This window comes from Anas platyrhynchos, chromosome 3 (genome assembly GCF_047663525.1).
Source record: "Anas platyrhynchos isolate ZD024472 breed Pekin duck chromosome 3, IASCAAS_PekinDuck_T2T, whole genome shotgun sequence".
Taxonomy (NCBI): Eukaryota; Metazoa; Chordata; class Aves; order Anseriformes; family Anatidae; genus Anas; species Anas platyrhynchos.
Genome location: NC_092589.1, coordinates 56,479,332 through 57,048,917, shown reverse-complemented (window position 1 = coordinate 57,048,917; position 569,586 = coordinate 56,479,332). Strand labels below are relative to the sequence as shown.

The 569,586-nt window shown below is 40.5% G+C and overlaps 3 protein-coding genes and 4 long non-coding RNA genes across 21 annotated transcripts; 3 read left to right on the top strand and 4 right to left on the bottom strand.

The window, feature by feature from the left end:
- Nucleotides 1-40,109: 40,109 nt before the first annotated feature.
- Nucleotides 40,110-147,269, bottom strand: ZDHHC14 (zDHHC palmitoyltransferase 14). 5 transcript variants are annotated; one of them, XR_011808336.1, is made up of 10 exons: nt 146,131-147,269; nt 90,164-90,336; nt 76,283-76,441; nt 63,897-64,034; nt 60,280-60,328; nt 55,715-55,817; nt 53,952-54,061; nt 50,414-50,516; nt 44,486-44,582; nt 41,183-41,321 (listed from the first exon to the last, which is right to left on the bottom strand). XR_011808336.1 is itself a non-coding variant. In XM_027454401.3 (9 exons), the coding sequence occupies exons 1-9, from the start codon at nt 146,379-146,381 to the stop codon at nt 40,965-40,967; spliced, it is 1,488 nt and encodes a 495-aa protein (XP_027310202.1). In that variant the 5' UTR covers nt 146,382-147,266; the 3' UTR covers nt 40,110-40,964. The 5 variants fall into 5 exon arrangements, 4 of the variants coding, with proteins under 4 accessions (XP_027310202.1, XP_027310204.1, XP_027310203.1 ...); XM_027454401.3 differs by lacking the exon at nt 44,486-44,582 and having other exon boundaries at nt 40,110-41,366; nt 146,131-147,266; XM_027454403.3 differs by lacking the exon at nt 44,486-44,582 and having other exon boundaries at nt 40,110-41,321; nt 146,131-147,264.
- A 1,325-nt stretch (nt 147,270-148,594) lies between these two features.
- On the bottom strand, nt 148,595-154,544 carry LOC110354729 (uncharacterized). Its single transcript, XR_002406957.4, has 3 exons — nt 154,120-154,544; nt 152,359-152,488; nt 148,595-151,197 (listed from the first exon to the last, which is right to left on the bottom strand). It is a non-coding gene; the product is annotated as an uncharacterized lncRNA (long non-coding RNA).
- Nucleotides 154,545-158,905: 4,361 nt separating this feature from the next.
- Nucleotides 158,906-174,253, bottom strand: LOC110354728 (uncharacterized). 4 transcript variants are annotated; one of them, XR_003496410.3, is made up of 5 exons: nt 174,116-174,253; nt 171,889-171,958; nt 167,364-167,441; nt 166,486-166,602; nt 158,906-161,159 (listed from the first exon to the last, which is right to left on the bottom strand). It is a non-coding gene; the product is annotated as an uncharacterized lncRNA (long non-coding RNA). The 4 variants fall into 4 exon arrangements; XR_011808334.1 differs by lacking the exon at nt 158,906-161,159 and having other exon boundaries at nt 165,684-166,602; XR_011808335.1 differs by lacking the exons at nt 158,906-161,159; nt 166,486-166,602; nt 167,364-167,441 and adding an exon at nt 168,781-169,762.
- Nucleotides 165,470-186,729, top strand: TMEM242 (transmembrane protein 242). 2 transcript variants are annotated; one of them, XM_027454399.3, is made up of 4 exons: nt 165,470-165,669; nt 166,918-167,018; nt 171,629-171,766; nt 174,023-174,160. In XM_027454399.3, the coding sequence occupies exons 1-4, from the start codon at nt 165,552-165,554 to the stop codon at nt 174,158-174,160; spliced, it is 495 nt and encodes a 164-aa protein (XP_027310200.1). In that variant the 5' UTR covers nt 165,470-165,551. The 2 variants fall into 2 exon arrangements, with proteins under 2 accessions (XP_027310200.1, XP_027310201.1); XM_027454400.3 differs by lacking the exon at nt 174,023-174,160 and adding an exon at nt 185,597-186,729 and having other exon boundaries at nt 165,498-165,669.
- Nucleotides 186,730-237,258: 50,529 nt separating this feature from the next.
- Nucleotides 237,259-239,526, top strand: LOC140002008 (uncharacterized). Its single transcript, XR_011807854.1, has 3 exons — nt 237,259-237,564; nt 238,048-238,192; nt 238,816-239,526. It is a non-coding gene; the product is annotated as an uncharacterized lncRNA (long non-coding RNA).
- Nucleotides 239,527-243,327: 3,801 nt separating this feature from the next.
- ARID1B (AT-rich interaction domain 1B) lies at nt 243,328-564,612 on the bottom strand. 7 transcript variants are annotated; one of them, XM_072035940.1, is made up of 22 exons: nt 562,531-564,611; nt 532,109-532,303; nt 483,756-483,896; nt 464,391-464,501; nt 389,371-389,412; nt 342,786-343,029; nt 326,566-326,655; nt 310,445-310,624; nt 303,661-303,988; nt 285,481-285,626; nt 277,814-277,923; nt 276,907-277,065; nt 271,235-271,444; nt 267,494-267,698; nt 259,430-259,568; nt 258,010-258,182; nt 256,294-256,444; nt 255,176-255,292; nt 253,495-253,591; nt 249,485-250,274; nt 248,442-248,572; nt 243,328-246,426 (listed from the first exon to the last, which is right to left on the bottom strand). In XM_072035940.1, exons 1-22 carry the CDS (start codon nt 564,361-564,363, stop codon nt 244,717-244,719), a joined length of 7,302 nt encoding a protein of 2,433 aa, XP_071892041.1. In that variant the 5' UTR covers nt 564,364-564,611; the 3' UTR covers nt 243,328-244,716. The 7 variants fall into 7 exon arrangements, with proteins under 7 accessions (XP_071892041.1, XP_027310199.3, XP_071892045.1 ...); XM_027454398.3 differs by lacking the exon at nt 255,176-255,292 and having other exon boundaries at nt 562,531-564,612; XM_072035944.1 differs by lacking the exon at nt 276,907-277,065 and having other exon boundaries at nt 562,531-564,612.
- Nucleotides 402,825-409,082, top strand: LOC140002180 (uncharacterized). Its single transcript, XR_011808333.1, has 2 exons — nt 402,825-404,820; nt 404,936-409,082. It is a non-coding gene; the product is annotated as an uncharacterized lncRNA (long non-coding RNA).
- Nucleotides 564,613-569,586: the final 4,974 nt, after the last annotated feature.

Here is a 569,586-nt window from a genome sequence, read left to right as displayed (position 1 = left end):
TATCTGCACCTCAGAAAAAAAATACATCAACAACACAAGAAGATTCTTTACCAAGAGCCTAATTTACTTATTTATTTGTTATTATTCCCTCTATAATTTTCTACTAAGTCTGTATTTTTGTGGTTAACTTGTCTGCAGCAATTTCCAGGAACAACTGCTGCTGCAGAGTTCAGTGGAAGTGATCTGCTGCAGACCCTAATGAAGTAAAAAGCTCCTACCAACAGTGCTATGCAAATTTCTTTAATTAAAGATGGACTCTGGGAAAGGATATGGAGAACATTTGCCAAACACTGTTCTCTGCTGAACAAGGCCTGCCCGTAGCCTCAAGAACACTGCAAGTCAGTGTCCTCATAGCTGCTGACTTATGCAAGCTTGGTAGGGAATGATAAAGAGAAAAAATAGTGTTATTCTGATAAACTTCAAGCTGAAACCATCCAGAGAAAGAACTATGGTCTGTGTGTCTCTGATGTACTGGCCTCAGGAGTGCCATGGGGTGGTGCACCTTAGATTTCTCCCTGCTACAGGCTGTGCCCTTACAATCACCCGGACAACGCAATGAGGATGACCCCCAGGAGGACAGGTGACACTGACAAATTCACACTCTTCAGCATTCATTTTATGGAACAATTTAATTATCTTTGGATGAATAAGTGGCATCAACTTTGCAAATGAAGCAGGGTGTCAAACACACATACTGTCAAAGTCTTTGCAAGAAACATACTGAGACTATATTGTTCCAGCCCTTCATTTTCAAAGGTGCTTCATGAAGTGAGAAGTGATTTTTCTTCTTTTCTGGTTGAGAGGCTATCAATGGGATGTGGACAATAAAATCAGTTCCACACTATGTGCTGTTCACTCAAGAATGAAAACCAGTTCTAACTATGTTGATTGGGAAAACCTAACAGTGACTAGGGATTAATTAAAAAAGACTTCAAACTTTTTGCACTCCTTCTTAATTGTGATGTTTACCTTAATCACCTGATACACCTCTTGTTTTTGTTTTAAAAAGGGGTACAGATTTCAAATCCCCAAAGCCTTGAAATGAACTCTTTAGACAATGACTTAATTTATAAATCAGAAATAACAGTGGGATATTTTCATCTCTAGAAGCCACGCACATGTTTTCACCTACCTGACCCAGGAGGTTCTTCAAGCACCCTTGTGTTTCCTCTCAGTTGACCAGAGTTTCTGTTTTGGAGTTGGGTTAACACTATTTCCTTGGTGTTTCTGAGAAGTTTGTCAGAGAGCAATATGGATCAAATACTGCTTCCTCCTAGCTTCCCTCTCCTCCCCTCCCCGAAACTCTACAGAAATATACATGAAACGTAATCATAGCTGGTGAACCCTGTGTGCATTGCTCTGTACAATGTGGCATCCTCTGCACATTTTATATGAAAAAATATATCTAATGAAACAATTGAAGGAAAGATATGATAATTTTCCTTTGTTTTATGTGGTGAATCTTTGGCCAGAAAGGCTCCAAACTCTCAAATAATTTAGTATATCTGCACCAAAGCACTACTGCCTCTCAGCCAGAATTCTGTGCCCATTTGAAACAACGCTCCAGAAATTGCAGACACGCTTTTAAATCATACCCTGCAGCTGATGCTGAAAAATCACTATCAAACCAGCAAGCCAGCCAATCTTGAAATACCATAGGATGTTAGGTTAAGACTTCCCCAGCTCATAAATGCTGCTTTAGATGAATTCACCCAGAATCGTATCCAAATTCCTCTGAGTTTTTCAGTCTCAAAATTTTCTCTGAATAAGCAGTTCTGAAAAAAAAAATAAATGTGTTTTGTGCATTTGCTTTGGACTTCAGGGTTTTGTATCCTTAGAGCTGGCAATTGAGCACCATTATTATTTGAACTCTGGCATGCTATGTGGTCATTTTTGTATTATGTTTAGATTTGACATAGTTATATTTTTAATAAATTCACAGCCAGGACTGGTTTTGTATTGTGTATGAATATACTCTTTTCTTTATGCTGGAGGGAAAACACTAAGCTATGCTAGGCTAAAATCCTGTGCTCTGAGGGTGTGTGTGTGTTTTTTTTTTTTTTTTTTTTAAACACATTTTTGTGAAAACCAACAGTTTTAAATCATGCTGGACTTCCTGGACTCAATTTTCCCTTTCAAAAACCCATTGTAAAAACTGCTGACTATTGAAGATGTGAAAAAGTTACACTGAAAATGCTGAAAAATAAAAAAAGGGGGGGTGTTCCAGATATAAAATGCTGTTGCAATATGCTTTTGGACACTGTCAATTGCTTGATTTTTTTTTGTTCTTGGAGGGTGGAGAAGCTGATCACAAAGGTCATGGTCTTTATGGGTGACAATGACTGCAACGGTTTTGCATTTGCTTGGTCATGATAATCTACTCCTTTATATAACAGTGTGCAAAACATTTTTGCTCTCTCTTTTTTTTTTTTTTTTTTTGTAAACTTAGTAAATATTTTTACCAGCTCTATTACTCTTTTTCTGCCCTTATAGCAGAATAATCAGTTATATATATATATATATATATATATATATATATATATATTTAGCAGTATAAGCTTTGAAAAAAAAATATTAAAAAGTCATGGTTTCTTCTGCAAGCAAGAAAATAGGTAACCTGAAACATCTAACACTAATATCAATCTTACTTTCTGCACTCCTTTATGGCCTGCACACTGATTGTTAGTATATTACGTATATATACATGTGCACATATCACACACTTCATTTGGTCTGCATTTGGATTTTTTGTTAATATTTTGTATTCATTTGGGTCTCAGCGCAATGACTGGTGAGTTCAATAGGTTTTGGACTCAGCTTTTCAAAAACCTTGAATACAGGTTGGTAAAGAGAATATTGAAAATGTACAAATGCCTTGTTTCCAATTTGCTGTTTGCTAGCTTTACGAAAAGTGAGGAACCAGCAGGGCTATTGCTCCTTACCACTACAGACTCCCTCTATCAGAAATGCTGACTGCCTGCAGCCTATTTCCGTATTTTTCCTGTCATGTTGGAAAGTCTGTGGAACATCAGAGACCTGCAGCTCAACTAGCAAAGTGATAGGAGAGGAGCATGTTCTGCTCCGTGCTCCTACTGACTGCGAGGACGTCTAAAGGTCCCGTTAACTTTAAAAAGCCAAGGATGGCACCCAAATTGTCTTCCAACACACACACAGGCTGCCAATTGTACTACAGATATAGAGGAGAAAGCTGCAGAAGGTCACAGGACTAATGTTAGAGATCCGAGCCCTCTTGCTCTGGTTTCTGAGCTCTCACAGCGGGGAGCAGTGGCACACTGTGAGCCTGCCAGTGTAGCACCAGGCTGCAGGTTGCAAGAAAGCATAAAAGTAGGAAGCTCACCAAACACAGGCCTAGGGGACCTCAACATGTATTTCATTTATGCCCTATTTAACTAGACAGTACTTATCAAACCAAAGTAAGGATCACTTTGCTCTGCAGTGTGATAGTAATCAACAAAGCACACACAAAGCTGGAAAAGTGTCATTAGTGTGTTTTTTTTTTACTATAAATAAACTAATTTAGGTATTCTCCTTTATAAAAATAAGAATTAGCATTTTGCCTACATGACAAACATGGGTCTTGAATGTACTTTTTCCTTGGTTTAATACTTGTTCTCCAGTCTTCCAGCATGCAGCCTTCACGCTTCTTTTCCTGTGACACAGACAGACATTTTGTGGTAATGTGATTCTGAGTTTTCAGACTGCCTGTGTCTTTCCAATCCTAAGAGACTTATTACTTCATTACAATATTTTTTTGTGCTTTCATCATGGAAATTCGGGAGATTTCAGGGTCTCTAGATGATTGTGTTTCCATACACAGGAAATTCAGTGCTGTGGCATTTTTATGGTGAGATCACTAAAAGACTGGACCAGGCCTTAGTGTCCATTGCCCCTTAAATCTTGCTGTAACCTGTTGTTTCCTTGAGAAATAATTGACAATGAAATTCTTGATCAGTACACCCCCAGGATTCATGCCCATGTTTAATGAACACAAGTCAAGAAGAAAAGAAAGCAAATGCAAATTAATGTTAATTTTCAGGAGCGATCTGTGCTTTCTATAGTAAGGTTAAAATGTCCTGCAGCTAGAGGAAGAGTTATGAAGCCTCTTTCTAATGCCCATATATTTCTCTCTTACATCAGCCCATGTTAGATCTCTAGTGCATAAACTGTCTTCTCAGACAACCCCAAAAAGGAATAAAGAAAAGGGATAAACTAAGGGCTTCATGAATTTCATTATTGTATAACTAGATGTTTTTCCTGTCTTAAGGAATGAGCTTGGAATCCTGAAGTCCCTTTTTACCCTACTTTTTGTGAATTGGTCTTGCAAGTTATAGCCAATAAAACCACATTACCCTAGTAAAGATATTGTACAACAGAGGAAAAAGCAAAGCCTGTGGATGATCGTCCACAAAACAGGCTTTGTAGGCTGCATACCTTACATTTTTACTGAGGAATTATGCGACTGTGGGCAGATCAGAAAATTTAAAATATCTAAGTAATCGTTTATAATCATTGCCTCAGATTTGGGTTTGCAAAAAAAGAATTAAGAATTTCTTTGGTTGCAGGGCACATGACAGTTCATTAGAAGGAGAATCTAACTTGCAGTTGGCACTTCCAAGACACGTTTTAGAAACAGGTTTTCAAATCCTTTTGAAAATCCACTATTAGTAGCAAGTCTAGTCAAGCAGTTCATTTATTACCAGTGCTAAAATAAAAATGATACCCTAGGGATTTAAGTGCTTCATATCTTTCTGTATGTGAATATCAAGATGTTCACACTAGCTGATAGTTCTTTTCTTCAAATTAATAAAACCAGCCCTAGAAGTATTTTTTCCTACCCTCTAAAGGCAGGTGTCCAAAAATCTACAAAAATTTCCTGGAAATCTGACTCTTATAATGAGGCTAAAGAAAGGAGACAGAGAAATTCTGCAGCTTTCTTTTGCAGAGTTTCTAATTTTTGGGGTGTAGGTAGTAAAAATCTGACATCTACTTCAATGAGGAGCAAGAAATGCATTCTGTAAAACAAGACTTCCTCTTTAAGTTTACAGAATATTCTTGTCCAAGGTTTTTGAACTTGAGGGGGACATACCAGATGTAGCACTCAGTCATGTGCCTTGCTTGTGGTTAGCCACACAAAGCCAATTTTTTCAGAGCTAAGCTCTACTCTTTTTTTTTTTTTTTTTTTTTGGGGGTGTTGTTTAAAAGAAGAAAGACTGAACACAGCTGGTCTCAACATAAAAAATAGATATAAAAATATCTATATAAATATTATCTATTATATAAATTTATCTATTAAATATAAATATACAAATAGATATTAAAAATAGATATATAAAATCTGTATGCTATCCAGCTAACAGAGGAAATTTTGAGCCCACTGCTATGAGTTTATCTAAGAAATGTTGGTGATGAAAAGGACCCGCTGTACCACAAAACACCCTTTCTAATTTGCTTGAGCCCACCTGTACATTTTTCACCAAAACACGTCATTGTTTGTCTACCATAATGTGCTTACCCAAAAGAGGTTCTTTATCACAAGTTTTCTGTCTTTTGCGTGTCATTGCCATGTCACTCCAAGATTTTGCAACATTAAGATCATGTTGCTACAGACCAAGCTGTCATAGAAGGGTTAAGTGGAAAGGATACTCCTTTAAAGTTATTATAACAAATGAAAGAGGAAATGGGCCTGGAATCTGACATTTAAAAAAAGAAAAAAAAACCACACACACACACACAAAACAAACAAACCTTTGAGCACTGCAGTGAGGCATGGAACCTACTGTTATTTGGAATTTTGCTTGTGAATCTTCTATTTCCAGGCTTTGATTTCCAGCATGAACTTGTAGCATTCACTTTATTTTTTCCCCCATGATCCAGACAGATGCTTTGGAGCAGTGTGACCACAAGCTCTCTACCTGGCTGCGCCCCGTCCACTAAATGAATCACATCGCTACACTTCTTTGTCTGCATTTTTATCTAGGCATTTTGGGTACTTCAGGCTGAAGGAATGTATTTGGTTATTTCATTCCCAGATAGCAAGAGAAGTTTTCCTCGTTATATTACTTCAGCAGCTGGGTTGGTTGCAACTGAGATCATTACTGTGCATGCAAGTCAAGGCCTTGGCATGGTACTGCAGGACAAAAATCAGGGCCTTCCCTCGCTGGTCTCCACAGGGTTTCTAACCTGCTGAGCTGTTTTGTCCCCCACATTGAATCCCACCTGTGGCCACATCCTCCAGGCCACTTCTCCCACTGCGTCTCCTGGGCTGGTCCCAGCCAGGCCCTGCTGAGCTGCGGCTCTGACCCAGCTGGCAGCAACCATTTGTTGTTTTTCCCTCAGGCTACAGCTGCTCAGAAGCCTCCTTGTACAAAAGCAGCTATAACTGCAGGCTTCTCCTCCAGGCCAGATGATTTGTATGCTTGAACTCTCCAGGCTCTCAGTCGTGTGATCTGGAAGAGGATGAAGAACAGGCAGAGAGGAACTTGGGCTGAAAAGTTGTTCCTCTGGGCTCCAGAGCTGTTCCCTGACACAGACAGATCAGTCCCTGTGTATGTGACAGGCAGACATGTTTCCTTCACACGGAGAGGCCTGCTTCTTTAATTTAGCCGCAGGAAGGTGCTGGTCTGAACCAGCAGCAGTGCCTCCAGCCCACGTAGATGCTGTTGTTCCCCTTGCTTCAGCTGACTGCTGGGATGGCTGCAGCTGGGGCTGCAGCGGCCTGCCCTGCAGCAGTCACTGCTGGCTCCCGTGCTTGGTCAGAAGCCTCTGGCTGTGCTACAGCCTTGGCTGTGGTATGTTGGGATAGTTTTCTCATTTCTTTTCCTGTAAGTCCTTTCTATGGGTGTTTTGTCTGAAAAGAAGTCTTGACTTTTGTTACCTTTAACTGAAGGATGCGAGAAGGGACACTTCAGGCTGTGTCCAACTACACTCATCTGACAGCATGCCTCCTTCAGGTACCCCCATGAACCAATGTATTTTGTTTCCAAAATAACCAGCCCTGTATATTTGTTGTCCTTACTCATTGGCTTCTGTGACATGAATGCCAACAGATGGCTCAGAGTAACCTAACGGGCATTTCTTTTTCCTACCCGCTTAGCAGAGTCCAGGTTTCACAGCATCAAAGTAATGTGAATGGTCCTGTCCTGTGGGAAAGCTAAACCAGCAGATTCTGCTGCTGGCTTTCAGTAAGCCGCTCAAGTGAGGAGGGAAGATGCCGTTGTGTTTGGAAGCATCAGTAGATTAATGGCTATGTGATGAAAATTCCTGCTGGCACAGTGACAACCTGAATCAGCACAGGGCTGGGCCCTGGCAGGGATGCTGCTGCTGCAATTTGCTCTCTAAGGCTTATTATCAGCTGTCTGTGGCAGAAGTACACGGGGAAGTGCCCTGGCTGCACTAAGGGCTGAAGGTCATTTAAAAATAAAAGTTGAAAGTGCATTGCCTTTTCTGCTTGTTGATGTCAGCTTTGTGTTCCTGTACCACAATTCGGCTGCTCTTGATCTACCTCTTGCACAGAAAGTTTTCTTCACTAAAAATGATGTCATGTGTATTCCTGTGTAAATCAAATAGGTGTCTCATCAGACAAGCAAGAAGAAAAACATTTTACTCTGCAGTTCTTATGGCAGAACAGCTCATGGTTCCCCATAACTTCATCATAAGTGCTCCCTATGACGCTTACTCACTACGACACTAACTACAGTCACAAAATCTGTGGATCTGGACCCATGTTCTCTCTCCGAGCATCACTCACTGCAGGATATGGCTGTTCCAATACTAATTAAACAGAACCAAACCTCTGCAGTGCTCCTTTTATCATCACAGGTCAGAGAGGTTCTCTGGTCTTCTGTGACTGTCCATACTAGCAGGTTAAATGCAGACATTTACACTGGTAAACAAGTAGCTTGTTCCCTGGCTCAATTTTGGCCTTAGCTAATAAATACTCTCCTAACCTACTTGTGGATAGAGTTTGAAAATTATAATATTACAGAGACCATTCATAACAGGCATTTTGCAGGCTGCCATGTTCCTGTGAAGGCTAAGAGTACGTATGAGCACGGATGAGAGCTATGCCATGCCAATTGGCCCCAGTGGCTGGGGACATTCCCAGCAGCACTTAATTTCCTAGGGTATACAGAGAATACACATAGCTTACTAGTATAGATAGGGTACAATACCAGAGAGCCTGACCGTCAAAACTCAGGAATAAGCTTGGGTTTAGATAACGAGTAAAAAAAAGACCTGTATAGTCCATGAGTTTGGCAAAAGACTCTATGAAAATGCTCACATCCTAGATGATCTCCCGTTAAAGAGTTATTCCTTAAATGCAACCATTAATTAATTAAATTCCTCCATTAATTTTATTTGGGAAGCCACATTGTTTATTTTGCAACACTTCCTTTCTTTCACCAAGAAGGTGACCGTTCTTTGCCACCTTATCACCTTTGTTCTTTGATATCTGAATCTCACCAGCTATCCACTTTATTTTTGGGATTATGATATAGGGAGCTTCTCTTTTTCCATATGCATTCCCCGATGGACATCTTTCCATCAGCATATGGAAATGCTTATCCACCATCTCATTTGCTGAGGAAAACATTCCTCACCTTTTCGCTGTCTTCATATGACAGTGTTTTCTCCAAGTCCTTGATTGATTGCTCAATTGCCCTTCTCCACCTCTCCCACCTTTTTAGCCTGCTGCCTGGAACATTGTGATTGTAGCCAGTAGGCAAACAAAGCCTTCCCAGAGTTATCTAAGGTTAAAACAGTCATTGTTTATTCACCATGATGTTCCTCAGGCATCTCATTGTCTTGTAAGTGGCTTAAATTCAGCTTCTGTATCTCTGTGTATTTGGGCCAGTTCATGTTTGACTGAAGACTCTGTCAGGGCAAAAGTCTCAGCAGAAAAGATGGAACCAGATTTCCTGCGGCACAGTAGATAGGATACAAGTAAGATTTGTTTGGCATGTGATCTTCTGTATAGTTTGAAAGAGAAAACTTTAAATGGGTGTTTATTCTATGGTTCTGATAGGGAAATTAACTTGGAAATCAGCGTATATAAATATTCAGAATCCTTTTTGGACTAGGTGGAAAGGTATTCAGCGAATGGAAGACTTCGGATTTGCTGACCAAAAAGTATAACCAACAGGAAGGAAGTGTGGAAATGAACAGTAATATTTAGGGGTTCTCAAGACTAAGACTGACATAGGACTGTCGTTGTGTAGGCCCTAAGTTCAGAAGGGATTCACATACTTCAGGTGCCTGCACTGGAGTAGTGACCTGGAGTCACTTCTGGACATAGGACATGAGGCCCAAATCACTCAGATGTGACTGCAATTATATAGTTTCTGGTTTTAGGATTATGATAATGGAAACCTGTTGTTTTTAAATGAAAACATTGGATTTTTTGAACAATTGACAGTTTTATTTATTTTAAATCTACTTTCTATGAAATGAACTCAGCCCAGATTCTCTCATGAAAAATTTCAGCATCTTATAATTTATTAAAGAGGAAACATTTTCTTCTGAAGAAAATTCCCATCCTCTAGTCTTCAATTATTCAAAGATGCTTTTGCAAGTATCTAGATCATAGACGTTTTGGAAAATGTTCTCTCTGGTCTATTCCGAGGTCTGGAATTTCACTGATTTTTTCCTATTTCACCCCCTTCCTGTTTTGAAATCTCAAACTGCAGTATTCTGCTTGGGCTTTTGCTTTCATTAGCAGAGTGAACACATGTCCTACAAAATATCCCAAGCTAGACAGATAAAGAACAAAAACAAAAACAAAAATCACCAAAAAGCCCCACATAGTAACAGCTATGTTTTCATGGTAATTCAGAATTGCTATTTGAACTGCTGCACATTTATTTTCAAACGCAGTGTACTTGCCAAAGCCTATACAAAAAGCTAGAAAATTATTTTGTAAAGATTTCCTCCTTTGTAGTAATTACAAAGGAATAAATTTATAATAAATCACAAAGGAATACATTTGTACTGAATCACAAAAGAATGCTGATAATTGTCACATTTTGATTACAAAGCTTGACTTGGATAAACTGACAAGTGAAATAATTTAAAATAGCTTTTCAGTCATTTTTTGGTGAGTTGAACACTATAAGACTTGCATATTTGAGCAGGGAAAATCTAAAAAGCTGCTGCATAATTTGTTTTAACTAAGATGAGTTTCATAAATTTGTAGCATGTTTTTAGCAAATGTATTTTCTATTTGTGGAAGCTTAAAACTAAATACCGACATTATTTCCACTAAACAAACATTGATATCTCTGACATTGACATGGACTCTTGTAAGAGAGTTTCTTTGCTTATAAGAGTTTGGAGACTTCTCAGCTTCAAATCCATTATAAGACCCCAGAATTGCCCACAGAGCTCTTTTAAAACAGTCTTAGCTGAAATCTTTGAATGTGGGAGTATTGCTTCTGGATCTACATTTTCAAAAGACACTCCACTGACAGGAACAGAGAGGAAAACTTGATACGTGAGTACTTAGCTATAGGAGAGAGCAAGATACTACAGCAATAAAGGAGAGCTTACATTCAACTTACAAAAGCAAACAAGGAATTAATATCTAGAAAAATGTGGAGAAAGTAATATTTCAGAAACAAGAGGGTAATATGCATTTTGGGTAATAGAAGGGTAAGTTACAGCCTAATGGAAAAGGAAGAAAATATTGATTCTTTACTATAAAATTTGCTATTTTTGTCTTCATTAAACAATGCACTTTTACTCCCACAGCATAATGTTTCCTTTCACATATATTCCTAAGCAGGACAGGATGGGAGAGGAGATTGCTGTAGATAGGAAGAATGTATAATGCCAGTTTTAAACAGAGGAAAAAGGGGGAAGCAGCTAATTATAGTCTTTTCAGTCCGAGGAAACCAGTTGGAAGAATCTTGGTCCTCTGGGAGAGACTGGGAAGCAAGGTAGCTGTCAGGATGGGTTTACAGCAGAGTGGTCCCAGCAGACAAAGAGCATGTGTGTCTAGGTGAGAAAAGGAGGTCACATTTAAAAGCAAGCTAGCTAGGGTAGAGACAAAGACTGATCCTGATCTCCGAGATAGGTTAAACCCGTTTCAAATAGCATTGAAAATTAGGTTGTTTGGGGATGTTAAGGATATGTTAACCCACGTCTGACCTGTTTTCCCAAGCTGGACAGAGAATTTTTGTTGTGGTGGTGGTTTTTTGGTTAGTAAGGGTTTTGTTTGTTTGTTTGTTTTGATTTCCAAAGGGAAACTGACAAAAAAAAAAAAAAAAAAAAAACAAAAACACAAAACAAAACAAAACAAAACAAAAAGACACGCGAAAACATATCAAGCAAATGGTTATTTTTTGTGGGAAATGTATTGTGAATGGTTTCCAGGCAAGCTTTTTCATAATATATTCCAAAGAAAAATAATTAATGAGCTTTAAGAATGCTTGATCTGAGGGAAAAGCTCCACAGGAAGCTAGGTAAGAAAGAAAGAAGTAATTAGACCTTGACTCAGAATTTCTCACATCTGAGAGGAAGCTTCCTGTTCTGGGGTTAGAGAGAGCCTTCCTGGGGCTGCAGAACACTACAGCACAAGATGAGGAACCTAATAACTTTATCCTGGCAGTCCTCTGCCCCTCTACAGTACCTTTCCTCTCAAGCTGCTAAGATGTTTTAACTTGCTCTGCTCAGCAGGGCAGTTAAATTATAGTTTCCTGCTAGTTAATCCAGGTGCAGAGAAGAGATTTCACAACCTTTCCTAAGGTCAGTGATCACGTGCTCATGTCTCAGGCATCCCAGTCAGTGTTTTAATTGCTCATTAATATGAGTAAGGGTGATACTGCCCAGCCCAAATGCCCAGTACATACTGTTACAGGGAACCCACATGGGATGGCCATCAGTAGCCTCCTGGTTTCAGTATTTCTGCTGATCAAACAGGCAAAAGTAGAACAATATTAAAATATCAGATTAATTCCTGGGGTATAATCTAGTTGCAAGAAGTAGAGAATGAATGAAAGAGCTAAAAAATAAAAAAAAAAAAAAAAAAAATAGGGACCTGTGGATAAGCATCACCCAAAATTGCAGACCCCATGTAGGAAATCACAACTCAGTCTGTGAAGTCTTCTCTGTGACATTAAGGGTTTTATTGGGTGGAGGAGCTGATCCCACAAACCACTTTTTGCTATCCAACAGCCAGAGTAAGACCTTTCACAACAGATGTCAGTGGACCAGAGTGAAGCCCGATATCTACCTGGATTTGATGAGTGTCAACGTAGGTGGATGGAGTCTACCTCTAAATCAAGGTCCTTGGTTCTGACCTAGGAAAATCACGAACCAGCTCTGTGAAGGAAACATATTCTAATGCACATGTAATATTTTATGATACTGTTGGATTGGTATACTTCCCAAATAAAAAGCTTCTGTGGGGCTTCATGTACTCAGGGATGGCAAAATTTGTAAGTGGAAGAAAAAAATTGTGAAGGTGATGGTGGTATTTAAATTCAAAGTGCTAAAAGACTGAGTGGCTCAGCCATGGCATTGCGGCAACTTTGCAAAGTGCCCTGTATCAGCTCCGCTCTTCCAGTCACCTCTTTTTGGCTTTTGGCAGATAACTTGTCCTCACAAGAGATTAGGGACCCAGACTGGATCTGCTCCTCTCTTGCCACTGAAAAATGCTAGGGCAGGTGCTGGGGTAGGAGGCAGCATCATTTTGTCTAGGGTCATCTGAGAGAGGGAGAATTAAAGGGGGGCACAGCCAGCACACCCCACACTATTTTCCCTGTTCTCAAGTGCAAAGGATGTTTTCAAGTTTACAGTAATGATTTTTTGAGGAGGCTTTCAAAACTCAGACTTGTTTTTGCCCTGTGTAAGACTGAAACAAAGCAATATTATTTGTGAGATAAATGCTAATTGTTCATTAGGAAAACCTTCTGCCAAGTTTCAAACACTTTTGGCTTTCCCTGAGCTGCTGGAATGTGTATATTGGGATTTACTAAAGCAGAGAGAATTTCTGACTACAAAAAATTACTTTTTTTTGCACTTAAACAGCAGTTGAAGACAAAATAAAGCTTCTTACATTTTCTCAAATTTCAGGAAATTGTAAAATGCTTCTTTGTGCTTTTTTTTCCCCCCTATGTTTAATTTTCCAGCTTTTCATAACAGCATAAATAGAGCTGAAACATTAAGTGTTTGTTTATAGAGGCTATGTTTGTTAGGGCCTGGTGAGGAAAGGAATCCTTGAATTAACTCCATTCACTGGTGTACTGGCACTGACGCTGCTCAGACACTTTTAAACCACACTCTGCTCAAGTCTGCACTCTTCATGTCGATTTCTAAAGCTTAAACATTATGTGGGCCTTTCTGCAGCCAAAAAGACCTTGCACAGATTTTCTCTGACACTGGGAAATCTCATATAGATTTCCTCTCAGTAAAGCTTGATTCGCGTATAGAGGTTACACTGTGCTAATTTTACAAACAGGAAAAAGTTAATGCCTGTAAATGATATATTTTCTTGGGTACAAGAAGAAAATACCCTCCCCCTTGTGAACGTCTTTTAATAAAGTATTAGTTAATTCAAATATTTCATCAGTAAAAATAAAGTATTAGTTAATTCAAATATTTCATCAGTAAAAATAATTGTCATGTTCCTGACACATGCGACCTTACTGACCGTAGACAAGCTTTGGATCAAGCCTGATGCGAACCACAAGTCAGAGCTGCTGGATGGATGGATGGATCCGCCTCTCTTAGTTTCAGGGAGCACGTTTTGGTACAGCAAGCAGGCAGTCATTGCCTGTCAGCAGGCAGAGACGTCCTTTTATAAAACTTAAATCGATTGCCCTTCAGAACAACCAGTTTTGCAGAAGGCTGCAGAGCTAGGCTTTAGCTGTCTGTGGACCCTCCTCTCCTACATGGCTCTGTAGGAGATATATAGGAATAAATCCCATGTTTTCCGACTTCTTACAGTTCCTGTAAGAGTGAGAGAGAGCAGTGATTTGTCATGTATTACCATAGTTTCTCCTCATTGTTCTTCTCACTTAGACCTCTTTGTCAAGAGAGCTGGCGTGCCACATGAGCAGCAGCTCTGCCCAGACACCAGGAACTTCTCTCTGCAACAAGGTCTTGAAGGGCTCAAGAATCCATTAAGGAGCAAGTCCTCTCCCTGCTTGCCATAGGGATGCCTGTTCTCCTGGAGCTCAGAATATTCTTGTGAGCTTCATGTAGTTCATGTAGATTATACACTGATCAGCTGCTAGCTGTTTAATTGCTTTTTCAACAACTTATTTTTGCAGGTATTTAAATAAATGTATATATATTCATTTTAAAGACTCTGGAGCATGTCAAACTTTCTCAACCTTTTGTTCAAATGTTACAGTTTTAAGAAGGATACAGCATTCTGTCATCAGAGGCAACTGAATCTATCCTTAATGCAACTCTATTGATTTTGAGATGGTACTAAATTTGATCATAAGCTAAAAAAAAAAAAAAAAAAAAGAAAAAAAAGAAAGAAAGAAAAAAAAAGTATGTCTCACCATTAGTACTTTAGAATGGCAAAGAAGTGAAAATCCCCTCATGGTTCATACCCAGTCACTGCTGCAGGTAAAACTTTGTTTCATCCCAGTTTAAATTACTTTGCTATTGCAGGCAGCATATATAATTATCATTTGCTGAAGTGGATGCTAACAGCACCTGTCTAGTCTCAGACGTGTAATAGAGCTGCGTTCCTAAGGCTTGACAAACGTTTCCTTAGTTCTAACCTTGCAGCCGCAATTAAGGCCTAGCTGTGTGCAGGGTGTTGCCCTGTCCATACTCCTTTGACCTGGTTAGCTGGTTTAGGAACACCCCTGCTCTGTGCCAGCTAGCTCTTTGTTGAGGTCACTTCTACTCCAGCCAACATCCTCCAGTCACCTGAAGGCTCCCGCCCAGACAAACATTCGGTGATTCACCCCTGCAGCCTGGAAAGGCTGAAATTACCCGCTCAGGGATTCCTAAGTCATGAGCCTGCTGCTATTTCATCACATGCTTTGCTCTGAGTTGTAGGCAACTTCCTTTTCTTGGCTGTTTACCTCTGATGGGCCAGCAGTCATTTAATTGATTCTCCACTGCTTGTTATTTACATATCCTCCCTAGATATTTGGCTCTGGGGGCATCACATGTTTTCTTCTAGGGGTGTGTGTGAGAGTGATTTAATGACTTTGCTGGACAAATTTCTTCATGGAGTGAATCACACTGCTCTGCCAAATCTTTCCTCCACCACTATCAGACAAAACAGTCTATTAACTCTAGCCACAAATGAGGACAATGTGATAAGAAAGCCAGAAGGAGCCTGAAAAACATAGTGAAAGATCCTATCTCTGAGAGGCAGAGCATACTGGAGTAATGCAAACGTGCAGGTCTGGTGTCCCTTGGGTTTCCAGTGCTGATCTTCATCTACAGAACAATGTCAGATGTCCCCTATTCTTTCAGTAAGTCCTCGTAAACTCGTGCTGAAGATGATCCGATAAACATGAGTAAAGCCGAGTTGACTCCATGCAGATTATCTACGTGAAGTATTTGATCATTTTTTTCTAGCGTAGCATAAACTATTCAAATATACCCAAACTTAGATTTTCAAAAGGGTTCAACTTTTATGTAAGCAGTAACCAAAACAAACAAACAAGCAAACAAAAGGTTTCAAAAGCATTTTGCACTCTGTGCATAGAAATCTTAAAAAAGCCATCCTTTGATATCTGATATGATGCTGGCCAAATACTTTGCAGGGAGCAGAAATTATTATACACAACAAGAATTTATATAATTTAGATTATAATTAGATTTTCATCAGAAGGAATATATTTAACACAGATACTTGGGCTTTTTTTTTTTTTTTTCTGCAACTAGCAAGGTTGCATCCAGTAGAGGCAGTGAGAATATGAACCAACACAACTCAATCTCTAACAAATCTTGAATCTCACCATAATGATTTACATACCTTTAATCAACCTTCCGTGCTGTATCTGTATGCATCTGTTTCAAACTCTTTTTATGTATAATTACAAACTAATTTTGTAAAAGATCTTCAAGGGGTTTCACAACCTTTGCATATTTAATTATCTATCACAGAATCACCCTTGCTAGCAAATTACATAATTAGACCAAGCAGGAGCAAACTTCAGGATGTTTGATAAGGTATTTCTTTTCACAAGTCAGTAAAGGAAATTCAGTGTCAGACACATCCTGAGAAGATGGATGGCATCCTGCGATTAACAGACCTCTATTTTTTATAAAAAGAATTTCCTTTTCCTACCTTCTCCACTCATCAGAACTGTATTTCTTACTTGTGGAAATAAATATATAAATAAAGGAGAGATATAGTTATTTTTTTAATCATATTATGCTAGATTTAGGTTAATCTCCTTGTCTGCCTTAGGGTAAATATGCCAGAGGGATTAGGACTGAACTGTTATCTCTACATTGTTACAGAGATTGTAAAACTTACTATGGAGACAGTAAGTACAGATGAATTTAGATAGATTTGGTCAGAGGCAACTTTCCCCCCTCCCCCCATCCTCTGAAACAGCTGAGGACATTCCCTTGCCCTGTGCATGATGGACCACCTCACCATTGCCCCCAGAAAAGTATTGGACAGAAGTCAGGGCTGAAGTAGCTCTTATTCTTTCTTCAGGAGAGTTGTGAAACCACTTCATGATGGATCCAGGAGCAAACCCTCTCTGCTCTCTCACTAATGCTTTTAACATAAATTATTAAAACCCACACATAGGTATTAGCATGTAACATTTCATACTGCTTTGATTTGCTGTACTCTTCTGCTCTGTATCCCAAGCTGCTCACCAGAGACTGAATTTCCTGAAAACTGGTTCCTAAATCAAAATTTTTATCTTTCTTGTCAGAATGCATCATGACTAGAAAGAACATTGGCCTCTTGCATGCTTCACAGAATCCCCTGTCAGGCCACCTGCCCAAATTTTAGCAGAGCGGAGTAGTTTATGCAGCTCTGCTTCCTGAAAATGTGCTATCTATATTGCACTTTGTGTTATTTGTGAAAGAACTGTCAATCTTTTCTGAAATAATTTGTGCTGCAGCTGGTGTCACTCCCCATATCTAATAGTTTGGCTGTAAATACTACATACATTTTCAGAAGCAGATGATTACAATTATTGATATGTTAAATAAGTGGAGAATACACCTTAAGGATTAGCATTTGTTTTCAGCGGAAGAACTAAGTATGTTTTTTTGTTTAACAGTGTAACACTGAGAAGCAGGTACAGACTGACAGAGGGCACACAAATACTGAAGATACTGGAGTAAGGGTACCCTAAATCCGAAGAAGAACGGTACCCTATATACCAGAAGCATTTTCAGCTCTTTCCAAAATTGTATATCCACAATGACATGAATTGAATTAAGATATACTGGTGATCATATTTTGTGTTTGAAATTACTTGTTTTCCTTCTTTTGCCTTTTTCTCCTCTAGCTGTGTCCTCAGATATCCTCAGACTTTATACTTTACTATGAACATAAAAAGATTTGGAGAGCCACTCTCCTGTGATTATGTAGAGTGCAATGTATAGTCACAACCCTACAGATGGACCTATACAAGATCAGAAAAAAAAAGCAGTACAGAAAGCCAGCTGGACAGGAGAAATAGAGTTGCAGGAAAAACAGCTGTATTTGATCTTGAGATGGACAGTCAAGAGGGATAGGAATTTCCAGCTTGGATTCAAGCAAAAGTAATTTTGGATAGAAGTTCTAGAACATATTTTCTGAATACTGCAGTCCATTTAATTAGATACTGAAAACATCAGATAATTGATACCAATGCATTTAAAAACATAATGAAGGCAGTAACAGTTTCCTCTGATCTTTGCTTAATCAAAATGTTTCATATTCTATTTAGTTTATATGTCCAGAAATTGATGTTTTTAATCAGATTCACTCAGCTGGATTTGAGTTGTTTAAGACCAGTATTTTCCATTTGCATGATATTACTCACTTTTGGGAAAGATCAGCTTTCTGGGACTTCTCCATTTATTTCAGGGTCATCTTCTCCTGACATTGGGTCTGCTCAGATTGAGACTTTTTGACACGAATATTGCGTAAAGCATAAATATAGCATGACACCGTCCGTGACTGCTAGCTCAGTGACAGGACTGGATGCTTCTACTAAACAAAACCAGGAAACAGTCAAAAGTATCTTGGAAGAAAAAGGCAGGAGGATAAACAAATAACCTTTTAGTCATCTCGTATGGCCAGAACCAAGAATACAAACAACCCAGCTTTATTTAAATCAAGAATCTGACAGATTATTCTGATTTAAATTAGTCATATGTTAAATATGTAAAGCAATCATGTTTTTGCATTTTATCTGCACATAAAGTAACACTGCAAAAAAGTGATTTCCAACATTGCCATTCACCACATTTTGAGGTCTATTGCTCTTTCCATGAGCAACTCCCTCATTGAGAGGATTGATCTTAGCTGTAAATGCTCCAATCTGGACTGAAATCTGGCATCAGACCTTCTGGATTCATAATATTAATAATACGAACCAAAAGCATGCAGCACTTTTAGAGGAGCTATTTTCATATTGCAGTATTAATTCGATAGATATTTTCTTCTCCTTGTCTTCTAACTTCGTGCTCGTGAGTTGCTCAGTCCTCACACCACTTACAAGGCTCGGAGGAGCATCACAGCTTGCTCCCCTACTGCCTTCTTTGGTGCCAAAATGTCCTCTGTCTTTTTTCCTTTTTTTCCCAGGTACAAGCCCTCCAGTGGTGCCTAGTGAAGCTGTCAGAGCAGCACAAGCCCCTTTGCCCAGCAGTGCCAGCTTTGGGACCACACTCCCCCACGCAGTATAAAGCAGCTGCAGAGCAGGAGAGGATCTGGCTCTGTAGTTAGTCACAGGAATGTACATGAAACTGGTTCTCCGAGCACCAGCCACGGACAGATGAGTTGTGTTCACTCGCACACAAGCACATATTTATTCAGCACACTGTACCTCTGAGAGGTGCTTGTCTCACAACTTCCCATCTCTTCAAGCAGGAGAAAAAACAGCAACAGAAGCCAAGAGCTCCTGGTTTCAGCTTGACTTCTGGTATTGACTCGTGATTTGGCATTACTTAGTCATTTAACCTCTCTGCCTTTAGTTCCCTCACTGAAAAAAAAGGACCAAAAAAAGCTGGATTTGACTCGGCAAGACAGCTCTCCTCAGGAAACCAGTCTGGGGAGTGTTGTGGAGTACAGGAGCAGCTCTCCCCACAGGGCAGCCTGCCACAGCAGGAACGGAGCAAAGTGCAAGGGGCAGACTCAGACTGTGACCAGTGATACACCACTACTAATCTTTAACCTCTGGAAGTGATTTTCCTGGGCTCCAACCACACAGCTCCCTGTAGCTGGCATAAAACAGACATGAAGCTTCAGCATGACATTGAAAATTGGAGGGGGCAGCTGTTTGTCCTTCCCCCTGGGAAGGACAGGGTCACAGAAAGGGCTGCAGGTAGGACCAACTAGACAACCTTTGCCATGGACATAAGAGACCACCCGGAGCAAGGGAAGTTCTCTGTCTCAGAAAATACCCAAAGCAGCCTTGATAAAAATTAGGGACCTTGTACGTACCCATGAGCACACTGACAAACCTACACCATGAGAGACAAGAAGTTCTGCCTGAATGGCCAAAACAAAATAAAATGATGATTTGGGTCACTGTGTTGTGAAGATTTCCTTCTAGCAACATGCCATGATAAAATGTATATTCTGTGACCATTGGCAAGAAGTCTTCCAAGCGAACTAAGCCAGTTTAGCAGGTAGATTTGTGAAGGCTGTGGCTCACACATAATATGTCTGGCAGTATAACAACATGGCTTTTAATCACAATTAACAACAACGAACAACAGTTCTTTTCCTTTCTAGTTTCTAGATTTTTAAATTCTGATACGGCGACATTTCCTCCTTAGCTGTAAAAAAACGAGGCTAGAGGTTGTAATTTATCCTTTGGCTTCAGGAGCTGAAGCTTAGCAGAGCAACTCAATAGCTGTTTGATAAAAGCACGAAAGCTGGCAACACAAGAACCTGCCAACATAGGCACTTGCCAATATTAACAGATAGAAGAGATGGGAAAATATTTCAAAGCGACAGTGAAGGAACCAAAATGTTCTGAAACTGAGGGGTGTCTTTCTGCGTCTATTCAGCCTGGATGAAGGCGGAACAGGGAACTAAGCAGTTCTGGCCAAGACAGCCACACTAAGCACTGCTTGAACACTTGCCAGGGTGCTGGCTGGCTGACTGCTTCATCATTCTTATCGCTCCCACAGCAATGAAGCACCCAGCAAGGGTGGGAATCAGGAAGAAGTCTGGCACATGCGCACCCCACACATCCTATCTGTGCAGGGCACCATCCATGGGCAGGTTCAATTGACTGTTTCTGCCCACAAGGCAAGGGGCTTGCTCTGAGGAGGAGCAAGTGCAGCTGAAATGGGTCAGGAAGAGAAGACTTAACTTCCTTCATCTCCAGAAGAGATCAGGCAGAGGTCAGAAAAGGAAAGTCAGTCCAATAAGTAGCACATTGGCCTTGGAAGGCCTACCTCAATTCCCTGCGCTAACACTGCCTCAAAGTCACAGGCTTCACAGGAACTCTGCAAAGGAGTTTGAGCAGCTGCCACCCATAAAGTAATAACCCCACCACAACAACCAAAAGTCCTAAGGCAAGCATAGACCTGGGAATTGAAATGGGGAAAGCTCCTGTAGAGAAACAGAGTCCTCTATGAGGTCTCAGAAAATCCCAGGGCTACGTCTCTGTCAGGGAGGTGACTGCACTTCAGCTCCTGTCCCAGCCAGAAAACATGCTGAAGTCTTGACAGAGACTGTTGTCCCCTCAGTTTACCTCATTATTATTTATTTATTTATTTATTTTTCCTGTAGAAAGGATAATTTGGTCTTAGGTAACATTTCAGATGGCACATTTTGGTGAAGAAAAGCCAAAGCATGCTGATTAAAAGCCTGATTAAAAGATTTTACAATGACTAATATGTCACATGGAGAGATAACTCACTGTCTGTTTCAGACGTAGGGTTTGGGGCAAGCTGTTTCTCACAGAGCCTATACTGCAGTGAAAGGATTTAATTAATAGTGTGTCCATAGTAATTGGCTCTATGCATTAAATCCCATGAATTTCACTTGACAAATCCTGCTATACACTGCCCCATAAATTCATATGCTCATATCAAATACAGGAATCATTATGTGAAAAAATCTGCAATCTGGAATATGAAAGCCCCATGCAGAAAGACATTCTGCTTCACAGTGGGTTTGCAATCTGTTAGGGCTCAGGTTGGCACTGAAGCAGTAGTTACTCAACTGAGTTTAACATTTGGGAAGGCAGAAACTGCACATGGTCAGGCTGAAACAGGAGAGGACAGCAAAAAGTTTGGCAGAAGGAAACAAATTCTAGGTTCAAAGGTAAAACAAAAGGAAGAGGGATATAATACTGATCCTGCCTTGTAAGTCTAATGGTCTTTCTTGCAAATACACCCCAAAGAAAAGAGACACAACGTATACAAACTGCACCTTAAGAGCGCAGAATATATAGCATGATCAAAACCTTTTTAGGATTTTTAGTGTTCTGTCTAGTGTCTACAATTTATCACCTAGATAAAATGAAACCCAGAAGATTTTTTCCTTTAAGATGAGCAAATGTGGCTTTCCTTACAGTCTTTTATAAGAACCTAAAGGAGGTTTGGAACAATTGCCAAGAAATAATGAACCCACAAGCACGCCTTACTGAGCATGGCAAAGTGATAAGGAAAAGGTCACAATTCAGTCTTGGTAAAAGTAAAGTCATTTCAGAGCACAGTTATTTTGGGGGTGATTTGCTTAGGGAATACTTTCTGCAGAGAGGCTTGATCAAGCCTCGAATTACCTCAAAAAGTTGGGCAGTCAGGGTACAGTACAGTGCCATTAGTGTGGGATGTGACCTAAAACAACTTCTGCTGAGAGTGAGACTCTTCTGCTTTTATTCACTAAGAAAGTTACTTGTTCTGACAAAACTACTTTGTTCGCTAGACTTGGCAGAGTTACTCCAGCTGAATATCTATGCAGCAGACAGCAGAATACACTTGCTTCTATTAAAAATGCTAGGTAATAGCCAGCTTTGTGCATAAATGGTAGGAAAATCTGGACATTCAGGTAATCTATTTTTGCCTTCTCAGAACTGCTCTGAGCAGTTTATGATACAAGTGACCATTTGCAGCTAAACCTTTCTTGCTGGCCTTGGAGGAAAGCAGGAGCAGGTCTCCCAGAGCCTGCTGTGACCAGTCTTGGCTGTCAACCTGTCCTGCCCTTCTGACCAGAATGCCTCATTGCAGTAAAAGCATGTACATGGGGAGAGAAAAGGAAAAGCACTGGCATAATTAATGCTCTCTCGATTACAGCAGCCCGAGCTGAAACCCCTGTGGGTTTACAGAAGCGTATCCTAAGAGCAAATAACACATCAGAAGCTGAAGCACAGGGCTTGGGTGACAGATATTGGTTTGTGCCACAGCTGCACAAATACCACGGGGCCAGAAGTCACATGGTGAACCAGTGTTACCCACAAATTGTGTGAATGACGGTACCCCATCACTTTCTGGTGTCAGTAAGCAAGCGTGTTTAGTGGCTTTGTCAGCAGTTTGAAGTAGGGATGAGAGGACCTCAGCAAGCACAAAAACTAATTGATTCTGGGATCTAACAGGTGCATAGACCCAAAGAGGCTTACCATCAGCAGGCAAAGACACGGCTGATTTTACAGAAGTGCAGAATAACAAGAAACTGAAGATACAGCATGGTAAAGCATTCAGGTTGAAACAGTCACCACTCTCCCCTACGAATGTCCTGCCATACTTATTGGAAGGTAATACAGACACATGAGCTTCTTCAGGTGGGGTCTGGAAAAGATGCTTTAATTCTAAGATATAACCATTTCTGGTATCTCTTACCCAGTAACCCTTACTTTCACCCAACACAGATCCCAACAGCACAGAAACAGCCAAACCAGATGTTTAACACACAGTGACTGCTCAGCAACTCTATTGCTGACTCCATGTAGCATTCACCAACACAATAAGAAAATGTGGGACAAGGCAAAAGTTGTATCTATTGCCTGATAGTCTATTGCCTGATAGCATCAGAGATTGCAAAGACCAGTTGTGTAAATGTAAAATTATTGACCCTTATGTATTCTTTTCAAAATTTATTTATTTATTTATTTATTTATTTTCAAAAAACCTAAGCATTTGTTCATTACATAGTAGCTGTATGTAGCTGACCTGCATGCAGCAAAAGTTCTGGACCATGGATGTGATGATAGTGCAGGAGCTGAGTCCAGCTGGAACGGGGATGAGGACAACTGCTGCGCAAGAAACCAGTCCCAACAACAGCACTGGCAAACTCTGCCTCCAGGTGGAGAACATGAAATAGTCCCAAACTCCTAAAGAGTAAAAAAAACCAAAACCAAACCAAAACAAAACAACAACAACAACAAAAAAAACCACCTGCTTTTAAACAAATATCCATATTGATAACAAGAAAAATAGGTGAAATAAATCTAAAATACAGTTTCTTAATGGGAAGCTTTCCACATTTCCTAGAAATTATGAAAGTGCTTTTTAACTTCACAGGCGGTAAGTTGATCATTTACTAATGGTTGACCTACCTCTATGAAATGGATGTCAGCTTCAGTACAGAACAGGTAAGGCACAGGAGGTGATGGTGCAAACAGCCTCCCCATGGCCAGGCCTTGCTGGGGAGGTTTACCTGGTCTCCCTGCTCGTTCTTTTCTGTTGCTTTTGCCAGGACTGTGAAAATGCCATGTAAGAAACCACTTGTCCATGTTATGGTGAAAGATCCTCTATGGAGAGCAGAATTTATCTTTTCTCAGCCTCTGCTGAAGGAGCATACAGTTAAAAGCACCCTTTGAAGGTTAAAGCTCCACAGTTACTTGTACTGCTGGGCAGCTGCACAACGGTTTTCATACCACAGGCCCACCTCTGAAGCCTAGGAAGCTGGGGGGAGTTTTCCTGGAAATCTCAGTGAAGGAAATCGACAGCTGAACACTTGTTTTTCAAAGTGACTTATCTTAATGCCAGTCCTAAAGAGAGCTGTTTCTGGAGACAGCACAGTGGGTCCTGTACTTGAGAGGGGTAGGAGCTGAGGAATGTGTGTGTGCTCTGCAAGCACTGCTCTTCTCAAGCACTGCCTCCACATCCAGCTCTACAGGTAAGCAAATCGCACTGGAGCCTGAATCCAGTGGGAAGCTAGTACCACAAACAAACCTTGGGCAGGCAAGGCACCGATTTACTTTTCCTCAGAAAACAAGGGGGTGGGGGGCACAAAGGACACAAAAATCAGGTTTAATATGGACTTTAAAAGTGAGGAAAAAAATATTTGGGGAAATGACATGTATTCAGTAATTAGGGAAATTCCCTACCACATGTATCACAGATGCCGTGATCTTCTTAGGAATCAAAAGCACCAGACATTTCTAGGAAACAACATAAATACTTGCAGGTTTTTTGTTTGTTACAAACGTCATCATCCTGGATGTTATGGAATGGCTGAAAAGGATCAGGTTTCTCATCTCAGGCCTACACTTCCTAGGAGAGATTATTTCCTGGCTGCTCATGGCAGGATATCTTGCATTTTCCCTCGGGTTATTGCAAACAAACGTCACTGGTCTAAACAGATCAATGACCTGATAATTGCTGTTGCTCTGTTCCACATTTGTAATTCAGCCTACTTTGGAAACATGTTCTGATTTCCTATTTTATTAATTGTGCAGAGACATCTCAACTGATTAAAAATATCCTGATTACTTTAATAAGCAAATAAATTAACCAGTTCCGGGAACATTTTCACGCAAAACCTGATTGAGTTAGACTAAACAATTTATTAGGACACTGCAGATGCCACACAACCTGCTGACAGGGAATTAATTCAGAAGAAATATATATTTAAATTCAGTTTATTTTGAGCAGATTTGATCTACTAGCTGATGACTAGGGGAAGGAAATTGCCCTCTCCATCAAAACTTTTCTACCTAACAACTATTACTTTTACACTAGTACTCGGGAAAAAAATAAATAAAATTATTTTTTCCCCATAGTTTGCTGAATTGAGCTTAACTTAGAAAAGTTGTTTGCTGTTTCCTAGCCTTTGCGTTAGATGAGAAAAAAAAATTAGTAAGCTAATTTGTGTAGAGCCAATGCTTCAGAATGAAATAAAATTTACTGAGCTGCCAACATCCTTTCTTGTTCATTTGGGCATTTGGAGCATTGCTATAAGCCAAGTAGCTACAGCTGGTCCTCATTCCCCAATGTCTGTCATAGGCATGTAGCACTGCCACTGGCTGACTGAAGGCACGGCCCATCCTCTCTTTGCAATTCCCTGTCTTTTCACAACAGATTCACTTAAAGAAAGCAAAACAATCTAACAAACAAAGCAAACTAACAAAAATCCACTCCTCTCCACTAGAGACCAATGCTACAACTGAAAGTTACAACCTGGAAAACCAGCATTTGGGTTTCAATACGTTTAAGGATGGATGGGAAATAGACATATAGATTGATGGCCTTCCCTGAAAGGTGTAGTTTAGCAAACATTAAGATATCTGAATAATCTTGAAACATGGCTTGAAAGGACAGAAGGTGATGTGCAGAAATAAGACTATTTTGAGGATATAGATCTGTGTACCATGCAGAAACATGGATCACAAAACCTACTGGTCTGCATCCTCCTAGGAGGTAATAGAAAGGGTCCAGAAGGCTAGTAACAAGCATAGCTACAGCACAGGTACACATTCAACTCTGGCTAACCATGAAATTGTGGAAGGAGCCACAGTTACTGGTACCTGAAAACTTACTCTCTGCATTGGAGATAGTTAGATCTAGACTGCCTAGAAAACAATTGTAAGTAGGTTTGCCTTTCTTCCTTTTCCTATTCCACATCTGTTAAGGACAGTCCTAGCATTAGGACAATACCATTTCATCACTGCTTCTCAGCTCCCTCAACAGCCAAGTTTGCCAGACCTTAGTGAATACTGTTGATCTATGCCAGCAAAGAGATGTATTCCGACCACGGCCCAAGTAAGAAAAGCCAGAATATTCCCCCTTCTTTTCTAACCCCATGTATTATTTAATAAAGGACTGGCCTGGATTCTGGCTTGCACAGTGAGTGCTTTGAACTACCCTGGTAATGCTAAAAGGCTAAAAGGTTCCAAGGCTAGTGTCATTGCAAGGTCTCCATGCTGGAGATTAGACCTTCAGTGGCACCACGTAGCATCTGCACTGCATTCCTCTTGGATGAGGAAGCCTGGATCCCTGCATGCTGCCACCTCTTTTCTACTGCACTAAATTTCTGAAGACATTATCAGCTAAGCCTGGGCGGCAGCAGTTTAAAGGACACCAGCATTCATCTCACAAAGTGGCAGAGCGTGCAGCTATCACTCCTTGGGGCACTGGAGTCTGAAGTCACTTTTGTATAATTTCCCCCCCAAGAGTACAACTACCATCTGCCCTATGATGAGAGCATAGGATCCACCTTTTTTCCTATGTGACATAAGCAACAAGGACCCTACAAGAACTGTTTCAAGATCTGGAGGGTGGTGGCAATATGCCTCAGAAAAGCACTCCTCCTATGCCTTGGAGAAGCAGCTAGGGGGGAAGAGACGTGATTTAGCATTTCAACATCTTGGCACGTTTGAACCCCTGTGCAACTCACAGTAATCTAGAAGATAAATCTATAATGAAGCCAACAGAGCTGCAGATTTGCACTGATATCTTCTGAACCTGAACTGCATCTGTCCCCACAGGTGCGGGAAGGGCAGGAATAGGTTTCAGCTGAGCGTAAAATCAGGTGACTTGGCAGATGGCAATGTCAAAAACACCAGAAAAGCACCACCTGGAAAAGTTCCTCAGAGCCAGAGGTTGCCAATTCTGTTCCTAGACTGTGAAGATGGCTGCTATCCCTTCTGCAAGTGACTGATACCCCCTTTACAGCAGTGACAGCCATATATTTCATATCAAGGCAGTAATAAAGGAAGCCCGCGATATGTGTGTGTGTGTCCATATATATAAGTCCAGTGCAGCAACAACAGCAAACAAGAACAGCTCATTTTTTATAGTCTACTGACGTGAAGTCCAAGAATTACAGATGGTCTGAGGACTAGAATTTGTAAACCATTAGACTGTTAAATTTATCTCCTGATGTTTTAGATACCATTAGATCTCTGTATAGCATCTAACACATCGTGACCCAGGTTACCACAGACTTGCTTTCAGCAGTGATCCATAGGGAATACTTGCCACTTTAGAAACATAATGCCACTTTACATTAACAAAATGAACATGTATTGAAGTGCACATTTTCACATGTTGTCTCCTGACGGGATGGCACCAGAATAAAACCTCCTGGAATGAAGGCAGTCTAATGCCTGACTGTAATTCAGGTAGGGCAACAATTTTCCTCACTTTCTTGCTGTGACCTGCTGTGACTACTAATGTCAAAACGCGTTTGTCTACACACACATAGAGTTATTGCAATGTCTGGAGGTAAAGGTGTACATGTACATATCCACATGCAAAACAAATATGGTAAATGCCTGAGTAAAAAATAGTTGATCTGCGATGACTCTATAATTCGGTGTATACTTAAACCACATCACAGTACAGCATGCACTACCCCTGGAGCACCTGGGGGAATGCAGAACATGATAAACCTGAACCCTAGAATTCCCAAATTGTAAGTTGCTGGTAGTGATTTTCACTGCACTAAGTGATTTTAACTAAAAACTCCTCGCTGAGGGGACAGGAGGAAAGTGAGAAGCCACATTTTGTGTATGAGGAAAGAGAGGATTAAGTTAAATGGCTTTTCTTCCTGGGAACTGCATCTTTGTTTTGTAACACAATGTTAGTTCCCAGAATGAACCCAACCAGTCTGCAGAGCATCTGGTACAGTAAACACAATGACAATAAACAACTTGCCTGAGATCACACACTCAGTGATCCAGCTTCCTGAGTCCCAGGGGTTAGTCACCAACCGTGGATCTGCACAGCACACTTCCCCCAGATGACTGGCTCTACTGACTGAGCACCAAGATTAGACTCACTGCAATTACTGTGCAAACATGCCTTGAAGTCTCTCATTTACAAAACGAAACCCAAAAACCTAAAAAAACCTTTAGTATTACTGTCCTGTATTCGCAAGAAGACTTTAATTTCTTTCCAGTTACAAGAAGCGGCACAATCTGAAAGATCATGAGGGGTAGGGTGTATATGAAGCATCACATTCCCACAGCAATGGCTGCTATATTTTTTTTCTTTCATGCTTCCTACTTCATATATTTTTTCCTGTGTAATCTATAGCTTCAGCCAAGTGGCTGGTTCAGAGATCTGGTCTTTCTGTGGCAATTTTTACAGGATTTCTGAGGACCTTCACTCCCATCTGTGCTCACTGAGATGCCACCTTTCTCAGCAGAAACACTTTTCTGCTGAGCGTCGAGCTGAACCAGAGCCTGACTTGCCCTCTCGGGGCACAAAAATCCTACCTCACAAAAGTATCCCTCTCTAAATTACAGGCACTGCAAGTGTCCAAACGGGTAAGGGAAGGATAGGTTTCTGCTATGTGGACAGATGCTCTGCTTCACTCAGCACTGGTGAGGGCTCAGCTGAGTCTGGCGCCCGGCTTTCCACGGGCCTTGCACCCTTCTGGCCGCAGAGCTGGAGCCCCACCAGAGCAGCCCAGCGGAGCACTTGCCTCAGGGCAAGGACACAGCTGCTGATGCAGAGATAAGAGCAGCCTGCCCAGTGCACCCCAAATGGCCACGACACGGGGTCATGGGAGTGGATTACCTCGAGGGACGTGCCATTTATACACTGACGAAGTTTATCTAATGGTGAGGCTACTGAAGCAGTGCAAGGGGTAAGCCTGGAGAGGCTGGGAAGGCATTGCACACTGTACAAACAAAATCCTTTCAGGCATTACAGAACAGGCATTTGCGTGTGTTGGGACATGAGGAGAGGGTAGATGCTCTCCAGGTCCCTTCCAGCAATGCTTCTTAATGACTTTTTCCTGAATTTAACTTGAGGTTTAACACTTTCAGTCAATCTTTTGATTTCTGTAAAATATAACGTACTGCAGTACTAATGGCAGTTTAACTTCTTTAATAGGCCACATATCTCTAATTTACTTTCCTCACAGGGAAAAAAGAGGGGGGGAACAACAAAAAACAATTAAAAATACATTTCACTTCCTAGTACAAATATATCTTTTCTTCTCAGAGCCCGAGACATGGATTAAATAAGAATAAATGGCCCCCATTTTGAGACTGGGAGGTTTGAGGCGGGAAACCAACCAGGTAACTTCCCCAAAGATACAAAAGCTTCTTGCTTTCTTGCAAATTATAAAAGATAAATCAGAACTCCAAATCTTAGTTTACCAAGGGCAACAATAGAACAACAAACTACAGAGGACTGCAAAATGTAATCTGCTCACTAGCTCATGCATGCATCCAGCTCTCACCACAGCAGAGTACTGATGGTAGATTTTAAGAATTTAACTTGGCATCAGTGTAAGCCTATTCATTTAATTGTTCTCGTAAAAAATTAACCCGAGGCAACTGTGATTCAAACTTTGGCATTTATAGCAATGGAGAGGTCATATGAAAAGCAATTTTTCTTTATTCTCCTAATCGTTAATCTTACCTAAATCTTGTCTCTTTAATTCACTGGTTGGCAAGATCTTGTCCAATACTGAGTGTGCTATTTTCTAATACCTGTTACATACAGTGGGCAAAACTAAAATTTCTTAATCAATTTTGCAGCACAAAAGAAAAAGACTTTCAGAAGAAAGGCTGCAGATAAAATCTAATCTCTTCGAAGTGGGTTCCTTAGTGGGTTCTGTATTTATTTGTTTATTTTGACATATGAATGATTACAAACTCTTTCCTACTCACTGGAGAACTACCATAAGCTAGCAACTCATGAATTCTTCTGTTATTGCAATTTAGTCAAGGCATGTTTTTGGGGTTGGAATGCTTGCTGATGCAGGACAAAACACATTACAAAACAAAAATACACTACTGTTGTAAAAATGGTTATGAATAGTAGAGGTGAGTTTTCTGTGGTCTCTTTTTTTCATTTGCCTGAAATGCCTTCTACATAACTGTCTAGATCAGATCCTGAAAATGTAATTATTTTTCTTTGAATGGCAAATATATTGAATTCCCATTGAAACTCTCATTTGGAGAATAAAGTCACAAAGAGATAGAGACTGCAGACACGGACAAGTGTTGTGTGGGCCCTCTTCACAGAGTGTTTTTTCACTGAACAATCTAGCAAAAAACTGCAGTACAAACTTCCCATATTGTTGCAAGTGGGCACAATTACTGCCTGGGAACATTACTTATCAAAGTTTACAGTGGTTGTTATTTATAACCCAGTAAACAAACATTTACTTAAACAAATGGAAATACCATGCATCTTAGGATGTTGTCATAAACATACACATGTTCATAGCACAGGTATGTTCAATATATTTTCATAGGAAAAGAACCACTATGTTTTCTGTACAACTGAACTAGCACATCACTGAACAGAACTGCACTCTAATAAGCAGTTATTCTGTAAGAAAAAAAATGGGGAACTCTCACAGTGTTTTTTTTTTCTTTTTTTTTTTTTTTTCCTATCCAGTAAGTTTTACATGCTCCAGCATAATCACACAATTAAACACAGCTCTGCTTTTGTTGTTCCCCTGCCTTCTAGTCCTAGGTCCATAACTCTATAGTCCTGATATCATTGAACATCCAGCAAATGATCAAAGAAAAAAATATCTACAAGCAACAGATTTGCTTTAACACTGAGTGAATCGTGTTTCTTTTTGTATATGCCTGTTCACTCAAGTGTTAAATATTCTCTGAATTATAGAACACAACCTAAATTTATCCCTTCTGGAAAGACAGGTACTAAATCATTTATAGGTTGGGTCGTCCACCAAACCACTTAGAGAAAGTAATCTACTGTCTTGCAGCTTTCAGCAGACTTTCAGAATCAGCTCAAGAAATAATTGGAGTTGAAACCTGGGCAGACTGGGGAGGCACAGAAGCACACCAAGATCAGCTCTGAGCCATATCATATTTTCTTAGAGTAGAAAAGAAAGCATTAGATGCATGTGGCTAAAATGTCATGCTTTTGTGAACTTGCATGGAAAGGAAACCAAAGCATGAAGCAGAATTATACAGATAGTTTAGACTTGTTTTCTACGGAAAAATCAAGTTATGCAGTCATGCTGAACTTGCATGTATGCATATGAGTGTGCATCCTCGTAATGACCTTGAAACCACAGGAGAATGACGACACCAAACTGTTGCATGGGGGTGCAGCCAACATGCTGAGCCCAGGGCAGCCTCTCAGAGAGCTGGGTTAGCTGGATCCCTGTGAAATCCAGCTAGGACACATGCAGACTCCAGCATCCAGAACAAAATAACCCCTGCAACACTATAGTAAGTGGTGTTGTAAGGCTGTGGGAGACTGTCAGGTTGCTGTTGCAAGAGGATAATAAAAAATACAAGCCTCACTTGAGAAACTGATTGCATGTGGCCTTGATGTGAAGAGAAGGAGACAATAGGTTCTTCTATCACTTAGCTCAGCCTTCAAATAGGTGCATTTCCAGTTTAGGAAGCAATTACAAACACTGACTGGAGTAGTGGTGCCAAGTGACATTTAAGTGCAAGTAACAAAGGTAACTATGGTCAGAAAAAAAAAAAAAAAAAAAAAGACTACTTACAAAGCCCAGAAATGTATAGCAGCTTTTTTCCTCCTTCCCTCAAAAACATAATTCATTGTCAGAGATAATACAATATTGCCTTTTCCCAGATCTTTGAAGCCTATACAACTGTAGAAATGTATACAAAATGGAAAGCTTTTTAAATTCATGCATTACAAAAAAAATAAAAATTTATCTGCTCACTTGGTCATAAGTAACTGCATTCCTGCTATACCTGTAAGTTCCTCTGTTCACTAAAAAGCTAATAAGGACCTACACAAGCTGAAGACAATAAAAAACAACCATATAAAGTCCTGTCTGAAATATAAAAGATGATGTTTGATGCCCCATTGAAGGCTACAGACGTACTCTTTGACTTAAGAACTGAACATCTGAAACCACATCTATGGCTGATTCCTCCTACAGAGAGATGTAATTAGAAATCAAAAGAGGAACACAGCTAAATGTTGCTTAGAAGAAATTTCCTAGTAGAGCATCCCCTTACAATAAAATCAGAAAAACAAAGCAGAACAGAGAAACACCAGGAATTGGTCACTGCCACCTAGACAAAAGCACGTGACAAATTGCAGACATAACTACGCAACTCAAGTGATGGAGAAGAAGACTGAAAACAATTTCCTGCTCCGTGTTTGGGACAGAACTATGACTGATCACATTGTCTATTAGAAAAAGATTTACCATTGAAACTCAAGAAGCAAAACACTGCCTAAAGCTGTGAGATCAGAAAAGCACCTCAAACCTACATCATGACAGTACCTTGGGACAGTGTCTGGCTCTGCAAGGTCAGCAGAGCACCAAAGGGTGTACCAGAGGGACCAAATTTATTGCTGATTTGTGTTATACTTCATTCAATACCTAAGACACAGAATGTTGAAATTCTTTGTTTTTCTAAAAAAAGCAAAGAGACTTTCTACTCTAGAGAAGAGTACTCTGCTTTTAGCCTTGTATCTTACTCAGAAAACAGTTCAGTCATTTAATTAGTATAGTCTACATATGATTAATAATATACCAGCACACTATTTGCCACTTACATACGCGAATACATTTACCACAGAAGGTAAAACCAAAATAAATAAGCATCCTGCAAGCATACATGTCCCAGTGCAAGCATACTGCCTGCACTGGGACAGAAATTTTGTCCACCAAAATATATTTTTCCATTGGAAATTCCACATCTTATCTAAACTTTAGAACTCTAAAGAGAAATATCCAAAATTCTGATTTCACACACAGACACATATATAATTATATTTCCAAATTACTTGCCAATTGTAAGATTCAACTTAATAACTAATAACTCATCATTTTACATACACTGAATGTTCTTTATTGCATGTTAGCCCTCAAATGTTTTAGTCATCTTAGTTATATAAAGCTGCTTAATTATAACCTTGATGAATGGTTTGTAAAGCTCTTCATTTCATTTATTTTTGAGTTACCCTCTAAACTATATGAATTCTGTAGAAGGAAACAACAGATCAGCAAGAAACAATTGGTATCTGACTCATACTTAAAAATAAGTCATTAGTCACAGGTATGCTTGAGTGTCACCCTTGTCTTCAACACAGTGTTCATCATTCATCATACACAATACATCTGTCCCTGTACAGGCGATACTAACCATCTGCAGTATCTCTAAACTTGACTTTCTTTACATTCTCACCAATACCAGTAACCACAGACAAGCATCAGTGTGTACAAATATGACAGCACTCATATAAAATTAGATAAAATCTAAAAAGCTACGGAATGTTTCTATTTTCTCTAATGCAGTCTGATGTTATTTCCTTACAGTCATTGAGAGAAATGCATATCTAAGACTTTATATATGTATTCTAATCAGCACTGTGCTCCTTACTTATATCGAAATGTATGTCAGAAAAAATGCAATCATCAATCTTGACAGCTGAATCCAAATAAAATATAAATCAAGTATTAAATCCTGGAATCTGGAGGAGGTGGTCTTATATCAATGACACTAGTTTTGTTGCTGTTGTGCAGTAAAGGTTTGTGACACAAGTACTTAAAAAATGAAAATGTTTTTATTTTTTCAATTTAGTTGTATAAACTGGTTTTAGGACTATTAAATAATGAAGATAGGTATGGTGTGTTACAGAATATTTCTGTAGGAATGGAGGAGGATTCTAATCTTTGATATGAGAAAATATATTCAAGAGTAAGACAAGAATATTAGAAAGAGCTGCTACTCATGTAGCTAGGGAATAAAAGCATTTTACCATGTTTCCTTCCATAAGGGTAGCTATAATAAAAGACTGACATTGTGAATATGACAATGACAGTAGGATTCTGAGATATTAGTATAGTATAGTATATAGTATATTTACTATATTATATTATATATAATATAATATACTATATATATACTATAATATACTATATAGTATATTATATATAATACACTATAGTAAAAGTATTATTTCAGTAGAGATGGGTAGTCACATGGTCATTAAATACAATACTAAATACCTAAACTCACTATTTATTTTAAGATTAAACACCATTTGTGTTCCAAACAAGGTTTTTTTTTTTTTTAGATGAAGTTTTCAGCAGCTGTGGAAACTTTTCAGAACGTTGTTTTTTCCTTTCCATCTAGAATGAAAACCAAGCACGCACAAACACTGGGTATTTTCTGCACCCTAGAAACTGAGGAGGTTAGTCAGCTCTGCTGAGCTTGTTTTTCATTTTCTGTGACCTACCTAGCGGGAAACTTAGCATTTTGGGGTGGGTGGGTGGGAGGGGGTGGAACAACCACCCAGCTCTTCTAGCTGTGGTTCCTGCCAGCAGCTCCTCCCTCCCATCGCCAGCAGCACCCACAGCCAGCTGCCGCACCGCGACAAGGCTCCGAGCAGGGGGGAACATGAGAAATCCTACAACCGCTTTTCTGCTTATTGCAACAAAATTGTCGCTCAGCGTGAGACCCATTCAGTAACTGCACATGGACATGGAATCAAATAAATATTCTCACCTCTAAGCAGCGTTATTTTTTAAGCAGAAGTGAAATTCCCTAGAGACAAGCCGTGTGCACCCACTGTGCACGCCTGCTCTCTCTGCTGACAGTGCAGAGTGCTCAGGAAATAGATCCCAGGACTGAATCTAACACCTTGGCCACCAAACCCCTTGTGCTTCACAAACACAAAACAGGAATTACTCCCTTATATCCGTCACACAAACACTCCTCTAACTACACCTCCACTGGGCTGGACACCATTCTTTGAAGCTCATTCCCTTGCCAGTATGAAACCTAAATATTTCACCTCATTTTCCGCCTCCCAACAGCAGTAAGATTCCTGTATGTTACTACGGACAGCCTATGGAGCATAATAGCAAAGTGAGATAGTTCTGAGCATGTTAAATTCACGTCCTTTTCTCAATTGTATCTGGTTTGATAAAGTATTTAGTGCTTTTGAGATGAGCCCAAGCAAGGCTCCAAGACTTCTCACATCACAGACCACTCAGCAAGTTGCTGCTGACTGGTTCCTTCATGCCCTTATGTATTTCTGACACCTAACTTCACAATTAACTCTCAGCAGCTGTTACCAGCTTCAGCTTTGGGGAGATTTAAACTAAAGTGAGGTTAAACTTAGTTCTATTTTAGGTTAAACTTAGTTCTATTTTCCCTAGTTTTCAGAAGAAGCAATGCTTCTCAGCTCGGGCAAGGCCTAAGATGCACTGAGACTGTACTGACATTTATATTTTTAGCTAGTGAAACTGACTTCAGTACGGACTGCAACACAAACATACCTGCGGGACAGAGCTATTTGGTTTGTAAACCATCAAGTTTATCTAGCAGTCTTAATTCATATTTTCACACTAGTCACAGAAATTCTGACTGAATTCCAGGTTTTAGGTCCAACTGATTATACTACTACAAAGGAAAGCACTTTCACTCAAAAGTGAGCAAATTTAACAAAGGGATCACCAAGAAACACAAAACCACACCACACTATTAATTTTGTGATAACACTTCTAGTATGGAAATACAGAATGCCAAAACAATTTCTAGTGAGGAAAACACTAATGAGATTCCCATTTTTAAGCACAATCAATGTTGTAAGCATCCCATCAAAGGAACCATGCTTCTTTATGTTTACAAATGTATTTTCAAAACAGAAGTAGGAAATTACAGTAGGGGAGAGGAGCTTGCGGGCAGATCACTCACTCAAATTTTTCTCACCATCTTCTTACAGTTCTCTCAGAAGTCTGACCTTATTTCTCTTATATTTTTCTTTCCAGAATGACTTTTAAATTTCTCAACAAGAAAACCAAAATAATAAATTGAATGCCAGTGAGCAATTCTCTTGATTTCTTTTTATAATTTTGTTCAGTTAACATTGATAGCTGTACTTATTTTTACCCGTGTGGCTGTTTTATTCCCTGTCCTTCTCCTACAGCTTACAGGTAATTCCCCTCTTACTCCATGTCACCGGCTAATCTTCTCTGGTCTGCTTTCACTCGGTTGTCTTCCTTTCATTTTCTTGTTCCTGTCCCCGCTGACCTACCTTAGAAACACACTTATTTTCTCTCTTTGTAGCACCCAAAAAGTTGTTCTGCTCTCCACCTTGCATTGCTGGTGGTGAGCACTCAAGTCACATAGCTGAATGTTTCCTGATAGCTGCCTGCTGGGGACAGAACTGAATTGCTGCATCATCTTGGAATTAAATGAGCTTTGCACAGGTTTAAACAGCTCACTTAATCCCATCAGTCTTTTGGAAGTCCAGGCAGTGTGCTCAGCCAGATGTCAAACTGCAAAGTCTTTGCGGACAAACAAGCAATCACAGCCAGGGAGCACTGACCCAGATGGATCCTGGAAAATAGGGCAGTTCCAGTATAAATCAACTAAATCTATATGCAACTAAATCACGGTCCATTCATATTTGGGGCTTCAAAATATTTGAAAGCATGTTGAAGTATACTACCTTATTTCAGTTTGTCCCTAAAAAGAAAAAAAAGAATAATTTGGGCAGCTATTGACATTTAAAACAGAGACAGAGTGGCCTGAGCCTGCACACACCACGCTTGTGTTCAGAGTACCACTGATAAAAACAGGAGGTGGGGAACAATAAAATCATGATGATGGTTCCCACCTATAATTTATATCAGAAGAGAACTAGAATAAGGATTAGATCCCTCCATTCTTTGCTGAGTTCTTCAAGCTGTATTGATTTGGGGAACTAAAAGACAAACAGAAGCTCAGATTTGTAAGTTCTGCAGAGATGCTCTTTCATCCATTATTTTGAATATTAGACAGTAATTTACTTACCAAGAACTAACATACCCACTCTGTAGATTTAAACAAGTAAGTCTCTGCAGTACCATGTTGGTCATCTTCCTTGTAACATATGCTGCACGTAGGTCTTTGGTTTATGAGATCCATTTGCTTCTTGTAGGCTCATTCGTTAAAACTGCAAAACAGCTAATCTTCCATTTAGAAAACTACTTTCAGTGAATCCAGTATCCACTTTAGAAACACATCCGCATCTATCATCATTTAACATGAGCAGATGAAAAACTGATAATGGATGCACTGATATACAAAAATACAATAATAGTTTGACATACATTACATTACTGGTGAACTGATATGAACATAAAATGCCCTCTTAAAATAGAAATGTCTTTGAGAAATCACACAACTAAAGAAACTTTAAAAACATTTCATGAAACACTGTTTCATTCTACATACATTATATAAACACCTAGAAGGAAAAACTTATTTAAAAAACAACAAATCAGAATAAACAATTTTTGCCAGATAAATTAACCGGTTCCTACACATTGAAAGATTTTAGATTTTTCAGAAAAATACATTTTTTTTGAAAATATCAACTTTAACTGTAAGTATACACTTCCAATTCAGTCTACTTTTGTAATTCAGATGAATATTACAACTATTTAATATTAGGGCACTAATCGACAAAGGAAAATAAAACAACAGAAAAACCCCTGTGCAATATTAACTAGGATTATCATTTTGAATCCATATTGTTTATGTTTTGTAATCATAGCTCAAAAAATAAAACATTTTAAAATAAAATCTGTCGAGTAGGTGATGAATGGTTACTCTGCTGACTCATTCCAGATGTATGCACAAGGTCCAAGCATGGGAGCTCCCACGACTGATGCCTGCTGAGCTGGAGGTGAGGGGAATGGCCCAAAGATCCTTTTGGAGGCAACTCTTCAGTTAACCTGCTGCTAAATCACTGCGTGCTGTCAGTCCAAGACTGCAAGTACCACACCATGTTGTTAATAGACTTAATTCCAAAATCTTCCAGCAGATGTCCTCACAAGGCAGTTGTGGCAGGGAGGTTAGAGACGTCACCATTTAAAAAACACTGAGATGAGAAGGTAAATAGACTTACAGTAAGGGCAATACACATATGTAGACAGACAAAAGTATTTAATTGATTCTGAAGTGCCAAACTTTAAAAAAAAAAAAAAAAAAAGCAGCATGTTAAAAAACATAAGGCTATCATCTTAAAAGCTAAAACGTCACGTGAACAAATACATAACTAGCACATCTGTTTTCAGTAGCACATCTGTTTCAGTTTTGTTAGGTAGTTCCTATATCTCAATTATAAACAAAACAGAAGACTGAAAAAATGATGGTAAAAAGCATGATCACAAGTTGCACATAAAAAGCAGTATAAGGACACTAATCCTGTCTTTCTCCCTCCTGTTTCATGTTAAAACAGACACTAATTTTATCATGTACTCAGAGCTGATGTGCAGCTTTCTGCACTACTCCCTGGTGGCAATGACACACAAGCGTTGTCACAAAGCTCGTATTCTTGGAAGCATAAAATCCCTCAGGTATTTTAAGGGAGACTTAAAAAAGGAACAATTCTGCTAGAAACAGTGATCCTTAGCATTACTATTATGAGTGGGAAGTTAGAATAGCACATTAAAAATATTTGACTTGTCCTTCTACATTGTGGGCAATGCATCCATAGGTAACCAGCCATAGGCACTGAGATGACTCAGTCAAGTACTGGTCAGCAAACTCAAAGCAGGTATTCTTTAGCCAGGCCTATCAGACCACTATCTCCAACACTCAATCCATTACCTGCTTCAATGCAGACGTTCATGGCATCATAAATGAAAAAAAATCAGGGAAAGATGAAATCAAGGTGATGAGCATCAATGATTCATCTACAATAGCATATACAGAAATAAAAAATTATACTTGAGGCTTATTGGGAGACCAGTCAGCAGGGACATGTCAGTTACTACAGGTAAGGGGCAGGTGGAAAGAACTTGAGACTGTCCCAGCTTCAGAAATGTGCACAGAGGGTGGCTAAAATAGCTGTGACTGATTTCTCTGCCATAGCTTCTTTGGCGGACCCATTACTGCAAATGCAATCAGAAAGCATTGCTACATTCCACACTGAATAAGGTGAAAGCTGGCATTATCAATTATAGAAACAGATTGCCTGTGAAATCTTAGAGGAATAGGGGTTTTCACAATATCTTGTCTGATACTTCAATAGCATGCATGGCTGACTCTGCAAGCTGATTGTCCTCATTGTCAATAATGGAAATAAAACCAGATATTTAGGTTGGTGTCAGTGAATGGCCACCACTGAACAACAAAGAACTGTCACATTTCTGAACTGGACAACACTTTTACACTACAGAAGCATCAGATAAAGTTCATTCTGCAATAGGCTTGTCCTGAGGAAAGAAGAATGCAGGTCCCACATCTTGAAAAGCATAGCAAATACAGTATTAAAGCTATTAAGCTCTCCCAGCTTAACTAAGCTTCTCTTTGTTTATCATCAAAACAAATAATCTCCTTAACCTTTTCATTGTGCATTACTTAAAACAAACAAAGAAACAAACAAACAACAACAACAAACTACAGGAGAATGATCTGAAATCAACATTTGCATTTGAAATACAAGAGGACAAATACAAGTGAAGCATGATGACCATAAGGCAGCTATGGCATATTGTTAACCATTTAAGTGTACTTCATGACACTGCCTCTGTCTTGAATCACAAGCTCCTCACCTTCAGCCACATAAGGAACATAGTGTCTGCTTGGACTTTAATTCTTACTCTACTGTTTCCCAATACAGACTTCTCATGGGTACACATCTCAAACATCTCAAACAAAGATATAAGAGATTGTGAAGCAAAACTCATCATAACCAGCTTTTCCTCTGAAGTTTGGTTTCATTAAGTAAACATATCCCAGTAAAACCCTTTACAAGCTATGTCAACAATAATCACGATCTCCCCGTCTTTCCCCAGAAAAACTGGAAGGATAACTGTACACATGTCCAAGAAATAGAGGATGTCATTTTATTGGAGGTCCACAGGTAATTGTATCACATTAGGGAGTGGAAGAATCTTATGGTATGGCACAACACAATACCTCACTCTAAACACTTAAACAGAAGGTTAAATGATATGCAACATGATCAAATCAGTAACTCTCCATCTTCTAGGCACCACTGATAAATTTAAAATAAACTTTAATAAATTGAAAAAATAATATAGTCCATTAATTTGTTTGTTGCACTGTCTTTAAATGAAACAGCACTTTGAAAGTCACAAATAAAAAAGCAGCACTTTCTCTTAATACCAACACCACCGTAACACATACTGTAGCGTGGCATGCAAATCCATATCTGCAGTCTTTTTTTTTTTTTTTAATTTTGTATTAACAAATGGAATGGTAATTTTCTACCTCAAATATTAGTAGCATAACATGTAAGTGCAGATCATTCTGGCCACAAGTGTGGTAAGCCTTAACAAGTGTGTATTACAAGAGCATAGAACACAGAGCATGACACTTACACCCAAGAATCTCTCTTTTGTACTGTACATGGTCTTTGCTACAGGCTGAATTCCAACTTGCTGTACCCAAATTGCAGGAAACAAGATAATTGACCATTTCTGGTTCTGCTTAAAAATAAGATACAGTCACCATCAAAGCATAGCTATTAACAACCAGGTCAAAAAAATGCCATAGCTCCAATGGAAAAAATAACTTGTCTTTTTAGTAGGCTCCATTATGTGATAAAGTTTCCACTATAGCCATGTTATGAAGTCTTACAGTGGTACTGCAGCGTCATTCCTGTTAAAGGTTTGTGTAGACACCAAGAAGTGGTGTGATGTTCATAAAAGCAGTTCAAACTGAGCTAAGCTTCACGAGACCACGTACTGAGTCTTCATGCAATGAATCCTGGCTGGCTAGACTCAGGACGTGCATTGTATGGCTGTGTGTAATAGGACTTCCACTTGGCAGCATCCCAGGGGGTGATGGAGCTTCTTCAGGAGTAAGAAACTGATGGCCTTCGTGTTCCTCTTTTAAAGGTATCATGTCTGTCAAACCTGTATCTGATGTGAGATTTGGCATGGAAGATGGTGGTGTTGGTTGCCCTAGAGTTAGAGTTGCACAAGGCCCACTGAGAGAAGTCTTTCCAGGTAAAGGTAGCTCTTCACTAGTTATGCTGGGCTCACTCTGTAGAAGAGGGGTGGCAGCAGCCTGCAAAACGAATTTAGTGCTCTGAATGCACTGGTCTTGGTCACACTGTAGAATGGAAGGGTGTCAAAATTATAAGGCAAAGAAAACAGGGTAAAAAAAAAAGGTAGGAAAATGGATAAAAGACATGGAAAAGAATGGGATGTGAAGAGAAAAAGAGAGAGCCATTAGTATCATTCCATGGTTAGCCACCCAAAAATCTCATTGCATGCTACCCAGGAAAAAAAACCATGCATAACTAAGCTGGTGCTTTGGATTGTTATCAAAAATAAATTATAATAAACATTTACAGTGTTCACATAAGAGATTTTGGTTACCTCCAAAATCCTTACTTTTATAAGTACTGTAATTCAAATATTTTGCTTAGTCTTGTTCAAAGCAATCTGGAAAGCCTAGCTGAACAGTCAGCGTGTAACTCACTGCGTGGGGCACCTCGAAACCTCCCCGGCTCTAGCTGAGGGAAGCAGGCAGGTGAATCACTTCTGCTCTACTCATTTTTATCCTTGAGTAGCTGGCAGTTCAGAGGCCCAACGGCAAAATTCAAGCATCACTCCAGGGTCAAAAATACGAGGCATGTGTCTTGTTTTACTGGTTTTCACATGCAGGAATTAAGGTGCTACAGATGTTCTCCAGAACAAGAATTCCTTTGATGCAGATGGTTTTATACAGATATAGGTGTCAACACAGCCTCTGTGATCACAATTTTTATTTTCCAATCTAATACATTATATTCTTATTCTGGAAGACGTGTAGAAATAAGACAGTACTGCATATTTATTAGTTTGATAGGAAAACAGCTTTCATAATTTTTAGGCTGTTTCTTTATTAATTTAATCTTGACAATATAAAGAGTCAAGCTACTAAACAAAAGTTTTCTGGCAAGCACTTTCACAGTAGCAAGCCAAATTCAGCATTATATAAATCCAATTAAGCTCAATGAGTACTACCAGGAATGCTTTTGGCTCTGCATCATTCCTAAGCACTAATACAAAGTTGTCATTCATTCCTTGAGATGACAAGACAGGTGGGTGTTTTAGCTGGCTAGGTGGCTATTAGGCTTTACTATTGCCTAATTCAGTTTAAGTTCTTCTTTCTAATTGGCATGGTTTTTGAGAGCTTCCAGACAATATATATTTAATATATTTAATATATATTTAATTCACAGCCTGATCAGTTGTAACATCTGCAGATTTTTAAAATGCTGTTTGATTCATTTGCCACACTACTGTTCTGCTGTGCAAGAGAAACACTACAGTGATTGAATACAACTATAAATCCAATGCAGCAAAGAAAATTTGGAAGCAAACAGTAAAAATAAGCATACCCTGAGGTAGGACATGCCTATTTACTATTATTTCAAAGATTCCATTAAAGATACTCTACTTTACAACTGATTTCTTCAATCTATATCGTATTCCTAAAAGACTTTACAAATCCAACATCTATTTGAGATTCTACCAATCATCAGTAACCACTGCTACTGACATTGCAGCAATTCCCTATAGTGCCCATTATTTAATAAGCCACTGTGATATACACTATGCAAACTCATAGAAGACTTCTGCTTCCTCTTGTATATGATGAAAACCATCACTATGAAAGGTTCCCCTGGTATTTTCAGGTCCTCTGATTCTACAAGTTAATTCCATAGGTTAATGGTGGATGCACACACAACATATTCAGACAGAGTGCAAGCTGACTGCTTGGTTACAGTAGACAGGTAGTATTTTAAACACATCTGGGTGGTTTAGGACCCTGAGACCAACTGTTTTCTGACAGGTAGAAATCTGATCCTTACTCAGTTATGTATTTTCCAACACTTATGCTTTCAGATAGACAAATGCACTCTGTTACATATATTAAGTTTATACAAGTTTCAGGGAATTTTTTGCCCCCACAAAATTATGAACAGCCTCAGCCAAACAATTTAAATAGTCCATATAACTTCATAGAACCACAGAATGGCTTGGGTTGGAAGGGACCTTAAAGACCATCTAGATCCAACCCCCCTGCCATGGGCAAAGATGCCACCCACTAGATCAGCTTGTGCAGAGCTCCATCCAACCTGGCCTTGAACACTTCCAGGGATGGGGTAAATTTCAGAAGGATTACTCAGAGGCTTAAAGCCAAAACCTTGCATAAGCACCTTTCTAAGGAAGAAAAATGTTCAGGAGTCTTTAAAGTCATGCTTTCAATTAGTAATTCACCGTGAATAACTCACTCTTGATTAATAATACTGTTATTCATCCCTGCTCATTTAAATTAAACCATACCCCTTGAACTAACCTTACTGTGCAGATTTAAAAATCTGTTAACTGACTTTTCAAACTTCAAAAAGACAAAATCCATCTGCTCTAAAAAGCAGTAGCTAAAGTGCATGTTAAATAACAAAGGACTGCCCACAAACACTGGGGTACATTGAAAAAAAACACACCAATTTTAGCAGCTGACACTTAGTGCTTTAGTGAAGCTTCGGCACTGATCTTCAAAAGCAAATCATTACTTAATGTGTTCAGGCATACAAATACATAACTTTAAAATAGCTGGAGGTAATTTACGTGAATTCTTTGTATAGTCTGAATTAATTTTATTATTACTGAACTCTACTGCACTTCAACTGAATCAACATCGAAAAGATAAAGCAGCCTTATAAAGCTCCACTAAACAGAATGTTACAAAACTTTTTCAGGTACTATCTCTCTTCATTTTGTGACTTCCCTAAAGCCTCTGCTCTTATTCAGATACACAATTCCAATTTTTCTTTTTTCTGCCTATTTTTTATCTAATGAACAGTGATCATCATGAAATATCTTATATAAACAGAAAAGGCTGTAATCAGCTTTCAAAGGTGATTAGAGATGGGGCTTATACTAGAAAAGGCAGACGTGTTAAATGAAGCTCTCAAAAACATACAATAAAAAGAGCACATACGCTACAAGCAGACTATTCTGCAGCCTAAACAGCTAACAGAAAACTAAAGAAAGAAACCAGATTTGTTTATAGGGCTGGCATGGTGGTTTTTCCTGGATTCCATATTTGGTTTTGAACTAAATGAAATCTACGAGCAGAAATTTGTCAACAAGATGATCTTGTTAACAAGAAAAAGGAAGCCAAGCTCTGAAAACTAAATAGTTAAAAATCTACTGTAAAAAATATTCCACCAGTACCTTCTTATTTCAGATCTACTGATTTTATTTTCCACTTGCAATTTTCACTGTTTCAGAGGAACAGCAGATTCCAAAGGTAAGACAAGTTTAATAAATTCTACAAGTACAGAAATTCAATTATATATATACGCATAGAAAATTTCAGCCATCTCTATTTTGCATTAAAAGGCACAAAGCAAATTAGACAGAGCCTAAAATTCTGAGTTTATTTCACAAATAAATACAAACGATTCTGCCTGAAACAATACTTTTAATTTTGTTTTTCTCAAGTCAGTTTTTTTCCTAAGCTACAAAAACCATACACATTAACAAAGCTCTTGAACATGGCAATATCTTTTTTCACATTTCTAATGCTAAACCAGAGATTGTTTACTTTGAATTTAAAATTAACTTTGTTAAAATTTTTCTAACACTGGTAACATTAAAGAATTTTCACAGTTCTCAAAGATGGAGAAAAAAAAAAAAAGGTTGAATTATCTCAGCATCTCTGAATAAAGTACAAACACCAAAAAGATCAGAGGAGATCTCACAGCACTGACTGACAGTGCTGAGCAGTAACAGAAAGGATGCTGAAATAACATACTAGTTGGATACTATAGATGGGTAAAGAGTGGAGGAATGGAGCTGCATAACTGTTCACAAGGGCTGTAGGATTCCACACCCAGAATCAGGTACTGTGCAAAAACCAAGCCACAAGCCCAGCAGGCCAGTGGCTTCACTAGCAAGAAGTACAGTGCAATAAGAGTGGAACTATGAAGAGAAACAGCTCTGATGCAAAGATGAAATCACTCCTCTTTCAGGGATTTTACTTCAGACTAGCTACAGGTTGCTTTTATGGACTGAGAGCCCATGCATGGTTAGAACACTCTGGGGGCATTCCAGGAGCACATCTTCTGCAAGCAGCCTAGTCCATGTGCTCTGACCTTGCTCTGTGTTGGGAACAAAAATGCAGCTAATATGCACGATCAAAAGAATTGCTTCTTCACAATTCAAAGGAAAATATTAAAGACAATTAACTGCCTGTACCCTTAACCAGTTTTAACTATGAAATAAAATGCTTTAATGAAAAACCTCTATCAACCTTGGCTATAGTGATGCTGACTAGGTGAAGTCCCTAAATTCTGTCTGGGGCAGTGAAAAAGCATATTTATCAAGTACAACAGTAAATATTGAAGGAAACACCTGTAAAACTCTCAGCAAAGTGGGGCTCCAATCCTTGCTGATCTCTGTATTATCATAGTAGCACACTGGGATTGTCAGCTAATGTTCCCTGCATCAGCTGGATTCTTTTTTCCAGATCACTTCTAGAAATACTGATATGAACATTTGGGAGAGGACTTGCTGCATGTCTTACTGGTAAGAAACAGCTGCACATGTACTATAATGGCTCCTATGATTCACAGTGGTATGCGTAAGAAAGAAAACAAACTCTCTAACTAAAGAACTTGCATACGGGAAAGGGAGAAGTGGATATAAGGGAATTTGGCACACAAGCAGCTACCTAAGCACTAAGAAGATAACTAGAACACAGGAGTACAAGTAAATTTATTTGAAACAAAGAAATGAACCTGTATTGATAAAAAGGCAGTTGGAAGTAAAATCTAGCACTTAAGGCGTTAGAGAACTTCTAGAGACATCATAGTAAAAATAAACCAAACCAATTCCTCTTTAAAACAAACAAACAAACAAACAACTACTCAGAATGAGTTGGATTCTGTGTTTCTTCATAGCATTACTAAAGACCCTGTGTATTAAAACGCAAGAGTCAACTCAAGCTTTTAAGATAAAGCTAAGTACTAGAGAAGTCAGATTCGGGTAACAGTAGCTGATGGGTTTATGCTGAAATAAAAACCTTTCCATAATACAAAGAAAATTAAACCTTAAAATGAAAAAGGAAAGAAAGAATTCAACATAATTAGAAAACTATGATAATGGTTGAGATACTGCCTGTCATGCAAAACCAAAACAAAACAAAACAGAAACCCAGCAAACAACTCTTCAGAACAAGAGGAGAGATGCTCAGGCAATTAATGTAATGAAGAGCTTGTAATAAAAATGCTACAGGGAAATACTTTGGAAACATCAGATCTACAGATTATTAGCTCTAAGTGACCACGCTTGTCACTTGGATAAGGATATTAAGAAGGTAGCTAATTAATTTACTGGATTAATTTAAAATTATGTTGGGAAAAAGATCAAAAACACTGGAAATATACCAAGAAAAAAAAATTATATGTGGTACCAGTCTTCAAAAAAGTAAATAGAGCTTCATCTCTTAGTAGAATAAGGTAGATACTAAGAAGATACCAGGAGTAAAAGCTCTTTTTTTTTTTTTTTAAATGAGATCTAAAAAAAATTACAAAATGGGTCTGTGAAGCCCTGATGATAAGAAAATCCCTGACTTTTGAGATTTTGGCAGAGTTAATAGCAAGAATAGAGTAGTGTCTATATGAAATATTTGAAGTTTTAAAGGCAAAATTATCATAAAAGCTTTTAAATATAATAATAATGCCTCACAGATGGTATGCTGAATAAGAGAATTTATTGCACTGAAAACAAGTGTCTGGCAACTTTAAACGTAGACTGATATTTATTTTGAAATGAAATGCAAAAATGATGATCTGCTAGGAGATATATTAAAATAAATGAGAACAGAATATAATACTAAGTAACCTCCAGAGACTTAAGAAATGACCAGAGGCTGGTTGGATGAGGCACAAGAATTCTGGTTAGAAAGATACCATTCAGTGGGTAAAAGACATGAGGGAAGCGATGGAAAGAGGGAAGGAAAGGAACAACAGAACATAAGTGAGAGAGCAAATGCTCATTAAAACCTTTAATATCAAAGAGCAAGAGACATTTTAGTGCACTATATGGATTTAGTATAACGGCTAGAAATTAAGAGTCAATATAGACATAAGATGTAATGCATTCTGGAATAAAATCCTAGGAGACGTGCCATAAAGGTGTATTGGAACACACTTCAGATTTCTGATAAATGACTTCCTGGACTCAGAAGTAAATTGCTAAAATAACGTTATCATCTCTGGTGATGTATAAATGGCTAAACCTTTCCCCTTTTAAACAGTATTTATGGACTAAGACTCTGACCTACATATGATCTTAATTTAAGGAATTTAACTTTCTTTGTCCTTTTCTGAACCCACACTAATACAAGCTGCAGTTTCAGACTCAGCTCCTTCAACCAGCCAGTTCTTTGGGGCCTACCTGTCTCAGCTCCAAGAACACATTTTTCAGTTTAGGCTTCTGTCTTTATTTCCAAGAGGTATGCAACCTTCCAGAAGGGAAGATGGAATCTTATTCCGTGTATTGCATAACCTTTGTCAGCGAGGACAGCTGGTAAAAAGGAAAACTCTTCTTCCACAAAGACTTTGCCTCTACCATTCTCCATCCGCTACAGTCTTGGGCTTGAGCCAGTCAATGCTTTAAACTTTCAATCACCAAAGGAAATTTTGATGTTCACTTCTGAACTCCCAGCAAAAAGAATTCTAGAGAAGCTTGCAAAGGTTCTTTCTCTAAAATAAATGGGATGTTGTGTGCCTTTTTTTTCCTGTGCCTTAAAGTGTACTCCACTGTCTTTCATTCAAGAAACTCCAGCAGTCTTTTTTTTTTTTTTTTTTAGAGGAGAGCAAGTGAATGGCTGGTGTTCCTAGTACTGCTGCTCCCAAACTCCTGAAGAAGAGTCTAAGATGTTGTACTGGGAAGAAAGATGAGAGAGACTGGTAACATAAAGCTTGGAAAAGCAATAGAGGTCACTTTGTAGGAAAAAGTTTTAAACAGAATGACGAAGTTTTACTTGATTAATTCTGTCTAAATTTAAATTGGAACAGGAAATCTGGTAACCAAGCAGAATGGATGAAAGCTAAGCTAGCAGTAAGGTGAATTAATTTTGTTTACACACACAAAAAAGTCCCATTATGTGGATGAGATCGAGATCTTAACTGCGGATTAGGGAAATCAGTTTTGTTGTTTGCTGCTTTATGAGACAGGAAAGAGAAGAACAAAGATAGGTACAAGGTCCACTGAGAAGAGCAAAAACATCCACCTTAGAAAAAAAGAAAAAGGGAAATGTGAAACAAGAACAAATAAAAGGCAAAGTTATGTTCCACTGCACTGCTGCCAGCAGGAAACACATTTATAATTTCTTATGCTTCAAACAATTCAGGAAAGAATGTAAGATTTTAAATAGGGAAGAGAAAACAGTGCTAGAGATATTAAGCAGGTCTTTAACAGTTTGCAACACAACAAAAGAGAAATTTTAACGCTAATATGCAGCTGCTACTAGAATCTGACTGGTCTTCCATAGAGACCAGGAATAACACCCTGGGGTGAAATGGTATCACTGTCTCAAAGAGTTCCTCCATACAAGACATGGCCTGTTACATTTCTAAAACTCCTTTTGTGAGATCATTTTCAGGAATGAAAGCTGCACATTTCAAAGCATCTCTAATATCTGTTAAAGAACCTAAACCTTTCTTGGCTTAAGTACCAATATAAGGATATAAGAAGTTCAAATCCCTGAAGAAATGCATTTGCGTATTTACAGGTACTACCCTCGAAAATCATAACAGCTGCCTGTTTGACAAAGTAATACCATAAAAGATTTCTCAGTTTCTAGAGACAAATTTAGACAATCTTCTATCTAACTGAAAAAAAGATTTGCTCATTAACATCTCATAATCATAGTATCTTCTTACAATGTGAGTTTAATTGCTATAATGTTAAGATAATTTAATGCTAAGAACTTACTGAGGGCTTATGATCATAAATAATTAGTCTTGACAAAGTCAGGAAGTTTGGGTAAACCCTGGAAGACCTCAGGCTATTTTTAAGTTTTGCTTTCTTTTCCTTCTTTTAACTTCCCCTTCTCTTTTCAGGGTTATTTTTTTGAGAAAAATTTGCACAAAGCATTACCTTGTTCTACACAAATGCATCTCACTGAAGATTCAGACTTAACGTGTCCCTAATACATTTTCTCATTAAGGAGACTAACTAATCTTCCATTTAATTCTCAAAATAATAAGCAGAAACAGGTTAGCAACTAGAGTAAAATTTTTATACCAGTTTATCAGCAACACTAAAACTATCTGTCTGGGAAGATGTTAGAAGGCTTTGTGGCCTCCTCCTTGTGGCAGAGGAAGGGGGTACATAACTCATAGCTTCTTGGACAAAATCTTAGAACCCATGATAACGTAAAGATATGTGGAAAACAATTCAGAAGTAGGCACATCCGTAAGATTCTGGCCTTTGGAAAAAGATCTCTTTCAGTTATTCTCCTTGGCACTGGAAATCCTAGCCTCCATTATAATAGCCATTGCTACCAGCAAAACAAATCCAAAAACCAGCAGTAAAAACTATTGGCACGGTTTCAAAAATGTTTAAAAGTTTTGTTGTTACAACACAGTTGCCATGTTTTGTTCATTGGAAGTTCAGTGTTCTCCTGCTCCTTATTCAATACACTTCTCTTCCTCTTTGTTCATCTTTGCTTTTTAGAGCACGTTAGTCTACACACACCTGCAGTGTACAAGTGAAGGAGGAAACACAGTACGAGGAAAGTGCTACATCAAATAACAATCAGTTGGAAAGTGATGAACCAGAGCAAGTCCATAATACTTGAATATTCCAGTTCAAAACATAGCACATGTCAACAGTACAAGTAAAAATGCCGGTATAGTCAATAAATCAGCAGTGTAGAAAAACTTTTTTTAAGAATCCATGAGCATTAACTATTACACTTTGTGAAACACATTTAAAAAAGCCTTGTTTTTCTTTCTTTACTGTTAATAAACAAGTCATTCTACCCAGTGTCAGCTGTATCCAGTTAGTTATTACTTGATTAGTTCACATGAAAGTGGAGAAGGAAAACATTCACAGGGATCTTGACGAACACTATGGGATGATTCCTACCATGTTGCTCTGAGATTGTGTAGCCCCATACATAGTGATGCCATTTGATGGTCCTGCTAATTGGGGTGTATCTGGTTGTATAAATCCTCTTCTGTCAATTAAACTATGGAATAAACAAAATAAAGAAAAGAAGAATTAGAAATATTTCAGATCAATAGCTCTGCAATTAAAGAAAAAAATAATAGCACACAACAAACCTTAACGCACTACCAATAACTTCCAATGTCCCTTTTAATCAACTGAAGAAGTGTAAGACTTCATTTCTACTCATCATCAAGGTAAGTACTTCCCTGCAATATTACTCTCCATATGTGGGGACTGTTGGCGTTAGGTCAGAGGTTGGACTCGATGATCTTGAGGTCTCTTCCAACCTAGAAATTCTGTGATTCTGTGATTCTGTGATATAGTTATAATGTGCTGCTACTCCTCTGGAGGTTTATCAGGGATAAAAAATTTAAAAGCTGACCAGCAGGTACTATGAAAACATGTATTTTAAACCACAGGTGTGTAAACAAATTACAAATTACAAATCTCATTACTGCATTTTGATTCAGAATCTATTTTAAAGTTTGTTTTTTTTTAAATTATTATTCTGTTCCTAAACCTCAAAATTAAAGCTCAAGTCCAAAAATACTGATTTCTTAACAGCTAATTAACCACAACATTTAGAAAGAAAGAAAGAGGAACTTTTGTTCAGACAACTTACTTGCCAGGTGCTTCATGACAGCTATCTAACACTGCTCAGAGTGCTCCACTATTCTTATCAAAGTGATGTACTCATAAGAAATTTGAAAAAAAAGAAGAGGGCTTGTGGAGAAATTAAAAGAAAGAAGTAAGAATCTACATAAGATTATTAAAAAAACAAACAAACAAACAAAAAACAATGAATGGAATCACCTGATGTAGCTAAAATTCCAAATACAATTTTTCCCTCAGTTTGAAAACTGTAAGAGTTACTATGGTTTTGACATTTAATAATCATATAAAAAGCTGAATGTACGGACACTAGTACTGTGTTCTACGTGTGGATTAGCTCATATGACTTCTACTCAAAACAAAAACTTTTCAAAACTTTTTTTTTTTGTTTATGCTTCAATTCAAAGATGTTTTAATTAAATATAATTTCAATTATAGCTCCATACATTTTTAACTCATAAATGACAATGTTATTTTCCTGTGTCATGAACAGTGTTGCTTTCCATCTGGAAAACTGCAAGCTTCCGAAATCAAGAATGCTGTAAAATTTTAACACACACACACACCAAGAAAAAGAAAAAAGGAATATCCCTTTTTAACCCAGGATAACAAATTTTAACTGGAGGTTTAATCCTTCCTGTTACTAAAACATAAGGTATTTTAAGACATTCCTGTTGTAAGAGCTAAAGTCAGCATAGAATTGGTTTTATTTGCTGATTTATGGAACCTCTAAATCCCCTCTAGGTCAAGATAGCCTCAATTTTAAAAGATAAGAACAGGATGTACAGAAAAATCTAAGGCGTTTCTCCTCTCCAAAGCCAATGATGTATCCACCACTCAAAAAACAATTTAAGCTCTTGTCATGAAGCTCTGCAGAACACGTTTTTAATGTACACTCAAAACACTTAGAAATCCATCTGAAATTAAAATCCGTCTTGTGGAAAGCACTCCTTCCAAAATCAGATGCTTGAAAAAAGTGTGTTATTATATTAGATCACTAGTTAGACCTATGTTGACAGCTATGAATCAAATTAAGATTTCAAAGTTACTGTTGAGAACTTGTAAAATGCACTCTGAATTTGCTAGCATGCGTTTCAAATGAGAAACATGATATTTAAAGGAAGTGAGGGAATTTTAAATCATTATCTCAATTTGCAATCCATTTTCAAAGGCACTTGAACCTTTTGCATTTTAAGCTGCAATCACTAATAAGCTATTTTACAGTTATTTAAGAAAAAAAAAAAACAACAACTTGAATATCTAGTGATTTGGCATGCACCTGAGATTAAATATTTCAGAGTGATCTTGTTCACAAGTGGAAGATTAGATTCTTTGCTAGATTTCAAATCAGGAAGGAGCAAGAACCAAGAAAAAAGTAAGGCTATAACTTTTGTTTTGAAGTAAAAAAAAATTTATAGTCACAAAATATCTCCCTGCAGAAACTCTATGTTTACTTTATCATCTAAAAGAAATTATATAGTATATGAAATTTAGGAAAAAAATGTGCAACCTCTGTAAAAACACAGGAGCCAGTGCCACTCTGGTTTATTGTGTGTGGTAATTGTATCAGTCAAAGCAGTTATTTCAAATAGTAAGAAACATTATATACTTTTAATAACTATCTCCATGTGAAGTTAAAAGGATTTGAAGCAAGGCCTTGAGTTTTTATGTCACATAATTCTATGAAAAGCAAAAGAGCAGGAATAAAGGGTTGGCTTCTGACACCATCCCCAGAGGCAGGAAGCAGAGGCAGGGTTACTCTTTACAGGGATTACTGCGTTAACACAGTACGAGGAAATCATATCTCAGGTATCTATCTCCTTAGGAAAAGACGCCAGCCTCTCCTGCTGACCTCCTGCTGCTCTGTGGAAGAATCTCTGGTATTCACAAGAGCAAAGACAGAAATCCCACTTCCAGTGAAGCACCTTTGCCTCTGCCATTTCCTCTTTCTTTCTCAATAGTACAGATTCATACCTACATTATTCCAGACAAAGCAAACCAGCTTCAACAGACGAGTACTATCACAAAAATAATCTATAAAATGAAAGCCATTTTCTGCAGAGGAACTAGGCCTCTGCTGTACACTTATTAGATGAGCTATCTAATCACTGGGCACTGAAGTAAGAAGAAAAAGTTGTGTCTTTCCTGATGCCAGTGTTTTTTTCCTCTAGTGTTAACTGTCTTATATTTAATTCAAGATGAAAAAAACATAAAAACATATGCAACCTTGACTGTACAAATGTTTTGGATCTGTAAAGTGAAAAATATATGCAGCAGAAATTAATCCGGTAAGCTTTCTGTGGAATTACTTTGGTTTAAGAGAACCAAAATCATCTTGGTGTATAAATGTTAAGAGTAGCACTAATAAAAAATATTGTACATTTAAATAAAGGAGTTCTGAGTGAAAAGGCAATAAGAACAATTATCAAACTAGTTGTAGAATCAAGGTTCCAATGTATCGCTCTGTTAGATCCATGTCACATTTGTTAGATATATACAAGTCTAATTAACTTTCAATAGCCCATCATGCAACATCTAATTATTACATTTTTTTTTATTGCCAGCAGTTATTAACTGCAGTGGCAAAGGTTCAAAGAAAAAGTTTATTTTAATTTCAGACATCAACCTTAAATCCACATATTTTACAGGATCTGACCACTAACTTAGTCTAACCACAGTTTACTGTCTCTTTTAATACTGAAGAACAGATTTACTTTACACTTCTAACAGACAGTAAAACAAAACATTATTTTAGTTGAGTAAAGTCAAGAAGTCTGAAAGAATATTTTTCTATCGATCATCATGTCTTCATTTACACTAACAATATTTTTGATACTCTTACCTTGGAGAGAGGGGCCCACAGAGTGCAGCACAGCAATTAGTAAAGATGTTGCCATAACTGTATGGATTATAGTTTTCTTTACCTCTTTTATTTGACCATGATCCTTTAATCTGAAGAGATATGAACAAGACGCATCACATGTAATACAATATGGAAAATGACAGAGGCAATTTAAGGGTTACCAAAGCAGCAGCATGCTGCTTACATCAGAGGCAGGCCAGAGAAAACCCATGATTACACTTTCCTAACAGCTTTGGACTGTTATGAAAGCTGGAACCTAAAATCTTACAAGCAAGCACAGGCTTTACCTCAATAGATTTAGACAGCCCAAAATCTCAAAGGACCAATATACTCACAGCAGGAATTTCAGCATCTGAACATGTTTTGCATAATGGTCTAAGCTTAATTTTACAAATATTACAGCCTGTTCCACAGAAGAGGTTTGACTGCAACATACCATTATAGCCAGCAATAGAGCACTTGTTTCCCATACCCTTGGGTAACTTCTCAAGCTGTCCAATACCACACAACATCATTTGCTCCTACAGCCCACAAATGGTTCTAAAATATTATGAAGTAATTGCAGTCATTACTGCCTTTTAGTCCATACTATGCCTTCTTTTAGACAATCTTACTTTTCTGTTTGTGAGGTGCTTGAGAGCCTGGGTAATATACCTTACTGTATTCAGCTGGAAATGTGTGCCTTAAATGAAGTTACAGAGGATTTACTTGAAACTCAGACATGTTACACTGCTACAATTCCCTGCTCTCTGACTTTCAACAGTCCATAAGAAATTTGAGAGCTCCTTGGTTGGATACCTGATACAGAGGTACAATTCATTCCTTGCCTGCTTGCTAAGTTTTTCCTGGTTGACTGGTATTTTTTTCAAGTTTATAATTGTAACTGTGAACTTAAAATAATAACCAAACACAGATTTGACAGTCCCAAAGATGCTACTTCTACATTCAAAAAATACCAATGAGAAAAGTACAACAAATTAGACTAATTTTAAATTTGCAGTAATTTGTTAGATTATTTGCTCAGTTCCAACATGCTTCCTAACATTAGCTAACTAGCTTTATTTCCTTCTTTCGTCCATTTCCTATCTCACCTGTTAGTAATGGAAAGACATATCAAGCCTCCACACATAATTAAATATAATTTCACACTAAAACAACAGAAACCTATGTGCAAAATAGGACAACTGTAGAAATGAGAAAGTTGACCTTTGAATTAATTACATACTCCTTACTAGAGGTTTTAGATCTTAGAGTGACAAAGAATTTCAAAGGAAAAATATGATAAAAGATGAAATTTTAGAAAATGTTGAATTCTCAAAATTAAAGTAAGTGACTTTTGAGTCAAATGGTATTTAGGACTCCAGGTAAAGAAAAATACTGAAAATTTAGTAGTTTTCTACTGAACTGAAGCATATGAAATATACTCATTTCTTTGTCTTCTCTCTTCTGTACTACATTTCCTATTTCAAGATACAGGTCCTGGGGGTGTACATCGTAATGGACACACTGTGTAACCACTACGTCTTCAAGCCACAACTACAGAACATAAGAGCTCTTCTCATATTTTGAATCAAGCATGACCGGGTTACTTCCTTCTTTACTAGTCAGGCATTCTCAAAACTATGCACCTATAAGTGGAGCGCTCTGAGAATTACGGAGAAAAACTGCATATGATTAAAATTAGAGATCTTCTCATCACTACAATATAGAAACATGTATGTAGAAATATACTATGAACTTACATCTTCATTTGTTGTTTGATTGGAGCTGATCAAATACGTGTGAAAACCTGAGAGGCCTACAATGGACCATACAGAGAAAAAACACACCACCGCTTCCAACACAGTAATTGAAAGTCAAGGAAAAATATGCAAATAAAAAAAAAAAAAAAGATATATCCAATAACAAGCAGTTACAATCACAAAGTTCAGGGTAGTCAACTTCTAGTCCCCAGCTGTTTCGAGATCTTTAGGGCACTTCAAAGGGGTCAGCAAAAGCCAGACTCAGAAAAGCAAACCTATTGTCAGTGCTTTGGTGCACAGACTGCTGTGCACCACTGACAGCAGCAAATGTTTAAGGATCTGCACACTGAAAAAGGACAAACTGCTGAGTGGCTCTGATCTCAACGGCTGAAATCCAAACTTACACGTTCATTCTGTAAATGTCATCACACTTCTTTTAAGGTAGGTACATACGGTTATGTATGTTCTCATAAAATAAGAAGTCAGAAAACTGCGTCCCAGTTATATTTATCTAACTGTATTGTCTTTCTTCTGTTACTGTGATGAAGATGCAAAACATGATGCTAACACTAGCATCAAAGTGCATTAGTCCAACTAAAATACAAAATTCACTTGCTCTCTCAACCTCCCCGAATGTATAACAACTGAATACAGTCTACTCTATAACTGTGGGGGTGTCCAAATGGCCCAGCCTTGGCAAATAGCCAGGACAACTGTTAAGCTTGTGAGCATAAACAAAATCACAGAATGGTTTGGGTTGGAAGGGACCTTAAAGACCATTTAATTATAACCCCCTGCCGTGGGCAGGGACACCTCCCACCAGCCCAGGTTGCCCAAAGCCCCATCCAGCCTGGCCTTGAGCACCTCCAGGGATGGGGCATCCACAGCTTCTCTGGGCAGCCTGTGCCAGGGCCTCACCACCCTCTGAGTGAAGAATTTCTTCCTTGTATCTACTCTCAACCTACCCTCCCCTTCAGTCTAAAATATCTACCCCCTGTCCTATTACTACAGGCCCTAGTAAAAAGTCTGTCGTTCTTGTAGGCCCCAATTTAACTTTTGAAAGGCTGGAATAAGGTCTCTCAGAGCCCTTCCTTCTTTAGGATGAACAACTCCAACTCTCTCAGCCTTATTTAGGTTAGGCTTAAATACTTGGGGTAGGCTTGAATACTCAGAACTGTATACAGTATTTGTCCAGAACTGATAGACTGGGAACCCGACTATTGATCACTGGCTAATTATATGGCATCAGTGAATCACTAAGCTGCTTCAACCCTGGTTTGGTTTAAACTCCATAAACTGAACGTTTTTTCAATGCAAGAGTAACCTTTACCTTTCCTAATTTCTCCCAATGGGAACAATGCAAATGAAAAGCACAGAATTACCTTCCTAAATTTAGCATAAAAGTTAAAAAGAAAAAACAAGCTATGCTATTAGATTGTCTGTTTTTCATCTTGCATCTGTTACTCCTTTTATTTGCTTTCAAACTGCTTCTGTTTTCACTCCTTATAAACTGCATAACCTGAATGCCACAAAGAAGTAACTACATTTTAATAGATTGTTATACTAAGAAAGTCAGTCAGCACCCAGTGTTGCATACTTACTACAGTTTATATAATTCCTTTAACTCTAAAGGAGTCATCATCTTAACAGTAAGATAACAAAGTAGCTTCTAAACTTCATATACTCAGGTAAAAAGAGCAAATTTCTATGGAAGGTTTTATAGACTGTTTCCTTCTTGCTTTTTTTTTTCTTTTTTTTTCATCATTATTATTTTTTATTTTTATTTAGTTTCATTTACCTACAACAGACATGAACACAGAATACATTTGCTTCTAGAATGCTATTTTCTGCAACCCTTAAATAGTGAATTTTTTTAGGGAGCATGAATCAAAAGCAGAAAAGGTTTTGGTTGCTAGAAAAATTGATAGAATAAATCAGTTAGAACAAGACAATTGGAAAAGAATAAGATAAAAATAATCTGTACACTAACTGTATGCTAACCTTTAAAGAAGCCAGTTTCCAAGACAACAGTAATTCAAAATATTCCAGAACAAGGACACAGCCTTAAAAGATACAAATAACATTCTTACCACTGAAGCTATCAACAGAAGAGAAATATGACAGATCCTCACCATTATACAGAGACACAGTCTGGAAAATACATGGATGGACATAATTGCAATAAAATATCCTAATACTAGTTAACAGTGAAGAGTCTTGTACTGAATGTCTGCTCTGACCTAATGAATTGGGAAATACATGAATTGCCTGTATAATTTTAAAGTGGTTTAAAAAACAGAAAAGAGCTGTTTGCTTTATGACCCAATCTGTTTCAACAGCAGCCAAATGACCAAAGTGCACTGCTGAGCAGCATGTTCTGACTACTCTGTCATCTCCTCCTCAAACCATGTGGAGAGTCAAACCAACACAAGCTAGCAAATTACTCTCAGTTGGCTGTGCAACTGCCATAGCTTAAAGCAAGAATAGCTGAGAAAGGCTAAGGAAGCAGATTGCTGTTAGCAGGCAGTTCAGAAAGTATAAAAAAGCCCCCCAAAATTGGACACAATACAAGTTCAACTAATTGGGCTTTGAGAGGGTAGAAATTGTAAGGACTGCTCAGTAGACTCTACATACCAAAACCAAGAGGATGAATCGTTTGGTCAGAAGAGGAACCTGAGAGGGAGAGATGCTCTCTGCAGCCTCATCAGAAGAATGAGCACACCAGTAACAAGATATTTCTTGCCGGGATTACACTCCAGAGGGTCAAAATACAAAAGTTAGTCTCCTACTGACAGAGAAGGGAATTACTCAGACTTCTTTTTGGATCTCAGTTTGAGGAACTGGAAGATGCACTTAGTCACATTGTCTAAACTTTTGGGCAGACCCATGCGGTGCCAGGAGTTGGACTTGGTGATCCTTATGGGTCCCTTCCAACTTGGGATATTTTATGATTCTATGATCTCTAGAGCAGGTGGTTTTATGTTAGCTTAGCATGACTAAGTCTGTTAAATAAAAATGCAATACAAAAAAAATAATATTCTCAATATAAAGAATAGCTTTTTAGCATAATATGGTATCTTGCACAGGCTTTTTAGCAATACAGACATGCAATGTTCTCCGTGTCTGAATGAATTGATGCAACATTCCCAATACCATTCAATTTAATTTTTTACTGCTCTGAATTGTAACCAAGCTATTAAATTGTCCAACGTGTCACTATCAAACCAGGCCATTTCAACAAGATTTACTACAGAGCCTGTCAAATTGGCACATCCCAATGCAAATTATGAACAAGCAGCCTATTGTTCCTGTACAAGGGTTCTCAAATGCGTAGTCAATTACCTTTTGATTTAAGGACAATTGAAAGCTATTCTTGTTTGAACAACATCTGAAAGAATAATCTTTTGTAAGAAGTAATTGTAATAGTTTTATTTGGAAGCTACTGTTGTGCTACTTAGAATGGTTTGTTTGTGGTTTGTAAAATTATTTGCACACTAAGAAAATTTAAACACTGGTTTAGCTTAAAAGGGAGTTCGCAGCTCATTGGCTCTACCTAACGAACACACATTAAAGAAAATCGTATCTATAGAATTTGTAGAATTTGGCACTTGGAAAATCTACCTGGAAAGAGTGGTTCACCTTTATATACAGCTACAAATGACTGAACAAACAGGAAGGGAGTTTCTTTCCATCTACTGTCAAAAAGAGAAAAGTTTATGATGCGCAGTGTCCAGAAGATGTTTTCTTGGCAGAAGTACAGAAAATAATTATTTTTATAATAGTTTTGTGAGAGGTGCAAACTGCTTATTCTGACATAAATCATTCAAAACATATCCGTAAGTGCGAAGGTTACAGTCCGTACAGAAATGTAAGGAAGAAATTGAGAATTTGTCAGCTTCCCATTTTTCTGTTATGTTAGCTGCTTTCAGGTAGGGTAGTCAGGAAGATCCTTTTCAATTCTCACTCAGTGGAAAATATACAAAAAGCTCCCGTGAAATGATAAATAGAACACTGGGCATTTAGAGAATAGTAGTGCCCCAGTATGCTTGTGCTTACTTCTATGTAACTTAACAGAAGTTAAGACTTGAAAGTGACTTCCCTAAAAACAGTAAATCAATGTAAAAATACTTCTAGTAACTGAACTCTTCAGACACAGTTATTTCACAATCTACATTTTCTATTCTGATAAGAATCAGTCATCTCAGATATTTTTTACTGTAAGAGCAGAAGAATCTTTTAATAATTCAAATGAAACCATAGAATGGACATGATGTGAAATATATTAATGAATTCCATCACAAATACTGGAACGTATTTCCCTCACACATGAAAACTACAGACCTTTGTTATGAGTACTGCTTACAAAAGACGATGAATAAGAAAAACCCAGACTAGTCGCTTTCCTACTTCTAACATGTGGTGAGAAGTCCTGTTGTGCAAGAAGTGATTAAATCATTAATTGATAAAATCCCAAATGTACATATCCAACAGCAACAACAGAACAAAAACACATCTCAGATATTACATTACAATAAGATCTAAAAGGTGTTTCAATGAAAGGATATCTTGCAGGACTGTCCTTGAGGGCATTGAGGAACCCTGTTTGTTGAGAACCTGTAGGAACAGAACCCAAATTACCAACTCAGTAAGAAATTGGACTACAGGCTGTTTTCACCATAGTGCATACACAGTATTTGAAAGGCAACTGAATAATTGTAGTATTGAGTTTACTAATGTGAATCTGAGATTATGTTATTCAGCAGCAACAAATCAGAAAAAAAAACCACAAAACTTGTGCATGTTATCAGGTCTAACACCTGCAGAATATTTTCTCAGTAGTACCAATTTGATGCATACATAGTTTCCTTTGAACAAGACTTCTGATTATCCTTGATCTTTTTAGACTTAATATGGAAACAAAAAAATGTAAGCTATTTCTTTTGTTTTGGAATACCAGTTTTCAAAAGCAGCCTCTTGACTTGGAAAATTTGCACCAAAAACCCAGACTCTCAGTTTTCGCTCCTTTATTCTGGGAACAGCACAAGTTCTCCAGACTATAATTCTGCTCCTACTGCACCTGTGTAGAAGTTTCTTTTATTCCTTCACCCCCTTTAGTAGGTGCTCATTGCCTCCAGAAAATAAAAGATATCTACCAGCTGAAAAGAGCTCCAGAACAGCATGCTCCAATGATCTGGAGATGTCGAGTTCAGTTTCACAACCACGAGATATTTATCAAAAAGGGCAATTTGACTGCTGGCTGATATATATATATGCAGCAAGTGAATTTATAGAAATTGACTCAGTGTCACATAAGACACATACTTGTTGCATTTTACTATGCAATTAAAATTATATAAATGCATCAAGTTGAAAGCATTTCCCCTTAGCTAAATCCATCTGAAGGTTTGTCTAGGGAGAGAAGAATCCTGATTAATCAAGATGTCTTTCAAACAAAAGAGAAAAGTGTGTATATCCTGATATCTGACCTGTGCAGTCAATTTTACTATTTATCATTAAAAAGGGAATGTTACTTACCTTGTATTTTGAGTCTTTTCAGACTCTCATAACTTGGTCTTAGCCTCATGGCACAAGATTAGGGGAACTTTCCTCTACCTTCTTACTATTTTTAGGATCCTTAATGGCAATGGCAGCAGGTAATTGTGATCTCTATTCCCTACTGCTGGTCACACTCTTACAAGCAGTTCCCAGTGTATCAGAAGGGGAAGTTTCCTCACTGCAACATACAGCTGAAGTACCGATACCTCAAACAAAGATGAAAAACTGGAGACATACTAGCATTGAAAATGTTTTAAGCTTGGGGTGATGGAAGAAAATCTCTTGCAAGAAAATATCTTTCAATTAGCTGACTTACAAAGTCTACTATCTCTAATAACACTATGTGCAAAGATTGTTAATCCTGGAAAGGGCAAATATCCAAGGGATGTCTTGAAAATAAGGCCACAGAAAACAATGAGTTTGCTGCATCTCATATCTCATTACCACATGGGTTTACCAAAAAAAATTATTAAAGTGGCAGCATGGAAGACTTATAAAAAAATTAAACAGATTTCAACAACTTGTCTATATCAAGTGATATTTAAAATAAAATAGGTTTCCTATGTAATCAACAAGGTCAGAGAAGGAACTTCTCTATTAGGATGAACTATGAAAGATTAAAAAAAAAAAACAAAACATACACGAATGCCTTCAAGTTGCTTGCAAACATCCTTCAGTCCCTTCTCAAAAGGATATTCTCCAAAGGCATTCTGCCCAATACGCGCTGAATACTTTTTTGACACAGTCAAGAATATATTAGATAAATTTGAATGCTGAACTTGAAGCTCAGCTGTAGTAAACATCAAGAAACTACTCACAGTTTATACCTGCTCCCATTGCCTTTGAGGACCATACAGTCTTTAGAATTAGGGACATTTTTGCTGTCTCATCCAAGGTAGATAAACCTCCATAGTACGAACGTTTTACAGCTGATAGACATGTTTGCATTTAACATTTACTGTATGTTACCTCTAACACCTATACAAAGCTAAAGTTCTTCTCAGCCACAGAGGCAAAATTAATCTCTCTGATTTTTGTCTAATTCACACTTAAAATTAGATATGGATGCTGTGAAGTAAAAATCCACTAGATAAATCAACATGACATACAAAATATGAGATATTGGCATAATATTGCTAATTCTTATGCTGAAAACTGCAAAAAAAATATTGTAGTTTTGTGAAATAAAGGTAGGTTAGCTTCAAAAGTAGCTTTATATCGTCAGACCAATTGTTTTCAACTGCCGAATTTTAGCAAAGTAAGGTGATAAAAAATATGCTGATGCCTCAACTGTAAAAGGTATGCAAACACATGTATGCCCAAATATATTTTGAGTATTAACGGAAAGTGTTCTCTTTCCAATAATTACTTTTCCCTTTTAAACAAGAGGGTAGTTTTTTGTCTTCTCTTTAAACTAACATTAGAAAGGCCTTATCTGGCAGCGAGAACAACTTGCTGATCCAGACTCCCCAAATCACTGCCCCTAGCTCTAGTGCTACATTTCTGAACTGTGTGACAGCCACTTTTTGTGTACTTTTGCCCTTCTTTTGTGAGGCACGAACAAGAGTAGTAGTTGTGTTTTTCAAATATAAACTTTCATCCCTTCACAGTATAAGTTATTTAGGACATTACACATAATCTGGCATATTTTTCAGTATTCTCTAAATATTCAGCATTCTCTAAGTATTGCCATTATCAAGTTAGCTCTATAAATGTGTTATAAACTAGAATTATTATATGTATCAGGTTTCCATTGTAACAAAGAATAGAAAGAAATGAAAAGATCACATTTCCAAAATGACTGAAGAAATACTGTTCAAGGCAGTATCCCATATAATTAGTGAAATATTTTGATGTGTTCTAATAAAAATGGATTAAAACCCCCTACTATATACAAAAGGACTTATTTTTATGACCATTCATAACCTATTACCACAAATCAGATCGTCATCATACAGGAGCTAACACAATTTGTTACGTGTTAAAACAACAACAAAAACCAAAATAACAAAATTTAACACCCAAAAGTCTGGGAAATATCTTCTTTAAACCAAATTCAGAATACAAATAAAAATCAATCTCAAACTCATGAATATTAATCTACCTATAGTTTATCTGATTCACTCCATTATAAATTGGTCATTCTCAGAATGTCGTGCAAATGAAAGTAACATGTTAAAAATAGGGTAGAGAAAGATGTAAAACTGAACAGTGAACAAAAAAGTATAAAATAGGTCAAAACTAGTTTCTAATAGTTTATCTTTTTGTTTGGATGACAACTGATCTATACTTAATCTTAAAAAAAAAGGTTCCTTGGGAAAATGATGCTAACTGTATACTTAGACATGCAGTATATGTGCTGCTTTTCCAATAAACTGTCTATAAAAGGACAAAAAAGATCAGAAAATTAACACTCTATTAAGGTAAAGTCAGTGCTAGATCAATGACTACCATGACCAGGGTCTGCTACAGACCAGAGTGAGAGTCACTGGGGGTTGTGAAGCTTCAGAGAAAAGGCAAATAAATAAATAAATAAACAAACCCTGAATGATCAAAAGATTAACTTAAAAGTAAAAAACTCAAGTAAATGGCTACATACGTAATCTGATTTCACCAGCATACTTACGAAGGATGACGTGGGTGATAACGAATGCAAATATAAAGACTGTCAGAAAGGACAGAGATAAAATAAACATATAAAAAAATCTGTAGTTTCTTTTCCCCACACAGTTGCCTACCCAGGGACAGTGGTGATCAAACCGTTCTGAAATGAGAGGCAGAAGAAAAAAATGGAAAACAATTAATAAAATGCTGTTTACTTGGAAAAAAGCTCTCTGAATACTTTATTAAAACTCACGATTTAATTGGCATTTGCAGCTAGCCCCAGAGAAATTCTTATTTAGAAGGGAAAAAGAAAAGAAAAAGGAATATTGTAATGAAACCTTAAAGCTCTTAAATAAATTAAAGTATGAGGTGAGCTCCCATTGAACTTGCAGCATTATTATGATAAATTGTGCAGTCAGACCAAAAAGCTTATATTTATCCACTGTTACACGGAACAGTACCAACTCAATTGCATTTTTTTCAAAGCAAGGATATTTTCTTCCAGTGACTCTCCTACTCAGAATTAGTTTTCGTATTTACATCTGTCACAATGACACCTGACTAGTGCCCACTACCATCCCCCATCCATTAATTATGGCGCATGAAATATTCACACCCTCCCACTTTTATTTTTACTGCTTTACTCCAAGTATTTTCCATTCCAGACCACTTATTTTTCAACTCAGAGTTGATGCTGCCTTATAGCAGTTCAGAACAGTAAAACCATTCACACAAACCATTTTTCAAGCATTAAGATTTAGGCAGCCTTCTAAAATTTGCTTATACTTTTCTTTACTAAGCCGAACCCTTTCCCTTTATTTCCCTGAGAGGTTAATGAGGACAGGAGTTCAGCATCGAGCGTCCCAAACACCAGTGCTGGAAAACAGCAGCGGGACCAGTGAGCCCTGCAGCTCTGGGCAGCCGGGAACCTCCTCATCCCAAAACTCTGGGTAATGAAAATGGAGCAATTGTCAGGAAACAAAAGGGCCTTTCGTAACTGGAGAGATTACACTGCCATAATGTCAGAATTTTAAATTTCTAATCAAATCCAAGATCATAACACATGACAGATGCTCTCATGCCGACTGACTCTCACCCTCTGATCCTCATCCAAGCCCTGTTTTGTTTTCTATGACTTTTATGCTTCCATTGACGTACAATATCAAACTATTTGTAATTGCACAGGAAAGGCAAGCTATAAATTTGAAGTCCTTAAGCTCTATGTTAAAAAGGCACATCTGTTCAAACACACCAGTTTATTTTAACTATGGCTTTATGTTAAAGACCTACATGGGAGGTTTTCCTTGAAGGATGTATTTAGGATTATCTCCATTTAGAAAAAAAAAAGAAATGAAAGCAACAGGCACAACAGTTTTCTGAGTTCACCAGACTTTCGGGTTTTTTAATGGTTTTGTGTAACAGATGTTTGGACCACATGTTTCTGCCATAAATCTGTTTCAAATTCCAGTGAGGCTATTCAAGGTGAAGTTGCTGAACTTACTTAGTATAAGGCTTCAGAAACACTTTGATTTAGAGAGATTGCTAAGAATACCAAGAACTAAATACCTCCAGTATCTAAATGAGTTGGCAATTTATTCAGTGGAATACACTGGTATTTCCAAAATAAGTAGCCACTATATTTCAATAGTGCTGATTTTTACATTTTGCTTCTGAATGAGTCCTTATTGTCTGATAAACACTTTACTTCATTTAATGGGTACCTACCATAAAACATGAGCAAATAATACCATAAAGAAAAATACAGTTACAGAGCCTTCTAAAAAATATAATCCCAGGGTACTTTTGCACCCTAATGCTTCAGGAAAAATAAAAAAAAAAAATAAATCATGACATATCTTTGGAAAATGAATTCCATACATACACATTAATTCTCTTCTATGCTCACACAGTAGGAATCAACAAATTCTACTGACAGAAAGCTCAGTTTCTAGCTGTGAAATAATATTTAAATATATGTATGTATTTGATAGATGCAGATAAATGCACACATACAAACACACACACACACATGCAAATACACACACTCATATGCAGGTGCATACACATAAACATATACTTCTTCATAGAGACTGTATTTTAACTTACTCGCCTCTCCTCTCTATTTCTGTCTTCAGACGTTTTTGGTAGGCTGTAAGCTCTGATTGCTCAGTAAATACCTTGTTCAAATTGTGGAGCCAAGTAACTACCTAGTATATTTATAAAGCAGAAGTGGACAGAAAAGGCTAGTTGAAAAAAAACATCACTACAGTGCTAAATGTGAAACAAGTCTAACAAAGCAAGAGAGATACTAGAGGATTTATGTGAGTTCTGAATAAACCAGGCCTCATTTTTCCCAGACAGTCATAAAACACAAAGGGATGTGACATTTATGGTATAATGCCACAAAATAGTATCTTAAATAGCAAGGGATTAGAAAACAGCCAATCCTGGCAAAACGAGCAGACACATACTAAGCAGAAACTCCTACCACTGTTGAGAAATATAAACTCTCTTAAGACTAGAGCTCTTTCTTCTTCCTTGCACAAAGAACTAACTTAATAAGTATCAATGAAGAAATAAAGTATCATCAAGTTCCCTTCCAGAAGCCTGCAAAATGAACAAACAACAATTTGGAAAAGTAAGCTTTTGCCTTTGGTCTGGACAATTCTGGTAACAAAAATTAAGATTCACCTTTACTGAGAAATGAGAAAAACAACAATGCTGAGAGAACCTGTGAATTCTGGCCCTTGTGAACCAAAAATGCAGGGCAAATAGAAATGCAACTGATTCATGTTATGAAGAATCATGGACTGTTTGGAGGTGATGGTTGTGGTTTTGGCTTGATTTTATTGGGTATCCTGGCATAGTTGCTGTATTTATACACTTATGCCAAACAATGTAAAAATGTTTGCAGCAAATGAAAAAAAATTTACAATTTTTTTCATTTACAAATGAAAAACACATCAAAATACTGCTCATACAAGCTCTTGTTAATAGAAAGTATATTAGAACTATTAATGACGAAAGAAGGAAGCTATAAGGTCTGGAGTCTATTTATCGAAGCATCTCAGGAACAAAGCAGCTTTGACAGACCATCGTCATGCACTCAATTTTAAGTGAATAAGCCAGGTATCTGCTTCAGGATGTGGTATGGTGTTACAGCCATAATAACCTAATAGAGAACTACTGAAAAAGACAGTCCTGCTTCTCCTCTTCTGGAAATCCTGTGAACTACCTCTTGTCTGTGTGTTCGTGGTTCTCCTTCCACAGACCAAGGCTGGTGTATATTTACCCTATTGGGGGCTGGTTCACAGCGTCAGACTATATTAAAACTAGTGTTAATTTTCTGTCGCTTTGCTCCCCAAACCAGCTCATCACACAGTATCAAACACCGAAGCTGACACAAGTGAAGAAGAACGAAGGCACTGCTAGGGAAGGGGTGACCCTTTCTGAAGCAGCTCAGTGTTAATTCAGCTCAGCTCTAACATCAACCTTTCCACCGGTTAACACTTGCCAGGATTGCAGGAGAAATTCAGTTTTAATGAATTTTTCAGCGTCTGAGAACAAAAGCAGATGTAAAGAAAAGAGACTGAAAAAATGTGTGAACAGTTTATAAGGTGAAAAAGGGAGACAGGTAAATGGAGACTAGACGTGCTGGTGTAAAGACCACAGAAAATGAAAGACGTAAGAAACCTCACGAGATGTCAGCAAACCTCCAACAGTGACTTTATTTTACCAGTTTGTCCCAAGTGATCTAACTCGGAATTTGGGTAACTACGTAGGCAAACCAGCACCTCCGTAACTAAAGCGCAAGTGTGAGGCCTCACAGGATCACCAAGTCAACCTAAAAGCTCAGCAGCAGTGAAAGAGGTGGTCCCGTGCTGCCCTTCCCGTCACCTCATCCCACTTCCTTCTTTCATTGTCTAAGCTGCTGCTGAGTCAGCTCAGTTCACCCAACTGGCAGGAAAGAAAAAAAGGAAATTATTTTGTTGGTTGCTCAGTGAGTAAAGCTGGCTTACCAGTGGCTGTGTTACTAAGGCCTGTATGAATGGGCACAAAGGCCAGAGTCACATGAGAAGGGGAAAAAAGGAGGAAGTTTGGATGATGTTGCCCTAGAAGTGGTGAGCTGCCGGCATGACCCAGTGGTCTCATTAAAACTCACCCAGTGCTATATGGGATTGGGACCACATAGAAGAACACACAAGTTACATCCTGCTTTAGACATTTCTCTCACTTTTTATCTTTCCTGAAACATTTAGATCTGATAACTTGCTTAAGAAACATTAACTGCTGAATATCACAGATAAAACCAAAAATGAAAACATCTCCCATTTTAATAAGCAGTGGAGCACTTGGGCCTTATTGACACAGTGCATTTCCTTTAGAAGCCACATGGAAGCTTGTTCATTGATGCTCAGAAGCAAAGAGCCAAGCCTCTGCTTTTCCAAAGCACAGCATGGAGACTCCTTAAGCCCTTAAATGCTCAGCTTCCACTTTTCAATCCCTGAGCTCCAGGAAACCATGTACAAAATGACTCTAAAGCTTTCTTCCTTCTTTCAAAGCACTCAATAAAAGCTTTCTAACTTACCAAGAACAAAAAAAGTGTTTTTACGCAGAAATTTTACAGGCCAGCCTAGTCCTTCAGCTTGCAGCTTTTGTTGTCTGGATGCATTGCGATTTCAGAAACATTTATTATTATTTATGAACTGCTTCCTTTTGCCTTTGCCCGACTGGATCCCTGCACACCAACATATGTTTTCTAAAGCTTAATGTGAAGGCAGGTCTAAGGAAGACAAAAGGTCTACAGGTACAAAACCACCCAGGTCACATTAAATTGCAGATTCCAGTGAGCACAGGTCAGAATTCACTTGGCAATTCCCCCATCTCATTAAATTAAAGCATTGCATAGCAAAGACACAAACCTTAGGCACTCACTGAATGTTTACTGTGCTTTGTTTAGCACATGAAAACATGCACACTAGGATGGGGAAGGGTCAACAGCCTGCTATTCAAATTTTGTGACAGTCAAACTCACATTCCAACTCAAGTAACCAAGAGAGCTCTAATTGAAATTACTTTTGATAGTAGCAGGACAAGATAGGACCACAAGATCCTTTGTTCTGGATGCACACTGAGCAATTATACAGAGCTACCAACACATCTGCACATATTTATTATAATGACAATTACAGCTCTTTGTAGAACTGTGATGTCATAATATGACCACATCTATTTATGCTTCTTGACTTTGTATTTTGTATGACAAAGGCTATTTTCAGAATTTGGTTGCTCTTGCAATGCTAAGGAACACAAATTAGTTTTGTTTTTTTGTTGTTGTTTTTTTTTTTTAATTACAAAAAGTGTTTTTCCTTCTAAGATACAGTAATCCAATCCCAGCAACCTGAGTCATGTACACATGCACAAAAACAAATACAACCATGGCATTAAAGCCTTTACAGTCAGTTTAACATAGCTAATAAAAAGTCTTGTATTCAATCTTTATAGAATGGATACAAGATACATATATTCATAAAAACTATCCTTAGATCAGCTGTTTCGTTCCATTGACTTAAAAGTCCTTACTCATAAGAAAATTATTTGTATTAAAAAGACTGATGGGACCTGCCATCAACTGGTAAAAGCATTTTGCATCACTTAATATGTACAACATTCACCTGTGAGACTGTCATTCTCCTAACAATGCCTTTGCTGTTACTTCAACATAAATTTCTAATCCAATTTCAACTGAAGTGAATAACAGAAGACTGATTGCAAGTTACATTCATATGCACGCTGATGTTATTTTAGAACATCTGTTAGGGACAATGCACAATAGGTCCCTTAAACCACAAAGCTTTAGTACTTTTGTATTCTGATCCCCAAGCAAAACACCCCAAGAAAGCAAAATGGAACAGAGGGAACCTCCAGGCCTCAAGTTTACACTAAGGAGATACACACCAAAGGTTTACTCCAGATTACCTTCTAGACACTAGACCAATCTCTACAAAGTGAAACAGCAATGTAACACTGTGGAAAATAGGCCTCCTTAATTAATTAATTAAATAAATATTGTGCATGGATATTTATACCAAAAAGTCATTCAGAAATGCAAATGCAAGGGATACTCAGCACATTTTACAACTGTGTAAGCACTACCCCAGAAATCTAAGCTATTTGGGTGGACATTTAAGAAAATCATTTGCAATGCCAAGTTTTTCCACTCTAATCAACTTCAATAGTGGCAGACTAATGTTACTCACAAAAAAGAAAATAAACATGCTTAATTTTGTTAATAAAAAATAATGATTTATTAGGAAAACATCCAAACATTGCCTTAGCATGCTCATAGTAATTAAACTATACTGTCACATAGCTCACTTCACTGTTACCTCCAATAATCAATGTTGACTAATTAACAATAAATCCTGTTGACTGCAAGCACACTAATGGTGACATTTCCAAAGTCAGCAGCAGCAGTTCAGAATAAGAGTGCACAGCAAAGGACCTCGCTGCTTAACCATCTTTTCCTTGTATACACGCTTTTGTAAATATGGTAAGTTACACATAAATATAACAAATTAGGAGCCATAAAATTGCCAGACACACACAAATCATGAAGGAGGAGAGCTCAAAAAAACCCCAACTCATTCCTAAGGTAAGTGTGGTATCCATGCATCAACCTCTACAAAGTTCATGGCTTTATTCCTCTTTTATTCTACTGTAAAACATTTTTTTTTAATTACACATTCCTACCATTTCCTTCTAATTTCTTAACCATCTTTTAAAATGTTATTGCACCATTGTAAATATTGGTTATTTATTTCAGTTTTAATAATATTCTTTTGTATTTTCTCCTAGATATCTCTTTCTCTCTTTTTTTTTTCCCCTCTCAGAAGTCTCTACTCTGACGTCTGAGATTTACAGCATCATTCACATACTCAGGGATTTTGATAATCTCTGCTCTTTTGTCCATATGCAGACTAACACCTTAGCTATAATATATTTCTCTAAAGTAACCTTAGACACCATTCCCTGTTTTAAAGAGACTTTCTGCCCAGTGCTTTGGCCTAAACTTAAAATAAATAAAACAATCTCTTTGACACACATACCATGCTCCCTGAACTTGAAATTACATCTGGTATATAGATGGCACACTCATAAACAAATAATATACAATGTCTGGAAATGCTGCTGTGTGCTCCATCTGGCAGCCTCTTCGGTGCCCCAAAACGGTAGCACACCTTCAACAAAAAGAGACAAAGTCAATTCTCACCTATGAAAACTGGAGAGAAAACTAAAGAGAGGGAGAAAAAGGAAAAAAGGACATAGAAGCTAACCTTGTAGTTTTAACAGTAGAGCTAAAGAGTCACTTTTCAAGACCTGTAGCTAAGGCTTAACGGGTTCAAAAAAATCAGGCCCCATAATGAAGTGAAAATTACACTCTTTTTCATAGAAGTACTTCATAGCTTTATCTAAACCCAGGAAATGTAAGAAAAGAAATAGGCAAAGGTCATGAAAAGGCTTTGACAGCAAAAGGAGAGATAATAAGGGAATGAAGGAAGAGTGCTACAGAATGGAATTAAACCCAAGCAAAATGAAGCCCTGACATCAAGTGAACGTACATTGGTTATAAAGGACCAGGAAAGCTTGGGCAAATTACTCACAGACACAGCGTCAGTGTTATAAAAAACCAAAACCTTACAATGCCACCCCTCAGCCTGCTTTTGAAGAAACTAGTGTTTTCCAGGCATGGTGGTGTCTGGAACGATGTTCAGCCAGGATCAGAAACAAGATTATGGCTACAACTGCCTAGTCAAAATGCTTTAGGGAAGTGATGATTTAACCAGAAAGGGGGTGTCTATCTGCTTCTAATATAGCGTGTTTTCTGGTTTTGTTTTTTACACAGAAACCATTTGCTCTTGCTTATGTAATCCACTGCTTTGTCTTCCTCAACAGCTCATTGATTCTGATCAACAAAACCACTAAAATATCCTCAATGTCCTAGACCAACCTGTACTACATTTTACTAGTTTTTAATCAAATACTCCTGTGTATGTTTAAGGACCTTAGTAATACGACTCACTTTTAGCTTTCCAAGATTGGGTTAAAAAGGATAATTTACCATTGACGTATATCCTCATATATTCAAATATGGTTTTGATTATCAAAGGACCAGCAGTTTTATTATATTTTGACCTCAAGTAAAAAAGTTTGACTTTGCTTCTCCCTTCTCCCAAGGATCTAGCTTCTTTTTTTCCCTGGCATGCTCCCCACTGTAATATCTAGCTTCTAAGAGAAACCCAAGCTAATAAAACAATATTTCCTTTTCATCAACACCCTCAGAAAGTAGCATACATAATTTTACAGTTGGATATAAAATAATTAATACTTTTTGCTAACTGTATAATATATGGTTAAAGGAATCAAAAGAGAAAAGAAACTAAGCTCAAAGACTTAGATTTTCTAGACTCACCTTTAAGTCTTTACATAACACCCAATTTCTTCAACTGTAGGAACATAAAAACTGGAAAAAAAAACCCATATCCCTGCCAGCCTCATAAAGTCTCGACACTTGTTTTCATGTTTAGGATCAAAAAAAGCAACCAAACTTACAAGTGAGAAGAATCCTATTTCCTACAGAAAACAGAACCATTGATAGGATTTTTGAAGAGGGCTACCTCAAATCCATCAAGAGCTACAGAAAACAAAGTGTTAACCCTCAAATGCTCAAGAAAGCCTATTTTGAAAATTTCTGAAAGCGTGAGAATATTCTGCAGGAAGTATCACTGCATGCTTGCCCTCTTCTCTTCTTCCCTGGGGATCCACTCTGGCCATGGCAGGAAACAGGCTGCTGCACCAACTGAAACCTTAGGTCTAGCTTAGCATGCCATTCTCATGCTCATAATGGATCTCTGAAAAATCAAACTGATTTCTTAGTTATCCTAAGGAAAACATTTAAAAGAGAAGCCATCTTCAAAAATTTGAGCTTTCAATCATTTCCGGAAAAAGTCACTTGCGCTGAAAGAAACACAGTGGAACCTGACAAGAGAAGCTATCTTTATCCATGAATCACACACAAATATATGACATTTATTTATTTATTTATTTATTTATTTTAAGGAATAAATAAATAAGGACAAATTCTCTTTTAGGAATATAAATGGTGGTTCTTGTCTTCTAACATACTGGATTTTTGCCTTGGTCTAAGCCAGTTACTTTGCTCGATAGGAAAAACTGTGGCACGTGAATACAAAGAAAGCTTTAGACATCTAGTTTTTGGACTAAGTTGATTTACTGCTTGGCTAATCATCAGTCACTGGTTTTGCTTCGTCATTCCATACTATACTTGGGGAAATAGTTTGGAAACAATCAACTGCCTCTTGTTCAGCTTTTATTATAAAAATAAAATCATAGAAATCTAAAATTATTTATCAAAAAAGAAAGTTGACGTTGAAATGACCATAAATATAAAGAAAAAGTAATTTCAGAAGCAAACCTAACAATTGGCTTTTTAATAGCATCAGATAAAGCATCAACATTCAGCTGTCAAAACTCAGCAATAACTAGCCCAAACTGAGAAGTTGAGATTATTCCTTTTTTTCTCCTTTAGCTCTTGTGCTTATATGTACATTAATTTAAATTTGTGTATAATTTTTAAGCAATGTATTGTACACAGAAAGCCCTTGAGGGGCTAACTACCAGCTGCCACTCATAAAGGAAGTTAAAAAAAAAAATTAGTCAGGAATACATCCATGATGTTTGTGTGAGGGAAACTGACCAAATTTTTGAAGGCATTACATACAAACGCAACAAACTGCATTTGTATGAAAATCCGTATTTTTCTGGATACTACTGTGAAAACATGGTAAAGCTAAAGGAGTTTGAAATTGCTACTGTAAGTACAATTCTAATTAGGTAGTTTTTTCAAATCCGTTATTTTTGTGTAAACAAACTACATGGTTACATATAAAAATGAGTGATAAAATGAAAATCAGAAACAGTGCCAAGAAGTAACGGATAGGCTTACTGGAAAGGTAGTACTGCTAATAATGGGGGGAAAACATGAATTAGTTTCTGCAGGTACTGACATGTTAAAAACACTTCTAAGGATTCCTTACAGGAAAAACCATCAACAGAAAACACCGAATGAAAGAACCTTTCTGTCACACTTCATTAAATTGTCCAGTATCATAAAACACCTTTAGGGAAAGGTAGTAAGTTGTTTTTTATAGTGTAATCAGTGCTGGTTTGAAGAAAGACTCCATTCCTTTATCACATACTCTCTGTAGTTAATTATTATGCAGCAAAAAGCGTCAGGAACTAACAAGAAGGTAAAAATGAATGCGTAAGCATATTGGTAGTGGGTTGCAAACATAAGTTACTCAAGTATCCGTAGATGTGTGAAGCAGGAGTATTTTTGCACTAGTTTAATTAAGGAATGAGCAAATTATAGTGACACAAGAACACTCAAACCTATTGGTTAAACTAAAATTAAATAAAAGCATTATCATATAGACAACGCTGACTCTTAAGAATGGAAGCAAACCTCATAACACATATTCTGAGTAACTGTACACTCTTGCATAGTTAAGTCTTTCAAAGTATGTGAGTAATCCAATTCTGTTGACATCCATTTTTCATAGAAAATTGGTTACAAATACTTATAGATTTCACTTATTGCATTAAATGCACATGAACACTTGTATGACAAATGCCTTCACCTAGACAGGAAATGAGTACTATGTAATATACCCTGAAAAGTCACAGTTTATCATAATTCCCATTATAAAAGCTGATGAGAAAAAACACAGGAAATTCATTCAAATAAATGAATTATTAAAAAAAAAAAGCTTTAAATCAAATGTTTTTTAAATCAAAAAAGCTTTAAATCTTGTGTAAGAACAAATTGCAATCATCTCACCTATTTTACAAGTAGAAAAATCTAATCCTGTTGGATACAGTTATCACTTATATGAGTCACTTGGCTCAGCCTCTTTTCTGATATATATATTCATACAAATTCACAGCTGTTGCTTCGATACAGATAAAATCAGAAGACAGAAACTGTTTTAAGTTGGTTTTCCCCTCCTCCATCACCAATTATTTCTTAGACTACAAAATTTAATATCAAAAGGACACAATCAGTTTGCACATAACCTGTAGAGAAAGTTGTTGTTTGTTTATTAAGATAGCCAAAACGTTATCTTAAAATAGATATGCATGGGAGGGTTGCTCTTATTTATGATGGATTCTCTTGATGAGGACAATAGTATTTATTTACTGCACTGGCCAACAGCTGCATTTTCATGTTGTCAGGTTTTTTTGAGCAATACCACCCCACTATAATATCCAGGTTACAAATCTGATACGATACTTTCCTGAAGAGTTGTCAACTGCAATTCATAAACATTCCTCCTTGCCACGTCCAACAGCTTTTACAACACTTAGAAAACTCTAACAGCAGCAACACTTATTTACCGAGGGAACCATCTACAGATACCAACTGATGGCACAAGGCCAAAAGGCTACACATCTCGCTCTCATGTAAGCGTACTCACTCCATGAATATCATCTACATACGAAACTGTGATTCTTCCAGTGACTGCTTTATATCTAAAAATATCACTGCTGAATGCTGCAATTACATCTCTCAGCTGGAGACATCTTGCTACATTATTTTCTTGAATGCATAAGATCCAGGCTCAACGGCGTGCTAATCAGCTGCACTAAACTCTAAATGGGATCTAATTAACTAGAAAACTACTCAGATTTGATTGGTGGTTCTTCTTTTTTTTTTTTTTTTTTAAGTTTGCTTTTAAATCCAAGCATATCTTAATCACCTTGCGTGCCCTCCAAAGCAACAGTCATGAAAAAGACGAGATGTTCAGAAGGAGAAAAAGCCCCTACCATTACAAAATATCCTTAGGTCCTGACATCATCTATTTAGCTTCTAAATAGCATGCTCATCCAGTAATTTCATACGGATTCTGACTTCAAAATTCCTAGTCTTAAAACTGTTCAAAGGTAGGAATTACCTATGGTGTGTGTTCTGGTCAGAGTGCAACCCTAGCCATGTGAACTATGCCTTGCAGAATTGGTCGTAAATTAAAGGGAGAAGCAGCTCCTTGTCTGCAATTTAGTTTAGGAAAGGAAACAATCCTGAGACTCATGCAAAACTCAAATCCCCCTGCACTGGAAAGTTCTCCTCCTCCTCTGCCTCCTCTCATGCTCTTAACGTTTAGCAGGGTTTGTACGAAAAAGGCTGAACACAGCAAGTGACCTCATGAGTAATTTTGTCACTAACTCAGATCGCTTCTTTTCTCTCTAATATCAAAAGTATTCAAAAAACATATAAGCAACTAAATCGAACATATGCCATAGCTTTTTTTTTTTTTTTTTTTTACTCACCTACGCAGTTATCACAAAGGCTGCAATGTGAGGCACGAGGTGGGCGGAAAATCTTGCAAGTAAAACAGTATTTTAGTTTCACTGTCTGTCCATTGATGATCACTTCTTTTGTTCTGGGAGGGGGGCGGTATCCTCCTGAACTGGAGCCATTTGCAATATCTAAACATGGAAATGCAACACATTAAGTTTTGCACACAAACTATGCTGTATACACATAATCAGCCTTGATGGCAATCTGTAGCAAGTCTCAAATTTATATGAACTCCATATTAATAGACTTAAACTACATTTTTTTTTTCCTTCTCATTCTCCTAAAATAAGCACTTGTGCAGATAGCAAAGAGATGATCACAAACAGCATCCAAACCAACTGATTTGAATTAAAGAGAAAAAAAGAAACACTCAAATCCAAGTCTCAAAAGCTGAAAGCTACCTAGATCACCACATTTCTATGCTGTCATATCCCCTAGTAGTTCATGAAGAATACATTACAGACAACTATGGCTATTGGTACAGGATGGTTGAAAACAGATGTTTTTCCAAAATACTTTATTTAGTTTGACCTTGAAAGATAAGTTTGCTCCAAGGAAGATACTCATCTCTGAAAATGAGAGTGGACTGACCAGCAAGAAAGGAAAACATTTCAGATGGCAATTTCAAGAACATCCTCTGGACAAGTTCTCTCATTAAATTCCTTAATTTTGGGGGAAACTTGGTAATTAGTCTTTTCTTGACAGGTGCTGTTCTTCAAAATGAGAAAAGCTACCTTTTAAACAGGAATTTACTTTAAATAATAATAAAAAAACCCTAACTTTTTAATCCTGAAAGGGAAAATAACAGAGGTTGTAGGCCCAATCTGGTACAGCATCTACGCATTTGCTTAAGCATCAGCAGCACTGTCACCAGACCTAGGCATATGGTATAAGTAAGACCAACCAATCATCATTTTAACATCTCAAACACTGATACAATGGAGCACATTTACAGATCTTGCTTTTCTGACATTTAAAATCTACCCCCCAATTTTACTTTTATAAAATTTGAAGGTTTTTTTTTTTTCCCTCCCCTCCTCCCCCAAAATAATTTCCAACCAACTCATGGGGTAAAAGTGGTGGGGTTTGGGCTTTCTTTTTGATTTTAGAGCTTCAGCATTCGTTTTTCCAGTAACTAAAGGACTGATTAGGCTACATCAAAGTTCAGTTCTGTCCTTTAAATGCTCCCAAGCTGAGCTATGTACTGTGACAGGTGAACATGTACAAACAGTACTTTTCTCTTCACACACCCGTTCTCGTACAATCACAATCAAATAAGACCACAGAAGCGACAAAACAATTTTTACTTTCCGACAGGAAGATCAGTAAAACCAATAGGAAAACAAAGATAATTATTTTCCAGTACGTGACTGAAACTGCATTGCAAAGTCAGGGTCACCTGCACAGTTGCTTTAACGTGTCCCAGCCTGCTCACCCACTCACTAAGCATGCATCAGTAGGAGCATCTGTGGGATGCCACTGTGAATTTGACCACTGAAACAACTGCACTTCAGAAAACTTTCTTGGAGAAGGAGGATGGAAGGAAGCAATAGCTGCATGTATGGGTACCAGGATATGAAGCATTCCTGAGGGGAAAGAAGTGGTGGGTACTGAAGAAACAGCTGCTGAGACCCTGCCAAGGTGCGCGGAGCCTGTTGGATCTGACCCAGTCCCTGCTCTGTTGCTGGGATGCTGAGCCAGGCCCTATGATCTGCACGTGGAAGCAGAGGTTGCTGTGTGGCTCCCCCAGCAATCGATAATACTGATTTTGACCTCGAGGCCAGTACTACTTGCCATAGTATTTATGATTTAATAAGTATTGTAGTGTAAGCTACTAGTGTGGCTGTATGTCAAAGCGTATTTCTACAATAAAAGCTGTTTGATGTGCAATATGGACATTATCTTAAGTTTCCTAGTTTTTTCATGCTTCTGCTGCTTAAAAGAAACGTAGTTAAACGACTGATTTTAAAGCACTCTAAGCAGATACGTGAATTTGATTAGGTCAGTAGGAGTAATTTAATTTCTTCAGGTTACACCGAGAACCATTTTTTGTGTGCATATTGTTGCCCTTATTACACATTGGTTTGAGTCAAGTAACTTTTTGTTTTTGTTTTATTATTCAAAACTAAGCTGAAAAGACATTCTTCTGAGGGTGTAGCATAAGTGCACTTATACTGTATAAAGCTTTGCAGAGACGCAGGGAAAACAGGGAAGAATTTCTTATAATTGTGGAGTTATGTTTAAAGAAAATCTTTCATATTTACAGAGAACATTTTTTCTCTGCAGAACAAGTTATATGCTTTGTGAAATGAGGAAATAACTTGTAGGAGGAGTAGTAGTCCACATGAGACAATATCATGCTTTTTAGGGGAGAAAACTGTCAAAAGTCATGGTTATGAAAATCCTCTATTGCTGATTTTAGTTGCTATCACTGTAAAAGATAAATATGCTTCCATGTGCCATACCTTTAGTGATATCATCATACGGAAGCTTGTAATACCCTTAGTCTTTATATAAATCCATGGACCTTATAAAACACAGGGTTATGTTCATTTCTGACAATAAGGGTCAAGACAGACTACTAAGACGTGAACACAAATGTAGGTCATTAGCCCTAGTTTAGTTTTCATCCAAACATGTTCATGACTACTAGTTCATCGATAAAGCAATGTTTTCCGTTTGATACTTAGAGTCAAACTGAGGTATACAATTGCAGCTTTCAATACTGTTTAGAAATCCTAATGCACTGAATTTTGTGAAATAACACTAACTTTTTTTTTTTCTCTCAGAGAATGTTACTCGGAAATGACTTTCATATCACAGTCTAGGTGAATTCGCTTTTTCCCCCTCTTGACTCATTTATTCATAAAAAATCCATAGCAACTGAAAAAACAAAACAAAACAAAACAAAAAAAACCTTTCAGAAGTTCAGAAAGTCCCCTGTATTTACTTTATTTTAAAATGTGCTCTGGCAGAATCTCAAAGGCAACTTTCCTTTCCTCTGGTGCAAAAAGGGAGACTACTGGCCAGCCTGTTACACTTACAATGCTGGTTTTCTAAGAGGATTTCCTTCCTAACCTGTGCCATGAAGTTCAAGTTCACAGAGACAGCCAATCCCAGCTCTCTAACTGAGGCAAATTAATCTGAAAATCCAAGTGCAAAAGCTGATGCAAATTAAATTAATGAAAACAGTCTTGCTGATTTTCCACGGAGTCAGAATTTTCCCCACGATCCTAAATTGCACAATCAAACCTGAAAGACTCAGTCATTCTGTTTACTAACTTTTTCTTTTTTTCTGGAAACAACAACCAGGCAAAGTCAAATGTGTTTGGATTTAATCAGATTTATCTACCCTGCGTGTGCAAAACATGCCCTGTCCTCGTCTCACAATGATTTTCAGACTGCAATTAATCTTCAGTTGGACTGCTCACACTTGTGTTCTAACACAGGCAAATCTTTTAATATATGTGGTCCCTTTAATGTATAATGAGATTAACCTTCACAGAATCACCTTCCCCAAATAAACCTCCGTTTGACCACTGCTTTTTACATTTTTCTCTTCCAATCCACTACTGATGCAGTTAGGCAAGCTATTTTACAAGAAGGGTAAAATTCTCCCACTAATAGAATTGCTTTCCATCCTCCATGGTACTTTGCTGTGAAAAATTTTATAAAACTTATCTAGCAGCATTAAAAGTTGATGCACTAGATGGGGCTCCATCATTTTTATTTTAGGGAAAAAAAAACACAACACACACACACAAAGGACACAATCCATATCCTTGTAGGACCAAGGTATCAGAACTGCTGCAAGAAACTTGCTTCATGTATTTAATGGAGACAGCAGTCCCAAAACCTTCTAATATATAACATACTCCACGTACTTCTCTCAAATTATACTAATTACTAATGTGAGGTGCTGTTTAGATGAGAGACAGAAGCTGGAATTTTGTATACATACAGGATCCTTCCACTCAAACATTTGCTATTTTGGTCAATTTTCCTAAGATCTTAGGAACATACACTCATGCTTTAAAAGGTCTCTCCACATTTTCTTGATACAAACGTACCAATGCAAGGTTTACTGTCAACTGTAAAGTGACAATTTCAATCTTTAATCATTAGAAGAATTAGTATCTATGAATATTTGTAATGTTTCCTACTGAGGAAAACAGAAGGCAATGAGAAAACTTTGTGTATGACCTACAACATCTGAAGAACAACAACAAATCAAAAATCTGCAAAAATATAAAATTCCTCTAAGAAATGTCTTCTCTGTGTTGAACCATGTTGAACATTCTCTGTTGAATTTAAGCTACGTACTCAACAATTGGAGGTTCAAGAGGAAGAGTCATTTTATAAAGTGAAAAGAACTGAAATAACGTTTGTCTGTTTCCAGACAGTAATCTCAGGGACAAACAATACTGTGAACCTGGCTTAGACAGCCACTAGCAGCTGCTAACTGCATTCTTCACATAATTCTTCATCTGATAGGCAACAAGAAATACTGACCAAGTACTGCTCCCGACTTTAGATAAAAGACTTACTGCCTTGACTTTGGAAAACGCTACACGTTATTTTCTGAAGAGCTGCACTGCATCATCTTCTTTAGGTCTAAAATTATGTGAAATGTATTCTCACTCCCAGAAGTAAACGTGATCTTCAGTGATTTGCTGAGGGAAAGAAGCATTGAGTCCAAGAGTGTTCTGAAAGCCTTGCTTAATGTACAGTGTAGTTTTATTAGATTTATTTTATGAATGTTGTTTAAAGCATGCAATATCAGGCATGACAGTTAAGCTGGTATCCCATCTTGGGAGAAAGGGGAAAACATAAGCAAGTTGCACTCATAAGCAGTATTTCTTTAGGCTATTGTGCAATTCTCTGAAATGCCTATGTTGTGGTGGCCACACAGATTTAATTTTACAAGGCTCTAAGGAAATCAGACTGTGCATTTCAAAACAAATGAAAGACAGGAGGGGGAACTGCGGAGAAGTCTCAAATGCAGTCTTAAGCATCAATGAAAATGAGAGAGACAAAACAAAAGGAACCCTCAGAGATGGCATGCTGATGTAGCTAACATACTGAGTTCAGGGCTTTTGGAAGGACAAGAAAGAAAGTGAGCAGAAACCAAACTGCTTCTACAGAATAAATTGTGAGGATACACATAAGTTAAAGACAGTTACTCTGAAGAAAATTCCCAAGTATTTCTTATTATATATGGGCTTTTTTAAGGAAAGAAAGGAAGGAAAAATCAAAGTGGCAATCTTTTTATTTATCTGCATCACTCATCTGATGCAAATAAATACAAATATAGTAGAAGAATTGTTAAATCTTACATGCATCAAGTGTACAAATGATTTCCCATCTGTAAAACCCATTCTGATGGGTTTGGTTATTCTTTCACACCTTCATATTTAGAAGTATATTATCTTAGAAACATTTTTTTTTCAATTTTTGAAGACCACTCCACACTAAATGAATCACAAATGACAAAAATTATGACTGCAAAGAGGTTATGAAATTCCAACTGATAAAGATTTGTGAAATTCAGTGTTGATAATGAAATGTAATGCACACAGGACTAAACAAAACTATTTATTATGCTATAAAAATGTATCTTGGAACTACTGCGGCCATTACAACAGAAAAGCTGCTCAATACTCAACTGTGGTTAAAAAGCAATGAAAGGTAGAAAATATGATGGGCTGGTGTTACACTAATGCACAATGCTTCTTTATACTGAAGACTTACAGAATCCTGCTTCCTGAATCTTAAGTGATATAGAAGCAATTGAACTAAAACAGAAAAATTGGAAAAGAAGATCAAATGTGTGGAACAGTTTTCGTACCAGAGAAGATTACACAAATAATGCACTCTCAGGCTTGAGAACAGATGACTGACTGAAGATGTAAAATAGAAAAAGAAAAAGCACAGGAGCAACTGTTCAACGTCAGGAAAAGAATTACTTGGTGTCAAATGAAATAATCAGGCAGCACTTAAAAAGAAGCAGCAGTACTTCTTGTCTAACTTGCAAACTCAAAATCTAAATAGCATTCCAAGTTTCATCAACTTCAGAAAAAAAAAAAAAAGACAGACAAATTAATAAAGAACAAAACCCTATTAAAAAAAAATAAATATATACAACCCTTAACTTTAGAAGTCCCTAACATGTAGGTTATGGGGAGCAAAGAGGGTACAGCAGGGCTCCTCAATTCATTCAGTTCATGTCACTTGTCACTATCACAGATCAGACATCAGGCTAGATGGACTACTGATCTGGTCATGTAGGGCTGCTCCTGGTTTCATGTGCCCATACATACAACAGCCCTTCTCAATACAGTATGTTATGGGATCACAGAACCCATGCTTATACACACCATGAAAAAAATACAATTGTTTTCTTTTCCAAGGCAACACCAAGAAAGTTTTTTTCATGAAAATTATAATTAAGTAAAAATACTACGTAAACAATTTTAGTTTCTCATTTGGAAAAAAAATAAAAATTAATAGGTCCTGCTGCATTTGACTAAGATTATGGCACTTTAATAGTAAATAACTACATTATCTCCACTGATTTTGCATTATACGAATCTCATGCACCTAGTTGCTTTTGTTCTATATTATAAGAAAAAAATACACTGTTTTAAGACCTATGCTTCTTTCCACTCCTAGACCAAACAAATACAAACATATTCTTAAATATTTCCTTATAGGTCATGTTTTCTTTGTTTCTCTTTCTTGCTGTCTTCCTCTTGAGCATCTACACATCGGGTAAAAAAAATGGACAGTGAACTGAGCCTTCATTATGACTAAGTAGTGCAGAATGGTACCTCTCCTGGTTTATATATGATTATTCTTCTCATGCATCACCAAACAATTTTCCTTTTTTATCATGGAATCACAATCTGTTTGTGGATAAAACTCAAGTCCCCTTTTACTCTACCATTCACTAGCTAGAATCCTTTTTGTATTTCATTTGCATTTCTAATCATACATTTTTTACTTGTTCGTTACATTTGCTAAGACTATTTAGAGTATAAAAAATAAATCAATCAATCACTTGCAAATCCCCCCAGCCCAGCATCATCTTCAGAGTCAAGCATATTCCCTTTTTCTTGAGCCCATAATCAGTCTCTGCAAGATCATACTTTATCACTTACTGTTTGCCACTGAGAGTATATTTTTGGAAAGGTGCTCACTGACTTTGTTGTAACTTCATCTAGACCTTATTTCCAAAATCTGCATGGAAAAAATCCTATGCAGGACCATATCAAGAGCTCTGTTACAGTCAAAATTTAGCTTATCTGCTTCTTGTTTTCCACTAAGACAGTTACTCCGTCAACGAAGGGCATTGTTTCAGTTACAATTGACTTTTCTTGAAATACTATGCTGCTCATTTCAAGCCTTAAATGGCCACAACCCCACTGCAGCCCCAATTCTTAGAGCTTTATCATTTCAGTTTACCCTGTCTTTCCAGAGATTAAATAGTTTCCAGAAATATAAGATACCCATATAGTAGAATATCTAATAGGCAGATATACATACAGCATAATAGATAGTTTGCTTTGCCTTTTTTTTTTTTTTTTTTTTTAAAAAACCTCTTAACTACTATTTTCCTCACTGACCTGCATTTCCTATCAGCAGGCTGTGCAGTTTCTCTCCTGAGATCAAAGCAGTGTTGAATACTTCAGATTCCCTTCTGGTAATCTCTCATTTCCAAATTACTTAGCATGCATTCAGCTTCTTTCTTCCTCTAATGGAGCCCATCCTGTCATCTTGTAATGTTCCTAGCTAGTTTTAACAAACATTTCTTTCTCTACTTTTGACTTTCTGACACTTTTACTACAGGCTTGTGCCACCTCTTTTGACTCATCTTTGAAATTGTCTCCATTTCTGATATAAGTACTTTTTGTACTATTTTGGCCATCTTTTTATTTATCTGCATCACCCATCCAAATCAAATAAATACAAATATTGTAGAAGATAACAGTAGTACAGCCAGAATGGCCTCTGGCTACTCTTCCCAACCCATCTCTCTATATGAGCATAGCTTGCTGGTTTGCATTTAAAATAATATATCAATATAATAGTTATGAAAATATTTTTCAATAACAGAGCTCTTTTTCACTGTGGGGATATTCTTAGTTTTATGCAATTCCTTTTGCAGAAGGATTCATTAAAATTATCAAACTTATTCTTCTCCATAAGATTTGCCATAAGCCCTCACATTTGGGAACTTGAGCCCCAGACTCCACACTTGTTGTCAGTATAGTTCCTCATTTCAAGACTCTGTTGGCCCTTTTTGGAAGACCACCAGTTTTGCTGCTAAAGAAAAGACCATGTTTTTGATCAGCTCAGTGGTCTGTGCCTGTGAAGCAAGTTTTGTGCTGCCATATTTTTTTAAAGCAAATTTAAAAGCAAGTTCTGAAACACCTCCACACGGAAACATCTTGAGTCCCCTAATCAACTTTTTAATATTATCCTGGATGCTAGAAAAAAAAAAATCACCAAATTTATACTTTTCATTTTTTTATCTAAATCTCTGTATCTGACAGTCACTTTCTGTGAGGCAGAAATTATTATTGTCAGCCGCTTATTTGAAATGATCTGTTTCCTGACATAGATGAATGTGTCTTTGAACACAGGGGAAATAAACAATTATCTGAACAGGAACTGCTGCCTGTATTTTGGATTAAAGCTGGGACCTTATTCTAGGAAAAAGATTCCATGAGACAGCTTAAATGAAACTAGACAGCAACACTGATTAGGAAAAGCTATCAAATGAATACTTCATTATATTTTTCTGTATTTTTAAACATTTAACATCAACAACAAAAGACTTGGTAAGTTTTTGTACTCTAAGGTATGTTTTTTATTGTGAAGTTTGCAGATGATTGAGTTAGATGATTCAACAACTTCAGAAACTCAGATGAACAGCAAGCACATTAATACCGCTGTCGTAGAGACTTTTAAGAAAGGAGCTGAAACATGGCACAGGCTGAAGCCTTTGAGCTTGGCACACAACTTTTTCTGTACAAATCTTGGCAGATGGGGCACAAGGAGGGTCATAATTCATATATCTGCAGCAGCAGCTTGTTACAAGCTACAGAGTTAACTTTCATATTTCTTTACTGTAGAGCACAGAAGTACTCCACCACTCCAGAGAAGCCAAGGATGCCACATTCGATGAGAAGTGGGTTCACTGGAGACTGCTGCCAGTGAGCACTTGGGGCAAGAAACCTGGCTCTGCTTCCCACTACCTCAACACGAAAGAGGAGGCGAGTCATGGAAGCAGGGCTGAGCAGAAATAGAAGAAAGAGAGCAGATCTCAGGGTGTATGTGCCTAACAGATGCAGCAGGAATAAGAGGCAGAAGAGAGCTATGAAAAGGGCTCATCACCAGAAAGCATGGGATGTTCCACAAACAGGAACCAAAACCCACTGGTAAAGCATGCCCTCAGCCTACCCTACTGTCAAGGCATAGATCGTGCCATGAAGGAATCGCTTATCAGTTATTTTAATAGCCCTGCAGACTGAAGGAAATTACAGAAAGAAATAAAAATTATTAATAAACATTGCTTATAAGTCAAGTACTCCCCAAATGATATTAAGGTAAGTGGGCTAGAGATCATCTGTCCAACCTGAATTTGAACCCATCAAGAATATCTTTTGTAAATATAATAATTAATTCCATGACATTGTTTTGGATCTCTATTTTTACTAAAGCCTGTTAGAACCAGCCACCGCTGCTCTCCAACATACATGTCCAATCCAGCCCGGAAAAATTCACTCTTCGCTTTTCATTTTGACAAGCACATACATAAAACCCACAAAAACACCGTGCTGAGACAGACGAGCAAGTTGCTGCAGGTCGCAAGCTTCCCCAGTTCAGCCCCATAGTCCCTACCAGTCTGTGCAGGTGTTCTCTGCCAACGCTGGGAATGAGCACAGCTCCCCCCACCCAGCAGCTGACACCTGATGGTGGATGCCAGGAGCAAAGGTCTGGAAGTAAAAGGCCCTCACAGACACACTACAGACCTTTTCCGAACAACCACAAAATACACATATGTGTATGATGTGATGGTTTTTTTTTTAGGTTCAAGTAAGTTAAAACAGTCTTTAAAAGTTTTAAACTTTTACTTGTTAAATGTACTGTTGTGACTGGAGGCAGCTACTGTGCCTTACTGTAGTGTTGCACCCATATTAAGTTCACACAGAAGCTTTTTCAATGAGTAACAGGAATCAACATTTTTATAGCGAATTTCTGAAACTGTTAAAGTTGTCAGCAGCACAGGAAACAATTTAGGATGGGAAGGTGCCAGCCCTCTAAACTAGAGGAATGCTAAAAAGCTCCTTCCCTCACTGCCCTCCAGAATAAAAGAAAGTCATAAATTAAACTTTTATAATTATCTGGGAAACAATCCCAGCCCTGTGTCTGGGGGAACTCCGTAAACACAGACCAGTGAAAGTATGTGAATAAAGCCCAAAGGAAACAAAAGCTATCAATAGCTAGGAACGCTGTTGTAAGGAACCAAATTTAAATCAAACCCTGAAGCAATGGAGATCTCCAGGAATCTTCCGAGTTTGAATAACGCCCGGAGCAGTAGCAACTAGCTGCTTTATTTGCCTGTGTGATAGAAAAGCTAGGGTTTTGTTTGCACAGTATCTGAATAAAAAATCCTGGGTGCGGTCACCGCTTTCCTTCATCTGGAGCACAGGGACACCAACCAACTCTCCCAGCCAGCCAAAGCACTTCTTGGAACAACCTGTGGTAACTTGTTTCTGTGTCAAGGCCCTCATAACAAGAAGCACATTGTTACAGTGCTGCCTTCTGCCTTATCTCTCCAGGGTTTTACTATTCAAAGAACACGTATCTCCTCCTTTTGGATTCTTTTTTGCATCTTTATAACCAGTGGATTAAGAAAACAATGCATCTAAGACACTTTCTGTGCCAACTAGCAAGCATTCAAAATACCTGATCCTTCAAACGGGGACAAGAACACACCCAGTTGGTATTCATAAGCCTGTTTATATTCCTGCTGCTCTACAAAAACAGAGAATTAAATTGCACATCATAAAAACCCTAAAGTGACTATTACACCACAGCCGTTTCAAAACCATAGATTCAATTAAGTATTACATATATGAATACTGGATATAAAACCTGAAGAATTCATTTGCTGTGCTTCAATTGGGGCAATCCCTTAATAAAAGCATATTTAAAACATGAGCTCCAGAATGCCCCTGCATTTCACCAAGTAGCTGGGTATAGTAGTGAAAAATACCTGTCACAGCAAGATAGCTAAATGCTAATAGCTACACTTCAACAGCTTGCTTGCAATCTCTTTTAACAGACCACTATCATTATTACCTTTATATGTAATTACAGAAAAGGTGCATTTCCATGAGAAAGCCTGGCTGCTTTACATAAAATGAACAGGCTATACAAGTTTTTGTTCAGAACAATTTTTTTTTCCTCATCTGCACCATCATTATTATTGCAGGTAGATAATCAGAGAGTAAATTTCAGTAGCACCTTCATTAATGGATTTTAATTTCATCTTCCTTAACCGTTTCAAGAAATTCAAAGAAAGACACAGAAAAGGAAAAGCACCTTAGGAAGTGACAGTGCCTAAATGGATACCACTGTTCTTTCCAGCTTTTCTTACTCTCCTCTCTATTCCTCTCAAATGAAGGTGTAAAAACCTGTTGACTGGGAGAATTTTATTTCATTAGTTTTGAAACAGTTTAAAGAATTACAGCTATGATTTTCTATAGCTGAACTCTCAGTCATCAGTGTAGGTGGCTCAATTCAAAGCACCAAACCTGCCTTTCTCTTCTAGACTCTGGACCATTTTATTTTACACAGCACACGCTTCTCAGAAGGGTAAGCAACAGAAGGGTTATTCTTACTTTAACCAGAGTTAAGATAACTTTCCTCACCAAATACCAAATTCTTCACACACAGCTACGCTCCGACTTTTCCTTACAATGACCTCACATTAGAGTAGGCACAAATTCTTCTTCATCTGGCTAGATGTCACCTTCTTCCTGTCATGGCAATGTCAGCTGGCTCTGGGTTCTGCACAATTACTCCAAGCAATGAATAAAAACAATACAGATTGTCTTACTGAAATATGAATGCCAACAGAACACTCTATAGTTTTTAAAAAGCTATATGGATCTAAAAAAATTGGTGAACTGCACATCAGACTTTGCAAACCCATAGGGGAAATATTTCTTCTCACGAAGTTCAACCCCCCAAAAGCCTCAAACCTACACATAGAATACAAGGAGCAAGTAAAAAATAGCTGCTGTACCTAGTATGTTGCAAAAGCATTGGCTTCACTTCATTGAATTACAGAAAATGCTGTTTGTTATAAAAACCCCTTTCTATCCTATGGCTTAGCAGACTGTAATAGCTGAGTTCAGGACCTTCCAAATCTGGTGAAAGAAAATGATCTCACTGTAGCGACCACCAATAAATTCATCACTTTATTTTGAAATTCTACTTTTTAAAATAATCCATAACAAAGGTAACATTCTTAAGTGGAATGCATAGCTTCAGGATGCCTGTATCATGCCCGCACTCTTTATCAGCTGAGTCTAAGGAAACTAATGCCATGCTGATGTGAACATTTGCTGTGTTGACATGAGTTCCCTTGTCACTCCTCACTTACCAGCATGGTTCAGTGTGATTTTGGTGTGTACAAACCATGTTCGATTTCTGAGAAAACAAAGCCAGAACTTCTGCTACACATATACACCAGATGAGCTCTATGCCAAATCATGGTACAAGTCCAAACCAATGACTTTGCCCCTCACACATTTTCACCAGTGTGTTGTGGAGGACAATTAGTCTAGAGAATGAGACAAAACCTTGTCTGAAAGCAAACCTCTCAAATTCATACACACTGTAGATGTAGGATTGTCTGCAACAGACTTAGTCCACTCTTTTGCTTTTACTGCCTTCAGTTATTTGCCATGGTATACGAAGTCTAAGATTGCACTAAATACTGTATCAGGGACCCCACAGGTGGTAGTCCTGTGCTTGCATACCCCGGTTACCTGTCATTTCAATTATGAGTAAGAGTTCCTCTGAAATGACTTCAGATTGTATGATTTCCAATGGCTACCATTTCAAAGGAGATATAGTAGCCATTAGTAACCTTCAGTAGTCTACTACAAAAATAAGCAAACTGTTCTGTGAAGCAGCTCTGCAAACTTAGCCTGTGTTTTCTTATCTAGGTAGCATATTCATGCTATTAAGTGTACCTGTAGGAATTCCACAACTAGAATTTAGTTGTCAATTCTCTTGATAAATGAGGCTGATCAAAATCTAGTTCACTGTCCTTTAATTGTGCGGGCTTTACACAGATACTGAAGTACAACCTTCCCAAGATTATATCAACTATAACACTGTATATTAATACAGAGACTTATCTGACCCTTTCACAATATAAATAACAACGTAATTAAATTCTGTTAAGCTCTGAGGGTACATTACTTTAAAAGATGCACAACTTCACAACCTTTGCAGTATCAGCTGGCTTGCCAAAAACACTTTAAAAAGTATTCACTTGTGCATTACAGGGAAACTTCCACCATACCTGCTGAAAAGTATTTACAGTAAGAACTATCACTCTCCAGCTTCAGTATTTTGTTTACTGCCTTTCTTAGTTAAGAGCTGATCAACCATCTTTCCACAGGAATCACTGCAGTGTCATCAGACATAGCAACTCCAGGATGATTACTGTGGCAAGATAGGAGTAACTCTTCCCAGGAGGAGAGCAGCACGCTACCTTCACACAGCACATACACCCTCGGGAGGAAAGCGAAGAGACAACAGACCTTCATTGTTACCTATTTGTCTCTCTAGATCTGCTGCTTCATCTGGTGTTGCGCGTGGGAGGACACCAGGATCACTGAAACTAGTACGCAGCAGGGTCCCCATCACGAAAAAGAAAAGAATCCCACCAATTGCAGGTATAGCAGGTGTAATCTTCTCTGATAAATACGGACAACTGGAAAAAGAAAAAAGATTAAACAATCAATAACAAATAATGCAACTTGTTCTCAACAACTGTTTACCATCATAAATGCATATCAAGAATTCACTTTCTCACACAGATACATTGCTTTCTTTGGAACATTTAAGAAAGCTGACATTTCTGTTTCTGTTCTTGACACTTCTGAAATTTCTCATAATCTGTTCAGTATAACACAGGTTGAAACAGCATAGCAATAATCTTCCTAATATGCAATACATGCATTTACATAAGAAAATGTTTTTATTACAGGATATTATGAGCTAATATATTTACTGCCAACTTTCATGAAGTCAATACGCAAAGAGAGGGAGGGGAAGAAGGGACAGGAAGTAGACTGAAAATATTCAGCCATGAAGAGTAAAGCAGATAACATGATGAAATAATACAAACTGAAAATGTAATTAAATCTAGTTCATCAAAAAGAAGGTGTTCAAGATCTTAACACCTGTGGCACATTCCTATAACAGTCTTGTTATATATCAATATTATAACACCAGGGTGGTGTCCCAAAGCCTGCTAATTCTCTTAATCCATTTCTTGCAGCTTAATAAGCTTGTTTACTCATTTGCAAAGTAAGGTAAATGCAATGAGAGTGCACTGCAACACACCTGGAAACAAATAATCCAGCTGGTCTAGGGCAGCATCCACAGCCTTTTACCAGCACAGGCTCTATAGTTACCAGATTTGCAATATAATTACAGGTTTTAGAATTATATAACAGTTTTATCAATTTTCCTCTATATTTCACATGTAGTAAAAACAGAGCAGACAGCAACATCAGAATCTATGCAATGTATAAACATCTCTTTATGGTTGTGCAAAAAGAATGTGGGCATATGAAAACTTAGATATTACACAGTACACCACCGGTTACACTGGGTCATACAATAAGCACTGTAGGATCATCTCAGAAAATGCAGAATGAACACTCTCTTCTTAGCGCCTCTATTAAGCAGAAGGGACACAACACACAGATTGCTTCATGTATTTCTGATGTCTGCATGAGGAGTCATAACATAAGCCTAAAAACGACACAAGCCTAACACCAACAAGCTCTGGGCCTGAGGGCTTTGTCTCCAGTTTCCAGGTATCAATCAAGTTTAATTATCATCGTCTTCCCTCTTTCTGTTTGCTGCCTTAAACGATGATTCAGACGTGCCAGCTTCTGCACTGCATGTTATCCTCAGTGGGATGTTAACTCTGAGCAAGTGATGACAATGTCAACTTCACTGCCCATCACTTCAGCTGATAGGAAAAGTGCTTCCTTTCCCTTCCCATCCCATCAGCTACCACGTACCAAGCATTTATCTTCCTGCACCATCCCATTAAATGCACTTGGATGCTTCATAGTACATTGGGTTTAATGGATACCAGCCCAAATACATTACACGGCACATCATGTGGTCCACCCTCTGGTGGGCCACCCTTTCACCCTGCATGAATGTAATATTACTGGCAACAAAATATTAAACAGACAACTGGGAATTAAAATTAAGAAGGGGGGCAGGGGGAATTCATAGACAGGATAGATTGCTTAGATACTTGGGAACACACTTGAAAATGCACACTTCTCAGAAATCTGTTTCCAAGAGCCAGATCCATGAAACCAGTGCTAAGGGAAGCAGCAGCAAGACAGCTGCTAGATGTAGGCCTTGTTCCCTTACCCTCAGAGAAGCCAGGCAGAATGAACAACCAAAGGAAGCTTTCACAGCACACAAACACCCTACTGCTCATTTCGTTTCTTGCCACAAAGGATCATTGGAATCAAAACTACTGTAATACGCTCAGACAAGAGTACAAATATGCTGCAAGAACGTATTTTTAAAAGGATTAGGGGGAGCATGTACATTAATGAATGCTAAATATAGCACAGTGCTCTTATTCTTCTACTGCATTATTCATTACACATACCAAAGAAACTGCAACTGTGCTGAAGTTTGTTGACCAAACAAGAGCTGTATGTGTGTGAAAGGCACCTGGGAGGTAATCTTAGGGTAGCATGGTAGGTGCAATACGGTTTAGACACCAGTGCAAAAATAGCAGCATTGTCAACCTACACAGCTTACATCTCAACTTCTCAGCGACACGCACAGAGCAGAAACTGAAGGGCCATCTGAATAGTAAGGTGTTTTATTTTAACAGTAACTTCATATGGAATTGGTAGAAAGAACCTATTCCTTTAATGAAATACTGTGAAAGCCTTGCATTGCTGGAAAATGATGCTTTCACTACAGGAAAAAATACATGAAAATGTCTGTGCCTTGCTGAATCACAGTCCATCTCCAAAGAGAAAACACACACAAAGCCCTGCACTCTTCACCATATGCAATTGTAAGGTAATCTGCTTCTCCTAAAGGTGTTTCCAGGGTATAAAACCTTGAAATTTATTAACTTCAGCTTGGAATTGCTTCTGTACTTTATGCCTGCTAAAAAGGATTGAAGATGTGATCTTTGGCAGTAATAACCAAACAATGCTCCATGAGTTCAGAAATTAATTCAAACTGAAAAAACATTCTGTACAGAGGTTCGGATAGGAAGCCCAGACAGGACCACTCAGTCTAGTCTGACCTAAATAGCAACAAGCCCTATAATATTACACGGGCCTGCAGACAATGACATCTACCTTTTAGAAAGGCCCAATTAATTTGCTCAATTCAGGTAAATTCAAAGAAACAGAAAGTGTATACATCATTCGCTTTCTGCATTTGACAGCACCCTGTGTAGCCCTTTTTTCTGTGAATGAATATGAAGACAGATAATAGGAGATCACAGACATCTCTGGAAAGAGAAGTTCATATGGACTTTCTGCCCCAGACTTTGGAGGGTGAGAAAAATACAGCTAAGTATGTTCCCTTTGATTAACCATTTTTTCCTTTTTTTTTTCTTTCTTTTTTTTTTTTCCCTGGGCTATTAAAAAATAAATCCATTAAAACAGCTTCAAATTAAAAATTTGGATTTTAGCTCAAAACTATCAATACATCTGTAGAAATGCACTTGCATTTATAGAACTTGTATTTGCATATTCATATAACAAATGCATTTGTACTGGTACATTAAGTTCAATGTTATTTTAAGCAATTTATTTAAGCTATTTAAATTATCTATCATTCTACTTTCAGAATGGCCAAACACTATACACAAAAATAAGCATCATTTTGAGTATTTGCTCAAATTCCTTAATTAATTTGCTTCAGTTGAGTTTGCATCCCATTAGGGATTAGAGCTTTCCTCATATATTATTGAAAATTTCTTTCTGGATGGTGTTTTCAGATATTTTTTTTCCAAGTAAATATTAGCAGATATTTCCTGACAGCAAATTTCAGAACTTCCAAACACCGTCGGTCCCCTGCTGGCAGCACCATCAGTGACAAAGCAGCATGAAAACAAATCCCTGTCCTCCACATCAGCACAGCAAGTACAGACAAATCTTTTAACCTCATCTCTTGGTAACCACTAGACATGAACTAACATCCTCACTTTATATCTTAGACTCAGGAAAACAATTAGCCTTAATCAGTATTTGTAGTGATAGCACAGAAGAAGTACAGATAGGGGCCATCCCAGAAAATACATTTTTAGGACGTATTTTGTGGCCAGAGATCCCAGTACAAATGCTATTGTAGAAATGACTTCCTCAGAGAACCATGCTTGGTTTGCACATAGCAACGAGTAATACATCCTAAAGTTTCAATTTATTTAATAAGGTTTTTAATTAATTAAGGCTTTGTACAGATCATCCCTGGGTTTTGCCTGGCTTCTCAGCTCCTTTTTTGAAGCATCATGTGAAAGTTTGCATGAGTGTAGGAGGGAAATAAAATCTGCTGGAAGACTAGTCTGTCACAGCTAGATAAAAATAAAAACACGCTGGCATTTAAGAGATAATTATCAAGTATCGTGCCCGCGAATGAAGGATGCAGAAGAACAACAAAAGTAATTCTTATCACCCAGCAACCCTCTTAACTGCATAAGCATGCTCCCTGTGGCTACCAAGATGAGCAGAAAAATACATGTAGTAACTGTATTGAAGTGTGCGCACACTGGGAATCCTACAATTTTTGAGCTCTTCCACTAGAAAATGGAAAAACAAAAGAAACCTGCTTCAGGCCTGTCCTGGAAAGATAAAGGCTTTTCTGAACAGTTCACTGACAGTCATTGTTATTCACTGATGGGGAGATATAATAAATGACAACTCTATCCAGTACAAATAATGGATATTTAGACTGTCTAACTTGGAGAGAAACTCCATAGTTACAAAAAATAAAAAATAAAAATAAAAATATAGCCACTACTACAGAATAGAAAGAGACAAGGCTCTATACCCCTGAGAAACTTGCTAACCTGAGATCTTATTTATTATTTGCCAAGTTGGCAGACAAAAACAATGAAAATATAGATTTTATGCAAAGATGTACCATCACAATTACACTAAAATAGAGAGAGATCTATGAGCTTGTTTGGTGAGACCAATAATAGGGTACTATATGTCAAGCTTTTCACAGACATAAAACTCTTTGCAGCAGACATTAAAAAATATGTGCTCCCCAGGAACAGCATAATATAGTAAGTATAGTAGGACCATGTACCATCAAGCAAAAAATTACCAACTGCTCATTTTCCTCCATCAGCAATTGATTTTCTGTTTTGACAGGTATTGCCTACTTACTGTACTAATAAATATTGATGTGTGGGTGCTGTCCAATGCCAAGAAAAAAAACTTGCACTAAGTTCAGTTCCACGTGTTAAAAGCTAACTTCTAAATGAGACCCTGTTGCTTTCCTTAAATTAACCCAAGGGGTTTGCTTGCCCTCCCACTCTTATTCATGGTTTCTCTCAACTTCCCTTCCTTTCACCTCCACTGCATCACTGCTCTAAGTCACTCAGTCCAGTGCTTCTGACCTGATGTCAACGTAAATCTTTGTCATGTTCTTTTGTGAGCCAAGTCAGTTTACTAAAATGTAAGAAAACTGTTCCATTTTGTTGATGTCTGTCTGACAAATCACATATGCTCTTGGAAAAGTCTCCAGAGCACCAATGTTAGCATAAGGCAGGAGAAACAGAAGTACATACTAAAACTAGGAGACAGAAGCTTGGATTGAGAAAGAAGACCTTAATTTCAGCAGCAGTCAGTAAGCTTTTAATTCTGACTGCTGCCTTTTTTGAAACATTCATCTCTTTCAATTTACAGATGGAAACAGAGTGCCTATATAGATAGATCAAAGACAAATCCAGACTCTGGACTAGAACAGCAGAAACGCCTTATAATCTAGTTTTCTAATGACAAGTTACCAGTTCAAAGACAGCAGCCAAAGACGTGCATGTAGACCACAGCACAGGGAGACAGGGGAAGATGTGAGGATGGGTGAAAGATGAGGGTACAGCAAGAACCTTGAAGGCTACCCCTGACAAAGGATGATAAATGGGACAGAGGGAATTATCAGAGTGAAATAATTTCACTGTTCTAGGGTTGTAGGCTTCTGTCTTTTTAATTGTTTTCCACCAGAGTTTGGATCAGGCCCAGTGGTTTTCAGGCAGGACCACAGTGATGAAGCTGGGCCGAAATGAAGCCAGCCAGCCAGTTTGTAGGCTGAGGTCTGGATCAGGCGGCTCCACGGCCAGGCAAAGCATGGCTGTGGTTGAGCCAGACTCTGCAACAGCTCAACAGGGACTTAAGGCACTAAGGCTGAACTTCAGTAGACTTCCTGACCCCATGGGGGTGGAGGAGAGACCCCAGGTGATGCTGGTCAGGACCATTAGGGCCTGTTGGTGCACTCAGGGCCCTGACAGAACCCATGAACCCAGCTGTAGAGAGACAGTCCCTGTGAGATGGCTGGATGATGTTACATACCTGTGCTATGAAGGCTGCATTTGTACTGACAAACTAGCTAATAGGTGTTGGGAAGCCCATCTTTCCTCTCAGTTTACTCTATGCAATGAGAACAGCACATTTCTATATGAAAAATCATGTTTGTATGGACAGTGTTGTTCGTGGTCAAGATGGTAAGAAGTAATATCAAACGCAGACATAAGAAGATTGCCAAATTAATTTACTACAGAAAATACCAAAACAATCTTAAAGACATAAAACTGCTGCATCTAAAGCAGAGTTAATTTTATTGTATCTCTGCACTGTAACTTCTAAAAGTGAGGAAAAACATGAACATTTTTGTAAATTTAAGATTCATCAAAACATTTCATGGTAGCAGCTCCTCAGTCAGTGTTTTTTGGGATGCTCATGTTTTCACCCCTAACCCAGAAATTCCAGCATCTTACAACTACCTCTTCGAAAGGACCTTATTTTAAAGTTAAGGTGAAGAAACTCTTCAGAAACATCTGACAAGAAAAAAAAATACAGTTAGAAACAACATGCTGTGCATTAACCAGCTTATGGTTGATTCCTCATAAGTATGCTCTTGGCACACAGAAAATGTGATGCAATTTGAGTACAGATTAGTCTAACTAATGTTACATGAAGTGCCTAACAAGATTAGCTAGAGAAGTTCTGCATTAGTTTCCTCCATCTGCCTGATACCTTTATACAGCCTTTAAAATTCCTATCTGAATTTTTGAAAGATTAAGGAAGACACAGACTATATTCAATGGGATTTGAAATGTGCTTAGAAATTTGATTTATTTCATTCTTCTTTGTGTTTTGAACTATTTAGAATATTACAGAATCACAGATTGGTTGAGGTTGGGAGGGACCTCTGTAGGCCATCTGGTCCAGCCCCCTGCTCAGGCAGGGCCACCTAGAGCAGGTTGCCCAGGATCACGTCCAAGCAGCTTTTGAAGATCTCCAAGGAAGGTGACTCTACAACTTCTCTGGGCAATCTATCATACCCTTCTTCATTTCAGAATGGTTAATAAAATTCAAAAACTTGTTTGATAAAATAACACAACAAATATCACTCCTCTAATACCTGTATCATTCCAAAGCCAGGAAATTTGGTATCAACATTCCAAACATGTAAGGACTGTGGAAGAAAACAATAGCTAACAAAAGACTGAATGACAGCAGGAAAGGAAGGAATAGAGAGAATTTTATCTCCCGTAAAATCCAAAAAATATTATACCGTAATCATAAAATTGTATGTTTTATTGAATAATTTCAGACAAAAGCATTTAGCATTGCTTGAATGCTTTACCACTTATTCTATACTTTAAGATAACGGACAGACCTTAGTTTTTCTGTATTTGTTATAATGCTTGGGGGCAACTCCACTTAATTTTAATTCTAATTAACAATCATTTTTTAAGTGGGCATACATACAGAGTATCCATAATTATATGGTGCATACAAGCATCCCAGACTTTACCAGCACTTAGAAGTTATTACTTTAAAAAAAGATCAATATGATGAAATTGTGCAGATTACAGAACAGCATGATCTTTAAGCCTAATAAATTAGATACTTTAGAAGTTCTCTCAAAACCAGTGAAAAATAAAGTTAGCTTAATGCTATCCTGAACTGCAAAAACTCAACAACCAGTCTTGAAAGTTCATGTGAAAACCTGACACAGTTTGGTCTTTAATACTGATGTCAAAACACCTGAGCAATTTCCTAAGGTAAAAGACCTACAGAAACCTCCCTCTCCCTTGCTCAAACCAGCAAGTGTTCAATGGAACTGTTAGCCCCACTCATTCCATTTAGTGCATTACCATTAGAAACAGATCTACACTGGCTGAATTTTGATGGAGAGGTTTAGATGAAGCTAAGCAAGCACTGTAGATTATGACATTGTGTAAGATAAACCACAAGCTCCCTCTACAAGTAAAGGTCTTAGCAATCTATTGTAGCAGATATGCAACAATCAAAGTAATACCCTTGTGTGATCTCCCAATTTTCATTGCTACATGAATCAACTCTAATGAACCACTGTCAAACTTCAAAGCTGGGACAGAAAATGCATAATGCAAAAAGAGGCTTCTACAAAACAGATGTGGTTATTGAAGCTCCTACAAGGGCAATTAAATTTTATTTTGTTATTTAGAGAAGGAGCTTTGTTTGTACTAAACAATTTTAAGATACTGATTGCATCAGCTGTTGGACAGAAATTTCAAAGCAAGGTAGTAAGAAAATGGTAAATATCTAACTAACTACATCAAGAGCCTGAGTCTTATCAGCTTCTTTATGGAAAGCCAATGCACATATGACATATCCTTGAAAGACAAACTTAGAAAAAGCAAGTCTTCCAACCACACAGCAAACAGAGGCTTTCTTTTTTTCAATTTCTGCTCACAGACTAATTACTTGAGAAGCTAGAAATGTATCTGTACTTTAATTCTGTTTTTGCATGCTGCTAAAGGTCTGGTTTCCATAGTAAAAAACTACCAATTAATAAATTCTATTAGGGGTACAAGATCTCAATTTGTTTTAAACAGCTCATGTAGAACACTTGTTTTTCCTGTTATGCTTCATATTACTTCCTTATTATTTCTTATTATTTCCTGTTATGTGATTTTCTAATTAAACCATCAGTTTAATCCTAAGTACTTATGAACACAAATGAAAACTGGGCCAAAACAAAGGGAAATGTCTTGTGTGATAACCATAAATTCCTGAAGAACAAACTTTCAGGTGATTTTCCACTGGATTCTCTGGATATCGAAACCTATGCAAGTAAACTGCTCCCAGACAGCAGGCACTGAGCTTCCAACAAGAAACATTTTGTGTTCGCCCTGCTAAATGACCAAATGTAAAGCCTAACTCTTGCTAAAATGCAAAAAAAAAAAAAGAAAAAGAAAAACACACACATTTGTTTCCTGCTATTTTTCAATGTCACAGCACAATGAAATGAGTGCCAGTCATCCAGTAAGGATGTATGAGATGAATTGCCATTTTCAGAGGCACTCAAGCACTATGCGAGTGAGCTTAGCTATAAAATGAAATCCTAGATGTAGTCATAAGGGCCTAAGGATACCATATGCAGTGTCCTAGAAGGATTTTATTTTCCTACTCTCGTTTTCCCCCCTGCGTTTCTGCATAATTGCCAGTCTTTTGCATAGAACACACAAAATAAAGTTTTAATACTTTTCCCCTGTATTTTAGATTAAAGATAACTACTCAATGGAATGCACTAAACCAGAAGCCTTTGCGTTTTGTTGAAAAACAGAGCTAAGCTTCACAGACACAGCACTTCCTGAGGCTCCTTTACTTATGAAAAAATAAAAGAAAGAAAGAGAGAGGACTGAAGATCCTGCCCACACTACATATCAGAAGTGTACAACACAGTGTTATAAATAAAGCAACTAGGAGCATAAGACAAGGAGAAGCACAACAACAACAAAAAGAGTTTAAACCTTATCTTTCCCAAAAGAAGCAAGGTTAAGTAGCAACAATTCAGTGAACTGGTCATCCTTCCAACAGTCTTAAGAGGCACGTTTACACTAACCTCACAGGCTTGGGTTTTGCTAAGTGCTGACAGAGTTGTACCTGAAATGGCATCCTTTTTTCCTGCACTGCCTCCTCACAGCATCACCAGAACTCTCTTCTCCCAGCCTAAGCACTCGCTGGACAAGCAGACTGGCATCCTATAGGCTACTTCAGATTTAAAAAAACAAAACCCAAAACCTAATTGGCACGCATCATGCCAAAGCAATGCCAGCTCTTTATATCTAAATCCATATCTAAAATGAGTCAGTTTAAATATAAATAAATTGCAAGACCGGTTTGAGGCAAATCTGTTCTTTCATGGAAAAAATAATGCACCCAAAGCTTCACCAACACATAAAGCTCTACCACTACAAATATTTTGGTTAGCAAGATGTAATTTAAACAACTAGTAATAGCCTTTTATTATTTTGCATTACAACTGAGGTTTGTATGCAAGTCACATGAGTCCAGGCATTAAAACTTTAAGAAATACTATACCCTGCAAGACTGCTTCTAAATCAGAGTTAGCAATGTCATAGCATTTCATTATCTCCGGGGATGTGAGGAGAAAAGGAATATTGCTCCGAGTGCAGAAATATTTGTATCTGATTTTTTTTCATTTTTTTTTAAAAGGATGAGATAAAATGCTCTGTAGAGACTTTTATGTTAAATATTCAGTTACCAAACCTAAATAAGCATGTTCACATTTAAAATCAGTAGCTTTAGCACATCATGGTTTTCTCTGAAGTTCCAAAAATACACTAAGAACAGGTCCTTTCTTCTTGACAAAGACCACTGACTGAAATTTTTCATTCCCTATAGTATAATTCACCAAACGTTACTTCTACCACAAACCAAATCTGATTTATATAATCCATTTAAATAAGGGAAATATTTTCCAGCATATTTTCTCTTAAGCCAACTAAATCAAGAAATAAATAAAATGGAAAAATAGACAAAGTTGTAACAGGTGTTATTTTTAAAGTTATAAATGGAATGAGAATCATTCATATTAATGGTTAAAATTTGAGAGTATCACAGAAGATTCTGTAACAAGCTCAACAGCAAAAAAAAATAAATCCACATTTAAGAGAATGACTTTCATAGAAATGTCAGTCACTGAGGAACCACAGGTACTTTACAGCTAGGTGCTGCACATTAACTAAATATTTTGACTGCTAATGCATATAAAAAGACCTGAATGGAAGATGGACAATAAAGAAATGCCCAGATTTTACACTGTTTCTCAAAAACATTACACTTAAAATTCCCCCTCGGATAAGTATTTAAATTATGTCCTATGGATTTTTTGCTTTCTAGTATTTCATTAAAACTTACCTAATTGAGTTGTTATTGCAATCTTGTTCAGTAATTACCACCAAACCCAAATTTTAATGTAAATTGAACCACAGCGTCACAGGTAGCAGAGAATAACAAACTGCCACCCTTCCTCAGAGGTGTAATTTACTTCTTCAATTTAATGTCTGCTTATTTTTGTCAGACTGCCAAAAAATGTGTCACAAGAAGGTGAAGCAAGCAATGAAGGTCTTTATTATACCCATTGTAACTGTAAATTTCTACCTTTTTCTTTCAGCACGTTAATTACATAACCTGTTACTGCCTATACAACACAATCCCGAGGCCTACAGAAAGACCGCTGCTTCTGCCACTATTTATACTGAAATTTTAGTAGATGATTTTGCAAGTGGAATAATGTGATCGCTACCCCTAAGGCTAGCCAGCCGCGAAAAAACAGAGCAAAGCTCAGTTACTTTATTTTTCCCAGAATAATCCCTAGGGAGTTGCAACACAAGACTTGCTCTCTGGCTCGCCACTGTCCAGTGTGCTCCATTGTCCGCCCAGCCTCAGATGATGCTGGCAAACCAGGCAAACACCTCTGCAGCTCTTGGGCTGCACTTCGGCATATCCATGAAGACAGGAAAGCAGTTTGATAGAAATGGAGATCTTTTGACTACATAAAACTGAGTCTTCCAAGTGCTGGCTTCACGAGCCCCATCTTCTGCCAGGGGTTTGTCTTCAGCCAGGTTTGCCTTCCTTTCTCCAGCCTCTCCCAAGCTCACAGCAACAGACCCTAAACAGGAGGAAGTTCCACAGTTTGGTAATTTTCTGCAGTTGTTTTCTTCTGGCCTGTCCTCTGATTAAGTCTATTCTCCACAGAAATGTTTGCCTTTGGGATCTGCAAAACAAAATGCTGCATTCAAAGAGACTACCTTCCTCCAAGAATAAGAAATGTGCTGGTTATTTCAATAAAAATTATCCATAATCATTAACAACTAATGATTAATAATGACTTAAACACACAATTGATACCAAATTTATTATTTTGTCAATTTGTTTACTGCAACTTGAGATAGTTGGCCTAAATGAAATGGTAACGCCCTGCACGTTCTTCCTCCTTCCTCCCTGTGACCATCCAAACGTGAGTCAAACTTCAGGTGAGGTCTGGAGCTGCCCTTCATTTTTCAGTAGCTTTCCTGGGTTAAGGTACAATGTAATGGGGATTTACAGCATATTCTGTCTGCGTGTTCAGAAAGGAGAGACCTTGGTGCATCATGCTCCTGGTTATAGGGAGTCTCAGCGTAAGAAGGAAAGCTTCACACAGACACAAGCTGACAGCATGTACACACTCTTCAAAGAAGAACAGATGAGATTTCACACCTGACAAGATACTTGGAGTCTATATGGCAAATACTATGAAAGGGTGGGGGTTTTTTGTTTGTTTTTAAGGAACATTTGGAACTCCAAAAAAATATTTAAATCCTAGGACAACTTCATACCTACTTCCAAATATTACTTACTACAACTTAGGAAACTTTTGTTTGGATTGTTTTCATTTATAGGAACCTGCAAAGTAGTCTTCAAGGTTATAACTTGAAAGAAAAACCCAGAGAAACATCTTAATTGATGTCACCAATGGAAAAATAAAAGTGTTGTAAAAACACGGCGTAGGTAAAGTACAAAAAATGATAGTATTTTAGTGTGTATAAGCATTATGCAAATGCTCACAATGAGCATGTGATAACGCAAATTGTATGAAAGATGTGTGAAAGACACATACAACAGGGCAGCAGCAGCAGAAGTAATTTCTGTTTACAAATGAAAAGACCAGGAGCACAACATTCTATTTCTTCTCAAGTATAGAAAAACCCTTTTCCACCCAAAGCACAGGTAAGTATTCTGCTTTGCAAATGAAGTAAAGCATTCTTTATTCCAAGACTTTGCTTTGTCTGCAGAAGAAAAAAAGAACAGAAATAGAAGAACAAGGACAAATGGACTGTCATGCAAGCAACCTTAAATCAAAACACAGCTGTAAATCTAATTTTAGGTCTATTGAACTTGACATTACAAGCTTAAATAATATTATGTGCACTTATTCCTCCAAGAGCAATTATTCTGCCCTCTTATACTTGAAAACAAAACTTCCCTTTTCACATCGATTAAACAATAATGTTACCTAGTGTCTCATTATCCTGAAAAGTATCAAACCCTCAAAGGATTCACAGGTATGAAGCACACATCAAATAATCCATCATATCACCGTGGACACATTCACAAATCAAAACCCAGAAGCCACACGAGGCAACTGTACTACTTATTTGATGAACTGAGTACTGAATTTGTGCTTGTTTATTTTTAAAGCTCTTCTTAAAGTAATAAACCAAATTATTCTCACTGCTGGACCACTTCCATGCTTTTCTCCTGCTTGACACTGTCAGATACCTTTCCTTTCTCTCTGTAGAAAGAAAGCTTCTTACTAGCAGACAAAAGCTTCTAACAAGATTTTGCTGAAAGGATGAAAAAAGGACTGAAGACTACACAGCTTACAGACAGCAGACATGATCCTAAACTACACACTATAATCTAGAGAGAAATTCACATTTCAAATGTATACTAATTAAAATTCTAAACATTGCATTTTGCCCTGGATTGCAAAACAACATCGCTATCATCTCTGTCCCAAATACATACTAACCATCTATTAACTTGTTTAAAACATGCAGAAAACAGGAGATGGAGGGGGGATTGAAGTAAATATGCAAGAGCAGAGTGCAGTTTTCTATTCAGAAAAGCTAGAAATCTCAAGAGTGCCAAAGGCCAAGCTGTTGGTATAACTGCATCCATGCCCAACAAAAAAATTAATGTAACCATCTCGGAACTGAAATTAAACAGAATCACAGAACGGTTTGGGGTCATAGCCATTAATTCATATGAGGCCCATTATTGGTGTCCAGGTCCAGACAAGCACCAAGATAAGACCTCTGTGCACTTTTATTCCATCTGTTAGAACAGTGAATAGCCATTAAAATGAAATAAATACTCTGTATCTGCTAAGCTTGAGTTCCAGGCTTGTGTTTCGGGCTCATGTACTGCACAGAAGGGTACAATGAGCTCCCTGTGAATGTCCCCAGGTCAGCACAAATCTCACCTTTTGCACTCAACGCACTATGTTGTTTCTCCACAGCAGTAATAATTATTCACGTCTTTATTTGGATCAGTAACCTAGAAAATGTAAACACTTATTCCGCAAGCCTGTTCTAAACCAGGATAAGGTCCCAGTTTCAAAAAGCAGCATCTAGGTACATGATTACTACCGACTGCAATTGGACCTAGATGCCAACATAAATCTAATCTGTGAATCTGATCTAATCCATCCTCTACGAACCCCTTCTCTTCCTTTTCTGGCAATATACATACACACATCATCATACTAATTAGAATAAAATTGTGTCCGCAACTTGATGTTCCCAAACTCAGCACCTAGCTAGATATTAAGACCAACAAAATGGAATGAAATGGAACGTCCTCTGAGACTGAGGTCCATAAACTGAACGACCTGCATTTCTGTTGCGCATAAAGAATAATCATCACAAAATTTTCACAGTAATTACAGCTACATTAAAAACTGCAATAAAACCATAAATGAAACAACCTTTAAAATAGAAGAGACAAAAATTACCCCAACAATTATTTATTTATTTTTTAAAAAAGATGAATAAAAGCAAATACTTTTATATAGATTCTTTTATTGGTTTAAATGCTACTTCTTCACCAAAACACACTCTCTAAAGCAAAGGACTTGTGCTCTTTCCTTCATTTTTCTGTACCGTTCTTGAAAAGCTGGGGACTTTGCTCTTGTTAAACTCTTCCCACCTATCGCTGAAGATAAAAGAAGTTAAACCTTAAAACTGTAATAAAATAAAATTCGTAATTCTGAAGGATTATTTCTATTTCACTTAAGACTAAAGTAAAAAATAAAAAAATCTCCATGCTAAGCAAATCCAACAAGCGTAAGTGAAGTGTAGACCAAGGCCCTGGAAACATGGCTGGCCAAAGGTGATGTGCTGCAGTCAAACTGGTATAAGAAAAAGCCTAGATTAGGGAAGCAAACTTTGAAAAGTATTGAAAATATATGGCTTAAACACCAGTTGTTAGTGCATTCCTGTGAATATCCTGCATTGCAATCAGCTCTATTTTGTATATGACATTATACTACTCATGCTAAAATTAGCTAAGACTATATATTCTTTCAAAAAACAAAGCAGCATTCCTTATTTTTTGATCTATTCTGTGCTCAGATGCTTGTAGCTTAGCCAACCCTCTACAGCTGCCTCGACACCATGCCAGTGAGTCCACTTCCTCAGCCGTTCTGTGCTTAGGAAAGAATCCCCGGAGACCCCAGGAGCATTGCGCAAACAATGCCGCGGCCTCTAACCGCTCCTAAATGCAATATCCATCTTTGCTTCTTTTGTCTCTCTTGAAGGGCGGAGAATGTAGTCTTTGGACTTTGTTTTTGGTTGATGAAATGATGTTTTGTTTTCTCACAAAAGGGTGATGGATTAACCTAAGAAAGGCCATTCAAGAAAGATCAGCAGCAGTTTGGTGGATAGGACAGGACCAGGAATCAAGTCCTCTTCCTGGATCAGCCAGGAATCTGTTGTGTGACCTTGAGCAAAGCCAACTCACCTAATATCCCTTCATTTTTTTGGAACATACACCTATCCAGGACACAAGCAAGACAGGATTAAGTATGTGCCAAATTCCGTATGACTATAAAAATACACACACACACCAGTTATTTATTTTCAGTGTTTCTGTTTCTTCTTTTTTTTTTTGTTTTGTTTTGTTTTGTTTTTGTATTTGCTGCCAATGAATCCTGATCATGGTCTTGGACTCTACTGTACAAAAACACTGTCCAAGCAACAAGCAGATCAGCTGGAATCTCTAGGCAATACTGAATTACAAATAATTGTTAACAGGATACACAGCTTGGCTTATACAATACAATAGGAACAAAAAGGGAGGAGGACTTAAAATAGAAACTCCATATGTTACTGTGCTGATTATTAGTTGTCTCAGGAAAAACCTACTGTGGTTACAAAAAATAAGAAAATACATGGAACCAGAAGCATTTCAGCCTCTCATAAAGAGACAGGGTGTAAACCTGTCTCTTGATAAGTTTAAACCATATTTTCTAAAAAGATACTGAATCAGACTCAGGCTTAGAACTTAACTGGTTTGCAAAAACATTCACTTAATAGGAACCTGATGTTGACAGATATGTTAGCAATAGTTTCTTTCCAAATATAGCCAGTGCATGTCCGTCAAATATTTTAGACAATAGTTCTGCAGAAATTACTTTAAAATTCTGGGGGGGGGAAAGTTTCTTGAGATACTTTAATTCTCTCTCTCTTTTTTTTTTTTTTTTTTAATGTGTAATGAGTGATCTTGAGAAACATACCTGTTCCAAGAAAGTATCTTCATAAAAAAGCCCTAAACTTTCTGGATTACAATACCTGGGCCATGAAATAATCAAATATTAAGTATTTACCACTGCGAAGAGTAGCAGTAGTCTCTACAGACCACAGTGATTTCCTCCCCCGGCATGCTGACAGAGACTAACTCTGCTGACAGTGCCAGCTTAAGCTCCTTTTCCTCTCGCCCAGCCCAGCCATTTCCACCCCTGCCTTGTGCTGACACAAATGTTTTTGCAGCTACATGGTGAATAGGAAACGGTCCCGACTGACACCCTCCCCAGGAAAAAAGGAAGAGCAGGAAGTGTGCTAGGGCAACAGGTTACATGGATGGTGAAAACTTTTTGGTTCTCATCGTTTTAGTTTTGTCTCTCAAATTTCAGATTGTTAATAAATAGTTCATCAACAGCCTTCAAAGATCTGAAATCACCTTCAGGCAAATTGTAAATATACCCATAGCAAAGAAAAACAGCAAAATGCTCATTGGCAAAATCAGATCTCTCCATTTGATTGAAACATGCCATAGGACTGAGTACAGCCTGACAGTGTACTAAGTACTGTGCAGTAACATTACAAGGTACAGCCGTAATCCCTGAAGTATTCTACATACACACTGCACCTGCAAGAATCGAATAATCTAACAAAAATCTTTAAAGGGAAGCGGCAGATATTAATAAAGCCTACTCAATTATTTACCAAGAAGTACTTGCTGCGTGCCATAATTTAGATGATTAAAGAAACAACTCACATCCTTACATCCCAGTCTTTTCCAAAAACTGGACTTCACTGTCTGTGGAGTGAAGAGACCAACCCCACTGCTAGGGTTCAACAGTCCCAAGCGTTGTCCTTCAACCCTCCCCTGTGCACATCAGCCTTTAGAAAGAGTGCCTTGTTCATGTTGAAATGGATCCTTCAGAAGGTAACAACAATACAGCTGCCTGGGGAAGCATCCTGATGATCAGTTCTCACAAATAAAAATGAAACTTCTTTTCATAGTTAGCCTGCAAGCCTACCTCGGCACCTGACAAATACTTCGGTGCTCCAGCTGTGCAGTCTCCAACCAGGGGACCATTCCCTCTGCTCAGCAGGGAAACAACTACAGAGCTGACTACACCTCAGAGGCTCTTTAGACGTGAGGATGTCATAACTCCACAATTTTAATGATCCCAATCTGGCAGGAAAGAACAATATCCAAGTGTTATAGACCTATAATGAAGAGAGAAAAATCTTTTTTTTTTTTTTTTTGAAGGCATTTTCAATGCAGCACTGAAAGCTTCATTTTTGTTCCTTTCAGCACTGTTTCTTTCTCCAACAAAAGCAAATTTTGAGCGACAGAAAAGTACATTTCCCTCTCTGCCCTGCAGCTCACTCCGTGACTGTGCAATCAATGACAAAGTCTTAAATGGGAAAGAGAAAGAGAAAAAACGACATTGCAGTGAATGATGAATGCCATACAAAAATATATGTCCTTGTATAGCCTCGAGCTTCAAAACAAGGCAAGTAAGATCCCTGAACAAATGCAAACATTCAAGAGACAGACAATCCTTTGTTACCAAAATTCGCTTTTCTTTGAGCATCTCTGGCAACTACATGCATACCACCACTGCTGTTTTATTAAGTGACATGATATTAAGTTAATTAGGTCAGCACAATTGAATATGACCGGCAAGCACTGTCCTGTTATAAAGTGTACAAAAATATGCTTCATAAAAAGACCAATTCAGATTATGAATTTTGTATGTTATGCAATTATATGCTTATATGTTATCAGGTGAGCTTTGTAAATTCTTTCAACTTCTATTACAATTTTTCTGGCACCTGTTTTTTGTTTGGTCTGACAATGGAGAATGGAAACTATCAATTGCACTTTGGGCTTTAACCAGGTCTCATCTGCACTCCTCAGTTGCATCATCTTAATTAAAGGCAGGATTTAAAGCAAGTTGAAGCAGCTTTATACCCTATAGGCAAATCACCAATCCACTTCAAGCTAATTTATGTGCAATTCAGTAGACCAAAGCAAAAATGTCTACAACAGCCATTATGTAGAAGGTATGGAAACTCCCCCCTGCATGTACAAGCTGAAACTTAAATGAACTTTTCGTGTAAAGTCAGCATCATGGCAAGTTTGGGGATTATATGAGCCCCAAAGGGTTTTTTTGTTTTCACACCTAAGGCAAGTCAGGAAGACAACTGAGGGCTGAGGAATTCTCCAGCTACAAGGAGAGCACAGGAAGAGGTCCTTGTATCAGTGGGAGCTGTAGTCATAGCTGCAGTTCGTGAAGAAACTGAACCTGAACCTGCTCTTTCAGGAGAGGTTAGAGAGCAATGATGGACATTTGCACTTGAATGTAAGAACCCAGGAAGACACAATGCAAAAATTAGAAGTACTGGTTCAGGATATCAAATTCACACCCTAAAGAAACTACAGAAAAAGATACTAGGATGTCAATGTGAAAGCTGAAGGGTGTATGGTATTCAGGAAAGTCAGACACTGAAGTGACAAGCAATGTGTTTCCAACTAGAAAAAAGGGTTCCTTGCATAAAGCACAATTAGCTTTGGTCAGAATCACTTAGGGAAATGATTGTTTAAAAAGGTTACTTTCAGTACTGCTAATGGGTCACAGCAATTGGGCTGGGAGATGAATAGAGGTTAAAAGAAAAAAATATCTCATTTTCACAAATAGACCAAAAACCAACCAGTATCAACAGTAGTGTTCCTGACAGACAAAGGCTTCTTCAATGAAAAAGCACTGCTCTAAGAAGCAATGTTAATTACAATATGGTTTTAGATTGCAGGAAGGACTTTACAGAGGAACAGGTCATAGAAAATAAATTGGTATTAAAGTGACTCATTTTTTTAACCACTGAAATTAAATGAACAGATAAAACCATCTGATTTGAGATTGTGCCGTGCTCTACTGTGGGGCTGATAATCCAGAAAACTGAAAAAGCAGTGTATTAAAGCAGAAACTGCATAGGAAGATTTCATAACAAAACGATGAAATTAGTTACGTTATCATATGACTAGCAAGTAGCAAAAAAATGGATTTATGAAAACAATTCAGGCAAACCTATAACTCTAAATTTACCCTAAATACCACTAAAAAGCTTTGGAACGTGTTTTGAAAGAAAGAACTGCAGAAAGTACACAGAGATATACTACAAGGTGGCTCAGTATCTGCCTTTGATGAGATTAAAAAAATACCTAGACGAAGCAGATGCAATCCCACCTACTCTATCTAAACTTAAGTAAAAAAGAGTATGATATAATCCCACCTGAAGAAGAATGATGACTGTACAACAGTGGTAAGCGGGTACGAGGCTTAGTAGAGAGAGAATGATGATGGTGATACCATAAGGTGAATTACCAGGATTGAATAAGGGTACTCACAGAGCTCTTCAAGTGTCAGCAGCAGTTTTACTGACACAATAAAATTGGAGCATGCGTGCAAAATGTTCTTAGTGCACAGAACACTCCAGAGGACTGGATATTAAACACAGGGAAATTAAAGCACAAAGACTGGGGCAATTCTCACAGAGAGCAACGGAAGACATTTCTGCCGTGCTGTGGTGACTCATGTCCTAGACATGACAGGAAGAGTGATAGAGGGAACAGGGAGCCTCTGGGCCACGGACGAGGATGTGGCCATTAAGGCACCAAACGTGATGACAGACAAGAGCAGGGAAACGACACAAAAAGTTATGCACAGCAGTGGTGACACTGGACTACTGTATTTCGGTGTGTCCTGTCTGTGTTTGTTTCCAGGTGTGTGTTTGCCTGTGTAACTGCTTACATTCCTGAGCACCCAGGCTGACATAACACCACGGTCATATGCTGCTCTGGAAAGAGTGCTGGTATTGTCATTCACTGCTTGAAAGAAAAGAGACTTGCTATTCGCATATTTTACATTGCTGAGAGTTCATCAAGTGCAACCACAGATACAGAGATATAAAAGTGCAGACGGTGTATTTGAGGACACAGGAAGGAGGAATACATCCCTTATTTCAAATAACTCGAACAGCAAACACAGGGCTTTCCTTCCTTCTTCGCTGAGACACAGGCAGGCCATTCAGCGGACTCCTAACAAAAGGAACTACTCATCTTTGAGAGAACCTCTCATTTAAGAGCTTTACAGCATTTAGGATAAACAGACACCAACCAAACCACTGAAGTAACTCAGTTTTAATACTCCTACACAGAACACAAAGACAGGCCTATAAACCCAAAACTCTAGAAATCGAAAATGCAAGGCTACAAACCAAGAGGCTCTTGTTTTATTTCAATCCACAAGACTTCAAATATTCAGATGCTTGCTGGTGGATACAGAACAAGGACTTAAACAGAGCTGAAATAAAGACTGCCAGATACTCAAAATGGCACTAACCACTGTGTAACACGCCCAAAATAGAAATGGGACGACCAAAGTCCCGTCTCACACCACTGTTCTTCCTGCATTTACTCCTCAGCTGAGGTGAACAAATAATAATTAAGTCAATGTGTAAAATCAGTTATACTCCAGTGACACACATCAACTTGGATTTCTTCACTATTAAAACTACCGAAGATACTCCTACTCCTTGTCCTATCCAGATCTACGTTCACACTGTCTAAATCCAAATCATACCCCATTTTGCAAGGACCTACACAGTACCCCAAAACTTCATGCTGCTCAGACTTGCCAAAAATCTCTATCTCACCTAAATCATAAGCAATGCTCACATCAGGAGAATGATTCATTAAAATTAAGACACTGTCAGGAGCTTACCTATTGGAGGAATCTAGGAGAGTGAGAAATTTCTGAAGAGCATCATCCATTATTTTTACTTACACAACCACATTTTAACTATAGTTGGTTTTGCAATTTCAATTTTCCATGCATAAGTCATCAAAACATCAGTGTGAAGTACTGAGTGTGTATCTGACAGCCTGCTTCAATGACTTTGTGTCAAATTAGTACAATTTTTAAAGCAGATTACTGATCCTAGATTACTGCTACACTAAAGAACCCTAATTTATTAAAAGGACTGTTATGAAGAAAAGTTGATTTAAATAGACACAGAAATCAGCATCACCAGAAACAGCTGTTTACATCCAATTTTATGCAGAAGAAAAAATACAGGAAGATAAAAATATTTTCTCAGATTACTAAGTGATTACATATACACAATAATATGCAAGTGATGCATATACATAATATAAAACAAGCCATTGCCTACAGAAAATTATGTATTCTGTAAAGTACCCCATAGACTGGCAATTAAAAAGTCAGTATTTCTGACTTATAGTAAATAAAGTGAGTTAGGGAAAGGTACGAGTTGATTACTATTATTTAGATTAGCATTTTGTGATAAGAGATAAAAGTATGTTATTGGCAACTGTTTGAAAACCTGCAAAAAACTACTATTAAATAGCAGTATTTTAAATAATGATTAAGTTGTATAAAAATAGTAAAACGTTGCCTCTAAGAAACATTCAGGGATAATGGTAAAGCTGCACGTGTACATACCTTTTGCATAACCGAAGGATCTGTTCTCAAAGGTGGCCCACAAAGATGACCAAAGGACTGCAGAACCTGCCCTGTGGGGAAAGGCTGAAGAAGTTTGGTCTTTTCACCCTGGAGAATAAAAGGCTCAGGAGGGACCTCAGCACAGTATTCCAGTACTTAAAGGATGGCTACAAAAAGGAGAGAGGCTCTCTCTTCACAAGGAGCAAGAGGTACAAGCTGCACTGGGAGAGGTTTTATTCTGATATAAGAATTTATATATCTCTTGCTGGGAAAGCAGCTCAGCAGGCTGCAAGCAATCCTGGACTGAGTGTGTTGAGGATAGCTTCCTGACAATTGACAAATTGACAAACCAACCAGAGGAGAAGTGTTACTGGATTCGGTGCTCATGAATACAGATGAACTCATGAAAGAGGCTGAGATTGGAGGCTGCCTGGGCTGCAGCAACCATGCCCTGGTTGAGTTCATGACCTCAAGGAACATGGGCCTGGCAAAGTCCAAAGACAGGGCCCTGAACTTCTGAAAAGTGAGCTTCCAGCTGCTTTAAGAATTAGTGATGAGATCCCTTGGGACAGTGTCCTTACAGACAGGGAACAGATCAGAGCTGGCAGCTCTTTAAGGACACTTTTCTTAGAGTGCAAGAGCTCTCCATCTCCAGGTGTAAGAAATCAAGCAGGGAAGGAGGAAGCCACATGGCTGAGCAAGGACCTGCTGGGCAAACTGAGGTGTGAGAAGGAAACACGTGGACAGTGGAAGCAGGGACACGTGGCCTGGAAAAGTACAGGGATACATACTGTCTGCATGTGTAGGGGTTCTCTGTCTTCACTGGCAGTGCAACTTCCCGTGTCTCTCAAGGCCCTGGAACTAGGCGATCTTTAAGGTCCCTCCCAGCCCAAACCTTTCTGTGATATTCTCTCACTGAGCATGAGATTCATCCCTAGCAGACAACCAACACACAACAAATAATGCATTTTAAATCTTTTTTCAAGTAGTGCATTTGCTTGATGCTGTCTCACTCCTAAATGAAGAAATCTAGCTGTAAGAGCAGCCACCATTTTAAAGCAATAAGCCATTAAGTAAGCATTTCTCCTCGCTATTTTATTTTGCTTCCTCAAAACCACTTCAAACTGTTATTTTTACTCCTGATATTGCTGGACACAGCTAAGAGCTTAGAAGAACACGTTACTTATAAATAACACTTTCACTCTCAACATGTTACATCACACTAAAACCAAAACAATCAGAAAAGCTGACAACCACACACCAGATACAATCAGTGTACACCAAATATGGCACAACATAATACGCCAAACTAAATATCCAATCTCGAGGAACTTCTCATCTACAGAAGACAGGTCTTTTACTAAAGCTTCCAGACGTGATGGCCAAGGTTACAGAAGTTTCAGCTCCTGCCAAGCATCTTCACTGATCTCCATAACAGGCTGGATGCCTTGGCAAAATGGGGAGTGAAAACACGCCTTTTGCACCAGGAACTATTCTGTTGTGCAAAGCACGAATTAAAATCACCTCTGAATTCTTCTGTAATAGTTGTATGTGTAGATCTCAACCCCAAGGAGTTCACTAAACTTCTTCATGCACTCATGAGTCTCATAGAAAACACGCTTTTCAGGATCAAATATACATACACAGATTTACATGAGTTGTACATTCTGTACAGAATTACTTATATGCATATATGCTTCTGTACATGCAAACGTACACACGTATGCACATATATTCTCACAGCCTCAGGAAAGTTAAAAACTATTTCCATGGCAACTACATCTAACTATGGAATAAACTGAAAGTTAATTCAAAGTTTTATGCCTGAAAACCAGTGAAGACAGATTACACCAGCATTTGCTACTCCAGAAGAACTAGAGAAACTGGAGGAAGACAAGGAATCAAAGTAGAGATTTGGCACCGGCAGTTCCATTGTCAAACATACTTTATTTTTTTATTTTTTATTTTTACCAACAATATAAAGCTGACCTAACCCTCTACAAGAGGTAAGTTGACAAAAATGTACTAAAAATAATATTTGAGAAGTGGTTATCAAAAAACTTGTAGCTTCTGACCTTTATTAAGCTGTGTGTCTGAGCATCAGAGGGAGTCCTTACTGATTGATTGAGGGCTACGCATTCCTAAATTCATACTATGGTGCTACTAATAATAATCAGAAAGGGCATTCTGAGTAAGAAAAATATATTTGTCCTGAGCATAGCAGAGCTGGAATTCTCATCTCTTCCAGGCCATCTGATTGAGAATAGTCACTAGAAACATTTCTGAAACTGTTGGTTCACCAGAACTAACTATTCCAAAGTGCAATCGGTTTAAAAACAGCAAGTTTGCTGCACAATGGCATTGATACAAGTTAAAGGAAGTAAAATTGATAGCATGACCCCACAAGTACATAAGTCATATTCTTCTTTGGCTATAGAAAGTCCATTAAAAAAGTTGTATCTTAAAGTCTATCTTCAAAATGAGAAAATATTATTGGATTAATAAAAAGGTCAAATGTAAAAAAAAAAAAAATCTGATTATTGAACGTAAATGCCTTTTTACTTTGGAATACGAGTGATATATTCCAGAACAAATATTTTCATTTCTTTCACTATCACAGCTTTCCAAAATACCACCAGGTTGTGATTTTTGTGTGTGTGTGTGTGTGTGGCTAAAAATAAATGTACTGTGAATCATCAAGCCATTACACAGCACTTCCTGGGCTCTACTAATTCAGCCAAAGAATTGCCATTTTCATCCTTTCTAGAGCCACTTTCTGTAAAGTGCAGGCATTTCAAAGCATCAATTAAAGCTGCAATCTCTGTGAACTTATCCAGCATTAACATATGGCTGTAAATTTACAACTCCTGTACAAAGCAATCCTCCAGATAAGGCTTTGCTAAATTTGTGCCTATGTTTTACTACAAAGTATCCAATATCAGAAATAATGCACTGTACAGGAAGAACAAAATTGCCAGGCTGCAGTCTGTATTATGAAAACAAGGGGAAAAATGGCACAGAGCACCACATAGATGACGAAATTGGATACAGAAAAGGTTGCCAAAGCAGGCATAATATAAAACACTAATGTAATACTGTGTGTTATTAGAAACAAACAAACTCTCCACATTTTAACCCGTACAGAAAGATGGAATTTTTCTTTACTGTTATCTTCATTTTCCACTTGCTTCACTGAAAGCCCTTGGGATATTTTGGTGGAATGTCCTCTTACAGGTTTTAAATTTTAAACTAAAATTTTAACTCTTAAAACCACTGCCTTTTCGTAAAGCTTCATGTTTTTTGCATACACTATATAACAGCTTCCAATTGTGGACAAGACAATATTTTTATACCCTTGTTATATGCTGGTCTTCCTCCAGTGAAAACTGTAAGGAAAGACCTTAAGATGTTCCTGAATTAACTCTGCTCTCTGCCCACCTTGTTACATCAGCCGTCAATGAGGTCTTACCCAAAAAAGCTAATTAAAAAACCTGGCAGGAGGAGACCTATACAATGCTGATCTGGAACTTGTTAAGAGGATTTATTTACAGCAGTGCTGCCTATTGGAGTTATATCCTTCCCCAAAAGACGTATATTGACCTACAAATTATGTAGCAAAGGTTCCTTTATCTTAACACTGCAGACACATTACCCTATGGACTTGTATAAAACAGCCATAAAAAAGGAAGCGGGGGAAAAATATAGGGAAATTGAAAGCAGCTTCTTTTCTGTACATTAAATCCTGTATGCAGACTTCAGCTTGAAATCAGTTTGCTCCAATTATGCTGTATCTTTTCCTATACTAGAAGGCCACATATTTTGTTTTTAAAGAAAAGAAACTAAATTATTTCTGTTACTATTATTTTAGAAATAATATTTTTATTTTTTGCTATCACCGGCATTAACACTGATCACAAAGATTAGTTCAGCTGTTGGGGGAGTGAAGAAAAGACTGAAAAAAAACAGAACTAATATTGATTCCTCGTGCTAATCTCTTTGAAAGTTGGATTTTTCAAGTGAAGTTTACAAATAAATTTATGTGTAGTTTGCATCTTGATATACTCAATCCAGGGAAAACTGTTTGCCCAGAGAGGCTGTGAAGTCTCCTTCTCTGAAGATATTCAAGACCCACCTGGAAGCCATCCTGTGCAATGTGCTCTAGGTGATCCTGCTCGGCAGTGGGGTTGGACCAGATGATCTCCAGAGGTCCCTTCCAACCTCAACCATTCTGTGATTCTGTGAAAAAATCTCCGGAATCTACTCAATTTTCCTATCTTTGATCATAGAATAGTAATAGTTTAAGAGAAGAAACATGATAAAAGATAGCAGGAAAACAACTTTGACACAGACCATGTGTTCAGAAGTGAGGACAATTAGGAGCCATGAGAAAACTGAACAGAGGAAGGAAATATTTGGAGCAACAAATGCGAATTCTTTTATAACGTGTCTGCCTATTGAAAGGGAAAAATATTAATAAAAAGGCTACTGAATATCTATATTTTCTGATGTTTTAGACATGGAGAGCCTCGACAGAGAGCACAGCAGGTTACAGTAGGATGCTCTACGCGAGAGCTCCATTTTCCATCTTCTCAACTAAAAATGCTCCTGCTGGGAAGAATTTCTCACAACTTAATTAACAGCAAGTTTAATATAGAGCCTCTGAAGTACACTGGCGGTTTGCATAGAGAGTAGAATCATCAAAACAAGGAGGATATAAGCAGCAGAGGGCACGAATGCTGCTCGGCACACACAAAATATGGGTGCACTGCTGGGTGGAAGGGAGGGAATGTGACCTCACGGCTCGGCTGGGTGCAACCTCCACCGCTCACAGCTGGCCCACCCGGCCGCAGGATGGTATCAGATGGACGACGGGTTCTTTCCTAAACATTCGAGCTACTTTCTGGATGCCGACGGAGTTATTTCTGGAATTATGAAAATTTTTACAAATCTCTTCCCATGACCTTCCTGACATTCAAACTCCGATGAATAGCTCCCACACTGGAGTGCTCATTCTGAGAAGGAAATTTCATGTTCCTTTTCCTTACTGGCAGATAAGTTATGGATTGTCCGCAGCAATGATTTACCACAATGTACAAACACAGTGGCATATCAGCCATTTGTTCTCAATTCAAAAATGCCTGGCCCTTTTTTTCTGGCATGACCCTTTTCTTTCCAACCCAACATTAGACCTTGTCAAAATAAACTCTGAAATCCTGCTCTGCACCATATCTCACTAATGTCATAGGTTCTGTAGGCTATTCCTGGAGTTATACAATTGCGAACGAAAAACATTAAGTTGCAAAACCAAGCTCTCCAAAGTCAACAAATAACAAAGGCATTGCCAGAAACAACACGCAAAATGCTTGGGATCCTTAACTTGCCCTGTGTGTATACATTACAATTTAAGTTTTTAATTATACGATCACGTCCTATCTCCCCTACAAGACTGCTCCCTGATTCAGTTGAAAAATAAATAAAAACATGAAGAAGAAACACCGAACAACAAAAATCCTCAATATATTTACCAAGCAACTACTCAATATTTTATTTTTTTCTGGCATTCAAAACGTAGCCCAAGACCTTACACACTGAGCGCTATTCAGGTATTTCTATGAAGGTGAAATCCTCAGCTTCCTGGTGTGATATTCCACAACACTCATTGTTATAGCAACTCAACATCTTGTAAAACACTGTCCTCGAAATACGTCTATGAAATCTACAGAGCATTACCCCATGATTTGAGATGGGACAATGCAAGCACAAAAAAAAAAAACAAGGCATATTTTCCAGACCAGGAAGCCTTGCATAGTATTTTCACTATAGAAGCATAGAAAGGTTTGGGTTGGAAGGAACCTTAAAGATAAGCTAGTCCAACCCCCTATAAAGGTTGTACTTTATGCTTAGTCAGCACAAAATCACCAATAATTCAATTGCAGCTGAGACCACACAGCATGCAAATTTATGTTCCAGGTTCTTCAGCTAAACCAAAAGAAAAATGTAAGTAGTGACCACCTACAGAAATTCTGATTTTAAGCGATTCCTCATCAGAACACTGGAGAAGGTAGGAATGAGTCCAGCTTTCAGCACTGCACTGAGCTGTATGCTGTAATTCAATTCTAAAGTCAAGTTGATGATATGGCTGGTAGTCCCAGGCTCCTCAAATACATACTTGGACAAAAAAAAAATGTAGGTCACCACACTAAAAATAAGAGGATCACATAAGAAAGGCTGAAATTTTGTAATGGGTGGGGCGGGAACCAACACACAGAAAACTAGAGTTAGTTTTGGTTTAGAGTACCAAAACCTACACCCTGAAAGCAACCTGCACCTCAGTGCAATCATATGCCAAACAGAAAAATCCTCCGTATTTGATACCATATTACTACCATGCAGGGCACATTTCAGCAACTCAAAAATGGCCTGACAGGAGCACTCTCATAACAAAGCAGCGAGGTATGCCAGCCAACGCAACGCTTTTTTGAGTACACGTCCAGTGTGGGAAATGCCAAGCACTACGGTCACACACAGCTGACATGCAACAACCTAATGCAGATTAAAAAAAAACAGCAAAGCAAAACAAAACTTTTGGAGAACATTGTGAAAAACTTAAGCTAGAGAGGTTCTAGATGCTCTTGGGACAGCACATGTTAAAATAACAATACCATTCGAAAACTATTAACACCTGATAGCTAAGGTTTGTGTTAAGCAGTAGCAGGACTGGGTAAAAGAGGCTCTGTGCTGGGACTAGTTTCAAAGAGAAGGGCATTCAAGAGGAAGCTCTGAACGAATCATGTTGTTATTATTTCATTAATCTCCATAATTTTATAAAAAGCTTGTACTAGATGGAACTACAACAAAACCTTTTAACTTCAGTCAGTTTGTGACTTTTGTACTATATCTACACATCCCATGTAAATGCCAAAGGGAATAACAGAACTCCCGAGAACCAAAACACATTACATGGAATTAAAACTAAGAACATGCAGCTGTTTTTAGTCATACACATTTTTATAATAAAGACAGAGCTGTAAAAACTGTTATTAGCCCAAGAAGATCAATTTTAAATCACTGTTATAATAAAGAAATACATTTAAATCTTTTGCTTGCTTGTTTTTAAAGGAGCTCAAGTAATTATCAGAATAAAACTAGCACAAAATTAGTGTCACCTTCATCCCTTGATGTCTTTAAATGGAGGATGAACATCTTTAGCTAAGGACAAACTGCATTTTGGTCAATTAAGTCAAAAGGCTCATTAGGACAACTGGATGAAAAAAAGACATGTAGTATGTAAAGATGGTCAGACCGGATGATTTAATATTCTCTTCTGCACATAAAACAGTATCAAGAACTGTCCCGAAGGAAACCATACAATAAACACATCATTACGATCAATTAAACCATGCTCACATTCATTAATCTAAGTGTTCCTCACTGTCCTCATTGCTCCTCTCTAGAGGTGTTATCACAAGGCAGAATAGCCAGATGAATGGCCTGTATCTTCCTCCTTTATTCCTCATCTTCAATGCAATCTGCTGCATACTTGAACTTACCCCTTCTCTGTATCTTGCTTACACACACTGCTCTTTAAAAAACAAAAGTGTTAATGATAAGTAAGCAGTGTTTGTTTTGTTCTTTTCATTACTTTCCCAATTAGACTGTTTTCTGTCAACAGGCAGCAGCAGCCTTACTTGTGGACATGGCACTTAGGAACGTGGTTTATTGGTAGACTTGGTAGTGTTTGGCTGATGGCTGTAATTGATGATTTTAGGGGTCTTTTCAAACCTAAATGATTCTGAATCTACTGCAATACGCAAACCATGTCTTCCCATCAAAACAGTATCTGTCTCTCTCAGCTCCTAACGCAAAGTCAGGTTACCCTCAAGAACAGAGCAGCACCTGTGCTGTTAGCAAGCAAAGAAACTGCATTCAAAGCTAGATAATCATTTTGAAATACATTTATTCTTTGTGGTATTCTCTGTGAAACATAATATTTTATCCATGTCTCTTGCTGAAGAATCTCAAGCGATCACACTTCTAATGCAAAGTGATCGTTAGGCCTAAAAAGTATTTAAAGTACTTGTGACCAGCATCAGAAGAGTGTTTAAGGCATCCCTGATTCCAGCAGAATGCCAGGTGCCTACATATCTCTATGGATCAGAGTCTACCTGTACTTTAATCCTATATAAATCAGCTTCATTATGACAAAGACATAAGTTTATTTTGTTGTTCTGTAGAAATAAACAACAGTAGCATGATATAAGAGATTCTTTACTTCAAATAGAAATCTCATTAATAAACAAACAGCAGCTTCGAAATCTGAAGTTACCAGGAGGACAGGGAATTATGCTAAAATAAAGGGTATAAGATTCCTGTTCAGGCCAAGTGGATGATACACACTTGCTGATAACAAACTTGCCAATTCCTCTGTCCTCTACAGAACTCAATACCATTAAATCCAAGTGCTGGAGAAAAAGTGATGAAAATTTGTATGTCACTACTCAGGTTCATGTTAAAATTTTATTTAACTGGTAAGTTCAGAGCACTCTTGAGGTGTTAAACCAAAAATGTGGCAGTTGGGAGATTAAATGCTTCAGTCAAACACACATCAAAGCATAAACTGCAAAGGGACGCCTGTCTCTGCACAACTCCTATAAAAAAAGAAAAGAAAAAAGCAGGTAACTAGATTAAAAAAACAAACAAACAAAAAAAAAAAAACACCCTGTGTCAGTCATCTACAGTAGTTTCTGTCTCAGGTCACCAATCCAGTCACAGAATTCCTTGGCTGGGCAGGATGTGCAATTACTGAGTTCTCATGCATACATTTTAGATTAATTTAGACGGTATACAAAGCAACATCCAAAAGCATACAAAAATTTTTCTGAGAAGGAGGCAGACTGACTATTACATGTGGCCTAAAGCTGAGATTTTAATCTGCCACCTCAAAGCATCTCAGTAATTATTTTGCTACTGAAACAAAATACATGATTTAGGGAACAAAGACACAAAAAAGAACCCCAAACCATTGTATTTAGTGTATCATTTTCACAAGGAAAAAAAAAACAACAACACTATTGAAACCAGTATCAATATTTCACATTATATTTCTTTGTTTATGGTGTGTGGATCTGCTACTTAGCACACATCCTCTTTCCACTCAGGCTGGCACAACAGTCATAAATGTAGGAGTATGATATTTGGGCTTTCTGTTTTTCAAAAATCCTTTTTAAAGCTTCCAGCTAATTATCTGCCTCCATTTAAAAGGAAAATATGCAACAGCACATTAGTTTTGCAGTAAATTTTACTTGTGTATTTTCACCTCACCTGGAAACATCTGGTACAATATGTGTATCTATACAAAATTAATTCAAAATCCTCTGGTGGCTGTTTCCACCACATAAGGAAGGCGAGGAAGAACTGAAACAAAATTAAACTATTTTCATCTCAGCTTTTCTAAGGATCATGGTGTCCATGGTCCTTTCTCTTCCAGCTTCTTTCTATAACTTCCAAAAGACCTGGACAAACCTGCCATCTGATTTTGACAATGTATAAAGGAGTGAAGGATATCTAAAAGCTTGTTTGCTATAATCAAAAATAAAAGGTAGAGAAGACAAACAAATTAGCAGTCCACCAAAACAACAGCTGCTGCCTGGTTATCTTTTGTACAGGAGATACTGTGGGAACAAGGATACAAGGCCACTTGTGGAAGGTATCATATCTGAGGGTTCTCTAGAGAAACAAGGGCATGGCATTTTCATGGAGAGACGGGTAAGCTGTTCTGAAAGGATTTGTAGATGATGAGGGGAAAAAAAAAAAAGAAAAAAAAAAAGCACCAACCCTTCACTATTTCCCCCACATGAAAATCCACTTGTCCTAGAAAAATGACTCAAAATGCTCCAAGAAATGTTTTCTCTTGCAGCCAGAAACCAACTCAGGAACTGTAGCAAAGTTAAGTCCAATTCGCTGCACTGTCTTGACAGAATAACTGTTTCCCATAAGCAAAATTGGTTTTCAAAAATTTCATTCCCCTACAACACAAGAGCACCTAAGGGTTAGAAATGTAACCTGTTCAAACAACACATTTAGGTCTTCAATAGTCAATCCGAATTTTTCAATGCTGTTTTCTATAAGCATTGAGGAAAACACAGCCAAAGTCACAACTGTACTGTAATTCTCAATAATAATCACATGTCTCCATCCATACACTTTAATACTAAAAAGCAGAAGATCTTATTAGAGGATTATTCATTTCTGGTTTCAGTTCTGGTATCTGTATCATTCCTTAGGAAATTTCCTTCGGGGAAACACATACCTGGTTATGGCACTGCCATCACACTGAAAATACTGCTTTCACACTTAAGCTAAAAGGCACAAATACTAATTACAAAAGCAAGTTAGGTTTGTTGGTGTAGGTCACAGTAAAGTATTATACAATCACAGACTGTATAAAGTATTATACAATCACAGACACGTCTATGTCACTAAATGTAGACATACCTATTAGACAAAGGGTACAGACTATGAAAAAATAAAAAACAGGTCCTGGTTTGTCTAGATGTTTTGTTTTAATCTCAAAAGGGAGAAAGCAGGAAATGCTGTCAATTGCTACAAAAAAAATCCTTCAATCTTTAAATCTCTAGCAATATCATCAAAATACATCTATAATTTTTCTCTGGCTACTGCAAGACTTTCAAGTACTGTTTGGTTTACCCTGCCATGCCCCTTTCTTGTTAACAAAACTGAAAGAAAAACGTAACTTAGAGAATAGCTTGCTATCTGAGCAATCAACACTGCTTTCACAGAAATGCTGTTAAATTGTATCTCCAGTCAGCTGTCAATAAAAACGACAAGACACAAAATCTTATCCCAAAGTGGTACGAATATTTAAGTCTGAGATTAAACTACATCTTACTTCCCATTTAAGTTGCACATTTACAAAAAATGAAAGGGCACCATTGCATTTCTTTTAGTATTACCACTCTAGACATGATATTTATGAAAAAGGAAACTCCCATGTAAGCAAACATCTGTTTGTATGGTAAAACGTTTCCAGTATTTGTATTAAATGAACTCTGGAAGCTATTATAATCCATGTAGACCATTCCCTAGTAAGACTTTATCTAATCTCTTCTACAAATAACTCCATTTATATTGCTGTTAATACTCCACTTAGTGTATATATGTTACATAATTAACATTATTCCTTCCAATAGGCCAAAGATAAAAGTTATCGCCTAAGAAACAAAGCTTACTAGAATAAGCATTTATTGGAGCATATGTTTTGAGAGTAATGAAAGTCCTATTAATAGGTAATAAAAAAGTTGATTAAACATATAAAAACCTAACGTGATTCTGATTATTGTGAAACTTTGGAAATAGGATTATATATTTGGCTGTCTTTCCATGAAGTTTAATTTAAGGTAACATCTTGCACTGCAAGAAGTGAGGAACCAATTTTGTTGACAAGGCTAGATTTCTGAAATAAAAGACTGTGCCAAAGCAGGCCACTTGTCTCTTACTCTCTAGAAATGACTGACACATCCCCCAAAATAAATTGGAGTAATTTCTCCTTTGGCAGGAGTTATTCACATCTCTGCTGAATATAACAAAGCAAAGTGTTTGCTTTTTCACATAAGCAACCATCCAAGAGCAGGTTTTGATAATTACAGTACTCAGAAGAACCCACGGGTCAGGACTCTTCACATTTAGGCTCTCTGAACAGCAGTGCTGAAAAGCACCGTTTATAAAAATAAATAAATAAATAAATACAACCGCTCCACAAGATTGCTTTATCCACTTCATGATATTTAATTAGTCTTGCTGTCATGTCCTTCAGTCCTGACCACACAGTACAGATTAACTACGGACGGGACTGCTCAAGAATCCGCAACCAGAGGTCAGGTTCTGCAGATGGCAGTCAAATAAAATAGCCAAAAAATGAGTTTTCTTTCACATCCAAATGTAGACTTTATATCCATACTGTCAAACTCAAAGAAGCACTATCACCTATAAACATTTCTACAAATGTATAGCACGTGTTCTGTGAAGATATGTCCTGTACACCTTCCCATGAGTTAGCAGCAGGCATTTTACACACCCTTCTTCATCTATAGATGACTAAGTCCCAGCAGGCTTCTGGCAGGCCACCAAAAGAGAACTGCTGTGCAAATAGCAGGGCAGCTAGGGGCTACGTGAACAAAGCGCTCAAGCAGTGTGCTCCTCTCTGCCTATACGCACGACCAAACCCTCCTGCTGTTACTGCCATCACACATGAGGAAATGCAAATTGGAGAGCTGCATTTGTGGCATCCGATTTACAGTGACCATCGTTCAATGCCAACAAACCAGAAATCCGTAGGAAGTAGGTTTACTGCTCCTAGTGATCAAAGGGGAAGTGGGGAAAGGAGATAAATGGTGCTTTCTCTGAGTCATGCAACGCCTGAGTTGACGGTTGGATATCCAGAAGAAAATCTCAGAGAACGAGGCTGAGACATCAGGTTAGGCGCCAGAAGTGTCTAACCAGCCATCTGCACAGGCAGATGTATCTGAATTATTGTCACCACAAGGACAGCAGTGGGCTTTGTTATTCTGCCTTCCATGACCACTTACATCTAGTTCTGACTGTAACATACCTTGGTTGTTCTGTCGAGGTTTTGAAGGGAATTGTTCGTGTACTGTTTTTTTTTTCCCCCCCTCTGTATTTTATCTTTGGGTTATCTCATCCACAAATAAAAATTGAAAACAGCATGGATTGTGACTTCAAAAGCTGCTGACAGGACAAGGCAAACAATGCAGCTGTGAAAACTGTTCTTTTGTTTCAGTGGCCTCTTCTTGGAAGTCTTGTACAAGAGACATGCTAGAAACAGAAGAATAATTCCATGCATGCTACTTATATCCCAAAGAGTTGTCATCCAAAAATAAATAAAATTAATCACGAGAAGCCAACCTACACCTCCACTGGTGAGGATGTAAGACACTAGGACATGCGCAAAAGAGATTTTGGAGCTTATTTGATATGCTCCTCATTATCCGCTATAAAGGAAGACCCAGATCTATATAAACAACTTCTTCGCTCAACCAGACAAGATGCAAAGTATGAGACCTCCTCAAAGACCAACCACAAAGTAATGATAGAATCATTTAGGTGGATCTAAGATCATCTGGTCCAACCTTTAACCTAGCACTGCCATGTCCACGATTACACCATGTCTCTAAGCACTACGAAGACCTCCAGGGATGGTGACCCAACCACTTCCCTGGGCAGCCTGCTCCATTGCTTCACAGTGAAGAAGTTTTTCCTAAAATCCATCCTAAATCTCCCCTGGTGCAACTTGAGGCCATTTCCTCTCGTCTTATCACTTAGTACTTGGGGGAAGAGCCCAGTCCCCACCTCGCTACAGCCTCCTTTAAGGTAATTGTAGAGCATAACATCTCCCCTGAGCCTCCTTTTCTCCAGGCTAAACAACCCCAGCTCCCTCAGATACAGATATTCAGAGAGGACTATATCACAAATGAATATCAGAAAGGTCTTTTACATCAAAAGAAAAATCCTTGGCAACATACAAAAAGCTGTATAATGCAAAGCCATTGAAGTTAGAAAGGATCCTTGCAGGATTTCAAAAGAAGGCAAGAACAGGCAGTGTGAACTTCCTCATCAAAAGGTCCATGCAACTGCCTTGAACATGACAGCAATTGTAAACCTAACCAACAACTTGAGATTTAAATATTAGTTTATAAAAAAAATAACCACCACATTGTTGGTTTCATAACATTCTGTCCTAGACCAAAGGAGTTAATCTCTCTCTTTTTTTGCAAAAACCTACAATATTTGAGCAAGTATTTTGCATCTGTCAATGAGAATGAAACTGGCAAATATTCAAGAGATGCTATACTTTCTCTTTTACAAGCATACAGCAATGACACAGACTTAGTTTTTATTATTATTTTTTACTGTTTTAGAAAACACTTAATGACAATCAAAGGAGATTTGGAAACTAACTGTGCTGGTTTCCAAAATACCCTAGAGCTACTCACCCTCCAGAATCAAACTACGCACGGTTGGTAAATCTCACACATAAAACCCAAGGGCTGTCAAACGAGGAAGATAAAATAACCACTCTGGTGACTACATTTCTGATCTAAAATAATGAAGACATAATTCTGTCACTATGAAATGACACAGACGATTTTCCAAAGAATTTTACTAAGCACATTATACATTCCTAGAACATGGACTAGAGTTAAAATAAGGCAGTGTGAAAACACAGCTAATAGAGCAGACTTGAAGTGTACCATAATAACTGCTCTAAATCACATGCCAGTCAGATTCATTATGGTTATTTAAATCTTGCATCAACAAAAAACAGAATATATAATGAAATAGGTTTTTATAAACTACTGCCTACTGGTTTAAAGGTGCTGAGAGATCAAGATATTTTTAATGTATACAGTTTTCATAGAATCATAAAGGTTGGAAAAGACACTAAGATCATCTAGCCAACCATCAGCTCATCTGAAGTTATATACTTCAAAATATTTGTTATATACTTCAAAATATTTCCATACAATAAAGATTACTACATAATTTTCTTTCAATGAAAATGAAATATTTATGATAATATATTTAAATCCACTTCAGAGGTCTTTTAAAGTACACTTAATATTCACAAACACTTAAATTTTTTGAAATCTAAATATCCTGATAGTGTTGTTTTTTTTAACTGTAAATTTGAAATACTGAATGCAAACACTTAACTACACAGGAAAAAAATGAGATCCCAAAGATGTACAAAACAAGAGATTCAGAGGTGTCTGCTTAAATGTCCAAATTAATTATTAGAATACAAAAATTATGTGTAAGAATTACAGCCATACCACTCAATCCAAAAGTGTCTTCTTGCTCCCAAATTGCCCCAACAGCAATTTAAGAGGTTATTTCCCGTAAAAACCCTGACAAGTTGTCCCCAAAATACTTCAAGAGTTTAAGAGAGAAGCAAGCTCCCTTATTCTTGCCGTTGTGGATCACTCTACTGTCCTCCCAGTCAATTTGGGACTGTTCTGGCTTTTGGTTGCCAGTGCTTTCATCGTTCATCTTCCTCTAACTCAAAGTTGCCTTATTCAATTGAGGTTTCCATTATTCATTCTCATTCCATTGTTAACATCAGATAGGTAAGCCTGCTTAGACATGTTAAAAAAACAAACAAACAAACAAAAAACTAAGTAATCATTCATTGCAAATCATATGCTCAGTACTGTGAACAGTAATCAGAATGGATTCCATGACTACTTTATGTAGGTCAAAACAAGAATTCATGGTTTCACACTCTTCATTTTTAAACTCCCTCTCACAAGTGCTACTGAAACTCACTGGATAATACATATTTTACTTTAAAAAATCACATATTTAAAGCTCAGTGTACCACATGAGCCACATAACTGCTTTGCAAGTTTTTCAGTTTTCATGTCCCATCTTTGATTTCAGTTCAATATATTTAAGATGCCAGATCACACCATTTCTAATAAGGCGACTGTGGCAGAAGAATCCCTTTTCAGGCCATTAGGACAAGATGGAGCGGCCTCATGTTGCAATAGAAGGGAAGAGGTTCAGGTTGGAAATGAGGAGTCATTTCTTCTCAGAAAGAGCAGTCAGGCACTGGAACTGGTTGCCCAGGGAGGTGGTGAAGTCACCATCCCTGGAGATGTTCAGGGAAAGGTTGGACCTGGTGCTTAAGGACATGGTTTAGTGGGTGACATTGGTGGTAGGGGATGGTTGGACCAGCTGATTTTGGAGGTGTTTTACAACCTTAATGATTCTATGATTTTAAAATGGCTGCAGGTAACAGCCTTTTCCCTGCTGTGTGTCAAGAAAGCTGGTAAGCAGACAGACAGCAACTCCAGGGTTTACTAGAAACTATGCCTGAGCTATCTGAGAAATCAGGTAGGCAGGAACTAAACACTACTCTGATTACTTGGTCCAATCTACCCCTAGTGGAGCATGATTTTTCCAACTAATAAAAAAATATTTAACTGGTTGATTAATATGAAAACAGAAGAGTACATGCTTTATAATAAAGTCAGATTTTTCTATTGTATGCAGCAGGACTGGAAAACACCATCTGGTCAGTTTGGTAACCTACTAAATTTTTCATGTCATTCTCCACTAATTACCTTTCCTAAGACACCAGTGAATATTTATAGATTGATTTATTCCCACACTAATTGTTGATGACAACTCCAAACTCTAGATTTTAGGTTCATTTTATAACTATTTTATGAATCACCAATAGTCCTCCCCCTTCCTGGAGAAGTTAACAAGTTCTTTTTAAGGTTGCCTGTACATGGTGACAGTTACAACATATGAAGCATGAACCTGTGAATTGACAAATTACATTCTACTCAATACACAGTACAGATGTTTTCCTCTCCCCACCCCTAAAACTGGTGCATTATTAATAAAGTCATGAAAAAGAACAGCTTCAGCTAATATCCTTCTGATGTTTTATGGATATATTCCTGAGTAATAGCAACGCAGTGACCTTTGGAAGCTACCCTTCTCCAAGGAAAGATCAGCTGTATGGGAACAACCTCAGATAAAACTTCACCTAGCCTGCTTTGTGAAAACTTCTAATGGTGACAACTCCACAATCTGCCTAGGAAATTTATTTCAGTCTTTATCCATCCTTATGCTTGGAAAGGGTTTTTTTCCCCTAACGCCTGCTAACCTCTAACCTGAATATTTCCTGCTCCAACTCCAAGTCAGAGCTCCCTGCCACATCCCAAGCAATGTGTTGAAGTTTTTATCATCATCCTTCTGCATATCCAAAGGCAATCCTCATAACTCTCTCAGCACAGTCCTGTCTAAAAGAAATCCTCAAAAGCCATGACTTTTTGAGGTACATGGGGTGTGGGAGGAGTGAAGGGGACGAGAAAGAAGAAATTCTCATGACAAAGAAGCTGCCAGTTTGTTTCTTTAGAGAACCTGGTAGGTTCTCTAATTCTAAGAAAAACAGAAGGGAAGAGGTTCAGAAAATTGCAATTAAAAAATTCAAGGCATTTCTCAGCTTAACAAACTGATTTATCATCTATTGAAGAGAAGCAGTACCCAAGGGAAGGCTTTATTACCTTCCCTTGGTTCCCTTCATTACCTTACCTTCATTACCTGGCGGCTGTACATCACCCCAAGCACAAGGACTACAAGGGATGAGACAATTCTCCTGTAAAAGCAACAGGAACAAGCACGTGTTCATGTAATTAAGTACATGCCAGTTCTAATCTACAGTAACAGTTTGCACTGACGCTAACAGCATTTAACTCTTTTTGTACACATTGTAAGCATTGCCTGTGAATTGTTTAAAATATGTTGAGATTTCAGTTCAGTAGTTTAAGAGAACTGCACTCCAGTCTGAAAAGGATAACTCGACACAAGCTGGTCTCTGCATGGGTTCCTATTGCCATATCAGTCATAGTTCAGCAACCCTGAAAGAGATGGCCACTTGTCTCCAGCAGATTTTTCTTTAGACCACTTCTTTTTTATTGTTTTGGACACAGCAGAGCACAGATAATTTGTTGAACTGCTATCCTGAATCTAACCAAGCAATGCTGCAAGGAGAAATTTACTATTTCGGGGAGTTTCATTTGACTAGGCTGGCCCAGCTAGCAGAGTACAAACTGAAAACAGAGTTTCTGAAGAACAATTTAAAGCTTGAGCATGTGAAAAGAGCCTGAAGAAACAAAAAATTGGGAAGATAACATCTTCAAACACAGTGCATTCCAAAAGATATTTTTGGCTGCAATAAACAAGACCTTGAAGCTGGCCTTCAATTTGTAGCATGAATTGTGCTACAAAACCACATTTCCAGAATGCTGCATTTCAGACACTTCTCAGGAAAGGATGCACTATGTTCTTCCCCAGCCAAAAGGAATATATATATATATATAGATATATAACTGGGGCTGCATTTCCAGCGGTCCTTTTCTTCTTTGGGAAGATTCAACCTTGTATCAAACTCCAGTCTACAGGTGCACCTTTATTAACGTGGTGACATAGTTCTAGTCACAAACATAACATGACATCTAAAGATATGCAGGTGATTGGATGCAAGCTTTCCCAGAAGCTAGCTTCCATTTCAAATTAAGTCACAAACGGTGCTTAGATCTCATTGATATTGCACCCTAAGAACAAGACAGTCCCTTTAAAATTCTGTTTTCAAATAGAGAAAAAAGTTTGCTTCTGGGTAATATTTTTGCTTAAAGAAAAATTCCAGTGGAACCTGCCAGCACAAGCGAAGGCTGCATTCAGCTTCCTTAGGGTATGCTCCTCTTTCATTTTTTACAGCTGCTGAAACCTCCTCAGTGTCCTGAGGGTCCTTGCTTTAAGTGAGGGCAGGCAGTGGCACAATATTGGACACGAAAGGTCGGTAGTTCTGAAACACATTCACTCCCCCTGGTCAGAAAGAAGCCTGGACATTGTGACCTTCAGAGCAAGGTTCATCGTTTTTCCCAGGCTTTGTGCAAGAAAAATAAACCCCAGATGGCAGGGGGCCTTGATAACTAGCTAAGGAAGCAGCCAGTGCCAATCCTATTGCAAAAACAAAACATAACACCAAACCATAGTGCAATAATGTAGTAATAACAACAAACAGCAAAGCAAAAGTCGCTTTGCTACTCACTCCTGCCAGCTGCTTAGTATAAACTAGTTGTTGTACCTTTTGGTTAACACAGCTGAGGAAAATCTCACACATGCTAGGCCAGTGCTGTCACTGGAGAACCAGGCTGACCTCCTCCGCTTCCTAGGCTGGCAAATGAACTTTGCTCCATTTCAGCCAACAGCGCTATCAGAAGGTGGAGTCGTCTTACAAACTGAAAACAAATTTAGGACCATTACGTATGGCAGCAGCAAGGTGCCTTCAGAAGTGTGCATCAGCATAAAACACAAGACAGACCCCTCTGTCGTCTGCCAATAAACGCACTAGAGTTCATTATTTCATTCATAAAAATGACAACCATTTAGGCTGATTTTTTCATCCTCCGTGTCATGGCTTTGCACCTCGGCTTCAGCCACACCTTTAATAACTTGACTAACCTAATAGTGGGTTTTCCAACAGAAAATGCCAGGTAGCTTGAAATCAAACTTGCCTATTGTTCCAAACAAATAACTATACCGTGTTTGCTGTGCACTGTGCAAACTGCGAGAAGTCAGCCGAATTACACAAAACACATTTATTTTGCATTTATGCTTTTATACTACCTCGAGAAGGAGCACAGTCGCATTCCAGCTGGCAAGGTGCGCAGAAGGCACACGCACTGCTCTGCCTTGGGGAGCACAAGGTCAGAAAAAGCATTCTGAATTAACAGCGAAAGACAAAGTTTTGCAGACTCCTGCCTACGTATAACAAAGATGCAGAATAATCCACTGTCTCATCTGTAATGCAACCTACAAGCCTGCCCTCTAGGTCTGTCCCTCGCGAGGACATCTTTGGCCAGAGCCACAGAGCTTCACTGTCAGAAGAGATTAGCACCAGAGAAATGAGGAGTGGTAAGAAAAGTATTTCAGGACTGAAAAACACCCACAAAAGATTTTGAAACTCTACAGCACCACTGGTATTACTGTCCTTAACAGCTGCCTTTTCTGACCTACTCTTGATATATATATATGTGTGTGTGTGTATATATATACAATATATATATATATATATATGCACACATATAAATAACCAAACTCCAAAACAGAAAAACATTGAAGATATACATATCATACTGTCACTCCCAGACTTTTCAATTCTGTGCTGATGAACCAGGACTGCCAGTGCATCTCCATTAGCCATTTCAGCACTCATATCTAATACACATAACCCACAGCAAACATGACTTAGAAGCACCTGTTTAACCTTTTCGTGGCAGGATCCCCATCAAACACGTTCATCTCACCATCCAGATGGTTGGCTGTACTGGAAAACAATCATACAAGTTCTCAATTTTTAGGCTGTGTCTATTTTAATCAACTCCTCATGTTTCAGCTTAGGAACAATGAAAACACTTCAGCCTCACTCTCAACTTCCATGTGCTAAAACAATCCTATAGGGCTTGGACTGCAAAGAAGCCTTACACACGTAAACTGCTTTCTGCACACAGAGCACACGTTTGGAGGCCAAGTACAATCTGGCATTTCTGCCTTGAAATAATTCTCTCTTTCCCTTTCCGTAACCTCATGCCTTGAGAATGTCCCCCTTTTCACAATTCAGGGATCTGATAACAGGAAAAGTTTATTATTCACATTTATTACATCCTTTTATTTGGCTGGGATTTTCCCTCAAATAGTTATTGCACCACTTACTTTAATATGTAATGTATCTTCTGTATACAGCATGTATTACATGGTTTACTTTAACGCAAGTTTTTACAACTGGGAAGTATTTGCATTTTGCTCATTAAGAAATATCTGTAAGAACGCTTTGGGACTGTACCTGGACTGCAAGGAAAAATCTTTCACTTAATCTGATGAACTGTCAGCCTGTACTCCTTTACGGCTGAATTTTAATACTGTCCTACACTGCAACAAGAATTTACTGGGGAAGTCATATTCAGGCTTTCTTTTAGAAGCATTTTGTTTTCCCATACAATATATTTCCCATTAATACACTAGATTTTGATTTATGCCTCAGTTATATCTCACGGTAACACCTTCCCTTCTATTCACAAGTCTATTATCGCCGTGTTTATTTTTCATTTTTAGCCTCTACCAAGAGATATGTTGGTAGGACAGAATACACATACATTAGCATTTCAGGTGCAACGTAGCTTAAGTATCTTGCTGTGTAGTTTAAAACACAACGTGCTGGACACATAACCAATAACTTAAAAATCCACTATGAGTATCAAAAGTTATGGCTAGCTTATTTATAGGTACTAACCAAATGTGGACATGCAACTGTCCCTGAAGTAAGTGAAATTATTTTTCAAAACCAAATACTAGAGCAGATGTGTCAGCTCCACCCCAGTACTTATTTTTTTCCTTCAAACCATTCTACAGGCATTGAAAAGTCTTCTGAAATTGTCAGCGTCACCCTTTTCATCTTTCGGAATATGAAGGCAAGAGGAGCTGGCTTAGAGACGCACTCATTCTGGAAGCACAGCACAGCTCTTATCTGGCAAGATCGACTTCAGTGGCAAGTTTCCATGCTCCTTAAGTCTTTGACCTTTATTTTGCAGTCAAAAATTACTTGCAATAAAGCTGAAATTAAAAGCTTATTTCAACTGTGAGTTACCTTTGCAACAGATGTTGCCTCAATCAATCTCTTTGTATAGAGCTGAGAAGTTACGAACCCCATGTTCTCCCTCCACAGACAACATTTCTTTGCTGTAACAACGTCTAGCACCAACAATTGCTTAAAAAATGTTTCAGAAGAGAAAATAAACATCCTTTTGCCAAGAACAATCCAGTATTAGGTAATACCGCACCTCCAGACTATCATTTAGCAACCTGAGCTGTTGGTTAAAGTTTTCTAGGCTGCAATAACAGAAAGGTATGCGCATGGGGAGGGGCATGTTTATCTTCCCATCAAGCTGGATGTTGGCGCACTACAGCCTCACTTACTGGGATCCAAGCATGTCAGCTGCCTTCCTCGTATCAGGCTGCTTTGGTTTTCCTCGTTCACAGCCAAATGCCTGTTTCCCAGACTCCTCAAGTGCGAGCTGAGAAAAAAACGCCAAATATTTTATCCCGCCCCATTTGTATACACTTTCCTCTGAAATGCCTTTCCACTCCCAGGACACACAGTCTGATGCACTCAAGTATTGGAAGAGAGCTTCCAGCAACTGGCATTAGAAACCAGCACACAGGGCAGCCTGTTCTTAAAAGGGTCCGGGGTTCCTTACATCAGAGCAAAAACATCTTTTACTTTAAAGGCAAACACTCACAGCAGTGGTTGAAACTCTTCTTAGCCTCCCCAGCCCAGGCTAAAGAAAAGAGCCTTCTAAGCCTCGTGCCTTGTAAAAGAAGAGTGATTATCCTCTCAAGGTCTTATATTGAATTAGATTCATCTCTGTCAGATTTCAGTCCACAGCTTTTTGCCCGTCTCCTGCTCTATAGACGATTCCTTCTGCTCTGATTAGTTTTAGGTGTCTTATTTAACAAAATCATTTTAAAGGCCAATTCTTTTATTGCACTGTGAATAGAGACATCCACTCCAACTGTCTCTCGCATGCAGACCGTTCAATTCTCCATTAACTGCTTTACGATTCTTCCTCCATCCTCCTAAGGTTAAACTTTCAATATTAACAATACCAATCAAACCAAGAAAACAAAAAACACCCAACCACACAGCTGAATGAAACGGGCAATTTCCCCAGGTCATTTGCTGTCTTATCTGAAGCGTGGCAAAAACGGCAAGGATTATGAGAATACTCCTTTCCTGATTCAGCTTAGCATACATTTTGAGCTAACTCAGCTGTTTTCACAAAAGCAGGTGAAGAAGTGCTCATGCAGCCTTTTCCATGGGCTTTTTTATTGAAGCCATGCAAAACCTTGGCTGCGGGGAACTGAGAGACTACATGGGCAGGGATGCTGGAAGAATTGCATCAGCTATTGCCTCTGTGTTGTGTTACAGAATTGGGTATAGTGTTTTTAACAAACAACAAAAAAAATAATAAAATGCAAAGAGCAAGACACAAACAACTAAAAAGCACTTAATGTGTTATTTAAAAGATGCTACAATTCATTTTCCTTCAGAAATGGACTACAGTAAAGTAGTCAAACTTCAGTCAAACAAAAACAAGCAAACAATTTTAATCTGTGTGGACAGAAGGGGTAGATTGGCTTTCTGCAGGAAGGGAGCTTCCTGAACTGGTTCACCCTTGGGTGGGGTAAGAGCAGAGCCAGGCAAGAGAAGTAACATTTAAGGCCTGGAAAAGTGGAAGAGGTGGCTCCATCCTTCTCAGCAGCCCACGGCCATTAGATTGGTCTTGCTGCAACTGAATCTGCCAAACAGAGAGGATGTTCCTATGAACTGCTCCAAAACTTTGCTTTAATTCATGAACAGTAAGAATGGGGTCCCTGTCCCCATTAGAAAATAGAAAAAAAAAAAAGGGGAGAGGGTCTACAGGTATGAAGATCACCCTGAAAAACAGTGCTTTAAGTATGTGGTACAGAGCGATGTGCCTTTGGCTTGCACCAGCCCCAGAAAAACTTAACAGTGCTGTCACAGCATGTAGAAGTTCAGTGTATTTCACACAAATAAAATACATTCTGCTTCCCTTATACTTTCTCTGCTTTTAATTTTATTTGTAATAGTTTTTAATACAGAACTGGACACCTGTCTTAGTAGAATTATTTACTTTTTTTAAGCAAATCAATGTTTTAAAGGAGTTTGGATTAATCTGACATCCCATGTGGTACCCTGCCCCAAAGATAACAAATTCAGCCCTAGCAGCTTTTCAGACAAACCATTTCATCATTTACGTCTGAGAGCCCAGAAGCTAAATGTGCGATCGATTAAGGTGCAGGACTCAGTCTGAAGCTGGAGGTGTCCAAGAGCAGGCTGGAGGAGGATGCTGAACCTGCAGAATGTGAACAACTGTTTGCACTGGCTCAAGCACTGGGAGAAAGACCCCATGATTTTACACAGCTGCACAATGATAGAGGCAAATGCAACATAAATCACAAATACTCATGGGAAAAAGTGTGTGTTCATCCCTTCCACATCACAAAAGAAAAAAAAAAAAGTCTTTTGCCTTCACCTTTACTCCGTCCCTCCCTCTTCCACAACAACAGCACTATTGGGCTATTAAAAGCAAACAAGTGGCTAGGGAAGTTAGATGGGAGGAAAGAAAAGTTCACAAAGTTTAAGTGAGATACAGACAAACTGATGAATACAACATGCCATTGCAACAATTGCATTCAGGGACGCTCTTCAAGAGTGAAATTGATTTTATTTAAAATTGCTGCTGCTGTTTACTTGGTAAAACACCAATACAACTCAGCATAAACCAGATGGATAGCAGAAGACAAAACTTGATGGGGAATGGTAGATAAGTCAAAGAAAGCAGGAAAAAACACACACCAGAATTCTTGGAAAATGTGCTTTGAACTGAGAAGCTTTATTTTTTTTTTTTTTTTAAGAGGGGGTAGAAAGAAGAACTATGACATTTCACTTCTAAAGTTTTAAGTTTTATTGGACTGAGGCTAAAATTCAAATCCTAAGACTAGATGATGCTGAACTAAGTTCTCATGAAATATGCATGTAGTAATCGGGTTCTTAGTTCTTAGGAACTAAAACAAGATTAAAATTATCTCCCTACATACACCTTTTTCTGTCTCACAGGGAGAAGTTCTCAGAATTACCAGGGATAATACAGAATGGCTGAGGCAGGAAGGGACCTCTGGCTATCATTTACTCCAACCCCTTCACTCAAAGCAGGAGCAGCTAGATGAGACTGCTCAGCTCTGTAGCTGGTCACATTTCAGCATCTCCACAGCCTCTCTAGGCAACCTGTGCTCTCTGGGCAAACAAAAACAAACAAACAACAAAACACCTGTTTCTCATGTTTAAATGTTACTTCATTTTGTGTTCATTGCCTCTTGTCATTGGTCACCGCTGAGTGGTGTTACATTTTGTTTTGGTTTTGTTATTTTAACTTCCCCTCCTGCAGTCAGGTACTTACACACACTTTAATAGTATCCCTCCAAGTCTTCTCTTCCCCAGGGTAATCCAGTGAGGCAAACCAGAAGCGAATATGCTTTTTACACAGCATACTCCAATCTTTATAGCATACCATACAACACGTTTTATGCACCAGTCTACTCAGAGCAATGATCCAAGTTTACTTTGTTTCCCCACCCAGTGCTTGCCCAGCCCTGGAGAGAGCTCAAATCTTGTCCAATGCTAAAAGTATCTTAAAAGTTGTATTTTGTCACCATATGGAAGCATTATGAGTGGCAGCCCTGAATAAACCATGTACACATGAAGAAAGTTTATTGCAGAATAGAAATACTGATGCAAGAGAAATCAATACCAGCTTTTACTCTTCTACTTGCTTTTAGCTGTTTTGCATAGCTCCACCTGAGGAAAAAAAAATATAATTCCTCCACATTCCATTACAACACTAGGAAGCCCTTTTTACCAAATAAGACAGTGGAACATCTGCATAGATAGCTATGCCATGAAAACACACACCATGAATGCAAACAAGCACACCAGTGAAATTTAAGTATGGGCTGCTCTTACACTTGTTTTTTCCCCTCAAACATAGCATTGATAACCAGTGGGGTATCTGACAAGTGTACTGGACATACACAAGCAGGACTGCTGTTCCCTGACATCCAGACATCTCAATGGGGAGGGTACACAAAATGTATTGCTATCAGGAACAAAAGTTTTGTATAGGGTCTCATTTCTATTCCTTTTTCGATGGGAAAACAAAAACAAAAACTTCAGCCCCTTGCCAATGACGTTTAACCTACATCCATAACTCCTAGTAATATACTGAGTGATTATACCACAATAATAAATTCTAGCATGTCTGTTCCATACTCTTAATTTCTTAGGAACGAAGATGTATTGATATGTATAACAAGCATATAATAAAAATACAATGATTTCATACATTCACTCAATACAAACAATGTAACAGCTATCTTGCATTTAAACTCTAACATGAAATTTCCAAACTGCAGATTTTGCATGTGTTAACTATGAATAAGTTCAGAGTCTCAGTTTTCAGTTTAATTCTCCACGTTATACTGAACCTCCTGCAAGTGTTTTCATTAAAAGAGCAGAGCTACCACACGTTCACCACAATAAATGCATTCTGCCAGTATTCACTGCAGTAACCACCTTCAGGGGAGGGCAGGAGTGGAAAAACAAAACAAAAACAGCTGTGATCTCATTAGCCAAGCTCATTAGGTAAGACCTCATTAGCCACCATCCCACAATAATGTGCATAAACCCTGCAGACACTAATGAAAAGGAAGCAATCACGGACCAAAAGCCAAATAATCATATAGCGCTGCAGCCCACTGTCAACCAAGCAGTTCAAGTGCTGGAATGAAATTGGGCACGATGCTCAGCGAGGCACAGCTGAAATCCCACGGTCAGGCTTCTCAGGCACAGAGCATCCCTCGCCTCATGCCAGCAGCACAAACAGGAGCTCTGGGTGCATCAAAGCCTCTTCCAGGACGAGGACGTACAACTGAGTAAGCAAGAGGGTGTCTAAAACAAAGCTGAAACTCCAAAATGCTTCAGCTTTCTTTTTGATAATTTGGCCTAAGAGGTCCTTAAGTAAGTTTTCAATATGAGTAGCATTTAGTATGTCCACAACATGAGAAAAACAAAGAAAAATTTATTTTTGGCTATTACACATTGACTTTATCTTGATTTTGGTCTGTTTCTTTGGTTTGTAAACAGTTTAACCGCTGTACATATTTTTGTATTAAGTTCTAAAAAAAACATACTATAATTATACAGAGTTTAATAAATTTTGCTATTCCCAGCTGACTTCAGCGAATTTTTCCCTGTTTTCACCAAAAGAAAGATGAGCAGTGGCGTCATCCACAAACCTTTGTCGGGAGCCTGGAACTTTAGTGATCATCAGCTTCACTTCACTATGAGAACCACCAGTCAGGCTAACAAAAATTTCCTAGATAGTGTTGATATAACAGTTTAAGCATTTTAAAATTATCATTATTACCATTAATGTCCCAGTATTTCAAGACAATTTTTCTTTTAAACCAGGCTATTTTGAAACAACCACGCAGCTTAGAAAGTTAAAAATATTCTCACAGCTTTCTCTTCTTCTGCAGTCATCTTCAATTTCTCATTACTTCGTTCACATTTTAATGTTCAGACTAGCAGTTTAAATCTGCACTAGCAAAGAGCCCCTTTCCAGGAGAAAGACAGTACAAAAGGCTTTGTTTTGATGTTGTTTTAAGTACCTAAGAGGTATAACTTATCTGTTAAAAAGGAATTTATGTTTTGAAATGTCCAGTTCAAATTTCAGCATATCAGTTCCTACTGAATCTATAAATGAGTCTAGACATTTTTAACAAAATATTTTTTCTGCCCAAAAAAGGAGCGAGAAGTCTACTTTTGTTCAAGTCCTACAAAGACTAATAATTTATCTTTTCACTCTAAAAGGACAACTTCTCAGCCATCCAAAGGCCAGCTCATCATCTGTATACTTTATATTTTGTATGAAATGCCATTTACAAAACAGCAATGCAACACAGCTATTACAAAAAATAAATCATGTAACAACACAGGTATTTTTTCCACTATGAACCTAAATTTTAAAATGAGTAAAAGGAACACTTTACAGGAAGCTAAAAATGTAATATGGTCCCTGAGAAACTGACTTAAAAAAAATGGAAAAAAAAAATAAACAACAAATTTCCTTCAAACAAAGTATGAAAATTACTGAGGGGTGGACTTTAGGAGTCCCAGATCATGTCACACGGGAATGCTAGCCTTCTAAGAAACTGTAATAGAACTTAGTTTTTCCAGTAATGTAAATCTAACGTGATTGTCCCCATACTAGTCTCTAGAAGACACACTCACTACCCACTTGTTAACATAAAGGAGCAGCAGTACCTACTCAGAGAAATCCAAACCAAAACAGACACACTATACAGATTACATGGATATAAACCTCCAACTTCTGAGTGATGAATTGAAATAGATTTTTAATCAAACTTCCATAAAATTACAAGTCTAATCTCACAGTTTGGAGGCTGAAGATGTACAGAAATATTATGCACGAGCAACAGATACTTGAAGATATAAGGGCAAGAAGAGCAACCAAACTTCCGAAATGACCTGTTTCTCACTCTGAAATGGTATCAGGAATCGAAGCTGAGAATTTACACCTACCTACAGCAACCACGCTGAGCGACAACAAAAGCAGCAAACTGTCCCCCGTCAGACTGCTGTGGCATTTTCACTCTTCCTTTAGGAGAAAGGGACATCAAGCAAAGAGGACCACAGACCTTCACATTTCGCTCCACAGATGCGCATGCATCAATGATCAAAAGCCATACAGTAAGTTCCTCGAGGTCCTGAGAGGACACGGTATCTGAGGAGCCAACATTACTTCCCACACACAGCTATATTCTCTATTTTCATGTCCCTCCACCCCCACAAAGACAAGGGGGAAAAAAAAAGTGGAGAAGCTGAAGCTGAAATGTAAGTAGAACACTAAGTGAGAAAGGAGTAAATTAAAAGATCAAAAATCATGTTTAAAAGATGATTTGTCTATGGAGTAATATAAGGCCATCAAAAAAAAACCCATAATAATAAAAAGCTGCTCAACATTTCACCGTCTTTTGAAAAAGGAGTTAAAATGTTACAAAACCATAAAATGCCTCTGCAGTTTCAGAGGAACTAGAGAATGCATGACTTCCAAAAATAGGAGAGGTTATCCTTCTGTTATCCTCACAGAATTTTACTCTGGGAAAAAATGAAGAATTTAATAATTATCCATTTCCAGATAAAAAGACCTAGCCTTGAAACACAGAAGTGCATGGCCTAGTATCACATGCTCCTGGTATATTTCCAGGTTAAAAGGATTTCATTTTGTATCTATAATTCATTCAAAGCAGGTTTAAAAGCTTAAACAAGCTTACCTGCTCAGTGAAGTGCTACATTGAAACAGGCTAAACCAAAACTGCTCTCTTTTGGCCAGAGAGAAACTATAGGTGAAATACTCTCACAGAACCCTGAAAAACTAAGAATATATAAAGCAAGCAAGCTTTTTGCGATTAAGGAAAGAAAAAATCACCTGTCAAGGAAAACAGCATTAAATAGACTTTGCCCCTGAAAGATATTTGATTCTGACAGTTAATATTTTCAGGGTAAATTAATTGCAAAGAATAAACAACACCTGGTCAGAATGCATTAGCAATTTGCCATATCATTTGGTAGATCTATATAAACTACGTACAAAAAGTAAACCCGAAGGATTAGGCTTATTGCATTCCATGTCTTTTTCACTAGCGTGGCAAAATGAGAAATGGAAATATTGCTCTGTTTTCATTTTAATTACATTTTTTTGAACAACAAACACTGGGGGGAAAAAATGCCTATTCATCATTGCTTTTGCCTACGCCATTAAGCACTACTGAGCAGCCTTCCACATAGGAAGGGATGCAGTTCTCTGTTGAGCAATCACTTTAGTTTCTAGGTCGTAATTTTCACTTTAAAGGCCATCTTGACATCTTCAGCAGGAAGTGCAAGCTTACAGTAGCCTCTAACAGCTGAAGTCAGAACTGGTAGCGCTTCCTTCTAAGCAACACGCCGTGTACTTACATCCTACAATGACCATGTCCTTCACCTACACATCATGAAAGCAGCCGAAGAAAGAAGAAGGAGGTTGATAGATGGAGCACGTGCCACCTACTTGGAATTCAGCCTCACACTGAGAATCCGCATCTCGTAAGAGCAGGAAGCACGAGCCAGGAGACGAAGACGCCTGTTGATGCCACGGAGAAAACACTCAGCTTGCTGACATGGGTGTTTACACACGGAGGCTCGTCACAGCGAGCAGCACCACTTCACCGCCGCGTGTGCTGGAGGAGCTCAATATTGAACCACCTACACCGCATCAGAAAGGGTGACTCACGAATGTCCTCCAGTCACACTGGTTTTCAAAGCAGGAGGGCTGGAAGAGGTTGCCAGCAGCCATAAGAGCAGATAGGAAGCAGTGATTTGTACACACACATGCGCATGCACAATCTCAGTTTAAACGATTTTCCAACATCCACCGTTGGGAAAAGGATGCAATTAGACAAATGCCCACCAAAATCACGTTTTAACTAGCTCAGAAAAAACTCTCTAGTTGGTTGAATCAGTGCAAGCGTCAAATTATATCAGGAGTGATAGTGCTGTGACTCACAGTTACAGAGAAAAGAGCTGCACTGCTTCAGCCCTGCCGGCACCCAGCCATCTGCTCCAACCTTCTCCGAGTTACTGACCCTGCAACAGAGCTGACAGAAGAAAACCTGACTGTGCCCGAGCCAGTTCTGTTCCATCGGCATCCCTGCTCACATCCACCTTTCATCGGAAGCCTGAACCAAAGCAGCTCCAGTGCAGACACGTTCCCTCTGTGCCTGCTCCAAGGAGGAGCTGTGCCGGCAGCCAGGGGCAGCTCACAGCAGAGCTCATAGCCCATCCATCACAGCTCCGAACTAGCGAGGCTTCTGCATCCATATGAGACTTGCCATTTAACAAGATGCCTGTTTTACACATCCTCCTGTGTTAAATATGCCATCCAGCCTCCTCATTGCTCTTCCGTAACCTACAGTAGCCCAAATGACCCTAAGCATGAAGGGTTCGCCTCTCTTTCGAGGATGCATACTTAGCTGAATAAAAGCAGTAAGTATGAAGTGCCTTAATTTTGCCTGTCTTTACTGCACCAATAAAGGGCTTTACATACATGCAAATACAGTGGTTGAATGGACTAGGCACAGCAGCAATACCTGCCCTTCAGCTACTGATGCCATCTTTGCTCTGGGGAAAGGAATTTGTTTTCCAAACTTGTCATGTAGATACTTAAACATGAGCACTGAATAATTTATTTATTTATTTTTTTAACTGTGTCTCTGTATAAGGGGGCAACACAGAGCAAAGTCCATCATTTGGCCAAATTTGCAAGGAAAAAAAAAAAAGCAAATCATCATAAGGTTAGTCAGGAACTGCATTTCCAAGACAAAGTAACATACCCAAATTTTAAAGACAGATTGAAGTAAATTGTGGTGCTTAATCCTGAGCATTTTCAAATATATGGAATTTTTAAGAGTACCTCAAGCACAACATCTCTGTTGGGTCCCCAAAGTACTTGCAATACATCACGTTATATTTAATAGACAGGTTACAGAAATAAAACTGCTTATTTGCATTTCCTTCCTTCAGAAGCAAGGGAAGATGCAGCAATTAGATTGCAACTGCTTGGAAGCTTAAGGAGTTGTTTTGTGTTTTTTTTTTTTTGTTGGTGGTGGCGGTGGTTGGTTTTTAAAGCAAAATTTCTTTTACCTCTTTGCAAATGAAAAATAATAGTGAAATGACAAAAGGAAGAAGTAGTGATGCACCTGGAATATTGGGGAGAAAAACACCAACAGAGAGAAAGGAATAAAAACAGCAGAAAGCAGGAAGTGGAAAAAAAAAAAGTAGGCAGGAAAAAGCACAGAAGCATAAATATGAAAAAACATGAAGATTACAAAGGCATGATTCAAAGTCAAAAGCTATGCAGGTCAAGATGTGTTTGCTTTTGGAGAGCTACAATTTGTTGATTCAGTAAAATGCATTTCTACCCTGGTGATGAGTCGAAAGCACATGAAATAGCTCTGGATGAATGGGTGTCAGAGCAAAGCATGAGGTACAGGAAGAGATGACGTTAGAGGAACAAAAGAAGCCAAAAGGATACAGAACAAGTGTTTGTTAGCACGACTCCCTCAGAGATCAGCTGCCAGGTTCATCTCTTTCCCAGTCCCCCTCTTCACTGCCTGCAACTGGGGAATGACTTGGGATGTCAGTACCCATTTTCCAGTTTCCAAAACCCAAATGCACAAAGTTCTTCCTTCCAACTGTAGCAAAGAACAATTTGAAGAACACACACGGTATCTTCCTCTTCACTGAGAGCTTCACCTTACAGTTCAGACACACAAGGCAAACACCCATTTAAAAATCACTTGGGCCCACGTGTACAGAAAGGACTGAAGCACTTTGCTCTCACATTCTGGAAGTGGCTGGTTGAGGAGCAGCTTCCTAACCAATCAGTTAAATAACAGAAGTGACATTCGAACAACTGGAGACCTTCTCAGCTGATCAGTAAGTAGCAACTTCAGACCACTAACAAGAGATACAATGAGATACTGCTTCGGAATAATACTTTTTAAGCAAGGAATGTCCCCTTTTTCCTTTATAACCTTACCAAGCTTTTGTAGTTCAAACACTGCAAACATGCTGAGCACCATTCCCAGTCTCAGAGTTTGAGGGATTTGGTGTTGTTTTTTTTTTTTTTTTGTTTTATTTTGCCTTCAGAGGATGCACAATAATTCCAGCATAAGTGCTTTTTAAACACCAAACCTACCTTATCATTGTTGTACAAATTAAATACCATTGCTGCCCTCTATTTTTAATTTCCTTGAAAGAAGAGTGCGAGTGATACAAGAATGACTCAAGAGCAGTACACATGCTTTTGCTCATAGTTACATAAACCCTGAGATTTCTCCTTGCTTCAGACTTCTGGTTAGAAAAAACACCAGTTTGGTATCAAAATGCTGTACCTTGACTCCAAACATGGTCCACCACATACAGTTACACTGCAGATAAGCTCAAAGCCACAACACCAGTTGGAGCATTTGAGTCTCACAGAGCACATAACTCACAGAGGTAATGAAATCAGGTGACAGAGAGCGAGCGGCTCACCCTGCCCTAGCAGTTCTGAATCATGCAACTGCAGAGAATATTTCTCTCTGAAGGATCGAATTGTTAAAACACATAAATAAGCCGTACATGGTGGTTTGGCAAATAGGTTTTACAACCATGACTATAAAACATTACACTTCCGATCCTACGTTTACATTCTGGTGCTTATGGGATGTCCAGCACTTGCCTTTGGAGGCTCTAGTGAAGGTGATGAGACCACACACAGATATGAGTGTCAGCCCACATGGAAAACCTTTCCAAAATTAGGCCTAATCACGCCAACCAGAACAGAGTAGCAGCCAGTCCTGATGCAATACTACCAGCAGACACCTTTGAAACCCGTTTAAAAACAGGAAAGTAAGCGCACGTGCAGTAAATGGATACCATCATCCGCTGTGCCATTGCAATTACTCAAAGGATGCTCAAGAAGTTTCATAATGCCTGCAGAAGATGTACAATGAATCACTCCTCTACCATCACCAGGAGCCCATTGAAGACAGTTCACCTGAGGAATTCACAGACATCTTTTCCGGTCACACAGCTTTAGACTCTGATCACCTACCGAGCATTTCTACCTCCTTAAATGCTACCAGTATGTAACAATTGTCTTCTACATCTAACTGGCACAAGTCAGAGTTTGCTAACGTTGCTATCTCTCTCTTTAAAGGCATCAAGCAGTAATCTATGTTCAACTGTATCTTTATTTTCCTGCCACAAATCACAAATCAAGCTAGGATAGTTTTAAAACAGGTGAAGCAGGATGATATCTTTAAAAAGAACTCAGTAGTTCTTATAATAGCAAGTAGTTTGCAGTCTGAGCACCGTTGTAACTCAGTGCTTTAAATAACTAAATAAAAGGTGAATTGCATTTTACATATCAAGTACCTAATTCTTTATTAGCATGCATACTTAATTTAGCTGCTCCAGTATAATTGCGAAAAATCAGTACTTTAGATTTGCTGGCACTGTGTCTTCACTTGATGGAGATGAAAAAGATTCCTGAAGACTCGCAGCAACAGAGAAAAAGGCCCTAGGAGGACGCCAGAAACCTCCTTAAAAAATGAATCCAAAACTGTAAGGCAAACATTGCTTACAATAAGACCAACCTGACATACAACAAGTTACCATCACAAACAAAGTAATGCTGTTACCTAGTGGCGAAAAGCTAGGTACATACAAAATTGTATAGCTCTGCCTTTTCTTTATTTAACTAACCTGGAAATCTTGTCCACAAGCTATTAAATGACTTCAAGAAGGAAAAGACAGAAAAAAAGCCTGATTTATGAACTAACAAAAGGCATTGCTTTCCTCGCACTCCGTGCGGTTCTGTGACAAAAGGTCAGTATTTTTGCACCTGCCAGTTTTGATTCTGATCAGTTACCGACGGACAAGCAGCTACCTCATTTCCTGACCGTCCCAAACCTGTTGTTTTACGCTCCTCTTGCAGCAAGAGCTGGAAACCTGCAATATAAAAGCCGTACCACCTCCATCCTCCGAGCTGAGTTTTCCGCGGAGCTGAGTGAGGAAAGCAGGACCGCGTGCCCCTCAGCACCTCACCAGAGCACGCTCTCAGTTACATAAACCGACGGCGGCCGATGTCAGCCAGCACCCCCTGTGACATCTGGATAAGTGTGTTTATGTTGCTTTCGGTCAGCAAGTAAATAGCTACAGGAAGAGAGCGGGGACACGACAGGCGCGAGCGTCACTTACTCAAACGCAAAGAAGAGTCCACTGGTGACCAGGATGAGCACAAGAGTCAGGTAGAAGACTCCGGTCTGCCGAGCCATCATGATCCTCCCATTGCAGAAGAACTTGTTCCTTCCAGGGAAAACCTCCCATTTCCTCCTGGGAGCTGTTTTCTTTTTCTTGTGGGGAGACTCCATGGGAGACGAGGAGCTGTGCGTGCTGATCTGGCTGTACTCGCAGTCTTTCATGGGCCCGCTGCCACCTCCAGGAGTCATCAAGAGAAAGTCAACCGTGGGGCGAGCCCCACCGGAGAGGAGCTGCGGTGTCTGCAGGGCGGGCAGAGCCGCTGCCGGCCGCGGCAGCCCCGCTAGCAGGCGGGCAGGGGCAGCGCCGGGCAGAGCCCGCCGGGCTCCTCGCAGCCCGCAGCCGGCATGCTGGCAGCGCCGGGCAGGAGGCAGCCGGCCCTCCCCCGCCCGCCGCCGGGCTCGGGAGGGCGAGAGGAAAAAAAAATAAAAATAATAATAATAACGAAATCAGGAGGCTTATGAAGCGGTGAGGGGCTGTCCGGGCTGATCGCGGAGCCGCAGGGCTGCTCCTTCCTGCCCGCACGCTGCCTGCGGGAGCGGCTCCGCCAGCACAGCCTCCGCGGGCACCGCTCCCCGGGGAGCCCCGCCGAGCCTCAGGGCCGGGGCCGGGGCTGGAGCTGGGGCTGGGGCCGGGCCGGGGCCCGGCAGGCGGCGGCTGCCCGCCGGCTCCTCATCCCCCCGCCCCGCCGCGTCCCCGCCTCACGCCCCGCGCCCCGGGCGGCGCCGGCTGCCCGAGCCCCCGCCTCCCCCCGCGGCGCGGCTCCTCGCAGCGAGGGCGGAGCGGGCAGAGGGGCGGAGGGCGCCGCCGCCGCCGCCGGGAGAGCTGCGCCGGGACCCCGCCGGCCCCTTACCATCCTCCCCGCCCTCTACCCGGGCTCATCCCCCGCCGCCAGCCGCCTCTTCATCCCGACCGCGGAGGGGAAGCGGAGCGGCGGGCGGAGCCCCCCCCGTCCTGCTGCCCGACCGCCCGCCCGACTGCGCCGCCCTGGCCGCCCCCCTCGCAACCGGCCGCCCCCACGCGCGCGCGCGCGCACGGGCACGCGGAGCCTCCCCTCGGCCCCGGCCGCGGCAGGGCGAGGTGTGCGAGGGTGGGGGGGGAGCGCTGGGCGCGGAGAGGCCCCGCCCGCGCGGCCCGGCCGAGGGGGACCACCCTCCCCCCGCCCGCTGGGAGTTGTAGTTCGGCTGCCCCCCTCCGCCCGGCGGCCCCCAAGGAGGGGAGGGCGGCGGCGGGGACTACAACTCCCGGCGTGCCCCGCGAGCCCTGCGGGGGGCGGGGCGGAGCGGTGGGGGCGCTGAGGCGGCTCCGCCCGTCCCCAAATCCCCCCGGGTCGGGTCGGGGCAGCCCTGCCCTGCCCTGCCCTGGGCACAGCCGCGGCAGCCCCAGCAGGCACAAGGTGTGCCCGTCACATTTCCAAATAAATTGGGCTCTGTTGCAGCCCCACGTGGCTGAGGGCTGGCCCTAAGGGAGACACCGAAAAGCCAGCGGTGTGTGGGGGCAACGGTTTCCTAATTCCACGTCTCATTTTGCAGATATTTATCCCTTTAATTCAATAAACTAATTCTTCATCCGTAAAGAATGACTGATGACATCCCCTTCTTTTTTATTTATTTGTTTCTAGTAGGTGCTGCTGCACTACTCCTTTCCATACCCTCCTCCTCCCCCCAGCGCTTATTGCCAGCAGTTTGCCTGCTACCTCCTAACTTACATATACAGACAATTTTCGTTCTTTGACACGTTCTTTATGAACAACTGGTGAGCTTTCTTCTTGTCTTCATGAATACAGCACCAATACACGCCAGCAGAAGGCTGCTGATAGAAACGTGATTCACTGAGAAGTGTTTCAGTCTTCATCAGGTTTTTATTAGCGCATCGCTGGAGATCTGTACTCTGACAATATTAATGATTGTATGATGTGAAACGGCTCTGTTCTCTCCTGAGGTTATGAAATATTTCAGGCATTCAGAAAACAGAGCAAACAGTTTATGTAAAAATGTCATTGTTGGCTTATCTTCATTGGTAGCACACGGCTAATTTCAGAAACACTCTTCAGAAACAAAACATTTGCAAACAATACCAGCACCTCATTCAAGCTGCTATCTACTCCATGGCATTTCACTTGGGTTTTGTTTAAGACACTGTGGTTGTGAAGTGAATTTCAGTCATGTTAATTGCGAGAAATATGTAAAAGAATCTGAGGAGTGCCCAAACAGATAATTTGAAAAGTAAAACTCAAGAGTGGAAGTCCAACTTCTACGACTTTCAATTGGCAATGTATTTTGACTGTATTAGTACTACCCGTGGTACTTTTCACACAGAAAGCCCGTACCAGTCCCTAATCAGTACCAGTCCTGCCTAGGAATTCAGAGTATGATCCTTTTGCAAATAACGTGAAGACAGTATCAACACCTTTTTAAAATTGCTTTTAATATCACTTGAAAACTCCTGTACAAAGGTCTTTTATACAACTAATAGTTACCATTTGATGGTATTTTTCAAAGCATTTCTTATAGTTCATTCACAATATTAATGAAACTTGTTTTGAGGCACCAAATAGATTAAATCATAAACACAGTAGGTAGAACGAATAGGTTCTCTATTTGTAAAACTTTGTAGGCTCACGTGTTCTGGTATGTACTTTTCTGATTTCTTATCTGTGACCAAGGTTGATCTCATGCAACGGAAGAATATGGAAGAATGGAATAATGGAAGAATATCACAGATACTTAGTGAAGAGAAAAAAAACTATCTTTTTGTTGAGAAAATGATAATGAAAGAGTTGTTACCACTGAAACTTCCTCTCTCTTACCCTGTCTTCTGTGTGGAGGTGTCACAAGCGCAAATCTTAAAACATCAGCTAATTTGCTGAGAAAAATCATCCTTATGTGTATAGTGTTGCCATGCTTCATGACAGAATTAGCTTGACAATGGTGTAAACATAATCAGAACAGGTATTTAAATGATTAAATAATCACAAAATTAAAAATTTTAGAATTTTGAACATAAGATGTCTGTACTCCATACATCCTACATTGCCAAACCAATACTTCTAATGAAAAAAGAGGAGGAAATAGCAGGTATTGAACTGAAAGATCCAATATTCTCACAGGTGGAAAGACATCAAGGCACTGCCACAGACATGGTTTCTAGGGACATTTTTCAAATCTTTCACAATTAGTTTTTGGAAATACTAAGAGTTTTCTTCTTTTTCCCCTCAACAAACATTTTTTCTCATTTTTCACTGATGTTTTTCAAAAGTAACTCTCTACCACTGCTTGGCCAACAAGCCATCATTTTAGCTTCTTACCAATACCAACCATTCCTTTTGTGAAAGTACTTCATTTCCTTAAAAATGTTTGGGGTAAGACTGGAAATATTACTAAATTTCATAAAAGTTGCCAAACAGCTTTGGAGGAAAAGTTATTTTGTTTTTGTTTTCCCATTACTCCTCTGAGAAGCTAAATAGATCAGTTTTCTACTTTTAATATTATCTATTTTTAAAAAAAATAAAATGCTTAATTTTGTTAAAATCATTATATTTCTCTAAAAAATGTAAGCTAAATATTTTGCAAAGTATAAAATAACTTTTTGTGTTTTTTGGTCAAGAAAACTGAAAATGAAATTACGTACACAACTTCAGTACCAACAGCACTAACTTTCTTTGAAATGACAGATTTGTTTTTCAGATAGGCCACATCCCCAGAGAAAACTGTCCAACTCATGACCATTGAATTTAAAATTGTCAGTGCATTAAGTCCTAAGAGACTAGATATTCGGCACGATGAACATTAAAAAAAAAAAAAAAAGTGAGAGTGAGACACTGAACATCAGAGTCACTATCTAAAGAATCAAAAAAGTAAACAGAGGTTCTTACTTCTATGACAAGATCAGCTTCAACAGGTTCAAAAAGCTTACAAGTGTCTCTTAAGTCCTGCTATTGAAAAAGCAATGTGTCAATTTCTCTTTTGAAGCACTGGAAAAATACTTATTTATAACTTGAATGTCTGAAATGGCTTAATCATAGATAATCTGGAATATTTCTACAGTTTTTCAACTTACAACTTTGGCTTCTTAGCATATGGCTTCACTGCTTTGGATAGAATTCAGAATCTATGGATATTTTCATTTATTCCAGCAGAAGAAGATCAAAATTCTCCTTTAAAATGCAATTAAAATCCAAAAGTTTCCAGAATTGGGCATGCTTCCACAATCAATAACTGCTTCCAAAGTTCAGGAGATACAGCCTCAAAATCTTACAATTCCAACTGAAAAAACAAACACAAGTGTTGTGTGAGGTCATCGCTGTGGTATTTTAACCCTATTTAAGAGTCCTTCTTGCACTAATTTGAGCAAAAGAAAGACAAAAAATTTGTTAGTTTTGGGAAGTTCACATAACATGCAAGTAAAGAAAAAGAAAGGAGCAAGAGAGTGAAGTTACATGAGGAAAATCTATTTCCACCGTTATCAGTGTTGGAGTACATAAAATGATGAGCCAGGAAAATAATTTTCCTACTTAAATCCTTAAATCTTAAATCCTGCATTAGTGTAGTGGAGTGAATTATATTTTGTTTGTAGTTTTGCTGCCATGTGAAGAGCCTCGCATTCCTCATTGCTTGAAGCAGAGCAGCTCCGTTTTATCAGTCGGTGCTATACAGAAATTTCTATACACTCCCCCAAAGGTCTGTAATAAGGATATTTTACTGATTCTTGATTAATGGGGTTTGTACAGCTCTATCCTAATCCCAGGTCACCAAACCGTTACCGTTTGTGCTGTAAACTTCCTCTTTAAAACCACACTTTTTTTCTTTCTTTTTCACAATACGTACAGGAAATGAGCTTAGTTTTCAGAGAAGTCAGCATTTGATCATGGGTCATGCCCATCTGTATACTCCTCACAGCACATATGCTTTCTGTTTTCTCGGTGACTCCTCCATGGACTGGAAATTCCTTGTCTTGGAGATAGGCCTCACTTCTCCTGTGCAGCACATTCAATATTGAAACAAGTGCCTGTGGGAGAAACGGATGCAAGGAACCTAGATTTCCCTTCCCATCACAATAACCTTGTGATGAGGAGAATAACACTCTCCGAAACTGACGGTGAAGGGTGGCAGTTGTCCTGTCCTCTCCTCTGACCCTTCCACCCACTCGTGTATTTCCACCCTCTCGCTTGCAGTCTCTCCACTGCTTATCAGGTTTTTTGCTGAACTGTCTTGGCACAGAGGTATCAGCAGAAAAAATACCCTTTTTTTTTTTTTTTTCTCTCTTTTTCAATTCCCCTTAATTTTCTGCCACCTTATCATGTTGGAACTACTCATCAGAGGACATGACAAAGCATCCAGGACTGTCACAAGGGAGGGGCAGGAGGAACACATTGCCCTGCAAAAGGGAAGTGAAAGAGGAAAGAGGAGAACAAAGGGGCAGGGAGCAGGACTGCAGCCAGCAGTTGGATCGGGCTAGGCTGCCCCTGGACTTCAGGCTTAGCCAGACCTGCTCATAGAGGCATCCCCTAGGTCCTGGCAAAAAGTGAGGAGACAACACACAGCTTAAAAGCAGAAAAGGAAGGGAGAGCACGACCTTCCCCTGCTGGGTGGTGGTGAACTGTTAGATAAGCTCAGGCTTATCATTAAGACTTGCTGCAATATATAGTGACCAAGTTCTCCCCACAGCATTGGCATTAATTTGTCTTTCTCTCTCTCTCATCGATTTTTAGGAAACTTTTAAAAATTTAATTATACCTGAAACTTCTACCCTTTTTCCTATTTACTTGAGCAAGTTACAGTGTCTTTAGAGAGAGCAAGGAAGTCTCACCAATGCTTTAAACCGTTGTGTGAGTCCATTGAGAAAGGAAACCAACAAAAGCCACCACCACCACCACCAGTACACACCTGCAAATGCTCCTGTAATTAATGTGGTGCTGTCCACTTCAAATGTTTTAAGTAACCAAAACAGTAAAAATAGTAAAAATGTTTTGGGTTGGAGTTCTTTAAATAATATCTCTTGCTTAAAATAATATCCCTTTTACAGGTGTTTTGTTTTGTTTTTTTTTTTTTTTTTTTTTTAAACTCCTGTTTCCTACCGTGGGTTATAGAAGGGACGAGACTCTTGGTAGATCAAAGCATAACCACAAAGATACTCAAGTTTATCTCATCTATGACCTTTTCTCCCCACCTCTGTGCATGCTTCCTGGCTGCTGCTTCCTTTCTCTTCTCTGCTGCCCCAGCGAAGAGCCTCTTGCAGTGCTGTGGAAAGGCAGCTCGTGTTCTGCAGTGGAGAGCAGGAAAGCGCTGTCACCCAGCTCCTGCAGGAGCATGACGCTCATTTAGAGAAAAGCCTCCGTTGTAATTACAGTCGTGGGCTGCTTCGCTGTTTTGAACTCCACGCTTCAAGCAGCCATGGCTGTCAGTGGAACACATCCGTAACACATTGATGCAGAGTAATACAGAGCGCATAACAGTTTTCCTTGGAGGAATTAGGCCATTAGAGACTTCTGAAAATCCCAGAGGGGGGCTATCTGCATCATTGAATGCTTAACTAGGCCATCTGAAAATGGAGCTAACTGCTTTTGAAAATCTCTTTAATGCCTCATTGTCACAATTCAACGTCATTAACTGGGAAGATTCAGCATTGTATCATTGCTTTTCTCTCACTCCCTTCTTTTCTTTCCCGTATTCCTTTCCCTGCCTTCAACTTGGCTTTATGTCTCTTCTACACCTGCCTTCCCCCACCACATATACTTTCCTCCAGCAAACAGCAAGGTCTTGGGTTTTGTACCCATCTCTCTTCCCCACCTTCTGCCATAAAACAATGAGCAAAAATAAAAAGGGAGAACAGGTCATTTTACACCTAGGAAAGCTATTGTTTTCAGGACAATAAGCCGTGACAGACACAGGGGTGCAGTGAGGACCAAATTAATGTTGAATTTGGAAGGCCTACCTCCTTTCCTCCCAAAGGAATAAGAAACTTATACTTTATACTCTCAAATATGAATATTCAATGAGCTCTGTCAACAAAGGGCTAGACATGACTCATGAATCATACGGCTGACAACACTGCAGTAGAGAAAGGAAGTCTGACAATTAACAGAAATGTGACACAGATGATATACAAGTGTGGTCAGAGACATAAAACAAACACATTTTCCCTGTGTCTTTGTTCATTTATTTACTACATTGTTCATTCACGTATTTCTGCGAACACATAAATGGATGGGCTTTGCTCTTCTCAGAAGCTTGTGACATCAGAAACTTAGCAATTACTTATACTAGTAGTGAATGCAACTTTTTCAGATGGAAATGTCCTTTTCAATTCATAGAAGTTTATTTCATACCACAATGAGTACAGTGGCTCACTTTTAAGTGTTCTCAGAAGCTTGCATTCTTCAGATATGCCCAAGTTGGCCTCATAAGACATATTTCTATTTTTTCCTGTAAGACTATTATCCATTAATTCTTTTTTCGAACTTAGTGGAACGGAAAAGGCATGGGATTACATATATGGTTAAGACAAAGTTTTGACCCAGATTTTGAGAATGACTTGTAAAGGCTTTAGAACATCTGCTTTTCACACCAAAATAGGAGAATGAGTTTATAATTATTTTTTTTTTTGTATAATTAGTTTATACTAATCTAGTAGCATTCATATAAATTAATTCTGATGAGCAAATGGCAGCCTGTAACATAATCACATCTTAAACCAATAAAACTGTAAGCATCAAATCCAAGAAATCCGTTCAGAATTCTAAAGAAAATTATTCATGCAATAAATAATATGCAAAGATTACACTTGAAAGCTTTATAATACTAACAGGAATAAAACAGAAACAAAACAAAACAAAACAAAATGAAAACAGAAACATTAGCTTCAGAAAAAAATAAAGTTGGGAGAACAATTTAAACTCAGATTTGATGTAAAGGCAATGAAATTGCTTACCAGTAACCAGAGTCCCTCCCTCTGTGAAATCCACATATTCATTTGTAGCACAAGTGTTTGTAAGCAGAAACTGGAGAAATCTTTATACTTTCTGTGAAGAACTTATAAAAGCCTTCTATTAATTAAAGGCAGCTAACAAGAAAGATGAGGGGGTACTCCATGATAAAGTGTAGTGATAGGCCAAGAGTAATGGTTTTAATCTAAAAGAAGGTAGATTTAGATTAGATATAGGGAACAAATTCTTCATGATGAGAGCATTAGCAGAGGCTGCTCAGAGAAGCTGTGGATGCCCCATCCCTGAAGGTGCTCAAGGCCAGTCTGGATAGGGGCTTTGGGCAACCTGGTCTGGTGGGAGGTGTCCCTGCCCATGGCAGGGGGGTGGAACTGGGTGGAACTGTGGCTGAGAGACAACTGACCCTACGTCAGTTGTCTCTCAGCCACAGAACCTCAAGTGACCATCAATATCGGGGGGGGGGGGGGGGGAACGGACGGATGACACTGCAGGAGGGGGTTGCTTGTGTGAATGTCTGAGTTTGGAGAGCTTCATTTACTAGTAAATAGGCTCCCCTTTTAACTTTGAGATAACTTCAATAGATATTTACATGTAGAAATTTATAAACTGTGTGCATGCATAGAAGAAGGAAGTTTCCAAACACACGTAATGAGAAGCCCGAGTCCTTCAGGCAAACGATGTCAGCCCTGTGTGCCTCTGAGACGGTAAAGCCAATGGCTGAAGCTTCAGGTGGCTGCTCAGAGCTGAGGAGTAGGGGCCGATGATATCAAGACAGGAAATATTAAGCACCTGGAGCCCGTGGGATAAGTTGCAGGTGGATTGTTAGGAATAAATTACATAGAAGAAAATCTTGGAGGTGTATCATCTGTAAAAAAACTGCATTTCTCCACTTTCAGAAGTAACTGCACCAGAAGGAGTTGTCCACATGAATGCTGTCAAGGAACAAATTACCAGTGGCATGAAGAGGTAGCTCATGGTGTTCATGAGAACCTGCTTTAGCCCCTGTTTTTTGTGATTCTCATCCAGGCCAACTGGTACAGACCAGCTTTTTCTCTACCTACCACAGCTTTATTATGCACCATGCAGAACACTCAGCAATTGTCTGCTCTAACCACAGTACCTAACCACAACATGTTGCTCAGAATAAGCCTAGCACACACCGGTAACCTTTGCATAGCACACACTGCGAGCACACCCCACCTGCTGTTGTTTTCCTTGCTGCAGGTGCCACTGTACCTTCTCCTTGTGCAACAGCTCAGGAAAACATGACAGCATTTCAGGCCTCTTCCAAGCCTGCCAGGTCCAGGTAAGTCATCCCCAGATGTCACCTCTCCACATGTTGCCAAAGCTTCTACGTTTACATGAAGTAGAGTTTCTTTATTTATTCATTTATTTACTGTTCTGAGGACAACAACCAATGCTTCATGACTTATGAGGTTTTGCATCTTGGAAACCAACAGTCTTCATGGCACCGTGCTATATAGCTGGGCTCTATATCTGGGCTCTGTATCTGAGCTGAGCAGCAGATAATCAAGAATTCTTGGCCAGAGGAAGCCACATGTAAGATGCCTGTCTGAGTTAGCACCTGCCATTCAGCGCTAGCAATCTGGGCGCCCATGCATATTCAGGAGGCAGCTGCTGCAGTTCAGCTTTCGCAGATCCAAGGTGGGTCTGTTTGCAGTCAAGATCTTCAAGGCCACTGTCCAATGCCTGTATTCCCATACAACCTTCTTCAGCAACACTGAAAATGTTGCCAGCTCTTTTCCCAGTGTGGATTCCCCTGTTACAGGGAACAAAAGATGAGATTCACACTCCCAGCAGCTGCCTCTCTATGGTGCTTATAATTGCAGTAAGAGAGAAGCTATCATTGTCATTTTCAGCTCTTCACTCTTCCAAAGTGGGTAGCTGGCACTCTCCCCCTTTGCAGAACCTGGGCTTCTGCAAAGCCAGGAAGCCTGTGTTTATTTCAGGCATTGCAGCATTTTTATCTTGGATGAAGTGCCCCTTCCCAGCCAAGCTGCACATGTGCAGTGTCGCAAGTGACCGTGACCTCAGCTCGCTGTCCACGTGGCCTGCTTTCTCTCATCAGATGCCAGTTCCTACACTTTGCAAGAACCCCTGTGACCTGATGTATCTCTGTATGAAAGAGGTGGTGAACTCTTAGATATGGATTATTCCCATGAGTGTATGTCTTTCAGTCCATATATATCCATCTCAGCACTGCTGCTGCCTCCAAGCAGTCCTGAGCACAAATTTCCTTCCTTCCTCTGCTCCTCCTTAGGAACACAAAAGCACCTCTTTGCACAAAAAGACCCCCACTTTCTTTTCCCACCCACTCTCAAAGTCATGAAAAGCACCAGATTCTCTCCTCCACACCAACCCACCCCAAGTATACAACTCTCCATCTCCTTAACCATCATAATCTTAACTCTCCTCCTATCTCTGAGCAGGTGGCAGGTTCAGGAATGCTCTTTGCACAGGCCAGCATCAAAGCTTGTGGTCAAGGCTCATATATGAACAAAGACCAAGTTCTCAGGCATGTGGACGGTATCCCATTGCTTTGCTGCCCACCCCGTACCCCTTCTGGACCAAAGCAGCCCATATTCCCTGCCATCCCACTCGAGGATGTCAGCCCTGGAGCTGAGATCAGGGAAAGCAATGCAAAGAGCCCCCCAAGTCCTCACCTAGTACCTGCCTAGAACATGCAATTTGCAGCCTGGGGAGATGCTGTGGAAGCAGAAGCGTCTATTCCAGGTGGGAAGAGGCAACATAGGTCCTGAAGTCCAGCCTGACCGATATCCCCAGGAGCTGTTAGTCTGAACATTTACCTGAAATGCACCAAAGATGCCTCTGTGTGCGTTTGGAGTACAGTTCACACAGCACAAGGATAAAATTAAATTTTGGGAGAGGGCATCAGCATTAGACAGCTGGAAACATAGGAATGCTGCAGCAGGAATCCCAGCTGGCCAAAAAACAAGTACACAAAGAGCAGTACTGTGTTGCTTCAATAAAATCTTTGATCATGAAATCCCTTCTCTCTGTTGAGTGGCTGAGGACTGAAATGGATGTGAACAAGCACCATCTCAGATGAATAGCAGCCAAACGTATGGGCAGGGCAGAAGCATGTCTCCTATAGACACTCAATTCCTCCCATCTGTAGTGAGAGGACATAAGTACTGCATAGCTTGAAGACAGAAATACAGCTGGCAAGGACATAACTCTCTTGTGCTAGGTCAGGATTTGAAATGAGTTTTTATTGCAATGGTATGGTTTGAAGGAAGTTTTTAGATTTCAAGAGTTTTCAAGAGGGAAAGGAATTCACTGGAGAGTGAAATTTTGCAAAATTCAGCTTAAAAGAAACCACAGATTTTGTAATTTCTAAAAATTATTAAAAACACTTGTTGCTTTTTTTTTTTTTTTAAATATATGCTTTATTCAATATTGAGTTAGAGAGGGAATACTGAAGTTTTTAATTGGTAAGGCTTTTAAATTTTGTATTTTAGCCCAATGGTTAACAATTTAAAAGTTACTAAAATGTATATTTTTGTAAGTATAAACCAAAGTTCCTCCCATCCCTAGCAACTCCATTTGACTGTACTGTAAGATTGTTTATATAATAAACTGATTGAAATTCATTTTTTTAGGGGAACATATGTTACACTGCTGCTTGAACATTTGAAAGCTTAGCTTGCTAGAGGAAGTCTGAGAAATTGTGGCTGTGGCTGTAGCTCTTTGCTGTCCTGGAGGGCCTGCTGCACCCAGGGATGGAGGTGGAGTACTATGTTGAGCAAAGGCAAGCTAGATTATAGTGTACATCACCAGTAGACATCATCTGCATGTCTAGGTGCTACTTTTGTACCCCCAAAGATATATGAGGCCAGATAAGGTTGTCATGTCCCTGTCCATCCAGAGCAGCAAATGCTACAACCCTGGAATTTATAAATTTCAGAATTAATGTTTAATTTTCTGTCAAAGATAAAACTAGGAAGATTCTCTTCAGTTATTCCTTCTTCCTTGCAACTCTCCTCTACTTCATATCAGGCAGCAGTACTCTTTCCTATCAGTTCAAGAGATCACCTGTCTTCATCTGAAGAGGTTTTGTTAGTTTTTTTTTTGTTTCCTCCCTCCCTCTTGCTGAGCAGAAAGCACTTGAAATGTCAGCAGTGAATCAGAAACCCTAGGCTGGTTGGAAGTTTCTGCACCTCTCTGTTTTGTCAAATAGGTCCAGCTGACTTAGACCTTCTGGGGATTCATATACCCTCTAACAGAGCAAAATCCCTGTGTTTGCCCGGCATGACACCAGATGTCATAAAATGTACCTGATACACATCCATCCAGCACGTGGGCAAGTGCATGCAGCCTGCACCCTCATGCTGGGAGCAATGCCCCCAGCTGACCTCCTGACTAATGAGGCTCCTGTGGGGCAGATAAAATGGCCTGGTCAGCCACATCCTGACCCAAGGGCTTGTTGTAACAGGGCCGTAGCTTAAAACAGATTTCAAAGAGCTGGAAATCCTGACGTTAAAAAAAATAATTAATTAATCATACTTTCAGTTCTGTGAATGCTGCAAAGCGCTTCTAAAATTAAGTATTCCTGTTTTTTTTTTTTTTTTTTCTCTAGTCACTTGTTTTATCTATTTTGTAGCTGTCTTTAAGTGTTAACTTTGTGAGCAAAGCAGAGATGCTTAGAAAAGAAGGTCTGCAGAGGGTCAAAAAATACACAGCATTTTTCTAGAGAACAAAAAGCCTTGTCCAACAAACGCAGAAGGAGATGAGATGCCAGTGGTTAGTTTTAAGCTTTATTTCTGGTCTAAAACCAAAGACCTCTTTATAGCCTAATAGAATTATAGACTCGAGTCTACCATTAATAGCATGCATGGCGCCAGAGTAATAAAAAATGGAAATTCATTGTCTAAGAATGATTTACAAAGTACAGTAATTCATGTCAGAGTTTCCACAACATTATGGTTCTCAAAAAAATCTCAGGTCCAACTAACTACCAGTGTTCAGTTAGACATTGATCCTTTAATGAATGCATGCACTTTACTGATTTTACTTTGGCAATGTTACAAGCATGGAATTGAGAGAGAGAGAGAGAGAGAGAGAATATGTGCCGTGAAATATTCAGCAACATTTCTGGTCTGCTTTGTACTTGGGATCTTTAAGTTATTCATTTCATCTTTCCACCCTCTGGGAGATATCTGTACCACAGAACATGTAAACTTCTGAAAAAATACACATTTTTTAATGTTGACTTCTTCAGAAATTGTAATAAGTAAATGTGAGCAAGCAAAGATCAGATTTAAGGACTGTTTTAGCAATAGGCTTTATTTAGGATGACCATGAATAAAAATAATGCATAGAGAGCATTAATTAGCCCATTTTCTACCATATGTCCACAGTGTCCCTGTAGCTCACACCAAGTGAGCTTCCTCACTTCTTTTTAACCATGCACATTTAGTTGTAATGGTTCAGCTCGTCTTCAGTCATCAATAGGGAGCCTTGTTACTATGGTGACAGACAGATGGATTAATGCAATGTTTAGAGAGATACAGCAGTGCCAAATTTTGATATATACAGTAAGCGCTAATGTACTGCATACACGAGAGGGCATGCATGCAGAAAATCCCAGGGACAGTCTTCCGTATGCACGGAGAGGGCTCTGACACAAAATTCCCATTATCTTGACAGAAAGTGGCCATCTATCTCCCACTTATAACCTTCAAAAACGGCCTGTTGCAGGCAGGGACAGTCACTTTCGAAACTTAAAATGAATGTCTACCGAGGCCTGCTGGAAAAGGCTGCTGTCAACACCTAACAAGTAAGCTGTATATATTAGGCCACGGAGCTACTGGTCATCTGAGAGTCATTATCTGTAATCCACTGCCTGAAGTGCAGGCTGACACTTTCAGCTGAGCCCGCTACATCGGCCTGTTTGCTTTACTCACTGTGGCTCTCACTGATGAGGAAGAAATGCTAGGTATACAAAAATGATGGGATTTTTCCCGAGCACAGGCAGAGTGCATGTAGAGTAATTCTTCCTAGCAACTTTCACACTTCCTTTTCTCTCAGACCTTAATGACCGGCACCTTCAGCACCCATCTCACCCCCTTCCCTAGAGCTGCTAATGAGCTTTCCTGTTTTTAGAGTATTAGCTTAATGGTTTGTGTCTTGCAAAAATCCTCAGACAGAGATGAAATTGCTATAGGAATAAGATGTGACAGTTATGCTATGAAACCCTGCCAATTATGCTATGAATTCCCCAGCTCACAGAACTATTAGTTGCATAGTTGATTTTATTCTCTGTGCAATGTTTGAACCATCCCATTATTGCAGAACATCACTGCAGAAAGCTGTGATAAGCAACTAAATTCACTGAGAAGTCAGGTATTTTTAAAAGGCAGGTTGACCTACAGACTGAAATTCTGGCACAAACGTGGCACTTTTAGAAATACTCTAAATGGGAAATCAAAAGCGCTTTATCCAGATCACACTATTAATTTATGCTACAAGAATAATTTAATTAGAAACGTTTTTCACCCATCTACACAAAGTGATAATTATCATTCATCATGAGCCTAATATTCAGCTCTCCTCCCAGGCCTTTTTTTTTAATTGTAATATTAACTATAGCAATTAAGCTCTGTGAATGACCGCAAAAAGGGCCTTTGGATATAATCTTCGCTGAAGCTGATTAGGAGAAGTATACATTTCATATTCATGCCAATTAATTTTGTGGCTGGGTTTCTCGGCGGGTGATGTACTATATGAGTCAATTTGATATTGGCCATCGCCCAACGACAAATAAAACACCAGCCCAATCCCTTTCCCGTGTGTTTTGCAACATGTGCCACCGCCGAAGGCCCCCAGACCAGTGTAGCTGGCCTCATGAGGACACCCAGTGGCATGGGCTGGGCACAGCAGCTCTCCTCCTGGCCCATCCAGACATCATCCACTTCTGAAAATGGCCCTGGAGATGCTCCTGCTGCTGAGCGTTGGCCCATGATGGTAGTGTGTTCCCCCGGCACTGGAAGGCATCATAATTTGGTGAGTTAGATCTGAATCAGATGAAAACGAGCCAAGTTTGCTGCCACTCTTACGCAGCCTCTCTGACTAACTCACGCTGGGTTTTCAGGGGAATGTGCCGGCTGTACCAAGCCGCCCAGGGTGACGGGGAACCCTGGAGGTCTCCAGCCCAGCCTCCTCTCCAAGCAGGGTCAGCTGAGAGCTCAGGCCAGGTTGCTCAGGGCTTTAACTTTAATCTGAGCCCGACTGCCCTCATGAGGGACGGTCGTGGGGACCTGTTTGAGTGGTGGACTCGGAGGTACCCAGTGAAGCCCACAGCTGGAAACACACACACAGGATACATAACCCTACATATTGCGCTGTCACCAAGAGGTCTCTTCTGTCCACAGACTTTTCTCCACAGAAAACCTTGATTCCAGGCTATTGCCAGGTGACAACAGCTCACCATCTAACCTTTGTTACCAGACCACCTTTGTTACCTCAGGTCAGACATATAGGCAGAGTGGCTGAGTCTGAAGTCCCAGACCATGCTTTATGGGCACCACAGCAATAATAAATTATTTTTTGCTTTTTCTTTTTTTTAAATTAATCAGACATACATTTTTCTCTGGGCCATGTTAAAGGCTTTTCTAGCACTGCAAAATAATTATAAAAGTTGATAGATAATATTTCATTCTGTAATGAAATACATACTGAAATCCTTAAAGACATGGTATCCCACAAAAAATAATAATAATTAAAAAAAAAAATAAGAGCTCATAAATATTTGTTAGGCCCCTAAAGCAATGGTAGCATCACAGGAATTGGGGAAGGATCTATGATTTGTTTCTGTAGTTAAGAAGGGAATGTGGGCACAGCCAAAGAGACGAGGGCATATTTCATTTTCAGAGAAAGAGCATTCTAAACATTGAGCAGGTAATAAAACATGTAGTTTAGTAAGGGATAAGAACAGAAAATAAGTAGAAACACTTATGTGCAAGAAGCCCCTGAGATGTCCTCAGAACCATCCCCCAGAAACCTGTATCTCCTGAAGCCCCAAATGCAAGTCATCACTCCCCAGGAGCTCCCCAAATGTCCCCATCTCTGCAGAGCCACACGAACACGGTCCAAGACATGTGACAGCCCCAACATGTGACATCAACATCTCTGAAATGTGCAGTGTGCCTCTGATCAGCCTTAATGTCATCACATGAGTGCTAATTTGGGATTTTTAACTGGAGCTCTGGCCACACTGCCAGTGGGACTTCTGCCATTTACTGAACTGTGGCCAGGCTCTGGCCTTACAAATACAGGACACTGTGGTGTCAATGCAACAGTCAGTCTTGTCCTAGGTTAAGCCTGAGCTACCGAATAACCAAAAAGTGAAATAAAAAAAGAATCATTTTATCTTCTGCAGAAGTAAACAGTAAGGTAGAAAAGCAGACTAGTGCTGAAGGGGATGACCAGATATCTAGGGATCCATCTTCCCAGCCTATTCTTTTGCCAAAGAACTACAGCAAAACTTTGTGCAAACCGATTGATTTCTTCACTTCCTCTTCTCTAAATGGAAAAATACCCCTCACATAAATCTGTGAAGCTAGCTCAATCAATATTTTTGAAGCGTCTTCTGTTTCTCAGATGCAAGGCTCTTACTATAATTGTTCTTCTATCTGACAAATGATCACTGACTTTGTCAGGATATCTGTGTCTAAATCCTATAAATCATTATTCAGTGGCCAGATCTTTCCTAAAAGAGATCTGAGGACTTACTCTCAGCACGTGAATTTCAGACACCAAAGTCTAAAGAAAGGCACAACAGTAACCAGCTTATTTCTTATTACCATAAAACCAGAAACTACGCTAGAAACAAAATCATAGTTGCAGAATGCTTCCCTTTCTTGTCCAATAGACCAGAAAATTGATCTGAAATGCTTAACCAGCTTCCTCATGCCTCCTTCTGTACACAAAGCTAAGGGTGCCCTGTATTTTCAGGAATATCAAAGCTTTCATAAATACAGGAAATGACCCAACTCAGTCAAAGAGCAAGACTCAACTCACCCAAGAGCTAACAAGCAGCTCAACTGCTGTATTTTCTCTCCTTCCAAAACCAGCATTTGGCTCCTTTTAAAATTCTTTTACATAATTAAATTCTGTTAGCGAACATGTCATTTTAACCAGTATTCAAATCAACCTCCTGTAAGCTTTGAATTGGATTTTCTATCTCCAAGCCTGATGCTGTGTTTCATCTGCCAACTTCCTCTGCAGTGGCACTGAAGGCTGCTCTGAATACATACTATCAGACAGTTGGGTAGTTCAGTAAATATATTTATTTTGTCCCAGTGAGCTTATAAACTAGCTCTTTCTCTTCTAAAGATCTGGATGTCAACCCTGGTCCTCAAGTGAAACCAGCCCTCAGCGTGAATTGCTGGTGTTCTCCTGTCACTGTGCACTCCTGCACAATTAGCCATCTGTCTGCTCATAAGAGGACATGGAGCAGGAGAAACACAGGCCAGGACTGAAATATTTTGCAGCATTATGTTAAGAAGTTTGCACACAGTGTTCTTATTTCTTGGGTTAGCTGCTTATAGGCAGGAACACCACATATTCACAAGGATTATTTTAAAACAACAACAAAACCCATAAAACTTAGGGGATGTCTTTATGCAAACCTGTTTCTTCTGTATATTTCTTAAATTTATTTTCTTCCTTGTGCTCTTGCTTTTTGTGTTTCCATACCTCACCCTCATAAATACTGTATGCTTTATGAAATTCCTTAAGAGAGGCACTGTGTTACAAATTTTTCATGAAAACCCAAGGGTTGATGTAAAAATCCTAAACACAACTTCAGAATCATGGATGCAGATTTACACATACTTTGAAGCTGAAAATTTTGCTTCATACCGTCTGCTTTTGCCTTACTATTTCTTTTTTATAATCAAAGAAGACCACAGAAGGAAGTCTACCATCCACAATTGCTTTGCTGTGAAACTTGGCATCCTGGCCATTGCAAACTTTAACAAATATTAAACATGCACACAGTGCCTGAACCTCGCAATTATCATTTACTGATGTTGTCTAAATTCAGGCTTGTAGTCAAATTAGATTAGTAAAAAGTAATGCATTTTTCAATCCTACCATCACCTATATAACCTTATTTGCATATACATTTTCATGCCCTCGTTTTGGGAAGATTCGAATATTTGATACTAGAATCATAAAAATCAGTCTTTCAGAAAAATGTCTGGTTTTAGAGAAAGATAACAACTTTAGAAAAGACAACAGGTTAATTCTGAGTAGCTACAGTCTGTTCACTTGTGTACTGTAACAGTGACTGAGAAGGAATAAGAAGAGAAAACGCAAGGCTTCTGTGTAAATTATATTTCAAAGGAGAACAAGAAAAGATTGATATTGCAAACCAGATGGACACAATTCTGCTGAACTTTTTTTTTTTTTTTTTTTTTTTTTTTTTTTTTTTTTAAGCAAGACCATTTATTTTACAACACTAGGAATTTTAAGTTACTCAGCAAGACAGAGTGGGATTCATGGGTTTTATGCCCTACTTTAAGTCTTTGTGAATGATTAATAGAGACAGATCTTATCTGACTCTCTTAAAGATAGATTCCTGGCATTGTTCAAACCAAGATTAAATAACACCATTATTCCTTTTCTCATCTTTCTCCCTTGTCCTGGAGATTTGAAAGAAAGTGATGTGTTGATTGATGTGAACTCAAAAAAACTATCTTGAAAAGAAAATCCAGGACTTTATCATCAAGGACAAAAAAAGAGGTTATTATCCCGACAGTTCAATGATTCTCCTTGCAGATATCTGGGTGATCTGGGCACAATTTACACTCAAAATCTATGTATGCTGTTGTTTTAGTGTTATGCATACTAATGACATCTAAATACTTTATATAACCGTATACACTTCTGCCTTAAGCTACGAAAATAATTATTATATATGTATGTGTATATATATATATATATATATACACACACACACACACACACACACACACTGAGCTCGTGTTTCTCTCCCAGCTGCTCCTTCATGCCCAAACGCCGTGCAGCCGGCGCAGCACACGCCCTGCCAGAAAAGGCTCCGGGTTGGCTTTCACAAGCCCTGCGACCAGGAAGTTTCCCAAAATACTCCATTTTTCGCCTAGCAACCCAATCCCCCGCAGTGAGCCGCTCGGGTACAAACTCCAGAGGCTCACGGGGAGGTGCACTGAGGGAAGCCGGGGAGGGAACACCCGGGGGGGGGGGGGAGGGCTGCGCTCGGCCGCCTCCTTGCCAGAAAAGGCTGGTGTTCAGCGGCTGGAGGAGGAAGAGGAGGAGGAGGAAGAGCGGCTGCCTGTCCCTGCCCTCCTCCTTCTCTTCCGGGTTAGCCATCGCCACCGCCTCCTGCCGGGCCATGGGGGACGCCCCGCAGGGCGCCGCGGCGGCTCCGCTGGACGCGGGGCTGGGGCCGGCCCTGCCCCGGGGCGCCGGGAGCTCCGCGGCCGCCCAGGACGAGGTCTTCCTCATCAAAGGTGCGGGGATCGGTGGCGAGGAGGAGCCGGCCCGGGATGGCCCCGGCCCGGGCTGGCCCTGGCCGAGGAGCGGAGCTCCCCGGGGCGCCCCCGCTGCCGCTCCGGCTCCGGCGGGGCTGGAGACCCGCACTCGCTGCCCCGGGGGGCGCTGAGGGGAGGCCCCGGCCCCAGGCACGCGTGGAGGTCCGCCTCTGCTGAGGGCAGGGGCTGATAAAAACCCGTGGTTGTTTCCGAAATCAGGGGAAAAAAAAATCACAACCAGGTTGCTGGTTAGTAGACCCTGAAGTGTAAAAGGCAGCGGGCGTCCCGCGTGCTGGCACTGCCTGAGGTACCTCATGTGCTTCAGTGACATGATCACAGCAAACTTCCCCATCAACAGTAACAGCCTAATTAATTTTTTAGGCTATTATACCTAACATAAGAATGTTTTGCATCTTGCTTTCTATTCAGGCCATTTTATTTTTAAACCTGACTGCAGTTTATCTTTTTGGTCACAAAATAAGAACGAGTAGCCCCCTAAAGAGGGGATTTCAGTATGAACCAGATGCTTTTGTGCAGTGCACCCAGCCTGTGGTGCATCTTTCTCTTAAAAGCAGTCTGGTTGTGGCTACACATGCCCTTCTGATGCAAGAAGCAGAGGGACCAATGGACCCCATGTAACTTTGGAAACACTGAAGAACTGAAAGTGAGGGGTGCTCTGTGTCTTGGGAAAGCTCATGCCTTTTTATTATTATTATTTTGAAATAGAGCATTAGAACAGAAAACAGACAAAACCAAGGAAGTGTTGCTTACAGAATGGTTTTCTGAGGTACTCACGGATTTCTCGGATGTCTCTTTAAAGTATCAAATGGTGCAGCAGAAGAATTGCACACATCTTCCTCTGGAGAAGGGCAAGGCACAGTGATAGACCAAGATGATTTTAGTAGCCTGGCTCTGGAGTGAGAGAGGTTGCTGAGGGAGCAGCGGACATTTGGAAGTACTGTGAAAAGGCATTCTGGGATGCAAAAAGACTTCTGCATTCCATGCTTCACAAATAAACACTTGCTATGCATTGTCAAAGTCCTCTATTTCAAAAATAATTGTCCTACTCGCTGTACTGGGTTAATGTAAATAATTTGGACAACATCCTTTCCCTTCAGCACATGCTGACAGATTCTCATTTTTCAGTTATTTTCAAAACAGGTTTTTACTATTTTTCACCCTAGAAAACAAAATCTTAATTTTTATTTCTTAAACTTTTCTCGGCAGGTGGAATTTTTCTGGGTACTGTTGCAACAGCAGGAATGATAGCAGGTTTTGGCACCACACTTGCCATGACAAAAAAGAAGAATCCAAACTGGTTCAGTAAGGTTTGTTCCTTTTAAACTGTTTTCCAGTTGTGATACACAGAAAAAAAATGCAAAAAATTGCTTATAAAAATGTCAGTACATGTAGAACTTGGCTGTCCAAAGTTGACGGTAAGAGCTCTAGACCTTCAATTAAGTCATTAGGAGTAGTAATAGTTTTAAAAAATCAATTCAGAGTTGGTGCTGCTAAATACTTTAGTGCTTGAGATTAGTTGAAATAAAACAACATTAAGCTTACACTGTTAGCTTTAATCATACTACTGCTATACAACGCAATGTAATCGATGATCTATTTTTATCCTGTGATGTGAACATCCTTCAGTCATGAGCTTCAGCGATCCAACTTACCATGCAGTCCTGTGGTGCTATCATGAACTGGGAAGAGAGGAAACCATGGAGTAACAGTGGGATGGAGAGGCAGAAAGCCTGTAAGATGTGGAATACATAATATGAAAAAAATAAAACACTGTTCCACTAGTTATAAGAATGTATTACAATAAAGAAGTTCTATTTTTTAACTTTTTTTTTTTAAAGTCCTTTATCTTGGACATGGCATTTTTCCAGATATTGTATATTCTTGGCTGTCAGACCTGTCTTGATTTAATCAAGAGTGACATTACATTGACATCCTAAAATACATTTGCTGGAAGTGGCTCCATACGATACATACCATTTAAACTTTTACTGAAAACCAGTATCTGTTACTATCTGCGCAAATGAATTTCAGCAGTTTGCTAGGAAAAAAATATGATTCCTGGGTCCCTTAACTTTAATACTGCAAAGTGTAGAAAGAAGGTATTTTGTCAGGGCACTTGTAGGTGAGCAATTTCAAAAGGGAAGACTAGACTTGGAGAACATCTGTAGAGGCTCTCTGAGGTTTTGTTACCAAAGAGGTAAAGTTTTGCGGTAGCATTCTTATTTAAATGTAGACTTACTGCAGGTCATTGCCTATTATATTTAATAACACATTATGTATAAGAATAGAAGTGTACCTATGAATACCTAAAGATGATCGCATCCTTATTAGATGCTTAATGTCTAAACAGTATTTTTTTCCATTTAAGATGAGGCCATAGCTTGGCAGGTATGTCAGGCAAACATAAGCTGGCAGTGCTGTTCAAAGAAGTAACCCAACCATCCCAGAATTAATGCTGGAAAGAAATAAAATACCCATTCTTTCAGCATCTTTGCTGGTTTGTGGTATCTTTTGTGCCAGTGAAACCACAGCATACAAGTCGGAGTAGAAACAAGCAAATGTGACATGGTCTGGGACCAATTTAAATAGTTTGATGGGAGCAAAAATAGCAATTTAATGGAGGAGTTGTAGCATCACAGCATCATGATTGTTTTCATATTTTGAGAAAGCAACAGTATGAGACCCTAGTCTAACAGAATGGCATCAATGTTACTGGCAAGAGATAAAGCTGAAATTGAACTTATTGTACCTCCTTCATGACAGTGGACTTAACTAAGTATCATAAGAATTTGTAGAACCAGAGCCCCATATTTACTTTGAAATGAGGCTACATAGTCCTGTTTTGTGAATGACTGCAGAGGCTTTCAATTAAGAAATTCTGTTTTGGGATGTGTGTGTTAAAATTAAATGGTCATATGCAGCAGCTTCCCTATGAGAAGCATCCAATTTTACCAGCATTTAGTCAGGTGTTTAATTTTACAGTGGGTTAGGTCATATAAAGCAGTGAACACCCTGAACAGTCAACCAAAGCAGTTGAACTTAACATTCATTTATTTTAAGCACTGCTTCCTTTCAGATACATTCATATACACAAGAGAACGTTTACAGGATTGAGGCCTGGGTCTGGAAAAAAAAAGTCATTTCTTTTTCTCCCAGTTCCTGCTTGTTTTTCCAGAAAAAAAAAAAATACAGTGTGGAGCATATATTTTGGCATTGGTTAATAGCTGATTTCTTAAATCAAAGAGTTATCCTTTTTTCTGGTATAGGAGCAGTAATGAAGAGAAAATAATCTGCACATAGAATAACAGGTTTATGAATAAAATGTTCTTTTTGTTAGTGATGCCTTTTTCTCCCATGATATCATACTAGTTTACTCTTGTCATCTTTTTTTTTTTTAAGCATTTCATTAATCAGGATTCTCGATGCTTTGAACACAGTATTTGATAATCATATGACAAATTGTGGTGTTTACAGAGATCTTTATATTTAATAACACCGAATAATCAAGCTTTTGACCAAACACGGTTTGACTGCTGTCAGTAAAACCAAGTCAACTGTTTCTACATAGCACTTATTTTTTCTGGGACAATCAAGCATTTAAATAGCATTCGAGTTTTTTTTGCCAGCAATTTTCACGGATAATGACTTCTATTTAAAGATTCTGTGTAGAGGTTATTTTTGTCCATTCTTTTTCCATCTTCCAAGTGGGAGAAGTTCTACATGTTGTGTATGTTTAGACTCTTGAGGCAGGAAAACATCAGAAATAATCATCAGCGTTTTTAGATCTACTCAACACAATCTCTACTGAAGGAGTTAAGAAAGTTCATTAGCTGTGGTAAGGAAATAATAGGACGTGGTTTAATGGTGTAACTAGAGATCTCCCAAGTTGGTGTCCATGCTCATATGTGTATGTATACACACATGCTTACAGAGCACTGTTTTGTTACCAGCTTCCACTTTGGGGATGTCCAAATCAGAATAAATAAGGATCAAGAGAGATTTTGCTCATGCCCTTTGCAAGGGTGTATTTGTCCTTGGTAACTGCCTAGAACTAAATCCAAAGGACAAGTGTTAATACTGAGCAGTATCTTAGGATCATTTCAACATTTTGATAAATACAAAGCCAAGAGGAAAAAAAAATATTGATGCTTCTTCACTGATCAAATACCACACTGATAAGCATTGTTCATGTGCTAAACTTTATCAAAGAAGAGCAATTAAAAAAAAAAAGTCCTAACAGAGAATGCAAAAGATTTTTTCTACCTTTTGTGATAAACAGAGAAATGCAGTTCTTTAAAATAATTTTCCTCTAGAACGTGTCAGATCTTTCATAGAACGGCTCAGGTCAGAACGGACCTTAAAGCCCACCCAGTTCCAGACACCTCCCACCAGCCCAGGTTGCCCAAAGCCCCATCCAGCCTGGCCTTGAGCACCTCCAGGGATGGGGCATCCACAGCTTCTCTGGGCAGCCTGTGCCAGGGCCTCACCACCCTCACAGTGAAGGATTTCCTCCTAACATATAGTGTAAGTTACCCCTCTTTTAGTTTAAAATCTTCCCACAAGTTAATTTTTAGTCACTTCCACATTTTAGACTACAAGTGAAAGAACTCTTTACTGATTATATTTGTATGCTTGTACTCTCATTACTTTACCTCTGAGCAATAATTATTTTGTTTTTATTATTTTTTTTATTTAATACCCAGTAAGTAAGTAGGACTATTCAGTTGTGTGAGGACCACAGATGCCAGTCTTTAGTTGTTATCTTCTTAAATCTATGTTTCTATGTGAAGAATTGAACAGTGATCCTTCTGAGGGGAAAAAAAAAAAAAAAACCCTTTTACTGACATTTACCACTAGGAGTGAGAGGATTACATCCTACTGCTGTTATAGGCTACACAGACTGCAGCTCTCCTGCAGCAGATAAGTAGAGAGAAGTGGGCAGTGTGATCCGAGAACGGCTCGCTAGCAGCAAACACATGGTGTGAATTGATTGATGTAAGCCAGCACGCGTTTGTGCACTTCATAGCTGCACTGTGCCCTGATGTGCTGCAACTGAAAAGGTTTCATCGTGGTTGGGACTCAGTTGTGGTTGAGGCTCCTTTCTTCTTGGCCTGAGATGACATCCCCAAGTGTTTTTGTTTTCAGGACACATCTCATGGAAGACTCTCAAGGAGCAGAATTGTAAAAACACCCACTCTTATTTCTGAGAAAAATGGAAGTATGAACACTGAACAGCATTATCTTTGTTACCACTTAGTGAACTCCGCAGGGGATGGGGTTTAACGTTGCTGCTTATTCTTTTCAAAAAATTCCTAAACAGTTTCTAGACCTCCTTCAGAATTCAGCCTCTCAAAAATCAGTCCTTCAGTCACAGTTACATTCTGCCTCAAACTGAAAGCTACATAGGTTCATCCAGTTTTCTCATTCGCTACTTTAGGAGTGCAGGTAAAAACATAATAGACTGAAGGCCTTGACCTACTCATACTCTTCCTCTCCTCCCCCAGTAAAAAGTACCAAAATCAGTTTTGTAAAATGATTATGTTCTGATGTTTGTAGCATGAGGGCTTTTGATCCACTTTGGGGTTCTGATCCTGAGCCAGTTTCGTATTTTGAGTGGTGGGATACCTGCCAGATTCTTGTGCTCATGAAACACTTCATTTCGATGTTTCTGGGTAATAAAAATCATCCCCAGGTGCTACTGGTAGCCATGAAAGCTGTTCCTTGTGAGAAAGCAGCTTATACACCTACTTTGTGTCTGTTTGGGCCTGCCACCATCCATAACAAGAGCTTCTGTGGCCACACTACTACAGCTGGCAGGACAGGAAAGAGCACTAAGTTAAACTTTTTTTTTTTTTGTTATTATTATTTAAATCAACTATCATTCAAGTTGCCTTGATCACTCTGTTTTTGCTCCTAGGGTATGACTGCCACAGCTGCATTACCAGAGAGTGGTTCATCACTGGCCTTACGAGCCCTAGGATGGGGCTCACTCTATGCCTGGTGCGGAGTTGGATTGCTGAGTTTTGCCATCTGGAAGGCGCTGGGTGTTCACAGTGTGAGTAGCAAGCATGATCCTCTCAAATACCATATTTTTCCTTGAATCAGTCATCTTGGAGTGTCATCTCTATACTACAGCCTGGCAGTACCCCTTCATTCCCCAGATGTAGAGTGACTAACCTGAGGGCTCTGCAGTCTGAAAAGTCATTCTTGCATCTTCCCTAAGTGGGATGTTGTGGGAAGAGACAACCTGGGGGGGAAGAACAGTTTTGTCCTGTTTATGTTTATTTACACAGATGTTTCAGATTCTTCAGAAAAGAGTCAGTGTTCTGCTGCAGAGACTAAAATAGTAGCAGCAAGCTTTCTGTATCCTTTGCTTATGGAATTGAAGGCTACCCCCAAATCCTATCTTTAGAGCTGCCTGTTTATTTGTTCAAGGTCCATTTTCTGCATCAGGACATGAGGGACATAAAAGCTGAGAGGAAGACAGCTTTCTTTCAAGTGTGTTTCTGTAAGGGGCAAAGGGGCAGAAGCGCTATTCCACCACATACCATGTCAAGGCAAAGAAACTCGGGAAGCATCTGTATGTCTCAAGGGGCCAAGGCTATCTTTAGCCAAGTGCTTATGTTCCAGTGTTTCACAGCGTTGAGTGTGAACACTAGAGTTCATGTAAGCATTTTGGTTTGCCCCTAGTAACGAGCCCATGACTGAAGAGTTCCCCTGCAGCTGTTTGGCAGAGCTGTCTACATCCTTTTAAGGGGTAGGAATGAATAGACTTCCTCTACTTTCTGTGACAAATTAATTCTATATTCAGCAAAGCATTTCATGCTCTCCAGACACTAAAAGAAGCAAGATATTACTTCATCCTGATGCTCATTAATAGCTTCATTCAAGTTCTCACTTCTTGTCCACTCTGCCAATGCATCCTGTGGGTTACCATTTGGGTCCCAGCATACAATCGCATCTTCCCTGGTCTCCAATGTTGAATCTCACTAAGAGCCATTAAATGCAGGCAAAACACAAAGCATAGCAGGACACAGGATGCAGCTACAGTGCATTTTGTTTATACTCAAGTCCTTGTAAGGCTATGGTGGAATAGCAGAAAAGGGGTAACAAGAGTGGGAATGCCAATTTATGCTCTCTGCATGCTGACCTACAACAGTCCACTCAATTTACTGTCAGTATATCATCGTCCAAGAGGATTCATTCTGCTAGAGTATTTCTGGCCCTGCCAAAGGATAGCAAAATATGACTAGTCAGCAGTTTCTGTTTACTGTTGGTCAGTAAGCTTAATTTTTATTTTCTTTGAGAAATGCTGACCTGGACCCACAGTTGCTTGCTTTTCTTGTGAGACCACTTTCCTTTAGACTGTATGACAGGGAACAATGGCATAAACTTGAGATGGCCAAGTCCCAGGACATGTCACAGTCTGACAGGGAGCTTCCTGACAGCAGTGGTTCTTGGGTCTTAAGCATGCAGCACAGGGCACGGCCTTTTAGCAACTAGTTGAACGTTCCCAGTCAAAAAGTCATTCCTTATTTTATTCTGCGTTATATTAGTGTTGAAAGGAAACAGGAGTAACTCTTAAAAAGCTGCTGAAAATGTCTGTTGGTAGTGGTTTCTGTTGTAGGCTGCTCACATTTTACAACATGGCTCAGTTAGAACTGCAGACACTGAAGGAAGCAGATTTCTGTCAAGACCCTGTGGCCACCCGTGATTTTGAATAGCTGTCTCCCTGCTTTCTACTGACATACCTATTGCTTTCATTATAGACTTTTAAATGCCAGCTGCAGGAAAGAAACTAGTTTGATAGTACTAAAAAACAAAAATCGGCATTTGTAAATTGACTGTCATGCGTTTCTTTATCCTGTTTTACCTTATGTCTGTTAAAATCAAACATACATGTTTAAAGTAGCTAAACGTACAAAATCAAAAGTGTTAAAAATGAAATACTCTGACCAAAGAGAAGAGATTCTAGAAATATTCTTAACTGTAAAGAACAAGTCATTTTTGATTGTCGTTGACACTTCTTGTGTACTACTTTAACATAACAATCAGAGCAAATATTGACTCATAAAAGATAATTCATAGGGTAACACAATACGTTTGAAAATTCTTCATTGCTGTCACATAAACAGAGATAACATATTAGTGACTGGTCAGTTAAAATACTAACTTTTAAGGACCTATATTAAATGCATTCATTGTATCTAATAGTTATTAGATAATCCCCAAAATAAATCAAGTTTAATTTGTATGAGCTATTTACTGGAGTTATCACTTAGTGAAATAAAGTTTCTTTATGTATTTTCAGACCTCAGAAGCCATTCCTGATTTTACACTAAGCTCCACATTTCAAATTTTAATTTCAGTTCAACACTTTGAAAAGAGGCTCTTACAGGCTTACCTGAATAAAAACATCTTATGTCTTCAGTGTAATAGAATGCTGTGAGTTCGATTGCACAGTAACAGTTGCAGGTTCCAAAGTATCATAGACCTGTAGAAATCGAAATTATAATTTCAATTGAAGGATGATGTACGTAGATTTTGAATCTGTGACTTCAAAGCAAACTTTAGCCTCTGAAAGCACTGTATTATACGTAACCTCAGGGAAAGCTTGATTCATTTTGTTGCCAGGAACGTGTGAGATCTTAATAACTAAACTTTTGGCAGCTGGACAAAGATAAGAAGAGCTTGCTGCCCTGCCCCTTCACCTTACTGCCTTTAACAGCAACCAGCTGCCTTTGGGACCTGCTAATTAGCGATCTGGCCCTGCTGCCATCCTTTCTCAGCTGGGCACAAACTTCATTTGTTTAAGAGCTCCTGATAATATTGGTAACAATATTATGACAGCTCATATGGTGTTTCAATATTAAGTTGTTAAGCATAATAAAGTTCTAATTGTAAACACCACAGATGTTTCATTTAGCAAAAAAGAAGCTGCGTCTGTCACACATAAAAATGCATTAGCTCCAGCGTGTTCTCAAATTCATTGTCAGCGCTGTCCTTGTGAGTGTCTGGGTGGGATCTGAGTGAAGAAAGGACTGACTTTCACGTACAGTTTGGAGGGGAGTTCGGAGTCAAGTAAAACTGAGCTGCTCTGCGGTTTGATGCCTAATACCATCTCAGGGAGTAAAGCACAAGAAGCCACAGTGGAAAATCAGGTGTGATGGGTTGGAGATCTCAAAGCAATAGCTCTCTGGCCATCGACACTATTGAGCAGTTTTCCCCCTGACCGATCATCCACATAAACTGCTGAAGTTCATGCACACCAGAGCTTGCTCAGACTTTCAAGGAGAAGCAGAGCTGGGCAGTGACGTTGGAGAAGTTCAGCAAATGATGTGCTGCGTGCTTTGAATCACTTTAGCCATGCACTGGTTTGTAGTGGTGGGCCACTTAACTGGTGTCCATCAATTGTTGTAATCAGTGTGCTTGCCATTCATCCATTTTCATCATATTTGTGTCCATAGGATAAGTGGTAAGCATCTTCCACTCACCTGGAAAGACAAAACTAAAACCAGCGATGAGGCTGGTACAATTTCTTTTTTTTGGGGGGGGTTGGTGGGCAGGGGGTTGGTGTGCAGGAGGGCAGTGGCTATGGGCTCCGCTGCATGCAGGGGCCAGGGGACTTGGGGATATATATATATGTGTGTGTATAGTTTGTCTCGCTTGCACTGCAGCTACATCTGCTGGCGGCAGGAGAGAACATCAGCACGTTCAATGTCTAGGAATAAGCCAGTTTTATTTTTCACGCCTATTGAATGAGTGTTTTTAATTGCCTTGTAATGGCCTGTTTTCTTAAGCAAGTATGACTGCAGTGGCAAATGCTGTTGCCCCTGGTTAGAGCCCAGAAGAGCGCTTTTCATTTGGTATCACTGCCAAAATACTGTGATTTTTAACGTTCAGGGACGTGGTCCCTGTGAGCATCAATTATCAACGGGACAGGGTGATTGATAAAGATACGTATGACTGTAAGCTTTGTGACTGTTTAAATTATGTTGTCATCACTTACGAAGTCAGAGATGGAACGACAAGAACAAACCGGCACGATATTTCCTTGATAAGTTATAATTGCTGTAATTAATCTGCGTCTGTGTTTCTGGAGCAGCGTTGCGAGTACTCAGCAGTTCGTATTGTGGAAGGAAACTGGAACTGCAGTGTCGTGAAAGTGCTTTGTCCTTACGCCTCCTGACGCAGCCTGCTTTTGCTGGAGAAGCCGGCACAGAGCAGTCACTGCTGAGGTCTGTTCTGGACACTAGGATGATGCTCCAGTGTTGGTGATACTAAGTTTTTATTTAATCTTTGTGGTTTATTGGTTCTTAAAACAGTGCTGTGACGATGCCTACTTCCAGCTCTTAAGTGGCTTTATTGTTAAGGGTGGTTCCCCGTAGCTGTACAGCCTACTGATTTTATGCTAGCATGAAAACCCAGGAGTGACAGCGAGCCACTGATCTTTATATCTCGGAAAGGGATATAAAAGATTTTATGCTGTCTCAGGATGGGCTGTTAATATCCCCTGACTGCAGTTATCACTGTTGAAATCTTAGAATATCCTGGTAAGTAATAAACCCTCGTAAATTCCTGGGAACTGTTATCCCTAAACTGAGAAGTGATGGGTCAGTGAGGACTTGGGCTGAAAATGGTTTAAATTCTGTTTTTCATTAACGTGAAAGAGAAATCTTCATTTTCAGGACGTAGGAGCTTATGGTTATCTATTTTTACATTGTACACCGTGCAGAAATTATCCAGCTGTCATTAACAGAATGACTTTTGTAACTCGCTTCCCACAATTTCTTAGGAAAATACTTTAAAGTAAGTCCACCTTCGACTACCTCAGGGCCTAGCAGCTCTGTATTAGCAAGTGTCATCGAACAAAATCAAACAGGTCGGTGAAGCAGTTTGGGTCTGGGGACACCTACAACCATATCTAGGGGATTTTTAAAATCTGGACTGACTCTAGCCTTGTCCCATGGCATGGGTATGTCCCATGTCCCTTGGGTAGCACCGTCTCTTTCAGGGATAGACTGGTCTTAGGTCTCAGGTCGTCATGTATTATACAGTAGGCTTGTGTAGTTACTTGTGCTGAAATAAAACCTTTCAGTATCTAAAACCATAGGGTTACCAGAGGTGAGAAGTAACTGATCAAAAAGGAAGTGGCACAGACTCTTTTATAAATCATTTTCTAATGATAAATTGTCTGAACATTGTGGTGTTTAAACAGTTCTGATCTTATCTCCATCCATGAAGGCACAGAGTGCAGCAATGCAAACCATGTCTGTGAGTATACTGTTAAAAAACTTGGTAAAATTGGTGGTCACAGAATAGTCCTGGAAACTTGGAGGAAAAAAAAACACGTCTCTGAATGAGGCCCAAAATCTATTGTTTTGTTTCTGTAATATTACTTCACATTAAACACTTTAATTAAGCTAAAGTTATAATAAAACTGTAAAATCTGAATTAAAAGTCTAACGCAGAGCAGACTTGCTGGAGCTAATACAGTTTGGTGATTTATCTGCTCTGTCCCCTGCCTTCCCTGCTGTCTTTTTAAAGGCAGAAACGTGGCATGTTAGAAGTCTGTACAAGCAGGATGCACACCATGGTGTTCCCTTGCTTTATCTGGTGAGTGAAACGGGCAGGGCCTACTTTTGTGAAATAAATGATTCCTCATTTTTTGAAAAAGACCTTTTTGACTCATCCCTCTGTCCCCAAGTGCTTTTTTCTTACTCCTCAACCTCTGACTTTAGAGGGTTTACATAGTCTGATTCCCCTGTAGCTGACTGTCATCAATACATTGTTTACATTTATCCATATATTGCATTCGGTGTGCTTATTTTAGAGGGATAACTGATGGTGCTAATCACATTAAGCTGAATTCCACTTTCCTTACAATATGGCTGCTGTTTATCAGCAGTACCAAATAACTTGGAAAAACGTTTCACGGTTTTCTAGAAGTTACAGTTAACTTCTAAACCTTTATTTTAAATAAGCAGGGTTTTCTTTTTAATTAAATACTTACAGCTACAGAATACTTGACAACTACTAAAACATACCTTTGAATGCCTGTTGGTATTATTATTTTTTTTACATACCAGCAATTACAAGCCTTTTTTTTTTCTTTGAAGCAGAACAATGCTTCAGCACTTGCACACTGAGGCATTCAGCAATTAACAAATGAGACAGAATGTGCTTTAAGAGCCCTTTTGCTCTCTATGCCCTCAGTAAATTAGGTTTTATTTCCTCAGAAATAAAAGCATTTGTTCTCCCATAGGAAAAAGGGTTGGGATGATTCATCTGTAGGTTTGAGAGATCGTGTCTTGTTGCTTATATATCTGTTCTATGGAAAGCTGGGAAAATACTGAGAAGAATTGCCTAGTAATTTGTGACTAATATAGTTACAAAATATTAGTTTATCATTTTTATGGTGACTCCTAATGAAATATCCTCTTTTTCATTGATCTTAACTTTTAAAATATTAACAGCCTAACACAATCGCACAGCTGTGTAGAGACATCTAAAACAATTAGAAATGATACGGAGAATATATGCCTGCCATGGTTTTCTGGTAGGGACAATTCCTAGGCGGGCTGCTTTTCTCTAGAGGAAACCTAGCCTCTAAATCACCGTTTTAAGTATAACAATATTAGCATCCCCTCGGCTATTTTGGGAGATATTTGATATAATTTTGTGGGACTGTATTCATAGGTACAATATAAATACAAAAGAATATTGGGTTTAAGGGTAGATGATTTTCAGAAATGAAATGAGAACATGGAGAAATTGTCTTCACGAATTACTGGGTTTAGCATCCATAAACAGTACTACTACCTACAGATCTCAACCAACTATAGACATATTGCAGAGGCTTACGTTTTTATGCTATTTCATAAATAGCATATGCAGCTATATAATATAAAATATATCTATATAAAAATAAAGTATAAAATATATAAAAGAAATGTTGCCATAAAAGCATTACATCTCCTAGAATCATCATAGAGTCATTCATTCTAGATGTTTTTTTACTATTAGTTTTTACTTTTCCTTGTATTTAATCCCCGCCTATTCATGACTTTTCTAGTCCTTATCGTGCTTATGTTTGATTGCACAATAAAATCTTTTCTTTCCTATTTCATGATCACGGAACTCAAAATAATTCAAATTTGCCCTTTTTTTTTTGACATTGTTTTACTTCCTCAATACTTGAATTCCAGATTTTAGAAAGAAGATGGAGTACTAGTACAAGTTAGCACTTCCTCCTCCTGTTTATACACAGTTTTTCTGTACTGCTTGTATTGCCTAATTAGTTTGGGGAGGAGAAGACTTGCCTCCACACATATGTACTGCTAGCTTTTTGCAGAAGAAGTAAAAAGAAAAAAACAAGGAACCTGTGAACCTCACTGTGTACTTGGTAGAGCAGAATGCTTATTCAAGGAATAAGACCATCATTTTCTTCCTGGAAAGCCGCTACATCTGCATTATCAGTAGGGACAGCTGTAAGGAAGTATTTCAAGAACACAGGAAGGCTGTAGCAGTAGCTCTCTCGAGGAATTATTTTACTGTGTCTTGGAAGAGACTCGTGGCTGTCAGCTGCCAACAACCTGTTAGGAAGGCAGACAGAATGGATACAGAATATAGCAGCGTTCAGCCTTTGGTCTGAAATTGCCTCCGTGGAGCAGCTCCAGGTCTCTGGAAGTGTGCAGGTGGATCAGCGCGCTTCTTGGCTGCATGTAATGCAAACTACACGCATATAACTATAGTCTGAATAAAAGCTTATCTGACTGGTGTGAATTCCTCATGCTGCATCTCAGTACCATGGGGTCTTCTTGTGCTTCATGAAGCGTGGCAGGATGGCAGTGCCTGCTCACCATATGCTTCTGTGGTCTAGGAGCCAAGCTGCTGTGCTGGACTGAAAGTACCCTGTCGTCCCCATCTTTGTGCAACATGATGGGTCGCTTGTGTGCAATTCAGCACTGTTCCAGGCATCATTGCTTAAGAACAGGGCTTTAGTTTTGTGCTGGCTCTTTTCTCAGCCATGAATCTCACTTGTGGCTGATGCGTGCTGTGAATTCCTGGACATACAGAGAAAAAAAATTACTCAGGTTACTTTTTTCAGGAACTACCTACTTGCATGCAATTCATGTTTTTCATTTATTTCAGAAATCCAGATTACAGCACACAAGAGCGTGTACAGTGGGGACGCTCATCCTGATGCTTCGGGTCCATTAACCAACATGCTTTATACATTTAGATATTTAACTATCTTAAATTTTAGATTACATTAATTTTTCAAATTGCCCCGGGTGACTAAGGAGCAATGAGTAATACACAATAATAGACTAATCATGTGGATGTTCTTTTCAGGCACCCAGATTAGAAAGTACGATTTTACAGAAATAAATGGCAAGTTCCTCAGTGATTCCAAAATTTTTTCACTCCATTTTTCTGCATGGCGTGAAAGCCTTTTGCAGTATAGCCCAAACTTTGTACCATTATTTTTATTTTGAAGCCTCGCACAGCATCACTGGAATCAATGGGAATGGGCTTGAGAATGAAACACGAACATCATCTGGTTTGAGATATCATATACTACAAAAACCCAAGCTCTTGTCCTTCCACTTCAGAAAAATCAACTGGGAAATGCACAGAAATTTAAAGTAGGCATATATCTCTGAAGCTAAGGAGAGCTTCTCCAGAAAATGATTTTTTTTTTATTTTTTTGTTCTGAATAGTCAGAACACTGGGATTGCCTTTGCCAGTGAAGTGTAAGACCTAAGAATATGGACCAGAAAAGTGTTTCCCATGCTTGCCCTGCACCGAGTGCTCCGTTTTGCCTTGGCAGTCGGGGAATCGCCTGCAGCTGGCAGGCTGTCGGCCCTGCACTTGGAGTACTGTAAGGGCTCGGTGCTCACTGTTTTCTGCAAATAACTTGCTATTTCTGCATGCAGGCTTTGGTAAGTGTTTGATAACAAGGGTGACAACAATCATTTTTAAGATTTGGAAAATGGTGGCCAGAACAATCCTCGCTGATGCTCTTAAACCCAGGGCAGCCTGTCTCAGCTTCATGCCTTGCGAGGTGGAAGGTGGCTGATGAGGACATGTGGCACAGACACACCGTATCCAGCCGATACTCCAGTTCAGGGCATCTAACCCCATTTTGCTTAGAAGCTAATGTAAGCAGTTCCTACTGGTGCAAGTACTAAAATAGGAAGCTAATAATTCCTAGAATCTGGGTTGGCCTATTACGAATGTCAGACATTAAAGAGAACATTTCTTCATAAAACTTTCATTCTAGGATTCAAATAGACTCTTTTAGCCCCTCTTCCATTCATTTTAATATGAACGGCCACGTAAGTGCTCTCAGTAATAGTGCTCTCCCAATTTTTGTGTGACATTCTGTCAACGATGTACATTAAAAAGACATTATTAAATGGAAGATGCTTTTAGGTCCCCATATTTTTGCCACCTGAGGCAGGATCATTAGGTTAAGATAAGAAAATAACAGTGATCTGTAGCTATTACAGATTATTTAATGCAGTAAGGTAGATGATACCCTTTTAGAAAGAAGCCTGACAGTCAGAGGTGGAACGGTTACTGTAATTTATTTGGCAGGAAAAAACAGCGTCAAGCTTTGCAATATCTATGATAAAAAAAAAATAAAAATCACTGGAATGAAATTGACTTCAGAGAGTTGCCTCCAGGAAGAGCGAATGCTGAAATGTTAAATCAAGAGATGTGCTACAAATCGTTCGTGTACCACTAGGTGCAGGAGCAGGATTTGAGAGAGCGGCCTGTGATCCTGAAGGCAGCAGAAGGAGGTGGAATATGTTCAGCTTTTAGTGCTCGGTTTACTCTGCTATTAATCAGAGACATTATTACAGTTGAACTGAGAACCCCAGGGTCCGTGTGGCTGGCAATAATAAAGAGGCAGCCATTTCAGTGAATTACTTCAAAACATTCCAGTGGTTAGTGGATAGCGTATTAGCTTTGCTAATTAAATTAACGCTTTTTGTATTGAGACCGGTGGCGTGTGTATTTGGGAATCTGGAGAAAATACAGAAGATTTCTGGGTCGGAGAGGGGAGAGCAGACCTTCCAAATGGGATGTCTACTGAAAAAAAAAGGCAAGGCAAGACATGGATTTGCAACTGCTGTGTTTCCTTGTCAAGAAAGTGCAGTATTCATAGGATATAAAGCTAAATTTATCATTTTCACGAGAATCTGACCACAACGTAGGAGGCTGAATGGATACCAGGAAATCCATTTCATGGCAGGATAGCTAACTCGTATCACTAGTGAAAAATGTTTGCCTTCACTACAAGGATCCTCTGAAGCTGTGAGTTATTTTGAAGGCCAAATGAGGTCCTATACTAAATACAGGTTGGCCAGGCAAGGCCCAACATACTCAGCTCATGGTCTCTGACTGACAGAAGTCACAGCCTAAAATTTGGTAAGACAAGGGTTCATAAGCAGACAGACGTTGTCACTGGGAGAGAAGAGGGAGGAACTCTGGGTTGCTGTTTCCCTGGTTGTTTATGTGTGCATACACCGGTGCCACCCATCAGAGAAAAGCTGGGTTTTGGTTGTCCCCATACATTTAGGTAGTGTGGGAAGTGAGCTGTAGGGGAGCTCTGAGTGCAGGGAGGACAGCGACCAGGATTTAGAAGTACATTGAGTTTGTGCAACAAGCACAAGCATGGAAGCGGAGGAAGAAACTGAAAAGCTGGTGATATAAGTGGAACAGAAGAGAAACCTTAGTCCAAATCAAAGCCCTAATGAAGTCCTGTAGTGCAGTTTCATACTGGAGGAAGAGAGAGAAAATAAAAGTCCATGAGTAGTATTACTTACATCGCTTAATCTATTACTCAGAAACTGTTGTGGAGAGAAATATTAGGGTGCAGGATCATTTAACTTGCATAGAAATTTAAGTAAGAGTTGTAGCTGTGACATTTGTCTTGTGAACAATCTGTCTGTGGTTAAACAGTCTGTGAGGACATCATGTATAGCTTAGGCCCACGCCAGTCTCCGTGGATAATGCCTTTCTTAAACAGCTGACACCCTAAACCATAATGCTGAAAGGACAGTGCGCGGTGATGATCAGCTTGGCTTTCATCAACATGACTCACTGTCCAGAATGGGAATCACAAAAGAAGAAAGTTTGTGGAATAATGTAAAACACTGTCAAACCTGTGAACTGCAATGCAAAACTACTTTGTGCCAAGGAGGGTCATGGAAAAGGACACAGACGCTTGCAAGAGAGGAAGTGATCAAGGAGACAGTGCCATCACCTGCAAACTGGTTTTACAAATAAGCATTAGAATCTACGGAGATAAGGCTGAGGAAATTTTTCAAGGGGTCTTAAAACCAAAAAAAAAAAAAAAAAAAAAAAGACATTGAACAGATTTTGTCCATGTGTTAAAGGAAAATTGCTTTTCTAGAAAATGAGTTGCTTTTACCTGCAGAACATAAATTAGCATTCTGAAGGGAGAGAAAAAATCTGCATGTTTTTAAATCTGCAGTAGCTAGCAGTGAGTGTTTTAGTGCTTTCTAAATAAATACTTTTTTTTTTTTTCTTCCTTCAGAATAAACCTGTAGTGTTTTATTTCCCAGACAAGATTGCTTTGTGCATTTAAGGACTAGGCTTTGACATATTTGTAATTATGAGTTAGCTGTTAGAGTGAGGCAGTGCTGTAGTTCACTGAACGGCTTCCCTACCCATCATCCTTTTTTGGAGACCTTATGTAACTGCTTTTAGTTTTCCTTTGGTATCTTGTGTTGTCAGTGGAGAAATAGAGGTGTCCTGCAGGGCTAAAAATAAATTGAAAATCGGAGTTTAGGAGCAGCCAAAACCAAAAAGCAACAACAAAAAAAAGGTGAGAAACAGATTACACCAGATCATATAAAATGATCATAAAAATGGTATAAAATGTTTATTTCCAGTTTTACCAACTGAGCTATGGCAGATCAGGTTAGGATCCGACTATTCCTATGTTATCAAACACCCAGAGAATACTTAGAGTGAGATGAGAGAGCTTGGTTCACTCTCTAGGAAGTAAAAAATATTAAGTATGTTAAATACTTGCCACATGTCAGAGAACTCAGGTAACTTACTTACAGAAGACTAGAAAAAAAGCTTGGGGCAAAACAAAGTTCCTAAAGCATTTCATACTGTAAATACTTGTATTCAATTGTCAGCAATTGTGTAATGTAATTTTGGCTGTTCTCCTACATTGTCTGTGATGCTGTGTTTAGGGTCTTTGTAAATACTACCTGTCTACAAAAGCTTTTCAGGTTTAACTAAGTTGCAAAGATATTAAGTTAGTAACTATTGTGTTGAGTGCCAAGATTAAAAAAAAAAAAAAAAGAAAAAAGAAAAAGAAAAATCAACAACAAACAGCGACAAACCAAGAAATCAATCAAAACAGCTATCTGATCAAAATAAAATGTAAAGCAGAGAGCGGATTACTTTTTGCATAAGAACAAAGACAGGATAAAACTAAAAGGATAATTTGGCTCTGAATTTTCCTCCTACTTTATATAACATGTATTTTTATTTAATTAGCAGTCCCTAGGCATTTTTACTCAAAAATGTGGAATCTAAAATGTTTTCCTCCATCATAATTAATTATTTTCTTAGCAAAGATTTTTAAAATTTCTTTGTAAACAGTTTCTTTCCTTGTATCAGCTGTAATTTGAATAATTGCATTTCAGCAAGTACCAGTTGTCTGCTAGAATTGTTCATACACAGAAGGGCCTGGATAGAAAACACCCATAGCTATTTGTTAAAAAAACTGGTGACCCATAACACACAAAAGTTTGGTGTATAAGAGAAGATGTCTGTTTGGCTGCTTAGAATATACAGATCTCTTGGAACCCCTCCATGGGATATAGTGCTTGAGACAGCATTTTGTCTTGAAGATGTCATTGCACCTGTATGTTAATACCACACATCCTGTCTCCTGTGCGTGAATGTCATAGATTCTGTAGTTTCCTAAAAATAGAAGTTCAGATCTTCCCCTCTACATCCTGCTCTTCATGCAACAGGATTTGCACTGATTTGATTCTTCTATGTCTATCCTTAAAAATATACTACATGTAAAAATACTGGAAGAGAGGTACCTGCTAAATCTAAATAATACCTTCAAATAAAAGTGATTTTTAAAGAACTTAAACCTCAGTTTTGGCTTGCCAGGAAAATCGAATCAAACATTGGTGATAAAATGGTTGCCATAAATATAGATTTGGTGATTGGTTTTAATGTCAACACTGAATATAAAACCAGCAATCTTTCTCTTCTATAGCAGACAATTTACCAACAAAGAAAGAAAAGCATGGTCCTACGTGTAGTTGTGAATCTTATTTTCCTTCCTACTAATATACAAATTTTGTTTTGTCACCATATTGCTGGATAAACCTCAGGTGAACTTTTCTTTAAACTTCCTTAAAAATTCTTGAACAGACGTGGTGACCCTTTTATCCATAGCAAGTGTAGAATAAGGCACTGAAGTCAAAATATGGGCATGTTCTATTGAAGTAATTTTCCTATAAACAAACAAACAAACAAAAATGTGTGTGTATATATATATATATACACACACACATAACAGTTCATCTAATGGTAGTGAATCCTTCAGGCAAGTGGTCCAAATTAGGCACCCCAGTGTAGTGCTTTAGAAGTGGGTATTGTTGTGGGTCTCTTTATACTCTTTTTCACTTAGTTGAACCAGCATATTCAGAGGGAATGTCTTAATTCGCTGTAATTTTTAAGGCCTTTTTGCCTCTTCTTTACCTCACACAGATGTATTTTGTGGAGTAAGCCCAGGTTTCATGGTACTACTTTATTTGCTACTTATTAACAGCTGACAGCTTTTATTTTTTAATCTCTTTTATAGATGAAAGAATTCCGAACTAAAATGCAATCAATGTTTCCAGCAATTCCTAAAACTAGTGAGTCCACCGTTGAATGGGAAGACTTACTTAAATCAAAGTGAAAGAATCGGAAGCATTTGGAGATGGCTCTTTCAGCAAGAACAAGTAGCAGAAGTGTCCCATATGAAAAAAGAGAAGAAAGCTCAGACCGAGCAAGTTACTGGCCAAGTCCACTGAACTTGGGGATGCCAGTTAACATCTAAGAGGAAGAGAATTAAAATCATTATTTATACTGTACTTTTTCAGCATGTTTGGTATAGTTCCTTTGGGAGGAAATGAACCGTCCGAGACAAGTTTGATTCAACTAGAAAAAAGACTGTGTCTTATGAAGACTTAAAGAAGAAACTAACCTCAGTACTAAGTATGAGGACAAAACCCCAATAAACTCCTATCACATCCATCTTTTAAGAGAAATTTTAGGGAATTTCCCTAGGAAACAATGGTACTTTCAGTGCCATTTACGTGTAGCATTAGGATTATAAACATAAGACAGTTACAAAAGATCCATTAATGAGCCTGAAGGTAAAGCACACAGTGCACTCTGCTAAAAATAGAGGAGATATTTAAAGTTGTAACAGAGAAAGTGTCTAAACCAAGCTATTTTTATATGTCTGATGGGAAAGTTTAAATACTTCCAATAGGGAATTAATGATCTACTGAGCTCCTCCGTAGAGCAGCAGCAGAGATCTCAACAAAGTGCACTCTCTTTTCTCAGTAGTAGCCTTTTTATTGGATCCTACAGTTGTGAATCTACTGTAGATGCTACTGTACTCTACTATATTTGTATGGAAATGTTAAGTGTTAGATGAAAAAAACTTTGTATTTCAGTGGTTCCTGTGGCTCTTCTATTAGGAAAAATAATGTGTCATTTTCCAAACTGCAGTAATCTCATGTATTGTGGGTGTAAACTAAGAAGAATAATGTCTCAAACATTGTATTTGCAGAACTGTAGATCTGTAAAATTGCAGAAATTAAAAAAAAACCGTCAGTGAACAATCCTTTGTAGAATGCTCAATTATCAGTTTTTTTTTTTTATTAATTGCGCACAGTCCAATTAAGGCAGCTGTCAGATTTAATAAAGCCCTCTTCAAACTTGTCCTTTGTGATTAAATCTTTATATTCCTAGGAAAAAATGTTTTTTTAAAAAAAGCTTTAAATGTCAGATGAATTATAGAGAAATATGGTTTTCCTACAAAACGTGACAGCACCAGAATAATATCTTCAAAGCAGCTGATGTATAATAGTTGACATCTTTTCCATGGCTCGATGTTTGTAATCCAATATGAAATAAATTGTGGTGAATACTGCCATCCTATGCACATGAACAATGGCACTGCTTTCACATTTCTATTTGCATGCAGAGGATGCCTCAGTAATATTGCTGAGTTACCAAGTTTAACAAGTTGCTCTGCCATTAAAACTGATCAAGTACCGAACTGAAGTAAATAAATGCAGATCTCATGATGCCAACTAAAGGTTGGTCACCTTAAGTTTGTAAGGTGGGGTTCAGGTCACTTGGCTTTATCTGCACAAAATAACTTTTGGTAAAATCTCACCTAAATTAGTCATCCAAGTTGCCTGCACTGTCGATTTGAGAAAGACAGGACTGGTCAGAGGGCGACTCACTCTGCACTAAAGCGAACAGCTGGTCCTGGAATTTTACAAAGCATCTGAACTGTGCCAGCTGCCTCTGAGAAGAGTCACTCTGCTCTAGCTTACCTCCCATCACTTCAGTGACTACACGAGAGCACAGTTCGGGAGAAACCCTTAACAAAAATACAAAAAGGAGTCGTTTTCTAGCACTAGAGTTTTCTAGTTTTCTAGCACAGAGTCCTGAGGGTTAGATGAGTGCTAGTCCTGGCACAAGAGAGCTGTCCCTTCTGGTAATGGTTAACCACTGGGTGAGTCTAACTACATTACAAAAGAATTCCCTTATGACAGATAGGGTGAATTAAATCCGGAGGTGTCCAGTTATACGTACATCAGATATACATATATCAGATGATGTCTTCCAAAAATTTGATTTTTTTTTTTGTTTTGTTTTTCCTAGATGAAGGCTTAGATAGAAGAGTCAGAGCATAATTTAAAAGTAAATCAAGTCTCAATCTACAGGAAAAACATGGGAGGCCTTGAATTTCTTTCTTGCACTGTGCAGTTCTTTTCACTAGGTGGACATGCTGTTGGTTTGGGGATATTGCTTATCTTCTTTTTCTGAAAATATTTGGCACAGCTACTGGAACCAAAACAAAACCCTAGAAAATGCCATTCTTTGTACAAATTGAAGGGAAAAGTACGTAGTATACCAATAGCAGCTAAATATCACAGTGTATGTAGTTATTGCAACTGAGCAAATAAAATTAAGCTAAATGCAACAACAGACAATATAAATAAAAAAGTAATTAAGTTTTCAAGATTTAAATACTAGAAGTAGACACTAAAACAAAAAAGTTATTGGGTCCAGTGGCTCCTTAATTGCTTCCTCTTTTATTTTAAAAATATTTTATCTTTTACTTTCTTTCTCCATCAAGGGAGTATATGAATGAAACTTGGAAGAGGAAGTTTATTTTCGTTATCAACTTTTCCTGTGCAAAGAGTTGCACTAAATAAAGGGACGTTTGCAACACTGCTATTAAAAGTGGGTAATAGAGCACAGCCACAATGAGCTTCATTGTCACTTTTCAGTGGGCTTCTGTTTCATTTACTCTGTTTTTCACCAACTTTCTGGGCACACTTAGTTATAAGAATAATGGAGGCCACATGTGTTCCTAAAATTAGCCTGCAGGCTAATCCTTAATAATCCATGAGCTCCCTCCATGCTGCTGTGTTGTTTAGAAGATGAAGGAGATGTGGGAACAGGGTGATGAAGAGACCAGTATGGAAAATGGCTGTGCAAGAAACCCCGATGTGCAGGCTCCACCGCCCTTCGTGTGGTGCTGAAGAAAGCCTCTGCAACACCTCCAGCCCCAAGGTCAGTAACAGTGTCTTTGCTGTAAAAGGTGGCAAATGAAAACAAACTGGAACTACTGCTTGTTTAATTTGCTCCACTGCCCACTCTGGCAAAAACGTCTCAGGGGCTTTTGCTGTGATTTTTGTCACCTACAGCATCTGCTGACTTAAACCAGACTCCTCAGAGCTCATCGTTTTCGAAAATTCAGGTCACCTAACATACACACAGAGAGGAGTAGCCTTCGATATTTAGGCTGTCATTCAAAAATCTCCAGAGAGCTAAGTGCCTGAAACTCAATTAAGGCTGAAGAGCTGAATCAACACTGCCAGAGTTTGGGCTGGCGGTTGCAAAATTCCTGGATGTTTTAAGCCTGATAGGCCAGAAAACAATCCCATCTGAGCCAATGGTCTATTTCAGCAATCAGGATTAAGCTGACAAGTTTTCTGTGATTTGTCTATTTCTTTAATAGCAAGAACATATTGTTAAATTAGCTAATGGGAAGAAAAATGTTTACCATTTAATGCGATGCTTTATGTAGAGCACCATCTGTGTATTGTCTGCTGAACGTCCCTGGATGCAGAAGAGAGGAAATCGTACAGAATTTCAACCTTGTCTTCTCTACTGTCATTATCTTGGGCAAGTATGGTAAACAATCATATTTATCTTCTGGAGCATATAGAGTTTTAATCAACCTATTAGCCAGGATGACATTTTTCACAGACGTTGGAAGGTACAAAAAAGACATTATCTCCCCATATGTAATCCAATTCATGGCACTGAGCACTAGAAACCTAGACCAGAGTGAACGAGACAAGTTGTTTTTCCCTTCACATCTAAATAAAGCTATTTGAAGGGACTTTAGTCAAGCAAACTTGGGGACTCACCATAAAATTCTGGAAGGAAATAGAAAAATCAGCTTTTGTAGACTGTAAAACAGAAAGTGTAAGAGAAAGTTTTAATCCTTCATGTCCAAAAATCACCCTTTTCTGTTTGGTTGGACACATTTCTCCGGGGGAGGTTTTGCTATTATTTGAGATTCATGAAAACTGGTTCAGTTATTCATCAGTCTGACAACTGGGAATTGTACTTTCCTTCCAGTCTGATGTGTTTTATTCTGATCATCAGCAAAGCAGGGAGGAGACATTTTACAATCAACAATTTGGATATGGGAACAATTCTCCTCTGCTGCTAGCCCTGTATTATAAAGTAATGAGAGTGAGAAGGCAGTACTGGCTGTAGAGGGTTGTGACAAAACACATGTTTACTTTTTGACTAAGCACTGATTGCCTAGCAGTGCCTTGTACCACTGCTACAAATACGCCAAAGTAAAACCATAGAAACATAGTCAAAACATAGAAACCATAGAAACACGACAATTTTGCGATCAAGGTATTCACTTAGGATACTAAAAGGTAAAGCTCAAGAATAATTAACAGAAAGAGGGACAGCTTTCAGAGTGCAGATGGGGGCCTCCTGCTTGGGATACACCCCAGGACAGCCTCCTGGGACATGGAGACCTGTTTCAAATTTTATGCTTTCTGCTTTGCCCTTAGTTTGTGCTTTTTCCTTAAAAATAAATAAATAATAGAGCAAATAACTCAGACTGGGAACATTTGTTTTCATGGTTGGATGGATTCTTCTAGTATGGAAACATTTCCTATATTCTCCCTGAAAAGAAACATCTTCAGCTGAAGACTGAACTTTTGAAATTCTGTACCACTGGACTAGATTTACATTCTTCTCTTCTGTAAGGCCTCTGGAGTTCTTGCAAGCAATAGCGACTGACTAAGCCCAGTTCCTGTTTACTGTGCTTCCCCTTGGCTGTTGGACTATGACTTTATATTGATAAAGTGTAGCAGACAGTTTATTGTTCTCTATTCTGCTTGGCTACACAGCTTATTTATTATATGTTATGACTTATCTCAAGAATAATGTGCAAATGATATGCAGAAAGTCTGGGGTTCACCTGTATATCTGGGTCTGGCTCATTGCTTTCACACTAAGTTGCTCTACAGAGACAAGCATAGATCCATAACAGTTCTGTTTACTTCTCCTTCCCCTTTAATTTAGATTTGTTTATTTAATTATTTATTTTGCTTTAAAAAGAATGGAGTACAAAAAAAAAAAAAAAAAAAGACAAGTGATTTTAGATGTGTGGATTTTTGGATGCTCACAGTGAGAGCTTTAATGATGATGGATAACCAGCCAATATTGACCCACAGTTTTTGCAGCACTTTAAAGAAGAAAGATTTTCAGATTGGGCACACAGGGTCACTTCCTTTTTTTTTTTTAATTATTATTTAATTTTGGCTTATTACATTACATAATACATCTATGTTTATATTCTGCATGACCATAGCATGAATCTAACATAAATAGCTATTTTTGTGGGTCACAGGTTTATTTAAATGCCATTTATGAGATCACACTATGAGGGAAAAATTAAAAATAAAAATGCAGTGATCCTGTCGAAAAATGAAAGTTCACATATCAGGGATGACTTACTTTATGCCAAGCACTAGGTCTTATACCAAAGGACAAGGTAGTCAAAGCCCATGTTACGTGCAGCTGATTCTTTCCAAGGAATGCACTGGATTTATGCTCCTAATTCCTGCAGACACCTACAGAAACACATTGAAATTCTCAATATTTGAACATTTGATTTAAGTGCAATGTAAACTGTACTTCAGACAAACATACCAGGAACTGTATAATTAAATACATATGCTTTTTAGGCCAATTGCTAATGTATACTCACAAATGATAATAATTTTGCTAGCAGACTGACAAGTCACAATAGAAACACTTATGTTTTGAGTTAAGTTAAGCTGATTTTCCCTCTTTGTTGTTAAGCAGCATTCCTCCTCTCCAAAACTTTCTTCTCTGGGCCCTCACTGTCATTAAAAAAGAGTAAAAGTTTTCTCTGCACCAGCTTTTGTCTGCAAATAGAAGGATGTTGCAGAAAAGGTTTTGCGTCCCGGTCAGAAGCATGTGGCACTTGGCTGGCCTGACCTCAAGCCAGCTGCAACATGGTGGGTTGTTAGGGTTTTCTTTTGGTTTTTGAGTTTCTTTAAAGCTGAAACTTTGAAGCTCAAAATCCTCAGAAGGAACAGAAAGAGAAAGCTCATGCAAACAAATACCACTGATCTTTACACAGCTTTGATCTCTTATATATCTATAGTGCCTTTCATCATGAAGAAGCCCAATAAGATTTATAAACTGCCTTCAAAGAGAAATCTCTTATCCTCTATATCACAACGTGCACACCACTGAAAACCAGTCTTCAGAGTAGATGATGACCCATAGCATAATGTATATTAACAAGCAGGAGAATAATTAGCTGATACCGAAGAATACACTATTTGGTGGGATCTGCAATACCAGAGAAAATAGTAAAGGCCTCACTTTATAATGCACACTTACCTACACTAGAAAGAGGGACTCATAGGAACCACACGGGCAGTATGTCAGCACTGTCACCTCAGTCCCCAACGTTACCTCAGTTTGAGTTACCCATTATGTTTGGTTAGTTTGAGACTGTCTGTACCCTGCAGGGCTTTGCCCTGTGAAAGTTTCTGAGGAGAAAAGGCACAAACAGGATCCTGGCAGTTTCTACAAACACGCACATACGCAGGGGCATGCACACACACACAGTGTGACACCTCAGTACACACATGTGTGGCTGGGAAGGCTGCTCCAGCCCTGCACTCATCCCAGGCCTCAGGTCTACCTAGATTTCCACGCTACAAGCTCCCCAACTCCCCTTTACCCTTCAAGACCTTGTAGGGCGGACAGCACACATGGAGATGTGGTGGTGAGCAGAGAGGATCTGACCACGAGGGGCAGAACAGCCCTTTGGGAACCATTTTGGGTTCCTGGGTGCAATAACTCTAACCCTGGGATAGCTCAGCAGGTGTTTCATGCTCTGAGCTACGTTGATCTATCATCAGAACAGGGGCTCCTGCATCGCTTCTAAACATCCGCTGGCATCCCACAAGACTTTGGCACAGAACATTTTATGAGCACATTTCTCTTCTCTCTCCACATCTCTCTTGGCCTCAGGGAGCCCAGCTCAAACGGCTCCTCTCCCTCCTTTCCATTAGCCAGAATCCTTGATTAACTGAGCCTCCAACTGCCTGAAAATTGCAGGCTCCCTTGAAGACTTTCAGGTAATTGCAGTCTCTACTGCATTTCAAAGCTAAAGCTTAGGTTACTCAGCCATCTCCATAATGTCTGATCAATGAAGTGATCAATTAGGAATGGGAAAATGAGCTATGGTACAGCAAGAGGAATGGCTAATGACCTGACATGGAGAAGTCTTTTAATCTCTGGCGTCCATGACTGCATGCCAGCCTGCTCCTTCACAGAGCCAGAAGGGTCATGGAAAATTGAAAATTGTCATTTAAAAAAAAAAAAGAACAAATGGGCAAAGGATAAAAAATCAATTAAAACTAGAAGTGTGTTATAAGGACCTAGAGTGGGCTCAGGAAAAATTCCAAATGTTTGTTTAACTGATACATGAGATTGTTTGCCCTAGTAACTGTGTCTCTGTTTGATATGTATGAGGCTTTGAATATTTTATAACAGTGATGGCTGTGTTCACTTAAAGGCAGCTGCTTAAAAAATTTAGAATTCCAGAAAACACTTTGTCTTTCAACTCAGCATTATGTAATGTTTCAGGCTTGATACCCATTTTCTTTGAAGGCTTTTCCTACTGATAGCATCAGAAGTGTCATCCAGGAAAGATGTTTCATCTAAAAAAAAAAATAAAAAAAACTGTTGTTGGGTCTTTTTGGTTTTGTTTTGTTTTCTTTTTTATTCTGCTGACAGATAATGAGTGTTAATGCTTCATCTGAAACAAAAAATGATAGCTGAATTGGAAGAGTGCTAGAGAGGAGGGCACTGGGGAACACATTTGTGAGCCATCACACAAATTCTCAGAGAAGCCCAGGCAGAAATTCAGAACATCACATCTTAATAGAACATAATGTACTCCAGAAAGAGTAGAGATAATGTATCCTAATGTATTCAATATTTGCCTTTGATGTAAGCTTAAGCATTATTCCATATGTTTTACTCCATCACTAAATTAATTTTGGTTGGAAACCATCGCACATTAATTATCAAATATGACTAAGCTCCAGCTCACTTGTTTTCCTAGGTTATTTGATGTCTGCTGTGAGACGATTACATTGCAGAATTTTGTTTATAATAGCTGTGGCTAACATGTTAACAGTGACTCTGCCAGATTTGCTGGCTATCAGGCACAAACATAGCTCAGCTGTCTGGGAGGAGAGGCTATAGGAAGGGAAAGACCTGAGTCTCTTCAGAAACTTTGCACATGTTTAGGATCTTCTCTAAAATAAAACAGAATAACTAAGAATCTATTTTTTTACAGGGAATGAGACAACCTGTTTGGACCAAACATTTCACTTAATGAATGACAATTACTGCAAGCAAACGCTTGCGTAAAGAAGGCAGAAATTAATTTAAAAAAATATTCTCTGTATTACAGACCACTTCCCGACCTAATGCTGTACTTTGTTTTGAACAGCTTTTATGTGAATTTTCAAGAACATTTTAAATAATAGATGTGCCATAATTACAGCCTGTGTTTCTTATGAGAGGGGGTTTTACTATTCAGATCTTGTCATTTTAAGATCAAAAGATTTCTATTTCAGAACTGTCTTCCTTGCTGAGCTCTAGACAGACAGAATACTTCGTGAGTTGCCACATCCTTAGCTGTTGTAAACTCTGTTACCATTAAACTAAATACATGTTCCTGAAAATCGTTTATTACACAAGCAGCTTTTTTTGCCCTGTTGCCCACAATGTTTAATAGAGAAACTCATATTCCCTCCTAAAAAAATCTAGGGATTGTCTTGTGAGAGGGATACTAGAGGGTTTTCATCTAAAGCCAACTATTGAAAACAACTGATCTAACTGTAGAACTTCAATTTTTATCTGTTTACTTAATCATGTGTATATCCTTTTTTAAAATTTATTTTCATTTTATTGTTTTTATTATTTTTAGGCAATGTTTCATGATGTCTTTTTGATCACCAGAGATCCCTGAATTACATGACAGCAATACTTCATTATAGTCTAAGAAACTACGAGGCGAAATATATAAATCATATTTTCTAAAGATTTTTGTTGTTGTTGACCAAGAGAAATTTTCATCAAGAGGAAGTAGCAGTTCTACCAAATGACCAAAAATAAATGTTCATAAATCTAGATCCCGTTGTATGAACAACAGCTCATCCAATCTGCCTCGTTAGTCAGCTGTGCAAAACTTACACCTGCTCACACGTAGGGGAGGCAGTGTTCAGGCTGTGAGGAGGTAGTGTCATAGCTAGCATGCGGCTGTTCAAATTCAAGGCCAAAGCACAAAAGCAGACTGAGCGCAACCACGGCAATAATCACACAAACTGTTTGCAAAAGCTTCAGCCCAAAATTTTCAAGGGCAAAATCTCTCCGGAGTGTTGATTTTTTCCTATTATGTGTCACTTTAAATGTTGTTAAGAAAACAGACTGCTTCCAAGTGTGGGCTCTGACAAATGAGATGTTTTGGATCAGAATGGAGCTGTATTAGTTCTACTCATGACCTGTCTCTGTTGATGTGCCAGCCTTGATCCATTTGCTTAATCCTCATTAAAATTCCTGCTAGCTTCACTTAAGGTTTTAATGGAACATTCATTTAAGGGGGTATTGCTGCAGGGAAAAGTAGCCCCTATGCCTTCTCTTCCTGAAGCCACATATTGCTGTACTTTGCCATCCCCTCCTCTGAGCTAGCAGCATCAGTTGTGCAGCTGAGTAACAGAACAAATCAGAGGAGATTCAAGCTGAAAGGCAATGTCTCCCCACAGGTTTATTTCCCAGCTGCTCTGCTTTCCTGACCGAGTACATCCTAGCTCCTCAGCTTGTGCTGGCACAGTGCACGAGGTACGGAAGGGATAGGGACTACTTTTGAGCAGGACTGAAATGCCAGGCAAACCATGGTCTTTGTGAAGACGGATCTGGAGCCTTTGCCTGTAAAAATCATGACCCTAAAGAACAGGAAATCCCATTGCAATTCTGCATGGTTACATAAACTAAATTCTGCAGGCTTTAACCACTACACACCAAAACTTTTTTGAAAGGCAAAGCTCAATCCACTGAAACATAAAGCTTCAGATGGGTGAATGACAAGAAAGGGAGAAGGATGTGACAATGGCAGAGGTACAAGGATTAATTTTTTGAAAATCATTTTGAAAAATATACCTGACCAAAGTATTATGTTATGAGCATCAGAATCTCATCTTGTAAGACAATGTTTGGAATTAACTTTTACTTCTTATTTTTATTTTTATCGTCCTGCTGGCAATCTGTTAGCATTATTCCACTTTCCATTTAAAAAAGCCTTCTCATCCATAGCAGATGTTCAGTTTTTCTCCATGTATGTTCTGTAATTCCTCTTAACTCTACTAATAGGCATTATATTCTCAGAATTACAAGTTTTCTTATAATACCTACATCGTGTCTGTAGTATCCTCTTAAAATCTGCACTGAAAGCTTCTACTGCCATTTCCCTATTTTGAAAAAACAGTATTCAAACATCCTCACTTTTGCAGTATGGGCAGTGGCTGTAATTCCTGGAGTCTCTATTCATTCTGAAATATAAAGTTGAAAGCCTTAACTGGCTTTAATAACTCCAAGTTGTCACAAAAGAAATGGGTTGGCTGTTCACATGGTAAAGAAAAATCTGAGCATGAAATATATATCTGATACTACTTACACTTGCCCTGAAATATTTTTTTTTTTTTTGCTATTTTGTATCATATGATAGAAGTCAATATGTGTGATTAATGACATAAAAAGTCATGAATGCCATTTTGTGTCCTGCCAGCCAAATGAACCCATTAGATGCACGCCTCCCATATGATAGGTAGCAGTATGAAAGGTCATATAGTGCAGCAAAACTGCTCCTTAAGTTTTAATTTTTCTAAAATTGGCATTGCCTTTGATATATTTGCTAGCATTTTCTATTCTCCACCTCCACATTCTATTCTTTTTAATAAAATAGTTAGACAGGTAGGCTTTGCACCAATGGCTGTTGGAAAAAACAAGGGTAGAAAGAGCAGAGAAAAGAAGAAATGGATGTTTGCAGTGGGTGAAGAACTTGGATTGACTGAAGGCCCCAATAAGACCAAAATCTTTGTAAAGGACACTATCTCTTCCTGAAGACACACAAACTAAAGTAAAAGATGTCCAGAGTTTGCTGTTTCACACAACACTGCCTGGTCAGAGGCAACACCACAGTTACACAAGTAAGAGTCAGCCAGTTATCAGTTGGTATTGCAGATTTCTGAAAAGTGCTGCCTCCTTGGAGGGAATATTCCAGTGGATACATCTGAGGCCAACCCCAGAGGCCACCCCTGAATCACTGCTGTCTAACAATTAAGGTTTCTTCAACACAACTTGCTCCCAGTCATCTGCATATCCTAGCTTCCATACCTTCGCAGATTTGTCCTTCTACATTCTCAAACAGACTTTGTTCTGATTTTCTCAACAGCTAAAACAGCACAGCTGAAAGCACAGCTAGCATGATACAAGCTGCCTCTGCCCCCCTGCTTGCTGGAGGAGTCCAGCCGCCCCACTTATTTCTGCATCTGCTCTTATCCCCGCTGCCACTCCCAGCAGGGGCACGAGGGAGGTCTGCAACCTGTGCAGAGCCTGGCTGAACGCTGCAAGGGAAGTGATGAGGAGAGCAATTTTAACCATGAATATCCTAATGAAGCTCCTGTGTTGACCTTACACACTTCTGATTAAGCAAATATGCAAATGCAGAGTAGTTCAGAGCTGGATTAACATTCAAAGATTTTTAAAAAGCTACTGTGGCTACATGCAGAGTGACCTTTAGGCCTGCTCAAGTCAGTTAGAATGCAGATGGGGAAAAAGAAAGACATTATAAAGACAGGCTCCATCTCTCTCTCTCTTTTTTTTTTTTCTTTGAATCTTACAGCCACCATAAAATGGGCCACAGGAGGAAATAAGTATCCAGATCAAGGTTTTACAACTGATGTAGTTTCAGGGCAAGAGATTATTCTGCATCATACCTGGGGATGTCTCTGCCAGTACCTTCCAAAACCAAAACGTTGACAGAGAGTTTGATGATATCTTGTGGGTTTTGTGCTTTAAAAGATGAAATAGGATAGCTGGTAGGTAAGGATCCAGAGATGGCTTCCCACAGTGCAACTAAGACTCAGAGGGGATCAGGAAATCCAGGGTGAGTAGCATGCTCACCTCACGGCCATAGGAAGGCCATTCCAGGCAACTCTGAGGACTCTACCCTCTTCTACCAGCTGGTGTTCAGAAAGTGAGCATTAGGAGCAAACCCTCTTCTCTTTAGTTAAAGAAAACATCTGTGATGAGGAGATACTCTGTTGGTTCTGTCAGGTGCTATGGTGTTTATATACAGTGGTCTGAGCTGTGGCATCAAGGCTGGAAACCAAGATCCACAGATGCCAGAAGGCAGTTCAAGTCTCATTCTGATAAAAGAAGAGGCTAGACATGGAAAACCATGGGGAGGGAAAGGTTAACAAACACTGTGCCAAGATTATATGTTAGAACCATCTTTCTCTCAGCAAGTTTTCATTGCCATTCATAGTCAACTGCTCTTACTACAAACACACACCATATTTCTAGGAACATGGCAGTGGAAGAGACCTCATGGGTTCCCAAGACCCTGTGGCTGCAAAAGCCACATTATATTCCCCATTTCCTAAATCAGAGATTTTTGTTGGTGCTGTTCTCACTATTCCCACTGAAAATCTCTTCTAACAGGGTTCCCTGATAACTGGGATCTCTCTTCTAATTTCCAGCTTCATTGCATTCATAGCTACCTTATCCCATTTGTTCTGAAACCTGACTTTGTCTAATTATTTCCTAAGGCCCATTTTTGTATCAATGTATTGAACTTTCACTAAAAATATTACTTCAGAAGACACCTTAACAATGAAAAATAGTGAGGCAGAATGATACTATAAACCAGGCGATATCCTGTATTTGTATAAACTGTCCTGACTTTAATATTAATGTATATTTTGCCTAGGAATTTAAAAAAAACTTTTCATTCGTTTTCAGGCTAGACATGAAAACAAATAACTGTGATAAAAGGCTATGAATATATCCATAGAAAACACATGTGGAACTACACTTTCAGATAACATTTCTGCCATTTTTTCTCAGAAAACATGAAGAGAAGGAGAAGAGAAGAGAAGGAGAAGAGAAAATTTCCTGTTCTAATTTCCCCTAATATTTTATTAAAAACACTTCTTCACTCTTGATCCTATTATAATCATGTGTCTTAATGTAGTATTGTCCATTACTTTTTATTTTTTGCATCATTCATCAAGACGTTACTAAGTTTTGAAGGTCTCGTGGAATATATTTATTTACCTGGTGCATACTTGGGGTTTCAGAACATCTTTACATAGTTGGCAACAAAGTTTTATAATACAGTGCTTTATTTTCTTGCTTTGGAGATAAATAATAAGGATCAAAATTTACCACAGCTATTACATATACTATGTAATGTTCTCAGTAATTTGTTGAAGCTACAGCTAAAAGGCCTAATACCCATCTTTTGTATCTTTGAAGCAATCACACAAGCTTTTTGAATCTACTGACTCTTTGCATGTGCTAGTAATTTTGGAAAGGTTTAGTAGTTATTTTCCAATACTTTGATAAATCAAAGGAAAATAAAACTTTGACAATGATAACAAGAGCATTTAAAAGCAATAACATGATGCTGTAAGGGGAGCATGCTTCCCTTCTGCTCAGGGAAGTAGAAATAATTCATTTTTTCTACTAATGATAGAACATGTTTTTTCCTGTGGTTTAATCCCCATCGAGATTTATCTAAAAACTCAAGGAAAAAAAAATCTGCCACATTTTATGCATTTTATAATGACAGACTTCACATAGGCTCTAAGGCAAATTCTAAAATAGCTCAGACTAATACAATACCAGGCCTGAGTTCTGCAAGAAAGCTGAGTGGTCTGTGTTTATAGCAAACCTGAAGATGAATTTTCATTTGAAAATGTGAAACTGAATTTTGTACCTTTACATGTAGTGGGTCTTCATACTCTAAGTATCCTGCTTTATTTCTGCCCAATATGAGAAATTTATACTGCAACAGTGGGATAAATATGGCTGATTGTGCTATGAAGTCTGCAAACCAGAATTAAATACTCCTTATGAAATCTGGAAACCAGAGTTAAATACTCCTTTTTGAAAACAGCCTATGCTTTAAGAAAAAGAAGAAAACAAAACCAAAAAACCCACCAACAACGGGGTTTTATGAGACATAATTGAGATCAACAGAAATTACTGTAATTCTGAGATATGTTCTATAGTTTTTTAAACCATCCTTTAGTGTTCTGTACCAAAGGCATAATTATACATTAAATTATAGCAGATGGCACCAGAAACCTGTAGAAGCATCATTTGTTAATATATTCTGCTGGGCTTATCCATCAAGGTAGTGAAAGTTGGCATAAATTACACTTTCTTTTGGCTCTTTGGCATGTTGATTGCATTGTGTTACATTCTCTCCGGATTGTACTCTATTCTTACTCTGTAAACTATGACTAAAAAGTCATCTTGCTTAAACCTAATTCAGAAACAGTGAAATCTTTGCATGTCAGAGCCAGAAGCCCCAACGACTGGTAAGAATCTTACACGTGTCCACTCAGCTCCTCTTCCTTCTGAACTAGGCAGCCACCCCAAAAAGGGTAGGCTGCCAAGAAGGCAGACTGGGGAGAGCCTGAAGGGAAAGAATGAAAACTAGAAGTGGAATCAGATCCAAGTGGATCCTTTCCATGCAAGTAAACACCAGATGCAGGAAAGTCAGCATTTGGATCGGCTCGTTCTGGTGGTGTGGGGCTGAGATGGAGATAAGAAGGGCTATGTGCAGTGCCACCACCACGTAGCAGTCCTTCTCCCTGTCCCCTGCCTGGGCACAACGTAGACTTGCTTCTCGGGAGGAAAACACAGGCAGCCATGTTACCTGCCAGTTACAAGATCAAATTTAGAGCGAGACTTTGAAAACGGTCCTGTACTCTTTGTTTGTTCAGCACCTCTGTGCAATAGCCTCTAGTGTTTGCAGCCACGTAACTGAGCTTCCCACTATAAAGCTCCTCAGCAGTGCAGGGAAAGAGCAATGCACTTAACTGCAGAAACCTGTGCGAGAGGTAAACTTGTCATGTTTTGTTTTCAGAGCCTTGCAAAGAAGCCAGAGATACCTCTTAGAAGCCGTGTCTTTCGCAGGGGCGGCAGCTAAGGCATCACTGCAGCTGGCATTCAGAGTAAGGGAAGTTGGGGAGCAGGACGGTAAATCCTTACCGTTGTTACCTACAGTTAGTCTGGGAGAAGTTGCTCAGACGGATATAAAGAAAACTAACCTGTAATGTACCAGTTCTCCAGCAGAGGGTAGCATTCGTATATGGAAAAATGCACCTCCAAAAAGTGCTTTCTGACGCATCTTTTAGAAAAGCTGGGAATCTCAGCCTTTTCCCTTCTAATTAGTTCATAGGTAGATGAACTAATCATCCAATCATCCAATCCTGAACACTTAATAAAATATGGAAAAGTATTATATTAAAAAAGTTAAGTCAAGATTTAAGATTACACATTTAAATGAAAATTATCAGCAATGAAATAATTAAGATTCCAGAAGCAAAGTTGCCTTGAACTCTACATCTAGCTTTCTGCATATTTTAGAATGCAGACAGTATTAGAACATTGATTATCGTGATGATTAAATATAGACCATTTAGGAGCATCTAAATCAATCAATCCCAATCAGAGATGGGGACCTCAATTCAGAAGGTGTTGAACACACACTTGTGTATGTATATCTGTGTGTATAGCAGATCAATGAGACAATGTGTGTTCCAGCAGACACATACCTGAGCAGCTTTATTAAGTCCTCTAGGCCCCTGATTTTTTAAAAAGTAGAGTGGGAAAATAATCAATTCATACAAAGCAGCTAAATTAATATGATTCTCGGAGCCTATTTTTTTTTTTCCGTGTTTCATCTCTGCAGTTTCATTCTTTCAGTAATGTAATCTGGCTGCATTAATATATGGCAGAATTTAACCAGTGTATGGTCACTGAGCCACACCGGAGCTACTCTGCTTATCTGTGTCCCTTCTTCCTTCTAGCTTCTAGCTGTCACTTAGTCTGAATTTATGCCTTTACAACGTGATAGTGCTTAACTTTACAAACAGGGCGGTGCCACCCACTATAAAGATGCTGGAAGACAGGCAGGTGGTTTGGATGTTCCAGTCACAATACACAGATGATTAATCTACAAGGCTGCCATCCTCTCCAAGATGAGAGCTGATTAGGAGATCAAGAAAGATTTTGGGAAGGGTTGCAACATAAAGGGAAGTCAAAGAGACAACTGCTGTTGCTTAAAGCAAAAGCCATGTTTTAAGAGGCTGAATTAACCTCTGGACTTCTGGAGTGCACCCAGAGCTGTGTGAGATTTTTCACTCTGTCACACCTGCTTTCCATAGATGTAATTCTTGGTAATGGGTAGAAGCTGACTGACTGAGCAGAGAACAAACTTGCGAATTTTATGTATGGTTTTGTGACACTGACTATCAAATTTACCGATCTTGTGGTTTTTGCCATACTCCAAAATCATGATAAAACATGAATCACAGTGCAACCTGTGGAGATGAGAATATAGCATAAAATGGATTTCTGCTCTGTGTCTTTTTGATAAAAAAAGATATCGATGTGAAAAAAACTCAAAAATTCAATTGCCTGTGTATGCAACACTTCAGTGTTCAGAATAATAAAGGTCTACACACTTCTAGTATATCTGAGAAAAGAAAAAGATCTGTTGAAAAACTAGGGTTTAATATCCAGGTCAGTGATATTTTATTCCAAAATCTGCAGCACTAACTTCATCCATGTGATAAAAATTCTCTTGATTTCAATGTGAACAGTCTTGTAGAGGGGCTTGCAAAACCAGGGCCTGAGGATGAATAGAAAAGGGAAATTAGAAGTTAATTGAAAAGAAAACAGATGTTGAAGAAAGATGGGCAACAAAAACATGCAGAAAGAGAGAGAATAAACAAAATAACTGGAAAAAAGGAGGGGGAAAAAAGAAGGATGACGTGGAAAAAAAGAAAATTTGATGTAATCTATATTGTGGAATTTAGACATGTTTCATAAATACATTATCTAGATAGCTCAGAAAACCACATACATGTCATTGCATTCTTTTCTGCTGAAAATGACTGTTTTAAATGTATGGTATTTGTAATCTAATGATCACAGTAGTTTTAAATCCCCCCAACGTGATAAAGTAAAATGCTGCTTATTTGCTTCTTTTATACTCTAGCACTTCTTCCTTTTAGTTATTACTTTTCTTTCCCCAAGAACTCCAGTTAAAGAAGAGAAAATCTGATATACTCAAATGTTAGCTTTTTCAAACCTGCAGGTGCACCTGTGCCCCCAAAAGCTCATCTGATTTTTCCAGTTCCAACTGGTCCAATGAAAGATAACAGCTCTGCCTGGAAATTTTGTCCTGCATACAGCAAAATATCAGTGTGATGTGCTGTGACCTTCCTTTTTTCCTCCTGATGCATTCAAAGTTTCTTATACATTCCACGGGCCTTGCAGGTGCCTTAATGACTCTATCCCACAGTGACACCTGGCTTCCCCCAAACCTACTTTCAGCCTGTTCTTTATCCTTTTTTAAGATACTCTGAGGCTCCCCACCCCAGCTACCTTCCAGTGCACAGAGTACAAATGACCTCTCCCATCCTGTCCCCCAAAACCCTTGCCTATTCTGTCACCTCCTTTGACGTATCACACTTGGAATACAAGCTCTCAGAGGCTCATTGTGTATTCTTTCTCACTCGCTTGTACAGCATTGAATAAAGTGGTACCTGGATCCTTAGTCAAGGTTCCTGTGTATTATTATGATCATACAAATAGGCTACTGGGAAAATGTAGAAAGTTCTTCTTTCAGAGACTGCAATTAGTTAAGGATGAATATGTTCATCCTTATAAGTGGTACATTCATTCACATAAGTGCTGGAGTCATATCAATTAGGCTAATTCACTTGAGTAAAGTTATACTTAAGTATTTGTAGGACTGAAGCTACACTTCCATTGAGAACTCTACCTTTGACAATTATCACAAACACCTACATGTTGCTACAGGGGAAAACTCAAATTAAATTGCAATCTGTTATAGATAATAGAGATGAGAATGCTCCCAGTCCACAATTCTGAGACATCCAAGGAAAAAGCATCTGCAAGAAAAATATTCAATTACCGCCCTTTCCTCACAAAGGAATACAAGGCTCAAGAAACCCAACAACTTAAAGAACAAAAACAATGTTGGAATTGTTCTCTGAATGAGACTGGCCACACAACCCACCTGCAAAAAACTCCACAAAGATATTTGGTAAGCTTGCCATGCAGAAAGCTTTTTTTTTTTTTTTTTTTTTTTCAGGTAGAGGATGATTTTAGCCTTGAATCACATACCCCTTTAAGAGGCAGAAATAATGAAGTGAAAAACAAAATTAAGAAGCTTCAGTATGCATGCAGGAAAATCTACTCCACTAGAGAAGGAGAGAAAAAGAAATGAACTCTTCTGCTAAACTCATTTGTCATTCCTTGCAGAATACCTTGCAGAGGCAAGGCATACAGGATCTTGTGCTGTCCATGGAGGCTCCGAACACAGCGAAGGACATGGCTTTATTGATATCTTGTTTTTACTTTCACCTCTGCAATGGCACAGATTGTATCAGAAAGTTTTAAAAGCAAAATAGAGGTTAGATCCATTTTCGATACTCTAAATTAAAAGAATAAATGAATCACCCAACTGTAGTTAATGGGCAATTAACATAATTCTGGTCCGGTGTAGCTGAAAGATAATGAAAAAGCTGATTGCAAATGAACCAGCAGTAATGTGGGAGGTCATAATAGTCCCATAACTCTGAATGAGAAACCAATTTCTCCTCTAACACTAGATGCTTTGATTGGTGAAGGGCTTTATCATACTATGAAATTTGCCCATGATAGTGTGAGATATAAAAAAAAAAAAAAAAAAAAAAAAAAGGTTCTGCTGTGCAAGGAGTGGATGGCTTACAGAGCAGGTAATCTGAGCAACTGCATGAGCCTGTACTAGCTATCATAAACTAGAGGGTAATTAGGAGTGCAATGGTGAATAGAGAGGAAAGAAGCATATATCTGAGTAATGAGTTCACAACTGTACTACAACAGGGCAACACACCACCAGGGGAAATGCAGCAGGGTGTCAGACTCTGCTCCAGCCTGGAGACTGGATGTGCTGATGCCCTCTAACTTGGCCCACCTCCTGGAGACTGCCTAATCTCTTTGTGCTCAATTTGTTCTTAGTTAAGGAAGGAGTAATGGGGTGGGATGAATTCCACCCACAATGCTTTTCTCTTCTCTCCGCTTACCATCTATGTCCTGATCCTATTAAAACTTAAGATCTTGTTCAGCAAACTGTCATCAGATAAAGTAAATTACATTTAATGCTAGTGGTAATGCTCTGAAAATCAAGAGAACAATTGTGTCTAGGGCAAGGACCGCCTCTTTCCCTAGAATTTTAAGTAAATCTATATTTAGCCCCTTTGTGGCTTTTGAGGGGGAAAAAAGGTAATCATGTTAGAACACTGTAATGGTAAATGAATCTATGTCCTAGAAGCAGATGGCACATTAATAGGGTGAAGACACAGAGAAAAAGAGAGCTAACCCTCAAAACTGTCTTTTTGTTTTTGTTGTTTTTCGTCATTGTTCCTATGTCTTTTTTACCAGTCTGAATAAAATAACAGTAGATTTAATACAGAGGACTTAATCCTAATGCCAGACTTTATATCATGGCAAATCAATAGGTTATTGCTGCATTATGTTATGTGCAAAATAGATAAGGTAAATAGATAAATTGACAGCACTTAACACTCAGAAATATTTAGCATAGCAGAGTGCACAGGTTGCGAATGACTGTTCTAGGTAAAGTTTTATGTCACCTTTTGCACCACTGTCCTAATGCTAAACTAAGGTGGTAACAGAAGTCACTCAGTCATTTGAGATGACTTAATCTTCTTGGCATGCAGGGATACATGCAGCTCTGACGAGGAATCACCAATGCATATGCCGCCAAGCAGTCAGTGTCAGTAGGTACCTCTAGTTCATTCACTCAGATTGGTATATCCACCTTTGTGGGGCCTGTAACATCATAAATAGAACTGGGTTCATCATGGAAAAAGCATATATACCAACTAACACATTACTATCTCTCCTGCCCAACCATCTATATAACACCTCTCAGATAAAAAATCAGTATTAGCTTAAGTAAGGGCAGGTAATAACATTAATTCACTCGGGAAAATCAACATTGCTTTTATAATGGAGTGTCTTATCTTCCAAGCTTACTGGAGTTCTCTACAGAGATCAATGCATATGTGGATGGTGTTTATTCAGCCAACATAATCTATGTAGATTTCCAAAGAACTTCTACAGAATCCAAAAATAATTCACAAAATTTTTTAAAGAAAGCTAAGCAGCGGTGGAACAAAGGGAAATATGTCTGTATGGATAACTAACTAGTTAAAGGATAGGGCATAGAGAGGAAAAGTGAAGAGATGTTTTTTCAACAGGGTGCATTCCACCCTTGGAGTTGCAATGGGGTCTGATCTGGCACCTGAGACAGTCAAGGCATTCACATATCATTTGGGAAAGTGGGTGAGAAGTGAGTTCAAGAAGTCTGATGGTGATACAGAGTTACTTGAGGTAGCAAGGACAAGCAGTGGCCAAAAGAAAAAAAAAAAATACAGAAAAACCTTATGAGGTTGAGTGGCTGAGCAACTAAATGGCAAATGAAATTCAATGCAGATAAATGGAAAGCAATGCATGTTGGAAAAACAGTTCTAACTCCACATATTAATATGATGGAGTTGATCATTACCACTTAGGAGATAGATCTGGTCTTATGATAGATAGTCTTATGAAAATGTCAACCCGATGCTCAATAGCAGTCAAGAAGGAAAGTCAAATGTTAAGAAATTATTAGGAAATAAATGGAGAACAAAGCAGAGAACATCACTGTGCTGCTATGGAAAAGAATCACTCAAGCCCAGGTTGAATACTTTGTGCTGAATACCATCCTGTCTCTTTTCAAAGGGATACAGGTAAGAGGGGACATTTCAGAGGAAAGCAACAAAGATGACAGGAAGCTGTAGAGCAGCCTTCATGTTATGAAAAGCTACTCAGCAACTACAACAGGATATGCTAGCACATTTAATTCTGGAAAAAGTATGACCTGTAAGAACATGACAGAAGCCTGAGAAACGATGAATAGAATGGAGAAGATGGATCTTGATCCTTCCCATAAGAGAACTGGGGAACATAAAATTAAGATAGTAAGAACTGTGTTCAGAACAAACATAAGTACTTCTTTGTGCAGTAGGTGGTTCATTCACTGCTTGCTGATGCTGTGGATGCATGAAATAAATGGGGATACTATAAAAGTAGGAGAGTTACTGAAAATACAGAGACCACGTCAATTCAGGATGTCCCTTGAGGTGTGCATTGCTGGAGGCTGGGAGAGCAGAAAGAGGAAATGTCATGCAGAGACAGGTGATGGGCTAGAAGTGCCTTTGGTCTTACTAGTAAGAGCACTCAGTATGATCTTACTTTCTAACAGATAGCCCCATCTGGGATATTAAAAATCTGGTTGACTGACTAAGATGAGAGAGGAAAGATAACACACGTGACATGATTCAGAGAAGTGGTAGGCTTCTCAAACTTTATGTCAATACTGATTAAGGTTAACTAGTAGCTACAGAAGTAAGCCCTTTAAGAAAATTATATAGCTTCACATATTTCTTAACTCATATCAATCAATCTCATGGTTTTCTTATTACATTAACAGGACATTTCTTCTACCAGAGAGAGATACTTTTCCTCCTCCTGCTTTCCAATGAATTATGACAGAGATCACCTCATCTGGTGATCTGGGACAATTTGCCAGGCTCTCCCATAATCTTCCAGTGTATTCTCTATCTTGAAGAAATATTTATACTTTGTTCACTATAATGAAATCTGAATGATTTCAGATAATGAAGCCAACTGGGAAAGAAGAAAAGGATCTATATTTGAATGAAGACTTGGGGGGGGGAGGGGGTGACACTATATAAAAGAGACTTGAATGCTATAAAGATGACATCACCAGATGGAGCTGTTACTTACAGTCCTCTAAATTCTCTTCCTTTGAATGCAGGGACCTTCTTGATTTTAAGACCTATATACTGCTTAATTTTATGGAATAATTTCTGTACACTGGACTGTGGGAAGCAGCAGGGCAGTTCGCTCCCTGTCCCAGTCAGTGTCTCTGCCAGAGCTGTTACTCTGGAAACTCTTTGGTGCTTCTCAATGAAGAAATTGCCTGAACCCTGACTACTTTTTACACAAAGAGTACTACATGTGTAGCGTAAATAAAATATCCTACACAAGTACAACAACCAGTGTCTACCACACTGATTTCACCCTATAATGGCAAGCTCACCTGCAAGGCTCTGTATCCATCGCTGCTTTGGCAGCAAGACAAGCAGCTACAGCAGATCCATACACAACCTTATCGATTCTATCTCTCCTCCTGGTCTTTCCAGAACACTGCTTGAGATGGGAGCCTCTCTCCCATTTTTCTTGCTATAGATCTGCTTATTCTTTCTGTTATCAGTGCTCCCAATATGCATTATCTCTGTGCATTATCGGTTACAACAAAGCCAAAAGAAGAAAAGCTCTCACTGTAAAATATTAAACTTAAAAAACTAGCTTATCTGATCAAAAGCTTTGGCTCTTTCCCAGGGAAAGAGCAGCCTTCGGTTTATTGCCCAGAGAGAAGCCTATTCTTATTAATCAAGGCACCTCAACACATTATTCAATGAATAGCCATGCTTAGTGAAACCGGCCTGGTTGCTGCCTCTGTGGCACTTGCTGTATTTAGAGAAGAGACTGTAGAGACTGTATTTAGAGAAGGTATCACAACCTTGGCGAAAACAATCTCCTCTTCGTTAAATTCTTGCCTGTGCCAGAAGCCATCACAAGGCTTTAAATTCTATTTTGGAATTCTATTTTTAGAGTTCAAGTGGGATTTATATGGTGCTTCGACCTGACACAAGCTTTCTGCACAAGGCTGAATTTAGCCTTGTATGCCCTCACAGCTGAAATTGCTGACTATAATAAATTGAGGAGGGCTTGTTCTACATGTGTCTAATAGGCTCCTGTGTATCTTAAATGTAGGATTTCCATGATGACTAAAATTTCACCAAATGCTTGTAGCGCGATAAAAAAGACAAATGATGTTTGCAAGTTCAGCTCTCATTGTCAGTGGCATCTGTGCTTCTTTAGTGACTGCTGCAAAAAATACCAAAACCTTATTTTAAGAGTAAATGAAAGAAGATTCCCAGATTATTTACAACTAAGAAAACTGTCCCCTTTTCAGCCTAGTGTATGATCATGCTGCCGTCAGCCCTGGCTCCCTTCCCTTGCATAAATTTTGAACAGTTGGCCAACTTAGATAGATAGAAGGGCACGGGGGAGAAGTCTCATGGATATTAAGCTTCTTTGAGTTTCACTAGGTAGGGGAGAGAGATTACTAATATCCCACTGACAGAAACATGTTTAAGCCATATTAGATACTAGGGAAGGCAAACAGGAGCATAGCAAGACATAAATAGAGAAAATCAGATGATGTTGATTTTGTTGCTCAAGGATAGTATGGACAGAACAGACAAATGGGAGATCAAGACCTATTTGCTTACAAAGTTGTTATTTTTTTGTGTTGTAATATTTGTGGTTCCAGGTGCAGATGCAAACTGGGCAGCTGTGGACGTAAACCCTTAATATAAAAATATGGATTAAAGAATCAGTCTTGAATGTCTTGCCCAAGTTCAACCAATGACGGGAACAATTACAAACGCTGCTTCAAACTGCCTGGTCTAGATAAATTTCTGTTCCAAGCCTGAGCTGAGGTAATGAAAAATATTCCCAGGATGGTCTCAATTTCATAACTACACATTAGGCATAAACAAGAAAAAAAACAAAACACCGCACACACACAAAACAAAACATGAAATGAAGCCAAACAATTCACAGCAGTAGAATAAAGCAATGAAGAATGACAAAACCAATGAAGAAATCCACAATGTGTTTGCCTGCGCCTCACAGTAATTAATGCTTTTTGAGATATTAGATAAACTTTTCTTTGTTGTAATAGAAACAGATTTCCCAGATCTCCTATTTCAGCTCTCAAGCTCCACCTTTTCCCAGCTTTGTCTGAAATTAGCCACATTTTCTACCACTTTAATAAACGTGGAATACAATTTGGAAATTATCTGTTTGCATCAGCACTGGCAATGAACAATAGCTCAAATTTTGAGAGTCAAGGCTTCAATAATAAGGCCTGATTTCCTTAGCAATCAGATGCATACACATGCATACACACACACGCACGCACGCACACCACATGTCTTTGTGAATAGGGCCCAAAACAGCTGCAACCTTCCAGAAATTAATTGGATTCTGGATCATTTGCATTTTTATATAGTATACCAACAAAAGATGGAGATAGCAAGTTTATTAATGTGAAAAAAGAGAGAGAGACAGAGAGGGAGGGAAACTGAGCATTTTGGTTGAACCACTAATCCAAATTTTAATACACACAGTTCCCATTCACCTTACAATGCTGCAGCAGATCCTCTAAGGTGGAAATTGATATGCAGGTCTAAACTGCAGGCAGCTGTTAAGGACTCCTACTGATGCCTAGGGCCTTTACAGTTCCTCATCTGGGTAGGCATTATGATTTGATAATGGCCATTTTCAGACAACACCCAAGGCAATTCCAGGATTTGCTGTCACAATAGACACACTGAAAATAAAGTCAGTGTAAATAGATTAAGAAATTGACAGAATAACAAGGCAGAAGAAATTAGAATGAATACACAAATGGCAGATGACAACTCAATGCATTGTGCTGCAGAGATGGGATAAGGAAAGTGGAGCTGGAGGATTTATCTGCTGACTGTATGCCTTCAACCTGCTTCCTGACTGTGTGGATGTTTATTTCAGTGAGAAATGAAATCTTTATTAGGAGATTTCTTATCTCTCTTGCTGCCCATTGAAAAACTTCCTTTCTGCTCAACTGAAAGCTCCTGATCTGTAGGGTGCCCAAGAAAGGTAAATATTTTTCAGGTACACAGCTAGTGACAAGGGGGCAAAATTGACACCCCCACTCCACTTGGGAACAGGAATAAGTACTGAGGACTCAGTGACCCTCAACTCCTATGGGTGTTGAGGTGAGCGTCAGGTGACCAGAGCTTTATATTACATGATTCATTTACAAATTTTTTTGCAAACCTTTATCAGAGTTGGTTTTTTTTTTTTTTTTTTTGGGGGGGTGGGGGAGGAGGTGTAGTGCATGAACGTACCTGTGGAATCCCTTATTTAATGTCTTTTCTTCTGGTATTAATAGATGGAGTTTCATTGATTTATTTTTAATATGATTGTGATTTAATCTCTGCCCAACAGATGGAGAAAAAAACACCTCCTAGCTCTGCTCAACCCAGCCTAAACAACCAAATCATACGTGAGTAAACCAGGTACCAGACTAATTTGTGAAATACTGAATATGACTTCATGTGCAGAATATCTGTGACTATCAAATCGTTTATTGGATGCTCTGTGCATGGTAGACCCAGAACACATTGAAAGATGGACTATTGGTTGAGGACAGTAGGTTGTTGGGTAAGGAAGGGAGAAGAACTGCTACAAGGATGAAAATGAAACTCAGTGCTGTGTTAGTGCTCAGCTGGATAAGGATCCAGGGAACTTCAAATCCATGTCAGTGCAGTAAGTGCTTCCCAGAACTGTAAGACCTTGAGCACAACTTTTCTCTTGGCTCATGGAAAATAAACTGGATGGGAGCACACAGTAAGCCAGAGCATACAGCAGTGAAATGTCCATCTACTTCAACTAAGGCAGAGCTTTGACTGGTACCAAAGGAGACGCTGAGGTAAAGGGCACTGCTGGGAGGAAGAAATACAGAATAACCTCTTCCCCCGTGGAGCTACAAAAGCAGCAAGTTGCATCCTTGAGTAACCAGCCCCGCTCTACTGTTTCCTTCAAGCCCTTCCCTATTTACCTGTTTTTCTAAAATCACTGAGAAGCCTTAAAAAGCCTCTGGCACTTGAACAAGGCAAATTCTGAGCCCTCAGTGCAGGGTATTCACCCAACACGTCTTGGGTAATCTGGCAGGGGCTTAGGCTCATCTTGAATAAAATACTTAGTTTTGCTTGACTTCATGGGTATTAAGCCAGTACTTAATTAAAAAGACAGTGTTGTACTGAATAAGGAACAAAATTGTATGTGTGGTTTACATAAATAATAATTAAATCTTTTGTGATTTTATACATACTTATTATCTTACGTGGATCTCATGTATGTAACTTTTCCATCAATTCTGTAACGTAATGAAACAACCTTTCATTTCCCGACCTTTTTCTTCCTTTCCTTCCTCCACATTTCTTTTTTCACCATTAAGGGGCATCATACATTTTATGTGGTTTGTTTTCCTTCTATATAAAGTTTGACCACTTCTTCTATATAAACTTTGACTGCAGTCCCCACTTTTATCACAGATCCTTCCTTTTCTTTTTCATTTTCTCTTTGTTTTCTTCCCTCAGGTGTTGTTTTTCATCCTCTCTTCTTTCTTTTGGTTGTTCTTAACCACTCCCGTTTCGCCCCACCACCCTTTTTCTCTATTTCTCTCCTCTTATTCTGCTTAAATTACAACCACTCTTTATTCAGTTTTTATACTGAGCATCTATGGACCGTGGTCTTCCCCATTAATTTGTGTACCCAAATCCTACAAGGTTAGAAAAAGAGAGAAGGTGATTTTAGCTTTGGCCAGAGAAATGAGAAATCAGGCATCAAGAATGAAGTGAAAGGGATGACCTGCCACAGAGCCTTCCAGCATGGGGAAGAACGAAGTAGTAACAGTTATGAAAGGAAGAGGAAGGAAGAGAAGATTTCCATGAAGAATGTGGGAAAAGAACAGAAAATAAGGTAGTGGGGAAAAAATACAGTGCTACTACTTTTCTTCCCAGGTTCAGTGTTCCTTCATTTTTGAAGGACCTGAAGCTGCAAGGAGTACAGAACTCCATTTTGCTGTAAATCAATCCTGTTAAATGAAATACCTTCATTATAGCTAGCATGCCAACATTTAGAAATGAATCAGAACCATGGCCAACATCCTTCTGGCTGAATAAACAGATATAGCGAGACACATTACTGAATGATAAAGTATCTCAGCACGCACCAAGCCCTTATTTATCTATTTTTGTTACCCTTAGCAGAAAGCCTGCCAAGGTATTCTGATAGTACCAAAAATCCAGGAAAGCAATACTCTTATAACTAGGCAAATCTTTTGCGTGGCACAGATCACTGTATTTGTACTGCCTAGGGACTTGCTAATTTCCTGCTTTTGAGACAGACAAGAAATGCACAAAGCGTAAGCTTGACATCCTGGCCCCACTGAAGCCAAAAGCAGTACCTCCATTTAACTTCTATGGGGCTAAGAACAGCTAATTTCTAACTGAAAGGGAGCTGACTGAGTGCAGTCTCTGTGATCTAATTTAGATGGATTAAAACAGCACCAGAGGAAAAATGGCAGAAAGCTGATTAATATTAGGGCAGGAGTGATGGAGAAACTACAGGTAGGGCAAGAAAGGTCCCGAGATGAGAGAGTGGGGGAGAAGGGATGCAGATAGGAGTGGAAAAGGAGCAGAAGAGGATCAAACATGTCAGGAGCTGCAGATGAGGAGAAAAAAAAGGGCATAGGTAATGAAGACTCAGAGCCACTATATGCAAAGTAAAGATGGTTGCCATCAGGTAGGCTGAACTGAGGGCCCTGACGGGAAAAGGTGAGACCTTAGTGTCTATGGAAAGAGAGAGGTATTCTGTGATTGTGCTTGGAACCTGACACAATATCATCATAGCTCTGCATCTGCTCACTTCGTAGCTATAAAATCCATTGTGTTTGTTCATTTTTGCTTGTTGGTTTTTCAAAAAGTATGAAACTTAGTTAAATTTTAAATATTCAGCATTTATAGCACTCATCTTCTGTATGTCAATGGCGCCACAGTTGAAGTCTGGAGACTGCCTCCTCTGGGATGAGGAGGCAATAGCAGGGGCAGCTCTGCTCACATGAGCAGCTGTATTTCACCTGTTAAAATCTTGCAATGCTTCTCCAAGCAGAAACACAAATATTAACCTGCTGCTTCACTAGGCAATATAAATTTATTAAATTATTTTCTTTTCCACATTGAGAAAGCACTAATAAAGCACTGATTTCTCTCCCTGAGAGGTAGCAAGAGAGAAAAGTTGTTAAATCATCAGAAACAAACCCTGGTAACAGAGAACTGCATTTGATATTCATTTTCAATTGTCTGGTCAAAACTATTTTATATTCCAAATGGACAGGTCACCTGCTAATCCTTCTGGGAGTATACTTCATTATTCCTAATGTCTTACCTTTACGGTAACGTAATACTTCTTTCTCCTGAGCATCGACATCCTTTAAACATTTGCAGCTTGTTACAGTTCATCCCAGTTACTCTTTCACAAAGTTGCATGGACATGGCTGTGTTAATTTTTACAGGCTGGTTCATCTTCCTGTTGTCCTTCTCAGGATTTCCCTTAGTTTACCAGTTGTGCTCCAGCAACATGCTAAATCAAACACATGCCCAGTACTCTAGCCAGGCTACAACAAAACTGCACACAGAGGGCTATTAAGACAGTGCTCAGTGATGCACAGCTTTTGCACATGCAGCCTGAAATTATGCCACGCTTCATTGCAACTGTGTTATGCTACATATGCATGCTTAATTTTCTGTTCACTATTACCTCTTAACAATATGGAAGACAGTGGTATAAGGCTATTCAGCTGATTTACACCCTTTCTGAGCATGGCTCGAATGCTGGTAATGATGTCATTAAAAAAAAATCTGAAATCTGAATTGAGCTGCTGGGGATTTCACCCAGAAATTATTTTTTTCCTTTTTTTTTTTTTTTTTTTTTTTTTAAGAGCTGTTGTATTATGAGAGGTCTGAAGTTTAGCAAAATATTTACCTTTTGGAGCTAACAGTTTCACTTAATGGAAATCAGGTTTTTGCTTTGCACATTTCAAAGAAAGCCTGCTTAGATCTTAAGCTACCTGAACAAAAGAAACAGTTTTTTTTTTTTTTTTTTTTTTTTTTTTTACTAATTAGTAAACAATTCTAATGCTCCAGTGGACATGGCTAATTCAAAAAGGACTTGAAATTAAAGACTAAAATTGGGATTGTACATAGGCTTGGTAAAGAGTTTATACAGTGCACTCTTGGGACATTATCAACGGTGCATTGTTGCATACAAAAGTGAAAATTCTGACAGTAAATACATACTTAGGATCTTTCAAAATGCTACTTACCAGAAGAAAATACTCCTTAAATAAATAAGCATAGATTATTTCAAATAGAGTACTGTGCTACCAGCCACAGCTTTTTATACCGTTCTTCCTTCAGATACACAGAGGAGGATCTGGCTGGAACAATCTGCAGATGATGGAACATCCACACAGTGTGGACTACTTCATTACTATTTGTATATCATTCTAGGGTAAAAGATGAGAAGGGGCTAAGAAGGAATATTTCTTCCTACAGTACCTTTGCACTACTCCTCTGCAAAGGGGGGAATGTTTTAGCAGCATGGATGATTGCCTTAAGAAGATGCAAGAGCAGCAGATGTACCGATACTACCACTGAATTAGCTTCCTCCAACAGCATGGACAACAGCAGCTATCCATGTTTGCCTGGGACCCTTGGTATACAGCCAGATGGATAGCTCATGCAGAAGTCTAACTCACATTGCACTGCATTTCACTGCTGTTATTAAAGTTATGGTTGCTCAAGAAGCAATTAGTCCTTGTTATAGTATAGACACTGAGACTATGCAGAAAGCAAAACACAGTCCTTGATCAGTCAGCCCTTCCTTGATCCTTGTCGCAGCCTCTCCTACATTGACTTTCTGCTCCGAACACTAGCGGTTGCAGTGCAGGAGCAATGCCTTCTGGCTGCCTGTTCTCTTCTTTTCAGATAAAGGAGATATGATCTGCTCAAGACACTCTGTAGATGAGAAACTTACAGTGCAATGTCAGCTAATTCTTTAGTGTTTCTGAATTATTTTCAGATAAGAGATGTCACAGAATTCAGATTATTATTGGTTCCTTAATCTGGCTTGAAGCTGGTAAAGCTAACAGTTTCACAGGCCAAGCCATCTTCCCCATAGATTTAGAAGACAGGTTTGTGCAGAATCTAGGCTTAAACCAAGTTTGCCTCTGCCACTACAGGCAGCCCAACCCATATTTAAATCAAAACTGCATGGAATAGTACGTTTTATGCCAAAGTAATAAAAACTGTAATGAGACACACACAAACACATATCCCTATCACAACATATCTACACTGTGTCCTAGGCATACTTTTAATCTACGTCTAACTTTTTAGTAGTGACGAAGCACCTTTCAGTCATTACTAGAGCCATTAATTTAAGTATCAGCGTTGTCTGGATGTACTGTTCTCCTACAGTGCCTAGGATGTCCATGCAGCCATTGATTTAAGAGACAATATCACTTGCTTCCAAGTTTATGAGGCAATAAACAGCTCCCGCATATTGATGAATGTGGAGGTGTTTGCTCAGCACATTTGCAGGGGACGTTTATTACCCAAGTGCTGTGCTTTAAAAGCAAATGAAATTGCAACTATTCTCACTTTCTTCTGTTGGGGGGAAGGGAGAAAAATACTGTTGTTTTTAATTTGTTCCTCCACTTTCCCTCCTCCTGTGACTCATTAAAATGACTGACACAGCCATGGACTTTTCCTTCATCTGTGCAGTTGACGACTACAGGCATTTTTACTTTGGTGGCTTTGCATGAAACTGCTTTAGAAGAGGGTGCAATTGTCAGAATACCAAAGAGACGTGACTAAGATTATCCCTTAGTGCTTTATTACCCTATTATTCCTTTCCAAGGGATTAAATTAGTTCATCAGCATAACCACACAGAGTTGTTAACCCTACAATAATTCTCAGTGTTCTGTCCACATAACATAAGCATGAAATAATTTTAATCTACATAAAAGGGATCATGCGAATGTCAATGATTAAAAGATGAGTCTTTGGATTGTACACCTGGCAAAACACTTCTTGGAATCTGAACTCCTTTTAAGTGTATGGTATTGGGAAGGAAGAGAGGGTGGAGGGAAAAGATGAGATTGATTGCAAAGCTGCATGCCAACTGAGTTGTTATGAGGATGCCAAACAGAGAAAGCAATCCGTGAAAAATGTATTAAATTATCAAAAACACAAAACTGATTTATAACTGCTGTAATTTCTCCCTTGCTCTTTGTTCCTATAAAAAGGACGTTAGGGAAAATATTTTCTTACAAGAAAACGTTTCTAGCTGTTATTAAAATATATACTGATATTTATTTTATTTAACTAGGTTAGGAATTAAAAAGAAAGATAATTGAATGATAAGTATGAATACAAAATCTAAGGAACCAAACAAATATTTTCCAAAATCCTTGAGTAAAATGGACCATGGAATCTTCTGGCTTGTATGAGAAGTCTTTAATCTAAATAGCAGCAAATCTGTTGTTTTAAGAAAAGGATCTTTGAAACTTCTAGCAGAGCAGACAATTCATTTTTTATCCTAACAATACAAGATTAAAGAAAAAAATATCAACTTCAAATATTTCATAATGCACATTACCTTTCTTCACCATTTTTCTAATTTAAGACTTAGATATGCAAATCTATATTCATTTAGATATGCCTTTTAATCTGAGTAGTAGTCCCATTAAAATCAACGGGACACATGCTTAGGACAAGCCAGCCATTAGCACTGCTATGCCAGTAGGCTGTCAGAGGTCATTCTTTTCCTTGGTGTTTGAAAAGTGCCTTCAACACATCAGGAGGTATAAAAATTGTAACATTAAGAATTAATACTTATATTTAAAAGAATAAAAATTTTGTTGGTCATACTTAACTAGCCCTCATTTACACTGTAAAAAATTTCTGCCACTCCTGCTTTAATCCATATACTTGGTCTGTTCCATTATGGTCCTTTTCTCTTAAATGCATTTTCTCCTGCTTTTGGTTGTCCTGATTTTTTATTTTTTCTTTAATTTTGCCTTGAATTTTATCCTCCATTCTCATTTTACAAAGTAAATTTGTTAAGGAGAAGAAAAGGAAACTTCAAGTTATGCTGATATCTGTTCGGTTACTGTGATCTTTTGCAAACATATTTCAATTTACTCAGCTTGTACTGTCTTCTGCTTTCCCATGGCTGTGTGTTAAAGGGTAGTCCCTACAAAGGAGATGGGGAATGGGGAGTCTGTTTCATTTGCAAATCAACTGACAAGGTTTAGTTTACATTATTAGCTTGGTAATGTTGGCTTATCATACATTATGAATTATGGAAATTAGAAGGAACAAGTCTTCTAACAGGTTTTGACAACCTCACTGATTGCTGCCTGGGGTGTTTATGGGCATAGGATAGGGGTGGTCATTGAAACTCAGTTATTTAGATTCTGTTTTAAAATACCTGAACTGGCTGGAAAACATGTATTACAGAAAGTCAAGAAACTGAAAGTGATGTTTTTCCATGCCTATTGGAATTACTTAAACAAGTCATGACAATAATGGTACCTGTGGCCCAGTTTGGAAACTGGAGTGAAAATGAGTGTCATCATAAACGGTTTAAGCTAGCTCTAATTACCTCAAGTGTGAAACAAAACACATGCAAAAGTTTTATCTCTCTCTCTCTATAAAATATATATAAATATATAATATGTAATATATATATAAATAAAACTGTATCCTGTTCTATAACAATTGGACGACCTCTGAGAACTGATAAAGGAAGAAGGTACAGTTACTTTCTTTCTGAAAGATATTTTAAAGATGACCACTGCTTCCTATTTCTCTTCCTAACCACCCTATTGATCATTTCTTCTCAATGGAATGGGAGCAAAGCAATGTTCTCTTCAGGAAGGATAACAATGGCTTTTGAAACTGTGTGCTGGATAGAAACATCAGGAAGGGGCAAACGATGACAACAACTAGTGTTTGCTAGAAAGTGCTGTTATCAACATCCCACGCAGAAGAAAGGGTGATGGAAATATTTTTGGAAAGGTCATTCTGAGTGTTTTGGCTGGTATCTCTGTCCCAGTGAAAAAACTAGGAACAGCAGAGATTTTGAGTGAGGATCAGGTCTTTTGTGGATATTCTGTGCCAGCCTCTGCTAGAGGAAACCAGAATTGTATACCTTTTCCTTCCATCTCTTCTCTGCAAAGGGTCTCAAATACAAGCAATGCACTGTAAGCAGTAAGCTTCAATTTCAGGGAAAGTGTGAAAGGCCTGTAATATTCTGTGTGAAGGTTATTTGGGGCTCCCCAAAAATCTCATGTTGAGTGACTAATTGCTGGCAGCAGACACATTTCTAATGAATTTTAACACAAATTATTTCAATACACTCTCTGAAATTTTATATGTAACCTCTTGTATTTGTATGTGCAGTTTGGCCTAAGGGGCGAGCTAGTGCTGGCAGCTAAACTAATTCAAGAAACCCTTTTTATAAAAGGAGAAAGGAGTGATACAATCAGGTATGTTTTCTAATGCTTAGATATTAAAAACACATTCTTTGGAGATAGACTCCAAACACAAAACAAACATAGGTGATAATACAGACTCAAAATTGCCAAGTCTGTCTTCCCAGCCTGTTCTATGCCCCCAAAAGTCTTCTCCACTCTTCTGTTCCCCACTGAGGCCAAGCAAGCACCTAGTAGCATCTCTACCTGTAATTGGAGAATTCCTCATGGCACGCAACCTAAGTTTGAATGATGCCCTAACATGAAGCCTTTTGCTTGTGAAGGGAACTCATGCTCTTCCAGCTATTTCACTTGTGTAAAGGGCCTTAATAAAGCCTTCCTTTTAGCCAGAATTAGGGGTGTTCAGCACACCTTTATCTACAGCTGTCATGGCCTAGAGATCACAGGCTTGCTTAACAGCAGCCAGCCTGCTTGACAGCAGTCACTGACACTTTCCAGCACAGCAATATTGTATCTAGCCACAATATCATATATGATTTCATTTCAAAGCCCTTTTGTTCCTGCCGGGGTCCCATCAAGCAAAGCATACACCAAAAGTATAAATTCATAGAAAACACTGGCTCCCTGCATGAAAAGAGATACGTGTTAAAGCAGAAAAATAAAAAGGAATTATATCTGTCATGCTGCTTATGTGTGATTTTCATATTTATTAGCATAATCAGATTTATGATTATTCTTATGTATCTCTTGAGAAGCACAGCTGACAATTATTTAATTTTTTAATAGTAAAAAGAGCAGATCTCTCAAGCAGCAGGTGAAGAGGCCAAGAGCCTAGCTTTGTGACAGAGCAGTACTTCAAAACCATGTCTTCTGTGCAAGAGTGACACTTTGGATGAGCCAGGACACATGAGAAGCGTGTACATACTGTAGTACTCTGGAGGCTCTGAAAGGAGAGAAGTCCCTTCCTTACTAACTTGGGAAGCTTTGCCTGCCGGATTTATTCACTCTGCCCCACACCCTCCCCCCAGACATCAACCCCCCCACACTTTCCTCCTGAAAACAGCTGCACTTTTGATGTGTTTTTAATACCATTTGTTATTTCCTGGGCAAAGCTGAACTGTAGCTCACCCTCCAAAAAAAGCAGACGTAGACCTATAAAAACTATCTTGCTATAAAGGACTCTATAAAACAGTATGTTTTAATTGCTTCCTGGTTTCAGCAAACTGTTTTATACTGAAAGTTAACATTAGGTTGACACTTAACTTCTTTGGGCTTTTTATTATTTTAAAACATAAATTATCAGAAGCTATTTATTTTAGCATTTGTTTTCATGAATGGAGGTAGCATTTGTGTGACTGATTAAGCATTTCAAAAAGCAGTACAACCTACCCCAGTTTTTAATTAGTTGCACAAATTATCACCAAGCACCGTAAATTTAATGTCATCTCTTTTACACTAACAAAATAAATACTGAGCAGGTAATAACACATTTGTATGGATCGACCGAGTCTCCTGTGGGTAGGTTACTATTACACTCATCTTGGAAGCAGGGAGATGTGATTGAAGGAGATGCCCAGGGTGACGCACCCAGCTGATGGCTTGGGCTCTGAATCAGCAAGACTGACAACTTGGGAAATGGAGATATTTGGCTTTGTGCAGCGATGACCAGAGCTTTCCTCCTCCCCCCCCCCTTCATACAGAACCATTGCAGAATCACAAATATGATCAGCTCAGAAATTACTGCCTGTTTCTTGTATTTTTTCCAAGAAGCAGTCTGTTTGTTTTGAATGTCTAACAATGTTTTGGTGCTCAGCCAGGTAAGTCTTTCCCTTAATAACCTATCTTCTCACAGATTTTGAGCCTGTAATATGGCTACTAAAATGTATTTAAATGGTTTATTAACTGAGAGACTCTTCTGAAACCTGCGCTACAACAAATTGGTATCACTCTGCAGAGAAAGATATACAGTGGTTTCTGCACAGAGGGCTGAGGCACTGTTTATCTCTCAAATGGGATATTGGCTCATGAGGTTAAAATCAACCAAGTGAATTTTTACATTATAGATTCTTGAAAGAATCAGATGAAAACTGATGACGCCCAAGCAGACTGGAAGCATGCATTCTGCTTAGTCAGTCATAGCCTGCTCCCATATCATGTGGTAAAGAAAGCCACAGCTGATCCGTAAGCACAAGAGGGTTGGCAGATAGTTTGATACATCTAGGTTTTGGAAAGAACTGCTTCATGTTTTTCCTGGTGAAAGATCAGAAAGTACAAAGGAAAACAGTATATTACTTAAAGGTAAGTCAGCACCCTACGAAAAACAGCAAAAAACCTGCCTGATGTGAAGACCTAACCCTTTTCCTGGAGCAGTCAAAACTTTACAGCAGAAGCAACACCGAAACTGCATCGCTAATGATCTTTTCCTATAACAAGCACTCTTCCAGGCCATGCGTTTTGACAGATGAGCGCCGACAGCCCTAGCTGCAGCAGCTTAGGATGTTTTCCCCAGTGCTTGTCTGGATGCAGCTCTCTGCTGCTCCACGTCAGCCCAGCTCAGCACCGCTTACGGAGCTCATACTACAACAGCAGGACGTGAACCGAGCTGGTTGAGACGCGGGCACACGCTGCCTGCAGAGCCCTCAGCCTGCGGCGGAGGCCTAGGCCCTGCGCCCTCCCAGCCCCGGCCTGCCTGAGCCTGCCTGCTGAATTCACCCGGGCGCGCGGCAATTCGGAGGCTTAACTGCAGCCCCTGTAGGCAAGAGCTTTCAGCTGCCAAATATTACGCAGGCTCCCCGATGGGCTCGGCAGCCTATGTCAAACCCTGCGAGGCTGTAGTTACCATCATGCTGCAATCATGTAGCTGAACTGCAGGCTACAATTGCACCTTAAGAGGAGCAGCGCTGAGAGAACATAACAGATCTGTCTGGCATACAGTGCTGTCTCTTAACGGCAGGTGCCTAGGGCAGAATATAACAACGCAGGTTGTTATATAAAGGCAGAGGTAGCATTGCAAACTCCTCTTGTAGGAATCTGGCTAATTGCTTTTTGAACTCAAATAAACGTCAGACTTCTACATGAGTCCAAGGAGGCCAGAACTGTAACATTGTTTTTTAACAGAAGTATCTCATTTTGTTGCTTTCAGTAGCCCATTTGCTAGTGCCAGGAGCAGCGCCTGCCCCTCAGACTGGAAAACATGAAGGCTCCCAGTCCATCTCCCCACATCTCAGGCAGGTTCACAGGTCTGGATCGGCACCAGTTTCGGGCACTGCTCCCTTAGCTGAACCAACCCAGTCCAGCAATTTCTCCCATGGAAGCCATTCCCCACCTTTCCTCACTCCCATCACTTACCTCGCTAGGTGGGTAGCGCTCCCTCACCTTCATGCCACAGGGACCAGGATGACCATGATACCTGCATGCAGCCTCTGCCCCTCCATGTCCCCCAGCCACACTCTGGGCACAGGAATCTTTCCACCTCTAGTAGAAAGGTGAAGGCTCCTTGCAGGGATGGGGCTCAGTAAATGAACCCTTTGAGTCAAACTGTGAGTCTGTGCTATGTTAGACATATTAACAGTCTGAGGAAAAAGAAGAAGGAAAAACTAAGATGTGACTACAAGCACACACTCTGCTCACCAGATGCTTGGCCCACTGGGTTAAATTCACTAAATTAACAAGATTATTTCCACCTGAACAAACTATTCATTCCTATTATTGCTAGTTAAAAGGAAAGGCTGCAGGATGTGTGCTTGTCACAGAAAGCAGTTGACCCACTTAGCTCTCAAGTTAAGAAATAAATACTGTATGTGTCTTTCCTAGGCTGTGGATCCAAAGGAAAAGGAGAAAGCCAAGGTATAAAGCTGAAACAAATGTCACAAGGCTGTGCAGTTCAGAGCATTAGGAGCAAACAGTGCGTGAAAGCATGATTGTTTTACATCTTCACCCAGATGTAAATTTGTCACTGTTGGGTCAGGGTTACATCTTCAGTTTCTGTGTTGTGTAATTACAGTGTTTAAATGCAGAACAATCTAATGTGCCGATAGCTCACTCATTTGTGCGGCACCACTTAAAACACTGCATAATACAACTTTGAAAGTTTGTGAGAGAATTTACTGTTATATAGATACCATCTGTCCAAAGTCCATGAGTTAAAGTGTACTGGCCTCATATGTCACATGGTCTTAGTAAAATGTGGTTTATTTTTTCCTCTCCCACATCTGAAGTTAGAGAATCCTGAAATCTCTATTTTGCCAATACACACGCAAAGTGAATCAACCACCAAAGAGACAAACAAAAAAGACCAACGAGAAACAGCAAAATAGCAAACAAAGATCCAACAATTCAGAAACATTGGGTTGGGTTCCAAGAAACTATGAGATAGTATTACAAATTATTAGGTTAAACAATAAGGATCATTTGGAGTCTTCCAAATAAGGATAATAAGGAGTCTGTCAGTAAAGTAGGGATTCTATTTTCATGTTTATTTTTTCAGCAATAGTGAGTTGAAAAAGTTAACTTTTCAAAAGAAAGTTTACTGCCTGACTCCAGAAACTACAGCCTTAAGAAAAACAAAAACAACAACAACAAAAAAACGCTGTAAAACCAGTGAAGTTCTAGGTGATGACACTGTGACACCAGCCAAGGTCCAAGTCATGTGGTGTTTCACTTGGCTTAGCATTTCCAGCTGATGCAGGAAAAACTGTAAGATCCAGCTATTAGTAAACTAGTGAAGCAAAGATGGATGTTAGTGTCAGCCATTAGATCAGGTAACAGGTACTCTGGATTTTAATTTCACTTTCAGTATATTTCATGTTTCTTCTTTTCTCTCTCCCCTCCTGAATAAGCAGAAAAGTCTTTTTGAGACTGGCAATACGTATTCTGGGAATGACTGTGCCTTTGTGTTTATAGCCTCGAGAGGAAAACTGTAGCTGTGGGGAGTTTGTATCTAGTGAGTTCTCTTTTCAGAAAATGAAATGGGAATCTGCAAACTTTGAATGGAGTGCTGGAAAAAAATAATAATGCAAAAACCAAAACAATGCTGTTACTAAGCATGAAAAAGCCCATAAGAGAAAGGCACTGCAGGGAATTTTTAGCCCTCAAAGAATTGTAGCCAGACACACTTACAGTTAATATAGTCAAGCTAAACACTTCTACAAAGCATTATTTTAACAGTGTAACGGTGTCCGTAGTAATTCTTCATCATAAATCAGCCATGTCATTTTACTAACCTATTTCAGTGGTGTTTTCTTGGCCATCAGAGGTCAAATCATTTACCAATTTTGTAACATTACTAAATTAATAAAGATGCATAATCTAGAAAGTCATGAATAATAAAAATAATCTAATCTTTTTTGTGTAAACAGAGTATATCTACTTTAAAATAAGAGGAACTTTTCATTACCTACAAATTTGTAAATCTCTCTCTTCCAAGGTGTCAGAAACCAGAAAAAGCAAGGATCTTGCACTCTGTAGGATTTATGTATGGAAAAGACATACGGTTTGCATAATTATTCCCACCACCACCACCACCCTGACCCAATGCCATGGAGAAATATAAAGTAAGCAATATCACCCCTCAGCTTTCTACAAGCTTCTCCAAACTTTAAAAATTATAATTACAAATGTCTGTCAAATAATTATACTATAAGAAATATTAAATGTGGTCTTAATTTTTATTTTTGTCCCTAGAAAACATATTTTTTACATTGGAACTGAGGGCAAACATCTAACATATAAAATATTTCCGAGTTTTTTAATTATGAAAGGAGAAATGTAATTAGTCATAATTATTCTAGGGATCAATCTTTCTCAATTAAACCCGCAATTTATATATTTCCTGGAGGAGATACTGAAATGTCTCAGATCTCAGTAGATTAAATTCTGTATGTAAAAAAAAGCTCTATAAAAGCTTGTCACAGAGCAAAGCACAGGCTCTGTTTAAACTATTCCTGAAGACAGTAATGCTCAAATGTTGCAGTTTGGAGTAGAATAACCTTTCTGACGATGATGTGCCCTGTTCTACTGCAGGCTCTGCCAGTGGTAAACGGGACTTGAAGAGAGAGGGCAAAGGGAATGCGTTTTGACTCTGGACCATCTTTATCTCTTGATCTCTGTGCTGGCAGGCACTCGCCTCTATATGTAGTTAGCTTCCTGGACTACTGATAGCATATGTTGCAAGAACTCAATTTTTAAATATTGCCAGCAGTTCTGAGAGTAAAGACTCTCTTTTACTGTGGGAAAAGCAACTCTATAGAGAATGAAAGAATAAACCAAAACACGGTGATTGTAGACACAGAATAGTTAAACCCTTCACAGCTTTGATAAATATGGAGGAGGTGTCTTTTATTCTATCCCACCCATAAGATTTGTCGATATAGAGAATCACAGCTAGACTCAGGAACATTTTCTAGAAATGTGTTTTACCCAGAACCGTATTTAATCATTCTGTTCACAGAGGGGGACACTTTTCAGCGGCATACAGATCAAACTACTTTTCTGTTGCTTCTCTTAGATCAGCATCCTGAAGCACTGACTTGTGATGCACATGGAGTAAGAAAGCAACAATGACCCCACACTACATATGAGATATTTAATAATATGTAGTTATTAAAACATGTTTGAACATCTAGTATGATCAAAGACAACTATAAATGGACTCTGAATTAGTGTACTTCACTTTACACTGTCTATGGATGCTTCTGTAAGTACTTTAAATTTGCCTTGATTTGCTTTCAGAAGGTTTTACAATGTATTTTTGTAGGCTTGCATCATTGCTAGGCCAAACTCTGATTAAGCATCCAAGGCACATAACCAAAATGAGATCTGTTTGCAGAAAAACACTTGTTTTTGTGAGATGCAGTTAGAAAGTGAAGAATGGAAATATCTAGATGGAAATCAGTTTATCATACTGTCACACATGTAACTCCCAGGTTATCTGTAAAACCCCCAAACACCGGTTAGTATCTGTGTAGGTAATATGTCTGTGTGTAAACAGTACAAGGGGAAGTTTATCCCAGAGGGAGACTTCTTAAATAGCTTTTCCATTTTTAATCCCCTGTAACATTTTCTTCCTTTGCCAATAGTTCCTTGTTTTTACCTCTGATTTTGAACGCATTATTTGGAAGTGCAGATTATCCAAGAATATGAGCTACCAGAAGATACATTTATATATTTATTCGTTTATTTAAAGGAATGGGTTTTTTAAAGTACCAGTTATCTGAAGCACGGGATGTGGAAGGAAATGTGGGTAATTCTCTCAATCTCTGTATCAGTGTTCTTGAAACTTAGGAATCCAGTACTCAGCTCTCTTGGTCAGGTTGTAATTTCAGATACTGCTGGGCAGCTATCTGAATCTCTCTGCATGTTTACGTGGCCTATCCCCACATGCTGACAGGTTCACACCTGTAAATCTGATTAGCAGACAATGTTTGACTTGATTAGTCAAGTGCAAAGCTCAATGCAGTCAGACATTTGAAATTCAAGATTTCCTGGAGCTGTGTTAATAGATTTGAGACCTGAGCAGTGTGCAAATGAAACAACAGGAGCCACACATTCTTCAGACAGTATTTCAGTTCTTCACATTCAGGGAGTACTGAAGCAGGGACTGTTTGGAAGTGACATGTCCCTCCCTCACTTGTTCCTCTTGCCTTGGGACAGTGGTTTGCAATCAGAGCTTTTCTGCACCTTCTTTGAACAGAAAGTAGTGAATTTTTGTAATGCTAACCAGCAAATTCCCATTTCCTTTTGACTACTGCCTGTGCGTTTGATATCTCTGAAGGTCTAAAGGCTGCTTTCAGATTATTCCTTCACATGAGAAAAAGCACTATATTCTCCATCCAACCTTTCATAAGGCTTATCTATCTGCAGTCTCTAAGCTCAGCCTCTTGTTTTCTTATTGCTTTTCCATTCCTGTGACTCCCATTTCTCCTCAAATTGATGTCAATGCGAAACCTTCTTTCTTTTCTAACACTCTGTCTCAGTGGAGCATTTGTGATACCACACATTATGAATGCTCTGTGAAATCAGTTTCAGAGTAATGATATGCTATGTATGCTTAGAAACGCACTTATGTTTCCAAATGTCTCCTTGCATATTATTAAGGTTAGTGAACCAAGAAGATGAGTACTTCTGTCACCATAAGGATGATACACATAAGAAGATACACATGACTATAGATACAGACCAGTTATAGTCTGGGAGAAAGCCAGGGAAGGATTGTCATTTATTATTTAAACCTACCCAAGCTGCACATTGTATTTTACTGTACAGTATCAAGACATTGATCCTTGCCCCTCTGTCCTACAGAACCTGTAACATGAGGGAAATTAACACTGCACTGAAATAATTGCTCTATTACAAGCCCCTAACACTGACACAGTTTGCAGGAAGTAAAGGAAGATTTATTTCCATGCACTACACTCTGTAACACACCACAGTGAGCAGTCTCAGGAATAAGCTATGTTCTCTGGTACCATATGTGAAATGTGGTACATCCATGTCTAGATACAGTTATCTGCATTCAGACTCTCAGAATATTGTCCTAAATTAGGCCAACAACATCTTCCAAGAGTAACAGGACATTATGACAGGACAAAGTAATGGTGGAAGGAAGAAATCAATAAATACAAAGAAAGGCTGAAAATGGCTTTGGGGTGAGAAGAGTTATTCCCACAGAAAGACAATTTGCATTGATTTAATTTCTGACATGCTTTGTTTTCAAGATTTGTAATGATCTATACTATTACTATTTGTTCTAAAGCATTGTCAGAAGGCCTGAACAAAGACATGAGTAAGCAAGAATGGGAAAGACAAATTTTACTGTCTGCACGCCACCTGTGAGGGGCAGAAATCACCTATAGGCATGAAAACACGAGCTAGATAAACAGGGTAAGCAGAAGGCTGGAGCAGAGCAGAGTTCAGAGAGCAGCAGCTGAGAGGGGAACAGGGGGACTGAGCAGGAAAATCAGACACAGAGCTTTAATAATCATTGACCTTGCACTAAACAGCACAGGAAAAAGGCAGCACTCCAAAGATTTAATACAGGGCAAAACCAACAGGGCTAGCATGCACACTCTATTCTCCTATCCATTTCTCCGCAGCCATATTAGCCGTGTCCCATCTCTGGTATCTTAAATTTACTCTTCCCTTCCCCCAGACAGCAGTTCTCTCTTTCTCTCTCTCTCTCCCCCTCCTGAATCCCATCTCTGTGAAACCCGCAGGGTAGCATCTATAACCAAACCAACATTTTCTTAACATGAGAAAACTATTTACCAATGAAAATTTGTAAATTTTGAGAAGACATCTAAAAAAAATAGTAAAATGAAAAACCCCACAACCCTAAAATTACAACACTATATTTTTTAAACAGAGAAAATCCTTGGAATATCTGGCTTTCATTTGGCGCTTGTGTGAATGCACAAATGAATATCAAAAGACTTCTCTGCATCATTTGCTTTATCACAGAGCAGCCACTGGGAAACTTAGCACAGATTTCAGTGGATTGCATTAAGACCAATGCACACTCCGCTACCATCATTTTGCATAACACAAGGCTATTTCAGCATTTATTTTCAGAACAAAGTACTCCTTGCGTGCGAACACTTTCACAATGAAGCCCATATTTTTATGACACAGCAATCTCAGGGACTCACTTCCCTCTGCCACTCACTTTCACCTACCCTGCTTCCTTTCTCACATCTCCCAACACACACGAGAAGGCACCGCGGTCTGTAGGGGTGATGCACCTGGTGCCCCCAGTCACAGAACAGTGTAGGAAGTGGTGCACTGCTGCGGGAGAGCATGTGCTTGCACGGTACCACAGTCTCTCTCTCCTCTTCTGTTACCCCATGCATTGGGTGAATCTGCTCAGTGGATCAAAGTATCGATCACCAGAGGAAGCACCAGTGCTCTACTGTACTCCACAGATGCACACGATGTGGTGGTATATGGAAGAAAAGAATGTCCTCTGTTCTCAGATCAAGATGCCAGTGCACATTTCCCACCTCCACTGACCCAGCGCCCCCTTCATGATTCATCATTCTCCCTCCAAAAGTGGCACACAAACTTCTCTCACCCAGGCCTTTTTCTGCTCTTAGTTCCCTGGACCCTCGTGTCCTCTGCAGGAAAATCCTGCCTCCCCTCCTGAAGAAGTATGCCTGCAGGTTGCACAGTAAGCCCAGACACACACACAAAACCTAGCCCCGGGAAGGCACGAGGCATCACGGAGGCAGGTCACCTTCCCAGCTGGGAAGAATTGCTACCATTCTGCTGCTGCAGTAGTTTGCATGAGAGCTTGGATCACCTGATCCAGGCAAAATCAGCCAGGCTAGTGTAAACAGCTGAAATATGCAGCGAGAATTTTCCTGTCTCATTTTATTCGAAGCAGATGAATGAGAGCTCGCACAAGCAGCTGCCCAGCAGGGCAGCGGCGATGGCACAGCACAGGAAAGGGGCAGCAACAGGCAATCGGTGGGTAGAGATGGCTTCAATCAGAGCTGTCTGCAACACCAACATCTGCGGTTTGGTCATCTGTCAGAACAGCCAGTGTTTGTCAACACGGTCAACGAGGGCATTTGTCAAAGCACAACTCTGCCGAGTTCCCAGAGGTCTCGTTCTTTTACGTGAACTTCCGTAACACACGTGGGGGAATAAAAATGATGTTCTTGTCATTGCGAGAATAAATTCATTAAAGGTTAGAGCAAAATCCAAAACAATTACAAGGAAGCATTTACCTCTCCACAGATAGCATCTCTCTGTTATATTTGCCAGCAATTTGGAAAACTAATTAAAATAATGGATTATTGTACTCAATGTTTTAAACTAATCAGTAATGTTAACATGCTATGCATTTTCTCTTTCCTATAAACACTATTTTTAAAAGCCTTCCTAAATTGACACTTTTAAATAAAAATCATTTTCTTGCTCTTTTTAATTATTTCTAATCCAGCATATAATAAAGCTCAGCTTGCTGGTACTTGCATGAGTACTAGAAAGCACAGGTCATTGGGCCTGGGTAGCTGAGGGTGTTTAATAGCCCAGAGTATCTTTTTCCAAGGAGAAATGTCAGACTCTGATCTCATGATATTGATGTACAAATGCAGGTTCATCGACCGGTACAGAATCCCATTAACTCAAATGGGGCTTTACGCAGGCATCTGCCCTACTAGCAAGAATCGAGAACTTTATGATTGGAACCCAGCTCCTGAACAACAGGAGTTCGCATCTCATAACCTCCTTCCTCCGCCGTGCCCCTTTCCCATGTTGTCATACTGCTGATAGATTCAGGAGATTCAGGGGAAAAAAAGATGCAGGATTTTACTTTTAGTCCGCAGACCAGCTCTTTTCTGACATTACTTGAAGTGTGCTTACTGGGTAACCCAATAACACCTATGAAGTGACTCGGTCTCTGGATAAATATTGGCACTAGATCCCTAGGAAGGGAAGTGTTTTTTTTTTTTTTTTTTTTTTTGTTTTTTTTTTTTTTTTTTTTTTTTTTTTTTTAATAAAGTTTTTTTCGATACCGAATAGAAAATGTTTTCAAGTGGTTGACCTTCCAATAGGGCCAAACACCCTTCAGGTGTCCCCAACTGAGCTTTTCAGAGGAGAAGCCCACTAACCTTGTGGTCAGCCTTGAACACCTCCCCTCAGGGTGGTTTTCACAAAGAATACATCCATGTGCACTCTGCTCAAAACATCTGTCTCTTATTCTTGCTCGAGAACTAAACTTAAGTAAGGGAAAGAGATACTCAGCTGAGCTATAAATTATGAATAGCTCTTCAGTGAATTGAACTTTGAAGCTTAAATAACAGAGCAGTGAAAGTCTGGAAAAGTAAAAGATGTACAATTTTAATTTAGTGCTACCCCAAAAACTCAGTTAAAACATTTAAACATCTTTATTTACTTTAGCTAGAATCTTCAATAGACCAAAAGTGTCTCTCGGGAATCAGCAAAGTGTTCTGCAAGATCTGAAGAAGATCTGGGGGGAGAAGGCTATGGGGGGGGTCTATTCACACTTCAAAGAGTTTCCTTCAATGACACTATTTCAGAATAAGACTTACAAAATGTTTATTATTTATACATTTAGTTATTTAAACAAATGCCATGTATTACTTAGCTGAGAACAAAGAGAGTTTGAAACTTTATTTTTATGCTGTAAAGAAATTAAAAGCCTGTTGGACTTAAGTTTCCTTTGACATTCTTTTCTCCTTTTAAAGGGATTTTTTTCAAACTAAAGACAAAAAAAGAATGTCAAGTTCTCACCTCTCTGTTGAGGTTCAAAGATTTTTTTCCCCTTCATTTTGGTAGTATTTTGTGTGGTAAGTATCTTATCAAATGAAGGTTGTGCTTGTTTGAATTTCAATAAAAATAAGTTACTGAATTTCAATCAAAATAAGTTACAAGTAAGAAGCCAGAAGTAAGAAATCCATGTTGAGAGTGCTAATTTTTATACTTTAGATAGTTACCCTAAAGTCTGCCAAAAGAACAGAAACATAAAGTGGAAAGAAAAAAAAAAAGCAACAGCAATAAAAACAACAAAACAAGAAAAAAAAAAAAGATATAACTTTGCTGTTTCACTATGTCACATCATTTAAAAGCTTCAGAAAATAGGGAAATGCTTTCTAAAGCCAGGGTATCTAAAAGTGTCCCGTGGCCACAACTGTTACCTGTGGGCAGAAAGATGGCACAAAAGTGCCAGGAAATATTTTTTTAAGTTTCTGCATATTAATCAAATTTGGTAATTTTTTTAAGCATATACTGAACTTCAAAAATATGCCTGAATTCATCTTACAGGTATGTGACTTCAGTATGTTCTCAATGCTGTCCTGAGTTGGCTCCTGAGTCTGCAACAACCTATTACAGTCGTACTTTTTTGGTCTTCCTTACTTCAGGCCCCTTTCTGTATCTCCAAATCATTTCTATGTATTTGAAAACACTGATTGTGGGAGAAGTGACTTTAATCCCTTCACTTGCCTGGCATGGCAAACATTCCCACAACACATGATAATATAAGTGGGACCTTAGTCTGGCTTTTTGTCATTTTGCTACGTAACTGTCTCTTGTAAGGTGGCAATGAATGGCATCACTTAGAAGAGCTTTCTAGGATAGGACCAGCATCTGTGAAAGGCTTGGGCTGGTCAGCACGTTAAGGAAAATCAGTCAGTGCCTTTTCTTTGTGATGAACACAGCAAAACAGCCCCAAAGGTGCCAAGTTTCATTTTGACTGGGAGAGGGTAACCAACCTTTCAGAAGAAAACTACCTGCCAGATGTGACAGGTGTAAAAACCAGTGCCAGTACGCACCCCCCCTGTGCCCAGTGGGTCCTGCAGGCACCCAGAGGTGAATGAGCCAGCGGGCGGCTGCCTTCCCGCAGCTCCCAGCCCAGCGCCGGAGGTGGGTGTGCAGCAATTTCTGTGCAAACGCCGGCTGTGAAGGTGAGTTCCCATCACCTACCTGAAATGGCAGTGGGAAACCAGAAGCGCTGTAATGGCGTGCTGCATATTTCAGTGTAACTTCAGTGGAATCAGAGGCTATTGATTAACTTTATGGCTACATGTCAGCTAGACTAAAAATTTATGGCAGGCCAGACCCGAGTTTATGTGCCACTGAGACAGAGTGCGTCTGCCAGTAGGGAACTGTAAAGCTCTGAATTCCCCAGCGCTGTAACCAGGTGAAGCAAAGGTACTGCTGCTTACCTGCTGCTATGCTAACGTGGCTTGTACAGCTCATACAGCTGACAAGGAACTCCCAGAAAAATGGTAATGCCTTGGCAGTAGTGTGCTCCGCTCCATCCAGAATATCATAATGTTCATTTACCTTTTCTTTGCTTGAAATAACATTTATCCCTGCTTAGGGAGTACTGATAGCAGAGATTTTAGTAAGCTTCTCCATCACATTCCCCTTTACTTCCTTCTGTTACTCCTTTCCCTTATGAGATCGTCAACACTTTTTTTTTTTTTTTTTTCTCAATCAGGGAAAACTTTCACCACAATCAACAAGTTTTGTAGAATCATAGTAATAATTTTCTGCTTTCTATTATATTTTTATTAGGGGAAAAATTCAGAACAAACCAACTGAATTTAATGTTTTGTTTTGATCATGTTTAATACGTTTGGATCTTCTTTGTGGACATAATAACTTACATTATTATTTTGATTAACTTCCCATCTTTCTCTATAACATTAAATATCAGTGTTGCAATTGTATTATAGACACATTACCTATTACTATTCCGTGCTGAAGCAACGCATTTTTTATTTATCGGTGCTTCAAAATTACAAAAAGCCTTGCAACCTGTGTCTTAACAAAACAGCTTCCTACCTTTATTCAGGGCTTGCTTCAAAACTGGAGAATACTCTCTGGAATATAAGAAATAAAGTTAGAATCATACAGGCTTTCCTTCTAGTTATAAAAACCTCAGTTACTGAAATCTCTGCACTGAAAACTGTGTTGCTATTTCCACTTACTGTTGTTCTGAGAAGTTTGATTGATTCAGCCTTCTCTTACTTCATGACAAATTAACGAAATATAGAAGGGTTCTCTTACCATGATGGATGCATTATCTGATTCAAAGTCCAAAGAACCCACAACTTCCAGGGTGAGTGTCATGCAAGGATGGTTTCAGTTAACACATCTATTTTAACAATGGAAGAGCATTGTAAGGGCAAACCCAGGCAGAGTGATTAGCAGTGGGCAAGCCACACACCAGCTTGTGCCCTGAGGTCCTTTAAACTCTTGTCAACTTTCCTTCAGGCTAGGAAGGGAAGAGCTAGGGAGAGGCTCAGAGTGCTGCAAACCTTTTTATGCCTCACAAAGAGTATTATAAGGAATGGCAGTCTATACAGAGCCCTGTGGTTGAAACGTGCATCTAAGCAGAACTTCCATCGGAGGTGAAAAGACTGATCCATACCACTTCATACTCTCTCAGATTATGTTGTGGAGGAAGATGTTTGGATAGAAAGCAGTCAGTATATGCTTTTTCATCTAGACTTAGATCTCAGAGTCTATACAGAGACCTTTGCTATTTCAGGCAGGTTGTATTTATTCACTTAGCAAATTCCCATCACTTTATTTGTTGTATGTTGCTGCAACTACATCGTGTTTCTAGTAAAAAAGTATCCTACTCTGCAGCCACACAGTACCTTGAGACATAGAAATGTCAAAATACTACAACACTTCATTTGTTACTATACCGTTAAAGGCAGAATGAGTCACTGTTAATTTGATTATTTTCAAAACAGTACTGAAATTCCCCAAAATGTTCAAAAATTGGAAGATACAGTAATATCGTGTATTTTTAACTTTGACTTGTCTGCAGCTGATGATGCTTATACTAACTTTAGTAAATACCACTGCCTAACAGCTCATTAGAAAATGAAAGTTTGTCTTCAGGTGATTGTTCTGCTTGCATTCGTCACAATTTACTATAGCAAAATCACTGTTTGATCTCGAGTGATGTACAATAAATGTTACCACTTGGTTTTTCCTTGTCACCCAGAGTTTCAGAACAACAGGAGATATTTCCATCAACTTTTGATTCTATGAAAATGAAGGGGTGTGTCTATAGTGTCTATAATACGTCACCACGCTGATGAAAGTCTTAAAATGTTATGTATTATCAGATACTACAAAGAGGAGGTGAGGACTGCAGTTTTTAAATGATTCTTTCAGTGAATGACTACTACTCATACTTCTTTCATTATGAGCTTTTTTTTTTTTTTTTTTTTTTTTTTAATTAGAACAAGCTGAACTTGAACAAGCTTAAGTTTAATGTAGTTTGTTAATTGCTGGGTTACCAAAGACTGATGAAAAAAGCTTTGGTCGTAAACAGAGTTCTTACATAAACACATTCTCATGAAAGGAAAAAATAATAATTCACAGCTCTACATAAGCTTTTCCACCCGCCTCCCCATTTTGAGTTGCATCGAACAAACATTGCCCTCAACTTGATCCTTTTCTGAAGAAAATAAAACGGAATAAAATTGACTTGCCAGGAAATCACCAACATTATTCAGCTGATGAAATTTGATTAAAGAGCTGGATCAGGGCTGTACAACACCTGCAGACTGTGCTGTGCTGAGCCCCTTGGGCCGGCACCCCCTGCCTGACGGCCCCCGGAGGCTCTGGTGGCTGCTCGTGCCTCAGAGGCAGCAGCAGCAGCGGCAATATTTTCCCTATGTAAATAGAGTTGGACAGCTTGCCGAAACCTGCTAAATATTGATTCTGCTAAGACTTTGAATTAAAGTTAATTTAAATAGTACATGTAAAGAGTTTTATGAATTGATTTCAAATAACAAAGATGTATTGAAAAAGCATTAAGCCCGAGTACCATTTTAAACAATGAATTTAAGCGTATGGTAATTGAATTACGGGTTTGAGCGCAGCTGAAACACAGGCTTGAGGGGGAAAGGCAGGCTGTGCTGGGTGAAACAAAGGCTCCCCAAAAAGAAAACTGTCCTGGGCGTCAGGCGGGTGCCCTGCTCCCTGAGGGTCCCCGGTGGGCGGTGTGTGGGACCACCATATGGTTTGCCCCACATGAAGGCTGCTGTGGAGGCGAGCAGAAGGTTCTGGAAGGTGGGCTGAAGGTATGGGGCAGGACATGAGGAGCACAAAAGGGCTGCTCCACTCCAGTGGGGAGCAGGCCTCGTGTGTGCGGCCAAGGGGAGCCATCTTGCTGGGCATCCTTGTCATCACCCGTGTCGCTGATACGGGGGGAAAAGCCAACAAATAATTAAAAATTGAAAGTAGGGAACAACCCTCCCTCCAAGGATCCCTGCTACTTCCAGCCCTGAGGCACAGAGTGCTGCTGCCGGAGAGGAAATGTGGAGTTTATACAAATAAGGGGATTGCCACCTTCCTTCCGTGCCTGCTCCGTGGTGGCCCAGCTGTCCAAAAGTACAGCCGTGTCCTTCTGGGTGCTGTGCCACCTGTGTGGCTGCTCTCCTGCCCAGGAAGGAAGGGCAATGAGAAGCCTTCCTCCTGGTCTTGCAGTAGGCACTGCGCTTTCACAAATGGCAGGCCCGGACGTTGACAGCCAACCAACCAGCACAGACCAGACTGCCAGCATTAGAAGAAGCTCATGGGAGTTGTGCAATCTCCTTAGATCATGATTTATCACTGTATTTTGTGGCACCTTTTCAGCATGAGTCTATCATGCTAGCATCACCTCGTCTACTTGTACCTGGGGCAAGAAGCTGTGCTGCACTTTCTGCAGTCAGGATGAAGGTGCAGTGCCGCTCAGCTCTCTCTTATGCTAGGTATTGGGATGCTCTGGGGGGTAAATCAAATCAACCAGCTCCTGGAGAGTTTGCAGCCAGCAGCAAACCACCATAGCTCATAGTGCGATGGGTGAATAATTCTCTGAGTGTACAGCCATAGCAGCTGTCAAAATGTCCTGGGTAAAAAACAAAACCAAAAACAAGCAAACCCAACACCTGAACACATCAACCATTTAACCCATTTTGCCTCAACTACATTAGAAGCAGTACCACTAACAGTAGTGCTGTCATGTTTGCAGGGGATAATAACTTCTAGGAGGAACTGGCTGGGGATGATAACCTCCTCAGGCAAGGCCACAGTCAGGAGAGCAGACCTGACTGCAGCTGAAGATAAAATGAGCTGATGAAAGAAGATTCCTGCTATTTCCCAGTTCAAGTGAATAAATTCTAATATTGACTTCCATTAGGCTATATAACTTCCAGAGTACAAAGGCAGGGAAACTGATATGCCAGGAGATTTATTTCAGGACTAATGCCAGCACATACCACAGCAGTTGGCTTTATAAAAAGACACTTTCTGTCTGCAGACTAACATAAGCAGACACAGGTAAACGTGCCCAGTGTGAGCACCTGTGTGAGCTACCTGCCAACTCTGCTTGCAGTTATGGCAATGAATCGCAACCCAGCCCAGTGGAGTCCAGCAGACTGCATGGGTGGGGACCCAGTGTGAGCACACAGACAGGATCACTACACGTGCACGATCCCAGCTCTGCTGGTGGTGCAGACCAGCACAACTCCACAGGCTCCTCCAGGAGGTCACTGACCCAGCCTAGCTGAGGATTCTGGCCCTCATGGTAAGCTCAATCTGACTTCAGCTCTTCAGGTAGTGAGTACATGCAGCTGTGGCTTCCTTGAAGTCAAAATAATGACAGCAGCTGCATTTATGCATTATTACCATTCTTCTTACTGGCAGAAATGGGCACAGTGCCTCAGAGCATGTTTGGACTTAACCATCTTCTGTATAAATGAAGGTAATTAATGAAATTGGTCTTTATGTACACAATACTTATTGGCATATTTTCCTTTTTATGCCCTACATACAAAATATATCTCAGCCAATGGTCTGCTAGTCAATGTCTTGGTTCTGGGGTTTTCCTTTGCTAGACAAGGTATGGATGTTGTGGAAGGCAGGAATATGCCAGGCTGATAAATACGTGTTAGCCACTTGGGGCACAGAATAAGCTGTGGCTGAGCTGACACGGAGGCCATAATATTATTTTCACAGGGTACACTGGTCATGCATCTAAGTGCTTTTAAACTGGCAGTTTTATTGATATTCAAAGAAAACTATTTACCCCAAAGACCCTATATAACAGAAAAGCTGAGGAGGTTATAGTTGCTGACTGGAAAGGCTGGGTATTCATGCTTACCAAAAGTAACATGCCCATCTTTTGAAGAGGTGTAGAAATGTAAGATGTATGATGAAGCTTTTTTTCTTTACCTCTCCTTGACAGATCTCAACCACCTCCACACTGTTAAGGCTGGCAAACGATTGTAGTCACTTTTTCCTGCAGGGTAAGAACCTTCAGGGGATGCTGCTGTCTCAAGAACTGGTTATAAAATCCAGCACGATGAATAAACCTCTCTATATACCAAAAGGTATCGATAACAGACAAAATCCAGGCAATTCAGTAACTTAAAAATCAGGATTCTGTATTTGTTACTGATGCTTAGGGGAAGGGAAGAAAGCAACATGAGTGGCTTAGGGAATAAATGTTAGGGAAAATGAAAAAAAAAAAAAGAAAAAAGAATGAAAGAGAAGCACTTTTTTTTTTTTTTTTTCTTTTTCTCCTGCCCTGTTCTGTTAGGAGCTATGACAGTGAAACATGCATGGCTATACAAAATGGGTGGAAATATGGGGAGTAGAATGTTGTAAGTGGTTACAAGATATTGATAACAAATAACATGTTAATAAAAGTCTCTGTCTTTCCTAACAATATATAGAAAATATAGAGCTAGTTCTGCTGATGAAGCCTTGTTGTACATGTTATTTCTCACTTGCTGTGTCTCATTCCTACAGTGCTTCATCTTTCACATAAAAAGAAAAACCAAGAATAATCTTTTATAAGAAGCCCATTGTAATCTTTAGTAGCAGTGGTACAACTAATAGGATATTGTTTCTTTGCGAGTTCTCTTAGATTTAGTAGTTAACTTTGCAGTTTTGTATTATAATGACAGTAAAACATGTACTAGATTTATTTATTTTTCTTTGTTCTTCTCAGTTGCAGCTGTACATATAGAGCTGAGAAACAAATTGCTACATGTAGAGTGGAACTGCATCGTGGAGTAAGCTTTTCCTAGCATGTGTCTAACAGTTTTCGTGTTAGATATTGATGTATCTTTCTGCTGGCATGATTATATATAAACTTGCCTTTTAAACATACTCCATAGTGAAGCTGAAGTCAGAATGTTTGTCCTTCAGGAGTCTCTTTGCAGACCTGAATAAACATTACAGAGATGCCTGAGCCGTTTGGGATTTGCTCTGCTAGCTAGGCAATTCCACCCCATCACCCTTTTAATGTAAATAACTATCCTTAATTAATGGAAATGCAATATACACTAAATGTAATGACAGACTGAGTAAATTAACAAATGCAGGGCAAGATGTTGTAACTCTGCTGAAGGCATTGGATGAGGATCTTGTCCATTCATCTCATAAGTTTAGGCCAGTTAAAAACAGTGTGAAGTAAAAAACATTTTTAGACTGTACAACCATGCTGAAATGAAATACGTTTTAGATTTCTGTTAGAATAAATAACTGGAAGCACAAACCAAGTCATTCAGGCATGTAGCTAGTTAGATCTCGTACGCAGTCCAAAATATGTGTACCCACAGTTGCTGACGGTTACAGAAAGGAAGGCCAGGATTTGAAAACCCTTTTCTGATGATGCACAAATAAACAAATGAGCATGAATTTAACAACAAAGTCAATATTAATCCTTCCCCATTCCTGCTGTCCTGGAGATTTGAAAGGTAAACATAATTAAGGAAAAATTAAATTTACCAGCCTGCATGTGGCAGCTCATCTTTTCGTTTTCCTTCCCTTCCTCTTCTCCCCCCACCTCTTAAAATCTCTTTTTACTTCCTTCATCTTTATACCAACCACCAATGAAATGCCAAATTATCTTGGCTTGGTTTAATTATATGTTTCTTTGGAATGACCCAAATGTGAAAACAGTGATGCAGCAGGGACACAGGATGCTTTTCTTTTAGCTTGGTCTTCATATTCTGCCTCCCTTTCTCCAAGTGGCCATGTCTTTCTCCTTGCTCCTTCCTCAGTACTTCTCTCGCTCTTTTCTTCAGATTCAACCATCCCTATAAATATCTTTGTGATGGATAGAGGGAAAGGAATTGGGCATGAGAGGTGTAAGATTTCATCAGAAAAAGGAAGTGGGAGAGCCCCCAGGAACTTCACAAATTATCCTGAAGAAAATTAAACTTGCCAATGGTATGGGACCATATTCTAGCTTTTTGTAATTGCACTCTGTACGTGGTTCCTGTATTTTTAGTTTACTGTTGCTTTTGTTTCCATTTTATCCCATCTGTCTCCACCTGCATTTACTTGTTCGTGACTTGGAACATAAACTTCTTGCAGCAGGGACTACTTCGTGGTTTTGTGTGTGGTTACCACATATACGGTGTTACCACGTTGATGGTGACAGAAGTAGCAGTCATCATCCCTCTCTGAAGAATTTGTTTCAAAACCTGAGACTATTCTCCTGTTTAATATAAAGAAAAAAATGAATTTTGTGATCGTAACAGTGTTATTGCAGTGTTGGGGCAATAGGTGTGCATTACTTCTTAGGATACAGCAACAGCGAGGTAATGAAGCAGCACACAGCTTCTCGAACGGGTGACCTAGCGTGTGCCACCTCACTTCGCTTGCCAAGTTCCAGTTCAGTTCTGTGTTACCTTGGTCATCCGCACTGTGGATGTTCACAGCCCTTCCCCTTTTCCAGGGGGGAAGGAGGAAGCGGTGAGGGATTTCTTCTCTGCCCCCGAGTAACACTGAACAGCAGCTTCTGAACAAGCAGCTGCGTGAAGCAGTGACAAAGGGTTAAAGCAAAGCCTGAAATGAACTCCTGCACCTATCCCTGCAACACCTGGACCTGTATTGGATGGAAGTGTTTTCGTCAAAATTGTCAGCTTCACTCGATTCCCTGTCACTAAGCAGTATTTTCATATTATTATAAAGTAAGAGGTCTGTTCTAAATATCACTGTGAAAATGTTCTGAGTGAGTCCTTCACGTGAAAGACAAACGTATGCATTTGCTACAATATTTCTCTGTGTAATTAAATCTTCTGGAGGTGTCCAGGGCAAAAAGGTAACGGACCCACAGAAGTGATGTATGGCACAGAAGTCACCAATTGTGGTGTAAAATACCTAAACAAGATGGAAGAGAAAGTGCAAAGGCTTTTAAATGTGGGTGAATTTTTCTTCCACATCCTTCCTTTTGGATAGTTGAAAATGGTGTTTCTGAGCATTTTTTATTTTTTTTTAGGACATTGTAGGAAATCATAAAATCATTTAGATTGGAAAAGACCTTCAAGATCATCAAGCCCATCCATCAAGCTGACCTATGCTAATAAGAAACAAAAACATATTTTGCTGCCAAAAGGGATAGTCATCTTTTAGCTCCTGATGTGATTCTAAAGGTCAGTGAGATTCAGGGACTCCACGTATCTCAGTGCTGCTATTTTAATCTATAAGCAATTAGTTGCTCGGTCCTGCCAAACAATGGGTAGCTTATTGATACAGTCAAATACTTGTGGGTTTGATTATTGCCTAAAACACTAATTGGTTGCTTTCCCCAAAGCAACTTGTCATGGCTTTAGAACGTCAAATATCACACCCTCTTGTTAGCACTAGTCTGAACTTTGCTACACAGCACCTGTGATCACATCAGCACAAAAATGTAAAAATTTTTAACTGAAAAACTAAATATCTCTTGTAGGAAAGATACCAACAGCGGCTCAAACATGTTCAGGATTCAGTCAGAACATGCCAAGTTCACAAGTCTCATGAGTAGTTCTCCAAAGGCTTACGGAAACATTAGTAAGAGATGTGAAATCATAAATTGACAACAGAGAGGAGTTCTTACATTTTGCCTTTCTTCTGATAAATGTGCTGTAATATTAACCAGTGATTTAAATAATTTACTGTTACTACTGTAAATCACATTCAGGCAGCACCTGTATTATTAACCTTTCCTTTCCAGCCTTCCAGTTCCCCAGGCAGTTCTACTCCTTGGTCCACCTGGAAGTGTGGCAGCAGTGCTCCATACAGATGGACATCATGTGGCTGGCTGGCTAGATGGATTTTTTTCCCCCCACCACATTGTTTAACCAGGCTCAGAGCAGTCCTGAATGACATTAAAGCTCTGGCTCTGACAGCTCACAAGTGTTTTGCCACAGGTGTGGTTTTTCCCCCAGAGAACTCTGGGTCTGAATGCTGAAGAGAAAAGAGCACAGGCTCAAGATGTCCTTGACAGGAAAGGGGTGAGTATTGCTCTGCAGAGGGTTTGTTTAACAGCTTGCTTGTATCCACAGGGTAATATCAAGCTGTAAAATGTTAGTAAGAAATGGGTTTAGTAGGGGATACTACTTCTACACTGCCTAGTATTAAGCTGTAAAAATCACCCCTGAAATACGCCTCCTTCTGTGATGAAGAGTTACAGGTGGGTTATAATTCACCACCTATTTCTGAATGCTTTGTTACGCAAGAGAAAGAAAGACCGCTGCAGCAGGCGATGTGGGAGTGGAGAGATCACTGAATAAGAAAAGCTAGAAGGAGAAATTACTTTTCGTGACTCTAGGGAGTCACGTTTCAAACCCGGCTTATAATTGTATATACTTTACCTGTCTCTGAAATTCTCTTACATATATTAATGTTATAGCGATCCGTATGAGCACGATGGGCAGTACGCCAAAGGGGGATGTAATTTTCAACTACCTCCGCACTGTGATTGGAGAGGGGAGGAGGATGTCCACTAACAGTGTAATTATGTGGCAATTCCGGAGAAATTGATTATTATTAGCTTTTTATGATCACACTAACAAAGTCAATGATCCAAGATGAAACAGCAAAAATTAGTGCTTGAACAATATTCAGCAACAAGATATCACCAGGTGAGAGTGGAAACCAGATAGTTCCTGAAACTGAAATGGCCATCTCCCACCAACTGCAGCCATGGATGTGCTCTGTTAAAGCCTGATCCACTTTACCAGGGAAATCCCAGGATGAGAGGCCATGTAAGTATGCAATGACACATACAGTATCGAGAAGTGGGGGGGTGTTTATTCTAAATACCCGCATCACTGGGGTATTTGCACCTTTAACCAACAGAGAATTACAGGTAGTGAATACAGATCATTTTCTTCAAGTTGGTTATTGCTTTAACAAAATCTTCTGTCACTTTTTCTAACATCCATCTTCAGCCCCTCCCAAACGCAGCACTGAGACTGGATACCTGCATGGTCAGGACTATTTGCCCCTTTGAGGCTCTGTGGTTTTATAAATAATAATTAGAAACACTTCTCTGTGATTTGAGAAGGTTTTTCTAAAACGAGAGCAAGTTGCTAGAATACTTGAACAGCAGAGTAATATTTCCGAAGGTCATAATAATAAAGGAGGGGAAAGAGAATAATCATTATTGCTCTTTCTTGCAATTAGTCTGCTTTCCGATATCCCACATTGCAACTAGAACATTATTCAAGAACACCCATCACAGTGCTTAACAAGATTTAATGTACATTTATTCTTAACATGTGGAACATATAAAGATTTTATACTGAATAAATGAAATTCATTAAGCCAGAGGAAAAGGAGGAATTTACATCAAGTTTTTTTCTTTTTTAACTACATTATCTTGAAATACAAATGCAGATTCTTGTCACTGAAAAATCTTTGAAGTTGTGTTTCTTCCTTTTTTTTCCTGTATATATTTTTTTTTGTCTGTAGACTGGTAACCATTTTCTTAAATCAATCCATACGTAACCATTTCCACACCTTGATTTATAAAGCAAATTGTGATCGGCTGCTCTCCCGAAATAGAGCATGACTTTATACATACAGAAACTTGTACATTACCCTCAGTTGTTGGTTTTCTGTGTTGGGTTTTTTCTTTTTTCTTTTTTTTTTATTTTATTATTTTTTGGAGATATGGCCCAAATGAAAGAAAAAATAATTCTACTATCACTTTGTAGATACCACATCATGAAAAAGAAACTAAAAACTTTGTACTAAAAAAAAAAAAATGAGGGTATGTTTAATGTACAACTTCTATATACATCACGGCCCTTAGGCAATAAAAAAATATTTTAAAAAATGATTAAAGGAATCGTGAAGAACTGTCATTGTGGAAGGTCAAAAAAAAAAAACAAAACAGATGTAGACAAGACAGTTCTGGTGAGGAAGCAATTGATGTTTATCATCAGGTTTTGTTTAAAAATCTTTTAACTTGAATTTTTTGTTTTGTTTTGCTCCTAGCCTAATGTAACCATTTCTCCTGCGGAGAAACCCATATCGTTTTGTATTTTGACTACTGACTGACACCCTCCTTGATCCCCTACACCTACATCACTAGAATCTTCTATTGCACAGAGCTTTGGGTGATGGTATACAAGTTTTTTTTTTTTATTTTTTCCTTATTTGAAAAAATAAAACACACAGGAACTTGGTATGTTGGTTATTTTTCACCTTTTCGTTTCAAAGTGGTGAGATTTTTTTCCATCATACAATGGTTTGCCATAACATTTTTTTTAAAAAGTCACTAGTTCGCTTCCCAAAAAATATGCAATACAAACATGGAAAAGAACATTGAAAAGGATAATCTATGGAAAAAAAAAAAAAAAGTGTGACCTTTGAATGTACTAGACAGCAACTTTGGTTAAAAAAAATAAAATAAAAAGATGTACTTATACACATAGACAGCAAATATTAATTTCATAACTGTTCAAATTAATAATTTCTTTAATTCCCAATTGGTAAATAGTGAATGGGGCAGAGGAGCAAAGATTCTTTTTTTTTCCTTCTTCCTACATTGGATAAACAAGAACAGAAAACAGCCAGTTATATGTGACCCTCTAATCTCCACTCACACATGCTTGGCTTCTCACTTATGTCATAACTGCCCGATCTGAAAAAGTACATCACAGATGACAGATGCAACCAGAGAGTTCAGGACAGCAGATATTGAGATATCCAGCAAACGACCCTCGTGCAAAAGGAACTCTGAGCGGTTCTCGTCCACTCTAGCCATGGCCAGCAAGGCCTTGGCTGCCCTGCACATCATGTCTACGCTAGGCGGCTCCAGAGGCGGAGGCTGCATGTGCATGAGGTTATGCTGGCTCTGCTGGTACTGGGCCATGGTGACCCCATCCTCCAGGAAGCTTATCAAGTTTCCGATGCTTCCCTTCTGCACAGCTATTGCCCTTGCTGCTAATGTGTCCCCCTGGGCAAGGTTCGATAAGAGCGCCATGGACATTTCTCGGCAGACCGGGTTTTTGCGATCCCCAACGTACCTAACTAAAGTAGCGTAGAGTTTCTCCTGACGACTGAATGGGGGGGTGGCCAAGATAAGGTCCACATTATTGTCCTGGATACTGAGCTTACACAGGGTCTCCAGCACAAGTCTCTGAGGCGAAAGAACTGAGTTGGGCCCCACGGTTGGAAAAGGATCCTGTGCCTCCGCAGACGGGCACACCATCCAGTGCAGCAAGCCATCCAAAATTGGCAAACAGATGCTTTCTGTGTAAGCAGACAAGTCTAGCTGCCCAGAAATGTTGGCTAATGTGACCAATGTATTATCCCTCAAGACCTCGAGGCAGTCCCACCACCACTCATCCTTGCTGCAGGCCACCCCTTTGTCCTCCTCTTCCTCCTTCTCGTAAGTCTGCGGTGCTCGCTTTCTTTCTGGATGCTCATGGTGAAGAAGGATCAACTTTCCCAGGATCAGCACCAAGCCTGGATGTTTGGACATTTCGGTGTCATTGCCAGGCACAAAAGACAAGCTACGGACGATATTTGACACACAGATGCAGCGTTTGGCCAAGGAGTCTTGCCAGTGAGTTATGGTGCATAGAGGAGTCTCATCCCGGCTCCTTGGCTCATCCTCTAGCAGTTTAATATTCCGGTGGCTTTTGGCTTGATGGATCCCAAAGGGAAATTTACTGCTCTCTGTTTGGGAACCAGAGTTTGAGTCTTCAGGCAATGCTCCTGGCCGGGCTGAGAGGACATCGTCAATGGTTGCTGTTATACTTTTTTCTTGCTGTTCCTCAGATTCACCTTTCCCCTCGAGGTCCTTCTTTTTGCTTGGAGAGTTCAAGGGAGGAGGGGCTTTCCTGCGTGGAGGAATCTCCATCTTGCTTTCAAAGTGAGTCTGGATATGCTCAGTTGTGTCACCACCACCAAGCTGCCAGTGGAGAAGTCCACTATCAAATTCCTGAACGCGTCCAAGTTTGTCAGATCGGTCAACCACAAATAGATTATTTTTCTTTACAATCTTTATTGGCAGCTTGTCAAATTTACTGGCTTGTTTTGGCCTCTCGCTTGGATCAGCAATGGCACCAGGAGTGGAAAAAACAATGCTTTTTTCTTCTTCTACCTTTTCATCATCCCCCTCCTCCTCCTCTTCATCAAAATAGTCAATACATTCGTCGTTCTCCTCTTTTCCAGTATCCTCTGCCACGGACTGGCTATCATCTTTCTTGGCTGCTTTGTGATCAAGTGCTTTGTGACCTGGATCTCCCACTTCATATTCCATAAGGATTCCAAAAATGTCAATCAGGCATTTTCTAAAATATTCTACTAAAAGCTCTAGAAATCCAGACAACTAAGGGGAGAAGAAAGAAAGAAAGAAAGAAACAAAAAACAGATAAATATTTTTGTCTGCATGGGATTTTACTAGGAACACCAAAGCATACATCTGTGAATATTTCCCTCCTCCTGCTGTGGACTCGTGGCTTAGCCCTGTATGGCAGAAGTTATTAAAGGAAATTCTTTTAGTTTCTGTCCCATCAGTATATAATGTCAGACTATCATGGCTCCAATTGCTTAAACTTTAACAGCTATGAGACGTACAATACTTCTATTCATGTGCCTCCTTTAAGCTGCAGTAGACACCTAGCCTCGCTGTTCTGTCCCCTGGGAAGTGCCTGGTATTCTTTATTGTCTGTTCAGAGCACTGAAGTTTCACACTTGCCTTGCTTTTCTGAATTGTACTTTTATTCGAATCCTGAAGTTGATGATTCTTCTCCTTTGCCTCTCAGTCTCTACAACCAACTGTTCTGTAGGTATCTGCAGTTCGGGTTCAAGGAACTAACATCCTAGATTAATATCCCACCTCTACTGGAACGGTTCTCTTTTTGCCTAGCAGTATTTTAAAATTGTTATTGGAGCCTGGTGCTGGAAGTCATCCTTCAGAAACAGTTTTCATTTAGCTTTAATCCTCTTAATTAACTTGTAATCATTTTCTCATGGAAAGGCAGTAGTTGGACTTGGTACTAATTATCCTCAGTGGTTTTATTATTAAAAATTCTTTACTGTTATGATATATTCAGCCTGATTGTCTGCCTTTTAATGGTTGTTTTAATTGTAGACTAATAGGTGTTCAGCAAAATGTATCCCTTTGTCCATTCTGAATTCTCTAGCCACTGCCAAATCCCCCAAAGAATTAAGAACAAACAAATCCTTATGAACTGCAGGAATTATCAGTCATCATAAAGAGTCCTGACTGCCATTGGAAATTGTGTTCAAGGCAAAGGTAACCCCCCAGAAATCTAAAATAATCTGGTATTCTGTGTAATTTGCACAAGGTGCATTAATGCAATCTCTAACAGAGAGAATTCAGGTGAGATTTGCCTCGCTTAACCCCAAACACCTGCAACAGTTACACACCTAACCTAATTGTCTAGATTCCTTTTATAGTCCATGATCTTTTAGAGGCCATTTCTAGGGTATGATTCATCTGACCTATTTTAGATCTCTACTTTAGGATGAGATGAATCATGCTATAGATATCCCTTGTTCTAAAGTTAGGTGGGATGAAATGTACCATCTGTGTCTGTTTTAAAAAAAAAAGGTCATTATATTTAAAAAATGATGAGTTACACTATTAGTAACCAAGGAATGAATGGAGCAGAGAAACTGAATATTTCATTTGCACAAATTTTAGATTATGTGCATTATCAGCATACCCTCTATTACTGCCACCTAACAGGCCAGTGAGTAGAGCAGGGCTGAAAAATTCTAATAGGTAGTGAGGCAAAAGCATACACTGTTAAATGGTACGTTACTTGTGTCCTGTGGACAAACAGCGGGTTTTAGCCTTTAAATCATCTTATAAATCTGAAATTTCTGTACAAACTTAATTTACTGGAAGAATAAGTGAAACAAAAAATAGGTGATTCAGAGAATCTTACAGCGTAGTATGGGACCACTGAGTCAGACAAATAGTGACTGAAAGGCAGTCTCAAGTAGATTTAACATTGTTCTGCAATGCCTTTTTTTGGAAACACCACCAGATTACTACCATATTGCTGTTTTCTGGAATTGTCCTCGAGCTACAACAAATGTGAATTTACACATCAGTCTTCTGCCAGTGATAAGACTCTTACATTCCTATGTGTGCCTTTCTAGAGATATCCTCCCTTTTGAGCTTATTTCCCCTACTCTAGCCTCAAGCATGTTTTGTTGCTCAGTGTTACCAATAATCACAAATGGAATTTTTGCAATATTCAGTTTTATGTTGATTATGATCAATTTTAAGAGACTTCAGCATTTTCATATGTATTGTATTGGCGCTTGTTTTCCTTGGAAGGCTGAAAGGTGTATTGCTTTCCCACCTACCTGAGAGAGGTTGAAAGTAGCGACAGTGCTGTCATCATACAGAAGAATATTAATAGTGTCTAGCGCCCAGGTACTTTCAGCCAAAAGACCAGATTTAAGAGACATCATCACTCTCCAGGCCTCAGGAGTTACTGGAGAAAGAAAGGATAACAGCAAAACAGTATTAGTGCATACTTGCAGTCTGTTAATGAGTTTTGAAAGAACAAGCTGTGACATTCTGAGGGTGCAAAATACAAATGAAACAGTTACCGAAATATTGCTTGTTTAAAACCCTGGTTTCACCACTTAGCTTCATTCTGTTTTTCTGTAACTGCTGCTTAGACTTAATTCTGGAGAATATCTTAACAGGGCCATTCTTCCTACTTTGCTGAAGATGAAGTCATCTTACAAACTTTTGAGAAGTTGTCCATAGCAAACAATCCATAAATACAAGTAGAATACTCTGTCAGGAGTATGGGAATTTCAAGTATGAGAACTTGAATGTGTGAAACATAACAGGAATTCAAGATAAGTAGATACTTGGGAAAGAATATGGGGAGAAAAAAAAAAAGACAAATAATATGGAATGAATAAATGGGCCACTTAAGAAAGGCAGACACTGTAAGTACACAGCGGAACAGCATTAGCTCTGTTGTGAGCTTCCACGGGACAAGAATGTAGAAATGTTGCACTGGTGATTTAACAGACACTCTGATGGAACTGTCAACACATAACCTTTGGAAGTCTGAGAGAAGCTTCATTTTTAATGCAAATGTGCATTTTTTGACACCCCTGCCCTCCATATTAAAAACGGATTTAATTCCAGGTCAGATTTGCTGGGCTGAGTTTTAGGTATCATCCTCATGATGCATATGTTATTACATTTTTATTTAACATTATCACATAATAGTTACCAACGCTACCTATTTGTCAAAATAGGTTTAAAATAAAACAAACAAATAAAAAATGAATAAAATAAATAAAAACAGATGAAAAATAAAATAAAAATCAAAGTCCCTTTTTCATAACCTGTTTCGGTATTTGGCTTTTGTTTTGATGCTTACCAATATCTTTTGAGGTAATCTTTCGTCTTGGTTTTAAGACTGGTTGCGATGCTTCTACAGAGCCTGGGGGGAAGGTGATTTCTCGCCTAATCGGTGGTGGTTGGGGTGGAGGTCCTGTGACCTGTGACACCGGAACTGTGGGTATAACCTTTTGCATCTTCATGGAGGGTAGGAAAGGAGACTTGCTTGGAGACATACGGTTTTCCAAAGAGCGCTGGAAGGATGCTGGACTTGGAGCTCTAGAGATGTGATTTGGCATAGAGGGTGGCGTCTGGTAGGATGACTGAGGAGGTCTAGTGATAGGCTGCATGGAGGCTGAGGATGACATATAAGAAGGCTGACGTTGGTTGACATGAGAAGGCCACTGACTCTCGTGGTTTATCCTCTGGTCAGGTACCATCATATCATCAGTGCGATTCATCCCTGGATACGGCGGGGCCTGTGCAGGGCCTCCTGGACCTTGCCTGTTCTGGTAAGGGTAAGGCATATCGTTTCGTGTTGGCCACATGTTCTGCTGAGGACCTTCACTGGAGGATGACGACTGCATGGGGCCACCAATCATCTGGGGAGGTATTCCGTGCTGCTGCATTTGTCCTGGGCCCTGCATCCTCTCCCTGTTATACGGATACGGATACTGTCCCTGCATGGGCCTCCTGTCAGGCCCAGTGTAAGCATTGCTGTACTGGTTATACATCTCCTGCTGCTGGTTGCCGTACTGCATGTTATACATATCCCCTTCATGGCGCTTGGCTGGGGGCCCATACATGCCATCCATGTGTCGCTTGTAGTTCTGGAAAAAAAAAAAAAGGGAAGAAGATTTGTCACTTTTGCTCCATACACAATCAAATAGATCGTCTGGAAGCTCATTTAAAAAGCTGAAGGCTCCTCGTTGTGGAAGGATCATGCTGCTTCCAGTCAGGCACACAGTGCTAGTTAGGTTTGATCGAGGGCTTTCGTTTTAAGCCTCTGTTGTGCTGCGTTTGTAACTTAATATTGACAGGAAACTTATCCTTGGGCTGAATTTTCTTACGCTTGCTCTTGTTTTCCCCCTTTCCCCTTCCTTTCCTATCTGTCAGATAAAATTCCATTGACCATTTAAGACATGCATAGAAAGGCAGCAGTCCTCACCAACTAAGATATTTTCACTCTTTTTTTATGCTTAGTCTGCTAAGAAGACAAATTTTAAAACAAAACCACTCAATGACTTAATCTCTTCAAGGGACAAGCACTGAACGAACTCTTAAAATAACAGGATATGCCACAAGCATGTAAGGTTGAAACACCAGATTATGACAAAGCATAAGCTACACACAATATCTATACTATTAGGAGAAAAATTCTCCTTCATTTGTTACTCTGCATAATTCCTGGAAACACGGTCCTGCTTGGGCAACCAGCCCTCCTTCCCTAATCATCCTGAGCACGTTTAATTTCATGTGAGATTATTTTAAAAGCCGGTCACATCCCAACATTCTACTCGAGTTTATGCAGGTTCTTACACTGCTGCTCAGTGATGAATGAAGCAATGTAACTAACAGCTGCCACCCATGGTTTATTCCGTCTTTGTTTCTCACCCTCTCAACTGGGGAATGTTGTGTGAGGTAAGCTGTTACACTGTGGGGGGAGACGAGCTGGTTTTAAATCATACGAGTTTGTTTGGATTTAAGACAGCAGGACAAAAATAAAGATGTTGCAATTTGAGGGGAAAGTGGTAAAGTTTGCAGGGGTCCTTGAATCCTTTGGGAATTTGTTGCACAGTTCAAACCACTCCGAATGCAGCATTTGTATTAAAGGGGCAATTTTTGAATATATGATCTATGGTAAGTTCAAAGTTATGGCTCCCCTGGTATCTATATCTACATATAGATAAAACTCAGTATATATTCAATATGGGTCAGTTAAAACAGCCCTGGGATTCATAAACTCATCTTCCAACTTTGGTGCACATAAAAATGCAACTGCTGCATTGCTCAAAAGTATTTTTTATTTCTTTTTAACTTGCTGTAGAGCTGTCTGGCTATTTGAGAATAACCTTTTCAGCCTTACATAAGCTACTTGCTGTGGCAAATTCCACGCTTTGGGCCAATTCATACCTTGAGAACTGACTTGGTAGTTGCCACATCTAAGAAGGTGTTTGTTTTACCTGAGTGATTCAGAATGCTTAAAGCAGACACTTAAGAATGAAGCACGTGCCTTTATAAAAGCTGTTCAGTGTTCCTGTCTATGTAGTGGCAACTACAGTGGCAAGCACATCCTGCTTTATGCCTAAAGGTAACCAGTGCGGAGGGCAGTGGTGCACCTGATTCCCCCTCCTGTGTAAAGGTTCAGCAGGGTGACCGAGACTACACAATGTGCCTCTCTCCACTGGGAAAGTGGAATTGTGAGATCTTGCAACAGACAAAAAGACACCAACACCGGTCACCTGCTGTGTAATAACTCTCAGGCTACAAGCATTCATACAGGAATTGAAAAAAGTGGCTCAAAGTGCTTCATTAGCCCCAGGGGTTCATGCTCCAAGCACCTCCTTCCTAGTCATTCCCTAGCCTTCAGGCTGCAGATAAGGCTTTGAAAGGGCCATTTTTCACATTCTTCTTGAACACTACAGAGTGAAACTTAGGAAATAGAGTAAGGAAGGGGCAACCTGATTCCCAGCTAAGTGGAAAGGGGGAATCCTCTGGGAGTGGGAGCCCCCTCTGGGAGGGGCCAAGGCCAGGATTCTCGCCCTTCATTCTTCAATGCTTTTTTGCATTCACGCTTGAATGAATGCATTTTGCATTCGAGAGACATTATACAAAACACATGAACAGCACTAGGGACAGGACCAAATATATATACACACACACACACAAATTTAAGCTGTCTTCTTGCTTAAATGAACATGTAGTTAATATATAACCTACATACGTTAGCATGGAATATCTCAAACTGTTCTGTTATGCGTCTTTGCAATTTCCCCATTAAATCATCTCAGCTGCTAGTATATGCTCATTGAAAAGAACTGCACATTACTTTTTTGATGATGCTATTTTAGAGATGTTTGAACCAAAGAGATAGGTAAGAAATTGAACATTTTAAGCCTTTTTAGTACAATGTAACCTAAAACCTCTTTTTTCTCTTTCCTAAATTTCCTAGTAAAACTCTACCCCAAGCTGAAAAGGACTATTTGGAACTGTCTGAAAACAAGCTTGCATTCTGACATTGTATTATACGGAAATGCTTTCTACTTTGGAAGCTAATTTTGATTACTGTATAACTGGAACTCATAACATGCAAGATGAAACTCTGACCTTGTTGAAGTCAGTGTAGTTTTGCTATTGACTTACAAGAAGGGATTTCACCCACAAGGTAGTAATGTTGCGTCTTACAAAAACCTTAAATTTGTGTATCATTTGCATTTTCAAAGATTTTACACTGAGAGACTGAAATGTACAAAATGTTTTAAGTTATTTTTAACACTAATAACACCTCTCATGTATTGGTAACATATTACTTGAGAGAACACACAGGGAATATACCATCTGATATATATTAAAGACAGGTAATGCACATGACCCACCACAACATTCAAAATAATTGCGAGTACTGCATGATTTACTCTGTTCCAGTTTTCTGTTGGGTTCACTTGGCTGCATGACATAATTTGAGGCCCTTCAACCTGCCAGTCAAGCAGCTTTCCTATTTGTTTCTGAAAGTGAGGCAGCATCACTTTACTAGCCTATGAGTTATACTTTCCCAGTCTGCTGGTTATTAACTTGGGACATTCACTTGATACACATCCAAAGCCACAGAACATCTGTTAAAATTTATGTTCTTTCAGTGTTATGAACATATTCTCCTATAGCTGCATATACACTGCTTATCCATATGGGCTGTGATTCTGACCAGAACTACAGTGCTCCTTTGTGCCAAAAGACATACATTCTATAAACAATGTTTTGAGTGTATACAGAACTTTGGGGTGACATTTATTAAACAAATATTATGAATATAACTGTTTCCCCTTTTCCTACCTGCTGCTGTGGATACATTCCAGGTTGATGTCCTCCATATGGTGGCTGTCCTGAGGGAGGTCCTTGTCCTGGATACTGCTGCCCGTATGGTTCATGCCTAAAATGAAGCATTCAAATCAACACTTAGAGCTGATGGAATTTCCAAGCCACCAGGAAAAGGAAATTGCTCTGATGATCTTGCACGTTGAAGATATTTGCCATTTGGAAACACAGTGAAGGTACAGTGTGGTATGGTCCCGAGCCTAGTGCAGTAAGCTCTGCTGGAGCTGGCAGTCAAAGGAAGGAGGTAAAGCAGATAGAAGGAAGGAGAAGCAATGAAGATGCAGCAGAGAGATTTAGGGGTAGCTGTCAGGAACGGAAACAGAGTATGGTCAGCAAAGAGGTAAGACAGGTAGCTACAGTGACGCTGGGAACCAGTTGTAGCAGGACAAGTACTTGATGTATAGCTCAGACGCTGCGAGTCAAGATGCTTGTGTTTAAAGAGTAGATCTCCATAAGACTATTTTCTGGATTAAGAATGTTATCAATTTAGAGGTATGCAGGTTTGGTATATAATCAATACCTAACTGCTGATTTAAAGTGAAATTCTGTGATTCTAAATTTAGTTGGACCACAGTGACAGAAAGTTAGTATAAATATCATTATATTACAATATGTAACATTTAAACATGTTATCACTGAGTGAAAACAGTACTTTTATGCTTTTGCTAAAATTCATTTAATTTTTAACTATGCTGCATAAATGAAGCATACACACAGGAGGCAGAATTGAGCTGCACTTGGAAACTTACCTGTGGCCCCTTATGACCTCTGAGGGGCACTGCAGTGCAACTGCAGCATTTTTAGCATCTCTGAATGAAATTTAACTTGCTGAAATGAAGTGCTTGGAAAGTAGTTATACTGAAAAATTAACACTGTATTGCAGACCAGTATGTCAGTAATTCCACTCTGTACATTACCAGTAAGAACATAGCTACCATTTGAGTATAATTATGGAAGTAATATATCACAGAGAGTCAGAGAAATAAAGAAGACCGGGGAACTTGATGCATTGAAAGATCTCATGGGACATGGCTTTTCCAAAAACACAGAAAATTTACAGTTTTTGTGCGTTGACCAGAGTGAAAGCAATAGCTGTTTAGTATTTCCTAAAATTATCATGTGGATGGAGAGAAAATACCTAATGACAGTTAAAAGAACAATATACCTGATAGGAACTGTCTACACTTGTCAAAGATTTTATGTGCTACACGATAAAAATGTGCAAAGGTACACGTACATTATATACATAAGGAAACATTTTCTAAATGTTAGTTTTGTTAGCCACAGAATAACCACAATCCAAATGAAGCTGTGGAAGCTTCAGAATTGGTGTCATTTGATGCTGCACTGGAGAACTTGGGGCAATAATAAATGTTCAGTTCAGTGTTGGCAGGGAGATACATAAGACAGTATGTATACTCCTTTTCTAACGTCTGTGATGCTATAGCTACACAAAGCCAACTGATTCTCCCAAGCCTCTGTACCCCCAAGAAGCTGAACCAAAGGTAAAAGCCTAAATAAGAATAGACAAAGCATAAGCAACACCAAGAGGCCGCATATTCTATGTGCTCCCACAGAGGCTGCTAGCACTCATTAGCTGGTTATTGCAGATATTACAAACAGAGAAATCAGTGTTCACCTTTGCTGGCCAGGGTAACGATTAGGAGAGTACATGCTTGGGTCACTGTTTGAAGGCACCATGTTGCTTTGACCAGGTGGTCCCATACTGCCTTCAGGACCCAGCCCATGATCCGACCTAAAAAATGACAAAGGAAACCTCATTCTGTAAAAAGCACTTATTCTCCAAAATTGCCAAGAAAACAAAACACACCCCTTAAAGAAAACATTTGCTTGACTTATCACCTTCCGCTGGAAACTTTAATCTCACTGACTCCCCAGCAATATGACCTGTTGAACATGACGGTTGTGTTAGCCTACACACCTGCTACTTCAAACTATGGGTGAAAACTCTACTCCGCTGTTACACTTAAAAGTCCAACACTGCATCACTTTGGCTACCACCAGGAAACAAAAAAGGAAGCTAAAGCACACAATCTAATGAGAGTAAAAGTGGGAATATAGCCAGAGCTGCAAAACCTACTGGAATGCTTGATAAAATCCAAACAGTCTCAAACCTCTCTGCTTGCTATGTAACAATGCTCATTCATCAGTGATTTCACTGTTTTTTCTTTATTATTATTTTTTCCAAAGGCTTTCCCAGCATAAACAAAAGAGAACCAAATTTATTCTTGCTTACTTCACTGAAAGGCAAACTTACTAGGGTCCTGATGGACACGCTGAAAGACTAGTGCCTCTACAGCTCAGACAACAGACTCCAGAATTTCCAAAGACAATCCACTAACAGACCACAAACCAAACACAGTTAGGCTGTTTGTTTTGTTTTTCAAAAAAAGCCCACCAACAACTGTTTAGGTAAAAACATGGCAAGAAGACTAGCTCAAGTGCTACTTTACACCATCACAGCCCAGCCCAGCAGCCAGCTGAAGACAGCTGCCAAACACACCATTTGCTGATCTGCTGCAGCTTGAGTGACTTCTGAAGTGTAACAATTCCTCTTTATTAATTCCCGTAAACAGCTAGACACTGTCACTACCAATGGTTTAACTCCCAGTGATTTAGCAAGATGCTGTAGGAAATACAGGCCGATATGTTCTCTGCAAGGTGAGATGGGAAAATGAGAAGGGGAGATGATTGTTTTCATTAATGGGGTTTCCTTTCTCCTAAAGATTAACTCACCTCCTGTCATAGCCACTTCCGTAAGAGAACTGCTGTCGCTGGCTCATGCTCATGTTGGACATCGCTCCAGACGGACTCTGGTTATACATATCCTGTATTCCACTGTTGGGCATTTGTCCAGGGGTCATGAAAGGCTCATTGCTTCCAGGCACTGAAACAGTAAAGGAAATTAAATATATTATTCTGGGTGTTTGAAGATATCTTTTTATTAAATGATATATTTTAAAATAATGTTCAGATCCCTAACACTGCCAAGGAGAATTAGCTGGTGTCTGACAAGCTCTCCAGGGCCTGATGAAAACACATGAAGCAGCACCACTACCAAGATGATGGTTATAATATTATATAGGAGCTGCAAACAAAGAAAGTAATCTCATCATATCGAGCTGAACTCAACAGGCACCAAGGCAGCTTCTTCCCTGTGGTCTTCATAGCTGAAGATGAACTTGCTCTTACTCTTTTCACCCCAAACAATGCTAAATATGACCGCAAACATGAACCCTACAAACAGATGAAAGCAAGTCTCATAGTTTGAATTATAAAGCTGTAGGGATTAGGTTCTGCTTTTTCTCATAAAGCACTTATATACCTACATATATCAGAACTTGCTTACTGAAGGAATAAGCCTACTTAATCTCAGATGGATATAACGACTAAAATGAATCTAAGACAGAGAGGACCTTCCCCTTACTCTAACCATCTTGTGCTAGTCTCCACAGTCCAGGAGAAAGGATTTAAAGGAAAGGTTTAAAAAATCACATCAGGCTATCTCTTTTAACGTATCTCCTCAATTCATCACATATCAGGCAGTTGGACTCAATCCCTGTATGTCCCTTTCAACCCTTCCATTCCATTCCATTCCATTCCATTCCATTCCATTCCATTCCATTCCATTCCATTCCGTAAAATTCTTCCCTTGATTTATGGACTTCTTCTTCCTATGTCTCCCCTTTGCTCTCTTTGTGATTCCACTTCTTAATTTCATCTCCTCCATCTGTTCTTCTCTTTGCAGCCACTGTGAGCCCTACTTGTGTTCTTTCCTCCCACTTTCCTATATACAAGGTATGCAAGACTGATTCATTTTAAGCACATTTTATAGAATCCACAAATACACCTGTAGGTTAAGTGCCCAAAAGGATAAGAGTCAGATTTAACATTAATTTTAATTTTTGCTTTCTAAAAAATGAACAACCTTTGAGCATGTTTATCACTTTTTTCAAGGGTTGTCTAAGGGAGAAAAAAACTAGCTTTCCTATTCTGAAAAATATGTAAACAGACAGACAACATAAGGAGACTTGCTCAGTTCCACACAGTGAATTTCCAGTTCAGCCCTACTACAACCAGGCCTGTTGCTTCAGAGTTTCATATTCTAACAATGAAGTCCAGGATCTGATTTGCAGAGTAGCTTACCACCTTCAAGAAGCATACTGCATTGCATAAAACCTCACCCTAGGAATTTATGCCATCGTTCCTGAAATGTGTTCCTAGAAACAGTTTCAGGAAACAGTTAAGTTCCTCTAAAATACACAATATGACTCTGAGAGGGGGAAATATGATCAGAGCACAGTGAAACACAATTGCACTGCATCTCTCTTTTTGCTATAAGCATGCCATTTTGCCAGTGTTAGAATCAGCAAAGTGTGCAGCTCATTCTGATGACTAGAATACCCTGATTAAATCGATGTAAGAACACTTAAACTCCCACAAAGAAAATACCTTTTCTCATTCCACCGAAAGGATCTTTATTCGGCTCATATGGCATCCTTCCCATCATATCTGGCATGTTTATTCCCTGCTGGTATGGTGCATTTGGCGTCATGGAGTTTCGCTTCGGGAATGCTGAATCACTTACATCAGAAAAGGGATCGTGCACACTAACTGCGCTGTTTCTAGAAGAGGAGAAAAAAGAGGCATTAACATCACCATATATTTGTAAGAACTGTGAAAACAGACTGGCCTATAATATGCCTAGTCCATGACGCTGTCTTCAGCAGTGCAGCACATACCTGAGGAAGATGCAAACAACTTTCACCATCATTAAAAAATCTACCCATTTTTTTCCCCACACTTATCTGACTACTTACATTAAAGACCAGTGTTTTTCATCTAATTCAACTGCACATGTTCCTATTAGTCATGTAGAAGTCTAAACTTTTCTGAAATTTCACTAAGCTGTTGTCCTCACAAGCACAGGTTAATTATATGCTGTGTAAAAATAGTATTACTGTTCATCAGTTTCAAATTTACCAATTGAAAGGTAATGACTGCAAGGTTACCAATTTACCATTCCCTTGCTCTCCTACTAAAGACTAAACAGCTACATTTGATTTACCTCCCAAATACCATTTCCTGTTACATGCAGAGGCACTAACTTTTATGGCTGCAGCCAGCTTTATTCTAAAGCCCTTACAATTTTGGCTTGGAAAATGGATTTTCACTATTAACTAGCAGATTTATTCTTAATGCAAAAGAAAATGTTTTTCACAGTGGGAGAAAACTCAGCCTGAATTACAGATGATTAAGAAAGTTCTGGTTATCCTTTCCGAGCTATTGGAGATGAAGAAAAAAGAATCTAAGTATGTTAAGTTCTGAATGATTCTGTAAATAGTTCAAAGCTCAGGTTTCTGCTGAAGTCAACGAGAACTTTTTTTTTGCTGGACGTCAGTGGGCTAAGGATTCTTTATGAATGGAGAGAAGACTTCAGATCAAGCTGGCCTGAATGACTTATAGGATAGACAACTGAAAGGGATCTCTCTGTCCATCCAGATGAATACTCTGCTACCTCACTGTTATTGTAATACTTATTTGATAATTGGACCTGTATACCCAAGAATCAAGGCTGTGGTTCTGAGCTGGTGCTGTTGGGTTCCACATCCCTCCCCACTCTTGACATATTCTCATTCTCTCCTTTGCACTGGTGCTTGTTTGATTTTTCTCTGGTGTTTAGAAAGCTAATGCAGCTCCTACTCCTTCCTCCCTTTCCTAATCTCCCCTCCAAAGCAAGATGATTTTCTGCCACTTCTAAGGCTGGACTGGTTCAACACAGAATCAAATGAGTTCCTGAGCAGTTGGGAAAAGGCTTAAACTGTCGTGGAACTACAGTGTAAGAGAAAATGAAGCAACGCTCTTCTCATACCTGCCACCCTGCATAGGTGTCATCTGTCCATGAGGTGTTGATGCTGGTGTTGGGGGCTTCAAATCGCCTGGCACTTCTGTCATGGAATTACTACCAGTAGACTGTGGAGTCTGTGGACCTTGCAAGGAACCAGAATTAGCTGGGAGATGAAAGAAAAAAGGAAATATTAAAAGGTAGAAGCCAAATTACTGTGGAAATAATAATCATCAGTGAGAGAAACTGGTTCTTTCCCCCATGAGCCTGCTTATACCATGCATCTCAATACTTTATAACTTCCACAGATCCTCTGAGATCAAGATGTGCTGCGCAATAATAGCCATCATCTTTCCTAGAACCATGAATTAAATCTGATGCCTGAAGCAACATGAATAGAAATCATCTAGATGAAGGATCATTTAAAACAGAGGTCAGAGATACAGAGTTAATTGTCTATAGTTTACAACAGAGTAAATGAAAGGTTGTTCTTTGGCACAACTTCTTTATATAATCACTACCACAACACAGACATTCATAAGGCAAATTTCAGCCAGAAGCTTCTCCTACAAATTCAAACTGCTGTATTAATATAAGAACATAATTTCATTTACCACTAGAAAGCAGACATTTCTGAGGTGAAACATGGCAACTGGTTGGTGGCACGCTGCAACTCTGTGTCAGTTTTGAGACAGCGTGGCATAAAGATTGTGTTCAAGAAATGCAAAAGACAATCTGGGATAAGCAGAAAGCAACCACTGGGAGTAGAATACAAACAGGAGCTATGGCACACATTCCTATTAAAACTGCAAAAGTAGCAAAATGCAACTTAACAAAACGTAGCTAGGAGCTACATACACCATAGAGCATGTGTAACAAGACCAGGTCAGTTCTGCAAAGCCACCTATTTCACCTGTGAAAACTTTTAGGTTGAGGTCTCAGAGAGTAGTAGCGTACCTGCACTACTGTCCTCCTCAACCATGGTAAATAGCTATAATCCTGATGTGACAACGAGTGGAGAAATCATGGACTGTTTTATTCCAACAGCAACAAGAGCATTAAATGAATACATCACATAAGCTAATGATAAAACACATTCAGAACAGTCTTTTAAAGTACACACTTGAAATTACTCTTTTTGTATGAGTACTGAGAGGATTATCCCCCCCACTCCAAACATTCGATGTGGTATTTTTCTGATTTAGAAGGCAGTAGAAGAGTATCATTAACAGTGTCTAAACCTTGGATCAGACTGGCCTTGTCTGCTTGTTTGGTGCTCGTAGCAGGAATTCGTCCCGAGAAGTTGTAGGGTCAAGTCTATGGATGCAATTTTCAAACAGAAAAAATCACAGACCTAATAGACTTAGAAAGACATGGCTTTGACTTGAGAGGTCTTTTTTTTTCTTTTTTCTTTTTTTTTTCTTATAAACTGTCACGTAAGCATTTTATAGTGCCTGACTATCTACATTCAACAGCCAATTAACAAAACTTTATAAATTACTGTTAGAGGAAAAATTGCAAGAAGCAGTATGGGCTTTTCTTCTGCATGTAAAAGAGAGAGTAGTTTATAATTGACTCAGACTCCTAGAACACTCATCATCTTGACAGGCAGAGCTTGTTTTTAACTGAAGAACACCCTTTTTATGTGTTTCATTTATATCTGTAACACATGTTCCACTATCTGGAAATCAGTCTCAGTAGCAAGTGCATATGTAAAATGCACATTTTGTAGACCATGTTGTTCCTGTCCTCAACTTTCTAAGGCATGTTTGGATTGCGCTCACATAGAAATGACGTTCAAAAAAAGTTCAAGAAAAGCTCTCTGATTGCATTAGTACAGTAACAACAACATTTGCGACAATTCAGGCTACAGTTGACTGAAGGCTTTAGTGCTATAATGAAACAAATCCATGAAATAATAAAGCAAATCTTCATGTTCACATAAAATGAACCCTTTGTATATATGACCCCCTGAGTAACACAGGATCATTCTCTTGTCCTTTTGTGTTTCAAGGCCTATTCTGCTTTAAACACAGTTCTAGATTACTTCTAAAAAGCTTGAAGGTATTTCTGAGTTGTCACACACCATCTTGTCATATTAGAGCTATGTAAGCAAATATCTTAGTTTATCCATACACGTACTGTAAAACATGATATTGCTTCACCCTGCACATTTCTCTTATGAGTGGCTCTTATGCAGCAATTAAGTTCTTCCTTATTCTACCTGAGCAAAAACCGAATTCATACCTAAAGTAAACCCAAATAAAACAAGCAAAATATTCTTTCATTATTTATGGGCTGCTAGAATACATCGTATCTTTATTAGAAATAATGTGTTTTTTAGAAACCGCTTCAACAAGGAAAGATTTAAAAACAGAATGATGATGTCCAACAGAGAACCTGCAAGTTAAATTTCTGTCTGCTGGGTGGTAGTTATAGTTATTTGCCTTGACCCTGACCCTCTGTTAAACAACTGTTTATAAATATCTGAAAAATGGAAGGTAAATACTATTACGAGAAGTGCCAAGTTTCTGGTATTGCTTTGTGAATGTGCTTTGCCCTAGGTCCCTGCTGGCACACTTCTACAGGCTAGGGCCTGCAACGGTTTCAACCTCTGGATCAGGTCATCAGCTAACAAGAAGAGCCCAAGACTGGGTATAACCTACATTCTTTAAGTAATGTAACTCTTTCTTGTAGGATGTGATTTTCAGTTTCTTAAACATTTACCATGCTTCAGACAATCACAAGGAAGTTATCCAGATGGATCTTCACCTCAAGCTATTTTTTTTTGCTTTCTCCTGTAGAAAATTCATGTGCAATACTGGGCATATGAGTGAAATTATTTTTTTTCACAAGAGGTTCTTAGATGTGTAGTCCTTTCCTCAGAGAGTCTCTTTAGAGATGTTGATTTGTGGCTATCCAGAACACAATAAGGCAACAGGTGAGATCATGTAAAGGGTGATACATGGCAAAACTTAGAAAACTGGCACCCAGAATGAGCTGATATTCATGATGTAAATTTTTTTGGTGGCCCAGCTCTTCATCTGTAGAACAGGAATCATATTCCTTTTCCTCTCAGACGTATATTGCAAAGGTTGATCGATGCTTTTAAAGCCCTCAAATACAATTAAAATGAGGACCAAAAGAAAACAAACAAACAAACAAGGAGTAAAATTATAATTCTCTGTTTGAGGCTGTCTGAAAACTGTGGTACAGTTATTGAAAGGTGAGGGTAACACAAAATACTGAATAGCTTCTCATTTGTTGAACATTTGTTTATTTTGTGCACTGAATGACACAGACATTTCACAGAAAAAATATCAATGTGACCGCATGATTAAGAGTGTATTGAACTGTAGATGCACAAGGAAACATAATTAAGGTTACAAAGACTATATCTCACTTTTGGCATTTCTTAACATTTGAGCACTAGGCTTTGCAACAAAAAGATATGCTTTGACCAGTTTTTGGATATAGTATGTGCACACACTAAATGCAGATTACTTATGTTCCCTCACACATACTAATACATTTCACACACATTGCTATTAGCAATGTTTTCTAGTTTTCAAGGATATGGAAACAACCCTCTACTTTGGAAGAAAGTGACATATTCCTCTCTTCATGTTTCACCTTAGATTTTACATTTGTTAATCTATTCTCTGAATTCCTTATATCTATTCTTGCAGGTATTTTATTACTCTAGCCGTTTCGTTTTGATCGTGGACATCCTGAAACAGAAGCCCTATCTTTTAAAGTGCTTTCTAAGCTTCGGTACTAAACAAAGAATGAATAAGAAAGACAAACACTAATGTTCTTTTAGAATAGGTAATCTCTGTGTACATGACTGGAGCTGACTTGTGGACGTCCAGGAAAAAAACCTATGTATACATAGCTAATGAATTCTTCATCTCACGTCCATGTCTCAGTAATGCTTCTCTCTCAAGTGTCATAGCAGATCTGTAAGAGTATGCTTTTAGGAATTTAAAATCCATTCAAAAGGAAATAAAAGGAGCATTTCTGTTAGTGAGAAGTGAAATCCTACAAACTCTTCCCGCAGTTCACTCAACGGCAGCACGGAATTGCAGGACTGCCACAGCTTTTTCCTTGCAAAGCCTGAATGGCAGCACGGGCTGCTTTCAGGAAAGACCCTTGATTTACCAGAAAGACGCAGTTAAAAAAATAAATATATAAAACAGATTTCTCTTGCCAGCAATTTTTTCCCTCCAGGAAAAAAAAAAAAAAAAGAATTCAACCTCTTGAAACGCCATTAATAGGAGGCCTGACGCGCTCTCTAGGATATCCCTACCTTTTGCCAGAAGCTACAAATGTATACTCTAAAGTAAACAATGGGAAGGTTACTGAAGGTTAAGCACATTCGCATACTTCAGAGCGAGCAGCCAGCCGCCACGCTGGGAAGATAATTCACACAGCACGAGCCCCGTGCCCCAGTTTGGCCGGGCTGGGGGCCGCTGGCTGCGGCTGGGCCCCCCCGGCGGGGCGTGGGGGCACCTCGGCCTGCCCCCACGTCCTCCGACCCCTCGCCCATCCGTCTTCTGTGGGGATTCCTCGGCTGGCCTGGTGGCACGCTGCGTGGCATCACCTGCCCGCTAATAACAGCAGGTCGGTCGGCCACCCGCTGCTGAAGAGGGATGGGTTTGGTTCCAGGGGCACTCACTGAAGGGCTGCGTTGTGCTGCGTCCCCCCCGCTGTCCCTCTCCCCAGGGCCTGCTTCTCCACTGCCAGGGAAACTTTCAGTTCAGGACTTGCCACTGGATTTGTGCATTTGGGTCAAAACTATCGAATGCACATGATGGGAAGCGCATTTTGTCTTTGTACCCACTTCTGGAAAGTACTGGAGCCCCAGAAGGATGCTTACGAAGGCCCACGGTGCCTTTCTCTCCATAAAGGAGTGCCTGCACAGCAAAATAACACCCAATAGTTGGCACGGACCTTGGCACAGACACAACAACCAGGACACAGGGCCAGCAGGGGTCCTCTAATAGCTAGCCTGGCATTAGGCATCTGCTGGTGGTGTCCACCACGGTGGTACTACCTGACCCAGGCAGACCCAAGGCGTGATATCAAGGTCTCAGCCTACCACAAGCACGTCTCCAGCCTGCACAGCCTCAGAGCAGTGCAAGACACACTGCAACACCTTCAGGCCCCCACCTCTGCCTGGCAGTTTTCTGAAAGGACAGAAGAGGCTCCAACAGTACTATGGAGCCAGGACGTTTATTACAATAGGCAGCTAATCCTATCACTAATGCCTTGGCTACAGTGCCAACGCTGGCTACTCCGACTCCCTTCTTCAACTTCATATAATTGCTGACACTACCCTGAATTGCACTGTACACAGCACTAAACTATTCTCTCCTTTACATATCATTTACCTTATTAGAGTTAATGATGCAAAAACCAAAAGTGATGGGAAATCCCAAATACAAGCAAATGGACTAACACACGAACCCACAGTGCTGCATCGCAGTCCCCCAGATTTGCCTTGCACACCACAACCTTTTCCCAACCAGGTTCTTCTGCTGGGCTCTGCTTCCTATGGTTTTTGCACTGTTTCTCATGGACAAAGTACAACACGCCCCCTCTGAGACAAATCCCCCTGCTTTTTTATCAAATTACCCAAGCACTAATGCTGCCAACTGCTTCTTTGCAAATGGTGTCTGCTTCAAAGCGGTTCTGCCTGCACTGAGCTAACTGCACAACAGAGGCTAATGGTTAAAAGGAGGACCTTACGAGGCTGCTGTTCCGTGTTGTACCGGGCTCCTGCTCCCTCTGAATGCCAAAGAGTAACAGATTATCTAAAGTACATCCACAACTCTACTTCTTTTGTGCAGTTAAAATGTTAATGTTGGTATAAACCAAAGAAAAAGGAGCGAGAAAAAAAAAGCTGACTATTAAAAAGAACAGGCTTGTACTCTGCAGCATCTATACCTCAGCGGGATTTCATGTACTAAAGCTGATACACACTGGGAAAGCCTTTCTGCGTACAGAAGTGCAGTCCATTCAGTGACACGAGTTCTTTTCTAGCCAACAAAACAAACCTTGAGATCTTTGCTTGCTTCCCCCTCTTCCAGTCTCTATGTCCTGCTGTGTTTTTATCTTAGAAAAATAGTTTCAGTTCTCCTCATGGGCAGCTTCCTTGAATGTTATGATAAATTTAAACTCGGACTTTATCATTTTAATCTGTGGCATCGTGATACAAAAGGACGCTGTAAAAATGGTACGTCTGGTGTTTCTATTCCTTTGTTTCCAGTCTACGTATTTAAATAAGGATTCTTCATCTCAAAGTTCAACAGATTCACAGGAATTGTCCCCGAACAAACTGCTGAGCGCAGTGTTGGAGGGGGACGGGCAAGGGAGGAGACAGCAAAGCACAATACCCTTTCATTTTTAGTACTGCTTCTTAGTTTTAGAAAGAAATTAATTTCCTCCTGACACTCCTTAGCAAGTCTAAACAATTTCACTCCCCTTACCAGCCTTCTTGGGAATGAGAGGCAAATGCAACACTTATAATTTTTGCAGTGGGGCACACTCTGGACTTGCTATGCTCATTTCAGACTGATAAACATTTGGACTATAGGCTTCACCTCTTGTACTACGTATTTTTCTTCACATTCTGAAATTACCTTGCAAAGTCATCTTCTATATTAAATTATCAACACTGAGGTACCTGATAACTGTAGGTATTAAAGAGGAAGTGGGACTATTTAAAGTATTACACAAGGAGATGTATCTAGGAGTGTTTAACACTAAACACTGCCCCAAATCCTTAAACCAAATACCTCATGCTGAAAAAGATTTAAGCTTTATTGCCTTACCTTCTTCTGTAGTGACAAAGCACTATCATATGAAATGATCTTGTAAAGGCCAGAACTGTGTTATATGATGATAAAGGTTTTTGCAAATTTTGTGGTATCCACGATAGGAGTTTTCCAACTGGGGCGATACAGCCAGCAAAATACCTCAAGAGCTTGCTGGGTCCCCCACTCTCCACCTCCCATTTTCAGCCAGTGAACCGAAATAACACAAATTAAGTCATTAAATACTTTTCCAATATTGCCTTCTAACATACGGAACTGCTATCAACATTCCAGAATTATGCTCTCTTGGCAATAACAGAAGGCGGTCTACCTAGCAGTAAATGTGAAAGCTGGTATTAGCAAAATTATTTTGTTGCTCAGAAAAGTCTAATAACCAGCAAATGAAAGGAAAATTTTTCAGAAGTCAACTTAATAGACTAATACTTACAACACCTTTTCCTATATACTTAAAATGTCACTGCTAAAGAATTTTCCTGTGTTGAGTATCAATCATGACTATCAAATCTTGCAAGTCTCAAGTTAAATTAATTTAGAAAGAAACCACACTGTACACACAAAAAGAATGGCCCAAATCAATCAATTCATGTTCTGATTTTTCAGAGAAGATAAAAATGGTGATGCTAACAACTTATCTGACATGCAGGATTAACAACAACAGAATAGAGAGCGTGCCTCCAGACTACAATGTCTGGCCGTGGGGATACACCATACTCTCAGCTCCTTCCATCTGCCACACATTCAAGGCGAGCCACATCAGAGCAAACATCTGAGATCCACTCATTAGCCCAGCATCTGCCATCCTGCCTCCAACTGAAGTTTTACCAAGCAACAGCCACGCTGAAAATGCAGCTTCAGAGCCACAGCAATGAAGGTGCAGGCAGAAGGACCTCATCTTTAGATAAATGGAAACTCCTCCTGGTGCTGGCTGCCTCGTGTCTTACAGCACGAGCACGTCCTCGCAGAATGCTATCATTTTTACTACAACAGCTTAACTCTTTGAATCTTAGAGATATGATGGTACATGCACCTTGAGCAAAGACTAGATACATAACCGTGGATGGCTCCTCAGAGTTAAATCTGACTCAACTCAGGAGCCGGTTCAAGTTGGAAAACAAGATGCCAACAACATATTTATCCTCGCAGTTTGTCTAATATTAGCAAGACATGCTTCTAAATATAAAAACTGCAACCTAGTGAATATCTTGCGCATTTAAAAATGGTTGTGTAAGAGGCTGCAGTTTTTCCTACTTACCAGGAGATGGCGGCTGAATCTTAGGTTGTTTCTTGGTATCTCCGGTGCTGAAGACTTCTGGAGGGGGCTCCTCCCCTCGCTCGATCTTGCACTCGAAGGCAAACAGGTACTGAATGTATTGTTTTTTCAGGGAGCTGGCTGCACTGCTCGAAGTGCCAACGTTCAATGTTGTTGCCAGCTCACGCCACTTCTTGTTTTTATTAACCTAGCACAAGAAATGGCAGAATCATTGGTTTGCAGCAGACTGGTTTGTTTAAAAGTCAGGAGACAAAAGAAAAAAAAAAAGTACTTAATGTCTTGGTTTACTTTTTTTTTTTATTATTATTATTATTTTCCTCTTCTAACTAATGCTCATTACTCCCACACGAAGTAATGCATAGACAGCATTTACAGTTATAAAACCATTAAGGAACCTGCTGATAGCTACATAAAAAGCTTTGCTTGTTGAGAGTCTTCTGCATGGTGCATCTTTTAAATGCCTTGCACTCTTCCAGGGCCTGTGCTCTTCAGTTAGCAATTTATCTCCAAGCAAATGCACGCTCACTCTTGCTCTGACACCCACCCACACCCACCCCATTCTAATTAAAAAGCAGCTTCTAAAAACTAATTTAAAAAGCAATAACAGCGCTATTCTGCAATTTAAGTGTTTGAGCACCGATATGAAAAATATTTTTTCTCTCCAAACTAGCCACCAGCTGTCAGACAGTTTAGCCTGTAATTCCTGGCTCGAGTCCTTTCACTTTAGGGCATCTTGCAGGGACAGATCAATGATGCTTTAGCTAGATGAGAGGCAGAGTGAAGTGAGGCCCCTTCATTAATTAAGGCAGACTTCAAACACGCAGGACTAGCCCAGCAGTACCCTGTATTACATTGCTGACTGCACAGCTCCACTGCGAGTCTTGTTTGCAGTGCAAGGCTGAGAATATCCAAAGAATCTGCTCCTGAGTTCTTCAAACACAGCTGATCTGCAGTAACAGCTCAGTTCATTTGTCATCCTGGATGATGCCACTGGCTCACTCAGCTGTACCAGTCGTAGCAGAGTATTTTGCTGTAACACCTGATGCCCCAAAGTTCATTCAGCCAGTTGTGCAATTGCTAGGTATGATCCTAGGAGGGGAGACAGCACTGAAATAAAGGGGCGATGAACATCTGAGCATCTGAGCTGATGCTGGGGAAGAATCCTGATTCTTGCTTGCCATGATACCTTGTACTTGCCCTGAGGCCTTGTACTTGCCCTGAGGCCTGAGATTTTATGATTCCAGCTTAACTTTTCTAGTTACAATGGTTATCATTAGCCATACTGTTCTCGTGCCTTTATGCCAGCAGAAGAAATGTTTCTTACATTTCTCTCTGTGTTTAATAACATCATAATTGCTGCCAGTCAGCGAAGATATTTTGGGGATAGCATTAATAGTAGGCAGGTTGGCATGGCTGTATGAAGTGTTTTTATTTCTCTGGTAGATCCTGCAAGAACTCAGGAATTAAAGGAGAGGAGATTGTCATAAACTGCCCCTGCTGAGGCTTGAAATCCAGTTACACAGCCCTTTGTGCCTACTGACTTACAGCTAAGTGGTACGTAATGAACACATTGTATAATGCAAACAGGAACATTCGTGCCTAAATGCCCACTGTACTGGCATTTAAAAGAAGACTGCCAGCAGCTGGTCTGTTCATGTTGGGACCCCATCAGCTGCACGTATTCAGAGAACATGTACTGCTGCTGCTCAGCTACGTTCCCTGTCACTTTCTGGGCAGAATCAGGAGATGCGGAGCGTAGCAGCTGGAGCAACAACTTTTTAGAAGAACATCACTCTGATGCATTTAAATAAATCTCATCAAGCAAAGCACTTTGCCTCTCAGTAGGCCCGAACAGATAAACACGGTGATCATTCATGTGGGCATACCAGCAAAAACAGAAGCCTTTACTTTCAATGTCAATTCTTATCAGTACTGAAGCACACAAATTTGTAACTCAAGATCCTTCAAAAATCAGGCTAAGTGAACAGCATCTATTCTTTGGCAATGCATAATGTCTATCATTGCAAATTAACACTGAGTGTCTCAAAATAAAATACATTTCCATGTGATAAGCAAACATTAACAATTCTCCAGAACATCCCATGTGTCCCCCTTGCTTTATTTTTGATACCGAGTCAGGCTATGGGCGCAATCTCGCTGTACGAGGCAGAGCAGCTGCATGATACGATTTACCTGTAATAAAGTTTCTGAGCTAAAAGTAATCAAATCTTTATGATGCTGGGGGGCATGAGCTGATCACTAAAAATGTCAGGATACCATCTCTTACCCATATATAGCATTTAACAACTGGCAAGGTGAACTATATTAGGTTTCTCTGCCTTCCTCTAGTAACAGCAATAGCTAGCATTTCTGGACTTGAAGGGCCAATGATCTAATTCAGTAGTCAAGTCCTGTGTTGTGAAGTGTACCATTAAACACAGCAGTAAAAAATGGTACTAATTGATGTTGGAAGTTTCTTTCCTGAACTAACCAGATAAATCATTAAAATGTACTCTCTTTTTGATGATCTAATTTGATTTCCGTATTTTTGACTTAATATTTTATAATTAGTGTAAAATTATATATACATATATATACCATTAAATACTACACAGATATTTATCTATACACCTGTCTTTAAGACCTAGCCTTGCAAAGCACTGAACATCCACAGACATTTTTAAATCCACAGAAATTACGGGTCTCAGCATTTCACAGTAGCTTCTAGCATCTAGCCAGACTGATCCTGTAGATGCAAAACATGTTTAGTAAGCATCAGGAAAGGGCAAATAATATCAATACAAAAGCTAAGTCTGCAAATGCCGACCATTTACTCCTGCTTTCCCTTTTGATGGTGCTAGTCAAAAAACATTTAGTTTTGCTCTGTGGTGGTCAGTTATATAGAACCTTAGGTAAGTTATTTCCACATATCCTTTTGCCAGAGTTCCAGTTAACTGGTGAGAACACAAACGAAAGCTTCTCCCATCTGTGGCACACCAAATAAGCTCAGCAGGAAGAACAAGGCCAGAGAAATTTGTATATTCTGTATTCTAACATTGCACTTTTTTGTTTTCAGCTCTTCCTACTTTCCTTTTCCTTCCTCTCAATTAAGTAAATCACCTTTTCTTTGTAATGATTACGCTTGTAAGGCAAATTGAAATATCCTGAAAGCACTTTCCAAACACGAGGAGAGCACAGTCTCTGATTAAGACACAATTGTACTGTGTAGAGACAATTGAAGATGAAAGATTTGGGAAGAAGGACAATTTTCAAGAATCTCTCTGCCACTTTTCTGGAGAAATGAACTGATTTGTCCCAGAGGCAGCATACCTATCTGGGAAGGATGGATTTCAAAATCTCCTTTTTCTTTCAGCTGAATTCCTCTCAGCTCTATCATCTGTTTTTTTACGTGTGACTTCGATGCAATGGCTTTCTTCTCTTCTGTTTTCTTAGCAGCACTACTGGATTCCCCTGAACAGGTACCCTGAACAGGTAACAGCTTCATCTGTCTACAGAGTTGGTCAATTTTGATTCAAACAGTAGGCTTTTAGAGCAATTATGCAGCCAAAGATGAACTCCAGACAAATAGAAAAGCGTTAATATATTGAAACTCTACTTCAACTCTATTGTCAGGGCTGAGAATGAAGTTGTGTAACCAGCAGGAAATATACTGGAAAATTATGTATTGCCTCTTCAGAAGGTTGACTTTTAAGCACTTCTCACCTGTGCTAAACCTCCAATCTCTTTGACACAGACGTACAGCCTGAACAGGTCCAAGGGCTTCTTGCCCACAGCTGGCAGACTGGCCACAGGTGTGCCCCTCTCCTCCATGAATGTGAGGTACCGATCTACCCACATCTTGCGCTCTGGTTCGTTTCCTAGTTCATAGACTTTTGTGATCTTCTCTCCAGTTGTGGTAGAGGAACTTGATTTCTGAATTGCAAAAAGAAAAAAAAAAGTTGGGGGAAGGGTGGGAGGGGGAGGGAAAAGAAAGTAAGAAACTCACAACATTGAAAAAGAGAAGATGTCAAACAAACTAAAGCTATCACACAACAGTCAGGAATGAAGGCTACTAGTTCAGGCACAAACAGTACATTCTGTTCATATACTGAAAATTCAGCTTTTTAATTAAAAGGGCCCAAACTCCCCATTTTCATGTTTTTTTCACTGATCTGAACTTTGGATCCCAGAAGGCAAGTTTCTGATGTTGCCTCATTTCATTTTAATAACAGGTAGTTCTCACATAGTCCTTCACATCCACTTATCTTAAAGTGCTTTGCAAGCAGTGATTTGGGCAAAATAAAACAAACTTGTCCCACTCAACTTATCTTAATCCTAAAAACGAATGAAATGAACACTCTGCCTTTCTACCCAAAGAGTGGCTAGAAAACCTAAAAGTCTTCCACCAGAACAGGAAATGCAGAAGAATATCCTAAAGCATGAATTATGGCAATCTAGTACACTAGGGATTGTACTCGATTTAGAGTCATAAATGGCAATGCTTTACTGTCTGTTCACACTGCTGCTGGTCAACAGAAAGAAGATGAATGCCTACAGTACAAGGAGATTGGTGGCAATACTCGTTGTGAATTGTGAATTAGCTGCCTGAGCCAGTAATGCTCATGAGTGGCTACTACTCTCCTCTCTTGAATGAGGACAGAAGATGGTCATTTCATACAACCTGCCTAGAGAAGAGAGTGTGTATTATGACCTGGGGAAAAGCAGGATTCAGAGCAATCAGAGATGAGCCACAGGAAAACTGAAAGAGGTGGAAAGAGCAGAATACTTTCATATGTGGCAGAAGTGCAGGAGTGAAGCCCTTCTGCTGCTGCTGTTCTGGCTTTACAGCTAACAAAAGCTCATGCTACCCTGATGTCCTTTTCTTCTCAATCTAGAGATGGCAGAAAGCACTGAGGCTGCCACAGGGGCTGGAACACAGATCTTCTCACCATATCTTCTTTTTCCATCTGTGAGCTGGGCTTTGTGCCACATGTGGATGGACCAGGCACTGAGGTGCCTCTGGTCAGACGACGGAGAGGGGCTGTTGGTACTGCAGGAAGACCCTCCTGCTCGCACAAGGTGAAGAGATCTGCTCAGCACTGCGAGATGGAGTGGCTCAGAATTAAACACAAGAAAGATTGATATGAAGCTTTGGGAAAGGAGCCAAACATGTGAAGGGAAACATACGCTTTCTATCTATGTAGCAAAATCCTAATCTTGGTTGTTGATTGCAGTAGACACTTCAAAATCATCTAGTCAATCACTCTTTCCCTTCTTTGCCTTCCCTTACTTTGAACAGGAGACATATCTACTCTGAAGTAATCAGTACCTTATTTCTAGTTGAACACTTCTAAACAAGACGCTGGATGTACCTCACGGGTGCTACAGAGCCACCCACTTGTCCTCGTCCCCACACAGCGCTGGTGAGGGCTGGCGCTGGACACCATGAAAGATGTGGTGTGGCAGCATCTAACTGCCAAGGACTCTAAAAGCACTGCCACCATTCATCTTGCACATTAGCCTGGAAAATATGACAGGCTCTGTATCTCTCTCCAGCTGAAACTTGGCAATACTGGAGGAGAGCCAGGAGAAAGGAAACACGAAGCCAGGAGGGGGTGACCCAGCAGTTCCATGAGCCATTGCTGTTCTTTCCAGTGAATGGATATTCCTTTTAATTAAATAAATAGCCTCCTGTAAGGTTTTCTGCCTCCTTTGCTGTAGTCCTTCCTACAGAGAGACACTACTACCTTCTTCACTTAGAAATAAGACACACTCCTGAATCAGATTCAGTTGTGTTATAGATCCTGTGATGCCAGAGTCGAGGCTGAACTCTAATTCTACAGGGCTGGCAGGAAAGTGTTCTGACATGAGTCCTGCAGATTTTGATTATGCAATGGAAACACAAACTGACTCTGTAATGGCAAACACTTTACTCAAAGCATCACTTGCTATTTATTTGGGTGTTTCAGTAAATCAGTATAACTCTTTTCAACAAATATACTTTGTCAAGGATTTATTTGGTGGTGGGTGGGAAGTGGGCAGTAGGCAAGTCCTATTGCTACTAATTTGATTTTGTAATGAAAACACGATCACAGACTTGAACAGCAGAATAAACTGATGCTACTCCTCTACCAACTGCAGCAATAACAAAGTTACTCTACTGTTCATCAGCATTAGCATTAATTTTAATCTTACATCTAAGATGCTACAGAACTCCTATACAAGTCAAGGTGGGAAATTTCAGCTTTTACCCAGCAAATTTTGTATGGCCTTTTATTTTAACATACGAGGCAACAAAGAAGTTTCTATTTCACTTTTATGGTAGTTCACTATTAAGAATGTTCAGGTTTCCCAGTTTTACATTTTATTTTTCTATGCACTAAGATTCTCTCTTTCAAATCAGATTCAGAGCAGAATGGAGACCAGTTAAGAATTTTTCATTCTGGGTTCTTCTACTGTATGTCTCAAATAATGTTGCTTTTCAGCAATGTGGCAGCAGGCTCTAAAATGACAGTATAATCTGAAAACTTTTCACAGCTTACAGAAGGTAAGAAGTGTTTCTTACTGTGTGAGCTTTCAGGTTGTCAGGCTTTGTAAAATGGGTGCAATTTTCTTCTAAAATGAAATGTTAACTTTAGAAGAATGCACTGGAGGGAAAAATGCTATTCCTCAAGAGTAAAGATCTTTTTCTCTTCTCTATTTTTTATAAATGTAAACATATAAAAATGACAGATGTGTGCAAGCTAGTCTACACACAAACAAACTCTGGATCCACATGGGCACATTCAGCTGGAAGACTAAATTTGCCTATAGGTCAATGTTAACCCCTGGAAAATAGAGGTTTATTACAAGCTGATACCATTAACTGATTGTTAGCTCAAGTGAGGGCATAGCAGGCAATGCTGGAAGAACACAGATCATGAACATTTATTTTGTAAAGTTTGTTGATTATTTAGGTGATAAAAGAATGCTGGTGCAATCCCGTAGCACACACCTTCACTGACTTGGTGGTATCCTATTCTGCCCTCAGTTCCCAGTCATTCTACAGATACGGCTGGCTATGTTTAAATCGGTGATTAAAACCACCACCAACAAAGAATGTGGATACCAAAGCCAATTCCTCTATTAAATTTCCCTCAGCTCATACTTTATTTTCAATACCTATCCCCTACTGAAGTTGTATAGCTCTAATACAGACCCTTGCGTGATGGGGCTACATAATCCTTGTGTTGGAGTGACCCTGCATAGTGCAGACCCACTTTCAAATTATCTGTTAAAGGATTTGAAGATTCTCAGACTGTCAGGGATGAACACTACATGTAAAATTAGCAGAGCAGAAATGTCCTTTTACCTATACACCTTAAGAGCCCTCACAACATAACACAAAACAGTTCCTTCTTTACATTTTGTTATGGCTCAGTTCCATTCAGAACTGCTGAAAGAGAGGATCCGCTTGGTAGGATCACAGGGACGTTGTGAGCCCATTCACCCTTGCTTTTATCCTCTGCTGGAATGGAGAAGTTGTAGCCCAAGAAGCAGCTCTGGGATTTAACGAACAAATTTGGCCTGTTTTCAAGTGTAACAAAACGCCTGCAATCAATCTTCCAGTCTATGTCAGGCTGCTGTTGAAGTCGATGAAGTTATCCAATACACTGGCCTTCATAGGTAAGGAGAGATCAGCTAATTTACAGCACTCGTTTTTCCATCATTCCAAAGCTCTCTATTTATCCCTACCAAGAACCTAGCTGAAGCTAAAGATGTAGCAGCACTTGAAGGGAAGGGCATTCAGAAGAGAAGCTTTTACACTGAAACCACAACATTTCTCCATTCACTTTTCCCAGCACTGTACTCTGCCATATTTGTGAGGGAAGAAATCTCTGCATATCTTCACAATGGCTCTAGGATACGTTGTGCAGTTTTTACAGTGAGCTCAGGAATGCACTGCAGAAGGACTTGATGGGTCAGACAGCCTATGCAATAGCTCTCTTGCTTTCCTCCGGAAAACCTACCTAAAAACGCCATTACAAAGAAAACAAATCCCGTTTTTGGTACTACCCTCTTAGAAACACTGTTAAGAATGAGACTTTGTGGGAACAAGTAACACCAGCTGCCTTCTGAGACCCAAAGTTGCTGCCAAATAAACATCAAAACATCGAGGTGGTGCATTTCATGCCACGCTGCCCCTCTGCTCAGGGCATTCACATCTGGCTTTTGGATGGGCAGACCTTTGTTACTCCAATTGGCCTTCCTCTGTTTTTAAGACATATTCTGTAACATATCACTTTGTGAAAACTGAATTGTTATCAAAGAATTGTTGCTATTTTGAGTGAACATCAACATTGGAAAAAAACCACACTTTATATTTCTCAAAAAACATTGCAGTATTTTTCTACAGAGAAACTATTATCATTATTATTTTTAGCAGAAAGAAAATAATAGAACAACATACATTTTCCTATTAAAAAACGCAAAAAGCAAAAATGGCCAAGTAGACATTTGCTTCCCATAGGCCATATAGTCTTATGTCAACATTCTCTTTTCTATATATGTCTATATATGCACATAGATTGTTCCATGTGCATATATATATATATACATATGACATTTATTTTTTTAGTTCCATGCATATCTCTCAGGTTTTTCTTGTACGAGAATGACTAAACATTATTCACCTAAAAATAGTTTTCTAAGAACATACACACACCAGTTTTATTCTACCCACAATCTGGGTTATTTCTAAATAATTGAAAGAAGCAAATCAGAAATAATTTTGTTTTAGATCATATCCTGAGAACCTAATACATGTATTTCCACATACACAATTCAAAATATAAAATGTTTTGAAAATATACATGGCAGCTTTTTTGTGGTGCTAAGTCTACAATTCAAACTTTCACGTATCTTTTTTTTCCCCCCATTTCTTCCCTTCCCTCCTCCCAGCCCCAAATAACACTAGCAAAGACAAATGCAGCAACCAGAGTGAAGACAGTTGTGTGAAGGAGTTTGGGCCCAGGAACAGAAATGGATTTGTCCTTAACAACACAGTCCGCATGCTTGGAAGCTGATGCATTAACAGGATGTTTTCTTCACAACAACTGCTGTATTACCAGACAGCACACTTGCATGATGCACGCAATTTTACTCTTTCTTATTTCAAAGTACCGTTGGGACAAATTTTGCCCTTGGATAAGCATGCTCGGGCCCCACTGAAGCCAGGCAGTGGAACTTACAGTCATGTGTCCGAGAGCAGAATTTGTACCCAGTGTTATAAAGAAAGAAAACTGTTTAGTGGATAAATAATGAAGAAAAGGAATTTATAAAACAAACAAGCAAGCATTAAAATATAATTAATTACAAAAAAATAAACAAAAACCAAAAAAACCAGAGCCACTTACAGGGCTTGATGGAGTCTTTGGCCAGCCTGGGCTGCTAATGCTATCACTTTCATCTCCATGAAATGAGGAGATGCTAGCAGAGCTTGGGGACATTGGGGAAGGGACTGGCAGGTTGCCTGGGGTTGGGGGCTGAGAAATACCCTGAGAGCTGTAGCTATCCTGTGGTAGAGGAATAAAAAAAAAATAATATGACAAAGGCAGGGCAAACTTTATTAAAAACAAAAAAAAATACATCCAGTTTAACAGACTGACCAATTTTTTATATATAAAATATATATAAACAGAGAGACACATACAGAAAACACACACATATATAAATATATTTATATATATATATAAAGTATTAAAACAACATTCTTAATTAGTATAATTTGGAAAGTTTGCTGGATGCTTGGCTAAAGTCACTAAGCCACCATGCTTATTTCAAGCTCACATGGAATGCTAAGCATGGGTTTCCCCTTATGAAAGAAAGAAAAAAACAACAAGCTGTTCACCTTATTTTATCAAATAAGGCAGGAAAGCAAAATATTAAAGTATGTTGCTGCTGCTGAGGCGGCCAAAACAGGAAGCTATAACTGAAGGCAGAGAAAAATGGCTGCAAGGATTAAAACCAGGCAAGACCCTTCTTCCCCACCCACCTGGCACAGCCGAATCCCCACGCAACTTTTGGCTTGGGATGCTTTGCCCCCGCAAGTTAAAATGCCGTAAGAACTAGTAACTTTCAGATCCACACAATGAAGTGAAAAAAAAATAAAAATAAAAAAAAAAGAAACAAACAAAGAGATTGCACGTGAATGGAAAGGCATGCAGGAGAGAACAGAAGTGGGTAGGCCAAAACCAGAAGATGGAGACAACACAGCAGACTCCTGCGGGCTGAACCAACACCACGTGCGGAGGTGGTAAATACCTTTGACTTGCTCTCGGGTTGAGGGGCTCCTTCTTCTTTGCCATCTGCTTTGAGAGGAAGGGGTAGTTTGGACTCACCGGGTGTCATCATATCTGCAAGACCCATAGGTGCTAATCGAAAACAGGAGAAACAGTTAAGCATGACTGTGCTTGGCTCGGTAGGAAAAAAACGCTTCCTGCTGCCAGCCTGTGGCCACACGTGAAGCAGAGGTTATCCCACCTCCGTCCTCTTATCCTAGCATCCGGAAACCTGCACACCTCTTCAGTGGGAGTGAGGAAATAAAAGGAAAGCGAGGAAATAAAAGAAAAAAGAACAAAGGGAGAATGCAAGCACCATACAACAACGATAAAAAACACTTTACAGAGGAAAATTTGTTTCTCATGGCGCTGCTGGTCTGCAGCTACCCAAGGACAGTTTACCAGTACAGTTTACCAGACCAGCAGACTACCTCAGTCACTCCTGCACTTTCCCTTTAGCAACAGGCTAACGGAGACGAAAATGACGTAGATTTTACTTTCTATTTTGAATCCGAGAAAAAGGCTGGACTTCCCAATTGCGCTTCTGCATTAAGACTGGCATCCAGCAGGTAATTGCTGCCCTGACTATCTTCAGGACGAGTTGCTCAGCCTTGTGAGCTTTAACTACAGAATTACAAGCTGCAAACTCTGCTCTGAGAAACAGCAGTCAACTTTCCCCCTCCTGCCAAAATGAGGTGGGACTATAATGAACGCACAAATGTCTTTCCCTGATAATGGCACACAGTTGCTTCCCAGGGGTGTGAGGAGTTTAAGTTTTTTTTTTATATATATTTGAAGATGTGAGTGCTAAGTATAGTATTATTGCTGCAGAGCTGCTGGGTTCCTGGATTTCTAGAAAGATGCAAGAAGAAACATTCAGATAAATACAGAGAAAATACTGGGCAGAGCAGATGCTAGGAGGTGCCATGACACTGAATCAATGCAAATAACCAAAGAACAACAGCAAGACACCAGGCGATTCTTTTCCTGCAGAAAACCATGTGCACAGCATTTATGAAAGGCTGGATTATCTTCCCTCCCTCTCCCTCTTTTTTCTCCCCCTCATGTCCTGCTTTCAAAGAAGGATCTGAGATAAGAAAAACATAGGCTAGGATAACCTATAAAGAAAGGAAAAAGGAAAAAATACATATCCCAAGCTCACAAATTTTAAGAATCAGCAAAGCATCGTTGCTTAAAAAAAATAAAAAAGGGGAAAAAAATAAGAATGTGATCATTACCAGACCTAGTGTGCCTCTGCAAAATGACAATGCTGGCTCACACTAGGCAGCAGGCACACTGCGTAGCAAGCCAAAGAGAGGAGGGGGAAAAGAAGCTTTAAAAATGCTTCACAGATTGCCCACTACAAAATGATTATTGCACATATTCATGTATTACTATGTTTTAGAAAATAATTAGTTTTAATTACAGCAGTGAGAGCATGAGCAGGACTCTGGCGAATACGCTGGCAAGCTTTGCAGTGCTAATTTGCTAATATCTTTAGCATCACTGCAGGTTGAGACTATGGGTCTGCCAAAAAAACCTACCCAGCCATGTGCCATGTGAGTTTACAACTGTATGCTCAATATTCAGCTTTGAACTGCTGGTGTTTTTCATGGGCACATTTTCTTGTTTTTTCAAAGCACATTTGTAGCCCAATCAAGCCCTTAAAGTCATCACAACACATAAATCATAATTGAGCTTAAAAAAAAAATTTACTTGCAATACTTAAGACTTCAAGAATTGAACAAAAAGCCTTTTTCAAGAGATGCAGCTGCAGAGAAAATCTATTGGGATCAGCTAAAAATGCTGTTATTTTTATGTATGTGTGTGAAACCTCAACAAAACAGCCAAGCAATATTATACTGGGAAGCCAGCATCCACTACGCATGTGATTTGTATGCATTTTGCCCTTACACTGTTTGGAGAGTTGGGGCAGCTTGTGACCATTATGGAGTGAAGAATGGCAGCCTAACACATTTTAGTTTTGAATTCTTCAGTTTAAAAAAAAGTTACTTTTCTTTCAGAGATTTTTTTTTAAATGTACATAGCAAAATGGTCAAATGTATGCCACAGTCTGGTTTCAAACTGGGATGCAAAACTGTTATACAAAATCCATTTTAACACATATCATGCTGTGAAAGTGCTAAAAAGACATCTTAGTTTTAGTTAAAAGCAAGCCAAAAATGACCCTTCTCCTCTCAAGCTATTTTGGAGAGGTCAAACAAAGTAAAGTTAACGACACTTCTTCACCAGCGTTCTGCATGGCTAAATCCTCTGTTGATCTCTCACTGTTATCTAGGTTGGCACATTGTATTTCTATTGTGAAAGAATAGCATAATTCTGCCCATTCCTGGTAGTCCTGTTTCCATCAGAGCTCCTTTATAAAATCTCTTCCAGCGAGGTTTCAATTAACATCTCATGTAAAGGGCAAGGGACTCTGGTCTGCAATGAACCACATATTCTGGCTATATTATTCAGGTTTGGGAATGTAAAAACACCAATTCATTTTGTGTACTGCATATTTCTTGTTTTGTGGTATTTGCATATATAATTTCATCTCTATCAGGAGTTGGAGACAATTATGAAGAAATTAATATGGCTTCACAAATCTGTTCCACTTTCTGTTCTAAATTATTTTCTTCATCTACATCACTTTCTGTTCTAAAGAGGAGAACTGCAAGGGTTTTACTAGCAAACTGTAAGGTCTCCCTATAGCTTTTACCTAACATGTTTCCACAGCTACTTTTCCATCCACTGTTGAAATGCTGTTTCATAACTTCTTGCAAACGTATTCTCCAGTGATTTGCAAACAGACACTCCTTCACTTTTTAGCGAAGCAGTACAGCAAGAACATTGTTTTGACCCTTTCCGAGCAGTGAAATATTGTTATTGTCACGAAAGTGCTAAATTAAGACATGCTCTCTTTCTACATAGGTACTAATAATTCTGCGTGTGAAGTACAGACTGAAAGATAAAACATTTTAGAGAAGAGGATAACATGGAAATTTTGACTTAAAAAGTGCTGTAGCATACTGTGAATAGGTCTCAAGTACTAGCCTCTGGCTTATTAGAAGAATTTAAGAGCTAGAATGGTTTCAAAAAGCAAGTATGGGTCAAGGTCCTGAATTAACTATTCCACGCTGAATTTAATGTACTCAAAGGCTTATATTGACAAGAGTGAAACTGCAGCAAAGTATTCTTTTTTGCTAAAGGCTGCACGATCAGTCCCAGAAGATGATGAAATACTGTAAGAGCAGCAATACACAAACATTGTTTTTCTCTTTATTGCTAGTGCAATAACAAATCACGCTCTACAAAACAGAATATTACATCCTTTGTAAGACATTTCTCCCTCCCTCCTGCCCCTAGCACTCTCCCTCCAAAAAAAAAACGAAAAAAAAAGAAATAAAGAAAAAGCAGAGAATTTATGACTCATATGGAGCTGGCAAAAGAATCCCCACTGCTTTTATACCCCAAAAAAACAACACAACAGAGCAGGGACAACAGCAGAACAGCATTGCCTAACATCCTGCCATAACTGACCATTCCCCTGTGGGTAGAAGCACAGCCGAGGATGCTCGGGCTCCTTGTTGTGAAATGGGTGTGCAGGCGGCCAAGGATGTCAGCGCCACCCCTCCTTTCTGCCTACCAACCCTCTGGACTGTGGGATGACAAGTGCATGAGTTTTGGGATGTGGGTATGTGTACTGTAAGAGCTGGCTTGGCTTACAGTTACACAGTGACCACCAAATTATGGTCGTTGCCTGTATGGGCTACAGGTGATGTGATATTTAACCTGCTACCAACTACGGGTGTCCTCTGAAAACTGTGTTTAAATGTGCATTATAGAATAGCTCACGTGGAGGTACGTGTCAGGGAAAAAAAAAAAAAAAAAAAAGGAAAATAAATGGAGTTCTTCATTCTTCTGAAAAATGAAAACCAACCGAGCCGCAAAACAGAGAAAAACAATTTAGATTTCTAAAAAATGCTTCACATTTATAAATATAATTGCTGTTTCTATCAGGGGTTCAGCCAAATAAACACAAAGTCAAAAATACATTTTATATAAAAATGTAAACGTTGTATCTGTTTTTAAGAGTGTCCTTTTAATTTCTTTACTTTTTTTTAGAGCTTCATGTTTTAAGTATTCCAATGTTCAAAATTTACTGGGAATAGCAAAACCCAGAAAAATGAAAGGTATGGGTACAACAGAGGTATGGGCAGTATGAATGCCCTTCCATTGTTTTGTTCACCCCCAAGGGCAGTAGAAGAGGTTTTGGATGCCACTCTCTGTGCAAGTACAATATTGAAAGCTATGAGGTACAAACTCCATATTACTTCTTTTTAAAGCTAATTTTTGCAAGAATTGCCAAGGTAAGCAGCGTGAACTTGTTATTTCATTGATGTTGGTTTTGTAAGTTTTCTTTTATTATATTTTTAAAGCCCAAATTAAAAAAAACGGAGGGGAAAAATATATAAATTATGTATGAGAATGTGAACCCCTGTATAGCAAGAGGACAGTGGAGTTTATACCATTTCTCTGTATGGCAGCTTGTTCCATAATTGTGGGAGGATTCTGGCACTTGTTCTTGAAGCTTTTGGTATTGTTATGGATGGGATACTCTATCAGAAGGATTCGTCTGCTTTAATCTCATAATTTCTGTGTTCCTAAACTGCTCTACATCATCTAAAGCTGGTGATGTGTTCTTTGATCCACAGTCACTGCGGAAATACCAGGATGTTAAACTGCACCATGATATTCCTTTTGATAATGATATTAATTAAATAATAATAATAATAATAAAATAAGGTCAACTGGTAATGAGAAGTTATAAATACTAATAAAAACAGGTGGCAAAAAGTGTTATACTCAGCTGTACTGAAGCTCTACAACCACGTAAATTCCAAACAGCATCTGCAATCTTCCTGTGTTTTACAGAGCAAAACCTAAAACTGACTGCATTTGATTACAACAAATAAACCAAAACCTACCTTCCATCCCCAAAACAGGCAACGTAATTGCACTCTCAAACCCCAGAAAACCAAGAAATGAACTTCTCCGTGTTGCTTACCTTATTTTTTCATTGGCCTGTTACTGAAACAACAGTTGTTCATGCTCAGTGCATGTCAGAAAGGTAACCCTCTCACTTGACTCCACCAGCAGCTACTCAGTTGCTTTTTTTGGCCCTACACACTAACTGAACCCTGTTTTTCCTGGCTGTTGTGGCTTTAAACTAGTGGGAAAAAGAGCCAGATAGCGGCGTTGGTCTTTGTGTCACAGATAATGCCGCTTTCGGCCTGTAAGCAGGCACCATCTGCATGTTCTCCATCTCATCAAATGCAGTGCATGGGCAAGAGCGGAGCCTGCAGTGCTCCCCCGGCTCAAGACAATATCATTTTAAGTCCTGTATTGACACTTGTCTTAAGCTCAGCCCTTCATTTCTTTGACCCAAGCAGAATGACGTGTCAGCATATGGGCAATGGCAGCGTTCCCACCGCATGTGCCCCCAGCAGTGTATCCACGCCTCATTTTCTCTTTTTTCCCCTCTGCACCGCCACGCTCTGTGCTGTTGGAGACCAGCCGTGTAAAGCAATAGAGAGCAATCTAGATGCGTGTCTGCTCACACACAGAGGAGAAGAGGTGCACTGAACTCCTCCGGTTCATCTCATACTTACTTTCTATTGGGTAATCTTTGAATTAATAAAACTGGAACAAAAGAAAACCTCACAAATGCACTGGCAGAAAAAAAAAACCCTGATAAATGTTTAAATTATTAAAAATCCAATATTTCAGAATGCATAACACAATAAAAAGAGTATGACTACCCCATACAAAAGACTGCTAGGATAAATGGCCTTGCATTGAACAGATTTCCACTGTATGAAATAACGAATGGCTGAATTATCTGAACAAAAAAACCTCTGTGAATCTTCCTTTAAACTGGTTATTCCTTAGGAATACATAAATCTTCTTAGGCAAGGCACTCTGCCATCTGTTTGCTGTTGGTTATTTTTGCAGCTCTGGGGGCCAAAGGAAAAGGGGGAAAAATTACTTCTGCTAATAGCAAAACAGAATTTATAGCACAGTTTCAATGCTCAGAAGTAATTTTATTTCAGCAAGCCAGACAAAACACATAACTACACAAACAAAACATAATATTACCTGGGACAGCTCTGGTGGGGGAAAAGCAAGCTATTATCTAATGGTCTTTTCAATAGCTTTTCCCTCTTCATCCAGACAGTACAAGTGTGCTGTCTGGACTAACCAATGGCTTTCAAGAAAGACTGAAAAAGCCCTTTTGGTCGTTTTTTTTTTCTTTTTTTTAATTTTTTTTTAAAAAAAAAGCTTGCTGATTAACAGATTCTATTCAGTTTCTTTTGCTAACAAAGATGTAACATATTCTCAAAAAATAAGACACCCTTAAGTATCTTGGGAGCTCCTAAACACAGGAAAGAAGCCCTCTGGACATACTAGACACTACAATTTCACATGGGCCATTTTCTGCCTAAGAAGCAGAGGCATATGAATTTGTGAGGAAGGAAAGGCAGGGAAGGAGGCAAAGGATGAAGGAATGGAACAGGCTACATGGTGCAGAGAGGAAGATACTGAAACACAGGCTCTTGGTAATACACAACTTAAGCAACAAGGTATCTGTAAAGAAATAAACCAAGTAGAAGCACATACAACTAAGAAATCAAATCACCTTAGCATAGCTCTTCAGCTTTCAAAAATACTTTAAAAAACTAATTTTCAAAAAAGGCTAATGTAATCAGTAAAGCATGCACCGAAACTCCACGACTGGAAGATCCACCTTAGGGTTACTGAAACTCCATCCGAACCCTCCCTCATCAAAGAATTGGTCTTTACTGAAGTATCATCTCAATAGGAGATAATTGTTAGGATGTGAAGCTGAATAAGGACGATGAAGCATATTTGCACAGCAGTATATTCACCTGTCTTCGAAGATGCACACAAATCTGTAAATAATTCTGAATTCACAAGTCACAATATGAAAGATAAATCCAACATCTACGTTAAATATGCTTTGTTTGCAGAAGGAAACTATGATTAAATTTCATATACTGATATTTAAATAAGTAAGTGAAGAAACTCTATAGATGGTTATATGAATTTTGGAAACAGAAAATAAGGCCTATATTTTCAGAACAGAGCAATTATTTTAAGTGCCCAACTTACAGCATCTTCAAGTCAGAGCAGGTGCACATCTCTGTTTTTAAAAAACAGCACCACATTAAATAACTCAAATTGCAATCTTAGGAAGCAAGACACTGAAAAGCAACAGCAGCCTCTTCAGAGATGAGGCTTTTCTCCTTCCCCCTCTTGCAGACACACACACACAAATATACATAATACTTGCTAGTCAACACCTACGTCAAACTGGGTCCGAGTGTTGCTATAACTTTCAAAACATTGTACTCATCTACATGCTGTGCGAAAGGACTTCATGAAAAATGCATGAGTTACTGTACAAAAAAACGCAAATACCTTAGCCTAGTTTCCAATCACTCCAAACTACCCCAGTAGGGGTGAATCGAATGAAGAAGGCTATCCTCTGCCATCAGCTCAGGGCTGGTACCTTTAAACAAGTTTTTGGAGGAAGGCCACTCCTGCAACGCTACCCACCATTACCTGTGGAACTGTTCACCATGTTAGGTGCCATGCTGTATGGAGGAGCCTGCGGGTTCATCAAGCCAGAGCTGTTGTTCATCGGCTGCGTGTAGGGGGAGCTGGATCCCATAATACCGCTTTGATTCATGGCAGGAAAATTGCCTTGCCTATGAGAAGAAAAAGCACACACACACGGTCTCATTACGTACCTCATCGCTGAAGATACTGTGGTTTGTCACAGAATACATCTCCTATTGTTTGCAAATAGCTAAGGAGAAGGCACGCAATTAGTTCATTTTACCTACATGGGGAGCTATTAGTCTTGAATTAGTCACTGTATATCTGAGACAGAATTGGACTGAACATAAATTTCAAGAAATGTATATGGTGTTTTTATATGTCACAACCTATCAGCACAAAAATACAGCTCATATTATTTACCCTAGACAGCAACGTGATCAGGAGTCAAAATTAGAACCTAGGTTTGGTATATAAAAATTTCAGAGTGAATGAAAGTTTTGACCATTTAACAGAAATCCTTGCCTGCCATGGCTCAAAATGCAATGAAATGACCAGAAGAAAAATGGGTGCCATAGAATCTCTTTCAGATCTCTTTATCTGTTATGTCAGATCTGGTATCAAACACACCTTGTTTCCTGTAAACACTGCCAGTCTCAGGGTTCAAGAGAGAAAACCAACTGCATATGAACAGTTATCTTGAGCGTAACTTCATGACCCGAAGTGGCATTTACGAAAGTCCCACCTAGAAATTCTGTGTGATTCTGTGAAATCATACAAATGTAAATTCCTGCTTCTCTTCTTCTTCAAAACAGAGTTTTTTTCTTAATAACACAACTGATGTTCCTGTTTCTGGTACTGATTTAGGGCCCAAAGTCATAGTCATTTAGCAAATGCCATTAAAATGACCACAGACCTGACTGCAGCACTGAATAAAATACCCATCTTGTCTGTGCTGTTCAGGTTCAATCTTCCAAAAAACTATGTACGTACAATGCACTGTTGAAGGAAGAAACCTTTCAAAACCAAAAAGTTAATCTGTATTAACCTGTATGATGCTATCATAACAGAGCTTTAAGTTTGTCTGAAAAATGGAAGAAATTCTCCACATCTCCAAATGTGAAGATTTCAGATGAAATATTTTTGAAGACTAAACCTTAGATACTTTTTAGAACTTCGGTAGCTAAGTACACCTGAAAATGATTTAGCAAACTGTTTAGAGAAACTGAGGTGCAAGAAAGAAAATAATCGAACCCAAGTAAGCAGAGTAATCCAATGCAATGCTTCACTCAACTTCAAAAATAGCCTTTTGCTCTTTTCATCCACAATACAATCACCTACCTTTTCTTGGTACCATTAAAGATGATATAGTTTTATTATACCTGTATGAGTATATGGTTATATGTATATATTTGTATGCATAAATAAAAAGACATGCACAAATATACTTACTTTTATATTCATAGCCTATATAGGAAAATACAAAATTCAGACCTCTTTCTTCAATGTACCCCTGTGAATTTATGGTGTTTTTCAAAGAATTAAGATTAAAAAGGAAGCAACCCCTCACCCTTCCCCTTCCATAGCTTTGGTATCTGTCTGCTTTTTTCACACTCCAAAGAAAACCAGAACAATTTAACGTTATTAAATAATAGGCAGTGAAAGTTGTTGTAGGAAGACGCAGTTTTGGTATAAATTCTGCTGTTCATTATTGTACAGTATTCAAACAAAATGGACAATCACCCCCACACCAACAACCGTGAATTACTTCAATGGCTTCTCGTCTTCCCCAAACTCAAGGCAGATTCTTAACACAATTGGTAGAAATGGATTTTTTTTTTCTTTAGGAGGTAGAGAAGGAAGACCATTAAAGCACTATTCGGCCTAATTTTTCTTGGCACATTGTGAATTTCTTCAAAGGAAAAGAGAATGTGTTATCTAAATAAAGCATCTTTTTCCAAGTCAGTTTTGTCCCTTGCTCTCTGAAGACAAACTTTTCTTCACTCTTGCAAAGAGGCAAAGGCTTTCTTTTGATATGAAGGAGACAACTGCCATACAATGTCATTTCCATGATGAAGTTTGTAATGTGTAGTGGAGGGAAAAGATTTAAAATGCACAGTGGTGCAATGCTCCAAGGGAAAATTACAAAGGGAAAAGAGAAGAGGAGGACCATTTGGCAACAACTTTAAAAGATTTCAGTCATACAAGCAAGCTTTTCTTATGTAAATATTGTATCTTCCTATACCCCTTCCCCTTTTCTAGCTGAAAATTGTTGTATTTCAACCAATGCAGTGAACTGAAAAGTTCTTTCCATGCTGGATAAGTGAGCTCCTTCCCATTACTGGGAAAAGATATAAGCACAGATGAAGAAAGCGTGCAAGTGCATTTTTATGTTTTAAAAAAGAAATAACAGATTTTGAAAGGTTCTTTTATGGAGTGAGGATGGGATTCTGGAAAAGACAGAAGTCTCTACAGGTATCTGTCTCTCCAGTGTCCTTCATTTGCTTTAAAAATACACAGGAGACTTGTACCTTGCAGGTAAGCTGAAATTGGTCTCGACCTACTAATATTTCAACGCTATTACTTCCTATAGCATGTATATCTTCTAAGCTGTGGGGCTGTTCATTGTCTCAAATTGAGGTACAACCTATTTCATGTTACCCACTATGGACATCAATCTCAATTGCAGCTCATGAAAGCACACTGCTGTACAACAGCTCTAAATCAAGAAGTAGGAAACTATTTCCAGTTTAGACAGAGTGGAAATTAAATAAAAGGAATATACTTGCTTTGGCCAGGACAGCAAGAAAACAACCAAAGTCTAAAAAAAATTGCTTCTGTACCCTGAAAGACCTGAATGGCAAAGCCTAATTCTGAAATTTCATCTGGCAAGGCAATGACTTTCCCTTTCATCCTCCCATGTAATGACACAGCTCTCAATCTCTAGAAAGGGCCCCCAGCAAGAGAAAAGACTCAGCACCATCCCTTGCCCAACTTCATGCTTCCCCCATTCCTTATCACAGCACTGACCAGGGCATGCATGAGCTAATTCAGCAACTTCGAAAGGCGACAACCTGTAAAAGTAAATGTTAAATTATTCTGAGATCGGGTGCAGTGTGTAGTACAGAGTTCCTCCACATATTATTCTGCTCTATGATGGCCTGGAATGGAAAGTTTCTTTAGGGAGAAATAATCAGGTATTACTTCAGCCTTTAATTCTCACTCCACAGTGCGCCTCCTTTGAGTAAAGACTGCCAACTGTGACAAATTGTGCTGCATCAGTGCTATAATATGAAGTGGAGTCCATTAAGAACTGAGCTGAGATCACCAAACTCATTTTGATTAACCTCCAGGTCACTAAACACTTATAAATATGTTACACAGCAGCTGCTAAACATATTTATATATGCTTAAGGTCACAGCATCATCTGTTGGTTGTTGGAGTTAAGTCAAAAATCTTATGTTTCCTTCTGTGCTGCTTTTAGTAAAGGAATATCCAACACACTATTTAAGAAGTAGTTATCTCAAAGTATGCTACCAGACCCTCTCCTACACCTCTCAATTCCCTCCCCCATTTTTCTGGAAGGCTAAACAAAAATGAAGTCTATTAAAAACTGTTTGCTGTACACGTAGTGACATCTAATGGCAAAAATTCAACTGACTGGCTATGAATTCTATAGCTGAACAAACCCCATTAAATATAGGACTTCACAGTATTTACCACATAAACGCCAATGGTTAGGTTTCTTAGGAATAACACAAGTGATAATTAGGAATAATAGGAAGAAATTAAGAAACAGTTACTTGAGCATAATAAAAAATGTCTTCGTGGTGAGATGTGGCTATCCTCCAAGGGAGTGAACTAAACCCCAGTACTTGACCCTTTTGCACACAGACAACACAACACATTAGAAGATGTAATGGTCAGAGAAATCCTGCATTATGTATGTGCTAGATGACCTGTCAGGTATTTTCCAGCTCTAACTTCTCTAATACTGTGATCCCAGATCATTTATTTTTCCCCATTTAGATGAAAAAGCAGCTGGCTAATACAAATTTAGGATTATGCTATCAGTTTAAACACCATACATAAGCCTACACATTTCTTCTTTCTGCTCTACTGTTACAAGATGTCCATGTGTTCTGCAAATAGATGAGATTAAAAATGGGAAGGGGGTAGGATCTGCTTGCTACTCTGTTGTGAATTTACTAATTTACAGCACTTGCATAACATCAGAGCCAGTTGATACGCTTGAAGAAAGGGCTGCCACCCAGGGGGACCTAGAGAGGCTGGAGGAATGGGCTGACGGGAACCTTATGAAATTCAACGATGACAGGTACACCTCACAAGGAAGAGCCCCCTGCAGTGATGCTGGCCGGGGCTTGACGGGGGTGAGCAGCTTTGCTGAAAAGGCCCTGGGGGTGCTGGCAGACAGGGAGCTGAGCATGAGCCAGCAGTGTGCCCTGGCAGCAAAGAGGGCCAGCAACATCCTGGGCTGTGTGACCAGGAGCACAGCCAGAGGTGAAGAGAACTGATCCTCCTCCTTTACGCAGCACTCACTAGGCTGCATCTAGAGTATATCATGTCTGGCTACAGACCCCCCCAGTAAAGGAGAGAATGATAAACTGGAGTAACTTTCACAGAGGGCCCTTAAGAGTAAACCATTTTCCCAGTGAAAAGTCTGGCATTGGATCAGGTGGCCTAGAGAAGTCACGCAGACTCTGTCCTTGGAGGTTTTCAAGACCTGAGTGGATAAAGCCCTGAGCTCTCAGGTGAGCCTGCAGTCAGGAAGAGGTTGGACCAGACACTTCCTGAGGTCCCTTCCAGCCTGAATGACCCTGTGGCCCTTCACTGTCATCTTCATTGTGCTGCTGATGGTCTGGTATACTATCAGGTCCAAAATAAAAATGGTCAAATTCAAAACATTCCCTTTTAAGAAGGTCGTGTTCTGCTTTTTTGTTTTCCTTCATTTGCAATCTACCCGAAGCTTAATCTGCACTTAATCTATTTTCTCTGCAAAACAAGTAGCACCAGATCTAATTGTGACTTCTGAGCTAATGCAGAAGTCCACGTATTTGTAAAGAGGGGATGACATGCCAGATCTGGTCATCGTTAAAAAGCACAACAAAGAAATTGTAAGAAAGAAAGAAGAGCACTGACTGTACAAAGAAGCACACAAGTGATCGCAGCTGCTGAGCAGTGTCTCTCATAGAGGGATGTCTTTCTTTAACTGGGCCCGAAATCACCAGTAGGTTGGTGTGGTGCCTCCAGCTGCCACACAGAAGTCACTCTGTGGCACTGAGCACATTGTGTTGAACGCCTGTTGATATCTGATTTAGCGTCTCCTCAGAGTTGCCATCTGATGAAGGACTTTATTGTCATCTTCCTCAGATTTCAACAGGCAACTGACTACAAAATGGAATCCAGAGGTAGGTCCAGCTTAGCTATGGACCTCCCTTTCTCAGAAGGACAAGAAATGAAAACTCAACTTTCTGTATGGAAACACATCCAAGATACAGACGTGGGGCCTCTCAGCCAGATCTGCCCAAGGGACGGGAGAGATTCACAGGGGAGCCTCAAAAGCAGGGTGCTGTAAGAGAGGGGCCTTCCCTCAGCTCTGCTGCTCAGGCACATGGCCAAGGGCCGGCCACAAGGCCCCGGGCTGGCAGCACGGGACAGCGAGGTGACAAGGCACGAGTGGTGCTGGAGGCGTGTGGGACCCACAGTTGTCTCCGTGGCCATGCGGGGTGGGAAGGGTGCGGCTGCATCCTTGTCCCAGCCTCCGTGATGGGCTGGCAGGGGACACCACCAGGAAGACCTGCAGGAATGAGCTCTGGTCGGGAAGAGCCGCCACCAAGTCACACGTGTCCCGGCAGCCACAAGCTTGCACCTAGGATTATTTGGACACCTCTGCATTGTGCTGCCTGATGCTTTCCACAGTACTGTGTAAGGCAGTGATTTCCCTCAGCTATCCAGCCCTAGGCACTGGACCTGAAAAATTACCCTCTTACCGTGACCTGGCTACCTGAGCAATTGGCTGCTGAGGGGGGAAAAAAAAAAGAGGAAGAAAGGAAAAAAAAAGGCCCACAAGATCATGGAAGTTTGCCATTCTCGCTCCAGATCTTTAACCTACATTGGTTTTGCAACGAATGCACTGTAGCATCTCCAGGGAGTAATTTGTGTAAACATTTTAAAAGGAACATTTTTTTTTTAATGCTGACACACTGCTAAGGTGGCTACTTGATTACAAACTGTGAAAATGACTGCGTTAGGCTGCGCTCACAAATCACAGTGTACTGACCAAATTGCCCTGTGCTTATCTGTGCCAGGTCTGCAGCACGACAATATTTCCTCTCTCTTTTAAATGTCAAAGTATGATTTGGGGGGTTGTTATTTAAACACACTGACCTGCACAATAACTAGAAGTACTTTATTTAAATCTGTCTTGAGCTGGGACTAGCCTTAAGCGCTTATAATCTGTCATACTTTGACACCAAATGGATTATTATAATGAGAGTAATTCAGGAGTGAGACCTGCAAATGCTTTCTCCCTGGAGAACTGACACGTAAACATGTGCATGCAGATACATATGCTCTTTTGTTATGGATTTTCCTTCTTGCTGTATTATGAGCTTCCTTGGAGAAGTGAAACCATTTCTGTCATCGGGGGATAGGGGAGAACTGGAGGAGGGAGAAGAGAGCAAGGGAATATAAAAAGCAATGTTGCTTGCTTTGCTCTGCCTGGAAGTTCATCAGTGAGTCATCACTGTTACCAAAGGCCAACACACACGAAATCTGAATACTGTCTTGAAAAGCTATAAAAAGGCATTAAAGGCAATTCCCATGTAAATAAAACAAACACATTCAAAATACCACATATGAAAGCTAAGTATCTTCCTCTCTCGTTAGCTGCTACTATAAATGTACTAACCTGGATTTCCATTTCCTCCCTTTGTTCAGCAGGGAAGCTCACAACTTGCAATAACAAAGTTTTAGAAAAGCAGCCATGAAAGCTGGTGATGTGACAGGTGTTAGCTCTGCCATGAGGCTTTTGATGAAATCCATTTTTCAGGTTAGAAGGAGAAAGAGAATTTTATACTTATGTGTGTGCATGCGTGAAAAGGGAGGCCAAGGCTCTGAAATGCACATGACACTGACAAAACACCATGAAACAAAAATGAAAAATCATACAGATTTGTACTCTGTGTGTGTGTGTGTCTGTCTGCTGACACCTGGTACACAGAACGAACACCAGACTGTTCTGTACAATGACAAGACCTAAAAGGCAATGCTAAAAATGGGGAATAATTTTCTAGCATCATAATTATATGATAGTGCACATCACCTTGTAATCCACTGCATGCAATCTGACCAAGTAAACTGCCTTTTCTTGGTCTGACTGATCTAAAGATTACTGCATAGCATGCATTTTTGGAAGAATAACAGAAATAGCTTTTCTAAATATACTCCTTTTCTTCTGATTATGCAAATATTTTTGCCTTTAGCATCATAATCATTATTTATATTTCACTAAGAAACAGCCAAGGAGGGAAAAAGAACTAAAAAATTAGTTGCTCCTATCAGACTGATTTGATGCTTAGTCCCCTCAGAAAAGCAGCCACAAAACTGTATGTTTGTTTATGTGCTATTATCATCACATTAACCATTTTTGCAGTGAAAACATCTGCCTGACAGGCTACCTTTCTTGACACTTATTTAAAACCCAATAAAACATAAGAGTGTCACACCGCATCAAACACTGGAAGAGCAACAGAAGAGGCATATGTAATTCATGAATATTGATGCTAATAACAATACAGCTACACAACATTTGTACTGCTGAATGCAAGTTAAAATCAGAATAAATGTCTCTATCCCATTTTACAGATAATGAAAACTGAGGAAGAAATCCAAGGTTAGTAAGAGTCTAAAATACAGCCAGAAGAATACGAAAGTAGTTGAATAAAATGAGGAAAACAGCACAAGCCCGCAGAAACAAATCCTTAACTTCATTTGATCCTACTGATATAAGGGTGTGTGACTGAAAGACATGAAGGATATTTAGTGAAATACAGTAGTTTTTTTTTATTTTTTTAATAGAGCTCCTTCTGTGTTAATTAGTCTTTTTGGTCTGAATTTCACAGTGACTGCAGCATTTGGTCGCCAGTCTTCAAACCCCCAGGGATTCCCTGAAATGCCTTTATTAAACAGCATTCTTACAATTGCAGCAAGACCTCCACACTTGAGTTTATTTGTATAAGAACAAAGTCCTCTGTAGTCATTGCAGCCTCTGCTAGATAAATGCAATATAATGCTGTGTGACAGAAAACACAGGACTACTGAAAAGCAGGCCAAGTCCAATGGCTTGTAATCCCATCGAAGCTCTGCTCTTAGTGACCCCTGCCTACCTGCCTGACAATGTGGATTTAAACTGCAGCTCTCAAGGCAGCTGCTTGCACCTGTCCCCTTCAGATAGAATGTCTCTGCACTAAAAGGAGATGCATTTCTGAGCCCAAGTGTGTGATGGGTGAAAGAGGGATGCTGTACAGCAAGCAGAAACATGCAGAAACTGTGTTTCTAGCAAAAAAAAAAAAAAAGTAAAAAAAAAAAAAAGGCCTTCTATGCATGATGCAGCCAAGCTGAATCAGAATGCCATGAAGGGTGATTTAGCCTGGTGTGACTTGATATCAAAGTGAGGAATGACTCATATGACTCTCTCACTATGTACCTTCTATTTTTGTGCATGTTTATAAATAGCTTTATTAAGAAGTCGGAAGGCCCTATGAACTCTCTCCCAGAATGATGACTTGAAAGTGGGTAAGAGTCTGTTCCCAGTACACTCATAGCTAGGAGGTCACCAAAGCGTGGTGCTAAAAAGCTACAGGAAGCTAAGGACACACTGTGTATTTCATCGATTCAGGCTCCTCTGGTGTGGCACCAACTCTGAGAGGCTTGACTCCTGTGCTCCCTGCTCTTTCATCTTGGGATGTGATTCTCTTGCTGCCTCTCACCTCATCCCTGCAACGCTCAGTCATATTCTCGTACTGCTTTTGAGCACCACTCAGCTCCACTGAGCTCACTGTGCTGGCAACCAGCTGAAAATCTAATAAAATCCTGATCATTTCATGCCAGCTCCTCAATGTATCTTTTCATAGTAAATGTCATCTGGCTGACAGCACGCTGAACACAACTGTGCATGTGCAGCAGCATGGAGAGGAAGTTCTCCAAAGGGATTTCCCAGCAGACACATTTTCACTTACCTATCTTTGCCCAATAGCCTGGAGCTATTACATGTTTATCAATATTATTACTACCACTACTACCATCAGTCTCAGCATTTTGGCACTCCAGACAGTTTCACAACAGCAGTGTGGTGCATATGTCAACATAGTTTCAGCTGGCTCTTTTCTTCATCTTTGGCTCAGAAGATGCCTGAAACCTACTGTGACAACTGCAACAGGTATTTAATGTGTTAGTGAAAATGGTGGCTCATAAAAAAAAAAAAAAAAAAGAAACAAGAAATAAAATAATAATAAAAAAAACTACCTTACTGCTGTTAACTGTTTAATATGATTCTTACAAAGTTACTTATATGGCAAGTTTGAACAGATGCTCCCCAGCCGAGCTCTATTACTGAAGTGAAGGGCTCTTCCCATTCATATTTCCCAAGGTAGCATTGCTAAAAATTATTTAATGTTCTTTCAATGATCACCATTGTAAAACAGCGTAAAACCTTAAAACCACTGTAAAACCTGAAACCCGCCTACCATTTTTTTATGTCTCTCACTTTCTGTTGCAAAAACCCTAGACTGTTCAGTCACAGCCTTGTACTTGCAGAATATATGTGCCAAATCACACATGGCAGTCATGGCATTAGCTTTCTTCATGAGTCCCATTAAACAGATGGCTATTCTCCTGTTTTCTTCTGACTAGTTCTGTGATTTTAACTAGTAGACAAAAAGACAAAGTGAAAATCTGGTTTCCTCACCTGAAGCATTTCTTGCCAACCAAAGAATGAGCATTCGACCTAAAGTTCTTCTGTACTCTTTACTTTTATGTAAAAAATAATTAATGAAGTACTCCGTTCTTAATACCCTGAAGATCATGTTTTGAAGTACAGAATTTCTAAGTAACGTCTGATTCAGAGGCAAAATGTTAATAAACTACAGAGCCCTACACTGCTATTTTGTTTCAAAACAGTACTTCTATAGCGGACAACAGCTCTCCTAAATAACCAAATCAAGCCAAAAATAATCCTGACATGATAATAATCAAATTAGAATAGTCTCTGAGATGACTGAAAATTCTCATTCATGATTCTGAAAATCACCCTTCCTTCCCAACATACTCCCACTTTCACAATTTACAAATTGTTACTTTCCAAAGGAGGGAAGGAGTAGGACTCTTGAGGTCTGTGGTTAATCTCTAATGGCATGAACAGCATACAGCAGTCTACTTGATTGATGAGTAACCAAAATAGAAAAAAACGTCTCCCCAAATCACTGGTTGCCTGCATGAGCTCTGCAGTATGGTGACATTCAGGGCTCCAAAATGATGGATTTACCTTTTAGTGAAACAAAATTCCAGATAAAAACATATTTCTCTCAGTCTCCCACAAGAAATGGCTTTGGTTGGCTCAGCACGTAAAGTTTCTTCCCATCCTTACACAATTTTATCAGCGATTTTGAGCTGATCTACAAAATGCATCTTCATTTAAAAAAAAATAATCAGAAAAGAGTGTTTCCAGCTTCCCCTTTACTATAGTAAATGCATACAAGCTAAGTCATGCTTCACCCCTCCTAATACATTGCAGAAACAATCCAAGTATGGTTCTGCTTCAAAAAGCAAAATATGAGGAAAGGAAGTGCCCTTTCAAAAAAACAAAGAATAAAAACCCCATAGCTTGATCTAAATGACCGTTTCTTGTGAAGACAGAAGAAACATGGGCCTAGAAATTACAGTTACAGGAATCATTAATATTTGGACTTCAAACCACACACAAAGTTGACACAGAGAGAAAATATTCCACCCCTTGCTGCAGCCACCCCCAGGTGGAGCAAGCGCAGGAGGTACTCTCAGCTCACAGCAACACCATACAGTCACTTCGGGCAAGAGGCCACAGTGCTTCATCCAATTAAACTATACAGGGACCCTTTTTATTTTATTTTATTTTATTTTGGAAGCCAAAATGCAGTTTCACTGACTGGAATTTATTGCGTGGATATTCAAAGAATACCAGATAGCAAGGGAGGGCTTATTTCAATGAAATCTGTCAGGATCCCTAAAGAGATCTTTGGAGGGGTGGGATGGGGGGCAAACAACCCGACACCTTGAGGCTTGAGAGCTGGGAATGGGCTGAATTTGAACAGGAGTGATTCCTTCCCGGTAACTACATGTGAATGCTAACTAAAAGACTGGGCAGAAAGAGCCTTTCTGCCAGGGGCTTATTTCAAAGACAACAGATAACGCACCCCAGCGCTGGCTCCAATTATGGCTTCCAGTCCTATCTTGGCCTCGTTTACTTTGGGGATTTCACAGTGGGCAGCCTTTCATCTAGAAGAAGCCTGGTTTGAATAAGCAAAGAAACTTGAATGAGTACTTAACCTTCCTGCACTCCAGCGCACTTCCCAGCAGAGAACAGCACCTCCAAGCTTAAGAGGAAAAGGGAAAACAATGGAAAATACATGCTCTCTCCAGGGATTAAAGACATGAAGTTTTATTGTAGCACTTCAAGTCTTCCTGCTACATAACTACAGCTTTTTAAAATCACAATTAGAATTTTAAACTCAAAGTTTCAAGATCAAAAAGGCTAGACTGGAAAATACTGCATAGAAATTGACAGGATCTAGGATGTTAAACACCTGAAAGAGTTCTGTTTTTTATTTATATTATTCTTTTTTAAAAATTTATTTGCAATTTTCGCCTTGATCTTTTTCCTTTTGACATTTTAATGCACCGTGTCCATTACTATATTTCCTCACCAGTACCTTCTAGTCCATCAGCAGTGCTGCATTACCCTGTCGTTGGAGAAAATAATATGGAAAAAGTGCTTTGCTGGCACCAGCGACATGGAGTATGAATTATACATACATAGCAGCAGAGAAACGCTGATGGAAGGTTAGGCTGTGGATGTGTGCGAGCGTGCGTGTGCATATATACACACACAGGCTGTAAAGAAGACATATAGAATACATGTTTTTATCTTATTTACACTAATTTTAACCGTCTCTGTACAACAGAAACCCTCTAATATCATTGCAGCTTTTTGAGATCAGTTTGAGGACTGAATACAAACTTACCTATATTATTTTCAGCTCACCACGATGAGGCTGTAGTATGTACTCTCACTGTCCTGAACAAGTACTGAGAGCCAGTCATGGGCTCCCAGTATGGCTATGGGCTTAATTATCCATTAACTATGGATAAAACAGTATGCCTTTTCATTAGAAAGGAAAAACGTCTGATAAACTTAAGATGATAAAACAAATATTTTAAAGATTTCATTTTATAAAGGGATGGATGTAAAACCTATTCATATACAACTGCACACATTCCTCATGGGTAAGACCAAAAGCAACTATATATTTTTTCCTCGGGTTGTGGGATCTCTGCATGTGGGGTTCTCCCAAAAGTTTTGAGGCTATTGGCCTTGGAGTCCTTTTTATACTGAAGCTGAAGGAACTTGTCAAAGATCTACACAAAGGGTAAGGAGCCTTAAGATGATGGCAGTGGGCAGGTTGCTGCACTAGATTATTCTACCAATCTCTTTGCTTCCCCCCTCGCCAAGTAAATAAGCAGCAAGAACTAACATCCATAGGCAATCTGTCCTTCCAGTGTCCTTACACAAAATGCAGAGAGTAATCCTAGAAAGACTGCCACTAGATTGCCACTCTTGTCAAGTGTCCCCCAGGACTTTACTTATGTCTTTACTTCTCTCTTAATACACCTAATACCAAATTCTAGCAGAGAATAGAAAGTTTTGGGTTCTGTGACTGAAGGGCAGATTGATCAGCTACTATGATCCTGCAGCCCTTGTTTTCCCTGAATTTGGGGGAACAACTCACGTCAGAGCGAGCCCCGTGGCTCCAAGAAGCCTTACTTAGTGGTACTAGACTCTAAGGGCTTCAGTGCTCCTGAGGACTTGTCAGGTCAAACTGCCAGTGAAGTAAAAATATGGAAGTTAAAAATCTACTTCTCTACAGCTGGATGGGAACTTCAGAGTTTTTATGTTTTAGAATCACAGAAAGCACACACATACATGTATCATCTATGATTACTCACCTTTTGTAATGCACTTTGCTCAAATTATGGTGAACCAACTGCTGAGCAGTTTAGACAGAACCACATTTTAAAGTGCCTAAAAATATGTCAAAGCAATGCAACACCATAGATTACTACAGAGACTGAACACCATCTCTCAGGTGGCATAGGGAACAGTGAACAATAATGTTAATATCCATCTTAGATTTAGCAACCCGATCACCAGGATTTAAAATGGCCAGAGGTTGCAAATAGCTAAGCTGGATCCCAATTCCTCTCTTTAATAAACTACTATGTCTAAATCGTCTTCTCTAAAATCAATGAAATTGAATTCTAAATTCATTCAATCTATATTAAAAAAAATTGCTTTAATTTACAAAATTGGAACATGCAATCCCAAGAAGCATATTAAAATAGAATTCACTGAGTTCAGAAACACTGCATTCAAAGATAGGATTGCTCCTCTTGTAGGCACATCAAAACTCATTTTAAAGTAATTAGTTCAGGTATTGATAACTGTAGTTGCACCAGCAAAAGGCTCACTTACCCATCCAGTTGGATGTGTACTTTACTGCCAGCTAGTACAGAATTAAGTCTTCCTAAGGCCACGCTGCTAACAATGTTATAAGATGGCTATTTCACAACCATTTATTTTTAATTTCCATTATACCACAGTCACATCTTCAACTGCTAAGACATACTCCGAATGACACTCCCTGCTGGCAGAGACGTACTGAACATGATGTTGACAAGCATGTAGCTCCAGAAATGTCTATTGACTTCACTTGTCAAACTAACAATCAATTCTCTAACGTCTGTACTGCGCATTTACTGTTGTAGTAAACATAAAAGCTCACAGTGAACACACAGTTCCCAGAAGTTTCAAGGTGGGCATCCACAGACTGAGGAACTCGTAACTGGCTAGAGTTTAGAGAAGATACTGGCTAAATTTGCTGCCCTTCACATCCCCACTAGCAGAGAAAATGCTATCTTGTTTGTTTAAAATGCTTGATTTTACTGAAGGATCACTGCGTTGCAGATCTGTACGCACATAAATACTTATATATCAGTATAAATATGTCTATCGTTGCACAAACTATAGTGTGCTAGAAAATTTAATGTTTTGAAACCATCTTGTCTTTAGAGGTCTCCACTGAGTTGTGACCTCCAACAACAGAACCAGCCCCTGGTGTCCTAGGCAGCGCTAACAGAAGTTAACAAAAGTATTTGCTTGGAGTTCAGTGGATGTATTAGGCCCTCAAAGTACAGTCTCTATCAGTCAACAGGTGTGTTGCAACCAAGACACAAAAAGGAAAACACAATTTTGCAGTTCCTTCACACTGTCTTCCTGAAAGTAAGTAGAATTACAATACAGAGTATTAGAGAGTTATTTTGCATTGCCTGGATGCATGGGAGCCTAGTACATTGTAAGATTTTAGGTTACAGGAAAGGTGTTCTGCAGCTGAAGGAAGCAATCCAAGCTTAACTTAGAGCTGATCTCCTGGTGAGGTCAAAGGCTAACTCACATGGTGTAAACCTACTATCTTCCACATCCACTGCTATTTTCATATTTTTATCTTTCCTAAATCAGAGTAGTGGTCTGTGCTGATGATGATGCCTAGGTATAACCAGCTGACACTCAGATCTTGATCATCCAGCCCTTGTTAACTAACATTGATTTTCTGCCCCAGTGGAAGTGATTTCATTCTGATGCATGCCATTTAAATTCATTTTACACAGCTGCTTAATGTGGCTTGGCAAAGCAGAGGCAAACCAGCTTTCTATGTCTAAATGAGACTCCTGAGTTGGTAAAGGACAAATCCTGTGGATTAGCAGCTGAAGATAAATTTCTCTCCCCTATTGATACTTGGCTACTGATTCAACAAGTTGACCTTGAAGGGGATCACCACCAACTTGTACAGAAATACTGCTGTGTAACCATGACTCTGACACAACCATTTCATTTTCCCCTTAATTCCACATAGAGGGGTGTATTTTGTGGTAATGAAAACCCAACAGTTTGTGAACTCCACAGCTGAATCTTATCAACTCAAGACATACAAAGAAAAAGGCTGGATATTATTCAAGCATTTTGGCATATAACAGTAGATGTCTTTTCAATTAGAGAAAATAGCATGGTGCAAGTTTTCTCCCATTTCACTGATTTTTGCCTTTTAAACAGAAGAACCAGAAGACTTCTGTTTTCATTTTTTGTTTTGCTGTTTTACTTTTTCATGTGCACATACATATATGAATGATGTTATTAATGAAAAGAGAAAAAAAAAAAAACAAAAACAACACAACACAAACAAAAGCAGCTATAGAAAACTGGTGATTGAAATTTGTTAATAACCATGAAGGCAGCAGCAATCTGGGTATTACAGATTTCCTACGGAGGTAATAAATGAAGTAATCTGATGGCAGGGAAGCCCATGAAACTTGAATCTTGAGTGAAATTAGACAAGGTTGTGAGCAAGCAACAGGATAGAAATCTGTGCAGATACATTCTCCCTGTGCTTTAACTTATGGTTACAAAATCATAGTTGGAAGAACTTTGCTGAAAAAACAGTAGCTACATTTCAGGGCATGTTTTGGTCCGAATACCTAAAGCTCTTAAAAATCCTTCCAGTTACTGGCTGAAATTTTTCAAAGATGTTCACACTCAATTACAGTGTAATAAAACTTCAGAGAAATTTCAAAACTTCAAAATCCCATTAAGAAATCCTGTCATCACTTCTGCAGTAGATCACGTCAGAAAGGTATCACACTTTGGGGGAGTGGCTCACTGCTGAGACCATAATGACAAAAACATTAACAGGTCAGGAGAATGATGTTTGCATAGCCCTGCTACGAGGCAAAAACATGGGGTGTCCGCCAGCCCTAGCCTGGCTGGGATAAGCAGGCGACCTAATGTATGGTGGCCTAAAGCAGAACAAAGAACAGCCTCTTTGGATTTGCTCGGTATCACACATACGAATTACTGACAAGTACTTTCTTTCCATGTACAAGAGAAGGAGGACTTGCAGGAATTGCCAGAAGCCATTGTGCTTTCTCCCCTTCAGATGACTTGAGATTGAGGGGAAAACAGTGTGCTTGCAGCCTTGTGGCATCTGGGGGGGGTGACAGGTTTTGCTCAATTTGCAGTTTATAAATGGCCCTATATATAGCCAGTATTTGCAATAGGTATTTGATGACTGCATTTCCTCTACAGGTGCTGGATCACTGGAATGAGCATTCTGTGATGAAAAGGCTCCAAAATGGTGTATTTTTGCCCAGGCAAAGCTAGAATCCAAAAGCAGTTCTACAAAACTGACGGGAGGAAGGTGTGAGAGATAGGAGTGGCGATGGGTTAATCTAGTTTTTGATCAAACACAACACACTATGCCCGAAGTGTAAGCTGAATCACAACCAAATACCTTGTACTTATTACAAACCAAGTCTTGCTGCAAACACCAACAAATATGTCCTTTTCCTTTCATTATGTGATTATAAAGAAAGTGTCCCTGCAGCTGCAGCGATGGCCCATTTATTCCTTCTTGCCTGACCTATCAGCTTACAGCCTAACCAGCCAGCCAGAAGCAGACTCCTGTAAATCTGACCAGACAGGCCCGTTAAAACACCCACCACAAGCAAGAGACTGCTGGTTCACAAATATCTGCAGAAGCATGGTCTATTTTAAAGGAGCGTGGTTCTGTCTCTCTGAAGAAGAACATGAAGTACACTAAATTTACTGTTATTGTTTTAGAAGTTTGCTGTTGCTTATCACTAGAAGCCACCTGCCTTCCAAACTCACAAAGCAAGAAAGCAACAGATAGGGGACACACATTAACTTGCTATTTTTGTTTCTACATTGTGCCTTGGAATCACAGCAACTCTGGTGTCCAGAAACACTGGTCTTGAATGATAAATACCTGTATGTGTGTATGCGCACATGTGTATGCATATGCATAAATGAATGCAAGATGCTCGATATGCACACACATAAACTCGCTTACCAGAACAGTGCAACCAGCTTTGTGTAATTCTCAAATGTAATGGAACTTCTTTTAACAGAAAAAAAAAAAAAGATAATAAATACAGCAGGAATTATTTCAGTCCAGGGAAATGTGGAAATTACTTCATCCGAAAATTTCCCAGAAAATATGATTTCACTGTAAGTACTCAGTCATCTTAATAACCATGGACAGAAAAATGCCTTTGCCAAAATCCACGCACAAATGGCAGTGTGCAGTTACGCTGCTCAAAGGGGATACAAGAAGCCAGACAGTGGCTCCAGCCTCCAAAATCCTGAATTTGCAGGTTCTCTCATACAGATGCATAGGTGGCAGTTATCAGCTCCAGATAACTACACATTGATTTTATGCCTCCTTCTGCCTTTCCCCTCCAGCTGCTCCCCTCAGCATGCCTGCCTAGGAACAGGAACATCCCGTAGAAGAGAACTGTCATCGTGGCTGCCACTCACACGTGGGCAGTAAGCACAAGACTTGATGGGCAGCTTCATAAGCTTCCTTACTCCCTGGCAGGGGCAAGCTGCCAGGGACGTGCTGGCCCCCTCTCTACCAAAGATCAAATACACATATCCAGCTCATGGGTTTCAAGTTGTACAGGGCTTGTTTTCAGCTCCTAATGTCACCACAGCCCTGTGGGTTTTCCTAAAGCCTACAGTGCCAAGAACCAAAATGGAAGTGGCTCTCATCTTCATCATCACAGCTGCTTTTTGAGAGTGTAACTCAAATATCCAACAGCATGCTTTCCCCTTGCATTTAAAGAAAATATTCTCATGCACCATCTCCTCTCAGAGACAGAGGCACAGACAGAACATGTATAAATGCGTATGTGTGCACCTCTACAGCATTGTTGCTTCAGAAACGATAACGAAAAGCACTGCCACTCGTTTCAATTCCTTTCACCTGGTTGCATACCTGCTCTGAGCGGAGTTCGCAGCAGCCTGCATCACTGCAGCAGCCGCCTCCTGTGCCTTACGGTTCACAGATGGCATGGGTGGGCCCATCCCGGGGCCTCCCTGCTGAGACATGCCAGGAGAATTGGGGGTCATACTGCTCATGTTTCCAGGAAATGGTCTGCTCTGCATCCCAGCTGATGGCATCCGTCCCAGGGGCATGGTACTACAAGGCTGGCTTGGCCCCTGTCCATGCATCTGACTGTTGGCATTTATACCCATGCCGGGTCCTGGGCCACTGTAGCTTGTGTTGGGCACGCCAGTGTATGTTGGTGGTCTGGAGTAGTTTCCTAAACAAAATGATAAAAAGAACAGAGAATAACATTAAGCTTTTGAGCAAATATTTCTGTTTAGGACATCAGCAGCCGCAGAAGTGACACATACGAACTGAAGGGAACCACGCAGGACCCAAGTCGGAGCGACTTTGTCACCGTGAGGACAGGTACACAACGAACAAGCTGCCCAAAGATGCTGTTCTGATTCCCCCGAGACTCATCTAGATAAAGTCCTGAGTAACCTGCTCTGATCTTACATCTGACCCCGATTAGAATACAAGGTTGGCCTAGAAAATCTCCTGAGCAGCCTTCCAACCTGAATTATCCTATGAACATCATTTCCACGTACCCTTCAACATTTTCTGCCTAATAAACATCATGGGATAACAGCAAATACAGAAAACCGTGGCCTCCAGAGGGTTAACAACACAGCACACAGTACAAAAATGCCTTGTGCAGTCGAGATACACAGCATGTAAGAAGCCCATTACAAAAGCTCAAGAGAGAGTCTTACTTTTGTAATTTCATGTCCTCATTCTTCATCTTCCTGCAATTTCTGCAACAGGCTATTCTCACTGGATCCTTGCTCCTAACCATTCTGCCCATTTGTGTCGGAGATGCTCTGGACTGACCTATTGCCAGGCCCTCAGGAACATTCCCGCTCCCTCCTACCCTTACCCTGGTAAGTGAAAAGCTTGGCTCTGCCAGCAAAGAGCGCCTTAGCTCACAGGGCAGCGCTTCTGGGGACACTAGTATCACAGGAGTAATCACCAATACTACAAAGATGCTAGTATAAAGGAGTGCCTTATGAGGATGGCATGAAAACCTGTCTGACCCCAGTCTCCATTGTCACAGGAACAAACTATACCACTTTCAGCAGCTTAAACTGAGTACGTGATTACCTGAGTACTGACTTTCCTATCATATTGAGAGCTAAAAAAAGAGTAAGTATGGCATTTAGTGTTTTAGAAACAAATCCAAACAGCATGAGAAAAGGAAAAAAAATGGTAAAGATACGACAGAAAAGTATTTTAAGAAACGGATCGCATTACACCACTTCGGTCATCAGATTTGACTCGTCTTTATTTCCATCTCGTCCAGATTAGTGGAAATGTGACCCATTCCCTCCCCGCGGGATGCCTCCGAGCAGAGTTTCCTGACTACCCTTAGATATTCCCACGCTCGTTTGAAGGCGGCAGCCAGTGGACTCTTCCTGAGCGTGGAAATCAGCTACATCTTTCCTCAGGCCTCAGCTACCAGGCAGAGGAGTCAGCAGCATGCAACTCCTGTTTATATTTAAAATAAATATATTCATTCAGCATTTGAATGCACACATAATTAATTCATACGCTCCTGCTGCTGTGCTTTGGCTAATCCTCCCCTCCTCCCCACCCAGCAACTGACTCACTCTGGTACAAGTTCTCTTCAGCAAAAACATGTGTGACCTACGCTTTCCAAGGAAATGGAACAATGCTTCACTTCAGTTTTAGAAACCAAATTTGTCCATGCATTTTTTTTTTCGCAGAAGGATCCACGATATGTGGTTTAACAGAGATGAAAGGCTCAGCTAGATTCAGCTGTGTGCTGACTTCAGCCCGCCCTGCCTTTTCTTCTCCTCCTCTAGGCTCAGCTGCTGCCAGCTGACCGTTTGCTGTGCAGCGAGCCATCGCTCCTAACCACAGTTTTGTTTGCTGAGACCTGCCCAAGCCACCCCTCTGATCCAACGTATGTGCCTGTATGTGCCCACAAACCGAAGGGCTCGTTAGTTTCTTACTGCTCTGCTTAGTGTTAAACCTGTAACACAGAACTCGGATGCTGCTCTGCTTTCCCAGTTGCTTTCTGCAAGAAAAATACAACGCAGTAAGATGGAGTATTTGTACGCTCGAGGATTACATGCACCCAGTTAACACATTTTATGTACGTGCTATTAGAAACACTGCTTCCAAAAGTGAAGCAAATGCACTCCCTGCACTAGCAGACCTGATATCCATAATCACTGGGAGCTACTGTCAGTACAATTTACATAAAGCCAATTTGTTTTGTCAGTTCAGCTCCACAAAGTACAGTTCAGCAGCACACTTGGAGGAGCAAACACCAGTGCTAAATACTATTGCTGTTTTGATGCTATTTTGAATTGGGACATAAAATCTCTTCTTTCATGTTTTGGCTTCTCCAGCATAAGCACAACAGAGAAAAAAAAAAGCAGTGGAATCTTCTCCACAAAAATATGTGGCTCGGTTAAAATAGCTCCTAATCATTCCTCTCCAGGGATATGCGTCCAAGAGCACAGGGAAGTGGTATCTTCTCAGTAAGGAAAACAAGTTTCAATGTTTTTTCCATGTTTTTTTTTCCTAAGCATTTCCTCAATACCTCAAGTACTCGCTATTCTTATACCTTTCCCAGACCACAAAAAAAAGGCAAAATAAAAGCCAAACAAAATACAAGAGGAACTGCCAGGAATGAGGAGCGCAATCTTATTTCCATGTTTCTCTAATAGATTAGTAATTTGTTGGCAGTGGCTTTGACAGAAAACAGATGGATGCAGCATTAAACACAATGAATGCAGCAGATGCTAGGCCAGCCCACATCAGCTGGACGTGTCAGGCAGCCAAGTCCAAGAGCCCACACTTTTCAAGTGGGTACAAGCCTGGCAACAGCGGCTGTACAATACCACTGAACAACTCCTCCCCTCCATATCAAAGGGATTTTTGATTCCAGCTCCCCCAACCAGAGCAGAATTGTGCCCACAGACACGGTGTCTCAAATGAATCAGAAAAAAACAACATGGTAACTGGAATCAGGAGGAAAAAAAAGCAGCATAGTGAAGATAAAACATGAAAAAGCCTACTAACAACCTGCCAAAGACAGATGTTCATGCTGAAACTTCAGTCCACTTTGTCCAGGTTTGCTGAACAAAGTGCTCTGATACCTTGCCATTTCTAGGGCAGCCAAAGAGAGGGCAATGTGAGAACTGCCTGCTAGCTTTGCTCTCTGCTTTAGGGACAGAGGTCACATTCATGGTATTAAAAATAGTATCTAAAAGACATTTTAGAATTGTTTATATGTTCACTTAACCACCAAGTTTTCCCCATACAGATACAGACAATTTAAATACATTGTGCTGAATTTCTTGTAAAGTATTTCACCTAGGGGGCTTCAGTATGTGTGGCTAGTTTTTAAGTCTTAACTCCACGGCCTGTAGCACGTGTGGGACTGAACTCGGAGGCCCAGACTCTCAAGATAGTTAGGGCAGCTCATCCTTAAAATGCTACCACTTTGAAAATCTAGGCTCTTGAAATCAGAGGGAGCAAAATACCAGAGTGCTTCTGTGAAATGAGTTCAACATTAAAGTTACAGTCCAACATTAAAGGTTGCAAAGCACAAATACGCATTCATATTACTTTACCACAAACAAAAGGGCGTTTAACTTACCGTGAAGTTTTGGGGTTTGGGTTCAAATACATTCACTAGTGGTTCTTCTCTTTGTTATACTCAAACAGAACAGTGTTACTGCTGAATTCAGCAGGAAAAGGTAGGGAGATGGGATGCATTTCCGACAGCTTTTACTGATCTGCAGTAAGTTTTTTCTCTGCCCTGGTCTTAAAAGATCCAACTGACTGTAGTATCTGACTGCTCTCCAGAGTGCATTTAAAGGACATTTTGCTGTGACAGCAGTTTGATACTCGGGTCATAGTCCAGAGCTTCATTAGCTCACAAGCTAGATGTTGCCCAAATACAAAACAGAAAGGCTGTTTCTTTCAGCTCCGATTCTCACTTTGCTTCTTTTTATTCTTGGGGACAGAAAACTGCTGGGAGTTTACCAAAAATTAAACTACTGTTCTGTACTCTATCCCCCTGTTTTATATCACAGACATACAGAAGTGTGCAGCCAAAGCCATTTTTTATTTTTGTGGGAAATGCTTTCACAGCATTGGGCTAGGTCCCCAGTCCAGAATTGCTTCCTGGGCAAATATGTTTTACTCTTCTTATAGATATAAATGTCATGTAAACACACAAAGAACAAATAAATCAACTATATGCATCTGATGGATCATTCTGCTCTTGTGAACTGTGGGTTAATTCTTCCAACTCAAACTTACTGGTGTAGTCTTCACCACAGCGAGCAAATCCATTGTAGAGAAAGACAGCAGACTTAAGTGTAACTTTCCAGGACTGAACACAGCAAAATACAATATTTACATATAGACTATGTTTAAACTCAACATTTAAGCTTAATGTCACAAAATGCTTTGACACATATATAAAAATACAAGTAGTCCTGTCCAACTCAGGCAATGCTTAACAATAATTTGGAGGAAGGTCTATGTGAGCAAAATGAGAAAAGCAAACAAAATCCTTGAGAATGACTGTAGTTTAATAATTTAAGAACTAGTTTGCAACCCAGGTGATTTTTAATATATTTGTTATTTTGGCAATAAAAAGTAAATGGGGATACAGTATTATAAATTCATCAACACTGGCATATAATTGTGCTTTGTAAGAGGGTATGTTAGAGATGCAATTACAGATTGCTTTCATTAAAAATGAAAAATGCTATTAAAATCTTAAATCCAGGTAAGTACATGACTGAAATATCACCATATTCATCCCAGTATTTTATTAATGGTCACATTAGCCCAGTGAAAACGCGGTATTCTTCTGCTCTATTTGTTACCTGTAGAGCTTAAAGCCTGCAGGGCCCTAATTTTATGATGACCAGTGCATGGGATCACCAGTACTCTCCAAGAGCTGGCAGAAGAACATGCTTTTCATCCATCACACTATTCACCAGACCCCTCTGAAACGGCCTGTTAATGACAATGATGCTCATTTTCTTCCTGCCCCTCAAGTTCACTTTTTAATAGCCGTTTCTTCCTGACCGCGACCCATAAAATCATTACATAGGCACTTTCATCTACAGCGAGAGGAAAAGAACTGCTGAACTCAAGCAAAAAAGAAAGTAGTATTCGGCGTGTTACTTAAATGCATTGATTTAGTACAAAAACCTTTCCACTCAATCAGTGTGGATGGCTAATGTTTTACTGCACTTGACACCCACTATTCCCATGGTTCGGAATCTCAGCAGCAGCCGTACAGCTGGAAGTCAGGATAGCACATCATAAATCCACTGGATTTTTACCAGTTAAGCTAGTTGCTCTCTGTGCAGATAAAAATAAGCACTTGGACAGCATTTTATGGCCACAAAACGCTTTCCAAATAAAAGGAAAGCACCAGTCAACTGGAGTTGGGTAATTAATCTTCACACATGGCTATAAGGCATTGCTAGCCCCATTTTACAGTTAAGGAAAGCAAAGCAGAGAAATGAATCTACTTGCCTAAGTTGAAAGATGGAATAAAAGGCAGAGCCAAAATTAGAAAGTAGGAGAGTTTGGCTTGTAGCCCTGTGCTCAGAAGACTAAAACAAATGCAATCCAGAGATTAAAAAGAAAGGAACATTGCATAGGGCAGCAAGACGCCCTTCAAACAACAGAACTAGTTCTCAGAAACCCTGGAGACTGAAATAGCCATCCTTGCTAGCACGGGCAAGCCACTGGGCCCTTATGGAATTTCCCATTTCTGGTTCCAATCCTTTTTGAGGATTTTCAGTAAGAAAGAAATAGTAGGAATTGCTGAAAGAAGAGGTTCTTGATGTACCTTTAAAGAAAATACTTCCCCTTATATATTCTGCAGCTTGACTTGAAGTTCGTTAAACCTCTAAACAGATGCATACTTTATAGAGGTTATCCATTAAAGGCAAAACAACAGACAAGTTCAAGGTTGCATGCATTGAATGTCCAGGGGCAGAAATTGTTTCTTCTGTTTTTGTTTTAGTCCTTCAACAGTTTTGTCAAACAAGCAAAATAAAAGGAACTGTCTCTCTCAGTCTGAAGGGTTAGTTAAAATTCACAAACCGTATGCATTAGAGCTCAATATTATATTCCCACAGTAGCCACTGTATTATTATGCTCGTTAGAAGACTTTAACCCTCGCAGTCACTGCACTTTCTCAGATTGGCCTTGGGATTCCATCTAAGAAAAGAAGTCCTATTTTGGGATTGGCGTTCGGACCCTTATTCCATGCGTGGTCAATTAGACATTGCAGACATGACATGCTAGGCCTCCTAAACAATGGCCCTGGCAATGCAACAGACTCATCACTTCCTTGCTCAGTTTATCATCACTATTTTTATACAGAGGTGCTAATAACAGAAACAGCTTCTTCCACAAGGTGTAGAACCATCTCTGAATGTTCTGAATGACTTTTTTAATGTTTTATTATTATTATTATTATTATTTTTAAAGGACAGGGCATGGGGGTGTTGGGTGTATGTGGATTTTATTTATTTATATTTTTAATAAGTCACATACCTACCTGTCTTCTTATATACATGATACATATCTCTCTTTTTTTTTTTTACAAACATATATATGTATATGAAATTATGATACATATTAACAGCAAGGATTTTACCTTGTGGTCCATACTGGCTCATCTGAGGCCCATAAGTACCACTTGAATTACTCTGCTGAAAGCTACCAATTCCAGGATGCACTTGGCCTCCAGGTGAGGGGTGTGGTGACATGGAAGGTCCAGTTTGTTGAGGTCCATACTGTGACATTTGGGGGTTCCTCTGTATGCCTGCCATAAAACCTAAATGGAAAAAAGCACCAAAGTAAAATTTAATATTAAAGTGACTGTTCTTTATTTAAGAAATCCTTGACATTCCAGAGACAAACAAAAACCAAACAAAATTCCCTAGTTATTTTCAGACCAAAGATATCCAGAAAACCAGTAGTGTTCATACAACAGAAATAAATGCACCTCAAAATCAGCAAAGCTGTCTTAGTAACCACAACTTGTATACAAGCTTCACAAGCTTTTAGTTGTAAAAGAAAGACAGGAGAGTCCTGCTTAGTTACAAATGACTGCTGATTTTAAAACTAGAACGACCTCTAGAAGTAAACAAAAAAGGCAAATATCCGCAAATGTCTAATAAATAGTAGTGAATTTGCCTGATGACTGATGATAGGAATATCATAGCTTCCAAAAATATAGTTTGCTACTAAAATGCATACCTTGAGCCTACAAAAGTCCACTGTAATTTTTTCTATTGCCCACACGTTCTCAGAAGCTAAAATTTCCCTTTATGTGAAAACCAGCCAAACCAGCCAGAAAAAAGGTCATTTTGACATGTATCTGTGCCCTAGGACCTTCTTCCAGTCTGTCACCAGCATGTCTGTACTGCATTCTCTCTTCTTTCTCCTTTCATAAATGTATTAATGAATCCCAATTTAATTTAAGGTTCAAAAGCTGCAGCAAAGACCTAGTAAAATGCTATAAAATCTGGAAACTTCATATAAAGGAACAGAACCAACCCTATTAAATGAGAGGCAGAAGAAGGTTTTTCTGTTTATTCTTTTTAGTTTTCGTAAAATGGGAGAAATCCTGCAATCCTGCCCATGAACCATCTATGAAGGGATGTTGGTTTTGTAGTATTTCACCCTGATGAGTTTTAGCGTTGCTTTCAATGTTGAAGAGGACGTACTGAGGAGACAGTAAGTTATTTTCCTGTTTCTTGAGGCAATCCACTTTCTTTCCTGTTCTGTTCGCATATTAAATTTCATCTTCGTATTTCTGTGGGGCAAAACAGGGGTATGCAGAGGCACGGCATTTGCTCTGCTGCAACCAGCTCCACACAAGGCCTCCTGACGGCTCGCCCTTGCCCAGGGGAGCATGAGGTACCACACGTTGCTGGGAGGTAAGAAAACATGCACGAGCAAATCTGCGTTTGGCCTGCCTTGAAGCTTGTCCAGGCACCCCTGCTTTGCCACAGCAGAGGGATGAAACAATGTTTGTGGACGCCTGCTTCCTCTTCCCTCCAGTGCTTTAAGTGGAGCGTGTGTGCGGAGGGATGAAGCTGAAAGCCGAGGGAGACACCCGGCCTGTCAGCACTGGTTGGGCCTCTCCTTCCATCGGGTAACAACAAAACCCCTGACAGTCAGTGCACAACTGGATGCTGCTGAAAGGAATGGTTAGAAAAAGCAGAATAAAAAATCTTATTTTTTGAGCTACTTGCATTAGTGTGATCAAACTAGCAGCTGAAAACACAAAGGCACTACAGCTGCCATGACTGGCGAGCTGCCTCCGTACCCATGGGCCTGCAGGCAGCTCAAAGACCTCCCTTGAGGAGAAGACCACAGCTCGGGTGAGCACGTCCCAGACGGGCAGGGTTAAGTTTCTTGTCCTAGCACTGCTGCCATTGATGTGACACCAGGCGAACGACCTGCCTTGCTTTCTCCATGTTGCTTGCCTGTTTGCAAACCAGTGACAAAGTGCTTTACACAACAGGACAGGATCTTGAGGTTGTAAAAATGAAAAAAGTGGTGTACTTCACCAGGAATTAGGATTTGAGTTTAAACAAAATATATAGTATACAGTTTTTGAGCCCTCCACAACCTTTTCTTCCATGAACGTGTTTCTCCAGCCACCAAAACTCTATCAAAGAGTTTAAGCTCAAAGCCACAAGTTGTAAGGAAAGAAATCAACACTAAGATGGCCTTGCTCCAACTGGCGCCCAGTTCTTTTGTACTATGAGCAATTCAACTCATAACACGCTTAAACTCTAACAACCGTAACTTTGGGTAGAATATACACAGAGTTTTCCTGACCTCAGGAAACTGTAAAGTCAGAGCTCAGCACCTGCTCTGGAGGAAGCCCAGCCGTGCTCACTGGGAGAGGGCAAGCCAAGTAACTGAAGGAGAAATGGAGGCTTGGGAACTAGTAAATATTGGCATTCACACTTCTCTACACTTCTGTAAAGAAAAACTCATATCAACTTCTCCATTTAGCTTGATTTTGAAACAGACCCCTCTTTTCTCTAAAATAGTTCTACTTTCACACAAATCTTATTATAAAGCCTATGTCTGCTTCTGACAGTACTGTAACTAATTTAAAAACCTAATACAATCATATGTCTGTAGGAAATAAATGCTCACATTCCAGACACACACACACCATATATATATTACACTCACGGGATCCATTTAAATGAAAAATTTTGTACTGGTCACACTAAGTTTTTTATTATAAAGATAGTAAACTCAGTCCTGTATCTAGTAAGAAGTGAGTGTTTTCTGTTCACCATGGGCCTTTTAATCTATGAGAGATAACTCTGCAAGCATTGTGTTAGTGATAGAAGGTTTTCAGCCCAGTTATCACAAGCCATACTTTTCTTAACGTTGCAAGGATGGATGACACATTGACAAGCTATAGCTTGCATGGGTTGTAGTGATTTCCAGGTGATGCTGAGGAACTGCTAGTTGTTGAATCTAGTGGAGAACATGGACATCAGTTTTAGCCAGCTCTGCTGTTGTCAGAACAGCTCCTGAAGGGACTGGAGTAATAAATGGAATAAATGTTCCCACCCCAATGACCTCTTCTTCAGGAAAATTCTTCTCATCTGTTTCCGATGCTGTGGAGTGCACTGCCAGGCTATGTGTACAGTCATAAATAAAACACATCAGGTGCACTCCCTGGCCTAGAGAGCGGTGTGGGACACTTGTGTCCATTTGGCTAAACCCCTCCACTCAGTCCTGGCAGTACTATCCATGTGCCTCTTGTACGCAGTCCTTGTTCTGCTTCATCTCTGCCCTGGGCTGTGGCTCAGGAAGCACTCACAGGCATTGGCCAAAAGCATGCCATGCCAGTAATTACACAGCAGAGATAACTGTGTGATACTACCCAGGCCCATGCTCTGACTACAGTTTATACAGATGCTGCAGCAGAGGCGGAGCAGGTAAGCTCTGGGGCTTGGATTAAAACAAACTGAACAGGCTCCTTAACTGCATTTGACATGAAGCACCAGTGTCATCATCCCAGAGGGTGAGACTGTGCTCAAATGAGGTTGGCTTTGCCATCTTCTCTTGAGCATGGACAGGTGGAGAATTAACAAAAAAGGAAGCCTGAAATGCAGGAAGAATATCTGTGCCATATTACTGTCTGTACGTTATGTTGAAACACGGCCTTAAAATAGGATCTGCTCCAACCTCTTCCCAGAGAGCAGAGGAGTTATTTCAGTTACAGATATGACACGGAGAAGAAGGTAGACCAGGTCCATAATGTGATCTGAATTCCCTTAGAACAGAGATGACTCTATCCTCATCTATCTCAGTGAGGGCACAGTAAATCTTCAGAGATCAGTGCATGTGTCTGAAGCGCTTCAAGTATCTGCAGAAAGCTCAGATGTCTGAGAGAGAAAAAGGGTTCCTGGTCAAGATGTTAACATGCTTGCATCAGAAAGAGAAAACAACATCAATTCTAGAAATCTGATCAGAAATGAAAGGGAGCAGCTGGCATACATTCATTTTTCTTTATTTACACACATTTTCCCTAGTGTTCAACTTCATTTTATAACCGATACAAACAGAAATAAATTTTCTTTCCAGAAAATTAGATCTAAGATAAAGTTTGCTTTTGTAAAGAAGGGAAGTAGGATTACATTAGAAATGCACTGGAGTAAAGGCGGTGGAATGATTAAACAGCCAGACTGCATCTGACATGTCAACCTCTATGACAACAGGGTGTTTTTTTCTTGTCATTGTTTTTTAAAGAAATTGATAGGAAACAGCCAGGAGTTAGGGCTTTAAAAATTGCAACAGCAACATGCTCATCAGTGAGCAAACCTATTCCTTTCCCCTAATGTTAGTGATAAAAGAGGTACGGATGATGCTTTGCTTGCCATCACAACAAGAGATTACTTACCAAGAAAACACTTGAGTGGAATTCAGCAAACTAAGCTATTTCAGGAGTAGCTGAATATATTGAGCCTTCCAGAAGTACTCTCATATTCTAGCTATTTTTATACTATATTCATACACCTAAAGAAAGATCTTTTTATTAGAACCCAATTGAAGTTGTAAAGCCATCTTTGCTTATTTTTTTCTCAGTTACAAATGAAACAGTAGCATTCTATTAACAATTAGCTCACTATTATTAATGATAATGCGTTTGTAAGTTCTGATAGAACATACATACAATACTTCAAAACGGTCACATAGCAGCATATTTATCTTCTTCCTTTTTTGGCAAAATGCAGAGATATAATACACAATAGATAAAGCTTATGATATTTGTGAGCAAAGTGTTTCTTCTCCTTTGAGGAGGAAAAAGACAAAAATGAACTTCCCAATGTCCTATGTATTACTAAACACCTTTTAGCACACATCATATAGCTAATATCATATACGGTGCCTTTGTAAAACATCTAAAATCTTTTTCCCTTATGCATAGATATACATAAAAGAGATTAAAAACAGTGAGTTACTAGACTTTCAAGAAATTATGCACTAAGGCTCTCTTAATTACATTTGTGCAATGACCAATACAAAATCATCTGCTGAATACTATCTCTTTAGCATTAACCATGAAAAAACTCTATAGAATGTGCTGGGTGTTGATGTAAAGTCTGAAATGGATTCTTCTGATCTTTTAAAGTCTTGGCTTGAATATGAAAAAGCCCTTCCAGGAAAGCAAGAGCTAAAATGCAAAGGAAGAGACTGCAAAGTAACAAGTTATTGTACATCTGCTGATAGACAGTAACTCTCTACTGGCACACACTTAACCCACAGTCAATGAGAGGTCTTTTGATTTAGCCAGGAGTAGTTCATTGATTTTCATGAATGACTTAAAACTGAAAACACACACAACACTTATTCATTTTAAGCTCAGGAAAACTTTGGAGTTTACAGCAACAGCAGATCATCATTAAATTACAAATCTGATAAATAAAAAATGAGGTAAGATACAACTTGCCATGGTACTTTGCAAAAAAAGTACTTACATGAGAAAAAAAATACATCAGGCTATTGCTTACTGCTCTTTTTAGCAAGGTATGGCTAGTGGAAGAGCATGGGACCAAAACAACCCAGGAACAATTCTGAGCCGGGCAAAGGAAAGTTCCTCTTTTTTGAGGGCAGATGCTAAGGAAGGGGCTAGGCCCACTTACTGCTTTGGAAATCATGGAGTGAGGAAAGTAGAGACATGTTGGATACATTTTCTAAACATCAAATAATTACAGAAAAATAACATGAAATTCTCTACTTAGCAATCAGCTCAGAAGAATTAAATCTGAAAAGAGAGTTGGTTTTCACTACCGATAAAGGAAAAACTTGCAGGAGGTGTAGGGGGGAAATCACACAAAGTACCAATGCTTAGTATGTTAGCATGGCACTGACCGGTACCCCTGAGAAAAAAGAGCAAATGTTTGCACACTTGTGACACAGTTCCTGGCAGACATTCCTTCCTCAGACAGCCATCTGGGCTGTATTCACTGTCCCAGGATTTCCAGAACACAAGAGAATTGAGATGGATCTAGAGCAGCAAATTGCAAATGCAGCTTGTCCTTAGGTAAACAACACTGGGTGAGAAGTAGCAGGATAGCGCTGAACAAACAAGGAAGAATTTTCTGTGCAATTAATGTAATAAAATTTGGCAAGCTGTTACCGTGGAAGGACGCTCAGGAATATCACAGCTAGTCTGCAGCTCTCCCTAGCTTGCCCATCTCAGATGGCAAGTCTCAGGTGGCACCTCAGCTGAGGAGGTCTTTGGACTGGGTTTTTGCCCTGCCCACAGTCATCACCTCAGAGCACCCTGAGGAAACACCCGGCAGAACAAGATCAAACACTAACAGAGTTTCTGTAATTGAACGAGTTTGTTACTGTTGCATGAACCAAAGATACCAGGACCTTAAATGTGAAGCCAGGTTGTCTGCACAGACTGGTGATGGTACCACAATGGCCTTCTAACAGTGTGGTCAACACTGGAGTGGCTCATTAAAAAGGACACAGTGAGGGATACTTAGATATTGGGGGAAAAAAATCTAACCTGTCAGAAATTTTATATAAGAATAAACAAAGAGCAGTGATGAAGAATCTGAGGAAGGTTTGACCCATCTACCAGAATGCAGCCCAAGTCAATCCAGTGAAGCCACATAGGTGGCATAAGAGAACTGGCCTCCAGAGTCACAAGATTTCTTCACATTAAAGATGATGTACTTTTCTCAGCTCTTATTCTCATTTTCTTGAGGATAGCCTTATGAAAACATGCCTAGCTGGACTGGTGACAGTATATACAAAACCTGTGTCTGTCATGCATGGAACATACAGCTTAGTGATATACACAACAGGGCGATGGCTTGGTGAGCCCGAACAGATCAGTTTCTGGAGCATAAACCTCATTTAGATGATGTAAATACTAATTCTCAGTATTTCTGTCCAGTTAATAGGATGGTTAAAAAAAAAATCCAATAAAACACCTTCACAAACAGATGGCAAACAAGATTCTGATCCATATTTAGCACAGCTAAGTTACAGCACTGCGCCAATAAAATATCTTTGGATGGCTCTGGTATGAGCCTGTTAGATGTGTCCCAAGCAGCAACACTGACATGGGTAATGCACAGGTAGTGACTGCACTAGAGCTCTGCTAATATCCCTGCCACCAAGTGAATGTTTCTGCTGAGAAGCAACCTGTACAACTGAAGGGTAGCAGCATTAAAGAATGCACTCAGACCACTGACACTGGAGAAATTAAGAGGCTGATTCTTTAGTCTTCAAAGAAGGCTAATGATCTTCTTGATATATACATTTTTTACTTTTATAAAAGCTAAAAAAAAAAATCATATTCCTCACTTCTTTTTCCAATCACAGTCTATTTTACAAAAAAAAAAAAAAAAAGTTTTTCTTTGTTGCTTTCCCATTAACTGCAAAAAAAAATAATAAAAATAATAATAATTCCTACATTGGGCAATTTCTTCATGAAACATAAAGTCTTTCCTTCTTCTCCAAGTGCACAGGATGCTACCAAAAACATGCAAAGCTCTCCGGGCCAGAGCATTCTCTGGGCCAGAATAACAGCAATACGATTTCTCTTTTGTACCTAGACGATCTTCACATTGGCATCAGTCTGCAGAATGACTGCCACATTTCTTCACACCCATTCGATGACATTTCTTTGCGTACATAAAATAGCAATTTTGGAAAACATCACTTTAGCAAAATTGGTGCTTCCTGCAAAGAGCACTGAGGTATTTCTTCCTTTTCACAAAAGGATCAATGTTCTATTTAAGCAAAAGCGCTGGACTGGTTCTATTTATTTTTAAAGTATTTTCTTATTATGCTTCATTATGTATCTTACAGACTCTTCACTGTGTATTTGTCTGACTGCTTCTCTTCACAATGTGAATAGCTTTGGGGAAGATGGAAACTAATGACCTAGCTAAGGTTTTAACCCAGACCCCCTGGTGTTTTACCAGCTGTGCTATTAGGTTAACTGGCTGAATCTCCCCTGCTTCCCTCTCTCTGATATTACAAAACCCTGTCTATGTATAGCACGCAATAATGTTTAAAATTTTCCCACCCCTAAACCTCCCTCAGCTACTGCCTAGCCTTGAAATTCATATAATCTATCACTGATAAATTAGAATCTGGGGAAGGATCAGACAGATTACCCATATGGTAGCTAGAGAAGAAATATCTAACCTTTCCTAATGCAAACCTTGCCTAATGCTCTCTGATGTAAATTTTAAGTTCAGAGAAGGAAAGACATTTGTGGAGATGTTGATAAACAGAGAGACTAAAACCTCATTGCTCATCCAGTGTCTTACACATAATTTGTTACTGTAACGTGCCCTTATGCAGGATGCTTTTACTATGGTGCTTGGAAAATCAGGGTAATGGTGAATTGCAGTACAAAAGCAACCCCCCCCCCCCACACCTCCCCAGCTGAAGCAAATCCTCGATTTCACCGGGTTGCTTGGGCTGCTGGAATTAATCTGAGCAGCAACGTGAAAAACCTGAGGAGCCTGCCTGCTTTATACAATCAACATTTGTCTAAGTTTCCCTAATAACATGCATACTTATGAAAATCACGGAGGAGAGCAAAGAAGGAACAGCATTTTTCAATGTGTAATGTGCAAGGCCTGCAGGCTTAATGGTCTAAATTTCAGGTTTGAAAAATTTAACCTCCCCAGAGACTCCTGTTCAAAGGTTCCATGGCTCAACTCAGATCTTCCTTTTCATGAAGTAAATATATTGAATACCGTGAGATATATATGGATTTTGTGGACACGACTAAAATACATACAGTGTCTCATTTCTGTCTTGCATGCACGTAAAATAAATCATAATATTTTTCAAAAATACAAAATCAGCATGTTGTCCTCAGTCCCAAATGTCTTCGTCTCGGTCTTATTTTACCATGAGTTATGATTCGACTGATTCTTCCCTTCCTTGATTTGCAGCTGTTCCCTGACGAGTGTTTATTCTGCAGCCTTTTGGGATCCTTTGGGATGAAAAGAACTATCTAGTGTTAGCTATTAATACACACATTATTATATAGATTTCAGCTCACTGCCCTACATATGAACTTAAAAAGACATAAAGGACCTTAGATCAGAAGTTCTTTATTTTTAGAGAAGCTTCATAAAAAGGTTAACCCAGGTGCCGAGGGAGCAGGGCGTCCTTGAAGCAATGATGCTGTTACCCAGGCAGAGCACAGGTGGCTGGGAGTTTTATAGGCCACGATGGGAGGCTGTCCCAAGGACAGGGACGGTGCTCACAGCTCTGCAGCGAGCCTGGTGGCAGGAACATCGGGTGACACTTTGTCAGCTTCTTCATCGATGGCGGCTTGCGGCTTACTTCACTCCCTGAGCCCAGGGGCAGGGAATCTGAAGTCTGCCTAATGAAGTCAGTGGAAACTTTTCTATTGAGAAGCCTCTGCGCTGGCAACTATATAAACTCTCTCAGAATAATTCAATTCTACTCCCTAATCTCAAAAAGAGAATCCCCAATTTAGTTTAAAAAATGAAATAAAGATTCATCCCCAAGTATAACAAGATTTAACATCAGCAAGAAGAAAGCAATGACCAGCTGCTAGTATACAGAATTTGCTTGGGAGGCCTGACTCCAGGTTTTGAATGTACAGATATTATTATCTACTTCAAATCCTACTTCTGCAGGTTTGCTCTCTCCCAGAGTGCCGTATCACATGCAAATCATACCCTGTCCTCTTGCAGATAGCCAGGGCTGCTGCATAGTTAGTGCACACCACAACTAATCAGATCAACCTTAATCTGGCTCTGGCTGGTGTATGTTTGAAATCCAAGTACAGCCTGCAACCAACATCCTGAAATGGTGGCTGATTCCTTTAAGAATTAACCTGGTTTGGCACAGTAGTACCACCCCAAATACTTTGAAAGCCAGAAAAGCAAGTCTTCCTTCAACGTGTGACAGACGAACAGGCACAAAACTCTTCTCTCCCACAGCTCTGTGTGAGAACCAGCAACCTGTGACCCCAAAGATCTTGATTCTTCATTGTAAGCACATGCATTGCACACCAAAGGCTTACATTGGTGTGTGATGCAGTACACTACAACGGGTACAAAAATGGGGCTTTTGGATGCTACTGCAATAAAAACAGCAAAGAAGTGTGTTTACATTAAAAAAACAGCAAACAAAAGCCCTGCTCCTCAGACCAACACATTTCAAATGAAAGGAAGATTAAATTACTTTTTTATATCTAAGTTAAAGCATCAGGACTTTTTCAATCAATTTAAAAAAAAAGTAAAAAAAAAAAAAAAGATGGACTGATGCTTTTGAAGACTTGATAAATTTAGTGCTCACTGAACCAAGAAACTAACGTAACTTTTTGAGTCACTGAAGAAGTTCAGTGCATGGCCCTGCCTTCACATACACATCAACTCCCTATGTTCCTGTGCATCCTTCAGAAGAAGTGGGGATGGGAATGCTGATATGGTCTGTCACATCACTTGCGATGGAAGAGATGTTTTACACGGCTAACCTTGTAATGGAATAATTCCCTCAAAAGACATGTGACATCTTCAACTACAGCCTACTTTTTCTCCTTACACGAAGCACTTTTCTGGCTGTTGAGGGCACAATTCATCTAACCCCAGCTTTCTGGGCATGAAGATTTTTCTCCCAGCCTGGCACGGTGTTCCTGTATACCAGCTGGAGCTTAGCTCCTCTGTACTGACCCACTTGGAGAACACTATGTGCAGAAGAGGCACTCAAACATACCTGTGGCTTTGCACTCAGTGCATGTCTCAAGCATCTTTCTCTAAGAGCCTGAAACACTTCAGTCTACATCAAGTAAACTTATTACCAAGTCTGATTTAACCTTAAGTGGTGTCATCGTTAACATGGCAAGCAGAAGAATTTTAATGACAAGAATCATTTTATTCTCTAGCTCCTCAGTGCTCTGAATAGATCCCAAATCCCCAAATGAGAGCAAAAAATGTATTCGCAGGGAAAAAGTCTTTTTAAGATCTAAAAGCAAACTATAGTATCTTTTTTGTTGCAATAAGAATTCTTTGATCTATTTTCTTCCTTCTAGTTTCCTTTTTTTTTTTTTTTTTTGTAAGAAGAAAATAGATTTCAGGGAAAAGAATCTCTACCATCAAATGTCAGTATTAAACCATAAATCTGATCAGAAATCGTAGGGGCAAAATACCAGATTGGTATTCTGTGTCTTCAATGCAGGAAAAAACATTTATATTTTGTTAGATATATGACAGTGGAATTTATGTGATGGCCGTGTACAAATAAGCATGCCCACAAAACAGTTCAAGGGGATAAAAATACCTGCATGAAATCCAATGGGCAAATTAGGAAATTGTAGTTACAGAAATTCAGTTGCTACTTAGTGTTTATAGGGAAGCACAAAGAGAACATCAAAATGCCTGATCACATCCCATCTGTTACTACCTCTTGCTGGATAACATCTTGGCTGCCAAAAAAGCTATTTAAATTTACTATATTGCAGCTACTGATAAATATCACTTCTGTGAAGGTATAATACTAAATAAGGTCTAGATCTGAGGATAAAGCTTACAAGCACTTGTGTCAAAAAGATCCCAATTTTGCTTAGTGTAACACCTGTACTCCTACAAGCCTGTTCTTACTCCTTGTCCCTGTTTGTGATATGTTTTTCATAGAGCATGTAACCATACAACAATCCTTAGATCGTGTCAACAGCAGAAAGAAATAAACAGCCAGAATGGAAAGGATGACAAAAAGAAGAAAAAAAAAAAAAAAGGAAAAGAAAAAATAGAAAAAAAAAAAGAAAAGGTACTGGGAGAAGGTGATGGAGAAGAGCAAGGCTATTCAACAATTTTGGAGGTGCTTACTCCGGGCACTTTCTGCACAGATCTGACAGGCACAGAATGGTGCCATGAAACTGCCTCCAGCTACAGAATACATTTTCCAGCACATCACAGCAGCTGCAACGGCATCAATTCCGCTTGCAATCCATGTCCAAACAGAAAAGTTCTCAGTGGTCCTATTTCAGCATATCTCAAGGACTAATTAAATCCTCATTACTATCTTCTAATTATTCCAGTGCTCTGGGATTTCACTGAGCAAGTCCCCAATGGTGCATTAGATGAAAAGGGTTAAATAACCTGTGTTGATTTTGAGGCTCCAGATCTATTTCAGACCTTTAGCATATCATCAGCATTATCATGAATATTTAACTACATACCGCTGTGAAAATTATAAGGGGAAAACAATTAAAGATTTTTTAAAAATTAATTCTGACCCATATACATTTGCACTAATAAATAAGGCTTCTTTAAGTATCCCCATTATGAGGGTGCTTGCTGGAGTAATAACACGAAGTCATTAACCGTTTCCATTAAATTCAATGGTTTTCAGGAGCTCCCAATTCACTATTTTAATATGAGATTGAAACTGGACGTGTGGATACACAACTTGAAAAGCATGAAAAAATATTACTTTTCTTAATACGTTTTCTATGCTTTTTCAAAATTAGGTAAGGAACCATTCATTTCTCCCAGAGTGAAAGTGTCTGTTTCAGCATTGCTGTGACACGTTTTCTCCTATTAGTGTTTACTTATGTGAATATCCATATACCATCTCCTAATGGACATCTCCCTTAGCTTGCAAAATTAAGAGTGGGAGTATAAACTAAAGGTCAGGATAGAAGACTTCCTTTTCACACTTCAGGAAACTAGTTCAGGGGGTTAATTTGGATGTGCTGGCTTCTATTTCATCCATACAGACACCTTCTGGCCCACAGAGTAGTTTTAGCTATTGAGCACATCCTCAAAGTGCAGCTTCCAAAACTTCAGCAGAGCAGGCAGGTTGGTAGTTGAGAATAGGCAACATAAGTCCCTGTACTTCAAGTATTCGCCAGATGGGTACAACAGGTATCTCTGCTTCTCTGCCTCTAGGGACTGATGTAACTAAAGTTTGTAAATACAAAAAATAAAAAAAAATCTACTTCTGGTCACAATAAAGAAAAAGCTGGAGTAGCTATATGAGAAACAAAGAGCAAAACATGGATCCCTCCCAGCAGTAAGTTTCAATGACTAGCTTCAACAAGCACGACTACATTTTCACATGTTATTCCCTAGTAATGGTAACTGCTGGGATTCAGCAGCAGATAAACGCATGTGTAGGTAGGTGAGCCAGCACTGCTCCTCCTGCTTCTCCAAGAGCCTTCTGACCCCAACCCCGCGCAGCCTGCTCCTTCTATCTCCACAGCTCTCGGACTCCAACAGTTACCAATGTGATATGGGTCTAACTCACAGTACTTTGAAAGTCTTGTGTATTGAGACACAGGTTATATGCATAAAATTACAAAGAATTTCTTACTGTAGATGATGCATATTGGTAGAACTGAAATAGTTTCATTGACTGGGCGTTGAACATCAGTAACTGGTGATCGCTTCTGGGATGAGAAGAGAAGTAGGCTACCTACAACAGTATGTTCACTGGATCCAAATGTACCAGTTTGACATGAATAAAATTCAAATTATTTTTAAAACGTATGCACTTTGATGCAATCATTACAAAAAGAATGTAATAAGCTATATAAAAGTAAGCTAAGAGCACAGAAAATCCAGTCTCCCAAGAAATTCCTATTACTGTACATACGTACACACCTTGCCACCTTTACTCCTCTCACACATAGAATGTACATGTAAAAATTTGCTCATTGCTTCATACTGCACTGTATGACAGGGATGTATAGCCTCAGGCAGGCAAACATAAGAAATCCCAGCTGGGTGCTGAGTAACCGTGGATAACATAGGATAAAATATAATCAAACACTTCAATAATAAGGATGTGTAAACTTAATGGTTCAAGGTAGTAGTTTAGCATCCAGAAGTGCTACAGTTCATACTCCACCTGATAATCAAATTTTACAATATCTGATAGATAACATTTTTTTTTTCCAAACATTGAGAGCAAAGGATTCTCTTCAGGAAACTGTTAGCAACCTGTTGTTCATTCAATTATCTCTCTAAATAAGGAAAGAAATGTTACACAAAGTACTAAAGCAAATAACTTTACCTTATCCTATGAAGGGTCTCTAGGCTTTTTGTTTTCATTTTTTTCTTTTTTCTTTCTTTTTTTTTTTTTTTGTAGAAAGTGCATCAGTAAGCCATGAGTTTAAATTACTGTAACAGATGCCTATGGATCAGGTGTCCTTAGCAGCAACGATTTTCTGCTCAGGTTTTTATCAGTAAATGACAAGCACCTTCCCTTTGAGTCCCCATTACTCCCCCTCCTTCCTGTCTTCAAGTTCAGTGGAAACCAGTTCAAGCAAGCAAAGGAATCAACTAATGTAACAGCCTTTTTAAAAGGTGAAGTTTTCCATTTCAAAGGAGCCTCTAATCAATGACAGGGCGCAAAAGGGAATGCACGCATGTTTATGCACGTATCGCGCAGACTTTAGAGAAGCTTTGGGGAACACGTTCTGCAAAATCAATATGACCTAGCTAGTTACAAATTTCATATCTTCTGCATGAAACAAATGAACTTCTTGTACAAGACGGGTCACAAGGATCACACATATTACACCAGATTCTACATATGAAATGTGAAAAAATTACGTGTTAACATTCCCAAACACATTTCCTCTAAGAACATGCCCACAATTATCCCCCCCATAGATGAAGAACAACGCTACATCAACCTGTAAATTTTATTTTCCTCACTGTTATATACTTGTTTGACTTCCCAGTTTTAGTAGCTGTCTTCTAACTTTTACTTCTGCATGCCCCTCTGTCTCCCCTGACCACATACTGACACCCAGTTTTGTTCTGTAAGAACAGTCAAAGGGTTCAACCAAACTGTACAGCTTGGTCAGATCCGCCTAACTCATCCCCCAAAGCCAGGTGAGGAACACACACTAACACTTATTACTGAGCAGCGCCACATTTAGTGCCAAGACCCAATCATGCCAAGAAATGCACACATCTTTCTGAGATGCTTGGGTCTTCAAAGCCTCGACCTGATCCACTCCCACTGTCTTGTGACATTCTGTCCTACAAAACATAACACTTCTGTACCGGGTAATGAGGCCACTCTTCTTCACCAAGCACGTACATTACTCTAAAACGAATTTTAGGTCCCTGCACTAACTATGTATAAAGAATGACCTGCAAAGGAAATAAAATAAATGAATCGAATGTGGAATTTTCTATTTAATGTTCTCATTAATCAGCATTCCTGGAGGAGGTGACATCCAACACAGAAAAATAGCAAAAATTAGGACTCTTTCCTCCTCTTTGTGAATCCTCTTAGTTTCTCCTGGATGCTGTCCCAGAAATTTGTCATTCTGTGAGTTCAACTTGTTTCACTGTGAGAAAACTTCTAGTATTTATGGTATCCCCATATGGTGCTACTTGGAATATTTCTGGTAGCAAGACATTTTAGGAGGGGCATTTCATAAATAACTCCATGTTTATCACAGTTATCATGTGTCTGTTTTGCAAGCTTGTTGCTGGCACATGTTAACCACTGCATGGACAGGATGCCCAGTTTACAGCAGTTGATCATATGGCCATGTGAGAAGCCTGTAATAATTCTTTTTTTTTTGTGAGCTAGGGAGGAAGGAGGCAAAAGGAAAAAGGGCTTAACATTTACAAACAGTAACATTAAGAAAAAATATTTCTCCGTTTATTTTGGTGAGCGCTTGCTAGGAAGCAGTGTTTTAGAACAGTGTGCTGCCTGCAAGGTTTTTCCTTGTAGAATTTCCAAATCTTTGAACTATTTGACCTAAATAGTTAATTTCCCTTTATATTTAAAGATATTTTTATTTCTAGAGCTGGCTAGAGCACTAGCTATCATGTCCGTGCAAAGACATCAGAGACGAGAATTCTAAGAACAGTATCAAAACTACAGTGCTTGTAGCTACTAAAATTTCTATAGTACTTTCTATAGATCTCAATTCCAAGACAGACAACAAAAAGTTGAATTTTCTAGGACATAAATCAATCATTTACAGAAAACTGCTTTTATACTCTGGGTATTCACTGTATTTTAAAAAGACCTTGTTTCCAGTTATGTTTTGGTAAAACCTGCTATTCAATTGCTCTTTCCCCAGAGAAGGAAACCCCCAGAGGCTTTTAAAATAAGGATTGTCATTATTTTCTCTGGGAAAAGGAAAAAAAAAAACAGGAAATCTCATATTACTAATGTGCATCTTAAAATGAAGACTGAACTTGGCACCAACTATAAAAAAGACCCAAACACCTAACAAACCTCGGTCCTGTGGCATTGGTGACTGGCTCAAAGCAGGGTGGGAGCTGGATTCTGACTGGCTGCCAGGAGGCTGCGGTGGCATCTGACTGCCTGTAACACACAGAGAAGAAAGGGAAAATAGACTTGCTTTTAACATTGCAATGCACAAAACCAAGCCTTGCTGCATTTTTAAACCACTTAACATCAAAGAAAGTACCAGCTGTATAAGTTAAAAACAGAGCTCAACAGGTTCAGCTTTTTTCTTTTTTTTTTTTTTTTTTTTCTTTTCTTCGTTTTTTTTTTTGCTTTGGAAACCCACGGAGGAAAGATGCATAAACATATTTAGCAACAGGCATGGTGGAATGTACAATTTTGTATTGAGCGAGTTCCCAACCTCACCGACATGATCCAATTTATAACTGCAAATCTCCTGACACATATTTCTGTTAGAGAGTTTAACAAAATCCAAGTCTGCTGAACAATAGGGCTCATCCTGCCGAGCTTAAACTGGCCTCCAGCCAGGCAGACATGGCCCACTGCCAGCAATATTACCAATGAAAAATTCAGTCAATACAAAAATGACTAACAACAATAAAAAGTATTTCAATGAATCAGTGGTTTTAATGTTATTTGAATGTCCACACAGAACATGGGAATAAAGAGTAATACGTAGGTGTGCATGGTAAACGTGAAGCATGTTTGAAAGGGAGCAGACAGAAAAGGGGTATCTTATTATTCAAACAAGGCAAAGGGAAGGTATTTGCTTACTGAAATATCCATCCAGAACAGACAGGCTCATTTCTATGGCCTTGTTCAAAGACACCCCCAGTTTACCCACAGCTGTCTACCCACCCAAAGAGGAAGAATGGCGCACACAATGCTGCCTGTGAGGCTTAGGACACTAAATCTTCCCTTTCAATAGTGCTACGCGGTGTTTAAAGCAGGTGCTCATTGAAGTCCTTTCTCTGGGCCACAATTCAACGCCGTGTCCAGCACGGGGCCCTCACCACCCCCATTGCACTGCTACAGCTTGGCAGAGGCTTTGCACCCAACAGGAGGAGGAAGACCAAGAGCTGGGCATCTCCTAGCCTCCTGGTCACTGCTGGTTTGAGATGCCTCTGCTCTCGACAGCCAAAGCAGCTTGAAGACCACCTCAGGTTAGGCAGCAAGTATATATTTTAAGCACTTAGCCACTGCAGTGACGAGCACGGTATAAATAGCAGCAGACAGATTTATATCCCTCATCCTCAGAAACTGCTCAGATTGTTTTCCGTTTAAAAGAAATGGAAAGAATAAAAACACATGAAATAGATTTGTGCCTGCTGAGAATCATTTCCTCGTGCTTAGCAGCCACCCTTTTTTTAATGGCTGAGGCGAGGATCCTGTGGCTATTTCTGGAGCTGGGAGCAGAGCTGAAGGAGAGCCAGCAGGGGTTGCTCTTTCTTTAGAGCTACGAAGTGCCCAAAGCTGGAAATAAAACCGAGGAAAGGGGATGTGCCTGCCCTGCCCTTCCCTGCCCTGCTGCTTCCCGGCCTCAGAGCCACCAGCTATGGCGGGCCTGCGCACTGGAGCCAAAGCAATGAGAGGACTGCGATGAACAAAAGGAAAATCCATAAAATGTAGGGTGTGACCACCTGCTAACTACTCAGCTGAGGTGCCTCTACGCTAGAAAACACGATGGGCAACATGAGCATGAGCGGCTGCAACAACAGCCTCAGAGACGCAGGCGCTGGGCTGGAGGCCCAACGATGCCACGCGGCGCCCGCAGCTCCGGGATCCATGGCCTGGCTGGGTGCCCCAGGGCGTGTGACCATAACACACCGGCTTGTTTCGGTGCCGATCATGGGCAGACTGTGGCAACAGTTCGTGCCTGCACTGTACCAAACACCTTCTGCTTGACAGAAAGGATTGGGCGGCTCAAACTGTAAACAAGCAGTAGCGCCATGCTAACGCGGCGAGCTGCCACTGCCACCGCGCGTGCCTGAGGCACCGCGATCAGACAGCACTTCCAGTAAATCTTGACTGTGGCTTTTTTTTTTTTTTCCTGAAAACCATGTAAGATTTTTCAAAATGCTTAATAGTAGAGGCAGAGGTACTCCTGATTGCACCCCGCAGCTCCCAGTGGGACCCCCACCAGGTGGAGGCCTGGCAAACTTTAAGAGACATTAATATTGCATGGACGATCTGTACTAGGCAACATATTTTGACTACATTTATAGCAGGTCTTTAACTTTTTACATTGATAATAAGTTCAATTATCTGGCAGGAGCCTTATCCTGCACATGCAGATGTGCAAGCACAGACAGGGAAAGTCAGACTCTAGAACTGAGCATATACGGCGTGTTACAAAGAAATCATTTTCATCTGCATCCTTTGGGAATCCAACCTCAGGAGCTTTGCAAATTCACTGAAATTGTTTGTAACCTCTGTAAACATTAATGCTATTTTAGTTCACTTTTTAAAGTTTGCATTCTGCTTTTTGTTGTTGTTGTTTGTTTGTTTGTGCTTGGTATTGAAATAAAGTGGAAACCAAAGTTGTTGTTTCACACAAGAAAACAATTTCATAAACAAGTCAACCAACTCTACACATATTCAAACAAGGAATGAATCTGCAACAGAAGTGGCCATTATGTTAATTATTAGTGGGTACTACAAATTATCCAGGTGCTGGGCATGTGGAATACTGCACAAAAATATTTTCAGTTGGCCTGTCATTTTACCCTTAGAAGTGATCTGGAAGGTAAAAGGAAGTTAAGCACCCAAATACCTTTGAAGGCTTGAACTGAACTCTTAATTTGGGTATCTAACTCCTATTGATTGGGAGTGGATGACGGGACTTTTAAAATCCTTTGAAGATCCTGTCTGCCATGCTTTCAAAGTTCCTTTGTCAAGAAAAGAAATGACCTTAAGGATTTTGTATTTCTTTCCTTTAAATGATATTAATCCTCCTCCCTTTTAGCCTACTGGTACTTGTAGCTGGTATTCTTGGAAGCTGCTTTAAATTATACACGAACAGACTTTTGTATTTTATTATGGAAAGAAAACTTTTACAAAAGAAAACAATCTATTTTCTTTTTAAACATCATTTCTACAGCTATGTAAGAGGAAAAAAAAAAAACAAAACACAATTTTTTTCACTGACAGACTACTGCCTCTTTTGACCTAATGGTACGCAGATGGAAGTTTAAACAGGAATGCCCTTTTCCCATGCTTTGTATAGTACTGTTATCACACTGCTGAGATACGCTACCTGCCAAAACTTCTGCAAAGTAAACACTACTGATGTTTCACAATATTTTTCTTATGCAAAATCACAGCAAATACAATAATGCCTGTTAAAAGGATATATCTTTTTTTTTGTTTTGTTTTAATAAAGTAAACTCAGTTGAAGAGGTGAGAGAATTTGAACTACTTAATGACATGGTTATAAGCTGGTTTTCTATTTTAAAAATCATGTTAGAAATGCTTTTAAACATTTTGCATGAAGCTTTGTAAATCTGTGCTTGAAACAGAAGAGACTGCATTGTACCTTTGGAAAAGGTGGTCTGAGAAAAGTACTAAATGGTGATTGCATTATAGCGGTAGCCATGAAATTTGCAGTTAAAGTGTAAAAAGCAAATTCCTTAGAGCCAACGTAGCAAGAAAGAGCAGACCTTTGATATCCTGCTGGGGAGGGGTCCTTATGATGAATTACTGCCCAAATCAGTAACGTTTTGAAACATGCTGAGGGCTCTCTGCTCCCATCAATGTAATGACACTGGAGGATGCTTGGTAGCAGTGCTCGGTACCGCTCTGGACAATACCTCACAGAATTGCGCCTGAACAATTGAATCAAGAAAGCACTTCAGTGATAACAGGTTCCCCCTGGGAAATTACCGGTTAAAGAGGGAAGGAGGGATATCAGTACAAGAATTTTAAGATGCGTGAGGAACTGGGAAATGGGGACCAGGGGGACTGATCACAGAAACAGACTGAGTTGAAAGGGGAACATCAGGCTGTAGGAAAGTCAGAAGTTAAAGATCTTGTGGGTTGTATTTGGGCCAATTCTCAATCTAATTTAGGAATTAAATGCTAGGACTCTATTAAAGACATTGGTTAACTACTAAGTAGGGAAGCATAGTCGATAACATAGATGATCAAAATACTATCTAGGAAACTGGACCGCCCTTTGTATTGGAGTAACAAAAATGCAAAGATCTATTCTTACAGACCGGAAAGAGGCCTCTTCTAACTGAAAATCTATAGGATTATCAATTATAAATGGGAGAAGGCAAGAAGGGAAAAATCTGACTATATTTTTTGATAATTACAACTAACCATTTGCTGTCACCCTGAATCAAAAAAATATATATTATTAGGATGAATTAGGAGAATTATTTCTAGTGGAGGTAAGGAAACATAATGCCATTGCTGATATGCCATTGCTGAGCCCTCATGCACACAAAATTCAAAAAAGCCTAATGCTAACTGGAACGGGAACTGAGAATGGCTATGAGCATGACATGACGGGAGACTGAAGGAGGGCATATTAGTGAGCATGGCAAAAAGTAAAGCTGTTATTTTGTGACGTCTTTTTAAAAATGTGTTTGCAGCTAAATATCAGGGAGGGAAAAGAGCACAATGTTTAGGATGATAATCAAACCATTACTGGAATTTGAAACAACTTCCTTTTAGGAATAATGAGGTCCAGGAAACCTAGTGAGTATTAAGATGAAACCTGATAAAATAATGGGATTATATCACAGTCAATGTGACAGTAAAGGCTCGCGGACCGGAAGGGACACTCGGTCTCAGATCCGTACATCAGAAATGAAAGATCATAAATAGGCTTCTGTATGGGACTGCTTTAAATGGGCTTTTCAGGAAATTGGAAGTGAGGTGCAAATGACCTCAAAGGAAAGAAGTTTTTCTATGGGCAGCATAAAGGGAGACCGATCATGTGGTTTGTGTTATCTCTTTCATCTTACAGAGCCTATGACCTCTAAAGAAGAAAGATTATTTTCTTCCTTAATTTATGCATTGTAACCAAGCTTCCTGTTGTATCATCAGTATTTTTAAAGTGACGTACTCATCTGAACAAAACCCAAGTGTTGCCTGCATTTCCTCAAATTAAGATGCATGAAATATTAAAGCCTTCCTTGTATCCACATGGTAACAGATACTTTAAAAGGTCAGCAGCGTGAGGACCCTTTCAGATTTGCAGACCATATCTTGGCTACCCACACCGCCAGGGTTATGCTGCACCACCTGGGAGGGAAATGCAGGCACCTGTGCTCAAACCAAGCCTTCTGGCTCCTCTCAGCACCGTGCTGCAGCTAACAACAGCGCTGGCAATCCACTGCTGCCTTCTCATGCAGCCAATTTCCACCTCTGCGACCTGGGTGCTCTGGAGGAGCCTGGAGCCCTCCAGCCTTGGGGTGGTTTTGGCCGCGGGCTGTGCGGCTGCCTGAAGGTGAGACCGCAAGCAGCCAATTTATTCCACTGCAGCAACGCAACGTGGCTGCAAGTGTGGAGATGGTCAACTTCAGCCACATTTAGGGATGTTCCACATTGCAAAGTTATCAAAAATATTCTTGTACCGGCCCTGATTTTCCATGTTGCCTCTTAAAACAAGCGCATCATTCTCCAAAGTCACCGGATTCGCAAACATACATGAGTATTGCTCACAAGCCATTTAAAATCATCAAAAGGTAAAAATATTCTCAAAGTACGCAATTCTAACTGCTAATCCTTGGAAGTTACACTCCATGTTCTTCTTCGTATTTGTATTACATTCAGTGTGTCAAGGACTGGGTTCTGACCAAGCACCACAGAGGTCACCGTAACTTAAGGGCTAAATTACTCTAAAATCTGCATTCAAAAATATGCAACAGTGAGTTACGGTGTCCCACTGAACCTTAGCTCTGACTCTTCTCCACACATATGCAACAGCATAAACATCTTTATTTCATGACCAGGAGCTACTTGTTTGACATGATATAACATTCAATTCTAAAACAAAGATGACACTGACAGGACAAGGTAGCTATTCAGGATCTTGTTTCATCCTCATTATTCAGCGTGTGGTCCCAGGGTATTACTTATGGAACACCATCCAAATGTCACCCTCGCTACAGAATAATTCATTGCATTATAGACCATTTTCTTGTTAAGAAAAAAAAAAATAAAAGGGGGAGAGAATTCTGTGGCTGAAGCTGGTATCCGCCAAATTGGCTGTCCATGTTTTATTCCCAGGTTGTATAACCCCTGAGTAAGGTATGAAGACTATTAAGAAATACTCAGGAGTATAAAGTGAAATAATTGCTAGTACCACCTAAACTGACAATGGGCTGAGTGTCAAGTTGCAGGAAAGCAAATATTGCCCCGCAGGCAAAAGCTTTCTTTGCTTGGGAGGGAAAGGGAGCAGCAGAGCCGCGGCAGGAGGCCCTGTTTCATCTACACCCCATCCAGCAGCCACCTCGGCGTTTGGACCGAAGTGAAGCACCGCGGCAGCACCACCAATTTTTTTAATTTTTTTTTTCCCTGAGATTTTGGCGAGAAGCCCGAAGTCAGCTGTCAATAGAAATTTTCAAAAGGCTGCGACTCATCCAGATCCGAATGGATTTTCAGCAGGCCACAGAGAGCACCTGTCTGCTTGACAACTATTGTTCCTCTCCAGCAAATTTCGAAATCCTGCTGCAGACCAGGAAAGCACCTAGAGCCCCTCAAAATTAAGGGCACGCCATTTATTTATTTATATAAGCGAAGGCGTAAGTCAGCCTAAACCTAGGGATCACTGCTTCCCTATCCTCAGTAACACCCCTCCTAGCCCTGTAATTTCACTTTACAGTTATGAGAAGTTTCATTTCGGGGGATCAAATTCTTTCGGCTCCCACCTCCGCCTAACTCCGTGCTCATTTAATGCATTATTTCCACGAAGCTCGGGAGAGTTCACAGCACATGGTATTTCTGCTGGAGGCCAATCCAGACTCGCGCAGCCCAGGATAGCAACCAGTTAAATCTTCTCTAATCCCTGCATTCAGAAATGGTGGCTCACGGAGGCTGGAACGCAGGAACTGAATAGAAGCGGCAAGCTCGTATTTCTCTCACCAGGCCAAATTAATAAAAACAAAACCTGATTTCTCCTCCTCATTTTCCTATTCTTCCTCCTCCCCAATATTTTTCCTCTTTCAAACACTTTTTTTTTGTTTGAGAAGCTTAATGTTTGGCTGCCTTCTGAAGAAACGGGCACAGTGACAGATGAAAGACTGTATTCAGCGTATAATTCAGAATAGGAAAAAATCGACCGCTGTGCATTTAAGATTCTAACAACCTTGCAATTTTGTATAGCCGTTTTCCCCAACCCGTTCTTTTGAAGAAATCTGCTTTTATTCTGTTAATAACTAACCACAGTTGCAGCAGCATGGATCCGATTAGCAGTTCTTACGGTACAAAGGAGAAGGGGGGGAGGGCTGTGAACAGGGTTGCCAATTTGTCCACCTGGGTCCCCAGGAGAAAGATTAGATGAGGCGCTTGCTCCTTTTTTCCCCACTCGCTCACTGCTCCGCACTAGACAGACCTCTTCAAAGCTCAGCCACTGACTTCATTTTTTTTTTCTTTTTCCTAAAGTCTCATTTAACCGCCCCGCCACATGTTTTGCACTCTGTGCCACTGCGTCCCTCCAAAGCAACGGTGCAAATTGGGATGCGAGGGGGCTGGAGAGGCTGCAGCAGCAGCTCGCTCCCCCCCCCCCCCCCCAGCGCATTCTCTCACACCTCCACAGTGCCTTTGAATTGCTTTTAGATTTTCCAAGCTGTATTTTCTGAAATCGGCGTAAAACAGCGAGAGAAGCGTCTGTGTGCGTTAGTGACTGATCCAAGCCCTGGAACCGCACCGTATTTCTTACCCTGTCCCTTTAAGCCTTTCATAAAAATGATAGCTTTGCTCGCGTTTAGACTGAAAGGCTGCATGGATTTAGTCATTCGTAATTACTTGGGACGTGACATTACATGTTTGTTAATGCAAAAAGCATATGCTTCAGCTGGAGAAAAAACATTCTCAACTTCTTTATAAAATGTCAATTACCCAGAATATAAAACTGCTATTGATGCAAGTGCTAAATAACTAGAAGCTCTTAACAAAGGAGAGGGCAGTATTTCCTCACTGTATCTTGCTCATTTCTTCCTTCCAGAAACGAAACCTACCCTGTCACACACCTGAAACTTAAAGCACAGAATTTCCATTTAGGAAGTAAATCCAAGTTCCAAAGAAAGAATTTTTCATTATCCCTGCCCGTTCTCTAAGCTTCATTTATTACTACAAGGAAAGTTTTTCTCTAAACTGTTCCTTGTTGTGTCTACCCACTTGAAGAGCCTGGGAAGAGCAAGAAACTTCCAGTATCTGCCACCTAACAGAAACCTTCAGCCCTGATTTTATTATTGCCGAATTTTATCAAAACCATATATCAGCTTTCATTCATAATATTTCCGGTGTAAAATCATGCAAGATGCCAAAGAGATGGTAAACATGAAATAAAATTGCATTTCTTAATCCGTATTCCTTTTTTCTTTGATCCGTCTCCATGCAGGAATTGTTCCGAATCAATATTAATCATCAGGTGGCGTTAGCTCTGGTGGAGTTTCACTCCTCCCTGCTTCTCAGCCTCTCAAGTTCAGGCAGGTAGGTGGAAAGTGGAGCAGAGCTGATATGTGGCAACGAACTATTTTGCCTGTCCTGCCTGCTACTTCTTGTACTACTCCAGCGCCTGTGATTAACAGGCATTTAAGTAGTAAAATGCGTGCGCTCTCATTAATCCTATCCTCAAAAGGAACAAACCCTCCTAAGACGATCTGTAGCTTCTCTTATTGCATTAGAATGCACGTTGCACAGCCAGCGCAGTTCTCAGGGAAGAGGGGGAAATGGCGAGTTGCATGCAAAGAGGCAGAAAGCACCTGGAGGCAACCCAGCCTCCAACAAACATTTGGTGGGTCTGATCTTCCTGAAGACAAGATCTATCATGCCATATTCCATCTTGCCCAACAGCGATAAGCTCCCCAGCCCGCTGCAGCAGCAGAGCGGTTGGTTCCCCACGCGTTTTTCACCAGCTGGGAACTTTCCTCCGGGTCGCTCCCTCCCTCCGCAAGGTCGCTCGCCCCGCCTGCCGCCCGCCGCCACCGCTCCCGTGTCACTTGCTGCTTGGAAGGGGGAGGATCAACGTTAGCAACCCCTGGTTATATCATTTATAAACATGCAGATGTGGATTATTAAAGATTAATGCATTTTGGGATTGGTGTCGGCATTCCGTTTGTCTCACGCCGAAACCAATTCTGTTCTTCATTAGTCAACGACAACCCGCATCACCCTGTTGTGGAAGAAAAATCAAAGGTGCAAGCGTGAATTGAGAATAAGTGATGAAACTGATTACTAAGAAACTTAACGGCTGTAATCAATCAACACATCACAATAATTTGAGTCCACTGTTATCTGGGGACGGGGAGCAAACAGCAAGGCTCGCTGTCAGAGCCAGTTGCTCTCTCCTGTTTACTTTCTGAAAACCCACTTGGCAATTCCAACTCCGTATCTACCTACGGAGCAAGGCTGTCAAAGAGCCGTCCGAAGCCTTCAACAGTTCAACCCGCATAAGCTCGGTCCCTAAGGAGGAGAGAGAACACCTTGCTTTTCATTATTTTGTTTTATAAATATTATCTGCAGGTAGTAGAAATGTTCTCTTTTTGAGGCTAAATGCCTGTTTTCTAGCTGAGCTAGAATTAATTCGAGCCACCTTTGCAATTATTCAGGTTCCTTCTTCGAAGGAGGGATGTAACACGTAGCTGTCTAGTCAGTTCTGACACTAACCATGAAGTACGAAGGACGCTTTAAATATCTCTAATGGCAGTGATACACAGCCCACATTAACCCTGAAAAACTTAACAGCCCACCCCACCACAGGAACAAGCCACTTAGTCCATTTATGCTGTTTTTATCTGTGTATAACAGCCATCTTTCAACATCAACAAAAAACTTCCAATGGGAACCTGAGAGACTTCCCATTCACCGATCAATCACTGCTTAATATTGCAAAGGAGGAGGGAGTGAAAGACAACCTTTTAATTAATGATAACACACAAATTAATGCTCTATTTGCAACACAGAAAAGAAGTAAAGAGGTAGAGAGGATCGATGTTTGTGTAGGCAAATAAGAATGACAGGAAAAAAATAATCAAACTTTCAAAACCAAATATACACTATCTTAAATTTCTGGAAAAAAACACACATAAGTGGGCTTCACAAAAAAGAAATAAATGAACGGGTCAGTGATTACATGTAAACAGTAATAGCTCAGTGACAGCCTTAAAGTATACAAACATATCTGTCAAATCTTGGCGGCTCTGGTGAGTCTATTTGAATTTTGCCATGTGAACCAGAGCGCATGCATAATTATGCAAAGATTTTAATTGGATTTCGACAGTCGCCTTGCTCCAGGTGGATTCGTACCAGCGCAGGGCTCGCGGTGAGTCACGGAGCTTCAAGAAGCGGCCTGCTGCACGCACGCTGCCAGGGCACGCTCATCAGCTGCTGCCCCAGACATTTTGCAATGTCCAGGATGGCGAAAACAGGCCTGGCAGGAGGCCGGGGAGACAAATAATGAACGGGACAAAGCACGGCCAGTGGGAGGTGTGTGGAGTTGTCTGTCTGGGGCAGGTTGATGCGGAGGGTTTGCAGGGTGCTGGATGAGCCCCTGTGCTGTGCTCGGTGGCCCCAGCAGGATGGTGAGCTGATGGGGCAGAAGCAGGCACCACCAGTCTCATCTCACACGGCAACTAAAAGCCAGAACTGCACTGTCTGGCTGTGAAATGTAAATGGTGACAGAGCAGATATTAAGCAAGTGAAAACATTACAAACTGAGAAATGAAAGCTACCACTGAAAACCACCACCCAGGGCATGCTGGGTTTGGTGATATTTTTGGTTTGTTTGTTTGTTTGTTTTCTATCCAAAGCTTAACTCAGCAATGATGAAAAACAGCAGGTTGATGGCTCTGGAATATGAAACCCTCTATTGTAAGGAAAATACAACAGGAGGAACTCAAACAGCATGTCTCTGTCGCATTTCCTTTCCTGCACCTGTTCTGGGAAGACCACCTCTGCAGAGAAGGACACCTCCCTGATCTCTCTGACCAGCTTGCAAGGAAGAGAGCAGCTTTGCCACTGCCTTCTGTAGCTCCTCAAGAAAATAGACTGAGACTATTTGCTTATTTCATGATGCCCTGAGCCAACAGGTTGTTAATCAGTTGTGACCCAGGCTGAATTCTAATAGGTAACACAGCAGGTTAGATGCTCCGTATCCTAGAATCGATGCCTCCAGACAGAGTGCTTAAAGCTTACCTGTTTTTCTTCCTCTTAAAATAAAGAAAAACTCTATGTGTTGTTCAAACTCTTCAAAAGAAAGGGTTTTAAATGATTGTTATGTGAAACATCCATGTATTTCATTCGTAAGCATTCTAGATTTGCAAAACTGCTGAATAGATGTTTTGTGCACTAGTAGTGATTAAGAACATGGCTACGTCAATGGCATTTTGTGTCCTGTTTTTTTTTCTGGTCTTGATGCCAATGAACAGCATGCATCTTCCTTGCAACAAGCTGTTGCAAGGTTTTTGCCTCCGGAGAAGCCAAGGGGGAAATATTGATAGATGTATTAAAATAATCTTCCTAGACAGGGGGACCACAGCCATTTTACAAGGATATAACCCTCACTTGTGTTTTGCAGCTCTGTTAAGGTATCTGTAATACTGCAACGAAGAGTACAGCATTGCAAATTCACTTTCATACGGTAGTCTTCCCTCCCTCAATGTTTGAGACGGGTCCATGCTGAATAATGCACCCGTAGCTGTGGTCAATGGAGCAAGCATGTGGAACAGCTCTATGCCAAGCAAAAGATTTTTTCAAATTCTTGTTTAAAGCAAGATCAGTCTAATCGGCTTGTCTTGCTGCAGCCATTTCTGGAAACATGACAATTATAAGGCTTCTCCTTTGATACAGCATGAAATAAAGCATTGTTCCTATTCTGATTTTTGCTTTAAAATGTCCTTTAAGACTATGACAGATGAACCATTACTCATTTTTTATTCTCTCTCTCACTACTTACTTCATCAGCCTATCCACCGCACATTGACTAACATGCACACTGAGGCAAGAAGTCCTGGTACAGCCCCCTCTGGGCACCCCATCCCCCTTTTGCCTTTTTTTTTTTTTGCCTGGAGTGCTACTGTAATTCTGTCCACGATGGAAAGGGAAGCAGAGAGCAGAGCGGGTCGCTGAACGGCACACATCCACTGCCTCATGCAAGTGTCCGAACTAAGAACCTGTGGGACTGTTAATCAGAGGAGGGTGCTCACCACTGGTCAGCATAAATCAAGGTGACTGACAGGAGCATTCCTAAGTGAGAGCAGCCACACATGGATTTCTTCCCGAAAACTGTAACTCCAGCTGCATTCAGGCTCCTTTGTGCAAGAGGACATCAATATAATTGTAATAATAAGAAGTACCGTGCAGTTGACGCTTAGCAGAGTGAAAATAACCTTGTTTGTTCAGAAAGTAAATGCAATAAAAGTGCAAGGCAAAATACTGATCTATGTGAAAATACTTTTATATATTTCTAAAGACAGCATTTGCTATTTATTAGTAGCATAGCATATTCTGATTTTCAATATAAATAAAAATTGCTGCAGAGGTTTAAAAATAATCTAATCTCTTAACTCATACAAAATCTGCTCATCCATCATGGGTTAAGGGATCCCTGGCCTATCAGCAATCTTCCACACAACTCTCAATATTAAAAATTTTTGCTGCTTGCACCACAAGGGAGAAAGAGCTGACAAAAGCCTTTGGCCAGTGAGATCAAAACTGGGGATGCTTGAGGGGGAGAAAGTGTAGTTTAGCTTATTTACATTTTTGCTTTCTTAGTAAACCGGAATGGTTGGAGCAGGAGGCATTAAAAAAAAAAAAAAAAAAGTGAAATTAACATCTACTAAATCTTCTGGCAACAGCCGTGCATTTTGATGATGTGCTGTGTCAGCTTCCACTAATGGTTTAGGGTTGAATCAGGCACAGTTCAAGACCTAGAGCAGTGCAGGGCATCGCATCTCATTTTTTGGAAGAACATGTACCCTAATTACAAAGATGGCTACAAAATAAAGAGACCGGGGATTCTGGCAAAGCAGAATAACGATCCACTTAACAGGGAATCGGAATACCATTTTACATCTTTAAAAATCAAGAGTAAGATTTCAGTTCTGTAACAAAAATGTGTCTGAAAGAGAATTTTGAGAGAAAATGGTTAACAATTCTCTTTCAAAACTAAACACGGCAGAGTTGCTTTTTCTGCTCTTCGGGGTTAATCTCCCCGATCTATTCCAGTAACGTGCATGGAAACAAAAGCTGTATATGTGTGCCACTTACCACACGAAATATCTGTCCAGTATTTCAAAGAGTACAGGAAGGAAATGCCCACTGAGCTAGGGATGTGCCAAAGCCCGAGCTGCCTGTGCCAGTCCCTTCCCATGAAATTCACAATGTGTGATAGAAAGCAATACGGGAAGGCAGATTTGCAGTGGGGTGGGGAAGCGGCTTAAACAGGCAGTGGAACCGAGTCAGCCATTTGGGAGGTTTATTAAGGGGCTGCCTGTTTGTCTGCCCTTTTGATGTTAAATTAGTCGTCAGTTTTGTTGCAGCGAAGGAGGCATCGGGAAAAGGATGCTTCTCTTCCAGCAAACCCTGGGAAAGCAACACCTTTATTTTAATGGCCTTCCCACCAAGAACCCCCTGCAACATTTTGGCTTTCCCCAGCCATAGCTATCAGCAACACAACAGCTGCTCATTTTACAATGACTTGCTGGAGAGAGAATGATTGAAAGAGCCAATCTATGTCACATGGAGAAGCTGTGGCACAACATCGCAGGAGGTAATAGGAGAGGAATGAGGTCAGAACAAACAAGGGTAGGGTGAGAAGGCAGAGGAAAATAGCAGCGAACAAAATTATTGAAGGAGAGATGCTAGACTACACAATGTATGTTTAAAAACAGCTACAACAGCCCCAGAAATGCAAACAAGCTCCGGATTAGTTTTTTCCAGTGCCTCATGAATATGGCAGATGGGAAAAGCCACAAAACCCCAGTAACGAAGCGCAATGGTGGGAATGCAGTTAGGTGAACGGGGAGAGGGATGAGCACCGCGTCGCTCACATGGCTTGGAAACCCGAGCACCCAGCAGCGTCCCACTAGTCACGGGGTTTTAAATAGCAGTTTTACTCATTTCATTCTGTAGCTTGAGAGAAGCAGCAGCAGCAGAGCTAATGCAGCTGCCTGGTTTTCTTCTGAAGACAGCGATGCATTAGCTCTCACCTGAGAGCTCACCTTTAGCAAAACAGCTACAGAGAGCGGGAATTGGCCCAAGCTGGGGAACCAGCAGCAGGCGATTTTGATTTAGTGCCATTCATAAAAACGCTTCCTGAGGAAGAGGTGCTTTGTGTTACTGTAACAGACTAGAAAATTGGCATTCAAAATGGTGACACGGTCTGTATGAAGAGCTAATACTTTTCATTAGGCCAGTCACAAAAACAAGCTTTTGGGCTCAGCTGAAGCGAAGTGACTCTAACCCTGACCTTTCAGCCCAAAGCCCTTCTATTTTTACCCCAAAGGAATTAACTGGTTTGATAAAAGTTATTACTTTTCCCTACAAACTGTCCTGCTCACATCCTTATCTGTCATGGTTACAATAAAGCTATTTTCAACTTCACAACACTCTCCCTGTATTCAGCAACCAGGCTGCTAAAATATCCATCAATTTATTTGCCTGAATCTGACTGTTCAGAGATATTCAAAATTTAATCAAGCCGAGATTTTCCCAAGAAATCAGAACATCAGTCTGCAAACAGAAGTAAAGGCTTCCTGTAAAGCCAACAAATCTGGGTCCTGACTGTAAAGTGCAAGGATTAGTTCAGGCTGTGGGAACTATTACCTTTCCTCCTAGGTGGACTATTTGACTTCACTCAACAACAGGGACAGGCTTTGATGCCACACAGTGGGAGCTGTGCCGCGAATGCAGGGTCACCACCCTTCCTGTAATGCACAGGGCTCCTGTCCCATCGCTCTTCCTGCTGTTCCTGCCCCACCTGAGCACATCCTGCCAGCCCAAGTGGCTGGAGAGGAACGAAATGACTGCAGGGCATGTGTGCAGCATCAGGGCTTGACACACTCATTTAGGATGCAACCTTCATGCGCATGCTGAGCTTACTCCCCTTTGCTTATCTAGTTTGACCTCTGTTTATAGTTAGGCACGGACATTTCACTCGCATACCTTTGTACTGAATACCAAAACACACACTGCTCACTACATCTTAACTTGCATCTGGTCTACAGCACATCTAATGAATAGACATTACTATTTTTGTTTTTTAACTGAGCTCCAACGCTTATTTTTTGTGTTTTTGTCAGCTACTGATATCACCCCAGGGTAGTGCTAGCACTGTTCTATTCTTAGCATTCAGAATATCAGAAAACAATAAAAAAATGAGCATCAGAAAGGGAACAAACTCATCTTAAATACCAAACATGCCATTTTTTTCTTCTGGGTACCTTAAAAATTTTTCACAAATTTCTGAATGTACGTTAATGATCTTGTGTCAACTCTACGTGGCACAAAAGAGCAAGTGGCAAACACGCCACCATCGTTTACATTACTTTTAGTGGAGCTGAATTCCTAGTAAAATGTTGACCTTTGCAAATATAAATTAATGTCTCATAAGAAATATTGCATTCAAATTTTACCCCAAATAACATTTTCTTAACACAGGGTTGGAAAACCTCTGCCTCATACTAAGGGGTCTTAAGCCACCATACAACTCCAAGAGCCGAAGACAACAAAAATACACAGTAAAAATAAAAATGGGACCCTGCAAGTAACAGAGGAATGTGACAGATGGATGATAAATGAACCAAACACAAAAATTAGGATCAATTATTTGGACTGGCCCATGAATAAGACATTTAACAAATACACATGTGGAGTCACGTTCAGAATTTTGAGAGCTCTGAGGGCTTGGTAGCGGAAATTATCCCTGCTTTATTTATGCATTCTTTTTTTCAGAAAAAGACCCTGAAAATGCAAGATTTTCCTAAACTGATGAATTATCAATCTAAAAGTATTTTTTCTTTAACATATATAATTATAAACCTTTGTACTGATTTTATTTGTTGAAACAAGCTTACCTGGAATACTTGCTGGAGAAATGGGACCAGACCTCGACTGGTTGCTTCCAACAGGAGAGCCTACAGGGGAAGGCGATGGGCCCCCAGGGATGCCAGAGAGATGTGGAGAAGCATGAGGGGAGAATGGAGACTGTGCGGGGTTGCTCTGCTCCCCTTGGCTGCTTGTAGAGCCTGATGCGCTAACAGCTGAGCTCAGCGTTGCTTCAGTTCCAGTCGGCAAGTCATCAATGGATCCAGACAGATCCTGAGGAAAAAAAGAGAAAGAACCTAAGTACGAACTAAGACACGAGCCTCAGGACACGAGAACTGGCATGGTGATGAGGTCCATTTGTTTACTTATTACAGCAGATAACTAAGAGGTTTTCTTTAATACTGGTTCATGTAGTTAAATGATGGTAGAAAATGAGGATAGTACATACAATTCTCGGTTTAATCTCTAATTCTTTTGAGAAAAAGAACAAGCAAGGGTAACAAATGAATTGGAACCAAATTCATTCAACATTGAATTTAACCTTTTCCATCTGGATTAAGCAAATCAAAATTAATCCCACAAATTCTGCCTGAGCATACTAAAGCTAATGAAAATGATACATCAGTTTCACTTTCACACAGTATTTCATTTTGGGGTTTGCTCCCGTTAGAATCACAGCTTATTCACTTCCCTCTTTAAACCATCACTAGAATGACAGAAGAAGGGTATAAAATGCGCAACCTTCCTAATACTCGTGTTCAGTTCCTTTGCCTTGCAGACGAGACAAAAACAAGGCCCAGCCCTGTGCAGCAACACAGGACCCACTGGCCACCTAGGAATAAGGAAGGCTGCTTCTCTACTTCCATCATATCTACTTCCAGTTTGACTAGCATCCAAGCTCACAGTTTCTCTACAATTTTATTTGAGTGCACTGAGAAACAGCTGTTTCATTTCAGTTCATAACTGTTGCATTTTCAATGTTTTCAATGAGAAATTTCCTCCAGTGGTCAAAGCACATCTCAATTCTAACTACAAGTTGCTGGGCACATTCCCTAAAGCTATAGTTAACACTGTTCTTTGGATCTGTGGGAGTAATTTGCTTTTAAATCATTGTAAAATCAGATAAGAAGAAACAAGAACATTGTGACAAAGCAAGCATGTGCCCCTTAACTCTCAGGAAAAATGTTAATTCCTGAGCATGACAAAAAGATCTCAAGCAAACAAAAAAGCACAAAGATAGCTGCGCCTCCATCAGCTGTTGGTGAGGCACAAGTTAGGGAGCACACTGCTATTTCTATTAGTGAATTAAGGCAGAGAGCTATTTCACAGATAAAACAAATCATGAAATGACCTTTGGGGCTTCAAGTAATTGAGATGACACAGAGTGTGTTGCTTTTGTTGATAGTTATTTCATTTGTCTGACTCATGCAAGTTGTTCCACTGGAGACAACGGGACCAGAGACTTGAGGAGTGAAAAGACAGCTGGGCTTTGCCTGGGCAAGGAGCTCAAGAAGCAACAACTTAGTGCTATCTCACCTTTATCACAAAAATAAAGTTATTTTTTGGAGTTATGCAACCTAATAGACAGTCTTCCAAGGCATGGACATAGTAGGATTAGCAGTTTAAACACCAGGAGCATTCATAAAAACCCACCTAGAATGCTATGTGCTATTCCCCCTTTGCGTAAAGGTGTACTTAAATGCAGCTGGCCCAACCTAGCTCTATCCAGGACACCTCACAGACTGTATTTCCAAACGTGAATTAGACACAAGACTTCAGGCACAGCTCTCACCACAGCTTCATTTTGCTTTTTCCGACAAGCACAAAATTGTATTTGTATTTCATTAGGCATATGAAAAACAAAGATTGAAGTTTTCGAAGTTAATTTACGTGTGAACTCTGCATTCACTTGAGAATAGAGTTCCAAGTCCCTACAAATGGAAATTTAATTGTGATGCTGGCAATAAACCATTTTCATTGTCTCTTTTCTGAAACTATTAACTTTAGGAAATGTAAACACTGCCGTTTGATGCTGCATACAGTAACACCAGGGATTTTCACAGGAGAAGGTACCTGACAAACAGGTAAGCAATTACTGCTTCTCCATACATCACACGGCATTCTTTTAAATGGAATCAAATCGCTGCTGTCGTAACGTGTAACAAACGCTGCAGGAAGTGCTGATGAAACAAACGCTGCTGAAAAGCATGTAATGAAACCCCAAAAGCCGAATGCCGCAGAAGAGAGCACATTCACAACGAACACAAATTCTGCGTAAAAAACTAGACGGGCACCCAACTGATAAAAGATACTGAAACGCGTGGTTTTATGTTCAGAATAACAAAGTTTTTAAATGGTGTTTGGATTAAAGTGTTCACTTGCTGCAGTAAGCCACAAGGTACTTGAAAAACCAGCAAACCAAAATAAGGGAAACCCATGAAGCAGTTAGTAGTGTCCGTGAGGAAATTATCTCTGCAGAGATTGAGGCAAACCTTGCCCGTTCAGCCCAGCACCTCCCTGGCTTGCTGCGTGTGGCTGTGGGAGCACGTGGGGCCAGGACGAGGCTCATTTCTCCACAGGCTGCATCATGGCTCCTGGTTCCGCTAATCTCCCGTGGGGGTGGCGTGACTGACAAGTCCCAGGCACTTCCTCAAGTGCATGCCTTCAAGGGATTTCCTCACGAACCTGATGCAACTCATTCATAAAAGCAGAAAAGAAGGGAAGAGGAAAGCTTCTGTGATGCCAGCCAACCTGAAGCGCCACGCTGCGCCACCCTGCCCCCAGAAATGGCGGGCGCAGCAGCCAGGCAGGCCCCAGTCACAGCGCGCCTCACAGCAGCACGAGCAGCAGGATTTCTTTTCGAGGCCGGGAAACGCACAGGGACACGTCCAATTCATCGAACTCATCTGCCAAGGGTGTTATCATGGCAACAGGATCAACCAGATCAATCGCAAACGCTAATAATAAGGCTGCTCCTAGGGGCATGAAGGGCTCTTGTCTATCCGGATGCCTGCGCGACGCTCCACAACCTCTACTTTGTGTTACAGGGGGCTAAAATGAGAATCATCTGCCCCTCTGCGCAGTTTGTGAACCATTATTGTGTGTTTTTTCCTAACCTGTGCTTCATGGCCTTACCTAGTCTTTTAAGGCAGAAAGCATGAGTAGGTGAGCAACCGGGAAACTTCCAGCACACAAAGGCTTTAGAAACACCTCTGTTATCCACAAAAGCTAATTGGGAAATTAAAGAGCAGCAGAAGAAAGACTTTATGTGAAGCACCTGGACCGAAAGAGCACAAGTTGGCTTTCTGTTCTCCTATTATCAGTATTTTAATGCCTGCTTTTCCCTCAGCGTAGCAGAACAGTAATGAAGTCCTGCCACTTCCACATCACAAACATTTATTTGTAGAGAAGATATTGTACACGTACACATCATATATGTAAATTATATGGATTTACTTGCATTTACTTAGCATATCCATACGTAAAGCTATTAAAAAGCCTGCTAATAAGAGAAATTCACAGTGGTTTAAGCATACAGCCTAGTTAACAAAGAAGCTCTGTAACTAATACTCCTCTAGAGGACAATTTAGTCAGCAGGGCACCAACTCTATTCTTCTTTTATAAGTACTATCAGATCTATGATGCCTGTAAAGAACAGAGAGACCTTACTTACTGCATCTCATTCAAACCAAGGCACCTTCAAGCTACAGTGCTTCCATTTATCTTGTTGGAAAGTTGGCAGGTTAGGTAATTGCAGGGATTCTTTTAAGGGGCTGAAGTCCCCATACCCTAAGGCATGTCTTAAATTCTGCCTCTTTTCAGAGGTTTTATCTGGTAAGCACTCATTTCTTTGAGTAAAACGTAGCAGGTCTAGAATTACCAGAAAACTCTTGTTATACAGACCTGGTTCTTGTACAATAATTTTACTGCTCTTGCCTATGGTATTGGTATGCCTGTATTTTCAAATGTGATACCAAATCTAAGGAAAAAGAGAGGACAATTTTTTTTTTCTCCATCACATATCCATATCAAAATTCTGTATTCTCTGTTATCTTTACATTCTGTATTATTCAGGACAGCTTTCCAAGTTCATTTCGAGATTACACCTTGATTATAAACTGAAATGTCCCTATGCAGGAGTTCTCTCTTTTAGTTAAGTGTTTTATCTCTATCTTCACTTCTAGCCTCACCTTCCACCCATGCACACACAACCTTTATCCTTGTCCCTGTGACAAGTACAAGAGCTAAAATGAACAGGATCACATTGTGCTCAGGATTATAATGTTATGCCTTCCTGGTGGTACGATCTTATCAGGCTGACAAGAGAGCCACTCTTGGAATAGCACACCAATTTACAATTGCAGCACAGCCAGCAAGGGGTAGAAGGAAGTAAACTGCACAGAGGCAGGAAACCCACAGCTACCTGCAAACAGAGCACATGAAAAAACACACAGACATTCATATATAATAATATAATACAATGTAATATAATATAATCTTAGCCAAGGAGTATTCCTCGATCCAATAAATAGCAAGGAGGAGACTTCAGTAACTCGCTAACACCACCACGATTTTACACATGGAGTGTGACAGGATTAGAGCACTCACTACGGAGCAAAAATTTACACTGCAAACACTTCATGCAGTTGCTGGTTTTGCTCAGGAGTGTCCCAGCAGCCATAAAACATAAACAAGATTTTACTGGAGGAATCCCTTGCTAAATACCCACAGCTGAAAAACGATGAGTGCTTCCTCTGAAGTCAGTAAAACTGAAAAGTGCCCAACAGGTCTAGCAGATAGCCAGTGCCTTGCTAAATGATGTCCCACACTGCTAAATGACTGCTTAAATTCACTGACAGATTTCTGGGGTTTGGGGGTCTCTCAATGGGTTTCTGCATAGTGTACACAGCCCCAGGGTTATTTAAACTTAAAGCTGCCTGCTTGCAGGGCCCGAGCCACCCTTACTCCACCCAGGCCTTTCTGTGGTGTTTTTGTTAGGACGGGGGACAATACTGCTTAAAAGGCAGAGTCCCGCACAAAATATTCATCGCCTCAACGCGAGTCACCGCTTTAGCAGTGAAATTATATATACACACAAACATATTTTACATATAAGTATGTAAATATACATTCACGCAGACATCCACTCGGCTATTGTTTTGGAACCACGGGGGATTATGAACAATATGCTCTGTAATTGAGATTAACTTTGAACAAATCATTTGGCTGACACACACACATACGCGCACAAAGAAAAAACCCACAATAGCTCTGTTTAAATTTCAAGATATTTGTAAGACCTCTTTTCATCACAAAGAAGCCTATAATAGCACGTTTCAAGAAGACTTCCAAAGGCCCTGCTGGTCACATTGTCTAGACAGCAAGCGAGCTAACAGCCTCCTGCTTCCTGCACAACTGGGAAAACACACAGGCACAGAGCCATGGGGACGAGGAAAACCCCAAAAACCCCTTCGTGGTCAGAGCCTTCCACCCCCTCAACAGGTGTCCTCCCGCCAGGCCAGATGCATTGTGAATATGCTAAACATATTTAATGCACATCCTTAAAAAATCTTGTTTAATGGGACACGCGTTGGAACAAACCCAAACTTTGACAATATTTGGGCAGAGGTACTTTTTAGCTAGCCATGGTGCTTGGCAGACCTACTTCATCCCACTTGATATACTTCAGTGTTGTTAAATAAATTTTTACTTTAACCTGTCTATAGTAAACTACTTGTGCAATAGTCTAGACGAAGAAAATTCTAAGTATATGGTAAAAACACTAGCCTCTTGCAGTAATTTTAGTCCCAAATTCCTTAAAACAGCTGGTATGTTGTCAGGGCTCCTATCAGCATCAAATACCTTCTCTGAGAAGTTACACAGGGAAGTCCCCCAGGATGCAAAATCTTTTTCCACCAAGCCCTGTACTCACTTAAGCAACTGAGAAAGAGTGTAAGCAAATAACGCAGTGCCAGTGCTCAGCCTTCTTTCTTTTCAAGCTGTGGGATTCTGGAATCACACCAGTATTCCAGAAATTATCTACAGAAAGACAACCTGGGAAAGCAGATTAAAGTCACAGCTTACTACCTAATCACTAAGCAAATGACTGTTTTGGACAGTTCTTACTTTTAATTTGGATATGAAATTAATTCCCAGTCTTAAAAAAGTCCCTCTGGTTAAAGAAGCACGGAAAATATTTGTTTCTAAGAAAAGTGAGTCCTAATAAATAAATACTTGCAGAGAGTGAGGAAAGAACAAAGGAGGGCTTTTTTTATTTTTATTTTTTTTTAACTCAAGCTGATATGAATTTCTGTGCTGACTTTAACTGACCTGGGTTTTCTCTGAACGTTCACTGAATGGGAAGTTTCATCTGGCAAATGTAAGTAGACTCAGTGCAAAGTCAGAAACTAAGAGCTATACCACTATTTATTTTATTTAAGGTAACCCCTGGTCCTACAACACGAACACCAGAGCACACATGATGAGGCAGTGCATAGCCTCAATGGCTGAGACCTGGGGAGAGCTGACGGCAGGACCTGGCCCCATTTTACTCACACACCACAAAGACCTCACGGGCTGCTTGCACAGGGCCACCTCACCTGCTGCCTTTCCATGTGGGAGACAGAGAAGCCATTCAGGAGGCAGCAGCCAACTATTTCTTCCCAAGCACAGATAAGTTTGGGCACCCGAGCTGCTAGGACTACGCGGGAGGAGAGGCTGTGGCTGGAGACATTCCCCCCTGCATGTGTGCCCACAGGCCTGGCTGCCACCCAAACCGGGAGCTGTCGTGGTTTAACCCGGCCGGCAGCTAAACACCACGCAGCCGTTCGCTCACCCTCCCCCCTCCCTCTCTGGGACGGGGGAGAGAAATGGAAAGTGAAGCCCGTGAGTTGAGATAAAGACAGTTTAATAAGACAGGGAAAATAATAATAACAAAAATAATAATAACAATAATAATAATAATGATACAATAGTGATAATATGAAAGTAATAATAGTATGTACAAACAAGTGATGCACAATGCAATTGCTCACCACCCGCTGACCGATGCCCAGCCTAACCCCGAGCAGTCCGGCCCCCTCCCCCCGGCTAGCCACCCCTATATATTGTTTAGCATGACGTCAGATGGTATGGAATACCCCTTTGGCTAGTTTGGGTCACCTGTCCTGGGTCTGTCCCCTCCCAGCTCTTACTGCACCCCCAGCCTGCCCGTTGGCAGGGCAGAGCAAAAGGCTGAGATGTCCTTGGCTTAGTATAAGCACTGCTCTGCAACAATTAAAGCATTGGGGTGTTATCAGCACTCTTCTCATCCTAAGCCAAAACACAACATTCCACCAGCTACTAGGAAGAAAATTAATTCTGTTCTAACTGAAACCAGGACAGGAGCACAATCTTCTTCTCCTTGATATGGCATCTCACAGTGGCAAGCAGTTCCCAATTCATTTTAAAAAGAGAATTGTTTCTTGCTACATTTGCTTGACAAGCAAGGGATCTCTGTTAGCACGACAACTTTAATTCAAATGTAAAATCCAAATCAAACAACTGTTGACCTGATACAGATGTCCAAGAAGAAAAGTAGGGTCTGACCATGGCAAATTCACTCCAGTGCTCGTATCTGGATGGTTTTGGACCACACTGCACAAACTGCTAGACCCTATAATTTCAAAAAGTACATTAATTTTTTAGGAACTAATCCTGGCATAAACCTATGTATACCCAGGGCAAAGCTTCTTTTTGTGCATTTTAAACTGCTGTATGTATTTTTAACTATTTTAAACTATATTGGGAGTTTCTTTCCATTTCTTTAGATGACATACGACTGGTTTATGCCCTTGTGGTTCCTGCAAATCCAAACCCATACGAATTGATCAGCTACCATGTTACAGCAATCTAACCAGCTTGTGATATGCCCATGACCCAAGACTAGAAGAGGTTGTGAAGACGGATACAGTCACACTCCTGTGCTTGCACTGCTCCACGATGGGATTTGACTTGCTCGTCCAGACGAGAGCTTTACGGCAGAAACAACTTAGGGCAATTAGAAATTCAGAACCGACAGAGTAGCCTCGAGAACGACATGAAAGCATGGCCAGCTACGCACCTCGCTGGCAGTGCTGCGTGCCCGGCGTTATGTGGTTTGCAGTTCCCTGGCAGTTAATGGGATGGGGGCTCCTGAGGTCTCCAGCTGCATCACAAAAGCTCCTCATGCCATAAAAAAGTTGATACTTTACAAACATCGACTCCCATGTATGAAACAATAAATAGTAATGACCCATGTGCTATCAAAGCAAATTGACAAAGCCTAGCAAGGACTGTAAACAGGTAAGATGCAGAGCTTGTCTGACAACAATACTTTTTTATATCGGAAGTAAACAGTAAATCTCCAGAACAGGAAAACAATAACACGGCATCTCTCAGGATACAAACCTCACTGTTTATCTCTGAAGCAGAATGCTTAGCACGTAGAATTTCTGGGAATAAAATTTTAAAACAAACAGCCAGGAACCCTTAGGAGCCATTTGTTTCCTCGGTATTATAGCAAAGAAAAATTCTCAGCCAACAACTCTCGTAGCTACAGCAAATAAATTATCAACATTTAAAACACCCAAATCAATGAAAACAACAAACTGCCGCCAAGTCTAGGAAAGAAAAGTTGAATTTGCGTAACAGCGACCTAATAAAATCTGCTCGCGCTCATACTACCACTCATTCAGCTTCCTCAGTGTCAATATTAAACATACGCAAACACGAAATCCCTGCCATTACAGCTAAGTTTTTTCATTTGAAGAACAACAAAGTAAAATGTAACTTCCTTCCTTTGCACCTCGTTGGGTTACAACCATTTTCTAGACCATGTCCTACTTCCCCATGGGAAAGACAGGCTCAATTGGTAGGATAAAACAGAAAATAAGCAGACTGAAGGTGAATAGGCATTAATCTAGAACCTTTCAGGCTCTTTGGTGCTTATTTTGGAGATCACCATCCTCCTTCAGTAGGCTTAAAATCTGCATGGCTACTGGACAGCCGCACTGCTGGTCAGTCCGACCTGCTTCTGCTTCTGTCCTGACCCTATGCTGAACCGAGCATCACAAAGCCACAAGGAAAACACCGCATGCCTCCTCCTCCCCTCCCGTTACTTGCTCTGCTTTCACAATTGGCTTTGAGAGCAATCTGAACAAGCAGGCAAGAGGAGGAGTACTGAGTCACAAGACAGTTGAGTATCAACTTGGACAAAAGGGTACGAGACAGAAGAACAGAACAAGACATTACCAAAAGAATATATGGGTCAGTAGGTCTGAAAAAGACCTAAAATTTCAGCAGGAGCAGCAGCTACATGACTGAGGAATTATTACTTACTCCCTTTATTCCCTTTACTTTGGCTCCCATGCTCGTGGAAGCTTGCAGCACAGGCAGTCAGAAATAGACCATCTGTCTCGAGACTACGTATTCAAAAACCCGAGACTTTACAGGTGCAACTCAAGCAAGAAGCAAATATCACTTCAGGATACCACGGCATGAAATGTGATAAAATTCACAGTATGTCTATACTGCAGCATGCCTGCACTTGATTGCAGCGCCGAGACTCTCAACAGGTCTGCGAAGGGCAGCTCTGGTAGGAGAAGCTCTTTCATTATGGCCACACAGCCTCACACAGCTCCATGTACCCTATGTCTACTACTACTGTTTACTACTGCACCACAACACACCTGTCTTGCAATTATACGTTGATGTCTTTTCATACCTGCTTCTCAGATTACCCCATATTGCATTCAGGAGGCATCAGCCAGGCTGTTAAAATAAGTTTGGACCTATGATATAATTTGATTTGGAGATCTGGAGTTGAGAAACCAGAAGAAGTGTTGGTCCAACAATCAATCGCCCGCTGATGACTGAAGACAGACCTTTCCATCCCACGGCAAAGTAGGCACGTTGATAACAAGTGAGCTGCTCTGATAGCCCGAAGCTGTATGTGGACCACAACAAAGAGCAGAACAACTGATGAACCTTTACACCCAAGGTTTAAAAGCTCTTGATCTACAGCGCTTGCCTTTTTTTGGCATATTAATACCCTTTGTAGGAGTCATGGTTTGATAAAGGAGGTGTCCCAGCAGGTGAGCGTGAGAATGAAGATTTACAAAACACAGTTTTCCATTAGCTCGGGGACTGTGCATGCATCATAGTGTGCCTCTCTTCTCTCTCCCCCACAAATCTGTGTAACCAAATACCGCAATTACACAAGATGGTAAATAAGCCAGAGACACATCTTGAACTTCAAAAGCACAAGTGCTCCACTAACTTTTCACCTTTTCCTCTTTAATCACATGCTGAAAGCAGGTAAAAACGTATACACCAAGAACAGTGGTAGATGTTAGAAATGCCTTTTTTTTTTTTTAAGAGATTGAATAAAGAGACTTGCCTCAGAGAACAGCATTAATTAACAAAGTCTTATTAACAAAACTGGAACTAACTGGATATGCTGTGCTGTACTGGTGGGGCAGGCAGAAATTAGTGTCACAATGTTCTCCACAATAAATTCACTTGAATTTGCCTCTCCAGACTCATTCTCTCGGCATCATGCAGGACTCTCTCACGCTCCTCCCTCCAGGGCTTCCTTTCGTTTTTCTGAAGCTAACATGACTCCAGGGGTGCCCAGTTCAACGACCAGCAGAGCACAAACAAACGGGGCTGATCGCTTCACGCACACCCACGTGTACACAAACTGCTTGCTCCTTTCTGAGGTTTATGGGCCATAACAGCAAAATCAAATGATTATGCTTCAAGAGCTGTTCGCTCACCCCTCCTACCTTTTCATTTCCAAGTAACCTGGGAAAAGGATGGCAGATGAAATTCGAGGCAGTAATAAGGCAGAAAAACTTTCAGCTCTTTTCTCACACGCGCTAGCTAGAACCAGATTCCCTAATCACCCCAAATTCTGTAGGCCACATCTCCTCACCATAATTCAGTCCTGGCTGGGCACACTATTGTGCAAAATAATTGAGCTGCAAGGGAACGTGATATTTTGAGATGATACGGCTTCAACAGACTTGGGTAGAACTCACATTTCAGAAACCTCTGTATAAATTTCAAAAGGCTTTTGAAATCTTAGAAAGGTGTCTCGGCCTCAGATTTCTTTTGAAATAGTATCTTGATTACACTAGTAGGAAGGATAACTTGTAGTGCTTCCTCCAATTAAGCTTTAAGAAAAAAGTCTCAAAGGCCAATACCCTCCCCTGCCTCCTGTTAAGCATGCTGTTCTAAACATGGTTCACAAACTTTGTTTTCGGGGTGGGAAGGGTTATCTTGAGGCTAAGGCAACAACATGGTTGTCCTAATCACTGAATGCATTACGCCAATCTTTATCCAGCAGGTTTGCAATTTTAGGCACACTTCTGAACTTCAACACATGAGGACAAACAGGAAAAGTTGCTACATAAGTCTTAAACCGTATTGACTATGAAATCTAAGGGGAAAAAATGCCAATTACTGTTGTTCTTTAATTACTAGATTTTAGAAAGAGAAGAATTCAATGGTTGATTGTGAAAGCCAGCTTTCTGTGAGTTTCTGAGTACCTCAGCATGCCTGAAAGCTGCATTTTTTTTTCTTGTCTTAGAAAATACAAGGAGTCCCAAGATCTTTTAGGCAAAGCTTTCAATGAGACTGTTCCTCCAAAACTTGTCTTGCCTTGAGGAAGGAGGCTGGTATTACATTTAACTACAAATCAATGCAATTCTAATAAAAACAAATTCTAATAAAAACACTATGAAAAAACTCCAAGAAAGCCGAGCGAGGATGTGCAACGTACAGCATCAGCCAAAATGTGGCTGCTGCTCCCTGGACGACGATGAGTAGTCTACTTGGTAGAGCCATATTCAACAGGAGATCCCCACCTCCCCCACTGTGTGTTACCCTGCCCTGGACCTGAGGTGCCAGTTGTCCTTTCCCAACACCTGCCAGGCCTTGGACCTGCTAAGGTTCCCTCCAGCAAGTACCACTGTGGTACCACAAAGCACACAAAGACCTTGTGGATTTTGCACTTGGAAGTCACTGGTATGAAAGATTTGTAAACAGAGTTAACAGAAAACTCTCCCCACCGAAGTCCACTCTACTCATACTGAAGTTCGAGAGTGTTCATGCACGGTGAGAAAAAACATGCCAGATAATGTGGCAGAGAAATGGTAGAAGAAATAAAGGGCTGCAATGGAAGCTCCTTTGTAAGGCAGTGCTCATTTCCCTTCCTCTCCTGCTGCTGGAAACCCCCGTGCCACACACAGCAGACGCTGAACCACTGTCCACCTCCGCATCCCAGTCATTGCATGATGAAGCTAAGACAGATTTTAGCCCTGCAAGAACTTCAGGTGCTTCCCCACCTCCTGCTGATGCTCTAACTTTCCAACCTGTGTTTGAGCAGTGCAACAGAGCTCAGGGAGCAGGGCTGAGAGGTCTGTGGGGGCACGCGTGTGACAGAAAGATGGGCAAAGAGCCAACTGCATCACGTCACGGTTTGTAAGAGATACAGCCTGAGAAGGATATGGGTCTTAGCCTGATCAAAGTTTTGCTCTGTGGCTTGTAAAGTCATTGCTGCTTAGCTGCATTGCTGCCTGAGCACTCATTCTAGCTGCCTGTTCGAGCTCTTCCACGCAGAGAAGATTATGGATGGGGCATCATTTCTATACTGCTGTCTTTCTGTAAAAGACAAACCAAAACACTACCTTTCTCACAACTTTTCTTACAAAGATCTAACTGATGAACTATCGAAGAAAAGCTCATTTCATCCTCTGAGCTATTCAGTAGAAAGACCACCAAAAAAGGGGGGAAAAAGCAAATCAGTAGGTTGTGTTGTCGCAAAGTCCCAAAACAAGTCTGAAGGGTGATTGGCAGAATAAACGAATGTACCAAAGGAACAAACAGTCTTATGAATTAAGTAAAGAAATAAATAAAGAAAAAAAAAAAAAACACATGTAAAAATTTCAACAATCACGCCAATCTGTTAGGAGCTGTACCACTGCCAGTTAGTGGGCCTCAGGGCTCCGTAGGATTTCTCAGCACAGTGCCAAACTCCAGCAATATTGTTATGGTTAGAAAGGAATTTCTCACAAGAGCTAACAAAGGCAGAAGGTCATAAATAAACACAGCAGGATTGCCTTGTCAGTTCTCATTATTAGCGCTGCAGGCACTTGCTTTTCTATGGGCTGCTCACAGGTTCATTTAAGTGTAAGAGCTCCTCCTCAGAATTTCACATACTCATAAATAACGAAAACATTTCTTAACTCACGGAAGAATAGCACATCTAAGTTATTTTTTTATTTTATTTTATTACTGTTTTTCAAACACACAGAAGCACATGTGCACGAGCTTCCTATAGCTCTGCTGTCCGTACACCCACAGGCATGCTTCCCAAACTGACTGGAAGCTTAGGCACAGTTAACCCAGCACTGCAGCATCCTTTTACGCTGGCCTTCATTACAGCGCCCAGGCATCCGCCTGACTCCAGCCATAATGAACAAGAAGAACTTTCTTACTGTAATAATGGTCACCAGCATTACGTCTGGGCAGGAAATGAGGCTGAGCTCCTAAACCGATCCTGACGTGCATTACAAAACGAGGAAAGCACAGCTGTGTGATCATTATTGCAATTATAAAATGACATTTAGTGTTAACTTCTTTTTGTGCCTGAATTTTAAAGCGGAGTGGGGACAGTACCAGTGATTCTAGGGGTACAAACAAGCAAAAAACAAGGGAAAAGTTCTCAATATTTCAAGTGCCAGTCCTTTATCTCCTGTCAAAAGTTAACAAACAGGCAAGTGAAAGCATCTTACCTCTTCCATATGCATGTGTACCTATCTATACATATACATATATATATGTGAATAAAAAGTGAGATTTGTGTAAAACTAGAAATAATTTAAATAAATTAACACTACAATGTAGTGCATACTGATTTCAAGATGCATATGTAGGGCTTTTCAGAATATTACATTAAACTTAAGTACCAACAATGCTATCTCCAGAATATTTTTATTTTCTATTTATTATGCTGGAATATACCTGTAAAGACTTGAAGAAAGCCCAAAGGTTCACAACCTTGGAAACAGTGCCGTTATGTTAAACACAAGTAAATGAGCAGGCCTCATGCACAGCATCGCTCCATCACGGTCACTTTCAGTACCAGAGAGGTGGGGGGGGGACACACACACATAATTACCCACCTGCCAGGAAGACCCAAACACTGCTCCCTTTTGAGAACTGTACTCAACACCAAAGTACACTTCAGCTTCCCTGCATGGACATAATGAAATGGCCATGTCTACTTTTCGGTGGGTAAAACCTGACCAACATTGACTATTACTGCCATCTGCGCTATTTCAAATCCCCACCTTTTAAAACAGATTGCATGACTGACTGACCGGCGAAAGCCCTGACGCCTTGTATGCTTTCTGCGAGGAGCTCAGGAAAATCATTTTCCTCCCAGCCTGCTTCCTGGCCCACCGTCTCCTATCAAAGGCAGCCGGGTTGTTAGTACTGACGCGCTACAGCGGAAAAGCCGTGTTCAAAGAGCTGCTCCCCTCAGCTGCGCGGCCCGTTCATTACACGCCATTCATCACCATAAACATCAAAAGCTGGAGCAGCTCCTGCGAATGGAAGTTCTCCACATTTCCTTTTACAGACCGTAGGTCAGCTCTCCTCCTCCTCCTCCTCTTCCTCCTCGGTGCTCAGAGCGGTTCGGTGCCTGCGCTGCCCGCCCCGACACGGCCGAGCGGGGCCCTCCCGCATGCTGCTGTGCGAGGAGCTATTTTCCAAATTGCTTACCCTTTTAAGCTGGCTTCCACCAGACACAATACCGGAGGTGTTACAAAAGCAGATTTCTTTCTGCACACCGGCAATTGTGTACTTCTCAGCTCCAGCCTGCTGGAGAGGAGAGAGCCGCTGGAAGTGAAAGAAGCTGGAATAAAAGATAATTGATTCCAGCTGGTTACTTTCTCGGCCTCCCTCTATCACCAGACAAGGTGCAGCCACAGCACAGGATGCGCCGTAATCCCTTCTGCAAGCATGGAAACCGAGACCCGTTTGTGTTTCCAGCGCCTTCTCTTCAGGGCCGCCCCGAGGTCCCCGGCTCTGCAGCACCTCACGTCGGGCCCTCGGCTGCGACACGCAGCTCCCTGTGGGCAGCACTCATGGGGCCGGGACATGACATGGGCACACAAAGGCATGGGACATGGGCACACACAGGCATGGGACATGGACACACAAAGGCATGGGACATGGATGTGCCATCTGGATGTGTCGAGCACGGCAAGGAGCAGCATGGTGATGCCTCCCGGCCTGGCAGATCTCAAGCTCACGTGTTTCTGAGAGAGGGATACCCCAACCAAAATAGCACTTGCACGTTTCTTTCCTTAATTTTTTTTTCATTAATATTTTAAAATCATTTACATTTGATCAAGACACTCTGATCAAGACACGTTTATTTCTCTGCAAACACTCCTCTGCCACCGATTTTGACAGAAGAGCTAGGTTTTGGCCCACTGACTCAAACATGCACTTGGGTTAATGTTTCGTGCCTCATGAATTATTCCAGAAGGGAAGCACCCCGTATGCAAGTCAGAACGCGGCTCCAGGCTACCAAGTCCGGAGCAGAAGAGGAGGATCTCTCCGCTGGGTAATTGCAGGCACATGCGGATGAGCTTCTAATCAGCAGAGGGAAATTTCCCCTCTGCAGGAGCTATTGAAGGCAGGAACCCAGCCTGGGCTCTGAATCATCTTCCACAGCAGCTCATGGCTGTGGAGGGAGCGCTTTGAAGTTGCACTGAAAAGAACTTCACGTTTTGCAGATTAATCTATCCCTCCCTTCCCCCCCTTCTTATTGTACAATTTGTTTTACACTTCAGTATTTGTGGTCGCATTTCAGTAGTACGACACTCACAGCTTTTTGACATTTTTGGTATTTTAAGCTTATATTATATTTAAGTTCACCATGCTCAGAATTTGGGGATAGAAAAAAATATGTTTCAAGGGCTACAGATTTCTAAACTGAGTCATTAAATGCTTTCTCATGTTAAGCATTATATTTCATTGCCATAAACATGCTATTGTGGAGTTTTTTCTCTAGAATCAGGAAATAATTACTTTGTACGTTCTGGAAAAGGTCACCGTACATTCCTGTTGAGTTTAAGAGCATGAAAACATTATGCAAAAGAAAGTTGAGAAAGTGAAAAAAAGAGCAGGGGTGTATTTCCTGAAAAAAATATGGAGGTATTTCTTCTTACAAAATATCATTTCTTATATTTCTATCAAAGAAAACTGCAAGGACACACTAAAAAGGTGAACCAACTTCTCTAAAAAATTATGACTCTGCCGAAAGATCACAAATGTCAAGTTAGTGTCAGAGTGTTGGCTCCACTGACTTCTCACGATTTTAATTTTACTTTTTAAAGGGAGAAAAGAGGAGAGAAAGGGAGAAGGCATCATCAGACTAAGTCCATCCTGCCTAGCCTTAATTTTTTAAGCTAAAAAAAGCCCAAACTCTGTCCATGATCTGTATTGGTTTGTACCTGACCACTTCAGCCGTCCCTGACACTTGACCTGCTTCTGAAAAGCAAGAAGTCCAATTTAAGCCGACGGTCCTGCGGGGAGGTAATGGTTTGACCCTTGGTCCCTCCACCACAACCGTTCCAATTCTCTAATGATTTCCCTGCAGGGTTCATTTACCAGTTCTGGGTCAAAGACCAGCGCATCCATGAAGACAAGGGGCAGCACAAGCACTGCATGATGGATTTGAAAATAAGTGCATCGTAAAGGAAACCTCCATCAATTAGGGATGGCCTTTGAATTCAAAACAAAAGGAAGCAAAGAGCAAATCATAATGTCTACTCTGTTCACTTCAACAGCACACAGATACATACATTAGAGATTTATTTTAGCCTAGGTGCGGACCCAGCAATCATCCTAGGACAAACAGTGCCCGTTCATCCTCAGATGAGGCAGCCTTTCTATCCTTGGTAGCAGGGAAGTTGAAAGGATTCACTGCTTGATTCCAAACAAGCTTCTGTTGTATCTGAGCACTTCGCTATCACACACCTGGTGACTCTAGACAGAAACATCAAGACTTGCAGTAACTACGAAGTAAAAGATCATCCAGACGTCATTCCACTTTTAATTTTTTATCCTCTGTCTTATTTTACCTTTACAGGAAAGAGCAAAATTATCAGTTATGAGTACTGCTTCTCCAACCATCCGTTTCCAAGCACAGATTAAAAGTTGATGCATTATTTATTTATTTATTAACTTGTCCAGTGGTCCTCCACATTGAAATGTATTATGTGCTTTTTTAGAAAGACAGGTATGAGGAAGTAGAGTTAGCAGTACAAAAGGAGATGCAGTAAGGGCACAGAAATATGAACCCTGAAAGATGTGCTTGTTCCTAATGAAAGACGAAGGGGAAAACAGGGGAACAATTACGTTCCTTCTTACCAGCAAACACGCAAATTAAAATAAATATGAGAATACTAAAAATAACTCTCTTAAGAAGGTCTTCACTATTCAAAAGCCTGCATGAAGCAATCAGGCAAGGCCATGGTAACAGCTCAGCTGATGCCCGTCTTCAGAAGCTCTGGCCATGGCCAGCATGCACCAAGCAGAGCTAATAAATGCAGATTACTTGTAACAACAAGGGAGGGAAGCTATATGCACACATGCATATTTTGGTGATACAGACTTAGACTGAGAATAGAGAGAAAATGATCATGACAACAATGCAATATCCCAACTTTTTAAAGTATCTTCTATTTGTACAATCCAAATTTAAAAGCTATGTAAAAACCCCCAGTACTGAGCCCGCCCGTCAGGCTTGCTGACCTTGAATCTCCTGAAATACCTCCCTAAGCATTTAGCATTCTCACTCCTATTATGGCAAAACTGAGGACTGGGCAACAAACCCTGGAATCTAATTGAATGAGTTTTGTATATGTGACCAGGCTGGCTGAGAACAAATTCTTGCTGCCAACCACTCCATATGTGACAGGAAAACTTCTGCTAATAAAAGCCATATTGATGTACTTGTTAACGATTTGAACACCACAGTAATTGAATTTAAACCAGGTAACTATGCACCAGGGTTATATTTTGCTCTACCAGCCTACCTTTTCCATCTCCTCTGCCCCTGCGCTGCTTAAAAGCAGCTGGAATAGTTTTACACCACCACCCTTCCCATCACAACCCTGTTGCCATTACAGGAGCTTGGGGAGCCTGGCATTTGAGCAGTTCATTTGAAGTGCTCTTAACTGCTTTTCTGAAAGAACAAAGCAGTTTTATAACTCTTCTCTATAAAAACAGAAGGCACTTATCTGATGGCTTCTCTTATTTTCAGTCCACCAATAAGTGACACCGGTATGCTAGAAGTGGCTACCGCCATGGAGACAAAGTCTGTCCATCCCTCATTGGGATCAATCACATCAATGTTTCCGTGCTGTTTTTTTATTTGCTTGTTTTTCATTTTGTTGTTAAATTAAAAAGGATCAATGAAAAAAAAAAGCACCCCCACAAACCACTCAAGCCCCAGTACAAAAAGTACTTTAACACAGAAGGTTCTTGATTTCCTCATCAGCACCATTATTTGAAAGCTGAATTATTAAATGGACACCATTAGAGAAAGACAAGTTTTCAGTAATCTTTTTTAAAGTAGTAATCCTTCCCCCCCCCTATTTTTCATCAATTAAATTTAATTTTCCTGTGAGTCAACACAAGGGAATTGTCAATAAAAGCCTGATGGAGCAAACCTTTCTAGAGGCCCTTAAGCCAAGCGACTTCAGCTTACAATCAGGATACAACCTGTATTCAGACAAACCCTTACTACACCTCCACCTCTGCTCAAAAGTGTGGTTTTGCAACCTATCTTTTGGGCTGGTAACACTTTGCTCATGCGATTGTACGCAAAGAATGGCACACTACAAGCTTTATTGGAAATAAATGACCAGTTTGTTTGTTTTTACTGGGACTGAATTACTCTGTGTACACCTCGTTTATCTCATGCAGACCACAATTTACGATAGCCATTTATTCAAACAAATTCTGCACCTGATGAACTCCGCATTGGTGAGCTCCTACAGCAAAGAACCTGAAGGCCTTTCCCTCATACAAGTCCCCCTTCGTCCCTCAGTTCAGGTGGGAACAGAATAACAGATAGTTTTCTTATACTCCACACCAGGTCTGAGGCCATACAGGAATCATACACGTTACAACGGGCTTGTACAACATTTGGGCATCTTCTCTGTGGATTGATAGCTTGTCTGCAGAGAGGTGAACTTATCACGGTCCTGCTTAGCGTAGACATCCGGACAAGCAGTTGGCAGCAAGGTTTCTTCTGCACTAATTACATTCTTTTCCAAAAGTTCACCCTGCCTGGGTGTCCAGGTAATTGCAATTAAGGCAGGAATCTGGTAATTAGAAATTCAAGCGCCCTGCCAAGAACAATACACTTCCTCTTAACGTGCTGCCCAAAGAACTAATTCACTTGGAAAGGACAGAAGCTGATGTGAAGTGGCAGAATAGATGTTGATTAAGCAACAACCACAGAAATAAATTCCCTTCCCCCTAAAATCAAATTCATTACATCTCATTTAGACTCCTAGAAAGTGTTTTATTGCCTTTGAAACATTTAAAATAAATGAGAACTCAGAATTTCAGACCTCCGAACAGAAGCATTTTCTGCTCACCAGCTCCAGAGACTGTCTGGTGAGAACTGCAGGAACATTTTTTTCCAAGCCGCACATCCAGCTGGTTCCTACTCCCCTTCAATCTCCCACCAAAATGCTAACTTTGTATCATGACTCAGCACCTACTTCTCACAGACATTATTCACTACGTACCAAATCACTTAGTAACCACCCGAGCGTGTTCAACACAGAACAACATTTCATTAAAAACGAAAGCATAAAGCAAAGCCACCCAATATACCACTTCCACTGGATACTAGCTATCTTACACTGTATGCTAGTTTCCTCTTTCTGGAAACAAGAAGCCTTTTCCCACTGGAGATAAGGAAACTGTTCAATTTTCACCTGCATACTTTGCACTGTATTACATTAACTAACAAAAGTGTAAATTCTAGTATGGACGTTATACTAATATCTGGTAACTTTCATCAGTAGTGTCTAGAGGCAAACATCAGCTTCCAGCCTGCAGCAGAATTCAGGTTCACTTAAAATAATTTCTCATGTGAAGGAGCAGTTCCAGCACTCGCACACTGAGCAGTCCCACCTACCTTCTTTTTGAAGCATTTGGTTCTGGCCACTGTCAGTCACAGAACAGATTAAATAGTCTCTCATGATAGGTCCAGCAGGAATATTACTATTATTTTTAAGGTGTTGAAATGTGACTGACCAGCAAGTCAATCACCAGGCACAGATATAGCTGATCTGGCCAGTATACTGAGGTGACTACAGATGGTTCACAAAGCTACACGTTCAACAGACCTTTACTTCTTATGAATGGCTTCAGAAAACAGACATTTTCCCTTCCTCTTCCTCCTCTGTTTAATTTTAACCAAGAAAGCAGGTATAGCTTACATCTAGCTGTTTCTAGCCTATTCTTCCCACCTCTCTCCTGTTCATTCTGCAAAGCAAACCCTGATGAATCAACTCACCCATTGCTCCTCTCTGGCTTTTCTGAGGACGAGAACATGCTCAGAGGGTGCTTATGATCTTGGGATCCACTTACATAGAAGAGTAAAATCAAGCGGCAAAAGTAATTAAAAATACCTTAGCAACATAATTGGTCCAAAATAAAATGGATTTTGAATATTCTGGCACTTAAATTGTTGAAAGCATTATTTAAACAGAAATAATGACAGTAGGTAGATAACTGCATTGTTTTTCAATCTGTCAGCTAAACGAGGAATATTGTTCTTAAAGTCTAGACTTCCACATCACATGCTTTAAAATCCATAGATTTACAACATACCACTAAACCTTTATCTACCGAAATTACTTTCATTATACTTTTAATTTAAGTTACGTGGCAAACAAGGTTAAAACTGTCTGACAGGATCAACAGATAAAGAACTGCATAGGAGTAGGGTCCAGAATGCCATACTCACATTTTTCTACAGAGAATCAGTGTAACAGGTTTCCATCCAAACCTAACCCCTGGAATCACGAGCCTGGCTGTAGACACAGCACTGCCTATTCATTTTAATACAGCTAAATAATTTCAAATTCAAATAAGGAAGGATCTGGGCCAATGCTGTTTAGAATTATTTAAAAATATGAGGAGGGGGAAGAATTTTTGCTCTCTCGTGAAAGAAAAACCTACATGAAATCCATGTCTGTGCTAGATGACTCAAGGAAAGTGCTCTCCCTAGTCCCGCTCTTAGTGGTTCCATAATAACTTCTTCTGGATGACACTGCTACCTCTTCTAATTAGCTACCTAGGCATAATCAAAGGAGCTTCTGCTTCCTCATCCTGCGTTTCACCCACTAGAGGCTTCAATAAGCTCTCACAACTGGGATTGATCTAGGGATCAAAAAACTAACACAAGCATAACTCACATAATTCAGAATGCACTTTACAAATGGAGACTACAGCCATGCCATAAAATGTATATAGAGCCCTGATGGAAAACTATGAAAAAGAAAGGACGCTTTGAAATTCTCAAGATTTGTTGTTGGTTTGCTTTCATAAAGCATTATAAGATCAGTTCTGTCCCCTCCCCCTTTCTCCAACGTTTTTAAGTCTAAGAAATTACTCAGTTCTCTCATGACCTCTGTTTCTTATTGCCTTAGTGGGTTTCGAAGATTCTTTAGATCATACCCAGACATAACTACTAAAGGAACAAGCTGAGATCATCAAAACCTTATGACTGAAACACTGAAAACAAAATAAAATGTACAGTTTTCACCGCCCACCCCAGAAGTACATCAAGTGCACAGTAAGAAAAGCCTACGGTAAGAAATTACCTCTCACGCGCTGCAGCAAAGCCTTGGGAGCTAATAATACAAGAAATAAAACTGCTGTTTTGATTGATAGATCTGTTAAAGTTTCTTATCGCTGATTTCCAATGTCAGTCAAATATGTTTCATCTTTTATCAGTAACAAAATAAAGTTATTTTTGCCTTGGAATCTGAATTATAGATACTTAAATGTAGAGAAATAACACTAAGCCAAGCAACAATTGTGGACTAATATCTTCCAATTGACCTAACAATGTATTTAAAAAAAAAAACACAAAGATCAACTATTATGAGCGAACATTGTGTTCTTTCCTATGATTAATTTCAGCTGATCATAAGCAAGGTGTTTAGTTCAGGTATTGTGTTCTTTGTTTTATGTTAATCTTCCCATCTGTTCTTATGGTAGGTATCTCATAGAGCACAGACAAAAAAAAAAAAAAAATTCTCTGATAGGCATTTGCATCACGCTGTAACACAGAAATTAATATATTCAGTGTTCATGTAACTTTATGCAACCGTACATGCATACAAATATACACACAATATATATAACGGAGACAAATGTTTTAATTGGCAAAGCTGGGTACTGAAAAATGCGTCACTTGCAGCTTCGCTGTTGTATCGTAAGTGATTTTTATTTTCTTGGGTAAGTTAAAATTTATTGTTCAATAAGAATGAAAATCCTTTAAACTGCATGCTGATTTCATAGTTACAACACGCTGAAAGTCATCCGATGCTTTGCACATGGCATAGTGCAGTGAGTGAAAATAATGCTTTCCAGGGAATTTGGACTAGAAAAGACTAGAAAAAAGAAGTTAGTAGACTTATCCTGCTTGTGTGAATACACGCACTTACACAGAAGGACATGAACAGCTCACTGGGCACCCGCAGATGTACAGGATCACCTCACTGCCTGTGCGATGGACAAGCGAGCAGGACGGGGCCCCAGTCCCCTCCCGACTGCAGGGGGTCATTGCAACCTGGGCTGCTACGGAAACTGCAAAAACCCACAAACCACAAAAACAGCAGATGGATTTCGACCCCCCCAAAGGTGTTATCTGCCATGTTAGAAAATGCCAGATGCCACGTAGGCACCACGTTCAGACAGCTCTCCTGCTTCTGCAGATACTCCCTGGTCCCCAAGGTGCGGCATCACGCTCCTGCTCCCTTCTCTGCCAGCTCCCTCTCCTCCTCTGTGTGCTGTCAGACCAGCACCACAGCTTACACCGGGGCTGTGTCGGACCACACGGACCCTGGATCATGAAGATGTGGCGGCTGTAGTGAGCCACACGTGGCTGACGGACGGCAGCAGGCCCAGCACCGTCCATGAGGCCTGGCAGTGTGACCGCGGGGCCTGCGTCCCTCGGGGCAGAGCCACTCCCTCCCTTCCACGTCCTGTTACCAACCAAGTCACGTAGAATAAACTTCCTCCTATAACATCTTTAAAAATGGTTAATAAGGGATTTTTAAAAGTCAGATTTTTCTATATAACACTCCATAAAACAATAATGTTAGAGCATTTTACTACTTCTTTCTTCAAAGATGCACGGCTTTCCTGAGAGCTGCATCCATTCAGCTGGTGGAAAGGAGCCAAGGCGCAACCAGAAGCACTCGCATTTTGAAATCCGAGTGGTCATTTTACAAAAATTATATTAAGCAGCACATAGCAATATAAATCGCTCCATAAAAGCGGCACACTGCCTTATAAACTGCTCTTTTAAAACCAACTTAACAAAAAAAAAAAAAAAAAAAAAAATTAAGTTAGCAATGGGCTGCACAGCTGTAAAATAAGTTGCCAATCCCTGACTAAGATGATGAAAAGCAGCCATAAAGAAATTTTGGTGAACTGCAGCAAGTATGAGAAGACAAGGTGACAATTATATTTGGGGAAGTGATCGGGCCCCGTAGACCCTACTTCAGCAGCAGAGTAGTGCATCTGTCTAAAGCTGGCATCCAGCTCAATGGGCATGATATTCTAGTCAAATCCATCATCATTCAATAATAATGGCTTGAGAGCCATTATTTTCTGAAAAAATGTACTACAATGGACAAGCAGCAGCCTCACAGCAGTTAGACTGGCTCAGGGAGAAGTCAGCCACACAGGAGATCATTTCCTCCATTTTATAAAGGTTCAGTCCCAGTACACACAGATGCCTTATTTTTCTAGAACATTAGTACTGAATTGCAACGGTGTAATGGTGGGGTAATAGTCTCCATCAATCTGCTTTTTTAAAAAATTAATATTAATTTTTAAAAAATGAAGTACTGGAGGTCTCTGTGTTTCTACAAAGCCTGAATTCATGCATCCATTTTCATGGAACTTAGGAGGTTATTCTTTCAACTGCATTTTGGGATGCTCATGACAAACTCTCTGCTAAGAGGATGTACACACAAAACTGCAAATCGAAGGGCCTTCTCAAAAAACTATCCCACGCATGTTCATGGAACAGACTCCAAATGTTTTTCTAAACCACGGGCAAAGGCCCATGTCCTGACACTATAACTGGAAAGAATGCCACAAGGGGTAAATTACTACGGTTGCCTTCATTGTTTTTCACAAGGTAATTTTTTTAGAAGAAGATGCTGTTTCTAATGACCTTCCCACCCAAAAGGGTAAGAGCTTTGTCACTTGTGAGTTATTTGTATACTCTTGCTAATTGTATTGCTACACTCCTCCAATCATTATGAATATTCATTTTATCTCACTCCTCTCTGTGTGCACTTATTAACTGTATAACACATATACCCAAGAGATTTTATATGTGTATATATGTATATATGTGAGTGATGTTATTTATGTAAATCTATATCTGACCTATGCACACAAAAAACACAATATTCAGCAGCGGTACTGCAGTCCTCAGGAATAAGGAACTGCCAGAGAAATAGAAACAGTTCCAAATTACCAAATATCACCTCAAATAAAAACAGCTCCTTTAATAACAATTATTATTATTATTTTTTTTTGGCAAGGATATGAACTCACCGAGCATTTCTTATCATTATTGCTATTATTATTTACTGAACACTAAACTGTGTTTTGTCTTATATATTTAAATTAAGAGAGTAAGCTGCCTGAAAGATCTCGTCTTGTTGTGTTTCCTTCTATCTGCTGCTACAGTTTTAAAGCACATTTTCCTTTATTTCACTTTTCCACAAGCCATAAAAAAACTCATTTCTAATTCATCCGTTCGTTCAGCTTAACCTCTCTTCTCAGCAATTAAAGCACTCTGCGCATCCCTCATCTATCACACAGCCAGCTAAATAATGCATTGCGTCCTCCGCTCATCTTTTATCATCCCAAATGACAGGTATTAGCATATCTCCCCAGTCAATTACAGTGCAGCGGAATAATCACAGCATAATTGGGCGAAAGCCACTCTAATCACCAACCCTGCAAACTCGCAGAATAAAAACTGAGTGGCAGTTCAGACAGGCCTTGCTCTTGTCCATGACTCTAGCCAACAAGCTTGGCAGGTCTCCATTTCCTTCTGCCTTTTAAAACTTATTCTTCAGGGCTAAACTTCGCAGCACATACACACACAACTAATTTTGTTTCCTTCAAGGAGGACCGTGCAGGTTGATAAAAATTACCAAAAAGCTATTTGCTAACAAACGGAAGCTTGTAACATAGCATGCCTATTTTCTGCCCTTCAGATCATCCAGCCGGGCTCCGCTCCACAGACTAGCTTTGACAGATGGGTTTGTTGCTTGAGGTGGAAACTTTTACATTTCATGTTAGAGCAAGCAGAATTTCTTTTCCTTCAAGTATAAAGGTTTTAGTAGATCTAACACGGTTAGGTACTGTTTTAGATGGTACTGCTTACTGCAGATATTACCTTCTGTTTTTCAATGCTAGCAAGATGCCCACAAAGCCTCATTTTTAGTTGTTGTCTTTTTAAAACATCTGAATTAAAATCCTATATACATATAATTATATATATATGAATATATATGTATATATATGTGTGTGTATACATATATATATATTTATATATATGAACATAAAACAAATGCTTCATTTGATAAACAAATAAAGTCAAGTAAATTGACATCAAATTGCTGTCTCCCATGGTCAATCTGAGCAAATGGAGGCATCAGCAAAAACCCTCCACAGTAACAGACCCCTGGATGTGTGCTCTGCCAGCAGCTCTCAAACTGGTGCCTCAGCGTCCAGCTGAGGTGGGTCCCTGCTCCAACACCTCCCTGCTCCAGGTCTCGAGAGCCATACTCCAATGCGACCACTCGTGGACATGGGGGTGGGACCACCCATGGCCTGGGATCTGCTCACCCTACAGGGCAAGGGTGTGCCAGCCCCACACAGCTTGGGATCTTCTGAACAGAAGGAAGTTTAGGGCATGCAAAGTACCTGGGGAAACCAGGACATGTGTTTAAAAGAAAGTTGTTGACAATACTACCTCAGCACAGCGGAAATTTTCAAATGTATTGCAAGTGTGGGGAAAGCTGTCTGAAATCCAATGGATGAATTCTCTTCTTCGACATCTAAGGGAGATTTATGATCTGTGTGCTGTTGTCATTGGTGGTAGCACATTTTGGTTGTGCGTATTTAGGTGACTTTTCTGTCATTTACCACTTCAGCCCCAAAGACAGAATGAAATGCTACCGAAGAAAGCGGGCAATTAGACTTCTAGCCAGACCATCAGTGCGGTGCCTTCCTGCTGCTTGTACAGGATTATGCATGGCCACTATAAGGTCAAATTGCACTAAATGAGGAAAAGACTTTCTGGAAGCAAGGTTTAGGCAAGTTATGTACCTGTTTCAGTATAAACGGAGGGGGTTGCTTTTACCTCCTTCTGCTAAATGGTTGAGATCTTACTCATTATTTTAGCTAGAACACAACATCCTAATTCGAACATAGCTTTTAATGTTTCATTTTCTTCCTAACCTCCTCCTGTCCCCCATAACTGCTTTCCCTAAATCACTTTCAAATCCCTACCTTATCTAATTGTAATTTCTTTGTAGTCAACAGAATAACAGCAGATACATTTAATCAGTGGTGATCTTCCCATTCCTGCTTCCCAAAATGGAGCTGAACAAGACAAGGACTTCTTTAAAAAAAAAAACAAACTCATCTTGTACAGTGTCTCATCATATAGCTCTGTGTGCCAGCACTGCCAAGCAATGAAGCTAGGCAAACAATTTGGTATTAAACTACTGTTGCAAAGCCAGGGAGAGAAGAACAGAAGCTCGTGTATTTACAGAACAAAGACTCTCCTTACCCCACATCTCCCACAAAGCCTAACCTCCTGAACTACACCTGCTTGCCACGCTCAGGCTGCTGCAGCTACAGCACGCAGCGAGAAGGGGGAAGAGAGGCTCGCAGCTGTTTGACACTTTGGAAATGCTGGTGGAGGATTCTTGGACTCCTTCCCCTCGACGGAGATGAGTGCCCACAAAGATGAGGCAATTATTCAGCTTTCAGTGCTGCTTCTTTCTTTTGTGCCACTGAGGAGCCTCCCAGGGCCAAAGCCTGTCTCTTCTGCTAAGTGCTGAAGAGCAAAAGGCATGCAAGCTGTACCATTCCAACTCCTTTCATCTCAAGTCTTTTCTCATTCTCATTTTTGCTTAAAAAATAAGCACAGGGTGGCTATACAAATACAATTTTCACTGTTTTTAAAGTCCCAGTGTTACCGTTGCGTCTCCTTCCAAGTCTGCTTACTTCATACAAATAGATAGACGATCCTTTCCAGACTCCAACTTATTACCTCTTATAATGTCAGGCACTGTGCTCTCAACAGATTCACTGAAAATGATGTGAGCTGGGAAGAAGCCAATCAACAGGGGGAAAGAAAAAAAAAGCTATTAAAAATTGGCTTTAAATCTTGGCTTTGAACTGATAGAAAGATTAAAAAAAAAAAAAAGAATTTTTTTTTTCTTCTTCTGTGATCGCTGATTTCACTCCTGCTCTTCTGTATAAAACCCAGAGAGCTGAATGAAGGCTGGTCAACTAGGTCATAACAGGTTATGTTGGAAAAAAAAAACACCCCCAAGTTAGATGCTGTTACAGGAACCTTTATAAAGCCCTACATATGCTGCTTTTCTTTCTGCACTGTATTTACTGCTCATAAAAAGTGTTCAGTAGCTATTGAGAAGAGGTCTCTTCATTTCTGCAATGTAAGAGAAGAATGGCCTCACCCAACAAGCTTCACCAACACTGCCCCTCACATCTCCCTGTGCTAAAGAGAGGCATCTTCTGTTTTGTTCTCCCCTTTCATCTTCCTGTTACCCTGAAGATCACTATCTAGTTTTAGGAAATTAATAACTTCACTGTGAAGGAACAGACTAAGACCAAACACAATTCTGCAGATGTCAGAAGAATTTTTAAATGGATAATTCTGGAAAAAATACAAAAAGCGAGGGATTTGGCAGCCTACAACAGAAAGCTTTCCCAGGAACTGATGAAGTATTTGGAGGTGCAAGCAGCCCTGTTAGTGTGCTTCACTTACACAGATGACAGCAGATCCAGCTGGGGCAATTCGGGGCTGTTCCACGTCTACCTCACCACTTCGCTGCTTCTACAGAGAATTCATTGTAAGAAAATGTAAACGTGCCCCCAAAATGCCTGAACCCAAACTGAACCCATGTTTTAAGCTGTGATCTGTGACTGCCTGGACTACTGCAGTGTATTTCCATCTGTCGTAAGATTGGCAGCTTCTGCCAGTCAGCAGCCAGGGGTAGTAACACCCTGCGCTTGTGTCATAACATTTGTCAAAACACCTCCTGGTAGGCACCTAATCTGAAGAGCTGCAGAGATCCTCAAAACCCCAGAGCGTTCTACAACGCTGTGTTACACCCTGGCTGATCCCAGCTGACCAGAAGAAGCAAACCGAAAGGAGGCTCATCACAGGGTGGTGTCATCAAAATGTTAGTCTAAGCTCCGTGTGTCACCTACTTAATGGCGTTTCCAGGCACAGATCGTATTTCGTATTTTTGAGAAATGGATAATCCACCTCGTAACGACATCCAAAACCACGGGCAGGGAAAGGCTCTGGAATATGAAAGATTCTGGAAACAGTAGCTGTTAGGACAAGATGAACCTCAGATGGACAGAGAACATGCCACACAAATCCCTCCAGCAACATCTAGAATGAAAACCTGCTTAAAAAGAAATTTCCAAATCTACGTTATTTGGAACAACCAACAACTGAACTTCAGAAACATTTCCTTTCATCCAAGACCGTGATCCTGTAAGCAACGAATGGATCACGTTCCACCAAGACTTCCTAGAGACACAGTATTTTAATGCCTTCAAGCTGCATGCAAATCTCTATCCAGCAAGGGAATTTCTGTGTTGAGGTTTCAAGAGTGCAAATGTGACATGCTGCAGCTGCCTTGCACATTATGAGATACGTTCTCGTACTTCTGGACAATGCTTGTCTGCCAAACTGTAAAAACAGAGAGACATAAGCTATACAGCACTGTAGTCAGAGAAGCAAGCTTGGGGGAAAAAATAGGAGTAAAATAGAGTGTATCACCCATCTCAGCTCTATAGCAATGCAGGGAATTCTGTAATTAGTCTTCGCTTCTCTGAAAACCATTCTGCTGGTAGTAGACATCACTGTGGTGTTTGAGTGCAAAAGACTGGTCTGCAGAAAAGGCACACTAGATAAATCCACAGGCTGATGGGAAGATGTGTTCTTAGGTGGAAGGTTTTAGTGGAGAACCATAACCTGTGACTCCAACTCGAATTTAAGGACTGCTGATGCATGTGGATTTGCAAAGGTGCTGGGAGCAGAGCAATTCTCTCCCGGGAGCAAATTCTTTGTATCCTCTCTACGGTGGGTCTTAGAGGAACAGAAGAAATACAGTCCCTTCCTCCTCAACTGCACTGGCTTCTGTTTAGCAAGGGAGGCAGCAGTATCCGTTTATCACTGAACTTTTATGGTCATTGTAGTGCTATAATTTGTGTGAAAGTCAGGTTCGCATTTGTTTTGCAAACCTGAGAGATGTTAAAATACTGCAATTTTTATTAAAATACTTTTCTTCCTTTTATTCCAACAGATCTTACAACCCTAGTGCTTATTTATCTTTTTCAAGAATGCTCTAATAGTGTAATAATTATGACCTATGTTCAATTGACTTGACGACTAATGAGCCTTCTGTAACCCAAGCAAAAATCCCATAAGCTTTGATAAATTGCGTAGATGTAACGTCAAAGCAACACTCAGCCACTACTTCTCCAGAGTGGAACAGAACTGGTGAGACAATGCTGGGAGCACAAACTCATTCGCTAGGATTTTGTTTTCCCACTGTGAATTTAACAAACGGTCCTGCTCCTTGTTTCATAGGAGGAGATGGGGAAAATATGCATTCATGTTCCAGCCCCCAGATATGAGAGGAAGGTTGGAAACAACAGGGACCTCTTGCAATTTAGAAGATTTCTCTGCTAGCTGTCTTCTACTGTTACCAGAAAAGATGCCTCGTTCTTTCCACGGCTCTTTCACCACAGCCACACCTATGACACGGGGACACGAATGCCTCAAAAGTAACAGCATTTGCCATCAAAGGGAAAATATGGTTGTTTTGAGGTCTCTTTGCAGCCCATTCTACATGTAGCTCTTGTCATCCCCTATCTGTGCATGAATGAAAGGGCAAAGCAGGCATGTGTCGTTCTTTCATTTAGTATACATATGCTATCAAGGAAATGATCTAATCTTTGGTTATCTAGGACTTTCAGAATCCATATTATTAAATAACCTACATCTTCTTAAAGAAAGGTTAGCAAAATTTCTGTTTTCTTTTATATACAACGTTAAAGAAATTAGGAAAATCAATAAAGTAACTGAATTCAAGGAATGGTCACAACAGATACTTTCTCTGGATGGAATCATTAAAAACTGTTTGTGGCCTCCTCTCTGGAAAACATTCCAAAACCCAGAGAATGTCAGGATAACATTTTGGAATCAGACACCTACTCATCACATGAGATACTTTACAATTTCCTTGCAAACTAGTTCAAGATATTAACAAGCATTTTTTTTTAGTGAAGATGATATACAACTACAGAACAAAAAATGCTAACGTAGGTCCCTTTTAAAACCGCTCCTCCTGTAAAATATTGCTTGCTTTCTGGTTTGCAACATCATATTTATTTAAGAATATAAACCATTTGTAATCCCTTTAGTAGTAGCAATTCCTTGATGGTGATGTGCTAGAGAAATATAAATAATAATTAGAAAGTAAAGCATTTTTGAATCCCAGAAATCCTATGTGCAGATTTTGAATATACTTCAAATGTCAAACTAACCTTCAAACTGCACTTAAAAAAAAAAAAAAAAGAGCTGTCTTTCTGTTGTTGCACGGTGACTCAAAACCAAGAACTTTTCTTTGCTCCAGCAATGGCACGTGCCAGCTTTGGGACTGAGACAAGCACCAGTAGGTACAAAATGGACCCAAGGCATAGAAGTCTTTGGTTTTGTTACTTCAGCTTGCACATAGAGAGCTCAACAGATAGGCTGGCAGAACTTTGTATACATAGGCCTTTTGCAAGATCTTCTCAATGAAAGCATGAAAATTGAGAGTGTATGCATAAAGAAGTCAAAAAATTGACAGAAAACCAGCTTAGCTTCTCCACGTACATTTCACTGCACAAAGTATAGAGTACAGTTGGGAAGCTGTGACTTTGAAATGCTAACAAACTATTTCTGGTTATATGGGGGTACTTGGTCTAGGTATTTTCGGGTTATTTTTCATTAAAAAAAAAGGGAAAAAACAATGATAGATACGACCCTTAAAATTATTTTTTATTAATAAAATGACAAGGGGTCAAAAACAATTACAGAAGGCAACCGGCTCCTAAGTTGATTAGCCCAGATGTCAAAACAGTCACATTTTGCTTTTACTGGATATTTTTCCAGCAAAGCAAATCCACCCTCTTTTAGACCAAGTATCACATACAAGCGTACATATGCAAATATGTACACTTCAATCTACTGACTGGTGTTTGATCAATTTAAATAGATGAGTGGCTCACTTAAACTCTCTGCGCTTTGAGGTTACGTGTCCCATAATGTACTGAGCTTGTTGGCATTTGGAATATTACATTTAGAAAAAAAACAAAAAACAAAAAACAAAAAACATATTATTTCACATCTCCTTCCTTTAAGTTACTAAAATATTTAGGCATAAGATATTCCCCATCTAGATATGGGCATAAATCAAAGAATATGACAAGAAACTTGCATCCAACACCAGCCCTTCTCTGCTCCTTTCATCTCCGCACCAAAACACGGAAAGGAGATGAGCCTTAAGGGCAGCAAGCCCTGGGTGAGACAGTCCAAGTCTGCTGAAGTATGCAAGGAGATGCACTCAGATGACCACACGTATTTCAGTGTAGCAAAAACCATCTTTCACTTCTAAATTAGAACACGCTGAACTCAAATAACTTTGCAGAGCAAAATTGGAAGTGCAAGACTAAAATAAGAAGAGACAATTTTAACCAGGAGAAAGATCTGGAAATCTGTACTGATCTCAGAGGCTTTTTTTTTTATTATTCTTTTAACCTTAAATATGTGCCAATAGGAAAAAAATGAACGCTAACCCTTCTTCTCTCGTAACTATAGCAATTATCTGGGCCTCACCAAAAGCCCTTTTCAAATTTCGCATGCCACGGCCCCCAGATCTGGAGAGACTTCTGGCTCCCCATAGCTTTCTATATTTGAAAAGTTCCTCTAACTGAGGGGATTAGGGCCTCATATTTAGGGTCACATATTTAGGGCCAAGCAGGAGCACACTGCTTTGAGGCTCTGTTGGAAAAGAAGAAACTGAAGGGCCAAAGCAGGGACAACACGAGCTAGGTATGCTAGCTGGTCATCAGACAAAAATCATCTAAGCCTACAAAACCGAGTGAAACGGCAGCCAGCTAAGGACGTAAGAAAGTCAGAAAAATCCCCCTCTGCTTGCGTTCACCAAATGTCCGTGACAGGGCCTCCTCGGCAGGGCCCGGGGACCTCGCCCTCACCCAGCTGCTGACCCTGCCCCGCGCGTGGTGCAACACCGTGGGATCACTGTAAACATCGCCACAGAGGAGCTGTGGCTGTAGTTGCAGCAGAAAAAAAAAAAAAAAAAAAAGAAAAGAAAAGAAAAGGAACCAGATGACAACACACAAACGGTTGTTCTTAATTACTCGTAATTATATCGCAAGGTCATCTAATATTCTAGGAATAGCTGCAGAAGGAATGCATTACGCCCTTCTGAAGCAACCCTCTGCAGGACTGAAGATTTTGTTGTGTGTGTTCAACTCCCCACTCACGATCCCACAGAAATCAGGCCTGTGGTGTAGGACAGCCATTTTACCACAACTCCGTTAAGGACGGGCCCTGCAGATGGAGAAAATGCCACCGCAGGGCCTGTGGCCACCTCGCCTCAGGCACGAGGCAAGCACGGCTACCTTCTGCTGGGGGTCCCACCAAGCTTGGGGGCCATCTTCGGCTACCATGAGCTGTCACAGAAAAGGGTGACCAGAGCCAGCCCCAGCAGTACAGCAGTGACTTCAAATGGTGCCAACTGCCACTAAAGCTAGAGGGTGAGTCGTTCACAGATCGCTTAGCCCTGCACATCCAGAGGGGCCTGAAACACCAACGGGACCGGTGCCATGCCATGTACACCTGTGCCTAGCGATAATGCCACTTGTACCACTTTGTACCCCTCTGCTTCAGCACCAAAACCATGAAAACCATGAACCCAATCCTGCCAAGGCCCGGTGGTGCTGGAGCACTGAGCGACCGCCTCACACCCAGGCCGTGCCGTGGCCTCCCTTATGCTGCTCCGAAAATCCTTACGGGAGGACTCGGTGCTCAGCTACAGCATGAACTGGCTCAGAAAATACTGCGGGATCGGCAATTATCCCTGCCTTCAATCCATTCAAAGAGCCTGCCAAAAAAGAGAAACTAAAGAACTAAATATAAATCCACAGGAAATAAAAGTATACATAGATACATGTATATAAATACACAGCTCTGAGCATATACGTTCACATATATTTGCGTAAAAATACCATTTTGAGTACTTTAATAGAAACAAGCACAAATTGATTTAAATTAATCTCTGAACATACTGGAGAGCCAACACAGTAATTAACTGTGTTATTTATTAATTATTATAACCATACCAACTGTCCTTTCTCTTCATCTCTCCAATAAAAACAATTCATTCCTAATCCATTCCAGTCACAGCAACCCTTATGAAACGTTACATAAGGTAATAAAATAGCTCCAGTTTTAGGGCTGCAGTATCCATTTCTAGCCTTCAATCACTTGTGTCAGATTATAATCTCCAGTGAAGAGGTCTGCGGTATTTGAACAATCCAATACCTCCACTGGCACATGCAAGCAGGCTAAAAGATTGTTTTTTCAAATTACACAGCAATATACTCTGACTAGGAGATCGGTCACAGAACAAGCTAAATCTGCATGAAGGAGAAAAGACTGAAAGAGCTGGGGGGGCGCAGGGAGGGAGGATGCAGTAAGCAGTATCAGGAAAATGAAAACAGAATTGAAAAAGGGAGAAGGACCACAGGAATGTACCTTAGTTGAACAGGTTTCTAGCAATATCTGCTGGCAGTTTCTTTTCATCTGTGCAACTAGATGTTATTCTACAGCAATCAACAGTTTGAGTGGGCATAAAATAGAGAATTTCTAATAGTTTAGATCAGCACAGGATATAAAACACAACTGAAATGCATTTCCATGTGCTAAATTCAGCAATGATTACTGCCATCCAATTGCTTGTATAGCATACTCTGACTATTATGGTGGCAGGCATGGGGAATACGGAGCAAAAAGGAAGGTAGAAATATGTTGATTCAGATTACCACTTACTGAATTTGCTTTTGCTTTGCTAGTGTATTGTTAAATCTTTTTTTGTGCTTCACAGAAAGATACACATTTTTAAGATGGTTGGTCATAGCAAGCTCTTTATTTTGTTTTTGTTTTTAAATGGCCATAATTTGCACACCCTGACACCTGCTGATTTCATGCCCTGCCTTTTCCCGTCAAAGCCCATTCTCAGCTCTCCACACGAGGAAATCTCATTTATCAAAATTCTGTTAGTGTAAGGGGAAGGGCTATGCTGAGCTGAGCCATGGCCTTCATTAAACATGCAGAACATAAACTGCTGACACTAAGCACAGTCAACTTGCAGCGCAGCAGAAGAGGAAAAAAAAAAAGAAGAAAAAAGAAGAGCAATGAGACAGAAGCAATGGTATGATGGTGAGATGGGAATAAAAGCCACAGTTTTGCAAAGCATTTAAGTCGCACTGAAGTCATTGAGATTTAATCACAGACCTGAAGTTAAGCATGCGCTTAACTTCGCCAAACAGAAATAGATCACTAAATTATGAATGGATCATTCTATTTCTATTTCAAGGAACACGGACACTTTGTTCTCCAGACCATTCCCTAAGGGAATGAAAAAGGTGAGGGGGAAAAGGGTAACAAAAAGGAGAAAACAGTCCCCTCTTCAACTCAAAATACTGGTCTGGATAGAGGAACCGTACGTTCTGCTTAATATGATGAGACAAAAAAGGTTGGTATCCATCATTTCGGTTCATTTGGAGAGAAAAAAAGCGATCGCCATTATGTTCACTGATTTCAACAGGGTACCAAAAACAGTTGCTCTGAACAGGAAGGAAGAAAAATTTGTAAATTTGGAAGAGGAAAGCATGAAAACAGAAATGCATTAAGAATCAACATTAGGGTTGAGGGGGAACAAAGTGGCTTTTGAAATTTTCAATTCAGCTACTGTTCTTGATTTTTTTTTCCCTTTAATTCTCAAAGATAGCTGTGTAATGCTGCCTACAATAGAAGCTTGAATTTAATAGGCACGAAGCAGAAGGTGTGTAGCATTTTCCTCTGATCACAAGGAACAAGCACTTAGCTGTAAGAGAGATCCACAATGAGTCACTGCAGGGAGGAATCAAATGCATCACAGGTACATGTAAGCCTTTTTTATTATTATTGTTCCAACTGAAAACACATTATAACTTACAGACCTAGGGAAAAAAAAAACACACACACTTTAAACCTCCTAGTCCTATAAAAATCCGTAATATCCCAATCATATATACTGGCATTCATACAGCTTCAGTGGAGGCTGAGGGAGGTGCAAGGGGGAGTGGGGAAAGAAGGTCAACCCTTTCTCTGTAAACTTTTTTTTTTTTTTTTCCTATTTATCAATAAGCTAAGATAATCATTTGAAGTTGAAGCTGTCTAAATACCAAAAGGAATGATTTTCCATCAAGTTTCAAAGAGCAGCTAAAAGCTATTTTAATATCCATTATCTGAAAAAATAATATCATATTAACATTTTCTGAGGCTCTGACATCTCTTCAAATAGTTCTTCAAAGTTAATCTGAAATTAAAAGTACCATAAAATTAATGGCCAGATTCTGCTACCCCCTCCTGTATCATCACATTCCAGAAAGACAGAATTTCAGCATTTAGCTCCCATCAACCAACTCTTAACATAATACGATTTTTTCTTACATCTTTCGGGGCTCTGTGTACGTGTAGTTTAGACAGAACAGAAAGTAGACACACTTGTGGCTATGGGGCATGCACATTAATCATTCCCCAGAAGTAATTTCTGTAGATTTTTTTTTTTAAACACACATTGCATACACTTAACAGAAATCAATAGCTGCTTTCATAGTAAAAAGCTCTCATAATGGTGTTTTTCATAATATCACCTACAAAACAGAATGGAATGGCCCAATTCTTAAACCTTGTCGTTGGATTTGGAACCAGTGCCATATTTTCAGCTGTTTTACCTTTATTCTGGTGAACGAGACGCTGCAGCCTGCCATATAAAGCTGCACGCCACATGGCACCATTCAACAGCATATCTAGGTCAGCTTGCATTTTTAATGTACTCCATTAGCTTTCCCCTTGCTCACTGTATCAAGTTTAAACTTCTTCTCACTTTCAAACCTTTGCATAACTAAGCCTGGCAGCACACAGGATCCTAAGAGTATCGTGACTGTCTGCAACATTTCTTCCACCAAAGACATCCATTCTAATGCTACTTAATTTCCTGGATTTCAAGCCATTTCCAAGCACAGCATCCCCAGATTTCTCCTTCAAGACTCTCTTCCACAACATTACTGGTTAAAAAAAAAAAAAAAAAAAAAAAGATTTTACTTAAAAAAATAAAAAAGCTTTAGCTACCATAATTCCTTCCTCAGCAGTACTTGGGGCAGCTTAACAACTGTGACCTTGGCAGCTTTCTGCACACACTACAGCTAAAAACTAAGAGTTAATAACCATATAAACACCCATAGCTACATTACTGTAAAGCTTTTGCATGCAATCTTATGTGCTATAATGATATTTAGTCACTTAGCTGCTACAAAAGCCAGTTCCACATGATTCACTTCATTGCTTGCCTTCATAAACAGCAGTTAGACATTTCTCAAAATACCTTTATTAATTTTTAAATTAGTACACATCCCGACTCTGTTCTCACAAGTGTTTCCAAGGCGTGCATCCCTCCACCGGAGCACAGCCCTTGCACAAGGATTAGCGTTGTAAAACCACTCTAGATATAGGTTACATTTACGGGGTAATCAGTTCATCTGCTCTGACACGAGGAATAATACTGCGAGAAGTTTCACAGAAGGCTGGGGAAGATTCAAATGGATCTTGATAAAGAGGTGGGGGAGAATCAGCTGGTGGAATGAAAACAGAGTCACATTAAATTGAAAGGCAGGGATGATGCTCATTGTGCTCCAGATTAAAATGTTAAGGCAAGTTTTACTACAGAGACTATAAATCTGTCTGCTTTCTGTTTCAGGTGTTATCAAGGATTCTGTAGTAGAATTGCAAAACACACAGAAGGATTATTGCACCAGAACTACAGCACAACTGTTTACACGCATGTAATAAGCAATTAAAAGTATTGCAATAGTATGGAAATTATGCCTGAGCCATGTGTAATTTTGATCCTCCTATGTAACGAAAATACATTATTAAGATCCAATATAATTCGCCGCTCACCAAGAAAACCAAAGAAATGACCTTGAAAAACGAGATCTCCCATTGTCATTCGAACCCAATACAATTATTCATCAAGATCCCTAATTCACTAAAAAACCCTGTCTCACACGAAGAATTCCTTAAAAAACAAAGCCAAACCAAAACCAAACAAACAAACAAAAAAATGGAATAATTGAAGCTTCAAAGTTATTAAAAGGTCTTTTTTTGCGAAAGAAATGTATGTTCAGCTGAAACTCAAGCTGATGCAGTATTGTCACTGTTTCTCCCTCTGTGAAACCCATGGCACGTCACCAGTACTTTTTCACGCACAGCACGGTTCTGAAGCATGATACACACCTGACCTCATCCCTGAAAAAAAGGGAAACCGAATCCGAAATCACATCTGTCTACCCAACAACTTTCTCACGTTCCTCTCTGCAATTTCTGCTCCGCAAACCTAGTATTAGTTTTAACAAGCTGACTATGCAATCAGCGTAAGCAGCCGCATCGCACAACATCTGAATCCTTCTGTACGTGAATCCCCGTTTCGTGCCGTTGAAGAGAAATACCGCCCCAAAAAACAAACGAACGAACAGCAGGGAAATTAAGAAAGTTGCGGTTTCTTTGTTGTCGTGGGTTTCAGTCGCAAGACCAACAGGAGCAGGCTTCCTGCACCAAGGTGGGGTTCCTGGCTCCGGGCAGCAGTTCTGGTCGCACCAGTTATGCAGTCAGGGAGAAATTTGCAGAAGAAAAAAGAAATCTGGTCTAACCTGCTCTCCTAATCAAGAAAGAGCAGCCAGGTATTTGCAAGCGCTCTGTCCTGCCCTCCTCCCACCCCCAAACAAAGAGACCACCTGCCTAAACATTTATTTAAAATGTGCAGGTATTTACAAGCAAGCGCTGCGTTCCAGTTGTCAGATGAGCTCTCGGTGAATCTGATATTCCCTCCAAGTTCAAAACAGCCGTATAAATCACACGGGCCACACAGGACTGCAAAGGGCCCGCGCTATCGCACCAGCAGCATCCTGGTTACAGTTTAACAGCCTGCAGTTCAGCTGCACGCTGCCAGAAACACAAAGCTGAGCTAAATGCTGGCAAACCAGGGGAGGAACGTGGGGCTGCGAGGTCTCAGCACCCCACCAATTAAGAGTGTGGAGTAACAGAGGAAAGACTGAGAAAATAAATCTCCCTCCCCCTTTTTTTGTTGTTGTTGGTGGTAATTCTCATTGCTGCACTGTAGGGACTGATGTGAAATGGTGGGTTCAGTCAGACCCTCAAGCTGACGGGTGTTCCCATCAGGAGAAGAGCACCAGATGCTTTTGGGGTGTTTCTACAGATCCTAGCAAAGGGCTAACCCCCCGTGCACATCGCAGGGCAGCTCCTCGAGCCAGGACCGAAGCAGGCGGCCGCTGCCACGAGCACTGGCTGGTCAGGGGCTGCAGCAGCACGTATGAACAAAGCGTCGGCTTAAGTCAGCGCAGAAACACAGCAGAAATACTGAGGGAAGGGGGATGCATGTCACCAGAAAGGCATAGAGAGTTGCAGACGTCGCTTCAGGAAAAACTGGGCGATGTCCCGAGTCGCACACACGTGTGTTTAGGAAAGCTGTGTGCCAGCTTCTGACCCCTCGGACTCTCCGAAGGGCAGCGGCAGCTCTCAGCTTCCACCACAAAGCCACGCGTGGTCCCAGCCACATCTTGGTGATACAAACTCCACAGCATTGCTGGTGATGGCTGCTCACCATGTTCTTGTTCTTAAAGCAGAGATGATACGGGAAGAAAGCCAGCAGTTCATTCATTTATTTATTTTTTAGCGCTAGTTCCCAGCTGATGGCAAACCACGCAACAGCATGGTTTGAGGACTCGGAGGCAGGGGTGATGCTCACCAGCTCTGCTCACCCCAGCCCTCCACATTGCACTCAGAGGAGCTTTTGGAAAGCAGAGCACTTCCACAGCCCCATGCCAGCTGCCCAAGCCTAACCCTGAGGCCGCCAGTATTTATTCTGCAAGCATCAGTAGCTGCTTCACATGGAAAAGAAGCATTGGGCGTGTATTCATCAGTATTTTGGGTCACCAGAGAGATGTCTAGCAGAAGAAACAAGGGAATAAATATATCTAGGAAAAAGCTCAGCATGCTGTCCCCTCACGGGGACACTGCCACAGGAGGCAGTTCCTCCCTAAAGCCTTGCCTCGACTTCCCTGAGACTGCACTGCAGGAGTGCGTGCGCAGGCAGCATCGCTGACTGGGACAGAGCGCAGGGAGCAAAGGGGCAGCTGCTGCCGTGCCATTTATCCAGCACGCCTGGACACTGGGGGACATTTGGGGGTTCCCAGCTAATGTGGCTTTCTTTCCTCTCCTGTGCATCATTTCATCTTCTCTTCCCCCATGCAAGGTTGTCCACATCCACCACCACCGCGTGATGAGCCAATAAAACCTCACTTTTTTCCATATCCTCCCATAAAACTTTAAAATCCTGAAAAGAAATACCAGAGAGATCTCCTGAGGCTGAAATTCCCAGACATTATAACTACTGATTCTGCAGGTGAAGCTTCCAGACCACGATCGCCATCACTCAGCCCTGAGATTTCTTGGGTTGCCCTGGCAGTGAGATGCATAGGTCCAGGCAGGAACATGCTGAAATTGCTGCTACTCGCTTAGCCATAACCACTGCAAACCGCTTTGGCTCCTCTGTAAGGGGCCCCTGAGCGCCGCTGAGAGCCCTAAAAGAGCACCGTATTCCCTGCTATGGTGCCCTTCTCTCCCCTTAAAAACCAGCTGGCACAAAGGGCACTCGGGAGGCTTCAGCAAGCCTAAAACACAGCTTTAAAATGGCTCAGAGGAAGAAGGCTGGGAAATCCTTTTAGTCATCTCCGAACACCTCCGATAACACAACTCCACAAAGAGAACAGCAGCAACAGAGCTGGTGAAACATGTAATCCTAATTTTGCTCTGAGCAGCGAAACAGAAGTTACTGGAGGCTAGTATGAATATCTATTCTTTCTGAGCTGAAACAAATCCAAAAACTTATTTACAAGCCCCCGGATTCCTACCTAAGTCAACAGTGCACAGGCAGATGTAAATGAGGGCTCATTTCTCTGTATTTTCCTATATACTAAACACACACATAGACACTCCAAGTGTCAACATATCAAGACAGAGATAATTCAGACACTTGAAAACATCCTCTTCTGAAAAGGATTAATTGGCTTTAAAACAATTTAATTTGGCTTTGAAGATGCAACTTGCAGAAGCAGCCACCAGATGGCAGAAGCAGAGGCTGCTCGGAGACTTCAACAAAAGAAAGCTGTCTTAAACAAGGCAAGCATTAAAAGAAAACAATTTTTATGCCTACTTTTTCTTCTTCTTGAATAACTTCTTTCCTCCTTCCTTCCAGGAATTAAGTGCTATTTTGTGCCAATCGATCTAGTTCAAATCTCCAAAAAATAAAGATGGAAAAATTAACAAACACCAAAATCTCTCGAGAACACATTTTCTCAATTTTCTCAAATGGCATCGCTACTCCATCTCGCAGCTCAAGGCTTCCGTGTTATGGATACCGCTAGAACAACAGTTTCCTTCTAGATTTGCACCGTCATAACTCACGGTCAGCCACTAAATGTATTCTCTTTGGTGTCCTACGCTTCAAAGCAGGAAGCTGACACGTAGCTACACCGCGCAGCAGCTGAATTTCCCCTCGAGATTTGAACTTCTGGTAGCTGGGGCTGTGAGAATAAGCAGGCTACAGGAGATGCAGCGTGGTGCGCTGAGTGTAGCAATACAGCACCGTTTGCAAGGTGGAGGAAAGAGAAAAATAAAAATAAAAGCTTAGTGAACTCGAGTAAAAGTAGCATGGTTGGGAGCCAAAAAGAGGTTTCAGTCCTGAGCACACGTCATTCTTAAAATTGTATATCCTGTGTCGGAGAGGGAGCACTGAAAAAATGCATCCCGGCCGCAGGTATTTGAAAAGACTTAGGAGCTGCCTCCCTCAACAACTTCCAGAGTTATTAAATTTTGGAGGTGAGGTCACCGCTTTCTGCTGCGTCACAGAACCAAAACGCGGCCACTTCCACGAGCAGTGCCCACAGCCCCGCGGTGCTGGCACCGCCACATCGGAAATGCCACCCTCACTGCGTCTCTCTAGCAGAACGGTGGCTCCATGGCACGGATTTCCCTGTCGAAGAGAAATCTTTCCTCCTGGACTTGTCTTCTCCGAAGGAACCATAAAATCCCTCCGCCAGCGAGCACGTCCATCGGGAGCGAGGTCGGGGCTCCTGGAGCCCAGCAGCGCGGCCCCAGCAGCGCCCAGGTGAAGCTGGCTCCGACGTGAAGACGGCACCAGACGCAGTGCTGCAGATAATTGTGCCTCCGCACGGCAGCAACACCTCCCTTGCAACACAGGCAAGGCTTTCTCGCCTGCCCCTGCTTTTAAATGACACCTGCGAATCGCTAATCCAGTCGCCGTTGATTTCCATATGTCAAATTACAATCCCAACTTGTGCGCAGCAACATAATAGTAATGATTAAGCCAATTACATCACAACGCAGCTTAAAAGCGCACACAATGGACGGATTAGAGCCGGCGACCAAACACGAGCGCCCTGTTCTGGCTGGAGCTCCCCCGCTGCGGGAGCATCAGCGGCTCCCTTTCCCTCGCCCCGAGCCTCCCGACAGGTCTGCCACCAGCACGGTGCCCTGCAGCAGTGCCACGCCACGCCACAAGCTCTGCCAAAAGGGCTGCAGCACCCAAGGGTGGCTGGCACCTCTGCCAAGAGGCCGGGATGCATGGGAGAGGCGGCATCACCCTCCCAGGCTGGGCCAGGCCGCTGCTACCCAGACGGATTTGGGTCAGGTCGGTGCTGGCAGCAAAAGTTGTGGGGAAAGGGAGGGGAAGAGAATAGGAAACTAAGCACTGACTGGAAAACAGCCCGGCAGCTCCTTCCCCAGGCAGGGCTGGACACTGTAGCCCACCTGGAGCATGTGCCGCCTCCTTTCCGCACTGCCACGCCAACTGATGCCAACGTGAGACTCCTACAAGGTGTGGATTAAATCTTTATATCACGACCAACCTCTCAGACTCAGGTTTTCCATTCTAACTGAGGGATTAAAATGTCCTGATGAGAACTGAGCGTCTAAATCTCAGGATTTAAGAAATTCAGACACGGGTATTTTCATTTGTCCATTGCCTTGGTGTTTGTGTTGGCGTCGTTCACAATGGTTAAACCTTTTACCTCTTATTTCTGCTCTGTGCACCTTATTCTTTTTTCCCTTTCTTTTTCACATCTTTGTATCCCTCCTAATTTTCTCCGCCATCTGGGAGCACTGGTCCCATCTGCTAAAATCTGTCCTCCTATTCCAGCTAAAACCAACACAAAATAAATCGGAACTGTTAGCATTTTACATGTCATCATTAGGCTCTAATAAGATTAACGGGACTGAAAGGGCTTCCAACTTTTAAATACATTCCTGCGTGCTGACTGCAGACCCAGGCAGACACCGCTCCATCCGGTCACTCTTATTCTACCTGACTTTCTCGGCAGTCCCGGGTTCAAAGACAATTCCTGCATGTGCAAGCTGGCACTCGGCAGAAGCTGAATGAACCATGCCCAGCTGTTAGGTCTGTCCCACATCACCTACCACCCGCTCGTGATCTGCTGGGTGGTCATTTCCCCAGGTCTCTCCATAAACAGCCACGCACATCACAGCCACTCTAAATACTGAAGCTGAAAGATCAGTCAAAAGCTGGATTAATTTTTTTTTCCTTTAAGGAACAACCATGCATACAAACGCACACACAAACGCGTGTATAAATAAAACTGAACGCCACATGTTCCATCTTCCAAAATGCTATTACGGCACACTAACAGCTTACCCCTTCTGCAAAATTAGCTGCAAAGAAAGCTGAATGCTTTTGCTTCCTGCCATTCAACCGAAGGAGAGGTTTGGACAGTAACACTACCGTATTTGTGAGTCTTCATACTCAAACGGCACCTTTTATTTAAACTGCTTACACTTAAAAAAAGTTGGTATTAAAAACATCATTTTTTTCCAATAAATTCCATCTATTTTATCTTTGTTTTGGGAAGACCGCTTTCTGATTAAAACAGTGAGGCGGAGGGACCATTTTGAAGGACTTATTACCAGCGGTCTGCGAGTTGCACCTGTTCTGTGCTTGCAGAGCAAAAACAAGCTCTGGCACTTCAAGGTACCTCTCCTCTGGGTTTGTTGACAGTGTGAAACAATGGCTTTTGTTTTAATTTTCTTTGCTAAAATTAAAAAAAAAATCTTTTGCCTGATCAAAATGCATATCCTACATCAAAGACCCTCTGCAGCTGATTTCTACATGTGCTTATCCTCCTCATCAAAGACTCCAAAGACTGCATCATCCAGATCCTCACTTCCCAGATGATAACTATGGTGAGACTGAACAATGTTGTGCTGTCTCATTCAGCGTGTTTTCCTGGGAAACGGCCCCACTCGCTGCCAGCATGCATATTTACCATGAAATGAAAAACAAGGAGAATTTAAGACTAACAGATAACATTGTAAGTTCTTTCTGCAGTTTAGAATTATTATTTTTTTAAACAGTATTTGGTATCTACAGGAAACACAGCCTGTCAACAACCCTAAAACTAAGTGATAAGCATTTAAGGGTTGGTGGAATGGATATAGTCAGAAACAGAGTCACCCTCTGCCACACATTATGCTTCTCCTTACACATACAGAAGGGATTTAAAATGCTAGAAGCTGAAGCACATGCTGTGCCCCAAAACATCAAGATACCTCCCCAGTAATCTGCATTAGACCTGGAGGGAAATTCAGGCTAAAAACGTGTACTGAAGAAAGCATTACAATTGTGTGAACTACAACCTTACATCCTCCTCAACTATGTTACATGGTATTTGCCATATAAACTGATTTTCTGAGTTATAAACTAAAAAACACCACTTTTATTTTTAAAAAATATGCTTTAAAATGTGCTTAGATGTACTTACCATGACTGTACCAACTGATTAGCTAACAAAACAGAGATGCTAACATTTGTGTGTCATTGCAACAGACAGTAGAGGAAGTGTTTCTCAAGGAAGAGGAGGAAAGAAAGTGCTTTCACAGGATGCCTACGTAGGCAGCCAAGATAGATTCCAAGATTAACAAATCTGGAATGATACATTTACCTTTTTTCTCAATTGAGAAAAAGTACATGACATGTCTAGTTTACTACATAATGTAAGGCTACTTCTTTGAGAGAGCAACAAGACCCTCTTGGTTCTGAAGCCGAATCTTACAATTTGCTTGGGACTCTGGAAGATAAAGTTAAGAGCTGGCAAAGGTACCGATTTGATTTTGTTAAATTCAAGCTTAGCAACAGAAAATTCCTGAAACTTTAGGTAATAAAACGGAGCTTCAAATGGCGTCCATCAACATGACTGCTAAACTGAATAGCAAGAAGCCTCTTCCACGGTGTTTTAGTTGTGCGAGTGACTGGCTACAATAATCTGCAGTAATATTTCTGTTTACCTACCTATAGTCTGAAGGATTATGGAGATGAGTTCACAAGAGCTGACCCTCCAGGTTTATTAAATATTCAATGAATATTCTGTATGAATGCTGGGTATTAAGTAAAAAAAACCACAGAAGATACTGCAGACTACCATATGTTAAATACTTCAAATAATAATGGAGTAGCTCTGTTCATTTTTTAATAATTTAAATCACTTTATCACGTATCAACATAAAAATGTACAATACAGACACAACTGTAAATTCTGGCATCATGAATATTTAGATGCTTTTAAAGCTTTTTTTCTGTGGGTTAATTTTGTTTACTGAATTCTGTATAAACTTGGAAAACTTGTTTCATCTTTTGATTTTATTTTTTTTTTACCTCGGTAGTAATAGACTATTATTTTCTCACCTGCAGTAGTATCACAGCAAGGGGGCCTTCAGCAGCAGGAAACTCTTCATTGTCATGATTTAGCCTACTGTTTCTACAATCTCCTCCTTCCCCTCCCCTCCCCACTCTCTTCCGAGCTAAATAGATGTAGCCTACACACAATCTGCCTTTTCCTAAAATCATCTGCTATTAGTGCTTAATTAAAACTGTGGTTGTCACCGTAAAGCTCGATGGCCAAAGAAACTCAGGCAATAACTAGGATACTGCCACCCATTCCGCAGAGCAGGTCTAAATGGTCTCTCCACCATGCATACTGTATGCCATACATTGATCTACAATTGAACACAGGGTGATGCAGCTGCTCAACGTAATACTTCCTATTTGCGATGCACTGTGAAAAAGGATCGTGAACAAAGTGGCTTACTCAACAGACTGTTACAAAGCAGGAAACAACTGGGATTTCTGAACTGCAAATCTATGAAACAAGAACAAACCCAGCACGGAGGCAGCTCCAATCTTAAAAGTTACTACAAAAGTGAAGTTCTGTACTTCCACATGGGCTTCCCCACGTTAAGATTTGCTCAAATGTTCTACACAGAATAACAGGACTCAGCCAGCCTGTGTGCCCTCTGCAGAACACCACACGTTTGGGGAGGTTTCTGAATTGGTGGATGTAACTAACAGGGATCCTCAATTCTCAGGCTGAAAATTGTCGTCTTCTGTACCATCACATCCAACAATTTAAACAGAAGGGACCTATAGAACAAAACTGCATCAAACTACACACCTTGTGTCCAAATGTAGCATCCTCGGAGGCCAAGACTTCAACCTGAAATTATAAGGAGAAAGATCATTTGAAATGTAGCCACTACCGACCACCTCTCCTGAGCACAGCGCCACAGCCCAGGCAAAGCAGGCTTCTCCAAATGAAGACACCAGCCTGGACCGACCCTCAGAAAGCCTGCATACGGTAGCACATGGTGAACTGACAGCTGACAAAAGGAATCTTCACAAGAGGAAAGTCAGAAACTCACAACACAGACCACGTTTCTCAGCCTAAAGGTTGTAAAAAGCATCTACCTGTTGGTGCCCCAAAATGTACTGCACTGCAGCTGCAACACTGATCTCCATGGGGAGTTTTAGCTACGCCAAAAAGCTGCCCGAGCACAAGCAGAATCTCCTGCTGTGGTGTCTCCCCCTCAAACAAAATGCTGGCAGCACCTGAGCTCTTCCCCTCATGTTATCATCTGGCGAGGCCGGGTGCTGCAGCATCATCTGAACAGCTCGGCTGCTCAGGCCTCACTCACAGGCCCCTGTCCTGCCTGGAGTTAAGCAAATCCTTTAAAATCTGTGGAGTTCAGGGCAGAAAGGCTGCCCAGGCAGAGGCCAAGGCCTCAAGATGCAGTGCAGACCAGAAAGGCTGAGGAAAACAAGGTGTTAAGTGGCCTGGCGGTGCCCCAAATCCAGCGCCTTGCTGCTCGCCGCGTACCCCACCGCTCCGGGAGCTGCTCCGCGTTAATCCAGGACAACAGGCACAGAAAGGCTGGCACGCTGGCTTTTTCATTAGACTCCTTAAAAATACTTCACACATCAGCACCTTTCACCTGAGAATCTCAGCGCTTTTATGAATTCTAATTAATTAAGCTTCTCAATACACCGGTGAGGTAGGAAATGTCATAATCCCAATATACAGCAAGAAGAGTGAGGCAGAAAGAGGTTAAATAATTTCTTAGCAGTCATGTGCCAAACAAGGGACGCGCTCAGGAAAAGAATCCCACATTTCTACTCCCAGGCTCATAGTTTAACAACTAGGAAATTCTCTATTTCTCTGATTTACATCCTATTTAAAATGCCTACTGCTGCATTATAATTTATACAACTAGTATAACTATAACTAATGTATCTAATCTCCAGTTCCAGTTTAACTTAAGAAGAGTGAAGGATTTAAAGCAAATCAAGAGGGAAAAAATGAATGTCAAGTTTCAGCCTGAAGCACATTATAATGCCAGAGTTATAAACCCCTGAACAAGAGGGTTTATAATGGAAAGGCTGATAAACTAACAATGATGGCAGCACTTAAATATATTTATGTCATGATCTAGCAACATATGGTATCCCTTCATCTCTAAATTAAAAAAGGGAGGAGGAGATGAAGCATTTATAGGAAGGAAGAATAAAAGGAGAAAATGAACCTGAAGTTACCCAATTGTGACCTGTCCGGCTGATTAGGAATGGCAGTAAGAGGCTACAAAAGAGGATCTCATTCAATAGGAGGTAGAAAAAAAACATCCAAGTAAATAAAATCAATCTGAAATGATACGTATTAGCTACTTATATTAAGCTTCTAATCCTTTAGGCACTTTATAAATATTAAACAATCAGTCCTGGTGAGACTGATAAATATCCATAATATATTTTACAGATGAAGAAACAGACAGAGGGTTAAGTGACTTGCCCAAGGCCAAAAAGAGAATAATCAGACGCTGGATTGGAAATAGCAGTATGACTACTTGTCAGAATACAGTGCCCTATTCGGACCCTCAAGTAATTCCAGGATCAGAGGCAGCCCAGCTAGGGTTAATGCGGTACCCATCCAAAACGAGAGTTCATTTTCACCAGGCTGTTTGTTCTGGTAAAACATCTTGCTACCATAACCACACAGACCCCAAAACGTGAACCCGTGCCACCGGCTCCCTCTCGGACGCCCTCCTGTACCCAGCAGTGCTGATGGCCACAACATGGATGGCACGAAAACCCCGCAAAGATCAGCCAGATCTTTGCTGGGGGTCCAGGCTTTATTTCTTCTCTGGGGAGGCCACCTCGCCATGAGGGGACCGTCGCTCTGTGGGAAGGTGGCACTGATAATTGAGCACCCATTCACTTGGTGGTGAGAGGATGTCTGTGGCTGCCCTTGGTTCAAAACACACACATGAAGGTGACGTGACAAGCACCACATCTGCAAGACTCAGGTCTCCTTTTCACCAAGAAACTGAGAGGAGGAACAAACTGGGACATCAAACAGCAAACCAGAAGCTGAAGGTGGTGTAACACATACATCACCGTGGTCTCTTTCACAGGCAGAAATATTTTCTTTTTTGCTTAGAAATGTAAACGCTCACAGGGACAACAAAATGGTTCAGAGTGCAGCTATCGGTGTGGACGGTAATCCTGATTTAAAACTGTTATTGAACAGGTCTGGTAATGCGATTTCTGCTTTTCCAAGAGTGATCACACCACTGCCGTGATAAAATACTCGTCTCTCGTTGAGGATGATGCAATAAAACACCCTCTGTATTCTTAGTTGCTGCTGTGTTTATTCGTGTATTAGTCCCCTCAGTTCGGTCTTCACCTCTGTGTAAAAAGCAGCAGCGACCAGTAAGAGACAAGTAACTGCTGACACTGTACGATACACAGAGTAAAGTACTGACACAAGATGTGGGACAGTGTGATTCTTTTCTCATGCTGACTTCCAAAAAAACAACCCAAACCACCACAAAACGCATTACAACCTGGCCTGAGAGGACCCCCCTCTAGTGGGAATGAGAGTGTACTTCAATCGACACCCACGTTACCCAAGAATAGAAAATCCCGTGTCCTTAAGAGTCAGGCAAGCACCATCTTTCTTTTAATCATCTCCAAAATATATCACTTTCACTCCAATAAACAAAAAATGAACTACAGATTCATTACTGCTTCAAGATAATCAGGCATTAATTAAGAACTTCTCATTATAGACTTATTTGTGGCAGTTAAACATTTCCTATTTTAGTTGCCTCACTGTACACATGTAAATACATTATCCTGGGCAGGGGTTGTTTTCCTTTCGCAGCAAAACATCCCCTGCATCGTTAGAGAAGCGGGCTGGGTGATTAACGAGGCTCCGGCACCAGACCCAGGCTCTGCCCTGGCCCTGTGCTGAGGCCCCACCTTTGGGCCTGCTTTGGGCCAGCTCCTCACCACACTGGGATACAGCCGAATGGGCCTGCTTGCCCCATGTCTGGTTTGGATATAATCTGACTTGTCATCGCTAGATTTCTCTAACGAATCCAGCGGCCTTTTTGCTGCTGATAAAGCGGGCTGCAGCTCTGGGCCAGGAGACTGTTGCAGGTGGTAAGAGGTGGGGTGAGCCCCTCCACCTCCTAGTGGAGATGGTTCATTGTGTCATCCTAGAGATCTCTCATGCATAACGTGTAGAGTACCCTGAAACAAGTTAGGTAGTAGCCCCGAGTCTCTTTTTATCAGAATAAAGGACACTTAGTACTTTTGTTTTGCTCTTATAAAGGAGTCCGGCAGCCCCCAGGAACAGTATCACATCACCACCAGAAGGCTTACAGTAAATCATGCACAGAGCAATTTTTACCTCCCTATCTCAGAGAAAAGGATTTGTGACAGATCAAAACGTTGAAGGGCAGTGCTAAACAATACCTTTTTGAAACAGTTTTACAGCCTTGCGATGAGATGACACAAGGAGTTATAATACTGTGGTCATCTCCAAAGCCACACTTGGCAATGATTTGGTCCTCGATTCAGTCCAGCTCCTTCTTGGCTCATCAAGACTTTGTTTGAGATGGGATTAGCTGAAACTGAGCAAGAGCCACAGGAAGTGGAATACCATTAACAAAAAGAAAATTACAGCTGTGCTTAATACTCAGACTGTTATCCAAACAAGGGAATATGAAGTGGCAAGTACTCAAGGACAAAATAACTAACTCATAGGAGACACAGGTCACAGAACCCCTCTCTACCTTCTTCTTCCTTTTTTTTCCTCTCCTCGTGGAATCTGAAAATAAGCACTAATAATCATTTCAGGTGGATGCGGATTGCCATATAATATCCTGTTACCATTAATGCTGAAAAGGATCATTGATCTGCGTTTAACTACCCAGGCAAAAGCTCCCAGTGCAAGGCAGGCTTAGCACTGCCCTCAGCCTTGGGGCTAAGTCCTTCACTTAACAGAGCCACTGTGACCGGTGGTCCACGGGGCTGGAGCTACGGCAAGAAAGGCAGCAGAGGCTGGTGCAGCTCCGATCCCGACAAAATATTCTGCGCAGGCACTTGCCGTTTCTGTGGGTCACACCTGAGAATTTGCCCAGCTGGCTGCCAATTTCACAGGCTTTCTATTGTCATTTGTTTGACACTATTATTCTAGAAAAATTATAGCACATGGCCTCTCTGATACCTAGAGGGTTTTTGCCAACTGCCTGCTTGCTAAAAAGGCATGCCTCTGGCACTTCTAAGATAGGTTCAAAACAAAATAAACGTGTATGTTAATGCTCACATTTTGTAATACTTTTGTATCCACCGTATCACAAAGATCAAGCAGATCAGAAAGGACTCTCTTCCCCATGATAACAAAATCATGAAAGAACGAGGAAATACAGGGGTTGCCGCCTGAATTGCTGTCAAATCACCTCCTCACCGCCGGGTCGCGATAAGACAAGCCTTATCACGCTGCCCAATTCACAATCAAATTACCTGCTCCTGTCCCCAGTCTGCCCTTTCCCTTCCCAGGGCTTCTGGGCAGGTGGGTGGGTGGGGGAAGCACCGTGGTCTCGGCGACTTACAAACGGGACTCCTCAGTCTGGGCACGGCGAGATGCAAATGCACCTCCAGCCACCGTGCCCGCACACCGGCCTTGCCGGGCTGCCTGCTGGAACCAGCCTGGACACCCGGGTGCATGCAAGGTGCTGCAGCGCGTGGTGCTGCTACAACCCTCCAATCCTTCTCTAGTTCAGATTGTCAGCTTTTAAGCTCTGTCCCTCCACAACTCTGAACTCACCTTTTTTAAACAAGAGGAACAATAAATTTATCCTGCTTTCACTTTTCAGCGCCCTTAGAAAGTTTATTTCAAAGATAAATATTGCTATAGTCATTCATATCTTCATGAAACCCAGCCTACCTAGCTGTAATATTTGCATTCTTTGCCTCCCTTTTAAAGTAATTTAGGATTCAACAACTGTAGACCATGGTTGCCCTTCTCCTTGGAGCAGGGACAAACTTAAATGACCCACACTAGTTTTTGGCAATTCTTCAAGGACTTACAAAGCTTGTACACTGCTTTTAGCGTATGCAGGACTACATAGGAATAAACTTTGGTAACTGAGACAACCTTTCCTTCCCTTTTTTCTCTGCTAACTGCCACCAGTTTATTTTTAATGGCTATCATGCATGTTCTTACAGTCAGGTTCCAAGCCTGCAGCAAGGGAAAAGCGGGCACGCTCCCCAGGCAATCCTTGAAACAAACATACCAAAGACACCTTTGTTACCACCCTGAATCTATGCCTGAATTAAAGGCGAGGTAGTTGCACAGTATCAGCCTCATGAATTAAGGAGAAATCAGCTGAGGTTTCCTCACTTTTCATACACAGTCCATGGAAACTACTTAGTCAAGGCCTTTTGGCTATGTAAGTGCCAGCCCCTTGCAGTGTGACCCCTGTAACAACGGGACAATGTGACCCAGCTCAAGACACTCTTTAAATCTAGCACCCACTTTTTCTTAGCCCTTTGTGATGTCAGTTATTTATCTTCTACTTCACCAGGGTTAGAAATAACAAAGATCAGTGCTCAAATTTCTGAAGCCGCAACTTTTAGCTCCCAAAATACACTTTAAGCAACAAAAAGATCTCTTTTTAAATGGTAGAACAACTGTGTGCTATTTTGCGTTAAAAGGGTTTGAAAGGATTTTCAGAAACTATGCTGCATTTCACACTTGCTTATTAATTCTCCTCATTCTCCTTATTAGCATGTACAGACAACACAGCAGCTCAAGGACAGCTCGCTGAAGCAGCTCTGTGCTTGGTCAGCCAGCCTTAGAGATAAAGCACAATGATGCCTCATGTTCTTCAAAGCTGTACAGCAGAGCAGATCTGTCCTGCTCATATTTTTAAAATTCTTAAATGCCAATGTTTTTGTGGAAGCTGATTTACAAAAAGTAATAATAATAATAAAAAAAAATCATTCACATCTTCACCATTGTGCCTAATACACTGTCTTGGACATGATATTGACTAACCTGCTGTTTTAGTCTCCCATTGCAAATATTTTGCAAAATCCTGGGAATGAGGCCAATCCCTGAGAAGCAAAAGAAATAGACTCTAGATATTAGCTAACTAAAAGCAATAACCATCAGCCTTGTGGGATACAACACTCACTACAGAATTACATATGTATTAGAAGCAACTGGGGAGAACAAAAAGTTGTGGATTAGATGGCGATGGGGCAATCCCTGGGACCTCAAACAGAAAGAGACAGAGTTAGACCAGCACCAGGAAGCAGCCATTGCAAACTGGGGATAAATGGACATTTGAGATTGCGCATGTGCTGATCAGTGCACACTCACGAGTTGCTGCAGCAGGGCCTACCAGAATTACCTGCAAGCATGCTCTGAGACAAGTTACTCCTCCACAGCTACCACAGACATCTCTGATCAGCAGCAAATTCACAGCAGCAGCATGTCCATCTGCTCTTGTCATGAGAAGGTGAAGCAGGTAAGGAACATACAGGCAGACATACGTATACCCATGCATGGACGCTGCTGTGAACACATTCACAGTTCAAACCTTTTGTATATTTTCTGTCAAGCACTGTTTTTCATACATATGCAAAGCTATGTAACATACAATTAGTTCTTTCACACTAGAGCGCTGCATAAAACAGAGTAACTGCACCGAAAATTAGCTTTTGATATTTATTTGTTTGACAATGTAGAGATCAAAATGATTGTTGTACTGAGACTGAAATCTAGGAGCAGTCACTATTTAATTTCCCTTAAGAAAAGAGTGGTAGATACTATTAAATACAAAATTCAAACCTTTCATCCGCAAGCATTCTAATATATGGGAAATCCTGAAAAACTGTCATTATGCTATGTGACATGAGCGGTAACAATTACTGCAAGCGTTAAGCCTTTTATTTAGGTATTGTGTCTGCATCCTTTCGAACCCGTTTGCATTTCTCACTCTTTTGTTGAATACCATTGCTCCCTTTTGATTCCGCAGCTCCAGAAGGGTGAGCCATACAACCTCACCCGCCAAAGTCCACTGCAAAAGGTCTCTGCAAGCAGCCTCCACCACGCACAACCACACTGTCAGCCTACAGAGCGATGCTGATAAGGAAAACGCCAAAAGGGGTTAAAACTTCGCTGCCCTCACCCCACAGGGCTGGAAGTTCCCACTCCAGGGCTCTGGCAACCCAAGGGGCTAGCTGCCCTCACAGCCTTTTTCAGGCTTGCTTCCTGTAAATAGGGGGTGCCATCCACCAGCAACTAGGGGGTGGTAATGAACAGCTGCAGTGCCATCATGGCTTTTATTTCAGAAATTCCAGAAAGCTCCCCAAAGGCTTATTTGAACGCCACCCTCACCGGCAGGGAGGGCTTTTGCTTTGTAGGGCTGCGAGAGCTGCTCCCCCTCGTCCCCTCTTCCTGCCTCTCTGTATAATGCCTATAGGTGCCAGCTGGGAAGCTGAAGACACGTACCGTCCTAGGCAAAACCGCGTGTCTTAACAACCTCACCTGAGCGAAGTCAAACAATTTGCAGCAAAAATTGAAGATAAGTGACCAAGGACAGAATCTTTACAGAAACAAAGCTTGAAGTTTCAACTCTACACCATTCTGTCAGCAGCTTTCTTATTTAATTGAGCCGGTATACACCCGACATCAAAGATACTAAGCTATTTTGTGCTGAAAATATTGGAAGCATGTTAAGAAGAGGTGGCAAACAGAAAGGATCTGTCAAAGGTAACAGATGTATCAAGGGCACCAAGCACTGTGAAGAAGGCGTTAATTATCTATGCTGAAAAAGAAAAGGTGTTTGAAAAACAGAAACTGTTTTCAAAAGATTCAACATATTCCTATTGTGCTCAGGAGAAAAAGCTTCCCGGCACCTTAGACAACATTATTTTGGGTATGTGGGTTAAAAAGATTTTTTAGGCGAGGAGGCACACAATGTGGAGAGAGAGCGCTCTGTTTCAGAAACATGGTTTCAACTTCAAAACCTTTGCTGTGTCTCACAACCCATTCCAACTGTAAATTGAATTCTTTATTCCGACTTTTAATGGAATGGGTAACTTACACAACCTAGCTGAATCTCTGAAAGAACGGGAAAAGAAGAACACCTTTCTGAGCGCCTTTTTGTAATTTAGCACAGTCTCCACAGTACTTTCAACTCCTGCCCTACAAGGACTGCTTCATCTGAAAGGAAAAAAAAAAAAAAAAAAAAAAAAGGTATTTTTTTGAGAATAAAACAGGAATATGCAAAAAAAGTCATGCTGAGGCAAAACTTGTCACCAGAGGACCTACCCTACATAGCGCTGACGTTCTTATTAATTTTTTTTCTAGATCGTGGATGGTTCTGTTCACTCACAACCTAATTCTGAGTCAGGAGGAGAAACTGATTCCTTATTATACCTCCGTGCCCCCTCCCTCCCCCTCCCCTCGTAGGAGCAGTGAATCGCACCTTTCTGAAGCACGATTTTGAGAAAACCGGTTAACACAAAAATGACCCTTTCCTTTTTCATTTGGAAAAAATAAAATAAAATCAGAACAGATAGGAAGGGAGACGAGTAATAATTAAGAGCAAGGGAAGCCTCCACCTATGTTACGGGGGAAATGGCCAAGGCGATGGCCAGCAGGGATGTACCAGGCCCTGGGATCCTGATCCCTACCTCCCCAGCCAGCCAGCCAGCTCCTCCCGCGGCCCGCTTCCCTCCCGCATCGCTCTCAGGCCATATATAGCGGGTGGCTAACACCGACAGCAGCTGGGAAACCCATTTGGGCATCGTCTGGGCATCGTCTGGGCATCGTCAGCCCGAGATCACAGGTTTGGAAGGGCTGGTTTCCACAACAGAGCGTCAACACACCTGCCAAGGAGTCACACGGGAGGAATCCCCTGGGCACTGTTCTGTATTTCATACCATGACTTGAAAGGGTAGGTCTGTGGAACAGGACTCAGAAGAACTGAATTATTTTTGCCGACGATCTGAGCTTTTTCTCTTGGCTTATTTTCAGCTGCATCCTCCTCACCTCCCCACAAGGTGCGCAGATTAGGAAACACTCTGACTGGATTAACTGCTTTAAAAATTATTCAGATGTCACAGCTGGCCAGTTTTTGACCCTTCTGATAGCAGGATTTAAGAGTTTACTGGGAAAGAACAAGTGCTCCTGTCAGTGCCATAACTCCTCCACACTGCTCTAGTTCACAACAGCAAAACACTTCCTCAGAACTGAAGAGAAAAAAAGCTCTCAGCTCCAGGCCAGCTCTACACTGAAGATTTCAATGGGGCAAAAAATAAAAAGAAAAAATATTCCAAGGAGTCACTTCAGTCGTCAGTAGGGCCCGGAATAATACGAGTCCAGATAAGCTGGCAAACTGTGTTATTTTCCCGTTTTGCCCGAGTTCTCCGTCTGTTGTGGCAGAGGAAAATGAGCGCAGCGCTGAGAACACGTCCTCCAAAAACACACGTTCCACGCTTCACACACACAAAGCCTGAATTTGCATACATGAATCAAACAATTAGGTTCCCCGAATGCCTGAACTATTTACACAAATTGGGACTTTCACTCAGTCGAGCGAGCGAGCGCACAACGTACAATTTCGCAGGCCACTTCAGCATTTCACATTTCTGATATCCCCACAACGCAAACCAGAAAAATCGAGTCCAAATTCTTCTCGAAGTTACTCCCAGCAAATAGCAGCTCGCTTATAAAAGCCTGATTAATTGCAGAATCTTGGCTTCAGAATTCAATTACATGTTAAAATATTAAAAATTCTAGAGTCCATAAACAATGACTATAAAACTGTTTATAGCATTTTTAATATTTTATTTGCATACTGCAATACGAACTATAAATGTTCTTTTTCCTGCCCCCCACCCCCTTTTCCCTCGGATTAGTTTGCTGCAGTTTCTTCCTGCAAACAGAACGAGCGTGACACTCGGGGACGGAGGAGATGAGAGAGGATGTGGCAGGCTATTGACACTCCACCTCCTCACAAACTCTGCTCCTTCACTCTGCTCTGTGCCTCTTCGTGAGTTTTATTCTGGGTCTACAAGGGTGCTTCTGGATAATTACAGGATACAAGCCGGCATTTTTTTCCAGCCTGTCTCGATTTCAAAGTAACCTCCCTATTCATGCTTGTATTATTTATTGAAGGTAAAACAGCAAAACAAATCAATTGCTAACAGCCTCGTGCAGTTTTCTGAACTTAGCATTTCTGCAGGGAGGTGTGCGTATACCGCTCCGTGCAGCTCTACGTGTTCAGACACGAGAACCTTGTACAAATCCTAAACTTTAACAAGCTTTTTCTTAAAGGCTTTTTTCTTTACACACGCGCATCGCACAGGTTAGTCTGAAAGACGAAGATACAGGAAGCACCTGAGCAACAAATCTTCCTGTAACTTCTCCCGAAGTGCTAAACCCCAGCACTCACCCTGTTTTCCAATTACTGTATCTGCACCAATTATAACAGTAAGTTGGCAGCCCCAGAGAGTGATTTTTACACTCATTTTAAGCTCGTTTTGCTCAGAATGTAAAGAAAAACTTGAACTGCAATCTCGGAGGTGAAAGGCTAGAGTTTTAATTTCTGAACCGCGCAGCCCTGGCAGGTCTTTTCCACACTTGTGCTCTGCGGAGTCCATTTTGTTTCTGTATGTATTTCTGCTCAGGTTCCCCTTCCCCCTCCGAACAAAGAAGGTATCACCGCATTTATAAGAAAGCCACTCATTGACAGTTTCTGCTGCAGCTCATTTGTTATGTCCCGCTAAGAGTTTACAAACAGCTGTCCCATGCATCTCCACTGGATACAATTTTAGTCTAGACAGGGGAAATCCAAGCTACTGCTGCCCAAACAACGTAAACACAGGAAGATTTTCAATCAATCATTGCATTAATAGGAACACATCTCATAATATAAGGGGAGGGCGTTTTGGAAGAAAGCCTATTTCAGAGCCTGAAACAGTGTAATTGCATGGCATTGTTCTTGTGCTAGGCAGGGCTATGGAACGGCGCTCTCGCAAACCAGATTTTGGTGCAGTGGTAGATTTCGATAAAATGAGCCTTGTTTCTCCAACACAAGTGGCTTTCAAGACCACTGACAACTTTGAATTAAATGGTAAACAGACTAAATAAGACACGCACAGCACAGGCATTCATCTCCGCTTTGATACAATCAGGTCAGTGCCCACACAAATATATTTATTGCGTGACCATTATTTCTGTTTTTCTTCAAGTTGCTTTACCTGGGAAATGATGTTAAACACCGCAGCTACTAATGTACTAATGATTTTTCCTGTTCTCCTCCGTGCCAGCCTGTTGTCTATGCCCAAACATACCAACATCTAGAAAAACTGCTAGTGCAGATACTTCTGTGTTGTTATGTTTTTAGAGAAAAACAACAAGGCCCTTCTTACATCTGGGGCATCCATATACCTACTCTTCATAAAAACAAAATCAAATAAAAATGAATAACCTTAATTACAAAACTTTTTTTTTTTTTTTTTCCCCAGGGGGAGTGAGGGAAAGCAGCTATTATTCTGTCCTTATTTTATTTTTTTTTCAGTCCCTTCATCAAGAAGCTCGGTTTACACTCATGGTCTCGGATCAACTTTTACCAGTGGGTGTCAGTGTAACAGTATAATGATATAATGGGGGGAGGACACGTAGAAAAACCATGAAGAAACACTGATTAAGTTTTATTTTTAAATGCTACATCGATATAAAAAACCACCAGAGAACACATCTCCTTCCAGAGACTTTCTGCTTCACTAGCGATGTATTCCACAGAGATCCTCGAACTTCACACACGTTTGTGCTAGCATGCCCAATGTGATCGACTTCGGCTTTTGTTTTCTGGACCTCTGCGTGTTGTGTGTGCGTACACACACGCACACAGGCACGCGGCAACTGCGAGGTTTCCGTCGTTTCGACAAAGCCAGCCTGTCTCTTTAATTCAGATTTTGCAGCCAACAGTTAAGAGGCTCTGCGGACCCCAACTTATTAACCTGTGCCAATTTAACTAGTATTACTCAAGAGGTTCAGAAGCCTAAAAATAGGTGTTAATCTGCGCAGACTGACAGCAACTAATCAGTACCTGCCCTGTCACAAGTTCCGTCCCTCCTACTCATTGCACGGAGGGGGAGACAGCACGCAGGGAGGTAAAAAAAAAAAAAAAAAAAGGAGAGACCCTGGTGTTTCCTTTTAATATGTGCGCAGCTTTTCGTGAGGGAAAAAAAAATTAAAAAATCACGAGATGTTTATGTGGTGGGGCTCAATGTGAAAACTTGTTTCCGTACCAGCGAGCAATGGCTTCCTGCAAGCAAGAGCTGCGTGCGTGTCTACCAAACCTCTCCGTCCAAAGCGACGAGGCCCTTTATTTTCACTCGGGGTGAAAACAAGCGAGCAGGGCTCACACCCACCCTAGCGCCGGGTCTCATTAGCTGTGTTACAGTGTGATGTGAAGTTTTAGGGGCCCGAGTTTTGCTCTGCCGAGTGCTGTTGGCCTGGCTCTCCCCACAAAGCTGTGCACAGGCACGAAGGGCCAGGGGAGCGCACGCCCTATGGTGGCTTTGCTCTGGTGGGGCTGGGGTTACAGCTGCTGGGAAGGGCCCCAACCAGCCACGACTGTCCCCCACAGACGTACTTTTAGGAGAAAAGTGGCTTTAAAATTAATAAAAGTAGTCAGCCGGGCTGGCTGACGGCTGAAAGGAGGGATGAGGAGCGCTCGACTCAGCTGGGTGTTTCGTGCGTAACTCGTGCTATCCGGGATGTGCCGGGTTTGGTTGAAGGAATATTTTGGCAGGAAGTACCAAAATAATGTAAAACAATGCTGTGAGGCCATTGTGAGGAGAGGGAAGTAAACAACAGCGGGTTAACGAACCGGGGGGGGGCGGGGGGAGGAGGGGCGCTTTGCGAGCTTCGCTTGTGCGTTACTGAAAAGAGAGAAGAAAAAAAAAAAAAAAAAAGGAAAAAAAAAAAAAAAAGGAAAAAAAAAGAAGAAAAAATAGGCTCGGGAGGGAGCCCCCGCAGCGGGCTCTCCCGCCGAGGGCTGCCGCCCGCCCGCCAAATGGCCGCGCGCTGCCGGCGCCCCAACGGCCGCCCTGCGCCCGCGCCCGCAGCTGCGCCCGCGCCCCGCCGCGCGCCAATGGCGGCCCGCGCGCCCCTCCCCCGCCGCGGCGCGGCCAGACCTGTTTTTGTCTGCGGCGGCGGCGGCGCTCGGGGCCGCGCCGCTTCCTCCCTCCCGCCCTCCTCCTCCTCCTCCTCCTCCTGCTCCTGCTCCCCCTTCCCTCGCCCCCCCCCAGCCCTCCCCGGCCCGCTTGTTCCGTCCCTTCCCAGCCGCGGCCCGTCCGGGCCCGAAGTTGTGCTCGGAAAGGGGGCGAGGGAAGGGAAGGGAAAGGGAAGGGAAAGGGCGGCTCCATCCGCGCTCAGCCCGAACTCCCCCCCTGCCAACACCCCCAGCTCTCGGGGGCCGCACGAAACATAAAAATAATAATAAAAAAAAATAAAAATAAATAAATAAATAAATAATAAAAAAGGGGGCGAGGGGGAGCGCAGCACTCCCCAAGTTTCCCCGTGAGCCGTGAGGGGCTGCGCCCCCCGCCCCGCGCGGCGCTGAGGCGGGCGTACAAAGGCACATCTGTGCGTGCCGGAGGGCCGGCCTGACGTGTTTGCTGCTCGCAGCAGCTGCGGTTTCTGAGGAAACAAGGCTGATTTTCTAGTCGGGCTGGGAGATTTTTTATTTTTTTTTTTTCTCTCTCTCCCCCTTTCCAAGCGCCTACGTGCGGGGGAGGGGAGCTGAGGAGAGGCCGCGCCGCAGCGGAGCCGCGGCGGGGGAGGGGCGGCGGCGCGGGGGCTGCCGGGAACGCGCCCGCCGTGAGGCGATCGCTGCCCGCCCGGCCGCCGGGGGGGGGGGAGGGATTTTTGGGGTGTTTTTTTCTTTAAAATCAACCTTTGTGGCCGCGGGGGCTCAAAAATCCCTCTGGGGCCTGGCAGCTCGAAGCAAAATAATCCCAACTCCTCTAAACTACGCGTTAAAAGGGGGGGAGCGAGATCAAAACTCACGTGGGAAGGGCGCTGCTAAGTCGGGAGAAATAAAAAGTGTTGAGCTGCAAAGGGTGCGAGATGAACGCCCGTGCGCTTTGTGCTGGTGCTGAGCGTGTCAGGCCAAACTTACGCCTCGTGTAGCTGTTTATTTTTCAAGTGTCCAAACATTTTCCTGCGCGCACACCGTAACAAATTAATTTCACTGATGTTTAGCACTTGAGATCGCGCTAGACAAGCAAGGAATTGATTCCCAGATATAAAAGCTAATGCTACAAATTCTCAGACTCGATTGCCAACAAGTAGATACCTATGTTCGTATTTAGTCACTGAAATAATTGGCCTAATTTTCAGAAATGATAAGCGCTCGCGTTTTCAATTAATTTCACTTCTCTGAAAATCAGGCCACTGTGTATCTAAATATGACCTAAGTTTGAAGATTTTGTCTCTCTGTAACTGAAAAAAAAAAGGAACAAAACTATTACTACATCCAAATACCAGCATAATTACTTAACATTAAATGTGGAGTGAGTAGAAAGGGAAAGAATATATGTATGGGGTGACGGTATCTAATGCCACGGAAGCCACATGACAATTACATTAAAAATACTCAGAGCTCTGTGTGAATCTCTTCCTGAGATTGGTTCCAGTTATTGCTGTGGAAAAGGTTAATATAAACAACTCCCACCAGAACCGCCCGAAAACAAAGCCCACATTTACAAATTGTCAGGACTGACCCAAAACCTTTGGCCATATTAATCACACTTAGTGCACATTTTCCCACAAAGGAATTAAAGAGAAGAAAAAAACAACACCTCTGCTTCATTTAAAGAGGAGAAAAGGCAAACTGGTTAAGGACTGCCATGCGTGCATTATGTATATACCTGACTGGATCTAACGCAATTGTTATCCTGGCTGTGCACGGGCTGTTTTTCCCACCATGTGAAATGAACTTTTCTGTAAGTTTGGGCAGGGCACAGGCATGGCTCTAAAGACCAGTATTAGAAATAGCGGAAAAAAAGATTCTTGAGAAATGCCAAAAATAATCATGTTTCTTGCCTTCTGCCAGAACTGGAGTCAATTTTACCAAGCGGAAGCACTCAAAAATCCCGAGTTTGGGCTCAAAACAAGGAAAAAGCTTTACAAAACATGAAGCTTTTTGGAAAGAGCTTCAGATTCTTTTTTATACAGTTCATGAACCTGTAATAGGTACTTGGATCATTATTTTCACATCCCTCCCCCTCCATTTTACAAGACCTAAAAAATGCCCCCCTACAAGCACTGGAATGCCGAGGCTGAAGGTTTTTCTGCTTTTGTTTTTCAGCTGTCAACGACACAAAACTCCAGCCCTGTTCTGTCCTCATCTCCTCTGCCCCAAAACGAACATCTTCCAGCAGCGGCCCAAGGGTCACTCACTGGCTGTGATCCTTAGGCACTACCTTTGGCTTCATCTAGGCCCTCTGCACAGGGAAAGGTGAACTGCAGTGACTTAAGCAGCGCTGGAGCTCCTTGCTGCTGGGCCTCGTGGGCACACAGCCTGCAGGGGACGGTTTGAGAGGTTTCCTCCAGGACTCCTGTCCCAGCCCTACTGTACTGGGGGAAGGTGGCCAGCAAGGGCAAGCTGCGTGCCCCATGCAGGAGGGCCAGCGTCCAGCACAATTCCTAGCCACCGCCGTGTAGTTTTTAATGGATCTAACAGAGCTGAAATCCTCAGAGGAACCTAAGGGTTACCTTGACCTGCTAAATTGTTTGAAAAACCCAAATTATCTCATCCTCATCGTATTACCTCATGGCAGTTAACTTGCTAAGAATGCTGCTCTTTGATAGCCAGCCCTTAAAGGCACACTGTACAGCCTCACCCACCGTGCTTGCTTTCCCCCAGCAGCTCTGAGGGGCCCTGCAGGAGCGATGAGCTGACACTTTACGGGCCTCTGCTGGCTCTCTACGACCATCTCAGCTAATGGGCAGTGGTGAGGCCTAGGGGAAAAAAAAGGCTTCGGGAACTGAGAGGCATTTAGTACTCTGACGTCGGGGAAAAACACAAATGTCCACCATCTTTCCGGAAAAGAACACACCTGCGTTTTATCAGTGCTTTAACATGCACGATTATAAATTCAGATGCAGGGACTCGCAAGCAGCAGATGTGACTTTAAGACAGAAGAAGATACTGATTTGTTTCAGTACAAGAGTGAAAAAAGCAACAACTGAAAAATCATGCAGCTACAGCCCACAGAAAGCAAATGGACTGTTTATGCTAGAAGTGCCAGATACCTATTACATAGACTATATTGGCTTACACCATTTTCAAATGAAAACACTAATTCTTTGTATGTACGACTATCTGTAACTGCCAGCAAGACCATTACAAGACACAAAGCATAAAAAAACAACAACAAATGCTGTCCCTTTCAGTGCATGTTAAACAAAGTGACCCCACTCCTTGAAATCAGCTTTCCAGAATTCTAGAAGAGCTTAAAAATACCCCCTTGCTGGTAACTAGATTGCCATTTCCAAATCCTCCAAAATTCAATAGCAACATTGAACATGCACAATCGCAAAGCTCTGAAAAAAATGCTTTTAAATAAAAGTTCTGAGAAAGACAGTATTGCCTCATAGGAATTTTTCACATCTCTATCCATGCTGTGGAACTAGCACTTGAAAGGGGAAATAAAGTATATACGCATAAATATTTGACAGACTGGTCCAATCCTCTTAAAACTTATGGAAATAGAGAACATGTGAAAGGAGCCAATGCAGACGAATGGCCGCATGATTAGATGAGTTCTGCCGTCCATCCCCTTCCTCTTCCCACTAAATGAAATTGTCATTAGCAGAGTGTCAGTCCCAATATCATCAACTTAATAAAGCAAGATTGAAACAGAAGACAAAGCCAGTTAATACAGTCCTCCAAGTGCAACCCGTATCAGAAGAAAACCCTTTGAAAGGCACCGTGTTTCTTCTCGTGGAGAAACAAGTAACAGACTGGATAAAAATTCTTGAAGAAAAAAAGCCAAGATCCTTGTTTTACCATACATAACACTGAAAACCTAAATCCCTAAAGGTGCAGGTAAAGAAGAAACATGAGAACAATACAGAAATGCATTATTTATCGTTCACTTTAAGCAACTCAAAGCTCTTCAGTGATGAAAGATCAGCAGAAAAGCAGCAGATAGGTTAGGTGGATACAACCTGAGACCAACTGTGAGATGATTGCCACTGCTCCTGGGTATCTCCACCCGATTTGAAGTATCATCGCCAGTGCTCACATGGGGGAAGAAAACACCCCCCAAACACAAATAAACAACTTACTCGCTGATCCTGCCAAGCTGCTGGATGCAAGAGAAGTCCTCATATGGACTACACAGTCTCAATAGCAGTTTGTTTATTTATTTTTCCTGAAAAGAAGCCTATTGTAGTAGATCTGGGCAAAAATGGGAATTTGTGGTCATTGGAGGAAGCTGAGTCTCCTTTAGGGTTTGGAAAACCATGGCTGTCTTAATACTGTACCAAAACCAGGCACCCCAATGGATATGTAGAAGGCCAAAGCAGCTACAGCTTAGTGACCCAACAACCTACTGAAGTTCTCATCTTCTACCATGCATCCCGAGAGTTACACACAAAACTCAACATGCTCCACAGCACAATGGGACCAATTTCTGAAAGAAGAGACTTGAAACAGAGCTAATTTATTCCATCAGAATGAAATATCCGTCATTAGGTTCCCCACAACCTTTCATAAACATGGCTTTCATTTGGAAATGTTCAAGCATAAAATTCTTCAATAATTGTTTTTAACTGTGTATTTTACAGTTATAGGTAACTGTTCTTGTATAAATACTGTCTATTTGTACATTCCCATTGTGAGTGAAACCATATGCAAGCACCGAAAGCCTGAGCATTTTATTATCTCAGCAGTATCTGCCGAGGAGGAAGACAAACATGACCCCCTCCACGTGCCCTGCATACTGCTATGAAATCAGTGGTGTGCGCTCCTCACTTTCAGTTCCTAACCCATTTTTTTTAATTTTTTCCCCTAAAGGACTCCAAGGAGAGGGGTAACAGGATGGTTTGTGCCAGTACATGAGGGGAACACAGCTTAGAGGCAGATCGGCTATGAGTAAATAACTCTTCCATCTCCTTCCAATAGCTCTTCGGGTAAGCTCCAAGTTGCACTTCCCACCAAATACCATTTACCTAAAGGAAGGTTCAAGAGTCCGTGGGAGATGGAAGCTCTGCTCTCCCAAATCTAGCATCAATCACTCAGGCTCCAACAATGCTTGGTAAATGTAAGAAAAAAACTCCAGGTAATCTCTAAAACTCGAGAGAAAAGATCTGCTGCTCCTCAGCCAGAGAAAAGAGAGCAGATCTGTCAGAGCTCTCCAGAGGGTGGGATGAGTTAGCACCAGGAAAATCACTACTTGGGAGTTCCAGGCAGGGAGGGAGAGCGAGCGCAACCTGAGCGAACTGCACAGAGGCCCTCCCCTCCTCAGCTCCAGCAAGCAATCCCAAGCACTGGGCAGAGCAACCTAAAGCAGGGGTCACGTTTGTTTTGTTCCTCGGCAGATACTGCTGAGGAAGTATTTTTTTTCTGGCTTTCTTTGCATGCATATGGGTTCACTCACAATTCCAGCCACCCACTAAGCTGAGAAGTGTGGTTTATTTGGCTATATGCATCCATTTAAGATATCTCTCCTATCTTCAGTCATTTTTAATTCATGACTTTGTGAACCAGAGGTCACACCTTTGTACTAAGTAATGCTTGATGGAGTTTTCTTCTACTAATTTATCCAATTTTATTCGAACCATATACTTTTTGTGGCATCTGCAACACCCTGCACCAAAGCATCTGCGCCCTGCACCAAAAGCATCTACAGCTTAATTTGATGTTGTATGTAAGGCGCTCTCTTTATTTGCAGTGTTCTACCTTGCTTTGGAAGAGACAGAAGCATCTGGAATTTCCAGGTGTTTTTTGAAATGGCAACTCGAGAGGGGACTTCTGCACATGCACATTTGGTCCCAGAACAGAAGAACGTGAACCCTAAACCACCCAAATGCATACTCTTCCCTCGGAAACAGTCCCTGCAAGCCAAGCACCCAGGTACAGATATAACGCGCACACACAGGTAACTTTTATGAGCAGGGGACCTGTTCCTGTGAAGACTCCAGGTGGGAATCAGAGGACGCCAGGTGCAACACAGTTCCTATTCCTGGAATATATTTTGAAGATACATTTTTTCGGGCAAACTGAAGCCATTAACATCATCTTAAAAGAAAAAATGCATAGGTTTATCAGTCCTATCCATAGAGATAAGGCTATACTGGAAAATAAGCCATTATAAAGTTAACAGATCATTTTTTCTTTCATCTTCAACCCCTCCCTCTTCCCAGTTTCACTTTTATCGAGAGTAGCTACAATAACTTTTTAATTTGATAGCTCATAATAAGTAGGAATAAAAGAAAACTCGCTCTGGCTCTCTCTTACGTTTCTTGTCTTCATGGAGGCCTGCTGAATATAAAGACAACGAGTCTAGCCTAACCCCATGTTAAAGGGGTAAAGTAGCTGTTGGATTACATGGCCAGCCTTCTTGGGATAACGATGGAGACAAACTCTTCAAAACAAGAGTAAAATACAAGACAAATTTTACTACTGAAACGGTGTTACTTCAGATCCAACTATGACAGCTCAGAGCTATCAGGCAGATGTCTTCTCACCTCCACAGCATTAGCATCTGTGTATCTATATATATATGCATATAAAAATAATTTCTTAGTGCAATTCTTTAACAGAAGCTACCGTTCAAAGCAGTGCGTGAGCTGGAGGTTATTTTAGGCAGAGGAGGAGGATGACTGCAAAGGTGAGGCAGACTTGCATTACATTTGGCTTTGGATCGTACAGACTACCTGTCGGTGGAAAATCCTCTCTGTTCTACAGGGCACACAATTCACTTGGCTTCACAAAAGGCAGCTGACACTAACGTCACAAATACAAGTCTTTCTGCGTTTCAGTTATGGGAATTAACTCCATTTGGCCTGATTAGATTTTGCTCTCTAGCCTTGTTGCACCCGTGTTTCCATGCAAATTCTGCAATCAGTCAAAACACAAATAGTAGAGAGCATTACGTTCTTGGTAAAATAGCTTTATGAATACACACCCACCCCCTAGATGTGGTTCTCCTCCGCAGACCTCAGCTAACACAACGCACAAACCTTTACCGAACTCTAACTTTTGTTCTCTCTCAGCAGTAAGTGTGTAAGGCCACGCTGCTGTACTGAAAACCCATCCAGACCTCTATGTCACAAAGGCAAAAATCTGAAAACCACAAGTGAGCAAAATGAGATCCACAGTTGTGCTGCACAGATAGCATCATCTTTGGTAACGAGCTGCAGCCTGCAAAGCGTGCATGTCTCAGCACACAGTGCTGCACGCTGCACCCCCACAGGCTGAAAAATTCGGATGGCTGCAGTAAATCTGCTGCATTTTACAAAAATCAGCACGTAAACACTATTCTTTCTGTAGAGTTTGTGCGTTATGGTCTTAAAGCAAACCTTTGTGAAAAGAGTTGTTTGCATAATAATAATTAAAAAAAAAAGTGTTTCAAATAAACTGGAGAGGCCCCAAACCATACAATCCAGTCATCTTCCAGTCACAAATACAGGAAAACTGATTTTCACAATTACTCACAAAAGCTGTTATGTTTAAGATATCTGGTATTTTCCGAGTGAGATGCAAAACATTCATGTTAGTAAATCTTTTAATACCCGTGCTGCTTTTATGCTATGCTATGTGTTAAGGTAATGGAATACAGCTTTGCGAGACGCGATGATACTGAATTTTCCATCTCCTCCAGTTCCCTGCATGTACACACATGCACACACAAGCGCTCTCCGGATGGATGGTACCTGCATAGTTCGAGCATTTCACTACATGAAGTCTGAAGAAAATTCTCTTTATCTCCACCCCCAGTTTACACAAGCATCTTAGAAGAGCAAAAGGAGGAGGGAAGGCTCTGCTAATGATCCGCAGTTTCCTTCAAGTCATCAACATCTCAATTTTCATTTCACACACATTCTCCAGCTGGTGCACTTAAGTGACCAGCACACAGCACCTAATAAGACAGCCCATTAATGAGAGGAGGAAAATAAAGAGAGAAAAGGTTAAAGGAAAATGCAACTCACTCATATTCACTTTTCAACTGCGTTTGGTAGAAGATATATTCCCATACGCCGGAATACATTAAAAGTTAGATACTTAATCCCACACAGAAGAGCACAAAATATTTGTGTTTTCATGCAAAATGACAGGCTGTTGGATAGCCGCTTGTCTTTGGAATTAATAGTTTACAGCTCACGGTGTCTGGGCTGTGAACACATGCAATTAATAAATGCGAATCTGCTGGCAGTAACTCTCTTCTGCATTTTGTAAGTACTCTTCCCAAAGTCCCAAAGAACAATGTTTTCCTATAAGTTTAGCACACTGACACCCTCTGTGCCTGAAAAGCTCCCCCTTTTTGTTCTGCAGTCACAACGAAATCAATTATTTGGGGATGAACGGTGCAAGTATTCACCTTGACACTGTGGGGCCGTGACTGTAAGGCACACTGTGCACGGGGCTGAGCGTCCCACACCGCATGCCCCCTTCAGTCTGTCCTACACGAAGGATCTGACGTGAGTAGGCTCTTGCTATGTCATGGCTTTTAGACCTTCCACGTTTCAAAATCACAGGGGCAAAAAAAAAAAAGCCTGCTTGTTCTCTGGTGGGCTCTGGTAACTTAAAAAAAAAAAGCCACTCTACTTTAAAAATTAAAAATAAGTCATCTCATATTGGCATCTCCCACACCACAGCTCCCAAAGAAGTCAACTCAACAGTTGTGTTGCATCAGCAAATAGGCAAGAAAATGAAAGAAGAATAGGAAGACAGGCTTGTAAGACACATATTGCAAGTCAAAAGCTAGCTCGTAAGTGGCATGTTAGCCTTGGGGCCTTCTTCAGGCTGTGGAAAAAATAGAGAGCAATTAACAGATAACCATGCTGAATGCTTTGTTTGGGCTTTGGATTTGTTGTTTATTTTTAAATACCCAAGAACGGAGATTATTCATAATTTACAGATTTCCTAAAAAGCCAAAGCAGCCAAATAATATAACATTCTTATTTGTACTTGTTAGCAGCGGCAGCAATAACAAAATACTAGAAAAGAAGAGACAGTGGGGAAAGGAATATGATGTTTCTTTTCTTCCCCAGCATTTGGAAAATGGCCTATAGGGAAACACCACTGATTATTTTTCATAGAAAAAACAACAGAAACCGTGCTTAGTCCCCCACCACTGAGGATTAGCTGCTCAGAGAAAAGATTTTTCATTTTCACACATACACACGCTTATACACACGCTTGGTTTAGATAAATTTGCACAAGCTGCTTTAACTAAACTGACGGGAAGCTTGGCTGCATCTGAAATACATGGTTATTCTCATGGACAAGAGGGTGGGTACTGCACGCATGTTGTTCAGAATTAGACAGCAATTTAGGACTTCAAATTGATCTGGGAAGAGCAACCATGTTTTTATTCAGTCACTTACTAGGAAACAACCAACGCGGTGACTATGGTAATAGGCCGGGATGCAGGCATGTGTGCAGGTGGAAGAAGAAACAGGACACACTGATTCCATGCGTCACTTTCCCTTTTTAGATTTTAATAAGCAAAAACAACTTCCATTTGGGCATGGGTAGATCCAGTTAGCTCTCTGTTTTGGAGACTGTGGAATCAGAGCTCAGGAGGTCTCTTCACTCATTGTCACTCACAATAGTTAGTAATAAAAAAAATAAACGTTAAAACACAATTAACTTTCTGCAATAATATATTTTAAAAGAAAAAAAAAATAATTTCCAGCTCAGCAACTACTTTTTGTATTGCTTGCCAGATTTATGCCTAGTTAAAAAAAAAAAATAGTAATGATGGGGTAGAGCCCACCCATCCTCCGCTAGCAGAAGCTGTCCAGTGGCATCAAGTTTTGGGAGAGAAAGGAGTAATAACATCCTTGGAGCTTCAAGTACAAGGCTGATGCTTTAAGACACTCCTAAACTGCCTTTCTAAAGAGACTTTTACAGACTCATGGCAAATCACATATGCTCTGTATTGAATGTAACAAAAGCTTTAAATCTTTTGAGATACTCAAGCGCTGTACTATGTGACAGTGCAATCTTCTGCAAGAATACTGGATCTTCGTGCTACTGCATGCCTTTTGAACTCATGCTAGCCCTCCTGACCATACGTATGTAGAATTTGCTTAATTTCTATAAATATTATTGCTTGCATAAGGTATTCTGTAGGAAGATTAAGAGCTTCCTTCAATATACGTACTTCATCTGTCTTGCCGCTCTGCAGATGCTTCCAACTGTACTTCAGCACACAATTTCTGAGTATCTTACAACTAGCAGCGTTCTGACACTTGGTGTTCTCCAGTCAAAAAACAAAACAAAACCAACACCAACACCCAACCAAAACCCCAGACAACCACAGAACAAAGCAAACACAAACCAGAGCCTCGTGGCACTTCACAGAGCGGTCTGAAAGCCCTGAAGTTCACGCAGAGCCCATCATCATTCATGACGTAACATGACAAGATTTTCAGAACAGCTCCTGTTTCCACCTATACCGTTTTATTATTAATACTTCAGAATTACAGGAAGGTCAAAGCCTAGGCCCACACGAAGTCCTTGTGGCAGTTTCTCCAGAAGGAGCAAGGCAGACGCCGCGGACGTCAATGACAGGCAAGGCTGTGGGAGTAAACCGGTTGCTGCCCCTAGAACCTGCTGATGCTGCAGAGCAGGAAACCTCCCCCCGTAAAAATGGGGAGCCCAACTTCACCCAGAAGGCTCAGCCTCTCCTCCTCCTCAGGACCACCAGGCCCCTCCTGGCCATGCCATGCCGTAGGCCCCATCCCGGGGCCCAAGGAGAACCGTGCTGCCCCCTGACCCCGTGCCGGGCACTGACCGAGCGCTGCTCCAGAGAGGAGAGTGTCACCGCCTGAACCATGAGCACCGCTTGCCCGAGCAGTTTTTCTTCCGTGTGTCACATCTAATCAGCATGGCACAACTCTCAGAGCTGCTAGGAAGGCTGATAACATTTTCTTTCAAGGAACTAAAATTTGATTTTATTCAGGCAAGACACTAGCATTGCTGGAAAGAAAGGCTTTTACCAAGATTTGGAAGAGCATTAGCAAAATGTTAGAGGGCCATATGGCCTTCAGTATTTTCCAGCCAAGCTGAAGACCACTGAGGGGCCTGAGATTTCGAGGGGGTTTCCTCACAATAATGCAAAGATCCCTCCAGCACAGAGCTGTTGAACACAGAGATGGGTGACACACTCCATGGAGCATCCCCACTGCTCACCGGATCACCTTTTTATTTTTAATGTAATACCTAGGATTTTTTTTAGAGCTAATTTGCTATTTCAAACAACTTAACGTGAATGTTCTTTTAGTATTAGCGATAAAGCTGCACAGCCTCCGTGCAGCGTGGAACACCGAATCCATGCGGCTAAAAAACTGGTTATGCAAGCAAGGCATATGCTTGAGGGGATGGAGAAAAATTGGCAAGATGCAGCTTGCCAAGGCATGCCACACATTAGCTCTACTTTAAAACTGTTAGCAAATTTCAGCATTTGCAGTTCGTTTTCCTCCACAGATACACAGAATGGGATGCATCTTCTGTCAGGAACCATCCTGAGATGCTCACCCCTCCCTTTTTCTCCCCTATTTTGATCACATCTTCTCTTTGAAATTAATAGCCACCTTTCTCAGATGATGTTATCTGCGAGCTTAAATAACACTATGTCCTTTATTATTTAAAATTAAGTATGAAACAGAAGCAAACATTTTTTTGTAAGCAATCACTGCACATTCGTACAGCTTAACTGCATTGTTCTTGGAAATGGCTTAAAACATTGTACAAACAAAAAGAGACTGTATACTGACATTTTATTTTAAAGAATCTCTTTATCACAAATTGCTTTTTCTGAACCTGTATTCTAAATTGTTTCTAATTGTAATGCTGGCGAGTGGGGGGTGGGGGTGTGCACGTGGAATCAGTACCAGAAATCTTAAGGAATCAATATCACCTACTGTGCATCCTACGTAAATCTCTTATAATGACCAGCTAAGCAAATTATGCTGTCTATAACATGACAAGAAATTAAAACGTTTTTTTTTTTTTAAAAAAGAGTTTAGTATTTTCAAATGGTGCAAAAAGTGTATGTTAGGCACTGACCCAACCTACGAATGCTCATCACTGTATGGTGAAGTGTAAAATCTGGTATGGAAACAGAAGCTAGAGAAAACACATGAAAGCACAGAAAGGCAGCAAAGGGGGGCAGCCGTCTGAAAAGCACACAAGTGAAAGATAAAGCATCAGATTAGATCAGCGAATATGAATGTTAACATTCCAGTCTGTCTTACAACAATAACGTTTCCACAAACTTAAAAAACCCCTAGATTATTATATTATATAAAGTATTAATACATTCTTGTTGAAAGTTAAAACAAATGTAAAATAATGTGTTGTTAAAAATCCTGTTCGCTATATCCAGATTATTTTCCTCCTCCCCAAGGTTACAATTAGCTTTCTGCTAACCTCCATCAATGCAGTTAACATAATTACTGAGCAGCATTATATTTAAGCTTCTGCTTTCAAAGTGACCATATATATTTAGAGCGTTGCACCTGGAACCCTGCAAGCACAACAGGAAAAACAAAACAAGCCCCCTAGTATTTTAGATTAAAACATTGCATCCAACCAAATTTCTGTCTCCCCACGTTGTTTCTGTGTTCTTTCATTTTGAAAACTTCTTCTTGTTTTTGAAGCGGTAACTTAATTTCATTACTAGTGATGATTTAGATCGCCTTTCTCCTCCCACTCTTCCATTTTCATTCTTTTGAACGTACACACACCCGTTGCTGTGAAGCAGAGATTTTACCCCAAACTTTCTAGAGATCCAGTCCCAGCACAGCTCCATAAGGTACACTCCATAAAGCAAAGGGAAGCATAGGATACCTTCTATATGACCCCATTATTTTCTCCCCCAATATTTGTTCACAGGAGATAAAAATGACCCCGTTTAACATTTTGGGGGTTACAAAGCTATTACCCTTGCTAAACTCTCAGTAAACATGTAATTTACCAGGCAGCATTAGACAGAGTTCAAGCTCTTGCTTGGCGTGCATTTAGTGTCCCAAGCCCATGACATTTCAATGCAAAGCAGGCTTCCTGGGAAGTAAACTAATGCTAATCAATAGATCTGACTCAGTGAAAAGCCTTGGACTGATAAAAGAAGGCATCAAACATGAAGACAGATCATTACCTCCTCTAGCAGCTGTCTATCATTTACAGCAAGGTGCAAAACTGTTTCTTAAAACACCACTTTAGCTCGGTTCAAACTGAAACACCATTTCAAAAGCAAGCTCTGTGGGTTCAGTGCCACTATTTTACTAAAATTGGTCAGATCCCATTTTGCAATTGCCAGAAACCATTGTTATTAACACTGCTCAAAATACTTCCACAAAGGCTGTTTTAAGTCTCCACAGAGAGACATTTGGATATCCCCTTTAAAGTCAGGTACTTTAAAGGTAAAAAAAAAAAAATATATATATATATATATATATATATATATCTATAAAAATCTGTAAAAAGGCAGAGAGTTTTTTGCTATATAAAAGGCTGTAGTCAAAGCTGATCAAGTTTTCTCCCTTTGCTCTATATAACAGGTGTTAACAGAGGCAGCAGTTAACCCTTGAGCCCAAACTCATTCCTGATAGAAGTATTTGCTTCAATGGCCTTTCAGGAGCACAGATTATCTTGGCTCCCACTGTGACTAACAGCCTATCAGTGGAATATTTCAGATATTTAAAATCTGTATTAAGCAGTGAAAAGAGCTATATTAACATTCGGAAGCAAGGAAAAAGAGCCTGTATGAAACCCTACCTTTTTTACAAAAGGCTTCTTTATGTGCCAAAGTCATAGTGAAAGCTGGAAGAGCGCGGTATTAAAGTAAGGTTCATAACTAGCTTGGAAAACAGTACCAATAAGTCTATAATGACGTTTAACACAGCCTTCCCACCTGCAGGAAGGCTTTTGGTAACCAAGTTCATTGTAACTCAAGCCTTTACATCAGTTTAAAGGCAATTTCAGAGAAACAGCCAGCCCAAACCAAAGTTCTGGGACATAAAAACGATCTGTAGCTCTCATAAGGGAAAATTTCACATATAGTTGCTTGAGATTGCAGTCAGCTTATTTCTCTGAATTCTTCCCTCTAAAAAACCATGCAAATCTCAAGCTGTATCGTGACCGATTAGAACATCAACACCAGAGACCATGGACGTTCAACACACACTTCATGAAGTACAGGCTGCGTTCTTCCAGATGCTCATACAGCGAAGGTACTCTGCGTTTTTCCAAGGTCAGGTATTTTTATCACCCCCACAGAGAACCCTGGATGTCAGAACATCACGCCAGGTCACTAAAACTAGGTCACCAGGCGCAGCCCATGGCTGCTGGCATGGGAGAAGGGGATGCTGAAAGGCCCTTGGAGGAACTTAGCAGCACGCCTAAGCTGAGCAGGCGTCCGAACGAGCTCAGATCTTCCAGGTGTGGGTAACGTGGGCAAATTCGTGGCAATGGTAAGTGATCTACCCTGCACACCGACCCCAGGCACAGTTGGTTTTTTATGCTTTTGCCAAAAAACAATGGGGCTGAAAAATCTGTTTTAAAGAGAAGGAGTTGCATTTTTTTGGCTTTTTTTTTTTTTTTTTCAATTAAGTCTAAACACATTTTTCTTAAAACTCCTAAAAAAAAAAAGCTAAGCTTTTTTTTTTTGTGTGAAATTTTCAACATTTAAAAAATGATCTCTAAGCAACTTAAAAACAGGCTCTTACAATAGGAAATGTCAGACACGCTGAATATTAGGTGCTATCACGCCTGCCCATAATAATTTCCAAATTAAATTTAGATTCTGCGGTATATCTTCACCTAAACAGATTTCCATAACCACCAACCAGTAACTCTTCTTTTAATTTAGGAGTGCTGTGTTAGATGAGTTTGTTCCCAGACTCAGACTGTGAGGCTAGCATCCCAAGAGACACTCCCACCTCTTCCTGGGGATAAACAAACCAGCCCTGGGAACACGAAACAAACAGCAAGAAACAGTATTTAGCTTCTATAAATTTTAATAAACTAAAACACAGGATTGAAATCTTGGTGTATTTTCTTATTTACTATTACCCTGAAGTGAAAATATAGAGGAGGGGATAGAGTATATTTTTGCATATACTTGAAATACAGGAATGTACCATTTTTGCCATTCAATACACTTCCTATCTACCCACCTTTTTTTTGGTTTGCTTTGCTTTTTAAACAGCCTGGCACTAGGCAGAAGTCTGCCTTTTTTTTTTTTTTTTTTCCCTTTAAACTACACAAGGAAAGTATCTCCATCTGCCTCAAAATCCTAAAAGATACTTTTCATGGTCATTCTTCAGTTTGCAAATTGGGCCATTAAAAGTAAGTTGTGTCACTGCCACTGCCATTTTGATTGCCACATGCAAGGAGTTAGTGCTGCTTTGTGAAACTTGTTCTGGATTCTGTCCTCAGAGCTGCACAACTCTTTCATTCCCTCCCTTCCCCCATTTTTCTAATATGGTAAACATTAATCTCTGTGCTTCGGAGCACTACAGCTAAGTAAGCAACTTCTGACATTCTCGGATACTTACATTTACAAAAGATACTGGCAATTAGAAGGGACACCTCAGCTCAGTTTATCATTGCAGCATTAATACTTGTTTCCAGCTTACCGCTGTGCTAAACGTGCATGTGAGGTATGCATTGCTGGGTGGGGGAGGCCGAAGGGGAACAGAAGCGTACATTAAATAAGTACACTGGAGAGAGTGGAAGACAATAAGGAGATTATGAAAAAATTCAATATATGTTGCTGGAAATGGTTTAGCGTTAGCTTTTGAAACCCAGGAATTGCTCCGTTCCATCACATAAATGGGAAATGAGGGGGCTGCCGACAATAATCACTTCTCTGACCTCCACCTTCCTGGGTTAAGCAGTCAAAAAGGAGAATTGTGTAAATAGCGTTAGTAAGAACGTAACAAAGCTGAAGATCCCAAGCTACTTCAAAGTGCACTGGGTCTCAAGTGACCCATGGTAGGATTTCCCCCCTCCTTGAACAGGCTATCTCCTCCCATCTTCTGCGGGCTTAAAATCCCGGAGAGGAGCAAGGCGCCATCGCAGCCTCGGTAGCTGGGCTGTTTTCCTCGCTCCATTCCCCCCGCTCTCACTCCTCATTCACTCCACGTGGAGGAAGAGCGAGCCTCATCATCTCTTTGAACTTTTCTCCACTATTTTCAAAAGAGATAGGGGCAGCGGAAAAAAAGAAAAGAGGGAGGGAGGAAAAGAGAGAAAGAACAAGACAGAAAGGACACATCAAGGTGAGTTAGATTTCCACATCATTTCTCCTGCAAGAAAGCACACGCTTTAATCTACCCCGAGCCAGACACGGGCATTGTTAGGGTTGCATTTTGTCTACAAAGCCAAAGCAGGAGCGAGCTGAGCTGAGCGCGGCGTTAGGCTGCTGTGTCAGGCTGGTTTGGCCAGTTCCACAGGTCGGCTGGAAAAGGAAGTGTGCCATTTTCATTTAGAAGAACACGAGCACGGCTCAGGAGCATGGCCAGGCATGTTCGAGCAGATGGGACGGCGTGCTTCTGAGCGGGAGGCAGCCTGGTGTTACAGCCAACCACACGTTTTAACGACCGGTGACAGATCTGCCCGAACGCAAAACTCGAGCACAGTGAAACTTCGCTGAAGATAGTGGGAAACAACCAAGAGAGAGATTTCCAGAGGAAAAGAAAGGTCGTGTGTCGCAGCTCCCCAGTCTTTGGAGACTGGAGTCCACACGGCTCGGGGCACGCCGCTGGAGCAGGTACAGACACACGCCGGCACCCAGGGAGGGGTGCAGATAGGGCAGAGTGTGCCCAATTCATTCAAAACCACCCTGTGGAGAAACTTGGGAAGGGGCACAGGAACCCCCTGCCCGGCCAGAACACGGCCCGGCAGGGTCAGCAGCAAGGGCTGGGGTTTCTTACCCCTCCCTGGAAAGGGCAGGTGCAAAGGGAAGGTCACCTCCACAGGAGGGTGAAAGGAGAAACAAATTCTTGTGGTTTGAAAGGTAGGCCGAAAGGGGCAGAGAGAAAGCAGCAGATGGGGGTGGTTCTATCTATCACCACATGAACAAAATCATTTTAAAAATAGGCTAGAAATGCCAGTTCATTTCACATGATCCTGCCACCAAGGACAGGAGTAAGAAATTCCACTCCCTCAGCCCCACGTGCTCACAGCCATAGGCGCCCCGTGGTTACAGACGCCGTGTCTGTCACAACAGGCCTCAGCCAGGCAGAGCTGAAGGGTTTCCAGTCGCGGGGCCGGCCAGTCCTGAAACACAGACTTCCTTACTGAGGGATGGACCAGCCGACCATAAACTGAGACGTCTCCACATTCCTCGCAAACCAGGAAACCGTGCAAACCCGGGATTTTAGGCTTCACGTCCAGTTATGAAGCTGCATGTTTTAGAAGGACTGATCCGCGCTGTATCGACTGGAAAGAAGTCAGGACGCCAAGACAAACAAAACACGGTCTAAAAGCTACCCTGTTGCACAAAGACCTTTGAGCTACTGAATCCACTCTCTCCATAATGATCTTTAAAGCCTGGACGGAAGTCAGCTGTTGGCTGTTAGCATTCATCTGTATACATTCAACTGCTCAGACATAAAATGCTATTACAGAAAGGCTGGAAGATGCCTTCATCAAGCAGTTGCTCAGATAAAATGAAACGGGTAGTGAATTCCTGAGGTAAGAACAGCTTTGTTAGGCTGCTCTCTGTAGTAGACAAGGAGACAATTTGGAATTAAAAACTGTCTTGCTCACCGTAAAACAAAGACAGCATCTGTGGGATGTTCTCATAGCTGTATAAAACCAGAAACCTCAAAGATCAAAAGACACAAACCAGCCTTTTACCTCAAAAGCCAAGAATCAGAGCAGCCAGGGTCACTATCCTGAACCTGAACTTCTGAATTACAGTGCTTAGTTTTTCTAAATACAGAACAAATTTCAATCTTCTATTTCTCTTCAGATCCATGAAATACCTGGTTTACCTATTTCATATGTGTATGAAAATTACCTGTAGGGCAACCTAGCACTGGCAAAGTATTTACTATTTGTGTGAAGGAACTCTAATGAAATATCCAAACAGGGGTTAAAGGAGTCCAGGGGAGACAAAATGTACAGACGAACTTCAGATAATGGTGTCCCAGACTGTAAGTCTGACATTGCATGTGCTCCTCTGCAAACATAACAAGAGGCAAAAGCTTGGTCTCCAGCGACAAGATTGCTGTGCTCTTACTACACAGTATCACTGCAGGGGAAGAGAAAAGATTACATATAAAAATATATTTCCTCACATTTAATGCACATGACTTCCCGAGGTATAATAAATTTTAACAGTTTGGAATTCAGATGCTATAAATAACAACATAATAACCAAGGACAGCAAAAAGGATGTCAGAAGTTGACCAGCTCTGAAATACTGCATGTTGTGTTATGAATGGTTTCCAAAACTATTACTGTACAGTACAGAGAGCTACTCCTAATCTGCAGAAAAATTAGACTGCTATTTTTTATGTACATCATTAGTCACAAATGAAGCATACCTGTTTAAAAAAAGTTACAGTAAAATAAACCATCTACATTAAAATTACTCCTGGCAAATGCACCAGAAGATAAATACAAAGGCAAGAGGCAAGATAGTTAAGTAAGAGAAAGGACGATCTGGCACAAGCCGAGATGGAAATAAACTCCCAGTAAGATTTGCACTTAAGCTGGAAGTGAGCAAAAAGTTCCTAAGTAATGGAGCAACCTCCGAGCCAGGGCAGCAAATGCAAGGAGCTCCATGTTCGGAGCGAGGCAAGGCAACGTGCAGCGCGCAGAGCCATGTGAACGCAGCCTGCGCCGTCCTACACGAGCACAGCGTGCGAGTTCCCCATCTGTCCCATGTGGAGAGGGAGCGTGCCTGACCTTGCAGAAATGTATTTTCAGTTTCAGAGTGAACGTGCAAGCATTAGCAAGTTAACTGCTTTTCCTTCCTTCCTTTCTCCTCTTCTCTCTTCTCTTTCCCTTCTTACTGGGGGTGGGAGAGGTGTTGGAAGGTTAAGAAGGGAGAGAGAAAAGCATGGGGAAAGACAAACTACGAAAATATTTTAGGCAAACCTGACATAACCTGAATTACATGCATTATTTCATATGGTTGCACATGCTTCTACACACCAAAAAAAAATAATATATATATATATAATTAATGTAAAAATGATACATACAACTTCATTCTGTTTGTCCTTCCTCAAATGCACGCTGCAGACACAAATAGATCCTGCTAAAAAGTCCTGAATGGTGAAAAGATCCGTGCTTCAGCCTCAGGCTAAGAACGAATCTGTTCCTACTGTATCGCTTTCCTGTTAAATATCAATAAACAACAGAAGTCCTCAGTGACTTCTCTGCAAGACTTGCTGTTTCTGCTTCTGTTCATCCATTTATGTTCTCTATTATATTTCAGGTTAAGCATATTTTGTTAATTATGCAGCAGCATAGGATACATCTTCCTTTCACACGTTTTTAATTAAAAAACAAACAAACACAGCAATAGGTAGGTTTTTCTAGTCATTTAAGCCTTTAAGCTCAGGTCAAAGCCTGCCCAGCAAATTATGCAATTACATTTTATTTCCCTGCACATACTTCTTCATGGCAAAAGAAAAGCTGATGATAAAACTTTTTCATATACTGCTGAGGGAGAAGCAACTACAAGGCCAAAAAAGATTGCCGTGGTGGCACAGAAGTGCCCTAAACAGGAATGCTCATCTGCAGCTCATTCCGGAGTTTGGCTGTAAAAGCCGTCTGCGCAAACACGGGGGCCGTTGGGGTATCAAAACATGACCATAAAATATGTGACTCCTGCCTTGATACAGACGATGAGCACGCTGCCGTCTCCTTATTAAAACCTGCCTTCGTTATGCCGCACGTGAGGGGAATGCTGGCGCTTGGACACTGCTGCCGTGGCATGATGTGGGTTGCTCGCGGCGAGGCACACCGCGGGTCAATAAAGACGCTGGAGAGCAAGCACCAGCAGCCGTGCAACTGGGAGAGATTTCGCAGATATATCTGCGAGGCCGGAGACCGCGAAGAAGAATTATCCAATATCAGGAAGAAATTGTACGGGAGTCCTCACAAGAGACGGGCAATTCATTCTCCCAAAACATGGGGAACAAATAAAATTACCTGGCAACTTCATCAGCTGATACCTCACCTCCCATCTCTCGTTCATCAGCGACCCTGCTTTCACAATGTCTTCCCATGTCCCACCTCCATTTTCGCCCTCCGTTTTATTTCCTAGACAAACTCCCGCTGCTCCACGTCAGCTCCAGCTCCTCCTCCCCAGGTCTCCTCCCGAAGGCCTGGCCATTCCCACCCTCCCTCGTGGCAGGGCTGCCGGCGGGCTCCCTCCTGGGCCTTTCTCAGGGCTGCCCAGGCCTCCTCCAGGCGCCCATCCCTCCTCCACGCCGATCCCGCCTCCGGGAACGTCTCTGGCACGCTCCTGGGAGGGCTGCTTCCAATTTTCTGTCATCTCTTGGAAGGAGATCTATGAGCCTTGGACATGGCATTTTACACACCCAAACCTGACGTCTTGGGGAGGGCAACAGCACTGAGTCAGGAAGACCACAGAAGTGCAGAGAAAGTAGCCGGTATTTTTAGAGAAACACATAACTGTCAAGCTGTATTTGTATAAATCTTGCACTTTTCATAACAGACTCTCCACAGAACACCACATTTCACAGAGCACTTGAAATGTAATCCTTGGCATTGATATGTGAGGAAGAAACACTGTCGGAGCTGCTGTTCTCACTCCAGCCCCACCTTGAAGACAGAAGACAACGGCAAGACAGGAATATGTATGTGCACGACAGGAAGGACCGGGCAGGAGGATCTCGTGCCCCTATATGAAGAGATGCACCCACCGCGAGCCATCAAGCCACTAAAAGGGAGCAGGGTACCATGTACTTTGAGGATGCTGCTTTCAGTTGTTTTCTTTATTATTTAAGTAATGTCTTTCAACATTTGCAAAGCATATTAATTCTATTTAAGTGCTACATTTAAATTTCAGCACTTCTTAATTATTTGATTAATCTGACAAAAAATCTGTTATTTCCAAATCTTACCATGCCTTCCTCTTGCATCCATTTACATTAATAAAACAACAACACTGTTTTCAACTCATCATTCCTGATATTGGAATGTTTAACTAACACTAAAAATACTTCCACTGACTAAATACAAGAGCTTATATCTCAATATGAACTATGGCATTGCTTCAATAGTGCTATAATAGAGTTAACATAATGAAAACCTAGTAAAAAGACTATAAATTCACCATATGAGCCCATATGGATGTGAAAAAGGAAATCAAATGAGTTCTCCAAGCTAAAATTAGATTCAAAACAGAACAGCATCCCACAGAAATAGCACAGACCTAAAAAGTCTATATAAATTCACTATGCCAAATCCAATTTTATCTAACATTCAGTTTCATCTATCCATGTTTCCACAGTGTACTTAAGGTATTGAGAGTTTAACTGTTCATAAAAGTCTTGCCTTCAGTGTAGCTACTTCAGGTAGATTTCCACATTTCAAACAAACCAGAGCCGGGCTCGTTGTAGCGCTATAAAAAATGGAGTTCAGTGAATGTGATTTCATAACCGAGCTTCTGCTCTCGGATTCTGCATTGCTTGTTCCGTTTATGTTTTCTGTGCAATTGAGTCTTCCTTTCTGATGATTTCAACACAATGATTAATTTAAAATATACTTTCTGAAGAGTGGTCTCATCACAGAAAGGAGAACAAAATCCATTTGTTCTCTGTCATTGTATATATATTCATCTAAATATGCTTTTAAAGCAATTCATCTGTGAAGATGAGCCACCTCTCAGTTCAAATAAAGACAGTTTTGAACATGATATTGCTTTTCTTGTAGCCCCTGCAACTTTCTGCCACAAAACTTTGGTGTAAAAAGCCTGTGACACAGCTCTGAGCAGATTTTGTTTGGTTTTGTTTATGCTGCATCTTCCATGTCAGTTTAAATTGCTGTGTCCTGCATCTTCAAATGTGTCATATACACTGAAGGTCACGTCAACCATCAACTAGGAATCAAATCAAGCAGCAGCAGCGTCCAGTGTGCTTCTGGACTACCCCAAAGGTGTTTGTTGTAACCTATCCCAATCATCAGACCGAGATTCTGTTAAACTCACGGGCACTTTCTGTGGAGGATAAAACCTATTTCTTTTCAGCTGTTTAATTACCTTGAAACTTCCAACTTCTGGGATTTAGTTTTTCATTCTTATTTATTTTTGAGACCTCAGATACACAGCAAACCTACACACCTACTGATGCAGCTGTAAGACATGCAGTAACTGAGGACGTGATTCTTCTCCTGGCTGGGGAACCACGACAGAAGACAAGTCTGTCAGTCACACTGTTCCTACAGCTTTCACGTTTATTGCTTAAATGCATGGCAATCCCATGTTTCACAAGTATATCAAAATGTTCATGTCCTCTTTAATATAACAAGCAACAACTACGTCTAATAGACAACTGAAGATTTACTTTCCTCACCTACAAGGACTTAGCTTCTTAGCTCATTTGACAGCTTTTCAGCTCTTACACTGCTCTGCCAGGTGCATGCTCCCCTCATCTTTCTATTCATTTTCTCTCTCTGAGCTTTTTTATCTTCTGCCACATCTTCCTGATCTCAGCAATCTTCCTCTCAGACTTTCCAGACTCAACAACAGATTTTATGCATAGAAAACTAAATTTCTAGGGCAGGAATCGTATCACTACTTTTGTTAAACTATGGAGCCTTGATAGGGAAGGGAAATGCAACCAAATGCGTGGTTTAAAACAAGCACCGCATTCATAGATTATTTGTAACAGCAGAAGTATGCCTACACCCAAAAGCAGTAGGGAAGACCACATACAGCCTTGGTTTTCCACGGCCATCAGTGCCACCTGGATGTCCCACCAGCTAACCCCGCGTGATGCTGTATGCACAAAGTCACACGATACAGAGCAAGACATCCCCAGGATCCGCAATTCTGAGCAATACAATACAAATTTTCTCCTCCCCGCAGCCAGTGCTTCTACTGTGATAACACAATTGTCTCAGACTACACAACATGTCGATTACAATGAGAGATGCTGGCTTTGTGTCAGCACGATACCGCGGGGCCGTGGCGCCAGGCCCTTGGTTATGGGTGCCCCATCACCATACTCGCTTACAGGCCCGATGTGGACACCGCAGGCCGGTGGCTGCTCCCCATGGTCCACAGCCCCAAGGAGGGACAGGGCACCTCAGGCCCACTGCTGGGATGAACAGATGAGAGGAGCACCATTGCCATCATGACCAGAGCAAGGCCCTGACAGGCAATGCCCCACTGGCAATGCCCCGCGCCGGCCTGCCGTGCTGGGAGAGACCGTGAACTGCAGAGATCACCTCAGAGCACAAAGCGTTGTTGGTCCCTCCTCTCCTGTCTATACACATAAAAGCCATGGATGTTGAAAAAATGGAGTAGCCCAGCTCCACCCAGCAGAAGATGGCATTTGCTCTGTCAGACGCCACTCGTGAGACCTACAAGCCATGCAATACGCGCTTACCCAGAATTATTTAGTATTTTACCTGAGACAAAGTGTTGCAACAAGATCAAAAACACTGACAATTTTTATTGTTGTGATTTGTATTCACGATACTTCAAAATCCTTTAAAATCACAGAAATATAAAATTGCATAAAAAAGGAAAATACCTATTTACTGACAGGAAATAACTTTCCTAGTGGCTATGACACACTGAAGTACATGCTACACTTCTGCAGAGTGGTACCAAAAAGACAAATCACATCTCCTTGAGAAACTCTCTTAACACACTGGCATATAGCCACCTAAAAGCCCAGTGGAGTCAATGTCAACCTTTGCATTATTTCAAGGGACGCTGTACCAGATGCTAGACATCAAAACAGAGTTTCTCTCATATTACATCTCACAAACCTACAGGTCCTTTCTGTTTTCCATGAGCACAAATGTGAACAATATTTAAAAGAAATGCTACAGTTTGCCAGCCTGGTATGTAAAATTCACATTTTTAACCCCCTCCCCCCCCTTCACTTTGTGAATAACGGTGACAAAAAGGCATTTTCCAGCCTAACTAAAGCTCCTTCGCTGTTGAAGAAAAAAATCTTGCAACTCAAAAAAGCAGCCTACCTCTGAGTAAACAATCTATATACGATTTTATTTACACAAGTTACATTTGTGCACTGTGGGAATATCAACTTCAGTTTGAATTTCCATAGATAAATTTTTATTAGAATTCAAAATCAACCTTATAACAACCAAGAAATCTCTATACCAGCATTCTTTATTTCTGCCCTCAAAGATCCCCCAAATCTAGTTCCAAGTCACTCAATGCAACTTCGGACTAATTTCACAACCTCCTTAACTTGAAAACATTTATTGTATAGAAGAAGTCAAAATATAACATTAGCAGAAATAGAATGCTACTCAGAAGTACTGCAACAGAACTCGCCTGAACTTTCACTGAGTCAAAGTCTAGAATAGCTTATAAGTTTATCCAGCTCAAATCAATACTTTACTGACATCTAAACAGTGATTTTTGTAGTCTAATATAAGTACATGTTGAGGACAATTTTCTCATGATGCAGTTTTACAAAAATTAAATAGCTCTTCAATATATTGAAAACAAGACCATGAATTTACTAAGGCTGTGTCCAACTCCCCAGAGCAAAACTAACCAGTACCTACTTTTAAAGACAAATCTACATTGCTTCAGGAAATTACATAAAAATTTATACAAAAAAAACTTACCAAGTATCTCCTAAAAAATAAAACCTATTTCACATTATGAACAAAATCAAGGTAAAGGAATAAGTAATTTATTGTAATTTCAAGTCTCAGGCCAGAAAGAGCCAAATTCCTTATGGTATGTTCATAATCAAAAGCAACACTTAAAGAAAGATTTTAATAGATCTGTAACATGTCCATGCAACATGCGTATTTATTTAAATTGTGCGCTATTGTGCTTAAATATTGAGAAGTTCAAATCAGCATTTGAATCTTTCCTGTCCTGATGAAAGCCAGTCCGGGCACAAACACACACACACAGACATGTAAAGCATATGTAAACAACATCTGAAAATACTGTACTTGTACAAAGTCTTTCAAAAGTTGTTTTCAACAGAATAAAGCATTCATCACATAAAAACCCAAACCTAAAGTTTGAACTGTGGTATTCTCCCCAAACTTTGCATTACCTCATTGCTTTGAACATGGATACTTTATATCAGAAAACACAAATATGGGGTTCTCTCAAGGCACTTTTGTTCTTTGTTATTCACTGAGGGAATTTGTTTTAAAGACTTAATTACTTGAAAAAAATCTAAGGAGTCAAACACTTGACCAGATAAAGAAGGTAAACAGTGATTAGGATTCCACAGTTACACTTGTGGGACTTCATCAGTTAAACCTGAACCCCATGTTTTATAAACAGTTATAATGTGTGTCATTTATAAACGCAGTTTCTGACATGTGACTGAGCTCAATGCCTAAATGATTTCTGAAGAAATCTGTCATCTGTAAATCTCAGCCATTCTCTTTTTTACTATTATTATTTATTTCTAGAACACAGAGGAATTTTTGAATACTGCTAAGCAAATAACCTCAAATGGAAGAATTTTTGGGGGGTGTTTTTTTTTTGTTGTTGTTTCGGGGGACAAGAGATTGTCAGTGCTGGAGACTGCTGCACATCCACATTACATGCCATGCAATGTTTGTTTGTAGTACACTGACCTAGTTAAGTGTGACGGCAACCCTATGAAACTCAGCCAACAAATTCAACAGAGGAGGAACGCACAGCTTTCATGAGGAAAGCACGGAGCAACAACAAAAAGTAGCTCTCAGCCACTGACACATCAAACATCCAGAATTGACCAACACAGTTGCATCACTTACAGTGCTCAAAGTCCAGATGCGCTCTAATTCTTACTTGTTACAGAGGCCTTAATTAGTGCTGACAGACAATAGCTCACAGTGAAGGCTGCAGATAGCTGGTTGAGTCTACTTCAAAGGCAAACCCACAGAAAGAAACGCAAAAACCACAGAAGTCAGTTTTGGCAAATACTGGGGCAGCTATCCAAACAGAGCAAAGCAGGTGCAAGTAAGACAACCAGTTTAAAGACCGAGCTCAATCCATTTTTGGAGAGGCCGATGTCATCTAGCTGCCTACAGTGGTCCTTTGTTTCCATCACTCTTTCTGCCACAACAGCTAGTTCAACGTGTCCAAACACGATGCCCTCATGCCTGAGTGTCTAAATGGATCAAAATGGGCTTTTTGTGTCATTTTAAGTAATAGACTAAGCTTGTGGAAGATCAGAAGGAGAAAAGGAAGAGAAATGACAGATAATGAAATTTCTTTAGGCAGCACTAAAGCTGCTCTGTTGTGCAGCAACTTCATCAGTTGTTCCACCACAACCGAACCCCTCCAAGAAACGCGCGGTGTCAGCACACTGATGCTCTCTCTCTTGCTGTAAGCACTGTGGCTTACAACTACAGCTATATACGAGAATCTACACATATCATCAGCAAAAATAAAACCCCAAAAAACAGAGGTGAAGAATATCTGATACAAAGACAATACGAAAATGCAAGCATATCATCAGATATTCAACCACAATTGCAATGGATCAGCTCGACCAAAAGAAAAGACGATGACTGGGCAAATACAGGAGAAATGAGGCTGAGTTTTGTTCCCAGAAAATTTGGAACGATACTGAACAGTGCTGAGGAGCGCTGTCCTGAGGTACCAGGATGTTGCTGCTGTATCGAGGCAGTTAACATAATGTGAAGAAGCTTTATGTGTACATATTTCCTTTGGAACAAACACCTTCCCAGCTACTTTAAATAATGTGGCAACCCCAAAGCTTGCTAAAACCAGAAAAAGCAAGCATATAGGTTGCTTTACAGAAAAAATAAAATACAAACTCATGTCGGGGGTGAACCTTTTGCCAACAGTACTCTAACGCATCCAAAGCAGCTGCCACTGACGTCAACATCTGATTGACATTAATGCAGAATAGGTGCTATGCTGTATTTGGTGCAGAAAGCACTTCTCTCTTTGCCTACTGAACAGATAATCAGAAGCCACCTAATGAGGTGCCAGTGTCCAGTCCAGGAAGAGAAGCATGGGCACACAAGAGTCTGTGCAACGAGAGCCCTTCACTCTTGTCTCACATCCATCTGAGGGCTACTGGTGGCATTGGTGACGGTGCAATGCACCAAGGGTGACCACCACAAGTTTGTGCCCTTGCTTGCCTCATGATAAGTTGGCATGTCTGTACGTAGGAGCAGGGAGCACACATGCTGAAAAGGCCACACTGCCATGCCACAAGCGTCCTCAGCTGCTGCACGCTGCTCACTGCATTGCTTAATTATACCAACAACAGAATTGTGGTCAAAAAATCTGTTTTAAGGTTTGTTTATTCAAAAGAAGGTATCAATGCAGAGAACAGATGGGGAGAAAAGAGAAAGAAACAGAAGAGGCGTGAGATAAGCCAAAAGTAACACCAGCAATTACTTAATAAAAATGGAGTCAAATATGATGAGAAAAAAAAATAGAAAAAGCAAGGTGCACCAAAAAAAAGTATGGTTTTAGTTTGCAATGCAGATGTTTAGGATTTACAATCAATATGGTTCACTTTTTCATGCTATAAAATGCATATACAATTATGCCCAAGATGTGTGTAAATGTTTAAATATTAAAACAAAACAGATATTCTGGATGTTTGATGTTTGTTTTTGGGGAGAAAAAAAAATCTATTTTACAAGGATCTAAGCACTAAAGTGAAATTAACATAAAACAAACAAACCAGTGTAATAAAATAAAAAGCTCAAACCCAAAAGTTAACCAAGGTCGTTAATGTCAGTTAAGTGGCAAAGATCCATGTTAGCCAATGTTTAAATATCAATTAAATGGGAGAAGACTGCCTTGCAATTACACTTCAAAGATTTATTTCTGCTTCTTCTAGGGTTTATATTGTCCTCACATCCATAAGCATGGTTCCTTACGTTCCTAAGTTTAAATTTCCTTATATAAATTGTCACAAGTCAAATTTCAGATTTCTTCCTTCTTGGTGCCATTTATTTCTCTAAATAGTTAGAAAAAACACTAGCAGTGATCTGCCAGTCCTACCTCTTCGTATGGTAAATCTGTAACTAGTAAAGCTTTATGCTGAACAGGAGACAAAGCTCTTGCCTACCTCTTCACTCTAAAAATACCCCACAGATTAAAATCTTGAAAAACAGAAGATACATCAACACAAATTCACAATGTTTTGCTGACAACAAAAAGGGTCACTGCATGCGTGGAAATGGAAGTCAGAAGAAAAAAATAATTAATAAGAATAATTTTTTGGTGCCCTACCTCTCAGTGATACTGCCTGAATGGAATTTACATATAGCCATAGTCTAAAAATATGGGGACTAAGAATTGCAAGGCTGCATGGACTACATTCAACACTTAGAAACCTTTTTAGTTGCACAGGAAAACCAACTGCCAACCACCCTTCAACAGCATTGTTCCTTCTCCTGTCTTGAAAAATTAAAATTTAAAGAGAACAAGTAAAATGTACCGAACTACAGGAAATGAAATTCAAATGTTGGCCACTGTACGATGCCCACAAAATATTCGCATGGCAAAATGTCAGATCGAACAAGTGCTCAGAGAATATACAAACAGATGATAAACCAATGGAAACAGCAGTTTCTGGTGTCTTTTTTTTTTTTTCTCTAGTTTTCTTGCAAACCCTGCCTTTCTTTTTCCAGCTTTCCGAAAGGAAGCGAAGTAGGTCCAGCTACTCTAGGTAAATTGGCCTTACGGGCCCCATACGCACTGGATGGTGTCAGAACTCTCCTCTAGGAAGAGGACGCAGCACAGGACTGCCCTCAGTGAAATGAAAGTGACTACAATGCTTTTCTTTCAAGAAGTCAACACAGAAAAAAGGACTTTACTAGCAGTCCTGGCCTTTCACCTTTCTGTATCCATAAACAAGCTCAACAGCCAAGTCGCTTACACTGCCAATGGAAACATGGATCGTGCTTAAGACTTCCCCTTCCCCTTTTCCTGTTGGTCCTTAGGGTAGGAGGTTTAGTTTTTTTCTTGGCTCTTCCAAACATTATCATCTGAACAAGTACGTTTTAAAAGAGATGATTACCTAATTTGATTTTATTGATTCCTTTCCTGGAACAGGAAGGTTCAAATTTGTCCAATACAGTCAGAGAAGCAACCCAATTTAGCAAAGTTGTTCTTCAGCTCCTGCTTGGTTTACTTCCATAGACACCACTACCCTGCTGAGCAAGGCAGGATGTTTATGCAATCTGTATTTCAAGGTGAGGAAGATTATTTGAGCAGCACCGAGCTTGCAAATGTCAAGGCAGGGATTCCCGATACACTTAGGAGACACTACATAACACTTCAGCTCACATCAGCTCTTCAGTCCCTCAAACTGAAATCTGTGGTCAGCTAAATGTAAACCATATGCACTGGAAACATCTTTCAAGATGCAATTTCTCCCGGAGTACTGGCTAGAAGACCGTTTTACGTGAAAGCATATTCCTCGCACAAGAACTGCATGTTGCAAAGAATGCAGTTCCTGAAGTCAGTAGAAACTATTTCAGGTTCCTCTCAGTAACACTGCGACAAAGGCACCGAGTCTTCACATGAAACACCAACTCAAAGTTCATCAGTAAGTGACCAAAAAAGCATGCCTTGAATTAGTGAATAGCGTAATGCTTGTCCAAAAGGCAAACCGTAATTGTGGTAATAGATGAGTTCCCTACTAACAGGAAACAAAAGAAACTCCTTGTGAATTCACCACCAAAACCAGGCTCCTAACTCTCTCGATCACCAAGTAACCAGCTCAACATCCAGTCCCCTCAGTAACATATACTGGAAATCATCTGCTGGAGGTCTAAGAATTGCCCAGCACTTGTGTAAAGATCAGCACTTTAAAGATACGGACCACATATGTAGGGTGGAGTAGAAATAGAGTAGGCCCACCTACCACCCATCAGAAGACATCAGAAGATGTGCAGACAGATGTGCATTTCCAGGAGCGATCCCTGCAGACACACACTAGCCTAGTGTTACTGCTTACGCCAGACACTTCAGAAACGAGTTTCTTCAAGTTTTGAAGAAAAAGACCAGCTTTGCAAGATTCTGGGAACAACACTACCAGCCTAAGAAGAGGACAAAGAATAAGTATCCACAGTACAGACATACTAAAAACCTTCTTCCAGATCCCACTAATAAGGAGAGAGAAGACAAATGCAGAAGAAGATGGAGCTTAAACAGGCCACAGGCCTTTCCAGAAAGAAACAACAGTGTTTCTCTGTGGCATGGACTACTGATCTTGGCAAGGGCCTGCTCCTGTGGGGGCCTTCCATGGGCCACAGCCTCCTCCAGGCCACATCCACCTGCTCCACCGGGGGCTCCTCCACCCATGGGGGGGCTGCAGCGTGGAGATCTGCTCCATGGGGGACCCATGGGCTGCAGGGGGACAGCCTGCTCCACCAGGGGCCTCTGCACAGGCCACAGGGGAACTGCTGCTGCCTGCCTGGAGCACCTCCTGCCCTCCTGCGGCTCTCACCTGGGGGCTGCAGGGCTGCTGCTCACTCCTCTCTCCCTGCTGCTGTACCGAATTTCTCTACCTCATTCTTTAATTTATAGACAGCCTTGCTCCTCAACCCTCCACCATTAATCTAAAATTGAAATAAAAGGCCAGGACAGTCTAGGGATGTTCTCAGTTTCCAATGAGGCAGAAAATGAAATCAAATTAAAGAAAAAAAAAAAGAAAAAGAAAAATAAAGACCAATAGCATTTATTTATTTTTTAGAACAGTAACTTCCTGTTGTGTCTTTTTATACAAATTATTTCCCTCTCATGGATTTGGTCAGTGATACCTGAACGGTTGCAGTGCCCAGCTTTTTGAGTGCAACCTGAAAAACTAGGTTAGCCCAGAAAGTGAATTCCATCTGTCCTGGTTGTCATCAGCAAAAGATACCCATTCACTTCCTTTCAAGCATATGATCTAGTCTCACTCTAAAATAGGATTTTAAAGACTCCTCTTATCGGCTTTTAGCCTTACTTCAGTAAGCAGAAAATACACTATTTCAAGTTAGTGCTATACTGAAATTAGAGAACTGAGAATTTATTTCCTCAGAAGAAGAAGAGGTACAGATGATACAGGAGGTCAATCCACCAACTGATGTGGAGAGAATCCGAATACTTTGCAGTCACAATACCATGTACCATGAGCACTTGCAAGAACCACATAGCGTGCAACTTTGGGAGGGGAAAAAAGACACTAAATGATTATTATAGCCTGGTTTTGATACTTAATAGATATAAAAGATTCTGCCCATGGAATTAACAACACTGTTTTGAACAGATTCCTTTAAAAATCTATTTTTCACTACAATTGCTCATTTCACTGGAAACAGTGTATGAAATTTGAAAAAAAATAAATAATTGTACCTTCATGAATAGTTAAAACAAAGTTTGCCCAGATGTACTTTTTTTTTTTTTCTCTCTCTCTCTACTAGATGTATTTATCCACAAAGTTTCCAGGATGCTTGAGTTACTTAAACAAACCTACCAAAATGACAGTGGTTCAGCTTGCACTAGAACTGCATTATTCCCTTCAATACCTACAGTGTACTTTCAGCACAAATCTTTGGAAACTGAAATATCTTCGGTCTCAGTTAATGGTCAGGACTTGACAAGATCAGTAGTCCATGCCACGCAGCAAATGCAAGAAGTGTTAAAAAATCCAAGCTAATATAAATGGCACATGATATTTTGTCTCTCAATAGATTCAGATGATGTAAACTCTGCAACACTTCCACGCTGCTTGCACATCCAGACAAGTTCTTAGAAACCTAAAGCAGTATAGACAGCGCTCTACTGTTTTTACACTTTCCAAGATTTGGGGAGGAGTCAACATTGCTATCTGTGCAACTGAAACCAAGGATTTCACTTGTCAGTGTGCCCGGTTATAAAAATCAAGACTGGGTGAGCAGGAAATTAAAATGCATGCAAGTAAAACAAAGCGGCGTTATCAGTTCTTCAATAAACTGCTCGCCAGAGCCAAGATTAGCTGGAAGATGTGGTTGTGCCTGTGACAGGAGGAAGCAGGGCACAGTCCATCTCACAGCTTCACCAGGGTTTATCACAGGGGTAGTTCTGCGGGGTAGCTTAGGCCCCAGTGCAGAAGAGCAGGTATCCCACACCCCCAGCCCACAGACTGCGGAAAATATGCCAGGGAAAGGGGAAAAGTTACCCAGAGCGGATGAAGGATCTCAACCCAAAGCAGCACCACCAAATACCTCACGTTTCAGCAGCCCTCCTGGAGCAGCTTCATTGCCTTCGTCAGGTCTGAGGTCTCAGCCCTGCACAGCACGACCTAACCCCTGCCGCAGTCCTCCACCGAGCTGACTGCCACCGGCTGAAGCACAGTTTCCCCTAGACAACGAGCACTAAGCACCTCGTTGCCTTGCCCAAATTATAATTGCATAGTTAGAAGGTCCGACAATTATTTTAAAACAAATGGGGAGCAACAGTGTTTGAGTACTGCGAGACTGCAGGGCAACTACCATTAATGCGCTTCAGCTAATGAATTTATCAAGCAACATTACTGGTTTGACTCAGATTTTATGGCAATTACAGTCTGTATTACAGAATTGTCAAATCAACAGAACAGCTATTTTATCCCCCAAACATTCTCCGTTTCGGAACACGTCTTTTAGTGCTCGTTATTTACTTCTTGTCTCTTTAAAAGCACAGAATGTGTAAATTCACTTTCTGCTATTCTACTTATTTAACGTAGACTGAAACTCAACCGTAATTCTTCACAGCTGTAGGTTCCCCAGAAAACCTCGAGTATGACAAAATAAAGTCCAATTCCTAGCTACTATAAACTGACTTTTGATCATGTGAACTAAACAACTACTGACATATGAGTTAATATGAGCATACCAAACTTTATTTAGGAAAGAGAAATGGGCTATTATAATTGTATTTGATTCCCATTCACTTACCAGATCCACTCCAGAAAATGAAATAAACCATGCCAAAAGACATTAATTCTCTTCAATATATCAAAAGTACTTTACAGAAGCAGTGTAAAGAGAAATAGCTATTGTTCTTATTTTATTTCCAATCCCCTTATGCTCCTTACTGTTATGAGGATCAAATTCAAATACACCAAGTAGCTATTCTGAATGTTTGCAGCCCTAGTGAAACAGAATATGAGCACACAGCAGCTACATCCTAACTTGCCTGCCTGCCATCCACCCGTCATTTGGATGGGTAATTTCTCCCCTCGGGACCATATGCAGTGCTTAAAGCTGAGTCAGTTTGCCGTATGGCATTATACTATAAAAGCAACGAGACTTTACTGGAATCTGACCTAGGAGGGTAAAGGCTTCTACATAGTTGGCTCAGTAGTCGCTAGACATGTTAAAGAAACAAACAAAAAAAAAAAGATTTTAAATGTAATCCACTTTTTTTTTTTAACATGGCATTTTTCCTACCGTATACAGGCTTTACACTGTTAGAAAGCAGAGTTCTGAGTGTTTCTCTTATTATTTACACCCATTTGCACACCAGAAATGAAAAAAATATAGAATGCACAAATAATTACATTACTTTAAATTACAGATCTACAACTGCATTATAAATCCACTAAATACTACATCTACTGAATTTTATATATACATATATATATATATATATATAGTCTTATAATTTGCACTTTACATCTCTGTCTGTCTTCCCTCTCTTTTCAAACATTTTATAAGAATAATTTGGAAAAAAAATGGACATCAAAGGCGTCTAGTAAGTGGTGGTGGATGCAGGCTAGGAGCATATTGGATATGTTTATTAATATTCTCCCAACTTATTTTTGTTTTACTGCAGCTACCTATTTCAGCTTTCTACTGAGTAGTGGAAAAGTAATTATTTCAGACTGCTGTAGACAGAATCACTGCTTCGTTACCTGTGTCTTTCTCAAGCGCGATACAATAAAAGCAAGCCAAGGAAGAAAAATAATGCATGAGCAGGAGGTTCCTTTTCATGCCTACTCTTGATTTGTTTTCCATCACAAATGCTGCTAACATTGTTTAAGATCAACAGAAACAAAAATATTAGGAACAACCCTAAAGCCTTTACAGATGCTGGCGTTTCTGATGACATGCATTTCCCTGCCTGCCTAAGCAGCACACTATTAGTTTACCATCACTTCAGACATCACAGGCAGCAATCGCTCGCTAAGATGATTACGGTAAAAGGCCATACATCATTATCAGATCTTTCTGGCCCCTTCTTTTATGAAAGTTTTACTAGGTACACGAGAAAAGGAAGAGAGCAGCATTATAATGTGCGTGTTAATGCAGACCTCTGCGACGTCTCCACAGTTCAGACAACTGGAGCTCGGGAGGGGTCCAGCCAAAATGGAACATGTGCGCGTAGTGCAACCCACTGGCCTTGACCACGGGTATTAAAATATTCATATCTCCTTTCAATGTCACTTGCATGCAAACAGCTTTTCCTCCTCCTTTGAAGCATTAACCTCTGCTCTCCCAGGTGATGCCAACTGGTTGCAGCATTAGCGCTGCCTTCCCGTACAAAACCACCGCTGAGCTAGAGAGGCAAGCACCTGTCAGGCACTCGCTCCTGCCTCCTCGGGACTCGGATCTCTATTAATTACAGCCTCCCCGCTCCTCCAGGAGATGGGCCAAAAGGGTGTCTGTGTGTGTGCGAGCGAGCGTAAAGGTCTGCCCAGGAACAAAAGGGAGGCTGCGTTTCGGCCCCCAGCCCCAGCCCTCCTGCTCCCCGCCAGCCTGCCACGTACGCTGATCATAAAGGCTCCTTGCGAGAGAAACTTCATTCTTTTCACCCATTGTTTTATTTTAAAACGCACGGCTCTGTAATGCCTCCTTTGTGACACACTAAGGAAAATGAATAATAAGCTGAGGATTCATATGGCTTTATTATTACAGGGCTTTATAAGATAAAACACCCAGAAGAGTTAAAACAAAACAAGAAACCTCCTACTGTAGTCAATCAAGTGTTTTGATTATGGAGTTATCCAGATTATGTATTTATCTTTTTGAGCATACAACAGACAGAACTATATTCACAGGAGTTTGAAGCCCTGAAAGATGTTTACTCATAAAATCAAATTGGGGGAAGGGGGGCAAACACATGACTAAACCAGCAAATGATCAAACCAACGTGCCACCCCCAGCCAGGTATTGTCACCCCTAAACGAACAGCAGCATTTTGTAAGCTGGATGCCCATCGGCAAATCAAATCTACATTAGCCTGGAAAAATACAGTTGAAAAATATTTACTAAGAAAATTCTGGCCAAAGCTTGACTTCAGTTACGAGGCAGCAACTCAGTGAAGGCAACCAGGGGAAGGACATGTCCTGTCCTGTGCTTTCACCACCACAAGAAGGGCCACCAGGAGCATCCCTTCAGCATTTTGCTGTTTCTTGAGCGTAATTGTCACCGTGATGGATGCATCAGGAGCACGCATAAACCAATCTGCCCATGGGGAGCGCGGTGCTCTCCCAAGCCACGCAGCAGGCCAATTGCTAAGCTGGAAGCAGCACTCATGTTGGTCGGACCATTAGCCAGAGCTCTCCTACTATAAAAGCCTGCAAATAAATGTAGACTAAAATAAACAGCAAGTCAGATGTTTTATCTGGGGATGTTACCTCATTAAAGGCTATATATGCCAACTCCAATTCAATTTGAAGTAACCTTACGAGGGAAGACATCTCCCCCCCCCAAACAGAATTAGATCCACTTGATCATTTTAATTATATCACATTGCTCTTTTCAAAAGAGTACTGTGAGCCTTTATAGGTTGCTGTGTTCCCCTTTGAAATTAACAAATTAGGCTTGGTAATTAGAGAGTCAAAATGGTGTGGTACATTGTTTGGGAGTGACAAGGGATTTAATACTGTTTCGTTTTAAGCAGTTTTCGATGTTTAAAGGTAAAATACTATCACTAATCACGTATGTTCCCATTTTCCACCTACACTGATGAATATCTGCACAGTGCACCGAGATAAATTTCTTAGCATCTTAATTAAGAACATTTCGAGACAGATTCCTCCAAGTTCTGTTCATTTGAAATGATGCTGTAAATATCTTTTAAATGTTATTTACCAGAAGAAAAAACTTTCAGGGTATAATACTAACTACTAATTTATCCCAGGAATGAGAAATTACTATTTTTCTCCTTAATAGGCCTGCTGTCAAATTGTGAGATGTCACTGAAGTCTGATACATCAATTCAGGAATATGGCTGAGTCACCCTTCCTTCTGAGAACAGGGCTGTGCATTTGCTCATTGTCAAACAAACTCGAGTCATTTACATTACAGTAGGCATTGCTTAAGATTATGCCGCAAGCCCTAAATGGATGATGATTTGCCCCACTGCCTCTGCAGAAGGACTGCCAGGATACTGACTGATGTCCAGTTTCTCTGGACAATACCTGCAGCAGATCTGAGCAAAGCGTGCCAAAATAAATCCAGGGGAGAACGCAGGCCTGAGAGGCCGTAAGAGCACATTTATAGCATCGTTCCTTTCATCTCAGGCTCTCAAGCCTTGCTACATACACAACTCATGGGTAAGCTAATTACTTTCATATGATACACAGCAAAAAACCTCAGCGATCTTGGTCACCAAAGAGGACACAAAGAATTGCAGTGGAAAAACCAGAAAATGGAATTAAAGAAACCCAGATGCCTCCCTCCATTGTCCTACCTTAGCAAATACGGTACAGAGTGTTTTGGCTCTATGTAAGTTTTCACAGCAAATCTAGAACAAAAACACGATGCTGACATTTTATTCTATTTTTCAGTACATTTGTTTTTCAGCAAAGACACCACGTTTCTTACGGCACACGGAATAAAGACAGCACAGCAGTATTTCTCATAATATTTGCAAAACCCGAAGCAGAAGGTTTTTTTAATTCCATCCGAAGTTTTAAAGCATGTACTATACAGACTTTCTCCCCCTGAAGTACCGTTGTAAGCTGGCATTGTGTAACAGTAGGTGAAAGAGTCAGAAAGGAGGAGGGAACTTGGTACCAAATATAGGATCAAAGAATATAAAACAGAGGAGACAATAAAAAGAAAGCAAGCAAGAAAAAGAGGTATTAAAAAGGTATGATGAATGGCACATACATCCTTGTGATAATTCCTTCCCTGCTTTATTGCTCGGTAATGATCACACAATACTATACTTCATTGATCACTGCTTGAAATCTAAGCTTCATTTCCTTCACATACGTTAAACACCTTTGACTGGAATTCACTTCATGTAACTTTTCAGTACTTTCTTTTTCGTGTAAAGGGAGACTGAATATAAATACTGAATGAAGGAAGAAAAAAAAATCATTCAACATTATTGTTCTCGAACATCTATAGCGTTAGGAGATTTCTTTGAGGTTCAAAAGTGTCTGTGGCAAAGCAGGGCACCACATCAAGGCGCTCCGTATATTAAGCGCACGCCTTGGGCTAGCGATTGAAAATCCACTTTGACCACGAGCTGCAAAGCCTTCATGCAGATTTCCCCGTGGCCAAATCATTCAGTGCCTGGACAGGAAAGACCAAACCTCTGGTACGGCCCAGGAACAGTTAGCTACGCCTCGGGGGCGAGCCAAGGCGTGGGCTCGCACTGCCGGCTGCTCCGCGTGGCCTCGTCTCAGCGGGCCCATCGAGGGACGTGAACGCGGCGCACGTACTGGGCAGGGGCGCATGCAGAATATTACCCGGCGCTTCCCGCTGCACGCACGTTTTCAGATGCCAAATGGACAAATAAGGATGCCGGCGGCCCCGTTGCACGGCTAAACTCCAGCTGGAACGACGTAATTTATGAGCGGCTCCTCGCTGCATACGCTTCCCTTTTAATCAGCTGCTAATGGTCACCGTGGCGCTCCCCTCGGACAGCCGCATCTCCGGCTCGCCGTGCAGCGCAGTGACTCCCAGCACACGAAGGCACATAATGGATCAGCCGGCCACTGGCAGCTAATATTCTTTTGACAGTTTAATCATTTATTATGATGAATTCTCTCCCACAAAAACATCGGGGGGAAAAATATATTAATTAAAGAAAAAAAAATACCTATTTTGCTCACACTGCATTTTCAGCAGTCTGATTTACTCAATGAAACAAAGCACAATGACCTGTGATTTTACAATTAATAGATATGAAAGAACAGACAGCACTTAAACCTGAGGTCCCTAAAAATCCTTTTTTTTTTTTCTTTTTTTTCTGGACAAAGCACACACTGGGTAGCAAGGCAGAGTAAGGCTTTCAGAGACACCACCATGAGGGCACCTTGCCAAACAAGCAAAATCATGAGTGGGGAAGGGTTGGTTAGGGGTGTGTGATGAAGGCATCTGACGGGATGCAGAATGTGTCTGGATGCAATCCCACCTCTGCCTCTGACTTCCTCCCCGACCTCGGGCAAATCAATCAATCTTTCCGTGCCACAGATACTCAGCAGGGATAGCAATAATATTACTTCCTACCTCCCAGGACTGTTGTGAGGAGAAATTCACTAGTGCTTTCAGGTCAGCTCCCTCCCTCTTAGGTCACATGGATTAACATCTACTTTGTTTACAGCATCGGAGCACTCACGACAACAGCCCAACACCATCCAATTCCTAGCAGCAAGGCAGCTATTTTTACAGGTTGTTTTATGCGCTAAAGAACCTGAAATTCTAAAGAAACCTGAATTATTAGTGTGACAACATACAGGAATGGTACGTTACGTACTTGTGGCTTATGTCTACTAACCACATAGTACACAGTTGAAAGATCCAGTATGCCTTTATCAGATAGTTATGTACTTGGCTGGAAGAGTATTCGTGTCTGAGACATCTAGAAGGTATTTATTTCACGCACAGAAAATGTTTAATAATATAGACAACCACAGTTTCAAAAATAACCAATCAAGAAGTATCCATTTTTTCAAAGGTTTCTGTATTAACTGAGAACTGAACGTAAAAAAAAAAAAAGACTGCTTTTTAATGTGGTCCCACAGTCAACTTTGACTACGTGGACAAAAGACAGAAGGAAGTGCCTCGCACGTGCAGGAACACAGGACAAGAGCGATGGTGTCATGAGGAGCTTGCGGGTCCTGTACTGGACTGAAGAAAATAACATAGGCCATCGTGGCAAATAAGCTACGTGTGAAAGGAAAAGAGGAAGAACTCTAGGGAATATGGGACAGACAACCCTGACATAACTGCCATGAAACAGACCATCCAAGACTTGAATGTGCTGAAATTCCAAACAATTGCTCCATATAGACCAGAACGTGGCTAGAAAATCCACTGAAATAGTCCTTCCAGAAAGAGCATCAATAGCTGTGAGGACTTCAGTCTTCACTCAGACCGCGGGTTTTAGTATGCATGGGTGCAGATGCAACACATTGCACTACTCTCAATTCCAGACTTGTCTCTTATATAAATGATAAAATGAGACTGATATATTCTGTTTTGAAGGAAAAATGAGAAATACTGTATTTTGTATGCTTCAAAGTACACAATGAAATACACTCTCAGGTATGGGAACAAAATAGCTAGACGAAAAGAGTAAGTTCTGTCTAGTCAAAACAACACTTGATATTTTTATAAATATTTCTTTTATTGCATACTTCAAAGAAAATTGCATTTTAATTTTGAACAACAGGCTGGACAGGTGAGTACCAAAAAATTCTTGAATACAAGAACAGAAAAAGCAGCGAGGGTGCCTTAAGGTCAGCTTTGCATTTCTCCTATTTTCAAGCCAGTTTGGCCCATTAGTATAATTCCAAACCTCCAAGCTGATTTAATTTTCATCTATCTGCCAAAGCACTCGAGAGATCTAGAAAGGAGCCACTAGACAATACAGCAGTGCTGCAGAAACTCCCCCAACTCTGGGTCTAAAGGATGTGTAGTACAGCAAGCACATCACCACTTTACTATCCAAATTTCACCCTAAGCCAGGGCAATTCTCAAATACCTATATACAGATACACAGATCAGTATAGATGTATATATTAACCATACAGAGTCCCCCTTGCACAACTCTTCCAGCAAGAAGAAGCTGTACTGAGGATAATCAGCCTCTTGTCTTTTTATGATAACTTTAATCATCCAGGAACAAAAAGTAATGAGTACTACAGCTGTGCTGTACCACTAAACAGCATTTTCTAGTAGAGGCAGAGGTCTCCAACAGTTGTGTTTTCATTTTAGATTACATTTAAAATATCTTAAATCAGTCATGTAAGCTGCACTCAGCACCAATGACATTAGAATTTTTTAAGAATTTGTGATTATGAGTCGTAAAACTTCTGGGCTCTTCCTATCTGTTAGCCACTCGTCAGGACATGTTCAAGAATATTTTCTTGCCCATCCACCGCTGAAAACAAGAATAAGAGATGAGGGGAAATAAAAGGAATTTAAAGCTGCTGAAAACTAATGTCTACCACATGAGGCACAAAATAAGCATGTCGTTGTGTATTTGATGAAAAAATAACTGTTATGAAATATTCATTTGAAAAGTGATTAAGCTTTGCAATTGAAAAGCTAACCCTTCACAACACGAAATAATCATGCAGCTTGGGAACGAACACATCCTGTGTCCTCTGGTGCTCATTATAATTTATGCAACATCTCTACCCCAATACTTCGGTTGCTTAGATATTTTCCTCCCGTTTCTAACACTCAAATGAAAAGAATCACTAGAATTGTTTCTTAGAAGCATTCCTTAAACCCAAAGAACCAGATTTACCATCCTCTTACACTTCTGGACGTGCCACAGAAACATGTGCTCTGAATAGTCTGCACGGAAGGGCAACAGCGTCTCCAGAAACCAGCTCAGGGGCTCCTCACGCCCCGCTCCGAATGCCACCTACTCACCTGCAGCGGGGAACAGCTTCGTTCACCCGAGCTATTTACACAAAACCAACAGCAGAAGGTCCAATGTCTCTGCTCAGGGTTACGAGTGACATTTCTGGGTGGAATGGGCAGCCCATTCCCTAAACTGTGAGCGATTAATCCAACGAGCAATGAAGTGCTTTACAGTCCCACTTATTTTAACTAAATATCTTCAGGGATATTTAACTTTCCATGCAAAAGCTGTACTGTGTACACCATACACACGCAGACGCATTATTTATTTATAAACCCCAGTCACAGAAATCACGAGTTCTAAATTTTCCTTACAATGAATTTCATAATTAGCCCTTCTGCAGTCAAGGCACATACAGAGATCAGGGATTATTCATTAGAGGAAGGAATTAGCAGGATTTTAGGCTTCAATGGCCTGTACAGACTATTAGCTCGCATTTGGCTATTAGGCGGGTAAGCAGAGTGGTCTCTAAAGCATCAGCAACAGCTAACAATAAATTCTCCCAATGAGGCTCAGCACCTGCCGTCCCCAGCCCGATGGGCAGGGGGGCAGCCACCTCAGCGGCCGGGACCACCGCAGCGCTGAACCCCAGCCCCCAGCAGCACTGCCCGGGCCTGGGTGAAGGATGGGGGCTGCTTCCTCTGGCAGAAGGGCTCGGGAAGGCAGGGAAGGGAAGGGAAGGTGCGGGCAGCAGGGCTGGCTTAGCCCGAGCTCTCGGCTGGCCTGTGACCCTCAGCGCCAAGGTCTGCAGCTCAGAGGTGAGAGGAGCGCTGCGACCAGCTAATGAAGGCTCCAACGCCCCATGTCCTGCACACGCATTGCATTTATTGGTTCTGAACGCCACCAACACCCTCCGCCTTCTGATAATGCTGCCCCCATGCTTTCCTTTTAGCAAGCTAATTCATGGCTTTGAGCACACGGGAAAAATGAGAGGAGTCTAAAGAAGGTCTCTGCCTTTTTATTTTATTGAAGCTAGCTCACCGTTGTACTTGAAGATGAAGGACAGAATAATGCTTCTACCAAAAATACAGCACAGAACCACCTTGTTCAGCTACAGCCAGCACTAGAAACCAAGGGATTTTGATTTAACTCTCCTCTCATACAAACAACTAACTCTCCTTTGCATTTCCAAGGCAAGCAGAAACAACCGCATTAAATACAGCTTCTAAGAAGGGGAAGTACTGACAGATAAGCAGCATGAACCCAATCAGGAAAACAGCTCGCAGCTCAGTACAACATTTCATCCTCACCTGGATCCGTAAAATATTTCAACCAGAATAAAAAGCTCCATCAAAAGAGCCACCCTAATTCACTGCTCCTGCGATTTTGTATCGGCGTAAGTTCAGTGACTTCAAAGTAATTACACAGATGTAAAACAAGGACGATCACTGCGATAAATCAGTCCCACTGCACATTCAGAGGAACTCTTCCATGCCTCAAAACATGTACAAATAAAAATATTAAGATGAACCATTATAGGAAGACACATGCTATTGCATGTAATTGTAAATACAGATTCTACTAGATCCCTGCATCCAGTGATGAAATGGAGCTATGCTTTGTTCCTGGCCATTTATTACTAGATTGTTTGAACATGATTATTACAGTACACACCTGTTTTGGAAAGGAAAAAAAAAACACCAATCTTTTAATTTAGGGAAGACAGATTTAGTACACAAAATAATACAGTAAACGAAGAAGCAGAAGTTCAACAGATCCAAGCTGTCCACATTAATTTGTTAGAGCCATAAATTGATTTCCCAGCTCACATGAAAGGATTCTGAGGATGCTGAAAAGAAAGCTTTTCTGGATACTGATCAAACAGAATACCTTACATGAGAAAAAAAAAAAAAAAAGTAATTACACAAAATTATTTGAGCAACATTTCTGGAAAAGAGAGAAAACTTAGAGGGGAACCTATGAGACCCAGGGACATAGAAAGAACTGGTAGTCTTGTTATGCAATTAGTAGGACAGTGAAATGGCCTCTGTTCCACCTTCTCCTTTAAAAACAAACTTGTGATTTTTAGTTAGCCATGATTTTTAGTCCTAGGCACTACTTATCCCAGAGCAATGTTAGTACGAGTGAACTAAGCTTGGTTTTTCCTTCCTCTCTCCTGCCTTTTCACTTCAAAACCGTGAACAAAGGGACCGCTCACGAGAACGAGGGGCTCACCGTGCAATTTTGAGAGGCGCAGAGTTGTACTGTGCAAACCTCTCCACTGCTTGTCAGTGCAGTTCAATCCATGACCTAAAACTCCTCTGCTAATTTCAACCCCAGACCGTACTTGCAAAATGAGTACTAATTTTCTGAGTTTTTTATTTTTTTGATAGGGACAAAAGGATTCCAGGAGACAGCAAGGAGCTCACTTCCACTCGAGAACTGATCATCAGCCTGTTTGAACCCGGCTCTTTAAAAGGTAACATTTTCTCATTATATGAAAGCCCCTGCACATCCCTTTTCAGATCACAACCAAATCATTAGGGCCTGCCACAAAGCCTATTAAAGCCAATGGAAGTCACTCAAAGACTTCAAAGGCCGCTGGCTCCGGACGCGAGGTGAAGCGCTGAGAGGCAGCGCAGAGGGAAGGCCATGCCGGCACCAGTGCCCTGCTTGGGGCTGGCCCTGGCACCGAGCACCCACAGCCCACTGGGTGGGCTCCTGGGGCACATTTTCGCAGTTTCATTTCATCCAGAAGGAATCCAGCTCGCTCTGTGCCTGCGGGGTGATGTGAATTGAAGCACGGGCACAACAGGGAGAACCTCCTCAAAGGCCTACTCTGACAGGAGCGAAACGTTCGTCCAGTCCCACCCCGACACCAGAGGGACCAAACGGCTCCAGCTGCTGCTGACATTGCCCTGTCAGCAGCATGTTTCTGGGAAGGAACATCCTAAAGGAACTGAGTGGATTTCCCCCAAAAACTGTGAGCAAGGCAGCTCTTGCTAGCTTCACAGGTCAAGCACGGCCAGCGCCCCAGTAAGAAGCGATGTGCGGCAGCCAGCACGACTGCCCTGGTCGGTGCTGACAGCTCGATACCAGCCAGCTGTACCCACAGCTACTCCTGAGGTTTCATAGGTAGGAAAGAAAACATTAACTACTACTGTCCAAAAAAAAATCCTAAATCTCTGACTGAACTTAAGTGAAATTACTGCCTATGGGAGGCCAGGTCCAGCTGACAGAAGTTCCTACAGCCTGCTAACCCAAGACCAATGGCATCACTCTTCCTTCCTTCTCAGGCTTGTAACCAATTTTCTGTCTTTTTCTGATGGTTGACTAATAATCATGACAGTTTTCAACACTTCCTATTTAACTTTGATGTCTTGATAAGAAATTTAAATTGTATTTCATTTCTAATACCCATAGTTTTTCAAAAATATACTGTACAAAATTTGTAGTTTAGGAGTGAAGAAAACCTAAGCAAAGGATCTAGCGCTGTCTTTCAACCAACCAACTCCAAAATTGCTTTGGTTTTCCAAAAAAACACTATTTCAAAAGTACAAGTGAGTTCTTTTCAATGTGTCAACAGATAAACATGTGAAAATCTTAACATGCTTCATAGAGATTTGATTTTAGAGTGCAAATAAGAAAATCTTAAAAAGTCTTTACCGCTGTAAGGAACTACAAATACACATATTCCGCTGACCTGCCCTTCTCCAAGTTTAAACCATGAAGTTTACTAAAAGTAAATCTGTGATGAAACAGAGCATTGACAGATGTTCAACACCTGCTTAAGCAAATGAACCCTAGAGTAACTGTTAATCAGTTTCATAAAACATCTATTTTGTTCTGTACTCTGGGCAATTTCATCCTAATTTGGGGTTACAGCTCCTTTTCTGAGGTATTAAAGCTAACCTAACATGAAAAAAAGACAAATTAGTGTTGTCTTTTCATTTGGTAAATGAATGAAATTAAAATACAATTTCATTATGGCAGTGCTACAGCAAACAAATGCACAGAAAACACCAAAGCCAAAACAAACTACACACTTAACCTACTTCTAAAAGGACACATCAAGCCAAAAATGACACTGTTATATCACTATTATTAGCTTTAGAAATGAAGCATTTAGGAGTAATTTCAGTTTTTAGCCTGTTACCCTAAATGATGGCATATGTGAAAAGAGCATATACAGAAATGTAGTTTGGAAAAGATTAAGAGATTATTTTAGAAGCAAATCACTCCATAAATAAAGCACAAAGGGAACACAGCATCATTCAGGAATGGACATCTGTCACCCAAGCAGATACCACATCACACATTCACAGCTTAATTTTGCAAGTTGAAAAACAACACTTAAAACAACACAAAACCTTACATGCATTACATTTATTTTTAAATTTCTGGTTACCATAAATACCTAGACACCATCAGAGAGTATAAACATTATACGCAGAGGAAACGGCAAGGAATAAAATGAACAAAGAAGAGAAGAAAAGAAAAAGACACGTGCAGTTGGAAAAATGTAGCCCTATCCTGAGTAGTAGCATCGCTGCTTTTCTTTTAGTGGGGGAGGGAATGAAGAGGGAAGAGAAGTCACATTCAATGTCATCTTGACAGCGACCTCTTATTCAAAAACTATTATTTTTCCATCTTGAATAAGAGAGAACCAAGTGCTCTTCATAATCACATAAATGACCTACCACTCTCTAAGTGCTCTCTCTTAGATCAACAAAGAGCTATCGGAAGCAGAAAGTATTACACACTACTCCCCTGTCGTCTCAATCCAAGATGTAGGCACAGTTCAACCTTACCCATAAGAGAAACCTTGAAAGGCCAAAAGCTTTAGGAAATACACTTATCAGGCTATCCTTCCTCCTCGCAGCAATCCTTTCAGAATTTTCCAGCGTTAAAATGATAAAGACAGAAGAGAAAAAAATAAGAAAGTTAAAAGAGAGAGAAGGAGAGGAGAAGCATGATGGGAGTTAACTTTTATTTTTCTAGGGGAAAGAAATCAATAGCTTTAAACCGGCATTTAACAAGGGTGGGAGGAAAAGTTTCCGTTGTCCTTAGGGGTAGAGACTGTTTGCTAACGCTGCGTTTCAGAAGACCCTTGCAATTAACTAACTTAACCCAGCAGCTCTTACTGCCAGGCACTCTGCACCACTATGTAAACTTGCAAACTCTCCCTGCCCTCTCACAGGAGAGATTGCAAGAGCCCGTCCTGATAAGGTCAATGGCAAGTCTAAGGATCCTTAACCCAAAAGAAGAGCTGTTGGGGGGAGGGGAGAGGTGTCGGGATTTTCTTTTTTTTTTTTCTCCAGGAAAGAATGAGGCAAGGGAAATCCTATTCACTTAATTGTTTGCAGTTCTTTCCCATAAAAACTAAACAGGGAAAGTACGCAAGAAAAAAAAAAAAAAAAAGGAAGAAAATTCTATCAAATGAAAGAGAAAGCAAAAAAAAAAAAAAAAAAAACAAAACAGTTTTTCAGACTACTGTGTTACTGAACACACAAATATCTCCCAGAAAGGCTTTGCTGTTATGTTGAAATCCAACTGCAAATCAAATTGGTTCAATAAAAAAGAAGGATCTGGTACACTGAATGACTCAGCAAGTCAGAGCTCGGGCTAGCTCCCAGGATGGAAGTGCGGGATGACCCGCGTCCCCAGCGTCCTGCCCGTTCTGAGTGCTGCTCTGCTTTGCTACTGCAGCCGTTCCAGAACAACCCACAACCTGGAAGAACAAAAGGACAATCATGGAATGCAGGGGAAAAAAAATAAATTACTTTTTCCCTTGGAACCTCAAAAGCTAAGTCATCAGTAATGAAAGCTTACCTTTACCAGCCAGGTCGGTCTGAAATACTGAGTGCAAGAACTTCCACTCATCCAGCCGAATCACTCCCAAACAGTCCAAAACAAACTGTTCCCAGTAGATGGGTTTGCTGGAAATTCAAATCCTCTCAAACAAAACGGGTAAACCGCAGCTGAAAAAGGGTGTTTGTTGAAATGTTCGGTGTTCACAGGGCTGCAATGCACTTCTTGTAATAAAAAAGAGCTGGGGAATATACAAGGACCGTGGCAGGCACTAGGATGGCTCAGAACTCCTTCAGGAACTAAATCCATAAATTCACCACTACCACAAAGCAAAAAGATCAAATGTACATTATCAGTAGGAGGAACCAACAGGCCATGATGCTTTCTTCTGTTTCTACCAGGAGAGAGCATAACGAGCCACAAAGGAAGAGCAAACATGAGAAAACCCTAGGAGAATCCTTGGATCTGACCTTCTCTCCATATTCTCCCTCCGTCATCTCTTTTCTTTTCCTTTTTTTTTTTTTTTTTTTTTTTTAAGCTTCTATAAAATCCTTGCTCTGTACTGCTGACTGCAGAGCACTTACTGAAGAATGCATAATGACATCTCTTTAACCCCTTACTGTCACAACGTATACAGTGTGTTTGGACCTATTTTTCAAACACACACACACACACACAAAAAGAATGAAGAGAATTTGCACAGCCTAACAGCCCCCCTCCCCCCCCCAAAAAAAAAATATATAAAAAAATGGTGATACTGCCAAAGATTCTAACCCTTAAACGTTTGACTCTGCATTATTCCACTCCCAGGTGCTCTCTCATGTATTCTTCCCTGCCACGCGTTGCTTCAGTCTGCTCACACACAGCAGAGTCAGTTAAAAGCATGACCATCACCAGCTTGTTTCACTTACTTTTCTCCATGTGAAGCTTGCAACAGGCCCTTTTCACTTCCAACATTTCAATCCCTACTCTGGAAGAGCTTGAGAACCTACTCATATGGTGGAGGTAACAAGAACTTCCTGTGGATTTCTCTCCTCATCCAATGCCTGAGTAATAAGCAATTCTTCAAACTAATAAGTAACTTTTAATTTTTATGGTATTGGTGTGAAATCACAGGCCATAGCACTTGCATTTTCCAAAATTCCAGAACTAGCATACTCTGAAACGACATTTTCTCATGTAAGCATTTTTGCAGACTGTATTTGCTGCAGTGTTTCAATGGACAGGAGACATGAACTAACAAGCATACGTGACCACAGTGGCAGTCAGCTGGAAACGATGGGAAAACACATCCTGGCCTAAAAGACTTAAATGAAAAATTTTCCACACACTGTAAGCTACTGAGGAATTTTTTTTTTTTTCCTGGCCATTTTGTCTGTATTTCCAGCTAGTTAGAGGAATTGCTGGAGGCTAAGGAGTCTGGATACAGACACTACTTACACGTGTAATACTGGTTTCTAAAGGAATTTTTCTTCATTTATGAACTGTTTGCAAATACACTGTTTTCAGCAGGACTTCCGCCTGTGCTGAAGAATGTGATTATAGCTCAGCCAGAAGGCTGCAAGTGTTAACAATGGGAACCGTGCTCGCTGATCACTACAGGTACAGCAGGCACAGATGGAAACGGTAGGTTTACAGACCCTGTCCAAAGAAAAAGGCTCGAAACATCTGTTAATGCAGAGGAGCAGGGTGACAACTGGACAGAATGAACATAAGAATTAATTGGCCTAATCCAAAACTTATGGAAATCAGTGAAAGACTGATTTCAGCAAAGTTTGAACCGGGCCCTCAAGGCATAAGTAGATAGAGGAAAGCAAAGGGGAGTTTACACCAGTTTGGGACTACTGCAGTTGGTGTTAATTGACTGATTTGGAAACAATCCTCTGCACAGAAAAGATGCTACTAGTTTTTAGGCACAGATCTGGATTTTGCTTCCATGTGGTACTTCTCTTTTTAATAGACTCTCCAGTCTGTTCTTTTGATTCCAAATCACTGGTGTAAAAGACTAGTATTAGCTACAAATAACCAGTATACTGTTCTCAACTTGTATCTTCTATACGCTCTTCTGTATTGTGCATTATTATAAATAAAACCGAACTGCTTTTTGTTAAAACATTTTCTGTACATTTTTATGGTTCTATGAAGCCAGCAAGGATATGAAAACTTGCATCAATGAATGTCTTAGACAAAAGATTTAAAAAAATGAAGAAACTGAAAATACTAGGAACTCTGAAAAAATCTGAGGAAGGCATAATTTTAAGTTGCTCTGAATTCTGCAAATACAGCACTAAGAAGAACATTGAGTACCTAAATAATTAAAGTTTATCCTCTTTATTGAAACAGTCCATGTTTGAGAATTTGCGCAAGTTTTAATGTTTAATTAAGGGATTTAAACATTGTTTTAAGTGAAAACTCCATGCAACCTTAACTATAGGCCCACTAGGTCACCTCCATAATATATTCATGTTGGGAGATCCAGGACCTAGCTTTTATAGAAGTCAGTTACTACAAACACACAGTTCAAATATCAGTCACAAGCATGTGAAAAATCAATTTACAAGGAGATGAAAAAATAAATGTTCTAGGAGATAGGATATGCTAATGAAAATTAGTGTAGGATGTTTGCTTTTTGTCCACGTCCAGGTTTTGGTTTCACATGCAGCGACTGCTGAGACATGTTTGTTTAGTGATTAAAAAAGAAAAAAGATTAAACAGCAACTTTGAAAAGCTCTGTGCAGATAAAGATATGCCTGTTTTATAAGCAATTAGTAATTTCTTATTAATGGAATGTAAACTGTTTTCTCTAATTTTCCCAAAATTTGCACATTCAAGGGGAATGCAACTCAAAGGATGAAATTCATATCCATAATGCCAGGAGATGAGAGTAAACCTCCAGTCCGGCCTATTTAATATATTCAGCTGTACAGTACAATATCCACGCAGAGTAGATTAAACATGCTTTAAAAAGTATACATTAAAAAAAAAAAAAAAAACTTTTAAAACCACATTATTGCCATGTTCTACAACACTACAAAACACTGACTCCAGGCTAGGCTGTGACACAGCCCACAGCTGCTGTAGGCCAAGAGTAGAGATGGGCTTTGTGCTGGCCTCAGGTGGCCAAGGAGCTAGGGGGACTCTCCATCGTCCATCTATCCCAGGGCCTCCCTGAGGTAGGGAATGGATTTACTTGAGTTGTTCCAACCAGCACTGAGGGTGCGTGTTGGCTTCACACAAAAGAGCTACATGAAAAAACAAATGCAGTGCTTTGAGACACCGAGCGTTGAAGATGGAAGTATTGTTCATATCAACATCACTACACGTTGTTGGAAAAATAAAAAAGAGACAAAAATTGAGGAACATCTGTTTTTTTCCTGAGATGTGTTTTGAAGTATCTGGGGAAGCAGGATCTGGGCTAGATTCAGACGGACAAAGCAAGGTCCTCTAGGTGCCGGTAAGTACCTCCTTGTAATAACAAATACACAATCCCACACCCAGAACCTAAAAATGAGGGCGCTAGGGGGAATTATGAATGCTAGGCTTGCTTGTTAGCCTCCAAGTTTTTGTACAGGGACTGTGTCTGCAGGGACAACTGAATCCCTGTATCCACAGCATTTGACAGCCCTTGGATATATGCCTCCTACTAGAGACTAAAATGAAAGCTATATTTTAGAGCTCTGGAAAAGCAAAACAAAGCCTGCAGCTTGTGTTTGTAATATTTCTACCTATCTAAATGCACTTTGCCAGCTCAGTGTTAAAGAGGAAGGTGATGGGGGTAAACAGCACATCCCTGGAATTGTTCTGGGGTTTTTGGTTCCAATTTTTCAGCCACGAGGTGCTTCTCTTCTGAAGGCTGCTAACAAAACTCTGCATATGCAGAGAAGGGGGTAACGCCACGGAGAGGGGATGAAACGGGCACAGCCATTACAGCGCCCAGCCAAAATACTTGCTTGGTTTGAACCCCTCGCAGCTGCAGCGAGGCTCACGCGTGCTGACTTCAGTGAAACGCCAGAAGCTGAGCAATCTGTGCTGCTTTCCAGAACACTTCAAAAAAAAATAGTTTAAAAAATCCTTTTCCAGTTTTTAACATTTTAAATGGGAGCAGTCGGAAGCGTTTGAGGCCTCCCTGCGAGTTTGTGAAGATGAAGGAGAGAAGGGGTTAAGTCCCGGCGAACAGAGGAGCAACCGAGCAAATCTGACTACGTGTTTGAAAAAAAGCCCATAAAACGTTACAAGCAAAACAGGAAAGCGGCTGTTAATAATGCATAAACCGAAGGAGGGGAGAGAAGAACAACAAAAAAGCGAAAAGCCTCTGCATTTACCAGCGCGAGGCTGGGAGAGCGAACTGCGCCCTATCCCCTCAGCCCCTCAGCCGCCGGGCCGGGCCGGGCCGGGCGCGGGGTGCCGGAGGCCATTGCCCGCCCGGTCGCCCTGGCAACGCCGCCGGAGCGCCCGGCTTCAAAGGCGGCGCCGCCATGTCCGCCGGCACGGGGCAGCCCCGGGGAGAAGAGGGGGGACCGGGCCGCCGGGCTCCGGGTTGAGAGTGTAGTGGGGACGCAGCGTGGGGAGAGGGCTGCCACTCCGGGTCGTGCTGGATTCAAAGAGCCGGGTGACGCGCAAGATGGATTCGGTGGAGAAAAACCTTCGCAGGGAAGGAGAAGGCTTTCAGACGTGCAGATCCGAGCAAAAATGGCCCCAAAATGTTCTCATCGGCCTGCTTGGCCCAGGCCTCACAGGGGAGCATGGCTCTGCTTCCCTCCCCGCAGCGTTCAAAGCCCCCTAGGTCCCGGGTGCCACAGCAGGCAGCACGCTGCTGGCTCCTTTTCACCACAGGAGCAGCCATGCACAGCCCTTCGTGGCACCGAACCGTGCTCTCCCCATCCACGGTGCAGCAAGGGGCAGCACTTGCTGCTAGGTCTGGTCACCCACCCTGGTGAGGCTGGGACGGGTGCTTGAACCCAGCCAGCAAACCCAGACGGAGCTGGTGGGACGCATTAAGCAGCCCGATCTGCCCTTGGCTAATCACGAATGCACAAGCTTCGGGGGCTACAAAATCCGGCTTCTGACAAAACTGAGCCCATGGCATCTATTTTAGAGCATGCAGGAATCTGGAGCCTGTGATAAATTCTAACGCACAGAGCTTATGCACAATGTCTTAGTTTAAACAAGGAATGCTTTTCTAGCAAAGTTAAAGACTAAATATAAGAGAAGGGTTGCTTTTTTTTTTAACTGAATATTTTTTTAAAAACCTTCACATAGCTGTTTCATGTTTTGTTTCCAAATTACATTTTTCATGGATGTGGGTGGTGAGGAAAAAAAGAGTGTCAGCCTATAGGTGCTTTAATTACATTTCAAACCTGTAGTGTCACTGCACACCGTAAGTGACAGAAGATAGCTCTCACCCTGAGTGGCTAGCTGACTACAGCCCTCTGACCACATCTCCATGGAATTGGAGGTCAAGCAATCAACATTATTATACAGGAGGGGAAAGTTCATTTTTCTGGCAAAAATAAGGTAAAGGTTCCACAGGATTTACTTCAATCTGACCTGTACTGCTGTGAAAACAGGCATTAAAAAGCAGGCACTAGAAACCACTACTCGCTTTTTTTTTTTTTTTTTTTTTTTTTTTGGACAGGTTCTTCTGTAATCTAACCAGCAAAAGACTAAAGAGCTGAAGTGTCTGTAAGTATATGTAAGAAGTGCCTTTCATGGGATCTGGTATGTGACCTCTGTCTCTTTGCAGCTGAGCAAGGCTGCTCCATGGGCAGCCTAAACAGGCCCTCGCACCCCATGCTGCAGTCCGACCGCCAAAGAGCCCTCTGGCCAGAGGCAGATGAAGTCTTCCAGAGCCAAAAAAAAAATATCTGTACTTTGTCATACCTCAGAATAGGAACAAAAAGGCTGTTACTGTGATTTCCAACAGGACAAGATGTCTAATGAGCCACACCGGAAGAATTGGCAGTCATTTAAAAACACCAGTATGGTGTATATACAGTCTTCCTAAGCCTTCTGTAAAGGCACAAGCAAAACAAAGGAAAAGAGTGAAGATGGAGGGAAAATGGACTAAGAGAGAATCCAAATGAAGCCACAACTATGAGATTTTACTTATTAAAAAAACAAAACAAAACAAAACAAAACAGATCCTACAATTTTATAGCCCTGTTTCAATAAATCCTGAAGAACTGTGCTGAAAATTGCACTGAACAACTTTTTTTCCTACTTTCATGTAGGCATCTAATGATACAATAAACAAAGAGGATGGGGAAAAATTAGGCTTTTATAAAGTTTTCATTAAGCACTATTATTAAAATCTTGACATGGTCTGTAAATTAAACAAGGGAAAGAGAATCTGGAGTTTTTCTTAAGTCTCCATTGCAGTATGGTAAGGCTTTCAGTTCACTATAAAAGTCTAAAATGGAGGGATAACACTTGGCATTGCTATAACCTATAACGTACAAGTTCACTAGGGCTAACGTGTGCACTTAATCCATACACCACTTTATATACCTATATAATCTTTCAGAGTTATTTTGATTTTACAAGTGAGTCTAAAAATCTCAGATCGCTTTCAGTTCCTTTATTCCCATACTTGTGGAAAGTGAGTACTGGCTACTCTCAAGTTTGCAGTTTAATAAAAAAAACAGGAATGCTTCAAACCTCTTTCATTACCTTTTATGCAAAAGCTGTTCATCATTTACAGTAATATAGATGTACACACGAGCATACATCTTACGATGCTATGACATAAAATAAGCTTTGTTCTCTTAACTAGGTCCACTGCTGTGTATTCAGCAAACCTTTCTAAAGCTTACAGATGCATAATGTATTATTACATGCAAACATATGAATACATAATCTCATGTATGCTTATCTTTATATTACTTCCCAAACGTTAGCTTCAATAATATAGTGGAAGACACACTGTTAAGAGAACTACCCTTTTGAGAAGTGAAAAAAAACATGTTCAGTTATAAATTCATGCCACTTAACTAAGATGTGAAATAAATGATCCAGAATGACATATTTTTCTATACTAATGCAATTATTCAAATGTGCATCAAAATTCAGGTCCTCGTTCTAATTTAGCACAATAAGTCTCATTTCATAGGTTGAGATGATTAAAAGGGTCATCTGCAATTGTTTGCATGGAAGGAAAGAGATCAAAAGCCTAAACACTGCGAACTGAAAGTACCCTTACCCTTCTCCTGATGTTACCAGCTTCTCTATCTTGATTTCAGCACGTTACAATGTTTCACCCCCTGAAATGACATTGCCAATTCAAAGGGGACCCTCGGTCCTTTGGGACTGTAGCTGTGTTTGGAATTACGGGGAAATGGCACCTAGTAATCTGTATGGCATTAACAAAAATTGATGCAGTAAGTTGCAGAGCACCACAGTGCACACCGCATAGACTACAAAAGCCATCGTGAATAGTCTTCTTTACGGGATGACTTCATAGTGAATCTAACGCAGCTACAGCAAAGGAAGGAAAATTGAAGAGAATTAAGCGTTACAGAAGACATTAGATTTCAAGAAAGCAGATTTGAGAAAAAATTTAAAAATAGTTTCAAACTTCAGAAAAATAAAGCAAAACATGTGAACGGCCTCACATTACAGGGCCGACTTCACTGGAATTGCAGCATAGTACTACAAAACAAGTAGCACATGACAAACACCTAGCATTTACACTGTGGCTGTACCCAAATCCCTAGCAATTGTGGATACACCATCAACAGTAGAAAAGCACTGTGAAACCTTAACACTATGAGTGTAAATGCACCCACACCTGCTTGCACAGAAGCGAGCCTCAGATCAAAGCCTAGTCATGTTTTTTTTCGGTTTTGTTTTTAAAAGGAGAGTTGCAACAATAGCACCAGAAGCCAGCTCATTCCAAGTAAGCAGGGACGGATGGCAGAAGAAAAAGAAAAGGCATCTACTGTTAGGCTTCAGATGTTGCTGGCCGGAATGAGGCACTGTGTTTAGTCAAGGTTATGAAGCTGAGGTCACCTCTCCGGACAGCTGGTGAGCTCAAGTAAAGGAGTCATTCTAGGAGGAAGAAAATATCCTATCTTACAGGAGTATTTGCGGTAAAAATAAAGGGAAAAAAAGGCACAATTACGGTGTCTCAGGTACTTCCTGAAATGGTATTCCAGTAATACTCTTTTGTCTTACTTTCTGTTTGGCAATCCCAAAGTTCACACAGGCATGAACAAAAAATATGGGCCAGTGATTATATTAAGCTTTAGAATTTATAGCATGCTATCAACTCAAAATTTACAAATAGCCGAACAGATGAGGCATGCACGTTTTATACAACAATATGTGTGTACACAGAGTATGCAAAATATTAAAAACAAAAAAAAACAAAAAAAACAAATCCAAAAAACAACCAATCACCCCCCAGGAAATCCAAAGCCCCGGCCATTTTCGAATGAGATTCCCAAATCCACAACCTGAAGGGACCGACTTGGAAACTGAGGCAGGCCAAAAGGACAGCTGGTGCAGCAGGCGGGTACCTCTGGGCCGTGCATGCAGAGCCGCCTGTGCTGCAGCAGCTCCGGGCCCTGCACGTTTCAGTAAGGCAGGGGGCTGCAGCTCACCCCCATGTTGTGCCAGTTGCCCTGCTCTGTGGGTGGCAGCCTCTGGGGAGGGAACAGCTGGAAGGGAAAAAGGCTTCAACCACCCAGACTTGATCTGGTTTCTTTAATTCTCGAGTCAAAATCAATACTGCCTTGGTATTTGGAGGCAAAAAGCACATCGAGGCAATTCCTAATGGCTTCAAAAAAACACTGCAGGAAAAAGCTACTAATACTTTAATATTCCACCTAGGACAATATTGGCCTATTTAAATACAAGTTTTTGCAACATTATCCACTACTGGGATCTATAATCCCTTATCAGGTTTCCCAAGTAAGTTTCACGTAGAGGTCAGGCTAAGTATTTCTTTTTGCATTTCTAAATTTTCTTAGATCCTAAATGAGTGATCTTGTTGTTACAGGGATAATGTAACCATTATAAATGCAGAGTGTTTTAAGAACTGAAAACTTGATGGAATAACCAAGCTTTTTTTTTTTTTACAGTACTTAATGAAATTAGTTTTCATACTTCAATAGCAGCCATAGCACTGTTTTTAATATAAATCTGATCATCCTATCAAGCAAAACCAAGCAATCCCGTAAAGCACAAAACACAAATGATTAACAACAAGACTGTCTCTTCACATTACAAAGCTTAATTTTTATAGCAAGACTACTAAATTCAATAATCAACTATTTTAGTTTCAGTGTTCCACTTTACCACTACACACACAACAAGCTCAGGGGTGCTCTGCACTACCTTGATAGTACTTTTGCCCAAAAATAGGGCTTGAAAATGAATATATAGGCTGACTCTATGACGGAATTGGTTTGATCACCTACATGAAATCCTGGCCCCCACAGAAGTCAAATGTAAAAACGCATGAGCATTGTGTGGGCCAAGATTTTCAATGTCACAAACACACAAAGCTAAGCTCATCCCTCCTATAATATCATGACGGATATTATTTCAGTGAAGCTGCCCTGAGTTCGGCCCACTGTTCACACCTACTCCAGGACATACACAGGAGGTCATGTCCAGAACCTGCATGAACGCCAGCACCAATGTTTTGCACCTCAGAAACACTCAAATGCATACACTTTGTATTTCTATACATACGGATTGCATGAGGCTTATTCTAGCAACAGGTTTGTTACATGGAACGGCAAGAAAAGAGAAACAAGCTAGATCAAGCGCGCTTGATCTGGAATTAAAATGACTTGGAGAAAATAGCAACTTTTTCCAACTCCATGCATAACAGCTAAGAAAAGCATTTGAGAAAGCTTAGTCACTTCTTTGCAACTTGAGGCTTTTTTCCTTTTATTCCAGGCTTAAACAAAGTTCAGTGGGGCATCAAACTGCCTCAGTTTTAAATTACAGTCTGTACTTTAAAATAGAATGCATGCACCACATGTTCCTGAAGCTAGAGGGTGGGAGTGTTATTCACTGAAAATTGAAGGCTTGTTGAGTCAATAATCTTCTTTCACAGAGTAACAATTTTCAGCTAAAATTTCTTGACCCAAACAAAGGAAAACAAGATCATTCAGTTATTTTACAACACTGCAGAAAAAGAAAGGAAAGCAGGAAAGAGGCACACCAGTCTTATCCTACTTGGTGCAAAAACAATGGAGAATTTAATTCACAAGTATTACATGTGTTTCCTTCTTGTTCATGGTTTAACATACTCCCAGTTATTTTCAGATGGAGACACAAATAGCACAGAGCTACAGGACACAACTGCTACCACAGCTCTATCAACTGCACACTGCTTTTACCTCCCGGGAGTTACCAGGGATCCATTTACAGATTTTCCCCCTCTTTTTTTCTTAAACCAGAAACAACATCCTGGATTTGAAAATATCACTTTTATTTTAATCAAGTTTTCTACTTCTGCTTACCTTGACACGGTCTGCAAAGTGAGACTGCTGCTGTACTATCTCTCTTTTTATGATCATTTTTCCTTACCAGAGGGGCTACAGTGGTAATTAATGTTTACATCATGGTAGTGCCCACACCCTCAGCCATGATCAGGGCTTACTGAACTAAGCCCTGTATAAATGTCACCAGAGTCCTTCATCCCAGCAGTTTAACCTCTGAGAAAAGAAGAGGCATCTCCTACTAACTCTTAACTACAGTTACTCCAACTATACTGGAAACTGTTTTCAACTCTTCTTGATGGAGACAATTTTCCAATCTACTTCATATTCTGGACATCAGACAGGGAGTGTGGATTCCTAAACCTTTCCGTGCATTTCCACGTATATGAACAGCATGCTTGCTGTTGCTTTGTGTCACATACAGGTTGCTCTGCCTCCATGAAAAGACTCAGTGAAAATGTGGTATCAGAACTAACGTGTGAGCACTGACGTCTGAGTGACCTGGCAAAGCAGCAGTTCCCCCCACTCCAGATCCAGCCTTCCATCTCCAACACCTCCAGGAGCCACGATACAATGCCCAAGCTAGCTTACAAGGCCGAGGCTGTGATTTCACTACAGCTTACTCTGATCGAGCCGTCCTCTGCCTGTTTAGAGCCCGGTGACTGCTGTGCGGAGGACTAAGAGCACTGTTTTGCCACCACGTCTCAGCTGACGGGATGACAGCATCTCAAACCCCTCCAGGAAGACCATGCAGTCCTCTAGGACGTGGCTAAAACCAAAGCTATGGCAGTCTCACTCTCCCCTTTCCCTCTGTACCTATCATTCCCATCTCCCCCTCTGTGGTACCACAGATGCTCACACAATTACAGTGATTCAGTCAAAAACTAACCCAGAAATAAGAAGGGTGATTATTTCTGAGCTAGGCAGTGAGGGTGGAGGAGGTGCTAGGGCACACGGCAGGGCTGCAACCGCCCGGACTTACCGCAGCTCAAGAACCTCACCCACAGGTTGCAACAAGAAGAAATCGGCAGAAACCCTCGTTTCAAAAGTCTGGCAACCTTGGGTAGGCCGTCTGACCTCACGCCTCCAACAACCACGCTTGGTGCTGAGCAAAAAAAGGACCTTAATAAAGCAAAGTAATGGCAAAAAAAAAATAACAATGTCTATCTGAAACTGCTTTCATGCTGATGCCAATAAAAAATTAAATTCACCCATGTTTTCCGCCCTTCGTTCTATCAATACAATCCAACAAGAACATTTACAAAATTACTCATTAAAGGCAAAACAAAGTATTAGTCTTCACAGACACACACAGCCTATACTGACATAAGCTCCTTTACTGCAACAACAAATTTGCAGATATATCATTTGGAAGGTTTTTCCCGTAAGTCTGTTCTATCTTTGTCACAATAGCAGAAATGTGTATTTGGCTATTATCCCTTAAATCTCAGCAAATATATTCGGTAGTAGCTGTTCTCCAGACAATTGCATTCAGGCTTCTCCCCCTTTATTCCTCCACTCTAAGAGAGAACAGTTTCTGTTTATTACTTCCTTTCCTTCACAGAGTACCTAACTCCCATGTTTTCTCAAAAGCCTGAGATTTCCTTCTAATTGTGACCCCAACAAAAGTGCTCGGAGCACTATTCTGTGCAACTTTTCATTTGGGCTCTCAGTGACTCCACATGGTTAAAGACCTCCAGGTCAAACCTTTCAGATATCAGAGCATTTAGGAGAAGGAAAGCAAGCATTGTATAGAATCTGACAGGCCATTAGAAGTAGCTAATAAAGCCATATTTTGTTTGTAGCCATTTGCTACCAACCCACATTACAAATTTGTCTGCTTTGAACTTTATGGGAACATTCATGCCAGGACTTTTATATACAACGTGTGAAGGAAACGGAACAACTATTGAGCTGTTTAGCTGTGCTTACTGTGACACAAGCCTGCTGAAAAAAAAAAACCTCTCCAAAAGGATGACACAAGTCAGCATTCAGTGCTGCAGAAAGTGGCCAGCTCCTCTTCAAATTCATCAAAGGGAAACTCTTTTTTCAAAGCCACATCAGAGAACACCATTCAGCATTTAGTGTTACATCTCTTTTGTTGTTTTTAGACATTCGCATAAGCTCACTATGTAGCTGCTGTGACTTTACACAATGCCCTTAAGAAATAAAAAGATAACGGGCAAATTGTATAAATATCAGAATACCGTGAAACAAAACATAACCAAATTTTATTAAAAGCTTAACACCACTATCACTTCAAGCTTCAATATACAAAGACGGCTTACTGACTACCCTCAAGAACAGCATTATCTCGAAAACAAGTTTAAGAAGCCACATTTAGCATCCCAAACTGACACTAGAGCTAGGAATGCTAAGTGAGGAATAGCGATCGGAGGTTTTCATAAGCAGCTGAAAACTGAACACAGACCTCTTGCTCAAGGGGAGAAAAAACTATTTATATGGTCAAGCTATCCTCACCCCCCAACAGAGCTATACATGTATTAAAGTCTTCATCATGCTCACGATACTATGGACGTATGGGCTATTCCTAATTTCTAAGGCATTTTTCCTTGGAAGTAAGAGGAAGCTCGCTCACATTACGAAAAAACAATGTCACCGTATGTGAAGGGTTACAGCTGTATTTAGATGTGGAACAAAAACAAAACACAAAATGGTAATACCTCCCATCCCTGACCAAACAGCAAGGTTTTTCAGTATGTAAGTGATCTATGGATTAAAGCTTTTCAGTAGTGAAGTGTGTGAATAACAACATTTAGGACAAACCTACAGTGTAAGCTACATGGTCAAAACGGTTAATATTCACTGTTAATACCACGCCAGCTTACTCATACCTAGAATAATAATGAGCTACTAAATATACCAAACACTTAGGGACACAGATAATACCCAACAGTCTGCTTAGATATCATGATGATGGAGGTAGAACAGAGTATGGATTAAAAGTAGGACAATTGTTTAAGAAAAAACACAGGCAAATTAGAACATTAGCTGATAAATAACTATTTCTATCCGTCCTTATAAACACTGTTCATGAAAAGCTGATGTAAAAAGTCCTTTTAAATATTTCTGCTTTTTGAAGTAGTTAGTTGTTGCCAGAACAGTTCCATGTCCAATAACTACTATTTTAAAAGTAATTGCTACTGTTCACTTTTGAGACCTGTTCAGAGAAATTAGTCTACTTAAAAAACGCTTCCCTGAAAAACTGTCAAAATTAATACTAGTTCAAAGCAAATGGATAGCTCTTCTCACACCGGTTTTCATAGCTTCTCCTGAAGCATACATGTTTTAACATCATGTAAAGACAGAATTTGTGGCATATGTACTCTCCTAGGTGCCAAAGAAATAAACATCTTCGTGGCATTTTAAAGTTATTACCCTATTTTTAAGGGTTGACAATAGTGCCATGTGTCAGAGGTAAAATATACAACAGTCTACAAGATTTCACACATACATTCAGTGTCTCGATAAGGTGAACTCTTCAGAGGAATCCCAGTGCTAACTGGAAATGAATACACACTCAGTGAACCGGGGGAAACATTCTATAGGTTTGCCATACCTATAAGCCAGGGGTCATGTAATTTATGAACAGTTTTCATCTTTCAAGCTGACCGTACTCTGGTTGGTTAAAATTCATACTGTTTTACTACCAAAACCCAAGGAAATCCCTAAAACAACAGTAGCATACAGAGACAAGTCCAAAGAGTACTTTGTCCATTACAGTGAAATTAGACCTTTAACAATGCAAGTAGCTGCAGTGTCTTTGCAAATGGTATTTACGTGTGCTGTTTCCCCCACAGCAGAATGCACAGAGCTCAGAAAACTAAGAAAGGCTAGTCCAAAATAATCTTCTAGCCAAACAATCAACCTAGCCAAAGTATCATTACCATTCCCTCTTCTGCACTTCTGACTGTAGTAATAGACCGTAGCAGAATTAACATGTCAAACTCGTTATTTATGCTCAGGGTTTGGAACAAACAACTCATGGAGGCAGTGTTCTAAATCAAAATACACTGAAATCCTTAGAAAAGGGCACAGAAAAAAGCCTCTTTCTCACCAGATTGTTTTGTGCAAGTACAGAATTCTTAAAGACAAAAAGAAATATCAGTCCATTTCCTCTATGCAAATACATGTGCACAAATATAAAATGTGGATGCACGGGGATATTTTGGACCAATAAAAACCCTAAGCTAAGTCCACTCATACACAGGCTATTTGTTCTCTGACCCACCTTTTTAAAAAAAAAAATCATTCCGATCAACTTGCTCTTTTCAGTATTTCTCATCCGCTTATTCTAGGTACAATGAGGTCCTACATAAAAAGTGCTTTCATTTTAAAATATTGTATGGTAACAGAAACATTAGTTTCTTACTGGTAAGCTCGACGGTCTTTCTTGCTGGATTAGATTCAAGTCTTCATGGTTAGGCTTTCCTGGGGCCATAGGAGGTTGAGATCTGGTTCCATAGCCTTCCTGAGACATGTCCTGAAAAAACAGTTGCAGAGTTATTAACCTGATTCAGTAATTACAATTAAATGCACATCACAGAAGGGTGAAAATACAACAGCTGAGTGCTGAATTTTTATTTTTTACTGGTTACATCTTTTTGACGAAGTGCCAAGCCCACACAGGTACCACTAGGGCTGGCACGGTTCGTGAAGAAATCCCCGCAGCAGGCAGATGTGCCAAGGGGTGGTAGGGAATCAGACCAGTGCAACATGGGGCAACACACACAGACAAGCCTGCCAAATTCATGGCCCGCTTCTATCCTAAAAGAGCAGCAAGCACTAAATGGTCAAAATGTTCATCCTACTCTTCGATGTATTATCGAGCCTGCTGATGAAATACTGAGCCAGGTGGAAGGACTGGACTTGAAAGTAAGACTGTAACCATGCTGTGTAACCAGATGCCTGTAGCAACTACTGACTTTCAGAAGCTGCCTGTCAGAGGGCGGCAGAGACGACAGTCGCATTGCATCCGAGTGCTTCAGAGGCAAGTGTATTTGATCAAAAGCAGCTCCACAGCCCGCACCACCAACTTGGGGATTTTCCTCCCGGTGCAAGCCCAAGCAGTGTTAGGTAATGGCTGGCACACAACCCACCGCCAAGGGGCTGAGGAGGCCAACAAACAACCCTCTCCCACCCCACAAACTTACTCGACGTGCAAGGTACTTGCCCATTGCAAAGCCGTAGGTTCAGGCTCTGCTGTAGCTGCTGTGCTTCACATTAGCTGCTCCTGCACTAGCTTCTTCAAGGAAAACAGAGTGCAAAGCCTACTTCAGCACGGGTAACTGGCATGGAAAGCTGAAGAACCAGTTCCCAACTGTTAGAAAAAGATATCACTCTTACAGGTTTTTTCTTTATTGTTTTTAAATCATTCGATCCTCCTCTCCCCCTCCCTGTACACGAGAAGTGTAGTTTGCTCAGGCCTTCCTCTCACGGCCTCAGCTTCAGTCAGCACCTGCAAGTGGCCAGGCAGGGGGCACAGGGAGGGACATGGAAGTGTCCCTGCCACCCCCATCTGTACCGTGAAGGCTACATTGCTGCTGCTGCTGGCAGAGGGCTGCTCTACAGTCCAGTATCCCTATCAGGGCAAGTTACTGCTCCTACGCAGGCTGCACAGGCCAGCCGGCCTGCAGAGCAGGAAAGCTTTCTGCCTCATTTTGAGCCCTGCTCCTGACAGGGAGAAACTTGTTAACTGTTTCCATCCGGCTCCTTCTGTCGCTTTGGACTCTCCTGAGTTACTTCAGGGGGTGCCGAAAACTCGGCGAGGCTCAGAACAAAACGCAGCAAAGCTGAGAGGATGTAAACCCAAGGAGGAACGATCCGGTCCGCGAGCCTGTGCCAAGCAAAATCAAGCAGCACTTAAAAGGCCAGCACTTCAATGTGGTTACCAGCAGAGGGTAACAATTAGGCTTAGGGGTGACAAAGGCTGCTGGCTGAATGATGATTATCCCCGGTGACCCCCCGCGCGCCCCCCGCCCAGATCTCCACTTGTCACACAGCGCTCCTGCTGCGCGCACCAGCAGGTTCCTGTGGATTAGCAGCGAGGTTTAAAACCAACAAACGGCACAAGGCCGCCATTCAGCAGCCTTCACCCTGCCACAAAGGAGGAGAAAGGTGCAGGACAGCTTCACAATGGGCAAACAAATGAGCAAACCTCTGCTTTCCCCTTTATTTCACAACACACGCGCACTCGCGCACACGCACACGCCGGTTGTCCCTGCACAGACATCTGCAACAAACCCTGCTGCCACCTGAGGTCTGCGCTTCCAGCTCACACTCCTGCTCGCTCCCCTAGATCTTTGCAAACAAAGTACAAAAAAAGAACCACTTGTTAAATCACCAACAGAAACAAAAGAGAAAAAAAAAAAGAAATACCAGGAGTGGTGAAAAAAGAATAAAGGGAATATTCCACTTAGGATACATTCTAGAAATACAATTATTCCAAGGCTTAGGACTTTTTTTTTTTTTTTTTCTGGGAAGCAAAACATGTTTTGTACTTTGAGAAGTCAAGAGCTATTATTCCTCACTAAGTACCAAGCATGGGTTTTCCCACATTTCCAGCATTTTACTTGAAACCTCACTTCCTACTGAAGCTTCCAGGGGAGAGTAGGGTTTGAGCAGAGAGAGCCTGTTTTTTGTTTTTGTTTTTGTTTTTGTTTTTGTTTTGTTTTGTTTTGTTTTGTTTTTTCACAAGAAATACTGCATCGTGAATGGAATTTACTTTTACCTGGGTATTTGAAGACAATCTGACAAACTGTGGAGCACCTTTCCACATGCTGAGTGCACATAAAAGAAGCTGGACATGGCAGCCTTTGTCTTTCTAAATGTGTAAGGCTCACAGTGCCTCCCTTTACAACTATTGAAAAATCAAATCTATTTGCTCAATTCTCTATTAGGTTTGGAAACAAATACTGCAGACATCCGTGTTTGTTATGATGGGGACACCCGTGCACTCCAAGTAGGACTGAAATCACATCCTATTTCCCTATATTCACTATAATGCCACTGGATACTTTGATGACTGGAAACTTGGAAAGTAGCTCTTGAAAAGTGAGAAATCGCTCTGCTCCCTACGTTTCAGACACGGGAATCTCCCAGAAGAAATGTGCATGGGGCTATGTGAATAATTTTGTGTGTTTATACATATGCACTGTCCAATAAAAACATTTCATTTGTATAATAAACATAATGACGATTAAATAATAGCATGTTACACTAAGAGGTTGGCTTCAAAACCAAAACAGTGCTTAATATCATTCTCCCTGAAAAAGAGGAGAGAGAAAATCCCTACCGCCTTTCTTCAGTTTTTCAATGTTTGAAAATTTTGTTAACATTCAGCATATTACAGACTAGATAAAAAGATTTTGAGAGATAAATAAGACATAAGGACAGAGGTATTAGGGTAAATTGTCCGTCACCGAAGAAATGCACGGAATTGGCAATACTCGCTTTCAGTTCTGAAAGGTCATTTTTCTTTCTAGCATCTAGGAAAGGATTTGAAGAGGAAACATAAGGGGAAGGGAAGCATGTTCCCACATGTGCTACAGCCATGGCTGAGAAGTCCCTCACTGGTACTGAGGCTCAGTCTTCTCCCAGGATCCCTGCGGTTTTGTTTTTCTTTTCCTTTGACTCCCAATATTTTATCCGTCAATGATAGCAGATTTCAAGGCAAAGCTTCTGATTTTTTCTAATGAATCACAGAAAATCCTTCCTCCCATAGAAGACGAGTGTGCATGTGACGGAGAAATCCAGGCTTTCATAAACAGAAGGCTACAAGTTTCCACTCAGAACTTCCCAACTTGGCACAAATCCAATCACATCATAGCTGTTACAGCACAAACTGTCAACAAAGTTGTAAAATAACTAAAAGCAGGGTTTCCCCCATCAGATTTTAGAAAAGACACTAGGAGAAATAATCAGCAAGTCATAAACATGTACTCCAAAACAGCTGAAGTTCAGCCTGTTTTCGAAAAATATTTCTACTCTGAAACAGGTACACCAGAAAAGAAAAACATGAACGTGCCTATGTGCATGATGCCTAAAACCTACGAAGTGGGTAAGCTGTTCAGAAATCAGTCCAGGTACAATTACAAATGACAAATTTGGACATTAATAATCAATTGCTCATCATTCATAGAGCCAGTTATTCACCTCCTGCTTCTGTGCATGTTTACCTTGGGTGGCAAACTGGGGTACACGGAGCTTGTGATTTGGGTAGTCTTAGGGGTATGGAAGAAAATGGAAGGGTGTTTTCTTAGCTGTTGTTCTCTAACACTGTATTCATTTTACTAATTTTTTGAGTCTCTAATTCTGATGTGAGGTGTCACTAAAAGGTTTTGAGGATAAAAATTAGTCGATGTATTGGCGTGCAGAGAAGTCAAAAGCTCCTTGCTCCTGCCTCTCCCATTCCTGGCATTGGGCACCACCACCACCACCATCACCTTCCTGTGTTGGGCCCTCACAGGACCACTTTGTGAAATGGTGCAACTTAAAGCTTGCAAGAAGACTAACCCCCTGTCTCCCAGCTTTGCTTTCTGAGCAGGAATGGCCCCTGGAAGGGTTGGGTGAGAGAAGAGATGAAGGAAACAGCTGTGAGCCTGGCTCCACCAACCATCAAATTGTAGCCCAGGTCAACAGCATGGCATCCCTTCTGGAGCAGGCCACAGATAGGCAACCTTCTCCTTCGTAACATGCAATGCTAATAATATAATTACTTATAATATAATTTGTGTAATGCTTTCGTTCCCTACCTGGACCTAGTTTAAAACAAGCAATTCTGTTCACATTTTTGTTTTCTCTGCAAAACTGGATGAATATAGTGCTGATGATGCTCAAAACCATGTAGACGGAACGCACGCTTGTTTTAAGTTCTGCTAAAGAAATTAGGATCTAATTATGGAGCGGTTTAAATTATTCTTAATGGAAAATGAAAGCATAGGGAAATCATTAATGTTTTGGGGAAACCACATTTAAAGAACGTCTGGGTGAGAAATATCATTCAGGCTTCATCCACTTCCACTGCAGTAAATTTCAGAGGGATAACACGACCACCCAGGAAGATAAGTACCACGATGGTTAAGTAGAAGCAAAATAATTTATGGAAAATAATATACTACTTTTCAATTTGAAGAACTCATTAAAAACTATTTTAGCTTGTGTCCTTGATTCATTTGGTTGATCCACAGAAGACTTCAAGCGTGAGAGCACTGAATTCTACAGCAATGTGACAACAGCAAAATTGAAAGCAAATGTTAATTTTTTCCCCCACATCACTTGAGAATGGAGGTCAGGACCCAGTATAAAAGCCAAAAGAAGCATACAGCCCTGCTATACAAAATTGTTTTACTCATCTCTGAAGGGATACTATGGAAGAGGAAAGAGGCAAGTCCTATCTCACTGGCTATAGAAAGACATTCCTTCTTATCACTTACCAAAGTAACTGTGCTGTGTAGGTAAATACCCACCAAAACATTTCTCCTCCTTTATACCTTTCTGATGCAAAAAGCTACGATAAAAAAATATTCCTTACCTAAATGGTGGCATGTCCCCACACAGCCAACTTCTAGCCCTGCCGTGATCCCTGAAACATTACCTCTTAAGTCGTACACTCTGACAGCACAAAGCAACAAAGCACAGCCAACCTGCCAGAGCTATATTGCAGGTAAGGCTGTACTCAGAAAAAGGTGTTATGCCCAAGGGCACAAGCAACACCGAGGCTCAGGCAAGCCGGCAACAGAATGCAAACCTGTGGGGAATGGCCCACTAAGGACAAAAGAGCAGAGGGGTCTGCCTGAATCTCAGGCAGATGGCCTGCACAGGTCCCACGGGATGTAGATGCTGGGTCAGGAAGAAATGCATATATATGGCTTGAACTTTGACCTTTATGAATCAGAAAGAGGGGAAAAAAAGAACAAAAAACAAATAAAGCTTTAAAGAAAAGGAAACTTGTATCTTGCAGCTGTGCAAGATACTGCACAAGCACTGTGCACAAGCCAGTGAGCAAGTCTCTTAAGTGCAGAGACAGAACAGGTGATGGCAGGAAAAAAGGATTTGGTAGGTCCCATGCCAACAAAACCACTTTAGGTTGATTACCAGTGCAGTCCAGTAATCCCCTTCAGCGTGATAGCCTATGTTTAGGTGATGAAGTAAATAAACCCTTCTCATAATCAGAATATGTAGATCTCTTCAAGCCAGCCCGCTACCACCACCTGAACAGAGACAAAGACAGCAGCTGTCCTGAGGTACAGCAGGCACCTGGAGAAATTTGGAAGAGCTGCAGTTTCGATGTCTCGGGCGTAGAGCAGTCACCATCAATAAGACATCTGATCTTCAATGTAATTAATGCTGCCCCTTCCAAGATATCTGCAGTTTCAGTCATAACACTTGTGCTTCTTAGATTTCTTTTTTTTTTTTTTAAGCTAATTCACGTACGTCTACAACAATGGGAACACCATTTTGTGCCTTCATGATCCCCCCTTATCACAAATTGATAAGTGAGTTAAGTCTCAAGACACAGGAGGGAGAAAAAAAATGTACTTGTAGCAGCCAGTAGTTGGTGCAAATTATAATTATCTCAGCCTCGATCACGTATTTACTTACACACGTCCATAAGCCATCTAAGCACTCAGGAAGTTATTAGAAACTCAGACTACCTAACTATGGAAAGTTTTCCCCAGCAGAATACACTGAAAGCACATTAAATGCAGATAGGGTCAAAAAAATGACTCCCACATCTGAGGAAGAACATTATTTGTTTGGACAGGGTAGCTTCCAGTCACATATCAGGTAATCTGAAACAGCTAACAAGAAAGATGGGTCCCTCTTCCTAAACACTCTAGTCCATTTTTACATATGTCTTGCCTGTATGGCCTCCAGGAGCCACGTTAAGCTAATGATGCAGGAAGAGCTCAAAGATGAAATCCTTCTCTGAAGCCCTTATCTTGCTATTCTCCTTCCCCCACTATTGCGTTCCACGGATCACAGAGCATATCAGTAGTGGATTTAATCAGAGACAAGGCATTTCTTCTAGTTTTATTCTCTCGTAACATTCCACGTGGAAAAAAAAATGTGCAAGTTTGGTGTTTGTATTAAAATGTGACTGTTTAACATTTCACAGCCTGATAAATGGCTGTCAATTCTTAATTTACAGGCAAAAAAAAGGTACAGCTTCTTTGTTCTGCAGACATAATGTTCAAGTATGAATGAGGAGATGAGAGAAAACCTGAAGATGCAATCTGAGTACTATAAATATAACTTGGAAGTAAGAGGTAAAGCAAGCCTTTTATTTCCATGAATTTCCCCATGTTTAGAGAGCTTTTTGGACTTTTCCTAAAAAACCCTACGAGGCTGGGCAGCCCAACCACGCTTTCATTTTCTACACCCAGTATTTCCTTTCCCTGCCCATCCTTTAACTGACAGAGCTATATTTAAAAGAAAAACAAACAAAGAAAAAGAGCGTTGGCAGTTGGTTGCTTTTTTTTTTTTTAAACCATCCTATTCTTTCTACTCACTTGGGACAAGCTACCCCATGAAGGCGATGACTTACAGATTTCGTGCCATCCGGTGTCCTGCCTATAACTCCTTGCTAGGACCCGGGGAGGGACGCGCTCTTCGGCAGGCCCGAGACACCAAGCGGGGCCGAGACCCCCGGAGGGAGCTGGAAGCTGCAGGAGGCCGGAGAGGGGCAGGATTTGCAGCCTGCCCTTTCCTCAGAGCCGGGGGGCTGTGTGCCCCAGAGGGCAGGATTCGGCCCCAGACGCCCGCCGCGGCGGAGGCGGCTGTGGGAGCATACGGCTGGCTGGCAGAAAGGAGGTCAGGGACTGCCCGCAGCTTACAGCGGGGCTGGGGCCCTGCCGCCAGCTTACGGAATAAAGAGAAAAGCTGCGCCCACAGCAGCTGCTACCTCCGGGCCAATCCAGCGAGGTACCCGAGGAGGCGGCTTCCGCACTTGAGGCTGGGAAATATTTTTGCAGTGTTTTCTTTGGGGCACAGCAGCGTGGGCCAGGACTTCACCCGAAGGCTCGGGAAAACCTGTGACTCTGTAAGGAAGGGCTGCAAGCAACATGAACCATCGCTGCGGTCATGTAAAAACTGAGTGGTGAGAGGGCTTTGTTTGCTTTTGTTTATTTTCTTGCTTTTATTTTATTTTTTCCCCTAAATATAAAGCTCATTATGTGATAGACAACACCTAAGTGACATCTGTTATGTCATTTCCTAATACTCCGCCACACAGAGTCTCATAAAAGAAATGACCGACATGAGACTTATCCACTACTCATCTATGGGAGAATCACAAGCAAAATTCAGACACACAAAAGCCTGCAAGAACATTGGTGAAGAGGGTTTTTTCAGCTGGACTCTGCCATCTGGGTTAACTTAAATTTTTGGAACGGGAGAGGGGTAGTGTGGTACTTGTGGGGCTACTGGAGGTAGAGCATCAGCTGCATTCCTCTCCTCTCTTCCTCCACAGTCCTTGAAGAAAGTGCCTGCAAAACAACTTTTAAACCCAGCCACCACGTGGAAAAGTGTCTTAGTCCGAGGAGTGGAAAGAGAACAGTAATTTACAGAGGACAATAATTTACAGACGTAAGCACCTAGCTGCAGGAGCACTCCAACAGGCTGCACAATACATACAAGTTTAAACCAACAGAGGCGAACTATTGCTTTCATCTCTGAGGTAGAAAAGTCTTCACCACCATCGCCACAACCGCAATTTTTTCAAGAGAAAGTATTCCCAACTGGGCTGGCGTTGGGAGTGGCAGAGGACAGGGCTGTGGAGAATAAGCGATGAAAACTTAAACCTCATCTGTGGCCAGACCACTGACTATTCCCTAATGCATCCCTGAAAACAAACAAACAAACCAGTGATATTCGCTAAAAGTTGGTAAAGGACTGGTAGGTAACAAAGAAGGAGGAAAGGAGGAGGAAAACTTTTTTTTTTAATATATTTTTTTCTTCTGAGGGTCAAAAAGCAAGACCTTTGTGAATTCTGTAGGCAGACACCCAAAACCATAAATCCTTATACCTGTGCTTCATTTTTTACCTAAAAACATGCATGTGGAACAAGGGTTGTAGATGGGAACTTGGCAATTGGGAAGAAGTCATAGGAAGAGGTGGAGAGAGAGGCTGTATCCTCCCATAGCTTGATTTACTGAGGGACAGCTCACAAAGACCAGCGGTTTTTCTTCTCTCCCCACCAAGCAGTTTTGTCAACACGTGTAAGGTAACTTGGTTTTGAAGCACTATCTTATTCACCTTGATTTGCTGTTTCATTCTTTGGTGGTCACACCTGATTGCAACAACTAACAAACCCTCTAAGGTTTCAGCTGCACATTCCAAATCCCGCTACGGTAGGACAGAAATGCAGTAAAAGGGAAGTACACGGAAGGATAATGAATATATATAAAATATATGCTGACCTACATTCAGATAATACATTGTCTTCACAACAAAATCCCAGTTCTGGATGCAGAAAATAAAACTAAATATACGTACAGCAAACATATTTGATTACTAAAGAAAATATGAGCAGCAAAAAAAAAAAAAAAGTGGTAAATTTTATGCCAGGAAACATTAACAAACTTATTTTCCCCACCTCTGAGGAAAATAACATGTGTTAATTTAAAGGCCATAAGAGAATATTGCTGCAGCGTAACTGGCCATAAGGTGTAATTTACAAGACCACTAAAATTTGGGATATATACTGCTCACATAGAAAAAACACATCCAGATCTATTAATATTTTTTAGACTTTACAATGTTATCACTTAATTCACTGTACTGTCCCATTCACATTTGAAATTTTTTTTAAACCGGGATTTGTGTATTTATTTCTAGAACATTTGTGTGAATACATTTGTCTAAAAACAGCCACCAGATTAATGGATCATAAAGTAAATGCCTATTATTATGTGATCAGGTATCTTTTGAAAAAACTTACTATTCTGTTTAACTTACCGCTACGTTTCAAAAGGTATAGATAAAATTATTTCTGGGATATTAATTTTGGTCTCCATAATAGTAAAATAAAATCATCATTGGGTAATAAGGAGAGTGGTAAGAGAAACAACACTAGTTATGATTACTAATCTCCTAAAACAAAATAGTTTTTATCAGCCTGCATTCCAAGAGTTTTACTATCAAGTTAATTAATAGACTCCTACACTAATATCTAAATGCCAAGCAATTAATGGCACTGAACTATAAATGGCTTTGTCTTTGCTCTTGTAGGGTTATTTTATAAAGCAAATGCAATTCTATCACTTCAGTGATTTAATGCAGGCTTTGTGAGGTTAATATTCCCAAGCAGTTGCAGAATAAAGAACTGCTTTAATTAACCTTCTGTGATTTAAATACTGAAAGAAATCAGAATTTAGAAACTTTAAATAATAATGCCACTGTAACAACAATACTACTATTCTGTGGATCAAAGCCAAACCGCTGATTTGAGAACTCTGAAAAACACATTGAAACATGTGCATTTCGCTGTATTTGTAACCTTGAAAAAGACTTCTCTTTAGACATAACACTCTACATCCATGATAAATTCTCATGGTTATTATAGTTAAGGTCAAAAACGTTTCCTTTCAGGATTATTTACTTATAAGAACCAAGTTTTTAAGTTTATAAAAAAAATATTTAAGTACAGCATCCCCATCTTTTGCACCTCAATGATTAGCAGAGATTTTTCCTACTGCCCACTAAGCCTGCAAACTGGTTGTGTGTAAACAACTGGCTGCTTACCAAAAAGGAGCAAACAGGAGTTCAGACTTCCCCTTTTCCCCCAGACTAGATTTTCTCTCTTCCAGTTTAGCAAAGAAGAGTGTTTCTTTGTAACACTGAGGGCTAACTTCATTTTGGTACTTGGAAGAAAAAGAAAAAAAGCTCACCAGGACTAGGGCCTTTCTTCCTTGCTCATTTTACAAGCCCAAGAGCTGGGATACATGCTTACCAGGTTCAGAATGATACAAAAATAGGGAATTAGAATTAAAAGCCAGCAGGGTCCAGGCTGCCATGAACACTGCCAAGCAGGTGTGCAGTGTGCTCTGGCCGAGCTCCTCCGAGCAGCCCACTCACCCTCACCAAGCCCCACTGGCAGCAGATGCTTAGAGAGGTGGACTAACTGCAGGTGGAAAAGCACACTTTCATCAGAAAACCACTAGGTGAACACGGTAAAAGAATTAAGTGAATGGAAAAATGTCTCCAAACTCCAACTGGGGAACTTTAAACTGCGGTGACAGAATTGTTAGACAGCATGGAAGAGAACAAACACATACTTTCATCACATGTGATTCACTGGCTTTTAGAAGATTATCAGAGGTATAAACAACTTCAGTACACTTTATACACAAGCAGTAGCACCACTCAACAAGACAAAATACTTCTCATTTCCCAGGAATGAGAACAAATCCAGGTTTACTACACAGGCAGAAGCATACAAAGGGCTGTTACACACTAACATTAAAGGTTTCAAACCCAATAGACCAGAGTTAATTTTTTATCTTGCTTTACCTAATCACCATGTCTGCAAACAATCACTTTAAACCAACATGGCCAAGGAAGTCTTCCCAAAATCTGAATGCATGTTTTTGGGTTTGGTCAATATGCCTTCAGCAAAAGTAAGCCCACACCAGTGCTAGTGCTACTTCATGGTGTGCCCTCATTTTGTGTTTGTGCTCGGGTGTGAGTTCACGGAAAACGGCCCTTGCTGCTTCTGCCTGCACCTAATCCTTCCAGCCCCTTGGCTTTGGAAGATGGCTCTCCAAGTCTGGTGAGCTAGCATCTATTATAAATAGACATAAACCTCTGAGGATAAAAGAGAAGAGCTTGACATTTCCTGGAATGATACAAACAATGCTGAACAAACAGAGCATTCCCCAAATGGACCATAAGCAGCTATTCCCATTACTGGGAGAAGATGCAGCACAACAGGAGTTGTGGCTTCACTGAACTCCTGAGCTGATCAAGAAACCTCAGCCACAGAGATAAACACTCACATGCTTAGCACTTTTTCAGGATTATGGCAGCATCAAGCTTATGAAATCAGACTTCCTAAAAGCAGAAACCTGACTAACTGGCAAAGAGTCCAATCAGTTAAGCATTCATTGAACCTACAGAGGTTCAAACCTCATTTGCCCCTCCTGAAAATGTTACACACTTAAAGGTTAAAAAAACCCTATAAGTTAATTTTATTCACAAGTATGGTTCCTAAATATTTCCCCAGTTGTTGTGTGTTTTTGTTTTGTTTTGTTTTTAAATCACTGCCGTGTTTACCATGGTACGGTGACAACTTTCTTTCAGGGGTGCTGGCCACTGGTAGCATGTCTAGAAGCCAAGATTTAAGTCATGGTGTGTGAGTTTGGGAGCTAATTGCTGCAAGACTGCTCTCCGGCTCCTTCATCCCCACAAACCTCTCCAAGCTTTATTACAGATGCAAAAAGTCAAGATTGCACCCTGGCTTTTGATATCTGATATCTCTGAAGTAGGCTGACAACAAAGTGCTCAATGTACCAAAACGGATGCCTTTATAAAAAGAGGTTATACTGTTGTTTTTCCTTGACTTTCAACTCAGGTCCCACAGAAAGGAGGCTGGAAAAGCCAGCAGAAGAACACAGATGTGTGTGAGAATTTTCACCCGGCCACTTTCTTATCAGAGATTTCCCTGCTCACTACACAGAGGCAGCTCTGCTTTGTAAAAGCCAACCAACAGGTACGCATCAGAAGCACGAGTTCTTAATGCTATGGATTTGGGATTGAATGGCTGAAATGAATCACTTCTTCCTTATTCCTCTTTACATTGGAAATAAAATAATTACCTCTGAAATGAAAATAAGCCCAGCATTTCAAAACAAAAAACAAAAAAGAAACAAAAATAATAATAAAAAAAAAACAACCATCTCTGCTGTGGAGACAATGGAAGCCATGAAGGATTTACGGTGCACACGCAGTGGTGTCAGTCACTGTTGATGGCGACAAGCACCAATCTCTTCTGAACATTAAACTTGCTTATGAGCTCTCATATAACTGTAATAGCCAACTTTCACAAAGAATGCTTTCCTATATGGCTGGCAGCAAATGTCAGATTAACATGCAGGCGTGTTCCTTCCCAGATTTCCTGTGGTTCATAACACAACAAATATTAAGTGCAACCACTCGTCGGTGGTGGATGACTGCAAACACAAGAGTTAAAAGGAGAGAAGGACAAACAATCCTTATTGTAACCTCAAGCCTTGGGCAGCTACATGTTACTTGCAAGGCCCCACATATTCTGAAAGAAGTTTAAATTGAATTCTGCGGGAGTTAAGACCGAACTACAGTACTGTTGACGGTTAATTCTGTGCCAGTTTCTAATAAGAGAGTGGGGATTTTATTAAAAAGAATAATTGAGTTGAGGTATAAAGCTTTAATTTGGATTCACTGAGGATTATCTGTTACTTACTAATGAATTTGATATTTGCATGCAACACAACTATTCCTAACTTAAAACAACAGCATTTTTATGCTGTGTTACACCCCAAAACAGCTTGACAATGTTAATTAACATGCTGCTTATTACACTGTTAAAGGAACTTTAGCAGCTCACATGAAATCATAAAACAAAACTTCATCCTCCTGGTACCAAAATCACTTCAGCAATTTGATGCATTTTGCCACAATACAGTTTGTTCTGTTTTCATGACAGTCATACAGCTTGGACATGAAAAGCAATTAATTAGTTTCACATTTTGTTCACATTTTCAAAGACTGTTTCAAGTGGGGTAATGTTGTATCTGTCCTACCTTGCACTGACTCAGCGCTAGAAACAGATGTCCACATGGGAACATGCCCACAACACTCAGGCTGCCGACTGCGACTGGCTCAATCCGTCGCCGCCACTTCAGAAACAAACCTGAGATTTCTGGCTTTCTGTGACCCCCTGCACAGAACCAAATCGATTCCTTCCAGTTATTGCTGCGAAACAAACACCTTGTGAAAAATAACAGGAGACCTGAGCAATGCATGGACCCTCTTTCCTGCTACAACCTTGAGGGCAGCACCCCATTGCCAATCCTCCTCAAGTCGCTGGGGTACAGGGACTTGGTGCCCTGCAGACCTCACCAGAAGGCAGTCCCTGTCCCGTTGCCCTGTGCTGCTGATGCCCCACAGGACTCTGGAAATGCCTGCTGACCCCACCAGTATGAGCTTTCTTCTGGAGAGCCACGGCAGCACCTCCCATGTGCAGCACACGATGCATTCCCCAGACCCAGCTCTGCAGGCACTGAGTGACCACAGGTGAGGAAGATGGTGCTCCCCAACACCATTACCCAGCCCCAGGGCTTTGGCCAGCTTTTAAATCATTTTAATAAAACCCAATAGTGAGGGCACCTTGTCTGTGTGCTTGTTTATGAAACATCTTATCCTTTTATAGAAAACCAGACTAAAGACTGAGCCTGAATGACCTGTTTCTTTAAGGCTTTTTTTTTTTTAATAAAAAAGTCATGGTAACCACAAAGGAATGGTTTAAAAATACATCCACACAGCCTCTTCATGCACACTTAACCAGGAAGAGCAGTGCCCCAGAAAAGCGCGCACACCTGCCGCACCTCAAGGATCTGCCAGGCTCTCCTCTGCTTTTAATCTCGTGCCTGCCTGAGAGCGCAGGGATCAGCGCAATCCCGCTCTATCCTGCAAGTTTGCGAGCAGAAAGCTTCCAGGAATACTTCAAGCTCAAGATGACTTCAGGGTAACAGTAACAGGTGTAGAATAAAATCACCATTTTTGTTTAAACTCGAGTGAGACCATAATTATTTTTCAGATCTACTTTATCTGTCAAAAGAGTGATATGGTCCCAACTCGTAAAATTACACATTAAATCTCAAAGGCACGATCCTCTCTTGATATGTACGAACACATGCTACATAAAACAAGAAAATATATAAACATGGCTGTTTAAAAGCCATTTGGAAAGCATAATAACCCAAAATATACATCACACTATCTTAACAAAATAATGTTTAATGATGACAGTTTAAGTTTGCAATTACATGACATTCTTGAGCAAAATATCACTTCTAGTTATGGCAAAAGATTTAAAACTGCAAAAACAACTGAAGCATTTATTCATTTATATGCCATTTCAAGATGAAAAACCCTGCCAAGGGCAACACTCTAGTAGTATAACACACATCTTTGTCTTTTTTCTTTTAAGGAGCAGTAAAGGTAAAAGAAAAAAAAAATTAAAACAAGGAGATATCTACATCTACTGGCAATATCTAATGATCAATGAATCTGCTGCTACTGCAATAAATTTGCTTAAAACAAAGCTCTTCCTTTAATGGTTTTCATTTTTATTTTATTTTTTTTTAACACAGCAGGCTCCCGATTCAAAGAGGGGATGACTGATGCTGGCTTACAATATGGCTCTGTAGTAAACTATGCCAGTATTACTATCAAATCACCCCTCACGAAACTCCCTTCCTACCCACCAAGCAATCAATTTAACAAAGATCTAAACAGCTCACAGTTTAAACATTCAAATAAATTCCGCTTTCCTTCTCCTCCTCTATGCTTATTTAAAGAATGGGAAATCACAAGTCACTGGAACAGACCCAGACATCATTTTATCCATTTACTTTTATTGACAAGATTGCATATTGAATTCAAGTGAGTCAAGGAAAAGGAGCAATGGTTTCACACGTCCATGATACGTGAGAAATGAAGATGAGCACCAATTCCGAGGCACAACGCTAGGAGTTACACCTGACTGCAGAAACTCACTCGCGTTCTAACAGAGCAAAAATAAAACATTATCTGTATGAAATCTCATATCAAGTTTTGTCCGTATAATATAATACTCGATAAATCACACTGCAGGACTTTATATAAAAGGAAACTGATGGCACAACAAAGCCTATCAACTATCCAAAATAAATCCTACTTTCAGTTTGATAAACTCCAGAACAAATACACTGGAAAAAGTAGGGAAAAGAAGGTATTTACTCAGCAGACCCCTTTCTCCAATCTGGCATCTCTCTTTTATCTGGAAGTAAAACCCATTCTGTTACACTCACTTCACAAACAATGCAATCATGTAGATGGATTATTTACCCTAAAAACAACAGGAAACTTCACCTCACAGCTGCTCCCCTGTTACAAGCAAGTTCAGCTTCCAGTCCATCGGGCACAGAATAGGATCCATGGATGCCCGCACAGACCACATCAGAAAAACCGATCAAATTGCGTAGGACAAACTTATTTATATTTGGGAATCCTTTAATATCAGCTAAGACTTTAGAAAATACAATTCTGAAACTTTAAAAATCAGCTCAGTCAATCTATGTCAATGTATATAAGAAGCCGTGAGGAATATGTCCAACTTAATTTTTTTTGTGTTTTTTTTTCTTTTTTGACAGCAAAAGACAATGAGAAAGATTTTCTCTTCCTTATTTTTTACTCCTCCCTCAGTACCTTCAGCAGCAGATTAATCTTTTGTTTCTCCCTGACAACAACGTGGACTGAAAAAAAATCTTGTTTACCTATTGCTAATTGGGAGAGTTTGGGCCACCCAAACCTCAATCATTCACAGTAATTGCATTTTATATTTCAAAATTAATACTTTTCTCTTTTTTTAATTCGAACTGATTTCCCTTGTCCAGAGGGCAGGCAACTACAGTCAGCATTTTCCAACACTGGGAAAGAAAAAAACATCTCTTGTTAAAGCTAATGAGCATTTGGCCATCGTTCAAGGTTTAGGATCACGAATCAAGCAAACATTCATGTTCTTGAAATGCAGTCTTCTGTTGTTTCAGTACAATAAAAGGAATATCCTAATTTGAGAATCAACCGAATGAACGCCTTCCATGTTACTAGCCCACACACCAACGACAGGTTGTTCCCATCTCTGAAGTCTCAGACCACTGTTTGCTACTCTAAGCATTGCTGTCTTTCCTATTTATACCTCCCTTACTGATCTGACTTCACCTGTTGCCACATTTACTATTTAGCCCATAAACATTTTGGGGGCAGAGACAACCTATTTGTTATGTACTTGTAGACCACTCAGAGTAATAATGCACTGATCCATGGCTGGGGTTCCCATGAGATAATTCAATATTATTAGAGTGATCTTCTCTTGGTTCACAATCCATCCATGCTCTCCAGGAAAAATACTTTTAAGTCTACAGCTTTCATATGATTCAGGCTAGCTAGCATGCAGCAAAGACATCTTCAGAGGCCAGCTTCTCTTCTTGAGGCTAATATGCTGAAACTATTGACTTCGACATTCCTCAAAGTTGTGACGATTCAATAGTACGACACAGTAATACAAATTTTGAGTGCAAAACCCAACAAAATCAATATAATAAAGACAATGAAATGGTTAATGGAATACAGAAGACATGGATGAAGTTCGTTTTCAGGATGTAAAGAGCAAAACTAAGGATGGCAGAACCAGTCGCTATAATTAAGATTGCCCCACATTTCCTAATTGACTGAATCAAATAAACAGGAAATAGTATTTTAATAGAGCGGGGGAGAAAAAATACACTAACTAGTTAAATAGGTATTGTATGACCTCATAGCTTATTTTTATGTTATATTTAAAATATGTAAAGCTAATACTAAATTGGAGTCACTTAGGTTTTGGAGAGACCTTCAGAGAGAGGTCAGGTAGTCAAGCCTCTGGTTCCAAGCTAGTCTAGCAAGAAAGCACAAGAACTAGTCTAGCTAGCAAGAACAAGGTGCTTGGGGATCTTGTGCAGTCAAATTTTGAGCATCTCCAAGGATAGAAATTCCAGTCTCTTTGGCTCAATATTTTAGTTGTATTGTTTTTTCTTTTACAGAGTTAAAATCTCCCTGCCTCAGCCTGTGTCCATTGCATCTTGTCCTTCCACTGTGCAGCTCTGAAATGAACTTGGCTGTGCTTTCTGCTATATCCTCCCATTAGGAAGTTGTAAACAGCAGTAAGATCTTCCCTGAGCTTTCTCAGGATCCTCAAAGTATAGTTTGTCTACAGCAAGGCTGCTATCTTCTACCTGTGAATCTCCCTTTCTTCCTCTTTATCTCAGTTCTCTGAAGGCCATAACATATGGGAGGCTTTACTCTCACTTTGCCTTTACCCTCTTTCTATGATACCCTTCACTTCACTGCACAAGCCTTCACTTTACTGGCTATAATAGCAAAAAATCATATAATTGGAATGCTTATCAACAGATAAATCAGTATCTTGCTGTTTTGTAAGTTCTCTATAGTCAGCAAGTGTTGTATACTTTTAAACTAAAATACTCAATCCATTCAACTGACAATATTTAAAATATGATATTTAAAATATGATGAGGTGTCCAAGGCAGCAAAAAACATTTCTGTTTCACAAACTGTGATGTGTAAACAGTGATTCTTCTCACTCACTGGCTGTATTACTAGGACTTTATCAGCTAAGACTTTACCACGACGCTCATGAACAGTATTTTCAAGTTATAAAGAATTTAAGTATTCAATGCTGAAGTAAAAAGGAATAAAATTAAATTTAAAGACAACTGCAATATTTAAAGTGAGTTACGTATAATCCAAAAGATGGAAAGGTATGACATTTAAAGGATATCACAGACACAATTAAGAATTCTATTTCATAAACGATCCAGCATTTTAATGAAAAAAAGTTAATTCTCAATGGAATTTTAAAATGTAGATGAAGAAAAATTAACATGTAATTACACAGTGAAATTATCATAGCTTTATTTTAAAATCAAAGGAGGGGAACTTCCTGTATCATTCCTACCTCATGGCATCTTTTGTTAAGTTTATTTTGTACACTATTTTTATTTCAAGCTGAGATTTCTTCTTTACACCAGCATTATCACAAAATGTTAATCAGCCATGCCTGACAGAATTCCCCAGTGATCCGCAGCAAGTGCTGATGCTTTCACTAATACCCAGTCTTGAGCAACTTACTTTTGTTAGATTTCCCAGGATGGTGAGCATGCTTTAGCTTCATCCTTCCATTTCCAGATCAGCTCTCCGTGATTAACAGAGCTGAGGCTGCAGACAGACCTTAGCCTACACGTTACACTTGTATCAGCCATGGACATCCATTTTGTTCGGTATCTACAATCTGAGTGTTTCTCAGGCTCCAGGAAGCAGACCCATATACTACCAGTTCTGATCTTAGTTAAAAATAGAATCATTTAAAATGAATTTTAACAGCTAACACAGAAAGCATAATTCAAGAATGGCAGTGGGTACTGAATTATGCAGTTTTACTACCTGGATGGGCAAACTGAAAACATTCAAATTAATAGCTGTGATATCAATTATAAAAATAGCTCCTAAGCAGCTCCCTTGGCAAAGCAGCTGCAAAATGCCTTGAACTCCTCTATCCTCGAAAATGGAACAACACAAAGAACAAAACAGTGACCATATTAGAGCTCTCAGCATCTGCCTTGTGAGGGGAAAACGTGAAAAACAAGGAAAACCTTCAGCCTCCACTGACATCTGATCAAGCAACTTGGTTGTTTTTAAATGCAGAATGAATAGTTGCTGGGGTATAAATGCTGGCCTTATTAAAAAAAAACTGATACAGAATAAATCCTGAAAGTGTGCGTGCATGTATTAGTATGTATATGCCCAAAGACTTCTCAGAAGGATGTTGTCTGACTCCGCATGAGTTTGATTTTGTTTATACCAGTGTTATCTGGAAAAGAGGTCAGGCGGGTTTTGTTTGCCTTGCAGAAAGCATTTTGCACTCCGGGACGGCGCTTACCTGCTGGGCCTGGTACCTCTGCTGGGCCTGCGACAGATACTGCGCCTGGGGCGGCAGGTGCTGCGGCTGCTGGTTGTAGTACGGTTGCTGGCCCTGCTGGCAGTAGCCGCTCACGCCTTGCTGACCATACTGGGGCGGTATCTGTTGGAAGAGCCAAGCAGAGCAAATACGTGAGTCGAGATACAGGAGACATGAAGCCGAGCTCAGTTACAGCTGTACTTTAACCAGGCTAGGTGTGATATCCTCAGCTGCAGCCCCGACCCACCCATCCCTGCTCTTGTACCTCAGAGTTAATGCAAGCCCTTAGATCCTCTCCTGAGCAAGAGGAGCAAGCCGGAGTGCTCTCTATACAGGTTCCCTTTTCAGGAAGGATTTCTAAGGAAAACGGTATCCTTCTGTACAGCACCATCCCAAAATGTCCAGTCTTAAAATACAGAGGCAGTCATTTTAAAGTTTGCTTTCCATAGGCACACCGCTGAGCCAAATCTACAGAGGAATCATGTTGGTACATTGACCCAAAAGCAGAGCTGGATAGCACAACTCTAAAATAGACATTGACAGAAATGCCATTTTTATGGAGCAATAAAATACTGGCTTTTGGTGATTATTTTTTTTTGCACAAAACCCTCACATTTTTAGCTTTTGTGCATACATGTGTTTAACCTTTACACACACACACACAAAATTAAAGTTTGGTAGGTTTTTGTCTTTCCTCTCTCTTTCAATCTCTTTCTCCTGCCCCCACAAAGGTAAATCTTTTTAAGCAAAAAAAAAAAAAAAAAAAAAAAAGAGCATAACATAAATAAAATAAATAACAAAATAAACTGTTAAAAACTCCTGTTAACAGACAAATCAGCACATGTATCATACACTAAGAAATCTTCCCTGCACACTGAGAATTTAAATTATAACCACGATCAAGCTCATTACAATTTATCAGATGAAGTTTTCTGTTACAGTTTAGGCATTAAGCCTTGTATCAATAGACATTGACATTTTCATGAGATATTTAAAAAAAAACAACAGACTTTCAGTAAGCTCCTGATATTGTATCTGTATTATCAGCCCCTATTCTAGATACTTGTTTTCTCCCCCAACACTGGTATTTATAGCATTTCAGGTGAACGCCATACAATGTAGGATTTCCCCCCCATGGGCAATGGATCTCCCATTGGTCCTGCACATCTCTGCCCTAAGCAAACGTCTTGGATATCTGAGTGCATCTGAGAGGCTTTGATCTTGAACTTGTTCCCACCAAGACTCTGATACTCTGATAAATCTGTTTACTCAACATACAAACACATACCTGTTTTACCTAAAGTTAGCTTATGGTATTCACTAAACAATACAGTAATATTTACAAGGCAATAATCACAATATAAAGTTAAATTTCAACATTTGTTTAGGTGTTTGGGGTTTTTCTTTTTGTTGCTGTTGTTTTGTTTTTAAACCATCACACCTTGATCTGTTACTACTACTTCTGCCAGGAGCTGGTAGTCCTAGTTTTTGCGAACTCCTCACCTCAACACTTCAGCCCCACATCTACACTTCCTCTCCTTGCTTGCACATCAGTTTCTCAATTTCCTCCATCACTGGCATTTTTGTATGACCACACATACCGTTTTTGACAAACACCCTCTTCCTCTGCTGATGTATAAGCGAGCCAGTCAGAATGCAAACTGAAAAGAGTTTCACCAAGCAAACAGGCAGCTGGAGTCTGGGACCTGACAGAGGACCATAAGGTGATTTCTTTGTCAGGTGCCAAGGTCATAGAGCCTGGACTGGTTCCTAGGAAATGTTGAGGAGAAACCTATGCTGCAGTCCATCTGGGCCCCAGTAGCATTGGGAAGAAAAGGAAAGAGATGCTGACAGCTAAATATGGGCTACTGGGAAGAGGGTGAAAGAATCTCGATGCCTGGTTGACACGATGATGACAAAGGAAGACGTCAAGAAAGCAGAAGGAACTGGAGCACTTCTGGAATAAAGATACTTGTATAGGAGTACAGAGCTCACCTCAACGTAGGATTCAGACTGCTGATTCCTAAGAATCAAGAAAGCGGACTTCTAAGCTGAAGAGAAGGGTTTAGAAACACACGGTTCAAAAGCTTGACACTGGTATTGCAAATTACAACACAGAGGTACTGGGTTATCAAGTAAAGCTGGTCAGAAGAATCAAAGAATGAAGACAGGCGCACAGACAGACAGATTGCAGACTAAACAGGGTGACAAGTAGTAAACACAACATTGCCTTCTACACAAGAGTGAGAGTAGAAGAGAAACTGGAAGACTGGGGCATGAAGCCACAAACAGAAGCACTAACCGTAGTCCCAGGAGAAAGCTGGTTAATGGAGGCGATTCGCAGGACGCTATTCTGCATCATGCCAGGACACAAATACATAGGGAAGACAGCTGGTGACATCGTAGTAGTATATACTATAGAGTTTAGAGATAAATTAAAACAGAACTCCCCCTCACAGAGCAGTAGAATTCCAAAAACCCTGAGTTTGTTCCGAAAACCAAGAGTGAGTGCTGGGGCCACCAGGGTTGGCCGGACTGTGGTGACACCGACAGCAGCACACCGCGAGAGATCAGCGAAGGCAGGGCATCAAGCGGCAGTGGGAGACTGCGACTGCCTGCATGTAGACTGAGCAAGTGGAACCCGACTCAGGAAGCTCCAACAGCCAGCTGGGAGAAATAAAACCTGGGTGGCAGCATCAAAGCTGGTTAACAACCATCACGTGGAAAGCGCAGAACTGATATTCGCCACCTATTAAGAAAGACTTGAGAAGAGCAAAGGGACATCAGCGTGGCTCATGGCAGGTTTCCAGAAGCAAAAAGGCGTCCTTCAATAAGCCAACACACCAAGTCCAAATGTAGAAAACAAAAAAGAATGTAAACTCTGGCACTTCACATGTAATAAGGCAAGCCAGAAGGAACTGGAGAAACAGCTAGGAAAGCGAATCAAGTGAGTAATGAATCATTTCTTCAAACACATCAGGAGCAGGAGGTCTGCCAGAAAGTCTGAAGTGCCAAGTAATGATCAAGGTATCAAAGGAGATTCAGAGAAAATGAGGACATCACAGAGAAGCTTAATGATTTTTTTTTTCTTCACTAGTGTGCACTGTGGAAAAATCTTGGGAGGTTCCCATGCTGGAGTCCTTCTTTGTGAGGGACTCAAAGAATGTGCCTGAATATGATGGAGCTATTCATGGAACAAACTGACAAATGAATAGTATGAAATGCTCATGACGATACATCCCAGAGGTCTAAATGAATTCAAGAATGAAATAGCTGAATTATGAATGATGGTATGTAACCTCTAACTCAGAGCTGCATTGGTATGCGAGAACTCAAATATGTTATTTTATTTATTTATTTTTTTTAAAGAGAGATTTGAGGAATTTAAGACTGTAAAGGATTGATGACTGTACAGAATAAATGAGTACAAGCAAGAATGAAGATGAGAATTACGAAACATCAACATAGCTTTTGCAAGGGAAAAATCTCTCTTGACTTCTTCGATTTATTAGGGAAGGGTCAAACACAAAGGTTCCGAGAAATGCTACAGGAATCAAAGGTACAGAACAGTGTCCATGCAAGGAGTGTAGCAAGCTAGAGCCCTTCAAGTCTGAAAAAGACACTGAGAAATGAGAACATGATAGAAAGCTAACAACCACCCTGCCCAACACAACAAGCAGAAGGCATTAAATGAAGCTGGTAGAAGTAAACCTCACAGGCAGGGTCTCCAGCCAGAGGTAGCAGGCGTCTGAAACTCCTTGCCAGAGAGTGTTTTGAAAACTGAAAGTTCATGTGGGCTCAAGCAAAGACTGGACAATTTCAGAGAAGATACATCCTCTGAGGGTTACCAAATATACAGAGCCACATCTGGCTCAGAAAGTCTCTGAGCTGAAAACAGCTGGAGGCTTGAAGAGCACTGGGGGAAGTATCATATGCTTGCTTTGCTCTGACTCTTCTCTAGGCATCCAATTAGAGCTGCTGCTGGAGATGGGATACGGGGCTACATGAAACCTTCATCTGACCCAGCGCGCCCGTCCCTGTGTTCTCATCGTCTCTTTGCAATACGTCTTTGTCTCCCTTGAGAAAGCAAGGAAGATTTGGCCTGCGAGATACCTCGGTACCAAATTAAGTAACCCGAAGAGGCAATAACACCTTTATTGCCAGAAGCTGGGAGATTGCTCCAAGCCCTTAAACGCTATCCCCGCTTCCAGACAGTGGTGCGAAAGAGGGTACTGGGCTCTTCTGACCTTATGTATCAGTTATTTACATCAGAATTTTCCTTCATGTTCTCCCAACCCAAGCTGTTTCAAGGGGAATAAAAGAAAAAAGCACAAACAAGACCTCCCCACACGCCCCTCCCCTCCCCCCCAAAAAATAATCCTGACAGTACATGTACTTTTAGATGTCGTACATACAGTGCAGCGACCCATCACAGCTGCCTTAGTAGAAGGCTCAGTATAATTTCTGTGGCTATTTAAATAAATAACAAACAACAACATGCAAATTAATCCTCCTGCTTTACTGATGTGGATCACAAGATACCGCTTATGGACAAATGTTTATTAAACAGCATATAAAAAAGCTTAATTAAAATCTCCCCAGAACAAAACAAATCTGAAGCCAATTACTTACAATGCCTGGAGTGAATGACCCAAGCATCATCTCTCTTCTTAAGGTAATTGTTCCCTCCCTTTCTCCCTTCCACCCACGCTCCTTGTGGCCTACACAACACAGGTGACCAGCCTTTGGGAAACTTCAGCATGCCTGTGGTAACACACACGTTCTTGGGACATTACAGCAAGAACAGATCCCAGTTTCAATCTATTTCTAGGCAAGCACAGAAACTGTAATAATTGCTTCGCCTCCTATCTGACTTGCACAGTACCAGCAGCATTATTTGGGGAGAAGTATGACTGACCATCAGTGATTAAGCCACTCTGACTGCAAAGAAAGAAAAGGAGGAGAATAAAAGAGGAACAAAATTGGCAGCGAGAATGAAGAGGTGGGAGAAATCCAATTAAACCCATAACTTAGCCCATTATCTTTAATTCTTGCTTAAACAAGGGGTCTTGTGGCAGACATTCTTTGTCCAGGTAATACCTTGATAGTAATGGAAGTTTTAAGCAATTTTTTGCATGCATAATCCATAACTGATGTCAAAGGTGAAGATGATTAGACAGCACTACAGTCATTATAATAATTTTAAAAAATTAAAATGCAACAGAATTAGTGTGATAGCACAGGTACACTAATAATAACAGCAGTACGCAGCTACTACACTCTTTAATCATCCTAATGGGTAGATCCAGTCAATAATGGAAGAAACTTTACATGTCCCCTAACACAAAAAGCTCTGCCAAGCCACTTGGGGACCTACCTGAACATCTCAGTCACCAAGAGATGCTCACAGCAAGGAAAGGGTCCTGGCAATACTGGCTGGCCATTGCTTCTGCATGCAGTCTATTCGGTGCCCAAAAATGTGGACAGACCCTGCATAACTTCACTAGCAGGCAACAGCACAGTTCAGAAGTTTGAACCATACTGTCATAATATAAAAATCCCCAAAAGGGGTGCGTTTGGCCTGATTAGCATTAAGCCACGTTTCCAGAAAGATAACTCCAATGGCAGGGCTGACAGTCAGAGGGAAGGGTGACACTACTTGATGCAATGACCTACTTTGCTGAGAAACAGGGAAATAGATCCAAACATTGTGAAATAAGTACTGTTTTCAGAAAAGTAATCATCAGTAACATTCCACTTTCCTAGCAACTATAACACTGTAATTACGTAGAAATTAAAATACAAAATGTATAGCGATTGGAATTCCCCGCGGGGAAAAAAACACCTGGTAATTCACTCGAGGAGTTAAAACAGTACATTCTTGCAGTCAGCAAATGCTACATCCAAATTTAATCCTAATTATTTTAATTTTACAGGGGTGACTTCAGTATTAACTGTAAAGAAAGTTGTCACTCAGTTCCCATCAAACCTTCAGAAAATCCCCAGTTTTATGTGAAATATTTACTCCTTCAATCTTACACTTCCAAAGCCAGACCTCCGCCAAAACAAAAGTATTTTCCCCACACATTCAAATCATGCATTTCTCCATACATTTGATTAGAAAATTTTATGGGCAAGTTATCACTCTCTTTCACTTAAAAAAAAAATTCAGCTTGTATCTAGAACCTTCAAGTTCACGTAAGCACGGGTCTTCAGCAGTATGTTTAGCTGCAGTACAGTAAGAGAAAGCATAGCATGCTTGCAGCACAAGAAAATCCTTCAGCATACATTCAGTGGCAATAGAGACTGTTATCGTGATTTCAGAAAGGGGACCATGGTATAATAACTATGTCGAACCCCAGTGTGCTCGTGCACATACAGTCCTAACGAAGGCTACAAATCCTTCTCACAATGGCAAAAAAAAATCTGAAAGGAAATCGAGTAAAAGCTCTGTGTTAATGCCAAGACTATTAATCAGAAGTAAATCAGAAATCCCAGTGCTAAGGCATCTTATTCATACATTCTATAAATTCTATTACTACTTATCGCTTACATCTTTGACCTTTTGAGAATACACTGGTCACAACGTTCACTTATGTTACTGTCTTTCCTAGACTGCTTGCCTTTACAGTGAAGTGTGAACTTCAAAATCTTATTAGGAGCCTTTAAAATATTAACATTGGGCTTAATGTTGGCCTACCCTGACCCAGCGCCACAAAGCAAAGGGGTAGGAGGCATGTTTCTATGCCGCAGCACAACAGTCCTGATTCCAGAACGTGCACGGGAGCAGATTTTGCAGAGTCATTAAATGTACGTCTATGTTGAAGACTGCAGTGCAGCACACCGATCTGCAAACTAGCTCAGATACTGGAAGAAGCCTACACCAAAAGCCATGCTAGGCTAATTTGCCTTGCTCTGTAGAAGGGTGAACTAGGTCACGCGTAGATCCACGCTCTTGTAGACAGGATGCTTCTTGTACACAAGCCAGTTCATTTAAAAAGGTAGCTCAAGTATCTTCACAATACGCTGCAGTCTGCAATGCAGTCATCGTCTGTACTACTGTAATGTGCAGGACAGAAAGGACAGGACTTCAAACACGTGTCTACAGACCCCTTTTCCTCAAAGGGTGCACAGCGGCATGATTACACTACCTGTCAGAGCAATGTATATGGCATCAAATACGTACCTGTCACGAGGTGCTCTCTATATACTGCCTTTTACTGTAGCTTAAATCAAAGCAACACGAGCTAACCCATTATTAGTACAGGCAATTTTCCTCTCTTTCAAAAAAAGAGAAACTATAAAAAAATAGAATGCAAAAAACTACTAAGATTACATGATTAAAAAACTCTCCAGTCAGAAAATATAGATGTTAAGGTTCCAAAAGTAACATTAACTGAGCCATGTTGCACATATATAGCACCTTCTATTTCTGATTTATGTTGTCAAAGGCATTTCATAAAATATAGAGGATGTGAAATGTGGCTCAGTTAATGTGGCTGCTAGAATCTTATCATTTATGTTTTCTGACTTCTTAGCTATGCAGCCTTCACATCTTATTAACATAGTTTTTTGCATAGACTGTAGTATGGAATAGTACTTATGTTTTATGTATTGACATATTTTTGATGTACTGAGATTTTGAATAAGTTTGCTATTCTTCATGATAAGAGCCAAATAAATAAAGACTACCACCACAAAATAGTCAATCATTTATAAGGAAAAGCAATATCTCTCCTTCCAAAAAAGAACACTTTGATTCCCTTGTCAGAAATTGATGAAAACTACCTCTGCTGTAAATGCTAAATCTATGCCAATATCACAACCACCTCCTACTCCCACCTTCCCCTAAAAGCAGCAAACAAACAAAAATAAAAAAAAATTTGCATGTTTTAGATGAGCTAAAATTAGTTTCAAGGGAGAGGTAAACAGCTGAGTCTAAAACAATAGGAAGAAATTTTTCCCACACAAGAGCCTGATATTGCTGATTTGTACATTGCATTACAGTTTGTACTAATGCAACATTCAGTCCTTTTTAAGGAAGGGATGAAAATAAGATAATTTCTAATAACAGAATTCCATACTGTCATATCCATCCCCTCAGACCAATACTATGAAGAATATTGAAACTTTGCAGTTTTTTTCAGAAGAGCTATTTTGATATATTGTATTAAAAATAGAGAGAAATCATAGTGCCTATATATACACACACACTTAAATGAGTCACATATCTATTCTTATCCCCTGCCTTCCTCTTTTTCCTTTTTTTTTTTTAAACAATCAAAACAATTAAAAGGGATCATGTTATCTGCTTAAGTACTTGATTTTCATTTCTCCAACCAATATAAAAAAAGCACATCACAACTGCCACAAACAATGCCAGCTCTTCCTGATTCCTATGGTGTCCCCAATGGTTGGTGCTTCATTAAAAGCATACAAGAAGTCTCACCACTCACAGCATTAATAACATGAAACCTACCTATGAAACAACACCCATTAACCAAAGAAAAATGCAAAAGATTGCATTTAACCTGACTTTTAATCATTTAAAAATAATTTATCACAGGGAACTTATTGTGCATCTACAAATAGACTATACAACAATCTTAGGTCCCCAAATCTTTTATCTATCATTTATTCTCCACGAAACAGAGTGGCAACAGTTCTGACCTCTATTTCTCATATGATGGTTAAAGAAATTGGTTAAAAAATACACACGCAAACATTTTTCTTCAGACAAGCTTTGCGGTGCCATTCAAACCTTCTAAAGCAAGGAACACAAATGAGAGGTATGGGTTGAGTCTGAATAGCAGGTAATCTAACTGCATGAGTAATGCTCCATTTTTATGTATTTATACACAGAAAGACTCGCAACACTGTAGTACTGGAGACTCAAAAATCCCTTTTACTCTACATTTCTTCTGGCATACGATCTTGGTAGCTGGAAGAAATGCAAAGATTATTATTTAATTGCAGTAGCGGGAAAAGGAAAAATGCACACACACCCTGTTTACCATTGCTTACCCAGTATCTTGCACATCCTTGAGTTTTCTTCCTTTCTTCCAGTCTCTTTCAAGAGGGAAGGTGAATGCTTTCTAATTCATTCATACGCTTTTCTGAAGATATCAATCTTGATGAATACTGTCCTTACTATATCTAAGTTCAATGGCTTTCACAGCTAAATCACCTGGGATCATTTACAGAGCCCTTCACTATACCTCTTAAAAACAGCAAGAGAAGAATATAAAATATTTTCTACAGGGAATGGTGCTGTGTAATCTTCAGCAGCCCACACCCTTCTTCTCTTTCTACCCAAACTTCCTGAGTTTCACTAGACTATGCAGTTCCAGAGACCTTCACAATGCATGCACTCTCTTCTCTCTCTTATGGCTGTTTATCTTCTACTTTCTTATTTATTGCTCTTTCCACACCCCACCCCACCACTGTCCACTTGATTACACCTGTGGTGATGGATATGTTTGCTTATGTGTTCTAGCGCCTCACTTTTGACATTACAGAACTGCAGGTGCCACTCTTCCACCCTCTTGGGGCTCCAAGGCCCTTGAGAAATATGGTGAACACAAAGGAAAAAAAAATGACAGACCCTTTGTGGGAAATTAGCATGCTGGGGTGTCTCTCTCAAGTGTCTGCACACGATGGCATACAACATGTGGAATAAACACGATGAGTAAGAGATCTGGGTGCAGCTGCAGAGCCATTATCCTGTTGGGATCATGGAGACACGGGGGTATGGCTCCTGCAGCTGGAGTGCTGCAAGGGAGGGATACAAGCTTTTAAGGAACAACAGGCTCAGAAGATGAGGAAAAGGAGTGGTCCTCTATATGGAAGAACAGCTAGAATGTATGGAGCTCTACCTGGGGACAGATCATGAGGGGTAAAGACTGAAGATCAGACACATGGGCAACAAGGGGTGGACATCTGCTGTAGGCCACCTGGCCAGGAAGACACATAGCTAGAAGCAGACCCATGTTCAGAAGCCCCAGGCCTCATGGGGAGCTTCAAAAACCCCAGCATCTGCTGGAGGGACAGCACAGCAGGGCATAAGCAATCCATGCAGTTCCTGTACAGCATCGATGACAATGCCCAGACAACAAGGAGAGGTGCTTGGCTAGACCTCGTCCTCACAAACAAGGAGGGGCTTGTTGGTGACGTGAAGGTCGAAGGCTGCCTTACAGCGGCCATGAGACAGTGGAGTTTAGGATCCTGAGAAGATGGAGGAGTGCTAAAAAAAGTAAGATCACAGTCCTGGACTTCAGGAGAGCTGACTTTGTTCTCTGAAGAAACTGCTTGGAGGAGTCCCATTTGACTATGGAGGTGAAGAGGGGCCCAAGAAACACGGTTGACAGACTGACAAAGTTCAACAAGTAAGTGTAAAACCCCACACCTGGGGAGGAACAGCCTCAGGCATCAGTAAATGCTGGAGGCCAGTCAGGTGGAAAGCAGCTTTGCAGAAAAGGATCTGGGGCTCCTGGTGGACAACAAGTTGAATACAAGCCATTTATGTGCCCCTGGGGCAAAAACTGTGAGTGCACTCCCAGGCTGCATTAGAAGGAGTGGTGCCCGCAGGTCAGGGAAGGTCATCCATCTGCTCATCAGTGGGGAGGCCCAACCACTTTGGGGCTCCTCAGTACAAAAGAGAGCTACCACAGAGAGCCCAACAAAGGCCTGCAAAAATATTTAAGGGACTGGAGCATCTCTCCTGTGAGGAAAAGCTGAGAAATCTGGGACTGTTCAGCCTGGAGAAGGCTCTGGGGAATCTCAATGTATATAAAAACCTGAAGGTAAGGTGCAAAGAAGTCAGAGCCAGGCTTGTTTCAGTGGTGCCCAGTGCCAGGACAAGAGGCAGTGGGCACAAATAAATACAGAAGGTTCTGTCTGAACAGTAGGAAACATCTTTTTATTGTACTAGAGCAGGCTGCCTGAAAAGGTTGCAAGTCACCATCCTCAGAGACACTCAAAAGCCACCGGGACACAGTCCTGAGCAGCCTGCTCTGAGCGGCCCTGCAGGGCAGTTTGACCAGAGATCCCCTCCAGTCCCAACTGTTCCGAGATTCTGTGATTTAATAATGTCAAGCTGCTCTAAACATACTTCAATTTAGAGTCTTTGCGCAAAGTTAACAGGCAAGGGACACATCCAGCTTCTGTTGATCTCTGACAAGATCTCCACGTTCGGGTTAGCTCTGCCTCCTGGGCCAGGCTCTGAACCAGCACAGCAGTAGGTTGGTGTTATGCAAGCAAATCATTGCCAGTTCTAGCTCTTCATTTTTCTAAGGGATATCACACTTCTAATCACAAAAAACTTGCTATGTACATGCACTAGGAGAGTAGATTTACAGCTCTTTGTGTTCTCATTATGGATCTCAAACCCCAAATAGTGTCCACAGCACAAAAGGTCAATGCAAAAGGAACAGGCATAACCTCTCACAGCTATCATCTAGTTTCAGCAATTTCTGTGACAAATTTAGTCATTTGTACAGTCCAAACTCTGCTAGTTTCCTCTGCTAAAGCAAGATCAAAATCATACTTTTTATCTGGACACTAAAAATTCCCCACAGCAAGGAATTCTGAGGCAAACAGACTGATCGGGTGAACCAACTGGAAAAGAGAATTTGATTACGTCTCCACCAGCCCAGCATAACTCTGTGCTGGATGATAATACATTAACTGCCTGAGATCCGGATCCCATTCCATGGTACAGTCCTTCAACACTAACATTCCTACCAAAAAAAAAACAACCAAAAAAAAATACAAAGCAGCCCCTATCCCAAAGTATCTTTAGAAAAACATCAGCAATTAAAAAAAAAAAAAAAAGAAAATATGTGAGTTTTCTCTGTGCTGGTTTTTCTCTCCCTTTCTCTATTTGGAACAGGAAAAAAAATGTCAGCCTCTTAAATAAGATCACTTACATAATCGGCCAAAACACTACATATTACAACTGTAATACAGTTCTGACTTCAAATGTTGCTGCAAGTATTTTTAAGAAAATTTTCAAACCCCTCCCTATACTCACAGAGTTTAGATATTTGAAATATTCCACTTCTCTTATTTAATTTGACCTATTACTTAGCACTGGAAAACATCAAAAGATCCCTGACAGAAACATCAAAGACATCAATCTTATGAAATCGTAGTTGAAACCATATAGCACATAATAATTCCTTAAATAATTACATTTTTATTATACTCAGGCTAAGATGATTATTGTAAATTATTCCTCATATTGGTTACCACAAGTAAGTCTTAGAAACATCTGCTAAATATAAGTATCTGAATACTGATAATGCAATTCATGTAACATTATCCTCAAAATAGAACAGAAAAACAAGCAAGCCACTTTATAGTTAGAACATCACTCACTAAAAATGACCTGTCCTGATTAATTTAAAATAGCCCACTTAAAAACTGTGTAGAATCAAAGACCAAGTTCATTCAGTCAGTCTGCCACCCCAATAATTTTTTGTTGTTGTTGTTAAGTTAACCCCAACTCAAATATTGTGCTTCATCAACCTTTGTAATACTATTCTTTCAAGACACTTGAGCATTTTCACTGTATCTATGCATGCTCCTTCCCTTTCTTGGAAGCTTAAAACGCAACAAGTCTGGTCATTTCAGGCTACTATCTGAATATCTTTTTTTTTTTTTTTTTTTAAGTGTTCACAAAACAAATTCTTACACTCAGTAAAATGCTTCCTTCCATTTATGTCCAGACTGAAGTCATATCTATCTGTACGCAAAATTAACACACAAGTGTATAATTGTAGTTTTATGCTCAAGTGCCCCAATTATGCACTTTAAAACACTTAAAAGAATCTATCAGGAGCATTCAATACTTCCAAACTGTAAAGTCTGTAAGAGTGTCTTCTGTCAAAACAGCTGCATTAAGGGGAAGTCTTTCAGTTAAAAACAAAGAAACCAAATCAACTTTGGCTTTTTACTCAAAGACACACAGATTGTAAGGAATGGTGGGAGCTGTCTGGTTCAGTGTATTTCACCAGAAGTAACAGGCAAGCAGGAAGCAGAGTAGTTCATCTTACTTTCGTATAATAAAGGTGTCCCAGGTAGCCTTTGTCTTATACTGCTAAATACAAAAGGCACCCAGACTTAAGCTTGTTCAGAAAGGTGATTGAAGATGTCAGTGCTATACAAGTAAGGACCCCACACCTTCCTCATTTCACTTCCAAAATAATCCTAACTCCTCCCCCACCCCACAGTCTCTGAATATTCAGTCCTCTGCATTCTCACTTCTCATTACAGTTTACTGCTAAGAAACTCCCTTTACCAAAAAAGCTGTATGAGGAGACTGTCAATATTTTTCTGTTGTTACATAAATGTATTTCTACATGTGTGGCAAAGAAGGGAAATCTATGTTAACTCATCTGAATTTGCACTGAAATGCACTGTAAGTGCTCATATGATGTGCTACACTTTTTCTCCCAGTTTAGTCATAAAAATGTAGTTTCTTTCGTTGTTCAGTTTATTAGAACAATTCTAGTGTTTTTTTTTTGTTTGTTTGTTTTTTTTTTGCTTTTAAGCAAATTCACATGGAGATAGAGGAAGATAAGGCCAACAACATCACTTAGTTGTTTTCTATGACAAACCCATTATCAAGATCTTAGTAAGAAAGAGGTGGGAAAATTAGAAATGGGAAAAATCGTAAGCATAACAATCTAGACAATTCATTGCATTAAAGAGCAGCATACGAAGAAAAGTGCTTCAGGCTGATTCAAGGACGAATACGGAGTTATGCCATGCAGCAAACACTTTCCTCACTGAAAGCGAGAAAACCTACATGGTAACCTACAGTGAAAAAATGCAATGCTGTGTGCAAATCATTCGAGAGGGGCACGTAGTCATTTCTTGTCGACCACTGAGGAGCTGAGGAGAGCCTATTCAGAGGTGGGTCCTCCAAAAGACAGCAAGCACCAGTGAAAATAGCAGTTGCTGTTGCAGTACTTCAGAGGGCCGACAGAGCGCTAAGCTCTTCCAATGGTGTTGGAAAAAGCTCATGTTCTCAGGAGGGAGCCATTCTAAGCTATAGCCCAGGAAACAGGTAGGTGTGAAATGCCCCCAAGCTCCTCACCTGCCCCCAGAGTGGGTTCCTGCCCTGGGAATGCTCAGTGCCCACCTCTGCGCCCTGGGTCTGAGGAATGAAGGTGTCTCCTGACAGTAGGCACCTCAAAAAGCAGGACTCTCTTCTGGGAAGACAGCAGGATACCCGTAGTGGGGGCTGCTCCCCTTTTGTACAAGGCTTCAGAGGCTAAAGCACAGAGACACCTGGTCTACAGCGCCATGCCAATCTTACTGTGGCTCCAGAGGCCCTGCTGTCTTCTCTCTTCTCCTAGCCTGTCAGCTCCCCATGGCTGGTCCCAAAAATTGTCTGATCCTCTACCAAGCCTTTCTACCACACTGAAATAGCAGAAAGTTAATGAACAGCCTCCTGCTGGCTTCGTGCACAGAAACAACTCAACATAGCCAGATGAGCCCAGAGGCAACAAAAGGGAAGTGGCACTGCAGCTACCAGTTGGGTTGGCTTCGGCAGCTACTTAACTGCAGGGTCCTTGGTTTTGGTTTTCCCGGACTCTCCTCATCCTGTGAATTCAAATCCACCATTTCTGCTTTGCTAAAAAGCACAGCATACACAAGCTAACAGCTCCCAGCTCCCCAGAGGAGTGATACAGGTGTCACAAAGAACACTGCAAGCCCAAAGCAAAACTACAAGAGAAGCCTTTCTCCTTGGCTTTCAGAGAGGACATGGGCTTTTCGGGCCTCCTCAGCTCAGACACTGACATCCAGCCATAAAACAACCCATTTTATGCAGCAAAGCAGTCACTGCAGCTCTCACCAAGGATGGCACCCAAGGGGAGGGACACACACACACACCTCTTTCCTCTCATGCCTTGCAGGAAGCAGAAACAATTAAAGCATTCCAGGGACATATTTATAAGGAAAATAAAGTTGATTTTTTTTATTTTTATTTTTAATGCAAGAGGCTAATATCTGTTTTGATTAGGTTTTGAATATTATTAGGTCAGTGATCACTGTTGTATGTTAGTAGTTTGATGCTTCAATCTCACATTTGGTTTGGCGAGTCTTTCTCTTACTGGCAACAACACTGTTCAGGAATGAGCTTCTATGTTTAAATTAAGCTCCTGATTTTGCCATTGCATACCTATTTAAAATATTTCAAAAAACAGGCCAATGTTTCTCAGCAGCTGTATATACCCTTCAGAGCAGAGAATTTACATGTCCCACACCGTAAGAAGCAAGCTGCATTTTAATTTTAAAAGCAGATATTTTTACTACTTAGCTGTCTCTGAAGTATGAAAATCTTTTTTTGAGAGAGAATGAAACTGGGGGGAAAAGCTGAGGAAGAAGCACTGTCTGTTTTGGAGGGAGTACTTACCCATCTGCCCTTCTGGCCAGAGGTTTAATAGATTTCTATTTTTATAAAGGACATCAGGGGAGGGGGCGGCTCCATCAGTTTCCTACAGAAACCCAGCTGCCAAACTGGATGTGCCAAAGGGGAATTTTAGGGAATTTTAAAGAGATAACCTCTGCTGAGACTGCAATGTCAGCTTTGTAACCTCATGACTGGAACATGTGCAGTGAATGCTGGATTGAAAAAGCTGTGCTATGGGAGTTAGAAGAAAGAAAAGGAGAGAACACGGGATCATTACTCTGTGATGAGAAGGGGACTGGAGCTCAAAAACACTGTTAGTTCGCTATGAAAAAATACATCTATAGAGTAAGCTCACTTTGATTTGGGTATTTATTGATAATCTATGCTCCCTTCCATCCTCTCAGACCTAATACAGTCCGTGCTGATACCATCGTTTCATTTAACAGTTCAGCTGCAGTGCATTTTAAACAACACATGGAGCCAAACTGACCTCTGGTTTAAACATTCAGCACAGAAACTGGGGGAGGGGGGAGAGGAGAGGATCAAGCAGGGAAGAGGAAAGGAATAGGAGCACTGGTGATTGAAAACAAAAACAAGTAAATCTGTGCTTTTTCACAGTCTAGCCCTTAGATTCTACTCAGCTTTCCTTTCGTGTCAATAGGTAAAAATAAACTAAATCCCCTCAGTTTAAAATTATCAAGTCTTTCAAAAGCTGCAATTTTAGAGAGAACAGATAAAAATAAAAATAAAATATGGCATGTGCTACTATTTACTCACCAAGATCATGATGTTTGAAGAGATTTAGTAAGCTAAAGAACGTGTAAAATATTTGTGACTCAACAATAGCTGAACAACCACACAAATACCTTCAAAGGTCCATACAAATACTATTATAAATGAATATTATAAATGAATAGCATTAACAATCTTAAATGGGTATTAAAAAGGTGAAACTGGAGATTTCCACTTTCATGAGATCAATATATTTTTATACCACATTACAGTAAGGGAAGTCTCTATTGGATAAAACCCCACTACAGAGCATTTTTAATGTCAACCTCTTTTTTGTTTTCCATCTCCTCACGTATAGTAGCATGCTTGCAAAAAGTACCCCTTTTACCACATTTAAAATAGATGGGAAAAGATGATGTCATCACATTTCACCTAGAAGGGAAGCAGCAATAAATACACTTTTGCAGTGAAAGCAGGAATGCTTTATGATAAAATATAACAGCTCTTTAAAAAGAAAGATTTCAAAGTAACAGGAAAGTTGGAAAGGTAAAATAAATTAATAGTCTATGTTGTTAAAAGCAATCTACAAATCTTTATAATCCAATTCTCTCAACAGCTCCGATATGTGGTGAACATCATTAAATTATCAATCTAAGAAAAGAAGCTGTCTTCAGACTTAAAAGATAGATGCTCTGGTTAGCCTGGAAATTTGGAAATGTTGAGAAACTATTTCTTAATGTTTTGGGATAGGTTTTTCTATTTGGTTTGGTTTGTTTTTAAGGAAGCTGTCAACAGAAGACTTAAAAATAATCCAATTTTGTAACTTTACAATATCAGGGGTGTGCTGCTAGAGATGCCCTCTTAAATGAAACGCTAGCAAGTTTCCAGTGTTTCTTCTTCTTCCTGGGAAGCATTTCATTGTGGACCTGGCTCACTTGTGAAGAGACAAGCTGATTTAGTGCAGTGTACCTAGATGTCTGTTCAGAAGGAATACAATCAACTAATTAGCACTCAATGCAACCATTCTGTGTATCAGAGAAAAAAAAAAAAGCTAAATAAGCACCGATTTAAAAGCATTGCTTCTTCTACTTTGTTGCTTGTAACTGATCTGAAAATAATCTCGTTTCATCTTCAAGTCAAAAAGAAAACAACTTGTTACACTGTGAGTGGCTCTTCCACTGGCTTTCTGTAAGAAAAGCTTTGCAAAGTCAGAAGATTTTTGCTCTATCAAAAAAAAAAAAAAGTATTTCTATGATGTATTGTAAATCTTTACCTCCCTCAATTGGGAGGTAGGTTTTTATGCCTTTCAAAATTTATTATGTCTGCTTGACTGTGCTTTCCTAAAGATCCCCTTCAGCTTCTGTTCCAGCTAGCAAGTGAAAACTCTCTCAAGTGCAGTAATATAAAAGGAGTAGGAAAGAAATTCAGTACATCAACAGGGCAGGCACACAATGTAGTGCAGTGCTTTGCAGAACCCTACAAAGCACATTACAGCTGGATTCATGAAATACATGAATTCAAAGTACTTGCTATATAGGTCTTATAATTTATTAAAGTTTGTATTAGAAATAAAACCATAAAGCAAGTCCCAGTTGAAATGCATAGGTTTCCAAAGAAGCCCTACAAACTCAGCACAACCTACAACCTTTTCTATACATCTTTGCCACCCACAACCTTATTTATTTCCATTACATGTTGTTCAAGTTCAAGTTCTACAAACTGCTATGCATTTTTAAATTTTAATCATACAAGTGGTGCTGCTGAGCTCAACGGTACCCATAACACTAGCATAACTGGTGATGCACACACAAACGTATGAGCTGAGGATTTATGCTGCAATATCCTTGGGGCAAAGAATATGGATTTGTCTACATTTCACAAAGAAGCACACGATTCTGGCAGCAAACAGTAAATAAACAAAGATTTCAGTTTAAAAAGTTTCATAGATCAGCAACATGAAAGATAAAGCCACTGTTACTCTACCACCAGCAAACCCACAGAGTACAGCAGAAAGCCCAGAAAAAGCTCTGTAGTGAATCAGATTAAAGGATCTCCACAATCCTTTCCTATGATGATGATGAAGTCAGGAATGGTACTATACAAGCTACAATACAATAAATTTGCAATTATTTGGAAGACAAAGCAGAAACCATTTTTTTTGCACATCACCCCCCCCAGCCCCCCGTAGCCATTTCTAAGTGTTTTTTTTCTACTTTTGTCCAAAGCAAAGTAATTCCAATAAAATAAAAGCAGACTATACTACCACCATTAAAAAAAAGTTTCCACTACACTAAGTACTCCCTCCTTACATTTTTCCTACTCCTAGGTTTATTCATTTAATAAAAGCAGGGGGAAAAATTAGAGGTATTGCCAGGGGAAAAAAAAAAAATACTTAGTCTGTCAATTAATTTTTCTCTGGTATTTCAGCATATATATTGCAGTAAATATTCCACACTACTTCTAGCTTTGAACAGTAAGTTCATCCCTCATGTGCAGAAAGTGCAAGAAATTCTGTCTTGATAATTTTAATTACTGGGAATATTATCATGGATTTCTAAACTGAACCAATGACGAGGTACCCAAAGCATGCAAGATACAGAGAAACAAAAGCCAAAGCTACTTCAGCAAAATTATGCCTTGGTATTACATTTAGATTGCAGCTTTGTTTGCCTACCAAATATTAGTAAGCATATTATCAACTTTTAGAAGATGAATTGATTATTAACATGGCATTTCGACCACAAGCAAAAAAGTAAGGCTACACTACATTAGAAATTTGATACAAGTTTGACAGTGGTGATTTTGAGAAACAGCTTTTCAAGTTCATACTAATGAGATTTTTCTTCATGAGCTGAAAATAGTTTTATTCCCTTATGTCAAATAACATTTATGTTTGAGTTATGTATCTGTAACGTGTGCCATACCACAAGAAGGAAGACACGAAGCAAAACCATGACCTCACAGACATGGCTTTATCATCACACAGCACGGCCTTATAAATAATGCCGAAGTAAACAGAATTGGTCTTTAACATTTCTCATACTGACTGTTAAATAGATCGACAGAACTGAGCAGCATTAAAATGCTGCCTATGACAAAAATATCCCTGCTTTTATTTTAAAATATATAAACAAAATTGTTATTTTTGTAACCATCAAAGCATTCAGGCAGCTGACTTTTGATTTCATCTGTAAGGAGCACATGTCTATAAATAAAGGAAAAAAAGAAGGGAGGAGGCAGAGGGGAAAACACAAGGAAGCTTCCACACTATTGACAAGGCTTATAATCCAGAAAAAAACGCCACGTGAGCCAAGGCATGGCAATACAGTGTTTAGGCACATCTAGGGGAAAAAAAAAAAAAACAACACGCTTGTAAATTCCCCTGGTCCAATGAACAGAGACACAGTTTTCATAATTTTATCACTGTACGCCATGGCTGACTGGCTGTCAGGCCAATGGCAGCGCACAGGTTCCCATTTGAATGACATATGGGTTCGCCCAACCAGAGAGATGTTGGAGCATTAAATACCACGAACAGACGGGACAGGAATGCAAAAAGCCGAATTAGTGCTCGTGCAGTGGCACCGAGCCGGGCCCAGCGCTAGGTCCAGCGCCTCCGCAGGCTGCCCCTGGGCAGCGGCCTCGCACCTCGTAAAACTGAGAGACACGCGGGAAAAGCAGACTTCAAAGGCAGACGGGAAAAATAGGAAAACGTGTGTTTTGAAATACTGGAGGATTTAGGTTTAGGTATGAGGGGGGAGAGAGAAGCGAGTAGGAGTTACCCTTCCCCACAGTAATGCTGAAAAGCACCATGGAAAAGCACCATTTCTACCTTTGTGGAAAGCTGTTCTTTAGTCAGAAGTATTTAACATGTTATATAAACACGTTATACAGTGAAATGTAAAACACAGGGGAATTTTCATCACATTTATTGCATTTGTTAGCCAAAACGTAATAGTCTTGTAATCACCGCTGCCACTGCAGTAAAACACCTCAGCGATATTAACAAAGTGCTTTCAGCCACGCTTGTTGAAGGGGAATGAAATTACAGGGAGCAACTCGGACATAACACCCGGCAAGAACAAGAAGAAAACCCCAGAGAGCCCCAGGGGAGGGCACGGCAGGCGGCCACGTGGCAGCGGGACGGGAGGACAGCCACAAGGGAAAGCTGGCTTTGTCTTCCTGGCCTCCACCAGCGCACATCCAGCAGCTCGCCACCATCACTGCGCCCAGAGGGGTCTGCAGAAGCAAAAGCAGGGCTGGAGGTGCCCCCAGCCATGCTGCACACCCTGGTCCTCCTGCCCCCAGGCCGCTCACAGCATAGGCTCACTGGGCTCGGTAAGGCAGGGCATACCCATGGCCAACAGCGCCCTGACAGCAAGGGAACTTCTCCTCCATCTCTCCCTGTGCTGTGTTCTCACCCTGCAGGTCTCTCTAGACACAGTCTCTCCTTAGGTTTGCTTTATAATACACGGATTCTCTTTTATTTGTACTGTATTTTCCTTTTCTTGTTTGTTTTACCCTTTCAGTACTATTTCCATTATTATCGTGTCTACAAAAAAAAGAAAAAAAAAAAAAAAAAAGGCTTAGAAGACTTCCCGAGTATCTGTGACAATCTGCAACAGTAAACTCCAGAAGGAGGGAGTACTATCATTTGGCAGCCATTCAAAATAGCTGTTCAGGTCAAGGGTCCTGATCAGCCGCTGCATCTCAGAAGTCAGTGACAATCTCTTCCCAACTAGAAAATAGCTACACAACGAGAGCAGCAAGCCATGATATTATTATTTTTTTTTTTTAATAAAGATAAATAAATCTTTAATAAATCACACACAGTTTATGTTTTAAATAACCACATTTGCACTTTACTAGCTAAACATTGGTTTCATTTTTCTTATATATAAATATTAAGCAGTTTTTAGGACAATGAAGAATTGTTACAAAACAGCAAAAACAAACATTTTTTCCTTAATAATTCCAAGCACAATACCACAGTCTCCCACCCTTAATTTCTTTTCAACATCTCCACATACTTCAGATGCTAGACCCCAGTAAACTGTACCAAAGGCTAAGTTCTGCCCCAAGGTATATCCCAGCAGTGTCTCTTCACTTTTGAATTTGTTTCGCCTGAGAACTTCATATTCCAGCAGGACTTCCAGTTCAACAAGCACAATTACTACCCTCCCACCTTCTTTCTGTGGTTAATTACTAAGAAACTATTTCAAGGCTATGGACACCGAGATGCTAGAAGAAAGTCCCTCTGACTCAGAAAAAGAACCGAACAAATCCATTTAAATGTTCCCCTAATTGTTTTTTATATAAGCAGGCAGTATGTCATCTGGAAGGATAAGGCTAAGAGTGAATGAATCAAAGACAAAGAAATGCATTCTTTAGTTATTTTAACATCTAAGAGTAGGAAATTATTTTAAAGCTACAGATACACATACAGAACACTGCTGGCACAACACAAGAAAAGTGGCTATCAAGTAGAATTGTCAGTGATGCCCTCCTTAAAATACTGTCTTAGAGAACTACTCTTGTACCCTCTAGGCTAATCCATTCCCATGCTCTGTGTTGGAAGATGATGCTCATATTAGCAGATCCATCACAGCCTGCCCTCCCTCAGACAAGGAAGGGAATGCAGCACAGCTAATGGAGAGAAACCCTCCCAGCCGTAGGCAGAGCAGCTCTCCTCTCACCATTATCTCTCCCCACTCCACCATGTTAAAGAAAGTTGGCAAACTGAGATAGGACTCCTAATTCAAAAATGCAGGAGCTTTCAAAAAAGGCTTAGGATATGTTAAGGGTAAGGCTGAAATTAGTAGTGGCTTCAGAGCTCTGCAAAGTGCAAGACAGGAGGAGGGGAAAAAAAAGTCTATGACACATTGAAGTAAAAAACCTGCCAACACCACCCTTCTCTTAAAAGTTTAACTTACATGGATACATGTCTGATATGCAGATGTGAAAACTCGGAGGGTTGATTTATTTTTTAATCATAATCATTATTATTTTTAAGTGCAGCACTAAAACATGGCAAAAACTATTAACAGTGGTTTTGGAAGATATCAAAACAGAATGAAAGCAGGTTGAAGAAAATTTAAAAAGTTATAAAAAAATATTTAGATTAGACTATAATTGTTAAGAACACACAAGTTACAAATTACAACTGGAAAAAAATCACTAAAAAGAAAAAAATACTCTTCTGAAAAAAAATAGAACTTTTCAACTCCCTCCCCCTCGAACAGGAAATCAATCTTTTTTCAAAGATGCTTAAACAAAAATTTGTTTTCCGACAGAACTACACTAACCATGTTTTTATAGCAGTTTGCAGGTATCCAGTGCATTGCTGTACACCAGGTAAAATTCTGATATATTCAAAATGAATAAGCACTTAATACAGATAAAATTAATGTGGATTTAACAACATGGACTTGCGCAGCACAAAACAAAGCTTCTTGAGTTACATGTATACATCTCTAATAGTTTAATGGAGTCTCAGGCAGACACACAACAAACCCAGAATGGGACATGACTTTTCGTGAGCACTGAGCAGAACAAAGCCTCAAAAGCTATTGTTTCTCCCACCACATGCCCACAAAACCCCCACTTGAATATCATCCGAGCTCCCAACCAAACAGGTACTAAATAAGTATGGCTCTTCTAACCCTAACCAGCTCACACACAGAAGGGCTGCAAGCTTTAAGGACAATATCCAGCTGCTCGTCCCCACCTACTCCCCGCTCAATTTGGGTAATGGGTTGGACTGGTACAAGCTCTACCACAGTGAGCAGCCCCAAAAGCAAACAGCTGTCCTCACCCTAAAGCTAACCGAACAGTGAAGCACAGAAGTCCCACTGCCCTCTATCTTCAGTGTTTTTTCCACTGATGACCAAACTGCAGTTAACGAGAGGACAGAAAGGCAATGGCTGCAAAGGGGTGGGCAAATAGAGACACATTGACAAGGCAACAGTACGTGCATCTCAAAAATGTTTTTTCGTTTATAGTAAATTGTAAGATTAGGCTGTAAAACTGTCTCTAGATTAAGGGTATGGTTGGAAGACTAAGCAAGTCTTAGGCATTTACCCACATCAAGGAAGGTTTCAGGTATTAGGATGCAAATCTGCACTCCAAATAGAGGCTAGGCAAGGAGTTAATGGTAGTTTGATACATGTGATTAAAAAAACAAACAAGCAAAACAAACAAAGCACATGGATAGATGGCAGCCACTGCCTATTACTGCAAGGTTTGGATTGGATTACTTTAATTAATGTTCTGTGTAAACTCTTACTTCAATAGTTTCAAATTACCATTAAGAACTACTAGCAACATCCTCAAATTAAACATTTCTCCCTACCCAAAAGACCCAATTTTAGAAGCTGCCTCTTCAACTAATTGTTTATTATACTGCTTATGGTACCACAGAAACCTTTACATCCTTTTAAATTTGTGGTGAGAACCTTTGATGGTTCTTTAAGAAAGGTCCTTTAAAGGAGAAACAAAAACACAGCACTTGTTGAACAGATACAAAATGAATGTCTCTTTGCATATGCCCAAAGAAGAGTGGAAAAAACGTGAATATACTACCTAACCTTACAGAAAAATTGGAGGACTCCTACTATTTGATGAAATCTTCAGACTGACTTAATCCTGCATCTTTCTCTTTGTTTCTGAATACACTTAGGAATAGAGAAATAAGGAAGACCTTGTCTTGAAGATGCAATTTTTTGTAGATTGATGTATCCTTTTTTAAAGAGATATAATTTTACAATCCCTCACAGGTGAGATAGTGGGTTTAATATCTAAAGGAAAGTACATATTTGTCTTTATGTCAATCTACATGAAAGAAAAATCACTGGGAAAGTAACAATGAAATACACGCACTGCAAGGATCCATCTACATTCCTATTTTGTGGCTCAGATTTGACATATTTGCTGTACTCAGAAATGCAGTATTTCTGCATGCACACATAAATCTTGACAAAAAGATCTTATTTCAGTCATGCTGATCCTATTTTTAAATTTATTTAATACTCAGCTATAAAGGTAGAATACTATTTTATAATTGAAAAGAACATCACAGTCGAGAAATATTCCTGATTGAAAATACTATCTACATGGATAAAAGAAAAATCCTCCTGCCTTTCTTTTAAAAATCAATAGAGTAAGACAGACGTGCAGAATTTGGAGAAACTAATAAACGAACTGCAACATGAACAGTGTTACCAGTTCAACACACACTCATTTTAAATCCCAGTCATAGTTTTCCCCACAGTATTATGAATTTAATAAGAAATCACACTGCGTATGCCTATGAGATGTTCTAATTAAGAATTTTTAGATGTTTAAAGATATCCACAAATTCCATTAAACAATAAAATAGTACAGGCCTGCAGTTTAAAAAGAAGAGCAGTAAAAACTCTAGCAGGCAAAATTGACATCTCTTTGAAGAAATGTTTTAAATCTGTTCTCCTGTGATACAGGATCTCTCCTTTAGCTTATTGCTTAACTGAGAAATTCCACATTAATGTATTGGTTATGGTATACCCAAAACAACAGCATTGTATAGCTATATGCTACCTCTCCTCTAAGAAACAGTGTAGAACAAAAAATGAACTAAAAAAAATCTGTACACCAATTATGATAAAAATTGACTATTAACACAGCTACAATACTGCAGACAACATTTTTAACAACATTTGCTTTCTCCATCTGTCTTTTTTGAAGACTTTCTTCAGCAGTGAGTCAGGTTTTGGACAACATTTGATGTGGTGCCATTTAAAAAGAAAGAGAAATGAGGAGTAGGAAGAGATTTTATGAAGTCAATTCTGCCATGATCCAAGGCAGATATGGAATATGACAACAAATTCATGTCAAATAACAGACTGCCTGATGTTTAGATTCTTAAGATTTATTTGGGAAATGCGACAAGAAAAAAATGAAGTTTTCCAAACAGTCTTGAGTAACTTATAATATGTTACACGCACTAGGATATTAAGAAAATTAACAGATAATTAACAGATAAATGAATTTAATGAATTTGCCTATTTCTGTTACACACAGTAGACCAAACACAGCTAAAAAACCTGGCTAGTTAGAGTGACTTTTGCAATTTTTCCTTTCAACACAGAATAGCCACTACACGCCTACAAAGCAGCAAAGAGGGCCAGCTGCTAGGATTTTCACTCTTTTGTTATTTTTTCTCTATGACCAGAGTTGCACAGATTCTTTTCCTTGTCAGAATTAAGTAGAAAGAAATATTTCAAATAGCCAGATGGAGCAGACAAAATTTTTTTCTGCGGATCTCCTGTACAGAGACCAGGTTTGCAAGCTGAGTCCCACTTCAGTAATGAAATGGGAGTGTGTACAGATAACACATTTTCTTTACAAAAATAATTTTAAAACCAACAAAACAATCTACTAGCTTGACTACTAGCAACGCCTACCTAAACAATGGTTTTCTAACAGCCTGCCAAAACATGCCAAATTATAGCCAAAACTTCTTGCGCAGTGACCTCATTACTTCTCACAAATGGGACTGTCAAAGAAAAGTCCTATGCTAATGTATTTTACAATAGTTATCAGTCAGTTGTCGCCCTTCTGAATACATCTGGTTTGAGAATAGTCAGACAAAGCATCTTTACAAAAGACTGCTCTATAAAAACAGGAAAAAATAATGGAAACATCAATTTCTTTTAAACATTTATTGGGTCCAGAATGGAATTTCTGGACAGAAGAGCACACAGCATCACCACATAGTTTTGGCAGACCCAGACACAGCCTTACGCAAGGACATGAACTTTAACTAGCGAATTACTGCTTATTTTCAAATTGTTCCAACTGTGGCAATGCAGCAAAGCAAGCTGATCCGACTGCCAGGTGCCACAGATTCACTTTCCTCCCCATCTCTCTGCACTGCCCCTGGCACCGGCCCGAGCTGAGCCATTTCAGCACACAAAACCAGCAGAAAACTGAACCTCCTCCCTTCCTTCTCCACAAAAAAAAAGGAAAGCCTCCTGCCAGTTCAGCAAAGCACTGCTGAACTTCACTCCAATCAGGCACTGTACCTCTATGCATCATCCGCAGGGCAGGCAGGAGATCCAAACTGAATCAAAGTGCGCAGTACAGAACAGAAAACTGTCCAAAATTAAGGAAGCTGTCTCCCACACCACCCTGGTCCTGACTAAGATTTGTAACACCAGCAAAATGCCACGCAGCAGTGATGTGACTGGTGCACACTGTTTTGCATCACACAAAGCATGAGAAAATCTCAGAAAAAAATTACTCCATCATATATATATATATATACACACACATCTATACCTAAACACAGACATCCTCATACTGTTTTGTTATTAATTAGTCCTTCAGACTAATTATTAATTAGTCCTTTGTTATTAATTAGTCCTTCAGCTGAAAAATCTTCATTAACTCGTAACAAATTTTTAAATATACTGATGAAGCTAGCATTATCATTTCAATAGGGACAGCATATTAAATCTTCTGTTCAAATTTGTGTCAGAGCTATGAAACCCACTGCTTACTTCAAGTGTTTTAGAATAAATTCTCCCTATACCAAATTACATTTTGCCTGTTTATCATCTACTGATTTAGTTTGCTAAATATTTTTCCCCCCATTTACCTTCTTCCAAATACACTGCAGTGTGCCTAGCACACAGTAGTTTTTGATGCACTTACGTAGTCAATGCACATATATAATCCAAAGTTATAAAGCGCCTTAAGGGATGTGAAAGGTGTTAAGAAAAATAAATAAGGCAGTAAGAGCTTTTGGTTCAGCCAACCAGCCTAGAGTTACATTTTTCTAAGTACTTGCATTTATTCTTAGCCACTTTTAAGTATGTGTTAAAAGCACAGAAACAATAAAGAATTTGTGGTTTTTCTGTAAGCCATGAAAATCTCCGCAGCTCCCCGGTGAAAACGCAAAGGGATGGAACAAGCCCCACGGTCACCTCCCGACTGCTCCCAGGACCCGGGTGTTCAGCCAGCTTCAGCTGCTCAGCAACAGCTTATTCCAGCAGCTAGACCAAAACCAACAGTTAACAAAACCCAAAAACTTCATAACAAAAGCCTGCTGAAACCACTGGCAGAGAAAAGCCAGAAACCATCTGAAACTTAGAGAGACGACATAAATTATTCTTTGAAACCCTTTTATTGGGATGTTGCCAACACCCTTCAGAAATAAAAGGCTGACGTCTGATTTATCCAATTTGAGCCTTGCGTGTCTAGATGGTTACAAAACTAAACAACAACATGCTTAACATTTTCCCCTTAAGTTTTGTATTTCAAGAACTGCTTTCAGAAAGATGCAACTGTTGTAGGTGAAACATCTCCAAAACAATTCAAAGCACTGGCAGAAAACAAGGAGGGATGAAGGAGGAAGACAAGCTTGGATGTTTAATATATTGCCATTACTAAGGATATCAAGGTAAAAACTGAAGGGATGAATTGAAGGTATGCTCAGCGCTCAAAGCACATTTCTGAAATACAAGATAACAATTTGTCAGAGAACATCTTCTCTTTATCTCCCTCAGAGGGCTGCAAGATTATTAATCTTCAGAGCACAAAACACTGAAAAACTACAGCTCCCGATGTACCCTGCAGCCCATTCAATTACCACAAGTACATGAGTCCTTGCTAAGGGGAGGAGGATTAGATGTAAGGAAACAAACCTAGCTCTGCCGTGCAGTTCCCAGCTCCCAGTGTTTAGACACTTATTTTTACAATGCTCTATTCCTTTTGCAGAAGAAGAGAATTCATCAGCCAATAGAGGCTGAATTTTTTTTTTGTTTGTTTGTTTTCCTGGGAAAGAACAATGTCAAGGTGATACTGCAAATACACAACTGCTTTGGGCACAGATTTTGGCAATGCCTTGGACACAGCTGAGTGTGGCATTGACACAGTAGCCTTAGGACAGGGGTATGGCAATGGGTGGTCACTATCACCCAACAGGAGACAGCTGACCAAAGGGAGAACCCACTCAAGCTGAAGTGATGGATCTGTGTCTGAGACAGCATAAAGCTTCCTGACACTGCTCAGAAAATAGGATCTAACCAGGATCCAACCATGTTTACCCTTTCTGCATCTACAACAGCACCCACAATGCAGGGTTCAGACACAGCTAAGTGGCTAGGAAAGACAGGGAAAATCCCTCGTGTACCGCTTTACAAGGAAGAAAGCATGCCCACACCACGTGCACGGGCTGATGATACAGCCCAAGATGTTGTTCATCTTCCCAGACCTGAGGTCACAGCTACCCAACCGGCTTGGATACACCTCTTGTTAATTACAGACAGCCAGGAGAGAAAGAACTTCAGCTGAAGCATCTGGGGCATGTGTGTTTTTTTCCCAGAGGTAAAATGTGAACAAAAGGTGGTGATGGGGAAATGCCCACCCGCCGTGCTGGTGCTTCCCCGCCCCAGGACACCATCTCTGTCCTACTGCCTGGCTTCCCCATCCCATCCCCAGCTCAGGCCAGCCACGAGGTGCCCAAAGGGCAGAGTGGAGGACACCCATCCCATGTCCATGCAGGAGGCTATGGTGGCACAGCCCTGCCACCAAAGCCCTGTCACAGCCTGCAGCAGTGCTTGAGAGGGCACGCGGAGCCTCCAGTTTAACAGCAGGTCCCTCACAGGTACAGGCCTCGGGAGCACATCCACCATCACATAAAACTAATTACACATCTTGCATCCACTGCTTCAGGGTAAGGAAAAACAACAACACTCCAAACAAAGGACCACCTCAACCCTGTTTGGAAGAGAGCAGGAGATGGCCTGGGAAGCCCCCGAGTGAGCAGGCAGCAGAGCCGCCTGGTGCTACAGGGAGAGGGCAGGCCCCAGTCTGTGCTAGCAGAGCCCCAGCAGGCCCAAGCAAGTTGGATGTGAAGCATCTTGAAAACAGTGCGCCAAAACACGTTAAAAATACCCTTCCCTCTGCCCACAATTCGGTGCTCACAGATCTGCTGCCTTCAGTTTCTCAGGTCTGTAGACATGGGACGGTTACACCTACAGTACGGTATTGCAGAGCTGTAACTGCAGGGTGTGGGGTAAGATGACAATGGATGATGTGCACAGCCTTACACTCCGTACTGTAAACTCATTAGTTTACTTTACCTCACTTTTTTCTTTTTTTTTTTTTCATTGGCACAAGCCCCACTTTCTAATGGTGCTCTTTTCCCAACTATAAGAAGCTTTTGGGCAGTTTATGCTAACTGCTCTCCATCGTGTTTCATTTCCCAACACCATCTTCTAGCAGATGAATTATTCCAATTCAACCCAAAGCGGCTGTCAACGTGAATACTGATGATCTGTTCATTTTTATAATAATCTCATGTTGGCAGTGATTTCCACCTCCCCTCCTATTTGAACTCAGAAGACTAACAAAACTCAAACGCGAAAAACACATTAGCAGGCTCACCTTAGCATTACGGAAAATGTATTCGGCATGCGTCACTTAACTGAACTGCTGTATTTTACTATAGGAACAAGAACTACAGGGGTGGAGGGACCCCAGTGCAACCTAGAATGTCTTATTTGTATATAAACATTTTGCACCATAAGCATGCACCTTTTGTTCTTCTATTCTGCTGAGTTTGAGCATGCAACCAAAAGCAGAGCCCTTCTGGAGGGGTAGAGCTCAGACCCACTGGCATCTACCACCCATCAGACTTCCATCCACACTGGAAAATGCATCAAATAAACAGTGAAGACTGGGGGGAGGCAAGGGAGGGTTAAAAAGAAAATAAGGAATCCCTGGAAATGGTCCTGCTCTGCAATTATGTAACTAGATATCAAAGGTGCGAAAGCTAGAGTGAAAATATTTGATGTGACAGCTCTTCACCTCAGTTGTAGCGTGCCCTATCTAAATAGCAGGAGAGCAGATGGTAATTTTCAAGCACATTTAGACTGGAATACAAACGATACTTAAAAATAAATACATAAATAAACAAATAACAGCACACATGGAATAAATAAAGCAAAGCGCGTGTAGGGGGAGAAAATGTCTTACTAGGCTAACTGAAGTAGCTGGGAAAAAAACACACACACTAATTTACAGTCACACAAGCCCCTCTTTGGATCTGACATTTACAATTTATTTCTAAGCTAAACTACCAAATTGTGTAACAATGCAAAGATGCATGCACTTGTCCTGGCTAAAGCTTCTCTGAAGTTCATTGGTATTAAATCTGCAGCCTGGTAAGCTGTGAAAACTCTGTCCTTTCAAATGAAGCAGCTTTTGAGTACTTGTTTTGAAAATTTAAAGTGAATAAGCAGACTGCATAAAATTTGTTCAAACACCCACCACTACCTAGAGATTTATGCAATGTCAGATGCACCCTCAAACCCAAACGATTTTAAAGATAAGAAGCAATAAATCATTTTAACACTAATAATGACCGGTTTCAAAATGCTGCTTGCTCCGCAGATAATGCTGAATCGTTTTCCAACTGTCCAATCAAATAAATCAATATCTGGGGTCATGGAAGAGGTGGATTTGCGAGCTATACATGGTCTGTATTTAATTGTGACAGCAAATCCCAGATTTAAAGCATCACCCAGCCTGACACAGAGCCAAGAACAGCCAGTGCCATTACTAGGAGCAGCGCCTGCCACTGCCCAGAATCCACGCTGTGGGGAGGTTTCTGGATGGGGAAATATACACACCGCCGTCTGTAGAGTGACTGCGTGTGCACATATATATATGGTTTGTGTATATACACCTATGGCAAAGACAAACTTCAGCAAAACCATGACCAGATGAAAAGATAAACACATGGTGAATCGTTCTTAGGGATCTACCAACCGCTAATATTGCCCAAAGGGGATGCCCACTTGCACAGTTCTCCTTATCTGTACTGCATGCCAAGACAGTTTTCTTCTGGTCATCTTTTCAGGATTCCCGCCTATTCCAGAAGGAGTCTAACCAACGTACCATTGAAAATTAAATGGAAACTGCTAAAATTTTATGCTTAAACCCCTGTGTTTTTATAAAAAAAAAATGCCAGTTTGATCACTTATACTACTTAAGTGAATAAAATGTGTAAATCTTTTTACACATACTGCTCCAACAAGTTACATGCACGTACGTGCCCACGCCAATGTATGTATCATCCAGGGTTACAGTAACATCCTACATCAGTAAAGTGTGAAAAAAAACATACCACTAATTATGTCTAAGTAAAACAGCAGGCATTCCTACCTCAATAATTATTGCATTAGTTATTCCAACACCTTGATGCTTCATCCAGAGCAACAGTACCCAAAATTAACAGCTTCCCTGGCCTGCATAGGAAGGAACATCTCACTCAGGGCCTTGTCAATTCATGTCACAGTTACAGTAACATTCCTCTCCTGTGCAATCACACCAGTTTTGTTACCCTGCTGTCCTCTACTCCTACAGACATTTACTTGACTCTGCATTAACCATATCATCCATTGTGTGTGTCGTTGCTGGCTTCTGCTTCCCCTGCTCACCTAGAACCCTAGCACCAGACAAGGCAGTTTCTCATGATGGGAACAAGGCATATTTTTACCTGTCACATCATCTGAGACTGAAAAGATTTAAAAAGCAAGACTGCATTAACAGGAAAAAAAGATGAAATTAAGTGTTGTGATAAAAGCAATTAATTGTTGCATCTACAGCACAAGTGTTTCCACCTGATGTATAAAAGTACATTTGTTTAAAGCATGGTAGAATTTTAGCAACCTTAAAGGTTGTATTTCGCTTCTGTATTTTGCAAGAACACGATTTCTGCTCAATAAACATTATTTGGATAAAATGTTACTGAATATGCAGCACCAGGTAGCTATTTTATCATTTATTTGCAAGTATTATGCATTTTATAATAAATTAGCATAACAGTTCAGCAGCGGAGTCAAAATTTGTACCCAAGCATCCTAATTACCAGGATTCTTTCTATATTCCAACTCTAATATGTTATCTCATTTGCTCATTAGTATGTAGTATACATGCATCACTAAAAGCACGCAAATGAAATTATCATAAATATATAACTACAGTTACATTTTTATTAGGTTTACAGAAATTTGAAAGAAAACCGAACTATTAAAGACTAAGCTTACATATAAAATTGTAATAAATTGTGTATTAAGCTTAATTTATTCTTCAAAATACCAAAAAAGTTCTAAAATGAAGAATTATATTTAATATAAAAACAGTAATAACTGTCTATTCATTGCCTACCAGAAGTAGAGGTTATTATCTGAAATAATAACTTGAGTATATTGTAACATGGCTCCCAGGCATTAAAAAAATAAAGACATTTATTAGCTATTAATAGAGCCAGACTAAATTGATATGATTAAATCATAGTTTAATCTACTGTTTAGTTTTATGAATTTGTTTAACTTGCTTCCTTTTGGTCAATTTTGGAAAGCAAACTGTTAAACAATATAAAGACACTTACTTACACCCAACGCATGCGAAAATAGACAAGAACAGACAGGAATACTTAGTATGCGTATGCCTGCATGCATTCTTGCATGGAATTTAGAACTTTTACTTGTTATTCTTATTTCTCTTCTAGTTTAAGAAGCAGCCATATCAAGCTGCCATATCAAAGTTTTTGTTTTTTTTCTAGGTGATGCAGATATTATCTTGTTCATGATTCCAAAAAAAAAAGTGGCATTTCTGCGCCTTCCGAATTCTTGTAATTTACCTGTTGTATCGTAAAAGAAGCAAAAGTGTATTCAATCTCCAGGATTTTCATACCTTCTACATGCATTTTAAAATGAAATATTTGCCTGATGACAAACGTCTCAGGTGCAGAGAACCAGTCTCCACAAAAAAAGCACTCACATTTTCGTTGTAAAATAAAGAACCACTTCATTTTTAGTAATTAAAGTTCCGGGTTTCTGAAGGCATAACAATGTGTTACAGGTTTAATAAACTGACCACACTGCTGGAACATGAGATTCACTAGAGAGAAAAACAAACACTCTGACTGCAATAAAGCAGAAGGAAAGTGATTTCATATTTACATCACTTAATACTTAAAAAGACCAAGTTAATTTTTTCAGATCTTTTGGGTTTATTTCGATTGTTCGAAGATATCCTGCATGAAGGAGATGGCAAGCCTGACACTGCACCTGCATCTGGCCATCGTACTCCATTCAATTGGCTTTCTTTATCTGTGAAAGTACAGACCACAGTTGGACTGAGCAATTCTTCCTAAAAATGTCTGTTCCACAGATCAAGATATACAAAAATTCACACCAAGAGATGGGAATAATCTCCTTCTCAACCTAAAAGGGCACTCAGTTCTTGGGAACTCTGATGATGGACAACATTCCCCAGCTTGCTGTAGTCATTGTAGCTCTCTGTCTGAGCTCCAGCTCCAGCAGCCATTCTAAAGGACCCCAAACTAGATTCAGCTTTCCGGTATCACTTTCTTTTACTCAGCCAAATATCATATTAATGCTTTTAAACTGCAGGACTGCACAAGGAACTTGCATTCAACTGATTATCTACCATGACCTTCAAAGCTTTCTCTGTCCCTGCTTTCCAGAAGAAAGCGATATCCTGTAAGCGAGACCTGCCTTTCAGTTCCTACATCACAGTGGACTGATTCAAATCAAGGTACTGAATATTAGTCCAGTCTTATCATCATTTAAATTGGCAAGCAGAAAATCTGGCATGAGTAATATATTCTAATCTTGCTTTGCATTCATTATTTTTTGGTTATTCTTTTAAGAAACATTTAGTCGCACTGATTGGTAAATATTGAATTTTGTTTTATTATTAGCTATAGCTCTTACACTATGCTTGGCAAGTCTTTTTGCTAACCAGAAAAACACATTTAAGTGTCCACACACACTTATTTAAGTAATTATGCACTTGGACAAATATTTATTCAGATCTTAAATTTAACATGCTTATTACATTAGAAAAATGGTAAACAGAACATTTCTTTCTTAGCAGACCATTTTTTAAGTTTACAATTAGCACTCATTTACAGTTGAAGGAATTTGACTCCTTTTAAAAACGGGTCTTCATTAGTTAAAGAAACCACTCTAAAATAAACTTGATCCACATTCAAAATATCTTTGTTAAACAAAACAAGAAATAGCTTCAAGAGCTGACAGTATTTTTTCCTACTAGTTCTACAGTTCTGACAAATGCTGGAGACAGAAACAGCGGGAGAGAATTAAGTTTTCCCTCAATTATTCATTTTGTAAAATACCTTTAAGCAATTTCCAAGTATCGTCTATAGAAACTGAACAAAAAAATTCTCTCAAATGATTTAGCTTACGTCCATTCCATCTCTGTGTAGCTGTCTCTCTGAAAGTAACAGACACATGTTTTTAAGTGTACGCAGTACAATTGCAAATCTCTATGCATCCACAGTCATTATTATGCTTTCCTTATTTGAGCTCAACCCTTTCTCTATATAACACAGTTAAACTGTGGTCCTTAATTTCTTTTATTTTTTTAAAAAGAAAAAAGTAATTTAGCCATGTAACAAGTTCATCTGCCTTTGAATTCCTCAGTGTCAAACAAAGCATTTCAAGATAAATTGTCACCTGCATTTACACACACACGCTTTTCAAAAAAAAAAAAAAAAAAAAAGAATCTCAAAGCTTTTGCTTTTTTTTGTGCTCTGCTCCCCAGCAGGAGGTACCATTCTTAAGGAACTGGTTATCCCACTTCTACTTCATTTCAGAGGTATCTAGCAGATAGTAGCTAGCACCCTGATCTCAAGTCTTCTCTGCCGGGACAGTAGTTCAGAAGCATTTAAAATCATTTGCTTTTGAGCACTGCGTGATTCAGAAATACATAATACTGCTCTTGATACAGAGTACCACTTTCCCTCCCCTTCTACCCATTCAATTCTCTCTAAATAGGTTATAACTGTTTATGTTAACATTCCAGTCCCAGGAACCTTCCCACTAGATTTCAGGTAATACCAAGTAGATGAAATTTATAATCGCAAATGAGAAATTTCTCTTCATCTTGTTTACTACCCTTGCTGCCAACATTAGGAGTATAGGCAATTAAATAGTTGTGATCACTTTTGTTCACAAGGCCATGAGGTAGATTTCCATGTGTGCTTACCTGTAGCTTTAGTTTTACCCTCCACCCTTACTGCTCTAGCTTGGAGTCCTTCCACCTGCCCTGGCCTCAGCAAATAGGTTCATCTATGGGAAGCAGCCCAGCCCAGCACGCTCCCTTCTCTTCACAGATGATAGCTAGCTTCTCCAAAACCCCCAAACTTTCTACATTTTATGGTCTACCATATCAGCAGGTCAGTTCCAGAAACTTTCACCTTTGCTTCTGCTTTGCTTAATGGAAAGGAAGTTGTTTCAGACACATCAACAGGATAAAGAGACTTTCTACAGGCTGCGGCCTCCTGGCAACAGGCATCATAACCTACCTTACTAACATGAATTCTTCCAAAAAGAAGTCAAAAGACAGTCAGAAGTAGCTTCTGGTGGTAGGGGGTTGTTGCCTAGGTTTCATGTACCTAATGGGAAAAGTACATTTTCTTCTATCTCATGTGAAGTTCTGAGACTTGGAAACGTCCCTTGGACATCATCATCTGGGAATCTCACCAACTCTGAAGTGTGACCCATACCTTCCTCTCCTTGGGCCAGAAAAAGCCTGTCTCAGTTTATTTTCCAGCCAGTGGAGCCATTTAAGCAGTTCAGCTCCAACAAAGCCCTCCTATCCTACAACATGGATTTCATCTACTTAATTCTTTTACCTTGGAATTTCTCTGATGCATTCCCTCACTTTTCTGTACCAGACAAAGGAAGTCCTTGACTCAATATTCCACACAGTCTCAGATTTAGGACTCTAAATCAGCGTTAAAGTGAGGTGTCCAAAGGTTTCCAGTCCAGATGAAAACACTGAACTGCAGCATCAAGACAGTCATATACCATCACCAGCTTCATTCAGAAGGATCGTCAACTTTTTGTTTGCTTGCTTCAATATTTACATTTGCACTCTTATCTTCACATAGTAGTCCTTTTTCTGGACAGTTATGAAAACGTGGCTCCATCAAAGTGACCACCATTTTATCTCTGCATCCAGATACACTTTTTGTAGCATGGGTTTAGATTTTTCCTCAGCCTACTGTCACTGCATTAGCTTGATGCCCCACACGTGGAAGGGAGACATGTACCCCTTGAGGCAGACCAGCTGATAACCACCGGGGTATTTTCACTAAGTTACTCTGAGAACAGCTTGCCAGAGAAAGTGGGGACAGCAGAAGCCTCTCCCTGGCTACCTGTGAATGCAGAAAGCCTCCTGCACATCTCGATGTACCGCAGCCATGAGGGCAAAATTGACAAGGATTGCACAACCTCAGGCAAATTTCACTCAAGGTCTTGGAAACCCATGGGTGAGTGGTGGCGTTCCCAAACACAAATGTGTTGTCCCCCCCAGTGACACCAGTTCCTCACACAGAAGGGACAGCAAACAGAAGCCTGACCATGTGTCCACAACAACTGCGCAGAATAATGCTGCAGGCTCCTATGATTCATTTATTTTTTTCTTCATGAGCAAGTATAGTGTAACTAACGATATTAACATTGCAATAAGGGCAAAGAAGTACACTCATGCCTCAGCTGATAAATATATTTGCAAGGCTAATTTCACCTGCAGCCACACAGCAAAAGTTGCCCCAAACAAGGAAACTTAAAGGAAAAAAAAAAGAAAAAAGAGGAAATCCATCAAGATAATGGCACAAAAATACAGTTGTACCTTGCTTACTCCCATAAGCAGTTACCCTGACTTCAACTGTAGGAAAAATTATGGGACAAGAGTGAATTCACGTCCTTGCAAGGGTCTCCGTCACCCAATTCATTCTGCCTTTTTCAGCACAACTGGGATTTTCACAGAATATCACGTTCCAGGGTCTGAATATCTCAATTTGCAAAACAAGACGCGAACAGCATAAAGAACTCCACAAGTGAGCAAAAACGAGACTACGCTTTGAATAAAGCCACTGTTCAAATACCAGCTACAATCTATCGCCGAGTGTATGAAAATAACAAAGAAAGGTATCTCAAAGGAAAAATATTCCATCTTAGCACTCTCGCTGCATCCTTTAGGTGAGTCATTCACAATATTTGTTTTCAACTGCAATTTGACATACTCCACACCACGTGCATTACTAGATGAACACTACTCCTGAAAGCAACATAGGGAGAGTAAACAGTGCATTTCAAAAACAAAGACAGCATACAATATAAACGTGCAGATTTACATTAGATTCGCCACAAAAATATCTCCAGGCTAATCACAAACTGTTACAGCATCCTCAGAATTTCCCACTGCTATTGTCTTCCCTTAACGGGAGGAGGGAAAAAAAGAAGAAAGCAGCGATTCAAAATGGAAGTTCAGTAATTATTTACAGCCCAATATGTAAACGGCAAAGTGACTGGCAAAGTTCTGAGCACATCAGCTCGGATGCATGTAAGCAAGACATTCCTTCCCCGCAGTAGGCGGCCCCATGTCAGGTAACTATGTGCTAGAACTTGTCCTGAGCTACCTGTTCAAAGGGAACTGTGCAAGAGCATTTCAAGCTCTGACAGATACCACTTTGTGCAAAAACATCCACAGGAGTATTACAAAAAGAGACAGCACTGATGTTTCAGCAACCCCCATGTCAAGAAAGGTGCTCTCCTGCGTTTTTATTGACATGCACGGAGCGGGTGATCACTCCTTACATGATCAGCGATAGCGCTGCTGATACTGCTTACCTGCTGGTGGTCTTCTCCTTTCCATTTTTACCAAACTCTGCCATTTAAGACCTAGCACCCCCCTTTTCAGAGGCTGTTTGGCATTTTCAGAAATATCTAGTGAAATTTTGCATCTGAGACAATACAAAGTACATAAGAAAAACACAATGCAATAAATTTATAGCATTTTATTACTACAGGATTAACAAGTGCCAAATTTTTTGTCCCTGCTTTCAGCAAATATATGTAAGAATCTTGAGGACACAAATTTACCACATGCAAGGATTCAGGGCACAGTCATTTCTAACCTAGGGATGCAAGTTGAATACTTAAGTATTTCTTATATGTAGACACAATCTCTTCAAGTAAAAACTTGTTTTCTGCACTAAGTAAAACACTACATGCAGTGTGCATCTTTCCACATTCTTATAAACAGGCTTACAACAAGGTTCCTTAATAACTAATTTTTATCCTTTGGGCTATTTTTTTTAAACCAGTTTTACAGAATGCAGAAGTTTGAGTTGCTTTAGATTTGTTTGCAAGAACTCCAGTAAAAACAGAGCAACTCATATGTACGTACACGGGGCTGTGATATTTAGTCAGGTTTTTATTTTGCCATACAGGATCATAATGCATGCCAAGAATAAGAACATATTTTTAGTTACTTATATATGTGAAGGACAAAAATGAGATGACAAGAAAGAACAAAGAAAAGCCAACACAAGTATATATAATATTTCCCTGGATATTCTTCAATTACTTTTTATGGTTATATTCCTCTTGTAACCCCTGAGTTATAGGCCTAAAGCAATGTTAGAAAACATTCTTTTTCCTGTAATGTAAAAAAAAAATCGAAAAAGAAAGGCCAAGTATCCTCACAGTCTTGGCATTTTCTGAATCTACTCTTCAACATTTACTCAGGTCATAAACCTTAATCTTCAATTTGAGAAGGATACATGGGATTTTTTTTTCACAGCATCACCTTGGACGGCTGAAAACCCACCTGCCTGCTCTCTAACATCAGATATGACTTTCTCCTTGGTGAGCACAAAGCCTGAAGTATCACTTTCTGCAGAACTTAAGGCTGAAGTTAAAATAATAGCTTCCTTCCTAGGACAACTTTCCAAACATAAAACGACCATAAATCTATTAAGTACACACTTCCCAACTCTGTAGAGGGATATCTTGGCCTCTGATACTCTTCAGTTTTGCCAACCAGCAATAAAATGAAACCAATGAAAAAAACAGAAACCAGTCAATTTGTGTCTGTCCTTTTAAATACTCTCCAGTAAGTTGGAAGAGTACGAAAGACACCAAATTTCATGTTGACAGATGAGAAAGCTAGGAACAAGAACAGAGACACGCAGTGGCACTTCTCAAAAGGGGGAACAGGAGCTCCAAGGCAGCAGAGGTGCTTTCTGAGGAACCTCGCTTGCTTTCTCTATGCACAGATTCAATGTGTTTTTGGCATCAATCCTCACCTACTTATTTTTACTGAAGACCACATGCACAGAGCAAAACAGCTCAGGCACAGAGGTGACCCAGTGCAAAGAACGAGGCAGTTTTGCTAACCTGTCCTATGCCAATGCATTTGCCAATCGGGCCTGTAAAACACACGTGTACATAGAGTCAAGATAAGTAATGTCACTTCTATAATTAAAACAACATCTTCCCTGAGTGGCCATATAAACCTTGTTTATTTTGATTGGATTCTTGTCTCAAAAGACATGCTATATTACAGTTTGCCAAGAAATAAGCAGAAATCTCTCCATCACTGCTTTGTGAAACATACTAATAACAAGAGCAATTTGTCCCTTTGACATATACAACAAAGCCAAATTCACTCACTTTCCCAAAGGCATATTTCAATATAAGATTCAAATAAGATTTTTAATATTGTCCAGTCACTACATTACCTGTTCTGTGTTTGTTCTTAGCACACAAATGCAAAAAGCAGTAAGTGACAACATTCAGAAGAGAAAGAAAAGGATGGAGCACACAAAGAAACAAAACAGACACTGATTTCCTCCACACTCCTCTTCCCCGCCCCCAAAATGCTTTATAAGATGCAGAGATCAAACACTTACCAGCTAGAATGCGAGCATTTAACACATTTGTTCTATTCCAGGCAAAGCAATGAATAAAATGCATAAGTACGAGAGAGGCACCCAAAAATGGGGTCACACAAGGTAACATATAAATAAAAGCCTACAAAAATTGAATGAGCTGTACACTGAAATTATTCCTTAAGTTCTCAAACCTTTTTTTCATTGTTCTTGAAAAACAATAAATGACCAGAAGATTAAAGTATTTACATTAGGATCTTTATATGCCTCCAGTTAATATAGTCATAAGGAGCAATACAATTGGTTTCAGAAAAAGTGACCTAAGGATAATGTGGTTTAAAACGTATTTAAAATTGTTTTCTTTATAAGAGATTTTATAATTCATTTATCCCCACAAAAAAGCTTAATGTTTTAGGTGATAAAACATACAGCACTGAAGCAGGTCACTGAGCACGCTTTGATTACACTGCATGGAATCCATGTCATTTAAGACTGACTTTAAAAAAAAAAAGGCATGGAAAATGCTTTCCGTTTCTTGCAACTTTTAAAATACTACTGTGAAACTACTTTTTACATAACTTAGGCTGAAGCTAACTCTAACATTTAAAAAAAAAAAAAAAAGCTGCTGGTAACAATGAGAGCCTGGTTGTAAGTTCCTGAAATATCTGATATTTCTGAGAGGTTTATCCTACCAAGAAGAAAGCTACCTGACTGTCCCAAAGTCACTAAAGTGAAGGATACTGACCTGTTTCAGTCTGAAATTGTTTAACTGACTTAAAGGGGCGATTCTGCATATGTTGCTATCAGCTGAAGACAATTCACCCAACAACCCCAAACATATATAGAGTGAAATCATGGGCTCTGAAGTCACAGCAGATTTCCCATCAACTTCAGGGAGGTTTCACTTTCTTATCTTTTGCCCTATTTTCAGCTGTGGGAAACACACTCCCTGTTTTTTAAAAAAAGCAAATTCTATTGCCTCCCTTGCATCCTCTAAGCAAGTTCAAATTTATGGGCAATTGATAGTATCTTCTGAGAAACTTAGAAGAAGATTAAAAAAATATATATACTGAACAGCCCCCCAGGGACATTACAGAAAGTATGGTTACAAAAATCTTAATGTGTTCATAATGGGTCTGGATGTAATTTTGGTAGTTTGGAGTGCCAGTTATTCTTTGATGAATATTATTAACAGAAAACTACTATAAATATAATAATAAGAGTAATAATTCATTATTCCTTACCTACGCTTTAAAACCTTCCTGGCACAGTCACTGCATGGCAGCTGTTGAATAGAGCAATGAAGCACAGTTTTCTTAAAGCATGATGCTTATTTAACTTCAAATGTAAATAAACTCCCGTCCTGTGCTTCCATGTAAAATGAGCTGTTCACAAGTAAATGATTTTTTATCTTCCCAGCAAAGCAGCAAATGACCCTCTGTTCTTCACTTCTGATCACCAAAATCTATTTCCTACCTAACTCCAATTTGGGCTGACGGCTAATTTTTCTCCTAAACAAAGTTCTCAATATCGGAATAACTGCTGCTTCCTTAACAGCCACCGTTTTCAAAGCACCAACCCCTGGGCTTTGCATATGTGGTTATAGCTATTAAGTATTCAACACAAAGTACAATCATTTAGCAGTAACAAAAATAATTTGTTATTTGGCATAGTATGTTGATGGTTTTTATACACTTGCTATACAAATGTAAGCTGCTGCTTACTCCAGGACAGATATAAAAATTAGCATTTACCGAACATCAGTAAGTGAACAGATAAAAACATCAACCCTGTCTCATTTCCAAGCAGCCTATCACCAGTTGAAGAATCAGTTCTTTTTCCTTTTCATCCTACTTTTTTTTTTAAGCACCGTTTCAAAGAAATGATAGAAGCGACTGAAATGTTTCTATTTACCATAATAATGCAATTCCACTACTTTAGGGATTTTCCTTCGGTAAACAATCTCAGATGACCAGCATTAAGATGAAGAGCTAAGCTACCATAAAGACCTGAAACTTATGTCAAATTTGATTCTGTGATTATCTGTAATCTGTGCTCACCTCTCTCTATAGAGTGAATTACACTCAATGAAAGGGATAATTCTAACGGAGACAATACAACATAAAGCCTTATCCTGCCATGAACTAAAGTAGCAGCCTTTTTTTCAATTTAGTCAATGAGGCTTAGTATACCGAAAAGAAAGAACCATACTAAACATTTTCCTACAGTCTGCACAAGCACACTATTTAGCATTTTCTGAAATCTGAAATTTAAAAAACCCATTCCTTTACATGACAAAGAGCACCAACTTTTCTTTGCAATTATTAACACTTGACCATCAAAAGATCCTTTCTTAAAGATGACCTTACAAGAAAGACAAATAGCTGTGACTTCTTGTCCCCTTTTTCTGATTCATAAAAGGAAGGACTCAAACTTTACGCTCTCCAGGAAGTATTTCTTCTATTTATTTCAACTACAGCTTTTTTGCTGGCAGTTTGCAGCGGTTTGACAGAACAGCAGACACGTCATTCAAATCAAGAATTCTGAGAAATTATTTTCATTCGATATATTATGTTTTTAATGGAGGATAAAATTGAGAAAAACTCATCTTTAAGATTTTCAACCTCTGCTTACTACTAAAGAAGGCCCATGAGCTAATCAGAGCTCCAACTAAATGTCCAGGAAAAATGCAAAACAAACAAAAAACCACACCCAAGGCAAATCAAGCAAAAATCCTGGGGAAAAAAAAATTTTGAAGCATGCAATGATCAAAGCTTCACAATTTCTTTTTATGTGCGTGTATGAAATGCATCTATCGGTCTTTACGAAAAGGCAACACGTCTCAATGCTTTGTCCTCCGCCAGTTCTTTTTGAGAATCAATCATATTGATTCATTCTCTGCCCTTGCAAAATAAATAGGCTAAGAAATGAAAACTCTGCTTATTTCGTATATCTACTCCCTTAACCAATAACAACATCATCTGTGCTAAAAGCTGCTTGGGAGCACAAAAAACTGCAATCTATTCAATATTCTCTAGCTGGTGAAGGCAATTGCACACACACAAGACAACAAACATACCGCTTGACTAGCATTCACCGTATACATGCACTACATTTCAGTTAATAGTTCACAGAAAAAAACTTTACAGTCAGCCTCAATTTCTTTGCATATTTCAACCTTCCAGAATTAAAATTATTTCAGAAATAACACACACAAGCAGACACCCAATAGTAAACACATTTGCGCTTGCTAGCTTTAAAACTACCTGCCAAGCCAATAGCCAATTGATTTCCTTGGCGTAAATTCGACATTTCCAATCTGGGACATTACCCAATATGAGGACTGTAAACCCTTTCCTAAATGAGGTAATCACATTGGTGCTTCTATAGTTCTGGTTGACTTGCAGTTTCCATTACAATAAATCCTTGCTGCACATTCCCAGAGGTTTTGTAACTTCTCTGCACCTTTAAAAAAAAGTTACTCCTAGCTGAAATCTGTCACATAAGACCTCAAAAACAAACAAAAAACAAGCAAATTTTCCTTACTTAATACTCAAAAAATCTGTACAAAAAAAAAAAAAAAAAGATAGAGAAAAAATATTTCTCTGAATATTTACAGTTCCACTTTTAAAACTGGGGACATTGACAAGGTTCATTTCTGCGTTCTGCAAATCAAGAATACAAGAAACGTGAAAGGGACAAGTGACTAGCACAGTTGTATCCTACAATATTTATCTAGTGAAAAAGAAAGGACAGGCTCAAATCTCGTAACTGAATTAGTGCTAGCAGGCTCAAGGCTCTGAGATGAGTGCATGATGAGTACTGAAGTGAAAAAGTACTGAAATACTGCACTTTAAACAGCTATTAGAAATGGCTATTGTACACATCCATGCAACTCTCCTTCATAAAGGAATTTACCATGCGTTATAGCAACATGATCCTATTTACACAATGAGTTGTTGTTCCAGTCCATCAAGTACACAAGAATTTTTAATGCATCCTAAAAAAATCAATTAGGCAATGATCATCTGATTAAACAGCCACATCATACCATTCAATTCTTTCAAACATACTCGTAAATCCAGGCCTTCAGACTTTGCTACAAACTTCCAAAACCTACACAAACAGCATATTACAAGGAGCTGATTTTTAAGCTTAATGAAATTCAGCACAAACTAAAGTATTACATGCTATTAACCTGGAAACGCAACATCAGACAAGGACAGAAAAACCTTCTTTTAGTAGGTACTCTCAGTTTTAATGTAAATGTTTTTACAAAGTATCAGAACACTTCCCACAGCACAGAGCACAGAAAACACCTTGAAAGGGCATCGGAATCAAAATTGGAAAACTGGTTAGGGTGTCACAACCAACTTGGTGAAGGTCCAAAAGGTGGGGAGGGGGAATAAGTAGCTAAACAAAAAGAATGTTTTTTTTTTTTTAATCGGATCTTAAATATTCACCCTACAGTGAAATACATTGCAAAACTATGCCTGAAGTATGAAGTTGCTAAGTATCCCTGCATATTAGTCTTCTTAATTTTGACATCACTCTTTGCAATTCCAAGATGTATCTGAAGAAAGTCTGAGAAAGCTGGGGCTATCAGCCTGAAGAAGAGAAGGCTCCGGAGTGACCTTATAGCATATTTTCAATACTTAAAGGGATCTTATAAAAAAGGTGAAGAGCAACTTTTTGCTTGGGCATACAATGACGGGACAAGGGGGAATGGCTCCAAACTAAAACGAGGGGATTTAGATTAGAGGTTAGGAGGAAATTCTTCACTGTGAGGGCGGTGAGGCCCTGGCACAGGCTGCCCAGAGGATCTGTGGATGCCCCATCCCTGGAGGTGCTCAAGGCCAGGCTGGATGGGGCTGTGGGAACCTGGTCTGGTGGGAGGTGTCCCTGCCCATGGCAGGGGGTGGCACTGGGTGGGCTGTAAGGTGCCTTCCAACCCAAACCCTTCTGTGGTTCTGTGATCTGAGAGCTCAGAAAGTGAAAGTTAAACTGAAAGTATGTGGTTGTTTTCTGTTTTCACATACATACGGTTATCTCCCTGATGCCCTGGGAAAGGAGTGCTAGTAATCCCCAAATTGCATTCCTCCTATGCAAACCAGAAGGGAGAGTACATGAAGTAGCAGTATTAAGATTCACATGCAAGACCAGCATTGTAAAACCCTGGGATGCAAACACTGGCCTTGCTGCAACTTGTGTTTCAGTCATGTTGAAAACTCACAACCTAGACACAGGTGAACTTGCTGCTGGGTTTGCCTTGCCTCCTTTCCCTCTCCTCCCACTGAATGGAGGGAAAACAAAGAAAACCTAAGCTTCCTAACAACATTAAGAAACCATCTTTGTTAAGTAATTCATCAACCACATCTATTGCCTACTGCCAAAAGAGAGATGAACTATCGAGTCTGCAACCCTACAAATAAAGCATATGATGCTTCTAGTAATATCTTCCTCTCTTATATTTCCCTTTTTATGCAGGTACACTTTATAAACTCATTTGATCTTTAATATTCTAACCCATGAAGACAATTTTACTGAAATCAGTCCAAAATTCTTTACGTATTTACTTGACCCATACTGAATTAACTGGACATGCCCTTACTATCAGACAAAGTGCTGTAGCCATTTCACAGAACATATCCAACCCGTACTTTCTGCACTTCCTTCATCATCCTGACCATTTCCACACAGAATTCTAAGGAAGTTTGGGGTTTTATTTCAAAATTTTTTATTACCAAGCATGCCTACAACAAACAGAAGTCTGAAGAAGATGTCTGCTGCACTATGTAGAGACCACTTTTTCAACAGGTTAGCAAACTATGCTCAACACCCACGCTGCAGGTAGGCAGAATGACGTTTCATCTTTTCCACTCTTTAAACTTTCTGATGTCAGAGGACTCCCTTCCCACGTGTCTCTCCTCCACCTCTGGCTTGCAGGCTGTAATGAAGGCTTCCAATAGGAATACACTATTCCCTGCTGCACCATGACCCCACCAGCTACCTACATCTAGGCAGTTACCTTCATTTTCATTAATTTCAGGTCGATCATTAGGGTGATGTTTTTCCATCTGTTTCTGCACTTGCAGCATCCTATAGCAGAGCCTGCAAGTTAAAATCTGTCAAGTCCCATAGCTCCCACCTCAAGCCACAGCTCTGACTGACAAAGATCTAGACTTAACATTTCAAGGTCTTCAAGATTCAAATATCTTTACAGCCTAACAAAAAGCCTGCTCGTTCCATCCACGGAAACGGAACTGACACCCTCAGCTATCTCTGGGAAACAGCGAGCTATAACTTAAAATAAGAACAACCTCCCTCAGAAATGCTTCCCTCCCTTCCTACAGTGTGGCTTTCCACCCTCATAACCCACCTACCCAATGCCCTTTTTGCACCATACTTAAAACCAAAGAAGGTGTATGCTAAAGGCCCAGGATGATTTAACCGATCAAGCTTTCGGAAGTGTCTTGTGGTTTTCATTAATTCAATGTGACACTGTGAAGGACTCCCATTTTCAGAAAGTGCTGAGATTCATCTTCTGAAACTTTTGGCAAGATTATTTTTTTTATATATATTATATCTAGAAGTAGGCACATGCTATGCAGCCAATTTTAACAAGCAAAGCTAGGCTCTCCTTATTTAATATTCATGTCACAGGAGTAAAAATCCAGCCAGGAATCAAACTGTGGCATCCTGTGCCAAAGACAACTTACCACTCAGCTGGTAAGTTGGCAATTCAATTTACAAACCTGCATTCCTGCATTTTAATCCTTTGTAGAAAGGTGGTAATATACGAGCAATATGAAAAGAACTGGATTCAGATCATTAGAGGTTCACAAACCAAACACGCGAAGCTTTGGAGGCTGTCCAAAACAAAACCATGCCTAGGTGGTGATGTCCGTTCAATAAAAATTCAATGTCATAATTATCCTCTCGCTTTTTCCCCCCGAAGAGCATTAGTGCTCAGAACCGTGCTGCTGCTCGGCCAATTACATTAATGCCGTTAGAAGACAGATAGGGCCCGCAGCCAATCGCTGTGCCAGGTCACTGCCTGCTGACGGATAATTTACAATTAGCAAGCAATTAGCAAATGAAGTGAAAATTCAACACTCATCTCCACATAACGCAGAATAACTCATTTTTAAATTAAAAATATGTTTTAATAACTTTAGTTTGGCTACGGCCTCCTTTTACCAGTTTCTCCTCCTTTATGACTGACAAAACGCCACGCTGTCTGAAGTGAAAACCACGTCTATTGTTTGATATTTCTAAATGAAATAACCTCTTCCTTACAGCTAGATACCTATTTAACAACAGAAAAGAACAAAAATGAGAACTGTTGATAAAGGTAATATTCACTCAACTAGTGTATTTGAAAATTTCTAGCTCACTGAGCATCTGATGAACACCCTGTACCAGCAGACAGAATTAGCAGAAATAACTGGAACTAGCCAAGCACCTGTCTGGGAGTCCATAATCTTCTTTTCTTCTCTACATTTAACAGTAAATGACGTAAAAAGAAACTGATCTGCAACTAGTCAGTTGCACAAAACAAAATGCTGCTTCCCATTAATCATCAACTTATTAGCTTGCTATGCTCACAACATAGTAAAGAGCTCAGAGCTCCTTTTGCCTACACTCGCAATCCTAAAAAAAAAAAAAAAAAAAGATCTAAGAAAAATTTGCCAACATAACTTCTAGATAAATTTGTTTCAGTCCCACTCTGGAAAAATACTGTATCTTCCTTAATATGTATGGTATGGGCACTGTAATTACCTTTCTCTTAAAAGTGCAGGAAAAAATGCACAAAAGCATCATCAACAGTGAAATCCAAGCAGATTAAAGGAGATTCTTGCATGTTCCTTGATACCAAAAAATTAGCCTAACTTTTGAAGGAGTTATTGAGGGGAAAAAATTAACAAAAGTTACAGAAAACTCTTACAAAAGGAGGATGGGGGAGAAAAAAGAACAGCTGATAGAAATACCTAACACATTTGCATGTACTGGACAACACTAGTGTTGCTGTGCAGACACCAGCTCTAGGTTTTCATCTTTTAGATAAATAAGTCGTGAGCCAGAAAGAAAGAATTAAAAAAAAATAAATTAAGGAAATACACAAGGCTAAGTGATGTCAACCGAGAAAGAAAACTGATTATGTTTGACCTATTTCCCTCTCCAAGAAGACACCAGCAACAAACTAACCTCTTTTCTGACTGTACACAGTTTCAGAAAACATTTATGCTGTCAACACGAGGTATTTCCTTTTGAAACAGTCCTTCACCCTCCTTCTGGAAGAGACGAACTTATCTCTGAATTTTTCCCTTGCACCCACTGCACTGCCACAACGCCGGAGAGAAGGGAAACCCACACAAGAGAGTGAAACTCTCCACAAACCTGCTGCTGCGGATACTGCATTCCTCCCATGGCGGCCGGGGCTCGTCCCTGCATTCCCACGGGGTAGCGCTGGGGGCCGGGAGGGCCATAGGACTGCCCAGGGTAGGGGCTGCTCTGCTGCGTCTGAGAGTGAGGGTTATTGCCCATGCCGTACAACTGAGGTCTCTTCATCACCATTGGATCCATCGGACTGCCCTGTTAGTGAACACAAGCAAAGAATGGGTTTAGAGGTACTGGAAGAAATGGGTCAGCACAGCCACGCTCACCACAGACAGGTCATACAGGCATTTGCTCAATACTTTATCCCTTTCTCCCAAAAAGATGAAAAATCAACATGGCATACAAACAGGCAAAGTACCACAATTAGTTGGGTGAGTTTCTGAATGGTGAGTTTGGGACTTACATTCAAATATAAATAAATAAAATGAACTTTGCACTCAAGTTTAGACATTGTCTCTCACCTACAAAGACAGGTATGATAATTACCCAATAAATCCCAGCTTAAGAAATAATTAAGTATGCTGTTGTAAACTGATTAGCAACATTGACTTCAACATGTAAACATACATCAAATCATGTCTATCAAGAGAGATACATGTAATGGGAAACCATTCAACCTTGAGAAAACGTCTATTTTCTTTCCTTGAAAAAAGGGACAAGTGTAAAGAAAAGGAAGTTTCCAAAAAAGTGCAATGCTTCACAGCCTTCACGTCACTATCACATGCATTAGTAAGGTTCCAGATGATAATGCAAGTCATAACCCAAAATTTACATAGACATTTATTTGCCTCCTTAACAGACCTCAGAAAATCCAAACTGAAATCAGTGATGGAGGGGGATGGGAAGCGAGGGGTGGAAGTTTTATTTTTAGACTTCTTGGCAGGACTTACCAACACCATAACAGCTTCAGGACGGGTGTCAACCATTGTATGGCATTACTCTCACATTTGATTACTGAGGACTAACTGAACCAGAAAAAAATACACTTTTGTCAAGTGCAGCAGCACTGCATTGTTAATATGACACCCATTTTTTAATTCCTGAGTGCCAAACAGTTGTATTCAACCAAGAAAACTGTTTTTGTTGTTTGTTTTTTTTTTCTCCTTTTTAAAAGCCTACCACAGTTTCATCTTAATGAGATTTCCTCCCTTCCCTCCCCAGAAAGAGGTGTATTAATTCATCCAACCAGTCTGCCTTCCCTCCGGTAGCAGGATTCCTTCCTATGGCGTATTTTGTACATTTTTTCCAACAGTGCACTGCTGACCAGCTTTATTTTAAAGACTTCCAATGTAATGTGACTTCTGCAAGGCCTTTTCGGCTGCTATGTTCTGATGTAATAGTTACTATGACAATAAATTACTTTCTCACTCCCATCCCTGTTTCTTTTCATTATTGCTGTTTGTACTACTAAAACACTGTGTTTCCCCCCTTCCCCCAATAACCCAATAACACAGACAGGTATTTCCCCTGTAAACTAGCCACTGCTTAACAGTTATATGTTGTTCTTACTACTTATTCCTTGCAAGGGAGTAACTCAAACCTTCTCCCTGTTTTCTCCAGCTTGCCCTACCTCTACCAACACCTGTTTGCTAGGAATGTGACCCAAACCAAATATAGTATATCTATCTCAAATGTTGCCATATTACACCTGCAAAACGTGGAAATTATAACCTCATTCTCACATGACACCTCTATGCACTTCAGAAGTGGATTGCACCCACCCTTTTTAGTTTTCCACCATAGAGAATTGCACATTCACTTCTAATTTGGGGTAAGCATTACTCAGCAATTATCCACTTTATTATTTGCCTTTTTTTTGTGGCCAGATCAGAACTTTCTATTTTTCACCACTAAATGTCTCTGGGTAACATAGTATTTATATTTCATACTTTTCAAATTCCATGGTTCCCCAAACACTGTAGGCCGCCTGACCTCTACCAACACATTTTTTTTATTATTTTATTTTTATTAGGCCATTGTGCATCTCAAACTTTTAAATAAGAGCAGACAGACGTAAAAGTTTAGCGGATGAACTGGAGATACCTTCTGACATGTTCCCAAGGGACAACTTAAATTACCCTTCTGTAGACCAAGATAGTTTCTCTGTGTTTATTTCAGTGTTTCCATGTTCATTCTGGGTACCACCTGTTGTATGCCTCTCCTCAAATATAAGTCCTTGTTTAAAGCAAGTTTTGGGTTTCCTTCATGAGATTCTTATGAAGCCCAACTCCCCTGCTGATTGCCCCCATCCTCTGTTTCAGTGTATTGTTTCCAGGTCTCAATTCCTATAACAAATTAAGTCAAATTTAATTTTAATTAATTTTGAATGTAATATTTTCCACTCCCCCTCCAATACTTAAGTAGTACCATAAACAATACAGATAATTACAGCTAAAATAGTCCAACACTTTATTTCCATTATGAAGACTATTTTCAGGTGGGTATAGACTTTGCCAAACTTCAAGTATTTAGGCTGAAATTTTCCAGGCCATATGTATGCCTGAGGCTGAAATTCTCTGGAAAATTCAGCTGAAACAGTTCAGCTATGTCTTAGAATGAGGTCACAGAAGAATACATCGCTTATGTTCTTACATAAAATACTTAAAAATACCTCTTGAATATCATGGTTTGGGGTAGACAATTTTAATTTGCTGGGGTGACAATGGATTTTAAGGAAATATAAAACATGTACCCCTATGAACCCCTGATTTTCACCTGATTCTTAGGGGAGGAGGAAGAAACCAGAGAGCGTGAGGTGCACACAACAAAGCAAGACCAGATAAAAGGAGATGCAAGGTATAAGAAGGTGGCCTGAAGTTTGCCAAAGAAAGGACAGTGAGTTTAAAAAAGCAGAGGAGAGAGAACTGGGACAGGAAGAGCAGAAGGAAAGAGGAAACAAGGTCAGGAGGTTAAATGGATACAGGCTGAAGTGTCTCTGTCCAGTGGACAAGTGACCTCCAAGTGGTAGAGGTCTCCTGTCTGTTCATTAGTTGGTTTGGAGGGTAAGCCTCCCTGACATTTCCTTCTTCCCTGCTTTCTTCTCCCTAACCTGGTGCCTCTTCAGCTCCTGCTTCTCCTTGTGCTCTCCAGGAGAGCTGCCCCTCTTGCCCTTGTGTGATGTGAAGGCTCAGAAAGGAGGAGGCCTGAAGAGCCCGAGCTGCTGCTGGACCTCCAGGCGCTGGGGGCTGTAGGTGACCCACACAGCGCTGAAACCAAAGGGGCTGTGGACACTGCATATGGATAACAAGGGACACAGGCAAGGGGGGACCTGGGCACACTGAGAATTTACTGTGTACATTGCAAGCAATGCACCACGATCAAAGACTGGAGATACTGAAGATGAAAGCAGTAGCTAGGATCAGATAAATGGCTGGGACAAGCCAGAGAGACCCACTCGTGCTTGTCAGTGCTGATTGCTCTCTCCACTCTCCAAGACCTCAGGGAAACAGTAAGCAGAAGCACAGTAAAGTCCTCTGACCATGTTTAGGACTGGAGAAGTAAGACTGTGGCATTAAGTAATGTGATCCAAAGCCGTGTCAGAGAAGGATGGCCCATCTTAGCCCTACTTTTTTCTGAGGAGCACAAGGAGGCAGCTGGTCCTGAGGGAGGCACTAAGCCTAATTCAGCAGTGCACCCACCTGAAGCACACTCACACATAAAGAGGCCAGAAACACAGCTGAGAACACTTTATTGTCAATACCACAAGAAAAAAACAAAACCTGGGATGAAAACTAAGAATAAGTGAAGTCTCAGCAATCTCCTAGCATCAAAGAGCTCCTACACAAAACCCAGCGAGGATGCACATCTCATCCCACGCACTGGTCGGTCCCTATGGAGGGTGGCAACCTACCACTGCTATCACTGACTCCATCCAGATGAACTCATGACTGTCTGTGTGCTGCAAGTACAGGTGAGGACTTGACAGCCACCTACCAGTGGCTGTCAACATATTTCTGCATGGCTTAACAAAGCCAAGTAACCCACAAGACCACCTCCCTCCCCAGCTTTAGGAAACACTATCACTGCAGAGTTGCATACTGAGTTAGGAACTATTGGGAACAAGTTTTCCCTCGGTATTTCTCGTGTTTCCTTCACGGAAGATGGTCACTGCTCTAGGGATGGGTCAGCAGCAGCGCAGGGACGGGGGCTGCTGCATGCTACAGGACCAACATTTATTATACAAGTGAGAAGATGGGTAGCAAACAAAGCAGGACGCAGTGGGATGAGGAAAGCTGATTAGGGTGGTCGTAAGCTGCTCAGCCAAAAGTGGATACTACCCCTCCATCTGCCACAGTTTTTACCTAATGTTGAATAAATTATTAAAACAATAAATTTTCAAAATGTAACAGTTTAATGCATCCCTCATTTCCTCACTTGGAGTCATGCAATTTAATTTGCAGAAATGCTTCATACAACTGCAGCAGCTTTTGAATTTGATGAGATGTGCTTTCGAAGAGCTGTATGTTGCAGAAAATTTGACCTACAGCCATCATAAACAGGCTACTCAAGCTTCCTTTAGTAGTGCCTCAGTTTCCCAACTGTAAAAATGAAAAAGAAAATCATTACTTCTTCGCTAGAGAGGTGATTTTAGAATTTAATATGACTGTGATCAATACCATAGAAAACTCTTAAAAAAAGAAAAGAAATTGTCTTCAGCACAGTGCATGATAAGAAAGACCTGGAGCCATACACTTAACAGCAGAAAACAGCTGCTCCCTGAGTACTGGGTGTCCTGTACAGTGGAGGTGAAAGTTTAATTATAACTTTTTCTAACTTTAATGCATGCCCAATTTTCAGCTTTAGCACTCTTTAAAAGTTTTATTTTTATAGAAAGTTTCATCCACAATGTTCTGAAAAGCTAAGAAGTGTGTTATCATCCTATCTGAAGGTTCCTTTAACATTTAAAAGTTCAAATAACTTTTTTCTAACATTAGTTCCAACAATGTTCAAAGACAAGTTTTGGGTGGCAGGGTCAGTATGACAAGTATCAACCTCTGCATGTTGTAGGGATCGACAACCAACCCCTCCACACCCGCTCTAACACTTCGCAGAGGTGATAGTGTTGGTATAACTGCACTGTATTTTTCTAAATCCCAGTGGACGTGTATTATCGTGGATGGATGCTGTGTGCATTCTCACATCTTCCATGCCTTTACTTCATTCTATCACACACTATATTAGAAAGTTTTAATTACTTTTTGGTTTTATTTTAGTGTCATTGCAGTTATCAGTACCCATTCATTACCCTTCCTTTACAGGAATACACACATTTTTGCCAATTTAGTTTGCATATCCTAGTTTTTACTGCCATATTCTGCCAGGCAAGCCTGAGTGGATTCCGCATTTTACTTCTGCCTCTGCTCCTCCTTTTCAACTTGCTGCATTTCATTTAAACTTTGCATAGATCTGCAGTTCCTCAAAATACCTCAGTCTTGTTCTTTGCTTCAGTCTGCAATAATATTATAATTTATAACCCCTTTATTATAGTGCCTATCTTATGTCAGTATCAGATTCATTTGCACATGTACCAGGCTTTGTAAGAACAGAGCATTTCATAAGAGTCCTCGCCTATTATGTGCCTTGTGAGCACATTAAAGCACCCAACGGAAGGTTTGCTAATGATTTCAATAGGGCCAAGATTTTACTCCCAGTCTTTACACTGACAGTCCCACCATTAAGGTAAGATGCAGAAAAGTCTACCCTGCCTACAGATAGTAACCGGCAAACTTTTTCTATTACCTGCTCCTCTTTTCGATGTTTTGTGTAAAAGAAGACATGAACTCAGCATCCCCGCTATAAGCGGTGGAAAATATTTACACCCACTTGTAAACTCAGTAACACTACTGCTTCACTACTGCTTCTACTAGCCAAAGGAACCAAACAAATCACCTTCTCCCCAGAGTATCTGGAGACTCAATTTTGCCTCTTCTAAAAGAAGAGAAAAAAATTACTACTTTCTCTTGCTATTTAACCAGTGCTCTCCCTGATATCTCACCTCCTCTCGGATCTCAGGCAAGGTGCACACTAGGATAACTTTAGCAGCTGTCTGACCAAGATACATTGGCTCTTCCTTTTACATTATGTATTATACATACTAAGTTATCATCATATATTACACTTCTAATACCAAAATCTTTATCTGAAAATTTCAAAGGTATTTACAAATATGAACAATCCTGGTCACAGTCCCAAAACAAAACTTGCTGTTTAACAATGCCACAAAGAACCCCACCACTGACGTCCTGGGGCAGGGAAGAGTGGGAGATACTTTACAAAGGTCACAGTGGGACTCAGGCATGATGATAGCGCCCTGACACGAGGAAGACGGAGCAATTCACTGTAAGACAAGAGTGGTCACATGAGATACAACTACTCTTCAGAGAGAAAGTGTGCTTTTCTGTTTGTTCAAAAAAAAATTGAAAGAAGCATTGGCTTGGCTGACAACAGCAAATGCACCAATTTAAAGTGACTATAAGCCACAGTGCATCCCAACAACTAATGCTACATCATTTGCGCCTGTAACAAAACAACATGAACTCAACACTCTCCAATAGGCTTGCCCTCAAACTCCTAGAGCTGCTGAATACAATAACTCTTTGTTTATTCATTGATCTGCAGCCAAAGCTGCTGTCTCTGTATTAAAAAAAGCAGCCTCTTATTAATACCAAAGCCTTGAAACCTCATAATAAAGACAGCTGACAATCAGCTACCGACATTCCAAGAAAGATGGGCATGGAGCTCTCAGCTCTAGGTCAGGCACCAAGTTACAAATTTATCGCTGGAGATAATCACAAGTATTCACTCTAATACAATGACACAGCTGGCATGAGGACGCAACTGGGGAAAAGATAATCCATTCCTAGATAATGCCATCATTTGTATGAACATGTACAAGGACTCCTCAGCCAACGGTTTTACACGACAAAAGCGTATCAAAACACAACCCTTGTTACGTGTTTTAAATATCCATTTAAGAAAGATGCAACTATAAAATGTATGAATACACAATACTAAAATCTGCCTTATATTAGTATTAAAATCTGAGAGGTGACTGGCAAACAAGCTTCCCGTATTTTCAAATAGGAAGTCTACTATCTGGGCTTTAATAAAACTTTAAGCAAAATAAGTCAGTTGCACAAATGCGAGGAACAATCAAGAACAAAGACCCAAGTTCAACATCAGCCTATGATGAAGGAAAATCCAGTGAATGAAGAGGCATATATTGGAAGAGATTTAACAAAAGTTTTAATTTTCCTCGTCTTAAAGGCTCTGCATACTGTATGATTTCAGCTGCAGGAAGACATCAGAAAGACAATTTTCCACTCAAAACAGAAAGTACATAATTAAAAAGGGGAAGAGGAGAAAAGCAAAGCTGTGCCCCACCAAGAATCAAATACTTCTCCACTAGAACTTCTACAATGAGTAATACACGCAAGTGTCTCTGCGGGGTGGGGGAGAAGGACATAGATATACTTGTTTTCCAGTTTTCCTCTTGGTCCCCCTTAACACAACCCAAAAACTGGAAGATCCAGAAGATCAATGAAACAACCATCCTCTAGTTATTATTTTGTAGACAGATAAACCTAAAATGACTACAGGAAGAGCAAATCACAACAAACACAGCAAAGAAGAGGAATCTGTTTTTAATGAACTACACACAAGTAATCTCTTCATGTTGCCACTATGAGTGCAAGCAAAGGTTAAGACAACATTGGAAAGTAATTATACACATTTATCACACCTGAAGGCCAAAACAATCCCACATCTCTGACAAGTTCACATGGCAATACGGCTCAGGAGTGCTGCCCTTCGAGTCACTTTTATTACCCGTATGTCAGCAGTTGGCAGTGACAATACTCCCATTGCTCTGAAGCCAACTCAAGACACGTCATCCTTCCCCATCATGCCTGAAGCCTCAACCTTCTTACCTTCTTCTGTAACCTACTTTCCTAATCCCAAACTTCTTCCAGAACAACCTGACATTCTCTTCCCTTCTTCCCCAAACACACACCAGCTGGGATGCTCCTAAAAGGAGACCTCTTTCCTTCAGCCACGTAACAGCTCTTGCTTCCTGCTGCAGAAGTGCTCTCAGGCAAGTTAACAGTAATTTCTAGTGCAGCAGGATCTACGGTCTTTAAAAGCATCTTCCAGGTAACGTCTAAAGCCATCTGACATCTCATTGCTTCCAGCTGCTTGTATCCCCCTTTTTGCCAGATCATGGCCATGCTTTAGATAGTTCCACTCACAGTCCAGCATCTGCACCGCAAACTGTCAGCACAGGGTGGTTTTCGCCAACACAACAGCTTTGGCACGTGCCCATGCCTCAACTTCACGTGCCAGTGCTCCAACTTCTCATTCTGTCATTTCTGATACCTAAATCACAACCCTCGGCAGAAGAGCGAGGCATACAGCTAGGGAAAAAACAGTACCTGGAAGTTCTCAGGCTAGATTCATCAGAGGATGTGTCACAGCCCTCAGGCTTTCTCAGTAGCCAATACTGCAGCTCAACAAGGAAGAGAAGAATCCATTCATAAACCCAGAAAATTGTAAGTTAAAAAAAGCAGAACCCCACCCAGAACACCAGTTACTTCTATTTTGTCTGGCAAAGAGGTTCTCAGCTTCCTAGACAAGTAAACACCTTCACTCACTGTGCATGGCTGCCATCTGGAACTCAAAAAAAATTCCCTTACCTACTTTGTACAGCTCTTACACAAACACGGGGTTAGATGGACAGAAAAGGATGTACTAAAAATAGTGCCTGTCAGGGAAGGAGCAGAGAGCAGCCTCGAATGGAAGGAGGGGAGTGCTGCAGGAAGGCTCCCTGCAGAGCCGTCCTGGAGTGGGAGGGGAAAGCACCACGTCCTGGAAGCCAGTGAGCGACAGCAGGAGGAAAAATATTCCACATCAGCTCCAGATTTTAAGGAAAAAAAAAAAAACTCCTAAGCCTAATAAATATTCAACTGGATTTGAATATGCTTTCTCAGTTACTTGGCTTTATCAGCAGAATTAAAATTAAAGGTTAGATGTATTTAATAGCCAGGGAAAGCCCTAGCTGAGAAAGTGACATTACCAACACTGGGGAAAACAGCGTGCCCACAAAAACGTATAGCCCATCACAACTAGGTCACAAGCCAGAACCATACACCACGCTCAGCTGCAGTTTTTTTCCCCACTCCAAACGTTATATATAGTTCTGTATTAACACACACAAAAAAAAGGTATGCTGGTCATATATCCTCAGCATTTATGGCAAATTATTAATCAAGTCCCACCTGAAACAATTTGTTAAATTGATTTTAATCACTGGGCCTCTCATGTGAAGCTTTGTATAATCAGCATTTCATTTACAAAATTAATTGCCTGATTGATTCTCAAGAGGCAGTAGCTGTCATTACACTGCTGTCATAACTTTTGAGTAGGGGTGTCACAACACTGAATCCTGACAGTATGAAGAGCGCTGCTATTTAAAAATTGAGGGCGGGGAGGCAGGGGGGAAACAAATACAGCGATTTCACAGATTTGCTCTTTAGCCCAACAGAATGCTAAAACCATTTCGTATCAGTTTCAGCCAGCCTCCCCGTTTTCCATTCATTGAATAACGCAGTGCTCAGCTATTCAGTCGCTTTTCTTAGAAGCAGGTCCATTTAATTCAATTTTATCATAGTTGTGGTTGCATAAAACGAGTTTGTTGTTGACTACACAAAAGATTTAATCACAGGCCACTCTTAAGGTTGTTTGCAGAGCAGAGTTTGACTTCCAAACGCGTGGAACTTTTTCCACATCCACAACCTTCTGCGAAGTTATTTCCAACCAGATCTCTTTTTGTTTTCCATCAGACCAAAGGAAAACCACAACTTTTCTTATCTGGGACCTCCTTTAAAGCTTTTGTTTGTTTGTTTTTCCCCTCCCACAGCATTTTGAAGCCACGTAGGAGCCTCGAAGCAGAGCTCCTCCACCCGCTGCAGCTCTCTCCGCGCCCCAGAGCTGCGGCATTCTTGGAAAAGCCCGCAGCTCCGCACAGCACAGCCCGGCGGGCAGCGGCCGGGGCACTGAGTCATAAGACAGGGCTGCTATTCCTGGCTCAGCAGCTGACCTGCTATGCAAACACGAGCGCAGCACTTCACCTTTCGGTGACTGGGTTTTCGCTCTCATAACAACAAGTATTATATGCACTCTGGGTAAGGAAGGAGATGGGAAGACTTTGGGAAGACTTCGCCAGTTATCATCCTCAGGAATCAGGATTAGGAGTCAGAAATGGTAGGTTACAGGAGAGAAAAAACTCCAGAAGTTTTTAAAGGAAGAAATCACAAATGCTCTAACAATGTACTCCAGATTTTCAGAAAGCTACCTTCACAAGGCAAACGTATTTAGAAAAATACAACAACCTAAGCTTCAGCTAGACCTCTTGAAACACTATTAGTGCCTTCAGAAAACAGACCTATTTCTGAGACAACTCCAGAAATAAGCCCCTCAGCTTCTCAAATCCAGCTTTATGCACCGGATTGCATCAAGTACTCCTGAATAAAACAAATTCAAAGTGTCTACACCATGCTCTGAAACTACAGCATTATAAAAAAAGCAAACAGCAACTCTAAGAGATTTATACCTATTGGTGGCATTTGTAATGGACCTGACTGGATGCAATTCCGGGATCAGCCAGAGCCCAGATCGCACGGGAATCTGGGGGGCATTCCAGAAAACACAGCTCCCCACCCCCAGGCTCCTGCTGTCCCACTGACACTGCTCCCTGCCAAGTGCCCTGTCATTCCCTGCGTGCACACAGCACAGGTTGCTTTGGTACGAGCAGACTGACGCAATTTCCATCTCTTTTTGCAGGTCTCCGAGTTCACGATGATTAAAATCAGAAGGAAAAAAAAAACACACATGCAAAATAGATAGGCTACTGGGATAGAGAGGCATAGCGGGATAACTGAATGGCCAACTCCACCAGGCAAACAAAGCAGTAAGTTGTTTTCCTTGCTCCTAGCAGTAACGTGAGATTGCAGCTCAGGGAAGTTCACAAAGTTCTGCCCCCACTGAGAAATGGTTGCCAGAGAGCTATATTCCTCTGACACACCAGGAGGAGAAGATCAGACAGAGGAGAAAAATCAGTTACCCTACTCACACTGTGATAGACTGGGATGTTAAAAAGACGTGTAGAGCACTGACTTGCTGTATTCATCAGTTTCTAACCTCTTAGCAGGTAGCTTACTCATTAAACTAGCTTTTTCTCTCTTTAGTCTGAACTCCCCCCCCCTCCATTATGGAAGAAATGGTTTTAATTAAGTAAGAAAACAGGGGAAAGCCCCTAGCCAGAGCCAATACACACAAAATTCCTAAAGGATATATTTAGGATCAGGATAATTGGAAGGCAAATTCAGATCTACAACAGAAGCCCTGTCACTTCTCCAACTGCCAAGAAACTGTTCCTCTTGTAACATATTTTCTATGTTAAAACTGTTTCCTGTAGAGACTGAAAAAACTTGGTTGTAAATAGCACAAAATATTAATAGTTACCTGGAAACTAACTGGCTCTTTTTTTAAAAAAACAAAAAAAAACAAAAAAAAAAAACTTCCATGCCACAGTAGTTTTGTATCACGTTGGTTGGACATCATAAAAACACCCGCTGCCCCAGCTTGAAGCATACCAACAGCTCGGTCCAAGGGTCAAACAGACAGAGGTAACGAGTCTGGGGCTAGACACCCAGACTGTGGTGCTGGAGCAACACATTTCCATGGAGCCTGTGACTATCCTGCAGTTGTAAGTGACCTTCCTCATCAACACAGAGGCTCTCAGGAGCACAAAACTAACTTTCTGCAATGGAACAAAACAAAAAAAATGTACCAGCAGCAGGTGATTTAAAGCACTAGAAATAGCTTTTTTCAGTAGCTTACAAAAAATTAAAATCAATCACCAGAACAAACTACAGTTATGACTGGAATTTTTCATTATTGATCAAAAATATTTAAGTTAGGAAATAAATCAGAGGAAACAGTAGGCTGAAGGTCAAAGCTTCTGTACTACTTGAGAGAACAATGTGATTGGAAAGCATGAATTCACACACATGCCTACATTCGCCCCAGCTCCTTCGTATAATGTAACTGATTCCCAAGTATCATTTTACAATTCTGATTAGGTCTTACAAAAATCTTGTTTATTAAATTGCTTTCTTTAGGCATGCATAGCTGCTAATTTGTTTCCAACTAAATCATGTATCATCTGAAAAAGATTACATTGCAACAGTGGAACAACACTCCTGGGATTATGCTTCATCTGGATTTCAGAATTAAAAGGACAAATATTACAGGAGTTGTAAATTTCCCTTTGAAGGTAGTGGCAGGAACAGCCTGCAACTGGGTAATTCTGAACAGAGCCATGAGTGCACTTCGCATGTAGCAGCCCTTCCGAAAGACACGCATAGCAAGTCAACAACTCCACACGTTAAGGGGCCTATTCACAGACAAACTTTGACTTCTTCAAGAAAAAAAGTTCTTTAGATCAACACATGTATTTGTACAAACATACTTTGTAAGCAAAATAATGGGAGCAAAAATATTAAAAGATTTGCTGATTTAAAAAAAAAGATTATCAGCTCCAATACTCAATGGTTTTAAACAAACTTATAAATTTAGAGGTTTGGGAAGGACTCCCAGAGAGCTGTCCAGAATAGACCTCTAAAAATTTATTTGCATTTTAATACAGAGTTCCCTATGGCTTATTCAGGAAAAAAATCTGACCTGGATTTGAAACAGATGAAACTCTGGTTTAACCCTAGTGACTTCACCTGCTTCTCACTTGGAACAGGCAAAACTTTCTAGGTCCTCATTCCTCTTCTCACAGTCTCCAAAAGGGACAAATTCCTCCACAGCCAGAAGCAGCCTACAAGAGCATCTAGAGCGCCTCAGCACCAAGAAACACGTGCACATAACATCCGTGTATGGTAAGTGCAGAAACACCTCTGCAGTTAAGTTACCCTGGATGTTTATAATCAAGAGTTTGTTTTTAGCATAGCTACTACCAAGAGCCTTCAGTTTACAAAGATATGTTCACTACATAAGCATAATTTTCTTTTAATAACGCATCATTTAAAATTAATAAACAGCATGCAAGACATGTCTGGTTTGAGAAGTGTAAAAGCAGGAAAGCTGACCCAGATCTTCGGTATTTCTCATCCAAGACACCAGTTAACAGGAAACCTGAATATACCGTAACCATCGGATTTCCTCCCCTCTCGCAATGGAAATCATTACTTTCAGATTGCCTGCCTGAGAACTCTTGGCTTCTTTCCACTTCTGAGCCCATCTCTTATTTCCCAGTCCTTAGGAGAGCCCACGTTAGCCATCATGTGGAAACACCAGCACACATTTCCTAAAAGCACATCAGAGAAACTCCATTACTTGCCAGAGAGGATACACAGGGCCTAGGAGTCCCCCTTGGCCACAGCCCAAAATGCAGCATTCCCAGCTTCCTAAAAGTCACCAAATCCAGAGCAGAATTAGAAGTCAACAATCAAATTAAATGGGAGGAAAGAGAAGGAAGTGACAGCCTTCAAAATCACTGAGGCAGTCCAGGTATGGGGAATCTTTCCTGTATGCCTGAGTAAGCTGTTTCTGTGGGAAACAGCAATTTGAGCGTATTTACATCTCATCTTTCTCCCTTCTCCAAGGCTGCAACTTACAGCAGCCTCCTCCTGCCGCTGATGAGGGCTGGAGACAGTTCATTCTGTCAGAATCACTTGGCCTAGCCAGAAGAGGTCATTTAGCAGCAAAGACAGATGTTTCTCAGCTGATACAACGAAAAGGCAGAATAGAGCAAACAAGCCCAAAGACTCATTTTAGCAACGGGGTATCTGCAATTCCAATTTTAGGTATTGTTCAATTTAGAAAGATGCTATTCATCCAACACTCATTTGCAAACTTCATTTCAGAATTAAAGATATGCAGATACCATGTGTAAGGCTCTGAAATGTGGCTTTAAGAAAAGATTTTGTTTCTCTGAAGAATAACTAGAACACACATTATTCACTTCATATCTAACCTTTATAGGTAAACCCAGCTCTTCTGCCAACTACTATGACTTCTTGGGTACATTCTTCCCCTTCTCCCTTTACACTCCAAACCCTACGTTTTTTGCTCAGTTCTTTCACACAGGAAAAGAAACTAAATAAAAAAAAGGAAAACCAAAACTGATCACACACTAGAAATACTGTCAAATATGAAAAGGAAATGCTACACATTCTTAAACTAAATCTCCCCCAATGCCCAAGAAGATGGTTACAAAATCAACACAGAAAAAGAACGATTTCAGGAATAAATATACCTGAAAGCAGACTACCAGTTAATTCTAGAAATGGGTATTATACTCAACACCGCACAAACATAATTAGACTATTTTGACAGAAGGCATTAAGTTTCCAAAAACCAGAAACAACCCAGATACTTAAAGTAATCCTATATGAACCATCACATGCTCTCACTATCTTTCAAAAAAAATTGTTGTGTTCTGCGTTTTTTTTTTTTTTTTGGGGGGGGAGGGAGGGAACGGGACGACAACATATGTATAAATAACCTTCTGCATTCCTTTTTGCTCAATGTTTTACTACTACAGTAAAACAGGATACAGCAACATCCATCATGAATGCTTTATGCCCAACTTATCCTGCCTCAGAGCAGAGGAATGGATTAAATGACCTCTTGATGTCCCTTCCAGCCTTGCTCTTCTATGTTTTGGGTATTATTACATCATCTTTTTTTATTTTAAGGTTTCTCCTGTTTCTGCAATTTGCTTTTCATTTGAAGTCATAATTCTCAACTTCTGGCATAATGAAACAACATGGAAATTAAAATGCTACAGACATACTAAAAATATTGATAAAAAAGCAAAACAGTTTAGTAAGAAGTAAAAAAGATAGATAAGAAAAACTGTTACTAAGGAATTGATGTTGACGTTTGCAAAAACTGCTGAAATGAGAAGCATTTAGCTGTTTGTTTTTGGGGAGGTGTGAAGGTGAGGATGAGTGCACTGTGTTCCAGGCACCAAAGGAGATAGGGGTAGAAGAGAACCAGAGTAGGTGGCCAACGTCAAGGTGCTGATCACATCGACACCCAGCTCTAGCTACTTACTTCGGACCACACCAGGCCAGAGAGATCACCCACACCAAACATCTTCTGGACATCGCCAGCCTTCCCCGACTGTACCACGCACCAGAAGAGACTCGCACCTACACCTTGCCTTCTCTCTGCATCATTTGAGCTGCTTCTTGCACTACTGGTGCCTAGCAAGTCAATTATGGCCTGCCTTGTGTGTAAATCATTAGATTTCAGTAATTCTCCAAACAATTCACATTTTGGGAAGCGTTTTTTTCAACTTCATCAAGGAAGCATCTTTCTGTGATCCTCAGAGATGCGTGCAATTAGAGACAGCACAACAAAACTCAAGGAATAATGAGAACCAGGAGACAAAGAGTGTCCAGCCAGAGTTTATTATACAGCCACAGGCTACTCCACCTGTTGCATTGTACACTGAGTACTTGCAAAACCAGAGAGAGGGGAAAAGAAACATGCAGGTACATCCAAGCAGCTAGGAGCATGAATTTTGATCTCTTTTTATATCTTATTGTTATCTGCAACCTAGGAACATGTTAATTGGCCTAAGTAATTGGTTTAAATACCCAAGCCCCATTATAAAAATGTACTATGAAAATGCTTAGACACTTATCACAACCAAGAAATTCTTAACTAAAGTTCAAAGCTGAAAAGACACTAGGGACTTGTCTACACCGAAGGAAAAAAATGCATAATTATACCAATATAACTAACTCAGTGTGGAAACTTGCTCCGGTGTAAGAGTACCCTTTTCCACTTAAGCCTACGTGCTTTGGAAGCAGAATAAGATAGGCCACGAAAACTCTTATTCTGGTCTAAGAGTGTCTCCATAGGGAGTTATGTTGGTATAATTATAGCATATAATTATAGCACATCGTTGTACTGGTAAATTTCCTCCTGTAGACAAGCACTAGGTGCCCAGTCCACATACATTTCCTAGCAAAACAAATGGTTATCAAATTCCAATGGAGGCACATGAAACACTTCGCTTTTATTTTTGTCTGATGAACCTTCTTCATTTTAAAGTGATGAATTGCTTCAATTAATCTTCCTTGCAAATGCTTTTCTCTCTATCCTACATGGTAATAGATTATTCTTCCGGCGGAAGCATCATAAACCAACACTTTGAGAATGGCTGTGATAGCTCCCACGCTGATTTGGGCTCCCAGAATATAAAGCAAGTGGTGAGCAACCAGGTTCAAGGAAAGAATAAGGTGCTGTTTACACATTTGCCTGTTAGACTCTTGCCTTTTACAGTATATTGCAGCTACTTTAAAACAGTCAGTGCTTCAATAATTTAGTTTCTATCCTTCTGACGATTTCATTCTCACCTCATTTGCTGCAGAAGTTAAAACATTTCAGCCAACCTTGAGGAAGCCGTGCTTCCTCCTTCCACCCTCATATACACTGGGGGGAAAAAAAAAAGTACATCTAAAAACCATGCCACTAGTTGAACTTCAAACTCAAACTACAAAAGGCTCCTCAGACTCTTTTGAAAACATACAACTTTTCAGAGGATAGAGAGCTCAAAAACCTAAGCTTAACCCGAATAAATTGACACTGTTTATCAGAAAGATCCCTTAAAACGGGAGCAAACAGAAATACCCATTACACCAGCCTCCAGAAAGTAGGAAGAAGAGAAACTTTGCCACAGAGATGTCAGTGAAACTATTAATGGCATAATACTTCAGTTTGGGCATTTTAAACACTCAGCTAAGAAAGGTTAAGTGACCCTAGAGATAATTAAGGATTATGGTAACCATTTTGTAAGAAGTACAGGTAAATCTCTTTTTTTACAAAAACTGTTTTTAACTTTAAAAAAATTCATTAAAAATGAAAGAGCTCTTTGCAGAATAGTCATCCCCATGTTTTCTTTTGTACTTCTGAAGAAAGTTATCCCTCTGAATTACACCAGGTTCCTTAATTTTGGGTCTGGATCACATCCCCAGTAGGCAACTCATTTATTCCCACATGGACGGGCTCCTTCGGTGGCACCTCTCCACTTCGCAGGTGGGCTCCCTCCCTCCTTGCACCAAACACAGCCCCTGTGATCCAACAAGGGGCTCACCGCATGCACATTTTTGTCATCCCACAGAACCAGGACCGCTGATGGGAGGGCTAGAGAGCAGCAGGAGCATCCCTGCGGGCAGCTATGGCAAGGAGGGGTCCATTTAGCTTGAGCACCAGCAACATGAGCAGTTTTTCAATGGATTATGGAGCAATACCTGTGGGACAAAACCACTGCCCTGTTTCCAAATCAAAAGCTTGCATCTATGCACAGAGATCTCAAACCTAGATGTTTAGGTCAAACGTTATGAAAATTCATCCCAATATTTTCAGATGTGCCAGAATGCTTTGTGCCTACAAATATTCTTGAAAAGAAACACTGACAGTTTTTGCATGGAAAAAATTAATGTACAACAAAAGCAACAGCAGGAAAAGCTCTGAATAGGCATACAAAAAAAAGAACATTAATGCATCTTAAGCTTAACAAGAAATGGCTATTAAAGCCATTAGTTCTAATGTTTCACCAAGGTAATGAGAAAGGTTAGTCCACATCTCCAAACAAATGTGGATTCATTTACCTCTATGATTTGAAAACATTACAAACAGTGGAAGGAATTACCTTCACCTCCCCTTTGGCATCAACGCCTGAACTTATCAGCTTAGACTTTCTTTACAGTGAGTGAGAAAATGTGGAGCTTTAGGAGCGTGACTCATTAGACCTGTATTGCGTGCCTGCTTCGGGTCGAGATGATTCACACCAAGAAATGTCTATTTCTTTACACCAGACAAGCCCACACAATAAGATCAGGTATAAATGCCTGCAATACATATGGCCAGATGAGTCCCACCCTTGAAAGTTAGTTGTTTTTTTTTTGTTGTTGTTGTTTTGTTTTTTAAAGATACTGAATGCCTATACTGTAATTACCATCTTTGGGAGGAAGAAAGAAAATCTCTTTTCACTCTGTGCCTCAGTTTCTTTTTAAGAGAAATAACTATGATTCCCTGCTCCAGAAAAGCATGGAGAAATTAAAACATCCGTTTTTATTTACAGAGTACTTTTATGCTCAAGATGCAGTCTCATGAGGAGTGTAAGCTGGCTCAGGTCTGTAGCACCATCCAGAGAGGACGCCCTGCCCTGACGCCCACCCTGGGGGAAGCTTGCCCTGGCCTTGCAAGACTACATTGCAAGTCAGATCAGCTCAATGACCAGGCTGAAAGATAATCATTCATGGGTTTTGTTCTGTGGGATTTGTCTTCAGACAAGTCATTGAGCTGATGCAGCTCACCTTAAGACACAAAGGAAGCAGCAGGGAGCTGATAAAAGGATGGGACCAGTCTTTTTGGCAGAGGTCAAGTCTTGGATCACCTTCAGATGACCATGAACCTCACTACAAGGTGCAAGATCTTTTAGCAACACAGTTCTATGACAGAGTGCCCAAGCAGCCTAACAAGCAGCTACAGAGAAATACAAACGAACAGGGAAAACAAAGCAGGCTTTTGAGTTGACTTCAGTTTTCCCCAAAGAAATTCTGGCTTGATGGCTACACAAAAGGCACACACCTGTTTAGTTCAATACATATTGTCCTGTATGTTTACATGTTTCAACCCTTCTCCCGCTAATTTTCTCTTAATTTCAGCTCCTGATCCTCAGAAGTCAAAAAGAATAATAAGCTGCCTTTCAGACAAATATCCACAGGATACCAGAGGAATAGGCAGAACATGTCACTGAATGGTCTGTATCAGATATAAATTGGGGAAAAAAATCCTGCCTCCTTCCATCTAAGAAACCCCAAGATAAGCACCTAAGATAACCCCATTTCTAAAAAGAAGACTACATTTCTCCTTATTCCTAGCACTCTGGCTGAGGCAACTTGCTAGAATAAGTCAAATCTATGTGCTCAAGGACTTAAAGAAGGTAGAAAAAGAGATCAGAGAGATCAGAAATCATAATCGACTCTTCTGTTATGATACCATGACCAGCTGTAGCCCTTAACAAGAAGCATCTACTTTCTTTCTCCATCTCCTCAAGCAAAGACATCAACCCAAAGAAAAGAAAAAATGTTGAATTGGAGCAGAGAGAAGGAACAAACAGGATGAGTCAGACCCTTGCTTTTTGAAAGCTAAAAGCCCAGTAACTATCACAGGCAAGCCTGAGATTTCTCTAAGGAACAAGAATTTTTGCAAAGACACATCTCAGTCCTTTTAGAAGCAGAGCAAAATTTAGAAGTCACCAGGCAAGGAGAAATGGGCCTTTGTTCTTATTTGAATTGCTAAGGTATTTTCCTAGAAGAAAGAAAGCACCTTAACTAACTTATAAACAGGCTTAATTCACCATCTTAAACAAACATCCACAAAGAAAACACAATATGGTGTAACAACAACCAAACATCCCTGGCAGTGTCCTTCCCTCCTCACCCCAATATTCTAAAAAGAATTAAAAGGAAAATAAGAATTCCATTTCAGAATTTAGGTACTATAAAATTGCACATCACATTCATTACTTACTATAAACCGTTAGATGCAAAACGTTTTTCTCCTCCCCTCAGCTCCCATCTTTTCTACACTTTCCACACGTGGTACAACACCACACTTCAATTTTCAAGCTGACATTCTCAGATATCTTTTGGGCAAACAGATTTTTAACTACAACTGCCACATCAGGGGAAAAAGAAAGACTGTCCATGTCACATTTACATTTTGTCTTTTCTCTCCTTTGTTTGTTTCCCTCTCTTCTCTCTGTCCACTATTACATAAGAGCATCAGCTTTAGAGGAACCTGAAAAAAATGGCACCATCACCCACAGGTAACTACTTCTATGACTCCTTCTAATCCTATTAGGATTTGGGGTTTTGTTTTTCCAAACCCAACTTAACCTCTTGCCAGGAGAGCTGCCCACGCAGGAGGCTGGCTGGTGAGCTCGCTCTCCCTGCTGTCATTCATTCCCTAGCAGTTTTCGTGCACAGATTCCTTGGAGGATAGAGAGGAGCAAAGGCAAGTCAGAGGCAGCGATGGGTACCGGGGTCACTCAAAAGCTATCCTCTCCCTGGATATGCAGTCACACTGCTCGCTTTCACACAACTCTAAGATGGCAGAGGATAATATGGATGGCTTTTCCATCACTCCAATGAGTTGGAAAGTGAGGAAGATGAATTTGGAGATACCATGAAATTTTAAAGAAGGAAATCATAGCAAAGGAACAAAAAAAGATCACAGTGTTTGGATAAAAGGAAGTAGCAGAGCTCTGCTAAGGAAAGGAACGAGACAGAAGCAAGTACTCGACAAACACATTTCGCTCTCCCTGCAGGCGAATAAAGCAGAGGAAAAGGCTTGAGCGACCACATCCCATAACAGAACTGAAACGTAAGTGTTAGCATCTTCAGAAAAAGGAGAGGACATCCACTGCCGTGACACTGCCCACACCCTCGTGGAGTAACAGGGCACTCAGGCCCCCTCTGACCTCCCTCCCAACAGGGAAGCTTCCCAGGGAAGGGAGCTTGGAGGAATTACAAGGAGGACTGGGTGCAATGCAAAGCCTTCTGGGGGCAGGCAGCCCCAACAACAGCCATACACAAAACTCTTGACAGCTCAGACTGTTGCAGCACTCAGGTCCCACACTAATAATAATCTTTATTTATTTTTTAGAATATTGGCGTCCATGAACACATTGAGAACATCACGAAAGTGGCTCTCCAGCACAGGGCAGCTCGCTCCAGATGCTGCCTCACCAGCCCCTCCTCTTTAAAGGAAGAGCTCAATTAAGTTGGGAATTTCTCTTCTGAATGATTTTAAGTGTTTTCTTTTTCTTTGTGGTTGGATCTCAGTTAGTGTAATTGCTATTTATATCAAAACATTAAAAGGCCTGGTTATGGGGTTTATTAGAAAAGCAAAATGTGTTTTTAATACTTAAAAGAACCACAACAAAATGCTCTGTAGTACTATTCCCCCTGTATTTGCATACCGCACGCTCGACAACAACAACAACAAAAAAAAAAGGCACTCCGTGGAAAGCTAAAAACTCCCCAAATCCCACCAAAAAGGTCGGTCTTGGAGGCCGTGAGGAGAAAAACCCCTCTGTGAGGGGCTGGGCCGGGGGCTGCAAACCCGGCCGGGCCGGGAGCTGGGGGGAAAGGGGGAGGTCCCGGGGCGAAGCTGCCCGGCTGGGGAGGAAGGGGAGGAAGAGGAGGAGGAGGATTTGGGGGCAGGGAGGAGGGAGGCGCGCACGCACGGGGCCGTCCCGGCGTCCTGGCGCGCCGCCCGGCCAGCGAGGTTGTTGAAAAGCAATAGATAGCTGCTGGCAGCGGCCAGGGGGAAAATATTGTGCTCATGTGACGCCGCAGCAGCTAACTGCTTCGCTGCCTGCCTGCAGGAAACGACCACGGGCACTGCCCGCACCGCGCCGCGAACCGGCCCCAAGGCGGGCTGGGGGAGCCCTGAGGGGCACCCTCGCTTTGTGGACGTGGGGATCTCAAAGCGGCTCAGGGACGGTGGGACGCAAAGGATTCAGTCACAGAAGCGCGGTTATTTTCCATAAATCATGCCTGAAAGCCAGCCATCGATACCAGTGTTTCATATCAGCAGCAAATATCCAAAATATTCACGGCACAAATTGCTGCGCGCACGCACAACACAACTCCTTGCATTCTGCCCAAATCAAAGGCTGCAAATAAACCAGCAGAGTCCTTTGATGCTGTCAAAACAAACCTCCTTATCTTTATTTTTAACTTTAAAAGAATTAAATTTAAGAACTACAAATCCTGTCCTTTTGCTTTCAGAAGTAATTTCCAGCGCTGATGTTTCAGCAGCCTGCTTGCAAACAACAAAGTCTGACAACCCACCCAAATAATATGATCAGTGCTGGGAACACCTCAGCTCAGATCCCATCCAAATCAAAAATAAATAAATTAATAAAAAGGAGAAAGAGAGAGAGAAAGGAAGGTACAATACAGGCTGGATACCTTCACATAGCAAGTACTTAGGCTGCCTAATTGTCCTCCGTGGCACCGTATATTGAAACAGCACCCCGATCCCAAAGAATTAAAAAAGGCAAATACTATCCTGATCTCTGCAGAGGGAAACTGAGGTATCCTCCAGCCAAGCAGCTATCTTTAGATCACGCAGTCAGCGGGCAGCTATGCAGAAATCCCGCACCAAACCTCTACTTAATACCATTTTTCTGAAGTCACGTAATTTACTTGCCACGGCTGAATTCACTGCTTGTGCAAAAGAGGCACTACTCCATTTCAATCAATCTGTGAATTTAAGCATGTCCGCATGGGGAATGGTACACATGACTACAACTGTGTTTTAAAACAGGGTTTCCTTTTGGGATTTTCTAAATCAATTCTCCTTCTTTACTCAAGAAGGAAAAAAAAAATCAGCTTAATTTTCAGGATTTTCTGGGAAAGCACAGTCCCCGATACAGCTAGCTACAGTAAGAAAGCCCCCCACATCTTGCACATCACAGGTTACTCCACACTTTGAAGACGTGACCAAAGCCATGCCGTGGAAGGAGCCTACCTGGTGCCAATGCCAGGCACCCACCTGCACCACAGCAGCCACAGCTCAGACCCCTGAGAGGCTGCGGTGTTGCCAGAGCAGTGAATACCACCCCAATGGAAAGCTGAGCAGAAAGGGTTTTGGCACAGCAGCTGTGAGTTGGAGAAGCAATTCGCTGCCCCAACCTAACTGCACAGCCTCAACAGCAAACCTGGCCACATGGTCTTCAAAGGGCAAGCAACTCCATACAAGAGCTTCAACAAATATAAACTATTTTGTATCTAATACAGGTAAAAAAACCACTGCCATTCAACAATAACCTGCTACAGAATTATTTTTCAGTAAGCAGACACCTAAAATAAATTCCAAGGAAAGCTCTCAAGGAAAAAGTGTAACAGTTTAAAGTAACAGCTCACAAGCTCCTACTAGTAGCTTTTACATGAGAATTTTCCTAAACTTCTTGTTTGTTTTCTGAGCAAACATGCTAAAGGAAAGAAGTAACAACAAAAAAAAACAAATACACCTAATTTATTTATTTGTAAACAGCAGAAAAAAATAGCAGAAAACTCCTTCTCCCTCACCAGCAGCTCCAGTAGCCAGAAAAAGGCCAACGGGGATGGCAGGGGGAGGCCAAACTAGGGCCTCACAGGCCCCTACAGCCCCACAGGCAAGAGGGGAAGAGGGCCTGCAGCCCCCAGAAGCATCTCCACAGACACCCACCAGCTCAGGAGCCTAAACCCAGTACCCCTGTGAGCCTAACCAGGCTGCAAAGGAGGGCAGAGCCAGGGCAGCAGTGAACTCTTAAAGGCAGAACACCGTTGGGAAATGTGGCAAGCCCAGGTGCAAAAGATTAACTAATAGTAGTTGAAATTGAAGAAAGGAAAGGAATAAATAGATTACACACCTCTAAACATGCTCCGTCCTTCTGACAGATTTACCAGGCTCGCCATGACTCAAACGCAAGCAGCAATATGAAAGCAGATCAAACGCTGATAGCTCTGTACCGAAAGCAATTCCTCGCGCACACTGCAGAACCACCAAACTCTGCTGTGCACCCACAGATGAGCTGCTGCCCATTCAGAAATTCAGCAGCCTCACAACTCGGCTTGGTGGTTAGCGGAGAATTAACATTCCCACCGCACTTGGAGTATAAATGCGCTATATATCAGCACTCTTTCAAACCGTGCATGCTGGCAACTTTTACACAGATTCCACATCGGTTTTAATAAACATATAAATGAAACATTTTGATAATAGCATCAGGATAATGATCTTACATTAGACAATTTTCTAAATAGTTGCAGGTGCCTTCAGAGGAAGCTATATAGGGAATACAGGGCTTGCTAAAAGGTACTTTATACTCGCTGTAAGAACAATTCCCATCTGAAAAGCAATCTTTAAGCAAGACACAGTAACTGTGATTTGTACACAAAAAATCCCTGTCTCTTCTCAAAGTTGAGAATCAGAGGGGTGTAAGACTGATGCTTGCTGTTATCCCCCACAAGAAAGCATTGAAACTGAAACCAGACTCCTCCAGGCTTTTTCCAGAGCAGGATTTCTCTTTAAAAAGAGACAGGTACACAGCCTGGTACAGAAGGACACCTTGACTCAGCTTCTAAGGAACCTGCTTTGGCAGGGGGGTTGGACCCGATGATCTTTCGAGGTCCCTTCTGACCCCTTCAATTCTGTGATTCTCCTCGTTCTCCCAGCTGGAATATAGGCGGCGCCTATGATAAAGTGCAGCTCTAAACTGAAAAGTCACGTGTAATTTTCTTGCGCTTTGTGTTCATTACGCCTCGCTGTGTTCTGGATCAAATTTGTCCACTTTAAAAAATGAAGACGATTTGTCTGCCAGAGAAAACGACGGGACTTGGTGGCAAGGGAAGTCTGCGCGTGCCCTCGCACCCCCCAGCATCTACTTGCGCTCCTTACACCGCACCCATCAGGAAGCACGCTCTGCAGCACCAGCTGAGCTCCTGGACACTTGCTCAGCCCAGTTCTCCTCAGAGCTTAATTTCTGCGAGAAACCCAGTGGCACTGAGTACATGGTCATGAAACGGCACAAGGAGTACTTGAATTTCAGGTGATGGTGCCTTTGGTTTAAGCGGTGCCTATGCTGCGCTGCCACAGCAGACAAATCCCTCGTTTCATTCAGCCACTCGCCTTTTCAGCTGCCTGAACAGAGAAAGTAAATGGATGCCTGTAACACTCACATTCTCCCAGAGCACAATGCAATCACAGTAAGACTGGATTTATTCAAAAGCTAATGTTTATGGCACCGAGGCCGTATTTATTCCCGAGAGAAGCGCGTTTCCAGTTGTGCCAAGGCATGCCCGCCTGCAGGTACGCCTTACGTGGCTGTGTCCACACCCTGCACAAGAGGGAAGCGTGGCGGGCTGCAATGCCAGGAACGCGGGCGGGATTCCGTGCGGCTCCAACGCTGCTGAGAGAGAGCAAAGTTAGCTCAAAGTAGGCCTGGGAGCATCACTCGTCCGCCGTCCCCAAAATGCGCTGTTCGCAAATGACAAAGGTGTCTTGGGATAATTTGATCCCTAAGGATTCCTCGATGGCAGCGGAACACCATCCAGGGTGGATGTGGCCTTTCCAGAGGTAACGTGTCCTGGTGGTCACTAAATGCCACAGTCCCGAACTGGAAGAAAAACAAAAGCAATCCTCTGGCCCACCTGCACCTCAACTGCTGCAGCACTGTGCCAGCACGTGAGCATTTGCGTCATAAAACAGAGTGTGAACGTGTAGGACCGGGTAACAGGAATGTATCAGAGAAATTCAGAAGGCAGCCTTATGATCAGAACACCAAAACACGCACCCAATGTACAGAAACCCTTCAGTTTTACCAAAATATAATATTTACATTTAATAACAGGCAAGGCTTCTCTAAAATCAATTTTACTCCAATACAATTGGCTCCACAAGATTTTCATGTTTTAAATTTATTTGCTTTCCTCTGCAATACAGGAACAATGCTGCGTGATACCACTTTCCTATTACCAGTTTTCAAAACAAATTCGAAAACCACTAAGGTATACTTTTAATTTAAGTTTAATTAAAGTCCTCATTCAATCCTACCAAAACATGTATTTAGCACTATGCAAATAGCCCCAAAATTGAAAGAAAAAGTTGTTTTTTTTTTTTTCCCAAGTACCTTAATAATCACAATTTTAAAATACATTCCAGCAAGCTAGCCTACCACAAACACACGCTACTGAAATTCTGAAGCCTTGAGCGTGCATGCACAGCAAGTGAGGCAACCCTGCTTTACATATCCACAGAGAATCTTCAAAGCCTCCTGATAAATGGCACATTTTGAAAAAGTAATGAAATGTAACTCGCTAGGACACAGGTACAATCTTAAGGACGTAATGATAAATAAACTACTGCCGTCCTCACACTAGCGATGGGAATCTCAAAATACCGATGATAAAATATTTGAGACACAAACGTGAGAAAGGAACAGATCTATCAGTAGCTATAGCTTGTTTTCATGGCATGAATTTCACCTGGTTTTAAGTTAGGGTTACTATTTCAGAAGGAAACAGCATCACCCAGCAGACCGTGCTCAGTAATTTCAAAAATTTCACATCACACACGTGACTAGGAAATTTAGTGACAGATTAATGCATTAGTGCTTCCTCCCCCCAGATTTGGATCAGAATGCCTGGAAGACGCTAATCAACTACTCAGTGGTGGAATTGTAACACGGTGGAGGTGGGAACACAGCGGACGGGTCTGCATCTCTCCTCCTTCGCTGTACCTTGCAGACAGGGTCCTGCTGTTCAACGTGTCGGCACACAAGCGATGCTACAGAAACCAATAACTGAACACCAAACCACAAAGTGTCAAATACACAGTCATAATATATATATAGATGCTACTAACTGAGAATACTGCTATTTGCAGCTTCTGAATAGAAGCTGTGTGAATAGCAGGCTGTTTATTCGAAAATGCACAGGGAAAAATGTATTTTATTCTCCCACTGAGACATCAAGAATCTATTTGCCACACTAACAGCTGTTTAATGGCCTTCAGACACAGGTCAGGACTCCGCAGCCCTGACTTAGCCAGAACTCCTGGTAAAGGCAACCTATTCGGCACAGAAAGCTGCAGAATGGGGCACACTCCGAGTTTCTCTCTTGCAAAACAGACAGCTGATCCACAGGCACACGGACTGAGAGCAGCTCGATGGATTTTTTCTAACACAAGGTCAGCACCCTGTGCTACGTGGGTGCTCCTGGAAAGACCCCAGTTCTCTCTCTTTGTGTGTAAGGTGTTCGTAAACCTTACGCACGTGCACGAAGGAGAAAGCGGTACGTACAGCACACAGACAGGCCACCTAACGTGTTAAGCTGCTGCAGTGCAAATCGGAGCTGTGGAATAAAAGGAGCCTCAGGACGTTCAGTATTTGTACACTGCCAAGGAATTCGTCGATAATCAAAATAACTGAGTGACAAGGTACTGCACTAGCATCACAAAACTCCTCCACAATCGCATCAACGTATCAGCATGAGCAAGATCCATCTGCTTTGAAAACGTGCGTTTCTTCGGAAACAAGAGGCCTCTTTTTCGAGCTTACAGATCTCATCTCGCTGCTGGGTAAGGACATTAAATGAAACCGAAGCAAAATTTCCTTAAATAATTTAAAAGGCTGGACAAACACAGAATTCAGCGCAGAGTGGGATGCCGCAGTCCTGAACATTACAAAAATTGCCCACGCTGAGGCAAGAATTTCCTGAGCAAGTATCTCGGATGCTGTAGGCTACTGACAGTCCCCCTGTTTTTTGTTTTTTTTTTCTGTTCGCAGCACAATAGTTTCTATAGGCGTGGGGCCAATCATCATCTGCTTTGCAAAGACACATGACAAGTGAGTGTATTCTAATGTGTGTATACACATACACACAGCACACGCACAGGTGATTATCAAGAAAAAAAAAAAGGAGAGAAGCCTTACGTTCAAATGCTGGACTGCATATTCCCTTTCACTCTTTCAAAAAGCAATCAATTTCTCGACTTACTGATACAACATAGCTGGAGGTGGCTACTTGGGAATTAAAACCAAAAGACAATGTACAGAAATAATTGTGTTCTGTAAGCTAACAGCAAGTATTTATTTTTTATTTTATACAACCCATTTTCTACATTAAAAATATTACTTAAAATCTAAGAAAATCTTATCTTATCCACTTACTACTCGGATGGAAAAATCTTATTATAAAGAGCTCTGCTGAGTTGCCTTTATTACTATTATTTTGAGGAAAAAAATAAAAATAAAACCGTCAAAGAATAGTGCCCTTGCAAGACCGTTCTTTCTAAGCTGCATCCTATTTCTTACAGTACCAAAAAAAAAAAAACACACACACAAAAAAACAACAACAAAGAAACCTGTGAGAGAGGACATAAACCCATAAATACAAGAAAGCATTTCTAAGGGTCATACTGAGGACATAATGAATTTACTCTCACGCCAATAAAAATAAAATACTTTTAACAATTTCTGCCGTGAGAAATAGCACTCTGAAGCAGCATGTGCCATCTCTATCAGACCACAGTTTTCCCAGCTTTCAAAGGCACGAATTGTGAACTACCTGTGTTTAAAAGCAAGCAAACAATGCAGAATTTTTTGGATTAATTATGAAAGGGTATGCATGCGAAGCCTTATTAGCTGATGGCTTCCAGTGACCTCGTTTATTACTACAAATTTTAAAAAGGTAAAAATTAACATTCACAAAAAAAAATCTTACTTCCCTGGAAGAAATAATACGGAAGTGGAATAAAATCTAAAAACACGACAGGAGTGCTCCGTTGGAAGTGGGCAAACACACACAGCCAGCCTGCCCAAGGTTTCTGTGATTATTTTTTAGGATTGATACACCAGTTGTGATACCATCCAACGCTTTCTTCAGGTTTTGCTGACTGAAGAACACACTTTACAGAACGATCCAGCTGTCTGAGGACCCCAAAAGCGTCCACCTGCGTTTGCTCCTGCTACTCCTCACTGCTAAAAGCTACTGGAAGATTTAAGAGAAGGATCTCGTTGAGGGGAAAAGCGAGCCGTGAAATTCTCGTGCCCTGCTCCCCTTCACACGACTCGCTCTCCTAGCGAGAACTCAAGCGTCATCTCACGCCTGTGCGTGGCAACAAGGAGACCAGCAGCTCCGGGTGCTCCTTGCAGCGTGGTGCCCGCGGCTCCGTCCCGGTGCCCCCTGCCTCTCTGGGTTCTCCACGGGGCTGGCGGAGACGCGGTGCCTGTCAGGACGACTCCTCGCTGCCTTCCCCATGCTGTGCTCTCCCTGCGGGGCCGCAGCTGCGTGCTGAGGAGGTGGTGTTGGCGAGGCACCGAGCTGGCATTAGGGTTCACACCACCGCTGTGGGTTCACACCCAGCCTAGCCCCTCATGTGGCATCCACGCTACGGATCGGGGCTGGCAGGGCACGGCTGGAGCCTCGGGGCTGCCTCACAGGAGGGCACGGGGTGTGAGGGGAAGGCCGGTGGGGCCCATCCCTGTGCCCGTCCCGTTCTGTCAGCGGGTTTGGGATTGGGTTTGGGACTGGGCCTGGGTTTGGGTTTGGGTGCTGTATTTACATCGGCGGCGCCGGGTGCCCACTGGCGAGCGGGAGCCAATCAGGCAGCGGGCGGGTGTCAGCGCGGAGGCAGCTGCCCGGGGCCGGCTGCGGGCCCTTCACCTCCACAACTCAAACTCGCGGCCCCGCTCGGCGCCCCGCCACCCCGCACCGACCCGCCCCCTCTTTTTGGGGTCTCCCCATTTCCCCTCGCCGGCCCCTCAGGGCAGGAGCACCCCCTGCCTGCAGCCTGGGTCTGCCCGCGCCCCGCTCCGGCCGCTCAGGGCTCGGGGAGGACAGGCGCGGGCTGCAGAGGGGTTTTGGGGAGAAAAAGGAGGTTTTCGGGGCAGCCGAGCGCGGCGGCGGCGGGGCGCCACACGAGCGCGGTGACTCAGGCGCGCACACAGAGAGAGAGAGAGAGAGAGGGGAGGGGTGTGGGATGGGGGGGTTGGGAAAAAGAAAAAAAAAAAAAAAGAAAAGAAAATTAAAAAAAAAGAAATTAATTAAAATATATGCATATGTATATTTATATATATATATATATAAAAGGGGGGAAATCCGGCCGCTTCCAGTGGGCTGTGCAACGCGGCCAGTCCGCCGGGGACGAAACTAATTGTGCTGGGGGAGCGCGCAACTCGTTCCGTGCAAAAAAAAAAAATTAAAAAAAAAAATAAAAATAAATAAATAAATAATAAAATAAATAAATAAATAAATAAATAAATAAATGGGCCGGGGGGGGTGTGTGTAAATAAATAAATATATAAATAAATAAACGAAAAATACCGGGGAGGAAAAAAAAAAAAAGGAGGAAAACAACAACAGAAAAAAAAAAGAAAAAAAAATGAAAAAAAAAATAAAAATAAAAAAAAAGCAAGCCGTGTTGGCAGATGCTGAAGTATCATCGTGCGGGAGCTCCGGCAGAAATCGTGGGAGCCTGGTCCCTGTTCCCGAGCCGCTCGCCCGGCGGCCCCACGGCAGTGCGGGCCCGCCAGCAGCAGGGCTCCGGCGGGGCGGCGCGCTGGGCAGGCGGCGGGCGGCGGGATCGGCCCCGCAGGAGCGTGTGTGGGGAGGGGGGGGGGGTTGGGGGAGGGTTGGGGGGGCTGGGGGGAACCGGCGAAAAAGAAAAAAGAAAGCAAAAATAAAGAAAGAGGGAACGGGGAGGCGGGGGAGGGGGGCAGAAAAGTGAGGGATAAAGAAACTGCGAGCGCGGCGCGGCGGATGGCGCGGGGGGCTGGTTACCTGCGTCCTGCTGATGGTCTGCCCGGTGCTGCCGGGGCTCATGGCCGGGTGATTTCTTTGTTGCGCCGCTGCCCAGGCCGGGTTGGCCGCCCCGTACTGCGCGCCCATGTCCTTGCCCATGCCCATGCCCGCCGCTGCCTGCTGGCTGCCCGGGGCGGCCGCCGCTGCCTGGGGCTGGGGCTGCGGCGGCGGCGGGGCGCTGGGGCTGCTGTAGTCGGGGTAGCTGCCGCCGTAGCTCCGCATCATGGGGCTGGGGGACGTGAGCAGCTGGTTCAGGGTAGGGGTGGCCCCGGACGGGTGCTGGTTCTGCCCGGAGAACCGCGCGAAGCCGCCGGCCGCCGCCGCCGCCGCGCCGGCAGCAGCCTTGCCGAGGCCGGCCCCGCCGCCGGGGCCCATCATCATGCCGCCGCCCGGCTGCCGCGGGGAGCTCAGCACCCCGTAGCCGGCCGCCGAGCCCCCGTAGCCTCCGCCGCCGCCGCCGCCGCCGCCGCCTCCTCCTCCTCCTCCTCCTCCGCCGCCTCCTCCGCCGCCTGCCCCGGCGGCCGCCGCCGCCGCCGCCACGGCTCCCGCGCCGCCGCCGCCCGCGCCGCCGCCGCCGCCGGGGCCGCCGGGGCCGCGGGCGTAGGCCGGGTAGTGGTTGTACTGGCTGTTGGGGTACCCCTCGTGCGAGTTCTGCAGGGGGTCCATGCTGTTGGGGGCCGCCGCGGGGTGCATTATCCCCATCCCGGGGCTTTGTTGTCCGCCATGTTGATCAAAGCAAGGCCCGGCGCGGCTCGCCGGAGCGCTGCTGGCAGGGGCAGGGGCAGCGTTGCCATAATAGCTATTGAACTCCGAGACACCCACCGCGGAGGGGCCGCCGCCGCCTCCCCCGCTGCCGCCGCCGCCGCCGCCGCCGCCGCCGCCGAGGCCGCCGCCGCCGCTCCCGGCGCTCGGGGGCGGCTGCTGGGGCTGCTGCTGTCCGCCCAGGGGTCCCAAGCCGGGGTGGTCGTAGCGGCCGCCGATGGGCTCGCCCATTTTGCCGGGCATCTCCTCCTCGTCGGCGGCGCCTTTATTCAGCAGCTGCTGCGGCTGCTGCGGGGGCTCGGCCTGAGCGTCCAAAACACTGTCTTTTCCTCCATGTTGCTGCTGCTCCATGTCTGCACTGGGCTGAGCAGCGCCGCCACCGCCACCGCCGTTGTTGTTGCTGCCGCCGCCGCCGCCGCCGCCGAGGCTGCTGTTGTTATTCTGCACGGGATGGTGCTGAGGCGGCGGCTGCTGCGGCGGCGGCGGCGGCGGGAATTGATTTAGCTGCTGCTGCTGCTGCTGCTGCTGCTGCTGCGGGCGGTGGTGGTGGTGGTGGTGGTGGTGCGGGTGGTGGGCACGGTGGTGGTGGTGGGCATGGTGCTGCGGGTGCTGGGCACGGTGCTGGTGCTGGTGGTGCTGGTGCTGGTGCTGGGGCGGCGCGGCGGGGTGATCGCCTCCGACGCTCTTCAGCTTGTGGCTGGGGAGCAGCCCCGTCTCCATGGCCGGGCCCGGGTTGGAGGAGGAGGAGGAGGAGGAGGAAGGCGCCGAGCGGCGCGCAGGCAGCGCCGAGCAGCTTCCCCCGTCCTTCGCGGCCGGCTCCGAGGCGGAGGCGGCGGTGCCGCTGCCGTTGCCGGCGGCGGGCGCGGCGGTATTGGCCATGGCCGGCGGCTCGCCCGGCCGCTGCCGGGGCTGCCCCGCTCGGCTCACGCCGCCCCCGGCCCCCGCGGGGCTGCTGCCGGCGCCCCCCGGCCCCCGCTCGGGCCGCGGCGGCAGCCCGCCCGCCCTGCCCTTGGCGGCGCCCGCCGGGGCCGCTGCCACTTGCGCGGCCATGATCAGCGCCACATCGCGGGGCCGGGGGCCCGGCACGGCGGCGGAGGGGAGCGGAGGGGGGAAGAGGGGGGGGATAAAAAGTTAAAAAATTGGAAAGAGGGGAAATTTTCAACAAAAAGTAACAAAATCCGGGCCCCCGCCCGCCGGCAGAAGGGCTGGGAGCGGGGCCTGGCAGCGCCACGCGCCCCTTCCCGCTCCGACACTTCGCCTTCAAAGTTTTTTTTCTTTTTTTTTTGTGCGTGTGTGCGCGAGTTCGGGCTCAAACCAAACTTTTTTTTTTTTTTTTTTCTCTTTTTTTTTTTTTTCCTCCTTTCCTCCCCAGCCCGGATATGGGTAGGCGCACGCCCGGCCTCAGCGCGCCGGCCCAGCATGGCACGGGCGGGCGAGCCCCGGCAGCCATCGCCCCCTCCGCGCCCCGCGCACCCGCAAAACGCGGCCTGGAGCCCGCAGCGACAGGATCCGCGCCCCGGGGACACCGCGGGGGGACACACCGGGAGGAATGGGGGGGGGACACGAGGAGGGGGGGACACCGGGAGCGGGCGGCCCCGAGGGGCAGCCTCGGGGAGGCGCCGCTCCGCTCCCCACACCCAGCGTGCCGCTTTCCCCCCCCGCAGGGAAACGCTCCCCGTTTCACCGAAAAACGCACTTTTTTCCATTTTTTTCCCCATTTTGTGCGCAGACGCTTCTGAAATTTAACCCAAATTCCGCACCCTCGCGGTTGTGTCCACATGGTCCAGCTGCCTCCCCAGCCTAATGGTCACTAATGGCACAGGGCCCTTCCCAGTCTGTTCCCCGCACACCAACGGGAGCGAGGCGTCCGCAGCCCGCTAATTGTGTCCCGAAACAATGTGATTTGCTTCGCAGGACACTCATGAGAGGGCAGCGATACACACACACACACAAAATCAAAATACGTCACCCAAATAACTTTCGCTCCAAAGGGAAAGCTGTTGCTGATGACCTACATTTTTGAGCCATCTTTCAGGATGGCTTTTTTTTTTTTTAATAGCTATCTTACTACAAATGATACCCCGGTATAAAGTAATAGTCACACACTACATTAAACTAATGAAAGCATCGGGGAGATCAAATACTCTGCTATGAGCACAGATAGCAAACCGGGATATTAGCAAACGTTTTCAATACAGCGAGGGGCTGAGATGCGCTGTTTCAGATGAATATTTCTGTGCACAATGCCAAAGGTAACCACATTTTCAAATTTCAAAATGGCTAAATAGGAGATTCGATAATAATGGTAGGGGAAAATACAGCATCTCGAGAGCGATGCCGTCGTGAGCTGGTAGGCTTCATTGTACCCACTGTGGAAACATAAAAGAGCAGAAGCTTCTTGCTCTAATGTTGAATTACCCACAAAGATTATTGATAAATGTATGACCAGTGCGATTCCAATGTCTATTAATTGTAGTTCTGTCTGAACAGTCGGAAGTATTCAGCTTTCCATAATGGAGCCAGTTTTGAAAAGTCTCAGCGTTCACCAAGTCCATCGTGGTAACGCTTCTGTTACAGTTGTGTTTGTCTTCTTTCGGTTCTCTCTGCAAGTGCAGAAATGTTACCTGGCTACTGGAAAAACACAGAAGGGGGGAAAAAAATGGTGAGTAATTCTAGTGGGGGGAATCAGGTGCATACCCAAGGGTCATTACAGCCTGTAACAACAACAAATTGCAGTTCTATGCAAACTGCTGGAAAGGGGTATATCATCCTTGTAGGAGAGAGAATAACAGAACTGTAAGATGAATTCATGCCAAATCATTCATCAGCTTTTGCCAAGAGAATACTACATCTTTGTTAGTGAGCCTTTTTGACATTTTCTCCTGGATTTTCTTCTTTTCGATATTCAAATGCGCGCTAATTATACACATTAAACCACCTAAGTTGATTTTTTGAAGTCTTTCATATGCAAATATAAATATAGATGTCTACTTGTGTGTATTTATTTACATGTGTACTCACAAAATAAAATAAAAAAATCAATTACACATTTGCACCTTAAGACATTTATATTCGAGCAAAAATATAAGCATTTAAAACCCGGCAACGTGTACCGATAGCGCCCCAGCTGAGGTTCGCAATACTTCCTGACATACTGCACAACTCCTCTGACCAAGAAAATAACCCACAAAGTTTAATACAGATTTATTTGCGAATGTTCTCCCTGGGAAAAAAAAAAAAAAAAAAAAGAAAATAAGGAAAAAAAAAAAAAAGATGACGCTTTAAGCCAAAGAGTTTATACCACTCCTATTCCTTCCATTTGTTTCAGCAACTCGGCTACAAGATTGGAAGTAAGAGGCTATAAAATAGAGGCCCTCAGCACAATGAAATCAGTCTGCTATAAAAGGCAACACATGCCAGTTTTTCCTCCCCAATGGCAGATGCCACACCCTAAAGCAGACAGAAGGCACTGCAGTCTGTGCAAGGGAAGCACAACACAAAGCAACGATGGTTCAATTTTGTAGATCACAAATAATGTTGAAATTCCTTTTGCCATCTTTGCTCAGATGATGAGTGGTAGTGTTTGTTAAATTCAAATTCTCCTTTCCAAAAGCTCTCGTTGTATGCATGAATTATGAATTTATTATAATATAATGTAAAAAAGCTCTAATTGCCATGCATTTTATCTGCTGCAAAATGATTGCATTGATATTTGATATCACAAGTGCACAGTTTCAACTTTAGTTCCATTTCCATTGTTTCTTCGATTTAATTATTTTCTATAAACCAACGTTGGCCATGCATCGTTTCTTCTCTTGATATTTTTTTTTCCCCAATAAACTGTAAACTCCTGTGCTCCGGGACTCCTTTCCAGGATAAAGAGTACAATTTTCTGAACTTAGTGTTGGCAGTTTGTGTGCTACATTGACCGTGCCATCCGCACAGACCCCCAGGCCCCTATGAGAGTGAGCCGCGTTGCACAGCAGTGCGGCAGCCGTCTTTCTGGTGGGTCAGAGCAGTCACTTTGAAATCGTACAAAGAATAACACCAAAGAGAGATACAGAAAACAAAACGATGTTTTAAGAGCTCCAAAGCCTTATCTTAGAGATGCTGGAAGAAACAGCATTGTCGGGCTCCTTAATTTTTTATTTTACTTATTTATGTATTTTGAGGTGAAAACACAGCCAGGTTCAGGAGCCTGTTGCATCTGACCCAGGTGTCCACAAGTGTCCGAGAAATCCCTTTATCCAAAAACCCTTTTTTTTTGGTTCTCGTGCTTTATGTTGAAATCCACTGTGCGGTTAGATGAAACAGTTGTCAATTTCACCGTAATTCTCAATTTCCTTCCTTTAGATTGGCATTAGATTTAATGAGAAAAAAAAAAAAAAAAAGAGAGAGAGAAGTATGTGGGCTTTTATTAAATTATCACTTCTTTTACTAGTTAAACACCCAATCCAAATCGTTCCGAAGTCAGTGCAAATCTTTTAATTGATTTCAATAAGGCATAGATCAGATCACAGAAAAGTAAGAAGCCAGCTCAGAGTTTTAGCTTTATTCTTTATCTTGGTATTTGGAGCTGTAGTAATGTTTGTTGGTTTTTTGTTTTTTTTTTTCCATTTAAGAGAACCCTTGTGTGGTCAATATATAAATACAACAGAATAGCATTTTCTTTATTATGTAATATTTACTTTTTAGTCACAAATGCAATATGTAAACTACTGCAGTTGATACCTGGCTGTGAAGCAAGAATCTTTCAGGTGTAAAGGCAAGTGTAATAGTTTCATTTCATCTGGTCACAACGGACTTTGAAAAAAAACCGCAGTTTACGCCAACAGATTGTGGCCTAAAATGTGTAGAGAGTGACACATTCTACCATTTAATTACAAGCCATTCTTTAGCAGCCGCTAATCCCGGGCAATTTAATCAATTTCTTCTGGCAACGCGTAAACAAAAGGACTTCAAAACCTCACTGTCTCCATCTCAGGAATGTCATACATGATTTTATTAGGGAAATGCAACATTAGCCATTTTCCTCCTCGCTGGATTTGGACCACTTGAATAGGATGTTTAAATGCCGCGATTTTACAAATGCGCATCATCCATTGAAGTCAATAAGATCACTCACTTCCTTAAAGTTAAGCCCTGATTAAGTGCTTCTGTGGACCGAGGCCTCTAGGAAAAACAGCTCCGGAGTCTGTACTTCGGCGAGATAGCAGCCCGAGCACTTTGCTAAATCAAAACAAAATCTCCCACTTGGCAGTGACAGTGGGTGGTGTTGATTTCTGGGTTTGCCCACCGGCGAAATCTGAGCCTTTAAACCAAATTTCACTAATGTCTGTGGATCCTATGTCATTGTCTGGGAACAACATCGTATTTGGGGGAAACCTAGGAAAAGGCCAGCCTTCCTTTACATGAGTAATTTATGATCCCGTTCATTTACAAATTGGAAAACTTAAACGAGATTCAGTACAACAGTAATCACAGAGTTCTCTGCCAATGTTTCTTCCCCTCTTTCCTGTCTGTTACACATCTTTTCTTTGCTGAGCAAGAGACGGAGCTAACCCACTGGGAAACCAAAAGAAATGTTTGCAGTTAGCTACTTATTGGTCAGAGATCCTTTCTGTCGTCAGCTGTGGCAGGCAGGCTGGAGTGATGCACAGAAGAAACAGTCAGGCTGACAATACAGTTTTCAAACTCGTAACATGAACAAGATCAGTACCTTAGCTGCAAACAACCTGGGTCTTCCAAGAATAATAATAATAAAAAAAATCCAATATTTTTTTCCCTAAACTTCTTCAACAGTATGTTTATATTTTTTAGATGCACAACACAACTATTATCTATAGTCTCCTGTATTTATCAAGTGCTGTTTCTAGGAACAGATTACAGTCGCTTCCAAGTCTTCACTGAGAAAAACAATTTGTGTATTTGTATGTACAGGCAAAAATGCATGGATTTTAATAGGAGATATCACTTTTTTTTTTTTTTCCATTGCAAACTGAATTTCCTTCCCTATGATTATAATTTGTATGTGATTCTGAATATTTGCAAGGGAGTCAAAATTATGATTTTGCCTGATGTACTCCATTTCTGACCCATTTCTGTAGTATTTCACCATTCACAATCTCTAATACAGCAGCCCTAAGTCCTTCAGATGGAGCCCCACCTTCCACCTTTGCAGTAATGGTTAGTAATTCCCTCCTTCCCACACCTTATCTTCACTCCCCACCCTTTGCATGTACATGCACATTCACTCTCTGGGTAACCCCAAAC

Excerpts from the sequence above, each read along its gene's own strand:
- ZDHHC14 (XM_027454401.3), bottom strand. The coding sequence starts at position 146,381 with ATGACTCCTGGAGGTGGCAGCGGGCCCATGAAAGACTGCGAGTACAGC. Across the intron at positions 90,337-146,130 it reads GGACTCTTCTTTGCGTTTGA|TTGTCCGTATTTATCAGAGA; the intron begins GTAAGTGACGCT and ends TTCTTTTTCCAG. Across the intron at positions 55,818-60,279 it reads CTCAAGGACAGTCCTGCAAG|TGTGTTGGAAGCGGTGGTGT; the intron begins ATATCCTTTCAT and ends ACTTTCAATTAC.
- TMEM242 (XM_027454399.3), top strand. The coding sequence starts at position 165,552 with ATGGGGGACGCCCCGCAGGGCGCCGCGGCGGCTCCGCTGGACGCGGGG. Across the intron at positions 165,670-166,917 it reads CGAGGTCTTCCTCATCAAAG|GTGGAATTTTTCTGGGTACT; the intron begins GTGCGGGGATCG and ends TTTTCTCGGCAG. Across the intron at positions 171,767-174,022 it reads AGGCGCTGGGTGTTCACAGT|ACCTCAGAAGCCATTCCTGA; the intron begins GTGAGTAGCAAG and ends ATGTATTTTCAG.
- ARID1B (XM_072035940.1), bottom strand. The coding sequence starts at position 564,363 with ATGGCCGCGCAAGTGGCAGCGGCCCCGGCGGGCGCCGCCAAGGGCAGG. Across the intron at positions 250,275-253,494 it reads GAATGTATCCACAGCAGCAG|AACTACAAGCGACACATGGA; the intron begins GTAGGAAAAGGG and ends TTTTTTTTCCAG. Across the intron at positions 246,427-248,441 it reads CTACTTTCAACCTCTCTCAG|TTGTCTGGATTTCTAGAGCT; the intron begins GTAGGTGGGAAA and ends TTCTCCCCTTAG.